The sequence below is a fragment of the Gorilla gorilla genome, chromosome 9 (assembly GCF_029281585.2).
Source record: "Gorilla gorilla gorilla isolate KB3781 chromosome 9, NHGRI_mGorGor1-v2.1_pri, whole genome shotgun sequence".
NCBI lineage: Eukaryota > Metazoa > Chordata > Mammalia > Primates > Hominidae > Gorilla > Gorilla gorilla.
Window position 1 is genome coordinate 39,615,342 of NC_073233.2, and position 576,716 is coordinate 40,192,057.

Below are 576,716 nucleotides of genomic sequence, written 5' to 3' on the forward strand. Positions count from 1 at the left end.
GAACCTATTTTAGATTGAGGTCGTTCATTTGAGCATTTCCCCTTTACTTATTTTGGGACCTTTAACGACCAAATGCCGAGAAACAGATCCTTAATTACGGTTCCGGGATCTCGAAAGGCCTGTAAAATCCTGCTTCCGCATCTTCATCCTTTCTTCGGGTATTGGGATCTTTTTTAAAAATGTGTATTTCTGGCGGAGGGGGCATGGAGTGAGGTTCAGAACAGCAGAGCCGGGCTGACGGATGCTTCTTTCGCGGGAGGCTTGGCTTGCGGGACTCCGGGTCGGGGCCGCACGGGCTGCCAGGCGGGCTCCGGACAACAAGGGCGCGGCTGCGGACTGGCGGGCGGACCCCGGGGAGGGGCTTCACGGAGGCGCCGCGGCCGGAGCGGAGCGGAGCCGCCCGGGCTGGGCGCGCAGCGCTGCCGGGCGGGCGGTGGCGCTGCGGAGGCGGCGGCCGAGGCCGACGGGCGCGGAGGAGGGGCCCGAGGCTGGGGCGGCTGGTGGCAGCTGCCTCAGTGACGACTGCCGGCATCGCGGCGACCTGAGGAGATCAAGCCGCAGGCCCCGCCGTCGCCACCACTCCCGCCAGTCTTCCTTCTCCGCTCCCGGCCGGGGCGTCAGGAATGGGCCCCAATCGCCGTGGGCCCCGCACCCTGCGTCGCCCGTAGGCCCCAGTAGCCGGAGGCCGACCGGCCTCCCACTATCCCTCGCCCTAGCCAAGCCGTCCCCACCCCAAATCCCCGGGAAGGAAGATGAGGGAGACGGGCCCGGCGCTTAGCAGCCAGAGCAGCAGCAGCGGTCGGGGGAGGGTGTTCCGCCGTTTCCTCTCAGCCGCCAGGACAAGATGGCAGCGGCCGCGGAGAGGGGCTGAGCCCGGGCTGGGTGGTGCCGCCTGCTGAAGCGCCTGGCTCCCGGTCCCCGGCACGGCCCTGCGCCCCACCCCGGACATGCTCAGGGCTGCGGCCGCCCGAAGAGGAGAGAGCGCGGGCCTCTAGGAAGGTAAGGGAGTCGAGCGAGGGGCGCCGCCACCCCGGGGTGGGGGGATCGGCTCCGTCTGCGGGCTCCGCGGCCAGCGGACGCCAAGCCTGACCCGGACCTGGCCCGACCCCTCTGGCGCAGCCCGCACTCATTGCACGTCCCGTGCCCCATCCGCATCCCCAGCGCTCTCGTGCTCCCAGTTTCCGCCCTAGCCCCTGCAGTGTGGCCCGGTATGAGCCGCTTCCTCGAAGCCGGCGCCACGCCAGGCCCTGGGCCGCCGGACGCGGGGGCCCTAGCCTCCGGGAAGCCGCGCCCCGGCCCCCCCCCCCGCCAAGGTTGCGCAACGGCTCTTCCCAGCAACCGAAGTTTTGTTTAGTCCTACGGGGAGCCTCTCTTCCCCCTCCGCAGTCCTAGGCCGTAACTACGGAGATCCCTTTCCTTTCATTAAGGGGAACAAACACAAACGCGCAGGCACGCAGCTTGAGCACCCCAGCCGATGGCCGCGTCCCAGGCTTTGTGGCCCCGTCCCCAGCGTCGCGGAGCGGCGGGTTTGCAGGGTGTCAACTCTGGGGACGTGCGTGCGTGTGTGTGATTGTTGGGGAGGAGAAATGTGATCCGCGGCTCCGCGTCCCCAGCGGCGGCGGGAGGAAGGCGTGGCGGCCGCGCGGCGGGGCTGTTGCCGGCTTCTCTCGTTACGGTGGCTGCCGCCCGCTTCCCTTCGCCGCACTGGGAGAACTGGCGGAAAGACTTTGGATGAAAATGTCTGTTTCTCTGTCGGGAGGGAGACGGCTGTTGTAAAATGGTATGTGGCTCTCGGGGAATCCTGTTGTTCCCCAGTCTCATCTCTGCTTGAGGAATTGCGCTGAAGAGTGTGCGTAAATTACCTTGGACTTGTTACAGAGTAGTCGTAACACGTTCAGGCCTTGAACCGTGTTTTCACAACCTCTTACTGCCCTGTTAGGGAATTTGTTTTTCCACCTGTCAGTTGGCTGCTTCTAATTATAATAAGGGGCTTCTATTAGCAACAGCAAAAAATTCAGTTTATCGTCCAGTTTAGAGGGAAAGCGCATGGTTGGCTCTATTGTAAACTTTGTTTTGATGTCTGTCTGGTACAGGGCCGGAAAAGTTAGCTGGCAAACCAGTCTGTGCGTGTGCTTTTGCGTACTTTCTAGTAGTTTGGAGATCTGCTGACACTTTTTCCCTTTTTGCTATTTTAGGTATTTGCTTTTAGCTGTAGCTTCTGAAGTGGGAGTACTTATATTCAAACCATCTCAGTTAATTTCAAAGTTTTAGTTGCTGGGCTCTTTAAAATTTTTAAAGAGGTTTCCTTTCTGATCAAATTTTTGATGAAAAGTCTTGAGCCGTAACGGTGGTTACTGCTTACCCAACTAAGACATTTTAATCCTATATTATTTAATTTTTCAGAAGCTGGTGAAGTCTCACCATATGTTTGATAAGTCTAGATTCTGCTTATGTTTGCAAGTGCAGTGCTAATTTTATACAATGAGCAATGATAAGGTTTAGATAGGTCATGATTAAACTTAGTATTTTAAGTAAACAAAATACGACTGACCTTTTGTAAAAAAAGTTTTCATAGTTTTATTATCTTATGCTTTCGTGCCACTTATCAGTAATTGCAATTTTACCAGCCAGATACAGTTATTTAGTTTTAAGTCAATGAAATATTTCTTGGTGTATTTATGGCTGCATTCATAAAGTGTAGAGGACTTTTATTTCTGAACTATAATGCTTAACCTGTTTGAGATTTATTTTTCTTTTTTGAAATTTACTTATTTAAAATTTATGTTAAGGCAGAGATGTGTTGAAATATTTGTGATGTTTGGGCATGTCGTTTTTTTTTTTTTTTGTACTTATGGAAAAATTTGTTCCTTAATTCCCCCCTCCGCCTCCCGCCCCCCGCCCCAAGGGGATCTCTTTTCTAAGAAAAAAGTATTTGTGGAGAACCTTAGATTAAAACTGTTGTAAAAAAGTAAGATGAGTTTGAAATCTAGAACAGAACTGGCCATTAAATGTTTCAACTTTATATTTGGGCATTGCTGACTACAGTAGCTAAACATACATATTAGGCAAGCAGATCATAACATGATAAGTCAGCCTTACTTAGTTTATTGTCAAAATATGTTTTCCATTGAACTAGTCATTACCTTGCTTATAAACTGGTCATTGGCTTTTGGGCATGGGATTTTAGAGTCACATTAAAATGGATGGTTTATATGAGATACTTCTTCTTGTAAACATGTTTGAAAAGAAGCTGTAGATCATACTCTTAACTTTTTGGATACCATAAAATAGGGTGTAAATTACAGACATAGGTTGCTGTTGCAAGTATGGCGTGGGCACATAGGTTTTTATGTTTAATGCAAGATATGGAGAGCCTCCTTGCACCCTCTGCAACTTAAAAAAGCAGCAACTATCAAATTAATTTTTTGATTGAACTTTTGTTTTTAATATTTGATGCATGAACCTGAAAGCATATGGAAAGGAGGAAAGGGAAAATGTAAATTTCAGAATGCCGCAATATTATTTTTCAGACCTGATTCACATCCATTTCATGGAATGCTTGTTTGCATGTTATTTTTTATTTGAATGCTAGTACGACTTATCCTGGTAACTTTTGAAGTTAACTTTATTTTACCAGGTAAGAGAGTTAACTTATTAAATGTTATTTTCATAGCAACAGTTTACCAAGTATGATGATAAGGTAAATTAGAATTGCACTATTGGTGGTTAATTCAAAGGCATAAAAATGTAGTTCCCATTGGAACCTCACATTTAAGTTTGGAGATGAAAAGATGTCATGGTAATATTTAGATTCAAAGATATTCTAAGGAAATTCTCCATATTTAAAAATCCTTCCAGAAGTTGTTATTCCTGACTCTTAACTCTTAGAGGACACAGAATAACTTGATTTATCGTTGCCAAAATAAATATTCGTGTTGTAGCTGTCCTGGTTTTCTGATGTCCAAAGTTGAGACTCCCAATGTGGTATGTTTAACTTGGAAATTACTTCTGAAGACAAACTACTAAAACTTTGTTAAAATGGATGACTCTATCAGTGTGTTTATTTTTTAAAAGGTATTCCCCGCCCCCCCCCACACACTTTTCACTGGGATGTAGTATTTCTCTTTTTTAACTTGCTGAAAGCTTTGTCATGGAGAATCTTTTGTGATACCGGTGTAAGTCTAAAGGGATTATATATATATATATATATACACACACACACAAAATATATATTATATATAAAATATATATATAATATATATTATATAAAATATATATATAATATATATTATATAAAATATATATATAATATATATTATATAAAATATATAATATATTATATGAAATATATATAAAATATATTATATAAGTATATATAATATATTATATAAGTATATATAATATATTATATAAAATATATTATATAAGTATATATAATATATTATATAAAATATATTATATAAGTATATATAATATATTATATAAAATATATTATATAAGTATATATAATATATTATATAAAATATAGATTATATAAATATATGTAATATATTATATAAAATATAGATTATATAAATATATGTAATATATTATATAAAGTATAGATTATATAAATATATGTAATATATTATATAAAATATAGATTATATAAATATATGTAATATATTATATAAAATATATATTATATATAAATATATATGTATTTTTTTTTCTTTTTAAACTTTTAGGTTCAGGGGAGCATGTGCAGGTTTGTTATATAGGTAAACTTGTGTCATGTGTGTTTGATGTACGGATTATTTTGTCACTCAGGGACTAAGCCTGGTGCCCAATAGTTATTTTTTCTGCTCTTCTCCCTCCTCTCATCCTCCACCATCTGGTAGGTCCCAGTGTCTGTTGTTCCCCTCTTTGTGTCCATGTGTTCTCATCATTTAACTTCCACTTATAAGTGAGAATGTGTGGTATTTGGTTTTCTGTTCCTGCATTATTTATTAAGGATAATGGCCTCCAGCCCCATCCATGTTCCTGCAAAGGACATGACATCATTTTTTTTTATGGCTGCATAGTATTCCATGGTGCATATGTAGCATATTTTTAAAAAATCGAGTCTTCCCATTGATGAACATTTAGGTTGATTCCATGTCTTTGCCCTTGTGAATAGTGTTACAGTGAACATATACATGCATGTGTCTTTATGATAAAACAATGTATATTTCTTTGGATATATACCCAGTAATGGGATTGCTGGGTCCAATGGTAGTTCTGTTTTTAGCTCTTTGAGGAGTCACCACACTGCTTTCCACAGTGGCTGAACTAATTTACATTCCCACCAACAGTGTATCAGCCTCCCCTTTTCTCTGCAACCTCATCAGCATCTGTTATTTTTTGACTTTTAATAATAGCCACTCTGACTGGTGTGAGATGGTATCTCATGGTTTTGATTTGCATTTCTGTAATGATCAGTGATAACCTTTTTTTCATGTGCTTCTTGGCCACACGTATGTCTTTTGAAGAGTGTCTGTTCATGTGTAAAGGAATTATTTTAAATGTCCTAACTGGTTCTGGATCCAGCTGCTTAAAAATATATATCTTGCCTAATACTTAAGCAACTTATATTAAGAATATATATTTGGAGAAGTACTGAGTCGGTGGAGGCTTTTAGGATAGTCAGTACTTATGTGGCCTACTTAAGGAAGAATGTCACTTCTTTTGGTTGGCTTGGTATGTAGTTAAGAGTGGTTTGGAGGAAGAACAACTTAATATTAGTGTGCTGCTTCTGTAGCTTTGACATAGATGTTCTTTGGGACCTTGTCTTAGTCACTTGTAGGGCAAAGATAGAATAGATATTTGGAGGATGTATGTTACACATTTATAAGTTTGTCAAATGAAACCTTGAGCTTTTTGGCAGACCAGGCTGTTCTCAGTTGATACTTGGAACATATGTTACTAAACAAAGGCAGCATATTGTCTGGATTCTGAGACACCACTGTTATGCCAGAGACCTAGAGCCTCTGTTCTTACTGTGTGGAAATTAAAACAACTGGATGAGTATTGTCAATATGTATTGTATTTTTAGGACAGCATTTGTGGTTTGGAGACAGTTAAGTTATTAAGCAGATTTATTTTGTCTTTTATATTTGGCAGTTAATGCCAAGTTAGTACTTGAGAAGGCTCTTTTCAACAGAAAGTCCTTGAAATGGAGCAAACTGAGGACCATATTTTTGACCTTAAATGTATTTTGTTACTTTAAACTAATTTCTCTAATTTTTATATTTGATCTTTTCTCTTTTTATATTTATTTTTTCTATTTTTGTATTTATTTTTTCATTTACAGACAGGGTTTTGCTCCATGGCCCGGGCTGGAGTATAGTGGTATGATCATAGCTCACTGCAGCCTCAACCTCCTGAGCTCAGGAGATCCTTCTGCCTCAGTCTCCAAATAGCTGAGACTACAGGAGGTATCGCCACCATGTCTGCTAATTTTTTCATTTCTTTTTCTTTCTTTCTAACATGGTCTTGCTGACACCTTGAATTTTTTCATTTTTTGTAGAGACGGGGTTGTGCTTTGTTGCTCTGGCTGGTCTTGAACTCCTGGGCCCAAGCGATCCTTCTGCCTTGGCCTCCCAAAGTGCTGGGATCACAGGCATGAGCCACCGTGCCCGGCCCAATTTCTCTGATTTTCTAAAATAATGAGACCTTTCCCATTCTGTAGGAGACTGAGTGGGAGAGTGGGTGGTGAGGCAGGGGAGACTGGACAGTAGAAGGGAGAAGAGCTTGGTTTAATTGGATTTGGGAGACTGAAATCTGCTTTAATTAATTAATTTTTGAGACAGGGCCTCGCTCTGTCACCCAGGCTGGAGTGCAGTGGTGCGATCTTGGCTCACTACAACCTCCACCTCTGGGGTTCAAGTGATTCTCATGTCTCAGCCTCCTGAGTAGCTGGGATTACAGGTGCCTGCCACCACACCTGGCTAATTTTTGTATTTTTGGTAGAGACGGGATGTTGCCATGTTGTCCAGGGTGGTCTCAAACTCCTGGCCTCAAGTGATCTGCCCACCTTGGCCTCCCAAAGTGCTGGGATTACAGTAAGCCACCGCGCCTGGCTGCTATGATTTTAAATGTCCAAGTTGCTGGAGCCCAGAGTTCACTTAGTGAAAAATTGTAATAGCTTGAGGGAAAGATTAAGTCAGTGACCTGCTAAGTGATCAGTCTTGTGAAATAATAGCATCTGTTTATCATCCTTGACCTCAGTTTTTAAAATCCCTCCCCCAACCCCTTCCTCTTTCTGTCTTTTGTTTCTTCAGTCTGAGAGACTTTTCCTTAAGGTGGAGTTTGGGGAAGATAAGCTTTTTCTACAATTAAAACAAAAAAAAAGTCTTATGTTCCAGGACTAATCTGAAGCTGCAAGTGTGAAGACTATAGAACATAATATTGCTGTTAAAATGAGTTTGAGTTATAGGATATATCCTTTTAGTTTCTGGAGATCTTAAAAAATAAAACTAAGATACATAATGTATGAATTAAAACTCACTTCTCATATCTATGTCTGTCACACAGTCCTTTTCACCTTCTTCTGAGATAAATATCTCTTAAAGACTAGATTTCTAGGTACACTTTCACCTTGCATTTTCTTCGCTGCTAACCTTGTCTTTTTTTTTTTTTTTAAACAAAAAGGTCACACTTAAAGAAAAGTGGATATTTAGAGAAGCATAATAAAGGAAAATGTAGTATTTGCTCATTTGAGCTGTACTTCTAAGTTGTGAAAGACTTATTCTTTCATATAATTCTTGATCATGTTGAACATAAAGGATTGCCAAGGCTGGTCAGATAGAATTTCTTTTTATTTTGAGTAATTGTTTATGCTGGAACACCTTTTCCCATCCAAGTACTGATGAGGTCTGACCCTGCTTAGCCTCCAAGATCAGGCAAGTTCCAAGATCAGAAACTTTTCCATTTCTAATCTAGTTGGAAAAAAAACAGTTTAGATTTGATAGGCATTGAAATCAATAGAGTATGAGGCGAGCTCCTCACCCTAAACATTTTGTAGCTTTTATAAATTATATTTGATTTAATATGGATTACCAAGAAAATTGTCTTAAGGATGCTAGAAAATAAAAACTTAGCTGTATTTGGCTAGACAGTTATTTTACTGTGGAAATTTTAGAAAGTATTTGATTTGCTAAAAACAAAAAATGTTTATTTCAAATTCTTTAACTTCCCCCTACTTGGTTGTGTATTATTTATAAGCATACAAAATAGTTTAGAGTTTTTAAAAATAAAATAGTGAACTTGAAAACATTTGCAGGAAATAACTTTGCTTATTAAATATTTCCTACCCTATAAATTGGCATGTAAAGGCCTAAAAGTGCCAATTTTAAAATCTGTTTCAACTTTTTTAAAAGCATATTTCAATTACATGTTATCTCTTTAATAATACAGAGAGTCTGGTAGGTTTGGTAAACTATACGACTTTAGATATATAATGCTACAGTTTTAAATAGTTAATGAGACAGATTAGAGTGATAACATTGAAAACTGAACCTGACTTTCTAGACATTTCTTCCAAAGAATGACTTAAATTAATACTTCTGAAGGCTCTAGGTATGTAATTTATTACAATTTCTATTGAGTTTAAATAGGGTATAGTGACATAAAATCACAATGAAAATTACAGGTTATGCTGCTATATAACCTATAGCTATGATGCTGTGCTATATTCTCAAAGCCAAATAAGAATGTTTTGGGCCAACTTCTAATAAGACATTTTCAATGGAGACAGTAAGATGTCTCTGCAGTATATTGGTTGTAGTTTTGTATTTTAAAGTTAGGTAAGAATAATATTGGGTTCAAAAATAGTGGATTTGTAATCATTGTTTAATGTGCTTTAAATATTTTTTGTAGCTGATCACAGACTGTGGCCACAAAAAAGATAGAAATTTTATTATGACAGATAATGATAAAATATTTGTATGAAAACTATTTATCTTATTGGCCAGGCACGGTGGCTCACGCCTGTAATCCCAGCACTTTGGGAGGCTGTGGCGTGTGGATCGCTTGAGCACAGGAGTTCAAGACCAGACGGGGCAACATGGTGAAACCCCATCTCTACAAAAAATACAAAAACTAGCTGGGCATGGTGGTGTGCACCTGTAGCCCCAGCTACTGGGGAGGCTGAGGTGCGAGATTACTTGAGCCCAGGAGGTCGAGGCTGCAGTGAGCTAAGGTCGTACCACTGCAATCCAGCTTGAGTGATGGAGCGAGACCTTGTCTCAAAAAAAAAAAAAAAAGCAAAATGGGCCGGGCACGGTGGCTCACGCCTGTAATCCCAGCACTTGGGGAGGCTGAGGCGGGTGGGTCACGAGGTCAGGAGGTCGAGACCATCCTGGCTAACATGGTGAAACCCAGTCTCTACTAAAAACAAAAAAAATGAGCTGGGTGTGGTGGCGGGCACCTGTAGTCCCAGCTACTCGGGAGGCTGAGGCAGGAGAATGGCGTGAACCTGGGAGGTGGAGTTTGCAGTGAGCCGAGATCGAGCCACTGCGCTCCAGCCTGGGCGACAGAGTGAGACTCCATCTCAAAAAAAAAAAAAAAAAAAAAAAAAGAAAACAAACCTATTTTATCTAGTATATATTTGAACTCCCACTAAGTGTAAGGTACTGTGCAGTGAACGAAGAGACTAACACGTGGTCCCAGCTTTGAGCAAGTATATGATAAGTGAAATTAGCTGAATACTGTAAATTTTCTTTTATATTTGTATATGTGCACCTAAGTTAGAAAAACACTGCTTAAGAAAAATGATTAACAATAGCACATTCAAACTTCTAGGCTGTTTACTTTATTAAATATGAAATATTTAAATAAATGATATTAAAATAGTAGCATTCATGTTAAAGTTGTGTGTTATTCACTGCTGTTCTTGCAGTGGGTAAAATCAAAATAAGTCATTGAAAAATATGAACACTTCTGTAATCCCAGCACTCTGGGAGGCTGAAGTGGGTGGATCCCTTGAGGCCAGGAGTCTGAGACCAGCTTGTGCAACATGCAGAAACCTTTTCCTACCGAAAAACAAAGAAAATACAAAAATTATTCAGGCATGGTGGTGCATGCTTGTGGTCCTAGCTATTGGAGAGGCTGAGGTGGGAGGATTGCCTGAGCCCAGGGAGGTCGATGCTGCAGTAAGTAAACCATGATTGCGCCACTGCACTGTAGCCTTGGAGACAGAGTGAGACCTTATCTCAAAAACAAACAAACAAAAAACCAAAAAACCCTAATTTTTAACTTTATTCATTTTTTTTTTAAACTTTGCCAAGTCCTGATGGAAAAAAATATTACCAGTTTTATCTTGTGACAAGTGTTTTCATTAAGGCTAATCAGTTTTATAGTTGAAGTATCTTATAGAGATAAACTGTATGTTAATTTAAATAAAGGAAGGTCATATTTCTCAGATGTGGCTAGTAATACAGTTCTCTTGTTTTCTCGTGGTTTTTTCTTCTGGACCTGTACAGTTTTCACATTGCCTGAGGGAATTCTATTAGGCTTGCCCTTTCTAGCTATATTTCCTTTCTCCTAAATTTAGAATGTAGAGCCCTTTAAACCTCATTCCTATGCCAACCTGTGGAAAGTAAACAAAAGGCGAAAACATTTCCAGTTTTTTTTTTTTTTGAGACGGGGTCTTGCTCTGTCCCCCGGGCTAGAGTGCAGTGGCGCGATCTGGGCTCACTGCAACCTCTGCCTCCTGGGTTCAAATGATTCTCCTGCCTCAGCCTTGAGATTACAGGCAACTGCCACCACGCCCGGCTAATTTTTGTATTTTTAGTAGAGACGGGGTTTCACCGTGTTGGTCAGGCTGGTTTCGAACTCCTGACCTCAGGTGATCTGCCCGCCTTTGCCTCCCAAAGTTCTGGGATTACAGGCGTGAGCCACTGTGCCCGGCGCACATTACAAGGTATTTTTAAGAATGTTGAACCTGCTAGCTGTAACTTACTTGAAACCACTACACAAAAGGAATATTATTATTATTATTTTTATTTTATTTATTTTTTTTTGAGACGGAGTCTCGCTTTGTCCCCCAGGCTGGAGTGCAGTGGCGTGATCTCGGCTCACTGCAAGCTCTGCCTCCCAGGTTCACGCCCTTCTCCCGCCTCGGCCTCCTGAGTAGCTGGGACTACAGGCTCCCGCCACCACGCCCAGCTAAAATCTTTTTGTATTTTTAGTAGAGATGGGATTTCACTGTGTTAGCCAGGCTGGTCTCCATCTCCTGACCTCGTGATCTGCCCGCCTCGGCCTCCCAAAGTGCTGGGATTACAGGCATGAGCCACCGCACCCGGCCGGAATATTGTTTTTGTATTTCATTTATGTAAGTTAAAAGTGTGTTTAACTTGGAGTCCTTAAAAGCAGAGATGTGAAAATGGCAAGTATTTTATTGTTCGGCTCCTAGTATAATTGTATATAATACAGTATTCTTGGCCAAGCTTGGTGGCTCAAACCTTTAATCCCAGTACTTTGAGAGACTGAGGCCGGCAGACCACCTGAGCTCAGGAGTTCAAGACCAGCCGGACCAACATGGTGAAACCCCATCTCTACTAAAAATACAAAAATCAGCCGGGTGTGGTGGTGGGCACCTGTAATCTCAGCTACTCCGGAGCCTGAGGCAGGAGAATTGCTTGAACCCAGGAGGCAGATGTTACAGTGAGCCAAGATGGTGCCGCTGCACTCCAGCTTGGGCGACGAGTGAATCTCCATCTCAAAAACAAATAAGCAAACAAAAAACAGTATTCTTAATTAAATTTGACAATTTGGCAACATTTTGATATTTTATACATGTGTATTTAAAATTGAATTCTGGGCCGGGTGTAGTGGCTCAAGCCTGTAATCCTAGCACTTTAGGAGGCTGAAGTGGGAGGATTGCTTGAAGCCAGAAGTTCAAGACCAGCCTGGGTATATAGTGAGACTCCATCTCTATAAAAAATACAATTACCTGAGTGAGGTGGTGCATACCTGTAGTCCTAGCCACTCAGGAGACTGAGACGGAAAGATCATTTGAACCTAGGAGTTAGAGGCTGCAGTGAGCTAGAATTGCACCACTGCATTGCACCTTGGACAACAGAGTAAGACTCCGTCACCAAAAAAAAAAAAAAAAAAAAAAAATTAAAAACAGAATCTTGTATGAAAAGGTGTTTGGTATGATAACATGATTAATTGCCAGTAGCCTTGAACAGAAAATTTTCGGGAGTGTTTGCCTTATGAGTTGCCTTCTCTAAGCCTAGTGTGGCATTTCTGAAACTATTTCTAGTGGCCACTCTGTAATTTCTCCTTAAAGTATCTCAAAATCTGAAATCTCCTTAAAGTATCTCACATCTGAGGGTCTATCTAGCTTGAAATGATTTTGCATTAATTCTATTGGAAGAAAATGAAATACCTCAACTTCCTAACCTATTAGAAGTTAATATATAACATTTTTGGGAATGTTATACTTTCATTTAAAAATATGAAATCGTATCTGAACTGTTCCTTAAGTTTAGGGACCATGCTCTATCTGTTTTTATGTTCCCTAAAGTGTATAATAGATGTTGGAAAACAAATATATTACTATGATAAAAGGAGTCAAATACAGACATATGATACTCAACTTACATACCTTAATCAACGTGTAGCATCTTTATTGCATAGCTTGGCAGGTACCTGACCAAGCAGTTGTGAACGTGTCATCGACAAACTTAGCTTCTCAAAACCCTCCTTTACTCCTGCCTCTTTTTTTACTTCTAACAGATGAGTCGCTTTCCTTGATAAAGGTCAGTAGGTATGACCTTCTCCCAGATTTCCAACCCTTTACCTCTGGACTTAATTCCAACAGTACACACTTTGGGATTTCACTCCTCTCTCAAGGAAAGAAACATCTCTTCATTCCCCCAAGATTACTCACTATTTTCCATGTGGGCTTCATCCAGAATTGTGTTTTTCAACATCTGGAGCTTGTCCAAAAACTTAAAGTTCTGTTTTTTTTCCTGCTTTTTTTTTTTGACAGGTAAAATTATATATATTTATTGTGTACAACATTGACTCTTTTTCCTTCAGCTTTTTAACATGCCCAAGTATCTGAGATCTTAAGCAACCATCTTTTAATTGTGCCTCTTCAAGTCTAGGGTCCTCTATTTCTTTTTCTGTTTCTTCTAAACTTCTTAAATGTGTTCTCTGGCCTCTACTTGGATTTCTGTTCACTTCATAGCCTTTGGCAGTATAGTTCTGTCTATGCCACTTTAATGAGCCTGCTCCTACTAAGCTCCCGTGTATTTTTTTTATTTATAGTTTATGTATTCCTTCAGATAATTGTTTACAGTGTCCCCTACTCAGTTCTTAGCTTTCAACCCATATTTGAACCTCCTATTCATCTCCATATTTTTTTCCCTTACAAGTACCTCAGAATTACCTTATTTCTAAATCCTTTGCCTAGATTCCCTATCTAGCATCCTCATTTCTATTGCCCTGTGTGTGTGTGTGTATACATGTATATGGTTTTTTATTTTATTTTTTAAGACAGTTTCGCTTTCGTTGCCCAAGCTGGAGTACAGTGGCGTGACCTTGGCTCACTGCAACCTCTGAATCTCAGGTGAAAGTGATTCCTCTGCCTCAGCTTCTTGATTAGCTGGGATTACAGGCACATGCCATGACGCCTGGCTAATTTTTTGTATTTGCAGTAGAAATGGGGTTTCACCATGTTAGCCAGGCCGGTCTCGAACTCCTGACCTCAGGTGATCCACCTGCCTCATCCTCCTGAAGTGCTGGGATTACAGGCGTGAGCCACCACGCCTGGCCTGCCTTTTGTTTATGTTTGAAACCTTATTTATTTATTTATTTATTGTTTTTTTGAGGCGGAGTCTGTCACCCAGGCTGTAGTGCAATGGCGGGATCTTGGCTCACTGCAACTTCCGCCTCCTGGGTTCAAGCAATTCTCTTGCCTCAGCCTCCCAAGTAGCTGGGATTACAGGCGCCTGCCACCACGCCCGGCTAAGAAAATTGAGAATGTATGAAAACTTACAGTAAAAATAAGATATTAAAAAGAATGTGTAACAACTGTATGAAACTGCTTATTACAACTTTATATGAACAGTGAAAAAAACTGGAAAAAAAGCAGTCCAGCAAATTATGATATGCACATAGGATAGAACATTATGCTGCTATTTAAAATAATAATAGTTGATTAGAGTCTGGGTGTGGTGGCTCATGCCTATAATCCCAGCACTTTAGGAGGCCGAGGTAGGTGGATCACTTTTGCACAGGAGTGCAAGACCAGCCTGGGCAACATGGTGAAACCCTGTCTCTAATTAAAAAAAGAATAAAAAACGTGATAAGAAAAAGAATAAGAGGAAACATTGTTATATCCAGTTATCATGTATTTTAATTTTAAGCATATGATAAAACATTTAACTGACTTGAAGGAATTAGGTTCTTTTCCATGAATATTTTGTAATTTTATAGTAATTGAATAACTTCAAAATGATTGCTATACTGAAATTTAACCTCTTGTTAATGTGAATGATATATCTTTTCATGATTTTACGGCAAAATACTTTAAGTTTTATATTAGTCTAGTATACCAATTCCTAGCAGTGTGATTCCAGGTAAATGATACTGCCTTAGTGGTAATTTTTATTCACTCAAATTGCAAGGTTCTATGAATAAATAGCATTCTAAGTGTTTGTTAATATGATAAATAATGATATAAATGTTTTGGCATATTTCATCATGTATAGTGAATATGCAATCATTATTTTCATATCTGAGATTCTATCTAGTTTCTTGTGCAAATGCCTAAAAAATGGTGGCTGGGTGTGGTGACTCACGACTGTAATCTCAGCACTTTGAGAGGCCAAGGTGGACACATTGCTTGAGCCCAAGAGTTTGAGACCAGCCATGGTGAGACCCCATCCTAACAAAAATACAAAAAATTAAGCGGGTGTGGTGGCATGCGCCTGTAATCACAGCTACCAGGGAGGTTGAAGTGAAAGGATCACTTGAGCCCTGGTGGTCTAGGATGCAGTGAGGCATGATTGTGCCACTGCATTCCAGCCTGGGCAACAGAGCAAGACCCTGTCTCAAAATAAATAAATAAATAAAGTCAATTTTAGTTACTATTCGAGAATAGATTTCTAATCAGTAAACTGTAACTACTTTGCAGCCATTTTCAGTCTAATGAGGAAGCACATTTTTATTTATGGGATCAATGGCTACTTAATTTTAAACTTAAAATGTGTTAGCTGTTAGTTACATATGCAACTTAAATTTAAACTTTCTTAATGTCTTTCTTTTTTGTACATTGATGGTGTATTTAAAAAAATCTCTTCAGCCAGATAATTATGAAGAAAACTATTTTTATCATTATCATTATAGTTCTGATATGTATGGTTTTTAGTATCATGCATTGATAGTGTGACTTTTTACACTAACATAAAGAAAAAATCTGTTTTTCTATGACACTTTCAGTAGAAGAAAAATAAATATGTAGCCTTGCTAAATCTATCTCAATTTATGGTTTTAATGCACAGCTTATAAGCAACTCAAAAAATGTGTCACTTAAAGTTAATGATTAGATGTAGTTAGGGCCAGATAGAAGCAGTTGTAATAGATTTTTAAGAATTCAATGTCGTGGCCGGGTGCAGTGGCTCGTGCCTGTAATCCCAGCACTTTGGGAGGCCGAGGCAGGTGGATCACTTGAGATCAGGAGTTAGAGACCAGCCTGGCCAACATGGTGAAACCCCATCTCTACTAAAAATTCGAAAGATTAGCCGGGCGTGGTGGCAGGTGCCTGTAATCCCAGCTACTCAGGAGGCTGAGGCAGGAGAATCGCTTGAACATGGGTGGTGGAGGTTGCAGTGAGCCAAGGTCGCGCCACTACACTCTAGCCTGGGCGACAGAGTGAGACTCCGTCTCCAAAAAAAAAAAAATAATAATTCAATGTCGTTTCCTTGTGGGTACTGTCTTGAGAAGCTGCTTGTTTTCTTAACTCTTTAGATTTTTGTAAATTACATTGTTGTTCTTTAGTTTTTCTGGCTTTCCTAAGGAGACCTGTTGCAAGTTTCTGCTGTATCACCTTCCTCAAAGTTGTCATAAGAATGAGAGAGATCTTTCTCCTTTCCTTTTTCCTTTCCTTTTTCCTTTTTTCCTTTCCCTTCCCTTCCCTTTTCCTTTTTCCTTTATTCTTTTTTCTTTCTTTTTGATGAAGTCTCATTCTGTTGCCGAGGCTGAAGTGCAGTGGTGCAATCTTGGCCTTTCCTCCTTCTCTCCCTCCCTCCCTCCTCCCTCCCACCCTTCCTCCTTCCTCTCTCCCTCCCTCCCTTCCTCCTTCCTCCCTCCCTCCTTCCTCCCTCCCTCCTTCCTTCCTTCCTCCTTCCTTCCCTCCCTCCCTCTTTCTTCCTCCCCTCCCCTCCCATTCCCTCCTGTCCCCTGTCGAGATGAGGTCTTGCTTTGTCACCCAGGCTAGAGTGCAGTGGCAGGTACTATCATAGCCAAGCAACCTCAGACTCCTGGGCTCAAGGCATCCTCCCAAGTAGCTGAGACTATAGGTGTGTGTCACCGTGCCTGGCTAATTTTTTTTTTTTAAATAGAGATGGGGTCTTGCCATCTTGCCCAGGATGATCTTAAACTCTTGGGCTCAAATGATCCTCCTGCCTACGCCTCCCTATTGTTTCCAACTTGATACCAGAGAGTTTCCTGAAGCCATTGTAAAGGGCCATCCTCAGTTGACAAGATATAAGTGACAGTTAAACTTTGAAAATTAAAAAGAGTATTTCCACATTAGAAAGGTTTTGGGCTGGGTGCGGTGGCTCACGCCTGTAATCCCAGCACTTTGGGAGGCCGAGGCGGGCGGATCACGAGGTCAGGAGATCGAGACCATCCTGGCTAACACGGTGAAACCCCGTCTGTACTAACAATACAAAAAGAAATTAGCCAGGCGTGGTGGCGGGCACCTGTAGTCCCAGCTGCTCGGGAGGCTGAGGCAGGAGAATGGTGTGAACCTGGGAGGCGGAGTTTGCAGTGAGCCGAGATCACACCACTGCACTCCAGCCTGGGCGACAGAGTGAGACTCTGTCTCCACAAAAAAAAAAAAAAAAAAAAAGATTTTGGGCAATACTTTGCAAAATTCCGTAAAAAGGGCATTTATATAAAGTGGAATGTCTGGCAACTACAGCCTGAGTAGAAAGAAAACATAATTGTAGAAATTAAAAAAATACTTTGAATTTAGCAGTATAAGGCATATTAGGACCCTATAGGATCTTAATAGAATTTGGAAAATAGAAACAGTTGACTTTTCTATTCAACTTATTTTTTCCAGGCCCCACAGTGTCTTTCATAAAGATTTTTAAAAACTGAAAGTAGTATACTCAAGCTTATGCAGCTGTAAATAACTGAAAGTACTATACTCAAGCTTATGCAGTTAAATATTTATCTTTTCAGCTCTTACAACTGAAAAAGTGTGATGTGTCTGGCAAAGGAGATGGTAGCCACTGTTCCCATTCTGTTGGTTTTTAGAATTTTCATTCTTGTGTGATTTACATTACTGTAGAGTGATAGTTCTCTTTCAGGTGTGAATATAGTGATGAGAATCTTTAGGTTGTTTAAGGTAAACCATACTTTTGAAAAGTTTTATAGAACCTGACCTTGGTTCTCTACATGTTCATTTAGAGCTTTGAATCATTATCTCATATAAAAATCTTATTTGTTGGCAGATTTTTTCCTTTTTATTGCTGTCAGCAGTGGGCATTCGGTCAAATTATTAATCTAGGATGCCAGTTTACCTGTTGAGTTGTTTTAAAGGTAGATGATGTCAGGTGATCTTCTTGTAGGAATCATTTGACCTTTGCCTTCTTAATCTTATTTATCTTTGTCTGAAAGTTACATAGATTTTCATAAGAAATAAAAGTTTTGTGGTGGTTCTTTTGAGACAGATTTTCCTATAAAGTAGAAAGTAATACATTTGGCTTTCTATTAAGGGAGTTGTTCATAACCCAAACTTAAAAAACTGTTTACTCTTTCTAATAGCTCATTGGTGGATATTGGGCGTTGTATGAAGAATTTAAGAAAAAATTTTTCTTTAGTGCTTAAGTTATATAAGCTGAATTTGAGTTATTAATCTTAAGTTTACATCAAGAAAGAGGGAACTTCAGGTAAACTTTTTAGTCAACCTTTCTGTCAGGGTTTCCATTTCTGATTTTTTATTTTATATAGCTTTTAAAAATCTAGAGAATTATCTGCTTAGTAAGAGTAATCCTTGTGTAATTTTTTTGAATTAATTAACTCTTTTCTAGCCTTGTTAAAGATTTGTACTGGCAGGGTGATTTCTAGCAGCTTTGAAATGTCCAACAGGTCATTTTCTGTTCCAAATGTTGGAACATTTTGCTAAGTCAGATGAAGCTTGTTATTTAACATGCTGATCTGTGTTATAGTCAACACATTCTCTAGATGCTTTGTTCACAATACTGCTGGAAAATACCCAAGACTTTAGTATTTTCAAAATAAATGTTCTGTAGGCACCTCAGACAGCAGGTTTAGTTTATTAAGTTTTACAATGTATGGTGGTTGTTTCTTATATGAAATGGTAGACACAATTTTTTTTTTTTTTTTTTGAGATGTAGTCTTGCTCTGTCACCCAGGCTGGAATGCAGTGGCGTGATCTTGAGTCACTGCAGCCTCCGCCTGTCGAGCTCAAGTGATTCTCCTGCCTCAGCCTCCTGAGTAGCTGGGATTGCAGGTGCATGCCACCATGCCTAGCTAATTTTTGTATTTTTAGTAGAGGTGGGGTTTCAACATACTGGTCAGGTGGGTCTTGAACTCCTGACCTCGTGATCTGCCTGCCTCAGCCTCCCAAAGTGCTGGGATTACAGGCGTAAGCCACTGTGCCCAGCCAATGAAATGGTTTAGTATTATTTCCTGGATTGAATGCTAGTAAAAATAATCTTCTAAAATAATAGAGGTATTTAAAATATTGACACCTAGTTAACCAATGAAGAATTAAACTCATTTACTGTTCATACTACCAACTTATTGTCTAGTGTCTCCTGCCTTTTTTTTTTAAATGGCATGTTGTTTTGTCTTTTATAAATATGCACTTTAAACAAGGTAATTGAGAAATGAAATAAACTGACTAGAAACTCCTTTTTACTGGCTAAATATTGTTTGTTATATAGTTCTATTTTGTAATTTCTATTTATAGAGCCTTGCATAGACTGGCACTATGGTTCTGTCCTTTGAAGAATGAAAAGCCCTTTTAATTGTCAGAACTTATTGGATCACATAGTGAAGTTCTACTTTTAGTCTTTATTGATTGAAGAAGTTATATAATGACCAACAGCTTTAAAAACTGTTATGAATTAAGTAATACTTTTAAATGAAGAAATTTGCCCTCACTGCTTATGATTACTTTTAAAATTAGTGCTGGCGGATGATCCTAGGGACTCTTCATATGCCTGGCAATTCTAGACTTTGGGTGCTCTGGGCTACGCCTACCATATTTGGCTGTTCATCCACAAGTTAGTGACCCTTGAAGAAGAGTCTTGTTCAAGAAAGACATTGTTTTATACCTGTCACTCGTTCTTGTTTTCTGTTTAACTTATCCTTTGACAAATATTCAGACCTACAGAAAAGCCGCAAGAATAATACAAAGAATTCCTGTGTATTTTTCACCTAGATTATTCAAATGTTAACATTTTACTGCATTTGCTTTTACCTTTTTTTCTCTATATCTATATTATGTTTTTATCTGAATTTTTTGAGAGTAAGTTGCAGGCATGTCCCTTTAACTCTAACTAATTGCATAAAGTAAAGACTGTTCAGTTGTTGTATCTCTTTAGTTTAATCTGTGATCTGAAAACTTCCTCAGTCTTTATGTTGATTTGACATTGACCTTTTGAAGAATACTGCCATTATTTTATAGACTCTTCCTCAATTTGGATTTGTTTTCATATTTTTGAGACAGGGCCTATGAATAAATAATATTTTAAATGTTAATATGGTAAATAATGTTATGAAATAACTTTTGGATATTCATTATATATAGTTGATACACAATCACGTTCATATCTGAGATAGATTCTAGCTAGTTTCTTGGGGTACGTGGCAAATATTTTAGGCTTGTACGGACTGAACAGGTGACTGCTTCACTTTGGTGTGGCTACCAAATTGGTATGGTTACCAACTGAATGAACTAAGGTATGGCTGATTGGTTATGTTAATAAAATATATCTAAAATGATCGTATTTTTATAATTTTATTTTATTTTATTATTCTTTTTTTTTTGAGATAGAGTCTCACTCTGTTGCCCAGGCTGGAGTGCAGTGGCATGATCTCGGCTCACAGCAACCCCTGCCTTCCGGGTTCAAGTGATTCCCATGCCTCAACTTCTTGAGTAGCTGGATTACAGGTGTGCACCACCACACCCAGCTAATTTTTGTATTTTTAGTAGAGACGGGGTTTCATCATGTTGGCCAGGCTGATCTCAAACTCCTGACCTAAATGATTCACCCGCCTCGGTCTCCCAAAGTGCTGGGATTACAGGTGTGAATCACCACGCCAGGGCTGTATTTTTGTAATTTAAAAATAAACAATTACTAAAATAGGTTATTCCTATTCTCTGATAGATTTTTTACCTTCTTTATTTAAAAATTAATGTAAACCCAGGCTATGAAAGTATAGGGAGTAATAGAATCACTTCCTATGCAACTGTCATCCAGTGTGCAAAATAAATTTGAGGTCCCTTCCTTCTCTTTTCTTCTTGACATGTCTGTCATTTCCATGCATGTTTTTATACCTTTACCACATATAAAACATGGTATAGTTTTGTCTTCTATTAACTTTATAATAAATGATACATGCTCTTCTGCAACTTTTTTTGTTCTATATTTTGAGATTTATGTACGTTGATGTATGTAATTTCAGTTAATTCATTTTGCTGCACTTCATCAGTTCTAGCACATTTCCTCCTAACATTTTAACATCTTTGAAATTGGGATGCATCTTAAAATCGATGATGTCTTGACCTAACAATTGGTATATTTTCTTTTTTTGTGGTACATAAATATATAATAATTGTGATATGAGCCACACTTGTACTGCATGCTTTGTATTTTATGACTAAGCCACAATATCCAGTCCTTTTCTAACAATTAGATTATTCTGAAATTTTGATACTACATGTAGTGCTGCAGTGAACATTAATTTACCTGTTTCTTTGTGCATATTTGTGAGAATTTCTTTAGATGGAGTATACACCTGGGAGAAGAATTGCTGGATTATAGAGTATGTCCATTTTCAGCTTTGCCCTCAAAAGTGATTGTACTTCTTACCCTTGTATAACAGTTCCTGTTGCCCTATTCTTCAACAGTGGATGTTGTCCTACTTCTTTTTGCCAGTTTGATAGTCATAAAATGGCATAAAATAAGACTTGGCTTGTACTTCCTGTCTGTGAATTGTCTGTTTATATCTTCTGTCCATTTGTCTACTCAGTTTTACCAAACATAATATGACTTCTTTAGATCTCTTCTCAGTTACGTGTATTGCAAATAACTTGTCTATGTCAGTGGCTTATCTTTATTTCAGGTATCATTTGATGAATGAAAGCTTTAAATTTTAATAAAATCAAATTTGTCATGTTTTCCCTCTAAGAGTGTGTGTTTTTTACATCTTCTTTAAAGAAAACCTCTCCTTTCTGTCAGAGGTTGATGATTAATTTGTTAAAAATATAACCAATTTTAAACTAAAAGGAATAAAAATTATAAATCTTTATGAATACCTTTTGTGCTATGTAAGAAAAGTGTTAATTTTCAATCTATAATTTTACTAGAAAGAGGAACTAGAATTTAGCCAAGAATATTGGCAGGCTATGGTGGGAAATAATCAGGAAGAGATGATAGGTCAAAGGAAAAGAAGGACAATATTTTGAGGACAGAATGTGAAGGGCTGTGTTTATAGGAGCATAAACTCATATCTCAGGGTTTGATTGAGATAAGGGAGGAAAGAGAAAACTGTGAGAAATAACTGGATCCATGTAAAGACCAAAGTAGGAATAGGAGAGGGGCTTGGTAGTTGGTCAAGAAGCACCTACTTGTGTTTCTTGGTGTTGCTGGTTTCTTTGTTTTTTTAGCATGCTCACTGTACTTAATGTCACTGAACAGTACATTTAAAATGATTTAAGATACACGAGGTCAGGAGATCGAGACCATCCTGGCTAACATGGTGAAACCCCGTCTCTACTAAAAATACGAAAAATTAGCCGGGCATGGTGGTGGACGCCTGTAGTCCCAGCTACTCGGAAGGCTGAGGCAGGAGAATGGCGTGAACCCGGGAGGCGGAGCTTGCAGTGAGCAGAGATCGTGCCACTACACTCCAGCCTGGGCGACAGAGCGAGACTCCATCTCAAAAAAGGAAAAAAAAATGATTTAAGATAGTAAATTTTATTTATTTTTACCGCAATTTTTAAAAAGGAAAAGATTTTTAAAATGGAGATTTGAACAAATAGAAGTAAGTTGAGTAAGGAGAGTGCAAGGCATTATTACCTTTTATTTAATTTATTTGTGATATCAAAGTACATTTAAAAGAAGAACCCAGTCAGGCGTGGTGGCTCATGCTTGTAATCCCAACACTTGAGAGGCTGAGGTGGGTGGATGGCTTGAGGCTAGGAATTTGAGACCAACCTGGCCAACATGGCAAAACCCCATCTCTACTAAAAATACAGAAATTAGCCAGACATGGTGGTGTATGCCTATAATCCCAGCTACTTGGGAGGCTGAGGAGCGAGAATCACTTGAACCTGGGAAGGCGGAGGTTGCAGTGAGCTGTGATCACGCTACTGCACTCCAGCACTCCAGCACAGGCAACAGAGCGAGACTCTTTGTCTCAAAAAAAAAAAAAAAAAAAGAAGAACCCTATTACATATGTAGTGTGTGTAAGTTTGGTCAAAAATAATTCAGAAATTTCATATTGGCAAATAAATTGAATATAACTTGGTAAAGTATTTCTGTTTCTGTTTTCTCCCTCCCTTTTCAGATGGGCTAATATTATGTGTAGTAAAAAAAAGATGGAAACAGCCCACTGTGGTTAGCAATGATCAGACTCATGACTATGGGTGTCAATATTGATTACATTGCTGGTTTGGTAATTATAAAAAGATGTGAACAGTTTGGATAGAGTAGTTCAGATGCGACTTAAAGTTTGTTAGAGGATTGGAAAAATAAGATGTATATGTTAGTCCATTTGGGCTGCAATAATAAAATCCCTTAGACTGGGTAATTTATAAAGAGCATAACCTTATTGTTCACAGCTCTGGAGGCTAAGTTCAAGATCAAGGTGCCAGCAGATTTGGTGTCTGGTGAGGGCTCACTTTCTCCTCCTTCAAAGATGGCGCCCTTTTGCTGTGTCCTTATGTGGTAGAAGGGGTGAACAAGCTACCTCAGGCCTCTTTTATGTAAAAGAGCACTAATCCCATTCAGAGGATAGAGCCCTCATGATCTACACCTCCCAAAGTTCCCACCTCTTAATACCATCACTTTTGGCGGTTAAGTTTCAACATACAAATTCTGGGGGAGCCGAGGGGCGGGGGTGGGGACACAAACATTCAGACCATAGTAGGTTAAAGAACCTGAAATTATTCTAAGGAATGAAAGCTTAATGATTGCTCTAATAGGAGTCTTCACTATCCTCTGAGTAATATTTTATGGACAGCTCCAGCTCACAAAGGGGTAGTATTTCAAAACATCGTTTCTTAGTTGATAAGAACAATTGGCAGGGTCATGAATAATACAGCTGCAGAGGACAACACAGTATACATTGCAATGAAAAATAGGAAATAGTATTGTACTAAAACAGTATTTTGGACCATGGGCTTCAGCTCCTGGGAATATAGTACTTTGTAAAATCCATAAACACCAGATACTAGCAAGTCGTGAGTATGTCTGATGGAGGGTAGGAGAAGGAAAAGAGTTAATACCTGGATATATCAGGGAGTCACAGTGGTCAAGTTAATAAGTAATTTATAGGTCTTTTCTTATGGTCTTTTATACCTGTCTCCAGCACCACCACCTATGGCTTCTGATGAACTATAAATTGCATGATATTCCTATCTGTGTTTATTTTCTAAAGTCCCTTTTGAGATAGGTTCACAGAGCATAGTGGTTGGGAATTGGCTGGTGAGGGATAATGACACTTTGTCCAACCCCTGGTTGGAGCCTTGGGTTGATTGATTGCCTTCCAGCTTGGCATGTTGGGAAAGAAAAGCTAGGAATGGCAGGATCCAGAAATTGCAGCAGTTTTAAAAATTTCTCTATGTCAGTTATCAGCTGTTCACACAATTTAACATGGCATGAATTAGCCTAGAGTGGTGTGCATTGATCTGATTCCCTGGCACTTCATCCTGTTTTTTCAGACTTGGGGGCCCTGATTTGGTAGGACTTGAATTTGCCTGTGGTTTTTGTATAGACGAGATCATTGGTTCTCAGATTTTAGTGTGACTCTACATGGCCCTGGGAGCTTGTACACTTTCAGATGCCTGGACCTTATCACAGACCTACCAAATCAAAATCTTTCTGATTAGAGTTTTATGTGTATATTTACTTATTTAACTTTTTTTTTTTTTTTTTTTAAGGCAGAGGCTTGCTCTGTCGCCCAGGCTGGAGTGCAGTGGCACGATCTCGGCTCACTGCAACCTCCACCTCCTGGGTTCAAGTGATTCTCTTGTCTCAGCCTCCCGAGTAGCTGGGATTACAGGCGTGCGCCACCACACCTGGCTAATTTTTGTGTTTTTACAAGTGTGAGCCACTATGCTTGGGCCTTATTTAACTTTTCATTAAGGAAAAATATAAGCGTATTCAAAAGTAGACAGGATAGCATAATGAACTCCAATATACCCATCATCAAGCTTCTATAAATAACAGTTTATGACTCATTTCATTTTCTCCATATCCCCATCCACTTTTTCCTCTTCTATATTATTTCAAAGCAAATCCCAGATTATTTTATTTTTAGATACATATGTTTTAATAGGTTCCACAGATGATTAAAAAACTTTCTTTGAACAGGTGATATGTGTATGTAGTAAAAAAGGATGTACAGTGAAAAGTAATTCTTTTCATTGCTGCCAGTATTGTTACTCTTCACCAAGGCAAAGAAACCCTCAATTTCTTTATATATCTATAGATATTCAGTGCATATGCAAATATATGCATATAATTCCTCTTTTTAATTAAACACACATGGTAATATCTATTGTAAAGTATACATTTTTTGAAATCTTGCTTTTTTTCAGGTAGCAGTATTCAGAATCAGGTGAATAGCAAGGCAAATAAGTTGTTTTCATTCTTTCTAAATTGGTCCATGTGTCAAGGTCTGTTTAGTACCTTTTGATGGATATGTAGGTTATTTACGGTATTAGGTTGCTTTACACAGTGCTGCAGTGAATATTCTTTTATAGTGTCTTGAGTTGCCTGCATTTCTAGGTCAGAGGATATGTTCATTTGCAATTTTGTTAAATATTGCCAGATTGCCTTCCCACCATCTGTATATGTATGGTGTACAGTGTTCTTCTATATTTTTCATGTCTCTCTCATGCTTTCCTTTAAATCCACAAGTGTATAATAGCTGTTTTAAAATTTATCTGTTGGCCGAGCTCAGTGGCTCATGTCTGTAATTTCAGCACTTTGGGAGGCCAAGTCAGGAGGAGGATTGCTTGAACCCAGGAGTTCGAGACCAGCCTGGGCAATATGGCAAGACCCCATCTCTACAAAATTTAAAAATTAGCTGGGCATGGTGGCACATATCTGTGGTCTCAGCTACTTGGGAGGCTGAGGTGGGAGGATCATTTGAGCTCAGGAGGTCGAAGCTGCAGTGAGCCATGTTTGTGCCATTGCACTTTAGTCTGGGCAACAAAGACTCTGTCTCAAAAAAAAAAAAAAAAAAAATTGGGCCGGGTGCCGTGGCTCATGCCTGTAATCTCAGCACTTTGGGAGGCCAAGGTGGGTGGATTACTTGAGGCCAGGAGTTCGAGACCAGCTTGGCCAACATGACAAAACGCTGTCTCTACTAAAAATACAAAACATTAGCTGGGTGTGGTGGCGGATGCGTGTAATCCCAGCCACTCGGGAAGCTGAGGCAGGAGAATTACTTGAACTTGGAAGGTGGAGATTGCAGTGAGCCGAGATCACGCCACTGCACTCCAGCCTGGGCAATAGAGCGAGACTGTATCCCAAAAAAAAAATTATCTGTGAATTTAATCATCTCTTTTTCTGAGTCTATGGGTATGGGTTACAGAAGTGGTTTGTAAATTAGGAGAATCATGGCAATGTTAAATTATCGAGTAGGGTGTAGTGGTTCGAACCTATAGTCTATTTGAGATTATTTGGGAGGCTGAGGTATGAGGATCATTTGAGAACAGGAATTCAAGACCAGCGTGGGCAATACAGTGAGACCTAGTCTCTTAGAAAAACTATTGCAGATAAGATTGGAAGCCTCACAAAAGTGCCTTAATGGATGAGTTTGATACATTTAGCAGGAGTTTTCAGTGTGTTTTTTCTTCATTAAAAGAACAATCAGTTGATGGAGTTTCAAAATCTTTTCTGAGTAAAGGTATGGAATAGATGTCAGTAGATGCCAATGAGATGTTTGGAACTCCAGAATTTCTTTTTTTTTTTTGAGACGGAGTCTCCCTCTGCCGCCCAGGAAGGAGTGCAGTGGCGCGATCTCTGCTCACTGCAACCTCTACCTCCCGGGTTCACGCCATTCTCCTGCCTCAGCCTCCCGAGTAGCTGGGACTGTAGGCACCTGCCACCACTCCTGGCTAATTTTTTGTATTTTTAGTGGAGACGGGGTCTCACCGTGTTAGCCAGGATGGTCTCGATCTCCTGACCTCGTGATCCGCCCGCCTCAGCCTCCCAAAGTGCTGGGATTACAGGCGTGACCCACCGCGCCCAGCGGAACTCCGGAATTTCAATTTATAATTTTCTCTTACAGAGTGAACATCAAGTCTTAATTTGTCTAGTAAGGTTTTGTAGCAGATTTATTAAGGTCAAGTCAAATTAGGAATGTGGTAGACTGTGCACAAGAAAACTTTTAGGAAGCTATAGGAGGTATAAATTTGCACCTTTTATCTGAAAGGTGGTGCGTTTACTTGTTCCTTGTACCATACCTTAGCTATTGACTATGGGCCAGTTACCTAGTCTTGGTAAACTTCAGTTTTCTTTTTTTTTTTTTTCTTTTGGAGACGGAGCCTCGCTCTGTTGCCCAAGCTGAAGTACAGCGGTGCGATCTCGGCTCACTGCAACCTCTGCCTCCTGGGTTCAAGCGATTCTTGTGCCTCAGCCTCTCCAGTGGCTAGGATTATAGGTGTGCACCACCACGCCTGGCTGATTTTTGTATTTTTAGTAGAGAAGGGGTTTCACCATGTTGGCCAGGCTGGTCTCGAGTTCCTGACCTCAAGTGATCCGCCCGCCTCGGCCTCCCAAAGTGCTGGGATTACAGGCATGAGCCACCGTGCCTGGCCAACTTTAGTTTTCTTAAAAGCAAATTGGAAAGATACTGCTATGATTAGATAAAATATTGTAAATAAAGTGTTAAACTGTTGCATAGTAAGTGCTCAGTAGGTAGTTGCTCTCATTTTTAATATAGATATTACAGATTGTGATGGTAATCTGGATTCTGAGTTAAAGAACTGATGTTTGTGATTTGTTATAAGAGTAGGAGACCACATAGTTAATATAATACAGATTTTTAAATTGTAGAAAATGAAGATATTTCAGCCAACCAACAAGCCAACATTTATTGAACACCAACTCTATATCCTTGGCACTTTGCTTTAGATCTAGTGTGAAAGACAGATATATACACTGACAATTACAATATAATGAAATGTTGTAATCGCAAAATGAGAAGAATTTAGGAACTACTGTGAGAGCACTGAATGCTAACCCCTGCCTGGAGGGTGAAGCAAGAAGATATTATTTTACGTTGATTGAAATCTAAAAGAGTTTTTAAAGTGTTCAGTAGTAGATGTGAGTCTGGGTGCAGTGGCTCATGCCTGTAATCCCAGCATTTTGGGAGCCTGAGATGAGAGGATCACTTGAGGCCAGGAGTTGGAGGCTGCAGTGAGCTATGATTGTGCCACTGCACTGCAGACTAGTGAGACCTTGTTAAAAGACGAAAGGGTAGATGTGCAGAAAAACATTAAGAGAACATAATGCAAAGTTCCTGTATCTGGCTTCTCAGCTTATTTTTACACTTGATCATTTGTATTAGGATTTTACCATTAGGGAAATTCCAAGATAATTTTGTGCAAGTAGAAAACATGGAGTATTACTTAAAGTGATGATTCTATCAAATGGTGGTTTTGACGTACACGTTTATATATTGTTGTGGCAGACCAAGTAGATGGAAGGCAGATCTAACACCTGTGTAATTATCAGTTTTTCTAGCTATGGTACTGAGGATTCATTCTTATGTGTGTATATGTTTTGAGTTCCTATAGATAGGTCAGCAGTTGCTAGGTTGATTTCATAATTTATAAATTCTAATTTGGTAACATAAGGTCATAGGGGAGAATATTAAATATGCCAGAATAAAACTGGATCCTCTTTCATATCTATGTTATATCTGAATCAAATAATGTTTATAAAATCATTATACATTTAATGGTTGTGTGGTAAGAATGTTGGCTATTTCAGCCTCAATAAACTCACATCCTTTTTGGATGCAGGCATAAAATAAATAGAATGTCATTTAGTCCTTGAGAACCTTAGAATGATTTTAAATCTGTTTTTGAAATATGATTTGAAATTTGATTTGAAAATATGATTTGAAAATTTCAAATATTTTCCAATATTATTTGGAGGAAGTTTAAAGGAATATCCATATAATAAAGTACACATTGAGAAGAATGGGAACATGAATATAACTGGGTAGAAAGTCATTAACTTGTCTTTGTAATATAATGCTTTTTAAGATCAAAGGATAATATTTTTAGTAAATAGAATGTAGCATCAGCTATTCATGAAATTGGAACCCTAATTTTATTTAAAATCCCTGCCATAGGTGGGGCATAGCGAAACTCTGTCTCAAAAAAAAAAAATATATATATATATATATATATATGTATATATAGTTAAAGCAGACATAGATGTTTTTTTCCTCCTGAGGCAATTCTTGGGCTTTAGGTTTAAGAAATATGGCTATAAACTATGTTTATATAATGTATATTTTCTTGTCATTGGTTCATACATTTGAATTTGGTAATAGAATGTTTTACTTTTGTCAAATGTGTACAGTTAAAGGATCTGTACTTTTTTTTTGAGACAGAGTCTTGCTCTGTCTCACAGGCTGAAGTGCAGTGGTGCAATCTTGGCTCACTGCAACCTCCGCCTCCCAGGTTCAAGCGATTCTCCTCCCTCAGCCTCCCAAGTAGCTGGGACCACAGGCATGCACCACCATCCCCAGCTAATTTTTGCATTATTAGTAGAGTTGGGGTTTCTTCACCATGTTGGCCAGGCTGGTCTTGGACTCCTGACCTCAAGTGATCCAACTGCCTCAGCCTCTCAAAGTGCTAGGATTACAGGGATCTATACTTTTCTTTTGAGGGAAAATGTTGGCACCGTTTCTAGGGCATATTGGCCATTTCAGCTTCTCAGTAAATATTTGTTAAGTAATTAAATGCACTTGATTCTTTATTCTTAGCCTTTTAACGCAATACTCAGAATAGCTGAAGCACCAATTAACTGAAATGGAGATATTATAAAGATAGTTATCTTCTCCAAGGGAAAAAATCATCTTCTTGGAAATTAATTACTTTTTTTACAAATTGTGAATTTGACCCTTAAGAGTTTTCTTCCTGATATTTAAAATTGAAAAAAAAATCGTTGACATTAATATTTCTTCTTTCCTTTTTTTTCTTTTCCTTTTTTTTTTTTTTGCAGGTATGGCCTCACAAGTCTTGGTCTACCCACCATATGTTTATCAAACTCAGTCAAGTGCCTTTTGTAGTGTGAAGAAACTCAAAGTAGAGCCAAGCAGTTGTGTATTCCAGGAAAGAAACTATCCACGGACCTATGTGAATGGTAGAAACTTTGGAAATTCTCATCCTCCCACTAAGGGTAGTGCTTTTCAGACAAAGATACCATTTAATAGACCTCGAGGACACAACTTTTCATTGCAGACAAGTGCTGTTGTTTTGAAAAACACTGCAGGTGCTACAAAGGTCATAGCAGCTCAGGCACAGCAAGCTCACGTGCAGGCACCTCAGATTGGGGCGTGGCGAAACAGATTGCATTTCCTAGAAGGCCCCCAGCGATGTGGATTGAAGCGCAAGAGTGAGGAGTTGGATAATCATAGCAGCGCAATGCAGATTGTCGATGAATTGTCCATACTTCCTGCAATGTTGCAAACCAACATGGGAAATCCAGTGACAGTTGTGACAGCTACCACAGGATCAAAACAGAATTGTACCACTGGAGAAGGTGACTATCAGTTAGTACAGCATGAAGTCTTATGCTCCATGAAAAATACTTATGAAGTCCTTGATTTTCTTGGTCGAGGCACGTTTGGCCAGGTAGTTAAATGCTGGAAAAGAGGGACAAATGAAATTGTAGCAATCAAAATTTTGAAGAATCATCCTTCTTATGCACGTCAAGGTCAAATAGAAGTGAGCATATTAGCAAGGCTCAGTACTGAAAATGCTGATGAATATAACTTTGTACGAGCTTATGAATGCTTTCAGCACCGTAACCATACTTGTTTAGTCTTTGAGATGCTGGAACAAAACTTGTATGACTTTCTGAAACAAAATAAATTTAGTCCCCTGCCACTAAAAGTGATTCGGCCCATTCTTCAACAAGTGGCCACTGCACTGAAAAAATTGAAAAGTCTTGGTTTAATTCATGCTGATCTCAAACCAGAGAATATTATGTTGGTGGATCCTGTTCGGCAGCCTTACAGGGTTAAAGTAATAGACTTTGGGTCGGCCAGTCATGTATCAAAGACTGTTTGTTCAACATATCTACAATCTCGGTACTACAGGTAGGTAACAACTCCATACTTTTTTTTTGGTTGTTTATTAATGTGAAATTTCTGCTAAATGAAATACTTTTGTGTGTGTTTGTGGTAGAAGAGACCGCTTCAGTTAAATAAGGAAATCAAGAGAGGATCAATTTAGGTTCGTTTTAAAGAGATTAAAAAAAATCAAGACATAAAATCTACCCAAGCAGGATAGAAATCTCCACTGCAAAGTTCCATGCCAAAGACATCTGGTTATTTTTATTTTTAATGGAAGACTTGAAGGAATGATAGTTGATTAATAATGATCAAACAGAAGTCTTTAAATGTTGGAAAGTATTTACATTAACCTTTGTATATATCATTGGGCATTTTAGCACTTGAGAGAAATAGTTTATTAAAGACATAATCAATCATATGTAACTGAACATTTAGAAAAATTATATACAGGTTTGAGTAGCCCTTATCTGAAACTTTTGGGGCCAGAAGTGTTTTGGATTCCAGATTTTTCCGGATTTTGGAATATTTGCACTACCAACTAGTTAAGCGCCCCCAAATCTGAAAATTTGTTTCCTTTGAGTGTCATGTCAATGCCCAAAAAGTTTCAGATTTTTGGATTTGAGATGCTCAACCTGTATAAGGATTCAGAAAGTTATTCTGATTAATGATTTTAAGATTCAGATATACAGCCGGGTGCAGTGGCTCATGCCTGTAATCCCTGCACTTAGGGAGGCTGAGGCGGGTGGATGACCTGAGGTTAGGAGTTCAAGACCAGCCTGGCCAACATGGCGAAACCCCCATCTCTACTAAAAATAACAAAAATTAGCTGGGTGTGGTGGTGGGTGTCTGTAATCCCAGCAACTTGGGAGGCTGAGGCAGGAGAATCACTTGAACCCAGGAGGTGGAGGTTGCAGTGAGCCGAGATCATGCCATTGCACTCCAGCCTGGGCCACAAGAGCAAAACTCTGTCTCAAAAAAGCAAAACAAAACAAAACACAAATATACTTCTTTGGCTCCCGTGACTCTTTAGGTCACCTGATCATAACCAGTTTTATTATGTTCTATCCACATATATGCTATGGGTAATGCTATTTTGGTCTTGCTTCTCGGGGGAAGTTAAAGAAGAAAATAATGCCCATGTAAGTATTGATAAAGTCCTACAATGTAACACTAGCCTGAAGTGCAATAGATAGTATGAGAGGCTAACTAATGATTACCAAGATTCAGAATACTGAAAACTCATTCTGGAGTGTAAAATGGCTTTGAATTGATAGTTTGATAACTTTGAGCTTAAATTATTTTCATATAAGCCTGAGTGAATTTATGTTCTTGGTATTTGCTAAGCCCTACCTACGAGGTCCAACATGATGGACCTGCCATCAAATATAGACAAATACAGGATCTGCCAATATTGGTCATTCATGCAGTTTATTGTTAGAAATGGTTAGAACATGGGAGATATAAATTTAGACCCACCAAGGAGTATTTTCTGATACTGCATTTGCCTTTCGCTGTACCTGATTACCCTTCTTGCAAGTATATGCTATAGTGCCCAGTATAAAATAAAGGAGAAATTAATTAACTCTTACACAAATCATCTCTAAATATATGCCCTACCAGTAGGTTATCAGAAAGAATTGCCCATTTATGTCACTTAGTGTTAGTAAAACTTATTAAAATATGTATTTGAGCTGGGCTTGGTGGCTGACACCTGCAATCCCAGCACTTTGGGAAGTGGGAGGATCGCTTTAGGCCATGAGTTTAAGATCAGCCTGGGCAACAGAGCGAGACCCTGCCTCTCCAAAAAGAGAAAAAAAATAATGAGCCGGGAATGTTGGTAAATGCCTGTAGTCTTAGCTATTCAAGAGGCTGAGGTAGGAGGATCCCTTGAGCCCAGGTGTTAGAGGCTACAGTGAGCTATGATAATGCCGCTGCACTCCAGCCTGAGTGACCGAGTGAGACCCACTGAAAAAAAATATATAGTGTGTATTAGGAATTAGAAATAACAGCCTGATATACCTTTATTATATTCTTTTTTTAAAAACATTTTTATTTTTATGGGTCCATAGTAGGTATATATATTTATGGGGTATTTGAGATATTTTGATATAGGCATACAGTACATACATAATAATCACATCAGGGTAAATGGACTATCCATTGCTTCAAGCATTTGTCATTTCTTTGTGTTACAAACATTCCAGTTAGACTCCCTTACTTATTGTTAAATGAACAATAAATTATTTTTGACTGTGGTCACTCTGTTGTGCTATCAAATACTACATATTATTCATTCTAACTATATAGTTGGACCCCTTAATCATCCCTACTCCCTGCCCCCATCTACTACCCTTCTTAGACTCTGGTAACCATTATTCTACTCTATCTCCATGAGTTCATTGTTTTAATTTTTAGCTCCCACATATGAGCGAGAACATTGTGAAGTTTTGTCTTTCTGTGCCTGGCTTATTTCACATAACATAATGTCCTTCAGTTCCATCCATGTTGTTGCAATTGACAGGATCTCATTCTTTGTATCCATTGTGTATATATGTACCACATTTTCTTTATCCATTCATCTGTTGATGGACACTTAGGTTCATTCCAAATCTTGCCTATTGTGAATAGTGCTGCAGTAAACACTGGATTGTAGATATCTCTTTGATAGACTTTCATTCTTTTGGCTATGTATCTTAGTATATTCTTGATTGTATGGGTTTTAGTAGTAGAGTGCTAGATACCATTAAAACTGTTCAGATCATTTAAAATTTTAAATTTGCTGCTGTTACAGGGTAGTAGCTCTTGCTTAGTATCACATAATTAGATTTATTAGATATCTGTGCTCCCCAAAATATTTTTTTTTCAATATGCAAGATTAGCTTTTAATTTTTTTCTGGAAAAAAATTGTAAAATCTTATTTAACAGTATGAGAAGAATAGTAGTTTTTGTTTTTTTCTTTCCCTTGGTACTCTATGGATTCTGTCTTGAGAGCTTTTAGTAGTGAGCTAGCATATTATATAAACTCCCAGGCTTCAGCTGCTTGGGCCCTATATTTAGTTCATTTGCTATTAAATGACTTCACTTCATTTGGGTCCTGCATTATTCTGCATATCAGAATTACCTCATTTTCTTTATTTGAAATCTTTTTCCACTAGAGTTAATACTTGAGAATGTCTGTTGGTTTACTAAATCAAGGGAATGAAGGAAATCATTTAAAAAGCAATCTAAAATGCTGAATATTTTATGATACTGGTTTCTAGCATTAGGCCTTTGCACAAATACTAGCCTTTGTATTAGGAATGAAAAAATCTATGAATAATTGCTTAATACAGTTAGTAGTTTCTAATTTGTGTTTATATAGAAATTTCAGGTAAATAATTTACCCGACGTTCAGAAGCTATACAATTGCTGTGCTAAATTACAGGCTCTGGGTTTAGAGTGAAAAATAAGAGGCTCTTATTTGTAAACAAAGACTAGTGCAGGCATTTTGGTTGATGTTGCCTCGATAAAAAACTAAAAATAGATTTTATGTCATTTAGATCCAAGAGTTAGAAGAGTTAGTAAGTATTCAGGTATATCAGTGAAAATATATTGTAGTCCTTAATCAGGTACTGTTTTAATATCTAGTGTAATTTTGCATGAAAATGGCAGATACCATTACTCTGTTTAAGTATTTGTTTGTACTTTATTTGGGACCCTGCCAATTCTGGCCTAGTTTATGACTAGGTTACTTATAAATCTGATAAGGCAGTAAGCTAAAGTGTCTTATACTTGATTTTTCAATTTTTGTTAAAATATTTTTTATTTCATAAATGAAAGCAGGAAGTGGAAACTAACCAAATTAAATATTTTTGAGCAAAGCACAGTAGGAATGCACATATCCTGATTTCTGAGGTAAACGATTTGTGTTTAAACTCAGGTTTATGTGTATTCTATTTCTTTGTGCAACACAGAAGTGTAGTAGGGATATCTTAAAATAGACAGGGGACAGTGGCCAGAAATTGTTGACTACTATAGATGGTGAGGCTGTCTAACTCTTGCAGTGATACAGGCCAGAAGTACATGCTAAGGGCATTGATTTGCTTAAGGTCAGCATGTTCTAAATTCAGCTGCTTGAGTATGGTTTCTGTCAAGAACACGTAGGGCTCTTAAATGTGTAAAAGGCTTTAGCGGCAGAAGGTGCTGTATTTATGAGGTGTGGTGGCAACATTTAGGTCATGAATTTCTTTTTCTTTTTCTTTCTTTCTTTTTTTTTAAATATAGAATTTTAGCCTGCGATTCTAAGTCATTTCAGAACACAGAGACAGGAAAGTGGGCTGTAAAAATAACCTGTGTAGCAGTTATATTCTTTGCTACTCTACTGAGTAATTTAGCATTAATTGCTGTTGAGTTTTAAAAAATGCTATTTTGCATGTAATAGTTAACAAAAAGGTATGTAATGATAAACAGTTAATTTAGACATATTTGTTCTTTCATGGCATTCTTACCTCTCATGCCTTCTTAGATCCAGAAGTATCAAAGTTTCTGTAACAAAATTAAGCTACATAGGAAGACCCGTAAAATAACAACTAATATTTTACATAGGGTACTTTATGATGAAACACCGTGTATGTATAATGCATCATTTTTTCAAAGTGCCTTTCGTTATATTTTCTAGTTTGTTTCTCACTTCTCTATGGGGTAGTTAAGACTGGGTGGCATTACTCTTTGATAAGGAGAAAACTGGGACTTATGTAAGTCAGACAGGTTCAAATTCACACTGTAAGTTTAACTTTACAAATTTTGTTAGGCCTTTTTGGGTGCTGGTACAGTGCTAGGTGCTAAGAATACAAAGGTGATTTATGTATGTTCATTAATTTATTTGATTAATGATTTCATCATTTAATGGAGGGGAAAAATAGTTTGCTTCAAGAAATGCCAGGGTGGAGAGGTGTGTGCAGGGTGATATAGGAACCCAAAGGAGAGCTCTGAGCCTGATCTGAGGGGCAGGGAAGGCTTCTAGGGGAGCGATGACCCCAGAATGACCCGTGAGAGCAGAGCAGAGAAGGAGCCAGGGTTGACTGGTCTTGAGCATTTTCTCTCACTAAGCCACACTTAACCTAAAAAAGCTCAGCATTGGGATGAAATTGCTGGTGATTTCTTTTGTATATCATAAAGTAGTTGTTTGGGAACCTTTATTAGACAAATACAAGGTTGTCGATTGAGTTTAGTTTTAATAGAAGATTAGGAAATTCTAAAATGAAATGGTTTTCTTTTTTTTTAAGATGGAGTCTCTCTCTGTTGCCCAGGCTGGAGTGCAGTGGCACAATCTCTGCTTACTGCAAGCTCCGCGTCCCGGGTTCACGCCATTCTCCTTCCTCAGCTTCCCGAGTAACTGGGACTACAGGCGCCCGCCACCACACCTGGCTAATTTGTTTTGTATTTTTAGTAGAGACGGGATTTCACCGTGTTAGCCAGGATGGTCTCGATCTCCTGACCTTGTGATCCACCCGCCTCAGCTTCCCAAAGTGCTGGGATTACAGGCGTGAGCCACCGCTCCCGGCCAAATGAAATGGTTTTCAATGCCATACCTGTGGCTGCAAATGTGTAGTACTTTACTACATAAAGGACTTTACATAGACACAGATAGTCGACTACATATATCGGGCCTTCTATTAAAAATTCTAGCAGAGCTCTTAAGTTTTTTTGTTTCGTTTTTGTTTTTAAAAACAGCTTTATTGAGATATAATCTACATACCTTGAAATTCATTCATTTAAGTGTACAATTTAATGGCTTTTAGTATATTTATAGTTGTGCCATCATCAGCACAATCAATTAAAATTTTAAGTTAAAAATTTTTTTGGCCAAATTATTTCTCACCTGACACAATTTTAGAATATTTACACTACCCTCAAAAGAAGCCCCTGTGCCTTTTAGCCATTGTTCCCCAGTCTGCCCATCACCCCCCGCCCTAAGCAACCACTAATCTACTTGCTGCCTGTGTAGATCATCTATTCTGGACATGTCATATACATGTAACCATACAATATATGGTCCTTTTTGACTGAGTTTTTTTTTCACTTAACATAATATTTTCAAGGTTCATCCATGTTGTAGGATGTATCAATACTTACTACTTTTTATTACCAAATAATAAACCATTATATAGATATATACCACATTTTATGTATACATTCATCAGTAGAATGTATTAAAATTGTGTCAATGAAAAGATATGTGAATAGAAACTGTAATATGGTCCAAGATTAAATATCAAAATACTTAGTGCCTCTAAAATGTAAAGTGTGGTGCTTGGTGCTGCTTGTACAGGAGGAGAACACAATGAGTCTCTGCTTTTATGGTGTTTGCAATCTAATGGGTAGACAAAGAACAAAAAAAAGTAGTTGGAGAGGCTGAGTGCCGTGGCTCACACCTGTAATCCCAGCACTTTGGGAGGCCGAGGCAGGCGGATCGCCTGAGGTCAGGAGTTCGAGTCCAGCCTGGCCAGCATGGTCAAACCCCGTCTCTACTAAAAATGCAAAAATTGGCCGGGCGTGGTGGCAGGCACGTGTCGGGAAGCTGAGGCAGGAGAATCGTTTGAACCCGGGAGGCGGAGGTTGCACCAAGCCAAGATCGCGCCATTGCACTCCAGCCTGGGCAACAGAGCGAGACTCCATCTCAAAAAGAAAAAAAAAACGTAGTTGGAGCAAGGAGAGAGAACAAGAGAAGTTTAAACTTTTTTAGTTCGTTTTTTTCTTTAACTTTTACATTGAAATTATCTTCAACATACAAAATAAGTAAATTTAGGCATACGAAAAAGTTGTAAAAATAGTACAAAGGATTCCTGTTATCCTTCATCCAGATTCCCCAATGTTTCACATGTTAGTATTTGACCACTCTAGTTTTATCAATCATTCTCTCTTTACACACCCACACACCCACCCTCACCTACCCACCCACCTACCTTTTCCTACAGGGTGTGATATGAAGTTGCTTAACTCTAAATGCTTCAGTGTACATTTCCTAAACATAAGGACATTCTCTTGCATAACTTCAGTACAATTATCAAAATCGTCATCAGTTAACATCAGTTCAATATTATTGATTTGATGAACTGTTTAAACTATTTTTTTTTCTTTTCTTAAAGACAAGGTCTTGCTTTGTGGCCCAGGCTGGAATGCAGTGGTGCAGTCATAGCTCACTGCAGTGTCAGACTCCTGGGCACAAGCAATCCTTCTGCCTCATACTCCTGAGTAGCTGGGACTGCAGTCGTCAGCCACCCAGCTCATGAATGCGATTTGGTTTTGAGGAAATTAAAATCAACTCAATACTGTTAGCTAATTTACTGACTTTATTTAGATTTTGCCAACTGTTCCACTAATGGACCTTTTTTTCTGGTGCAGAATTCAGTCCTTCGTCACATGTTACATTATTTGCCCTGTCTCATTAGTGTCCTCTAATCTGGTGATATATCATAATGATGTCATTCTCATGTCTCAAAATGGAGTCACTCATGTCAAGTAGCATTGAGCTCACAGCAAAGTCGCCCCTTCCCCCCAGCGATAAACATATGTGATGGACTGCTGTGACAACATCTGCCCTCACCGGGTACCACCTGAGACTTGAAACGAACCCGTAGAAAGTGAAAGGTGGCTGAGATAATGAGAATAGACCCATTTGGGAGGATCATAAAATGTGCCAGGACGAGATGCTTTTAGAGGCTGTGCCCAGGAGACCTCTGAAGCTTTCTCCCGATTTAGCATCTGCTGCCACCTGGAGAGAAGCAGCCACCACCCCCACAACTCCACCCCATCCCCGCCCATGGCGTCCGAAGGACTTCGGGACTGTTCGGCTCATCTGTTTGCCTGTTGGTCTCCCTAGCCAGGGTTGTGCTTTGTTCCCCACAACCGCCTTTTCTTCTGCCTCTGTGTTGAATATTGGTTGCGTGATTGGTTGGCTGTGGAGGCCTCGCAGTAAAACGTGAATTCGAGCTTATGTTGCGTCGTTATGAAACCTTCGGGCGTAGGCTCCGCCTTTGGTCGGAGTCAGCGCACCTGCACAGAACCTCGTTCACATAGTACCCAGGTTAAGGCCCGACAGCTGCAGCAGCTCCTTACATCTTTCTTTGCCTTCATGCCTCTGACACTTTTGAAGCGTACTGGCCAGTTATTTTGTAGACTGTTCCTCAGTTTGCTTCTGGCTGATGTTTTCTCACGATTAGATTCAGGTTTTGCACTTTTGGCAGGAACTTCACAGAACTGATGTTGTGTCCACACATATTGAGAGGCGCATGATGTCAATTTGTCCCATTATTGGTAAGGCGAACTTTGATCACTTGGTTGAGGTGGTGTAACTGCCAGGTTTTTATCACTATAAAGTTACCATTTTTTTCTTTGTAATTAATAAGTACAATATCTTGTGGAGAGATACTTTGAGACTATTCACACATACTATTTCTTATCTTATATTCACTGACCAATTTTAGCATTGTTGATGAGTTTGGCCTTAAACAACTGAGGTTTGCCAAATGGTTTTCTAATTCTGTAGTTCCTCTATTAGGAATTCTTCCACAAGAAGAGCTTTTTTTCCCCCTCCCTTCCTTTCTTTCAGTATGGACTCACAGATTTTTGTTTAATTCAATGGGTTGTAAATATCACTCATCATTCTTTGTTTTGTTCAGTAAATTATCCCAGATGGTTCAGAGAGAGCATCTTTCTTTAGGCTTTTTCCAGTGTCCCTGTGGTATGGCCGCATCCTTTCTTCAGGGTTTACTTTCTGGCACCACAGATGTTCTGACTTACCTTGTGCTTTTTCTGTCCAGCCCTTGGATTGGACCTCTAAGGAGCACTTGTTCCTTTTATTGGAGAATGGCTTTTGGAAAACAGGACCTGGACACAGGTCAGGTATGCTCATTGGTTCTAGGATATTACTTCTTTTAGGTCTTTTGAGTGGCAAAGTTAGAAAATATAGAAGCATACCTTGTTTTCTTGTTTTGCTTTATTGCATTTCACATATACATGCTTTTTACAAATTGAAGGTTTGTGGCAACCTTGTGTCAGGTCTGTTGGTGCCATTTTCTCAACAGCATGTGCTCATTTTATGTCACTTTTTGGTAATTAATGATATTTCAAACTTTATTATTATATTTGTTACAATGGTCTTTGAACAGTAGTCTTTGATGTTACTATTATAATTGTTTTGGGGCACCACAAACTGTGCCCATATAAGATGGTGAACGTAATAAATGTGTGAGCTCCGACTGCTCTAACAACCAGCTGATCCTTGGTCTCTCCTTCTCCTCTGGCCTCCCTATTACCTGAGACACAACAATATTGAAAGTAGGCCAGTTAGTAACCCTGCAGTGGCCTCTCAGTGTTCTAAGAGAAAGGAAGATCTCATGTCTCTTGCTTTAAATCAAAAGCTAGAAATGATTAAGTTTAGTGAGGAAGGCGTGTGGAAAGCCAAGGCAGGCTGAAAGCTAGGCCTATTGTGGCAAACAGTCAAGTGGCGAATACAAAGGAAAAGTTCCTGAAGGAAATTAAAAGTGCTACTCCAGTGAGTAGTAAATGGTAAAAAAGCAAAACAGTGTTATTGCTGATACGGAAAAGATTTTTTTTTTTTTTTTTTTTTTTGAGATGGAGTCTCTCACCCTGTCGCCTAGGCTGGAGTGCAGTGGCGCAATCTTGGCTCACTGCAACCTCTGCCTCCTGGGTTGGATCAATTCTCCTGCCTCAGCCTCCCGAGTAGCTGGGATTACAGGTGCACACCACCACGCCTGGCTAATTTTTGTATTTTTAGTAGAGACGGGGCTTTGCCATGTTGGCCAGGCTGGTCTTGAACTCTTGACCTCAGGGGATCCACCCAACTTGGCCTCCCAGAGTGCTGGGATTACAGATGTGAGCCACTGCGCCCTGCTGGAAGAGATTTTTGTGGTCTGGATAAGTGATGAAATTAGTCACAACATTCCCTTAAGCCAAACTCTAAGCCAGAGCCAGGCCTTAACTCTCTTCAATTCTATGAAAGTGGAGAAAGGTGAGGAAGCTGCAGAAGAAAAGATGGAAACTAGCAGAGGTTGATTCATGAGGTTTAAGGAAAGAAGCCTCTCCATAACATAAAAGTGCAAGGTGAAGCAGCAAGCGCTGATGCAGAAGATCTAGCTGAGATCATTGGTAAAGGTGGCTACACTACACAACAGATTTTTAATGTAGACGAAACAGCTTTATATTGTAAGATGATACCATCTAGGACTTTCATAGCTAGAGAGAAGTCAATGCCTGGCTTCAGAACTTCAAAGAACAGGCTTTTTTTTTTTTTTTCTTTCTTGAGATGGAGTCTTGCTCTGTCACCCAGGCTGGAGTGCAGTGGTGTGATCCTGGCTCATTGCAACCTCTACCTGCCAGGTTCAAGCGATTCTCCTACCTCAGCCTCCCGAGTAGCTGGGATTACAGGGGCGCACCACCATGCCCAGCTAATTTTTGTATTTTAGTAGAGACAGGGTTTCACCATGTTGGCCAGGCTGGTCTTGAACTCCTGACCTCAAGTGATCCTCCCTCCTTGGCCTCCCAAAGTGCTGGGATTAACAGGTGTGAGCCACCGCACCCAGCCAGAACAGGCTAGCTTTGTTGGGATAATGCAGCTGGTGACTTTAAGTTGTGGCCAATGCTCACTTACCATTCTGAAAATCCCAGAGCCCTTTAGAATTACGCTAAATCGACTCTGCCTATGTTCTAGAAATGGAATACCAAAGCCTGGATTAGAGCATATCTGTTTACAGCATGGTTTACTGAATATTTTAAGCATGCTGTTGAGACCTACTGCTCAGAGAAAAATATTTCAAAATATTTATTACTGCACATTAACAAGGCACCTGGTTACCCAAGAGCTCTGATGGAGATATATAGGGAGAATAATGTTTTCATGCTTGCTAACACAGCATCCATTCTGCAGTCCCTGCATACATCAGGGAGTCATTTTTACTTTCAAGTCTCATTCTTTAAGAAATATGTTTGGTAAGGCCATAGCTGCTATAGATAGTAATTCCTCTGATGCATCTGGGCAAAGTAAGTTGAAAACCTTCTGGAAAGGATTTATTGTTGTAGATGCCATTAAGAGCATTCATGATTCATGGCAGCGTTAACAGGAATTTGGAAGAAGTTGATTCTAACCCTCATGGATGACTTTGAGGGGTTCAAGACTTCAGTCTTGAGGAGGTAACTGCAGATATGGTGGAAATAGCAAGAGAACTATTAGTAGAATTAGAAGTGGAGTTAGTAGAATTAGAAGTGGAGTCTGAAGATGGGACTGACTTGCTGCAATCTCACGATTAAACTTGACCTATTGACAAGTTGCTTCTTTTTGTTTGTTTGTTTTGAGATGGAGTCTGTGTTGCCCAGGCTGGAGTGCAGTGGTGCAATCTTGGCTCACTTCAACCTCCGCCTCCTGGGTTCAGGCAATTCTCCTGCCTCAGCCTCCCAAGTAGCTGGAATTACAGGTGCCTGCCACCATGCCTGGCTAATTTTTGTATTTTTAGTAGAGACTGGGTTTCACCATGTTGGCCAGGCTGGCCTTGAACCCCTGACCTCAAGTGATCTACCTGCCTTGGCCTCCCAAAGTGCTGGGATTACAGGTGTGAGCCACTGTGCCTGGCCTAGACGAGTTGCTTCTTTTGGATGAGCAAAGAAAGTGGTTTCTTGGGCCGGGCGTGGTGGCTCACGCCTGTAATCCTAGCACTTTGGGAGGTCGAGGCACGTGGATCACGAGGTCAGGAGTTCAAGACCAGCCTGACCAATATGGTGAAACCCTGTCTCTACTAAAAATGCAAAAATTAGCCGGGCACAGTGGCAGGTGCCTGTAATCTCAGCTACTCGGGAGGCTGAGGCAGGAGAATCGCATGAACCTGGGTGGCAGAGGTTGCAGTGAGCCGAGATCATGCCACTGCAATTCCAGCCTGGGCTGCAGAATGAGACTCTGTCTCAAAAAAAAAAAAAAAAAAAAGAAAGTGGTTTCTTGAGATGGAGTCTAATGCTGGTGGAGATGCTGTGAACAATTGAAATGATAGCAAAGGATTTAGACTATTATATCAACTTAGTTGATAAAGCCAGCAGCAAGGTTTGAGAAGGATTGGCTCCAATTTTGAAAGAAGTTCTCCTGTCGGTAAAACATCATTAAATAGCATCGCGTTCTACAGAGAAGTCTTTCATGAAAGACCAAATCAATGTGGCAAACTTTACTATAGTCTTTAAGACATTGTTGGCCAGGTGCAGTGGCTCACGCCTGTTATCCTAGCACTTTGGGAGGCTGAGGCGGGAGGATCATGAGGTCAGGAGTTCCAGGCCAGCCTGGGCAACGTGGTGGGACCTCATCTCTACAAAAACACAAATTAGCTGAGCTTGGTGGTGTGTGTCTGTAGTCGTAGCTTCTTGGAGGCTGAGGTGGGAGGATCGCTTGTGCCTGGGAGGCAGAGGTTGCAGTGAGCAGAGATTGTGCCACTGCACTCAAGTCTGGGTGACAGAGTGAGACCCTGTCTCAAAAAAAAAAAAAAAAAAAAAAAGAGGCCAGGCTCGGTGGCTCATGCCTATAATCCCAGCACTTTGGGAGGCTGAGGCGGGCAGATCACAAGGTCAGGAGTTCGAGACCAGCCTGGCCAACATGGTGAAACCCTGTCTCTACTTCTACTAAAAATACAAAAATTAGCTGGGCGTGATGGCAGGTGCTTGTAATCCCAGCTACTCGGAAGGCTGAGGCAGGAGAATTGCTTGAACCTGGGAGGCGGAGGTTGCGGTGAGCTGAGAGATCTTGCCAGTGCACTCCAGCCTGGGTGACAAGAGCAAGACTCCATCTCAAAAAAAAAAAAAAAAAAAAAAGAACTTGCAGCCATTTTAACCTTCAGCAACCACCATCCTGATTGGTCAGCAGCCATCAACATTAAGGTGAGACCCTCCACCAGCCAACCAGCCAAAGTATTACAACTGAAGGTTCAGATTCCTGTTAGCATTTTTTAGCTATCAAGTATTTTTAAATTAAGATCTATACATTTTTTTAGACTTAATAGACTACAGTATAATGTAAACATAACTTTTATATGTACTGGGAAACCAAAAAATTTGTGTGACTCACCTTATTGGGGTATTTGCTTTATTGTGGTGGTCTGGAACCAAACCTGCAATATCTCTGAGGTATTCCTGTATGTTGATATATTTGTGGGTGTTTATGTGTGTAGTATTTTTTTGTTTTGTTTTTTTGAGAGTCTCACTGAGTCACCCAGACTGGAGTACAGTGACATGATCTTGGCTTACTGCAACCTCCACCCCCCGGTCTCATATGACCCTCTCACCTCAGCTTCCTGAGTAGCTGGGACTTCAGGTGCATTCTACCATGCCTGTCTAATTTTTGTATTGTTTTGTAGAGACAGGGTTTTGCCATGTTGCCAAGGGTGAGCTGAAGCAATCTGCCAGTGTTGGTCTCCCAAAGTGCTACAATTACCACACCCGGTTTTATGTGTATATTTCTATGTCTATCTGTTTGTATATTAAAATCATAAATTCATGCTGACATGTTCAATTTTGGTACCTGAGAGTTTGTTCTTTCTTATGTGTAATTCCTCATTTGACACCAAGAAACTGACTCTCATTAGCCACAATATGTTACTTATTTGCTCAATTTTGGAATACATTTAAAGGAGTTTTAGAATTGTTCACCCCTGCCACTCCTAATTTAGTAACCAGAGTACAACATGTATTTGCAGCTCTTTTATTCTTTAGCCTGAGACTTGGAGTATGTAGTCAAAATACTGTGTTCCAAAGTTACTTAGGTTAGTTCCTCCCCAAACTCCTTCTCTCCCACCTTCAGTGTGATTATGTTATTATTTTTGAAATACAGTTAAGTTTATTTGTTTCTGTTTGTATTCCATTTTGGGTCTCCCATGTCGTGTTGATTGATTGATTTCACCATGTGCAAAATTAACATGTTTCTAAAAATCAGAACTAACGGTGAGGTATAGTGTCTAATGCCTGTAATCCCAGCACTTTGGTAGGCCAAAGAGGGAGGATTGCCTGAGCCCAGGAGTTCAAGACCAGCCTGGGTAACATATTGGGACCCCATCTCTATAAAAAAAAAAAAAAAACGTGGGCATGGTGGAGCGCACCTGTAATCTCAGCTACCTGGGAGGCTGAGGTGTGAGGATCTACCTGTCAGCTATCTGGGATGCTGAGGTGGGAGGATTATTTGAGCCCAGGAAATCAAGGCTGCAGTGAACTGTGATTGTGTCACTGTACTCCAGCCTGGGCAACAGAGTGAAACCCTGTCTGACACACACACACACACACACACACGCACACACAGACACACACACACACACACACACACACAGAGTACAGTACAGTACCTTGCTTAGAACATTGTCCTTGGGCTCTGTGCCATGAGAATATATTTTAGATAGGTCTCTTAAGTACTTTTATATGTACTGGGAAACCAAAAATTTGTGTGACTCAGGAGACCTGTACAGTACCTAAGGAATGAAACTCCTTAGAGGGAGAGGGAGAAGCAATACTACTACTTTACCATGTACTAAATTCTATTCATTTGGAAACAGCATTGTAATCAATCTAGATATCTAAAGTGTTAGATCCTGTGAAGGTTATCTAGAATCCCTTTCAGTTCCAGAATTCTATGATTCCTGTGTGCCTAGACACTTGTAACTTCTAGGTTCCTTCCTTCCCAATTTTTTCCTAACTGCCCTCCATTCCTTCCTGAAATGAAAAATGGTATCATGTTTCACATCTAATCATTTTCCTACATTTTAATGAATCCTTACTTGATTCTCTTCAATGAACTTCTCTATGATAATTCCTTACTTCTTTTTTTTTTTTTTTTTGAGAAGGAGTCTGACTGTTTCCCAGGCTGGGGTGCAGTGGCACAATGCCTACTCACTGCAGCCTTCGCCTCCCTGGTTCAAATGATTCTCCTGCCTCAGCCTCCCAAATAGCTGGGATTAGAGGCACCTGCCATCACACCTGGCTAATTTTTGTATTTTTAGTAGAGAAGAGGTTTCACCATGTGGCCAGGGTGGTCTCGAACTCCTGACCTCAATTGGTCCACCCACCTTGGCCTCCCAAGTGCTGGGATTACAGGCATGGGTCACTGCGCCCGGCCACTTATTTGTTTTTATATAATGGTAAACCAGTGCATTTGATTCAATAAGTGATTTCAATAATATGAAGAAGATAAGAATAATAATATAATCAAATTTGCATAGAACGAGTGGACCAGGAGCTGTTAATTTTAATCTTAATGCTATTACTGATTTTTATATGTGAGTTTTGAGGCTACTTAATTTTATATGTTTGTACATTAATGAGTTAAAGTATGTATTTCTATCCTCTTTCCTTATGTGTGACATTAGATTGTAAGACAGTAATACATAGATGTTAAAGAATACTAGTTAGGCATAGGGCAAAAACATTTTTAAAGGCTTGGTCACAAAGTGAGTTTATTTGATTCTGTACACTGTAGCTGTAAAATATGTAGTAAATGTAATACCATGCAAACCAGTCTGATCTGTCATTTCATATCAGATTTTAATGACTGTATTTAAGAATTGTTTATACCCATTAGATGTGGTTGTCCCTTGATATCTGAGGGATTGGTTCCAGGACTCCCCACGGACATCAAAATCCACAGACACTGAAGTCCCTTATATAAAATGGCATAGTATTTCCACGTAACCTATGCACTGCCTCCTGTATACTTTAATCTCTAGATTACTTATTATAATGCCTAATACAATGTAAATGCTTTGTAAACAGTTATTATACTGTATTGTTTAGGGAATATTTACAAGAAAAAAAGTCTGTACATGTTCTGTACAGATATGATTGTCCGTTTTTTAATCTGTGGTTGGTTAAGACCATGAGTGTAGAACCCGCAGGTACAGAAGGCTGACTGTAGTTACTCGTAGGTTAAAAGAAGACTTTAGTGGTGGTTTAAAAATTTTTGGAATAAAAGCCTTTAATGTCAAAGGTTATTAGTTTTTTCCTTGTGCTATATATGTAGCTTTGTTTTAAAAGTGCATATAGCTTCATGAATGTACTATGTCAATAGAATGTAATGGTATCATGGATTAGATGTCCTTCCCGACCTCACACACTTCAAAATGTGTGTACCTATTTGTTCTGAGTCTTCAGCATTTTCCTGTGAATGGAATTCAGCACGCTGAATGTTATTAACAGCATGTGTGCCACCATGAAAGAGTGCCAGTTCAGTGGCCAGTGAATAATTTAGGCATCAGCTGGTGTGGCAAGATTGTATTACTTAGGACAGAGAATCTAATATGTGCTAAACTTTGACATTAAAAGGAACAAACATTTCTTTCGTGAGAAAACATTGCATTACAAAGAATGTCGTGTATATCTAACAACCAGTATACTAAATTAAAAATTATCTGATATATATGTGTATATATATATATATATATATATATATTATGTTTTTGAAATGGAGTCTCTCTTGTCACCAGGCTGGAGTGCAGTGGCACCATCTTGGCTCACTGCAATCTCTGCTTCCCAGGTTCATGCGATTCCTCTGCCTCAGCCTCCCAAGTAGCTGGGACTACAGGCGTGCACCAGCACGTCCAGCTAATTTTTTGTATTTTAGTAGAGACGGGGTGTCACTATGTTGGCCAGGATGGTCTCGATCTCCTGACCTCGTGATCTACCCGCCTTGGCCTTCCAAAGTGCTGGGATTATGGGTGTGAGCCACTGCACCTGGCCAATTAAATATTTTTTAAATTAAAAAAGTAATGGAAGCGGGCAGGCGCAGTGGCTCATGCCTGTAATCCCAGTACTTTGGGAAGCCGAGGCGGGTGGATCACCTGAATTCGGGACTTCGAGACCATCCTGACCAACATGGAGAAACCCCGTCTCTCCTAAAAATACAAAATTCGCTGGGCTTGGTGGCGCATGCCTGTAATCCCAGCTACTCGGGAGGCTGAGGCAAGAGAATTGCCTGAACCCAGGAGGCGGAGGTTGCGGAGAGCCGAGATTGTGCCATTGCACTCCAGCCTGGGCAACAGGAGCAAAACTCTATTTCAAAAAAAAAAAAAAAAGAGGTAATGGAAGCTCTGTCAGACAAAATTCGATAATAGAGAAAGGACATGAAGTAGGGACAATTTCTCCTTTTATATTGTGGCTGTATTTTATAATTTTACAAAATACATATTATGCTTCATTTAACCAGTCCTCAATGATACACATTCAGTTTTTTGATTATGTCAGAGAGAACCTTCTTCTGTGTCTATGGATACTTGTAGGCACATTTTCATAACATATTTCTAGAGGGAAAATTGTTAGGTCAAAGCATATGTACTTTTTGACCTTTTGCTCATGGATGCTGCCGGATTTCCTTCAGAAATAAGCTAGTCTGGTTTATCATCTCATCAGTAGTGTGAAAATGCTCTTTTCTTCACATTCTTATCATGACAAGGATATTTCTGGTCTTTCACATTATTGGCTCTGAATAGGCAAAAACCAAAACTTTTTATATTTTTGTTTTTTGAGACAGAGTCTTGCTCTGTCGCCCGGGCTGGAGTACAGTGGCACAATCTTGGCTCATTGCAGCCTCTGCCTCCCGAGTTCAGATGATTCTCCTGCCTCAGCTTCCCAAGTAGCTGGGATTACAGGCTTGCGCCACCATGCCTGACCAACTTTTGTATTTTTTGGTAGAGGCAGGGTTTCACCACGTTGGCCAGGTTGGTCTCGAACTCCTGATCTTAAGTGATCTGCCTGCCTCAGCCTCCCAAAGTGCTGGGATTATAGGCTTGACCCACCGTGCCTGGCCTTTTTTTAATTTTAATTTTTCACTACTCTGTATTACCTTGAAATAAGTTTTAGGTCTGTTTTCTCTTTCATATGTTATTAAGGTAGATGCTCTTATATGAGGAATAAGAATCTAAAAGTAAACAGTTCATGAAATAATGATATTTACTGACTGCTTAGGTTCAGCCGCTGTGCTAGAAACTTTGCATAATTACCCTTTACTCTGACACCAACCATAATAGATGATAATACTATCTTCATTTTACAAATAGGGACATTGAGATTCAGATATGCTAAGCAGGTTGTCCAGTGGTGCACAGCTAATAAACTGCAGAGCTATGATTTGAGCTCAGTTGTGGATCTCTATTTCCCACAATCCTTCTCCAAGGATTTTCTCTCATCTTCCTGAAAATCTCTCGAAGACACTGATGAGTTATTTGTTAATCACCAAATCTGGTGGATTTTTTGTTTGTTTGTTTTTTAAGTCCTCATCTGGTTGGACCTTTATCATTCAGCACAGTTAGTGTATATTTTATTGAAACTTTCTTTCCTGGCTTCCTAAACAATTTTTTAATTTTTTTTTTGGAGACAGAGTCTCACTGTGTCATCCAGGCTGGAGTGTAGTGGTGTGATCATGGCTCACTGCAGCTATATGTTGCCCAGGCTGTTGTTGGACTCCTGGGCTCAAGTGTTCCTCTTGCCTCAGCCTCCTGAGTAGTTGGGACTACAGGTGGGCATGCTACTGTACCCGGCTGGAAGCACATAACTTTAAAGCTGAAGATATTTTAGAAAACATTTACATAGACATTTCATCTAACTTAATTTATAGAAGAGGCAACTGAAATCTAATATACTTAAATGAGAATTGGTATATCAACATTTATAAATAACTCTTTTACTTAATTTTTACGTGTATGTTATAGGAATGTATTTGATTATGAGTAATAGTAAAGTGAAAATAAAATTATACTTCTAATCTAAGGAAAGCATTCATTGTAAATGGTTAAATATAATTGTAGAAATTGTCAATTTGTGATTGTAAAAACAGGATACCATTTTCAAACAAAATACTTAGAAAAAATAAATGCATTGAGGGAATTTTTGCTTGTAATATGGTTTTGAAGCTGTCTAATATGACAGAAATATGTGTTTAAATTTATTAAAGATTTTACTTGCTCTAAATTCCTTTTTTTAAAAAAAATTAAGTCATAAAACCATGAAACAATATACTTTTGTCTGATAGTCCTAAATATTAAGTAACTAATTATATTTCCGTATTTATTCACAGGCTTACAATTTTAGTTCTGCCACTTATTGTGTCACCCTGAGCAAGTTGTTTGACCTTTCTTGGCCTCAGTTTAGTCATCTGTAATATAATGATGATAGTAACTACCTCACAGGTTGTTGTGAAGGTTAAACTCCATAATGTATATAAAGTATTTAATACAGTCTTAGGACATTGTGTACATTTTATAGGTAGAAGCTATTAAAGTGGCATGGTTTAAAAGAAAATTATACAGTAGTAATGATATGATGATAGGGAGTCTCCCATAGTTGTTTCCTGGCAGCTTGCTTTTGGTATTATGTACTGCTGTTGCTTTTCAGGGAAGAATCTTTGAAAGAAGTGGCTTTGTATGAATAATGATAGATGCATCCACTTTTTTTTTTTTTTGAGATGGAATCTCACTCTGTCACCCAGGCTGGAGTCCAGCGGTGCGAACTCGGCTCGCTGCAACCTTGGCCAGCTGCAACCTTGGCCTTTCCAGTTCAAGCACTTTTCCCTTCCTCACATCCCCAGTGGCTGGGATTATAGGCATCCGCCACCATGCCTGGCTAATTTTTGTATTTTCAGTAGAAATGGGGTTTTGCCATGTTGGCCAGGCTGGTGTTGAACTCCTGACCTCAGGTGATCTGCCCGCCTCGGCCTCCCAAAGTGCTGGCATTACAGGTGTGAGCCACCATACCCGGCCAGATGCATCCATTTTTAAATAAACTATCTTATTGAATTGTAAGATAGTTTAATGTGTACAAATAGTATGTAAACAGCATGGTAAACATTTATAATATGAACACACTTATATAACCACTACCCAAGTCAAGTGTATTGACTAAATTTGTGTATTTATGAAGTTTTTTTTTTTTTTTTTTTGAGACAGAGTCTTGCTCTGCCGCCCAGGCTGGAGTGCAGTGGCGTGATCTCGGTTCATTGCAAGCTCCGCCTCCCAGGTTCACGCCATTCTCCTGCCTTAGCCCCCGAGTAGCTGGGACTACAGGCGCCTGCCACCACGCCTGGCTGATTTTTTTTTTTTTGTATTTTTAGTAGAGACGGGGTTTCACCGTGTTAGCCAGGATGGTCTCGATCTCCTGACCTCATGATCCGCCCGCCTCGGCCTCCCAAAGTGCTGGGATTATAGGCGTGAACCACCGTGCATGGCCTAAAGTGTGTTTTGACTTTATATATGTGCTTGGTTGTTTTATTCTTGTTGGTGTGTGTGTGTGTGTGTGTGAGTGTGTGAGTGAGACAGTGAGTGATTTTAAAAGATATTCTCCTTATGAAACTTTTGGGAAAATATCTTCAATTTTATGACTTGCTTTTTCACTCCCCAGGCTGTCTTAGGTGAATACGTGGTCTTAATTTTAATAATTTTAATATAGTTTAATATGTTTTCATTTTTGAAAGATTTCCCTTATGATTATGATTGCCATTTGTGTCCTATTTAAGAAGTGTTTACCTTCCCTAAAGTAACTGATATTTTCCTGTTTCGTTTTTAAAGCTTTATTCTTTCACCTTTTACATTTTGATTTGCCACCCATCTGGAATTGATTTTTGTGTGTGATATGAGGTAGAGATTAAGATGCATTGTTTTCCCCATGTGGCTATCCCTAAACTGAGCACCATTTATTATTCTACTGCATAACAGTGACAGCTGCCATATTCATGAATCAGGTGACCTCATATGTGTGGGTCGGTTTTTGGACTCTTTATTCATCATTTTGACTGTTCTTCTGCCTGTGTCAGTGTCATTACCATAACTGATAGTGTAAATCCTCCTGATTGTTCTTCAAGGGCCTATTTTTTTGTCCTTTGCATTCTAGGTGAATTTTATAAACTGTAAATTTCTGCAAAACTATTTTAATTTTAACGTGTATCTTCTCCTAAGTATGTTTTGAGAGTTACTTTCTGTCTGCACTTTAATTACATCATTCCATTTAATTCTGCCTTCTATTATTTCCATAGAAAATTGGCTACTTTGATAGCAGTATGTCCTTTTCCCCCCTCTGGCTGCATTTAGGGTTTTTCTTTGTCTTTTGTTTAAGCACTTGATCTACAGGTGTGTGCCTAGGGGTGTGTGTGTGTGTGTGTGTGCGTGTGTGTGTGTGTGTGTGTGTGAGATTCTGCTTGGGGTTTATAGAGCTTCTTGAATCTCTTAATAGCTTTCTCCCGTTGTGGAAAATTCTCAGGCAGTGTCTCTGCAAGTATTTCTTTTAACTTTTTTTTTTTTTTTTTTAACATTTTCTCTTTCTCGTTTGCTTCTGGCATTTTAGTTCTATATATATAAGACTTTAAAAATGATCTGTATATTTCTGATGTTTTCCCTCCCCTCAATACTTTTTTTATATTTCCTTTTACTGCTTTTCTGTTTCAATCTGTGTATTTTCAGTCTGGCCTATCTTTTAAAAATTCCTCTTCTCACCAATATTTTACTGTAAAACATTATAAAAATAGTAATAATAAAATAAAAAGGATGGATTTGTGAACAAAAGTTCTCTGAAAAGGAATTTAGAGGAAAGAGGCTTTATTCGAGTGAGCAGTTTGCAAACTAGGAAGACATAGCCTTCTGTGTAAAATGAAGATACTTTCCAGAGATCAAAGGGAGGGATTATCTTTTTATTTATTTATTTTTTATTTATTTGCCCAGAGATCACCCTCAACCTGAGGGAGGTATTGTCTTTTATAGAGGTCCCACCCAGGTTCCCACTCAGGTCCATTTATGCAAATGGAGGATTAGAACTTGCTCCCTTCTTCCCTCCTTCCCTCCTTTTTGTTAGAGACGGGATCTTGCCATGTTGCCCAGCCTGGCCTCCAACTTGTGGCCTCAAGTGATCCTCCCACGTTGGTCTCCCAAAGTGTTGGGATTACAGGTGTGTCACCACACCCAGCCCAAACTTGCTTAGTTCTGATTGGTTGACTGGTTGGTTCAGGCAGAATATATAGGAACAGGAAGCTATGAAAGTCCCAAAGTTAAACAGACATGTAAGTTTCCTGGAACTAATAGAAAGTGTGTGACCTCTAATCAGCAAGTGGCTGCTTGACTCTTATTTTTAATTTAGACCCAGTTAGCCACTTAGGATCCATCTTGAAGGAGTGGCTCTTTTGGGGTTCAGATTATACAGCACACACACATACACCCACCACCTGGATTCTACAGTTAACATTTTGCAACGTTTGCTTTATCCCATCTTTCCCTCTATCCATTTATCAATCCATTTTTATCTTATGAGGCAATTCAAAGTAAGTTATAGATACCAGTACACTGTACTGCTAAACACTTCAGCATGTGTATCATAAAGTAAAGCTTAATATTTGTTTATGGTTCTTTTTTTGGAGGTAAATTTTATATATGGTGAGATGTACAGGTGGTATTTATAAGTCAAGTTATGAGTAGCCATTTGTTGAATTTGTTTTTTTAAAAAGTAGATTCCAGCTTTCTGCTGAAGTTCTCTGCCATTCCATCCATTTTCTTGAACATTTCTATTGTTATTTTAAAGTCCCTGTTTTAAAATTTCAATAGCTGGATAACTGTGGTGATGCTTCTACCAATATCTTTTCCCCCATTGGTTTTTGGCATTTGATTATATTTCTTGTTAGAATGACAACTTTGTTTTTTAGCATTGGTCCTTGGGTATGAAAAATTCTTGACACGTGCTGTTCAATATGGTAGCCACTAATCACTGTGGCTGGCTGGCTGGCTATCTTTGTCTGTCTGTCTGTCTGTCTATCTATCTTTATCTATCTATCTATCTATCTATCTATCTATCTATCTATCTATCTATCTATCTATCTATCTATCTATTCTATCGAGGGTCTTGCTGTGTCACCCAGGCTGGAGTACAGTGGCACCATCTTGGCTCACTGTAACTTCCACATCCCAGGTTCAAGTGATTCTCCTGCCTCTCAGCCTCCTGAGTAGCTGGGATTACAGGTGTGCACCACCATGACCCAGCTAATTTTTGTATTTTTAGTAGAGATGGGGTTTTGCTATGTTGGGCAGGCTGGTCTCAAACTCCTGGCCTCAAGTGATTCGCCCAGCTTGGCCTCCCAGAGTGCTTGGATTACAGGCATGAGCCACCGTGCCCAGCCTATTTAAGTTTAAATTAATTAAAATTAAATAAAATTTGCAATTAAATTCCTCAGTTACATTAGCCACATCTCAGGTGCCCAATAGCTACATGTGCAGATAGAGATAGTACAAATAGTACAGATAGGAACATTTCCATTGTTGCGAAAGTTCTGTAGGACAGTGGTATGCTAGTGAGTCTACATGAAATCTTCCTCCAGAGAAAATGCAGTTTTATGCTGGAAGGCAGATCAAGTAGGTAGATCATGTTATTCTAAGGGAAACCAGTCTGTTTCAGTTTGTCTTTGTTCTAGTAGTTCAGCCCTTTGTGGTTTTGCTTGAAAAGCCTGAGGCATCTGCCAAGGCCCCTCTTCCTTGGTATGTTCTGAATTCCAGGTTTTTTTTTGCTGCCCAGTGGGATGGCTGCAGGCTCTTGACTACTACTTTCTGTTCAGCCTCTATGCCTTACTTTGAATTGTTGACTACCTTAAGGATATATAAGGCTCACTTTAGTAAGTTTTCTCTTTACTCTGGGATTTTATTCTCTCAGGTCCTGGCTGTCTTGTCTGTTCTCTGATGACTTTGCGCATTGTTTTTTAAATTGTTTTTTGTTTTTTTTGAGATGAAGTCTTGCTTTATGGCCAGGCTAGAGTACAGTGGTAAGATCACAGCTCACCACAGCATTGACCCCCTGGGCTCCAGTGATCCTCACACCTCAGCCTTCTGAGTGGCTAGGACCACAGGCATGTGCCACTACACCTGACTATTTTTTCATTTTGTGTAGAGACGAAGTCTTGCAGCCCAGACTGGTCTCAACTGCTGGGCTCAAGTTGTCCTCTAACCTTGGCCTCCCAAAGTGCCAGGATTACAGGTGTCAGCCACCATGCCTGGCCTTTTTTGTTTGTTTGTTTGTTTTTCAATAGACTATTTTGTAGAGTAGTTTTAGGTTCGCAGAAAAATTGAGCAGAAAGTACTGAGTTCTGTATACCCCCTGCCTCTGTACACATACAGCCTGCCACTATTGACATCTTATACCACAGTGTACATTTGTTAGGATTGATAAACCTCCATTGATGCATTGCTATCACGCAAAGTCAGAAAACACACCCTTTTTTGTTTTTGTTTTTAAAGAGTTGAAGTCTTGGCCATATGCAGTGGCATATACCTGTAATCCCAGCACTTTGGGAGGCTGAGGCAGGAGGATCGCTCCAGGAGTTCATGACCAGCTTGGGCAACATAGCAAGACCCTGTTTCTACACACACACACACACACACACACACACACACACACACTTGGGCAACATAGCAAGACCCTGTTTCTACACACACACACACACACACACACACCACGAAAAAATATACCTTTTAATTTTTTTGTATGTGTGTGTTTTGTAGAGACAGGGTCTTGCTATGTTGCCCAGGATGGTCTTGAACTCCTGGCCTCAAGCTATCCTTCTGCCTCAGCATCTGGAGAAGCTCCAACTACAGATGTGCACCACTGTCTGGCTACACACAGCTATTTTTATGTGTATATTTTTTCTAGCTTTATAGTTGTTCAGTATCCTTCCATTTTCTTTATTAGACAATATAATTCAGTATATTTGAAGGTGCCTTGATGGCTCCTGGCAGTTCTCTAGACTGTTATTTGTTGGGATTACTGGTTTTGATAGGAAATTATGCAGGGTGTGTTATGTGGAAGAGTGTTACATTTTCATGTTCACTTTAATCCCACTCTTCTAGATATAGAAGTTGATTAATTTTGTTGGCTATTCCGTATGATATCAGAAACCTGAGAATTTCATTTAAAATACAGATTAAAATGGAATGTATCTGGGGAGCATTATGTCTGTATATTTTGTGTTCATGGAATACATCTTTAAGGAGTGATTTAAGTTTGTAAAAGACTCTGCCAGGGATTGTATGAAATATACAAATGAGAGACAGTTTCTGATCTTTCCAGTCTTCTTAACAGAGTTGATAAGATACATATATAAATATTGTGAGGACACTTTGTAGAGGGCATATTTTATTTCTAATATGGTTTACAATTTAAATCTAAGTTTTTGTCTTGCCACTATCATTTATTGACCCTGGGGAAATCACTCAAGCACTCTTAACTTGTGATGCTTTTGGGTTTAAGGGAGATTAGTTATGTGCCAAGTGCTTTACTTGGTTTTATTGTCACAATAATCTGGAAAGGCAAGTATATCTCTCATTTACAAATGTATGAATTGAGGCTGCAGTGACGTTTACAATTCACATAAGGCATTGAGTTTGTAAGTAATTGCCAGAGTTGGGATTTGAGTTTAGTTCTCTATTACTCCAAAGTCTGTATTTATTTGATTATACCAGCACATAACAATCGTTCTAAGAATCATTAATAGGTTGTACTTGGAAAATTGATGGTAATAATATGTTTTCTAACAAGCGCTTTGAAAAAATCAAGTGTAAGATAGCATCACTCCTGTAGTAATCCTGCTAAAAATTAACTGAATTTTCTTATGAGAAAATGTTAAACAAACACCAACTGAAGGATATTATACAAAATAACTGGTATGTATTCTTAGAAAATGACAGTGTCATGAAAACCACAGAAATACCAAGGAGCTATTTCAGCTAAGCAAAACTAAAGAAACATGAATCTGGGATTTATTTTTTTTTTTAAAGTATTGTTGTGACATTATTGGGACAGTTGGCAACATTGAATTGTAATATCATATTAATTTCCTGATTTTGACAAATATACTGTAGCTATGCAAGAGCTTGTTTTGGGGAAGTATACACTGAATGAAGCATTTAGAAGTAAAGGGGTACAGTGTCTGCCACTTAACTCTCAAACAGTTCAGAAAAATTATATTTGTGTGTGTATATAAAAGAAAGAGAGTTAAGGCAAATGGAGTAAAGTGTTAACATTTGGGGAATCTAGTTGAGGGGTATTATCAGAATTGTGCTATTTTTTGCAACTTTTCTGTAAGTCTAAAATTATGTCAACATGATCAGTTATAAGGAAAAAAAAGTATAGGAAAAATACTAATGATTTGTCTAGCTGTTAAGTGATAATTTAAGAAATGGTGTGCTCCAGAGCACCATGAGGTTACGTGAGATCACCTGATGAACCAGAGTGTCATTTTCTATGTGCTCATTTATGCACAAGTACCTGGTCTTATGGTTAAATAATGTGTTTATTTTATCTTTATTTATTTATTTTTTAAAATTTTTTTGAGAGATAAGGGTCCAGGCTGGAGTGCAGTGGTATAAAGACAGCTCACTGCGACCTTGACTTCATGAGCTCATGCGATCCTCCTGCCTCGGCTTCCCAAGTAGCTGGGACTGAAGGTGTGCATGATGTTGCTTGTATAGATGGGGCCTTGCTATGTGCCCAGGCTGGTCTTGTACTCCTGGGCTCAAGCAGTCCTCCTGCCATGGACTCCCAAGATGCTGGGATTACAGGTATGAGCCACTGCACCTGGCTGAATAATGCATTTAATAGTTCATAAAATAAAAAATGATTTATCTACATGGTGGTGAGGAGCTTGGACTGTCGCTCAGACTGCATAGGTTTGTATAAGCTCCACCTTTCACTAACTGAGAGATCATGAAAAGTTACTTTTGCACTTAGTTTTCTCCTGTCTAAAATGGGATAATGTATCTACCTCAAAGGGTTTTGTTAGGATTAAGTGAGATAATGAATGTAAAACATTTAGCACAGAATCTGACTCTAGGCTGGGGAGGGTGGCTCATACCTGTAATCCCAGTAGTTTGGGAGGCCTAGGCGGGTGGATCACTTGAGGTCAGGAGTTCAAGAGCAGCCTGGCCAATGTGGTAAAAACCCGTCTCTACTAAAAATACAAAAAAATTTAGCCAGCCATGGTGGCAGGTGCCTATAATCCCAGCTACTTGGGAGGTTGAGGCAGGAGAATTGTTTGAACCCGGCAGGCAGAGGTTGCAGTGAGCTGAGACTGTGTCACTGCACTCCAGCCTCGGTGACAGAGAGAGACTCCATCTCACAAAAAAAAAAAAAAAAAAAAAAAAAAAAAGAATAAAGAAGTTGACTCTAATAAGTACTCAGTCAACATTTTAAATTATTGTTAATAATTTTACAAAGTTAGAAAGTTAAATCATTTATTGCAGTTAAATAATTTTTGTCTGATTTAGCCTAAATATACCTAATAGATTATGAGCCTCTGTTGGTGTTTTACTGACGATACATTATAATTTTAAATATACTTCATAGTCAGATAAATACATTTAAGACATCATTGGCTTGTTCCATATTTACCTCCTAATCACCTGTAAAATAAGGATACTTACATTTATTTTGTTATGTCATACAATAAGATATTCGAAAAGATTGTAAAATCCAAATGCAATACAAATATGTAGCACTAATAATATAGTGCATATATATGAGCTGTGATAATCATACATTAATTTTTCGACATTAACATGTAAAGAACAGATACATGCTACCTCAGTTACTGACATGTTTTGTCTTTATTTTCCACAGATACTTTTTGTGTTACCCTACCAATCTGGTCCCTTAGCTTCTCTCTCTTGATATATGTTAGTAATGTTCTCACAGTCTTCTCTTACATATCGTGAGATTTTTGATAGAATCTTGCTCTGTTGCCCAGGCTGGAGTGCAGTGGTGTGATCTCGACTCACTGCAACCTTGGCCTCCAGGGCTCAAGCAATTCTCATGCCTCAGCCTCCCAAGTAGCTGGGATTACAGGCACGCGCCACCACACCTGGCTAATTTTTGTATTTTTAGTAGAGACAGGGCTTCACCATGTTGGCCAGGATGGTCTTGATCTCCTGACCTCGTGATCCACCTGCCTCGGCCTCCCAAGGTGCTGGGATTACAGGCGTGAGCCACTGCGCCTGGCCCTAGCTAAGTTATTTATTTGTAGAGACAAGGTCTTGCTGTGTTGCCCAGCCTTGTCTCGAACTTCTGCACTCAAGCTGTCTGCCTGCCTTGGCCTCCCAAAGTGATGGGATTACAGATGTGAGCCACTGTGCCTGGCCCTGACTCCTATTTTTATAAAATATTAGCTATTGATCAGTCATAGAAATGCAAATTATTGCTATATTCATCTCTTTTGGTATTGGGCTGTGAACTATATTTGTGGCATATTGGTAACAAATATTAAATCTTTGCTGTCTTCTATCCTCCATCTCTTGAGTTTAAAATTTAATAGGCTTTGAAAATATTTGTTATTGTTGTTATTCTTTGTACTTGGTGCTTTGATCTGGATCATTGTTCTGCATACTTAAAAGATTAAGTGGCCTTTCAATAAGGATATTTTTAATTGTGATATTTTTAGTCTAAGACACAAACTACATTTGAATGAGTATCTATTCTGAGCCTGTACTTTGATTACATTTCAACATGTAATCACAACATGGATAGCTGCGGTTATAGAGTCATAAAAACAATCTGCATGAAGGTCCAGTATTCTGTAATGATGTTATTTCTTATTATATCGAAAACATTCATAACAAAAAATATTTGTGGAAGCGGTTGATCATCTGTTTTGAAATCTGTCTACCTTTCTAAGAATGTTGAGGGTTTGTTGCTTGTTTTAAAAAAGCACCATTCTGTGGGATATTGAAAAAGCTGCTTTAACCTGAAATAAACTCACTAGTAGTATTTTGACAGTCATCCTTCTGTTAAAGTTCCACTTGTGGAAATGCTGTTCTGTATTTTCATAAATTTTAGTTGCATTATGATTTGGAAGGAGTCTTGCAGGTACTCTAGTGTAAGTTCCCCTGTTATGCTAAAAGAGTCTCCTTTATGGTATCCTCTACACAGCGATAGAACCTCGAAGGGACATCTCCAATATTCCTTTCCCCCTGAGGCAACACATTCCCACTTCAAATACATGTATTAGAAAATTGTTCCTGGCTGGGCATGGTGGCTCACACCTGTATTCCCAGAAATTTGGGAGGCTGAGGTAAGGGGATCACTTGAGGCAAGGAGTTCGAGACCAGCCTCCCATGTTGGCCACCCAAAGTGCTGGGCAGTGTAGCAAGACCATGTCTCTACAAAAAATAAAAACCATTAGCTGGGCATGGTGGTGCACGCCTGTAGTCCCAGCTACTTGGGATGCTGGAGGGAGGAGGATTGCCAGACCCTGGAGGTTGAGACTGCAGTGAGCTATGATTGCATCACTGCTCTCCAGCCTGGGCTATAGACAAGACCCCATCACAAAACAACAACAAAAAACCCAGAAAATTGTTCCTTATAATAAATAAAAATAAATAAGATTCACTTAAGATCTAATTTGATACTTATAATAAAACTAGTAAATTCCTATGCAGTCTCAAAGACTGACAATTTTAAACATTAATCTTTTTTTATTATGTGTTTAATTAATTTTTTTTGAGACAGAGCCTTGCTCTGTTGCCCAGGCTGGTGCCATCTTGCTTGCTGCAACCTCCGCTTCCTAGGTTCAAGGAATTCTCATGCCTCAGCCTCCCTAATAGCTGGAATTACAGGTGTGCGCCACCATGCCTGACTTATTTTTGTATTTTTAGTAGAGATGGGGTTTTGCCGTATTGGCCAAGGCTGGTCTTCAACTCTTGACCTCAAGTGATCCTCCTGCCTCAGCCTCCCAAAGTGCTGGGATTGCAGGCGTGAGCCACTGTGCCTGGCCCTATTTTTTTTTTTTTTTTTTGAGTCTTGCTCTGTTGCCCAGGCTGCAGTTCAGTGGCACAGTCTGAGCTCCCTGTAGTCTTGCTCAGGCTGTCCTCCCACCTCAGCTCCCCAGGTAGCTGGGACCACAGGCACACACCACCACGCTCAGCTAATATTTTTTAAAAATTGTTTTGTAGAGACGGAGTCTCCATATATTATCTGGCGTGGTCTTGACCTCCTGGCTCAAGTGATCCCTCCCAGCTTGGCCTCCCAAAGAGTTGGGATTACAGTCGTGAGCCACTGCACCTGGCCAATCTTATTTTATAGTATGAGATGCTTGTTTTAGAAACAATAAAATATTGTGGAAATATATAGCATTTCCTACTCCTTGCCAGGTTGATTCCTCATTGATAATTGCTGATACAACTTAGGCGTGTATCCTTCTATTTGCTGTGCTTGTACAAAGACTTGTTTATCTGTGCCTGCATTTTGTAACCACTTTAGGTCTTTGCTGTCTTTTGTTACAAGTATAGGGGTTTAACTTGTAAGAATTTGTTGAGTGCATGATGAATTGGTATCTGTGACTAATCATACCTACTGACTAGTAGATGGTCACATCCACTGTTGAGCTCATTTCCTAACTGCCTCTGTAAAAAGATGTTACAGTCGTCTTTAGGAACTCTGTGTCTCCCAAAATAAGAGCTTTGTTTTAACTAAGAGGTATTTTAGAGGATGTCTATGTATTTAATGTGAAAGATTTTTTATGGTTAAGATGAGTAAATGCTTAAATTACAGGAAGAGTTCAGTAAAATGTCTGCTAGAATTCTCTTAAGTATGTTATATTTTACATTTCCTGATTAGTTTTAAAATCAAAGTGATAGGTTTAAAGAAGAAGAGGAGATTATTGAGAAATGCAGCATCTAAGTGTGAGCACTTCCATTAAGATAAAAGTCCAATAGTTTTTTTTTCTTAAATTTTTTTTACTTTTATTTTTTATAGAGATGGGGGTCTCACTATGTTGCCCAGGCTGGTTTCGAACTCCTGACCTCAAGCAGTCCTCCCATGTTGGCCACCCAAAGTGCTGGGATTATAGGCATGAGTGAGCCACAGTGACTGGCCCAAAAGTCCAGTAGTTTTAGGGATCATAGGAATTATTTATTTTAAGGTGTAGTGGTTAAAAGCATGGATTTTGAGTTCTAACTATACCTCTTACTAGCTATGTGACCTTAGGCAAGTTACTTACCCTTTGTCTGTTTCTTCATCTATTAAAAGTGTTTATATGAATATCAAATGGGTTAATACTTATGCTTAGAACATTGCTTGGTTCATAGTATTATGTTGGTGCTTTATTACTGTTACTGTATATTTTAAAAAGGATTTATATAGGATGAAAAGTTTGGTTTAAAAAATGCCAGCAAAATCTCTCTGTCTCTTCCCCTTTTCTTTTGATTGTCATAGAAATCTAAAGACCAGTTAATCATAAAAGGAACATAACAAATGTTTTCTCACGTTATAGAACTATTAGAAAATATAAGTCAGTATTTTCCTGCTCTGTAGAAAATAAAATCAGAGGATATCTTTATTGAATTGCCAAAAATTACTTCTGGGCCAATTTCTAGGTTTTCTATTCATTTGGTTTCCTGTGTTTCTTTGAATCAAAAGGTTTTATGATTTGAGATGAAATGGAATAGAGAAAGAGGCTTTAGAATCAGGGGTTTAAATTTAAATTCCAGTCCCACCACTTTCTGAGTAACTTTGGGCAGTGTATTTGTTATCTGTTGCTGTGTGACAAACAATTCCAAAATTTGGTTGCTTCAGAAACAATGATTTATTATTTCTCATTCTGTGGATTGGCTGTACTCAACCCAGGGGTTCTTCTGTTTCATGTAGAACATTTTGTTTACCCACATTTTTGGTCCTGGGTAGAAGAACAATGCAGTAATCTGTTTTTAAAACATTTTCTTTAAGTGAAATTATGCTCATGCCTGTAATCCCAGCACTTTGGGAGACCGAGGCGGGTGGATCATGAGGTCAAGAGATCGAGACCATCCTGGCCAATATTGTGAAACCCCATCTCTACTAAAAATACAAAAAATTAGCTGGGTGTGGTGGCAGGCACCTGTAATCCCAGCTACTTGGGAGGCTGAGGCAGGAGAATTGCTTGAACCCGGGAGGCGGAGGTTGCAGTGAGCCGAGATTGTGCCATTGCACTCCAGCCTGGGCAAAAGGAGCGAAACTCCATCTCAAAAAAAAAAAAAAAAAAAGTCATGATACCTGGCACATTGTTAAAGCTCAGTAAATAGTATTTTTTAAAATTTTGTAGTCATAAAACAGTTGTCCCCAATGCAAAATGGCTATGTAAGAGTCCATTGGTTCATACTTGTTCAGCTCTTATCGGTGATGTTTAACAACATTTTCTTTGTTTTCCTGAATGAATGATGTATGCTATTAGCTTTTGTTGGTTGATCAATTCATTGAACAAATAATGAAGTGTTTTATGTGTTGGGAATATAGCATTAAAAGAATTAAAGTTCTTGCCCCCATGGAATTTATGTTCTAGTGGGGGCAGAGAGGAAATAGATAATAAGCCAGCATATTTATCAGTTAATGACAAGTGCTATAGAGAACAGTCAAGCAGGATAAAGGAAGAAAGGCAAGTGCCATGTGTTGGTGAGGGTTTACTCTTCTATTTAAGATGGTCAGGGAAGGCCTTTCTAGTAATATGACTGTTAAGCAGTAACACAAAGTAAGAGGAAGGGATCAAGTCTTGTATTCTCTCTGCCTGGAACTCTCTTCTCCTAGATATTTTTAAATGCAAAGGTCTTGAGGCAGGAACTATGGTTTGAAACAGTAAGGAGGCTAATGTGGCTGGACCAGAGCAAGCAAGTGGGAGAATGGTAGGAAGTTTCAGATGTAGCTAAGGGCTGCCCCTTGTAGGCCATTGTGAGGAATTGAGATAGGAAGCTATCAGGGTTTTGAGGAGAAGAGTGACATGGTCTAATTTATGTATTAAATGGATCACTCAAGCTGCTAGATTGAGAATAGATGGCAGAGGGTAAGGACAGAAGCAAAGAAGAACAGGAAGCTCTTGTAATAACAGATGGAGGTGATGGGGGGTTGGATTAGAGTGGTAACAGTAAAGGTGGTTACATTGTGAGGAATTTGACTTTTACTGTGATAGGAAGCCAGTTGGGATTTTGAGGAGTGGAGTGACATGGTCTGATTTGTGTACTAAATGGATCACTCAGACTGCTAGAATGAGAAGAGATGGTAGAGGATAAGGACAGAAGCAAGAATAGTTAGGAAGCTCTTGCAGTAATCCAGATGAGAGGTGATGGTGGTTTGGATCAGGGTGGTAGCAGTAAAGGTAGTTACATTCTGTTAATAGATACACTGTATTTTGAAGATAGAGTCAATGGAATTTGCTGATGTGGGAAGTGAGAAAAAGAGGAGTTAAATTTGATTCTCACAGGTTGTGGGCCTGAGAAACTGAAAGGACAGAATTGTCGTTTACTGACATGGGTAAGACTGTGAGAGAAGTGAGTTTGGGGGAATCAGGAGTTTTTCTGAACACATTCAGTTTGAGATGCCTAATAAACATTCAAGAAGTGCTGAGCAGACAATTGGATTCACAAGTCTGGAGTTAAAAGAGAGAGGTCTGAGTTGGAGATGTACGTTTGGGAGTCTTAAGAATAGAGGTGGTTATTTAAAAACATGTGACAGGATGAGATCATGTAAGGGAGGTTAGTGCACATAGAGAGGATAGATGCCCAAAGACTGAGCCTTCAGATACCCCAAAGTTTAAACGTTGGGAAAATGAAACGGAACTAGTGAAGCAATCTGAAAAGGGTGTGCTAGTGAGATAAGGAGGAGAACGAAGAGTTCTGGTGCCCTGGAATTCAAGTGCAGGTAGATTAATAATCAGCTGTGTTAAATACTGCAAGTCAAGTAGATTGAGGACGTAGCGAATGCAGTGGTTTAGTGACCTTGATAAGAGCTATCTGGGTGGAACGAAAGGGTAATGAAAGCCTTTTTGAATGAGTTCAAGATGGGGGTGGAGTTGGAGGCAGCTTGTATGAACAGTGCTTTCAAGAAGGATTGGTGTAAAATGGGAACAGAAAAAGGGGTGATGGCTGAAGGAGGATATATAATCAAGAGTTTTTTTATTCTCCTTTATTTTTCCAAGATGGAGATCTAGAATTGTCCTATAGAGAAAGAGATATTGGTAGTGAGGGTGGGAAATTGGAGTGATGTACTTCAGTAGGTGAGCATGGATGTCTTAGATAGAAGCATTACACTGACAGCTGCAAGTGGTCTAGTAGATGTGGTAAGAATGTGGAAGCTGTCTTTCAAATTACATCTATTTATTTTAGTAAAGTGGAATACAAGGACAACAGTGAGGATGAGGAGGAGGTGGATGTTTGAAAAGAGGAAGTGTGAAGTAGGACAGTGAGTATGAATAGTTCACAGGAATGTATATACTGCTTTACATTTCACACACATTCTTTTACTTAGTCCTTTAGATAATCTTCTGAGTGTGTAAGGTTAGTAAAACTCTGTTTTAAAAATGAAAATACTAAGGCTTAGGTAAATTACTTGCTATTAGGGGGAGAGCTGTGTATCTACTCCTGAGTATTTGAAATCTAGCTCTATTTAGGTGATTTTTATTATGTGAAATCAGTGCTTCCTTACCAGGCTCCAGTATTTGTCTTCCCAGAGCTTTTCTTCATACATTCCCAACTTTTTATTTTTATTATTATTTTTTGAGACACAGAGTCTTGCTCTGTCACCCAGGCTGGAGTGCAGTGGCACAATCTCGGCTCACTGCAAGCTCCGCCTCCCGGGTTCACACCATTCTCCTGCCTCAGCCTCCCGAGTAGCTGGGACTACAGGCGCTTGCCACCACACCCGGCTAATTTTTTGTATTTTTAGTAGAGATGGGGTTTCACCATGTTAGCCAGGATGGTCTCGATCTCCTGACCTTGTGATCTGCCTGCCTCGGCCTCCCAAAGTGCTGGGCTTACAGGCATGAGCCACCACACCTGGCCATTACATTCCCAACTTTTTAGTACTACTGTAACATAAAGTTCAATGAAATTTGCTTGAAGGGAATTGCATGCATGATCCATGTTCTTTTATATTGGATTGCCAGTATATGAGCAAGAGGTTCTTACTATTTTCTTTTAGTGGCCTAGAGGTTTGAAAAATGAATAGGACAAGATTAGCTCAATCATAAAGGCTGTTGCACTGGACAAAGTAGGAAGAAAAATCAATAGTTCCTTTAAAAACTAGTGCCCATAGCCAAGGGCTCACACCTGTAATCCCAGCACTTCAGGAGGCCGAGGCAGGCAAATCACTTGAGGCCAGGAGTTCGAGACCAGCCTGGCCAACGTGGTGAAACCTCATCTTTACTAAAAACACAAAAATTAGCCTGGCATGGTGGCACATGCCTGTAGTCCCAGCTACTGAGGAGGCTGAGGCAGCAGAATTGCTTGAACCCAGAAGGCGGAGATTGCAGTGAGCCAAGGTTGCGCCGCTGCACTCCAGCCTGAGTGACAGAGCGAGACTCCGTCTCAGAAAAAAAAACTACAAAAACGAGTGGCTACTGTTTCCTTTTTGAATATATGTTCCATCAAAGGCATTTTCTTCCTGAATAGGCCAGTTCTGTCTGAGGCCATAGTTGTTCTTCATGTAGACCCTCTCTACTCTGACCTTCCTGAGCACTGGAGTGTGTTCTTCTCAGCATCCTGGTGAGCTGACACAGCCTGTCCTGTTAACAGCTCATTTTCTATAATAGACAAAAAGTAGAAACAACCCAAATGTCCATTACCCGATGAATGGATAAATAAAATATTGTATACAAGGGAATATTATTCAGCAGTAAAAATAAATGAAGTGCAGATATGTGTTAAAACATGGTTGAACACTGAAAACATTATGCCAAGTGAAAGAAGCCAGTCACAAAGACTACGTATTATGGGATTCCATTTATTTATTTATTTATTTTATTTATTTTTTTTTTTTGAAGACGGAGTCTAGCTCTGGTCACCCAGGCTGGAGTGCAGTGGTGTGATCTTGGCTCACTGCAACCTTCGCCTCCCAGTCTCAAGCAATTCTTCTGCCTCTGCCTCCCAAGTAGCTGGGATTACAGGTGCACACCACCACACCTGGCTAATTTTTGTATTTTAGTAGAGACAGAGTTTCACCATGTTGGCCAGGCTGGTCTTGAACTTCTGACCTCAAGTGATCCTCCCGGCTTGGCCTCCAAAAGTGCTGGGATTACAGGCATGAGCCACCACGTCCGGCTGGATTCCATTTATATGAAATGTCCAGAATAGGCAAATCTATAGAGACAGAAAGTGGATTTGTGGTGGCCTAATGATGGAGAAGTTTGGGGAAGTGGGGGAGTGACTTCTAGTGGATAAAATGAAAATTGTTTTTCAACTTAACCACTTTAACATAAGTTTTATATCAGTGCTTCAAGATTTTAGAGTAAAAGGATTGATAAATTCAACTAAAAGCACATGGCAAAAAATTAAAAAGGAAAATAAATGGCATTTCAGATGTAGATTGGCTTTATCACATGCCCTAAACTGTTGTGTTTATGGTTTTCACACTTACCTTCTGTGAGTTATTATTTATAGAGTGGGAGAAACAGGTTTAGTTGTATTCTCCGTTCAACTGGCATGTTTAATTTGCGCCTTGACTGTTCTACAAAAGTACAAATGATGTCTCTTCTCTGCAATATCCTTAGCACTGCCACATACACATGCCCAGAGGATAAGAGTTAAAGTAGAGGAAAAAAGTGGAGGAACTTTCTGTAGGAGTAGGACAGAAGATTTCTGTGAGTGGTCCATTAGTCAGAATTCTTGCTATGGTCTTTTCCATACATAAGTATATTTAGCCCATGGGAGGAATTTGAGAGCCAGTTAAGATGAAACCAGTAAACTAAGCTTTATTCACTACTGACAGACCGATGTATTCTTTCAATGCATGGTTTATTTTTTAAAGTGTATTGTGTTGTAAACTGGCTGGTAGAACTGTCATGTCTCTGGCAGTTTCATCTAGATTTTAAGTGCTTTCAGGCATTGCTTCCCAACTTTCTGCATGCTATGGTATGATATACATAGAAAATGCATGGCATGCTATGGTTAACTGGGGAGGATTTGGTCTTGTTTGTAGGGGACTTAGTGAAGAAATTTACTGCATTTTCTCTATGATAGATAACGTATTGTGAAATGAAATGCAGAAGCTTTTGGGAAGCTAGTTGTGGCAGCTGTGAAAGTGTGCCACTCAGAATCCCCTTCAAGAGAGTTCCCTGTGTAGAGCAGCTGGCTGAGAGCCTCCAGCTGCTGCACCTTCAGATGTGCTGCAGTGCTCAGACTGAGGCCATACTTCCTTTGGGCCCCTTCCCACCAATGACCAGGCACAGTGGGGGGCACTAGAGTTGGGCTATTCTTGCTTTATGGGAGGTTCCTCATACAGATAATGTTTGCTTAGGGACTTGGTATTGGCCCATCCGAGACTTTCTCATAACTGCACTGCTGTGGGAGGTTCTTTGTACCTAACTACTCCTTTGCCTCTCTTCTTCCACCCTTAGACCCTGCTCAAGTTTCTCCTCACCTCCTTCTGCTTCCTCTGCCTGTATGCTGCCCAGGCATCTTCCCCAGCAAATTTCTGGTGTGTCTAATTTGCTTCTCAGAGGATCTGAACTAATGCAATAATAGATAGTGAACTTGTATAAAACTCCCAGTTAAAACTCTTTTGTATTTTAAAATGGGAAACTTGAATTTGCTTCTGTGAGTGTAACTTTTGTATCTTAGGTTTTATGTTTGAGTGGCTATGTGCAATTCCTGATCAAGATTTTGTAAAGATGACTCTGTATTCTTGTGTCACCATCAATTAGAAACTTGACTTATTCATTAAATGGTAGCACATGGCAGAAGGAATTTGTTGCTCTTTGACAGAAATTCTTTTCTTACTGTTAACATAATTAAAATGATTTCAGTCTCTTTAAATGGTATATCTTAGGTGCTGTTATTGTTACTTTCCTTTATTGCCAAATGCGATACTGAAAAGTTCTACACCGAAAAATTTCAAATCCTATGAAGAATTTTTCATATTAAATATTTCAAAATAATCATAAAACTTCTATACACACAGTAATAGGCCTATCATTAGTCTTACTGATTTTTGTTTCACATTCAGATTAGTATATGGTTAACATTGGTAGTGAATCTCATTTCCACGCCGTACTTTCAAAACTGCATTTTTGCTTTGAATCTTTTTTAGTATAGGTTAATATATGCTCTTTATAAACTCTTGTGCCCCGTTCTCTTTCTTTCTGCCTAGACTTCTGTATTTGAAGGCCTAGTCCAAAACCAGACCGTACTCTGATACTTTTCTTTGTGTGACTCAACCTATGTTGAAATGATTTATTTGAGAAATGTTTACTGAATGCATATTCTTTACAAGGTTCTAGGTACACAAATAATGAACAAAAAGGGATAAGGTCTCCATCTTTGATAGCTTTTTTTGGTACAATATTGTGAATATATAGGATTAATAACTTAGTGCAGCTTCCTTTTTTTTATCTTTCTACAACACGTTTTAGCATTTGATTATACCTAAATTTAATTAATGTGTATACATCCATACACACACTTGAATATTTTGTCAAAAGAATGAAAACTTCTTATAACCATGTTTTGAAGATCTTTTATACCTCATAGAATCTCCCCGTGGCTCTTGTTTTCAACAAATGCCTGTGGATTGGTTAAGGTTCTACTGAATCTTAAGTATTATTTACAGCAGAGATGGGGCCAGGAGTAGAATATTCACTGGACAGATCCCAAGTCTGTAGTAGAAAACAGCTTGTTCATTATCCTCTGAATTTCCTTTGCCAGAAGAGTTGTAGGGAAGAAATGGGGTGGTCCTCCCATTGGTCTAACTTCTTGAGTGTAGGGCTTTGGTTCTCAACTTTGGCTATATGTTGAAGCCACTCTTGATTCCTAAGTCTAATCCCCAGGGTTTCTGATTTAATTGGTGTTGGGTGTGGCCAGGACCAAATAATTGTAATGTGCAGCCAGGATTGAGAACCACTGCCTTAGGAGATGACAACCCCCAGTCTCAGTTAAGAAATTAGCAGGCTTATTTTGCTTAACTCTAGGTAATATATGTACTGAGAAGGTCTGGGAACCATCCCAATAGTAATGAGGATCCATAGCTCCCTGATCTTTGTTTCAAAGGTCTATTCTATACGAAAAGATACCAGAGATCCTCAGAGAAATAGCTGTTTCTAGGACTGGAGCAGGGAAAGAACAAGATGTGCCTGGAATATCTTGCTGTGTCAGAAAGCAAATAAATAATCAGAGATTATTGTCAGAAGAACATAAAAGTCTGAGGGAGTTATGACTGGTCAAATCTGGGATTTTTTTTTTTTTTCCCCTGAGACAGAGCCTGGCTCTGTCCCTCAGGCTGGAGTGCAGTGGCACAATCTCAGCTCACTGCAGCTTGGACCTCCTGGGCTCAAGCGACCCTTCCACCTCAGTCTCCCAAATAGCTGGGACTACAGGTGCGGACCATCACCCTGGCTAATTAAAAAAAATTTTTTCTTTTTTTGGAGAGATGAGGTCTCATTATGTTGCCCAGGCTGGTCTGGAACTCTTGGGCTCAAGCAATCCTACCACGTTGGCCTCCCAAAGTGCTGGGATTACAGGCGTGAGCTACCACGCCAAATCTGGGAAAATTTGAGAATCAAAATAAGTAATTATAGTCATGGATTATAACTCATTGAATAAAGTAGGAATCCTTTAATCTGTACTCATACAGGTAAATAAATGAAAAAAATGAAAGTTTGATAAGAAATGGATTATTTATATAGTTTAAATTTGAGATCCCACAAAATACTTAATTAGAAAGAGAAAAGTAGGAACTTAGTAGTGGAGAAATATAGCAGACATCATGTGATCAAAGTAAAAATTATTAGTAATGGAACATATCAGAATTGCATGCCTAATAAGATACAATGAGAAAACATGATCACTTCTGTGATGTTCCTCTGAATCTAATTATGAGGAAACATCAGACAAACCCACACTGAGGGACGTTTCTTCAAATATCTGGCCTGTAATATGTTATACAAAGGTCATGGAAATCTAGACAAAACTTAGGAATTATTCCATATTGAAAAAGACTGAAAGAGATAGGACAACTAGATGCAATGCATGATCCTGAGTTGGATCCTTTTGCCAAAAAGGACGGTATTAGTATAATTGGCCAAACTTAATTGGAGTCTGAAGCTTAGAAGGTGGAGATGTATCAGTGTTCATTTCTTGATTTTGATGATTGTATTGTGGTTATGTAGGAGAATATTCTTCTTTGTAGGAACTATAAAGTATACAGAAATTTGGCAAGTTATTCTCAGGTGATTTAAGGAAAAAATATGTACTGTTCTTGCAACTTCTCTGTAAGATTGAGATTGTTTTAAAATTAAACACACATGCACACTAATCTAGGATAACTGTGATACGTATGACTTCTTTGGAATTACACAGCTGTACATGGAGTCTGTCTTAGAACATGAATCTTCTCAAGGGAAATCCATATGAAGGTGCAACATAATTTATCTAGGAATAATATGTTTCTTGGAGTACATTTCCCAAATGACCAAACACTTTTAAGTGCTGAAATGCTTTTTAACTATTTTGTTATATGCTGTATACTTGTCTGCCTTTTAAGACAGAATACACTGAATTTAGTTTAATCTCTTGGATGACTAATGGCTCCAGTTAGGTAAATATTTATTACTGTATTCTGAAGTAATATCTAGGTCTAGATTCACTTTTAGCCTTTGAGGATTTTGCTTTGTTTTTGTTTTCTCTCTCAATGTCTGGTTTTCAGTTCTGCTGATGTCATAGTATGTATTTAATAGTTTGCCAGTTCTCTTCCTATTGTGTTATTTCTGATCTGCTGTAGTCTTAAAAACAAGATGTATGTTTTTCCTTTTTCAAAAAATGTTATGTTAGTAAAACTATAAGGGAAAAGGATTACAGTGGAAGAGACTTTATTATAGAAATGTTGTACTCATAGTACCCCTTTCAGATTAATTCAGGATTATGTCTAGGTTTCAAAGAGTTCTGAAATAGTGAAGAGTTCCTATACATAGAATGTGATACCTCTGTCATTTTACCAACTTCCTAGAATGCCAGTTGAAATTAGGTAATTTTAGAGAAAAACCACCCTGATTTTTGTTTTAATTTTAAATTTCAGAGCTCCAGAGATTATATTGGGGTTGCCATTTTGTGAAGCCATAGACATGTGGTCATTGGGATGTGTGATTGCAGAATTGTTTCTTGGATGGCCGCTCTACCCAGGAGCCTTGGAGTATGATCAGGTAACAAATAATGATAATCTAATAGAATTGGTAGAAAGTAAAGAATAATAACAGACTTACAGGAACACATGGCTGCAGGTGTACAATACACTGGAAAGTCTTTTTAACATAAAGTGGCAGAATCTGGGATCTTGTAGAATTGATTTTGAAAACTGTTTTATAATGCTGAAGTAAGTTTTCATAAAGTTACAGCCTATAGAATCTCAAAACCAGTTTTGTAAAATTATTGGGAAAATTTTATACTGTAAACATATAAAAGGTTGGATTGTGTGTCCATTTAATTAATTGTGCTTTGCTTGGGTGACAAACTTTGATGTGTGAAACGTCAGCCCCTCCCAAGGCATAAAAGCTCCTAAAAGGCGTTAAAACTTTTGGTCTTAAACCAACTGCCATTATTGGTGTTTTAAATACCTCAGTAACTTGAACCCTTCTCAGTCTTTTTAGCTGTTTTGAGTGGTGCTGAAATTGTCTTTTAGCACTGTTTAATGATTCTCAGTAGAATTCAGCAAATTACCTTATTAAGCACACTTTTCATGGTAGTTTTCAGGTATATTCATTAGCCTTTCTGTACTATTAAACAGTGTTGTGTGCTAGTAGTCTTAAATATTAATACCAAGATTATTTTTTGGAGAAACTGCCATCTTATTTATTATTCTTTGAGTATCTTTGACATAATGTACTCAACTCATTCTAATAGAAAATGCTAGTCAAAATCAACAAAGTAGTTACATTAATTTTGTCATTCTGATTAGTGAATATTTTTATTTAGATGATATTTAACTTTCAAGCAAGAAAAAATAGAAAATAGAAGAATTTAAAGCACCTATTACATAATCATGATTATAGCCTTGTATTTTAGGGCTATTTTCTCTATCAAGAGGAAAAAGAGAGGTAATTAATTTAGGTGACTTAAATGTTCCTGAGGTGACTCTGTCATTTAATACTGATTATTAGATTAGATGTTATCATTGACTTTAATCTCTTGTTATCATCCATGAACCTTCCCTTTTAGGTTAGGTTTTCCATATTCTCTACCTTCCCTCCTCCATGTTCAGGATTCCACTGGGTTTCTGTAAAATTTTCCATACATCCTGTCTTCTTTCAGCTTTCTACCCAATTACTAGCTTTGATACAGATGCGAGACTACCGTCAGTTCTGAACGAGTTAGTAATTGAATCAGAGTCCCATAATCCTTTAGCTGTTGGAATACTGAGGCACCAGTAAAATGCTAGAAATACACCCTTGGCTTTGTAGATTAGCCTATGGCATGCATACTACCCTGGAGCAGGACACCCTCTAGTGGCAATTTCAAGTTGATTTGTTATTATACTCGATTAGGACTTCACAGTTCATCTTGGACAACTGATAATTAGTATTGAAAAAGACCCCAGAGATTACCCAGTGACTGCCCCCTTTTCATTTTATAAAGGAGAAAACTGAGGCCCAGAAAAATGAATTCACTTGTCAAAAGTCACAATAGTAATTTTAAAGACAAAGCCTTGACCAAAACTCAGTTTTTCTAAATTTTATAATGAATGTTTGTTTTTTTTTAAACTAAACTTGGAACAGGTATTATCTGATCCAGATTGACAATGTTTTCAGGATGTATATTACCAAAGGGATTAAAAAAAGTCATTGGCCCTTGGCATATAGCATCAATAGTCTCACAGTTCAGTGGGGTTTTTTTTGTTTTTGTTTGTTTGTTTTTCTTTTTTCTTTTGAGATGAAGTCTCGCTCTGTCGCCCAGGCTGGAGTGCAGTGGCGTGATCTCAGCTCACTGCAACATCCGCCTCCCGGATTCAAGCGATTCTTCTGCCTCAGCCTCCCGAGTAGCTGGGATTACAGGCACGCACCACCGTGCCCGGCTAATTTTTGTATTTTTAGTAGAGATGGGGTTTCACCATGTTGGCCAGGCTGGTTTCGAACTCTTGACCTTGTGATTTGCCTGCCTCGGCCTCCCAAAGTGTTGGGATTACAGGCGTGAGCCACTGTGCCCCGCCCACAGTTCAGTGTTTTAAAATATTTTACAAAATACATAAATGCAAAGCAAATAAATTGTAGCGATTTTGTGGGCGTCTTTGTTTTGGCCCTAATCTGGGACTTTAAGCTCATTTTCAAGCATGGTATTTATTATAAAGGCTTTGATAAATTTTGATAATTTTTTTTTTTTCCCTATCAGTCTTAACTTGGTTTGGGACTTTCAAGTGCTTTTTTTTGCACTTGTTAAAATGTTCACATATGTTTTTCTTTTTTCTTTTTCTTTTTTGAGACAGGGTCTCTGTCGCCCAGGCCTGAGTGCAGTGGTTCCATCTCGGCTCACTGCAACCTCCGCCTCATAGGTTCAAGCAATTTTTCCACCTCAGCCTCCTTAGTAGCTGGGACTACAGGTGTGTACCACCATGCCTGGCTAATTTTTTATTTTTAGTGGAGACGGGGTTTCATCATATTGACCAGGCAGGTCTTAAACTCCTGATCTCAAATGATCCACCCGCCTTGGCCTCCCAAAGTGTTGGGAATACAGGTGTGAGCCACTGCGCCTGGCCACATATGTTTCTCAGAACAGCTTTAGTCTGTTTATTAATGTGTTTGACTTTCATAGATTTTCCCCATCTCGCTAGATTATGATCACCTAATGTTAGGATGTGAAAGGGCCACCAGTAGGGTATGTCTCTCTCTATTATCTGTTCCTTATTCCAGTAATCAGCTGCCTAGATATAATTGGACACCCCAGCTGGGGAGTTGGTATTTTTTTTAGACAGGGTCTCAGTCTGTCATCTAGGCTGGAATGCAGTGGCATGATCATAGCTCACTGCAGTCTTGAACTACTGGGCTCAAGGAATCCTCCTACCTCAGGCTGTGCCCAGTAGCTGGGGATACAGGTGTGCACCAGCATGCCTGACTCATTTTTAATTTTTTGTAGAGATGGGGTCTCTTTCTCTGTGTTGCCCAAGCTGGTCTCAAAGTCCTGGGCTTAAGCGATCCTCCCGCCTGGACCTCCAAACATGCTGGGATTACAGGTGTGAGCCACTGCACCTGGCCTGGCAGTTTTTTCCTAATTATTATTTTTTGCCTTACAGTGGCAGTGCAGTGGGCAATAGTAATATTAACCAATTAATGCTTACTGAGCTCTTTTATGTACTAGGAACTGCTGTTAACACTTTATATTAACTCATTTAATGCTCGTAACAACCCTATGAAGTACACACTACTGTTGCCTCCATTTTATAGATGTAAACTAAAGAGTTCTTAACAGTATATCATATTCTTCTTTAGAGACAGAGTCTTTCTCTGTTGCCCTGGATGGAGTGCAGTGGCAGGATCATGGTTTACTGCAAACTTGAACTCGTGGGCTCAAGTGGTCCTCCTGCCTAGGCCTCCCAAAGTGTTGCAATAACAGGCACGAGCCACCGCGCCTGGCCAAATTATTGTATTTTTAAAAGCCAAATTTGAGTCAGCAGGAAAAATATTCAAAGTATTTTAATTCTTCATTATAGGGTTTGTGTTCTAGCCCTTTAATCATATTTATCATGTCTTAAAACCTTTCCAATGCCATTTTCTCTTTGGATTTTAGATTCTGTAAGTAGACACTGACTGTGTTGAAAATTTATAATTTCATATTTTCTTGTATGTGCATTTTATTTCCATTCCTATAGACATCTATATTTAGTGTGTGTGGTTAGGGAAGATCCTACCCACCAATTGTTACAGTACGTGAATCCCTTCCTGTCTTGATTGTAGATAAACTGTCTTATTAGTGTTCTATTTACAGGACTTATATTTACTAGGGACATATCAAAAGTATTCTAGGGAATTAAGGACTATTTTATGGATGGATGGATGGATGGTTGAATGGATGGATAGACGGATGGACAATAGTTGGTAAATGTTGATTATTTCTCCAAAATGTTTGTTGGAGTTTAGATAGAATGTTATCCAGAACAACTAAGAGTCTGACTTTATATTCAAATTATATTTGGTAATTTCAAGTCTTATGTAAGAAAAATAAAGTTCACTATTCCAACTGCAGAGAAAATAAATCTTTCAAGATTTCTATTTTTGTCAGGCTATTTAGCAAAGAGACCCACACAAGCTGGCCCAAATAAGGGGACATTTATTTATATGTGTGGGTGTATTAGGCCATTTGCATCGCTATAAAGGAATACCTGAGTAATTTATAAAGAAAAGAGATTTAATTGGCTCACAGTTCTGCAGGCTGTACAAGCAGGGCTCCAGCATGTGCTTCTGGTGAGGGTCTTAGGAAGCTTACAATCATGGCAGAAGGGAAGGGGAGCAGGCGTTTCACATGGTGAGAATAGGAGCAAGAGTTGGGGGTGATGGGTACTACACACTTTGAAACAACCAGATCTTGAGAGAACTCACTGTTGGGGGGACAGCACCAAGCCATTCATGAGGTATCGGCCCCCATTACCCAAACACTTCCCACCAGGCCCTACCTCCAACACTGGGGATTATATTTCAACATGAGATTTGGAGGGGACAAACATTCAAACTATATCAGTGGACTATCACAAGGATCTAAGAATGGAACTATAATATGACTGGGATTTGTGAAGTATGGAATTGAAGGTGCTTTTCAAAGCAAGGCGACACTAGAGGAATTAACAGATGTTGGTAGAACTTCACTGGTAGTGGACCATCAGTGTGACTTGGCTGTTCTTCAGGTGCCTTTGTCTATTCTGATCTGAGTTTCTGCTCACCTTACCTTTGATTAGGTTTCATGACCATAAAACTCCAGCTCTACCTATAACCCTGTAGCTCATCCCCCAAGAGTCATTGGTATTTCTTAGTTCACATTTCTGACATAGTTAATCTGATTGACTTAGTTTTTTTCTAGTTGAGTTCATGAGGCCAGTTTAGAATTATGTGTCAGATTCCCATTCTTCATCCACTGGAGATGGAGGAAGGCAAATATATTTATATATTAGGGGTTCTAGATGGAACATTTTTCTCTTCAAAAGACTGGGCAGACAGTATGACAAGTAATAAACTCAGATTTTCACTGGCCACTTTTGTTTGTTTGTTTGTTTGTTTTTTGTTTTACAGAGCCATCTCAACTCCTGAGGTACATTAATTGCTCTATTCTCTTTGCTTTTTTAGCACTTTGTTTTCTTCTTCACAATGGCTTACTAGCTTAATTGCAGATTATGTGCTTAAGTATTTTTCTGTTCTACTGAATTGTGCTTTTGAAGATTGGCACCATATTTTATTTGTCTACATGTCTTTAGCATCTAGCAAATAATAGATGCTCTGTTTGTTGAAATTGAATTGTTGATGGCTTTTCTGTCTGATGCAGCATCTAGGCACCAAACTCTTAGTACTTTTTCCTTCCATTTTTCTGTTTCCTTAAAATAAGGAAGTTAGCTACTTAGTGGGTAGGAGGTGGGGAGAAAGAGCAGCACTTTAACGAAATGAAGCCAGTTTGTAATGTGGAAGTTTTCGTTGTCATTTTATATAAAATTGGGGATACAAATGTGGATAAAACAGACTGTTATTGGAAGGCACACAATCTAGTAGGGAAAACAGACATGTAAAAAATTGTAATATAGTTATAATAATTATAAATGCATGTACTAGGTGTGATGATAGCACAGAGTAGAGTAATTACCTCTGCTTGGCATCGTCAGGAATGGCTTTATAGAGGAGAAGATTCTTGAGCTGAGTCTTGAAGAAGGAATAGTAGAAGTTTGTCTTGTGGATTTGGTGAAAGGGGGAATATGTATGTTGGATAAGTAGAAGTTCGAGAACAATATAGGAAAGAGAAACTGGCTCATGTGGTTCGACATGGTGCCAGTTGGTGCCGAAGTACCAGGAGAATATAAAAGGGCAGGGAATATATATAGTTGGAGGGCCTGTTTGCTAGGGTTAGAGGTCTGGAATTGATCCTGTAGGTCAGGGGTGTCTAGCCTTTTGGCTTCCCTGGGCCACATTGGAAGAAGAAAAATTGTCTTGGGCCACACATAAAATACACTAAAATTAATGATAGCTGATGAGCTTTAAAAAAAAATCACAAAAACATCTCATAATGTCTTAAGAAAGTTTACAAATTTGTATTGGACCTCATGCAGCCCCTGGGCCGGGGCTGCTGGTTGGACAAGCTTGCTCTAGGCAGTAAAGGGTTATTAAGTAATTTTACACAAGTGACTAACAGATGCACATTTTACCAGAATGTTTGGCAGGAGTGTGAATAATGAATTGGGGGTGAGCGGGTAAGGACATTAGGAGAGACTGGAGGCAGGTAGAATAATCAGGAGGCTTGTGAAATTGTATAACTCAGAATTGAAGAGGATCTGAGATAGGGATGGAGAGGAGGGGACAGTTGTGAAAAATGTTAATGAAGTAAAATTGTTAGGCTTTTGGATGTTGGGGGAGCATGATGAGGAAGAGGTACAGGGCATCAATTTCAGGTTTCTGATTTGAGTGGATGGTGTTGCTATTAACCATAGGAGGAAAATACATTAGGATTAGCAGATCTGGGGGCAAATCAGTTTAGGATATATTCAGTTGGAGGTATAGAGTCCAGCCAGGTTGAAAGTTTCAATAAGCGGTTGGGTCTGGAGCTCCAGAGCTAGAGCCAAAGATTGAGGCGCAGATTTAGAGCTAAAATTGTGGGCACTTAGGACTTGTAAAGGGAAAAAAGAAAGACAAGACTCTGGAAAGCAGTGTCATATAAAGAACAAACAGGAACACAGTTAAAGACTGTCAGGAAGTAGAAGAGACCCAGAAAAGCATGCCGTCGTGGAAATTGAGCGATTTTTATGTAAAATGGTAGTAGCCATTAGTATCAAAGTAAAATAAGGATTTATATGTGATTATTAAACATGTCTGTTACTAACAGGCCATTACTTAATACCATATCATGAGGGTGATGAGACTAAAATTCAGATTGCAGTGTGTTGAGGTGTGAATGGGAAGTGAAATAATATAGGCTACTCTTTTAAGGGTAAGACGAGAGAGTTAAGTAGTTAAGGGAGGTTTACTTTTTTTTTTTAGGATAGAAGATATTGAACATTTTTGTATTTGGTGGGGAGAGAGCTCAGAGGGAGGAAGAAATAGAAGATGCAGAAGAGGATGGACTAATTGATGGAGCAGAGTCTTTGAGGTTAAAAAAACATCTTTGCACTTATTCTCAAATACAGGTTAGGGGAGTCAAGTTTTAGTAAGAAGGAAGGATGGAAAAACAATTTTAGCCCCCAGAGATCTCTCTCTTTGCTGAGCCCCTGTTTATCCCCCATGTTTCCCACTCATTAAGTGGGAGAATCAATATTTCAGGGCCTACTGTGTACCAGGCACTTTCATGGGCTCTGGGGGTATGTAAGTAAACAAAAAAATTCTTCCGTTCATGGAACTTAGAGTCTCATGGAGAGGTAAGAAAATGGAAAGTAAATGCATAGAATATTAGATAATGAAAAGCGCAGTGGAGAAAAATATAGCCAGGAGGATGGTGGGTGAGTTACTGAGAAGGGCAGAGTTTGCCGTTATTTATTGATGGGTCATGGAAGGCCTGGTCAATAAGGCAACATTTGAACCAAGAGCTGAAGGAAGCAAGAGAGCCATACAGATATCTGGGGGAAGAATGTTTCAAACAGAAATATTAAGTTCAGAAGCCCTGAAGCTGGAGTTTTTTAGTATCACCCTTGGGAGAGCCCATCAACTACCATGCCTCTTCCCCAAGAGACACAGCTGTGTATATATCAGTGTCTCAAAAAAGTGTTTCCTCCAAACTCCCACCATAGTAATTCACCCAGTGTTTATCAATCTAAATCTCTTTTGAATCCATTCCTTCCTCTCTATTCCCATTCAGTCTCTCAGTTCAGACCCTCTTCATCTCTTCTCTGGCCTTATCCCCTCACCGATGGTCAGACATTTCTTTAAACTGTAAGCTGTCAATTTCTTGCTGAAATTTTTCCAGTGGTTTCCCATTATTACCTCCTGGCATATAATCCAAATTTCTTAATTTGCTGATAAAGCCCTTTACCTGCTAGTTCAATTTCATCTCTTACCATTCTCTGTTAGTGACCCTCTGTACTTCCAATCTTTGAATGTGAGGTTATTCTCTCTTGATTTTCTATATTTACACGTACTATAACCTTGGCATAGTTTTTCTCCCCACCCTTCCAGTGCAAACTCCTATTTGTCCTTTAACACCAAACTTGAGGACCACCTCTTCTAGAACTTTACCTGACCACAATTACTTTAGGTATGCCTTTTCTATCAAGCATGCATTTATTATGATACTTATAATTCCACATTATAATTTTTTCCATATATGTTCTCCACTAGACAGTGCATTTCTTGAGGGCATAGACTATGTATTTTCATACCTGACCTAACATACAGCCTAGTGTCTGACTTAAGTGTTCTGTCACATGAAAGAATAAACTATTCTGTTCTGTAAATTATTTTTCAGATTCGATACATTTCTCAGACTCAAGGTTTGCCAGGAGAACAGTTGTTAAATGTGGGTACTAAATCCACAAGATTTTTTTGCAAAGAAACAGATATGTCTCATTCTGGTTGGAGATTAAAGGTAATTCATTAAAAAATAGAATATTTAGAAGACTAGTTTTCTAAGATGCCTCATATGCATGGATAATACCTTCCATGTCTATTTACATTTTACTATATTTCTTCCTTTTTTTGAATTTTCATTTTTGGTCCTTCTTTATTTTATTTTATTTTTTTCAATTTTTTTAGTTTTTATTTTTTGAGATGGAGTTTCTCTCTCTCGCCCAGGCTGGAGTGCAGTGGCGCCATCTTGGCTCACTGCAACCTCTGCCTCCTGGGTTCAAGCAATTCGCCTGCCTCAGCCTCCCAAGTAGCTGGGACTACAGGCTCACACCACCATGCCCGGCTAATTTTTATATTTTTGGTAGAGGCAGGGTTTTGCCATGTTGGCCAGGCTGGTCTTGAACTCCTGACCTCAAGAGAACTGCCCACCTCCGCCTCCCAACGTGCTAGGATTACAGGCGTGATCCACCATGCCTGGCCCCGTCCTTCTCTCTCTCTTTCTCTTTTTTTTTGAGACAAAGTCTTGCTCTCTTGCCCAGGCTGGAGCGCAGTGGTGTAATCTCGGCTCACTGCAACCTCCACCTCCCAGGTTCAAGCGATTCTCCTGCCTTAGCCTCCCAAGTAGCTGGGATTACAGGTGCCTGCCACCATGCCTGGCTAATTTTTGTATTTTTAGTAGAGACAGGGTTTCACCATGTTGGCCAGGCTGCTCTTGAACTCCTGACCTTGTGATCCGCCTGCCTTGGCCTCCCAAAGTGCTGGGATTACAGGTGTGAGCCACTGTGCCCAGCCCTCTTCCTTCTTTAAGAAGAAAGCCCTCTTGGAATAACTTCACTAACTCTAATTCAACAACATAATTATTAATTCATCTTAAATTAAAAAAACTTTTATGTGTATAACTACATTTGTGTTGTGTGTTTATCTTCTCAGTTCTACATTATTACACTTTATAGGACAGGGAATGAATCTCACTACTTACTACATATCCCAAGTGTGCTAGGATCTTTGGAGGAATCAGTAAATCCTCAATAATTAACTTCATAAACAATTATTATTATTATTGTATTTTTTGAGACAGAGTCTTACTCTGTTGCAAGGCTGGAGTGCAGTGGCGCGATCTTGGCTCACTGCAACCTCCGCCTCCTGGGTTCAAGTGATTCTCCTGCCTCAGCCTCCCAAGTAGCTGGGACTACAGCCATGCGCCACCCCACACAGCTGATTTTTGTATTTTTAGTAGAGACGGGGTTTCACCATGTTGACCAGGATGGTCTTGATCTCTTGACCTCGTGATCCACCCGCCTCAGCCTCCCGAAGTGCTGGGATTACAAGCGTGAGCCGCCGTGCCCGGCCTAGTTATTTTCTTTATGGGGTTTGTTACATTTGTAATATTTTTCTTGGCCTAAACCAAGCACTTCTCATTTTTTTTTGCGTATACTTTAAAAAATACATTTTTGATAGTGTCTCTTTTGAAATTACTATTTGCCTTAGAATATTTAATATATTAGACTAAATGTGCCAGGATTAAAGAAATTTGTAATAATGTATTCTTTTTTCCCTTTGATATATGCAATAAGACATTGGAAGAGCATGAGGCAGAGACAGGAATGAAGTCTAAAGAAGCCAGAAAATACATTTTCAACAGTCTGGATGATATAGCGCATGTGAGTACCATAGCCACATTTGTTAATCTTACGTGCTTAGATGGTAGACTTGAATGCCAAGGGGCCCAAAACATGTTACTCAGTTTTTAAATGGCTACAGAGTCCATGCTGTTTTTAAGTTTTTCAAATGAAACTGATTCTGTTTTCAACCTTTCAGGAACTAAATTGCATTTGTCGTTATCAAAATTTTAATTTACCTATTCGTTCTTTAGTAAAAAAGTTTTTGCTTTGAAAGGAAAAATCCTAGCCAACAGATTTCCCTATATTTCATTAGAAATGGATATTTGTTTAATTTTTAAAAACTTCTTTTATGCTTTGAATCCTATTTGGTACCTCAACACATTTTGAGGATTTGTTAATATTAATTGTTCTTCTTTGTTTTAAGATAATTGTAGTTCCCTCTCCTCTCCTGTGTTGTGATTTTTGTTTTATTTTTTAACTGTGGAATTTATACTACTCTCTGTGACTTATTTTTACTTGATGGCTTGAAATTTTGATTTCTTAGGTGAACACAGTGATGGATTTGGAAGGAAGTGATCTTTTGGCTGAGAAAGCTGATAGAAGAGAATTTGTTAGTCTGTTGAAGAAAATGTTGCTGATTGATGCAGATTTAAGAATTACTCCAGCTGAGACCCTGAACCATCCTTTTGTTAATATGAAACATCTTCTAGATTTCCCTCATAGCAACCAGTATGTTACTTTAAGATCTTTTAAAGTGGTTCTAAAAAAAAATAAGTCTGTAGAAAATGACTACATCAGAGAAATTACTTTTCTTCATTAAATACAAGTAACCTGAGTCAAAAGAGGCTAAGCTAACTTGACCAAGTTCACATACACCAGTAAGTGTCAGGGAACTAGAACCCAAGTCTGAATTGCAGTCCAGTGTTCCTTCTCCAAAATGCGATACTAAAAATAAGACTGAGTGGTTTTGTTTTTATTATACATGACTTTCTTACCTTAATAACCAGGCATATATAAAAGGAAATGCTAACAGTTTTCTCTTTCAAGTCACATTTCAGTTTTCCTACACTGTAGGTTCTATCATATTTTGAGTCGTGCAACTTCCATTTTACATTTTTTTTCCCCCACAACTTTTGCTTTTCTTTTTCCTCTTTTTCTCCTGCATTTTGAAGAAAAGGAGGTTTTTCATGGGTCAGTAGATCATAGGTCAGTAGGGAAGAATATATACTAAAATTCCAAAGGCCTTAAATATTACAAATTCTTTGTGTTTTGTTTGTTTGTTTGTTTTGGAGACAGGGTCTTGCTCTGTCAGTTGCCCAGGCTGGAGTGCAGTGGCACAATCTTTGCTCACTACAACCTCCGCCTCGCAGGCTCAAGTGCTCCTCCCACCACCTCAGCCTCCTGAGTAGCTGGGACTACAGGCATACGCCACCATGCCTGGCAAATTTTTCATAGAGATGGGGTTTCACCATGTCACCCAGGTTGGTCTCGAACTTCTGGGCTCAAGTGATCCACCCACCTTGGCCTCTCAAAGTGCTGGGACTACAGGTATGTGCCACTGCACCTGGCCAAATCTTACAAATTCTTTGAACCTCAGACATATTTTGGGAGATGAAGGGAGTAAATTTAAGTGACTTAAAATAGCTTCCTTCAGTATTTAAAAAGACAAAATGAAGAAGGCATAGGAATGAATCCAATATTTATCATTGTGAATTGTTCTTAAAAATTACGTTTTTCTACAGCCCAGTTACATTTTCCCCTCAAACACTTAAAATGTCCTAATGTTTTTCATATACAGTCACTTTGAAAGTAACATGATAACAACTCTTTGGTACTGTTAATTTAGTGGTGTGGAGATCTCGAAATTTCGGAAAAAGTTTTTTGTGTAGGGGATCGTAAAATTATTGCATGCTAACCAAAAAATGCTTACTGTGGTTTTACTGTTTTAAGAAAAATATTGCAGAATATATACTTTTACTTGCTCTGAAACTTAATCTTTTCTGGTAAGATTTCCTGTTAGAAATACTATTGGAAAGAAGCAGATTAAGTGCAAATTAGGATTTTTTTCTTTTAGGAATAATTTTTTTATTTTGTCAATGTACCTCAATTTAAAACTAAGCATTTAAAATAATACTGTAATACCTTCACTTTTTCTTTTACAGTGTAAAGTCCTGTTTTCATATTATGGATATTTGTAAGTCCCACCTAAATTCATGTGACACAAATAATCACAACAAAACTTCACTTTTAAGACCAGTTGCTTCAAGCAGTACTGCTACACTGACTGCAAATTTTACTAAAATCGGAACATTAAGAAGTCAGGTAAGAATGTGTAGTAATTAATAACTTAGGGTCTTTTTTTAATGATTGCTCATTTTACTTTTGATATATACAGAAGTTTGGTGTCAGTTGTTAGAATGTACAGTGCTGTGAGGTCTTACTATACCTGTTTTTTACCAAATCTCTTAAAATTTCAAGGTAATAATTGGAACATATCTACTCAAATTCACTTTTTTCCATTCCTCTCTTCATTCTCTCAATACCTTTCACCTGCCCTTCTATGCCACAACTCTACCAAAAGTAGAGGTCAGTAGAATCAGTTTTTAAATTTTAATTTCGGCAGCTTGTTTTTGTTCTCATTTTCTGGACACATTTTAATAGTAGAATTATGATCTTAAGAAATGTGTTTGAATTCTATTTATACAGTGTGTGTATTTCATTTAGAAGACTGCTCTGTATAATGTGCTCTGTATAATGTGCTGGTTGTTTCAGGCATTGACCACATCTGCTCATTCAGTTGTGCACCATGGAATACCTCTGCAGGCAGGAACTGCTCAGTTTGGTTGTGGTGATGCTTTTCAGCAGACATTGATTATCTGTCCCCCAGCTATTCAAGGTATTATTTTATTTAAATTTTGCTTTGAATCTAGGCATGCTTTATTTTGAAATAAGTTTAGGAATCTGTTCATTAAATATATTGTATAATTTTTGCTGCATTTAATGCTACATTTGAATTTAATTTAAGCTGTTCAGACCAAGTGCGGTGTTTCACGCCTGTAATCCCAGCACTTTGGGAGGCTGAGGTAGGCGGATCACTTGAGGCCAGGAGTTTGAGACCAGCCTGGCCAACATGGTGAAACCTCAGCTTTCCTTAAAATACAAAAAATTAGCTGGGTATGGTGGTGCGTGCCTGTAGTCCCAGCTACTCAGGAGGCTGAAGCTGGGAAATGGAGGTTGAAGCTGGAAAGTGGAGGTTGCGGAGAGCCAAGATTGTGCCACTGCGCTCTAGCCTGGGCGACACAGTGAGACTCTGTCTCAGAAAAAAAAAAAAAAAAAAAAAATTTAAGCTGTTCAATAAGCCTTCAGACCAGTGACACTCATTTCTTGACTGGAACTCCGTTACAGTCATCACTAACAAAATGGGTCATATGATAATTGTATTTCCTGTAGAGTCTAGCATGATAAAATACCTTAATAGGAATGAATGAACTTGGGAAGCTACAGGTTGGCCTATACTGGGTATCACTGTTTTAGACATTTATCTACCAATACTAAACATAAAAGTGACTGAGAGCTCAGTTATTTAAAATTTTGGTCAAAAGAGTTTTGTCCCAAAATATTATAGTCTTTATTGATAGCTTAGGTAATAAATAATGGATTGATTTCAATTACATTAATGTCCCTTCATTAAATAAAAATAGCCAATTAAATCCTCAAGCGGAATGGGTGACAGAATACCTTTGAAGAGGCTATACATTCTTTTTTTTTTTTTTTGAGACAGAGTTTCGCTCTTGTTGCCCAGGCAGGAGTGCAATGGCGCGATCTCGGCTCACTGCAACCTGCAACCTCCGCCTCCCGGGTTCAAGCAATTCTGCCTCAGCCTCCCGAGTAGCTGGGAAGCTGGGATTACAGGCATGCGCCACCACGCCTGGCTAATTTTGTATTTTTAGTAGAGACGGGGTTTTTCCGTGTTGGTCTTGAACTCCTGACCTCAGGTGATCCACCTGCCTCGGCCTCCCAAAGTGCTGGGATTACAGGCGTGAGCCACCGTACCTGGCTGGCTATACATTCTTAAACTAGGAAATCTCTTAGTGGTTTCTAGAGAATCATAGCAGCAAACCTCACTACTGGAATAACTGGACTAAAACCCTACTTCCTAAGTCCTTTCCTGGGATTTTGTCCTTGCTAAGCTTTAACATCTAGTTAATGCAAGAGGTCAATTACATATGGGGCCCTAAACCAACATGTCCAACTTAGTGGTGATACTGTACAGAGTAAATGAAAACAGTTGGTACTGAGTCAGGACACCTGGAATCTAATTCTGTTTCTCCTGTTTGCTGTATCATTGTAGACTAGCCTGTTTACTTATTTCAGCCTTAGTAGAAGGAAATAGCCTGAATAGATAATATATTGGCCATTTCTAACTCTAATATATTTTGATTCTGAAGGATTATTTGATTTTGTGTGTGTGTGTGTGTGTGTGTGTGTGTGTGTGTGTGTGTGTGTGTGTGTCTTTTTTTGAGATAGTGTCTTGCTCTGTTGCCCAGGCTAGAGTGTGGTAGCACGATCTTGGCTCACTGCACCTCCACCTCCTGAGTTCAGGTGATTCTCATGCCTCAGCCTCCCAGGTAGCTGGGGTTACAGGTATGCACCACCATGCCTGGCTAATTTTTGTATTTTTAATATGTACAGGGTTTCACCATGTTGGCCAGGCTGGTCTCGAACTCCTGACCTCAAGTGATCTGCCTGCCTCAGCCTCTCATAGTGCTGGGATTAACAGTCATTAGCCGCTGCGCCCAGCCTCTGATTTTTTAATTTTAAGCATTCAAGCAACTCTAAAACTTTTTTTATTTTAATATTTACCTCAGTACCAAATAAAGAACCAAGAATATGTTTGTTGACTTGATTTGCTGGTAATAAGAGATGTAAAAACAGGTCAGATCTTTAGTTACTGTTGTTCTATCGGGGTAGCTTTATTTTCATTGTTTTTATATATTGGATTTTCAAGTAATGTATCATTGGGAGAAGGATTTATATCATAGAAAGTATAATAAAAGGGCAACTTAGATGGTTGATTCTGAAGGTGAAATTGTGGCCCAGTGGCCACAGTGGTGGTCTGTGAGTATCTGTAACAGTGACATTTTTATTACTTTCTGGTAATAAAAATGCCCACATCATTGTAGTGTTAGGAATAATAGATGCTAACAATATAATGCTGTTGTGTTTTTCAGTTTTTTCCCCCAAGTGTTTATTATAGGAATTTCAAACATACAGAAAAATTGAAAGAATAATATGTTTTCTACCCTAGATTCAACAGGTGTTACTATTTTACCATATTTGCATTATCAATCTACCTACCTACAGTGCACATACATGTACTATTTGAAATTAAATGGTAGATTTTATGACACTACTTCTAAATACTTCAGCATGCAAGATTGCTGTTTAAAAATTTTTTTTAATCAATTATCACTTGTGTTATCTTGACAAATGCATTTTCACTTAAATTTATAATCTGTACTAACAAGTAGGTTATTTGGTTCTAGTAATCCCTCCCATGTACCAAAATCAGTTTGAGGGTCACCACTTATACTGTGGTATATTTCACAAAGATTTGGAATAGCAGGTTTTTTTTCAGAGCCTAGCTTCTTTGGCAAAAACTTAAAGAGACTTCGGAGACACATTTCTAAACAGCATTGAGCATAATTCTTAAAACATTTCAATGAGGTTAGAAAAATCTTTTATTTTTTATATGGCTTATAATTGATGAAAAGTTAGAAACCTTTCTGTACATAAAGTAACAACTATATCAGTGGTTTATAATATGGGATAATCGAAGGAAAAGAATTACTGTCACAGACTCATTAACCCACTAAATGTCATGAACAGCACTTTTGAATTAGAATTACTAGTGAGAAGAAGCACAATATGTTTTAGCTTTTATAACAGGTGCAGTTGCAGCAACAGGCCAGGCAGGCTCTGTAAATATGTTGTTTCTCTTCTTAGTAGAGTGTCTGCCTTAGAAATGAAAGCACTCCCTCTAATCAGTCTTAGTATCTAACGGGTAGATGTTATATAGAAATTGTAATGTAGAAAATTTCAGCGTTGGGCTTCTTGCCCCTCCCCTTCATTTTACCCTTTCCCTTCAGAATGTGTCAATCCATTTACAAGAAACATTTTAAAATAATTATTGGGCAGCTATTTGAGATAGTAATTATGGTACCATTGTGGTTTGTATTTTAAAATAAACTTTATCCCTTTGACTTAAAAATTTTACTTTGGAGCTATCATGTTTAATGCATTTAATATATTTTAGATATTATAATATGTAGGTATAGGTATATAAATACTATATCCATAAGACTGTGCTTATTTTAAAAAGTCAGTTTATTTTTAAAAATCAGCTAAGCTTTTATTTAACATCTGAGTGTTTTATATATTAAACAAGCTTTTAAAATTATTTAGTGACCTGAAAAGTTAGGTATTCATCCCCTCTAGATGACAACTACTATATTAGAGTAAAATATATTCCAGCAAAATTCTCTTCTGTTATACTAAAATAATATTCATAAGCTTTTTATGCCTTGTCTTCCAAGTATTAAAGCAAATATAATCAAAGATAAAGTTTCAGCTAACCTAATAACTAACTATACAAAAATTAAGATCTTATCCCACTGTTGAATCTGATCAAAAATTAGATCTCCTGTGGAGAGGGTATATAGGAGAATTCTTCTCATCTTAAGGCATTGCTTGTGGAGAGAATTTACAGGTAATGAGATTTTTGTTCAGATTTGGAAATTTGCTCTCTCTGTTCATCCTTGTCAAAGTGAAGAGATTTTTTTTTTTCTTGAAGAGATTGTCTATATATTGCAATGTATCTACACTGCCTGGGTGTGCTTATATTCCATGTCTTGGAGAATTGGATGATCAAGACAGGCTTTTTAGCAGGAGTAAGAAGATTTTTATTAAACTTGACTCATACCTGGCTCTTTAGGTGGAGCACAGAGAGTAGAATACCCTGGTATGGTAGTAAGGTAACAGTCTCAGTGAAGAAAATAAACAGGCTGAAATGGACATTCTCTTTAGGATTAACACTTACATCTGTGAAATAGAAAATTTGAGGTTGTTTTACAATAGAGAAAGAAAACAATTGTAGTATTTTTCTCTTATGCCTGAAGAGAAACACTCAACATCACATTTATCCCCAAATTGATTATATTATATTTAAATAATTTGCAAGCACATGTTGAAAGTAACTGCTACAATAAACTGGAATTATGAAGTGCTGAAATTATTTTCATTAATGTACTTTCTGATCTTCGGGGATGTCCCTAAAATCTTGTCAAAACTTTAAGTTGGAATGTGATACTACTTTGCTCTCTCAGAGTTCAATATTATAAGACTTAATATTTGCAAGGTGCTTTGCAGTGAATCAAACAGCTATATTAACATTATAGTAACATTAACAGGATTAACATGTCTGGTAATCCTGCTTTCTAATTTTCCTAGTGGGCAAGCAAAATGGTAGCATGTTTGTTCTGGAGTTCCAGCTCTCTGCTAAGAATACTAGTCAATTAAGCCACATTGCGGAAACCTTAGTTTTATCATCAAATTGGTAAATAGGTTAGTTTTGCCTTTCCTTTGGAGGTTGAAATGAGTGTGCCATCCAGGAATTTTCATCCATTATGTGAACCATTATGTCCATTAAATTATGAAGTTGTGATGTATTTCTGTTTTGGTGACAGGAGCATAAGATTCTTTCACAGTTTTAAAGAAGAAGATACTAAGCATAGCTAAAAGTTTGTATGAAAAGAAGAACCTTCACCTGCTAGGTTGTCAGCATACTAAGCCAGATTCTTCTTTCCATGTTCTTTATCATGGTGACTGAACTATTTAAAAAGGAAAATAAAGCTTCAATAGCAAACTTCGGAGATGAGAAGTTTCAAGAAAATTAAATCGTTCAACTTTGTAGTATGCATTTTGAAACAGAAAGGGAAGCTTTATGATAATTTTTGGAATGATGTATATCACAAAGTAGACAAGAAGTACCTCATTTTGCTACTAGATTGCTCTGTTAGTGTTATGAAAATTTTATGCAGAGAATGGTATCATAACTCCACAATCAAGGCTGGGTGTGGTGGCTCATGCCTGTGATACCAGAAATTTGGGAGGCCGAGGTGGGAGGATCTCTTGAGCCCAGGAGTGCAAGACCAGCCTGGGCAACATAGACCCTGTCTCTACCAAAAATTAAAGAGATTAGCTGGGCATGGTATATGCCTGTGGTCCCAGCTGCTCAAGAGGTTGAGGTGGGAGGATCCACTTGAGTCCAGGAGGTTGAGGTGGGAGGATCCACTTGAGTCCAGGAGGTTGAGGCCACAGTATGGATCATGCCACTGTGCTCCAGTCTGGGCAACAGAGCGAGGCCCTGTCTCAAAAAAAAAAAAAAATCTGTCAGAATCTAAGCAATTCTTGAAATTTAAAATAATTGTATAAGTTAAATAAGAGGAAGATTTTTTCTTTTATTTGATAACTATTCTGTTTCACAGGTATTCCTGCAACACATGGTAAACCCACCAGTTATTCAATAAGGGTAGATAATACAGTTCCACTTGTAACTCAGGCCCCAGCTGTGCAGCCACTACAGATCCGACCAGGAGTTCTTTCTCAGGTTGGTAATCATTCATTCTTTGCCATATATCAGCTTGTGCTTTTGGGAAATAATGAAAATGACCTGGATAGGGATTTAATCCATTTTGTAGGTTATGGACTTTAATGTTTATAATTGTTAGCTGTTACTTTTAGATAGTTTTGAGTTTAAGATATGGTAACGTTCAATTACTTATAACTTGTTATTTTCTATTGTTTTGCTTTGCTGCAAGCAGACGTGGTCTGGTAGAACACAGCAGATGCTGGTGCCTGCCTGGCAACAGGTGACACCCCTGGCTCCTGCTACTACTACACTAACTTCTGAGAGTGTGGCTGGTTCACACAGGCTTGGAGACTGGGGGTAAGCTGAAAACAAAAGTACTTTGTGAATAGTTTGCAGACTAGATCTTGATTAAAGAAAGATCTTGATTAAAAACATTGTTCTGAACTTCTCCCTAGGAAGATGATTTCATGCAGCAATCATTATAACTCAGTGATGCCACAGCCTCTTCTGACCAATCAGATAACTTTATCTGCCCCTCAGCCAGTTAGTGTGGGGATTGCACATGTTGTCTGGCCTCAGCCTGCCACTACCAAGAAAAATAAACAGTGCCAGAACAGGTTGGTATTGGTGCTTTAGCTTTCCTCTGCATTTTGAGAATCTTTAAAATGAATTTTGCATGTACTCTAAAGGGTCACTCTGTTGTATTCAAAATGACCTCTTTTATAGCTTTGTTACAAACACTAAGCCAGCTCCCTTCTCAATTTCTCAGAGGTATTTTGGTAAAACTAATGGAATGGGAGCCAGGAAGAGAGGAAATAAATGCTTTCAGTTGGTAAGATTGTCTTTATTGCCCTTTTGATTTGTTATCTACCTGTGATGTAGCAATTGTGGACATTCAGATAGCACATTTACCAAAAAGCGACTATTTAAATGTATGTAAATGCAGTCTACATGGATATTTCTAGAGCTATTTTATATTTCACAAAAACTCAAGATCTGTTAGTGTGTTATATTCATGAACTCAAACAAGTGAAGGTTCTCATTTTTTGGTTTAACAAGATACCTTAGACAATTGATTATACATATTTTGATTATAGAAATTATAAATTATTCCTTTGGTTGCAGGAGTAATTCATTACAGAATACCAATATCCCACATTCAGCATTTATTTCTCCAAAGATAATTAATGGGAAAGATGTCGAGGAAGTAAGTTGTATAGAAACACAGGACAATCAGAACTCAGAAGGAGAGGCAAGAAATTGCTGTGAAACATCTATCAGACAGGACTCTGATTCATCAGTTTCAGACAAACAGCGGCAAACCATCATTATTGCCGACTCCCCGAGTCCTGCAGTGAGTGTCATCACTATCAGCAGTGACACTGATGAGGAAGAGACTTCCCAGAGACATTCACTCAGAGAGTAAGTGCCAAACGCTGCATCCTCAAAGGATATAGATGGCATCCTTTGGTGTGCCGAAAAACAACTTTCTGTGACTTATTTCTTGTTTGTCAATGTACTCTGGAGTAAAACCTTTAAATTAGATAACCCAGTTCTAGACAGGGAACTTTCTAAATAGCATTTAGCACGATTATTGTAGCATTTTCCCTGTATCTGTAAGCCTTAACTTTTTGTCCATGTAGGTCATTCTTAACAGTTTCATATCCTTAATTAAAGAATACAAATTTTGGCTATTTGGAGAGTATCTTCTTGTATTTGACTCATGTTTTCCCCTTTTCTCTTCCACTAGATGTAAAGGTAGTCTAGATTGTGAAGCTTGCCAGAGCACTTTGAATATTGATCGGATGTGTTCATTAAGTAGTCCTGATAGTACTCTGAGTACCAGCTCCTCAGGGCAGTCCAGCCCATCCCCCTGCAAGAGACCGAATAGGTAAAAGAATCTCAATAGTAGTGTGTAATAAATAGTAAGTCTACTAAAAAGCCTACGATCTTTCTGTTGTTTAATAAGTACCTGCCAGTTTACCACAGTGACTTCTATCTTGAACACAATTTTTGAACTAGATCAGTTTTTATAAACACAGGTTTGTTTGTTTGTTTGTTTGTTTGTTTGTTTGTTTGTTTTTGAGACAGGGTCTTGCTTTGTTGCCCAGGCTGGAATGCAGTGGCATGATCTCGGCTCACAGCAACCTCTGCCTCCCAGGCTCAAGCAATCCTCTTGCCTTAGCCTCTTGAGTAGCTGGGACCACAGGTGCGCACAGCGATGCCCGGCTAATTTTTAAGTGTTTTTGTAGAGATGGGATCTTGCCCTGTTGCACAGGCTGGTCTTGAACTCCTGGGCTCAACCAGTGCTCCCACCTTGGCCTCCCAAAGTGCTGGGATTACAGGCGTGAGCCACCATACCTAACTAAATAATCTTTTTTTGCTGGGGGGCATGTGGGAGGAGATGAAGTGTGGCTCTGTCACCTAGGCTGGAGTGCAATGGTGTGATCTTGGCTCACCGCAGCCTCTGCCTCCCCAGGTTCAAGTGATTCTCCTGCCTCAGCCTCCCATGTAGCTGGGACTACAGGAACCTGCCACCACACCTGGCTAATTTTTTGTATTTTTAGTAGAGATGGGGTTTCACCAGGACATGCTGGTCTTGAACTCCTTACCTCAGGTGATCTGCCTGCCTCAGCCTCCCAAAATGCTAGGATTACAGGCGTGAGCCACCACATCCAGCCAAATAATCTATTTTTGAAAGGATAAAAAAGCCACATTCTTAATTTCAGCCCCACAGACTACTATTGTAACTTAAATTTGGAATAAAAACGTATACTTTAGCAAAATTAAAAAGGAATGTTTTGCATAATGAAGTACTCACTGGCCCACTGTCTACAGGACGTCCACTATGATTTTTTTCTCCCATTGGTGACTGATTTGCATGGTTTTATCCATATTAACCTGGCTTACCCATCCTTTGGCCAGCGACATGTACCACTGCTAAGATAGTAAGCTTGTCCTAAGCAGAATGATTTACTAACGCATTGAGAGATAAGCCACAGTCTAGGCACAGTGGCCAACACTTGTAATCCCAGCACTTTGGGAGGCCAAGGCAGGAGGATCACTTGAGGCCAAGAGTTCGAGACCAGCCTGGACAACATAGTGAGACCCCGCCTCTACCAAAAATTAAAAAAAAAAAAAGCAGAACGTGGTGGCACATGCCTGTAGTGCTAGCTACTCAGGAGGCTGAGGCAGGAGGATTATTTGAGCCCTGTAATTTGAGGCTGCAGTGAGCTATGATCACACCACTGCACTATAGCCTGGGCAACAGAGTGAGACCCTATCTCTTAGAAAGGAAGGAAGGAGGGGAAGGAAAGAAAGAAATAAAATCTTATTTTAGTGGCAACAAACATTTGAAAAATTTTAAGTTTTAATTTTACATGTCTTTTTCCTTAGTCAGGAAATATGATATTGCATACTTATAGCCAAAGCTCTATGGAAAATATAAGGAAATTTTAATGTATCTTCTTAAAAGTTGCTTATAATATGGTTTGAAAATTGATAATGTACATAACTATGCATTCACATGTAAAATATATATAAAAATATACTTATAAGATATATAAATAAAAATATGTATAAAAAGAGATGCTTCAAATTCGTAAGTAAGTATGGAATGAGTGGTTGAAACAGACAATAAATGCTGTAGAAATCCCAAGGAGAGAGAGATTGTCAGGGCCCAAGAGTGTCAGGAAGAGATGAGAAATATGGGGCTCTGTCTAGGCCTTCAGAGGTGTGGGGATACCTTTCAGATACCTGGTTAGGTACAAGGACCCAAATTACCAGCAGAGGCACATATCCTGATGTTAGAATTTAATTTGAAATATCCAAGTCACATGCATATATGTTTGTATATTTCATTTAAATTATCCGGAGCAGTGCCTCTTTTGTCATGTCTTGATGAAATTATCTGGAATTTATAAAGAGGAATTTTATGAGCTGCTACTGAGGATCAAATGGGAAGGGAAAGAAGAAAAAAAAATGCCAAAATGATGTTCCTGAAATGGAACAGAATTAGGTTTAGCAGTTGGAACAGAGAATTAATTTAAGGGTCTAGAAATTTTATGAAAAAGTGCTATTGGACAAGGAAAAAGGTGTAATTATATATAAAATAACTGAATAATGTTCTCATCAGTTCACTGGAGCCTGAATATTACTTAACATTAGATTTAATGTTGGAAAAAAATATCACTCATGAAAAATACTTTATTTTTGTAGTATGTCAGATGAAGAGCAAGAAAGTGGTTGTGATACGGTGGATGGCTCTCCGACATCCGACTCTTCCGGGCATGACAGTCCATTTGCAGAGAGCACTTTTGTGGAGGACACTCATGAAAACACAGAATTGGTATCCTCTGCCGACACAGAAACCAAGCCAGCTGTCTGTTCTGTTGTGGTGCCACCAGTGGAACTAGAAAATGGCTTAAATGCCGATGAGCATATGGCAAACACAGGTAAGTTGAGTCCTCCCATTTCTCTGGTTGTCCTTTAAATACGGTCTTAATTTAGGAAAATCTGAGAATGCAGTTGCCAAAGTCATCTCTGAATTTTGACTTGACCCTGCCTTATGTATTGTACAGAGGAAATCTTCTAATATTATCCAGTGCTTGGAAACCATGACCTCTCCTTTGATTTTATTTAATTTTAAGGCTCTCAAATCACTATTGTGTAAAATATCTAAAGACTTTGCTAATTTTTTATTTGAAAAGGAAAAAGCATAAACTCTTTAATATTTTATTCGTCGCCAGATTCTATATGCCAGCCATTAATAAAAGGACGATCTGCCCCTGGAAGATTAAACCAGTCTTCTGCAGTGGGTACTCGTCAACAAAAATTGACATCAGCATTCCAGCAGCAGCATTTGAACTTCAGTCAGGTATGTTCATCTGTGGATATGTAGGAGTCTGTGGGATTCAAATTTAGCAGTTGTTTTTCACGTGGAGGAGAAAGCTTCTGAAACTGTATGTAGTGTTAATGAATTTTTCCCTTCTCATTATCCCAAGTGGCTAAAGAGTAACTGGCTTAATAATAGGATAATTAAGCAAATTATCCATAGAACTTGTAGCCTTTTTCAGAAAGATTAAGTCCTTAGGTTCTCTTACATAATATTAACAGAGTGTGTCTGTTATCTCAGAACATCATTAACCTTCCTGAATACTTTCCATCTTATTCAACACTATATTTGGCAGTTGTGTTTCAGTTGGGAAAAGAAAAGATCACAGATACTGGAGTTGGACGGGGATTCAAATCTTGGTTTTGCCATGTACTATATATATATATATTACCTTGGCCAGGTCTTTTCAACAAATCTGATTTGGAGCACAGTTACTGGGAATCGTAATTATATCATGGGTTGTTTTAGAAGTAAATAACGTTGTGTATGTAAATGTTAGCTTTACATATAAGAAGTGCTCCACAAATGGTAGCTGTTAGTAGTGATGGGGATAGTAATAGGTAGTACTAGCAGCAGTAATAGCGGTGTTTATATTATAATAATATGTAGTAATAAATACTAAAATGTTAATACTAATATATATGGAATTGATATTTTTCTCTCCTCTAGTTATTCTTAGTATAAGTTAGTTCTGAGAGATCCACTATGAGTTATCAGTCACAAAGGGTATATTGTAATTTCCCTTTGTTTCTTTCCTTTTATCTTTTAAGGTATGTTATTCAGTCATTTTTTTTTTCTTTGTGGATAGGTTCAGCACTTTGGATCTGGGCATCAAGAGTGGAATGGAAACTTTGGGCACAGAAGACAGCAAGCTTATATTCCTACTAGTGTTACCAGTAATCCATTCACTCTTTCTCATGGAAGTCCCAATCACACAGCAGTGCATGCCCACCTGGCTGGAAATACACACCTCGGAGGACAGCCTACTCTACTTCCATACCCATCATCAGCCACCCTCAGTAGTGCTGCACCAGTGGCCCACCTGTTAGCCTCTCCGTGTACCTCAAGACCTATGTTACAGCATCCAACTTATAATATCTCCCATCCCAGTGGCATAGTTCACCAAGTCCCAGTGGGCTTAAATCCCCGTCTGTTACCGTCCCCAACCATTCATCAGACTCAGTACAAACCAATCTTCCCACCACATTCTTACATTGCAGCATCACCTGCATATACTGGATTTCCACTGAGTCCAACAAAACTCAGCCAGTATCCATATATGTGAAAAACAGTATATTGGGGAAGCTCAATGATACAAACATTTGATTAAAAATAAAAACATGGTATTTAATAAATATTAGCCATGGCACAAGAAAATTATTTTTGAATCATGTAGACTTGGGTGCAATTTAAACAACTTTGAGCTTTAAAAACTCACTTTTGATGTGTTTTGCACATTTGGTATAACTTGTCTTTGGTCATGTTATCTTCTTATGTAGTAACTCTAGACAGGTGACTTATGGGAGCAGAAGTCCAGTTTTGCTCCTGCTATTTTTTATAAATTGCCTTCTAACTAGTGCAAGACACGTCTACATTTGGGAAGCCATTCTGTGTACAGACTTAGAGCAACAGATGCACATATGTCAGAATTACAGCATACAAGTGAATTGTATTATCCGTGTCTTAGTGTATAAATGTTGGGTCACTTACCTAAGAAATTGAGCTATTGTTCTTTACATTTGCATGTGTCTTTTGCATGGGCAAAATGTTGCCTAGACTTTGCTCTTAAATGTTGTTCTAATAATCTCAGCTGCGTTGTAAACCGTTCCTACACATAGTGCCTTAAATATTTGAGGTTGTTAATGTTATTACCTATATATAAATGTTGAGGACTGCAGCACTTAAAATTCAGACCTACTATTTAGTTTCCTTTTGATAGCGTAATGTTCATTTTTGGTTTTGTGTGGTATGATTTCAGGTAGTAGCTGTTTTTTTCCTTACTAAGAGGGCAGCATGTTTGCTATAGCTGAATTCTGCTGTCTGATTTTTCAGAATGATCTAGCTTCAAGAAAAGCAAGCAGTTAGTAGTGCTTAAGAAAAATTGATTCAGTATCTAATGGATAGTTGATAACTGTCACAGCACAGCATTTTATATACTGTTAAGTGAAACTGCAATACAATCTAAGTTTATTTTGAGAGTGTTTGCTGTATAATTGGACTTAATAAAATGTTTAGAGGTACAGTAGGCATGACTTTGGGTAGATAATAAAATGCAAAATGCTCATTGATTCATGATGTGGTTTTATCTTAGCTTGGGCAAACCATGCAGTATTTAATAAATAGTAGCAGAACTTTTACTATTGAAGCTTGAAAAGATGTGAGTTCTTTGTGTGCAATTTTTGATTTATGCATGTGAGAGGGTTTTTTTTTTTTTTAAAGTATTTTTACATTGCAGTACTTGTTTTGCTTGTTGGTGATGTTTGCTTATTTAATACATTCCGTCAGGGACAGAAATTACATGCTTTTTTTTCTTTCTAGGAAGTGTGTTGAGTTCCCCCCTTCCCCGACATTTTTTTCTTTTTTGGGTGGTGGTGATGGTAGTGGTTATGTCTGTTTAAATGAAGTTGCTTTTACAGCACCAAAGACTTAATCATCCATTTCCTATATAAAGGTAGCTACTTTTTGCATAGACCTCAAGTATATTGTAGTGTAAAGGTGGAATTTAAGGAAAGGTATTAAATTGAGGCTGTGTTTTAGCTTACAGGCAAGTAATAAATTGTATCATTTATCTTGAATGTATCATAGATAAGCTGCTATATAACGATTGCCACTTCAGATAGCTGTGAAATTAGGTGATTAACTAGTTGTTATTTAGCCTTCTAATTTCTGTATAAGTCTAATTACATGAATAGAAATTGGGGTTTTGATTTTTTTACTTTGCTTTTCTGTTTGGAGTGTCATTGTAACTACTGTATTGTAAATGGTGGAAAATAATTGCATTTGTTATTTTGGGGTGTGTTATTTGCATCAGTATTTTATCTCTATTAATGTTTGTGCTCATCACTGCATATTAAAAAAACTTGGATGTATCAATGTAACTTAATTTTTTATTTTCATACTGGCATTGTAGACACTTGAGAAAGCTGTATCTTGCAGGCTTGACTTAACTTTTTTCCTTAAGAATCTGGAATATAATCTTACAGCATTTACTGGAATAAACAGTACAAAGCATTTGAGTGTAAAACTCTAGATGTTTTGGATTTACAGCATTTCTTTGATAAATGAATTGTATACCACTAGTACAGCTCTAGTACAGCATTCACAATAAGCTAATAATGGATAAGTTTTCTTTACTCCATTAACACAAGCAGTGTTTTATTTAATAATCATCAATGAAATAAATGTGCCTGAAATTGATTTTAAAAATTACAGTATTAGATCATAAAGTAAAAACCAGCAGTACATTTTTAGTCACACTGAAAATGAAGGACTTAATTTTCCCCACAAGTTTCAGTGTTTTTAGTAATTAATTCTATGCATTTTATACAAATAGAAATATATATATATAAAAAATTAAATGTTTAAAAAGGAGTAGCCTAAGATTAATTTAAAAGATTATTTACAGATGACACATTTATGGGGTCACTATTTAAGTAAATTTGCTGCCCTCCACAGCCTTCTAATTTTATTTATATGTTCCAGCAGATTATTAGGATCTGCTCACTTCTTAGGAAAGAATCAATGCTGGCAACACATTGTTTCAGAAACACCAAGTGCAAAGGATTGATTGTATCACAACAGGTACAAAACCGACAGAGTTTTCTTTTTGTTTAGGGCCATGTTTACTACTCTGAAATGTTGTATTTTTTGTCTTTAATTTCCAAGACTTAAAGCAGTCTTGTTAAATTGACATAAGTGGTAAACTTCAACATTTTCATAATACAGTATTAATGTTTGATAAAGGTATATCCCAGTTAACTACACTGCTCTTTAATTGCAATCATGGGCATTTTAATGTATTTTAAAATAAATTTCAAAATTCTGCTAAATTCTTAATTTAGCATATTGACAAAGTAATCTGGATTTATACCTTTTAAAAACCATTTTGACCAGTTTTCTTCAGTTTTAATGCTTTCTTAAATAAAACACTGCATGATTTCCGAGTTGCATATTTGCATACTATTTTAATTTGCAAAATGTTTTTTAAATCAAATATCCTGATATTTAGTTGTTTTTTTTTTTCCTCCAGGGTGTTTAATTAAATATGTTACTGTATTAGCAAAACATTTTCATTTTTAAAATCTGCTAATTTTAAACTTGGACTGTGTTAAGTAAAAGTTAAATCATACACTGCAAGGTGTAGGAAGATTTGTTTTAATGAATCCAATGATATAGATTTGATTACTAAGTTTGAACTGTTAATTGTTTAACAATTTTAGACTTGTGGCTTTCTTTGGTTTATTTGTTTTTGCTTTTACTCCTATGCTACACTAGTTTGCCATGTAGCAATTGCACTGTGCAATATTACAATAAGGACTGGGAAAATTTTATGGATGTAATGTCTATTACGGTTTGCGATAGTATTTCTCTCTAGTTCTCAGTGATTTAAATGTGACCAAGCCTTCTGTACTTTGTCACAAAAAGCGGGTTTTCCAGGTGACTATTTTGGTGAGTGTCAAAATAAGAATTTATGGTGTATTACTGTCGATTCACTTTGAATTAAAATATATATATTGCAGCAAACAGCTTGTTGACTTTTTTTCCACCCCAATACTCCTTACGGGGTAGGGAAGGGAGAGGTTAACAATATTGAGTATCTATTAATAACTTACATCATCTTATTTAACTCTCAAAGCCACCTTGTGAGATAGGTATTATTATCTTTGTTACACAAATGAGGGCATAGCTGCAGAATGTTTAGGGAACTTGCACAAAGTCACATTGTCAATGAGTTGGAATCTGAGATACACACCAGGATATCAAACCATAACTAATCTACTTTCTATCAGTTCTTTTAAAACCGAAGTCTGAGGCAGTGTGCCCGGACTACCTGCAACCATAAGATGACCCTGTCCCATTTTCCTTCAATATTAAGTTTCCGCAAATATTTTTTGAGAGAAATAATTTCTGTTCAATATGTGTGGATGAATAGGGAATTCACATGTATCTTTAATACTTAAAACATATGACTTCGAAAGAATGTGATTGTAGTAGGCCAACTTACGTCCTAAAATACCAACACCTCATAATTCAAGGATCTAACTTTCAAGGAACCTCAGTTGGAAAGTTTCTAGGGGAGCACTCCCCCAGAACACATTAGTGAGAATACGTATTTTCAATTTCTGCCTTCCCCTATCAATGTTTAATTGAAGTATAACATATGTGCATTCTTTGGCATCTGGCTATTTTTTGTTAAACATTTAATTTATAAGATACATCCATGTTGTGTGTAGTTCATTTATACTCATTGCTGTATAGTAATCCTTTGTGTGTATACAGAACTATTTTCTTGATGGACATTTGACATCTGAATAGTTTCTACCTCCTGGCTATTATGAATAGGGCTGCCATGAATGTTTTGTCCATATCTCTTGGTGAACATATGCATGCATTTCCTTTGGGTATATATGTAGACGTGCATTACTAGGACATAGGGTGTATACAGATACTGCCGAACACTATTCCAAAGTAGTTAATTTACACTTATTAGCAATGTATGAAAGTTGTAGTTGCTTTATGTCCTCACTAACACATTATTATTTTTTGTTTCTTTTGTTTTAGTCATTCTTTTGAGGGTGAGTTGTTCAAAATAACATGAACGTTTTCATTTAGGTCAAAGCACTGATCCTACATAGAGATGAAATTCAGATTTTTGCAATTTACTTGAAAGTAAATTAGCCTCTTGAAAAAAATACTAAGAAGCATTCAGCTATTTAAATAAATCTAGGAATATAAATTTTTTTTCTCTGAAACAGGGTAATAGGATGAAAAAAGGGCTTTGAGCAACACATTTAAACCATTCAGCCAGTAACTACCCAGCACAGTGCCTGGCATATAGTGGGTACATCGTGAGTCATTTAAAAAATCTTTTGAAGCATCTGCTATGTTTCAAGCACTATACACGGGGCATGTACCAATGGACAAAACAGAGGTCCTTTTGCTCTTATGGATTTAACCTTTTCCCAGGGGAGAAGACTAAAGTAAGATTCAGGTAGGGTAAGTAAAGAAGACGGTATGGGGATAGGGTGACTGGAGAGGTCATATCAGGGAATGCCTCAGTGAGGTGACACTTGAGCTGTGACAAGGAGAATGAATGCTGATCAGGCATGCAAAGAAAGAATATCTGGCAGAGGGAGCAGCAAGTTAAGCTTTTAATATGAGCAAAATAGGAAGTGGCCATTATGGCCAGAGCATAGTGTTTGAGTGGGTGGCAAGAGATAGAAAATGCAACTATAAGAGTGGGCATGCAGGCTTTTTGCCAAAGATTGGAGTGTAGATTTAATTCCATATATTGTAGGAGGCCATGGGATGATTTTAAGCAGGCAAACAGTATGACCTAACTTAAAGATCAGTCTGGCTGTTGAATGAAGAATAGATTGCAGGGCCAGGGTGGGAGTTGGAAGACCAGGTAGGAGGTTGCTGAAGTAGTCTAGGTGAGAGGGATGAATAACAATATTTTGTTAAGAGGTTTGTATTAGCAATACAGTCTCCCAGTCTGTGACTTACCCTTTTAGTTTCTTAACAGGGCGTTAGGAAGAGCGAAAGTTTTGGATTTTGTTCAAGTCCATCTTATCAATGTTTTCTTTCATGATTTATGCTTTTTGTGTCCTAAGACATTTTTGCCTATCACTAAGTTTCAAATACTTTCTCCTTTGTTTTCTTCTAGGAGTTTTATAGTTTTAGCTTTTATTAAGTCAGTTGTCCGTTTCATGTTAATTTTTGTGTCAACTTTTTACTTAATGGTAATTGAGAAACTACACTTACACCTAATTAGAAGTGTGCTTATTTGAAGTAGAAAAATCAGATGTTAATGTTTCTTATTACTCCATTGTAAATGTAATACATGGTTACAGTATGCTTGGATAATTCAGAAAAATAGATTTTTTAAAACATAAAAATGTATGTTTTCAGATAGTTAATGTACATGTAAGCAACTTCAGATACAGATATTTGCTACTTCAATCTATAGCATTGAATTTATAGGCATTTTGCATGTTTTACAAACTGCACAAACATTTGAATGCCAAAATGCAAAATTTAAAAGTGATCAGATTTATTCTAATAATTGCTTGTTTCTTCAGTGACTGGAGAATCCAAAGAACTCAACTTTTTTTCTCATGTAGAATTTCTATACTTCTATTTTTTTATTAAAAAATACAAACAAGAAAAAGAGAGTAGTACAGTGAATACACACATAACCTTCACCTAGATTCATCAGCTGACATTGGTCTCATTAGCTTTGTATGTTTATGTGTAGTTTTTATTTTATTTATTTAATTAATTAATTATTTTGAGATGGAGTCTCGCTGTGTCACCCAGGCTGGAATGCAGTGGCACCATTTCGGCTCACTGCAACCTCCACCTCCCAGGTTCAAGCAATTCTCCTGCCTCGGCCTCCCGAGTAGCTGGGACTACTACAGGCGCGTGCCACCACACCAGGTAATTTTTGTATTTTTAGTAGAGATGGGGTTTCACCATGTTGGCCAGGCTGGTCTTGAACTCTTGACCTCAAATGATCCACCTGCCTCAGCCTCCCAAAGTGCTGGGATTACAGGCGTGAGCCACCGTGCCCAGCTTGTTTATGTGTAGTTTTTAAATTGAGCCATTTCTGGTTAATCATACTTTGCTCCAAAATACTTAAGCATGCATCTGTAACAATAATGACGTTTTCAACTAACCATGAGACCTTATAACATCTAGCAAAGTTAACAATTCTCTAACATTTATCTAGTTTTCAGTCCATAGTCAAATTAGACATAGTCAAATAGACATAGTCAAGAATGTCTTGAAACAAGTAGCTATTTTCCCCCTACTCCACCAGCCAATTAAGATTTACCCATTGCCCTTGGCTATGGCATGTCTCTGACTACCTTTAATTCAGAACAGTCCCCCATCCATCTCCCATCTTTTTTTTTTTTTTTTTTTTTGAGATGGAGTCTCACTCTGACACCCAGGCTGGAGTGCAGTGGTGTGATCTCAGCTCACTGCAACCTCTGCCTTCTGGGTTCAAGCAATTCTCCTGCCTCAGCCTCCAGAGTTGCTTGGATTACAGGCCCCCATCACCATGCCCAGCTAATTTTTTTATTTTTAGTAGAGATGGGGTTTCACCATGTTGGCCAGGCTGGTCTTGAACTCCTGACCTCAAATGATCCACCCACCTCGGCTTCCCAAAGTGCTGGGATTACAGGCATGAGCCACAAGTTCAGGCTAGAATATTGTACATTCTGGATTTGTCTGATTGTTCGTTTGTCCTAATTGGCTCATCTCTATTTTCTGTAAAGTAGAGGCTGGTTCTAATGCCTTAATTCGGTGTCCATGTGCAAAGGTAATTATAGGAGTTGTGTCATTGTGTCACGTCAGGTTGTCCACTATCAGGGATGACAGTTAAAGAGTGATGACTGGCAAATCTCTCCACTGTCATTGATGGGGTGATACTTTGAAAGTATCAATAACATTTTACTCGGTGTTTTTAGCATCCATTAATGATTGCTGTCTGAATCTATTACACTGGGGATTGCAAAAATAGTGATTTTCAACTCTATCATTCCTTCTCTTAAATACATTCATGACCTGGCATCTTTCTGTAAAAACAGGCTTTCTCCCTGTACACATGCTCTCTCGCTCTCTGTTTTTCTGTCATCACTATGGGTTCATGGATTTTGCTTTATTCAGTAGGTTAAAGTGACCAATTATCTTCAAGACCCCTGAATCTTTTTGACATCACCACATTTGTCTGAATGTTCCCTTGCTCTCTGGCCCAAAAGAATGTCTTGGGCTCACCTTGTACCTTTTCTGTCTCAGATCTGAAATCAGCCATTTCAACAAAAAGCCCAGGTTTCAAAGAACTCAGAGTAATTTTTACAGGTCAGGCACAAAACTAATCCCTTTGTCTTGTACTACTTCCCAATCATGGATGTCATGGGTGTTTAATCGTGGTGTCATGATTAGTTTTTGCTCTTCTCTTAGTTTAGCTTTAATCCCATGTCTCCATTACTTAAGGGTATGTCTGATTCCTATTTTTGCAGAGATGTGGCTTGCCCAGCAACTACTGCACACTCCGTGGATCTTACTGATCTTGAGTCCCTCTTAGCCTAGCACACTGATTGCAGATGGTAATTCCGAAGGCAGGATGAACAGGGAGATGAATGAGTGACTATTTTAGAGGGCATGCTTGGGAGAAGTAATGTAGTAAATGCAGCATTTACTACTCTTTCTCTAATATTTAGCACTTGTGCCCAGTGAATGTTGAATCAATGTGGGCCCTAGGGTTTGAGGACATTATTTAGAAAATCTTGGTAATATTTGTATTCTCAATGATGATGATGAACTTGAACCAGGTGCTGAGGTGAGAGCAGGAACTGTGCTGCAGCATCGCCACAGTTCCCTTATCCCTTGTTTCATCACTTTCATTATATTTCTTGCATTGCCCACCTGCTCTTTGCACTAACTGTAAGCTCTAAAGACAAAGGCCATTTTAATCCTGCAGACTCTGTTTCTTTGACATTTGCTATGTACCTGGCCACAGTCAGCACTAAAACATTTGTTAAATAGATGAATGAAATCAATAAACATCTGTTGAATGCAATTTAGGAGGCCCATATTTCATTATCTGCTTTGCTGCTACTATAGGTAGTATGATTTTGAGCAAGTTTGGGCTTCAGTGTACTCATTGGCAAACTGAGAGAGCCTGGGGTTGCAAACTTAAAAGCAGCAAGGGCTGGGCAGATGCCATAAGTAGATGAAGCAGACTGAGTGGGGACTGGCCGAGTGGAGAGTCAAAGCCCCACCCAAAGGAATCAGGAAACACAAGTAGGATGGCAGACCAAATGGGCACCAATGTCTACTTTTTGGAGAAAACACAGAAATATGCATGTCAGATATTGGCAACTAACTCAAAAGTTTTTTAAAAAAATTATTTGAGACATGGTGTATACCAAACACAAGTTGTCTTCAGGCCAGAGCTGGTCTGTGGGTAGGCAGTTTGCAAGATTAGTTATTTCGAGTTTATTTTCAGTTTGACGTTTAGTAATGCCGTTCAATATAGTATTGCTATGTTGTATTATGGCCAGCAGGGGGGGAAGTTTCCTAATAAATTTTTTTTTAAGTTTGGTCTCATAATAACTTTAAAGAAAATAAAGCAGAAATATGAGCAGTGTAGGCTATGTCGGAGCGTCTAATTTTGTAATTTTTATTGTTAGAGACGATGTTTCTGTCTCTCTGTCACTTAGGTTGGAGGGCAGTGGCATAATCATAGCTCACTGTAGCCTCAAACTCATGGGCTCAAGTGATCCTCCCACTTCGGCCTCCCAAATTGCTGGGATTACAGGCATAAGCCACCATACTTGGCTCAGTTTTTCTTTTTCTTTCTTTCTTTCTTTCTTTCTTTCTTTCTTTCTTTCTTTCTTTCTTTCTTTCTTTCCTTTCTTTCTTTCCTTTCTTTCTTTCTTTCTCTCTTTCTCTCTTTCTCTCTTTCTTTCTTTCTTCCTTTCCTTTTTTTCTTTTTTCTTTTTTCTTTGAGACGGAATCTCTGTCGCTCAGGCTGGAGTGCAGTGGTGCGATCTCGGCTCACTGCAAGCTCCACCTCCTGGGTTCATGCCATTCTCCTGCCTCAGCCTCCCAAGTAGCTGGGACTACAGGCGCCCGCCACCATGCCCGGCTCATTTTTTTGTATTTTTAGTAGAGACGGGGTTTCACCGTGTTAGCCAGGATGGTCTCGATCTCCTGACCTCTTGATCCGCCCGTCTCGGCCTCCCAAAGTGCTGGGATTACAGGCGTGAGCCACTGTGCCCGGCCGGCTCTGTTTCTAATTTTTATAGATTTTGAAAAAGTGAGAAAGGATTTCAACCGTCCATGAATTCTTAAATTACTACTTAGACTGACTGGTTTATCAAGGAATCAAAGGAAGACATCCATTCATCCATTCGTTTCTCTGCTGTCAGGTAGACCTGCCATGTAGTACGAAAACGTGTAGATCATTTTATCTCCAGCAAAGGAAATAAAACTTAGAGGATTTGGCAGCTGGAAGTGGAAGCAAAAGATAAGAGGAAAAGAGTAACAGTCATTCAACACCTACATTGTACCAGAGCCTTTTATGTGGCTTATTCTCACAACAACCCTTCCTTGTGACAAATCCTTCTTTATTTTTTTTATTTTGCAGAAAAAGAAAAGGCTTAGAGAAGCTCAGTAGTTTACTTAAGATAACACAGAAAGAGGCCGGGCGATGTGTCTCATGCCTGTAATCCTAGCACTGCACTTTGGGAAGCCGAGGCAGGTGGATCACCTGAGGTCAGGAGTTCGAGACCAGCTTGTCCAACATGATGAAACTTCGTCCCTACTAAAAAACACAAAAAATCAGCTGGGCATAGTGGCACGTGCCTGTAATCCCAGCTACTTGGGAGGCTGAGGCAGGAGAATCACTTGAACCTGGGAGGCGGAGGTTGCAGTAAGCCGAGATCGTGCCACTGCACTCCAGCCTGAGCGACAGAGTGAGACTCCAAACAAAACAAAACAAAACAAAACAAAGCAAATAAAAACAAAACAAAGATAACACAGAAAGAAGCAATGGTGAAATTCCAGTCCCTGTTTGACTCCACAGCTGTGAAAGTCCCACCTAATTACATTCTCTAAAATGCAGTGCTGGCAAATGTTCACCAACTAGCTGGGTGGGTAAGGGGGTATTCATATGTATTTATATAAATTTGTTATAAATTACATGAATATAAAGAATGGTAGCACATAATTTATAAATGATAATAAAGTATACAACAGTCTTTATTATAAATTACATATGGCCAGCTGGTTCTCATAGAATGCTTTTGTTGAGTTTTACCAGACATATAAGTATACTTATAAGTATAGACTTAAGTAAAACCTTAAGTTGGCTGTAGACATACTAAGAGTATATAGATAGACATATAGTATAGTATAGTATAGTATAGTATAGTATAGTATAGTATAGTATATCCATTTATATACTTACAGCCAGCCTAAGGTTATAATTCTACCATGATTTGACAAAATCAGGCTATGAATAAATGCTTGATTACTACCTGATTTAGCCAAGAAGTTGCTCATGGTATTGATCGACAAGTATACTTTTGATGTCAGTGTTTGTTATTGTTTTCTTTTACACTTACGACCAAAAGGAAACAACAAAGACATATGTTAGAACTTCACTTGTTCAACAATGACATGAGTGAATTCTTTGCTCTATCTGACGATAATTTTCAAATACTGGAAGAATATGCTTTCCCTTTTTTCCCCATATTTTGTTTGTTATTAACAATGTACAACCATAGGTGTGATAAACATTTAAATTTAGTCCACATTAACATTTTCTCCATAACTTTCTTAAGTCTAGATGATCAACAAAACAATAAGTCAAGCCCTGATTTGCAGTGTTTGCCAATTTTCATGGTGTAAATGCTCCCACCAAGAACAATTTCAAGCTATCTGCACAATGTCGCTGAACACAGAGCTGGAAAGAGATTTGCACCATTTAACATAGATAAGATAGACATAAATAACTTCAAGAGCACAGATAATAGTAAAATTATTCAAAGGTGATATGTTTTGAGTATAACTCATCCTTACTTTGGACAGCAGTGTGTGGCCATAAAAATGACTATACAAGCTCAGACTATGTGATCTTTATCAATGGGAAAAATTACAATTGTTCCATGACCTTTAACATTATTTTTTTGTTAAAGCATTGCTAAGTCTCTTACTGTTGGTTGTAAATGTATAGGGAAATGAAAAAATAGAAAAGCTAATATTTATATAGTATACCAATTAAAAACATGAGAAGCATTGAGAGTTAAGCGTTTTATTTCTTTGCAAAAAAATGTATCAGTAGTTTAAATGGTGTTTGCATTCTTCTTATCATATATAACTTAGGATTAACCTTTTTTATACCTTGGCAAATTGTCATACTCCTTTGCAAGTTCGGATCAGCTTCCAACATTTTATCCTCTGTGCTCTGAATGTCGTGAAATATCTCTGAGAATTTCTCTAATGTGAATCTTTTTCAGCATCACTTCCTCTCTGGGCTGTCTTCATTCTTTTTGTCAGAACCACTTTGCTCATTTATGTTGATAAGTTTGCTTTCCCTGAGTTCCTCTGGCTGCACCTGTACAGACTCTAGAACAGCAGTGTGTCAACATTCCTACAATGAGCTATTTCCTCTACAATTCCACTTACATTTATGTCAAATTTTACTTCCGCGTTGTCACTTTTTATTTCTTTGCTGCACCCTCATCTTTGTTGGTCAACTCCCTCTTTTGATTCTATCCATTTTTGTCAAATGTCATGTGGGTTCGTCACTGGAGGACAAGAAGGTAAAACAACCACACAATTTGCTCTCTGCAAGAACTGAATGACGGATGAGCAGTGCTCCATCACTGACAGTCTTTGAAAGAAGAGATGCGATTGGTCACTGATCATGAAGCACATCTATTGCCTACAAAGTGATTTGTGGACCAAAGAGCTAGCAATGAAGTTTGTACTTTAGGCAATCACTCACAGCTAATATACTGTGGTGACTAAAATTTGAACTGCGTTGTTGGCAGACTGGTATTATTTAACTAAACGGTGATAACCAAAATTCGTGTATCCTGGATCCATGTAAAGTGAGGATTGCCCTGTATTTACCTTTGCTTTTAATATAATTTAATTGTAACTTTATGTAATTGAATTTTTAATGATGACTGTGTTTAACAACTGCTTCATAAAATTCCTGTAAATTTCACAATTGGCTCTCACAAGCTGGTACAAGCGAGATTTAGCACACCCCTGCAGAACCTCATGAAGCATCTGGTATTTCCCATTTATGTTAAGCAAGGGGTCTGTGGCTTGTTTAAGTTCCCAGGAAGAACGGCATAGCCAGAGCTATCATTTCAAGGCTCATGTTCTTTAAACTCCCCTGATAACTGCATTCAAATAATCTAAAGGTTTACAATAAGCCTATAACCTTATTCTATATCTTCTTAGTATCCATCAAGACGATATATTTGAAAATTTAATAACTTTTAAAAAGTGAAACGTTTGTTTGAGCTCTTCTCTTTCCTTCCCAGCCTTATTTCTTTCATTAATAGCTGAGAGAATCTGTTTGTCAGCTTTCAACAGGTTATACTGCAGTAACAAATGATTCCCAAAATCTTAGTACCCCAAACCAGCACAGGCTTATCTTTTTCCCTTGTTACATGTTGCTCCCAGATTGGTGGCAGCTCTGCTTCTGTCTGCAGGTCACATATGCTCCATGGGCCTTCTTTGTTTTAGGATTCTGACTGAAAGAGTAAAAAATATTGGACATGCTTTCTTATTGGAAGAGGGAAAAGATGCAGAGTTGGATCTTGAAATGGTTCTTAAAGCTTATGAATGAAACTGGCACATTGTCATCTCTGTCACATGCCATTAGCCAAAAGAATTTGCATGCCCTAGTCTAATATAAGTGGGGAGGAAAGAATCATCAGGGAAGAAGGGCACTGCAAATCCCCCATGGTAACAGGTGAGGAAGTACAGCCATCCCTCAGGATGTGTGGGGGATTGGTTGTAGGACTCCTCTTGTACACCAAAATCCACAGATGCTCAAGTCTCTGATAGAAAATGGCATAGTATTTGCAGATAACTACACATTTACATCGTCTCATATACTTTGGGCCTGGCACAGTGACTCATGCCTGTAATCCCAGTACTTTGGGAGGCCAAGGCCAGTGAATTGCTTGACACCAGGAGTTTGAGACCAGGCTGGGCGACATAGTGAGACCCCTGTCTCTACAAAAATAAAAAGAATGAAAAGTAGCTGGTGTGGGGGCACACGCCTGTAGTCCTGGCTTCTCTGGAGGCTGAGGCAGGAGGATGACTTGAGCCAAGGAGTTCAAGGCTCCAGTGAGCTATAATTGTGCCACTGCACTCCAGCCTGGGTGACAGAGCCAGATTTTGTCTGTAATACATACATACATACATACATACATACATACATACATGCATACATATGTACACTACCTTCATCCATTCATCCATCCACCTTCCCATATACTTACATGCTTTTTTATTTTTGAGACAGGGTCTTGCTCTGTTGCCCAGGCTAGAGTGCAGTGGCTTGATCATGGCTCACTGCAGCCACAACCTCCCAGGCTCAAGTGATCCACTCACCTCAGCCTCCCAAGTAGCTGGGAATACAGGTACGCACCACATGCCCAGCTAATTTAAAAAGTGTGGTTTATTTGTTTTGTTATTATTATTATTATTATTATTATTGCAGAAATGAGGTCTGTTGCCCAAGCTGATCTGGAACTCCTGGTCTCAAGCAATCCTTCTGCTTTGGCCTCCCAGAATGCTGGGATTACAGGCATGAGTCATTGTGCCTGGCCACATATACTTTAAATAACCTCCAGATTACTTATAATACTAATACAATGTAAGCACTATGCAAAAAGTTGTTATACCATATTGTTTTTTATTTCCACGTTTTTATTGCTGTATTATTATTTTTTTATAGTTTTTCTCTGAGTATTTTCCACCTGAGGTTGGTTGAATCTGTGGATGCATAACCACGGATACAGAGGCCGTGCATAGTCATCTCCAGGGAAGTGAAGAGTAGAAATGAAGCTGTTTTCTGTTTTTTCATTTTTTGTTTCTTGTAAAAAGACAGGAATAGCTTTTCAACGACTACCAAAGCTTAGGGATTTGATTTTTTAAAAATTCACTCACTGACGTTAGGTATAAGCCCTATACTGAATGGCCCAATATCTTGTTACTCAAAGAGTTGTCTCCGATCAGCCTCGGCATCACTTGACAGTTTGTTAGAAATGCAGACTCTGGGGCTGGGTGCCGTGGCTCACGCTTGTAATCCCAGCACTTTCGGAGGCTGAGGCGGGTGGATCACCTGAGGTCAGGAGTTTGAGACCAGCCTGACCAACATGGTGAAACCCCTTCTCTACTAAAAAATACAAAAATTAGTCAGGCATGGTTGTGAATGCCTGTAATCCCAGCTACTTAGCAGGCTGAGGCAAGAGAATCGCTTGAACCTGGGAGGTGGAAGTTGCAGTGAGCCGGGATCACGCCACTGCACTCCAGCCTGGGCAACAGAGCAAGACTCCCTCTTAAATAAATAAATAAATAAATAAATAAATAAATAAATAAATGCAGACTCCTGGGTGACCCCAGATGTTCTTTTTAGCCTCTCTCTCTCTCTTTTTTTTGGTATATTTTTGTGTTTTTTTGTATTTTTTACTACTTATTTTTGTTTTTTTTTTGTATTTCAATTTTTTTTTACTACTTTTTTTCACTTCAACATTTTTTAAAAATAGATTTCTTTATTTTCTGGAATTTTTCTAGCCATGGTAACCCCAGGCCTTTTTAATCAGAATCTTCATTTTAGCAACATCCCCATGTAACTTATGTGTACATTCGAGTTTGTGAAACTTGGGCCTAATGGACAGCTTTACTTGGATGCTCCTTTTAGCACTTGTTTTTTTCCCCCAAGCCTAATTTTCCTGTATCTATATTTCCTGTATTTCCAGATACCTATCTTCCTTCCTACTTTCCTTCCTTCTCCCCTACCTCCCCTCCCTTTCCTTCCCCTCCCCTTCTCCCTTCCCTTCTCCCTTCCTTTCTCCCTTCCCTTCTCCCTTCCCTTCCCTTCTCTTCCCTTTCCCTCCTCCTCTTCCTCTTTCTCCTGGTATCATTGGTTACTCCCTGTCAAATCCTTCAACACTGTTCCTGTCTCCTTACCATCCTCATTGTGCAGCCTCAGTTCAGACCTGGAACTTATCCAAACTAACACTTTTATCTGACTTCCTGGCTTTGAGTCCACCCCCACTCCTCCAACCTTCCTCATTACTTTCCAGGTGGTCTTTTTAAAATTCAATTTTGACCAAGACAGTAGCAGTGGAGGTGCCAAGGAGATGCTTGGAGCAATAGAAGGGGCAAGTAAACATAACCTAAGTGAAAGCAGAGCTCTACTTATGAAATTCAGCTTCAAGACGAGTCCTGGACCAGTTTCCTCAAAGCTTCTCATGAAAATACTGAAGTTGCCATTGGATGCCAGCCTGCTTTCAAATTTTCACTGTCACTGTCAAGATGATGTCCAATCTCTTGGAGGACTTTTCAGAGGACTTTTCTTTACTTTTTTAGAGACAGGGTCTTGCTGTATTGCCCAGGCTGGGCTTGAACTCCTGGCTTCAAGTAATCCCACCTGGGCCTCCCAGTGCTGGAATTCCAGGCTCGAGCCACTGTGCCTGGCTTTAGGAGGACATTAAATTCTCTACGACCAGATTCTAATTTTAAAATGTTTCTATTACCCTAAAAAGAAACTTTGTGCCCATTACAGTCACTTTTTGTTTTTACTCACCAGCCCCAGGTAATCACTAATCTACTTTCTCTTTGGTTTGCCTTTTCTGGACACTTCATACAAACGGAGTCATAGGATATTGTGACCTTTTGTGACTGGCTTCTTTCATTTCGCATAGTATTTTCAATTCATCAGTGTTGTAGCATGTATCAGTACTTTCTTCCTTTTTATCGATGAACAGTATTTGGTTGTCCCACATTTTATTTATCTTTTCACCAGTTCATGAGTTCTTCCCACTTTTTGGCTATTGTGAATAATGCTGCTCCATATATTTGTGTAAAAGCATTGTGTGGACATACGCTTTTATTTGTTTTGAGTAGATACATGTATCTTGATATCTTGGGTAGATATCTCTAGTTTCTGAAAGGGATAGTGTGGTAGCGTTTTAAAGTTTTCTCAGGGTTACCAGTTATTAGGTGATGGAGTTAGGACTTCAACTCAGGTTGTAAATCGTTGAGATTTTCAATGACCAATCCTGGTTTCCACCCCACAGAGCCCAAGAAATAGTCTCAACACAGTGAGGCAAGAAATTGAGGGCAAAGAGAGACAGTAAAAATGAGCTAGCCCCATAATGTCAAATGCTAGACCAGATCTCTGCTCTGCTATTGGATTAATCCCAAAAGCAACAGAAGTATTAGTGAGAGACAGATTGACCTTTGATCGTTAAAAAACAAACAAAAGACCCTGCCTCCTCCCACTGGAGGATTTATGTATTTATTTATTTGAGACGGAATCTCACTCTGCTGCCCAGGCTGGAGTGCAGTGGCATGATCTTGGCTCACTGCAACCTCTGCCTCCCGGGTTCAAGTGATTCTCCTGCTTCAGCCTCCTGAGTAGCTAGGATTGCAGGTGTGCACCACCATGCCTGGCTAATTTTTCTGTTTTTATTAGAGATGGGGTTTCACCATGTTGGCCAGGGTGGTCTCAAACTCCTGACCTCAAATGATCCACCCGCCCAGGCCTCCCAAAGTGTTGGGATTACAGGCGTGAGCCACTGAGCCTGGCCCCCCTGGAGGATTTAGAGGATAATTAGCCAGAACCTGGAGGAGCTGAAATGTCATCAATGGATGTCAAGTTTAACTCAACAAACACTGAGTAGCTAGGCTGCTGTGGGGGACACCCTGAGGACTGAGATCAGTCTCACTCACCCCGGAGTCTAGGGGCTGGTCCTAGTGGGTGCTGTTACCGTCTTGCTGGGCCCGATGTGCTGGGCCTTGGGGTGGGCCTGGGAAACTGTTTTTAGAAAAACAGGTTGAGATATAAGGGGGAGGGGAAAGCAAGTTGACCTGTGTTCCTGCAACAGCCTTCTTATAGTCGGCCTCCTCTTTATCTCACCCCTGTTGTACCCGTTCTACAAGGTGGCCAGAGTGATTTTCCTAGAACACACATTCAACACTCCTCTGCTTTAAAATTTGTCCCAAAGCACCCTACTGCCCTCTGTCATTGTTAATTCAGCTGCATCTCTTTGCCCTTGTGGGCAGTTGCTGTCTGCAGGGAACCCATATGATAAGCATTTTTCTCAGGGCCAGGACAGTGCCAGGCAGGAAGGGCCCAGTAAACGACCCATCCTTGTTATATCCAGTGTTTTCTCAAGGGCACGGAGGCAAAGAAAACCATATTTAAATTTTTGTTTCGAATTTCTTCTGTCTCAATGTCTGCAATATACACCATGGCACCAGTCCCTTGCTTGCCTCCCTAACCTCCTCTCTCAGCAGTTTCCTCTGCAGGAGCCCACAGCATCCTTCCCCGCCCCGCTGACAGCATATACTAAACTGTGGCATAATTGAGTGTTTACTCCTCTCCCTCACTTACTCTTTTTTTTTTTTTTTTTTGAGATGGTGTCTCACTCTGTCGCCCAGGCTGGAGTACAGTGGTGCTATCTTGGCTGACTGCAAACTCTGCCTCCCAGGTTCAAGCGATTCTCCTGCCTCAGCCTCCTTAGTTGCTGGGATACAGGCACCCACCATCATGCCTGGCTAGTTTTTGTATTTTTAGTAGAGATGGGGTTTCACCATGTTGGCCAGGCTGGTCTCGAACTCCTGACCTCAAGTGATCCACCCGACTCAGCCTCCCAAAATGCTGGGATTACAGGCGTGAGCCACTGCGCCCAGCCTCCCCCACTTATTCCTAAGTACGGAGTTCAGTGAGGGTGGGGACAAGGCCTTGCTTGCTGTAGGAATCCTAGAGTCTAGAATGGTCCTGGGTGCACAAAAGGAGTTCAGTGTAGACTTGGGCTTTGCTCCAGCAAGGAGTGTCAGCAACAGAGTTCTTGACTAGAGGAGAAATAGCTGCTTGTTTTAAAAAGAATGAAAGCAGAGGCCCAGAGATTTCCCCTCTATGAATGGCAGAAATTTCTGTTGTGGGCCTGAAACAATTGCCCAAAGATTGTTCTTTCTTCCCAGCCTAACAAAATGCTTTGCACAAAACACACTGACTTTTGAAAGCTATGTAGCAATAAATTTACACACTGAGAAAGCCCCAAAGCCCTAGAAATAGACTAAAATTAATGAAAGAGTTTATGGTTTAAGAGGGTTGCAATTGTCATATAATAAGATTGGTTGAGTGTTTACTGTGTGTCAAGTATTCTTCTAAATGCTTGACATGTATCAATTCAATCCTCAAGACAATTCAATGAGGGAGTCACTCTTATCATTTCCAGTTTTATAGATGAGAGATATAGAGTAATCTCTATATGATGTGCCCAAAGTTAAACAGCTAGTAAATGGTAAGGCCTGAATTTAAATCTAAGTAAAGTTTCAGAGTCTATACAGTCACCCACCAATCAATGACTCATCAGTCAAAGATCTCACCAAGCTTCCTGCTCCAGCAGAGAACCCTTCCGGAGTGGTTCCTCCTGGATAAGAATAAGGTACAAACTCCATGCCATGGCATCGCAGGCTCTCAACATCTGCCCGTAACTTGGCTCTCCTGTCTGGAGGCTGAATCTCCCTAAGTTCTCTCTGTGCTTCTCTCACCAGATACGTTATCTTTCCCTGCAAAATGCTGCAGACTTTCATGGCTTTCTATCGTGCCATTGGCTGTGCCTGGCAAACTCCGACTTTAAATGTTTCCTTCTTTTGCCTTTTCTCCTCCAGGCAGAAATAGCCACCCCTTGCTCACATTCCCATGGCGATGAGTGATCTGCACGTACCTCTATCGCATCCTCAGCACATTGCTCTGAAGTTATTGCTGCATGTGTCTGTCCCCCTCATTAGACTGTAGGCTTCTTCTTCTTCTTCTTCTTTTTTTTTTTGAGATGGAGTCTTGCTCTGTAGCCCAGGCTAGAGTGCAGTGGTGTGAGCTCGGCTCACTGCAACCTCCACCTTCTGGGTCCTGGTTCAAGCAATTCTCCTGCCTTAGGCTCCCGAGTAGCTGGGATCACAGTCATGCACCACCATGCCCAGCTAATTTTTGTATTTTCAGTAGAGACGGCGTTTCACTATGTTGGTCGGGCTGGTCTTGAACTCCTGACCTCGTGATCCACCCACCTCGGCCTCCCAAAGTGTTGGGATTACAGGCGTGAGCCACTGCACCCGGCTGACTGTAGGCTTCTTGAGGAAAGGGATGGTATCTCGTCTTGAGGTCAGTCTCATCAGGGAGACGAATTCATTGAAACACCAGTGCAACAACCAATACGCGGAAACTAATTTATAATTTGTGTAAGTCTGGCAAATAATGGAAAGGGGAAATCCCATTTCCAATACAGAATTTACTTTCTCAAGATATGCATTTGCTATCTCCCAACCCCGTAGCAGTTGCCCCTAAATCAATCTCTCTCAACTCGCATGGAGAAGCCAGCTGTGTTCAGGTCTTGTCTTTCTTGCTTTGCACACAGCGTCTCTCCTGCTGGATCTTTTATATCTCTTCAGGACAGCAACATTCAGTCGCTTCCCGGGTGAATGCAGCCAGCCTGTCCAGCTTCCTCAGTTCCTGACTCACCATCAACACCACAATTGTCCAGGTGCAGAAAAGGGGTGGGTGGGGAAAGCTGTGGCTACTAAAGGGTTCGTGTTTTCCCCCATCACATCCACCTGTGTGTTCTCGGGAGCTCTTAACTCAGAGCCTGATACAGGATTGGTGCTCCTGAGAGTGACTTATCTTCCCCTCTCCCTCTCCTTCAGATGTGTCCAAGGCCTTTCACAACTTGGCCTCAGCATAAGAGTTCTGGGTCTCAAACAGGCAGCCCCACTGCTCCAAGACCAATCTTCCTGCCTCCTTCCCTGCCTCTGCTCCGCCCACTTCTCTCTCCAGGGGCTCCCTTTTCTGCAACACCTAAGCGAGTCTATACCCTGCCCTTGTTTCAGTTCTTCTTTGCCTGACATCCTCATTCCCCATCGCCTTGTCCGTGGGATCACCACCGGCTGCAGGGCCGTTCGTCTTGTGATGCTGCCTGAACCATGACCATGGGCTGGCTTTCTCACAGTGTCTCCAACTAATTTAGTGAATTGCTTTATCTCTTCAACTAGACTGCATCTTTCCCTTCCTCCCTCCCTCCCTCTCTCTCTTCCTCTCTCTCTTTCTTTCGAAGGAGTCTCCCTCTGTTGCCCAGGCTGGAGTGCAGCGGTGCAATCTTGGCTCACTGCAACCTCTGCCTCCCGGGTTGAAGCAATTCTCCTGCCTCAGCCTCCCAAGTAGCTGGGATTACAGGCATGCACCACCACACCTGGCAAATTTTTGTATTTTTAGTAGAGACGGGGTTTCACCATGTTGGCCAGGCTGGTCTCAAACTCCTGACCTCAGGTGATTTGCCTGCCTCGGCCTCCCAAAGTGCTGGGATTACAGGCGTGAGCCACCGCGCCAGGCCAGACTGCAAGTTTCTTAACACAACCCAAAACAGCCCAACTAGTTTAATTAAAGAACAAAATTAAATCATAACCCCCAACAAGGCATTACCATATTTCAACAAATCTTAGACACATTATAAGAACACATCTGACTTCTGAAAAGTTAACATGTGAAAGGTATGTGTCTTAGATGAAATGTGGTGTTATTTCTATCCTGCAGATGCTCAATAACTAGAACCTAACACTTTTCCAGATCCCCTGGTTAAGTTGCTGTGCCCTAACACACCAGGCACGCTCTGCCCCGGGATGTTAGCCTTTTTGATTCCCTGTATCTGGAATGCTCTTCGCGCATGGCTTGTTCTCACCTCCTTCAGATCTTGGCTCAAACGTCACCTTCTCAGCGAGGCCTTTCTTCACAATGTTTAACATTGCAACACCCTCTCCCCACGTTTCATTCTTTTACACTGATTTTTCTTTACGGCATTTACCAGTCTAATATTCTATTACTTATTTGTTAATTGCGGGTGAACCCCCACTAGAATGTCAGCTCCAGGAGGGCAGGGATTTTGTTTATGGCTGTTGTCACTGGCACATCGCAGGCAGTCAATAAGGATTGTTGAGTGAATAGCGTCTGAGCTTTACCGGGTCAAGGATGTGTGTGTTTCCCCGCTGCTTGTATCCTCAGTGCCTAACGCAGATGCTGGCAAACAGCAGGCCCGTAATAGATACTCAGTGACTGGGGATGGATGAGGCGCCTATGAGCCAGGTCACTTGCTAAGGCCATCAAGGCTAGCAAGGGCGAATAGCAGGGGACCAACTCAGGTGACGCCTGGGCCTTTTGTCCCTCTGAGCAGGAACTGCCTGACTCTCCTGTTTGGGGGAATAGACTTTTTTGGAAAAACTTCCCCCCGTCTTCCCAGTGCGCAGTGTAATGCTTTGCACGTAGTGTGGCTGCAACAAATATTTATAATGTGTTTTAATCCAGCGTATTATTGCAACTAGCCCACAGCCGCTTGAGCTCCTCAGGGGTAAACTGGCATGCAGGTGTCCGTCGGCCCCTCGGAGAAGTAGTGAACAAACAGCACAAAGCGCGCCCGCCCTTCTACAAAGAGCTTTCCTGCCGCTTGGGCACGTTGACCAGGACGTCTGTCCCCCCTCCCCGGCCAGACGACCTCTCTCCCGCCAACCTTCCCTTCTCTAGATGGGGGACAGGAGGGGAGGGAAGCCCTCCCCTTAAGGACCTCCGCTGCGCGGGAGCCGCCGGGAGGGGTCCCCCTCCTGGGTCTCGAGCCCGGCCGGGCGCGCGGGAGCGGGGAGCGCGCGGTGGCTCCGCGCGGGGCTGCGCGCGCGCGCCGGCCTCGCCTCCTCGCTTTCTCGCCCGATCCGGAGGCTACGTGCTTTCTTTGTCAATGAGGCGCCGCTCTGAGCTGCGGTAGCACTCGCGGCCCGGGAGCCCGAGCCGGAGCCGGGGCTGGAACCCGAAGCCCAGCGAGGAGCGAGGAGCGAGGAGCCAGAACAGCGGGGCGCCGAGGCTGCAGCGGCGGCGGGAGGGAGGGACCCGAGCGCGCCCCGCGGCCGCCACCCCCGTTCCCGGCAGCCTCGCCCCCTAGTTCTGCAGGAGCCGGCCGGGGGAGGGGGCTCCGGGCGGCGCCCGTCCCACCCTCGCCGCCCCAATCGCGCCGGCGCGCGGCGACAGGCACCGTGGGAACCCCGGCCCGCGCCCGCCGCGGCTCCATGCGGGCCCGGCCCCTGTGCGGGTGAAGCCGCGGCTTCCTGGAGCCCGCCCCGGGCGCGGCAGGACGAGCGAGCCAGTCGCGCCGCTCGGCGCCCCCTCCCTCCGGCGCCCGGGCCGCGGCCGGCGATGCCCGGTGAGGACCGGGGCGCCGAGGGCTGGGCTCCCCGGCGCGGTGCAGAGCGAGGCAGCGGCCTGGATGTGTGAAGCGTCCCCATGGCTCCGCAGGAGGCCAAGCCTCAGGGCTCAAGGGAAGCTGGGCCCGCGACGCGGGGGCGCGGGGGCCGGCCCGTGGCGCGTGGGCTTGGTCAGGCTGGCTGGGGAGCCGCGCGCTGCACGGGCGTGAGGGGCCCTGGGGCCGGCGCGTCCCACGATGCGCCCCCGCGGCCACCGACGCTGCTGCTGGGACTCCTGCTGCTGGCGGCCCTCCTGGAGCACGGCCAGGCCGACCCGGGTAAGCGCTCGGCGGCGGGGCGTCCGCGGAGGTTTCTGGAGGAGCGGGGCGGCGGGACGAGACCCACACCTGCCCAGGTGGCGGTGGAGAGGTATTGACAACACCGGCTCTGGGATTCTCTCCGACCTTTACTGCTGCAACAGCAGGCGAACTGTCAGAAATCTGTCTTTCGGGAAGGCACTTTGGGCGGGGAAGAAAAAAAAAAGGTGCAATCGCCTCTTCTTTTTGGACAAGTTGTAGAACCTTCCTAGTGGTCCCGCAGGCACGCTTTATTTAGAGAAAGATGTGTGTTTAGGACACCTTAAACGGGAAATGTATCATTAGAACACGTTTCAGGGTGGCGAAGTCCCTGGTATTTTGGGCTCTCTGTTGAGTGTCCACTTTGTCTTAACTGCATGAAATGGTTAGAGAGTTTTAGGCAATCCGCGTGTCGGCTTCCCAAATATCAACACAGTTTCTCCTGTGTTGATAGCGGAACCCTTTTCTTTTGGGAAGGAGGTCTCTGCAATAATTGCTTGCACCTTGCAAAGGGATGCAGGCGCTCATTAAGTATATAATCCACTGTTTGCAGGTTAGTTAAAAATAGTCATGCTTGGCTTGTAGACTTCCAGCAATCCCCAGGAAATAGATTTCTGTAATTCCTTGGACAATTTTGAGAAATCTGTTGTAAGTATTCTAGGTGGGGGTGGATTTTTCTGCTAAGTGTGCTTCAAAACTTAAGCTGTGCAGTAAGCAGTTGTCCTGGAAATAAGAATGATTACTGCCTGCACTTGGAAAGGGCAGGCTTTTGTGTTTCTGACAAAATTCTGAGCTCTTGATACACTGCCTTATCAAGGAATATAGTTCTCACTTCAGATAATGTGTTCCTGGAGTTTTGCATTTTTTAGCAAGGACTAATGACTTCTTCTTTCTCAGAGTACCCCCTCCCCCAAATTAGATTAAAATTCCTAATTGTAAGGGGCTGACATTGTTTTAGATAAGAGAGTTTTAGGTTAAAAATATTTCTCGTCTTCAGCAGCTTAATTCAGAGCCCATTTTCCTTCGATTCACTTAAAGAGTCACTGACAGGTGGTGCTTGTGCTTGCGAGTTACTGTCAAATAATTTTCTATTGCGATTATAGTGGTTACAAAGTTCCGGAATCTTTGGATGTGTGCCTCAGACTTGAGAAAAACCTCTGACGAATTTTAGCCCCCGATTTTTATGCCTGTAGCAGTTTTTAGTGTTGTGTATTTGGCATAATTGTTAAAAGATAAGGCCTGAGAAAGACCCACGTAAATACCTTGGTATTCATTGGCTCAGAAACATACATCCTGTTTTTGATTAAAGGATATCAAGTCCTTGGTCGTTTTTGTGAACTGCTTATGAGATATTTGCTTTGGGATGATGTTCATTTGTTCAGCCATCTGTAATATGTGAAACTGGCTTTCATGTGTTGTTCCTGTTCAGCCTGATGTTGGGTGATTTCCTCGGATCAGTTTTGAATTTCTGATTTCCCTTCTGACCTTTGTACCTTGAGCCTTCTGAACCTCCCTGACTTTCCTTGGCTCCTCTTTCAGACCGCCAGAGCCTGACTTAGGGGACTTCTGATCCACATTGTTTGGGTTTAGCCCTGGTGTCCTCTTTCTTTTTCCTTTCAGTGTGGTGGTCATGGGGATACGGGGCTGGGAAAGATGCTTTGATTACAATGATGGTAAAAATCATTAAAAGTTGATGTTCCTCCCCAGAGTCCTCTGCGTCTTTCTCCATCTCATCCGAGCGACTCGTTGCTTCCTCTATGCTTTTTGGATGCCCTTTCTGCTGTCCCCCTTTATGACCAGCTTCCCGTGGTCCAGCCCACCTGTGGATTCACAGTCCACCTCTGGGCTCCATGGTTTTCTGTGGGTTTGCCACTGATTCAATTCCATGACTCAGTGGAAGGGTTAAACACTGGGTTCCCTGTGTGTAACTCTTACCTCCTACCTGCTCTCATTTGTTCTCTGATTTCCACTGGAGGCAGTTTCACCCCAGGGTAGGTGAGTCCTGGGCCTAATGCAGGGCATCCTAAGGGGTTTGTGGGAAGAAGTGGTGTCGGGAGGGAGGCAGGAGAATGAATGACAATTTCTGGGGCCTTTGACTTTCTGCAAACAACCTAGTTTGGAACTTTTTCTGAGGAGTCGCTGCGGTTTGGTGTTGCCACTCATTGTAGAATGCGTCCGACCCTGAGATGTCTGAGATCTTACTCAAAGTGCTGGCTTGCTACAGTCCCATCATTTACATGGCTGCTCTCCCTTGTTGTTTAAGGAAGGCTAAGCCAGACATTTGTCTTGGTTGAAAAATGGGCAAACATAGATTTGTTTCTGGAAAATTCTGTAGCAATTGTTCAGCACCTTCCTGTCCTGGAGACTCTGCAGTGTGTTCCCAGTCTACTTCCACCCACCCCACCCCAGCCTCTTTTGCTTGAATATTCTAAAGGAATCAGAGTTCCTTCTCTTTTCCACATAAAGAAAAGGCTGTTGTCGTCTTCACTGCCCTCCATTAGACTCCTAACTTCCATCTCCGTCTTCCGTCTTGCTTCCAGTCAGTAAGCTCTGTTTTGGATGCGGGAGGTTGGTGTGGGAAAGAAGTTTCTTTGTAGTTACTGAGTACTGACACCCTGTATTCTCTTTGGCCATCCAGGCTCCGGGCAAAATGGTACAGCTCAAATTTGACTTCACTCTCTTTTTAACTACTGAGCTTCCATTCAGTTCATGTCAGTAAACATTTACTGTGTGCCTGTTATGTACAGGGATAGTGCTCATCTGTTCCTGGGCAGCTACTCAGTGTGGCTGTCTGGGTCTCAGTTCTCTCATCTGGAAAATGGGGACAACAATAGTTCCAATCTCATTGGGTTCTTGTGAGGATTACATGAGTTAAAGCATCTAAAGTGTTTAAAACAGTGCTTGGTATACAGTAAGCGCTCAGTGAATGCTACCTGCTGTTTTAAAATGGCAGAAACGATGGAATGTTTACTCTGTCTAGATGCTGTGCAGGGGCAGGGGATACAGAGGTGAATAAGGACAAGACAGTTTGTAGAAGCTCCTCAAGAAGAGGGCAATCAAGGTCCTTGCCCTCTGTACTGTGTGATCAGAGCTAATGAGGGAATAGTTAATTCTGGGGGCATGGGGGCCTTGAAGGATGAGGTGGGGTTGGCAGTGTTGATGGTGGCATTTCTGGCAGAGGAAAAGTAAAGGGTTCTCTGTGGTCAGAGCACAGGGCGCTGTGGGGAGGAGTCCTCAGCACCCTGTCTGCATGCTGGGGCTTCCCCAGGCCCTCCTCTGCCGGCTGAAGGGCTCTGAGCGGCTGTGTGCTTCTCCCTCCAACTTGTTGGTTCCTGATTTACCTTCATTTGCCTATTGCCTGTTACAATACCCAGCACAGAATAGGAATTTCTTAAATTTTCAGTCTCTACACTCCTGTTCCCCCTGCCTGGCTGTTTCTGTTAGATTTTAGAATACTGTCTCATTTAAATAATTCACAGTAAGTTGTGAATGACTGCTTTATTAAGGGAATATATTTGCATGTTGATAGAAGGTTTTGCTGATACCAAAGAATTTCTTCTGATTACGTGATCAATTTTAGCATCAGTGACATATGGTGATAAGAAGAATGTATATTCTGTTGTTTTGGGGTGGAGAGTTCTGTGGATATCTATCAGGTCTGCTTGATCCAGAGCTGAGTTCAGGTCCTGAATACTTCTGTTAATTTTCTGTCTTGATGATCTAATATCGTCAGCGGGGTGTTGAAGTCCCCCACTATTATTGTGTGTGAGTCTAAGTCTCTTTGCAGGTCTCAAAGAACTTTGTAGGTCTCTAAGAATTTTATGAATCTGGGTACCCCTGCATTGGGCGCATATGTATTTAGAATACTTAGCTCTTCTTGATGAATCGATACCAAAGAATTTCTAATTTAGAACAGTGTGCGGGGAGATAGTTTTGACCTGGGACGTCCTCCTTGCCGCTCCCCAACCTCTTTGTACACATCATCAACTTGCAGTCGAGTCTAGAACAGGTTCAAGTTCATTTGTTCATTCATTCATTCCTTTATTCAGTATGTTTTGAATGCCTCAATATTCTGAGGTAACAGTAATGAAAAGAAACAAGGCCTGTTCTCACAGGGATTAGAGAGAATGGGGCTTGTTTTTGTTCGTTACCGTTACCTCAGAATATTGAGCCCAGTGCCGTCCAAACTTGACTGTGCTTACCAATCACATGAAGATCTTGTTGAAATGTGGATTCTGATTCAGTAGGTCTGAAATAAGGCTTGAGAGTCTGCATTGTTAACAAGCACTTGAGTAATACTGACGATGCAAGTTTGTGGACCCCATTTTGAGAAATAAGTGGCAATAAGCAAATACCTGTAGGTCGGGTGATGGTAAGCTCTATGGAGCAAAATAAATCAGGGTAGGGGATAGTGCCTTCACACATGAACTTGTCTAGATGGAGTGGTGAGAGGAGGCCTTTCTGAGGAGATGGCCTTGAATAGACCTGACAGTGAAAATCTGGGGTAAGAATATTCCAGGTTGTGGGAAAAGCAAGTGCAAAGGCCTTGAGCAGAGATTGTGCTTGCGTTGTTTGAGGAAGAGCAGGAATGCCAGTGTAGAATTGAATGGGCAAAGGGAGAGTAGTGAGAAATGATGTTGAAGAGAGGGATGGGGCTGGATCCTATAGGACTTACTGGCCATGGTGATGACTGGGTACTTTAGTTGGAGTGAGATGGTCAGCCATTGGAGCATCCAAACAAGAGGTGACATAATCTGACTTCAGTTTTAAAAGAATCACCGTGGTTGTTGTGGAGAGAAAAGTCTGTAAGGTCAAGTATGGAAGCCAGGAGATCAGGAAGGAAGCTGTTGTTGAAATCAATCTGCAGATGAAGATGGCTTAGAGAGGGTGGTGGCGGAAGTGGTTAGATTTTGGATGTCTCTTGAAGACAGAGCTGGTAGAATTATCTGGTAGATTAAAAGGGTAGGAGAGAAAGAGAGGAATTGATACGGCTCCAAGGTCTTTGGCTCAAGCAACTGGGAAGGTGAAGTTGCCATTAATTGAGACAGCAGTTCAGGTTTGGGGTAAGAAAATAAGAGTTCATTTGGGGGTATGTAAAGCTTGAAATGTTTATTCAAGTGGAGATGTCAGGTTGCCAGTTGAACAAAGTAGTCTGGAATTCTAGGGCGATAACAGGTCCTAAGGCATACATTTGGGAGCCATCAGCATGGAAGTGAATAAGAAACCTAGAAAGTGAGTATGGAGAAGAGAGAGGGAGATCTGAGCAATGAGCCTGGGATTACTGCAGTATTCAGGGGTTCAGGGTGAAGGGGACCAGCAAGAGATAGAGAAAAAAACAATGAGGCAGTAGGAAGAGAAGAAAGTGTATATGGTGTCCTGGGTGCTAAGAGAATAAAGCAATCAAGGAGGAGGGCGTGATTGGCTTGGACAGATGCTGCTGAGAGTGGAGTTAGATAGGCACTAGCAATGCACGTTGAGTTTGGAGGTGTGAAGGTGGGTAGTGGCTCTCAGAGTGATGGGGATAAAACTAACTGCAGATGGTTCAAGAGAGAAAGGAAAAAGAGGCATTGGAGGCAACACATAAGGCAATTCTTCTGAAGTTTTTTCTCTAGAGAAAAGCAGAGTCATGGGTGAGGTGGGCCAAGGGAGGGTTAAGATGAGGTCTAATTATATGTGTTCACACTTTCTCATTTTTAAACATGAAAGACATATGACCAGAGTGTTTGATTTGGTGTTTTTCCCCCAAATGTAGATGGCCCAATAAAATATATTTTGACTTTTTACTCTGAGTATGATTAGTACTTCAAAGATTCTTACAAGATGTCCCAAATCTTGCCTCCCATCTCATTCTTCCCATCCCCACAAAGTAAAGAAAATGATCTTGGGGCCAGAGCACAGGGCGCTGTAGGGAGGAGTCCCTGGCACCCTCTCCCTGCCCTGGGACTTCCCCTGGCCCTCCTTGGGGGACTGAAGGGCTCTGAGGGGCTGGGATACTGCAGCATTTGGGGGTTCAGGGAGAAGGGGGACAAGCAAGAGACAGAGAAAATAAAATAACAGGTAGGAAAAGAAGTGTATTAAAGTGTATTAAATATTAAAATATTAAATATTAAAAGTACAGTGTTACTTGTACCTGGAAAAGTACAGTGTTACTGTACTTTTAATACTGGCATAAAACAAGTTAGATATCCCTTTGCTGACCCACATCCTTCCCTCAAACTGACCACCATGGAAACTTCAGGATCCTGAAATTCTGATGACCACCAGAGAATCTCTCAGAAGCTTACTTAGCTCAAGTCTCAAATTACTGGAATATGATCTGAGAATATTCAAAATGAATGTGCACACTTCCCTTTTCATTAACCTTCAAGCCCGTATTGTGGTTTTCTTTCTTTCTTTTTTTTTTTTTTAAAGACAAACAAAAACTCCACTCTTCCCCAGACAAAAATGAATAGTTGGAATGACCTTAAAACATTTTCGTTGCTTGACAGCATATTAGAGGGGATTTCTAAACACACAGAGGGACACATTATTCTGGGTCACGGGATGGCTGCCATGGATGGTGACTCTCTTTGGGGACTTCAGGACCAAAGGAGCAGTTAGCAATCTGGGTGTTGTAAATGTCAGTTTTAGGAGCTGGCGGGAAGGTGGCAACTGAGTCATATTAATTCAGCAGTGTTTATCAAGCACCCAGCATGTGTCAGGCCCTCCACTAGATGCTGGGGGTGTAGTGAGAACAGGCCAGGCCTGGACCCTGCTCTCAGGCAGCCCGTGGTCCAGGACAAGAAACTCTCACTCGGGCAGGTGCAGTGGCAGGTGGGTAAAGTACTTCCATGAATTGGGTCAGGTTGGGGGATGTGGCAGGACAGCAAGTGCCTGCGTTGCTCAAAGAGGCAGCCACTGTTTAGTGGCAGCCTGCATGGGACCGAGGCTCAGGGTGCCATAGTTCTGACTTCTCAACAAAAGGCAGATCTTTATTTGGAATCTTTTTGTTTTCAAATATCACCAATTAGTTCAGATTTCTAAAATGTCATGCAGTACAAAGAGAACACACTCATCAGCCACCAGCTTTTTCTTCTTTTTTTAAAGTAAGTTTATTAAGGTGTAATTTACATACAGTGAAATTCATCCTTTGTAGGTGTGCTGCATGATGAGTTTTGACAAAAGTGTGCAATCATGCGTCCACCACCACAATCCAGATACAGAACATTTCTGTCACCTCAAAAAGTTCCCTCTTGCCCCTTGCAGTTAATCCACTCCCCCAACACACCCAGTCCCTGGAAACTACCCATGTATTTTCCATCCCTATAGTTTTGACTTTCCCAGAAGGTCGTAGAAATGGAATTGTACTGTATATAACATTTTGCATTTGGCTTCTTTCACTTAGCATAATGCTCTTGAAAATCATCTGTGTCATTGCATCGATCACTAATTCTGTTCTTTTTATTGCAGAATAGTATTCCATTGCACCACAGTTTGCTTATGCATTCAGCAGTTGATGGACATGTGGGTTGTTTCCAGTTTATGACATGGAAGTCTTTCTGTGGGCAGTTTTCATTCCTTTCGGGTAAATGCCTAGGGGTGGGATTGCTTGGTCATGTGTTAGGGATGTATTTCGCCTTATAAGAAACTGCCAAACTGTTTTTCAAAGTAGCTGTACAGTTTTGCATTCTCATTAGCAATGTATGAGAGTTCTAGTTGTTCCTCTGTATCCTCACTGGCATTTGGTATTGTCAGCTTTTTTTTTCCTTTTAATTTAGATGTCAGCCATTCTAATAGTTGTTTAGTGGTATCTCATTCCAGTTTTAGTTTACATTTCTCTAATTACTAATAATTTTATTGTTGCATATCTTTTCATGTTCTTACTTGCCATCTATATCTCTACTTTGAAGTGTCTGTTATTTTGCCCATTTAAAAATTGGATTGTTTTCTTTTTACTGAGTTTTGAACTTTTCTTTATATAGTCTGGATACAAGTCTTTTTATCAGATAGGTGTTTTGCAACAGTGTTCTCCTGGTCTGTGGCTTGTCTTTTCATTTTATTAACAGCGTTTTTTGTTTTTTTTTTTTTTTAAAGGAGAGAAGTTTTAAATTTAGATTAACTCTATCAACTTTTCAATTTAAGATTTGTGCTTTTTGTGTCCTAGCATAGAAATTGCCTAATGTGTGCCAAGGTCACAAATATCTATGATTTCTTCTAGAAGTTTTTTATTTTTATTTTTACTTTTAGGTCTGTGATCCATTTCATGTTAATATTTGTGTATGGTGCAAAGTAAGAATCAAGGTTAATTTTTTTATATGGATATTTAATTGTTCTAGCACCACTTATTGAAAAGACTATTCCTTGGTCCATTGACTTATCTTGGCACCATATATGTCTGGGTTTATTTCTAGTCTGTTCTATTGTACTTCTCTCCATATGCCAGTACAACACTGTCTTGATTTCTCTAGTTCAGGGTTTCTTAACGTCAGCACTATTAACATTTTGGGTTCAACGGTTCTTTGTTGTGGTTGTCTGTCCTGTGCATTAGAAGTTTAGCAATATTTCTGACTGCCTGGTAGATGTCAGTAACTCCCCTCATTCTTAGTTGTGACAACCAAAAATGTTTCCAGACATTGCTAAATGTCCCCCTAGGGAGTAAAATTGACCGTGATTGAGTTTCACTGCTTTAGTTCTGTAGTAAGTCTTGAAGTCAGATAGTGTGAGTATTCTTTATTCTTTTAAAAAATCTTTTTGGCTATTCTAGGTCTTATGCTTTCTATACAGATTTTAGTATCTTCTTGTTAATTTCTATTTAAAAAGCCTGCTGGATTTTTGGTTGGAATTTCTTTGAATCTAGACCATTTAGAGATCTCTATCTTAACAGTGTTTTTTTTTTTTAATCCATGAACATATCTCTCTCCATTTACTTAGGTATTCTTTCTTTTCTCTCATCAATGTTTTATAGTTTTCCACATACAAATTTGTACATACATTTTTCATGTTTTTCAGTGCTTTGGCAAATAGTAATAGAAAAATTTCTTTGTTAGTGTATGGAAATATAATTTTAAAAACCTTATATCATATGACCCTCCTAAACTCATTTTAGTTCTAGTAGCTTTTTATAGAATCTTTGAGATTTTTCTAAATAGGAAATAATGATATCTGTGAATAAAGACACTTTTCGTTCTTTCGAATCTGTAAGGCTTTTATTTATTTTTCTTGCCTTATTGCACTGGCTAGAACTTCTAGTACTTTGCTGAATAGAAGTAGGGAGAGTGGACATCCTTGCCTTGATCCTGGCATTGGAGGGAAATATCAGTCTTTCTCTAGAGTATGATGTTGGCTATAGTTTTGATTTTGTTTCACAGAGGCCCTTTATCAGGCTGAGGAAATTCCCTTCTCTAGCAAATTTGCTGTGAATTTTTATCATGACTGGTTATCAAATTTTGGCAAATGCTTTCTCTTTGTCTATTGAGATGATCACAGGGTTTATCTTTAGTTTGTAAAAAGACAACTTTTTACAAACTAAAGAAATTCCTGGCCAGATGTGGTGGCTCATGCCTGTAATCCCAGCACTTTGGGAGGCCAAGGCAGGAGGATCACCTAATGTCAGAAGTTCGAACCAGCCTGGCCAACATGGTGAAACCCTGTCTCTACTAAAAACACAAAAAAATTAGCTGGGTATGGTGGTGGGTGCCTGTAATCCCAGCCACTCAGGAGGCTGAGGCAGGAGAATCGCTTGAACCTGGGAGGCAGAGGTTGCAGTGAGCTGAGATCATGCCACTGCACTCCAGCCTGGGTGACAAGAGCAAGACTCCATCTCAAAAGAAATTTCTAACAACGGCCAGGCCATTGTTAGGAATTTTTAGTTTCATGTTCATGAGGGGTATTGGTCTGTAGTTTTGTTTTGCTAAAAGGTGTCTGGTTTTGTTAGAAAGGTAGTGCTGGTCTATAAGATAATAGGGGCCAGATGCGGTGGCTCAATCCTATAATCCCAACACTTTGGGAGCCCAAGGAGGGTGGATCACTTGAGGTCAGGAGTTCGAGACCAGCCTGGTCAACGTGATGAAACCCCGTCTCTACTAAAAATACAAAAATTAGCCAGGTATGGTGGTGCACACCTATAGTCCCAGCTACTTGGGAGGCCGAAGCATGAGAATTGTTGGAACCCAGGAGGTGGAGGTTGCAGTGAGTCGGGATTGTGCCACTGCACTCCAGCCTGGGTGACATAGCAAGACTCTGTCTCGACAATAAAAGATAAATAAAATAAAATAAAATTATAGAGAAGTATTCCCACTTCTGCTTTATGGAAGTGTTTGTGCAGAACGATTTCTCTTTTAAGGCCCGTGAGCTTACAGATGATATTGAAGATCCCTCAAGGATTTCTTTAGTAAAATAAAAAGTATCAGGTACCTCTAGTTCATTTTCTCATTCTCTCTCTCTTTATTTTATTTTATTTTTTTGAGATGGAGTCTCATTCTGTTGTCCAGGCTGGAGTGCAGTGGCACAGTCTCGGCTCACTGCAATCTCCACCTCCCAGGTTCAAGCGATTCTCCTGCCTCAGCCTCCCAAGTAGCTGGGACTACAGGCATGCACCACTGCACCTGGCTAATTTTTGTATTTTTAGTAGAGATGGGGATTCACCATGTTGGCCAGTCTGGTCTCGAACTCCTAACCTCAAGTAATCTGCCAGTCTCGGCCTCCCAAAGTGCTGGGATTATAGGCATGAACTATCATTCCTGGCCCATTTTCTCATTCTCAAAGCTACCAGCAGATACTACTTTGGTTTAAGGTCTAGGGAAAACAGGCTGGGTGAGGGAAAATTGCATTGGTTGCATTCAGGAGACTGAGGTCACCCCTGGCTGTTACCAAATCATTTCACTTTTCAGGGCTTTCGTTTTCTCATCTATGGATAACAGCCTCAAGATCTTCCCTTCTTCCCCCATCCCCCGTCTGTGTCTTTACAAGCCGTAAGCAGATGTTTTGGTGGAGTTCTACCATCTGCATTTCCTGCTTCTTCCTACATTAGCAGCCAAGCCCAGCCAAGGATTTTCATTCTGAAAAGGGAAGAGTTTTCCCACAGTTTGCTGTCATAGTTCCAATGTGAGGCCCAGATAAATATAGGCCTATCTTCAGTCTTCATTGGATTTTAAAAAATTATGAAAGTAATATATATTTTATTAAATTCAAACAATACTCAGGTAGATGCAGTAAAATGCAAAAGGCCCTGTTTGCCTTGTGTATTAGTCCACTCTCACGCTACCATAAAGAACTGCCTGAGACTGAGTAATTTATAAAGGGAAGAAGTTTAGTTGACTCACAGTTCCGCATGGCTGGGGAGGCCTCAGGAAAGTTACAATCATGGCAGAAGGGGAAGCAAACACATTCTTCTTCATATGATGCCAGGAAAGAGAAGTGCCGAGTGAAGTGGGGAGAATAAAACCATCAGATCTTGTGAGAACTCACTATCAGAAGAATAGCATAGGGGTAACTGCCCCCATGATTCAGTTACCTCCTACTGAGTCCCTTCCACAATGCATGGGGATTATGGGAACTACAATTCAAGGTGTGATTTGGGTGGAGACATAGCCAAACCATATCACCTTGCTATTCTCTAGAGTCATGCTGTCAGTCAAGTGTGATGGATCCTTCCAGACCTCTTCATACAAATATTTATATCCATAGACGTAGCCTCAACTTAATTTTTTTAAGATATAAAAGGTATAATATTTAGCAACTTGCTTTTCCCATTAACACTATATCATGACCCTCTTTCCATGCTAACTAAATTGTGTCATGAGAGAACTTGAACTTCTGTTAGAAACAGGGAAAGACCTTTTATTATAAAAGAGAATAAATAGCTTTAACAACACAGGTCAGATTCAAACCTAGAGTTAAAATATCTCCTTAGACGGTTCTGCCCGTTTTCCTTTACTCCCTGGCTTCCTTCTCTAGACGATACTTCTGCAGACATTTAAGAAAAATCATGGGCCCTTTTAAACACCACATAGAATGGGGATAAATTTTAACCAATCCTAGATATAAATAAGGCCAAGTAGCTTCCTCAAGCATAGGCCAAGGTCGCTGCTGCACCTGCCTCCTGTTCACTCAGACGTGGCTTTGCCCAAGTGTCCTAACCACAAGAGGTGAATTCGATTTAGATTGAGATTTATATATGTTAAATCTATTCTTAGCTAGAAATAAAATCTCCTGACGTCAGACACACAAAATGGTTTTGGTATTTATGCAGTTCAAGTAAATGGGGAAGCCTAGAATACTTCTAACTTCAATCTTTCCACATGAAATATGGAATGAAGTATCCAGAATGAAACTGGGACTCCCAGACCTGTCTGCCTACCTCTGTCCCTAGTAATGAATGCCGTTCCCCTGTCACTTGCCTTTTTATTTACCAGGTGTCAACAGCAAACCCAAGAAGGCTGAAGAAAAATGGGAAGTGTGAGAAGAAAATGTGTTGAAATTGACAGTGTGGCTTATAAATTCTTGTTGAAAAGGGATGAATAAAAATATCTCTAGATTTGTATCCTTCATTGTCCATTAAGAAGTCTTTGTTTTGAAAAGAATGGGAGGATCAGTCTTTGGAGCATTATTTTGAATATAATTAAGCTGGGTGAAAGTGTATTAAAAAATCAGCATCCTAGAACTGTCTTTGGCAGTTTCCTGTTATTATCTTTTTAATACTGGAGATGAACGTATAAATCAAGCTAGTGAACCCTACGGAAACTGAACCTTTTTTTCCAGTTGGATGGGGAATATTTCTCTAGTCTCTAGTCCAGCAATAAACACATTTTAAACAAGTGTTTTCCATTCTTGTGACCAATGTAATATCTTTTCTTTTCCCTGCAGAGACAACAGTCTCCAGAGTTTGGTACAACAGTTCACGGTTGTCGAAGCTTTCAGTTTCTTTTCCTATTTGAATCTCACACTACTCTAAGAGAGGGCTGAGAAAGTGATTTGCTAAAGGTCACACATTGGTCCAGGGATTTGCACATTATTCTGTGATTCAGGGGACAGATCACCTAGCTACACAACTAAAACTAGCTCCAGTATGGGGCCTCAGGCCATGGGGGAATCCCAGGTGACATATTCGTAATAGGAATGAAATATAACCAGGCCACGTGGATGCTATAATTAATTGATAGAAATAACAGCTAATACTTTTGAGCATTTACTGTTTGTATCAGCTCATTTGATTCTCATACCAACCCTATGAAGTAGGTTCTGCAATTATCCCCATGTTTCAGAAGAGGGAACTGAGGCACAGAATAACAGTAACTGGTTCAGTGTCTCCCAGTTAACTGGCAGAGTAGAGATTGGAACCCAGGCAGTTCGATTCCAGAGCCCACCCTCTGCTTCATGATATTGCCCTCCAGGATATTAAGAGGCTAAAGTTACTGGCTGTGCATCTCCTGGGCCCAGCGCCTCTTCTTCCTATGGCCCAGTTCATCCTTCTGCCTCTTTCTGGAGACTGGCTTTTTTTGCTTCCCCATAGCTTCTTGGTTCCCCTGACAATAAACCTTGCACGGGCTTTTCACTTGCTGTGGTGCTCACTGCAGCCAGAGTGGGCAAGCCTCTTTAGTTTAAACGCCCACCATCAAGACTCTGCCCCAGTTCCACATTCCCATGAGGGAGAATCAAGCTGCTGCAATCTGGCCAATGGAATTAGGGAATCTACCTCTCATCCATTCAGCAGAGTCTGGAGGAGAAGGGGCACATGGTATACAAATGCCTTCTTAGCCTGATCCCCCTTTCACCATGGCCTTGGTAGAGGTCAGTTTTAAATGTCAGTTTGGAGGGCAAACTTCTGAACATTTGTCTCCTCCTTCGTAGCAGTAAAAGACGACTTCACATGTTGGTAAGCTTGTTCTATGGAAGATAACAATGACAGGTGGCCTGCTTGATAGTGTTGGCCAATTTTCCTGGTATAAATACTCCTACCATGGCTGATTTCAAGCTACTAACATGATAATGGAGTTGGGAAGTGATGCCTCAACTGGCTCAGCTCTGATGTGACCTGGCCCTGGCACACCAATGCTCCTATCCATATATGGGCTAGAGGCAGGGAAGCTTCCACAGTAAGTGCACGATGTCTCCAAGGACTTTGAAACCTAGGCTTCACAGGCCAGTCAACTAGTTGCATTTGTAATTATGTAAAAGGGAATAAGATTTCAAGGTAGAGAGGATGGGAGTCAGATTTGCTGCGTGGTCTAAAACAGCTTCAAACACTGTGTATAGTCCCAATGGTACAACCTAGTAGGCACTCAGCGATGCTTTATAAAAAATTGCAATTTCCTTTGATTATGGTGTCTCACTTGTGACATATAATTAACCCTTTCACTGAATTTAAGACGTCAGACCTAATTTTCTTGAATGAGCATTGGTTTGGTTTTCTGGCACGGAAAGGTGTAATTTTTCTTTGCTTCCAGATGTCAGCAGCTCCTCCTCCTTTGCTGTCATCATGTCATCATGTTTCAAACCTAGGGATGCGGAGTCCACGTGGTACCCTAGTAGACGTCTTTTAGTTGGATACACATTATTAGTCTCAATTGGAGGCTTTTATTTATGATCATAAGGCCATCTCTCAGTTCATGTAATTATGCTAAAAGCCAAGACAGTCATGTGACTGCCACTTCCGACGGCATGTCTGGTGCTTTAGCAGATCTCAAGGCCTGTCTGATTGGCTCTTTTCATTTGCACATCTGAGAAGGAGACTGGGAGTCTTGGCTTCAGTGTGCTGCTTAAGATGCTGCTGACATTCCCCATCTTTCCTCCTGATGTGATGATGTTGCTAAGCTTGGCCAGCTCTCATAATGGGTTGTGTTGGTCACTGGGAGATGCAGGGAGGAAGTGTCAACAGTGTGGATCTCTCACCCTCCTTAGACATGGAACTCCCAGTGTCCTACTGATGGAAGGTCAGTGTCTTTACCTATAAAAATAGCACAATTAATTTATTCTTTTAATTTCCCATGGGGCATAGCAAGAGAAAAATTTTTACAAGATTCTTCTTTCACATTTTATTGAAGATTTGTCCTAGTTTGTGAATATGTAGACTTCTGAATAAGAAGACTAACATTTATGAGACAGCTATTATTGTGTTAGTCACTGGATCAAGGGTTTAATCTTATTGAGTCCCCATGACGACACTGTCAGTTCTTGCCCATTTTGCTTGGAGGAAGTTGAGATTGAGAGAACATGTAAAAACCAACTGGCCTAAGGGCACATTGCTTGTAAGTAGTGGAGCTGGGATTTGAAACTAGATCTGATTACAATGTAAATATATTATCAGTTATACAGTGCAGTCCTTCCCTGCCCACCCAACATTTTATGAAGTTGTCAAACACACGGAAAAGTAGAAAGAACAATATAGTAAACACCCCTATATCTACCATCTAAATGGTGCAATTAACATTTTGCTTTATCATATATCTGTCTGTCCCACTATCCGTCAATTCATCTTATTTTTGATGTATTCAGAGTAAGTTGCAGACATCAGTACATGTCACCCCTAAATACTTTCGCATGCATGTCATTGATTAGGGTTCAGTATTTGTTTATGACTCTTTTTCTGAGGTAAATTTTACATGCAATGAAATACAAAACTCTTGAGTACATTTTCTTGAGTTTTTACAAATGTATACACCTGTGTATCCCAAATCCCTGTCAAGATATAGCACGTGACCATGACCCCAAAAAGTAAGTTTTCTTTTGCCCTTCTGCAGACATTCCCATCTCTTCTCACTCGCCCCACCCAATCCAAGCAACCATGGTTTGATTTTGTTTTTCACCATAGTTTAGTTTTTATATCACGCAGTTAAAAAACAACCAAATTGCGAGTTTTCTTTGTTCTGCAGCAAAAGATAAAAGTGAGTATCTATCCTGCGTGTCTTGAACTCCCGGCCTCAAGTGATCTGCCTGTCTCAGTCTCCCAAAGTGCTGGGATTACAGGTGTGAGCCACTGGGCCTAGCTGCTGATTGCATTTCTGAACACTTTCATAATTCTGACAATTTGCTGTCTTTGCTGCCTTATTTCAGACCCTCCCTCCTTTTGGTCCACGTTCTTACCAAAGCTGCATCTCCTAATTGTCCCCCGTCTCTAGTCTTGGCCCCCTTTAAACCAGCCTCGTCCTCCAGCCAGAGATTCTTATAAAGATCTACCACTCCAAGACAATTGGTTTCCCTACAGTTGTGATATACCATGCAGTCTCAAATAGTGGTGACTGTTGTTTCCAAATTGATTTTCCTTAATATGTATTAATTCAGACAGTATTTATTAGGCACCTGTGGGTGGCAGGCACTGGGCTCCCCCTTTATAGTACTTATTTTCATTGGTAACCACATACTTATTTATGACATCAGTCAGCCACTCCCATGAATAAGTATGATTGCTAACAGAGGGGAAGCCAAAGGTGCGGGTGGTGGGAGGCTGGAGGAAGGGACCCGCCTTGGTGAGTGAGGAGAAAGGTTAGGGAAGGCTGTCCTGAAAAAGTGACATTTGAGGCAACATCTGTTACAGGAGGAGGAATAGGAGATAACCAGGTAGGGATTGGGGTCAGTGGAGAAGTGGGGACTGTCCTCTGTTTTGGGAAGGACTGTGATTCATTCCTGAACCACAGAGAAGGTCGTGTGGATGGTGGGCAGGAGTGGAGGGGAGAGTGAGTGGTGAACAAGGGAGGAGAGGTAGCAGGACCAACATCACCCAGGAGACAGACTGTGACCTTTATCTTCAGAGCAATGGGAAGCCATTGCATGGTTTAAAGTAAAAGAGTGACCTTGACATTCAGTTATCTAACCAATTGAGTTGGATGAAGAAGAGGCATGGATGGTGTGTTCTGGAATTACAGTGAAAATTAAACAACAACAACATGAAACTTCCAAATTTTAGGAGAGCCCTAATTTGCGTTGTGAATCATACCCAGATTTTCTGATTCCTCCTGTGATTTGTCTTCCTGGTCTATGTGACGGCCCAGGCAATGATAGTGACTAATAAACGTCCTCTGTGCCTCCAGCTCTTGCCCTGCTCTGTCCTCCCATTTTCACTGCCTCCATTTCTTTGTCTCCTTCGCTCCTTAACTCACCCCCTTTCCATCCTTCATGGAAAGGAAAAAGGATGCTATTAGTCACCAGTGCTTGCCTGACTGCTGAATCCTGGGGCAGTTATCTAATCCGCTTTGCTCTGTGACTCTATAGATCCTCCTGGGGTAGCCTCTTTCATACTCATGGATTTAGCAATCACTTATGTACTGTTGGTGCGAAAAACTCTCAGCTCTCTCTTGAGGATGAGACTTATGCCTAAGCAGTTTATTGGACATCTCTACCCATGGCTACTGACAAGTCAGCATTTCTCCCTCAAAGGGAACTCTTCGCCCCCTGAGTCTGGCTCGTTATTCTGTATTTCATCTGTATTACCTCTTTCAGTAAGTATGACCACCACCCATTTGTTAGAGCCCAAAATCTGACAAATGTTCTAGATTCTTTTTTCACCCCGTTGTTAGAGCCAGCAGTCTGAGAATTGTTCTAGATTGTTTTATGGTTCATCATTTAGTTGGCCATTACATTTTGCTGATATAATTTCTCTTTTTTTCTGAGACAGTCTTACTCTGTCGCCCAGGCTGGAGTGCAGGGGCATGATCTCGGCTCACTGCAACCTCTGCCTCCCAGGTTCAAGCGATTCTCCCACCTTAGCCTCCTGAGTAGCTGGGACTACCGGCATGCACCACCACACCTGCCTAATTTTTGTCTTTATTTACTAATATTTTTGCAGACTCAGGGTTTCTCCATATTGCACAGGCTGGTCTTGAACTCCTGGGCTCAAGTGATCTGCCTGTCTAGCCTCCCAAAGTGCTGGGATTACAGGTGTGAGCCACTGGGCCTAGCTGCTGATTGCATTTCTGAACACTTTCATAATTCTGACAATTTTCCGTCTTTGCTGCCTTATTTCAGACCCTCCCTCCTTTTGGTCCACGTTCTTACCAAAGCTGCATCTCCTAATTGTCCCTCGTCTCTAGTCTTGGCCCCCTTTAAACCAGCCTCGTCCTCCAGCCAGAGATTCTTATAAAATATAGATCGGCCCAAACCTTTTGTCGGCTCTTCATAACTCAGTTTGACTTCCTTGCTTAGCAATCTGGGTCCTTTATGAATGAACCACCTGCCACTATAGCCAGGCTTGCAGTTCCCCAGAGCCCTTTGCGCCCTTTACATTTTATTCTTTCTGCCCGGGAAGCCCTTCCCAGCCTTGTCTGCATGATTAGCATCTACACTTCTTCAAGACTCAACTCAGGTGTTAGGCCTGCAGGCAGCCTTCCCTGGCATGCACTCTGCCCTCTGCCTTAGGAGTTAGATGCCGTCTTCTCTGCTTCTGTCTCCTGGGCCATCCTTGAGGTCTCCTGGCCCGTCTCCTTCATCAGACTGTGAACTCGTCAGAGCGGTGGTTCTCAAAAGGTAATCCCGGGTACAATGGGGTCCTGGAAACCCCTTCACAACTGTGATCAATGTGTTGAAAACTATTTTGGTTATAAGTGAGGACACACACGGTTATTAGCCATGTCTACTAGAAGAAACAATGAGCTAAGTACCTAGTGGGACAACTTGCTTAGAGAAAGAGGGAAGAAGGTACTATAAAGTCAAGCCAGCACTAAGGAACAACCGAGGCACGTTGCCTCCCGGGCGTAGAAGACAATGTTCAGGAAGAAGAGCAGGAAGCAGTGCTACTTACACCGTGTAAAGATGGGATAAGTGTGGAGTCAGTTTAAGGTCTAGGGTACGAAGGTGTGCAGACAACCCCGAAAACTTGAGAGCCACTCTCTTAAAAGCTGGGATTATGTTTTATTTGTCTTAGCACAGGGTCTTGCACATACATAGTAGATACAGGATAATTGTGGTGTATATAAAGGAAGGAAGAGAATCTCCCGGTATGTTCTCACAGTACCTCTGAAAACCTGTTGTGTTATTCCTGCTCTTTAAACCTTTTTGACCATTCTGCCTACAAATATGCATGGATAGCACAGCACTAGTGGTGGGATGGAGTACAGGCATCACAAGCCAGGTACTAACTACTCTCCACAGATGGGTTTTCAAAAATTAAACACTTGTGGCTGGGCGCAATGGCTCACACCTGTAATCCCAGCACTTTGAGAGGCTGAGGCCAGAGGATCGCTTGAGCCCTGAAATTTGAAACCAGCCTCGGCAACATGGTGAGGCCCCCCTCTCTACCAAAAACTAAACAAAACAAAACACAAATTAGCTTGGTGTGGTGGTGTGCACCTATAGTCCTAGCTACTAGGGAGGATGAGGTGGGAGGATCACTTGAGCCCAGGAGGCAGAGGCTGCAGTGATCTGAGATCATGCCACTACACCCCAGCCTGGACAACAGAGCCAGATCCTAACTCATAAATAATAAATAAATAAATAAATAAACAATAAACACTTGTCAAACAAAATGAAACATCACTTAAAAATCAAGAGCTTTTCCATAAAAAAAAAGTCAGGATTTCTAGGTTCCCTTGAAATAGTCAGAAGTTTAACCATACTGGTCCTATATTTCTGGATGGCCACACTTGGCTGAAGCTTAGTAGTGGTGCCTCTTTTAGACGGGGCATCTGTCACGGCTCCCGTTTGTCCCATTTCACTCTCATATTGGCTGTGATGAGCTAACTGTGGTAACAAACCAACCCCCAAATCTACAATGGCTTAAAGCCAGAGAAGTTTATTTCTCACTCACATAAAGACAAAATGAGTGTTCCTGATGGGCAGAGAGCTCTCTTTAAAGCAGCGATTCGGGGACCCAGGGTCCTTCCATTTTGTGGCTTTGCCATATTCAGTCTGTGGCTCCCAAGGCTGCCCTGCTTGTCTGCGTGCAGCAGATGGAAGCAGACAGAGTAACAGGTCCCTAAGTGATGTGTAGCATTCTGTGCACATTCCATGGGTTAGTGCTCTGTGACTTGGCCATAGTGACCTGCAGGGAGAGGCTGAAACACGTAATCTTAGAGTGGGCCCAGAAAGTAGAGGTAACAGGTTTGGCGAACAGCCAGCTGTTACCTGACCCAATTCATTTCTTTCATCTGCTTGGCCCTTTGGTATTTGAGTTTGCAATCCCTGCTTTTAACAGCAACAGGCTTTGGAGATAAGGAAACCTAGGTTCAAATCACTATAATGTCAACTCTAGCAGGACAGGAACTTAATCTGTTTTGTTCACTGCCTAGAGCAGTCTCTGGCACACAGTAGGTGCTCAATAAGTCTTTGTTGATTATATGAATGACTTCCTTCTGCCTGTAGCAATAATAACAGCTAACACTTAATGTTCATAATGTGCTTAACTCTGAGTAGGTTGGGTGCTATCTCAGGAAAAAGGTGCTAAGATTTGAACAGCCGTAAGGTAAATGTGAAACTTATTTTCTTTTTCTCTTCTCTCTAACTTTCAGGATGTTTCTGGAACTCTCTTTATATATTGATGAGAAAATGTAACATATTTTCTTTTTCATATTTTAGAAGGCTTTCTAAAATATGAAAAGAAGGCTATTTCTTTAACATATTTTAGAAGGAAGGCTTTATTTTTTATTTTTTATTTCCTTAGGTTTTTGGAGAACAGGTGGTATTTGGTTACACGAGTAAGGAGAAAACATAACATGTTTTCTTATTGGCTGACTGCTAGGGTGAAAAAAACAGCTGTTTTCAACTTCTTGTAGTTTCGGTAGACAAATGGTTGTTACCTCAAGTTAAGATTTTTTTTTTCCTGTATGTAGTAAATTCTGATTAAATTGGACTCAATTGTACTTCAAGTGGATTGTAGTCTGCTGTCTTCTGTTTGGCAAAAAAGTTAGTGTTATTTTCAAAGTCACCTTGACATCTTTTCGCCGTACTCAGCACGGAGGGCAGAAGGTCCAATAGTTTTCCTGCAGTTTGAGGTCCTGATGCTGGTACATGCGAAGTGTAATTTCTTTGTTGTTATTGTTGTGACTTTCTGATTTATTTGGGGGCAGGATTGAGGTTAACTGGAAGGAATTGATTGTATTTTTTTCTTTCCCCATAGGAATACAAGTAAAATTCCTCATACCTTGTTATCCCTGGTGTTGTGTCATTGCTAGTTATTATGGGACCAGATAGCCTAAAGACCTCACCTAGAGCAACTTAAGGTGATAGCACCCATGTTCCGGGCAGCAGGAAGTGAATTACCTTTGCATGAAGTATGTCCTATTACAGGACCATCAGACCATTGGAACCCCACCTTTCCCTTAATTGAAGGGGGCTACTGGAGTTGCAGGAGCTTAGCTGCAGGTCTCTTCCAGATGCTGCCTGAATCCCTTTAGCCAGAAAAATATCCATGAGAAGATTGAAAACTACAATAAAAATAGTGATGTATAAACACATAACTAAAATAAATAGATTACTACAATATTTACAGAAGTATTGTGAGAGGAAGAGATTAATGTGGATTTTGCTGGTAGAATTTCTAGTGAGTTGGGTTAATCGGAAGGAGGACCTTGAATAGAGGTTGAATGGAGAAAGTCTGACTTGATGGGGTCTGGGATCCTTCTCATGGCGTTGCATAACTAGGACACAGCCTAAAGTAGGTAGGGTGAAGGGACTCAGCTGAACTTACTCTTCTCCCTTTAACTTATCAATAGCATTAACTTTCTTTTTTTTTTTCCTCTTTCATTTAAAAGCTTCCAAAAAAAAATGGCTGGGCATGGTAGCTAGCGCTTTGGTAGGCTAAGGCAGGTGGATCACCTGAGGTCAGGAGTTTGAGACCAGCCTGGCCAACATGATGAAACTGTCTCTATGGAAAATAGAAAAATTAGCAAAGCATGGTGGTGCACACCTGTAGTCCCAGCTACTCGGGAGGCTGAGGCAGGAGAATCATTTGAACCTGGGAGGCAGAGGTTGCAGTGAGCCGAGGTTGCGCCATTGCACTCCAGCCTTGGTGACAAAGTGAGACTCTGTGTCCAAAAAAAAAAAAAAAATTCCAAAAATGAATTAATGTTTGTTTTAATCTCTCCTCTGTTTTCTAAATTTTATCATAATTTGTTTAAAAGTGAAAACATTTTAGGCTGGGCGCGGTGGCTCACGCCTGTAATCCCAGCATTTTGGGAGACCAAGGTGGGTGGATCACAAGGTCAGGGGTTCGACACCAGCCTGGCCAATATGGTGAAACCCCGTCTCTACTAAAAAAAATACAAAAATTAGCCGGACGTGGTGGCGGGTGCCTGTAGTCCCAGCTACTTAGGAGGCTGAGGCAGGAGAATCATTTGAACCTGGGAGGCAGAGGTTGCAGTGAGCTGGGGTTGCGCCATTGCACTCCAGCCTTGGTGACAAAGTGAGACTCTGTGTCAAAAAAAAAAAAAAATTCAAAAATGAATTAATGTTTAAGCTCTCCTCTGTTTTCTAAATTTTATCATAATTTGTTTAAAAGTGAAAACATTTTAGGCTGGGCGCGGTGGCTCACGCCTGTAATCCCAGCATTTTGGGAGACCAAGGTGGGCGGATCACAAGGTCAGGAGTTTGACACCAGCCTGGCCAATATGGTGAAACCCCGTCTCTACTAAAAAAACTACAAAAATTAGCCGGACGTGGTGGCGGGCGCCTGTAGTCCCAGCTACTCGGGAGGCTGAGGCAGGAGAATCTCTTGAACCGGGGAGGCGGAGGTTGCAGTGAGCCAGGATCGCGCCACTGCACTCCAGCCTGGGTGACAGAGCGAGACTCCATCACACACACACACACACACACACACACACACACACACACACACACACACACACACACACAAAAGTCAAAACTTTTTTTCTATTTAAAAAATTTATTACAAGGTAATCTTTTAATAATAATAAAGGAAATTTTTGAAAGGAAAAATCATATAGTTTTTTTTGTTTATTTGTTTTTTTTTAATCAGGTTGGAACACTGAAAGTTCCAATTTGGTGGTTGGCCTTTTTTTTTTTCTTTTTTTGAGATAGAGTCTTATGGTTGCCTAGGCTGGAGTGCAGTGGCACAGTCTCGGCTCACTGCAACCTCACCTCCCGGGTTCAAGAATTCTCCTGCCTCAGCCTCCCGAGTAGCTGGGATTACAGGTGCCTGCCACCATGCCTGGCTAATTTTTGTATTTTTAGTAGAGACGGGGTTTCGCCATGTAGGCCAGGCTGCTCTTAAACTCCTGACCTCAAGTGATCTGCCTGCCTCAGCCTCCCAAAGTGCTGGGATTACACATATGAGCCACCACACCTGGCCTGGTGGTTAGCTATCAGATAGTAACATCATATGTTAATATTGTTCAAAAATGTAAAAAAATAAAAATAAAAATAAAAAAAAGGTAACATCAGGCCTGCATCCAATCTATACCAATGCTGCTGCTCCACATGGCTTATAACCAGTTTGGGGTAAGCTGAGTACAGGAACTAAAAGCTTAGAAACTTTTATGGCAATTAGGCATTGGCAGGACATCTGGGCATGTGATCAATGGATCTATCCCATAGAGCAAGAACTAGTCCAGTTTGGGTGTGATTGAACTCTCATAGTAAGGTGCAGATAGCATGAGGTATAGTAAAAGGACAGTTTGGTAGGTGATGGGTTGGAAAGTAAAAACAAGCAAGCAGAGAAACAAAGCACCAGTCCTTCCCCATGGATAGAGCTCTGCAATACTTGCTACCACATTATCGCTCACTCTTCTTCCATTCATAACCTAGTTAGAAGAAGAAAAATCGCCCATAGCCCCAAGAGTCTAACACAACCATTGATAGGATTGATATCTTTCCTTTCATCTTTTGCTTTTTGTGTGTACATGCCTTTTACAAATACATTTGTAACCATAATTCATCACAATTTCTGAATCTTAGGATTCAAATTCCTAGTTGACATATTATGGCAATTTTTGTGTTTCGTATATAGTCTTAGTTAAAAAGACTTAATAATCAGTTATTGTCTGAATTGTCTCTTCTTTTAGGAATTTTTGGCTCCTTCCACTCCAGTGAGTGTTTTTTTTTTTTCTTTTGAAATGGAGTCTTGCTCTGTCACCCAGGCTGGAGTTCAGTGGCACAATCTCTGCTCACTGCAACCTCCACCTCCCGGGTTCAAGTAAGTCTCCTGCCTCAGCCTCCTAGGTAGCTGGGATTATAGGCATGCACCACCACGCCTGGCTAATTTTTGTATTTTTAGTAGAGACAGGGTTTCACCATGTTGGCCAGGCTTGTCTCGAACTCCTGACCTCAAGTGATCCACCTGCTTTTGCTTCCCAAAGTGCCAGGATTACAGGTGTGAGTCACCACGCCCGGCCCAGTTAGTGTTTATAATGTCATGAGATTTTTGTGTTTTGGGGTGGAGAGAAGGGGAACGCTTTTCTCCTCTATTCTAAATTTTGCTGGTTTATTGCCAGGCAACCAAAGAAGAACTGCTAGAAGATAAATCAAATGTCCTCTTTAGGATTCTGTTCTCATTAATCTCACAAGTGGTGGTATATGCAGTTTTTATCCTCTGTTAGTTTTCTCTTTCAGATAAGATAAAATTCTTCTAAGTCCCCAAGCTTTCCTGGTGGCTGAGACTCCAGGAGATGAGGTGGCCATCTGGTGAAATGGACATCACCTCCTACACAGAGGCATCTCCCATGGTGGAATGTCATCCAAAGGGCCATGGTTCTGAATCCCCCAGCTCTGCCCGCTGTCAACTGGCCATCTGTTCCCCCTCACCCTCCAGGGTTTATTTTGGCTTTGCACGCTGACTGATGATCTCTTCTGAGTCACCTGTGCCTACCTTGGGCTTTTTAAATTTTTTTTAAATCCCTTCCCAAACCTTGGAAATGGTTCCAGATTGTACTCACTCAGTTTTGTGAATTCAGAAGGACGAAGATGAAGAAGATAGGAGGAGATGGCCATGTTTGGGTCAGATTCTCGTAGCACTCCGCTTCTCTTTGCTGTGGCACCTCCACTTTGTGGACTCAGCTTTTTAGCTAACGGTGTTGTGAAGCCAGCCCTTGCTAGAAAGGAGCTGACTCCGCTCATACTGCTAGGAAATCGACTTTTAATTCCTCACCAGTAAGTTGCTTATCTCAAGCCATCTTTAAGAGAGATGTTTAATAATATGTTCAATGTTTATTATTAATTAATAGAAAAATAATTTCTAGAACAGCCTTGTTAGCTTCTGACCTTTCACGTACAGCACATCTTTAAGAGTCATTGGTACCTACAAATGTGTAGAAATCAACCCATCACATATTTACAAAACATGCATGATGTGTTAAGTAAGACCAATGCTAGGTAAGGTTCCCAAAGTGATACCAGTAGTGCTTTGAAGGTATATGAGTAAGGACAGGGTTGCATGAAAATAGCTAATTGAATATGAAAGCTTAAGTATCCAGGCACAAAATAAGTGGTACAGAAAATAAATGAACTGGGCTATCAAATTTAGCATCCACTTTACCCTGGGTTACAATGGGAATGGACTGCTGGTGTCCCTAATGCTAAGAACTTGTCTGAAATAACAACTTCTACTGAGTGTCTGTGACTTGGGACCTCATGGTCTAGGATAATGCTAGGGGTCTTGTGGGAACTTCTGAGTCGTTGATTTTTACCAGAGCAGGTCTTAGAGAATCATGTACCAGCAACAGAATCTTTTAAAGCAAAGTTGGCATTTTGCTTCTGAAATATATTCTTACCCACAGCACATAGTAGAAATTGTGGATTAAAATTATCTTAAAACAGTTCTTACTTGAATTACCTAAAACTGTAGAATGTCTTTGCTGAAAAACTCTGTTTCATCTAAGTTATAGTAATAGTAATAGTTTCCACTTATTCTGCCAGCATTTCCCATGATCCAGACACTGTGCAGGGTGCCTGAGATGCTTATATGGCATTTAATCTTCACAGACCTCTTATGAGGTAAGAACTGTTATTATTCACATTTTGCAAATGGGGAAGCCGAGGCTTAGAGAGGTGATATAACTTGCCCAGGACCACATAGCATAATGTTGGATCTGTCCTTCTGAACCCAAGGCCTGTGCTCCTGTCCACTGCTAAGCTGAATGCTCTCCATGACTGTATCTGCCTTTCCTCTGCCCCATGAGCTGCATCCCAGGTCTAAGGATGAGATGAAGCAATTGTGTCTGATGGGCATGTATTGCTGTGGGCATTACAGAGGCTTTTCACATCCGCTGTCTCTGTAGTATGATCTGGCCACAAAGGGTGAAGGTGTGAGTAAGCGTGGCTGTGGCTCATATTATATATATAAAATATATCTCATATGATATGTATTATATATTAATATAATATATAGAAATACATTATATTAATATAATATATAGAAATACATTATATTTATATAATATATAAAATATATTTATATATAAAATATATAATAGATATAAAATATACATATATTTGAAGGTGTTGGTCAGAACATTTTATCGTATTTTGTATCTATTATATATTTTATATATAAATATATTTTATATATTATATCTATTCATAGGTTCCCCATCAGTATCATTTCCAATTTCCATACACGGCTCTTCTGAATGAGTCTCCTTGAGCCTTTTAACCTCCTTCCAGGCACCCAGTCCACCTTAGATGTCTTTTGTGGTACCTTTTTCACCTGTTCACTCCTTAAATGTGGGTGTGCTGTCAGGTTCTGTCCTAGCTTTTTTTTTTAGACAGGTCTTACTCTGTCACCAAGGCTGGAGTGCAGTGGCATGATTATGGCTCACTGCAGTCTTGACCTACTGGGCTCAACCGATCCTCCCACCTCAGTCTCCTCAGTAGCTGGGACTACAGGCACATGCCACCATGCCCAGCCAATTTTTTGTAGAGATGGGGGTCTTGCCTCTGCCTGCCTCAGCCTCCCAAGGTGCTGGGATTATAGGCATGAGCCATGGCGCTCTAGAAAGTTCTGGGACTAGAGCAGGGCCCTAGCAGCAAGAGGAGGTCCAACTTCATGCCACAAGCCAAAGGTCACCAACTCAAAGATGCGGAAGCCAGGTGGGTGGCATGAGTGAGCCAAGCACACATGGGAGGGTGCACCCCACATAAGGGGCACAGCTGTCCCTCTCCTCCAGCCAGTTGTTCCCATGGGGGAATTTAGGAGCCAGGGGCCAAGATATGTTCTAGCCTTCTTGTCTTCGAGCTTACAGCATCGAGGGGTCAGTGACTCACAATGTTACAACTCCAGCATAGACTCTTCTGCACTCCAGCCCTGTTCCTTCTTATGGACACTTCAGCTAGGTGGTCTCTAGTCACCTCACACTCAGCTGTCTCCCAGCCTGATCCCCTGACCTGGCCATCCTGCTGTATTCCTAGTCTTGGTGAATGGAGCTTCTGTCTGCTTGGCTGCTTAAGCCAGAAACCACAGTCATCCTAGACTCCTCCTCCTCCTTCACCCTGCATGTCTGATTGGTCCTGTCAGTTCTGTCTCCTTAATGTTTCCTGCACCTGCTCCCTCCTCTTACAGCCTCTACTCAGGCCCCTGTGGTCTCTCGTCTGGATGATTTCTGTAGCCTCCTATTTCTGGTCGCCTTGTGCTCCTTCTCCCTCTGTACTCTCACCTAAGTCTGTCCTCCAGGGCTCTTTCTAATCATAAAGCAAATCATATCTCCGTCTTCAGCCTAAGGCTTGAAATCTGTGTCCATCTCACAGATCTGTATTCTTTCCTTACAGTGTTAGCCTGCGTCGTATTTAAAAACAATTCCCTTCGGCTTTGCTTGCCTATATTAAAAATCAGAGGATTCCATATAAGGATCCAGGTTTCTGGCTTATCTTTGAAAACCAGAAGCCCTGGCCCCTGGCTCCTGAATTCCCCCGTGGGAGCAGCTGGAGGAGAGGGACAGCTTTGCCCCTTATGTGGGGTGCATCCTCCCAGGTGTGCTTGGCTCACTCCTGCCACCCCCCCTAGCTTCCGAACCATTTGAGTTGGTGACCTTTGGCTTGTGGCATGAAGTTGGACTTCCTCTTGCTGCTAGGGCCCTGCTCTAGTCCTTGTACCCTGCACCCACAGAGCTTACTTTCTTGGAGTACCTCTAATTTGGCTTTTTGTTTCACACCTATGTCTTGTCACATACTCCCCCCTGGTTAAAGCTCACACTAGAGGCAATACTCTTTTCTGAGGATCTTGACAACAGAGTAAGATTATGGTTTCATCCTTAGTCATTTGGCTTGGGGTCCATGAACCCCTAGGGTAGTCTCTTCTAAATTATTTTGATAATGTACAATAAGAACTACATTTTACATTTTGACCCAGCATGTGTGTGCGTACACACACACATACACAGAGACATACACAGACACACGCACCCACACATGCAGACACAGACACAAACACACATATGCAGACACACAGACACAGACACACACAGACACACACACACATGCAGACACACAGACACACACAGACACACGCAGACACAGATACACATACAGACATACACACGGACACACACAGAGACTCAGGGACACACACACACAGACACAAATGCAGACACGCAGACACACAGACATAGACATGCGGACACACGCACACACATGCAGACACAGACACACATGGACACACACATGCAGACACGCGGACAGGCACACACAGACACAGAGTCACACACGCAGACACAGACACACATACACACACAGAGACCCAGGGACACACACACAGACACATATGCAGACACACAGACACACACAGACACACATAGACACATGCACACACACATGCAGACACACAGACACACATAGACACATGCACACACACATGCAGACACAGACACATGGACATACACGGACACACAGACACACACGGACACACACACAGACACACAGAGACACACACGCAGACAGACACAGGGACACACATGGACATGGACACACAGACACGCACACAGAGACATACATGCAGACACAGAGGGACACAGACGCAGAAATACAGACACACATCAGACACACACACACACATGGACAGACACACACGCAGACAGACACAGACACACACGCAGACAGACACGCAGACAGACATACACACGCACAGACACACAGACACGCACGGACAGACATACAGACATGGACACAGACACACACCGACACGCAAAGGGACACACACAGACACACACACAGACATAACACCCACACCTACAACTGATAAAAAGGGTGAGGAAATAATACTTACATGACCTCTCTTCCATACTTTTTTCCTCTTCTTTTCCCTTTGCTTCTCCTCCTCCTCTTCCTCCCTTTCTTTCTTTTTCTTCCAAGTTGCTCATGACCCACTAAATTAATTTCATCATCCATTAGTAGGTCACAGTTCATACTTTGAGAAAACACTGTTCTTGAGGAGAGAGCTATAAATCCTTGAAATTGTATGTTTAAATCTAGTGTATACCATACCTTTGTTTTTCCAGGAGACAGGAAATTTCTAAGCATTTGGCTTTCCAAGGGGGCCATGATGAAAATAGATTTCATAACCACTGATTTAGGTATTTTATTTTCAATGGGATTTGAGGTCACCAGGTTCATGCACCCATAGAAATTAGTGATAATTATTTGAAATGTGGGCCTCTGTGTCAGATGTCTGACATGGCCTATATTGTTTGTTGCTAAATGAAGTTAATATTTGCAGAATCTCAGGGAGGGTGGAATGGATCCTTTAAATCTCCTGTACCCATGAGAAGGTGAAAAGCTATGTGAGGCACATAAAAAGGATTTACTTGGTGAAAGAGTTTCAATAAAATCTTCATTTAGGCCAGGCACAGTGGCTCATGTCTTTAATCCCAGCACTTTGGGAGGCCGAGGTGGGTGGATCACTTGAGGTCAGGAGTTCGAGACCAGCCCGGGCAACATGGTGAAACCTCATCTCTACTAAAGATACAAAATTAGCCAGGCGTGGTGGCAGGCGCCTGTAATCCCAGCCATTTGGGAGACTGAGGCAGGAGAATCGCTTGAACCCGGGAGGGGGAGGTTGTTGCAGTGAGCCAAGATCACACAATTGCACTCCAGCCTGGGCGACAGAGCGAGACTCCATCTCAAAACAAACAAAGAAACAAAACAAAACAAAACAAAAACCTTTCATTTAAAGTCAGATAAGTACAGACAATTCATGGAAAAAAATATAAAGAAAAAGAGATGAGGGTCGTGAATAGACAATACCATAGCAAGATTCAGGTAAAACAAACAAAAACTATATAAGGTGTTTATAATCACAACAATAATGAAAAACAAAAGTTATTTAAAGCTGGGCACAGTGGCTCACGCCTGTATTCCCAGCACTTTGGGAGGCTGAGGCAGGCGGATCACCTGAGGTCAGGAGTTTGAGACCATCCTGGCCAACATGGTGAAACCGGTCTCTAATAAAAATACAAAAAATTAGCTGGGCATGGTGGTGTGCCTGTAATCCCAGCTACTCGGGAGGCTGAGGCAGGAAACTTGCTTGAACCTGGGAGGTGGAGGTTGCAGTGAGCCAAGATCGCACCACTGCACTCCAGCCTGGGCAACAGAGTGAGACTCTGTCTCAAAAAAAAAAAAAAAAAAAGTTATTTCAAAAGATAAAAAAAAAAAAGTCAGATAAAATAACCCAGAAAATGTTTTATTTTCATTTTGTTATATTGTTTTTGTTTTGGCTTATATGAAACCGTTATTCAACACCTGTCTTGGTAATAGGAATGAAGAAAATAGTAGTGAACAGAATAAATATTCTTGCCCTCAGGATGTTCCAATCCAGAAAAGGGGAGTGAGAAATAAAAATAGAGAATCACTAAAGCATTGGTGTAAACAGAATAAATACCATAAATGCATTGCTGCCAAAGAATATAACAGAAAACCAAATTAGGTTTGTGGGAGGGGTTGTGTAGGGAGATAACAGAAAAGACATTACAGAATGACCAAGATTATTTTGAGCTACAAAATTATTAAGCAGTGGTTTTGAGTAACAGAATTAAAAAGAGCTGCTCTAATAGACTAACAAAAAAATTCCAGATTCAATATCCTCTAGTAATGTCTTTTATGTTATTTCCCTACACTTTTTTTTTTTTTTAACATAATACACTGCTTCTAAAGAAGCAAAAGCTGTCTAGGCACAGTGGCTCATGCCTGTAATCCCAGCACTTTGGGAGGCCGAGGTGGGTGGATCACGAGGTCGACAGATCGAGAACATCCTGGCCAACATGGTGAAACCCCGTCTCTACTAAAAATACAAAAATTAGCCAGGCGTGGTGGCGGGCACCTGTAGTCCCAGCTACTCAATAGGCTGATGCAGGAGAATCGCTTGAACCCAGGAGGTGGAGGTTGCAGTGAGCTGAGACTGCGCCACTGCACTCCAGCCTGGGCAACAGAGCCAGAGTCTGTCTCAAAAAAAAAAAAAAAGCAAAAGCTCTACTAGGAATAGTGTTTTATCCATGTTCCAGGTCTCGTTATCCCCATTTTTAGAAGAGGAAGGCTCTATGTTAATGGGCTTGTGGACCTGGTCTACTAAAGGAAGGTTAATGGGTTCTTCAAGTAAGGCCATTCATTATTACCCATGTGTATGTATCACTTCCTTGAATGATTCTGGCAGTTGGAGCAAAGCTAACTCATTAGTACAACAGTCAAAGAATGAAAAATGGCCACTGTGATGAGCCTCCCTTTTTTACTCTAGTAACACAATTACAATTTGATTATAGATTTTTGTTGTTGTGAATGTAACAAAGGCATGTTGCTCCCCCCAAAACTGGCCTACAGAGAAGAGGGAAAAAAATTAATCCAGAATCCCACGGCCCCAACACACCCGCTGTTTGCACTCCTGTTAGGAACCGAGTGTTGCTTTCATTTGCTTGGCTGGCTTGCAGGATGGCTGGGTGGGGAGGGGGCTCCTGCCGGCTGCGACTTATGCTTCACACGTGCACGGGCCATATGGCAACACCAGTGTGCATGTGCAGGGGAGGGGCCGCTGCCTTGACCCCGGGCTTTCCATTGGGTGCCTCTGTTTTCAAATCATCTTTGGTCCGAATCCTATCATCTCCTATCTCTTAGGGACAGGTGGATGTAGATGGGGAAGCTGGAACCCAAACTACCCCCTTTGCTTATGTTGTGTTGTAATCCGCGCAGCGGAGCAAAGCTCCCCAGAGTTGGCAGCCCCTGAAATTCAGGGCAGGTCTGACATTTGCTCTCCACTCTGCCCTGCACTCTTCTTTCTTAAGGCCCCCTAGCCCTCCGCTGCCTCAAAGGGATCAGCTCTCACTGCATCTTTCTTCACAAATCTAATTGTAAAGGATCAGGCACCTACCAGGATGCAGTTACACTTTGCTGCTGCTTCGTATTCTTCATTTTTGGGGGTAACAGTTTTGTTAACCTTTGCTTTCGCACACCCAGGTGTCGGATGAGGTCTTTTGGCCCCTTAAGACCTACTTAGATTGGCTCCAGCCCTCCTGTTGCCTGCTGCTGGAGGTGTAATGTTCACGATTCCTGTAAATTCCTCAGGCACTTATGTTCTAGTTTCTGTCTTTGAGCTCTTGCTTCACTGAACTAGCTCAAGGTAGGGACTCTTTGTTCCTGTTCTTCATAGGTCTATCTAGGTAGATGTGGAGTTCAGTCCTTTTTCTTTTTTTCTTTTTTTTCTTTCTTTTTTTTTTTTTTTTGAGACGGAGTCTCACTCTGTCGTCCAGGCTGGAGTGCAGTGGCGCGATCTCGGCTCACTACAAACTCCGCCTCCCGGGTTCACGCCAGTCTCCTGCCTCAGCCTTCCGAGTAGCTGGGACTATAGGCGCCCACCACCACGCCCGGCTAATTTTTTGTATTTTTAGTAGAGACGGCGTTTCACCATGTTAGCCAGGATGGTCTCTATCTCCTGACCTCGTGATCCGCCCGCCTCGGCAGTCCTTTTTCTTTTTCTTTTTTGAGACAGTCTCACTCTGTCGCTTAGGCTGGAGTGCGGTGGCATGATCTTGGCTCACTGCAACCTCTGCCTCCCGGGTTCAAGTGATTCTCCTGCCTCAGTCTGCAAGCCTGCGAGTAGCTGGGATTACAGGCACGCACCACCGTGCCTTGCTAATTTTTGTATTTTCAGTAGAGACGGGGTTTCACCATGTTGGCCAGGCTGGTTTCAAACTTGTGACCTCAAGTGATCTGCCCGCTTTGGCCTCCCAAATTGCTGGGATTGTAGGCCTGAGTCACCGTGCCCTGCCCGAATCCTTTTAATTCCTTCAAACCACCCACCTGAACTCACCATTCACAAGTACAGAGAAGACTCTAATGAGGGTTGGGGAATCCTAAGGGTTTGCCCTGCAGTGAAGCAAATGGCTTTACAAGGGAAACCCTGCCTCCTTGTTCTGAAAAGTTCCTGGCCAATTCTAAAAACTTTAAATCCCCCAGCCTTCTGCGCCCATCTATCCATTTTCTCTCTTCCCTTTCATCCTCAACCCCCACATTCCTCATGAGTTCTCACTCAGAGTTCTTGAGCTTTCTTTAGTCATCTTCCTACTGGGAATGACCCGTTCCTGCAGGGTCTCACCTTCCAAGCCCAAGAAGCTCATCAAGTTTTTTTTTTTCCCACCTTGTAAACAAGACAGTTTCCTTCTCAAGGGGTGTTAAGATAATAAAAATTTTACCTTGTTGTTTAATTATCTGCTTTCTGGAGGAAAAAACCTCAATCAATTCTACTCTTCTGAAATAAGGAACAAATATTGTGTACAAAACAGAAAGATTGGAAAATGTCTTTTGTAGTACCTTCTTTTCTAAACCATGTAAAACTGAGCTAATACATTCTGGAGCTAGGCAGGTAGCTAACTGGTGCTCTGGGCATCAATCGAGAATAGAGAACTAAATTCTGAGTTGGGAGTGTTGCTGTGCAGGGGACTTCGTCACAGCATCTGCGTGATCTTGGTTTTGGGCCTATCACGTGGTGTTTCCCTATCAGCAAAATTGGATTCAGTGATATCTAATATCTAATATCTTCCAAGTCTAATATTTTATATAGCGCTCTCCATAAGTTAGAGAGACATATATATATACACATACTCTGTATATGTGTATATATATACACATGTATATATGTATACAGAAATTTTAGATCTTCCCAAACCTTTAGGAAAGCTTCCTACACACAGATGCCTCATGTGAGCAAGTTTTTTGGCATCTCTCTGTCCCAGTCCCACATGTCCAAAGTGATATAGACTTTCCTTGGTTAGGGAGTTGGTTGCCTCATTTCTGACATCATCTTTAAGATTAAGTGTTCTACGGATCACATGAGGCCCGGAGTCTGAGACCAGCCTGGCCAACATGGTGAAACCCCATCACTACTAAAAATACAAAAAAAAAAAAAAAAAAAATTAGCCGGACATAGTGGCGCGTGCCTGTAATCCCAGCTACTCGGGAGGGCGAGGCAGGTGAATCACTTGAATCCAGGAGGCAAAGGCTGCAGTGAGCCAAGATTTTGCCACTGCACTCCGGCCTGGGTGACAGAGCGTGACTCCATCTCAAAAAAAAAAAAAAAAAAAAAAAAAATTAGGTATCCTTAAACTGCACTTGAAAAAAAGTCAGCAACTGCTTGTGTGGGGAAATATTCCTCCTTCAGAACAACACAATAGTCAGAGGTTAGAAACGGTGTGAATGATGCTAGAGGGAGGGGGGACAGGTATCATAGCATCTGTGTGCATTTGTTTTTTTTCTTTTTTTGGAAGCGTTTACAAACTCTTTGGAAAAAGTCTCAAAACTGGGCCTTGGTCCCTAAAACCAAATACTGTCAACACTGACACTGTGAAACCCCAGTGTTTTTGAGGTCCTAGTATACAAAAGTACTGGATTTGATGGCTTCACAAAATTCTTCATCAGATCTTAGAAGGGTGATGGTTCATAACTTATGGTTCTCTAAAGGACCTTTTCTAGAAAAGGATAACAGATGACATTTGCTATCCTGAATATTTCTGAGTTCTTGTTTTTCTTGCCGGTTTTTCCAAAGAACAAAGGAGGTAGCGTTTCTTCCAAGATATTTCCCTCCTCCTTTGTGCTTCAGTGACATTTTTGCTAATCTACTAATTTCATTAAGGGTAGGCTTTAATGTCACACACTGTGGATTGTGACTTTCCCCAGAATCAAGTAAGAAGGTGAAAGGAAATCAGTGAAGATCAGTTGCTAAATCAAGGTCATTCTGCTTACTTTTTCCTTTCTCTGCTCACTCATTTATTCTTTTTCTTTGGAAAACACCCTTTTGAATGACTTCATTTGATCATTATCATCCATCCCCTTTCTCAATTTAAAATGAAAACCCTACAGCTTGCTTTTCTTATGTGTTCTCACCTCTTTTTTTTTTTTTTTCCTGCCTGTACTTTTATTTCCATGATGGTTTTCTCTAGGTCCTCAGGGCATTTTGAGATGAGATTTGGAAGGAAAACTCAATACAATATAAAGTTACCTTATACCCATCTCAGAGTGGGACAAATACTTAAAACAGTCAGAAAAATCCACAAGGGAGTCTGGGCTAGTGGGGGCCACAAAGAACATCTTGTTTTTTTTCTGATGTTTCTCTGTGTCTGTTATCACTGCCTTACTTTCTTTTATTTTTCTTTGTTCATGGCTGTCTGCTGTATTTTTTTTTTTTCTTTTAACAAACATGCAGAATGTTAGATTTGGAGTGTGGACCATGGGAATCACTGAGACCAAACCCTTCAATTTTTGGAGAAGAAAAGCAAGTGGGCTAGAGAAGTTACCATTAAAGAGGCAGTAGACTGTAACAGATTTATCACAGGCTTTGGAATTGCAAAAGGGTGGGTGCAAATCCTAGCTCAGTCACCTGTTAGCCAGGTGCTCCTGGGCAACTCTCTTAACTGCATTGTTAGTGTAGACCGCATTTGTAAGTGGGAATGGTAATGCATTCCTCCTGGAGCTGTTGTGAGGGTTAAGTGAGATAATGGATGTCGTGTTCCTCTTGTGTCTAGGCAGTGCCTAGAAAACCACTGAAAAAAGAGGTAGCTGTTGCCACAAGCTAGTTAGAAGTAGTACCTAGATTAGTTTTTATAACATATTTCTTACTCTAGCAGACATTACTAACCATCTTGGTTCTGAACCACCTGCCTCAGTCCATCTCATACTTTGCTTTCCAACATTTTCAGTCTTCATGGCTTTTAACCTTGAGGTTGGCTTTTTCCTTAAGACCTCATCTCACCCACTGGAAGTAAAACTGCACTTTATATTCTACTGGATTCCCTGTAGACCCATGCATGGAACACGGATGGGCGTAGTGGGTGGGTAGCATTTGACTTTGTCCTTGAAATAGATGTAGGATTTAGATCTATGGAGAAGGGAGAATGGAGTTCTGGGAAGAGAGAACAGCATGAGCAAAACTAAAAGAAGGGATTTGCAAGATGTGTTTGGGGAACGGTGAATTGTTTGGAGAGAGCTAAGGCATTTGGAAGCCAGGAGGAAGAGTTTCAAGAAGGCAGGACCAGCCTGCTCTGGGAAATACTGCAAAGAGGTACAAGTGAGTAATGAGGAAAAGTGACTGGATTTGGCCACACAAGGACCAGTTTAGGGGAGTGGGCTTTGGAAGGACCAATTTAGGGGAGTGGAGCAGGCACACGCTGGGTTGTAAGGGCTTCCCAGTGGAGTGAGTGATAGGGAAGTGGAGTTGGCTAGTCTAGACCAGGTGTTCCCAAATGCTGGTCCACAGGTTGTTTATCCTACTTTGCCAGAGGTGAAACGAGGAACACAAAGCTAGTATAGGGTGTTTTTCATAAGCTGAATTTTATTTATTTATAATGACCACCCTCTAATCTGAGATGATAGCCTTACTTTATTGGTTTTGAAATATCTCTTTTATGAAGTGATTGTTGTTCTCAATCCTGGCTGCACATGAGACCCACTTGGAGCACTTTTAGAAATCATGGCATCCTGACTCCAGCTGAGACAACTGAAGCTGATCCCTGGGGCAGCCTGCTCCTGCTGCAGGTCCAGAACTCCACAGGTGATTGTCATGCATCCAGATTGCATACCTCTCGGCTAGTGGATGTTAGGGTTTTCGAGGCGGTGGTGGTTGTTTTAATTTCTAAAATGACCTTGCTTGGCAAAATTAAAGGTTGGAAACTCTTGGGTCATTGCCCAACCTTGTTTGTTTGTTTGTTTTATTCAGCTTTTCGTTTTTGTTTTGCTGATTTGTGAAATTCAAATGGCAGGGACCCAGCTGTAGGTAGCTTTTTAAATGACGGAGGCAAGTTTGATGTAGTCTTTCTTTGAAAGAGGGTTAGCTCTCCTAGTGCTTTCCAGCTATCGTGGAGTGTATTTACAGTTTGAGGAACATTGTGTTTGTATGAAGTAAGGCTTAGCTGTGTTGTCAGGCACAGTTCTTATGTCAAGTATCACTGAGAATTATTAAGAGACCAAGTTGGAGACTCAGGTTCGATGGATGTAAAGCACACAGGACATCCTCCATGTGAGTCTTCTCTTGCCTCCCTTGTGGAGGACTCTTCTTGTGGTTCAGCAGTGCTTTCCATTCTAGCCGTTCACAGGATATCTTGTACTTTCTGACCTTGAAGGTGAAACATCTTTCTACTGACAATTGCAGGTCTGAAATGTAGCGTCGGATCAGTGAAACATTCTCATTTCTGTTTTGTGGTGCTTCTAGTTATTTTAGTGTTTAAAGGTCAGAGTAGGAAGCATCTTAAATGCAAAGCATTTAATTTCCATTAGAGTTAAAGGATTCTGAGTCTGTGTTATAGTCAATAAAAACGGTGATGCTTAAATCAGCTAATGCTCTATTTCTTACATGAATATTTTATATGAACTACAAAGGAAGAAAAATCTATATGTTTATCCAACATTATGTCCAGTGGCTATTGGAAACTTGTCTTCTTGGTTATTATGTGAATGACTCCTGTTGTATCTATTCAAGTTGTAAAAGAATTACATGTATTGTTCTTGGGAGCTGTTTTGCAGACTTAAGTTTGTGGCTAAATCTTGCTAATAGAGGCATTCCCTGAATTACTAACACCCTTACAGACTTGCTATAAATAAGACTGTGTGGGCTGGAGTATGCTACCATGAGGCAAGAAATGGTGTTTCTGGGTGCTGCTCTGGAACTAGTATTGAGGTACACAGTGATAGCATAGTAGAGTCTCTTAGCTAATGTACCATCGCTTAACCAGCTGGCTGCATTAATTAGTGCTGGTCATTTGCTCTATGACTGATGGCAGGCTGATCACCCATGATTAGAAAACGGATAGCTTCTCCCACTGGGTGAGGATCATTTGTGTTTATTCCTAAATGTGCTGGTGTCTGTTTGACTTGTTATTGTGATTTCTTAATCTGTTGAAGTATTATGTAAACTGATTAAATATTAGTACAGACATTTACGCATCATAATCTATGGGATAGATGCTATTTTTCTCTTCTTTTTAGAAACAAGGAAACTGAGATATAGAGAGGTTAAATAACTTGCCTGAGCTAGTAAGTGGCAGTGACAGGGTTTGGACCCACGAAGTCTGATTCCAGCTATAGTCCTAATGAATATACTGTACTTTCAGGGTAATAAATACATGATCTTGGTGGATTTGAAGCTTTTCCAAGAGGGAATATGAATAAAATTTCCCAAAGCCAGGTCTGGGGAACATGAATCCCATGAGATCCTCTACTTAAAAGCATTTTACTTTCAGATGTCTTAGGGAAATGCTGCATCAGATACCTGCTTCCTGAGATAAACCATTCACCCTCATTTTCTAAAGTTTGAGAAGTTGGGCAGCACAGAAACTAGCTTTGCTTTGTTTACCCTAGAACTTCCCAAACTTATTTGAACACAGATTTTTTTTTTTTAAATCAAGAATACCTCTTAAGGCTGGGCGTGGTGGCATGTACCTACAATCCCAGCTACTTAGGAGGCCAAGGTGTGAGGATTGTTTGAGCCAGGAGTTCAAAGCTGCAGTGAGCTGTCATCGTGCCACTGCGCGCCAGCTGGGGAGACAGAGTGAGACCCTGTCTTTAAAAAAAAAAAAAAAAAGCAATACCTCTTAACATTCTTCAGAGTGAGTGGCCTATGAAGCATGGTTTTTGTTGGGTTTAGAGTAATTAACTCAAGATGTGTCCCCCTTAACAATCCTAAGTTAGGATTGTTATGCTACCACAATATCTCAATGTTTAAAACTTATGTTGACTTTGGTCTGTTTTATTTTTAGTTATAGTACAGTCTATGTAATTAATTATCTCTACTTATTTTTTGGATAAATTATTATTTGTTCTTATGAACAGACCAGGCATTGTTTTAGGCATGGAGGAACAAAGAAAGTGACAATTATAATGAAAATCTTAACATGTTAAGAGGTCTGCATGAACTGCTGAAGTGGACTTCTATACCACACCGAGGTCCAGTGCTGCATCCGTCTCTGCATACCTGTCCTTTTAGACTGTCTTGTGGAGGGTGAGAACACCTGAATCTGTCTAGGGTCTCTGGTGAAGGTGTTCACATTCACAAAAAGAAGATTAGAGCAGGGATCTGACAAAGGATTTGTGTCTGAGGACGTGTAAGAATTGGAATCTCCAGGACCTAGATGTTTATGGAAACACAGAATACATTTCTTGGAAGTGTCCTGGGAAACTCTGAGATAGCCATTGTCAAAGCATCTGTGACATCATTTCTTCATTCAGTAAACCTGCTGCCTAGTATTTTTATTAACTGCTACTTCTAATTAGTACACAAGCCTAGAAGTCTATTAAAATTATAGTTTGTAGTTATGACGATCATTATAAATCAGTCCTGCAACATCCCTAAGTGCCTTCAGAATCATACGAAAATTAAGCTATGTGCAGTATAGATCTAGCACGAAGTATATAATATGGTAATTTATGAAGTGAATATTCCATGGATGATTAGATAATCTTATAAAAGGACTTTTAAAGATATGATGCATAGTATCTATTACCAGCTTGTAATACAGTTCACTTAACCTTCTTTCTATTGATGGATTTATAGGTGACTTCTGTTTTCCCCTGCCATAAACATGTGATGGATGTCTTTCATATAAATCATTGGTTACATCTTTGATTATTTCTTTGAATAAATTCCTGGAATAGAGGTACTGGATCAAATGGAGTGCACATTTTTAAGGCGTTTGGCACACATTATCAAATTATCTTCCGTTAAGTATATATGGGCAATGTAGCAGGGAACATATTCCTTTGCACCTTTGCAATGTTGGGTATTGGCATTAAAAAGCAAAACAACAACAAGCGACCTTTCCCAATTTGGTAGTTGAAAAGGGTATTGTATTGTTGTTTCAATGTACATTACTTTGATTACTAGTGGAGAGGTAATCGAATAAATAATGTGTTTTTATCATGTGTTTATTAGCTATTTGTGAGGAGAGAGAGTGTGTGAGTGAGTGTGTGTGAGAGAGAGAGAGACCTATTCATGTCCTTTCCCCATTTTCCTGTTAATATACTATATCATTTTGATGTCAGGACCTCTTTATAGAACCATAATACTGTCTTTATCATATGTTGCAGATATTTTTTCCCAGTGAAAAGGCAATTTGTCATTTGCGTTTTAATTTTTATAGTGTTTTTGGATGTCTGACATTTAATGTTGCCAAATCAATGACTCTTCCTTGGTGATTTCTTTCCTCTGTGCATTATTGGTAAAACTGGTGAAATATTAGATAAGCCAAGTCTACCTTTCCCTGCTTCTTGCTCCAGTTCAGAAAGAGAAGTGAAGTTGTGTTTGGCTAGTTCAGGGCGTTAGACATTTCATATTCAATCATTCATTACTTTATTCATTCCAAATATTGATCTAGTGCCCACCATGTTTTGGGCACGGTATTCGACAATGGATTGCATAAGGTGCAACTGAGTTTCATGAATATGGTGCCTATATGTTATGGATTTTCAGAGTCCTTAATATTCCATCCCATTGTCAGTCTTAGGGATCAGGCTACCAGTTCTGAATTTGGCTTCAGAATGTGTAGCTGTACTGTCCCTGGGGAACATGCTCATTGGGGATCCTGCCTCTACTTGGACCAGCAAACAAATGTGTCACCCAGACCTGAAGTTGGAAATGGGGGCCAAGGTCCTGTTGCAGTGGAAGGCGTGAACTCAAACACTGCTCCTTCTGGTTCTGAGAGGAAGCAGCATCTGTTTAGGATACCCGAGTGGAACAGCCAAGCCTGTGTCCTCTTCTTGGTCTGTACTGCGCAGGTGGATACAGTCATTTTACCTTCCTGAGTAAGCTACATGGGAAGTCAGAGCCCAAGATGGGACCCTTATATCCTTGGGCTTTTTTCCTTTATATTGTTGCCATGAGAGAGAGCCAAAATGAAGAAGCCAGCAAACACTGATGACTTATCAGCGTTTATTTTTATTTATTTATTTTTTTGAGACGGAGTTTCACTCTTGTTGCCCAGGCTGGAGTGCAGTGGCGTGATCTCGGCTCACTGCAACCTCTGCCTCCTGGATTCAAGCGGACTTATCAGTATTTAAAAGACCAGGGATGTCAAGGCTGCAGTGGGATGTAATCACACCACTGCACTGCAGGCTGGGTGACAGAATGAGACCCTGTCATAAACTAATCAACCAACCAACCAACCAACCAACCAACAAAAAGGCTCTTTTCAAGCAGCAGGCAGCCCCAGACACCATAGGGGGAGGACTATCCTGAGGCAGGTGACCACCCCTGAGTTAGGCGTCCTGAAAACCCTCCATGTGATGTGTCACCGCCTTCTTGGGCCACAGGACTCCTGAAGATAACGCTTATTTGGTAACTGTTAGAGTTCCATATGGGAGTATTTATTGTTCCTTGGATTTGGTTTCAGCCCTTCCTCAGGGCCAAGAAATGAATTTTTAATTATTACACTGTTGTAATTGGTCAGCTGTTCCATTCCCTAACAGCTCTTCTTTGAGATTCTGTAGATTTTGTAGTTTTCTTCCCTAGTAAATCTTTATGTAGTTGGCTCTTCATATCTGCAGATCCAACCAACTTGCAGCTCAAAAATGTTTGGAAAAAAACCCAATACAACAATAAAAATAATGCAAATAAAAAACAATACAGGATAACAGCTAGTTACATAGCATTTACATTTCATTAGGTATTATAAATAATGTAGATATGATTTAAACCATATGGGAGGATGTGTGTAGGTTATATGCAAATACTACACCATTTTATGTAAGGGACTTGAGCATCTGTGGACTTTGGTATCCTTAGGGGCCCTGGAACCAATTCTGTTTGGATTGTAAGGGACATCCGTGATTCAAAACAAACAAGGGATGGTTATTTAGTAATAGTCACTTTATGGAGAATGAAATTAAAGCCAACTAACTCTTACCAGCACATGCCTATGGCTGGTAGGACTCCGTGATTTTCAGTATATTTTGGTTTTATCTTCAGCTGGATGCCAGCTGGATTATGAGGCAATATAAATTCAGAGCCTTCTATTCAGAAAACTCATTCATCTGCTCATCCTGCACACACCTGTAATTTTATCAGGTGACATTAGAGGGGTCACAGACTCAAAGAGAATGCTCTGTAACTTGCTCCTCAAGAGAACTTTCTGCATTTGATGGAAATGTTCTATCTGTGTTGTCCAATACAGAAGCCACCAGCCACATGTGGCTATTCAGCTCTTGAAATGTGGTTAATGCAACTGAGAAATTAAATTTTAAATTTTGTTCAATCTTTATAAATTTAAATTTAAATAGCCATATGTGGCTGGCACATACAACATTGGATAGTACAGATCTGTAAAGTACTACATTCACGTTTTTCAAACGTTCTGATTGTAGTTCAGTAAAAGAAGCAGATTTTATGTGGCACTGCAGCACAGGCACACAGCATGCGCATGACACCCTCCACCCTGCCTCCCACCCAGTATCATCCAAGTTTCACCAAATAGTACTTAGCCTCACTGTAGGCGCTGCACACTGGTATTTTCTGTTTTATTCTGTTCTATTTCATTTTAAAGGTGCTGGTTATCACCTACTAAATTGATTTCATGACTCACGAGTGGGTTATGATCCCCAGCTTGAAGAATAATTGCCTTGCATGACCTGCCCCCGACTTTCAGCCACGTCTTTTATTCCATCCACTGTCTCTGCATCTGGCCTCCTTGCAGGGGCTTTGCCGTTGCTGTTACCTCTGCCTGGTAATGCTTTTCCCTCCAACATCTCATGGCTGCATTTCTCACATCCTCAGGTTTCTGCTCAAATGTTCACTAGAGATTTCCTCCGTAACCATCCTACTCTAGGGAGAGCTCCCTCTTTTCCTGCTTTGATTTTCTTTTCCTTCCTTCCTTCTGTCCTTCTGTCGTTTTGTTTTGTTTTGTTTCTTTTCTACACAGTTTCAGTCTGTCGCCCAGGCTGGAGTGCAGTGACACAATCTCAGCTCACTGCAACCTTCGCCTCTTGGGTTCGAGCGATTTTTGTGCCTCAGCCTCCTGAGTAGCTGGTATTACAGGTGCCTACCACCACGCCCAGCTAATTTTTTATATTTTTAGTAGAGACAGGGTTTTGCCATGTTGGCCAGGCTAGTCTCAAACTCCTGACCTCAAGTGATCCATCCACCTCAGCCTCCCAAAATGCTGGGATTACAGGCGTGAGCCACCACACCTGGTTCCTATCCCTCTTTTTCTGCTTTGGTTTTCTTTATAACAATATTCGCTATAGGTCATATATATTATGTTTATTGTTTGCTTTCTCAACTAGAATATCAGACCAATGAGGGCAGGGTCTTAATTTTGTTGGCTGGTATGACCTGGCACCTAGAATAGGCTTTCATAAATATTAGTTGAATAAATGAACAGACACCGCCTGATGTCTTTACACAGATTAATTACTCACTGTGGTTCATATGCTCAGAGGCCTGTGGAATCTTTCACTTGTTTCTCTGGAGACATTGAATTAATACCAGAGGCCTGGCATGGGGTCTGGGCACTAGGAGGTAGGTATGCTAGAGGAGATGGCAGACAAGGCCCTGTCCTCTTGGAAAGTTTAATCGGCTTTGGGGCTCTGCTGTGTCTGGGTCTGTGTGAAGCAGGTTCACTGCACACTGGTCACCACCGAGTCTGAATCCAGTGAGATAGAACACCCCAACGTAACAACCTCGCCTCGTAACAAACAAGTTTCATAAGTTGGATTTATTCCTTACAAATAGGCAGCAAGGGACCACAGGAGCCTAGGATTCATTGCAAACCATTCTTCTGTAATTCAGGAAAGTTACCTGGGGTAGATGGAGTCTTGTTTGTGTATAACCCACTTGGATGGCAGCTGAGGGACCCCAGAAAGCAGCCTGACCAAGATTTTATATCCTAGTGCAATGTGCCTTGCTGGGCTAAAGCATTGAAGGAAATCCTGTTTCTAGGGGGAGCTGGAAAAGAGCCTGGGCTGTTCTGGCCCTTTATGTCAGTATGTTGCATTCCTAGTTTTTTTTTTGGGGGGGGGGGGTGTTTGAGATAGGGTCTGGTTCTGTCACCCAGGCTGGAATGTCGTGGTGTGATCTTGGCTCACTGCAACTCTGCCTCAGCCCCCTGAGTAGCTGGGACCACAGGCACGTGCCACTGTGCCTGGCTAATTTTTGTATTTTTAGTAGAGACAGGGTTTCATTGTGTTGGCCAGGCTGGTCTCGAACTCCTGACCTCAAGTAATTCACCTGCCTCAGCTTCCCAAAGTGCTGGGATTACAGGCATGAGCCACCGTGCCCTGCCTCCCTACATTTCTTTATGGTTTTCCTTTACATTTTCCTCTCAACTTAGAAATAAAATGGCTAACCAAAAAAATGATTTTCTTTTTGGTGTTGAGTGGCAAGCTTTATGAGAATTGAGTAATGAGCCTGGTGGATAGCTCTCTAATTATAATGATACCTTGACATTTTTATCAGCCAATCTTTATACTTGATGGTTTCTGCTTACACTATGGATATGTTGGTGGTTCTTGGATCCATTTTGTAGGCACAATGTATTTCTATTCTTGGTCTGTTTTCCCTCATCTTTTCCTTATAGTCAGATTTATTATTCTTTGGGATTTCCCCCCATCCTTCATCAGAATAGTGCTATCTTTTTTTCTCCTTTTTTGAGTGTATGCATTAAATATAATATGGGTCGAGTACAGTGGCTCACACTTGTAATCCCAGCACTTTGGGAGGCCGAGGTGGGCGGATCACTTGAGGTCAGGAGTTTGAGACCAGCCTGGTCAACATAGTGAAACCCCATCTCCACTAAAAAATACAAAAATTAGCTGGGCATGGTGGCACACGCTTGTAACCCTAGCTACTTGGGAGGCTGAGGTGGGAGAATCGTTTGAACCCAGGAAGCAGAGGTTGCAGTGAGCCGAGATCATGCCACTACACTCCAGCCTGGGCAACAGAGCAAGACTGTCTTTAAAAAAAATGTTATACATACATACATACATACATATATATATATATGAATAGCTTTATTTTTTTCAGCAGGAAGCGTTCAAAGAGACCCTATTATAATATTAGGCTTCCTTGTAATAAACAGTGGCACCGGCCTAATAAGTCCAGAACATCTGAGCCATCTCTTTAGATTATATTGTACACTGGAGCTTTTAGCTGCATAAATTTTACAGTATACCATCTGACACTATTTGTGGTAAATATCCCCTAGTGATTAACTCATCATTTTATGATCTTGTGCACAGAAGGAGCATTGGCAAAGCTACTTCCCACACATCGAGCTGAAATGTTAAGAATCTTGGTTTGTATGTCAAAGTTTTTTTTTTGGTTTGTTTGTTTTTTGCTGTTTTTTTTTTTTTGAGACAGGATCTTACTCTGTTGCCCAGGCTGGAGTGGCACTATCCTAGCTCGCTGCAACCTCGACCTCTCAGGCTCAAGCAACCCTCCCACCTCAGCTTCCAGAGTAGCTGGGACTACAGGCACAGTTCACCATGCTTGGATTATTTTTATTTTTTGCAGAGACAAGGGCTCACCATATTGTTCAGGCTGGTCTTGAGCTCCTGGGTCCAAGTGATCCACCCACCTTGGCTTCCCAAAGTGTTAGGATTACAGGCGTGAGCCACTGTGCCCAGTCAGAACTATTTTATTAATTTTAGTTAAGCTGTTCTGAAGAAGTTGTATGGATTTTCATAAAACAGCCTTATATAAGAACTACCGTTTTAGGGAGAAGTGAAGAGAGAGAGGACTGAACCACTCAGCAGGGAAGTTCAGAGAATGGGCCCTGAAGTCAAAGGGAAGCTGAATGGCCATGGTTAATAAATATTTACAGCTAAGTCTGGACTGCAGCTCTGCAGTTTTGTTGGCATAAACGTTTCATAACCACGAAATATATGATGAGCAGACAATGGGTGTGGTATACAGCAAGATGAAACCTCGATTCCCACCTGTTAGGGATGTACTGTCTGCAATCATCACATTTTTTCATTGAGTTAATGCAGTGGTCCCAGCTGGGATTTTGACTGTTCTCAGTGGATGCAACCCATGGGAGGGTGACAAGGGTCCCTCCGGCCCTGAGGAATGCCTATTGATTTGCAGCCTCAAATGAAACTAAAGCTAATAAGTTTATGTTTTAAATAATGGATAGTTAGCTCTGCAAACAAATGAACTGGATCCTCCCACCTGGAAAAGTCTCTCTGGAGGTACAAGGAGAGTGCTTGGGGAAGTGCATTAATTCCCTCCACTGTCATCACAGGCACAGAAAGCCCTGCTTCACCGCTCTTCTCACTCAGGGGATGGAGGGGAAGATTGCACTGATGCAAGTATTGACTCAGAGGCTAATTAGAAGAAAGGGGGATGGGTGGGTGGGGGTGGGAAGTGTGTGCACTGGGGCTGTGGCAGTAGATTATGGGGTGGGGGTGAGCAGATCGGAGAGGAAAGCTTGGCTGGTGGGAAGATGGTGTCCCATGACAGGAGCTTTTAGATTTCTAGAGCCATGCAATTTCTTGCTACCCACAGTGTGGGCCGTAGGCCAGCTGCATAGCATCACTACCCGAGAGCTTGTTAGAAATGCAGAATCCTAGGCCCTACTTCAGAACTTACAGATGCGGACCTGCATTTTAACAAGATCTCCAGGTGATTTGTATGCATGTTAAAGTTTGAGAAATGCTGACTTAACACTTTCCTTTTAATACATTTACAGAACCTTGGTCAAACATTGAATGTTAGTGATTTATAAAGCAGATGAATAAGTAATCCAAATACATACTGGTTTAAGTCTATTCTCCATGTTTTGAGGAAGGAAGGGCTGAATAATAATAACATCAATAATAATGCAGATTTCCTGGGGATGGAGTTGGTGCGAGTTTTAATAGAATTTTGGCCATCATACATCAGTACCAGTGTGAACTCACAGTGGTGCTTCTCAAACACGTGTAGGCATCACAATTACTGGAGGGTTTGTTAAAACACAGATTGCTGGATCCCCTCGTGGCTCCCCTGCTACGAAGAGTTGATTGAGTGGATTTGAGGTGGGTTTTGAGAATTTGCATTTCCTAACAAGTTTCCAGATGATGCTGCTGCTATTGGTCTGGGGACCGTACTTTGAGAATCACCCTCCTCAAGTATAATTCTCATCATGGCAATTGCATGGCACTTGATTGTGCTATCCCTCCCCCATGAAGTCCATGTCCTATGGCCAAGCGTGGCCTCCTCTCCTGCCAGGCCTCTCTCCATGCCCCTTTACTACTGATTCTGCAAGTGTCATCCAAGATCCGGGTATACCTGTGGATGCCCAGGATCCACACTCTCGATCTCATGAATTGGAATCCCTGGGAGTGGGGCACAGGATGGTTCATAAGCATCCCAAGGTGACTCCAAGGCACACATGTGATAAAACAACCACTGCCCTGTGTATTCCTTCCCCAATACATTGTATTCTTAGTTTCTAGGGCATGTCTTATACTTTCTTTCCCCTTTGTCACTTTTCTTGATCCACTGCTGCACCAGGAGTGCTCCCTCACACTTATTCCCCTGCTAGAAATCTTCTGTCCTTCTAGGTTTTCCTCAGAAGCTACTTCCTCCTTGAGACTCTCCTTAGCTGAATGGACTCCCTCCGTTCCCTCCCTTCCCCCCCTTCCCCCCCTTCCCCCCTTCCCCCCCTTTCCCCCTTCCCCCTTTCCCCCTTCCCCCCTTCCCCCCTTTCCCCCTTCCCCCCTTCCCCCCTTTCCCCCTTCCCCCCTTCCCCCCTTTCCCCCTTCCCCCCTTTTCCCCCTTCCCCCCCTTCCCCCCTTCCCCCCTTTCCCCCTTCCCCCCTCCCCCCTCCCCCCTTCCCTCCTCCCCCCCTTCCCTCCCTCCCCTCCCTCCCTCCCTCCTTCCTTCCCTCCTTTCTTTCCTTCTTCCTTTCTTCTTAGAGATTGTGTTTTTTCTTTTAAAAATGAGATGGCAGTCCTTATATTTTGATCAACTGTAAGATGCCTTTTTCACCCCTCCCTATGCTCACTCCTCTTTCTGAGTTGAATTTACAATATATGGCATGTATGCAATAGATAATGAGGTATAGTCAGTGGATGTTGCCATGAAAAAGAAAAAAAAGAAAGGCTTATGACTTTTTAAAGTTTTTAAGTGTTAAAAACTCAATGGCATATCACACAAAACGGCACTGCCCCTATGGCTGTTGTGTATGTGATCATAGCCCCTACCAATTGTATAGGTTTCTGGATGGCTGAGCCTGTCTTAAATCCATCGATTTGGTTCCCCCTGTACCTGGCCTATATTAAGTACACAAGAAGTGTTAGTTGAATGATGTAAATGCGATTGATTTATCGGTGTGTGGTGTTGAAACAATTTCTTTGCTGGTTTGGCCTTTTATTACATGTGAAAATATGCGAGGACTTCAGAAATTTCATGGGAAATGTGTATATAAAAAAACTGTGCATAGATTTCAACTTTTTTGCACAAAAACAAACTCATACTAACTTGTTGTAACATGTTTCAATAGGATCTAGTTTGAGACACTAAAAGGGTTAGGACATCAATTTGAAAAAAGCCCCTATCAGAGCCACATGAATTCTGCTAAGATTGAGGCAAGAACACACATCAGATTTATGGTAAAGCTTGGGTAGAGGGGTGGTGAAATCATTTATATTTTATGAAAAGTTTATGGGGACAATGCCTCATAGAAATCAGCAGTTTATAAATGGATAACTGGTTTTAAGAAGGAATGAGGTGACGGTAAAGATGCAACTTGCAGTGGCAGAGCAGTCACATTAATCTGTGAGGAAAAATTAATCTTATTCATCCCCTCATTGAAGAGGACTGATGATTAACAGCAGAAACAGTAGCCAACACCATAGACTTCTCATTTTGCTCAGCTTACACAAATCTGACTGAAAAATTAAAGTTGAACAAACTTTCTACTCAATGGGTGCCAAATTTGTTGCACCCAGGTCAGCTGCAGATAAGAGCAGAGCTTTCAGTGGAAGTTTTATACAAGTGAGATCCAGATTCTAAAGTCATTCTTTGAAGAATTGTAACAGAAGGCTGAGTGCGGTGGCTCATGCCTGTAATTCGAGCAATTGGGAGGCCAAGGCAGGAGAATTGCTTCAGCCTAGGAATTTGAGACCAGCCTGGGCAACATAGCGAGATGCTATCTCTACAAATAATAATAAAAGCTAGCTGGGCATGGCGGCATGTGCCTGTGGTCTCAGCTAGTCTACAGGCTGAGGCAGGAGGATTGCCTGAGCCCAGGAGGTTGAGGCTGCCTTGAGCTGTGATCATGCCAGTGCATTCCAGCCTTGGTGACAGAATGAGGCTCTGTTTTGGAAAAAAAAAAGAATTGGAAGAATTGTAACAGAGGATGAAACATGGCTTCACCAGTACAATCCTGAAGACAAAGCACAATCAAAGCAATGGCTAGCAAGAGGTGGAGGTGGTCCAGACAAAGCAAAAGCAGATTGATCAAGAGCAAAGATCATGGCAACGTTTTTTTGTGATGCTCAAGGCAGTTTGCTTATTGACTTTCTGGGCCAGAGAATGATAACATCTGCTTATTATGAGAGTTTTGAGAAAGTTGGCCAAAGCTTTAGCAGAAAAATACCTGTGAAAGCTTTATCTGAGAGTCCTTCTTCACCACAACAAGTTCATTCCTCTCATCAAGCAAAGGCAGCTTTGCAAGAGTTTCTATGGGAAACCATTATACATCCACCTTGCAGTCTTAATTTGGCTCCTTCTGCCTTTTTTTGTTTCCTCATCTTAAAAAAAATCTTTAGAGGGCACTCATTTTTCTTCATTTAATAATGTAAAAATACAGCATTGACATGGTTAAATTCCTAGGACCCTCACTTCTTTAGAGATGGACTGAATGACTGATGTCACCACTTACAAAAGTGTCTTGACCTTGATAGAGCTTATGTTAAGAAATACATTTTGTATTTTTATCTTTTAATTTCATTTTTACTGTGAACTTTTTGAGTCCCCTCATACATGCTCTACTCTGGGTACTGATGAGAAGGGCAAACAGAAGAGAATAAACCAGGAGAATGATGATCTTTGTTCAAGTTTTAAATACAGAGTATTGAAATATACTCCTCTCCAAGTATCACCACAGATGCAGCCTGCTTCTGTAGAATCCTGATGGCTGTGGACTCTGTGTGGTGAGGAGGTGAAGAATGAGGTTGGGAGAGGTGCTGCCTTTCTGGCCTCTGTACAGAGGGCATGAGGAAAGCTAAACTCCTCCAGTCAAGAGACCATGGGTCTCCAGTATCTCCAAATGCCCAGCACTTAGAATAGAAAGTTGGCAGGGAGTCAGTGCTAGTTAAATGAATGAACAAATAAAACCTTGATTTTGATTCCCTTTCTAGATACCAAACTTTGATCTCTTTATGTCTCGTTTTATTCATTTGTAGGGTGGAGATGTTAATATGTGCTCTAATTCCATCTCAAGGAGCTTTTCAGAGCCTAAGATGAGTTAACTGATTTGAAGATTTGTATATGCGTTAGTATCTAGAGCAGAAGAGAACTTACCTCGTGTTTCTTACAACTCTTCTTCTTGGTCCTCAAGTCCTATTTTAAAATTTTGTCAATTAGGGGACTCTTGGTTCTCTTGGTTGACTCATTCTCTGCTGATTTGTTCTCTGTACTTGCAGCAAATAAAGTGCAGTCATTGAGAATGTTCCTGTGTCACTGTGATGTATCAAGGGATCTTCATGTTAATATCTGTTTCTCTGACAACTGTATCTTGTACTTTGTACTGTAGCTTTCATTGGAGAAACCCTGGACTCATAAGAGTGATTTGTTGTGGCATTTCCTTATGGAACATAAGCTTTGAAATATACTTGAGATAAATATTCATGGGAGACATCCAAATGCAGTAATGAGAGTACAATGAAGACAGCATTTGGACTTGGAAAACCTGAGTTCAAGTCCTCTCACTTGCTGTACGTAGATGAAAACATCTGCTTATTTCCGCTATTATTAGGAAAGGCTGGAATTCTATTTCACTTTGCATCACATGTCATATGGATGGAGAAACCCAGCAAACACTACTTTAGCCAAATAAAGTAATCAAAGATAACATCACCAGTAATGAGATGTGTCAACATGTTCTTATTTTGATGCACAGAGCAAAAGGCAAAACATCACTTCTTCGGGATTTTTACTGAAAATGCACAAGTTCAGTCTAAGCATGAGAAAACACCAGACAAACCCAAATTAAGGGCAGTTCTACAAAATACCTGACTAGTCAGTCCTCTTCACAGATGGCAAGGTCATGAAAGACAAAGAAAGACTGAGGAACTGTCACAGATTGGTGGAGGCTAAGGAGACTTGAGAACTAAATGCAGTGTGGGACCCTGGATTGGATTCTGCATCAGAAAGAGGACATTAGAGACAAAGTTAGCAACATTCAAATAAGGTCTAGAGTAGTTAATATAAATTTATCAGTGTTATATTCTTGGTTCTGGTAATTGTATTATGGTTATGTAGGATATTAACAGTAGAGGAAGCCAAGTGAAGCGTATTGAACTCTCTGCACTCTCTGCTTTGGTAATTTTCTATGAGTCTGAAGTTTTTTCAGAAGTTAAAAACATGATACTGGGACACATGAAAGCTTTGTGAAATATCCTGTTTTATGGGAAGTAGACGGGGTTTCATTTCTTGCGTATGAATTTAGGAGCTAGAAAGACCAATTTTCTGAAGCTAAAGGAGTCAAACTGTATCTTGACTGATGGAGTTCCTGACCATAAATTGAGAGCAAGGAATGTTAACTCTTTGAGATCCCCAGAGGCCATCCTGGTGCACAGGTGGTTGAGCACCTGGAGGTGATAGTATTTTGGCTGTATCATCTTTCACCTGGTCACCTGGGCAGAGCTGTGGGGCTATAATGATGATTACCCTTAGATTGAAAGTTTGTTATGTGCTAGAATCTGGGTACCAACTGCTTGTCACCATTAATCTTAATAATATTTCTGAGAAGCAGGTAGGTGATAGTTCCCTTATTTTAGGATACATCTCAGAGAGATTCATTTGCCCAAGAGCACTTGGATGGAGTGGAAATCTGACTGCAAGCTCAGGTTCTGACAGCTGTGCTGATCTTTTCTCCTTTGCTCTTGGTGGGTGCTCCCCTGAGGGCCTCCAGATCTGGCCCCTCCATTATCATTTATATCTATGCTTGATAGAAAATTAGGAATATCAGTGTTTTCCTACCCCCTATTATCTGTTTAAGCATAGACTAGCATTTTATGTAGGCTCTTTGGGGCTATTAATTGGTTTCCGTGGTCAAATGTGTTTTGGGGAAACTTAGGGATAAATATTAAATTCAGTAGCTCTCCACCTTTACCCAGGCAACTAAATGGGCTGTAGAAAACCACACGACCAGGCTCATTAGTCTAATCAGTTTATACCATGAACCTCAAGTGGGCCTTTAGTGCTGCCCAGCAATGCCACTCTATTTCCCTAGCACAGTCATCTGCCCATTCTCTAGGGTGACTGCTTCATACCTTCTCTTCCTCACAAAATCTCCCCATCTCCCAAGAAGAAACAGGTAGAAGAGGATTTCCACAAGCCCTTACCACTGCCTTAACCTGGCTGCCTGAATCCTGCCTTCTCTCCCTTTGAGGATGAACCATCTCTGATCCCTTTGTGGGAGACAGCATCCCCTCTCAGGCTGTCGGGGTCCTCCTGCCAGCAGTTCCCCCTGCTCAGTATGCTCCTCTCCCATCATAGATATGCATGCTGATTTGTCTTCCATTTCTCCATGTTAGGAAAGCCCTACCTAGGCCATGCATCCCCCTTCGCTGCTATACTCCCTCCGTCTCTATTTCTCCTTTCTCTTTTTCAGCAAACCCCCTTGAAATAATTTCCTTACAGGCTGTCTCCAGTTCCTCACTTCCCAATTCTTTCTCTTTTTTTCTTAATTGAGGTGAAATCCACTTACCATAAAAGTCATCATTTTGGTGTTTTAAAGTGTACAACTCAGTAGCATTTATAATGTTATGCAGCCACTACATCTATCTGAAACCTTTTCATTATTCTGAAAGCAACCCCCTTACTAGTTAAGTAGTCACCCTCTCTTCTCTCCCCTGCAGCCTTTGGCAACCACAAGTTGGCATTCCGTGTCTATGGATTTACCTGTTCTGTATATTTTATATAATTAGAGCCATACAATATGTGAACTTAATTCATTTAGCATGATGTTTGCAGGGTTCATCCATGTTGTAGCATGCATCAGAATTTCATTTCCTTTTATTGGTTAGTAATGTTTCATTGTATGTATCTAGCCCATTTTGCTTATCCATTCGTCCACTGATAGACATTTGGTTGTTTCCACCTTTTGGTTATGGTGACCAGTGCTGCTATAAATATGAATGTACAAGTTTTTGTGTGGACATATGTTTTCAGTTCTCTTGGGTGCATACCTAGGGGTGGAATTGCTGGGTCATATGGTAGTTCTGTTTCACTTTTAAAGGAGCCACCAAACTGTTTGCAGCTTGGACCAAGTGGCTGGGCCAGTTTACATTACCACCAGTAATGTACAAATGTTCTGATTTCCTTATATTTCCTTACCTCTTTGTCAACGTTTATAATTTCCTGTTTTTTTAAAATTATACTTTAAGTTCTAGGGTACATGTGCACAACGTGCAGGTTTGTTACATATGTATACAAGTGACATTTGGTTTGTTGCACCCATCAACTCGTCATTCACATTAGGTATTTCTCCCAATGCTCTCCCTCCCCATCCCCCCACCCCACGACAGGACCTAGTGTGTGATGTTCCTCGCCCTGTATCCAAGTGTTCTCACTGTTCAGTTCCCACCTATGAGTGAGAACATGTGGTGTTTGGTTTTCTGTCCTTGCGATAGTTTGCTCAGAATGATGTTTTCCAGCTTCATCCGTGTCCCTACAAAGGACATTAACTCATCCTTTTTTATGGCTGCATAGTATTCCATGGGGTATATGTGCCACATTTTCTTAACCCAGTCTATCATTTATGGACGTTTGAGTTGGTTCCAAGTCTTTGCTATTGTGAATAGTGCTGCAATAAACATATGTGTGCATGTGTCTTTATAGTAGCATGATTTATAGTCCCTCGGGTATATACCCAGTAATGGGATCGCTGGGTCAAATGGTATCTCTAGTTCTAGATCCTTGAGGAATTGCCACACTGTCTTTCACAATGGTTGAACTAGTTTACACTCCCACCAACAGTGTAAAAGTGCTCCTATTTCTCCACCCTAGTGGGTGTGAGGTGGTATCTCGTTTTGTTTTTTGTTTTTTGTTTTGGAGGCAGAGTTTTGCTCTTGTCACCCAGGCTGGAGTGCAATGGTGCAATCTCGACTCAGTGCAACCTCCGCCTCCCAGGTTCAAGCGATTCTCCTGCCTCAGCCTCCCAAGTACCTGGGATTACAGGCACCCACCACTACACGCTGCTAATTTTTTTTTTTTTTTTTTTTTGGTAGAGATGGGGTTTCACCATCTTGGCCAGGCTGGTCTCAAACTCCTGACCTCAAGTGATCCGCCCACCTCGGCCTCCCAAAGTGCTGGGATTATGGGCGTGAGCCACCGTTCCCAGCCCTCACTGTGGTTTTGATTTGCATTTCCCAAGTGGCGAATTGACCATTTGTATATCTTCAGAGAAATGTCTATTCAGATTTCTGCCCATTTAAAAATCGGGTTGCTTGTCTTTTTGTTCTTGAGTTTCCCATTCCCTCTTGAACCCACTCCAATCAGTCCTTCCTCCTTACTATTCCAGGGTTGCTCTTATAGAGGTCACCAGTGACCTCCCAATCTGTCAAATCCAGTGGTCCATTTTTGGTCCTCAATGTATTGCCCTCACAGCAGCATTTAAGGAAGGATCACTTGTTCTCCGTGGAGCTGCTTTCCAGCTGCCATGATTTCATGGTTCTTCTTAGTCTCCTTTGTGGATCCCTCTTCATCTTCATGACCTCTAAACATTAACCATCCTCAGGGTTCAGCCTAGACCTCTTTCCTTTGTATCTCTTCTACCCTGAACGTCCCCCTCCTTCCATTGTTCAGGCCAGGAATCTTGGTGTTGTCTTTGATCTCTCTCTTTCCCCTACTCCACCCGGCTCTGCCTTCATATATCTGGACTTGGATCCCTGCTCACAGCCTCCACTGCAGTCATCTGGACCCAAATCACTGATTGGTGAGTGGAATCCTGAAGTAGCCTACTAACTGGTCTCCCTCTTCCTGCTTCTTCTCCTACCCCTCACCATCTCTTCTGTATGAAACAGCAACCAGAGAGATCCTGTTCAAACCCATCAGATCATGTGGCAGCTCTGCTCTGCCCGCCCTTCCTTCCTTCCTTCCTCCCTCCCTTCCTCCCTTCCTCCCTTCCTCCCTTCCCCCCTTCCCCCCTTCCCCCCTTCCCTCCCTCCCTCCCTCCCTCCCTCCTCCCTCCCTCCCTCCTCCCTCCCTCCACCAGGATTTTAAGTTTGTTATGATAATGTTCATTATGAATCTCTAAGAAGAGAATATTTTTGCAGTATTTCCCCACCTACCTCCCTTCTTACCCTCCCTCTCTCCCTCTCTCCCTCCCTCCCTTCCTCCCTTCCTTTCATCCTTCCCTCCCTCCCTCCCTCCCTCTCTCCCTCCACCTATAGGACCTATTTTTCCCAACATATTTTTGGGAAATGCTTGAACAGACTCTTTTCTGTAATAAGTCATATTTGGGGTGATGTAGGTGGGGTGAATGTTATATAACCTGAGTCTTTTTCCCTTGACTAATAAAACATTTCAACATGTAGGGAAACCGTACGTCCAAAAGGCCTGAACTTGCCCTGAGGCTATCCTTTGATAACTCATTAGGTAAGATCTGGCCAATTATTTCTTCTTCAATTTGAAAAGCGATTTTACATTTAAATATTTTTGCAGAGTTTCATTTTTATAAGCAAAGTATGGTGAAGCTTTGAAGCAGTTTCTCCCAGAGCTGTGGAAACAATTTAAGTCTGCCCTTTCTCTGCTTTTGTCTTGGTTCCCTAATGGATCTCTGGGATGTCAGCATCCTGTAGAGTCATGTAGGCAGCCATGGTCATGTTCTAGGACCAAACTTACCTCAACCTGTCAGAAGCAGCCCTGGGAGGGCAGGAGGTATTTCTGTTTTGTTCACCACTGCAGACCCAAACATATAGCACCATACTGTTCACATTGTAGGTGGCCTATTAATATTTGTTGAATCAACTTTTGAAGTAGCACTGTGTCTGGAATTGATGGGTTCTTGGTCTCACTGACTTCAAGAATGAAGCCGCGGACCCTTGTGGTGAGTGTTACAGCTCTTAAGGTGGCGCGTCTGGAGTTTGTTCCTTCTGATGTTCAGATGTGTTCGGAGTTTCTTCCTTCTGGTGGGTTCGTGGTCTCGCTGGCTCAGGAATGAAGCTGCAGACCTTCGTGGTCTCTTAAGCTACAGCTCTTAAGGCAGCACATCTGGAGTTGTTCGTTCCTTCCAGTGGGCTCATGGTCTCGCTGGCTTCAGGAGTGAAGCTGCAGATCTTCGCGGTGAGTGTTACAGCTCATAAAAGCAGTGTGGACCCAAAGAGTGAGCAGTAGCAAGATTTATTGCAAAGAGCGAAAGAACAAAGCTTCCACAGTGTGGAAGGGGACCCGAGCGGATTGCCACTGCTGGCTCGGGCAGCCTGCTTTTATTCTCTTATCTGGCCCCACCCACATCCTGCTGATTGGTAGAGCCGAGTGGTCTGGTTTTGACAGGGCGCTGATTGGTGCGTTTACAATCCCTGAGCTAGACACGAAGGTTCTCCATGTCCCCATCAGATTAGTTAGATACAGATTATCGACACAAAGGTTCTCCAAGGCCCCACCAGAGTAGCTAGATACAGTGTTGATTGGTGCACTCACAAACCCTGAGCTAGACACAGGGTGCTGATTGGTGTGTTTACAAACCTTGAGCTAGATACAGAGTGCCAATTGGTGTATTTACAATCCCTGAGCTAGACATGAAGACTCTCCACGTCCCCACCAGACTCAGGAGCCCAGCTGGCTTCACCCAGTGGATCCCGCACCGGGACTGCAGGTGGAGCTGCCTGCCAGTCTTGCGCCATGCGCTCGCACTCCTCAGCCCTTGGGTGGTCGATGGGACTGGGCACCGTGGAGCAGGGGGCGGTGCTCATCGGGGAGGCTCCGGCTGCACAGGAACCCAGGGAGGCGGGGGAAGGCTCAGCCATGGCGGGCTGCAGTCCCAAGGCCTGCCCCACGGGAAGGCAGCTAAGGCCCGACGAGAAATCGAGTCCAGCGCCGGTGGGCTGGCACTGCTGGGGGACCCAGTACACCCTCCGCAGCCACTGTCCGGGGTGCTAAGTCCCTCATTGCCTGGGGCCGGCACGGCCAGCCGGCTGCTCTGAGTGCAGGGCCCGCCAAGCCCACGCCCACCGGGAACTCCAGCTGGCCCGCAAGCGCCGCACGCAGCCCCGGTTCCCGCTCGCACCTCTCCCTCCACACCTCCCTGCAAGCTGAGGGAGTGGGCTCCGGCCTTGGCCAGCCCAGAAAGGGGCTCCCACAGTGCAGCAGTGGGCTGAAGGGCTCCTCAAGTGCCGCCAAAGTAGGAGCCCAGGCAGAGGAGGCGCTGAGAGCAAACAAGGGCTGTGAGGACTGCCAGCACGCTGTCACCTCTCAGCACTAGGGAAATCTCACTTTACTTGACCCTGCCTCATGGTGACTTACAATTAGGATTTGGTTTTGGTAAATTTTATTTGAATATGTGTTTGAGAATGCAGTACCAAGTGGGTTTCTTAAATGGATATGGGTTTTTTTTTTCTTGTAAATTTGTTTAAGTTCTTTGTAGATTCTGGATATTAATTTTGTGTGTTCTTTCTGGGCATGATGATAATTTTGTCCTCTGTAAAGCTGCTGAGATTCTGAAGGGAAATAAGAGTATCTTTTCCTCCTATTTCCATGATCTAAATTGAAGACAAAAATATGGGCATTCTTCAAGACAATTCTAAGCAAAAAGAACAAAGCTGGAGGCATCATGCTACCTGACTTCAAACTATACTACAAGGCTACAGTAACCAAAACAGCATGGTACTGGTACCAAAAGAGACATATAGATCAATGAAGCAGAACAGAGACCTCAGAAATAACACCACACATCTACAACCATCTGATCTTCAAAAAACCTGACAAAAATAAGCAATGGGGAAAAGATCTCCTATTCAGTAAATGGTGCTGGGAAAACTGGCTAGCCATATGCAGAAAACTGAAACTGGACCCCTTCCTTATACTTTATGCACAAATTAACTCAAGATGGATTAAACACTTACATGTAAAACCCAAAACCGTAAAAACCCTAGAAGAAAACCTAGGCAATACCATTCAGGACATAGGCATGGGCAAAGACTTCATGACAAAAACGCCAAAAGCAATTGCAACAAAAGCCAAAATTGACAAATGGGATCTAATTAAATTGAGCTTCTGCACAGCAAAAGAAGCTATCATCTGATCATCAGAGTGAATAGGCAACCTACAGAATAGGATGAAATTTTTGCGATCTACTCATCTGACAAAGGTCAGAACTTACAAGAAACTTCAACATATTTACAATACAAAAACATATTTACAAGAAAAAAAGCCCATCAAAAAGTGGGCAAAGGATATGAACAGACACGTATCAAAAGAAGACATTTACATGGCCAACAAACGTGAAAAAAAGCTCGACGTCACTGATCATCAGAGAAATGCAAATCAAAACCACAATGAGATACCATCTCACGCCAGTTAGAATGATTGTTAAAAAGTCAGGAAACAATAGATGCTGGTGAGGTTGTGGAGAAGTAGGAATGCTTTTACACTGTTGGTGGGAATGTAAATTAGTTCCACTATTGTGGAAGACAGTATGGTGATCCCTCAAGGACCTAGAATCAGAAATACCATTTGACCCAGCAATCCCATTACTGGATATATACCCAAAGGAATATAAATCATTCTACTATAAAGACACATGCATACATACATTTATTGCAGCACTATTTACAATAGCAAAGACATGGAACCAACCCAAATGCCCATCAATGATAGACTGGATAAAGAAAATGTGGCACATATACACCATGGAATACTATGCAGCCATAAAACGAATGAGATAATGTTCTTTGCAGGGACTTAGATGAAGCTGGAAGCCATCATCCTCAGCAAACTAACACAGCAACAGAAAACCAAACACCACATGTTCTCACTCATAAGTGGGAGTTAAACATTGAGAACACGTGGACATAGAAAGGGGAACAACACATACCATGGCCTGTTGGGGGGGTCAGGGGTGAGGGGAGGGAACTTAGAGGATGGGTCAGTAGGTGCAGCAAACCACCATGGCACATGTATACCCATGTAACCTGCACGTTCTGCACATGTATCCTGCTTATTTTTTTTAGAAGAAATAAAGCCCCCCCCCCCCTAAAAAAAGAATATGGTATTCTTAGAAGGATTCTTTAGGTAGTTTGAACAGTTGGTGATAAACAGATTTTTTTTTTAAAAGATTCTACTGGGTATCTGATATGGTGGAGATAATTGAATCATGGGGGCAGTTTCTCCCATACTGTTCTCGTGGTAGTGAATAAGTCTCATGAGATCTGATGGTTTTATAAATGGGAGTTCCCCTGCACAAACTTTCTTGCCTACTGCCATGTAAGATGTGACTTTACTCCTCCTTTGCCTTCCACCATATTGTGAGGCCTCACCAGCTATGTGGAACTGTGAGTCAATTAAACCTCTTTCTTTTATAAATTACCCAGTCCAAGGTGTGTCTTTATTAGCAGTGTGAGAACAGATGAATGCAGTAAACGGGTACCAGGAGTGGGGTTCTAAACCATGTGGACATATGTCCATTGGATCTGCTGGGTCATATGGCCCAAGTGCAGAGCAGCTTGCACAATAGCCTGGACCTGTTGCAGAGCCTTCTCCTGTTCTGGGCCCCACTCAAAACCAGCAGCCATTTGGGTCACTCAATAAATGGGCTGGAGTAAAACACCCAAATGAGGAATGTGTTGCCTCCAAAATCCAAATAGGCCTACTTGGCATTGTGCCTCTTTCTTGGTTGTAGGAGGGGCCAAATGTAGCAACTTATCCTTCACCTTAGAAGGAAGATCTTGACTGGCACCATGCCACTGGACCCCTAGAAATTTTACTGAGGTAGAAGTTCCCTGAATTTTAGTTGGACTTATTTCCCATCCTCTGGCATGCAAATGTCTCACCAATAAGTCCAGTGTGTTTGAAAGCCACCATTATAGGTATAAAGCAGCTTGTATAATCAGTGATGATCATTAATGAATTGTCCATATATTCTTTTGAATTTGGAAAGATAAAATGATGTTGGCTCACAATGTAAGCTGTAGCTTGATCATTTTATTTCCTAGAAATGATAAAAAGCTGTGCCATTTCTGGAAATTAGAAAAATAAAAGATTAATCATAAAAGTTCAGGATTTTTGTATTTCAGCCTGTTCTCATAAGCACAGAATGATGTGTGTCCTTTCCTATTAGATTTTCCAAGGGTGTTTCTGATTTGCAAGGTAAGAAGAATTGCCTTGTATCTAGCTAATTAACTCGGAGTACTAATGCCTGAGTATTAGTGTATTGACTTGCTCTAATTAAGTTCAGCAAGTTCAAAGGCACCTGAATAGGCATGGAATGGACATTTGCTTTATAGAAAGACAGTAAAACCAAAAATGAGAAAGCAAGTGGGGCTATAATTGAGACTCTGACATCAGTTCTTTTTTGGTAGTTTTTCATAGATGTCACCATAGTTACAGTCTCTGTAAATCACACATGTATTATAGTAGGGAAAATGAAGAGACTTGTTGCAAGTGAAGTAACCTAAATTTTTACAATTCTGTTGCTTTAAAAAAAAACATTTTGCTCCTACATATTTTATGTTTTTTCTATAAAAAAATCATAGGACTGATATGCTAAATGTCTAGTGGCCAAATATAATGTTTATTGAAGCTTTACCATGTGCCAGGCTCAGTCCTGAGTATTATCTAATTTAATTCCAAAGTAACCCTGAAGTAGTATATTTAGTAGTCCAGGCTTTCCAGAGAAACAGAACCAATAAGATATATATATATATATATATATATATATATATATATATATATATGTGTGTGTGTGTGTGTGTGTGTGTGTGTGTGTATAAAATATTAGATATAGTACATACATATTACAGTTGGTCATCAACTTCCATGGGTTCCACATTTGTGGATTCAACCAACTGCAGAGCTAAAATATCTAAAAAAAAAGTACAACAAAAAATGATACAAATAATAAACTAATAAGGTAGAACAACTATTTACATAGTATTATATTGTATTATAAGCAATCTGGAGATGATTCAAAGTATACGGGAAGATGTAAATGCATAGCTTATAAGCAAATGCTGTGCCACTTTATATCTCAGGGACATGAGCATCTGGGGATTTTGGTACCTGCAGCGATCCTGGAACTGATCCCCCATAGATACTGAGGGAAGACCATAAAACGTAATATGCATAATACATATTATATACGTAGCATATAATAAGGAACTAGCTTATGCAGTTATGGAGATGAGAAGCCCAAGATCAGCAATTGGCAAGCTGCAGACCCAGGAGAGCCATTGGTATAATTTCCAGTCCAAGCCAACTCTGAAGGCAAGAGACTACTGTCCCAGCTTGAAGGCAGTCAGAGAGAAAGAAGTCTTTCTTAGCCTTTTATTCTATTCAGACCCTCAATAGATTGGATGAGGCCAGCCCCTGCTGGGGGAGGGCAGTCTGCTTTATTTGGTCAAATGTTAATCTTATCTAGAAATGCCCTCACAGACGACACTCAGGAAGAATATTTTACCAAATATCTGGGCACCCTGTGGCCCAGTCAGTTTGACACATACAATTAACTATTGCAGGTAGGTATTGTTTTTATTACTTTGTACAAAGGAGGAAATGGAGGCATAGAACGGTTTAACAACTTGTTCAAGGTCACATGCTGGTGGTGGAGGCTGAACCCAAGCAAGCACAGTCTGGCTCTTCAATTCCTCACTCTTAGTTGGTTCAGAAAATTACCTTTCAGATGAGAAAACTGAGATGACGGAGGAAGGGCAGGAAAGGGGAGAAGTGAAGGAGTCCAGTACTGGGCTAAGGACATTCAACTTGTTAGAGGCAGAGCTGGGATTTGAACCCAGGTCTTCTGACACCAGCCCTAGACCCCCAGGAGTCCTTCAGCACCAATGTGGGGTGTTCTCTGTATAATGGACATTGTGTTTTTGAAAGGAAAAAGGTTAACTTTTAGTTATACACCTGAATTATTGATTTAAGTACTCTATGCAGTAGTTCTAGCTGTCTCATCTTGTCAGCATTATAATTTGTATTTGTAATATTCCAGCCCTAAAATATTCTCAGATGAGTTGGCCTGCTGGGATGAGTATGTTAATTATTTTCATAATGCTACCTTCCATTTCTAAATCATTTCAAACTTTTTAGAGTACTCTCATATGTACACGTTATTTTAAAATGAATTAGCTTGACAAAGTGGCTTTACTCTGGAGTTGTAGCCTTTCGTGGTTGTGAATGGAAAAAAGGGCTTTTACTTCCTCTGAGCCAGGATTAAAAAAGAAAAAAATGAGTTATGAGAAGATGCTGGAAGAGACAGAAGTGTTTATTCAAGCAGCCTATCACTGGGAGGCAGCTCTGATGAAGATCGAAGAGCCCTGGACCGGGAGGTGTCATCGCAGAAACTGGGCATTGAAGCCAGACAGTTCTGAGTTTGAATCTTGGCTCTGCCACTTTTGAGACACATTGTGTTATCTTTCTGAACATTTATTCATTTTTAAAATGGGAATTACACTTTGTACCTTACAGGATGGTTGTGAGGATGAGAAATGTTTGTCCAGTGCATGGAATGTATATAGCAAGCCCTTGATAAATAGCAGCTATTACAAATTCCCCCACCTCCTATTGGTGGGGCCTCCCTTTACTAGCCTGCACTGCATGTTCTAAAGACCTTTGCCCTGGCTGCTCTTTCCTACGCAGCTTGTGCATTTATAGTGACCTGACCTGACTATTTACTAGGATTCTTGTCCCCTCTAGTGGGTCAGTTGGGAAGTCAACCTGCAGCTCCAGGCTAGATGTGGATGGAGAAGCACCTGTTCCTCAGCCTGTCAATGGCCCAGACCAGAGAAGGGGACCACTTTCCTGGTTCCTGGTTTGCATTCTGGATTCTTTCTCTGAATCTGGTCTGCCTGGTTGTCCCACTACCACCTGCCTACCCCTCTCCAGCCCTGTCCAGACCACTCTCCCCTGAGCCATTCACATCCCTGTTTTTCCCAACCGTTGGTGTCAAAATGAGCAATTGTTTTTTCCTTTCTTAATTTTCTTTTGGACAAAGAGTCGTTTCACATGGATCATTTTAGAAGGAGCTATACTACTTCAAGAGAGATAGTAGACTTGGTTAATTGCATCAAATTCCTGGTCATTTCTTGGGGGAGAATTGGTTAAACTGGTGGTTTACTGACTCCATTGGCTGGTAGCCTAACTAAATTAATTGGCCCGTTTAATCAAAACAGGCCAAGCTGGTGACCAGTTTAGACACATACTTGATGTCCCACTCTTGGCTTTTACCCTCGTTTCTCCTTATTTTGTGCCTAGAGTATAATAGCAGAACTTGTTAGAACCCAGGTCTTGTCTTTGCTTTTGTTGGAACTGCCTCGAAAGAATCTGGCAGCTTTGGGGTATGGAAGCCAAAATTGGAGAGATGTCAGCTGTGCCCCTGGTGACAGGTGGAGGGTTGCTGCTTTCAGCAGGGGCCCTGAATACTGGGCCAGTGGTCATGCTGGCCAGCAATCCCCGGCCAAGGAGAGCAAGGATGCAGGCAGCACGTGGGCCTTCCATGCCAACAGAGAGGCAGTTCATTAAAGAGGAACTTGTGACGTCAATTATTTGACTCCTTGTCACTCTTTTGAATTGCTGTCATTTAAACTTTTTGACTAGATTCAGTTCCAAAGATCAAGGTATACGAGTCTCCACTGTTAGAAGTCTTGGAAGACTTCTTGTGGGATGAGAAGTGTTCTTCCTCTATTGACTTTTCCCCCTTTCTGCTTCTCTGTGATCAGACTGCAGGGATTTGAAGGTTTTCTTTTTTTTTTTTTTTTTTTTAAGGTGTAACCCTGGGACTCTCAAGCTTAGAATCTTTGTCAGCCAAGTAAATTGAATTTATTTATTTATTTATTTTCTGAGATGGAGTCCTGCTCTGTTGCATGGCTGGAGTGCAGTGGCACGATCTCAGCTCACTGCAACCTCTGCCTCTCGGATTCAAGCAATTCTCCTGCCTCAACCTCCTGAGTAGCTAAAATTACAGATGTGTGTCACCACTCTCGGCTAATTTTTTTGTATTTTTAGTGGAGATGGGAATTTACCATGTTGGTCAGGCCCTCAGGTGATCCACCTGCCTTGGCCTCCCAAAGTGCTGGGATTACGGGTGTGAGCCACCGTGTCGGGCCTAAATTGAAATTTTTAATTGTGAAATGACCTTCTTTATCTATGCTTTTTTACCTTTTAAAATTAATACACAATATTTTACATATCAATGGAGTACATGAGATATTTTGTTACATGCATAGGATATATACTGATCAGGTCAAGGTGTTTGGGGGTATCTATCACCTTGAGTATTTATCAATTCTTTTTTTTTGTTTCTGTTTTTGTTTTTGAGACTGAGTCTTGCTCTGTCACCCAGGCTGGAGTGCAGTGGCGTGATCTCAGCTCACTGCAAGCTCCGCCTTCCGGGTTCATGCCATTCTCCTGCCTCAGCCTCCGGAGTAGCTGGGACTACAGGCGCCCACCAGCATGCCTGGCTAATTTTTTTTTTTTTTTTTTTAGTATAGACGGGGTTTCACTGTGTTAGCCAGGATGGTCTCGATCTCCTGACCTCGTGATCCGCCTGCCTCGGCCTCCCAAAGTGCTGGGATTACAGCCACTGTGCCCGGCTGAGTATTTATCAATTCTATGCATTGGGTACATTTTTAGTTCTCTCTTCTAGCTACTTATCTATAATAGTTTTGACCTCAAAACTTATCTGATGTTAAAACAGCCACATAGCTTTACTTTGGTTGGTATTTTCCGGGTATGTCTTTCCTCATCCTTTTACTTCCAACTTTTTGATATTTTTATAAATAAAAGGACAAACATCATATAGCTAGCTTATTTCTTTTAAACTATATTCTGAGAGTCTTTGCCTTTTTTCTGGAACATTTAGTCTATTTACATTGATTATCATTACCAAAATATTTGGATTTATTTTTACCATCTTATTTTATGTGACATCTTTTTGTTCCACTTTTTCTGTTTTCTTTTTGCCCCCATTTGTCTTCATTTGGATTGGTTATTTCCTCACCTATTTTGTTCCTTTATTAACTTAAACACTCTATTTCTATTCTTTTAGTAGTTAACCTAGAAGCTTAAACATGTGTATTAATTTAACAAGGTCTAAAGTTAATTAATATCTTTTCCCTCATTTTATACAATATATGTAATTAGAATCCAAGTTTTCTAAGCCTGGCTTAACATGACATTATTATCCATACTTTTCTACATTGATTTCTTAAAAATTCACTAATCAGTCATTGTTTTCAACCTTTACACAATGAACATTCATTTAGATTTACCCACATTTATAGTTTTCCTTGCTTACATATTCCTTCGGGCATCTCAGACCTTCCTTTCTGAGCATATCCCTTAAAAATTACTTTAGTGAGGGCATGCTAGTTATAAGCTCTATCCATTTTTGGACAGTGGATCCGTTTTGCATAAACGTTTTAATATCACCCTTGTCCTGATAGATACTTTTACTGGATGTATTATTCTAGGTTGACAGTTATTTTCTTTATTATTATTATTATTATTATTATTATACTTTAAGTTTTAGAGTACATGTGCACAACGTGCAGGTTTGTTACATATGTATACATGTGCCATGTTGGTGTGCTGCACCCATTAACTCGTCATTTAGCATTAGGTATATCTCCTAATGCTATCCCTCCCCCCTCCCCCTACCTCACAACAGTCCCCATTGTGTGATGTTCCCCTTCCTGTGTCCATGTGTTCTCATTGTTCAATTCCCACCTATGAGTGAGAACATGCGGTGTTTGGTTTTTTGTCCTTGTGATAGTTTGCTGAGAATGATGGTTTCCAGCTTCATCCATGTCCCTACAAAGGACATGAACTCATCATTTTTTATGGCCGCATAGTATTCCATGGTGTATATGTGCCACATTTTCTTAATCCAGTCTATCATTGTTGGACATTTGGGTTGGTTCCAAGTCTTTGCTATTGTGAATAGTGCCACAATAAACATACGTGTGCATGTGTCTTTATAGCAGCATGATTTATAATCCTTTGGGTATATACCCAGTAATGGGATGGCTGGGTCAAATGGTATTTCTAGTTCTAGATCCCTGAGGAATCGCCACCCTGACTTCCACAATGGTTGAACTAGTTTACAGTCCCACCAACAGTGTAAAAGTGTTCCTATTTCTCCACATCCTCTCCAGCACCTGTTGTTTCCTGACTTTTTAATGATTGCCATTCTAACTGGTGTGAGATGGTATCTCATTGTGGTTTTGATTTGCATTTCTCTGATGGCCAGTGATGGTGAGCATTTTTTCATGTGTTTTTTGGCTGCATAAATGTCTTCTTTTGAGAAGTGTCTGTTCATATTCCTTTGCCCACTTTTTGATGGGGTTGTTTGTTTTTTTCTTGTAAATTTGTTGGAGTTCATTGTAGATTCTGGATATTAGCCCTTTGTCAGATGAGTAGGTTGCAAAAATTTTCTCCCATTCTGTAGGTTGCCTGTTCACTCTGATGGTCGTTTCTTTTGCTGTGCAGAAGCTCTTTAGTTTAATTAGATCCCATTTGTCAATTTTGGCTTTTGTTGCCATTGCTTTTGGTGTTTTAGACATGAAGTCCTTGCCCATGCCTATGTCCTGAATGGTATTGCCTAGGTTTTCTTCTAAGGTTTTTATGGTTTTAGGTCTAACATTTAAGTCTTTAATCCATCTTGAATTAATTTTTGTATAAGGTATAAGGAAGGGGTCCAGTTTCAGCTTTCTACATATGGCTAGCCAGTTTTCCCAGCACCATTTATTAAATAGGGAATCCTTTCCCCATTTCTTGTTTTTGTCAGGTTTGTCAAAGGTCAGATAGTTGTAGATATGTGGCATTATTTCTGAGGGCTCTGTTCTGTTCCATTGGTCTATATCTCTGTTTTGGTACCAGTAGCATGCTGTTTTGGTTACTGTAGCCTTGTAGTATAGTTTGAAGTCAGGTAGCATGATGCCTCCAGCTTTGTTCTTTTGGCTTAGGATTGACTTGGCAATATGGGCTCTTTTTTGGTTCCATATGAACTTTAAAGTAGTTTTTTCCAATTCTGTGAAGAAAGTCATTGGTAGCTGACAGTTATTTTCTCTCAACTCTTTGAAGATGTATTTTTCCTTCCATTTTTGATGCTGAAAAGTCAGCTCAATCTTTGTCAGTGATCTGTCTTTTCACTCTGCTTTTATACTCTTCTTGATTTTGCTTTCTTCAGTTTCACTAAATGTTGAAAATTTTAATGTCTAGATACTGATTTTATTTATTCTGCTTGGCATTTATGATGCTTCTTTAATCTGAGAATTCATGCCTTAATACTTAAAAATTGTTAGTCCTTATTTGTGTGAATATTGCCTCTATCCAATTTCCATATTTTTTTTTTCCTTCTGGAAATCTGGCTAGACGTGTGTTAAACTTCACTCTGTCCGCCATATCACTGACTCCATATCACTTCTTTCATGTATTTTAACTTTTGTCTCTCTGTGCTGCACTCTGGGTAATTTCTTTAGGTCCATCTTATGGTCCATAAATTATGTCCTTGGCTATGTCTAATATATGCTACTTATCTGTTTTTTGTTTTCTTTATTATATTTTATATTTCAGAAATTCTTTGTAGCTTTTCAAAATGATTTGCTAAATTTGCTTAATTATCTTTTCCATAATTTGTGTAATGCTGTTTTATTTCTTTATGCATATTAAACTTATTTTATATTCTATATCTGATCATTGTAATAGTTCCAGTTTTCTGATGACTTTCATTTAGAGTGATTCGTTTACTCTTATTTTTTAAAGAGACAGCGTCTTGTTATGTTGCCCAGGCTAGTCTTGAACTCCTGGGCTGAAGGGACCCTCTTGCCTTGGCCTCCCACAGTGGTGCGATTACAGGCATGAGCCACCATGCTTGGCCCATTTACTCTTCTTTTTAGTGATTTTTTTTTTGTTATAAACCTATTTCCTTAAAACTTTATCTGTGGGAATTGTTAGAGCCCTGTGTTTAAAGTGACTTTCTCCAGAGAGGACACATTTGAATTTATTCCAGCCATGGCACAGTGCCCACCAAGGGGTGGTTTAATCACAAATTTAGCTCAAGTTGTTATCATTCTTCCAACTCACACTACTAGTGTGAATCTGGTCCTAAACCCAAATGAATGGGGCTTTTGGTTAGAGATTTTCAGGGAGACTTTTTCAAAGTATTTGATTTTTTTTGGTGCCCCAAATAGATTTTAACTCACTAATAGCCAGATAGTTTTCTCCTTTTTGGTGCCATGAGCCCCTTTGGCAGTCTGGCGAAGCTCTTGGGTCCTTCTCAGAATGAAAGTTGTATTTATGGAATTGAAAAAGAAAACAAATATATTGAAATACAGCTTTATTCACAGACCCTTGAAGAGGTGCCCAGAATATTAACCTGTGTGACACATTTAAATTACATCTCTAATCTTGATGGAGAAAAAGTGGTTTATGATAGGACTCATTTCCTCAATTTCTTAAATGAGGAAATGGAGCTGGCACCAGTGAGCTCTACGAAGGCTCTACTGCAGTCTTCTCATCTGTATTTGAAAAGTGTCTCTGCCATGATAACCGCATGGTACCTTGGAAGGGAATCTCCTGAGTTTTTAGTTTTGTACCCATAGGGTTTCCAGTAAAATATTAAATTAGATAAGATCTGCACTACCTGGGTTATTGAACTTATATGTGAATGATGATCTCAGAAAACAAAAAGAAGGGAAAATAAATGGGATCAGTTTTTCTTTCAAAGCTATGATTTATTTCTTTATTAAACTGTCACAATAGAATGAAATATTATTTATTCATTGTTCTTTTTGGTAGCTATGGGAACATTGAACTGCTTCAAATCACTGGAAACAATCCAATTGAACATCCTTAGAAGACTGATTAATTATGTTATATCTATATAATAAAATTCTATGCAGCTGTTAAAAAGAATAGAGATAGATATGCCTTTATAGAATGAACTCTAAGATATGTCATTAAGTGGAAAAGGAAAAGTGTACATTGTGTGTTTTCACGTGTAAAAATCTGTCCATTCATAAAGCATGTGTTATTTCTGGAAAGAGGCACTGGTAATTGGTATCAGCGATTGCTTCTGGAAAGGAACTTGAGATCTGGGGGAAGATGGGAGGAGAGACTTACTTTTCATTGTGTGTCTATTTGCATTGTTTGAATGTTTTGCCATGTGGATGTATTAGCTCTAATTAATTCATTAAAGATGAACTGTCCTTGCTTTTAGCAGCTATTGAAATGAAATGAAAGCATATAAAGAATATGTACTAATTAAGCCTGTCAAGTTATATATTTCGCTAACGAATACACTACTCTGCAAAAAAGGGAGAAATTCTCAACAACTAGGGCTGCTCCAAATAAGACCAACCAGTATTTGAGTTCAGGGATGAAGACAGGTGGCCCCTGGTTCAGGTGTTCCTTATTGGAGGGTCTTCCTGCAGTTGCTGTCTTCCTTACACCACATATCCACTGCTTTATAGCTCTCTGTACTCTCTTCTGCTCCTCTCCTTGGTCTTAAACTTCTGGAGGCATGTTCCTCACACACTACCTGGCACAGAGCAGGTCTACAGTAAATGGAGGAAGAATGAATCACTCTTGGTCCTGCCAGGAGTGAAGTCTAGGGATGCAGAAATAGTAGGAGGCCCCATGTCTTCCCACAATGGAGAGCGCAGCACAGTCAGGCCCCCAGGTCCCAGTGGCTCTCAGTTGGATGAGGGACCAAGGGCAGGGCCATGGTAAGGAAGCAAAATCAAGAAGGACTGAGTCTGATGAGGGCACCATTCTTTGATATCCCTAATTTATCCCAAACCTCTGTTGTGGGGGTGGCTGCTGGGAGAGGAGACAAAGCCAGCAGAACAGTGGGAGTAGTAGGTGGGAGAGAATCAGAGAGAAGTTGGATAACAGCAGTTGTTCAGTGGAATTTCACAGTGCCTTTCAAGAATGAAATTCAATTTATATTTAGAATTTGACTTGAATCCAGAAGAAACAGACAAGCTGGCTAATATCAAGACACTGTATGAAATAATTTGTGTCGGTTATTGAAAGGATTTGTAATCAAGTGTGAAAGGGATGTCTGGTCATGATCATTCATTCACATATTTTTGGGGCATTGTGTCCCACGAGGTGTATGGAGATGAATTAGGTCCTCTGTCTCCAAGTAGTTTATTGAAAAATAATTTTGCATAATGGTTAAGAATGATATGTTGGACTCAAATTCTTGGGTCCAAAGTCTGGCTCCGTTACTTGCGGTGTGACCTTGAGCAAGTTATTGAATCTCTTTGTGCTTCAGTTCCCTCATTGTCAGCGTGGGGACAGTAGTGCCTGTTTCATAGGATTGAATAAGATAACAGATGTAAAGTGCTTAGGGAAGTGTCTGGCATAAACAGGACTCAACGAATGTCAGTTTTTAAAAAACATTCAGCCCTTCTGCCATGTGCGGACACAACAGGAAGACAGCCATCTATGAGCCAGGAAGTGGGCCCTCATAGACACTGAATCTGTTGGTGCTTTGATCTTGGACTTCCTGGCCTGTGGAACTGTGAGAAATAAATTTCTGTAGTTCATAAGCCAAAAAATTCTTTTTCATTGATTCACCGTACATTTTTGAAGCTCTTGCAGTGTGTCAGATACTGCTGTAGGTATTAGGGATTGTGGACATGGAGGGCAAAAGTCCTGTCTTTTTTTTTTTTTTTTTTTGAGACAGAGCCTTGCTCTGTCACCCAGGCTGGAATGCAGTGGTGCCGTCTCGGCTCACTGCAACCTCCGCCTCCCAGGCTCAAGCGATTATCCTGCCTCAGCCTCCAGAGTAGCTGGGATTACAGGCGTGTGCTACTGTGCCTGGCTAATTTTTGTATTTTTAGTAGAGACGGGGTTTCACCATGTTGGCCAGGCTGGCCTTGAACTCCTGACCTCAAGTGATCCGCCCATCTCGGCCTCCCAAAGTGCTGGGATTACGGACATGAGCCACTGTGCCCGGCGTTTTTTTTTTTTTTTTTTTCCAAAAGTCCTGTCTTTAAAGAACTCTGTGGTTGGTGTATTAGTTATTTCTTCCTTTGTAACAAATTACCCAACACTTAGTGGCTTGAAATTGAAATTATGAGGGACATTTCTTACCTCTCACAGTTTCTGCAGGTCAGGAATTCAGGATCAGCTTGGCCACGTAGTTCTGCTCAGGGTCTGTCATGAGTTTACATCCCAAATGTTGGCTAGGACTGCAGACATCTAAAGGCTTGACTGGTGCTAGAGGATACTTTTTTTATTTTTAATTTAAGTTTTAGAGGATACATGTCTAAGATGGCTCACTCATGACTGGAACATTGCTTCTTTTCCACATGGGGGTCTTCATGGTGCTGCCCTAGTGTCCTGAAATGTGGTAGCTGGCTTTCCTTTTGAGCAAGTGATCCAAGTGATCATGCCAAAAATTGCAATGCCTTTTATGACTTAGCCTCAGAAGCCAGACACCATCACTTCTGCTATATTTCATTGGTCTTGCAGCTCAGCCCTCTTTCAATAGGGAAGGGACTCTACACAAGCATTGGTACCAGGAAGTGAGTGTCCTTGAGGACTATTTTGGAGGCTGTCTATCACAGTTGAGGAAGAAGACATATAATCGTACAAAAAGTGCCATGATGGAGATTTACCACAGGGATCTTGTTGTGGCAGCACAGTCTTGTCAAGAAAGGAGAAAGTGAAGCTTGAGGTCAGTCTTAAAGGAAAAGATATTCAGCCTGGACAAAGGAGAGTGTTCAGGGCAGAAGGAACTGCAGGTGGAAAGTCACAGAGTTGAGAATGAACATAGCACACCCTGAACGCTTGAAGTACATCTCTTGGCCTAAAGCAAAGGGTCTGGTAGGGCAGGGGCAAGAAGATAAGTAAGATGATGATGTGAGTAATGACCTACCTATATGAGAATGATGCAGTGATGGTTTAGACAGGTTGTGACAGCTGCACTTACACTCATAAATGAATGAAAACTATTTCATATTCCTTAAGGATTTACTCTCTAAAAAACCTTTGTAATATTTAAGATGCCTCTGCATCCATCCATCCATCCACGCACACACCCATCTACCTACCTACCCATCTATCCTTCCACTCACCCATCTATCCACCCATGCATGCATCCATCCGTCCACCTATCCAGTCAGTTTTTATTCATTGTGTACATGCACATGAACTTGCACACACACACACACACACAAAATTTTAGCATTCTTTGCATTACTTTTCTTCATAGCACTAATTACTACCTGGCATTATGTTGTATTTTATGTTAATTGCCTGTGTCTTTCTCTAGATATAAACTCTAAGACATCAGAGACTTTGTGTTTATGTCATTTTACCCTTAGTACCTAGACTAATGCTTGGCACATGTTAGGGGCTCAATAAATCTGTAGTTGAATAAATGCAAGAGTGGAGTGAGGTGGTAGAAGTACGCAGAAGATGCTGCGAGAACTTGAGGAAAGAGTGAGCATTCCAGACAGAGGAGTTCTCATGAGCAAAGGAGTGGAGACAGAGAAGAGCATGGCCTCGCCTCGCCATGTAGTGTGGGAAACCAGAAGCATAATTGCAAGACAAAAGCATCTTCTAGCAGTTGCTTTCATTCAATAACTTATTTTTTTAAATTATTATTTTTAAAAAATTTTAAGTTTTACTTTAAATTCCGGGATACATGTGCAGAACATGCAGGTTTGTTATGTGGGTATACATGTGCCATGGTGATTTGCTGCACCTATTAACCCGTCATCTAGGTTTTAAGCCCCACATGCATTAGGTATTTACATTTGAGGAAAGCTTCTTTGGAGGTATTTATGAACTTAAAACTCCACTAATGGATAGATTTTCTTTGTGCTGCAGCCATAATAATACTCAGAAACATGAATACCAGAGGTGTATGTCCTTCCCGTGAGTGAGCCTTATTCTCAATATTGTGTGTGTTTATCTCTTAAAATATATTTCCTTGCTGCAGTGGCAAGACATTTAGTCTTCTCTATGGAGCTGACATGAGATGTGGTTTTTGGCATCTCTGTGGCCTTGAAGATATTTTTTATGTCAGATTGGTACTAGATAGAGCCACAGTTTGGAATATTTTGCAGTAGAGGAGGCTGCAGGTCTGTGATGAGAATAGGTTGATTCAGCTATTGCTTGTACTGCTACACTCCAGGGACAGCTTGAGGTCTTTTGGTTATGATATTCCCAGTGTTCTTCCTCAGTGCGGGAATGCTGGCATGCCAGAAAGTGCTTTTCTGTGACCTCTGCTTGTCTGCTTTTTGTGAACTTCAGGAAATGGCTACTCAGAGGAAAGATAAAACCTTCATAGATTTCCAAGTACTGCATTTGTGAAATACCTCCTCAGTAGCATCCAGGTTATGTTCAGGTAATCTGAAACTATGAACACAGACAACCTTTGAAAACTATTTCAAAAGAAACAACTTGGCTCCCAGAATTTTGGCTGGTCCCCATCGTTTCCCCCTCAGTGACTCACTTTGGTTTGATGATTGTTACTCACCTCTCCGCACGCTTAGCACTGTAATTGTTCAGTATCAAAGAATACATCCTCTGGGTTTACAGGGGCAATGAACTTTTGTTTCTATTGAAAAAGTGGAACTCAAGTTTGATCTTAAATTGGAATAAAAAGTTAACAGTGATTGTCTTTGGGTGTTGGGACTGTGAATATGTTTTTCTTCCTTCTAATTTTCAGTTTTTCCCTTAAATGTCAATAATGAACATGTATTATTATTTTATAATGGGCTTAAAGCCAAGAAACTTTTTGGAAAGTTTGCTCTTCAATTTTTTTTTTTTTCTGTGTGTGATCTCTAGAGATTGTTTCTGCAAAATGGATCCTGATTTCTCACACTTTTTCTTCTTTGGAGCTTACATTTTAGTGTCTATTATGGTGGATTGAGTGATGGCTTCAAATAGCAGAGGAAGATTCTCATTTATTAACTGAGACTTGCCTGGAGAAGGAGGCAAGTCAGAGCCAAGTCAATGAGACTATTGAGGTCATCTGAGTCTGGAGCAGGCTGCCAAAGAGGAGACATATATTCCCTACCCCAGACCTCTTAGTTCCTCTTAAGGAAATCCAGAAGCCACCATTCTTCTGTGACTCTCTGTTGTTGGTAGTTAGTCATTAATGCTGTCAAGCCCTGTTTTGCCCTGGCACATGTCTGCCAATGAGTCTGACAATGTGCCTTTCAGTGGGTGCTTTTGAAATACCACCTCCTGATGGTCCTCTCTGACCTTACGGTTGCATCTTCCTCCCATCAAAAGCAGACACATCAGATGCTTTGTGGGACGCTGCCTGTGCCTAGCCTAGGGTAACTAGATGATCATGTGACATGTCAGATGAAGTCCTAGATCCGGAAGAAAAAGAAGGCAGCAGTTTTGAGCAAAAATAAGACAGGGTTGAAAATAAGCCCTACCTGTTTGACCAGCTCACCGATTTTTAACTCCTGGACTCAGATTCCCACAGAAAGCACATGCAGGTGACAAAGTAGATGAAATCAGCCTTCCAGCCAACCCATTAGCTATCCATCACTGTTTGTCTTAAGTAAATAGCTATTTGCAGAGCTGCTTCAGTGGCTTTTTGGTGACTTGGCTTTATGGTATGCTTGTAGCTTTTCCTTAGATGAAAATTTCAGAGGTTGTTCAGTCTGATAACACTCAAGCATAACTGAACACCTCATTTAGTTATAACCTCAAATACTTCTTTATCTTGAAGATGGTCAAGGGCAAATATAAGAAAATCCCCTAATACGCAGCCACTTGGGATGAAAATGGGCGAGTTGGGCTTTCCATTTAGGTGCAATCAAAGACGTATCCATAGAAAACTGGGTTGGGCACAGTGGCCCACACCTGCAATTCCAGCACTTTGGGAGGCTGTGGTGGGAGGATTGCTTGAGCCCAGGAATTTGAGACCAGCCTCGGCAACATCGCAAGACCCTATCATTACAAAAATATAAAAAACATTAGCTAGACATGGTGGTGCACACCTGTAGTCCCAGCTACTCAGGAGACTGAGGTGAGAGAATCACTTGAGCCTGAGAATCTGGGGCTGCAGTGAGCTACAACTGTGTCACTGTAGTCCATCCTGAGTGGCAGAGTGAGACCCTGTCTCTTAACAACAACAACAACAACAACAACAAAGAAAACTGCTCTGGAGTCACAGCATACAGTTCTTTGCTCAACTCCAACACTGCAAAAATCTCCGGCTGCACAGAGATTGCATGGTGGTGCATCACGACCCTGTGCCGTTTTCCAGAGAGGTATGCTGGACGGGACCATAACAGCTGCAGACTCTCCAAGAGGGGGTTCCTAAACTTCATGAACACTGTACTGGTTGCCTTCACAAAGAACCAGAAGGGCTCTGGTGCCCTTGACTGCATGATGAAGAAACTGGACTTCAACTGTGATGGGCAGGCTAGATTTTCAGGACTTTCTCAGTCTTACTGATGGTGTAGCTGTGACTTGCCCTGACTCCTTCATCCCGGCTGGCCATGCCCATGAGAGAATCTGAGGTGCCCTTGAGCCTGGCCCCCAGACCCACTCCCTTTCCTTCTAGCCCCCTGCTTTCCATTTCTCTTCACAGCCCACACATCCCTTGAACTCAGTGTACCGACCACCCCTTGAAGGCCACTTCTGTTGGTAGTGATAAAACACAGTATTGTTTCAAACACACACAAACACAGACCCTCAGGTTTGTAGATAATCTGTTAGATGTTCTTTCCTCTGTCCCTTCAGCAGTTACCTTTATAAGGACCTACTATGTGCAACGCTGAGGATTCAGAAAGGAAGAAGACATGAATTTTTCCTGGGTGAATTTATTGTCCTAGAAGGGCAGGTGAGACCCATGCACAAATAGATTTTGCAGAGTTGAAGGTGCATATTGCTTCAGGAAGGCATAAAGTGTTATGGGCCTGAATCTCAACAATTTTACAAGGGGACAACATAAACAACCAACCTGAAACTATTTATAAATATCCATGTGCACATAAAAAAGTGTTTATTTTTCCTGAAGTTTCTCTAACATATGGGCATTTCTCCCTACATTATTTCTACTTACTGCACACACTGGGGCAAATTTATCATCCTGCGTAAATGTCATTAAATTTTACTCACTCTCCACTCTGAGTTAATTTGTTTGCTTTGTAGCTGAAGGGTTGTTCTGATCTTGTCTGAAAGACAGAAAACAGAAGTGTCTCACTTGTGACAACTCCCTCAACCTCCTTTCTTTACTCCTAAGCTATGTTTCAACAGAAGCGGACTGAGCTTCTCTCCAGAACTTATTCCAACTTAGGGAAATGAATTAGACAATCTGGAAAAAACCTCAAAAGCAAGGACCTTTCTCCCCCTTGAACAAGTCCCTAAACAGCCAGCCTGGTTTCTTTCCACTCCGTTAGGCCTTGCTGGGACTCCTCTAGAGTTCAAGACCAATTAGCTGTCATTTATTGAGTGCTTACATATAGTCACCTCATACTCTCACAATATCAGCTGAAGAAACTGAGGCCAAGAAGTCAAGTAATTTAGCCAAGATCACAGAGCTGAAATTTAGACCTGGGTATGCCCCATTCCAAAAACTGATGATTTTCCCCACTGTGCTATGCTACTCTTAAATCCAAAATCCCAGTAGAGGAGGAGATGCCTTTTAGTTCAAAGAATTAAACAACCCCCTCCCCCACCAAAAAACCATCTTCATTTGCCCAGCTCTCACGTCTATAATCCCTTCATTCCCCTGCCCTTCTCATATCCAGGAGGTAGGTGAAAGCTGGATGAAATAGCAGAAGGAAGCTGCCTATCATAGCTGTCCCCATGCAAAATAGAAGGGTGTTCTTTAGGTTGGTGCAAAAGTAATTGCCATTAAAAGTAATGGCAGAGGCTGGGCATGGTGGCTCACACCTGTAATCCCAGCACTTTGGGAGGCCGAGGCAGGTGAATCATGAGGTCAGGAGATCGAGACCATCCTGACTAACACAGTGAAACCCTGTCTCTACTACAAATACAAAAAAAATTAGCCAGGCGTAGTGGCGGGCAGCCGTAGTCCCAGCTACTCGGGAGGCTGAGCCAGGAGAATGGCGTGAACCCGGGAGGTGGAGCTTGCAGTGAGCCAAGATCACGCCACTGCACGCCAGCCTGGGTGACAGAGTGAGACTCCATCTCAAATAAATAAATTATGTATGTATGTATGTATGTATGTATGTATGTATGTATGTATGTATAAGCAGAAACTGCAGTTACTTTTGCACCAACCTAATACCTTTCTGCCACACTAGAAACCTTCTAGTGGTTGGCTGTTGGTGAGTTGGTTTTGCCTCCTGCTCCATAGTTCAGCCTGTCAGGTGTTTCTCTGAGGGTCCCTCACCCCTGTGTGTCCCCTGGCACTTTGTGGGTCTTCCTGTTCTTTGCAAGGACCTGGAGGCTGGGGCAAGTGGGATGCAGGTTGTGGGACCAGTGGCTCTGTATAATCTCTTGATGAAGTGAGAGCTTTCCTTCCTGCGGACACACTCCCTCCTGCCCATTTTGGTGACTCAGACATGGCCAGAATTGACTCATGCTTATGCTTAAGAAGGAATCTTTCCAGCCAGACTTGCACTTTTAAGATTCTTTGGATGAAACTGATTATTTCCTGGGAAGCCATGTGCATTCTCTGAGTGACTGACATAGGCGAGCACTGCTCTTTCAGGCCAAAGCTGGATCCCTGCAAATGTTGCAGGATGGATGAAGAAAACAAGACACTGAGAGTGTCAGTGAATTACAGAACTGTGAAAATTTGAGATTTCATGGAGTCATATTTCTGAAAAGAACATCTGCAGGGATGGGCCTGTGTAAATTTTTCCAGAGAGTTTTCATTTTGGCTTCTTCCAGATCTTGGGATGACTGACTAGGGTAGGGGATGGAGGGTAATAATTAGCAAAGTAAGACTGGGGTGGGGGATGCCTCAAGTTGATTATAAGTTCAAATATGAATCAACAGTATGATGTGGCTGCTTATACAAGAGGATTCACTCCTAGGCTGCATTGATAGGACTGCGTTATCTAGGACCAGAGGTGTGATTGTTGTCTCATGCTTAAGGATCCTGGGGAGATTTTCTTGGAGTGCTGAGTTCATTTCTGGAATTTCACTGATTCATTTCTGTTTATTTAAAATTCTAGAATCTTTCTGGGTCACCTTTCTGGGCTCAAAAGGCAAGAGTTGTCGGGGTGATAGGCATCTGATCATATCACGAATATAATTGAATATAGCTATGGGAATTAAGTTTTAACCATTCCTAACAAATCAGATTAAAATAGCTAAGAGATATCAATACCTAATCATTGTCAAGCATCTGCAGTTTCTGCTTTGAGTAATGTTTAACTGTGAAAATCATTTTTTAATTATGCCTGAGCTCTGTGAACATAAACCCCAAAGTAAAACACATGATTAGTTCATTCAATATCCAGTTGCACCCTTCCAGGTGAATAGTGCCAGGCAAAGTATTGGAGGGAATACAAACAAGAATAAGCATATTATTTCCCCCTTCACTCCCCCAGGTTTTTAATTCCTCTGTTGCCAAAGTGTTTATATGCTATTTGGGGAAACAAGTAATACTGAGCAAAAAGTTAAATCACAGTTAAGGGCAAGCATGCCATCTCTTTCAGCAGACAACTAAAAGACCTGACCCATCTGTAAACAGCTGTTACGCAAGCTCTCTGCCTGGAACCAAGAAGTAAGCGGAGGAGACTCTGAGCTGATGAATTTCAAGAGGTCCCAGCATTAAAACCAGAATTTACTGATAACCCTTTACATCCTTATTTATACCCTATTCTTACGTTACAAACATTTCTAACTCCAGTTCTAGCACCCCCAAATTAGCAAATCAGAGGCAACAAATGAGAGGGGAAAAGAAGCATCCATAGACACAGGCAAGCACCTTTTGAAAACAAGGTAAGTAGTAAGTAAATATAGGCAGACACCCTGACAGTAATAGAGCTTGACATTAATAGCTAGGCAACAGATGTGACAGAAAGCTATAAAATTCTGTGCCTGGGGTAGGTCTAAATAGTCCCACTGAGCTCAGTGACCCTGAGGGCTTCATTGCATTAAGGTGCATTATAGTAACTGATGCATTTTTTTCTGAGTCTGATAGCCTGTGTTTATAACAGTGACCCTGAGGCCTTCAGGGAAGATTAAGTTATGCTCAGTGGATGCTGTTCAAAAAGGTATATGGGTGTATTGTATTTTTTTTCTTAAATCATTTTAGAGAGGCATCCATCCCAATGTCTAAAGCAGTGCCATTGTCATAGAAGAGATGTCTTTTGAAAACAAAGGAGAAATAAGATGAAAAGGAATTGCCGCTTCAAAATAAGTTTTAAAAAACCATTTGGTGGCTGGGCGCGGTGGCTCACGCCTGTAATCTCAGCACTTTGGGAGGCCGAGGCGGGTGGATCACGAGGTCAGGAGATCCAGACCATCCTGGATAACACGGTGAAACCCCGTCTCTACTAAAAATACAAAAAAATAGCCGGGCGTGGTGGCGGGCGCCTGTAGTCCCAGCTATTCGGGAGGCTGAGGCAGGAGAATGGTGTGAACCCGGGAGGCAGAGTTTGCAGTGAGCCGAGATTGCGCCACTGCACCCCAGCCTGGGCGACAGAGTGAGACTCCATCTCAAAAAACAAAACAAAACAAAACAAAAACAAACAACAACAAAAAAAACCGTTTAGCAAAACAAAGGTTTAGTGATTGCTCCTTAGTTTGCCAGAAAGCTTGGTTAGCTACAAGACCCATTCTTCAAGACAGTTCTCTCCATTGCCAGCAATAACAAATGCTTTAGAACTGTGCTGTCCAGAATGGTAGCCAGTCATATATTATGACTATTTAAAGTTAAATAAAATAAAGAATTCAGTGTCTCAGTTGCACTAGCCACCTGTGGCTAATGCCTACCTTATTGGACAGTGCAGATATAAAATATTTCCATTATGGCAGAAAATACTTTTGGACATTAAAGCTTTAGAAAGTCAGGGGGAGACAAGATTCCTGGGGGCTGGTGTAGCTCAACAAGGCTTCAGGTGGGGATTAAAGCAATCATATATATACCTTTCGGTGTTAGTTTCTTGTTTGGTTTATGGTGTTTGATTATTTGAGTTAACTCCACAGTGGAATTCCAGTTAGGTTTGGTTCCATTAGAATCATAGAAAAATACTGTATCTGAATGATTTCCTGGGTATAATGTTTCCATGTAGTTCTGAGGCAGCCAGAAAAATTATCTGAAAACATGGGCCCTCTGAGAGACATTTTTTTCCTAAATACACAGAAGATTCTAGAAGATCACAGAGGTCACAAGGCTATTGGTTAATTCCATGCTAAATAATTGAAGTACTTACCTATATTTTTTTTAGAGTTCATTCTGCTAGATATATGTTGGAAATAGGCAAAAAATTTCAACCAGGTTTTCCAAACAGCTTTTAGGGAGCAAAAATGTTTCTTTCTCACATACATGTTCAGCTGAAATACTAGCATGTCTTAAATTACCCGGGGAGGAAGTATTCAGCAGCTCCCCTGTGGTCTGATGTGTGAGTGATGGTTGTGATGAAGAGGACATCTCTTAGGAAAGTGGAAGATCAGTGAATTACAGGGAAGATAATGGCATTCAATTACAGCCAAGGGGACTCTTCTTTACCTGGCTTATAGGTCTCATGATATATGTGGATTTAAAATGAGGAGAAACTAAAGCCAGTTTCATGGGTGACTTATAATTTGAGCAGGGAACAAAATGACTTTCTCAGTCTTACAGAACTCCAATCGATGACCTAATTAATTTTTCCCCCTAGGGCAGCTGATGCTGTGTTGGAGGCGGGCATCATGGGAATGTCATAACGGTCATGTGTGCCTTTAGCTGCCAAGGTAATTTATACCTGTGAGTTAATGGAAGTATGATTGGCTTATTGAACAAGCTGGACTTGGTAGGCACAAGTAGGGTGCATTTTGCTCTTGTTGTTGTTGTTTTTTGTTATTGTGAGACAGGGTCTCACTCTATCACCTAGTCTGGGTTATGATGGCGCGATCATGGCTCACTGCAACCTTGACCTTCCACCCTGAGGTGATCCTCTCACCTCAGCCTCGCTAGTAGCTGGGACCACAGACATGAGCCACCACCCCTGGTCAATTTTCGTATTTTTTTGTAGAGACAGGGTTTCATCATGTTGCCCAGGTTGGTCTTGAACTCTTGGGCTCAAGCTGTCTTCCTGCCCACGCCTCCCAAAGTGCTGGGACTACAGGCGTGAGCCATTGCGCCCAGCCTGCTCTTTCTTATGTCTTTCTTTTTCAGTCCTTTAGCTTTTCTAACTACTTCTCAGATAATAAACCAGTAAGTCTCTTTCCCCATGTATTAAAAATGTCAGTTCAATGTAATATCAAAATCCAATTTAACACACTTGTCCAATCTAAACCTTCTCCCCATCCTTTGCTCAGGCCTGGGAACAGGCAACAGGGAAGAGAGATGCACAGTAGATTTCATCTCCACATTTTGCTCCCCTTCTCCTTCCCTTAGTTACTGCAGGGCTGGGATGGGGTTAGGAGAATCAGGGAGAGAAAATCAAGGATCACGGATGAGAATCTGGACATTGTAGTTTGATACCACGACCTTCAGGGTGGCAGATGCACAGTTACCGGCTGGGTATGGGGTCCTTTTGAGGGTTTCCTGAGGTCCCCATAGTGGAAGCTTTTCATTTTTCAGGGTAGTCCCCTGTCCAGAAGAGGGGTTTGGGGGAGTGTTGAAATAGGCAGCACACTGACCTCCCTCTGCAGAAATGTCTTGGACTTCCCAGTGAATTCTTCCCCTCTCTTAAAGAGCTTGAAGTGTGTGGTGGGCTCAAGGTAGCAGAGCTGGCAACTCAGTTTCTTAGCAAGTCCTGGGGATGTGGTCAAAGATAGGAGAAGTCCTGGCATCTGTTGAATGGTTTTGCCCTGTGCAGCCTCAACAACCCTGAGACCACAGCAAATGTGGCCTTTAACATCCTGTTACCCAAAGCATCTGGACCTCTCAGCCAGGAAGAGGCCTAATTTGACAGACTTCTCAGCTGTGAACCTCGACTCCCATATCCTAGGTGAGGAACCCAGGAGTTCGTGGTATTTCAGTCAATGTGGCCACGGCCCACAAGTATCTAAGTCTTTATTGGGAGAAAAGACTGATAAATATAGGTTCAGTCTGGATTACAGGGAATCTATGCTCATCCTGGTGTTTCCACAGCATTCATTTAACAAGCATTCATTGAGCCCACTGGATTGGCTGTTATGGGATCAGGGAATGGTCAGGGAAGACTTCCTGGAGGTGGTGATGTCTTCTGACCTAGGTTTTGAAAGAGGAATTGGATATGCCCATGAAGCTGAGTGGTACCATCCTTAGGCCTTGACCATAGGGTCCCATTCTGGCCCTCTTGGTTTGTACGTCTCCATGGGGCAGGAGATACGCAGGACCAAGGGGCCAGGCCCACACAGAGTCCACACACTCTCTTCTACAGTCCAGAACGTATGTGATGCTCTGGATACCCAGGACCCAAGTTCCATGTCCCGTCTGCTTCCATGGCCTGTGTGGGCTTCATTCTCTCATCCCAAGAGCAGACTATGATGCCAGTGTGCACGCTCTGAGGCCCGAGGGATGACAGAGAAGTGGCTATTTGAGGAGGCTGGGAAAGAAGGACTTGCGTATGCAGCCCAGCATTTCCATTAGTGAGAGACCCCTTGTGGTGTGGGTTGGCGCTGGCAAAGAAGGTGGGGCCAGCACAGGGCCAGGGGTCAGAGTGAGAATTCTGTGTTTGAAGCTGGACTACCATCATGAATGAATCAATATCAAGATAGGATAGGATATGCTTTAATAATTTGTTTTAATGTATAACTAAAATATTTACATTTATGGCATGTGGGCCACCATTTGTACTCTTGCCCCAGGTTCTGCAAATGTTAGGAGGACTGAAGATAAATACATTTGTTTGGGTGACTGGATAGCTTCAAGTCATAGGAGATAGAAGGTAGCTCTAGATTAAATAGAAAAGAATCCTAATTAGGAAGGAATCAGATGGACTTTAGGTGAAACCTGCAATGATGGGCAGGCTCAGCTTGGTGAGGGAGTAGAGTAGGGAGATGAAGTATTTGAGGGGAGCTGTGTCAAAGCTGGCCTGTCTTACAGATGGTGTGTTACACAGAGCAGGACCTGAGAAGAACTGCCGGTTGGCAGCTTGATGGTTCTCTCTGTAGGACGAATAGTATTCAGGGTACAGGAAATGGGAAAAGAGGGTGATCTAAGAAGGAAAGGGCAAGTGGCCCCTACCCAGGTGTGTTTTTCAGTAGTGATTGTGCTGAGCAAGTGGCAGATGTCATTCTGCTGCTGTGGTCAGGTTGAGGGCTCGAGGTGACCCCTGGGCTGATAGCTTGTGTCCCCCCTGGGAAGCTCTGTGTAGAGTTAGGGAAAGCATAGAATGAACAGTGTTAAACTTGAGAGCACAAGACTTAGAATTTGAGAAACAGTGGTGTTTGAAAGTGCCAGCTGGGATGGTAGCCGTGGCAAGATGGGGAGTTTCAAGCTTTTAAATAACATGTTTATTACTTAACTGCTTTTTATAATCCTAAATCTCCCAGTTTTGATTGCCATTGCCAGCTGCTATGAGATGGGCTTTGTTGATGGACTGTATTTATAAATTTGGATGTTTGTATGTTAGTGGAGACTTTATTTCAACTCTACAGCAGCTTGAATTGATAATCGTGTGGAAGAATTCTGGGCTTTACCCATTTAGCCCAGACGCTGCTGTTTTAACCTTGTTGGATGGTTGTCACACTGTATTTATTTTGATCTGTACTCTGAGATCACCCTTCAGAGGTCTGCTTCCTCCATCTTCAGGTGTGCATTTTGGGGAGGGGAGTTCTGGGCAGGTCTTTCTGAAGGGCAGTTCGTGTCGCTACTTTGGAAATGATTGCACATGTGGATCCATTACTTGCCCTATCTGCCATCTAATGTCACACTGCCTTTGGCCACTTCGTTGTGCATTGTCTCACTTAAGTCCTGCCTTATGATGCTCAGCCCAGGAGGGTTGTTTGGTGCCACGGTGTCCTATTAGCAGGATAACATATTACATTTTGTCACTATAAAAGGAGTGAGGAGTTGAAAAGCCAGTTTCCTGGAGGATATGGAAAACTAATTCTGATTCATGGCCTCCGTCTGAACCATCCATCAGTCCTGTCCCTTGTTTGGCTTGTAGAAATAGCCTTCATCCCACTTGCTCCTTAAATCTTTATGTCTTCTGTTCCTTAGCAACCCACAGCTTATCTTTAATGCTCTCCCCATACTCCCTACTCTTCATGGGAGCAATTTCTTTCAAAGAAAGTGATTAAAATGTATGAACATTCACTGTCCATGGCTGCCTTGGACAGGGCCACCTGTATCTCTCAAACACAGCAAATGACAATCCCAAATGCTCGCTGGCCTCTGGGAGAGACCTTGGCTTCACTGGAATGGAAGTAGAAAATTGGCTTTTCAGTATTACCTCTGATGGGAGGGGGGAGCATGAGATTGAGACGTGGTGGGGGCCAGGAGAGGTTGGCGAGCATACACATCCCTGATTTTGAAGAACTCAAGAATCCATCCCTATGCAATAGTGCAGCCCAAGTCTGCTGCCTGGTGTGAGGAAGGGGATGTGGATGAAACAATTCTCTTTGGTGGGACCCATATGGGTGTGAGTGAGTTCATGGGTTCCTGGTGTAGCAGAGCCATTTACTGGCTTAAGATCACAGAGTGATGTGTGAGTGCTGCCATGTTCAATGGTGTCTTTAGCTTGCCTGAGTCTATGTCCATGGATTATATTTGGCTTGAGCATCTATTGTGAATGCATGTGTGTTTGTCTTCCTGGTACTTGGTTACATGTTGTTGGTCACAGGGAGATTTATGCATAGTGGAGAAGTTGTTGGCCTTGGGATAATATGTTTAATTAAAAATAATTCCCTTACCTATGTGCTTCTGCTAAATAAATACATAAAGAAAAATCCCTCTTAAGTATTTGCGTTTTGTTCCTTGCAAAGACTAGTGCAGGCAGAGATGATCCTGAGGGAAATGAAGTTCCTGGTCTTTGCTGTGTGGGATTATTTAAAAATGGGTTTACATACACATGTTTATAAGCTGAGCAAAACGTTCTGGGAGGCAGACACCAAAGTGCCATGTATGGTTATCTCTGCATGGTGGGATTATGGTAGACTCATTTTCTTCTTTTTATTTATCTATATTTTCTAATTTTTCTGCAGTCAAATTGCTTTGCTGAGGTATTTGAAAATAGGTAAAAAGCATTAAAATTGAATTGGGGGGTTGGTTTATATATGTGTAATTCTCTTTCCTTAAAGAATAACCGGTTCTACTTTATGTTTTCATAAGAAATGGACTTCTTTTTTTTTCTTTGTAACAAAGAAAAAAACATTTTTATAGACCACCCTTTCAATAAAAAGGAAAAATGATATTTAAGTGCAATTTGATAGGCTGGCGTAATGGTATCTATTATGTATTGTGCATCTACCACGTACCAGGCACTTGACCCATCTCACTCTCAGCTGTTACAGCAGCACGGCATGGTAGCTGCTATCATCCTCATTTTATAAACCGGGGACACAGAGGTTAACCAGCCTGCTCCACAGGTGAGTGCTGAGCTGGGATTCGAGAAAATGCCTGACTCTGAAGTTTGGTTCTCCCCACGTGCCAGACTGTCTCCCTCAGCATGAAGGCATCCAGGATCACTGAACTGGGATCTTGCAGGTGTTGGCTGTACCTTGTCACTGTCATTTGTCCCCAGGCATTTCATTCTTCTTCATGCCTGAATAGCAAAGTGATTCACACCTGTGCAGCCTTTTCTCCCAAAGGACCTGTATGTTGCTATTGCTAAATTAATTATCTGGTTAAAAAAATCTACCTAAATAATAAAATCAGCCAACATTTATAGAGTGCTCACCATGTGCCATACACACTGAGTCTTTTATGTGGTTTGGCTCATTATGTTTTTACAGCAGCCCTGGGAGGTGTATATCATTATGCTCCTTATTTTGCAGATGTAGAAATTGAGGCATCGAGAGATAGTTTGTCTAGGATCACCCAGCTAGTGAGGATTAGAGCTGGTTTTAGGACTTAGGCAATCAACCCCAGGGCTATATGCCTCATCAGGACACAGTGCTGAAGAAAGTGTCTGTTGCTGGTTTGTGAATGCTAGGCCTCTCCCATGCTGTAGCCAAAATTGTGGAGATTCTTTCTAGAGGAGAGGAAGGTATATGCTGACTTCCAAAGAGAGTGTGAATCATTTAGTGTCTAGGCAATTTTTAATCTGTAAGCGGATCACTATATGGACAGAGTTTATTGATCAGCAGAGTTCTTTGCTGGAGAGTAGTACCCTGAGCTGTCTAATGAACCAGTTTCCAGTAAAAAGTAGACGGAGAACAATGCTATGTAGGGAAGATAATTTAAGGAGCATATTCCCTACTTCTCTGGATATGTTTACTTTCATCCATGAGTCTTCATCATGGGTAGACCATGAAAAGGTTACATTCGTGGACTACATGAACTTAGCCATGGAAAATGGTCTTCATTAGGCTATTTTTATATATTAACCTTCCAAATGTTTTTGAAGGTTTCAACAAAATCATCTGCAACATACCCATTATGCAATATCTGTAAAAAAATTTTCTTTTTAGTTTTGTGCAGATAAAAGTTTAGGTTCCTTGAGTAGCTAGTGTGTTTCTTTCCCAAATAATGAGAATTATGTAATTCAACCTGTGTCTATCTTTATTATCAATCTATGTCCATCTTTACTGTCACTGCCGGGAAGCTTGGCCCTAGGGAAACAGCATATTCAATGATTAGGGGCTGGAGCTCTTTGCTGCCAAATTGTTTGGGTTCAAAACTTGATTGTTCCACTCATGGACCAGTGACTTTCAGCAAATTTCTTAACTTCCCTGTTTTCCAGTTTCCTTACATATAAGTTGGAAATGATAATATCATGTTTCCTTGATTCTTAGCTGCACATTTTTTTTTATTTTAACATCTCCGGAATCAAAGTGTTTTGCCATTGTTCAACGGCAGCTTTCTCTCTCTCTCTTTTTTTGGTACGGTCTTCCTCTGTTGCTCAGGCTAGAGTGCAATGGCATAATCATAGTTTACTGCAGCTTCAACTTAAGTGATTCCTCCCACCTCTGCCTCCCGAGTAGCCAGGACTCCAGGTGTGCACCACCATGCCTGGCTAATTCTTTTTCTATTTTTTGTAGAGAAGGGGTTTCACCATGTTGGCCAGGCTGGTCTTGAACTCCCGGGCTCAAGTAATCCTCCCACCTCAGCCTCCCAAAGTACTGGGATTACCTGCATGAGCCACCATGCTCAGCCAGCTTTTTCTTCCTTAATGGTACTTTCTACTTACGTAGATATGATATTTGCCTCATTTGGGTTACTGTGAGAGCTACATGCAGTACCATATACACGTCACTTAGCACGTGAATGTCCTTGCCTTCTTTTTTCACACTCAATCCCAGGAAGCATAGTCATCCTTATTGTTGACTCATCTGCTTTCCTTCTCTTAACTATTCTTCCTTTTTTATTTCAATTTTATTTAGTTTTGTTAGTCTCTTTTGCAAGCCAGTGTAAATTAATTGAAAAAAAAAAGTAGTGTTGAAAGACACATTAGTTATGACGACCACCAGTTGAAACCATCCAGAATAATAAAAATTAATAATAAATACCAACCTCTTGGGTGAGAGACCAAGCCCATATCCACATGTTCTTGTACCAAGGAAAAATAAATGATGATTCTCTGTTGTTGAGGCAAATCCCAAGGACACTACTGAAAAAGTGGCTTGAAATAAAGGATTATTTTTCTGGCTGATAGTTGTGGATCACAGATAATCTAAACCTCTTTCTACTCAGCTGAGCATGATTAGGAGAGACTGCTTTATGTCATTTTAACTTACTCTCTATGATGTCTTTCCTACATGCTTTAACTTCTTTGCTTTCTGAACAATTATTTTAAACTCCTGCTATTTAGTGGCTCAGTAGCTGCTGGAATGAGGATGAGCCAATTCTGCCCATTATTAACAAGGAATTTTTAAAAAGTTGTTTTCCACTTTGCCTTAGGTGCAGTTCTAGAATCTCTGTTTCCATAGTTTTTCCCTCGTGCTGTATTTCTGGAGCACCCTGCTGATACCAGGTTGACAGGGACCACATAAAATGGAAAGGGGCAGAGAGATGTTTGTTTAGTGCTTACCCTGTATGCCAGACCCTTAATTGATAGCTGACACACATTATCTCATTTGATCCTATGATAACACTGTGAGCAGATATTATTATCTCCTTTTCACAAGTGAGGAAACAGTCTTAAAGTGGTTAAGTAACATGTTCAGTATCATACAGTCAGTAAAAGCTAGATCTGTGATTTAAATGAAATCCAGCCTGGTTCCAAAGATCATAATTTTTTCATGAATACTTCCCAAAGTCCTCGTTCTATGTCATTTGTTAATTTATAACTTCCATCCATTCATTCAGGGACTCAATCATTCATTCAATCAATCAGCAAACCCTTGTCCCTTGGTTGCTCTGTGTCAGGTCCTACCTACACTGAGCCCCTAAGATAGAAAGATGAGTAAGACTTGAGTCTCTCGCTTATATCCTAGTGGAGAATGCAGATAAGCCAACAGTCACGCATCATAGGCCCAAATGCCTGCAGAGCTGTGTGTGTGTGTGTGTGTGTGTGTGTGTGTGTGCACGCGCGCATTTGTACAAGCTAGCTGGGGCCTCTGAATTTTTTTCTCTGAGTAACATTAATATTTATTTGACTGCTCAAATAAGTTAGCATTCCTATGTCCCTGTCCTTGCCATGTCTCCTTAAATTCCCTCTCCATACCACAGCCAGTGTCGTGTTTCTAGATCCACATCTGCTCAAATCATTTTCCTGCTTAAAACTCTTTGAGGGCTCTCCATGGTTCCAGGATCAAGTCCAGACCTCTTAGCAAGGCTTACTAGCTCTTTCTTGATCACCCTGTGTCTTCCCCCACCTCCTCGTGCTTGATTCAGCTGTATGGAATTTCCATTCAGATTTTTTTTTAGCCCTGCATTTTCTCCGAACCCCAAGTCTGATCCAGCTAGATTGAACTTCGTGCAAATCTAAGGAATCTAAGAACATGCCTTGGGTCTCTGAGCTCTGGCCTTTTGTCCAGGGGTTCTCTCTGCTGAAACATCCTTCCTCCACTCCACATTCAACTCGCATGGGACCTTCTTTTTTTTTTTTGAGACAGAGTCTCACTCTGCCACCCAGGCTGGAGTGCAGTGGCAGTGGCACGATCTTGGCTCACTGCAACCTCTGCCTCCCAGGCTCAAGTGATTCTCCTGCCTCAGCCTCCCGAGTAGCTGGGGATTGTAGGCACACGCCACCATGCCTTGCTATTTTTGTATTTTTAGTGGAGACGGGGTTCACCATGTTAGCCAGGCTACTCTCAAACTCCTGATCTCAAGTGATCCATCTGCCTCGGCCTCCTAAAGTGGTGGGATTACAGGTATCAGCCACCGTCCCCAGCCCCAGGGGACCTTCTTGTCTTCCTTCACCATCACCTCTTATGGGAAATATTCTCTGACCCCAGAGCCTTGCTCAGGGGCCCCACTGAGGGTTCTCATCCTGCATGCATGACCCAGTTGGAACACTTATCACACAGTTTTACAGCCTCCTGTAGATCTGCCTGTCTCCTCTCTTGGCCTTATGGGCAGGGGCTTAACTTTGTTATTCATTGAGTGGGTGGATCATAAATTTATATGCCAATATGAAGAAAATAGGAACTGTTTATGCTTTTGTACAAGTGTGCATTGAAAAGTATGGTTAACTAATGGAACAGAACAGAGGCTTCAGAAATAACACCACATATCTACAACCATCGGATCTTCGACAAACCTGACAAAAACAAGCGATGGAGAAAGGATTCCCTATTTAATAGATTGTGCTGGGAAAACTGGCTAGCCATATGTAGAAAGCTGAAACTGGATCCCTTCCTTACACCTTACACAAAAATTAACTCAAGATGGATTAAAGACTTAAATGTAAGACCTAAAACCATAAAAACCCTAGAAGAAAACCTAGGCAATACCATTCAGGACATAGGCATGGACAAGAACTTGATGACTAAAACACCAAAAGCAATGGCAACAAAGCCAAAAAACAAAAGCCTACTTGTTAATCACAACATGCCTTATTATAGAACAAAACAGACTGACATTCTCATCTCCATACATTGTAGACTGCTTTTCCCACCCCTCACCTCTTTCTCTACCAGCTGCTGCTTCTCCAAATAAATGGCATCTAATTAAACTAAAGAACTTCTGCACAGCAAAAGAAAGTATCATCAGAGTGAACAGGCAACCTACAGAATGGGAGAAAATTTTTGCAATCTATCCATCTGACAAAGGGCTAATATCCAGAATCTACAAAGAACTTAAACGAGTTTACAAGATAAAAACAACCCCATCAAAAAGTGGGCAAAGGATATGAACAGACACTTCTCAAAAAAAGACATTTATGTAGCCAACAGACATATGAGAAAATGCTCATCATTACTGGTCATCAGAGAAATGCAAATCAAAACCACGATGAGATACCGTCTCACGCCAGTTAGAATGGCGATCATTAAAAAGTCAGGAAATAACAGATGCTGGAGAGGATGTGGAGAAATAGGAATGCTTTTACACTGTTGGTGGGAGTGTAAACTAGTTCAACCATTGTGGAAGACAGTGTGGTGATTCCTCAAGGGTCTAGAACTAGAAATACCATTTGACCCAGCAATCCTATTGCTGGGTATATACCCAAAGGTTTATAAATCATGCTACTGTAAAGACACATGCACCCATATGCTTATTGTGACACTGTTCACAATAGCAGAGACTTGGAACCAACCCAAATGTCCATCAATAATAGACTGGATAAAGAAAATGTGGCACATATACACTATGGAATACTACGCAGCCATAAAAAAGGATGAGTTCATGTCCTTTGCAGGGACATGGATGAAGCTGGAAACCATCATTCTCAGCAAAATATCACAAGGGCAGAAAACCAAACACCACATGTTCTCACTCATAAGTGGGAGTTGAACAATGAGAACACATGGACACAGGGAGGGGGAACATCACACACTGGGGCCTGTTGGGGGGTGGGGGGTTGGGGGAGGGATAGTGTTAGGAGAAATACCTAATGTAAATGATGAGTTGATGGGTGCAGCAAACCAACCTGGCACACGTATACCTATGTAACAAGGCTGCATGTTGTGCACATGTACCCTAGAACTTAAAGTATAATAAGAAAAATATGGTTAACTTTTTTCTTATTTTCTTTTCATAACGAAGTTGATTGACCTGCACTTGACATGTAAAGACGTATAAGAGTGCTGCTTGAAAATTTGGAGAAGCAGCAGCCAGTAGAGAAGGAGGTGAGGGGTGGGAAAGGCAGTCTACAATGTATGGAGATGAGAATGTCAGTCTGTTTTGCTCCATAAGAAGGCATGTTGTGATTAACAAGTAGGAAACAGAACACAAGCACACACATACTAATGAAACAGTGGAAAGATTTCTATCAAAAAAGCACATCCAGCAGAGAGAGTGACCATTGGGCAGATGGAAAGTTTCAACCTAGAGTTTGAAGAGGGACATAGGGGTGATTTGCTTGGTTGGTGTAGAAGTTCCACACAGGAGAAGGAGAGGTTGGTAAGGCCCTTGGTGAATGACTGGTTGCCAGTTGAGGAGTTTGCCATAGCTACCCTGGTTATTTGGACACGTGGCAGAATCCCAAACACCAGATCCCAAGAACAGTGTTCCCATTTGTGTTTTATCTTCACCGCTTTCTCTGCCTGGGCAGTATATAGTAGATTCCATTTTTGTTTCTAGATCAGCATTAGGGAAAATCTGTGGGCTGATAGAGGATGGCTTTATTTTGAGAGTGCAGAGGAAAAGTAATGGTGACACCCTGCAGTGAGCAAGTGTACCATCCTGGAAGTCTGGCTTGCTTGTTTCATACCATCCTGGAGTTCTGGTGAATAAGAAGGTGAAAAACTCTGCAGTTAAAAAAGAAAAAGAAAAAGAACACCCAAAACAAACCAACAAAAATCTTGTCTTTTGAGCTCCTTGGAGTAGGGCATTGAGTGTTTGCAGCCACCCTGTCATTAATTCCCTGCATGTATCTACAGCCTTTTCCAGACAGCCACATTTTTCCCCTGACAAAACATTTAATTCCCTGTGACATTTCTCCATCATTATAAATAGCCGGGAGTTTTTAATCATTTTTTAAGTGCCAAAGCTTTTTTTGCCCAGTGGGGCGATAGCAGTTTGAGCAAAGCCATTTGGATCCTAAAACAAATCGATTGGCAAGTATTACACTCGGCTCTTCAAAGGGAACTGCTGATTTTAGCATGTTGGGAAGTTTCACAAGGGTATACATTTTCATATTTTTCTCCTGTCAGTAGTTTCCATGGCACCAAAGTTTCTCTGTAGCATTTGACGCTCCAGAGCAGCTCCAATGATCTCTAAGGGTGTCACAAAGTTTTGAAAAAAAATTATCAAAAACAGATTAGTTTCAATTCACTGTAATTACAGAGAAATACTAAGTCCTAGCAAGGAGTGTTACAGAGTCACCCAGTCAACACCTAGTGTGGCACCTGCTGGGACATACCTGTGTCATTTCTGAGCCAGGACACACCTGCAACTGCAGGTCTATCACTGTTGAATCATCTGGAATGATGCTGTATTGACAGTGCCCTTATCTTCTATTGTTGTACTGATCCTGTGTCCCTTCCTGTTGGTTGATCCTCTTTTATGTACTGGTGAGTGATGTTCCTTATTTATAAAAGAGTGAGAAGATTAAACTTAGTGAATGTTGATTAGCATTCTCAGCACTGCTTTGAAAATATATATCATAACGAACTCTTCTCAGCTATAATATGGCGCTCCAGAATCATAACTCTGGCCTCCATGCTATTGTAATTTTTGTGAGTATACTTTATTGCTCCCTAGCCCTGGAGGAATGAAGATACTGAGCTTATTTTTTTTTTATGTTATAGGAACATCAACAAATAGTTTCAAAAATGTCCCCAGGAAGGTAGAAAAAGTAAATGTTAAAAGAGGGTACAATAATGGACTCAGGACTTCGTTGGCTCTGGGCTGAAGTGGGCCACACTTGGAGGGTTTGCTTGCTTGGTTTTTGTTTCTTACATGACTTTATTGACATATAATTTGTATATCATTAAATTCACCTGTTTAAAGTGTACAATTCCGTGGTTTTTAGAGTATGTGCAGAGTTGTACAACTATCACCACGATCTAATTTTAAAATATTTTATCACCCCCAAACAAACCCCGTTATCTATTAGTAGTCAGTCCCATTGCTCCTTCCTCCCAGTCCTACACAATCTACCTTCTGTCTCTGTGGATTGGCCCATTCTGGACATTTTATATTTGTGGAATCATATAGTATGTGGCCTTTTATGTGTAGCTTCTTTTACATAGCATGATGTTTTCCAGGTTTATCTTTATTTTAACAAATATCAGTACTTTATTCCTTTTTATTGCTGAATACTATGAATATAATATGTCATCTGGTTTATTCATCAGGTGATGAACATGTGAATTTTTTCCACTTTTTGGCTTTTGTGAATAATGCTGTGATGAATGTTCATGTACAAATTCTTGTGTGGACATACGTTTTTGGTTCTCTTCGGTATATACCTAGGAATGGAATTGCTGGATCATATAATAACTATGTTGAATCATTTGAGGAACTACCAAACTGTTTTGCAAAGAGGCTGCACCATTTTAGAATCTTGCTGGCAATGTATGAGGATTCTGATTTCTCCACATCCTTGTCAACACTTGTTATTGTGTCTTTTTTATTTCACCCATCTTAGTAGATGTGAAGTGTAGCTCATTTTGGTTTTGATTTGTATTTCCCTAAGGGCTAATGATGTGGAACATCTTTTCATATGTGTAATGACTGTTTTTATGTCTTCTTTGGAGAAATGTCTATTCAAATCCTTTGGCCATTACAAAAATTTGATTATTTGTCTTTTCATTGCTTAACTGTAAGAGCTCTTTATATATTCTAGATACAAGCCTCTTATCAGACATTTGGTTTGCAAATATTTTCTTCCATTCTGTGGGTTTTACTTTCTTGATAGTGCACTTGAAGGCAAAATGTTTTAAATTTTATGAAGTTCAATTTATCTATTTTTTTTTCTTTTGTTGCTTGTACTTTTGGTGTCATATCTAAGAAACTGTTGCCTAATCTAAGGTCATGAGAATTTACTCTTATGTTTTCTTCTAAGAGTTTTGTAGTTTTAGCTCTTACATTTAGGTTCATGATGCATTTTAAATTGATTTTTGTATATGGTGTAAGGTAGGGTCCAATTTCGTTGTTTTACATGTGGGTATCAATTGTCCCAGCACCATTCATTGAAAAGACTCTTCTTTTCTCATTGAATTGTCTTGGTGTTCTTGTTGAAAATCAATTGACCGTAAATGTAAGGGTTTACTTTTGAACTCTCAGTTCTATTACATTGATCTATATGTCCATCTTTATGCCACTGCCACACTGTAGTATAGTGTATTGTAGCTTTATAGTAAGTGTTCATTTGTTTGGTTTTGGCTTTTTTTTTTTCAGACAGGGTCTCACTCTTTTGCCCAAGCAGAAGTGCAGTGGTGTGATCATGGCTTACTGCAGCCTTCACCTCTCCCTCCTCACCCTACAGAGTAGCTAGGACTACAGGCACATGCCACCTCACGCAGCTAATATTTTTGTGTGTGTTTGTTTTTTGGTAGAGATGGGGGTTTCACCATGTTGCCAAGGCTGTTCTTGAACTCTTGAGTTCAAGAGTTCACCCTTGAACTGCCAATCCACCTGCCAATCCACCCGCCTTGGCCTCCGAAAATACTGGGATTATAGGAATGAACCACTGTGCTCGGGCCTGTAGTAAGTTTTAAAATCCAGGAAGTTAGAGTTTTCTGACTTTGTTCTTCTTTGTTTTGTTTTCTTCTTTGGCTTTGTTTTGGTTATTCTGTGTCCTTGAGAGAAGCATTTAGTGCTAGTGTGCCACTTCCACTCAGGATTCTGGCTGCAGGAGGAAGTAGGCAGTGTTGGTGAATGGGCAGAGTACTGCTACAGTGTGATTTAGTGATTTGTTAGGTGTTTCCATAAGTTTCTTGCATTTTTTTTTTAAGAGACTAAGTTTTGCTATGTTGCCCAGGCTGGTTTCAAACTCCTGGGCTCAAGGGATCCTCCTGCCTCAGCCTCATGAGTAGCTGGGACTACACGCATGCCACTGCACCTGGCTAAGTTTCTTGCATTCATAGTGAAATCTTTTTGAACACCACTACCATTACTGCCCCTCAACTTTTTATGGCCCAGGGAAGCCAAAGGCCCATCTCAGAACCTTTTTCTTTTTTTTTAAACATTCTCAGACTTTTGATCCCAGCCCAGCATCTTCCCTGTCTCTAGCACCTGCTTCTGGGTGTGCCCTCTTGAATTCTTCCCCCATGTCACCCTTGATGGTAAACTTAGCCACTTCATTGGTTCTCTAAGTCATGCAGTCATGCTAAGCAGTTTGCAACATTGGTAAACTTTATGAAGATTAAGGGGTCACTTGGAGTAATCATGTAGGGCATAGCATTCTTCCATCTTAATCATCCCTTCTTCTCTCTCTCCTCATTCTCTTCATTCCAGATCTCCCTATTCCTATCTCCAATTGTTGATGCTCAGTTACTCAGAACAGCTTTATTCCTTCTTAGAAGTCTCATTCAGGCTTTGAAGAAAACAACTTCTAGCCTAATGAGCTCATCAGAGCCTTTACCCAACAGTGGAGGTTTTCTCTAAGGTCTCTCCCTAGAAGGAGTCTCCTTCCCTCCTGCTAAGAGAGAAAACATCTCTCCAACTGCTTTCACATGTTGACTCACAGCAAAATCTGTTAGCCCTATCAGGGAATTTGCCAGGTAGGTGCAGATCTGGCATGGACTCTGCAGGCAGGAACAGAGCCAGGTTTCTGAGGTCCATCCTGGGTTGTACATTCTGTGAGTCTCTGAGCCCTTGGTTTCTTTATCAGAACCTCATGAACAGTCTCATGAAAGTAAGCAGACAATGGCTTAAGCATAGAAGGTTTTATTCTCTGAGTAAAAAGGCTAGAGTTGGGCTTACCGGAGATGCAGACTCCTTTTAGCCTGTTGCTCTGTTGTTCTGAGTGTTGCCTCAGAATGAGCCAAAGTGGCTTCTTAAACTTTATGCATCATCTCCACATTCCTGTTGGTGCCTCTTTCTTCCTTCCTTTCTTTTTTTTCCTTTCTCTTTCTCTTTCTTTCTTTTCTTTTCTTTTCTTTCTTTCTTTCTTTCTTTCTTTCTTTCTTTCTTTCTTTCTTTCTCTCTTTCTTTCTTTCTTTCTTTCTCTTTCTGTCTTCTTCTTTTCTTTTCTTTCTTCAGGACCTTGCTGTGTTACCTAGACTTGAGTACAGTGCAGTGAACTCCTGGGCTCAAGCCATCCTCCTGCCTCAGACTTCCAAGTAGCTAGGACTACAGGCACATGCCTCATGCCTGGCTTTTTTTTTTTTGGTTGTAGAAACAGGGTCTCATTATGTTGCCCAGGTTGGTCTCAAACTCCTAGCCTCAAGAGATCCTCCCATTTCAGCCTCCCAAAACACTGGGATAACATGTGTGAGCCACTGAGTCTGGCCCTCTTCCTTTTAAGGACACTTCCTGGGAGAAACCTCCTGCCTACATTAATTGAACAAAACCTAGCCATATGGCTGGACAAGGGAGACCAGGAACTATAATTCCAGGGGCCACATACCTAGCTAATATTGGAGTGTTCTAATACTAAGCGAGAGAGGCATTTGGGAAGACAGCCAGGACTTTCTGTTACAGAGGCTCCTGTCTCTGTTCAGGAGCCCAAGAACAGAGAAGGATCTCAGACTGGAGAAGTCAGTAGGTATAGCCTGAAATAGTTGCTGACTGCATGTCAAAAATTTCTTTCAGGTCTCATTTTTTATCTTAAAATTGTGCACATTCTGCACCACAGTCCATATTATATCCATGTTTCTCATGCTGCAAAATCTAATAAGTAAAATCAGTACTTTGGAGAGATTCACCTTACTAGTTGCTGCAGCTTCCCTCATTTCCTACCATGCTTCTACTTACCTCCAGGCTGTTTCCAGTTTGAGAAACAGGGCTTTCTCTGGCCTTGGTGCTCCAGCTTCCAATGTGTGACCAGGAACATGAGTAGGGGCTGCTTTGAAGGCAGCCACCCTGTAGTGACCAAACCCAGAGCCCAGTGCAGGGTCTCAAATAGGGTCACAAGAAACATTTGTTGGAAGAGTGAAAGAACAAATGAATCAAATTGTGTCTGTACTTCAGACTTGGATGGCTGTGGCTGTAGTGTCTGTTTGGGGCTTTTCTGATGCTTGTTCATGTTAATCCATCAAATAGTTATTGAATGGCTATTAGGGTACCCCCAAAATCAGGGATTTGGGGAAATTAAAGATGAATAACCATAGTCCCTACCTTCAAAGAGCTTCCGTCTAGTGGGAAAGGAGGAGGCAAGTGGAAATTTTAATGTAGAGTATTAAGTACTGTAGGGTCAAACCCAGATGCTGAAGAAGCACCTAGGAGGGGCATCTGACCCAATCTTGGGCAAACAGGGGATACTTCCTGGAGGAGGTGATGTCCAAGACAAGTCTTAGAGGTTGCATCGGAGTTGTCAGGACATTGAAAGGAGAAAGACACGAGTGAAGGCTCATTGGTGAGAGGAACTATCAGCAGTTTAAAGTGGCCTAATTATAGTTACCTTCTCAAAGGCCCTGTCTTATAATCTCATTCCTTTGCCCAGCAGCCTACTATAGTGTCCTTTGCCTAAAGACCATGTTCTCCGCTTCCGAGCATGGCATTCAAAGGCTGTCCACCATTTAGTCTCACATGCACGTTCCCTTCGAGTCATATTAGATTAGTCCCCATTCCCTGACCATTTTCCTCATTCTCTCCTCTTGGCTAATTTTATATCCTTTATCTAGAATAACCTTTCCTATCTTCTCCACTGGTCAAATCCTACTCCCTTCTGGGAAGTCCTAAGATGCTGTATTTTAAAAATAGATTTTAAAAAATCTGTTTTTGTGTTACTATAAAGGGATACCTGAGGTGGAATAATTTATAAGGAAAACAGGTTTGATTGGCTCTTGGTTCTGCAGGCTGTACAAGCATGGCTCCAGCATCTGCTTCTGGTGAGGGCCTCAAGAAGCCTTCTATCATGGAGGAAGGGAAAGTGCACCAGCATCTCACATGGAAAGAGTAGGAGCAAGAGAGAGAGGGAGAAGGTGCCAGGCTCTTTAAACAACCAGCTGTCTCCTGCACTCAGAGCTAGAATTCACTCATTACCATATGGAAGGCACCAAGCCATTCATGAGTGATCCTCTGCCATGACCAAAACACCTCCCACCAGGCCCCACCTCCAACATCGAAAATTACATTTCAACATGAGATTTACAGGGGACAAACACCCAAACTATATCAGATGTCATCTGGCTTGTGAAGCCTTAAATTTGCCCTGAATTGGACTTACTTTGCCCCACCTCCCTGATTCCAGAGCTCATATCTTTCATTATGCAGCATTGATCACATTCAGTCATACACTTTACTTATATAACCTTTCCCTTGCTCGTTGCTCTTCTGTGAGCAACTTGAGGGCAGGGATGCAAGGCCAATTCATCTTTAAGTTCCACAGAGCTCTTTCTCTCGCTCTCTTAGAATCACATGTGTGACAATGCCTGACAATATGCGATTCTAAGAGACTGAGAGAAAGAGCACCCACTTTAGACTCAAGCCTGGGTTCAACTCTCTATCCTGGCACTAATGCTATGCCTTGGGGAGGCCCTTTAACTGCCCCTTGGGCTCCTAACTTCCTCATTTGTAAAAGAGAGATAATGATAATAGCCACTTTGGGAAGTGGGTTGGAGGATTAAATGAAATGGCATCAGCAAAGAGTACTGCATAGAAACTGGCACCCAGTAGGTACCCAATAAACACCTGCCAAACGAAATGGCTGCAGCCTAATTGCTGCTCAGTTTATTTTGGTTCTGCTTTTTCCAGGCGAGGGCCTGTCATCTTCATAAACACTCCAGCGTGAGGAATGGTGGAGGAATTCTAATTATTTGGTGTTATAGACTTTTTTTGTTAATTAAGGAGGGCTGCAATATTTTAAACTCACACGGGAATATCCAAGGGAATTGAAAGCCTTGCAGAATGTGTATCTTCAGGGAATATGGTGTTGAGAACTCTGGGTGTGTGGGTTTGCTGGTTGCTGCTGCGGAGCTATGAACATTTAAAGCAGTGAGTGTGCAAAAGAGGGAGCTTCTCATTCTCCTGCAATGACTTTCTGAGCAGAGGGGGCCAGAGCTGTGTATGCCCCTAACACCCAATTCCTCACCTCGTTTTTTCTTTCTTATGGAGCCCTGATTCATAGAAGCTGGAGGTAGTTTTGCCTCTTCTGGTACTGTGGCTGCTAGTGTATGGATGCATATTTATTCATTTTTTTACTTAGCCTTGTTCTAGAAAAGAATTTGCAGTGGTGAGCTTGTAAATATAGCCCGTTTCTTCTCCGTTTAATGGCTCTTAAACAAAAGTGCATATCAGATTTGACTAATGAACTTTTTAAAAAATATGTTTTTGGCCAGGCATAGTGGCTCACGTCTATAATCCCAGGGCTTTGGAAATCTGAGGTGGGAGGATCGTTTGAGCCCAGGAGTTCGAGGTTATAGTAAGCTATAATCATGCCAGTGTACTCCAGTCAGGTGACAGAGTGAGATCCTGTCTCTTTAAAAAAAAAAAAGGCCAGGTGCAGTGGCTCATGCCTGTAATCCCAGCACCTTAGGAGGCAGAGGCAGGAGGATCACTTGAGCCCAGGAGTTTGACACCATTCTGGGCAATATAGCAAGACCCTCATCTCGCTCTCTCAAAAAAAAAAAAAAATTAGCTAGACGTGGTGCACACCTATGGTCCCAGCTGCTCAGAAGGCTGAGGCAGGAGGATCACTTGAGCTCAGGAGATCAAGCCTGCAGTGAACTGTGATTGTGCCACTGTACTTCAGCCTGGGTGACAGAGTGAGACTGAGACTTCATCTCAAAAATTAAAACAAACAAAAATATAGTCTCTCTCCTGCCTGCCCCCCACCCAACTCCCCCCAGGTTGGGATTCATTAAATCTGGGGTGGGCCTGGGCACATTAGTATCCTTCAGTAAACCCTCACATGTGCCCATCCCTGCTTGAGAAGCTTGGCTGTAGATCACACACATGATCTTTTAAAACCTGGAAACCCCACACAACTGGTCTGGGCGACAGCCCGTGGGAGAGACGGCAAGTTTGAATGCTTCTCAGGAAATCTATTACTGTGCTGAAATTGGCAAACTGCCAAGGCAGCTTTGAAGGGAACAAGAATCTGCAGTTTTGTTGAAAGACAAGTTTACTCTGTAATCAGGGACTTGGCTAATGAGTGCACAGGCCATGCTGATTAGGGAATAAGACATCGAGATGAATGAATGGGGGTGTGTGCTCATTGGCGAAGCTCACCTCCATCTCTCTCTGTGGTCAGCCCAGAGGCTGGGGCCAGATGTTGAACTAGAGAAGCCTCAAGCTTATAAGCCACGGGTCAAATTCAAAGAGGTTGTCCAAGAAGAGGAGGAACTAGTAGATACTAGACGCCCAGAATCCAGAGCAGTTTTGATGCAGCAGTCTTTAAACAACAGAGGTCAGATGGTGTCACCATTTTGCTTAAAACTCTTCAAAGGATTCCCATTGTACTTAAAGTCTGAACTCCATACAGTAGCCTACTGGCACCTACCTGTCCTGGCCTCTCTCACCTCTCTTCCTAGCTCCTACACGTCAGCTGCTATCCCTGGAATTCTCAAGCTCACCATTCTTTCAGAACCTTGCAGTTCCTTCTTCCAAGCACATTGCCCCCACCCTCCCAGCTCCTGCTCATCATTCAGGTCTCAGCTCAGTTGTCCCCTTAGAGGGGCACAAAAAATGTGCACCCTATTACAAATAACCTCTCCCAACGTCACACTGAAACACGTTACCCTGTCTTATCTTTGCTTTTTCACAAAGCCTATTCCTACTTGAACATCTCTCGTTTATTTACTAATGTCTATTGTATGTCTCTTTCATTAGAATGTAGGCTTTGTGCGTTTTGTTTGGTTCTGTATTTCTGGCACCTGTAAGAGTATTAGGCACAGTTGGGAGTTCAACAAATAAGTGATTGAGTGAATGAATGAATCAAGCCAGTAAACTGGAGCCTAGAGGGCTGGGCCCCAGACTGAAGTTCTGGCAACTCAGGGCATTACTTGATCAGGCCAAAGGCAGTAACACTTCAGTATCTATGCAAGAAGGTTGTTACTCAGTAGTAGCAGAGCTGTGTCAGTTAAGAATAGAGCTAAGTCAGCCTGCTTCTCCAGAGGAGTCTCCCTGGAGCCTTCTTGGTGAGGCCTGAGCCCGAGGAGGAGGAGGTGTTTCTACCTGGGTAGAATGCCCCCCACCACTTTTGGAACACTGGGTGGGGAGCTGAGAAGTCTGTCTCTGATACTTCAGAAGAAGTGAACGCTTAACAAGATGTAGAAATCCAGTGAGGTATGACTCACAGAAATGTTCTCTCTGACCTTCTGCCCAATGGGATGGAACACAATAAATTTCAAGATGTAAGATATTTAATGTAGGGTTTTTAGAAAGGCACTGTGATGAATAATCTGTGGTGGAGTGCCACGCAGGCGCACGCGTGCACGCACACACACACACACACACACACACACGACACTACCCCCCTTTGCATGTGGTTCTCTTCAGTTAACTCTTGCTCACTTTTCCAGCCTTGTTAAGGTGCCCTTTGCTTTGGGAATCACTGGGTGCTGGTCAAAGTGCTCTTATTGGGTGATCTCTGTAGATGGCTTTGTCTGAGCACATCCTCACCTCTTGGGATTGTCAGTTACTTGCTCCCACCCTCACTTCCTAGAACTGTGAGCTCCTCGAAGGACTGTATAATTTGTCTTTATGTTTCTGTCACCCAGTACAGTGTCTGATCTACCATGGTGCTTAATAAATGTCTGCTGAATGCACAGATGCATACACACACACACACACACACACACACACACACACACACCACTGTGGGAAACCACTTAGGTTTTGTCCAAGTTCATAGACCCAAGGAACAGCCCCAGAGCACCTGCTGTACTAAAATAGGTGGAGACCTGTGAACTACAGGTAAGACAAGAGGGCCAGCCACATTTAGACAGAAGGCTTATGGTCCAGCCAGAGGGGGTGTTGGCTTGTCACATAAAAGGGCAAGGCTTGAGTGTTTCTCTGATATTTACTTCCCCTACAGTAAAAGGGCAGGACAGGGGAACCAACCTAGTGACATTAAAATAATTGTCTTGTGTGGTATGCAGATTCACCTGACCTTGAACTCACTGATGACATGGTGTTGATTGCACCACCACCTGCAGTCCCGCAGCAGCAGCTGCCAGCAGAAGCCATGCTAACAGAACTCACAGAGAGGCAAGTTTTGTTCCAGCCTGACAAGCATGCCTGGCTTTGCAAGCCCCCTAGATGGGCAAAGGTTTCTGCAAAGCTATGTCTTGCAGGGATTGCAGTTTTGTCTTGGGGAAAACACAGATTGGCCTGAACCCGTTGGGGGAGGAACAGAGCGAAAGAGGTTTTTTCAAGCTCTGCAGAGCTGTTATAACCACATGGAGTGGATTTCAGAGCTGATGGGCTCCGCCTGCAGAAGGCTGCATAGCAACAAGGGAGGAGTTCTCCATTTCTGTCCTTTTAAAGAGCTGGTCACAGATAGGAATAGCATTTTTTTCCATCTGATTTTTATGTTGTCCTTCATGTAAACAGTAAGCCATGATTTTGCTTTATATGGACAGATAGAGTGGCCACAGTTCAAGCCCTTCACTTGAACTATCTCATTTAATCCTCAAAATATTTCTATGAGGAGGTGCTATTTTTTTTTAAATTATTATTATTATGATTTTAGACGGAGTCTTGCTCTGTTGCCAGGCTGGAGTGCAGTGGCACAATCTCGGCTCACTGCAACCTCTGCCTTTCACCATGTTGGCCAGGATGGTCTCAATTTCTTGACCTCCTGATCCACCTGCCTTGGCCTCCCAAAGTGCTGGGATTACAGGTGTCAGCCACCATGCCCAGCTGCAGGTGCTATTATTATCCTCATTTTCACAAATGAGGAAGCTCAGACTTGGGCATGTTGCCCCTAAGGTCACCCAGTTAGTAAATGGTAGAGCCAGAATTTGAATCCAAAGGAGATGAAGACATATATGGGATATATACAGATCTGCATATCTTCAGATATTTTTTTCACCAGTGCTCATTATGTTTTTATCCTCTTTGCCTTTGTTAGGGTAGACAAGAGGTACAGCTGAGATCATGGAAGTGGAAGCTTTCTATGGATTTGCTGGACTGAGCTGGGGGTTCCTGGGCTAGGTGCCTTCAGCTGCACTTGTAGCAACAAGGAGAGGCTGAGGCAAGGCCAGAGGGCATTCAAGTGACACTCATGCCACCTGGGAGTTGCCACCTGGCCTTCCTTCATCTGTGATTGGCCAGCGTTAGGAAGAAAGGCCAGAATGTGAAATTTACAAATGGTTTGTCGAGGGAGCGAACTGGGGGACATCCAAGTTAGAAGAGGTTGGCAAAGGGTAAAATGAATCGCCAACCAAAATATAAGGCAACAGTGGGCAGGAGGTCTGGGCTGCACAGATGACAAGCTGGCCCTTGAAGTGGCTGTGCCAAAGAGAAAGGGGAAGAAGTGCCAAGAATGGAAAATCAGTGGGAAATTTAAAAGTTGAATTAGAAAATCTGAAATGAAAGTGGCATCGGGGAATAAGAGAAGGCTTTCTGTTATATTGGAATTAAAGAGACAGAGCTTGTGAGTCTCAAACCTTTTCTGTTGTTAAGAGCGTCACCCTAGGTCTGGAAATTGAATTGAGGGGTGCGTTTTTAGCAGAATTGTTGGGAGGGAAAACAGGAGCCAATGCCGGGCACATTTTTGATTGAGAAACAGATTTTAAAAGGGAAGAAAAGAAAGAAGAAAAGGTAGGACTCTCAGGACCAAGCAAGGTAGCAGAAGAGAGGCTCAGAGCTTTCCTTAGGGTCTCCATTTAAAAACTGTGGTATGTTTAACACGCAGAAACTTGTTTTGAAAGACTGAGCTGTAAGAGACAGCCTATTAGCTTGTTTTCCTAAATCAAGTTAAATTTGGCTTCAAGCCTCCATGTATCAGAATTGGAGGGAGGTTCATATTAATGATTGTGTGTGTGTGTGCATGCGTGCTTAAAATAGCTTTGTTGAGATATAACCCAAATACAATACAGCTCACCCGTTTAAAGTGTGTAATTCAGTGACTTAGTATATTCACATTACGAGTTCATTTCCACAATCAATTTTAGAACATTTTCCTCTTCCCCAAAAGAAACCCTGTACTCTCCTTTTTCCTCCAACTCTCTCAGCCCCAGGCAACCACGAATCTCCTTTCTATCTCTGTGGATTTGCCTATTTGATTGGCTTCTTTCACTTAGTATAAGGTTTGCAGGGCTCAGCCGTGCTGTGTAGCATGTATCAGAACTTCATTCCTTTTTATGGCTGGATAATACTCAATTGTATAGATGGGCTTTACTTTATTTGCTCGTTCATGAGTGAATGGATTCTTTTGGCTGCTAGGAATAATGCTGCTGTGAACATTCGTGTACAAGTTTTTGTGTGGATGGATGTTTTCATTTCTCTTTGGTGTATACTTTTAGAAGTGTAATTCATGGGTTATATGGTAACTGTGTGTTTGGGATGGTGATTTTTATCCCTAAGGTTGTAACGAAGCTACAAGGGGTTACCAGAAATTTTGGGGAAGGATCTCTGGTCTTCAGTCCACATAGACACTGCAAGAAGCTCATCACCCAAGTCCTGGTGGGCCATTTGAAAGTTAGTGGTTTTCCTATTCTCCGTTTGTGCCAGACTCTTTGCAGTCTTTGTGCCAAACTCTGCAGTGAGACTGCCACTGTTTGCCAAGGCTGGGGGCCTTATGGCTTAGTTTCCTTGCAGCCATGTGTCACCCCCATCAGAAGCCCAGCTCCCTCCTAGGACATCACGTGGATGTAGGAGTCAGATTTAGCTGCTGCTTAAGGGACATGATGCCATCTCCACCCTCCGCTAAATCTACCATTAGCAACTCACATTTTTTTCCCGTAGAACTGTGTCAACATTGAATTTTACTATTTGTACTTATTTTAGTTTAATGTGTTCAGTGGTAGTTTAAAGTTGCTTTGGCTTGTTTTTCTTTAATGGCTAGGAATAATGCATTTCTCTATTTTTTTCTCGTTTAGGCTTCCTTTGGGCTAAGTGGACCATTCTTCTGTGGCCCACTTAATGAATAGCATCTGGGCTTTTTGTATATATTTATATCAGTTCTTTACATGTGCTACTTTGAGTAGTAAAACTTTCATCAATTATGTTTGTCGTATTTTGATGTTACTATTTATTTATTTATTTCTCAAGGCATTGCTCTTTTTTATCTCTTCAGTAGTAAGAATGCTATCTCATTTTCACTTTTGTTAAACTTTTATTTTAGGCTAGTGGTACATGTAGAAGTTTGTTCTATAGGTAAACTGGAAAATTTTCACTTTTAATACAAATTAGATAGTTTTAATGCATAAATTGTTGCCTGGTTTAAAAGTTATTTTGTGTCACCAGGACCTAAAGTGCAATAAATCATTTTTTATTTAAGTTGGCATTTAACAGTAGTTCTCTTTTCCACTTTTGTGTTACTCCTGATATGTCATTTATTACGTTCCTTTAATAGCTTGAATTTTGTTTCTGGAATATATACCAGCCCAGGGATGCTTGCTTTTCATACAGCTCCACGTACGTTCAATAACTGCAGCTTTATAATTTGCAGTCCAGTAGGACAGACCCACCCTCACTTTTTAAAAAAGAAGTCTCTATTATTCCTTATTCCTCTTGAGTAAATTTTGCTGTGTGCTTGTCTCATTCTAGAAAGTGTTCCAATAGACCTTAATGATATTGGATTAATTTATAAGTCTACGTTGGACATGTTTGCATCTCTACCACCTGAACGAGGATTATGCTCTTAACTGCACCTTTTAGGCCCATGGGCTCATCCCATGTTCCCTGTAATTCTCAGTTCTCCTTCTGCCTCCTCTTTCTCTCAGAGCAAGTTAGAAATTTACCCTTGGAGCAGAAAGCATCACACTATTCAGGTTTTCCTTATTTCTCTTAACAGAGTTTTATAACTTTCCCTAAGTCATGTGTGTCTTAAGTAAAATGAATATGCAGATATTTAATGTTTTGTATTACTATTTCAAATAGCGTTTTTTTCCTGGATTTTTTTTCTTTGTGCTGTCTGGCACTAGTGTAAGCAAAGGTTATTGATTTTTGAGGATTATTTTATACCCTCAATTTTGAGCAAGTCATTCTCTGGTTAGTTTTCTTGAATTTTCTAGGACTATAACCACATCATCTTGAAATACTGACACTTCTATCTTTTTCTTCACAATTTTTATACTTTTTTTTTCTTGAATAGTTATCTGCTGGAATTTCTAGAGCTAGGTTAAATAGAGGTGGTGACAATGGGACATTGTTGTTTTTCCCCCCAGTGACTATAAAACTGATAAGTATGTTTACCCTTTCCCCCAGGTTAAGACAGAAAATCTGCACCTTTTTTGGGAAAATTAATTAAAAATTAATGCTGAATTTTACTCAGTTCCTTTTGGCACATATTTAACAATTATGTGTATCTAAGAGCTATCTTTGCATATGCTATACTTTTTTTTTTTTTTTTTTGAGACTGAGTCACTCTGTCGCCCAGGCTGGAGTGCGGTGGCATGATCTTGGCCCTCACTGCTGCCTCCACTTCCCAGGTTCCAGTGATTCTCCTGCCTCAGCCTCCTGGGTAGCTGGGATTATAGGCACGTGCCACCATACCTGGCTAATTTGTGTATTTTTAGTAGAGATGGGGTTTCTCCATGTTGGCCAGGCTGGTTTTGAACTCCTGACTTCAAGTTATCCACCCGCTTCACCTCCTAAAGTGCTAGGATTGCGGGTGTGAGCCACAGCACCTGTTGCTATACATTATAAAGTAGTTTTTTAAAAGTTATACTAGATTTATATGACTTAAGACAAGTTCTGTTTGATTATTCATGATTTAAAATTTTCAGTGTTTCCTGGTATTTTCATAAGAGACATAAGCCACTATCCAGCTCGCTGTTCCCTATCTCCTCCCATTGTTCCTTTCTCCCTGCATCCTCCTTTCATGCATCATTTTCTCTCCTCCTTTTCCCTCCTGTCTCCTCCTTCTCCTTTCTTTCCCTCCCCTCCTTCCTCTGTCCTTTCCTTCTGGTGTCTTTGTCAGCTTTGGGAGTTAAAGCCTTTACCTCAGAGACTAACCTAGTTAATAGTGCCATTGTTCTAGAATATATGAGATCCTTTATGTAATAAATGATTTGGAGAAATTCTCCTGTCAGTCCAGTAGTAACAAATATCTTGTTTGAGGGGTAGACAGGGTTGGAAATTGTTGAGGGGGGAGAACTGTACGTTCTGGGCGCCCTTTGGGAAGGTGAACCTTGAGCAGAATGATGTTGGGAAGTGATGTGGGTGGGTTGGGTACATTCACCTAGAGACCTTAGCTAATCTGGCATGGTGGGCATTACACATATATTAATAGATGGTGAAAGAGACATCATGAAGGTGAAATCTGACCCACTTGGCATACCACTGGGCATGGCAGGCACGAGGCAAGGCAGGCATATGTTTGCTGCTCTTAGGCCTCCTCTGATATGGTTTGGCTCTGTCCCTACCCAAATCTCATCTTGAATTGTGGCTCCCATAGTTCCCATGTGCTATGGGAGGGACCCATGGGAGATAATTGAATCATGGGGGGTGGTTTCACCCATACTGTTCTCGTGGTAGTGAATAAGTCTTATGAGCTCTGATGGTTTTATAAGGGGAAACCCCTTTCGCTTGGTTCCCATCTGTGACCATGTAAGATGTGCCTTTTACCTCCCACCATGATTGTGGGGCTGCTCCAGCCACATGGAACTGTGAGTCCATTAAACCTCTTTTTCTTTATAAATTACCCAATCTTGGATATGTCTTTATCAGCAATGTGAAAATAAACTAATACATCCTCTATTTCTGAGAGTTGTCTTTCCAACTGAGGAATTAGCTTGGCCATTTGATCTTGGAGATAGTCTTCTTGGTCAGATACTATCCATGCTGTGAGGGATGCATATGGCTTTATTTGGGGCAGGTTCTTCCCAGACCCTTTTCTTTTTCAAAGTGCAAAAACCAGAATGCCATTCTCTTATTTCTATAATTATTTTCTATTATTTCTATTATTTATTATTTCGTCTTTAAACTTCGGGGACAGCTGGTGGATCTGTTCTTGAATTTCAAGTTTAGAAACCTGATGAGTGCCTTTGACCTCAATCCTGAGCCTGACTCTGTAACCATTTGTTGATATCCACATGGAGAATGTCTGTCAAATGGAGAATGTTGTCTTAAATCACTGCTCTTTTAAGATCTCAGTATCACCGCCTTTGTTTTCCTCTTCCCCCTGATTCCCCTTGTCATGTGGTATGGATCTGCATTCTTCATTTCTGTTGTGGCTATTTCTTCTATGTTGTGGTCCATGGAGCAAGGAACCTACAGCCAGACTGCCTGGGTTCTAAGACCAGCTCCGCCATTTACAGTCGGAGTGGACTTCGCCAGTTACTTAATTCCTGTGTAACCTGACTTCTCCAGCCACATAATGGGAATTGTGACCACTCACCTCCCTAGAGTCATTGTGAGAATGAAATGAGATTATCTACATAAAGGGCTTTGCACTATGCTGGACGGAGGTGAGCGTCCCATAAGTGTTAGCTGTAGCTATATTGTTAGTGTCTGCTGGTGTGGAAAGCTGTAATTTAGGTTTTCCATGGTTGTGTGTGTTCTCCACTGCATCAGTGTTGTGTCTTCTCCTTTTTTCAGTCCCACTCCAGAATTTATAAGTTTATTGTAGTTTATTTTCTTCTCTGTATAATCTCACTTTGATAATTTATTTTTTTCTTGCAGCTTTAAAATAAGTAGGCATGGATCATGCCCCTGCTGGCCTTTAAAAGGTACCATGCTGGTATTCTAATCAAGACCATTGCTTAGAACCAGCTTCCTCTATTTAATCCCCAAATTCTTGGTTTCCTTTTTCATTTCCCTAGGTCAGAAGGCTTCCTTCATCCCCTGATTTTGATAGGTGCACACTGGCCAGGGGTAGACATAGCCTCTTTATCATCCACGACCCAGCACCTTCAACCTTAGGACACAAGTTGGGGGGCTTATTTTGCTGCTGGGGCCTTGGTGCTTCCCATTGTTTTAGGAAAGGACTTCCTGTCCCAGCCTGCCCATTGAAAAAGTTGGACCAAGGGGAGGAACATTTAGCTATCTTGTCAACTTGCCCCTTTCGAGTCACAAAATTTTCAAGAATCTGTAGTTTCTTTTGCAATGGCGTTGGGGGGAGGTTGATTTCTTTTATTATTTTCTCTCATGCCTAGCTACAAAATGCATGTTCAATCTTCTACAAAATTATCTTTTGACATTCCAAAAGATGTCTTATTAATAGTGAATGAGTCAAAGTCATTGTCAATGTGTACCTTATTTAAAGAATAAGTCTGATTTTCGTGACAAAAGTATCTATTTGTTTTTTAAATTATTTATTTTTTAATTGACAAAGGTCAATTAAAGATATTTCCAGATTTAAAAAACCTGTTATATATTTACGGTGTACAATATGATGTTTATGTATACATTGTGGAGTGACTAGATAAAGCTAATTAACATATCAGTTACCTCACATTTTTATCATTTTTTGTGGTGAGAACATTTAAAATCTCAGCAATTTTCAAGTGTACAATACTTTGTTGTTAACTATAATCACCATGTTTTACAATAGATCTTCTGAATGCATTCTTCTTGACTGAAATTTTATATCCTTTGACCAACATCTCCCCATTCCCACCCCAACCCCAGCCCCTGGTAACCTCCATTCTACTCTCTGCTTCTATGAGTTCGACTTTTTTAGACTTTATATGTAAGTGAGATCCTTGGTATTTGTCTTTCATTGCCTGGATTATTTCACTTGATATAATGTCCTCCAGTTTCATCCCTGTCATCACAAATGACAGGGTTTCCATTTTTGAGGCTGAATAGTATTCCATCATGTATATATTCCACATTTCCTTTATCCATTCATCTGTTAGTGGACACTTAGGCTGATTGCGTATTTTGGCCATTGTGGATAATGCGGTAGTGAACATGGAAGTGCAGGTATCTCCTTGACATACCGATTTTATTTCCTTTGGGTATATACCACAATGAAACGTCACCCTATACATGTTAGGATGGCTTTCTTTCAAAACGACAAGAGGTAAATATTGGCGAGGCTGTGGAGAAAAGGGAAGTCTTATACAGTGTTGGTGAGAATGTAAGTTAGTACAGCCATTGTGGAAAACAGTATGGAAGTTCCTCAAAAAATTAAAAATAAAACTACCATATGATCCAGCAATTCCACTTCTGGGTATATATCCAGAGAATCTGTGTCTTTTAAGATTGATTTTGGATCATACATTGCTTGGTTTTTCAATTGTTTCTCTTGGTTTAAGACATTTGTATGTTTTTTATTTTGGCAAATTTTGTTCAGAGGAAATTCCTTGGGGCTACCCCTACTCAAAATAAATTTAACTACTTAATGCATATACTTTATATGTGAAATGATACTTTCATAATTAATTTAATTAAGTCTTTGTAATAAAGATATTATACTCAGAACAATGTTTTATTAAAGGTTAGTAAATGATTTCTGATAGGAGAGACACCATAGAGCTTTTTACTTTGTCTTTTCACGAAGGACAAATTATCCTTTGAATCATTGCCTACGTCTAGCCATTCTCTTAACATATTTCAAATGTCAAGGTCTTTCCAGATTAAAAAAAAATTATGAATAACTCAACCAAGGAGCCACCTGCAAAATTCAATTTCTGATGGTGATCAGGTATGTCATAGAAGCCCCACTGCTGATGATGGAGCAGGTATTCTCAGCCTTGTTCTAGCCAAGACTTACTTCAGTTTATCAGTTCTTGAAAATTTCATTTATGGAAACCACTACATTGCCATCAAACACTTTATGGATCCATGAAAGCAAGTGGCTTTAAGCATTTTAAACAGAGCCTGTGTACATGATGAATATAAAGAAGTATTATGTGGATCTCCATAGCAATTTATTGTTCACTCAATCATAAATTGCATTTTTCCACTCTGCCTCGACCTTTAGGAGGCCCGCTGATGGGGAAAAGATAACATCTAATAATGGAAAGTCTAGTTGTTTTGTTAGATGTCAAACTTTTGAGATCAGCTTCCAAGCAAGGACAATCTTATTTGAGAAGATTATTAACCATCTCTTTTTCTCAGCGCTAGCTGTAGATCATCTGCAAGACTCTTGCGGATCATGGAGACTAATTTGGAGGGGTGGGACTGTGAGATGGAAGGTGGTATGTACTGACCAAGAAGTCTAGCCCACTAGGTGGGGGGCAGGTTGCTGGATGATGAGCCCTGGAGGCAGGGACCATGGTCTATTGTTCTTTTTTTTTTTTTTTTGGTCTATTCTTGTATCCTTAGCAGCCAACATCCAGACGGTCTTGAATGTTTGTTGAATGACTGAGTGGATGACAAGGAGCTTTGGGGAATGAGATGTTCTAGCAAAGTTCTAGCATCTCAGCTTTGGTGGCCATTCTTTTCTGCCTTGCCTTCAGAAGTTTGTGAGCTGAAACATCGATTCGTACTGTGAATGCATTTTAGAATTACTTGGGAACATTTTAAAACAATACTTGAAACCCATCCTCAGAGATTCTGATTTAATTAGTCTGAGGTGGGATCTAGGCATCAGTATTTTTCGGAAGTTTTCTTATGTGATATTAATATACAGTCAGGGTTGAGACCCCCTATAAATGGGTAGGGTCCAAAGTTGGAAGACCAAAATGAGGTATGTTAGGATTCACAGTTGATCAGGACTGGTTGGGGAGTAAGAACTTTGTGTCTTACATGTGATTGAAATCTTGGAAATGGAATGTTCTAGAATCACCTTTCAAAGCTTTTTAAAAAAAATTTATTTTGCTTCCTGTCCTCCCTTTCCCATCCCTGGGAGGCAGGATGATAGGGTAGTCCAGGAACTGGGCATTGCGAGACTGGTTCTGATCCCTCCTATTATGGATGTGATCTTATTATCTGTCACTTAACATCTCCAATTCTCAGCTTTCTCATTGGTAAAACAAAGACTTCAAAGATTTTAGAATCTTAGCACTTCTAAACATGGTTGGCAAATATGAACTTTCATGCTGATTGGCTCTTGCATTAGTGAGTCTATGTTTGTAATGCTCAAACTCAAAGGCAGTGTTAAGAAAATGAATAACGTTAATGTCATAAGTATTTATATTTCCATGGCTTAGTCTATGGATAATTCCTGAATGTGAAACAATCCATCTACAAGTGCGCTCCTCCTCAATTTTCTTGAAGAAAAAATATTAAAGGATGACAAAAGGACTAAGTCTAATATTTTAGTTGTCAAAGGTAAAATATTGTACATTTTAATGGGAAGGGAGGCCAAAATGAGCAAAACAGAAAATTTTGGGTAATTGAAGCCTCTAATTCTTGTGTCTTGTTTAATAGTTACTAGCATTGATTAATTGCTTTCCACATATCAGATGCTGTTTTAGGAGCCTTCTCTGTATCAACTCATTCAGTAAAACAACTATAGGAGGTAGATTCTATCATAATCCCAATTTTGTGGGTATGGAAATTGAGGCACATAAAGGTTAATTAACTTGCCTGCTAAGATTACTAACCAGGAAGTAACAGATCAGAGGTTTGAACTCAGAAAGGCTCGTTCCTAACAACTAAGTCATATTACATTTAGAACAATAGCTTTTACTTCTAGAATGCATTCATGTGTCAGAGTTTCTCTCACCTGCCTAAGAGCACTGTGAGTTTTATTCTTATTTCTATTTTCTAGATGGCTCAGAGAGTGTAAATAATTTATGCAGGGTCACCCAGTTTGCATGCAACAGTGCTTGGATGTGAACTAGGTCCTGACTTCAGAATATAGTATTCTCTCTCTAGATATTTGCATAGCACTTCACAGTTTACAGTACATTTCTACATTCGTTATGTTGTTAAATCCTCACAACAACCCTGTGAGGTAAACTGTGAAAAATTTGAATGCTGTGCTGGCCAGCTGTCGTTGGGTGACGCTAGCCACTGGAACAGATATACCCTGAAATCTCTGTCTTAGCATGTCTTCGTCAGTTCAGGATGTCATAACAAAATAGCAAAGACTGGGTGGCTTAAACAACAGGAATTTATTACTCACAGTTCTGGAGGCTGAAAGTCCAAGATCAGGGTGCCAGCAGGATTGGTTTCTGGTAAGATCTCGCTCCCCACCTTATAGATCACTGCCTTCTTGCTGTGTGCTTACAAGGCATGTGTGCATGCAGAGAGAGACAGAGAGAGAGGGAGAGAGAGGGAAAGATATCTCTCTTTCTCTTATTCTAGGGCCATGCTGAAGGCCTTACCCTGGTGTCCTAATCTAATTACTTCCAAAGGCTCCATCTCCTGATACCATCACGTTGAGAGTTAGGGCTTCAATGTATGGATTTTGGGAGGACACAAACATTCAGTTCCTAACAACACAGTGGGAGTTTATTTCTTACTCATGTACAGTCCAGTTAGTAATGGAGGTGTTGTAGTTTTGCTCCATGTAGTCTTTCAGAGGCCCAGGCTGATGGAGATGCTGCCATCTTCATCCCATGGTTTCCAAAGGCACCCTGGACATCGACATGTGGATTCAAATGGGCAAAAGGAATGGCGGGTCACACAGGATGTTTTGATGGGCCAGACCCAGAAGTGGCATCTGTCTCTTCCAACTACATTCCATTGGCCAGGACATTCCAAGAATTGGCGTTGGAAAATGTAGTCTAGCTGTGTGCTCAGGAATGAAGGGAAATGGGTTTGGTGAACAACTGCCAGAGTCCACTGCAGCAGTTAATAAAAATGAAAAGATCAAACGTTATTGATTCTTGTTATATGCGAGGCACTCAATGATCTAGAAAATGTATAACTATTATCTCAATACATTCTCATAATAATCTTTGAGATAGGTATGACTTCTTACAGTTGTAAGAATTCAGACATAGTAAGAGAAATTAGGTGACTCACCCAAGGTTATACAGATTGATGGTAAATGGGAAGGTTTGAATTCAAACCCAGTCTTTCTGACTCTGGAGTTATTCTTCATAACTACTCAATAAGTTTCGTATCTTCCCATGGCAAGTCAGGAAAGTGGGGTTCTAGTCCCATTTTGCTATTAATAGTACAACACAGGACTTGAGTTATTGGGCAGTTGAGAACACTGGGGAGAACAGATTATCTTTCTCCTCTTATCCAAGGCCCCAGGCATGAAGGTTCTGAGTGTGGTATGGAAGTTGACAGAACTACTTACTTTACCTCTTTTTTTTTTTTTTTTTTTTTTTTTTGAGACAGTATCTTGCTCTGTCACCCAGGCTGGAGTTCAGCAGTGCAATCTTGGCTCACTGCAACCTCCACCCTCTGGGCTCAAGTGATCCTCCTACCTCAGCCTCCCGAGTAGCTGGGACCACAGGTGTGTGCCACCATGCCTGGCTATATTTTTGCATTTTTAGTAGAGATGAGGTTTCACCGTGTTGCTTAGGCTGATCTGAAACTCCTGAGCTCAAGCGATCTGCTGGGATTACAGGCATGAGCTACTGTGCCTGGCCCACTTTACTTCTAATTAGCCAGCGTTTTCTAAATTCTACATCCATATAAATTAAAACAGATGTAAAATGCCTCCCTTCCCCACACCCATTACTTTTGGCGCATTCTAGTTCCAGCTGCAGTTAGAAATGTTAGCAGGGACTCAGGTGCCTGCCTTTGCATTGACATTTAACACCGTGCTCTCAAACTCTAAAATGCCCGTGAATTACCTGGAATCTTATCAAAATGCAGATTCTGCTTCAGTAGGTCTGAGGTGGGGCCTGAGAGTCTGAGTTTCTAACAAGACAACAGGTAATGCCCACCCTGCTGGTCCATCAACCACACTTTGCACAGCAAGAGTCTGCTACTTGTATGACAAATAGAATCAGCCTGTTCGTGCCTCTGTTTATTTTAGCACTTTGTTCCTATCTGTCATTCCTCTTACGTTGCACTGTAACTAATGGTATAAGTGTCTGTCTTCTCAACTAGACTCTGAGTTTCTTGAGGGCTGAGACCATTTATGCTTGACAATTTTATGTCTGGCTTAGTGCCTGATTCATAAGTTGCCAAATCCATGTGTTTTGAACAGATGACTAATGACTTCAAGCGCAGGTATAGTGAGAAGCCTCTTGGAATCCTGGTCTTGAGGAACCATCAAGGGCATAGCATGTGTAGGGTGGTATGTGAAAACCGTGCTGGCTATCAGCAGTCACACAGGGCTTTCAATCCCCTTGGGTACTACACGGTTCACATGGCACTACAGTATGTTGCAAGACCAAAGAATAGGGGAATACATAGGAAATTGTAGGGCTAATGTTAATTTGTTAGGGGTTGTGGGAAGAAGGGGCTTATGTACACAATCCATAGTGTATACAAAAGAAGTTAGGGGCTATGGGAAGAAGGACCTTCCAGTTTATAACATTCCAATCAGCCAAGAGTGTCTAGTTACATTTTCTATTGGGCTATTTTCCTGTATGTACCAGGTTTTGAATCTGGAAGTAATTTTGAAGCCCAAGCTAAGAAAAATAAAACTAAAACATCCTTCCCAACAAATCCCTTTTTAAGTTTTAATTTTTCTATAGAAGAAGCCCTGTTTTCTCTAAGAAATCTGAATCTCTGAGGGCTATAGCTGTCTGAAAACAGAATGGTGTCAGTTCACTTTGTAAAGACATCCCTGACCACAGGCAGTGGAACTTTCAGGATATCTAAGGCTGATGGAAGCCCCCTTCTCCACTCTGACCAGTGACAAACCACTACTGGGACAAAGAGGGCATGGCCATCAAGTGCTAGAAGAGAGAGCTGGTTTCTGTCAAAGTTCAAATGCACACAAGACCTATTTGTAGAGGGCGAGGTCTAGGGAGGGGGTCAGAATAGGTGAGGTGGAGGATATAGAGTTTCCGCAGAGCTGTGGGGCTAAACCTTTTTGTGGGTTACCAACCCTCTCGAACATCTAATGGGACCTGTGGTACCTCTGCCCAGGGAGACACATACATGCGAAATTTTGCTGCCAGGTGCGGTGGCTCATGCCTGTAATCCCAGCACTTTGAGAGGCCAAGGTGGACAGATCACCTGAGGTCAGGAGTTCGAGACAAGCCTGGCCAACATGGTGAAACCTCATCTCTACCAAAAAATACAAAAATTAGCTGGGCGTGGTTGTGTGTGTCTGTAATCCCGGCCACTGGGGAGGCTGAGGCAGGAGAATCGCTTGAACCCAGAGACAGAGGTTGCAGTTAGCCGAGATCATGCCACTGCACTCCAGGCTGGGAAAGCAGAGCAAGACTCTGTCTCAGAAAAACCCCAAAAAGAACAATTTTGTATATGATTTCAGTGAGTTCAGGGTGACCTTGAACCCTGGACTAAGAACCCCTGGAGTGAAGGGACGTGAAGACTAGGGTGTGCGTGGGATACGGCAGGATTTAGAGAGGTTTTATCTTTCTCTGTCATCTGACTCCAAGTGGAATTTCACACAGGTAATAGTCATGGACGTGGTTCTACTTTTTGTTATTTAGGCTGCTCGGAGGAAGCCCCTTGATTTCTTTTCAAACACTGGAACAATCTCCAAGACAATCATAGATGTCAACAGCCTTGATAATTGTCCTGCATAGGTCACTGTGTTAGTTCTGCTTCTTTAGCGAGATTAGATTTATTATTGTCCCAGGCATGGGTACAGTGTTTCCTATCAAAAGCTATCCCACACATTCTATTCATTATTCTGTCTGCCTGCAGTACTGTCATCAGATGCATATCAAATCATTCGGGTAGATCTCAGCGCTGTTTGGAGGAACTTTTTTTTCTGCTTTGTTAACATTAGTATTCGCAGTACTAATGTGGAGGGAGGAGGGGGAGTGATACAGCTTGTATTCGTGATCAGGAAAACACAGTGTTTTCCTTTAGTGTGATTCCATGCAGTTGTCATGATTTCTAATTTAAAGGTAGAAAAAACAGGATTCCTCGTTGTTTGACCTGCACCTCCACTTTATGATGGTGCTGATGGAAGGTCTTGGTCTTTCCCTTGTGGCTTGGCTCAGTGCAGCAGTGGTGACTTTTCCATTTGAGCTGCAGCTGGGATGATGCTATGGTTTGAATGTGTCTCCCAAAAAGCATGCATTGGAAACTTAATCCCCAATGTAACACTGTTGGGAGGAGGGGCTCCCACCCTCATGAATGGATTAATACCAATTATAAAAGGGCTTGAGGCTGAGAGTTGGATCTTTTGCTCTCTTGCCCCCTTCTTCCATCTTCTGCCATAGGATGATGGAGCACAAAGGCCGTCACCAGATGCTGGCACCTTGATCTTGGACTTCCCAGCCTCCAGATCTGTAAGAAATAAATGTCTTTTCTTTATAAACTACCCACTCTGTGGACTGAGACAGATGATGAGCTTGACTGCACATTTATGCTGTGCTGGGGGCATCTTACATCTCTGTCTCCCTGAGTCCCGGTCTGTTGAAGAGGATGATCTTGCACACAACATTCCTGAGTCATGTGGACTGTTTCCTATAGGGGAGAAAAGGGTGTGCATTTGTGTATCAACTAAATTGTTGCTTTTATATGTAGAAATAATGATGGAGAATTGTCATTTTAGTTGTCTGACATCTGTTTTCCCTCCTAAGAGCACGTCATTCTCCTTTTGGGGAACTACCTCTTCCCTAGTGTCACAGTTCTGCAGTTGGGTAAGGCTGGTAACCAAGTGCCCTGTCCTTCCCTAGCCAAGGGGCAGACTTGGGAATCAAACTAAGCTGATAGTCCCATCACTCCCCTGGAATATTAGCTTGATCATTGTGACCCAGGGACTGAGGATGATTGGAGTGCAGTCATTGTTAACAGCAGATACCCAGTGACAGCAGTCCTATCCCAGGGCAATTAAACCAGAATCTTAGAGGATGGGGTCAAGACATCAATCTTCTTTAAAAGCTTTAAAATCTCCCTTGGTGATTCCAGTGTGCAAGAAGGGTAGGACCACTGCCAGAGAGGCTGCTTCCAGAACCTCCAGAACTGCCTTGGTTTCCATGCCTAATTTACCATCCTTATTGTTGATTCTATGGGTTCCTAAAAGCCTTCCTTGAAATGCTCAGATTACTGAAGTTTATCACTGTTGATTTTGTTCTTTGTGACACATGACCCTAATATTGAAATGAAAAGCAATTATATGGATATGTTTTACTCTGAACCCAATGCAAGAAAACCAAAACTCAATGGATTTGACAGCTTAAAGCCAACAAATATGCTTCCATTCCTAATGGAAAAGCCAAATCCACTCATGGAAGATAAGCCCATTATACCACCAACACAGAGTGGGGATTTGCATGGTGTTAGGAAAAATTTTTAAGAATCCCTGGAAGGCTTAAGGAAAAGGACTGTCTAAGTACCAACATATTCCTTTTTCTTCTCTAGACCTGCTAGAGATTATTTAACATGTAGCCAGATAGCTCCTTACTGGCAGCAAATGTATAAATCAGGGACTTTGCAGATCCTCTTCAAAGAAGGTTGGCAACAGGAGGACTTTCTGGACCTTTAAAGAGTTTCCAAGTGCCTTAGATTTTCCAGTTGGCATCACAGGAGAGGCAATTGCATTTTAGAGAATGAGGGTGCTAAGTGGCCAGTGAAATGGAAATTTTTCCAAAAGCCAGATTTCATTTTGATTGTGTTGCAAATCCGGAAAAGAGCCACTTTGGCTCGATGCTGCTTCCCAGGTGCATGGCTGAATTTCAGGCTCTGAACAGAGGTGCAGAGGTGTCTCATACAGCTTTTGTGTGAGAAGAACGATTTGTCTTTTGGTGGTCCATGCTATGATTGATTTATTTGCATTCATGGTCACATCAGTCGTAGTCAAATATTGAAGCAGAGTGATCTTGATAGGAGAGAAACGCGTTCTTTGTTAAGTGCTAAGACAGGAGAAGTATACCTTGTTGTAAACAAGATTCACACACGTCTAGGCCTTGGGAATTGTCAAGTGCCTTAGGCCACTTTCAGACATCAGAAGTTAGAATGGCATTTGCTACTTTATTATTATTATTATTATTTAATGTTTGTATTTTTTTATTTTTATTTTTGTTATTATTATACTTTAAGTTTTAGGGTACATGTGCACAATGTGCAGGTTAGTTACGTATGTATACATGTGCCATGCTGGTGCGCTGCACCCACTAACTCGTCATCTAGCATTAGATATATCTCCCAATGCTATCCCTCCGCCCTCCCCCCACCCCACAACAGTCCCCAGAGTGTGATGTTCCCCTTCCTGTGTCCATGTGTTCTCATTGTTCAATTCCCACCTATGAGTGAGAATATGCGGTGTTTGGTTTTTTGTTCTTGCGATAGTTTACTGAGAATGATGGTTTCCAATTTCATCCATGTCCCTACAAAGGACATGAACTCATCATTTTTTATGGCTGCATAGTATTCCATGGTGTATATGTGCCACATTTTCTTAATCCAGTCTATCATTGTTGGACATTTGGGTTGGTTCCAAGTCTTTGCTATTGTGAATAGTGCCACAATAAACATATGTATGCATGTGTCTTTATAGCAGCATGATTTATAGTCCTTTGGGTATATACCCAGTAATGGGATGGCTGGGTCAAATGGTATTTCTAGTTCTATATCCCTGAGGAATCGCCACACTGACTTCCACAATGGTTGAACTAGTTTACAGTCCCACCAACAGTGTAAAAGTGTTCCTATTTCTCCACATCCTCTCCAGCACCTGTTGTTTCCTGACTTTTTAATGATTGCCATTCAAACTGGTGTGAGATGGTATCTCATTGTGGTTTTGATTTGCATTTCTCTGATGGCCAGTGATGGTGAGCATTTTTTCATGTGTTTTTTGGCTGCATAAATGTCTTCTTTTGAGAAGTGTCTGTTCATGTCCTTCGCCCACTTTTATTATTATTGTTATTTTGAGATGGAGTCTTGCTCTGTCGCCCAGGCTGGAGTGCAGAGGTGAGATCTCTGCTCACTGCAACCTCTGCCTCCTGGGTTCAAGCAATTATCCCTGCCTCAGCCTCCCGAGCAGCTGGGATTACAGGCTCCTGTCACTACACCTGGCTAATTTTTGTATTTTTAGTAGAGATGGGGTTTTGCCATGTTGGCCAGGCTGGTCTCGAACTCCTGGCTTCAGGTGATCCACCTGCCTCGGCCTCCCAAAGTGCTGGATGACAGGCGTGAGCCACCATGCCCAGCCACCACTTAAAAATGCCAGATCTCTCTTCACCCACAGGCAAACAACCCTTAGAGTCACAGGACTTCCTGATAATATCTATGAAGTTGGGGCTTAGGACCCCAGGATTTCTGGGTGCGAAGTCACTGGAGGGGTCGTCAGCAGCTGCTATTCATACAGTGCCGGCATCTCTTTTGCAACATGCTTCCTGGTCTAGTGCACATCTTGGCTGAAATGCCCAGAGCACAGCTCTTGAATTCTACCCCCAGACATGTTCTTCCCATTTCAGTGTGGATGGCTTCCAACTCTATCCCCTTGTCAGCATTTCCACTACCACCCTTCATGCTCAATCATGGTAAACCTTGGCAGACCACTGTAAGGCTTCCCAGCAACTTGTCTTGCTTCCACTCTTGACTTCAACAACAACCCGCTCCCACCCCACTGCCCAGCACTGCAATTTCTGCTCCACAGTACAGCCAGAGTATCTTTTAAATATGCTCCTCAGATTGTGTAGCACTTCCTCTAAAAGCTTTCCATCTCAATAAAATAAAACCCAAGCTCCTATGGTGACCATAAGACCCTGTGATCTAACTCCTCCTGCCTCCTTTCTAATCTTACTTTGTATAATTCTTCCCTTTGCAAATCATGTTCCAGCCACAGTAACTTTCTTTTGGTTTCTTAAATACACCAGCCTCCTTTCAACCTCATTTCTACCCCCACAAACCCTTGCAACTGGTATTCTTTCTGCCTAGAATCTCTTCCTGAAATCTTCCCATAGCTACTACCCCTTACCACTCACACGGTAGCTCCAATGTCACCTCTTCGAGAAGCCTTCCCTGGCCCCCCAATTTAAGGTAGCCTGGCACTCCCCAGCACCTCATCTTACTTTAGCTTCTTCATAGCACTTACCACTTTTGGGTCCTATTTAACTTTTTCCCCATTAGAACCTAAATGCTGCAAGAGCAGGAACTTAAAAAAAAATTTATTCTTGTGTCACCAGTATTTAAGATACTTTCCAGCACAAAGGGGATAATAATAGGCCTCAGTAAAACCTAATATGCAGCCTCAACATTCACCAACTAACTTAAGTTGCCATGCCCCAAAATGTAACCTTCTTAATAAGCAAGTGATATTCCTTTCTAGAAAACTAGAAAGTCATTATTGCAGCCCATAATAAAACTCGTTTGTCTTGGGGCCCCATTTAGGTATGATGTCCTTTTTGGAGAAATGTCACCCTAGCCCCCAAAATAATAAAAAAAGAATTAGAATCTTTACTGCAATTTGATGCAAAAACCCCAAAGCACCATAAAAATTCTTAAACATTGTGTTTATTTATTTGGTTCTTTTTTTAGTATATCTGGAAGGATGGAGGGTTGCAACCTATTTATCAGTGCTTTCATTTGTTCCTATTTACATTATGAAAACATCTTGAAAATCAAAATATAAAAAAGAACACAACAAAACAAGGCAATATTCTATCAGTAAAAACATTTTATATTAACCTTTCTTCAAAATTACCACTAAAGTTTGTGTTGAAGAAATATGTGTACACAAAATAAAAGTCCATTAAAACTTAAATATGCGATTAAAGTAACAGCTCTTACACTACATGCCAGATCTTGGTGTTTATTTGAGCTACGGTGCCATTCTGATCTGGATTCAAATCCCAGTTCTGTCATTTGCTGTGAGCATGATCTTGGAAAACTTACTGGAGTTTCTCTGAACCTTATCTCCTCATCTATAAATACTAGTAGTGGCCGGGCATGGTGGCTCACGCCTGTAATGCCAGCACTTTGGGAGCCTGAGGAGGGAAGATTGCTTGAGGCCAAGAGTTTGATACCAGCCTGGGCAGCATAGGGAGACCCAGTCTCTACAAAAAATAAAAATAAAAAAATTAGCTGGGCGTGGTGGCATGCACCTGTGGTCCCAGCTACCTGGGAGGCTAAGGTGGGAGGATTGCTTGAGCCCAGAAGGTCGAGGCCACCACCCATAGGGCTTGTCCCAGATTCACTCTGCCCTTCTTCCTCTTTCCAATTTTTTCTCTGAACCTGAACCCGATGGCTGCACTGAGAGGAGAATTTTCAGTGGTGGTTCCTGCTCTCATTGGAATACAGTGTGTGGTTTGCTTTATCCAGCTGGCAGGCCCCTTTATGCCCTTTTGATGTATCCCACTCCACAGGGCACAGGGGAGATGGCTAGTATATGCTTCACCATGTCTGGGATGGCTTAAACAGTGAGGACCAACTTGGATAGCTACATGGTTCCACTATATTGCTAACTTAGCTTTCCTCATAGCACGGAGGTCTCAGGGTAGTTTGACTTCTTACATGGCAGCCGACTTCATCCCAGCAAGAAAACAGAAGCTGCCAGGACTTTTAAAGCCTGGGATCAGATGTCCTAGAACATTTCTTCCATCACATTCTATTGTCAAAGCAATAACAAGGCCAGCCTAGATTCAAAGGGGGTGAAGGAGACTGCACATCTTGATGGAGTGTATGTATACAGGGAAGGGAGGAATTGTTGGCAGTCTTCTTTGGTGGTGATCTACCATAGTGAGAAATCACCCATTTTCTTCCTGCAGAGGGGCGAGGAAAAGGAACAGTGAATTCCCTGCAAGACCACTGCTCTGGTCCCTAGCTTTCTTCTTACGTTAGCCAGTGATGGTGATGGGGTGGGAGAACTGAATCTCCACCCTGATGACTCTCAAAGAGCCCTGTGAGGAAGTGCAGGTTGTCGAACCAAAGCTGGTAGCTCTTTGAAATTAAACATGAATATGTAGAGCCTTTTGTGCTCAGTTTTTTTTTCTGAACCATTGCACTGAACAATTAAAATACAAATCCCACTTGACATTCTGCTGCATAGAAAAGGTCCTCCTTCCTCTTTCCCGTTTCAGTTTCTTGGTTGTTTTCTTCATCCATCTTATATCAGCAAGTTAGCCTCTGTGTCCAAACTCAGGAACTGAGTAGATTCAGTTACTTATCAAGTAAATCTCTACCATCTGATCTTTGATTACTCAAAAGAACTTTGGTTAATCTTTTGAAGCTCAGAGAGCCCTGAATGCGTTAGGTGGCATCCCTCACTAACTAGACTTGTGTACAAACTCTCATAGGTTTAAGGAGTGAGGGTTGCTTATAGTTTATTTATTGGGGTATTTTGGGGAGGGGGATTTGTGTTCTCACACTAGAATGTAAGCTTCTTTGAAAGTAGGGTATGTGTCTGTCCCAGTCCTATGGTTTAGCACAGTTCTTGGCACAGAATAGGTGTTCAATATTAGTTGTTGATTGAGTGGGTGAATAGAATGGTATATGCAGAGGCTCACTGTTCCCTGAAGCCAGGGTGAACACCCCCGTCTCTCCGTCTGGGTTTTGTGTAGTTGGTTTTTGGATCAACTTGTAGGACCTTGGAATTATCTCACTTCCACATCCCCTTCTTAGATCCAGCCCATCATTTCATCACATTGTAATCGTTTTGGGTTGTAACCAAGCCATTAGATACTCTCTGACCTTCCTCAGAACCATTTATTTGATAAATATGCATTTATGGAGCACTTACTATGTGACAGCCCTATGGTAGTGATAGTGGGTAGAGTGAGAAAGAAATGGAAAACATGGTCCTGGCCATTAGAGAAGTTCTTCAAGGCTTTTGATGTATCTAATTTTTTTGGTTTGGCTTTCAAGGTTCTCTGGAGTTTGGCTCTTGCTCTTCCTCATCCACATATCCAACTCCCTGCATCCTACCCTTCTTCTTTCACTGATACCAGGGTAGCCTTCTCACTGTCTCAGATATTTGGCAATTAATTCTCACCTTAGTGTTCTGTTGCCTTCTACCTCTCACTCAACCTGCAGTAAGCAGTTATTATCCTAATTTTACAATAAAAAATTTGAGATTTCTTATAAAGGAGAATTTAGACTGGCTTTTTCAGGCTGTTAGGAAATACTAGCTTGATTTTATACATTAGAAAAGAGGCTTAGAGAGAGGTTAAGTAACTGTTTCAAGATCGAGTCAGGATTTGAATCTAGGACTTTCTGGCTGTAAATCCAGTGCTGTTGTAGTACTGATATGAGAATTAAATGAGATGAAGTGTATATAAAGACTCTCAAAAAGTGCCTGGCACATACAGGCACTCAAAAGTATTAGTTTCCTTATAGAGAAGTCAAGTTCATTCAGCATTAATAAAGCAAGCAAGCCAAAAATCCAACTTATGAAATATTCTTCATTAAAACTCAATTAAGTCATAGCAAAATACAGGAATTGCTGTGGAGTCTTTCTTAATCTGAACAACTGCATTCCTCATAGTTTGAGTCATAAAGTGATGATAGAAGGAATAAGTTCTAGGATTCAGTAGTACAGTAGGGAAATTATAGTTAACAGTAGTTTATTATATATTTCAAAATAACTGGAAAAGATTTGGAATGGTCCCAACACAAAGAAAAAAATAAATGTTTAAAATTATGGATATTCCAATCACCCTGATTTGATCACTACATATTGTATACAGGTATCAAAATTCACTTGTACCCCCAAAATATATACAAATGTTGTATATGAATAAAAGAGAAAAGAAATGTAAGCAACACCTTTTCATTAGTTTATTATAAATATAATATATGAAATACTTTTTACACAAATATTACCATGTTAAAATGCTCAGTAGATAGAGGTTTTGTTACTGTTATACCAATTGCATTGTGTTTAGTTTGTGATCTTATTAAAAGTCATAATTTTGCTAGTAAGTAGAGACAAATTCCAAAAAAAAACCAAAGACATACTCCTCCAATCCACTTATTGCTGTCCGTGGTGCTGAAACATCACTGCCCATCTTCTTCCAGGATTATGATCTAAATGTCAGGATAAGGAGTGTTAACAAAGAAGAGAGACCAGAGACTAGGGCAAAGTCGACTGAAGCTATTGGAAAGGCCTATATGCCTACAGAAATTTCCAGGGAGAAAAGAAGACAGACCTTTGTTTGCTATTCTTTTCAAATACAGACATCCTTTGTCATTCAAAATTAGAAATCAAATGGCTACAAATACATTTTAAGATCAATCCCTTGTTCTCCAAACCTTTCTTGCTGGTGCTGTCAAAAAATTGGGAATTAAACAGATTTAGATAACATATCTCTCACTGTCCAAAGTTGTTATTCAGTCTCAGAAATGGAAATAATTTGGATAATGAAGGATAGTTATCATTGCAGTTCATTTATTCTAGTACTATTTGTTGAGTCTTCTATATTCCAGGAACTGTATTTGGTAATCAGACATAGAGTGGTGAACAAGAAGGAGAAGGTAACTGTTGTCATGGGGATAATATTTTTGTGGGAGAAGACTGAATGAAGATAAATAAATGTAAATACTTTGAGATACTTAGTACTATGAAGAAAATAAACAGCAATTACCAAGAAAGATAATTATCTTTTTTCTGAGAATTGTATATGTGGAGAATAGTGTAGATGGTTAATAATAATAATAATAACTAATATTTACTTAGTGTTATGTGTTGCCAGGCACTATTCTGAGTATCTTACCTTTATTGACTCATTTAATTACAACTCTAAGGTAGCTACAATTATCCCCATTTTATAGATGAGACAGCTGAGGCACAGGAAGGTTAGGTTCTGCCCAAGGTCATTGGTAAGTCAGTGGTAGAGCTGAGATTTGAGCCCAGAGATTCTGGCCTCAGAGCTTATCTCAGAATCTGAGATGCCCAGAAGCCAGTGGTGAGGGAGAGAGGAAGATGATATGGGAGGAAAGAATGAGGGAAGCAAATTCTCCAAGCACACACGGAGAGATGGAATTCAGAAACTTAGGAGAGAGGGGACTTTCGAGGGAGTTCATGCAGAACTTTGCATTTTGCTTTTGCAGAGGTTAGCCTTCTGGTCTTCATGAATCAATCTTCATTTTCCCCTCTTGTTACACCAGTGATTCTGTTGCAGAGGCCTGATTCCTAATGAGATTCTGCTCCACTAGCTTCTGGGTAGAGCTACATCCCATCACTCATGAGAAGTCAGCTTTAATCGGGGATTTTTATGTTGCTACCTTCAGGCTTGGAGAGGAACTTGAAAGACAGAGAGAGAGACCAAATGCCAGTTTGGTTTATGGGAAGTATTGCACCGAAAGCTTTTAATACCTCTCTAGCTTATCTATTTTTCCTCTGTGGAAAAGAAACGTGGTGATATTTGAACTGGCTTCTCCCTAATCTGTTCTCAGGCACACTTGCTTTGCGGTCTTCTTCAGTTTCTCAAGTTGAGTTGACCATGGAGGTTATTTCATTGGGTGCCATTTGTCCTGGAGTTTCAGTGTTTTATTTAAAATATCAAACACAAGATGACATTTAATGGGAAGACTGATATCTCCCACTTTAAGTGTTACAGAAGCCTAATAAACAAATGCCAAATACAGGTATATCAAAGAAATTGTTATCTTTATTACCAAAATATGCTTCATGGAGTATAGTGTGGTTTCATGGAAAGAGAATGAGCTTCTAAGTCAGTGAGACCTGGGTCCAGACCTCAGATCCACCACTTGTGAACTGTGTGACCTTAGAAAGTAACATAATCTTAGAGCTTTTGCCACCTTGTTTCTTAAAATGGAGATAAAACGTAACCTTGTACAGTTGTCTGTCAAGGTCAGATGAGATTATAAACAGATAAAATTCCTAGCACAGTGGCTACCAATGGTAAATACTAGTCAGTCTCTTCTTTTTTAGTGCAAACTTTATATGAAGTATAACATACGTAATAGAGAAATGCACACACCGTAAGTATATAACTTGATTAATTTTCAAAAACAAGCACACCTGTGTAATTAGCACCTAGATCAAGAAACAGAACATTACTAGCCCACCTGAAGTCCCCCTCATGCCACCTTTTTCTGATCATTACTTCAACGTACCATAGATATGTTTTAAACGTTTTGAGATTAATATAAATGGAATGATAGAGTATGTCCTCTTTTTTGCCTGGCTTCTCTTGTTCAACATTATGTGTGTGAGTTTCATTAATTCATGTTGGCATGTGTATTTGTGATTCATTCATCCGAATCATTGTATACTATTCTATTGTATCACAATGTATTAATTCATTCCTCTGGCAATGAGCATTTGAGTGGTTTCCTTTTTAGCTATTATGAATTTTGCTGCTAATCGTTATTCCAGTACATGTCTTTGGTGAACATGTGTAGTCATTTCTATTGTATATGTATGTGTTTCCATTGAGAATATTTCTAGAAGTGAATGGCTGGGTCATAGGATCTGCATATGTTCAAGTAGTTTTGCAAAGAGGCAAAGTAGTTCTCCTTCCTTTTCCCTTTACAAAGGAGTTTACCTCAAGGTTCTTTTAAATAAGTGAGATAGTACATTTATCACATAAGTCTATTTAACAAAATCTAATTGATAACCTTTGGTGATAGTCCCATTATATAAAGTGAAATATGTCTGGCTGTACTTGTAACTTTATTTCTGAGGGTTCCTTTACTTGGGAATTTCTCTCTCTTGACCACCAAAAAGTCATTTGACAACTGGATTCACTGTTTATTCCAGGCTTTTCTCACCTCTCAATTCTGTGAATGTAACCCTTCAATTATTAACTTGTTCTCACTGAATCTTGGCTTGCTCTTCCAAAATGCAGCAGGAATGGTCAACAGGGTACCCCCACTTTCATTATTCAGCTCTGATGACATTCACAAAGTTTTGCCTTCAAACTGCCTAAAGAATTGTTATATTAAAATCTTCCCCAGCTGGGCACAGTGGCTCATGCCTGTAGTCCCAGCACTTTGGGAGGCTGAGGCAGGTGGATCACTTGAGGTCAGGAGTTTGAGACCAGCCTGGCCAAAATGGTGAAACCCCCATCTCTACTAAAAATACAAAAGTTAGCCAGGTGTGGTGGCACACACCTGTAATCCCAGCTACTCGGGAGGCTGAGGCAGGAGAATCGCTCGAACCGGGGAGGTGGAGGTTGCAGTGAGCTGAAATTGCGCTACTGCACTCCAGCCTGGGCGACAGAGCGAGACTCTGTCTTAAAAAAAAAAATCTTAATCATGTAGTTTTTCTTCTGATGTAAGAACTTTATCTTTTATCTTTATCATCATCACTTATTGTTTGCCTACTCTGGACAGAGTAAATCACTTTTACATGCATTATTTTATTTAATTTTTATAGCAAACCAATCAAATAGGTATCATTGCAGATTTCCCTTCCCTTCCCTTTCCCTTTCCCTTTTTTGAGACAGAGTCCCTCTCTGTTGCCCAGGCTGGAGCATAGTGAGGTGATCCTGGCTCATTGCAACCTCTGCCTCCCAGGCTTAAGCGATTCTCATGCCTCAGCCTCCCAAATAGCTGGGATTACAGGTGCGTGCCACCACACCCAGCTAATTTTTGTATCTTTAGTAGAGATGGGGTTTCACCATGTTGGCCAGGCTGGTCTCGAACTCCTGACCTCAAGTGATCCACCTGCCTTGGTCCCCCAAAGTGCTAGGATTACAGGTGTGAGCCACTGTGCCCGGCCACAGATTTTCTTTCTTTTAGACAGGGTCTTTCTCTGTTACCTATGCTGGAGTGCAGTGGTGCAATTGTGGCTCACTGCAGCCTCAACCTCCCGGGCTCAAGCAATCTTCCTGCCTCAGTCTCCCCAGTAGCTGAGACTACAGGCATGCACTGCCACACCTGGCAACTTTTTGTATTTTTTGTAGACACAGGGTTTTGCCATGTTGCCCAAGCTGGTCTCAAACTCCTGGCTCAAGCCATCTGCCTGCCTCAGCCTTCTAAATTGCTGGGATTACAGGCGTGAGCCACCACACCTGGCCGATTGTTGCAGATTTTTCAAACCAAGGTGTAGACAGGTTAAGTTGCCCAAAATCACATAGCTTGTAAGGTTCTAACCATAGCAATCTGAAGTCAGAGCTGTTTCCTTCTGTCACACATCCTCACATCTCTGTATCCTCCTGCTCGCCTCAGAAGAATTTCCAAAGAGCTAAACAACCCAGACTCTCTGAAGGGAATCTTAACATGTGAGTGTTCCAGTCACTCAGGTTCATTAGTTGGTTGTCAGGAGAACCTCCAGTGAATGCCTCTTATCTGTGCTTTTAGTCAATGATGATTGAAAACTTTGCAATAGTAAGCTCCTTGTTTCTCATCTCTCCTTGCCAACCAGCTCAACATTCTGCTGCCAAGACAACGTTTCTCTTCTACCCCTATCACATGATGCCCCCGTGCTTGATTGACAGTGGATTCCAAATTAATTCTAATTGTTTTGTGTGTTAGAAATGCAGGTTATTCTCCACTCCTGCCGTGGCCTCTCCCCATTTCCCTCTTACTATCTTCTGTTCCCACTCTCGTCAAATTGAGCCTTCACTTATATCTGTTCATTCCCCTGTTGTTTCTGGTCTGAGCAAAGCAATGGGACAGTTTCTTTCTTTCACCATCTGTGCTCTCTGGGAGGTTAATGTAGCAATATTTGTAACAATTAGTAAAAAGGAGTCTTCCCTTTGATCCTTCACACCTGTAGCTACAGTTCCCAGTTTGCTTTTTTATGGCCAGATTTTTGGCACCTGGGAGTATGATTCCAGGACTACAAAATATTTCAGTAGCAAAGTGAAAGATTCTGATGTTATGCGATAATAATCGATTATATTTATTGAGTACTCACCATGTGCTAAGCTAATTACCATAGTTACTCAGGGTAAATTATGTATATCATATGACATCTTATTTTCATCAATACCATAATCTTGTGAGTTGTCATTATCCCCATTTTACAGATGAGGAAATTGAGTCAGAGAGAAGTTAAGAAATTTACCCATGGTTGTCAGCTTAAAAGTGGCAGAGCCAGGATTTGAACCCAGGCAGTCTAACTCTAATAACTATGTTTACTTGTTATGCTGGCTTACCCAATGGTAGATACCTTAGGTTCTGGAAAGAGCTCTGCACCTGAAGTTAGGAAACTGGAGTGGGCCCTGGCTCTGCCCTTTATCAGTTGGCCTTTTAATGGGGAGGGGATGCCCAGTTTCCTGAGTATTGTCTTCCTCATTGCTCTCCTTGAGATGCAGTTAGTCTAAAGCTGATTCAAAGCACATGCTGGGGCTGCAAAGCACTGGAGTTAGAAAACCATCCGATATTCTGTAGTACTGATGGTTTGTTTCATCACCATTTCTGCTATATCCAAACTATAAAAACACCCAGGTGGGCCAGGTGTGGTGGCTCACACCTGTAATATCAGCACTTTGGGAGGCTGAGGCAGGAGGATTTCTTGAGTCCAGGAGTTCTAGACCAGCCTGGGCAACATAGCGAGACCCTACAACAAATTTTTTTAAATGAACTGGGCATGGTGGCATTTAGTCCTAGCTACTTGGGAGGCTGAGGTGGGAGGATCCCTTGAGTACAGGAATTCAAGTCTGCAGTGAGCTATGAGTGCATCACTGCACTCCAGCCTGGATGACAGAATAATGCCTTGCTAAAAAAAAAAAAATTGAACAACAACAACAACAAAAAAAAACATTCAGATGAAAGCCCATTGGAAGAACATAAAAATATTTGAAAAATTCCAAAATCAGGCTTTACTTGATATTTGGGTTCTACTTTTATAAATCTGTATTAAAAAACAGATTCAATGTCACAGTTCAGTTTGTCATGGAAGCCCCACCTCCCACCAAAATCAGGGCCTAGGTTAGTGGATGGGCCAAGGAGGGCATGGTGCTTAGGAAGAGTCCCAGGTTTGACGCTCTTTGGCAGGGATGGGTATCAGCCCTGTTCAGTTTTGTGTACCAAACTCCTGAGCCACTCAGTCCAGGGAAAATACCAAATTGCTGGTAACCTAAATGGGAACCAGCAAGGTGTAGCAGAAGGAACATAGGGAGATCTGGGTTTTATTGAATCATGACTCCGTAAAATACCACCAAATCCCTTGCCGCTAAGGCAAGGCTGAGTTTATTGCTTGCTGAGGTCAGAGTCAGCTTTGCCTTGATGGAGTCTTAGTGTCTCAGAGGGTATAGAGTAAAATTGGGACATTTATGAGGTTTTGGGGAGTCTTCATGAGGATGGGGTGGAGCATGATATAAAAGCTTAAGATTAGTGGATACAGCAAAGCCAGAGTTTTGCAGAGACTTGGTTTGATGCTATATATTGAAAAACTGAGCAGTTGTAAATAGGTTTTTGAGAAGTTCTTGAAACAAATAATAACATTTTTGCAGCTTTGATCTTTCTGGCAAAGAGTTTCCTGAGGAAGAGCAAAGTCATGTTGATGAAGACAATGGAATTGGAAAGTCCTGGCAGGGAAGTCAGCTGAAGAGTCATTTTAGCATAGACAGTAAGCTGTCTGGATACAGGCCGTTTTTGGTTCTCGGTCTGACCCCTGGCAGTAGCTTGCCAACTGTGTAACCAAGTCCTTGTTTGTGAAATGGAGATACTCCTCCCTACCTGACAAGGTATTTTTGAGCATTGAGTCATATGATATGTATACAGTACCCCGAACAGAGTAAGTACTCAACTGTTAGTTCCTGTTCTTTATATGCTATCTCAAACCAAGGCTCATTACAAGCAAAATGGTATTATATTGATATATGACTCTGTTAGGGTTCGATTGCAGACAATTGAATTCACTCTAGCTAGTTTATGCTGAAATGGGATTTATTATACGTGTTAGTACTACATTTGCTTACTGACTCCATGGGAGGGCTGAAGAACCAATACTAAGTTGGAACTTTCAGGAATAACTGTCAAAACTATCTTGAAGGACTGGGCTGCCAAGAGAGCTGCTGCCTCTGCATAATCACGAGGCTGATGCCCAAGAATAGTGCTGCTGTAGCCAGGGTCCCCAGCAGCAAAACAGGTCTGCTGCACTCTGCCTTTCTCTGCACAGGACTTAGCTCTCAATCAAGATCTTGTGCAATGCGTCTGCTCCAGGGAACCTAATTCCCACACAAAACCTCTGCTGCAAGGGCATCTGGGAAGTGTAGTTTTTGGTTATCCAGCCTCATCGTGCTAGAAGGGGGTTGGACTGGATGTTGAGCAAGCCAGTTGACATTATCCACCATAGCTGCTACTAACATTGTACCATCCAGGCACGGTGGCTTCACAGATAAGGGACCTCAGGCACTGGCCTCTTCTCTTTCCCCTTCCTTGTCATTTTATTGCCTGCTGGACTGTTAGCCTTAATGGGAGGAGAGGCAGGTAGAGGAGCACAAATAAACTGCTCTTCTTTGCTCTTTACAGGCAAAAGAGGAAAGGTGAAAATGAATGGCTGCTGGTGTAATGTACAGAGCATTAGGGTAGAAAAATTACACCTGCGTGTGTGTACTTGGGTTCATTGTCCTTATTCTGCCTAGCCCAGGCTTTGGGCAATGTACTTTTCCCCATGACGCAAATATAGTTCACATTCACGTTCACCTCATCTTGTTCTCAGCCCCCTCTTCGTTGAGTCATTCATTAATCATGACACATCACACAGTTGCATGAGAAATAGGTACATTTACTGTGCATCTGGGCCACCCTCTTGAAAATCCCTTTGAGACCCATTCTCTCAATGAGGAATGGAAAGCATCATGTTTGAAGAGAGTGGAAGCCTGGGTTTTTGCTGTAGGCCAGCCCATTTCCTTGCTCTGTGATCTTCGGCAAGTCATTTAACCTTTTGCTTCAGTTTCTTTGTGTATAAAATGAGACGGCTGGGGCATATGGGCCTGATGGCTTCCTTTCACTTCTTTGGTTCTGTCATCTCTTTGGGGGAGTTCAACTCTCAAATGACAGTTGAGAAGGTGACTTGTTTTCTGAAGTGAGACCAGTGGGTTTTGCCGCCTTTTCTGTGACCTTGACATCCTAATAAAGATTTTCACTGGCTTGGTTTCTATCACTCTTCTAGCACTTTCTGCACTCACTGCATTGTATTTCTGATGTTTTGTTGGCACTTCTGTCTTCCCCACAGTCTTTAAAGACAGCTCTCCTTTCTTATCTTCTTAGCTTTAGACCTTACAGAAAAGGCCAAACCTTCCCTCCATGGTTTGCAAACAGAAAACACCAAAGACACTTTCTAGACCACACTTCTGTTTTAATTTGTGCATTTTACCTCTAGAGAGCCTTGTACTTGCTCCCTGCTTATTCTCATTCCTTGCTCCATTACCAAAAAACCCAGCTTAGTTTACTTCCAGTGGTAATGGGACCATATCACCTAACATTTGGGATGCTCAAGAGGTACAAAGTCAAGCAAGCTCATGCGTCATTACAAAGATGAACTATTGCCTTTGTTAGGCAGCAGAAAGGACCCACTCGGGAAGTGAAGGTTAATGTTCGGTTTCATAGTGAAGTATAAAAAGGTCAGAAGGAGCCATAAAATTTTCATAGTGTTTATGCTGCCTCTTCTTGCTTGGCCTGCACTCTCAATTCCATCTGAGGCAGGAGGTTTATGATTTAGAGCCTTAGCTGATCTGCATAATCCATTAAAATGTCACTTTTTTAATTGCAGAAGCTATTCCTCTGAAGCATACACCTGCCGCTGCTGGAATTTATAGCCAGGACATGGTGTGATTTGTGTTTGGAATGAATGTAGCCACCTCTGCCATCCCAGGCTGCCCTCAATAATGTCCCTCTCATCATCCCCAGAAACTGAAGGCGAGTTGAAATGACTCCCGCACCACAGTGTTCCGTGTTCTCCTCCTGGTGCCTTTAGGGACTCATTTCTCTCTGTCAGTAATTGCTCTGCTGGTGCCACATTTCATGCAGGGGAGAATTCTACACACAGCATCAAATGAGAGTGGGTTTTGAGGGAGGCTTTGGAACTGGCTGCTTTCAGCACATTGGTGATCACATTGTGCCAAGAAGCTGCCAAGGGAGCCTTCATTAGTGTGTGGCATGGGACTGGCTTGGAGAGTTTAGAGCAGGGCAGGATCTCTCACTCTCTCTCTCATGTCTCTCTCTCTTTCATGTCTCTCTCTTGATCTCTTGATCTCTCGATTTCTCTTTCTTTCGTGTCTTGTTCTGTCACCCAGACTGGAGTGCACTGCTGTGATCTCGGCTTACTGCAACCTCCACCTCCCTGGTTCAAGTGATTCTCTTGCCTCAGCCCCCCGAGTAGCTGGGACTACAGGCATGCACCACCACTCCCAGCTAATTTTTCGTACTTGTAGTAGAGATGGGGTTTCACCATGTTGGCCAGGCTGGTCTTGAACTCCTGACCTCAAGTGATCCACTCGTCTCGGCCTCCCAACGTGCTAGGATTACAGATGTGAGCCACTGTGCATGGCCAGGACAAGGTTTGTTTCTAAGACCCCAGGACTGTTTGTCTCTGAAGTAACCAGATGTGGGGGACACTAATGTTGAACTCAGGCATCTGAGATGCTCTCCAGAAAGCCCATGTCCTAAAACAGGGGCAAGTAGCCCTGAAAGCAAAGGCACAGTGATGCTGGCAAGGACGTGGATATAGCGAGAAGAGAAGTAGGCTGAGATACTTCTGCAAATCACCTAACATGTGAGGGTGTGAGGCTGTGAGCTCCTGGGGAGTAAGAAGAGAGGTGAGGCAAGTGCAGAGGCCGCTCCAGTGGGTGTTCCTCAGAGTCACCACACGTGGCCAGCCCTGGAGAATCTGACCCAGAAGACCTGGGCGGTGACAGCCAGATGTGAAGCCAGCTTTGAGAACCACTGGGATGGAGAAAGCAAGTAGGAGCAGCATGGTGCTGCAGAAAGGGCACAGGCCCAGGAGTCATGCAGACTGAGTTCAAATCCCACTCAGGGAGGTCAGCATTGGAAATTGTTTCCTCTACCTTCTTTCCAAGTGTGCCTTCCTAGGCCTCAGAAGCTGGAAGGCTAAACATTAGTTTTCCATGGCGTCAGTACAGCTAGGATGTGGGCTAGGCTCAGCCAATCAGATGTACTTCTGTGATGCCCAGAAACAGAAGCCAGGCTTCTGTAGCTGCTGTTTCTCCAGCCAAGCACAGGCACGGCTGTGTTGGCTTTTGTCTGCAGTATCCCAGTTTTCTGCTGTGAGTTTGGGTGAGATCCTGGAAGGCTTGTCTCTAGAGGCTGTTTCTTCAGGCCTCCTAATCAATTCCTTAAGCCATTTATTATCCCTAGTAAACCCTTCCCTGCTTATACTGGCTTCTCTGCAATGGAAGTGTGACCAACGCATGGGGATAGTGATATCTTACTCAGGTGTCGTGGGAGGATTAAAAAGATAACATATGTCAAATATCTGTAAGTAACTGGCCCTCAGTAAAATTAATTCCTTTTCAGAAAGGAAGTGTATTTCCAATGGGAAGATGCTGGGAAAGGCCACTGGAGGAATCGGTGATGCAATGTTACCAAACACCTGTGTACAGTTCCATCAAACATTGAAATGCGTGGTTGCCCAGGTGAATCTGAGCTATCTGGTAAAATGCAGAGCCTTGGTGCCTAGGATGGATGACTATGAGGTCTAAGTCCTAAATACGCACTGACCTTAGGGTGAACTGTAGAGCTTGTGGATGGAATTTCCTTGCACAGATGGCACATGTCAAGAGCCTGGACTTTGGAGTCTGACTGCACAAGCTTAAGTGCCAAGTGTTACCCTCTCTAGCTTAGGTTAGTATCTCACATCTCTGGACTTTAGCTTTCCCACCTGTAAAATGGGGGTATTCAGAGGACCTACCTTTCAGCTGTAAGGACTGGACCAGGTGATGCGTCTGAAAGGCTCAGCTCTGCCTAGCACATTATGAGTTTGTATACAATAAAGTTAGCTGCGATTAGGTTGAAAGTGATCATTTATCTAGAGCTTCCTTAGAGTAAGAAATTTACTTCTGGTCTTTTTCTACAAGCTAGTTAGCCGTTTCTCCTGGATAATCTTGATAAGGTACTACTGCAAGTCTATAACTATCTCAGAATATTCTAATTTTAGCACTCTAGAGGGTCACGTAAAATGTCAATGGCCAGATTGTTGATTATGTGGGAGACGTTTTTATTAAAACATGGTCAGAGTTGTCTATTTAAAAATAGACAAGGTACAAAACATGGACATCCTTCTTGGAGTTATTGGAAAGTTAATAATGGACATAGAAAATAATTTTGCAGCAGTGGGTTCTGTTTTAAAAATAAACACAATTAGCTTTTTAATTGGCTGACATTTAAAAAAGTTTTAACCTTTTAATGCTGCCATTATGGCAGTAATTAATAAATACACAGTTTTAAAAAATGGTTACCATGTTCCAGGTAATTATTATTATTTTTTGAGACAGGGTCTCACTCTGTTGCCCAGACTGGAGTGCCGTGGTGCAATCTCGGCTCACAGGAACCTTGATCTCCCAGGCTCAAATGATCCTCCGACTTCACCCTCTGGAGTAGCTGGGACTACAGGTACCTGCTACCACCCCCAGATAACTTTTATATTTTTTGTAGAGATGGGGTTTTCCATGTTGCCAGGCTGGTCTCCAACTCCTGGGCTCAAGTGATCCACCCTCCTCGGCTTCCTGAAGTGCTGAGATTACAGGCGTGAGCCATTGCGCCCGGCCCATGCTCTAGGTAATATTCGAAATCTTTTCAGTGCATTATCTCCTTCAGTTCTCACATCAGTTACGTGAACAAGGTAGTTCCTAGGCGACAACACTGAGGTGCGGAGAAAAGCAATTTGCCCAAGGTTACACAGCAAATAAATCTGAAGCTTGGGTTTTAATCTGAGTCTGTCAGATTCTAAGGCTCATGTTCATACCCACTGAGACCAAAGACAGAAAAGAAAGTGGAGAGAAAAATTGCACAGGGTTGAGAAATCTGAGAGCCTGTAACCTTTGGCAGTGATACCTTGGCTTGGGTCCTCTCCCTTGATGATGTGGTGTAATCAACCTCAAGATACAGGGACAGAGAACATCAGTGGTGCCTTCTCCCAGGCACTCCCCACACAGTGGTCAGGAGTGTCAGCTGGGAAGCTTTCCTTTTGGCCTGTGAGGTGTGTGGGACTGTACTAAACTGTTCACAAATAACCACAAAAATGGGGCAAAATGAAAATAAAACAAATATTTTTCCAGCTAAATAGAAGATTCAGTGGTAGAGAGTGGAGTCTTCTCATGGAGGAATGGGTGTTTTTCCTCACGGAGGTAGAGGTGGCGATGGTTTGCAATCATACATCAGGTTGAGATGGTTGGTGTTGTCTGCAGGGAGTCTCTGGTTGCTAGTGACACTCATATTAGCTGAATCAGAGTACACCGTGGCATGTAGATCCTGGAATCCCAGAAGAGAACGTGCCACTGGGCTTGGTGGGAGAACAACCATTCAGTCCAGGGTCAGCCACCTCTGTTTCTTTTCTTTCTGTTTCTTCTTCTCTCCCCTCCTTTTATTCCATCTCCCTCCAAATTTCCTCGTTTTCACTTCTTTCTGATCCTCCCCTTTATGTGTATCTGAAGACTTTCTGTGGATCCATGCTGCTAGTGGCAGCTTGCAGCCCAGTGTCCCCTACACAACTAGCTGCAGCTCTCTGTGGCCCAGAGACAATCTGACAGCTGTGAGGCCAGAAGTGATCGGCTTCTCCTGGGGCAGACGTTCACTCTTGGGCCAGTTGGCCATAGGGGGTGGTAGCAAATGAACTTCATGTTTGCAGGATGGGGCATTTGTTGGAGGAGGGGCTGTGTGCTAGATAGATGTTCCTGGACACCAGTGGACAAAGTGATAACCATTTATTTGTCATCTACCCTCTATAAGACCCTCTACTGTCTGAAAATTAAAATGAATGCTCCACTGACTCTTCCTAGATTATTATGCTCCTACCCCAATTTAAGGTATATGGAGAAGCAGCTGTCTAAGGAAGTGAATGACAAAGGAAGATGATGCTACAGCTCCCTCTGCACCGGTTACAAGGTTACCTCAGAGAGAAAGGTTGAGTCTTGTTGCCGCATGAGCTATACAATCCTTCCTTCCTGTTCCAGATATCTCTTTGGAGGAATCTGGTCTACCTAAAGATTGACAACCTGGAAAAGCACCAGAGGCTTATCTCATTGAAGATTAAGCATTAAACATGGTTTTGGAGTAAACTACATGAAGAATAAACTCAACAAAACTAAAGTAGTGTTTTATGCAAAGTCATTGAAAAACACTGAAACAATGAAAAAATTTAATTTGGAAAATTCATTTCCCAGAATTTGTTGGGGGAACCACAGACTGATCAACCCTTTGCAAACCACATTCTTTTTTGACGTCTACACTGACTCATGCTTGGTGACATCTCCACAGGGTTTTCCATCAACATTTTCATTTTCTGTGCCAGATTAGGAGGACTTCATTGAAAATCAATTCCTACAAAAGTTCTTTGTCTTAAAATAGTTTATTTCTCCTGGCTTCATATCATTTTGCTCTCATACAAAGAGGATACAGAGCAGTCTTTGCACAGGCTTTGCCTAAGCACTTCCTGGTGTCTTTATTTAATCACAGTTTTATGAACTCTTCATATACCAACCAGCCAATTTTGCAGCCTCAAAGTCATGCTCAGGAGACAGACACTGATTTTTCCTGCAGTCAATTTTAAAGGCTTTACCATCTGGGATTTTTTAGTAACTTGTGAAAAGCAAATGGATGCCATGTTTTCAGGATTTTGCAGCCCAGACTCTAGGGTTGTTGTACATGAAATGCATGGTAATAATATAAACTTGTCTCACATTTGCTTATGAAGCTAAGTCATCAGAGTAGATTCTAAGTAGCTGATATCTTGTTTAATTTGACTTATTGCCTTAATGCTTACTTGGTGCATAAAATTGATATTTTAGTGAAAAGTTTTGCATATATGAATTTGAGTTTTCTGAGAATATTAAACTCATAAGAGGCCACCATTCTCATCTCCCCCTCCCCCACAGCAATGTTGCTATGTCCATAGAAATTGGAAACCAAGTAGGATTCAGTTGACTTCACCAGGGGGTCGTATTTATTTGCAGTGAATAAAAGCCACCTGAGCTGTGGAACCCAGTGGTTTGGAGTACAGCTAAGTGCCTCCCCCACCCACCAAAATGTGGAAGCAGGGCAGCTAATATCTCTTTCTCTTCTTAAGATCACATGGTCTCTTCCCCCTACAGCTCCTGGACCTGTTCTGTTCTCTCTCTCTCCATACCAGTGTTCTCTGTTTTGGCATGTATGTGGGCCAGACATGGCTTCCTGTTTTATGTCACTTCCCTAGTCAAGCACCTAGTGTCTTCAGGCCCCAGTTTCAAATTCCTGGGGAAAAATCCAACTAGTTCAAGTTGGACGAGTTATCCATTTCTGGTCCAAGCATCTGTGGCCAGGAAGCCACAGTCATATGACCAGCAGTCTGCGCAGCTGGGGCTGTGAGAGCAGATGCTCAGCCATGGGGGAGATGACACAAGTAGGTTTCCCCACGTGGGTGGTGAGCAGGAAATCGTCAGCAAGGGAATCGTGAGTATCTTTGATTCATCAGGTGTGGAAATGGTTACTTTGCATAGCAACTGCAGCGTGGGATACAAGTCTGTTTCCTGGCCCATCTCTGTCAATCCTGCTGATCTTTTCCTCTTTTTCATTTGGTTTCTCAATCAGTCTTTAACCTCCTCCCTTTGCTTCTCCTTGCTTCATTTTACCTTCTCTATCTCTGAGTCAGTGCTCCAGAAAAGTAACGTGATGCATCTGTTGGTAGCAAGAACACTATTAGAGGGAATCCTCTAGTTCTGGTGCTAGACCTTTGGCAAGTCACTCAGGCATTATTGGTCCTAGCTTCATCTTCTGAAATTGAATGCAGTTGGACCAGATGCTAGAAGAAACCTCAGAGATCACCTTCCCCAGAGATGCTAAACATCTGTCCAAATTCATGCTGCCATTCTGTACTACAGCACCCAAGGCAGACATTGCTAATTGATCCCAGAACCCTTCCCTGCCAATCCAGGACTGTGCTTAGAATTCTTCATAACAGTCTAGGCAGCCACTACCAATCAGCTGGAGGTGACTCTTGAGATGTGATCAGCTATATCTGAGCGAGAAATCTGAGCAACCAAATTACCACAGCTATATCTGAGCAAGAAATTGAGGCCCAGCAGTCTACCAACTTTTCTTACTCCTATCTTCCTTACAGGGATGGATATGTGAAGCCATTATTCCTAATTCTCTGAAGTTATGAGGGAAAAAATAAATTCCCTCCTCTGCCTTTTTCTTCCTAATTATTCAGTCTTAAAACAAACAAACAAACAAAAAACACCTGTTTTCTTTCTGACCAATCCAACCTTTAATTTCTCCTATGGCTGAAGAATTGGCAACTTTTTTTTTAGCAAAGGTATGGAATCAGCGACATTTGTCTAAGCTCCCCAGAATTAGACTGGCTCACTTTGCAACTGTGTGGTGGCAGGCAACAGTGAGAGTTATTTTACTTTTTGAAAATATGTTTTCTGCAGTTATATTTAGACTGAAGAAAGATCCTTGCATTCTCAGCTCTAATTATATTCAATGTGCCTAATTGCTATTACTCTCAAAGATGATATTGAGTGAGGTCGCATCTTCAATTCACGTTTCTCATTTATTTTTACAAATGACACAGCTTTGGAACATCTGCTCTGCCTATAGAACACTCATTTTTGCAGATGATGCAGCTGTAATGGCTGGTGGCAGAATTGTTTCCTCGATGACGATGCTAGGGTATGTCTCTCCCTTTCCGCCTTTCCTGCTAAGATGCTGTTTTTAAATTCACCTTCTGGAGTTCATTTCCCCAAGAGAGATGGGTTCACACTTCTAAGGCAGCATATTTCTATTATTTCTGCTGAAGGGCTGCCTCCTGGAGTAGTTAACAATGGCAGCCGCCCTGTGGCAGGTCTACCTTATGTAACGCCTCTGTAGCTGGGGGAGCTGCAGGTCTGGGAAGAAAGGAGACTAATGCAAATATAAAGATGAAGGGAAACTTGCCAAGATCATACCTGGGGTAATATCCATATCCTGAATGCATATGAGCCTAGAGTTGGCTTTCTAGTAAAAAGAATCCTTGGTGTTGATAGAGAATGTGGCCATTATGCCTTATTCCCCCTTGGAAAGGGGTAGTGCCCTAAGCAAATGAGGAAGAGTTGGGTTCATATAGACTGAATTAAACTCCTTTATGTCATTATTATTAATATTTAATTCCCATTTCAAAATGTTATAAGTTAATAAAAGCAAGGACATAAATGCTTCTATTTCTGGAATCAACCAGCCATTTTTAGGAAATACAGAGGACAGAGGAACATGTTGAAATGAGTCATGAATGTGTATCACCACAGTCCAGACTGTGGGAAACTCTGCAGGTAAAAGGGCTCAGGCTCTTCTTCAGGAGCAAAAGGAGTGGAAGGGGAGAACTTAGAGATTAAGAAACTTAAAAGACATTGCAGGCAGGCACGGTGGCTCACACCTGTAATCCTAGCACTTTGGGAGGCTGAAGTCGGTGGATCATGAGGCCAGGAGTTCAAGACCAGCCTGGCCAAGATGGTGAAACCCCATCTCTACTAAAAATACAAAAATTAGCCAGGTGTGGTGGTGGGCACCTGTAACCTCAGCTACTAGGGAGGCTGAGGCAGATAATTGCTTGAACCCAGGAGGCAGAGGTTGCAGTGAGCTGAGATTACACCGCTGCACTCCAGCCTGAGCAACAGAGCAAGACTCTGTCTCAAAAAAAAAAAAAAAAAGACATAGCAAAGGGAAAATTTTTTTTCTTGAGCAAGATTAATCTATGTCTACAGTGGTAAAACTACTGAAAAAAATTCTTGTTTTAAAACATGCTAAATTAGCAAGTTCTTATAGATGACTGGATTTCAGCTTCTCATGCTACAGTTGGGAAACTGAGGCTTAGTCAGATAAAGTGATTTGCTTCACATGTAAATGGGAGCATGTCGGGGAATTGCAAGCAGAATCCAGATCCCCTGGCCCATTGTGTGATATTTTCCCTATTTCCCTTGAATATGATCCTGTACTATACATTAACTTTCTCTTTGAGTTCATTGAAATAGATAAAATCACAGCAGAGTCAACTACATATTGGAGACTACTTTGTGTTCATCTGTTCTTTTAATTGCTTTTCAAGGAAAGTTGGCTCTGGCTTTGTCCCTTGTATAGTGGCTGTAAACCTAAGAACTATGACATACTATGACTTTTTAATTCATAGAATAAAGTTACTATTTTGCTTTCTACTTGCTATGATATTATAAAGTCTGTTTTATTCTTTTGTGCTATTAAAATGTTCTAAAGTTGCCATTAAAGCTGTAAAATAATCTAACTTTGGTTATTAAATTTTATTTTCCCCTAATAGTTCTTCTGGCATTGGTTTAAATTGCAGGTTGAGTATTCCTTATCTGAAATGCTTGGGAATAGAAGTGTTTCAGGTTTCAGATATGTTTTGATTTGGGAATATTTAATTACACTTATCGAGTATCCCAAATCTGGAAATCTGAAATCCAAAATGCTCCATTGAGCATATCCTATGAGTATCACATTGACACTCAAAGACTTTTGGATTTTGGAGCATTTCAGATTTTGTATTTTTGGGTTTTTGGATTTGGGATGCTCAACCTGTACTCATTTTCACATGTGTAGCACATTTTCTTGGGGAATCCAATCTTAAATAGACTGGATGTTTTGAACATGAGAACTGTCTAATGTAGGTTAGCATGAAAAATAACCAGTTAAATACTCAGAATTCTGAATAAAGACATGTGTATCACTACCCTGCAAGTGATCTAGCCAACAGATTTACCCTACTGAAATTAATTTAGTGTTAAATTATTCAATATTTCAATCCATTTTTTTTGAGAGAGTAGATTTTAAGGAAGACTCTATAATAGAAATGTTGATTTCTATATGCTCCAGTGATATATATTTGTCATAACTTATTTTTATTTTTGAGAAGAGCCAGGATTTCAAGCTCAAATACAAGTAATTAGCAACTTAACCAATGTGCCACAAGAAGCATTTGATTTCTCTTGGTATTTGTAAGAAGTCAACAAAACATGTCACTATTTCACCAGCAAATGGCTGTAACAATTATTTACTGTGAAAAGAATAGTCTTAATAATTACTTCAGGGTAGGAGATAGAATTGTTTGTTATTCATCTTGAGGGTAGGTAATAGTTTATGTTTTTAACTTCAAGAAGCTGTGCATATATAATGATACTGAACAAGAAGGGTGTAAAATCACAAGCTATGTAAAATTCTGACCTCAGAACAACTGTTCTTTCTTTAGAGGGGGGTACATCAGAGAAGGAGAGCATTTTCCATCATTTAAAAAGTCTTCATTTAGGCAGTTTGTCCTTGTCCATTCAGACAAGCCCTTCACAACCTTTAATGCCAGAATGTTCTGTGGAGGCTGCCACTCTGGTGCCCTCCTCACATTTCCTCTTTGCCTCCCCGACCCGAGCAGTAAGAGGTACAAAATATCATTCTCTATGATACTTACCTATCAAAGGAAATATCGGGTCGCCATCTTTTTTTTTTTTTTTTTAACAACTTTACTGAGGAATGATTGACATACAAAAAGTTGTAGATATTGAATGTGTATAACCTGATGTGTTTGGAAATAGGTATACCATGAAACTATCAAACCATCATCACTATCCATGCCCTGAACTTATCCACTATTTCCCAAAGTTTCTTCTCCCTTCCTTTTTTTTCCTTTTGTGGTAAGAGCACATAACATAAGATCTACCCTCTTAGCGAATTTTTAAACATACAATACAGTGTTGTCAATCATGGGCCCTATGCTATACAGTAGATCTCCAGATCTTATTTATTTGTATAACTGAAATATTGTATACCCTTTGACCAACACTTCCCCATTTCTCTCCCCCAACAGCCCCTAGTAACCACTGTTCTACTCTCTGTTTCTGTGAGTTTGGCTATGTTAGATTGCACATATAAGTGAGCTTGTGCAGTATTTGTCTTTCTGTGTCTGGCTTATTTCACTTAACATAATGCCTTCTTCAAAAAAAAGGTAGTTCATTGATTTTCAGAATTGGAGCTCTATGAGCTCATGGACCAGTGAAATGAAAAATTTCAGAAGCTCAGTTTAGATTTACTAACTTCTCATTTGGTCAAGTAAGGGCATTAACAAAACAGTAGCTACACGTGCTGTCATTATTGTTTAGAAAACAAAGGAAATATTGACACTAAAATGGAGGATTATCCATTAGACCCAGAAAGGCAATTGGTGGACATACACCCCCACCCCCAACACACACACACACACACACACACACTCCCTCTCTCTCCCCCTCTCTCGTAATTGTTTTTTCTTGTTTTGTCTTGGTTGGGTGAAAACTTTGCATCAAGGATTGAAGTTTGAACTGGCATTCAGAAACCTTGCATTGAGTGTTTTGTTTTTAAAAAGTAACACCTCAGCCTGGCGCAGTGGCTCATGTCTGTAATCTCAGCATTTTGGGAGGCTGAGGCAGAAGGATTGCTTGAGGCCTGGAGTTCTAGACCAGCCTGGGCAACAGAGCAAGACCCAATTTCTACAAAAAAAAAAAAGTACAAAATTCACTGGGCATGGTGGCACATGCCCGTAGCTCTAGCTACTCAGGAGGCTGAGGTGGGAGGATTGCTTGTAAAAGCCCATGACTTCCAGGCTGCAGTGAACTATGATCTCGCCACTGCACGCCAGCCCAGGAAACAGAGCAAGACCCCGTCTCTTAAAAAATGAAGCATCTCTAAAAGGTAAACTCTTCATATTTTCAAAAGAATATTAAACACCTTGGGGTAGGGACCTCATCTTACGTGCTGCTCTATAGTGAGGCAGGATACAGTTGCGGTTAAGAATGTAGACTCTGGGGCCAGACAGCCTGAGTTAAAATCACAGCTCCACCACTTACTTACCGACTGTATGACTTTGGGTAAGGTTTTTAACTTTTCTGTGCCTGCATCTGCATCGGTAAAATGAGAATAAGAATTTGTCCCTTCCTAATAGCATTGTTGTGAGGCTTAAATGTGTTCACATTTGCAAACACTTAGAAAAATGCTGGACTGTAGGAAGTATTCAGGAAGTTTCATGTCTGGCATGTGGCAGGTACTCAGCAGGCTTATTGAATGAGTGTGGAAAGGGTAAGTTTCATGTATATAGTAAATACTTTGACTGTGGGTTCTTGTCTTTCTGGTAGTGGCAGACACACGTGGCATCTCCTCCCAGACTCTAGCAAATGATATATGTCTCTCTTAGGCCTCTCTTAGACAAGAAAGGTCTCTGGACTGGCTAAGCCACATGACGAAAGTACCAGCATTCTGGTTCTTTCTCTCTTTCTCTGTGGGCACCCCTAGTCCTGATCAGACATCTTGATACTCTGTTGCTAGTCACAGATTGGTCTGAAGGAGAATGGAAGGATAAAGGAAAATCCCATACTGAAAAATCATGTCTAATGATATGGTTATTACTAGGTAAGCTGAGGCATTAGGAGATAGAAATAGAACTTTTGTTGATGGAGCAAATTTAAATTTAATGTAGATAGACCTTATTCTTTTATGTCAAATGAGAGACAGTGTAGCCTCAGTTTGTGAAACATCTAAATTATGGAATTTTTAAAATAAATGCTATTTTGATATGACTATATATATAAACACTAAAGGCAAGTAAACTATAAATGAAAATTATTTGCTATAAACATATTGTTACCTTTTTGAGTTTGGATGTTCTAAAGGGCTTGAAAATTATTACTTAAATATTTTCTTTTTTACAGTCTTAGAGGCAATCAGTTTAATCATTCATTCCTAATAAAGTTGGGCTGTAATTTGTTTTTATAAGAATCTGAGTTAACAAATCTTGAAATAGTGATATCATATTAATGGCGTTAGACTTCTGCAGTAAAACTTACATCTAATCAGTCATCGAATATGGAATTAAGAATTAATAATAGTATTCGTTATTAATATTGACAACATATTCTGCTTCTATGGTCCCAAAATAGATACCTGCAGGTTTTTGGTGCCAAATGGTAAGAAGAACATCAGTACCCACGATGTATCACACAGTCTTTTTCAGTAGACCACTTTTCTTGTGTGTTTCTGGTCATGGGAGAAAATGATCAAGTACTGATATTAACATCTTACCTAAATTAACTTAGTGCCCCAAGAAGGCATTAGAACCAATCAGTATAATAATAATTTATGCCTGTAATCCTAGCACTTTGGGAGGCTAAGGCAGGAGGATCACTTGAGGCCAGGAGTTTGAGACCAGCCTGGGTAACAGAGAGAGACCGTCTCTACAAAAACCTTATTTAAAAAATTAGTTGGGCCTGGTGGTGTATGTCTGTAGTCCTAGCTACCTGGGAGACTGAGACAGGAAGATCCCTTGGTCCTAGGAGTTCAAGGCTGCAATGAGCTATGATTGCGCCACTAAACTCCAGCCTGGGTGACAAAGTGAGATTCTCTCTCTCAAAAAAAAAAAAAAAAAAAAAAGATGGTCTTTACATACATTTGTTATAGCATTTTACAGTTTTCTTGGTGCACATCCTTATGTTGACTCATGTGAGTGCATCAGTAGATGAGTTCATGAATAAGCCTGGTAAGATATAATCTGAAATATGACAAAAGCAGAATAATTTGTCAGCCATGGAATGACAAAGAATGTGTTTTCTGATTCTACAATGGATTCTGTCTACCCATCAGTTCTTTGTTTTCTTCTCAGTGTCTGAAATTGCTAGGACAATGACTTTAACTCTGGAATTCCCTCAAAGTGTTCTTCAGAGCTGCAGTTCCTTGGGATATTAACAGGTATCACACAAAAAAGAAACAAGAAGAAAGAGTTCTGCAGTCAACTCATTTGGGGATTTTCCAAGTTAAATAAAACTTTCGTTTACCACAGGACTTTTCAAAGCCCTTAGTGTATGCGTATGCCCTGTGAATCTCCCATAAGAGATTTTCTAAACTGCTTTGAATAGAGAACCCCTTTCTCCCCTCAAATCTATTTATTGGAACATATGTCTTGACATGATTATCTTTGCTGATTCTTAATTTTAGAGAATGTCAGGTTATCTGAATGCTCCTAATATACTAGAAGGATTATTTTCTTTTCAATGTAACAAAATTCTCTGTGAGATGCAAAATGAATGAGACATTTTCTGCCTATCATGTACCAGTGTAGATGGTACAAGGCTAGGATTGCACATCATAACCTTTGAGAAAACACTGAGTCCTGAGTTTGGCGTAGGATCTTACTACTGGGTCCTTAAATGCAGTGAAAAGTCTTACATTCTTTTGTGTGTATGTGCTTATGTTGACTGTCGTGGACTTTATAAAATTATTACATATTAATTGACAATTTATGTGTTATTAAATAATTTATTATATGTACACACATAATTTTTATATAATTGCACAGATGTGATCACAGGTTTCTGTTTTTTATGGCGGTCTTCCTCATGCCTCCTTCTACATTTTTGCTTGGCTGCATCATATTTATGTACATATTTTGATCATTGTTTTATTTATTTAGTAAATCTTGATTGGATTTTGGTACTAACTTGGCACTGGTTTCATAAAATGAATTGGGGACATTTCTGTGTATTTTAAAGGCCTGAATTAGTTCAATAACATTGGAATTACCTATTTAAAAAAATAAGATAGAATTCAGCTGAATATATCTGATCCTCCTACCTTTTTCTATGGTAAGTGGCTCCTTTTTCCTATGTTAATCTGTCTGTTTAGGTTTTTCATTTCTGGGTTAATTTTGATTATCGACATTATTCATTTCCTCTAGGGTTTCAAACTTTTTGCCAGAGTTGCAGGTGGAATTCGCTCATAATTATTTTATTTTCTTCTTTATCTGTAGTTGTCTCCTTTCTCATTCCTAATGTCTTACACTTCTGTTCACTCTATTTTTTTTTCTTAAACAGGCCTATGAAAGATTTACCTATTTTACTCTTTTAATTTTTCTTCCAAAAGACCCAAAGAGGTCTTTTGAACTTATTTATCCTTGCTGCCACTGTTCTTTGTGTTATAATGCACTAGTTCCAGCTTTTATTTTTATTAGTTCATTTTTTGAGGGGAGAGGAACTTACTTTCTGTTTCTAATTTTTATATATGAATAAAGAGTTTCTTCTAAAAAGTCTCTTTTAAAATTAAAACATTTCAGTCTATAAATTTTCCTCTAGGTATAGCTTTTACTGTTCCAACTGAGTGTTGGGAGAGTGTTAAAAATTCTTTGACTTAAAAAATATGTATAAAGGGTATACATAAATGCTATATATATTTATGTATCTGCATGTGTATGTCTCTACTTTTTCCTCCCAGCATTTCAGTTAGAGTTAGATTTGTGATAAATCTTAATGGGAAAGTGCTCATTTTGTGACCATGATGAATAAGTCATTTTCAAAACCACATACTTGCTTGCAAAAATAAGCAGACTGGAGACTTTAGGGGGAAAATCTAATGCAGAAGCATAGTCCGTCTTATTAATGCCACTAAAGCCAGATGGATTGCCTAGGTACTCATTGGAGAATTATAGTTAGAGAAAAGGGATTTATCGTAAGAAATATGAACAAGTTCCAGAGAAGATAGAAAAAGTTGACCAGATTTTTATAGGGGTAAAGAGGAAAATGGCAGATAGGAGACAGGACTAACACGCAGCTCCCACGTGGATGGACAGAACAGTGTGTGGGGACTCAAACCGTGAACTTGAGCTCCAAGAACCACCGCAGGAACATACCAGGAAAACCGAAATAATTCATAGAGTCTTTGAAAGAAGTGGCTTGCCACTGCAGACTCTGTAAGACAGCCCAAAAACTGTGAGCTCCCAGAGTGTGAGAGGGGGAAAAGTTGGTCTCTGACACACATCCCCACTGGAGAACCTGAAAATACAGATCATGGGAGAAGGATTTAACCTTATCTAGAACTGAAACGGTTTTAAGGAGCTGAGAGAAATATAAAAATAGAAGAAGCAGCAGGAAGAACCCTATAGGGTCTTCCTAGTCCCTAGCTTGAGCCCAGGGAAATCATTCCTGGCCTTATCTCACAGGAGTCCTTGGGGAAGGCAGCCAGCAGAATTAGAGAGGAGCCACAGGTGATGGAAGCTTCTAGCTGAACTTTGTAATAATTTCGACCTAAGCTTAAATTTTCCTGAGTAGAATCTGGTTGGGGTCGGGGGGTGGGGACGAATGGGAAGTGCATATATGAGTGCAGAAGTCACAGCCAAAGCTGCAGGCAGGCAGGGAGAGGTAAAGCCTGACAGCCCCACTTGCTTTCTCGGTGGAGAGGCTTGTTGTCTGGGGCAAGATTTCAGCTCTGCTCACCAGCTGCCTGGATGTATACTTGGTGCTGTTGGTGAGGCATGGTGGGAATGAGACTGGCTTTGCTGGCTGAGTGGGAGCTGGGTGAGGCCTGTCACTGCTGGCTTCCCCCTCTTCCCTGGCAACCTGTATGACACAGCAGAGGCAGCCATAATTCTCCTGAGAACATAACTCTATTGGCCTGAGAACCACCTGCACCGCTGCCTCCCCCACATTCCCCACAGTTGCTGCAGCAAGCCCTGCCCAAAGAGAGTCTGAGTTCAGACCCTCCTACCCCAGCCCCACCTGATGGTTTTTCTCTACCCACCCTGGTAGCCGAAGACATAAGGTCTTGGTAGCTCTATGGCCCTACCTATTGCCTGAGAAACCCAAGTAAGTACTTATCTTGGCCAACATAGGGCAAGCTTATATCCCCCTTCTACTACTGCAGCTTATGCTCTCTTGAAAAGTGCTACCTCCTGTCTGGAGGCCAACCAACTCAAGCCATTACAGCAACTCATAACAGAACAACCCTGCTCCAAAGAAGGAGAAAACAACAGCTAATTCTACTGCCTGCAACATCCTGGGTAACCAGAAGTCCTGAGTCTGTCCCTGTGACAACTTCACTGCTAGCATAACCAGCATTTGAGGAAACCAGCACACTAAATGAAACTACAACCAAGGACTCCCACAGAGTCCACTTCACTCCCCTGCCATCTTTACCAGAGCAGGTACTGGTGTCCATAGCTGGGAGACCTGAAGACGGATCACATCACAGGACTCTTTGCAGACATTCCCCAGCACCAGCCTGGAGTCTGGGAGCCCCGCTGGGTGGCTAGACCCAGAAGGGCAATAACAATCACTGCAGTCTGTCTCTCAGGAAGCTCCATCCCTAGGGGAATGGGGAGAGCACTACATCAAGGAATCACCCCATGGGATGAGAGCCCTTAAGTTCCAGATTTTTCCACTGAAACTGTCTACCCAAATAAGAAGGAACTAGAAAAGTAATTCTGGTAATATGACAAGGTTCTATAACACCCTAAAAGACCACATTAGCTCTCCAGCAATGGATCCAAACCAATAAGAAATCTCTGAATTGCCACATAAAGAAGTCAGAAAGTTGATTATTAAGCTACTCAAGGAGGTACCAGAGAAAAGTGAAAACCAACTTAAAGAAATTTAAAAAATAATAGAGGATATGGATGAAAAGGTCTCCAGAGAAATAGATATTATAAAGAAAAGACAATCATAACTTTTGGAAATGAAAGACATACTTACAGAAATGCAAAATACACTGGAAAGTTTCAACAATAGAATCAAGCAAGTAGAAGAAAGAACTTCAGAGCATGAAGACAAGGCTTTTGAATTAACCTAATCCAACAAAGACAAAGAAAATGGAATTGAAAAAATGAACAAAGCCTCCAAGAAATTTGGGATTATGTGCAAATGACCCAAACATAAAAATAATTGGTGTTCCCAAGAAAGAAGAGAAATCGAAAAGTTTGGAAAACTTATTTGAGAGAATAATTGAGGAAAATGGAGCAGAATAGAGAACCCAGAAATAAAGCCAAATACGTATAGCCAACTGATCTTCAACAAAACAAACAAACAACGTAAAATGGGGAAAGGACACCTTATTCAACAAATGGTGCTGGGATAATTGGCTAGCCACATGTAGAGGAGGGAAACTGGATCCTCATATCTCACCTATACAAAAATCAACTCAAGATGGATCAAGGACTTTAAGACCTGAAATCATAAAAATTATAAAAGATAACATTGGAAAAACTCTTCTAGACATCGACTTAGGCAAAGAGTTTATGGCAAGAACCCCAAAGCAAATGCAACAAAAACAAAGATAAATAGATAGGACCTAAGTAAACTAAAAAGCTTCTGCACAGCAAAACAAATAATCAGAGTAAACACAACCCACAGAATGTGAGAAAATATTCACAAACTTTGCATCTGACAAAGGACTAATATCCAGAATCTACAAGGAATTCAACAAATCAGCAAGAAAAAAACAAATAATTCCATCAAAAAGTGGGTTAAGGACGTGAGTAGACAATTCTCAAAAGAAGATGGTACAAGAAAAGAAGATGGTACATATTACAAATGGTAATATGGTTTGGCTGTGTCTCCACCCAAGTCTCATCTTGAATTGTAGCTCCTATAATTCCTATGTGTCATGGGAGGGACCTGCTGAGAAGTAATTGAATCATGGGGGCGAGCCTTTCCTTGCTGTTCTCATGATAGTGAATAAGTCTCACGAAATCTGATGGTTTTATAAAGGGGAGTTCCCCTACACAAGCTCTCTTGCTTGCTGCCACTTAAGATGTGACTTTGCTCCCCATTCACCTCCAGCCATGATTGCGAGGCCTCCCCAGCCATGTGGAACTGTGAGTCAATTAAACCTTTTTTCCTTTATAAATTACCCACTCTCAGGTATGTCTTTATTAGTAGCATGAAAACAGACTAATACAAATGGCCAACAAACTATGAAAAAATGCTCAAGATCACTAATTATCAGAGAATGCACATCAAAACCACAATGCAATACCACCTTACTCCTGCAAGAATGGCCATAATTAAAAAATCAAAACATAAGAAACGTTGGTATGGATGTGGTGAAAAGGGAATACTTCTACACTGTTGGTGGGAATGTAAACTAGTACAACCACTATAGAAAACAGTATGGAGATTCCTTAAAGAACTGAAAGTAAAACTGCCATTTGATCCAGCAATCCCGCTACTGGGTATCTACTCAGAGGAAAAGAAGTCATTGTATGAAAAAGACATTTGCACATGCATGTTTATAGCAGCACAATTCACAACTACAAAGTATGGAACCAGCCTAAATGCCCATCAGCCAACAAGTAGATAAAGAAAATGATACATATAGATATACACCATGGAATACCACTCAACCATAAAAAGGAATGAAATAATGGCATTTGCAGCAACCTGGATGGAGCTGGAGACCATTATTCTAAGTGAAGTAACTTGGGAATGAAAAACCAGTGTACGTTCTCACTTGTAAGCAGAAGCTAAGCTCTGAGAATGCAAAGGCAGAAGAATGATATAATGGACTCTGGGGACTCCGGGGGAAAGGTGTGAGGGTGGTGAAGGATAAAAGACTACACGTTGGGTACAGTGTATACTGCGTGGTTGATGGGTAAATCTCAGAAATCACTACTAAAGAACTTTTCCATGCAACCAAACAGCACCTGTTCCCCCAAAATTATTGAAATGTTTTTTAAAAATTTAAGAAACCAAAACTATTTTTTTAAAAAAGAAAAAGTTGACCACAAAAGTGGGAGTATAAGAATTTATTGGCTAGGCATGGTGGCTTATGCCTGTAATCTCAGCACTTTGGGAGGCCTAGGCAGGCAGACCACTTGAGCTCAGGAATTTGAGACCAGCCTGGCCAACAAAGCAAATCCCCATCTCTACAAAGAATACAAAAATGAGACGAGTGTGGCGGTATGTCCCTGTAGTCCAGCTACTCGGGAGGCTGAGGTGGAAGCATCATCTGAGCCCAGGAGGTTGAGGCTGCAGTGAGCCATGAGCATGCTACTGCACTCCAGCCTGGATGACAGAATGAGACCCTGTCTCAAAAAAAAAAAAAAAAAAAAATTATTATCACAGTTTAGGCAAGAGATGCAACTCAGAAACTTCTTAATTAGATTTTGCTCTTCTGGATGGCAATCATGATAACAAATGTTTATTGACTGCTGACATATACCAAGTTATGTTCCAAATACTCTTAAGGGATGAATGCCTTTAAGCCTCAAAACAGTCTTGTGAGACACATGTTATTATCCTCTTCTTAGAAAGGAGCAAATAGACACAGAGAGGTCATGTAACTTGCCTGAGTTTTTACAGCTGGAACAAGGCAATTGGATCAGGAACTCAGATGCTGTGTCTCCAGATCCCACATGCTAAACTGTGACACTTGACCACCTTCATGGTGAGGATCACAGCTTGTAAATCTTTTATGATGGGGTGATTTCCAGAGGAAGCATCCCATAAATATTTGTGGAATAAATAACCAAATGATTGAGCAAATAAGGGAGATAACTGGCTATCATACTAAGCAGAAAGGGAAAAGTACTCTAATAGAGCTAAAAATAAGGAGTTGTGGGAACAATGACATGTTAATTAGGGGACTCTCACTTAGAAGAGGTTTACATTTAGGCCTTTACAAAATGGTGTGAAGCCCTAGTAAGATGTTTAGTCTTTTTGCCCAATTCTCTAGGCCCCTATTACTGCTTTCCTTTTAAAGGTATGGTGTTTTCTGTATCCTCAAAGTCTTTCTTGCCTAATGGATTTAAATGGACTCAACTCCCCTTTGGGCCATTAGCATCAAATAGTAAAAATTAATATGAAACCTTGGGGCCGGGTGCGGTGGCTCACGCCTGTAATTCCAGCACTTTGGGAGGCTGAGGCGGGCAGATCATGAGGTCAGGAGATCGAGACCATCCTGGCTAACACGGTGAAACCCCATCTCTACTAAAAAATACAAAAAAAAATTAGCCGGGCGTGATAGCAGGCGCCTGTAGTCCCAGCTACTCAGGAGGCTGAGTCAGGAGAATGGCATGAACCCAGGAGGTGGAGCTTGCAGTGAGCCGAGTTTGCGCCACTGCACTCCAGCCTGGGCAACAGAGCGAGACTCAGTCTAAAGAAGAAGAAGAAGAAAAAAAAAAAAAAAAATATATATATATATATATATATGCAAGATTTGCAAGTGCCACTGTCCTAGTTTTAAAAGTCAGTTATTGGTAGTTAATTGTGTGTTCTGTGGTTGACTTTAAACTTATTAATGACCCTGTCAGAAAGATGCCGGGAGAAGAAGAGGAAAGAACCCCCCTAAGTCCCATTGGTTTACTTTTCTTGACACAGATAATATATTTCCAAACAAGTGACCTTCTGTGTGTGTGATGTCCTAGCCCAAAAGAGGTCATTGTGGCTGCCCTACCTGCTGCATAGGGATTGTGATGACAAAATTAGGAGACACTGAAATTCTGAAAATTTATAATCAACCTGTATTGTAACAGTCGAGGATTGTTAAACAAATTATAATGCCACATCTTAGTGGAGATAATATGCAACCTTATCCAATATGGAAAAATGATTTTGCTATGTTAAAAGAGAAAAGGCAGTGCGAAGTTGGATGTGCATTGTGATCACAGGTCTGTCCAGCAAGCAAACCAAAGCTTTTCCAAGAACATCATTTGGAATTAAAATTTACCACAGTATGAGTCATGGTTTTCTTGATGCGGTGGGATGTGCACGTGGTCAGGGCAGAGGGAGGAATGGGATTCTTCTTCTTTTCTTTCTATTTTTCCATCTTTTCTAAAATTTTCTTTAATGATCATGTAAACCCAGGTTAAAAAGAAGTGAAAGTGAAATTCTATTACTTTTAAAATGGGGAGGCAGAGAGGCCAGTTGCGGTGGTTTACGCCTGTAATCCCAGCACTTTGAGACACCAAGGCAGGTGGATCTTTGAGGTCAGGAGTTGGAGAACAGCCTAATCAATATGGTAAAACCCCGTCTCTACTAAAAATACAAAAAATTTAGCCAGCCATGATGGCGGGTGCCTGTAGTCCCAGCTACTTGGGAGGCTGAAGCAGGAGAATTGCTTGAACATGGGAGGCGGAGATTACAGGAGCCAAGATTGCGCCACTGCACTCCAGCCTGTGCGAGGAATGAGACTCTGTCTCAAAAAAATAAATAAGTAAAATAAAATGGGGAGGGAGAGGCATCAGCTTTATTTTTAAACCTGATTCCACAAAAGATTACCAACAAACTTTTTAAAAAAAGAAATAGCTGCAAAAGAGCTTTGAAAGTTAAAATGCTTCTATCAGTGCAGTCAACAGAATCTTCTATCTGCTGGCATCACTTCAAGGCATGGCAATTTGATTCTATTGACTGGTGCATTTCGTTTTAAAAAGCCCCAAGAGGAATCACGTTAGGCAAGAAGGTCCCAGGTGCCAAACTTCAGCACTTAGGGCCGTGGAAGGGTTTGGCGCGTAAGTGGGTTGGGTGTGGGTGGATGCTTCAGCATAGCTGTGGCTCTTAGTCCATCTCTTTTGACCTTCTGGGAACGGAAGCCTGACGGGTCTTGGTGATTTAGAGCCGTGCTCAGTAATGTTTGCCAAAACAGCCCTGGAGAGAGACACATCATCAAACTCTGAAGAATGAGGCAGCTCTGTGGGCCCGTCTTCTCAGACCACTCTGGGAGAGTGGAGCCCGCCCCAGATCTGGAGATGGAGGAAGACTGACTCCTTCCCACGTGGTGCAGAGAGCCTCGGCTCTGGAGTCCCAGGGCTGAGTCACACTAGGCTGCAGAATAACTCTTGGTGTGACCTTGACTAAGCCAGCCCTTGCCCTCTCTGAGCTCTGGTTTCCTCATTGGTAAAATGGAGATAATCTTCATTCTCTATCTCACAGGTACTGTGGAAGAACAAGGTGAGGTGATGGATATGAAAATATCCTGCCAACTATGAGGCATGCACAAATGTTTGAGATTCTGACAATCCATGATTTGCAGGGATTTCTGAGTTCTGACTGGAACCCTGGTCCTCTGAGCGAAACTTTGATGGCATCTATGCCTAGCCTGGACTGAACAAATAATGATAATAATAATAACAGCAACAGTAGTAACACTTTTTGACCACTATGTGCTCTATAAGCACTATTCTAAGAACTTTACGTGTATCAGCTCATTTTAACCCTTAAAACCATTCGTGAGGTAAGTACTGTAATTATCCGCATTTTACAGATAAGGAAACTGACACACAGAGATGTTAAGTAACTTGTCCAAGGTTACTCAGTTAGCAAATGGAGAAGTGGGATTTGAATCCAGCCAGTCTGATTCTAGGGCCTGATCAAAAGCTGCAAATATTTTTCTCTGACATACAAGGGAGAGGAGTTTGGCATCTCCATGAATGTTTCTTAATTGGTTTCCTTCGTTTATTTTGTTAAAGAGCTATTAGTGATCTAGTTTGCTTTTCTTTAAGTGCTGCCGTTAAGGAAACCTGCCAGTGGGCAGTGAATAGGACAAAGTGGATTGTCTTGTGACTGTTGTGGGAAATGCAGCCATGCTTATACTGACACCTTGGGAAGATTTTCTTCTCCCTCAGTGTTTCCAGCAGTCAAAGAAAGGGACACTGCTGATTGAGAAAGAACCACCACTGTGGCTGGATTACAAGAGTAGTTTTGAGCAAACCAGGAAGCAATCCAGGGCAGCACTGAACCTGAAGGGAGAATACTCCTTAAGTAGCAGACTCTGGGGTCTGTGATAAAAGCATCATGACCAGGGGACTGATACAGCCCTAGGCCTGACGGGGGAGAGGTTCAGACAGGAGGTAACAGCAGAAGGGGAGCCTGATCAGTACATGTGCACTTCCTTGAGGTTAAAGTTCTGTTTGCTACATGGCGGGAATAATTAGAGTGTAGCAGCATCACAGCCTGGGTCTGAGTCTTGTGTACAAGAACTGAGAATGATAAACTAGCAGCGCGAAGAGCCTCAGGAAGACAGAGGCCTGAACAATCTGTCATTATGCATGTGGTTCCTGAGATGTGGGGAGTCTCAGGAGGCAGTTTGCACTGTTTTTTGACATTAGTCAATAACAGGTTCTGTGTGTCCAAACCTGGCTAAGCACTTTCTTAATTCCTTTTATGTTTCACAGTGATAATAAACTGCTCTCTGATGCGTTTAGTTCAAGGCTAAGTGTTAACATTCATGGGATTCTATGCAAATTTGCAAAGCACAGAAAAACGTTTGATACCCTGCGTGTGCATACATGCACGTGATCCTAATTTGTGGAAGTTATTAAGCCTGATAGCCTTACCGGTGTGACTTGTCACTTTCCTGAAGCTCTGAGAATCATGGTTTTATTTCAGCTTGTCTGGCTCAGACAAGCTTAGTGAAAATGTATGTGTATAAATTATGTATTGAATAGGGTTTTATATGACTACCCATTCTTGTTTCCTTGAGATGGGAGGGATGACTCATTTTAACTTTTTATTATTTTGAGAGTCTTTATCTTGCTTGCTTTCACCGTTGTTTCCAACGTAAATCCATCTCTGTTTCCTATCTTTCCTCATCCAGCACCTCCTTAAATTTCTTATCATTTAAGCTACTTTCCAGCAAAATTCTTTAGACTACTAATTCCCCCTTGTGGGAAACACTGTCGGTCCAAACACAAGGGGATTGTTGGCTTGTTCCTGGATGGGCAATCATTGTAAACATTCAGAAAAGGCACACAGTTTGGGGCTTGTGCAGCAAACCATTGCTGTCTGTCTCCCTCTCATGTGTGTAGGATTTACCTTTGCTTTCCACAATTTTTTTTTTGAGACAGAGTCTTGCTCTCTGGAGTGCAGTGCTGTGATCTTGGCTCACTGCAACGTCTGCCTCCCAGGTTCAAGTTATTCTCCTGCCTCAGCCTCCCGAGTAGCTGGGATTACAGGTTCCCACCACCACGCCCGGCTAATTTTTTTTTTTTGAATTTTTTGTAGAGATGGGGTTTCACCATGTTGGTCAGGCTGGTCTTGAACCCCTAACCTCAAGTCATCTGCCCCCCCTTGGCCTCTCAAAGTGCTGAGATTACAGGCATGAGCCACCACACCTGGCCACTTTCCACAATTTTTTTGAACACTATTACCGTATTTGTGAGCAAACAGTAATTCATGTCATTTAGTCTAAGTAGAAGAAAGTCATGGTTTTTTGGGGGAAAGGAGAGACACTGGGGAGTCAGTGGAAGTTTATTGATAAAAACTAAAATTCTGTAATTTGACTAGAATGGCTTGGTATTTTTTTTTTTCTTGAAAAATGGAATTAAAAAATAAGAGTACAGCCTGTTTCATAGCAACATTTCAATGTGTTTGCTGGTGTGGTTTTGTTTCTACTCTTGCAAAGCTCTGTTTTCTCTTTAAATAACTTCCCCCAAGTCTCAGGTGCTATGTTACAATCTTTATTTCATGACTCATTCTCTATGATGTTCCAAACAAACTTACTAACTTGTGCTGCTTTTTGACTGTCTTGATGGCAAACTCTCACCATTCTTTATGCTATTCTTCAGTCATGATACCTTGTGATCTCCCTTCTTCCTACTCTCCTGCTTCACCATACAACATTCCAAAGCTCCCTGCTTCCTACCTGTATTAGTTTTCTATTGCTATGTGACAAATCCCCACAAGCTTTGTGGCTTAAAACAACATACATTTATTATCTCACAATTTCCATGAGTTGAGAGGCTGGACACAGCTTATCTGCACAGGGTCTCACAGGGCTGCATACATGGTATTGGCTGGGCTGTGTTCTCATCTGGAGGCTTGGCTGGGGAAGAATCCACTTCCAAGCTCACTCAGGTTGTTGGCATAATTCATTTCTTTGTGGCTACCAGACTGAAGGCTTTGACTTATTTCTGGCTATCAGCTCTAAGAGGCTGTTCATGGTTCCTAGAGACACCAGTAGTTCCTAGAGGCCACCCACAGTTCTCACCAGCTGGGCTTTCCCATTGTGGCCTCTTACTTTATCAAGGCACCAAGAAGAAGTCTGCTTGCAATATGGGGTATTATATATGATCATATAATCACAAGAGTTACATCCCATCTCCTATTCTGTTGTTAGAAGAAATCACAGGTTGGCTGGGCATGGTGGCTCATGCTGGTAATCTCAGCACTTTGGGAGGTCATGGCGGAAGATCACTTGAGCCCAGGAGTTCAAGAGCAGCCTGGGTGACATGGCGAAACCCTGTCTCTACAAAAAATACAAAAATTAGCTGGGCTTGGTGGTGCGTGCCTGTTGTCCCAGCTATTACGGAGGCTGAGCTGAGAGGAACTCTTGAGTCCAAAAGATTGAGGCTGCAGTAGGCCATGATCACACCGCTGCAATCTAGCCTGGGTGGCAGAGTGAGACCCTGTCCCTCCTCCAAAAAAAAAGAAAAAAGAAAAAGAAAGTCACAGGTTCTGCTCATACCCAAAGAGAGGGGATCACAAAAGGCATGACCACCAGGAGATGGAGATCATGGGGTCACATTAGAGTCTGCCTGACATACCACCTAGATCAAATTTTTACTTCACTGCCTTCCTAAAGTGTGTTTTAAGTTCTCTGTAATTTATTTCTCCTAATTTATTTTGGTGAGTCTATTTCTCCTAATTTATTTTCTCCTTCTCCCTAATAAACATCAGCTATCTCTCATTTCCTCCTCAAAATTTGTCTTTCTGTCTTATGGCCTTCCATAATGCAACTTTAATTAATACAGATATGTTTTACCTAATTAGCATAGACATAATTCTAAAATCTTATGTATAAAGCAAAATTATTTTTCATTGAAGTGAAGGGTTCTTAACCAATTTTTGGCTTCCGAATCCTTTTGAAAATCTGATTAAAGCTATAGAGACTCATTTCCCAGAAGTGAGGGACACGACCACACATATACTATTTCAGTTATTATTACAGTACAACAAACCACCCCTGGCTCAGTGCTGTAATACAACAAGCATTTTATTATGCCCATGGTTTTGGGAATTCAGACAGGGCACAGTGCGGATGGCTTTTCCCTGCCTCATGATGTCTGGGCCTCAGTTGGGACGATTCAGACAGCTGGAGTGATTCAAATGGTTAGGGGAAGAATGGTCTGGAGGTTTCCTCATTCATGTGTCTGTTGTCTGGGCTGGCATGCCAGGCAGGCTTGGCTCAGCTGGGACTGTGGATTGGAGTGGTCAGGCATAGCCTCTCCACGTGGTGTGGGCTGCTCACAGAGTGGGGGCTGGCTTCCAGGAGGGAGAGAGGGAACATCCCAAGAGCGAGCATTCCAGGAGACCAAGCTAAAGTGGCTTCGCCTTTGATGATGTTGCTTTGGAAGTCACGTGGCATTATTGGTCAAACAGACTCAAGCCCACTCAGATTCAAGGAGAGGGGACATAGACACCACCTCTTAATGGGAGGCGTAAAGGAGAAAAAACTCAAAACATTGCATGTGTAAACACAAACTATTTAAATCAATAATAGAATCTGGAACTCTGAGAATTGAAAGGGACCATAAAGGAGGATCTGTTTCCATCTCCCATGCAGGGCTCAACTCCTCTTTACAACATTCCCGTCGTCTTGAGCCTGGACCACTGCAGGTGTTTTCTAAGCACTCTGCCATCAGCCGTTGTCTCTTTCCCGTCTGTTCTTCATGCCAGGATGGTTTTTCCAAAACAGAAATTTGCTCCTGTGCATCACCTGCTCGCATCCTCCCCATCAAACTAAAACCTACAATGCTGCAGAGGCAGGTGATGGCTGCTGGAGCAATGGTCCAGCTGTCGCCTCCCTCTGCAGCCTTAATCTTGCCCACCTGCTGTTCTTGATCTAGCTGTGGTTACCTTTTATCAGTTCCTTGTACTCGTGATGCCTCTTCCTGCCACAGGGCCTTTGCATATGCTTGTTCCTTTATGTGGAATGCTTTTCCCTACCCTCTTTGCTTGGTTAACTTTTATTCATTCTTTGGATCTTGATAGTCACTTCCTCAGGGATGTGCTTTCTGACCTCCCTGATCAGATCACAGGACTATGGATCTTTCATCTGTAACATTTTTCATTTGAAAAATGCTGGTGTCCATATCTCCCATAGAACTGTGAGTTCCATGAAGCTGGAGACCATGTATGTTTTTCCTTAAGACGTTGCTTAACCCAGTGTCTGGCATACAACAGGCATTTGCAGATGGAAGGTAGAAAAGGAGGGAGGGAAGAAAGGAAGGAAGGAAAGGTGAGATGAGATGAATGAACCTAAAATATGCACTTTGGGGAATTTCTAATGGTGGAGAATTCACTGACTTTAACCCAGCTCATTTGGTTTTCAGTAGTTTTAATAATTAGGGAAATGTTCTGTTATTATTAAGTTCTAATCTCTCTCTCTATACCTTCTTCCCACTGTCCCTAGTTCTGTCCCTGGAGCACTAAATAACACATCCAGTTTCTTTTTCACATGTTTTAGGGAGATTGTGGTTTCTTGAATCAGTCTTTTCAAATGTTTACTGACATAATTAATACCTGCTATAACAGTGAAGGGTAGGTAAACTGATACCCCAGGGTCAATGACAGGCACAGACATGTCTTTGAAGACCTTAGTTTTATCTTGGATCAGTCATTTGAATTTTGCATTCTACTGAAGAACGTATATTTATCTTTATATATGAATATGTTTCCCCTAAATCTTTAAATAAAATTGATACTTTGGAATGATATGTGTGTTAGTCCATTTTCATGCTGCTGTAAAGACATACCCGAGACTGGGTAATTTATAAAGGAAAGAGGTTTAATTGACTCACCGATCAGCATGGCTGGGGAGGCCTCAGGAAACTTACAATTATGGTGGAAGGTGAAGGGGAAGCAAGGCACCTTCTTCACAAGGTGGCAGGAAGGTAAAGTGCTGAGTGAAGTGGGGAGAGCCCCTTATAAAACCAGATCTCGTGAGAACTCACTCACTATCCTGAGAACAGCGTGGAGGAAACTGCCCCAATGATTCAAGGACCTCGACCTGGTCTTTCCCTTGACATGTGGGGATTATGAGGATTACAATTCCAGATGAGATTTGGGTGGAGACACAAAGCCTAGCCATATCAATATGCTTTTTCAGTCATGAAGTTTTGAGTACCACCAGGGATCTCCTCACTCCAGTGTGCAAATGGGGAGTCTCCCTTTATTAACCGTTTTCCTTTTTATAATGTAAAACACCTCCAAAAAGATCATGTATTAGCACATATCAGTTTCTTAATGTTTTTCTTAAGATGTGACACTCAGAAATCATCCCAGCTGACCAGGTATGCGCTGAGTAGGGCAGAGAATGGTGAACCTGATCCCCTTGAAAATCAACTAATTTTTAAAAATTCAACCTATAATGGTGGTTATCTCTGGGGAGAAGAAAGACAGAGGGAACCCAGAGAGATACCAGGGACAGGGCTCTAAAAATATTGACTCTGTTAAGCTAAGAGGCACATGAGTGTTCATTTCATATAGATATTATTTTCTAAGTATAGATACTTCCATATAGATATTTTACGTGTAGATATTATTTTCTAAGTATGAACTATTCTTCTAGTTAAAGAGTAAAAAAAATTAATGTAACCTAAGGATTTGTCATTTCCTTGCCGGCCTATATTTCCCTTCTAGTTCATAAGGAACTCTAGTCAACTCTGCCTACAGATAGCATAGGCTATTCTTAAAGGGAAGTGCCCCCGTCCTGTTCCTGTCTAGGTAATTTTTGGACTAAGGGCAAGCCTTTCTGTTTAATCCTAATATATGTCTTCCTTTAGTAATAATTTCAGTCTGTTGACATGTCTTTGAAACATGTTTTTCTGAAATTCTTCAAATCAGTTCTTCTCAATTTGGCATCATTTGGTAATTCAGTGAACATGCTTTCTCCCTTGGCTTTATGTGGATCATTGAGCATTTGTTTTTAAGTCAGTCATTTCTGAGGTTAAATGTTTCTGAGAAATATCCCAAACATATTGCAACAGTCAAATATGTTTGAGAAATATTGGCTAAACAAAGTTTAATTAAACCATCCAATATCCTATTTATTAATTTTTTACTATATACCTCTTATGTTTTCTTGACTATGAGAGTTTTCTGAGCCTTTATTTACATGATGATGGGAATATGCCCACATAAATTCCAAATCTACTCTGGTATCACTTTCTGAATAGGTTAGGGTAAGGTAGATTATGTTTCAATGACAACCTCCAAATTGCAGTGACATAAAATAGCAAAGGCTAACTTCTTGCTCGTGCTACCTATATATCCTTTGTCAGCAGAGTCCATAGGGGATGCAGGCTGGTGAACCAGCAAACACTTTGAACATTGCTACTTTCTTCTTTCTCTTCTTTCTTTGCCTCCTCCTTCTGTTTTTCAGTAGCAACTTCCTGAACTATGTTGCTAGGTTTTGTTTCTTTTTGTTTTGTTTTGCTATGGAGAAAGAAAGTTCTGGAGAGTCTTCCTCCAGCACTTAAATGTTCTAGCCCAGAAGTGACACTTGTCATTTCTGCTTACAAACTCATTGGCTGGAACTAGTTACATGGCCCCCATCAACCACAGAAGTATCCAAGACGTTCAGTCCTCCCATGGGCTTAGAAGTGGGAGAGCCAGAAAGATATGGTCAGCATCATTAATGACTTTCACATGTGAATCTCAAGTACTTCTGAAGATTGTTCATAGAAACTTTTCTTCATGAGACATTTGGAATACTGTGCTTCATAGGAGCTATCTTGGGAAACACTAGTTTCTAGTCTGGAAAACAACAAGGTCCAGTAGAAGCAAATCCACTAGAGACTGTCATTCTTCACTTTAGCATGGAGTTTTCCATCAGTCTCTCTTGGCCGTGGTCATTCAGTCAGTTACAGATCCCTTGGTATTAGCCCCCATTCCTCCATCCTGTTTGCAGAATTTTTGTTGTGTGTGTGTGAAAGAGTTTGCAAAACTTCCTGCTGAAAGCAAAAGCTGCTCAGCCTGTAGCATCCTTTTCCTGAGTTACAAGGCTATATAACTGAAACAAGATGAATTTGTTTTGATTCTTGAATTCATGAGTTGGACTCATGGTTGAATCCATTTAAACAAAGGTACAAAAGAAGAAATCCTACACAGATTTCACCTGACATCCACATAAAAGTGGATTCTAAAGTTTAACTGAAAAATACAAAAATGCAAAAGTACCTTATACAGATGTTATATTTACCCATATAAGTAACCAGATAAGACTGCATGCAAAGTGTGAAATTGAGGCTATCTAGGAGATAAGCAACATGAACAGGGAGGATTGAGGCATGAAAGCAGCATCCACCTTCTGTGTAAAATTGCAAGTGTCTGAGGGGGGAATACCTCCTTAGGCTGCATGTGGTAACATAGAAACACAATTTCCATTGCAAACCATGAAGCAGTTCCTAAGGAGGGCATGCATTTTAATGAAATACTATGCAGACTTTAGTGTCTTGGAGCTATATATGCATTTAATATTAGAAATACCACTTATTTCTATTTGAGGTGGGCCAGTGGAGGCCAGAGGGAGCTTTGGCTCTTTAGAAAGCACCCCAGTGATCCTGATCTGGTGATCAGGAGACAGTCAGGCTGAGCTGGGCATATGATTACGGCCTGCCTAGGAGATGGAGTTGGTTTCTCTTATAAAATCAAGTCAACAAACCTGATGTAGTATTGGCTTATACCCTGATGAGTTCTAAAAATGATGTAAGGCCAATTTCTTGGGTATCCGTAAATCCCAAGAATGGGGAATTTTAAAAACAAGAAAAGGAAGAATGAGAAAGGAATTTTTCAGAATATTGCCTAATTCAGAGTGAAATTCTAGCTTTCCAAGAGTTGTTTCCTCACCTCCTTTTTAGCGGAGGTCACCAGCTTATGCCCTGCCTCCTTGTCTGTCTGCCTGTGGGGCCACACATGAGTGTTGATAGTTCTGGCCTCTGCAGGTGCTTATAGTGACACCAGGCCCTGTGAGAAGTGTCTCCTTCCTGGTTTTTCTTTCTGAAATAGCCTAATCTGAAAGAAAATCTCCTTTGCTATTTGACATGGCATGAATGCTAGCACCTGGAATCCTTTTAAATCCAGGAGGATAAATATGTTTCATTGGAGCCATCTTTCCAAACGCAGACAACCTCAAATATTTCATATGAGATGCCTCAGGGTCCTAAAAAAGATTCGTGCTTGAATACACAGTTCTTCTTTAGTTTCGTGCATTTTGGTTTCCTGGATGAGGTTATTTTGGTGTCATTGGCCATGGCAGTTGACCACATTCCGCTTTGCAAGGTTCACAGTCCATGCCTTGTAGGTGGTACCAAAACAATTTTTTAATACACAAGTATTTTCCACATCTTTCCTTAAGCATCACTTCATCAGAAACTGCTTCCCACCAACCCTGCCCTGTAGGTTCACTGCAACATTTTCCTACTTGATATTATGTAATTTGTTGTTTGACTGTTTCCTGAGGCTTCTGTGATGGGTCCGGGCAGAGCCTGTCTTGCACACACTTTTGTCTCCAGCACCTGACCACAGCAGGCACTTCATGAGCATCCAACACCTGACGGCCTGATATTTTGTTTCACAGGAACAGACAATCTACAGATGAATGTCACCCGGACTCCAGAGTCATTTCCTCCCGGGAAATTGTTACCAATTTCACCAACATGGCCTTTCACAGAAGTCAAGTCTTCCTCAGCAGCAGACAGAATCAAGACTGTGCTGGGACAGTCCTCTGACAACACAAGCTTGCCACAGTCAGCCCGAACCCCTGCGTCCAAGACACACCACAGAACTAGGGCTCACGCAGACTTCTCTTCTTCCCTTTACCAAGGAAGCGAACATAGCGCCTCCCTCGAACCTTCCAAGGATTCTACCGAGTCCCTGGTCCAACCGGGGCCTAAAGGGGGACAAGAAGCAGCCGATGTGTCAGGTTTGCCTCTCACCAGCATGCTCCCCTCGTTGTCCACAGTCCCATCAGGGACATCCTTCAGTGCTGTCCCCCCATCCCAGCCAGTATGGGCAGGGACTTCCTCCATTTCAAAGCATCCCCCAAGGTCAGACATTCCCCCACTCCTCCCTCCACCTCCATCCTCTTCATTGGCTCCTGACTCACCTCATTCCATCATCTCTGAGCCAGCAGAGCAATCCCCCAAAGTGCTGTTAGTTCCCCAAACAGCTCCAGCCGACCCCTCTTCAGGTCAGAACATAGCTAATCCCCTAATCCCATTTTCTGATGAAATGGACCACACTCCATCCCAAAATGCCCAGGATCTCTTAGGCATCCCTCATCTAGGTGTTTCTGGATCCTCAACAAAATGGCATTCCGAGCTGTCCCCAACAGAGGGTCCCCATTCAGCCGGCTCATCCACACCTGGGTTTTTGAGCCCCATGGCAGAACTGTCCCATCCGTCTCCCTCTCCCCCAGCACTTGGAAGTCTTCTTCAGCTTCCAGATGGAAGCCCCTCATGGTCAATGTTGGAAGTGGCTTCAGGTCCTGCATCCACCCAGCAGATGAAAGCTGGGGTGCCTGGAAGAGTGCACAATGGGGTGTCTTTGCCAACTTTTAAGAATACAGAAACAGCGACCCATGAGGCTGAGCCTCCACTTTTCCAGACTGCAGAATCAGGGGCCATAGAAATGACCAGCAGAAAGCTAGCCTCTGCCACTGCAAATGACTCTGCTAACCCGCTGCATTTGTCAGCAGCTCCAGAGAATTCCAGAGGGCCCGCCCTTTCGGCAGAACACACCTCTTCTTTGGTGCCTTCTCTGCATATCACCACACTGGGTCAAAAGCAAGCCATCCTTTCTGGGGCGGTTCCCGCATCACCATCAACTGGGACAGCCGACTTTCCCTCCATACTTACTTTCCTCCAGCCCACAGAGAATCATGCCTCCCCATCTCCTGTGCCAGAAATGCCCACTCTTCCAGCAGAGGGCAGTGATGGGTCCCCTCCTGCAACTAGAGACTTGCTCCTCTCAAGCAAAGTTCCTAATCTTTCCACATCTTGGACATTTCCCCGGTGGAAAAAGGACAGTGTGACAGCCATTTTAGGGAAAAATGAAGAGGCAAATGTGACGATTCCTCTCCAGGCCTTTCCAAGGAAAGAGGTTTTGAGTCTTCACACTGTAAATGGATTTGTCTCTGATTTCAGCACAGGTAGTGTCTCATCTCCCATCATTACAGCACCAAGGATGAATCCCCTTCCTTCAGGATCACCTCTACCTTCCATACTCTCCATACAAGCCACCCAGACTGTTTTCCCATCTCTTGGCTTTTCCAGCACCAGGCCAGAGGCTTATGCAGCTGCTGTGGACCATTCTGGGTTGCCAGCTTCAGCTTCCAAACAGGTGAGAGCATCGCCCTCCTCCATGGATGTATATGATTCCTCAACAATAGGAGACATGAAAAAGCCAGCAACCACAGATGTTTTCTGGAGTTCTCTTTCAGCAGAAACTGGATCTCTTTCCACAGAATCAATAATATCTGGCTTGCAGCAGCAAACAAATTATGATTTAAATGGACACACAATTAGCACCACAAGTTGGGAAACTCATTTAGCTCCAACAGCTCCTCCCAATGGTTTAACTTCAGCTGCCGATGCCATAAAATCTCAGGATTTCAAAGATACTGCTGGGCATTCAGTGACTGCAGAAGGGTTTAGCATTCAGGATCTAGTCCTCGGTACAAGCATTGAGCAGCCTGTGCAACAGTCAGACATGACCATGGTTGGAAGCCATATAGACCTCTGGCCCACAAGCAATAACAACCATTCCAGAGACTTCCAAACAGCTGAAGTTGCATATTACTCACCCACAACTCAACATTCCGTGTCTCATCCTCAGCTACAGGTGCCCAACCAGCCAGCACATCCTCTTTTGCTAACCTCACCAGGACCAACTTCTACAGGTAGCTTGCAGGAAATGCTTTCAGATGGAACAGATACAGGTTCTGAAATTTCCAGTGACATCAATTCATCACCTGAGAGAAATGCTTCCACACCATTCCAGAACATCTTGAGATATCACTCTGCTGCTGAATCTTCTATATCGACCAGTGTCTTTCCCAGGACCTCCTCCAGAGTGCTGCGGGCTTCTCAGCACCCCAAGAAATGGACAGGTGCAGCCACTAATGCAGGTAGTTTGTTTTCCGGTACCCCCAAAACAGGCATGACTGCTTTTGTGGTCAAAGCATCTTCAAGCTCAACGCAGATACCAGCTTTGCTCTGAAGGAGCTCATACCCCCTATCAGGAATGAGTTAGTAGCCCCAAGTAGTCACCTCATTGATCCTGTGCCCACCTGAGCTTTCGAAACTATTCACAATGTAAGCATCCTTGCTATCAACCATAGCTGTGCTGTAAGTGGCATTCTTGTTATGGTTAATCAACTTTATGAGCCTAGAATTGTTTTGCCTAAGTTCTGTCCGCTGCAAGCCCAGATTGCAGAGACTTCACCCTAGCAAATCCATAAGTTACATCCATTCATCATCAGAACAAGTGACATGTGCATTCCAAGCCAATGACAAACTTTGTTTTTTCTCTCTTTACAGCGGACACAGTATCATCTAAGGTAGAGCCAACAGCAGCAGCTGCCGTCACATTGTTTCTGAGGAAATCAAGTCCACCTGCACTGTCTGCAGCCCTGGTTGCTAAGGGCACCAGCAGCAGCCCTTTGGCCGTGGCCTCAGGACCAGCTAAGAGCAGTTTGATGACTACTCTTGCTAAAAATGTCACAAACAAGGCCGCATCTGGCCCAAAGAGGACACCAGGGGCAGTCCATACAGCCTTCCCATTCACACCAACCTACATGTATGCAAGAACAGGACATACCACGAGCACACATACAGCCATGCAAGGAAACATGGGCACTGCCTCTGGCCTGTTGTCTACAACTTACCTCCCCAGGAAACCACAAGCCATGCACACCGGCCTCCCAAACCCCACCAACCCGGAGATGCCCAGAGCATCCACGCCACGCCCACTGACAGTCACGGCCGCGCTGACATCCATTACAGCCTCAGTGAAGGCCACCCGGTTGCCACCATTGCGAGCAGAAAACACAGATGCTGTCCTTCCTGCTGCATCGGCTGCAGTGGTCACGACTGGCAAAATGGCATCCAACCTGGAGTGTCAGATGTCCAGTAAGCTCCTGGTGAAGACAGGTATGAGACCACTGTTCTGATCTGAAAGCAGCAAGCCTGGCCTCAGAGATGTAACAATAATGTTTATTTTAGATCAGTGGTCCTCAACCAGGGGAGATTTTTCCACCCTCCCCCAGGGACATTTGGCTATGTCTGGAGACATTTTTGGTTGTTATGCTTGATGGCTGGAGATACTACTAAAATCTGGTGGGATAGAGACTGGGGATACTGCTCAACATCTTAAAATGCACAGAACAGCCCCAACAACAAAGATTTATCCAGCCTAAAACATCCATAGGGCCAAAGTTGAGAAACCATGACCTTTAGCAAGTGTTAGAGGAGAGAGGGCCTGATGTGGCATGGATTCTAGTCCTAGGATCAGTCCTGATATCAGAAGTCCCAGGAAACCACGGTTCTGCCAGTGGGTCTAAGAATGCAAAGGTACCATTTTGCATCAGTGATGTCTCACATGAATGAATGATGTGGTTTGTAAAATACAACATCTTGGGAAGTGCTACAGAGTTCAGAAAGGCTTTTGTCATGCATTTTTTCAATTAGCCGATAGCAAAAGCACAGCTTCTGCACACTATGTGGGAGCCCAGGATTTCTTTTGATGTTAGAAAGACTTTCTTGAAAAAGTGGGATGGGCAGCACCAGAATTGCGAGCAAGGATGGAATGCTGTCTTTTAAGCCCCCATTCCCCAGCTGTAGCAAAGCAGGCCTAGAATGCATGGAGAGCTTTTAATAGTGTGGCAATGTTTGCTATAAAAAAAAATTAGACAAATTATTTGAAAGAGCATGCCAATGTTGAATGCTCACATCCTGCCTTCCTCCTCACCCCACAAAGAATTAAACGAAATTATATCTTGAGACATATCCTATTCTAAAATGGGAAATTGTGAAATTAGGCATAGCAAAAATTACAGTATCTCTCTCTGTTTCTCAAGAAATTATACCATCTGGGTTTCCACTCTCTGTCCCCACTCCATTCCACTCTCCTCTGGGTGGCAGGCAGCCCTGGCCCCTCAGAGGCAGAAGTTGGAAACATTCTCTTCTCTGTCTTCTTCCCAGCCCCCCACCAACCCAGCTACATCTAATCAATCACCAGTTCCTTTCACTTCTACCTCCTGGATACCCCTTCTCTCCATCCTATTTCACACTGCCACTTCCCTAGTTCACACTGTCATCATCACTCACCTAAATTTATGTAACAACAGCCACATTTATCTCTCTGCCTTTAGAGTCCCACCTCTTCAATCTGTTCTCCAGTCTGTAGTCAAGAACCTTCTAAAATGCATTCCTTTGCTTAAAACTCATTTCCCATTGCCCTTAGGACCAAGCTTAAACTTGTATATACAGTAGTCCCCTCTTATCTGCAGGGGATCTATTCCAAGACCCCCAGTAGATGCCTGAAACTGCAGGTAGTACCAACCCCTATATCAACTATGAATTTTCCTACTCATACATACCTATGATAAAGCTTAATTTATAAGTTAGGTGCAGTCAAGGTCAACAACAACCAGTAATAAAATAGAACAAGTATAACAATAGACTGTAATAAAAGTGATGTGAATGTGGTCTTTCTTTCCCTCTCTTTGACTCTCTCTCTCAAAATATCTTATTTTACCATACTCACCTATTTTCAGACTGTGGTTGACTGCAGTAAATAAAACCATGGAAAGAACACTGTGGCTAAGAGGGAACTGCTGTATACTGAAATATTTTGCTTCTTTCCCCTGCGCCTTTGCGCTTGGTATTCCCTCTGCTAAGAGTGGGTGAGGGCAATCTCTTCCCCCTTGTCAGATTTCACTCTTGTGATCCTTCAGAACTTAGCTGAAGCATCAGTTCCTATGGAATTTTTCCCTGATCCCCATCCCTTTACCAAACTCAGGGCTGGGTGCTCCTCCTAGGAGCTCTGGCAGCGTCCTAGGCTTCCCTTCAAATAATACCTGTCACATTCAGTCCCAAATACCTGTTCTCTGTCCTTTGTCTCCATCCCACCTGCGAGGTGGGGATGGCACCTTCCTGATCCGGGGTTGTTTGAGGCTGCAGCACCGAGCTCAGGGCCTGCACCTAAGGAGGCTGTCCATGAACGTTGTTGCAGGAATCTCATCGCATGCACTGTCGAGCCGGCTTTCAAAGTCAGAGGCAGCATCTGTCAGAAATGAAACGCCACCAGCATACCAGCTCTCTCTCTACTCGGATCACACAAATGGCTAGGGCCTTCTTTCCTTAGGACTAGCGGGACCCACAGAGCTACCACCCCAGCGCACCCCCTCAATGATGGCCCAGTGCTTACCAGCTCTGCCCAGAACTTGCAGAAGGTGGTGGTTGGGAGGAGCAGAGGGCAAGTGAATGATGAGGTTTGCTGCCTTGCCTGATTGCCATGCTTCTATTTTACCCCACAGTTCTCTTTCTCACCCAAAGGAGAGTGCAGATCAGTGAATCCTTGAAGTTCAGTATCGCCAAAGGGCTCACACAGGCATTGCGGAAGGCTTTCCACCAGAACGATGTCTCAGCTCACGTAAGTGCTTTGCTTTGTAACCAAGCTAATCCATCACAGTCTGGCTCTTGGGTCTAGAATATGTTTAGATTGTTTTCCTCCTTTCTAGAGATCATAACAACACTGGCCAGAAGTAGAATCTGTCTTCACTTTGGCAACTAGCTAATGTGTAGTGGCTTGAGAAAAAGGTCAAATTTTGAGATGGAAAATGAAGACTAATTGCTTTATGTCTAGATTTATTTTTAAAGATTGGATATATTGGCCAGGTGGGTGCCTCACACCTGTAATCCTAACACTTTGGGAGGCCGAGGCAGGTGATCACTTGGGATCTCAGGAGTTTGAGACCGGTCTGGGCAACATGATGAAACCCCGTCTCTACTAAAAATACAAAAATTAGCTGGGCGTGGTGGCAGGTGCCTGTAATCCCAGCTACTCGGGAGGCTGAGACAGGAGAATCGCTTGAATCCGGGATGTGGAGGTTGCAGTGAGCTGAGATCATGCCGCTGCACTCCAGCCTGGGTGACAGAGCGAGTCTCTGCCTCAAAAATAAACAAACAAACAGACAAGCCTGGATATATTGTTTTAAACCATCCCATTATCCCATCGTTTGGGGAAAATATTTACATTGTTCATGTAATTTTCTAGAAAACTCTCCATTTTTTTCCCCTTGTTTTCATCACTATCGTAAACAGTGATTTATTTCTGGACATTTAAAAATTACCCTGACTTGTAAATCAAGTCCGACTTTGCTTAAATTGCCCACTGCAGACAGGGAAGTAACATTTTTTCTTTTAATGCCAAGTACTGTTTAATGAGTGCTGGCTGATTTTGATGTCTTATCCAAGAGATGGAAGCTTCACTTTACATCTTTGGGTTTGATTCCAAGTTTTCAAACAGTAAATGCAGTTGGCAGTCAGTAGACTCTCATTTGCGCCACTAAAAACTATTGCTGTGGCTTCTTCTTTTGATGTTCTGTCCTACAGCTGCAGTCAGCTTACTGACCCCCTCCCTCCCATCAACACCAAGGACTAGAAAGGAGATTTGGCACATACTTTATTGATCATTGTCAATCTCTTTTATATATTTCTTAAAAAGAAGAAAAAAGAAATGCATTATATGAGAGGCTTTTATGATTTCTGCACCAGAAACTTTATGGGAAGTTGAAAACGTGAATATTTCCATTTAATTGCCTGATACAATTTTCACTAATCTTCAAACATTCTCAAACTGCTTTTACAGTTTTAGTCTTTGCTGCATATCTTCACAGACCAGTGTGGCAATGAGTATTTTTTTTTATGGACTCTGTTTTAAAAACTTAAGCACATTTTTTTAAAGGGCATTTGATATTACCACCATAAATGGAAATCAAAATCATTTGCCACAAATAAAAGGTGATGGTAAGAATGAGAATAATGGAAACCAAACAGCTTGTTAAATTCAGGCTAGAGGTTGTTGCTTGCAGAAGCCTCTAAGGCTGAGCCCGGTATCCCTTTGTTTGTTTGTTTATTTAAAAAAGGAATTAGCAAGGGTTAGAGAGATGTTAAAAGCAAATATTCACTAAACTGAGACTTATTCCTTGGGGTCATTAGAAGGGTTGAAAGGGAACAACTTTCTCACTGAGTGATTTAGTTGATTTAGTGTTGTCTTGTGCTGTGTCCACGTTCCATGCTGAAATACCTCTTGTTCCACCTAAAATCATCTTGAGCACCATCTTCATGAAAAACTGAGGGGGAGCACACAATGTGGAGGAAGCAAAGTCACACCCATCCTGTTGCAAAATCAGTTGTCTTGCTTCCTTTGGAAAATACACATGGAGATGCAAGAATATGGGGAGAAAGCAGGTGTCAAAAACTTCCTGGCCGGGCACAGTGTTTCATGCCTATAATCCCAACACTTTGGGAGGCCGAGGTGGGAGGGTCACTTGAGGCCAGCAGTTTGAGACCAGCGTGGGCAACATGGTGAGACCTCCATCTCTACAAAACATATGTAAGTTAGCCAGGTATGGTGGCACACACCTGTAGTCCTAGCTACTCAAGAGGCTGAGGTGGGAGAAATGCTTGAGCCCAGGAGGTCAAGGCTGCAGTGAGCTGTGATCATGCCACTGTACTCCAGTCTGGGTGACAGAGCAAGACCCTATCAAAAAAACAAACAAAAAAAAGAAACAAAAAAAAAACACAAAACGAAACCCTGAGTTCTAGTTTTACCAGATGAAAACAGTTCTGGAAATGGATAGTAGTGATAGCTGTACACCATTATGAATGTGTTTAATAGCACTGAACAGCACACTAAAAAATGGTTAATATGGTAGATTGTATATTGTGTGTATTTTACCACAATAAAAACTTGGAAAAAAAGGAGCTGCATACATATACGTATGTGTATATGTTACTCTTTTCTCTGTTTTTCAAATATACAGATTCTATAATAAACATTATATTTAATATATAAAAATCAAAATAAATTTTTAAAAAACCCTGAACTGTAAATATGTAACACCAAGAAAGAAAAAAAGAAAAAATAAGAATAAAATCTAAAGGCTCAAAATCTTGTAGTTGAGACAGAAAGAGCTCAGACCACCAGTGTCCCCTGGGATTCAGCTGTCAGAGAAATTCTCTGGTGCATCCCTGCCTTGGTCTTGAACCAATTTACAAGCCAAGAAGAGTCTGAACAAGTCTTCTCTCTGCTTCTAGAAAGAGGAATTCACTTTACTTACTTCTTGAGCCGTGCCCCAAAGGTTCCCCCACTTAATCTATCATTTCTACCTTTTAATTCTCATAAATGATGAGAAATATAAGAAAGTGATTTTCCCCAGCATTTCATTCACTGAAAATCTCTTTGAACTACTCTCTCCTCCCTACCTTTTTGGTAATAATAATTGATGGTCACAGGATTATACTGAGGCACTTAAAGAATAAAAAAGATGCAGATTTAATTCTATTCCATGAAGGTTTGATGTAAATTATATTTTGTTGTTTTTGTGATATTTTGAGACTTGCCAATCCAAATTATGCTTTATAGGATTGTTAAGAATATTTGTTGAACGAGAACATTCTATTCTCCAGTCTTGTTTCTAACAGCCGTGTTTCTAAGAAATACCAGGAAGAACTTAAAGTGCTGTGGAAATAAACAATGGGTTTTGTGGGTCCATTTGTTTTGTAGGTGGACATTCTGGAATATTCTCATAATGTCACAGTTGGTTATTATGCTACCAAAGGGAGGTTGGTGTATTTGCCTGCTGTGGTGATCGAAATGCTGGGTGTGTATGGAGTCAGCAATGTCACTGCAGACCTGAAGCAACACACCCCACACTTACAGTCTGTGGCAGTACTTGCCTCCCCATGGAATCCCCAGCCTGCAGGCTACTTCCAGCTAAAAACAGGCAAGTGACTCGGAAGGAAGGGATTTTCATCCATTCTTGGGTTCAGGGCAGTACCAAGTGGACACGTGTTTAAAAGCTCCATTGCTAGCTGCTGTGTCATTTTTTAGTCCCTGTGAACCTTCTTCAAAGGGTCCTGCTAATCAAATGTCCAAGTTCCTTGCACATCAGCCTAAACTCTTCCAACCCTAGATTTGTTAGAAATGTTCTATCATAGGAGCTTTCCTTCCCAATTTACAAACTTAGTACTTTTGAGCACCAGGTACTATATTTTATATTTCTTTCTATATTATCAGTGGGTACTAATAATAGTTGAACGTGCAAAAAAAAAAATCTATGGTTTGGAGTAATGGGTTCCAGATGCCACTGAATGAGAATCTCTGAGTTTAGGTCTTCGAATATATTTTTTTCAAACTCTCTGGTGATTTTGGGTCTGCAAAGTTTGTAACCTACAAGAGTGGAGGAACTCTTAAAATCGAAACACTCAATCAACTTAGCAATGGAGGTCAATGATTTTCTTCCCTCCAAAGAAATAGAAGGCATGATCTCTCTTAGATTGTGATTTGTCAGTCTTTGAGCAGATGTCTACATATTCCAATCAAATAAAATCATAAAATCTTTTGCGTTGGAGGGAATCTCTGGTTCGATCGTGCTTTTAATTCTTCTGTGTTATATAATTCATCTTAAGAGCCACTTTCAAAACTACAAGCAAACCTTGTCTGGCCTTATTATTTATTTGCCTAATTCCTCTAATCTAAAATCGTGCTGTTTGATATTATGACCACTGTTAAATCCAAGGAACTGAGACATGGAGCTTTAGTGAGCACTGATTGACTTCTCTCATTCTAGTGCTGCAGTTTGTGAGCCAAGCGGACAACATACAGTCCTGCAAGTTTGCTCAGACAATGGAACAGAGGCTGCAGAAGGCATTCCAGGATGCCGAGAGGAAAGTCCTGAATACCAAAAGCAACTTGACAATTCAGGTAGGGAGGAAGGTGCTTCAGGCTGTGTAGTTGACAGACAACCACAATGCAGAGTCTGGCAAGAAATGACTGGGGTCTTCCCTTTCAGAGCTACCACGTATAAATGTAACTTTGTACTACAGACATTGGTGAGGATGTCTGGGGTATGGCCATGACAGGAGGGATGCTGTGTCACTGTGCACCTATTGTGATTTGGGGTTTTATATTTCTTTCCCCATGGGATGCTTTCTCAGGCCTTTCTATTACATTTATTATTTTGAAAAGTTGAACTAGGCTATACTGTATATGTCAAATGTCTAATATAAAATGAATAAATGAATCAATTCTAAGTAGCTAAGTCACCAAGATTTGCCCATTCTGTGATTTTATGCATTGGCTTATATTCCAGTTGCCTTAGTTTAGACACATGCCAACACACACACACACACACACACACACACACACACACACACACACACTCTCACACACACACTCTCACACACACACTCACACACATACACATGCATTTTATATTGAAGTCTTTACTATGTGCCAGGAACTGTGCTAAGTGTTTTACAAATATTTTCCTACATAATACTTAAGACATCCTTCTGAGGTATTCTTACTCCCATTTCACAGAAGAGAGAACTGAGAGGCTAAGAAACTTCCAGAAGGTCACACGGTAAAGAATGGAAGAAGGACCTGAGTCAATCCACTACACCATACTCACGTTGATGCAGTGTAGAAATGGGGTCCTTAATGAAGCCTGTGTCAAACAACAGAATTCTTTCCCAGGGAAAATCCCTGGGAAATGAATCATGGCATGAGTGAGGAGGAAGTAAGAGATGAGGTTAGAAGCTACAGGAGTCTAAGAGTTAAAGGGTAATGGGAAAGCGTCCCCTGTAGGGGCTGCTTTTACTGGGGGACAGGATTTTAGATGCTCTAAACAGCCCTTTTAAACATTTAAACAGCCCTTTTAAAAATTTTTTAATTATTTGTAGAGATGGAGTCTCCATATATTGCCTAAGCTGGTCTGTAACTCCTGGGCTCAAGCAATTCTCCCTTCACGGCCTCCCCAAGTGCTGGGATTACAGGCATGAACCACCACACCTGGTGCGCTGTATTTTTTTTTTTTTTTTGCAATTACGTAGATATCATCCCACTAAAGACAGATGCTTTTTAATGATACTCATGTAGCCCCCAATTAACTCTTCTTTTCAATGTCTCTGTTTTGACTACTAAACTAAAGCCTTTGTAATTAGACCCAGTGGTTTTAAAATGGACGTTTAGCATAAGTGAATTATCAGCAAAGCCAATATGATGTAGAAAGCATACAATTTAACTTGAGTGAGCAGCTTTCCTGTTCTAGATTCATCCAAAGTGTAGATGGAAGTATCTCATTATGATTTGGTTCATGTTAGACGAAGATCTAAAAATGTGTCACAGACTGAAGATTTATGTAAGGAGTGTGACTCAGCTCTCTTGTGGGAACTCTTTTTCTTTCTGATTGGATTTGTGATCCTCACAGGTGCATGAGCCTAGTTAGATCTTGGCAGCACAGCATACTTTAATTGTATTCAGGAAGCACAGACTTATTGAGTGTCTGCTATTTATCAGGCACTGGGAAGGACACCAAGATAAGCTGCCCTTGGCCTTAAGAAGCCTCCTTGTGTTGTTGTATGGTGGTTGTGGGCCATTAGAGGAAACTTTATAAATCAAGTAACAAACCTTCCTTGGAAAAGATGATAGGAGGTGATTGGAAGATTACATCTAAATAGATTTTAGATGCTCTTGAACATTTAAACGGCTCTTGAAATGAATGGATAATTGGATGAATTGTTTTTTATTAACCCTGTTTCCATTTTTGCCTTGGCTGACAGGAATCCCAGAGCCAAATTTGTTGCCTGGATTTAGTAACCCTCAGGGCCCCTATATTATGCATGGTAACTGCATGCTAACATTCCCTTGGGGCTGTCTTTCACCAGGGCCTGTTTTTGTAATTAATAACTTTTCCTTTTATTGTATAATATATAATTTGTAAGGCACCTTGAATCCTTTGTAGAATAAGACCATGTAAATATTTAATTAATTTGCTCAGATAGTCATTGAAAAATCGACTTAAAAACTTGTATAGGTTTGGTATTAGGGACTAGATTACAGTGGACTCAATTAGGACGTGTTTGGTTGCCAGGGACAGAATCTAAGCTGATGAAGCTTAAGCAAAAAGAGGAAGTGATTGGCTCATGTAACTGAAAGGTTCACACTTATTCATTCCGACACAGTTGTATCCAGGTGATTATTTGATTTCATCAAGCTCTCTCTTCCTGTCTTCGTTGGCTTTGCTCTGCACTGGCATTGTCCGTGGCTCCCACGGGGTGGCCGCTCACAACCCCAGGTTTGTCTCATCCTTGTTGCTCACAGTCTTGTGGAACCAAAGTGCCTTTCCTGGTGTCATTCCAGTAAAATTCCTGGGATTAGCTCTCATTGAACCTACTGTGCCCTTTCTGGGCCAAGGAGGTTAAATGTCCCAATGAAGTAGGCCTAACTACTCCTGAAACTTGGGTGGGGCAGCCCCATCCAGAACACATGAGCAAAGAGGAGAAATGGTTCCCTGAGGAAAATTGTGATGCTATCAAGAAGGGAGGATGGATGCTGGGTAGGCAAACAACAGCTTTCTGTTCCATCAGCCTATAGGTCTTCTTAGCTAAATGAATCATGGCATGAGTGAGGGGTAAGTAAGAGATGAGGTTAGAGGCTACAGGAATCTAAGAGTTAAAGAGTGACAGGAAAGTGTTCCCTGTAGGGACTGCTTCTATTGGGGGACAGGGCATGAATTTCAGGGACCAGTGCCATGACTTTGAACCCGTAGGCCTCTTATTTTTGGAGCTAGCCTTAAGTATACATCAAGAATGACCTCACTTTTCTTACCTATAAAAAATTAGTATATTAAAGAAAACAAATAAATGGAAAGACTTCCTGTGCTTATGGATTGGGAGACTTTATATTGATTGTTACTACCCAAAGGAATCTGAAGATTTAATGTAATTGCTATCAAAATCCCAGTGACTGTTTTTCACAGAAATAGAAAAATTAGCCCTAAAATTCCCATGGAATCTCAAGGGGCTTTGAGTAGCCAAAGCAATCTTGAAAAGGAAGAACAAAGTTGGAGGTCCCATACTTCCTGATTTCAAACCTTACTACAAAGCTATGATAATCAAAACAATGTAGTGCTGGCATAAAGGCAGACATCTAGACAAATGGAATAGAAGAGAGAGCCCAGAAATAAACCCTCTTGTATATGGTCAAATGTCTTTTGACAGAGGTGCCAAGGCTATTCAATGGGGAAAGGACAGTCTTTTTAACACATTAGGAAAACTGAATATTCACATGTGATCCCAAAAGAATGAAGTTGGATCCTTACTTAACACCATCTACCAAAAGTAACTCCAAATGGATCAAAGATCTAAATGTAATATCTAAAACTATAGGACTTTTATGGGAAAACATAGGGGAAAAACTTCATGACACACAGTATTTGGCAATGATTTGTTGGACATGACACTGGCAAACAAAAGAAAAAGTAGGCAAATTAGACTTCATCAAAATTAAAAACTTCTGTGCATCAAAAAACACTACCAGCAGAGTGAAAAAGCAATTCATAGAATAAATGAAAAATATTTGCAAATCATATATCTGGTAAGTAGTTAATATTCAGAATATATAGAGAATATACCTACAACTCAATAATAAAAAAAAACAAATCCAATTAAGAAATGAGCAAAGGACTTGAATAGACATTTCTCCAAAAAAGATATACAGATGACTTAAGCACATGACAAGATGCTCTACGTCACTAATCATTAAAGAAATGCAAATCAAAACCATGAGATACCTATTCACATCTATTAGGATGGCTATTCTCAAAAAAATGGAAAATACTAAGTGCTGGTGATGATGTGGAGAAATTGGAACCCTAATGCATTGCTAGTGGGAATGTCAAATAATGCATCCCCCGTGGAAGGCAGCATGGTGGTTTCTTAAATAACTAAACATAGAATTACCATATGGTTCAGCACTTTCATTTCTCATTATATACCAAAAAGAATTAAAAGTAGGGACTCAAACAGGTATTTATACGCCCATGTTCATAGTAGCATTATTCACAACAGCCAAAAGGTGGAAGCAACCCATGTGTCCGTTAATGAATGAGTGGATAATCAAATGGCATATATACATACAATGGAATATTCTTCAGCCTTTAAAAATGAAGGAAATAATGGATGATTGGAATGCAGAAAAATTTTAAAAAGGAAATTCTGATGCATGCTACAACAGGGATGAACCTTGCGGACGTTTTGCTAAGTGAAATAAGCCAGCCACAAAAGGACAAATACTATATGATTTCTCTTATAAAAGGTATCTAGAATTGTCAAATTAATAAGTGATTCCACTTATAAGAGGTATCTAGAAAGTAGAATGGTGGCTGCCAGGGGCTGTGAGGAGGGAGAAATTAGGAGCTGTTTAGTGGGTATACAGTTTCTGTTTGGGATGATAAAGAGGTTCTAAAGATGGATGGTGGTGATGGTTGTCCGACAGTGTGAATGCACTTAATGCCACTGAACTATATACTTAAAATGGTTAAATTTTATATGTGTGTTTTACCACAATAAAAAAATAATTATAACTTAACTGGTCAAGTATAGTATATACAGAGGCACCCACATTGCAAACTTTGTAGGCTTCCTCGGGCTCCAGTGGGATTTGGGTTTTTGTTTCATTTTGTTTTAGAGGCAGGGTCTGGCTTTGTCTCCCAGGCTGGGGTGCAGTGGCACAATCATGGCTCACTGCAGCCTCAGACTCCTGGGCTCAGGTGATCCTCCTGCCTCAGCCTCCCAAGCAGCTGGGACTAAAGGCATGCAACATCATGCTTGGCAATTTTTTTCTATTTTTTGTAGAGACAGGATTTTGCCATATTGCCCAGGCTGGCCTTGAACTCCTGGGCTCAAGTGATCCATCTGCCTCGGCTTCCCAAAGTGCTGGGATTGCTGGCATGAGCCACCACACCCAGCCATGATTTGGTTTTGTTGAGAGGTAAAAATAGAATGTTCACAATAGAGATAAAGATTGAAAAGTTTTTTTTTTTTTGTAGTTATTATTTTTTTAGGTGGCCGTATGGTGAAGTTTTTTTAATTGTTCAGAAAGAAATGCCTTTCTTTTTGGTACCTTGGGAAAGAATATGCCTAGCCACAGGTATTCATGCCTTGGGGAAGAGGCTAAACCACATTCCAAAAATACTTCCAGAGAAGAGAGTCAGAGTTGAACGGACATACTGATTCAGTGTATTGTTAGTCATGGGAATATAGGCTCTGGATTAAACAATTAAAAAGGGACCAGTTATGGTGGCTCACAATTGTAATGCCAGTACTTTGGGAGGCTGGGGTGGGTGGATCATTTGAGCCCAGGAATTTGAGACTAGCCTGGGCAACAAAGTGAGATCCTATTTCTACAAAAATGAAATAAATTAGCTGGGAGTGGTGGCGTGTGCCTGTAGTCCCAGCTATCCAGGAGGCTGAGGTGGGAGGATCGCTTAAGCCTAGGAGTTCAAGGCTTCAGTGAGCTACAGTAAGGTCACCGCACTTCAGCCTGCGGGACAGAGTGAGACCCTGTCTCTAAATAGGAGGGGGCAGGGTAGAGAAAAGGCGGGGGAGAGAGAGAGAGATCGATTGATCAATCTTCCACTTATGGGAAAAAGTGGGAAATAAAATGAAGAGCTCTTCCCAATAGTTTCCTGGGTGATGGATTTCCTAAAAACCCTGACTTGATCATTACACATTCTATGCATGTAAGAAAATGTCACATGTACTGCATACATATAGATAAATATTATGTATGATTTTTTGAAGTCTGCAAAAAAATTTTTTTAATAGGAAGGTGGCAGAGATGTTAATATGTGAACACCCAAAGGTCTGGGAAAGACAGGGTGTTAGTCAGTGTCCTGACAGGAAAAGGAGGCTGCATTCAAATGAAGGTGGCTTTGTAGAAAGAAGAGTGGGCAGGCTCTGGGCAAACCGCAGGAGCAGTACGGTACCCAAGGCTCTAACAGCTGGGACCCGATGGGGTGAGTGCGGGGTTCGAGGTTCAGCTGCCTGATGAGAGTGAGCTTTGACCCCGTAAGGAGGGAGTCCTCAGCATCAATACTTTGACCTCACCCTCCTCCCTCTCTCCCATATCCTCCCGAAGGCAGTGGAGCCCACTGGGGTTGTCCACAAGGGTCTGCCTCCAGGGGCACCGGACAGGGCAGAGAGGGTGGGTGGCAGGAGGATCTGGAGGGAGAAGGGAAGGCACGCAGCACAGAAATTCACAAAAAAAGGCCTCACCAAGTTGAATGACTTCCTACTAACCATGCTTTTCAAATCTCATCTGTAGGATATTTTTGTTCATACATTGACCCAGAAAGCTTCATTTTCCAGCAACTGAAAAACTAGCTTAGACAAAATGTGAAAAGAAAACCATGCCATCTCATAGGATGTTTTACACATTCAATGTTGAATTAATAGACCACAAGGAAATGTAATTGCTCTGTAAAGAACATATTCTATATTTCTGAATTCCTTTTTCTTTTCTTTTTTTTTTTTTTTTTTTTGAAGAATCTTGCTCTGTCTTCCAGGCTGGAGTGCAGTGGTGCAATCTCGGCTGATTGCAGCCTTTGCCTACTGGGTTCAAGCGATTCTCCTGTCTCAGCCTTCTGAGTAGCTGGGATTACAGGCACATGCCACCATGCCCAGCTAATTTTTGTATTTTTTTTAGTAGAGACGGGGTTTCACTATGTTGGCCGGGCTGGTCTTGAACTCCCAACCTCAGGTGATCCGCCTACTTCGGCCTCCCAACGTGCTGGGATTACAGGTGTGAGCCACCGTGCCCGGCCTCTGAATTCCTTTTCTAATTAGGTTCTGTCGCTCTGCCCATGACCAGATTGGTTTTCAGCTCTGTTCGCTCCTGGTCCTTTCAACTTTCAAATTCCCTGAAAGTTTGACTCAGGCTTTCTCTATCTGAGCAGTTGAGCCCTCCTCAAATGTAACATTCCAATGCTCTATTTTATATTTTCAGAATCACAAAAGTAACCTGAGACTATTTAGCCCAGGAAAAGATACACATACCAGTGATTAAGAACCTGGAGTGAAATCACCTGGGTTCAAATCCTGAGTCTGTCCTTTATTAGCTGTGTGACCTCGGGTTGGTCCCTTGATCATTCTGGGCCTTGGTTTCCTCGTCTGTGAAAGGCAGTCATCACTGGATACATCTCCCAGGGTTGTGGTAAGGAGTAAATGAGATGACGTACCCTTAGCACCCTGCCTGGCACACAGCAAGCAATCAGAAATGATGACAGTTACTCTTGTCTCTTCGTTGCTGTTTCCCCGACCCCCTTTCATTCCTTCCCTCAACTCCTGCTTAGCCTCCCCCTCCCATGGCCTCCATGAAACACACCCTGGTCTTATTTGGCCTGTCTCCCTCCCCTTTTCTCCTGTGTTGATTCAGATTGTGAGCACGTCCAATGCCTCCCAGGCAGTCACCTTGGTGTACGTCGTGGGCAATCAGAGCACATTCCTCAACGGCACCGTCGCCAGCAGCCTCCTCAGCCAGCTCTCAGCTGAGCTGGTGGGATTCTACCTCACCTATCCGCCGCTAACCATTGCTGAACGTGAGTATGGCCATGCCTACGGGGACCCCAATGTTTCCCCTGGGGCCTTTCTCCATTTAGCAAACATTTATAGTGCCAGGCCACATACTACCACCTTTATCATAAAGTGACAGCTAAAATATGTGATGGATTAAGGTGACAGCTAAATATGGATTAAGGAGGCAGATGGATTAAGGTGACAGCTAAAATATGTGATGGATTAAGAATTGATGAAAAGTTTAGTGTACATCAAAGAAAGCACTTGCTAGGTGCCTTCGTCCTTTGCATTTCTCTTATCTCATTTAATCCTCAGACCTGCCCTATAAGACAGATGCAAAATTAGCCCCATTTTGCAGAGGAGAAAACTGAAGCTCTAAGAGGTTTCACAAGATACCCACTCTCACTTAGCTAGTGAGCCATGGGACCTGGGGTTTGAACCCAAGCAGTCTGCCTTCTGAGCTTACAATTCTGCCTGCTAGGGCAACCGATCTCTGAGCAATCTGGGTTGCTATGGTTTTTCTCCCACTTAGGCCATCAGCAAACGTTCCCAGACCTTGAGGCTCGGTCCTGCCTCCAGATATCATAATATAACTCATTTGCAGTCCATGGTGTGACTTCACTTGCTGAGGTCCCCGTAGTCTTGTGGCCTCATCTTTTTCTAATGTTTCAGTTACATAATCCTCATTACCATGCAACAGGCATAGACTTTGAAGATGCAGCAGGTTACATTTTGTATCCAAATGTTTATTTGGTAGCCAAAGGATGGAAAGGTTTGTACTCCTAAATTTAAACATTCTTACATTTCACAAGGTCACTGGGCAAGTTTATTTTTTAATACATATTAGCAAAATTGTCTCATAATTTCCTTCTGTAGTTGATTTTGATACTGTAAATAAACAAGATAATATGCGTGAAGGTACTTAGCACATGGCAGCCACTCAGAATTTTTTTCAAATGTTTGTTTAATGGCAAGCTTTTGTAAACGTCCACATAATAAGGAAAGACGACTCTGGGTTTTAGGGAAAAGATGATGTCATAAAAGATGGCATTATGTCACATGTCAGCATGTGAAGACTTTATTTTCCATCATCCTTTTATTTCTGAAAACAACTACGATTTGTTGAGCACTAACCATATGCCAGGCAATGTACAAATCCCTTTGCATGTATCAACTCCAGTAGGCCCCGTACTTGTAAAGAAATATGGGCCTTTTGTTACAAGCATGTGGCTACTAAACTTAAGTCCTTGACACTGAAAAAATCCATCCGGGAGATAATCATTCCTAACAATGTTAGTGATGGTCAGATGATTTTTAAAGAGAAAGCTAAAGCAAAGACAGGTTCCTGCTGTGGGTCTTGATAAAGAAGGTGTTCTGTTTGAACAGAAGATTTTGGTGAAAAAACGGAAAGGGCAGAAACTCACAAATCCTAGAAAACTCTTCATCTACAAGTTGGACCTTTATTGAGTCTTTTAGTTTTCTGAACAGTGAGATAGTTTTGGTTCATATGTTCTAGGATCCCTAAGAATCACAAAGCAGGATTTAGCCGCTTGCTATTTTGTCACTTATACCTGTTTTCCTTAATGAAATTTCAAATAAGCCAGGTGCCGTAATGCATGCTTATAGTCCAGCTACTCAGGAGGCTTAGGTGCAAGGACCACTTGAGCCCAGGAGTTCAAGAACAGCCTGGACAACATATCAAGATCCCATCTCAAATATAACTAAATAAATAAAACAAAACAAATCAAACCTATAAAAGTAATTGGGTATGTTTCTTATTTGTTTTAGCACTGGAATATCCCAACCTTGACATATCAGAAACAACCAGAGACTATTGGGTAATTACAGGTAATCTCTTATTTTGTAATTTCCCCTCTTCATGCTGTCAGATTTATTTATTTTTTTTAAACTGTAGGCCATTCATTAATAAGATTGGCACTTTTCTTTGCTCCTGTCTTATAAGTCAGGAAGTTAGTTCTACAGGACCAGAAGTGAATGGGGTAAGCTGAGATAAGAAAAGACATCACACTGAAGATGAATATTAGCTAAACAATTCAAAACAGCTTTCAAGTACTCTTTTGCAAAAAGTGACCCTATCAGAAGTTACAGTGTTAACCGAAGAAGGTCTAGGGCATCAGTTTATAGTGAATGGTTATCAGTTTATAGATGGAAAGCCTTTTTGGACTGCCCTGCAAAACCCAAATTAAAGTTAGAGGAAGGCTGGGCATGCACTTGCGTCTCTCCCCTGGCACAACATGCACCCAGACCAATCCTGGCAGGTCTTGACAGTGAGAGTGTTTGGAAATAGAAGGGGGTTCTTTTGGTGGCATTTTCTCTTTTGTTACTTGACATTTTCCTGTGGATCTTTATGGAACAGCAAAAAAGTTCTTCTTTGTGTTTTTCAAAAGCCAGACAGTAGTTTCGGGATTGAGAGCTGAAGAACAGATGTTTGTAGGAGGAAAAGTGGCCAGCCTAGCCAGGAGGGAGAGGAACAGGAGGAGAAGTATATGAGTCTACTGGCACTGCTATAAGCAAGTGCCACAGACTGGGTGGCTTCAACAACAGACATTTATCTGCTCTCAATCCTGGAGACTAGAAGTCTAAAGCCAAGGTGTTACAGGATTGGCTTCTTCGGAGACCTCTCTCCTTGGTTTAGAGATGGTCATCTTCCCCCTGCGTCTTCACATGCCCTTCCCTCTGGATCTGTCTGTATCCTAATCTCTTCTTATAAGGACACCATCATATTGAATTAGGGCTCCCCAGTATGACCTCATTTTAACTTCATTTCCTCTTTTTTTTTTTTTTTTTTTGAGATAGAGTTTCGTTCTCGTGGCTCAGGCTGGAGTGCAATGACGCGGTCTTGGCTCACTGCAACCTCTACCTCCCGGGTTCAAGCGATTCTCCTGCCTCAGCCTCCCAAGTAGCCAGGATTACAGGCACGCACCACGATAACCAGCTAATTTTTTTGTATTTTTAGTAGAGATGGGTTTTCACCATGTTGGCCAGGCTGGTCTCGAACTCCTGACCTCAGCCGATCTGCCCGCCTTGGCCTCCCAAAGTACTGGGATTACAGGTGTGAGCCGCTGTGCCTGGCCTAACTTCATTACCTCTTTAAAGGACCTGTCTCCAAATACAGTCACGTTCTGAGGTACTTGGGGTTAGGGCTTCAAAATAGGAATCTGGGGGGACAGGCCGGGTGCAGTGGCTCACCCCTGTAATCCCAGAACTTTGGGAGGCTGAGACAGGTGGATTGCTTGAGGTCAGGAGTTCAAAACCAGCCTAACCAACATATCTAGTAAAAATACAAAAAAAAATTAGCCTGGCCTGGTGGCAGGTGCCTGTAATCCCAGCTACTTGGGAGGCTGAGGCAGGAGAATCACTTGAAACCAGGAGGCGGAGGTTGTCGTGAGTCAAGATCATGCCACTGCACTCCAGCCTGGGCAACAGAGTGAGACCGTGTCTCAAACAAAAAAAAAAAAAAGGAATTGGAAGTGGGGGGACACATGTCAGCCTGTAACAGGGTGGAGGAAAATCCTGCACATCATGGAAGATGTGCCTGGGTAAGCAGCCTGGTCCCAAACCTCCCCTCTGTCCTCTCCCATCCCCTCTCTCACTTGCGGTCCCAAGCAAGCAGCAGGTGGGCTGCTGCCTAAAATACTAAGGACTGTACACCCCTGCTGGATGAAGCCTGCTCAAGAACTCTTCTAAATTGCAGAACATTGCATTTCTTTCCCTCTGCTGCAGAGCCATCGGTATGCAGAAATCATTTTACCTGCTAAGAAGGCAAACAAAAAAACCAACCCACCAGGGTTTATGCCCAAGAGAGAAACAGTGCTAACCCAGCAACACATTTTTGGAGCTAGTGGCTTATGTAACATTTACAAAATCATGTTTTCTTTACAAGGAATGGTGTTTTTTTTAACATGGAGATATTCCTCCCTTCTATTAACTTTAAGGTTTACATTAAATGATAACTCATTCACTCTTCACCACAGGCTGTCCTTGACAACCTCTTGTGTCATCTTTTCTTCATCTACCCGTGTCTTGCCGTGCCTCTATTTTGGTAACGTAACCTTAATCAAAAGCTCCATTCCAGGTCTTTTTTTCAGGACTCTCCTCAGACTTAGCTCTCTACCCACTCACTTATGAAACCCTTATTTGTTATTGCTGTTGGTGTTCGGAATAAATAGTGGCTTCCATCACTGTGTTTAGGGCTAGCTGGATCAGTTGGTTAGTGCTTGGGAAGGGCTGGAACCAGGTCTTAGGATGATCATCCTGCCTTCCCTTTGACCTGTGACCACCTTCTGAACCCCTGGGTAGCCGCCAACCAACCTGCCCCATAATTTACCAAAAGGGTAGGGGATAGGGACCTGTGAGGCTTTGTTCAGCCTTTACTCCCAGACATGCATCACAGGCTTTCTGTCTTCTGCTCATTTCTAACAGCCAAGAGGATTTGGAGCAAATTCTCTTTTCTATAGTTTGTATTATAAAAGCCTGACATGTTTTCATCTGTTTTCCAACTAAACTTATATTAAATAGGTTTTTGCAAACTGTACATACTTCTCCTGCCTCAGAGGGTGGGTCCCTTCTTGATGGAAAATCACTGGCTTAAGGAGACTCCTGAAGTCTCTTTACAGAGAACCTAGAGGCTACCCTGCCACTCAGGGGTCCTGCAGTGAAGTTTGTATATGTGAGGCAAGATAGAAATGTGCAGATTCAATATTGCTGCCAGACAGAGGGGACAGCCCATTTCAGGCTTATCCATCTGCCTTTATTTCTCCCACCAGAGGCAAAATATCCCAGACCCAGCAATGGAAAAATTTCTTCTGGTCTCAGCTCTGCCATTTTCTAACCTAGTGTGTCCTTGAGCAAGCCACTCGGGCCATGTGGACTTCACATTCTCCTTTTGTAGGAGCAGGGAGAAGTATTAACTGAGCATTAAGATTCTTTTAGTGCTAAATGTGTAGGATCCAACCGCAAATAAAACAATTTAGCCTGAGTACAGAAGGCTGAACCAGGCCTGATCACTTGAATTGTAGAGCCCAGTGTGATTGTGAATAAAGAAGGAATAAGAGAACAGTGATGTGAAAGTCATTGAATCTTCTGGACAAAGCTTCATTGAACACAGCTGGGGACGTGCCCAGCTCCTCTAAGCTGAGTCACGGGTGGCCAAGGCTGGGGGACCAGGGCCCTGGCTGATGCACTAGGGGGCTGGTGTCTTCCTGGTTGTCTGCGCCAGGTCTGAGCTTCTGTGGTTCTGTGGTTTCTGTGTCTCTGTGAGAGAGAGAGGTACATGCCCCTTTCTGCTGCCTTCCAGGTGGACAGAGAGGGCTAGGGAGCCTGAGCCTGCCACATTTTTCAGGGGAAGGGGGAGGAGCCACATCCTGGGACACATTTCCATGCCTTGCAGGTGTTTTCTTCCTCTGGTAAGGATGTGTTTAGCAAAGAAGGGGCACATCGTAACAACAGCGGCTACCATTTATTGCCGTTCCCTCAAGGGCCCTATGATATATGATAGTACCGGGCTAGAAGCATTTTTTATTGAATTATCCTTTCTTAACAGTGACATGATCAGTAGTAGATTATGATCCCTGTGTTTTCAGATGAGGAACAGAGGCATAGAGAAACTCAGCAACTTGCCTGAGACTACTCAGGAAGGGGAAGCCAGGAGGCAAACTCAGGGCCCTGCCCCCAACTCCAGTTCTTCCCCAGGTGCCCCCTAAGAAGGACACATTCTCTTTGCAAAGAGTGATGACAAAGCTGTGGAGATTGTCCAGTTGATCCCCTGTAACTCTGTGAGAGATTCCCACAGCCTCTGGCACTTCCGTGGAGGCTTTTTTTTTTCAAAAAAATTTTTATTGGCTGGGTGTGTTGGCTCAGCACTTTGGGAGGCTGAGATGGGAGGATTGCTTGAGCCCGGGAGTTTGAGACCAGTGTGGGCAACATAGTGAGACCTCATCTCTACAAAAACAAAAAATAGCCAGTGTGGTGGCTCATGCCTGTAGCCGAGGCTACTTGGAGGCAGAGGCTGGAGGATTGCTTGAGCCCAGGAGGTCGGGGCTGCAGAGTCGTGATCCTGCCACTGCATTCCAGCCTGGGCAACAGAGGGAAACCCTGCCTCAAAAGAAAAAAGAAAACAATTTTATTGTAAAATATACCTAACATAAAAGTTATCATTTTGAACATTTTTAAGTGTGCAATCCAGTGGGAGCAAGTATATCCACAATATTGTATAACCACCACTGCTATTTCCAGAACTTTTTTGTCCCCTGGAGGCTTTTGACTATTCCCTTTATTTGATGTCTGCCTTTGAAGCATCACCGAGATTCCCATAAAATAATCCCCGATGACACCTCTCGACTGTCCTGTGTCCCCTCTCTCACTCTTGGCCAGTGGTCAAGAGAGGACAACTTAGAAGTAATACTTCATTCATTTGATCTGTTATTTTGCTAGAGGGGCCGTCTTTGAACCGGCAAGTACATGGGCTTTTCTGTCTGGGGACAAGAGGTGGGCCAGCCCTTCCATGATCTGATAGCTGTGTCATGAGGGATTCCAGGGGTCCTCTGGAACCTGACACAGTGGGAACAGCACAACTGTTTGTTTTATGAATTTGCGGGAATTAGGCTGATGCGTGAGCTGGGAGTGTCTCACAAGGGCCCTAGAAAGAGAGCTGCTTTTATACCCTCCAGGGGGATTATTTGGCATTTATGGCTTCAAAGAAGTAATTTCAGAGACCTAGCTGTGGGTTTTCTTTCTCGCTTGATCTATTTAAACATCATTCTCTGTATCTATTGTCGCCGGTTATCTGGGCTTGTATGGAATGTGATGATTAGCGTTGGCTGCTGGTAGCCCCCTGTTGTACTGGATGCCATAACTGCAATGCATTCTTCACATCCAAGCTATTTCCATATCCTGGTAGGTGGATGATATCGATGATCCTTGGATGGGCTCTGGTAGAACAAACTCTATTAATAATGGAAAATCTTATCTTCCCAGCCCTTTCAGGTTTTGGTCTCTTTAAGAAAATGAGATTTGTTTTTCACATTTTTAATTTTAAACATGACCGTGTTTGAAGGCAGCCTTTGTGTGTTTGGGGTGAAGAATGTTTCCCAAGGGATGTGGAACAAGGACTGGACTTTGGGGGTAGACAGAAAAAGGGAGTTGCCCTGATAGTAAGTGAACACAGCAGTCCTAGAACAGCCCTGGTGGTCCTGAAAACCCTCCTCCCTGCACTGGCCATGGCTGAAACCATCATTCATGCCTTACCTGTTGACTGCAGATGCCCTGGCTATAGATGAAGGCTAGCAGTGGAAAAAGGATGGGGAAGAAGGGTGTTCCCTTTACCTTCCTCACAGCAGGCAGTGTTCTAAGCTGCTTTATATATCCTGTCTCATTTAAACCCTAGAGCTCACTGGGCTTATGTTGGCTGTGATGTACACTTTCTTATTGCCTTTTTACAGAGAAGGACTTGGACTCAGAGAGGGCCAGTGCCCTGCCTGAGGTCCCTGAACTGACAAGTGCCATAAGAGATAGCTCACTCTTTCCATTCAGCCATCCTCTTCTTGAATGAGAGAGCATCTGAGGGGTTTGGGTAGCTTTAGGGTGGGCATTCAAAGGACTCCACAGAGGAGGAAGAGATGAGGACACTGAACAGGGTAGTCTGCCCAGATATAAGGGATTGAGTTGCAGGATGGAGCTCAAGCTGTGGACAAGGCAAAATAAAATAGGAATAGCCCTGAGCCAGACCTTGAGTGGAAACCAGCAAAAATACCCGTTAGCCATACCTACAGCTGTGCTGTGTTCCCATGTGGACTTTTAGCAACACAGATCATCATCTTAGGTGAAGTCTGAGTTAAATACGGCAGCATTAGCAATGTCACAGTTCACAGAGCAAAGAGCCCAGGCTCTGGAGTTACACAGTCTGGCTTGGGTTTGGACCCTGACTCTGCTGGTTGCTAGCTGCGTGACCTCAGACAAGTCACTTAATCTTTTCAGCATCTATAACGTGGATAATGATTGTCATAGGGCTGTCACGAAGGTGAAGTGAGGTAAGGTTGGCCAAGCCCTAACATGAGGTAGGACACAGTGGCCCTTGGTGGCCTGTGCAGGGTCAGTGGTGCTTGTGCTTACTGAATCAGCAGAAAGTCTGCCTTCTGAGCCTCTCCTCTGCCTTCTGCATCCACAGTGCTGCAGGGTGTGGACAATTCGCTGGTGGGCCTGCACAACCAGAGCTTTGCCCGGGTCATGGAGCAGCGCCTGGCCCAGCTATTCATGATGTCCCAGCAACAAGGCCGGCGGTTTAAACGGGCCACCACCCTGGGAAGCTACACTGTGCAGGTAGGTGTATACAGAGCCACTGGGGTTTTCTAATAACTGGGGGTAGAGAGGGCGGATGTGCTTCCTGAGACTAAATAAGTCAGTGTGCTCAGAGGAGCCTCCATGCTGCCAACTGACTAAGCCATTTTATCAAGGCTGCTCTTAGGTTTTGGGAACTGATGGTCATAACCATCAAAAACATGAAGGAGGGTGAGAGTTTGCTGCTCTTCCGACATTGTCACTAACTAGGTTATAACACAAGGAAGTCTCGGTACAAAATCTGTACTCATGCAGATATTTTTGAAACAAAAAATTCTTGGTAAGCAAGGACAGACTCATCATCAGCTTGTTCAGTAAGCTCAGTGAAGTCCCAGCTCTCTGTCCTTTTAGACCCTCTCACCTCCATTCCTCTGAATAGCAGATGCACCATTATTCCAGAGACAGGATTTGGTTACCTGTATGTAGTCAGTTTCAACAAACAGAACCCTCCAAGCTTATAGTGGACACCTGGCCATGTAGAGATTTAGGCTGGAGGAATGTAGCAGACACTAGCTGTATCCAGCCCACATCCCCTTACCATTTTTGTGCATTCCAGTTGGAGTTCCAACAGCCAGCCTCTGAATCTTTTTCAGAGGGCTACTTTTGAGATGTCAAAACCTGCTTTGCCCATGCCATGCTGGTTGGAAGTGCCTGAGAATTACCAGTATTATAAATACCCTGGTTCTCTTGGCTGGGAGAATTCTGAAATGTATGTTTTAGATCATTTTCAGAGCTTTCCCACAGAACTAAGCTTTAGTCATTGACTGCAGTAACTGGCTTAATAAGGCATCCCTTGTAGGCTCCTTCCCATTCTTGTATTACCTCCTCTCCCTCCTGCCAGTTCGTTGCACCTCTCAGATAAACTAGAAGCACTCAGCTCTTCTCAGGGTCTACTTCTGAGGGCACCCAATCAAGGCAGTAGCCATCCCCAGGAGTAGAGATTCTAAACCTTTCTAGAAACTTTAGCCAGTTCCTGCAAGAATGGGAGCCTCTCTGGTATATTCTAGCCAAGTCTGCTTATCTTGAATTGCACTGTCACCACTGAGAACTCATGTCTAACATTTGTTGTGCTAATTAACAAAGCTCTGTTGAGCATGATGTCAAATTAGAGAAGCACTCCTGGTAGCTGCCTCTGGAGTGGGGACTTCCTACCTGGAATTGAGCAGACTACCCCTGGCATGTGAACCCCTGATTGATGATTGACCACATCTCGGGTGTAACTGAACCATAGCACACATGCATAGTATCACACTGTCTATGAGTAAGCATTTTAAGGGAAATTGCAGCCATTAGCATAGTCTGTGTGCAAATCCTGTCTCCAGGCAATCTTGAAAGTATAGACAACCCATCTTAATGAACACACTTCCCCTCATGAGTCATCGTCATGCCCCTGATGGAGACTCCATCAGGGTTGGTGAATTTGGCCCTTTGTCCTATTGGATGTTGCTTTGGTTCTAAAAGTCTTTGTGGTCTGAGATGACCTTACCACGAGGTAAAGCGGTGGTTAAGCTTGCATGTCAGGTTTGTGATTTCTCCTTTGTAGGTTCCATGTGAGCTCTATAATTTCCACTCTCCCAAATGACAGGAAGAAAGTCACTGGTGCTCAGATAATGGAACTGGGATTTGCATCAGCCAAAGGGGGAGAAGGGGCCACCCTACAACCCTGGTGTTATTTGTAAACCTAAGAAACCTAACACATTTTGCATGCCAAAGGGCCCAGAGAGGTGTTCTTTCTCTCTCTCTCTCTTTTTTTTTTTTTTTTTTTTGAGACGGAGTCTCGCTCTGTCATCCAGGCTGGAGTGCAGTGGCACAATATTGGCACACTGCAACCTCCGCCTCCCGGGTCCAAGCGATTCTCCTGCCTCAGCCTCCCGAATAGCTGGGATTACAGGTGCGCGCCGCCATGCCCAGCTAATTTTTGTATTTTTAGTAGAGACGGGATTTCACCATGTTGTTCAGGCTGGTCTCAAACTCCTGACCTCATGATCCACCCACCTCAGCCTCCCAAAGTGCTGGGATTACAGGTGTGAGCCACCACGTCTAGCCTTCTCTCATTTCTTCTAAGAGCTCAGTGCACTTGGCCCCTTTAGCTGCCTGGAAAGTCTGAGGGAAGCAGGTGGGGGTTTATTTCTGCAAATCCCTGATTTACAGAGGGTGTAGATCACCTTGTACCATACCCTTAAAGAAATCTTGGCAGGAGGAATTTGCTATTAAGTTGAAACTGAGAGAAACTATTAGATATTTGAATGGTCATTCAACTTCTACCAGATTCTACTAACACTTTCCCCACCTCCTTTCCCACTAGGGAAAGGAATAACATGCCCCAGTTTCCCCCCAAAAATTCACTCTACGTGGGTTACAATATCCTTCTACCCTGAGGCCTTTCTTCTAGGCTTAGATCATTTTAAAAGATGAGCTACCTTCATGAATATGGAGATTTAACTGTCTAGAATCTAAAGATATTTCTCTAGTTGACATATTTGAAAAATTGAGGCCTAAGAGAAAATATGTGACCACTAAAAATTTTTAAATATTTGCCTTAATTTGTAATCGAAGTAAGGCAAGTTTTAACCACCACAAGATGCCATTTTCACCTTCCAAAGATTAGTAAAATACTACGATCCAGTATTGATGAGTGTGGAGCGAAAAGGGCACTTTCAAACAGAGCAACTGGGTATGATTTTTCTGGAGGGAAATTGAGGAATTTAGACAAGAAACTCTTAGATGATCACAAACTGACTCCTAGAAATTCATCTCGACCAGGCACAGTGGCTCACGCCTGTAATCCCAGCGCTTTGGGAGGCCAAGGCAGGTGGATCACAAGGTCAAGAGATGGAGACCATTCTGGCTAACATGGTGAAACTCTGTCTCTACTAAAAATACAAAAATTAGCTGGGCATGGTGGTGCACGCCTGTACTCCCAGCTACTCGGGAGGCTGAAGCAGGAGAATTGCTTGAACCCAGGAGGTGGAGGTTGCAGTTAGCCGAGATCGCACCCCTGCACTCCAGCCTGGTGACACAGCGAGACTCTGTGGTGACAGAGCGAGACTGTCTCAAAAGAGAAAAGAAAAGAAGTTCATCTTGAGGACAAGGACACACAGGTGAACACAAAGACAAAAGAGTGAGGATAGTGTTTTCCAGAGAGTGTCTAGAAAGTGATTAGGCCGTTCTTGCATTGCTATAAAGAAATATCTGAGACTGAGTACTTTATAAGAAAAGAGGTTTAACTGGCTCATGGTTCTGCAGGCTGTACAGGAAGCATAGTGTTAGCATCTGCTTCTGGAAAGGCCTAAGGAAGCTTCAAGCATGGCAGAAGATGAAGGGGGAGCAGGTCTCACATGGCAGGAGTAGAAGCAAGAAAGAGGGTGGGGGGAGGCTCCACGCACATTAAACAACCAGATCTCACAAGAACTCATTCACTACTGTGAGGACAGCACCAAGCCATGAGGGAGCTGCCTCCATGACCCAAATACCTCCCACCGGGACCCACCTCCAACACTGGGATTACACAATTCAACATGAGATTTGGAGAGGACATGTATTCATACTATATCATGATCTTATCAAGTGTTCTTTTGAAAAGGGGCTCTCTGGCCAAATCGGTTTGGGCAAGGCTGCATCCTAAAGCCCCTTCTTGAAGAGTCCCAAAGCCTATTTGCATACCAAAGCTCTGAAAAGACCTGAAGTAAAGACATCTCCTTAATTTTCTTCAACATACTGGTTTCCAAGTTTAAACGTCAAAAAGCCCTTGTTTTTAAGTAATATCTATATAGTCCCAACATTTTATTATGAACTTTTTTTTTTTTTGAGATAAAGTCTCGCTCTGTCACCCAGGCTGGAGTGCAGTGGTGTGAGCTCAGCTCACTGCAACCTCCGCCTCCCAGGTTCAAGCAATTCTCCTGCCTCAGCCTCCTGAGTAGCTGGGAGTACAGGTGTGTGCCACCACACCCAGCTAATTTTTGTATTTTTAGTAGAGATGGGGTTTTGCTATGTTAGTCAGGGTGGTCTCGAACTCCTGACGTCAAGTGATCCACCCACCTTGGCCTCTGAAAGTGCTGGGATTACAGACATGAGCCACTGTGCCTGGCCAACATTTTCAAACTTGTAGAAAAGTTGATAAAATTATAGTCAACACCCATATCACTATCTAGGTTCTACAATTGACATTATACTGTTACTATTTTATATTTGATTACATATATCATTTCCAAACACTTCCATAAGGTTTTCTTAACATATATTTTCATATACTTCTAAATCATAGATTAATTTTGGCATTCTAGCATTTCATATAAATGGAATCCTACAGTGCATACTCTTTTGTATAAAGCTTTTTTGACACAGTATATTGTTTTGACATTCATCCATGTTGTTGTGTTATTCAGTAGTTTATTCAATTTTTTTTTGCTGAATAATATTCTCTTGTATGAATATACTACAGTTTGTTTATCCATTCTTCTGTTGATGTACACCTGGGCTTTTCCAGTTTGTAGCTATTAAGCAAGGCTGCTGTGAACATTCTTCCACAAGTCCTTTGGTGACCACATGGCTTTCACTCATCTTAGGTATATAGGCTGGAATTGCTGGTTCATAGGGTTGGTGTACATTAGTTCTATAGGAAACTGCCAGACCTTTCTTCAAAGTGGTTGCACCATTTGCACTCCCACCAAACAGACAGGTGTTCCAGTTGCTTCACTTCCTCATCAACACTTGGTGTTGTCAGTTCTTACTTTAGCCATTCTGGTGGGTATAGAGTGGTCTCTTGTGGTTTCAATTTGAATTTCCCCATTGAGCATTTTTATGTGCTAATTGGTTATTCAGACATCTTCCTTTGTGAAGTGTCTGATCAGCTCTTTTGCCCATTTTCTATTGGGTTGTAATAATATCTTTTTTAATTGTTATGTATAGCATATACACAAAACAGTATAAGAAAGATGCAGAGTTTAAAGGACACTAATAAAAAGAATCCACAACCTGAAGGGTAAGAACATTACCCTTACCTTATCCCAATAGCCTTTTATATGTCTTCTCTGATTGTACTCCCTTCTTCCCTCGTCAGAGTTTAGAGTGAATCTGAATTTTGTATTAAATCATTCCCATATTTTTTGTATAGATTTTACCATCCACGCCTGAATCTCTAAATAGTATATTATGTAGTTTTGCTTAACTTTTTAACTTTATATTTTGTGATTTGTTCCTTTTGCTCAACATCAGGCTTTTGTATTCATCCATAATGATACAGGTAGCCATAGTTCATTCATTTTCACCACTACACTGTAGTATGTCAGCATGTGAGTATGCAATAGCTCATTATCCAACCAATTATTAACAACTTTTGAATTTTTAGTCTTTTTACTGTCATAAACAATGTTGCTATAAACATTTTTGTAATGTATTTTAATATCCTGTGAAACTCATAATCTGTAATATAAACTTTGGAAAATACTATACTATTTATGATTTGTTCATTATAACTGCAAAAAGTTGATAACCAAATGTTCGATAATCAAGGGTTAGTTTGATTTACCAGGCATGCATACTGTAGAACACTATGTAGGTATTAAAACTTAAGTTTTAGTATTTATGATTATCAATTGTTAATTGCAGTAGTAAAAAATTAGTAACAGTCTAAATGCTTAATAAAGGATTGTTTAAATAAGTTTATGAGGTATGCATCAGAATGCCATGTAAAAATAAACGTTTATGCTTTTGTTATATTTAAGGTCCTTTAATGATGCAAGTAAAAATTGCAAAATATTGTATATAGACTATGACAAATAATTTTGTAAACTAATAAGGAAAAGGGTTGGGTGGGCAAAAACGAAGAATGGAAGCAAATACTCTATAATGGCAACAGTAATTAGCTTGTGATAGAAGGATTACAGATTGTTTTTATTTTATTTTTTGATGTTTTTCCATATTTTCAAATTTTCCTATAGTGAATATGTATAACTTTTAGGTAAAAAAAAAAAAAAAAGCAAAACCGTTATTTTAGAAAAAGAACATTGGGTTTCCAAGTAGTGTTTTTATCAGAGATCTTTTGAATTGCAGACATATAAGTTAATTTTTCTCCCTCTCTGGCAATTACAGACATTTGAATTTAACAGTCGTGTTTGAGAATAACCTAACATGCCCTGAATTAAATGCAGAGGCCTATTTTCAAATGAGGCCAGAGTTCTGTGGATGCTGGGAGACATCACTATCCTGTGTTTTCTTCTCCAACCGCAAACTGTTCTTTCCAGATGTTCGTATTTTTCAAACCTTTTTTCTCCTCCCAGTCTCCTGCTCCAGTGAGAGCAGGCTTCTTGAGAGGCTGGATATAGGGAGGCATGCAAAGGTTGGCGTCTAGCCGCAGAAATCTTCAGCAGTCAGGAGAGGAACATCTGCTGATCACCTGGGTGATTGCAGGGTCCATGCAAAATGCCCTGCAAACACTCGGCCTCTCTTTTTCCCAAAGATGGTGAAGATGCAGCGTGTCCCAGGCCCGAAGGACCCAGCGGAGCTGACTTACTATACCCTGTACAACGGGAAGCCTTTGTTGGGGACCGCAGCTGCCAAGATCCTGAGCACCATTGATTCCCAAAGGATGGCCTTGACCCTGCATCACGTTGTCCTTCTGCAAGCTGACCGTAAGGGGATGGTCTTTTTATTCAGTCTTTTTAATGCCATTAAATGTTTCCTGAAAATCAAAATGATTCCCCAAAATCATGTTAATGGTCTCAGAGCTAAACATATTTGTATTCTGGAAGGTTCTTAAATCAATCAGCTATGTTTCTGTGTTGTTTCAAGCAATAAGGGATATGTTTTAGATACTGGAAGGATGGTAATGATATTACTTTGCCCCCAAGTCCTACCCACCCTTCTTCCTCAGCATAATCTAGTGAACAGCTATGAAAATCACTATAGCTGAGATTATTTTTGTATGCCAGGGGAATTAAAGATAATTTGATTCAACAAACATTTATAAAGTTCTACATGAAGTCGCTTAGTGCTGGAGGATGTATGGAAGTGGGCGAGACCTGGCTTCTGCCCTTAAGGAGCAGGGAAACTTAATGCAGGTGCAGTGGCACACAACATAGGAAAGTGCTGTGAAAGGCAGTGTGTGTTAGGGGGTCAGCAGAGGGAGGGTTTGCTTCGAAGGGGCATCTGGAAAGAGTGAGCAGAGGAAGGATGTTAAAAATAATAACTGTCTCTTTGAACACCCTCCCTTGTGGCAGCTGCTATGCGAGTTACTTCACCTAGATTTTCTCACTTTCTGTTCTCATTGGGGCAGTGTTTATTTACTCAGATCTAAACCACAGGAAAGGAAACTGAGGCTCAGAAAAATGAAATAACCTGCTCGGCATCACAGAACAAGTGCTTAGGTGGCCGGGATATTAATCTAGATCTGTCTGACTTTGAACCTGTGTTCTTAACTATATGACACGTGAAGATTTCAGCAGGGGGAGAAGAAGGTGTGTGTATTCCAGAAAGAGAGGGCAGCATGAGTGAAAGAATGGAGGTGAAAAGTACCAAGTGTGCTTGAAAAATGAGTTCAGATTGCCTGGGATGCTGACACCCATGGAGGAGTTAAGGGAATTGGAAAGGTGTATTGATCCGGAGACTAAGGCCTTGAATGACAGGGAAGGAGATAGTACACACTCTGATCAGCTGTGGGGTGCTGATGAAGATTTCTGAGCTAAGGAGTAATATCATTGGAACTGCCCATTTTTAGGAAGCTTAATTGGTCAGCAGTGTCTAGGATGGGAGCAGACAGGAAGTGGCAGGACTGGTGAGGAGGCTCTGTGGCATCCCAGGCATTGGGAACCCAAACAAAAGCTATAAAGAGAGTGGGGGAAGGGGAAAGGGTATGAAGGTGAGAGATTAGGTGGTAGAAATTTTAGTATTTGGCAGCATACTGAGCATGGAAGGCAGGAAAGGTCATCTCCTGTGGGTTTGCTTTCCTAGCTCATGTCCGTGTTGCCCAAGTCCCTGACACCTGGCTCATGGTCTTCCTCTCCTGCTCAGCTCTTGTCTTTATCCAGTTGACTTTTGCTTCCAGGATGATGGTCCAGACCTTGTATTGTCTTGCTCGGCCGGCATATCCTCACAGACACAACTTTGTCTAGGAATGACGATGGTCACTCTCTGCAATCTTGTTTTTCAAAGTGACATTTTTAATGAAGATTCTTTTCCTTTGCACCTCTCCCCTTCCCTCCCTGCGGGCTCCGTCCTCATCTGCTCGACAGCTTGCTTCATCTGTTTTGCCGCATCCTCTTTATGTGGACTCCAGAGTTTTCTGTTCTCAGCTCTTTCTCCCTCTCTCCAGGTGAGGAATAAATCATAGAGGACAGGAGTGAAAACCACTGCAGGTGTCCAGGCGAGAGCTGAAGGTACTAAAAGTGGACATTCAGAGAAGTGAACAGATTTGGGATATTTCAGGGGACAGAGTCAATGGTGCAAGATAATGATTCTGTGTGTAGCCAGGGAAGGAAGCGGGGCTCAGAGGAATCAAGGATGACTCCTAGGTGCTGGCTTGAGCATTGGTTGTGGTGCCATTTGTTGAGATGCAGAAGGTGCAGGTCAAAGAGGATAAGTGGGGTTGGGATGGGAACAGGGGAGATGGAACTGGGAGTTTGGTTGTAGACGTGTTAGGTGTGAGATGTCTACTAGACATCCATGTGGATCTCAGAAGACATAAACTCAGGAATCATCAACATATAGGTGACATTTAGAGCTAAGGGAATAGGTGAGAATAACCAGGTGGGTTTAGCTAGAGAAAAAAGGGAGAAACTGAGCCCTGGGGAATCCACATATGGGAAGAGTGAGAGCGAGTAGAGGACACTGACCAGGAGCAGCCAGGGAGATGGGAGGAGAGTGTGGGGTTCAGAATGCAAGCAAGGACAGCAGATTTCACGGGAGGGAGAGAGCTACGTGTCGATTTATATTCCCAAGAGGAAGGGCATGACAGGGTAGAGATTAAGGGGACTGGAGGTTGTGACCTTAGCAGGAGTGGTTTTGCAACCAAATGAGCTGAGAAGAAGAACAAGGTGTGGGGAAGCAGTGACAGCAAAAGGGAGGAAATCTTCTGGGGCAGTTGCTGGAGGGGCTGTATGGCGTTCCAGGCATTGAGAACCCAAACAAAAGCTAGAAAGCTTGAATTGGTGTGTGTTTGAATATTGAGAGGATGCTGTCATGGAGAGGGAGAAGCTGACAATGCAGAAGAGAGAGGCAGGAATTGTAGGTGCAAAATCTGTCAATGAATGAGGCAATGGGATCTGGTGCACGGGTGAAGGGGTCCGCAGGGACAGCTGGTCCTTTCTAATGAGGAGAAAGCGGAGTACGGGGGACACATGGTGATGGAAGCTTGCGGACGCTGTCTCCGATTGTTTCTGCTCTCTTGGGTATAATGAAATGAAGTCGGCAGCTGAAATCGAGGTGTTTGGGGTGGATTTCAGCTGGGGTGTGTGGTAATACACACTGAGAATGGCAGAGCAAACTGCCCAAAAAGTGCCGGAAGATTGACAGGGCTCCGCTTCTCCTTAATCCTCATGGCTGTGTCCACACCACTTCTTCTCTTTTTCAATCCCAGGTCCTTTGAAGCTCCCCTTCCTCGCTGCAGTCACCTCAGGACCCCAAGAGGCCCCCATCACTCACTGGAGATTTATGCACCTGGCTCAGTATCTCTTCCTCTCTAACACTTCTGTTCCGGCCATCTGCCACTTTGGCCTGTCAGTTCCATGACAGTTCTATGATGGTCACTGTCTGTAGTCTTATTCTCAAAATGACGTTTTTAGCCAAGACTCGCTTCCTTCACTCCTCAAGGCCACCCCAGGCCTTGAGGTACTTGGGACGGGCATGAAAAGGAGAGCTGGCTTCATGGTGAACAGCTGTGAATGGAGTGTCAGGAGGACCGGGTGAGGCTAAGGGACTTTGCTGGTGGCAGTTGATGGGGAGCAGTGGACGGGGTCAGGGGCTAGCACAGGAGAGAGAGATCCTATCAGGTTAGACTCATGGAGGCTTTTGGGAGTGAGAGTCTGGGAGGTGAGGGATGGCCCCGGAGGCTCAGCTGTCACTCAAGAGAGTCGAGATTCAAACTCTGTTTGGCCAGGCTCCAAGGCTGCCACCCTCTGACCCTTCCAGCCTCACTCCTTTGTCTCCTTCAAATCCACTCAGTCCTCTCAGTTCCCTTCCACAGTCACTCACAAATCCATTTTCTTTTCTCCATCCCATCATTCTCTCCCACTTGGACCATGGCAGTAGCTTCCAAAGTGACTCAACCTCCTGTTAATGTGCCTTCCACGTTGTAATTAGAGTCATTGTAATAAAACATAGATTCTGATCTTACATTGACTCCATTTTAGAAAAATACTTGCTGGCTCCCATCATTCACAGAATAAAATCCAAACTCCTGTCTTCACAGCAGGTGCACCCAGCAAGCCTTCAGGACTGCACAGCTTGGTCTCAGGCTGCTTTTCCAGCCATGTAGCCTGCGTCTCTCTCCTTCATATCTAAAGCCACGCAGAGGTTTTCATCCTGCATGTTCCCTCTTCCTTGAAGCCTTCCTTGGCCCCTGAGGCACAGCCCTCTGTCTCCCTTGGTTCCAGGAGCTCCCATTGCCCTCCTCACATTGGGCCATAACAGTTGTTGTCTGTCTGTCTCCCTCATGAGCTCTTTGAAAGCAAGTGCCGCATCTCATTCATCTTGGAAGATCTAGCTCCAGTTCCTTCCTGGTTCTATTCTTGTGAAGGCAAAGGAACCACCCTTCACCACATGCCTCTGCTAGGTGCCGAGAGAGGCATGTGGTTAGGAGACACCATAGCACTTGAGAGAAGAGCCTTTGAAATAAGGTAACCCAGGCCCAGCCCCTGCTCTTCCACTTTCTAGTTATGGAGCTTGGAGTCAAGTTAATTAGCCTCTCTGACCTTCATTTTCCCCACGTGTAAAATGGTAATATAAAAACACCTCCCTAAGAGAGCTACATAGGAGATTAAAAGAGATAATTGTTGCCTGTAAAGGGCTTGGTGCAGTCCTGGGGCACCTGTTAAGCACATAGTAAGTGGCAGCTGAATCTCTCCGTCGGTATCCCAGCAACACCCGACAATATCCCACGGGCATCCCTGTGATATGTGTCATCATCCCCTTAAACTCCACACAGCTCAAACAATAAATTACCTTCTGCCTTCTAACAATGCCTCTCCTCTCCAGTCCCCTTTCCATCTTCATTAGTTGCACCCTCTTCTCTGTATTATATGGGTTCTTCTCAACCTTCAAATCTCCTTTCTTCTTCATTTCTCTCCTGTAGTCCTCCAGCCTCACGGATAAAGGAGATTCAGCTGCCACTTACTATGTGCTTAACAGGTGCCCCAGGACTGGGGACACTGATGGGATATCAAGGGTGTGATAGGATATCCTATGAAGGTTAAGAAAGGTGTTGGGAATTCAAGCCTAGACCTCTGGAGAGAGAATCAAGTTAACACTATAGACTTGAGGATTCTGTAGATAGAGATTAGAATTAAAATCCTGGGGAAAATATGAGTGCCTGGTGAAGGAATGTAGCTAGTGGATGGAAGAGGAAAGCAAGAGGATGTCCTCTGGGAAATATGTCCACCCCAGGAGCTGATGAGGACGAAGATAAGGCCAATGAAGGAGAAGAGGGCAGAGATCTTTAAAATCCCATTTTCTCCCAGTAGTTTCAAGATCAGCCTACAATGTTCATCTGAGGTCAGGACTTTGAATAGAGAGTCACAGTGTTGAATACTTTGTCTCTCTGAAGGGAGAGTTTCTGCATTCTGTGTGTTCCAGAGCCTTCTAAATCACTAATTCTAGGGCCAAGACTGGAGCATGCAGTGCCCACGTGACTCACTCCATCACCTCTGGGTGACAAGGCAGCTAGAGGTTTGCATCTGGTCCATTTGCAGGGTCTGGAGTGAGAGGCACTTCAGAGTTGTTATCCAGCTGATGGAATAGGGAAAATTCACCCCAAGGAGAAGCATACCAGAGCAGGAAGTGGTTTGCTTTACATGGCCACCAGACATTTATCTGAAAAGATGCCACTTGGCTGGGCGCAGTGGCTCACACCTATAATCCCAACACTTTGGGAGGCTGAGGTGGGTGGATCACCTGAGGTCAGGAGTTTGAGACCAGCCTGGCTAACACGGAGAAACCCTGTCTCTACTAAAAATAAAAAAATTAGCTGGGCATGGTGGTGGGTGCCTGTAATCCCAGCTACTTGGGAGGCTGAGGCACAAGAATGGCTTGAAACTGGGAAGCAGAGGTTGCAGTGAGCCTAGATCGTGCCATTACTCCAGCCTGGGGGATACAGTGAGATTCTGCCTCAAAAAAAAAAAAAAAAAAAGAGAAAAGAAAAGAAAAGAAAAAGCCACTTAAAGAAATAGGCTGACCCTCTGGTAAAGAGGACTCATGCTCATTCACTTTTTTAACAGATATTTATTGAGCACCTACTATGTGCAGGGCACTGCTCTGGGCACTGGAGATACAGCAGTGAATGAAGTGGACAAAAATCCCTGCCCTCGTGGAGCTTATGTTCTAGGGTGGGCAGATCAAAGAAACTAAATAAATAAGTAACATGTTTGACGCTAATTAGTGCTATGGAGAAAAGTTGGGCAGGGAAGGGCTAGGGCATGTTGAGAAGATAGTGGTTGCAATTTTAAATTGTTGGGGGGTCAAGAAGAGAATCACTGAGGAAGTAACCCTTGAGTGACCACCTGAAGAAAGGGAGGGAGGCAAGGGTCCCTGAAGATATCTGGGGGCCAGGTTCCAGGCAGGGAGAAGACAGTCTGACACCCAGCACCGACGTCATTGAGGGAGCAGAGTCGTAGCTGTGAGGTCAGAGGCACAGAAGAGCGGCTGTGGTCACTAGGGCCTCACGGGCTGGGACCCCACTGGGAAGAGAAGCCACAGGAGGGTTTGGTGGGAGAACCACGTTGACTGAGCACTAGCCAGCCATTGGACCCTGGGAGGACTCTCCCCTGCATCCATCCAGTCACCCCAGTTATGAGCTCTAATATTTGAGACATAGGTGACGGCCACAAAAACAAACTGGAAACACTTGAATGGATGCCTTCTCCTTTCAACATTTGCTGTACGTGAGAATAATTTATTTTGTGTTAGATTATTTGAACTCTTTGACTTCATTCCTTCTGACAGATTGTGTGTGTGTGTGTGTGTGTGTTTACGCTTGCACATAAGCACACACTTCTATTCATGTGTGTTAACTCGGAACCGACTTTAACTGTTTATTTCAGAGAAGTGACTTTTCATAGAAACGTTTGACCTCTCTGGGTCTCAGTTTCCTCATCAGCATATTGGGGATGAGAAAAGCATGCAGGCTAAGGACCTATCACAGTGCCTAACACACAGTAGGCACTCAGGAAATGGGTTTTCCTATCAGTCCTCTACTGAAATTCTTGGAATTTAAATAACCCTTCATTCCTTTTCACCTTTAGGCATGACTTTGTACTTTTAGGTAATTATGCCAATGAACACGACATTGAGTTTGGATGACTTCAGTTGACCTAACTTTACTCTTGTTTTGACTGTTAAATGAATTTATTAATGTGTCTAAGATAAAATCTGTTCTGTTTATGTAAATGAAGGTGAGGGGATTTTACATACTGCACCAAGAAGAAGCACCTCCACTAAAACAATAAAACTGGGTAAAAGCTGAACATTCTTGCTAATAAAAAAAAGCATGTATTTATTTAGGGTATACACTGATATACTGTACATTTTTCTCCATCAGGATAAAATAATGATAAAGAGGCATACAGATATTTTTCACAGAAGCTATAAGCTCTATGTTAATGGCAGAATACTCACATATAAATACTGAATTACTAAAAGCAGGAGCAATTAAGTGTTTAATGTCAACAGAAACATATTATCTAATGAGCTGTTTTCAGAAGTTAATAATGTGATTAATCATCGATTGATAAAAACTGTGGAGAAGAAGCTCTTCTGTACTAATAGTATTCTGAGCCTAAGGGCAGCCAAATGAGAGGTAGATCTTGGCTAATGAGGAACCACTTGATGTCAGGGCTTGGTTGAAATCAGAGAGGAAGACTGGCTGGCTCCTCAGGCAGGTCTCACCACGTGGCACTTACTGGTGGAGTGTTCATATTCTAGGGTCTGGGCCTCAGTTTTGCCTAGTAGCCCCCAAGTTCAGCAGGATCAGGAGGACCAACTCATGCTAACCAGGCTTACAAGAGTTTGATGTATAAACTAGATTGCCAATATATTAATTTAAACTACAGACCAAACCTACCATGGAGAAGGAACTTCTCCTTTTAACTTGTCAATACTTTTTCCTGTCTCAGGTAAATCATATGATGAGCTTTGGCAAATGTATACACCCGTGTAACCCAACTCTCTATCATAATACAGAGCATGACCATCACCCTGTTGCCCTTTCCAGTTAATTCATCCCAGCCCCCTCGCCCTGAGACACCTACTGTTTTAATAGCACATTCTTCCTGCTGCCAATCACTTTGGTTGCTCTTCTTTACTCTGGTTCTGAGAACAGCCTGAGTCTTTTGACTAGACCGAGGCATTTCCAAGCTCCCAGCCAGCTATTCTGGGGGAGATCCATCTGCTCATGTTACATTTTACTCGTTGCTCACTCTCAGGGTGACTACACTACAATATTGAGAGTCATTTCTCTGTGGCTTTTGCCTCTTGATTCCAGCACACATTTCTAATCTGCACATTTCTCAGCTTCACTTTTCTTTTGACTTGTGGATGTCACCCCTGGGGAAAATTGTTACTGATCCATCTTTTTCTCCTCTTCCTCTCAGTAGTAGTGAACTCTAGCATTTACTGAGCAACTACTAGAGACCACACCAAAAACACTACAAAGTGACAGCCCATTTTACAGATGAGGAAACTGAGACTCAGGGAGCTTAAGCCACTTGCCCAAGGTCACACATCTGTGGAGGTGGAGGCTTTCTAACCCCAAACCCTCTTAACCTCCCACGTCCTTCTGTCCAGGACTTGGGACTGGGGTGGGGGGTTATGTCTGGGTTGCTTTCCTCTTCCCAGTGTTGCTTGTCATGTCCCTCCTGCTGGCTCTTTCCCACAGCCGTGGTGAAGAACCCGCCCAATAACCTGTGGATCATCGCCGCGGTGCTGGCGCCAATTGCCGTGGTCACGGTCATCATCATCATCATCACTGCCGTGCTCTGCAGGAAGAACAAGAACGACTTCAAGCCTGACACCATGATAAACCTGCCGCAGAGAGCAAAGGTATATGGAAGTGGTGGGGAGAGGGGCAGGAGGACAGGCCTGCAGGAGCTCGGCCTGCCTTTCCCTCTTGCTTTTGAGGCCATTGCCGGAGCCTGCAGAAACATCAGGGCAGGTCCTCATTTTGAAGGAGATCCTTCCTTTTAGTCTCAGGACCTGATGGTTCGTGGTTATCTGATGCCCATTCTGCCATCGGTGCTTCCAAGCGTTTTATATACAGCAGCTCTCTAATTCTCACAGCTGCCCTTGGAGGAAGTACTATTATTTTACAGATGAGGAAACCGAGGCATAGAAAACTATAAGCTAAAGAGACCTGAAAGGGATTTTAGAGATAATGTAATCAGACTCCCTCCTTTCACCCATGAAAAGTAACTCTTTCAAGGTCATATGGTTGGTAAGTAGCAGAACTGATGGTAGAATCAGGTCTGCTATATTCTGAACGTTGTGGTCCACAGATTTATATGTTGAAATTCTGACCCCCAATATGATGGTATTAGGAGATAGGGCCTTTGGGAGGAGATTAGGTCATGAGGGTGAAACCTCCAGGAATGAGATTAATGCCCTTAGAAAGGAGGCCCTAGAGAGCTCTCTTCCATGTGAAGACACAAGACATTGGCAGCCTGCAGCCCAGAAGAGGTCCCTCACCTCTGACCATCCTGGCACCTTGATCTTGGACTTTCCAGCCTCCAGAGTTGTGAGAAATAAACTTCTGTCATTTACAGGCCACCCAGTCTGTGATATTTTGTTACAACAGCCCGAACTGACTTAGACAAAGTTTCTTGGCTCCTAATGCAAGGCTCTCTGGAGCACATGCTTGGTTGGAGTGACATCTTCAGAGGCCACCATGATGGAGAAGCTGCAGGGCTTTGGCTGGGTGGCCAGGAAACCCCCATTCAGTGGCTCCACTGAAGCCTGTCCTGGGGCCCCATCCACCCACTGCGGCCTCCACATCTCTGCACCACTCACCTCCAGTGACTGGGAGAGAAACGGACTAGGACATGCTGCAGGCTGATTTTCTGGTCACATTGCTCCCTTCATGATATTCCATGAGGGAAATATACTAACTGTCATACCTGATGCTTAAATAATGCCTTACAATTTGCTGGGCTCCTCGAGGACTATCACCTCGTTTGTTCATCACAGCAGCCTTATGAGGTAGCTCATAGTCAGGAAAGGTTTTATTATCCTCATTTTACTGCCAAAACACTCAAGGGAAAGAGAGACTTTGGGGTTTGTCCAAAGTCATGCTAGCAGCAGAGGGGTGACTGAGGCTCACATCCGAGTCTTAGAGCATTTTCTCCATTATACACCTACCTGAACCCTGAGATTTGGCAGGTAGAATCCTCTTCCAGCTCTGAAGATCTGAGCTTTGTCTACCTGTGCAGGAATGAAATAGCAAACTACCCCTCATATTCCAGAGCCATTGGAATGCATGTCGGCCATGGAGATCGTCCTTGCGGGGGTCACACATGCCTTAGTTCTTTCTTGATGATCACACCTCACTTCAGCAAAAGAAATCAAAGGATTTTTATCGTTTGTTAAACTGATACACCTGTTTTGATGCTGCAGCTTGTTTAGATACTGTCTACTGAAGAGTCAAATGCCAAAGCGAGTTGTTCTGTTTCAGTTGACACAAAGGCACCTGCTTCCCAGACACAGCAGGATGTTGGTAATAAGTGTACATTGGGAATTGCCCAAGCAGTGAAAGGTGAAACTCTTCCAAGAGTGTGCATTCTGGCCGGGCGCGGTGGCTCACGCCTGTAATCCCAGCATTTTGGGAGGCCGAGGCGGGCAGATCGCCTGAGATCAGGAGTTTGAGACTAGCCTGACCAACATGGAGAAACCCCATCTCTACTAAAAATACAAAATTAGCTGGGTGTGGTGGCACACACCTGTAATCCAAGCTACTCAGGAGGCTGAGGCAGGAGAATTGCTTGAACCTGGGAGGCAGAGGTTGCAGTGACCCAAGATCACACCGTTGCACTCTAGCCTGGGCAACAGGAGCAAAACTCCATCTCAAAAAATAAAAATAAAAAGAGTGTGTATTTCATCTCCATCTCAGCTTAGTTACAACATGAGCCTTTTAGACATAATGGTAATAACCAGAATCTAACTGTACCCTCATCCAGGAATACAAAACATGCCATACTGAGATTGTAAGGGGGCATATTTATGTTACAGATTAAACCAAAATTGTACTAATCTGCCAAAATGAGTTGGGCAACACATGATTTCCACATAGCTTCTGGCTGGAAGGCTGTCTGAAGCTAGGACAGATTAGCGTTTGTAGTTTTCCATAGCTCCTTCTGCGTCCTACTCTGTATATTGGGCTTTGTGAGATACCTGGCTGACATTGAACATCAAGTAAATTTATGTTCCATGAGTTGACTGAATTCACTTGTGTGCGGTGGAGCTGGTTGTTTTCCCCCTCCATGAGGCTGGGCTACATATTTTGATTCCCAAAGCCCTTTTATCATGGGAAACCAGCAGGGTGGAACTGCCTCCTGCTTACTGCAGTTCTTCTGCCGTTACAACCCAGGGACACTGCAGTGTTGGAGAGAGGAGAGAGCTTCCTGCGTCACTTCTCACCACCTTGTGTGTGTGAACAGAATTCAATCATTGTCAAAGGACGAGGCAGAACAAAAAAGTTAGCCTTCACCGCCAATCCTTAGACTAGGAGGACAGTCCTGGGGACATCGCTGCATCTTTACAATTCAGGCTACAGTGCCAGAGGGCAGTCCCGGGGATCCTTCTTGAGACTCAGTAATAAACTTAACATGCTAAGCAGAGGAGGTGAGTGTGGCTTTCCCGGGAGCCGAGACCAGAGTATGGATACCCTTACCCTTCTTCAGAGACAAGGTACCATGGACTACCCCATTCCCATTGTTATCAGGTGGGCTTCTGCAGGTAGAATGGTGAAAAATGATAAATGCAAGAGGGCCAGCATCATGACTTTTGTCACCTCCTTTCTTCCTAGTTCACTTCCCTTTACTCTGTCATTGGATGTACAGCCGTTTTTCTAGTTTTTCCCTTCATAGAATTGAAGAGATCATGTTTCCCTGGAAGAGGCCACCTTAGAAGAGGGTGGATAGGACCATATCCAGATGCAGGATGGAGCTTGGAGGGTCTGTAATCTTTTGCATGAACATCTACTTGGGACAGGCCAGTCACCCCCTAAGAACAGCCAACTGTTTCCTCTTTCCCACTACTATCTGTAGGATACTATCTATAGGATACCTATAGGATAACTTACCCAGCTCTGTGAGCCTGGGTAAGCTGCTTAACCTCTCTAAACCTCAGTTGCTTCATCTGTAAACTGGGAACTCATGATAATACCTACCTTCTTGAACTATAGTGAAGATGCAATGAGAAAAGTTATGTACTGTGTTTAGTACTGTGCCATTGATATCAAATGAGGCTGAAACTGAGCCCCTTGAGGGTGAGGAACCAGTTATTTAACTTTAAATGTTCAGCACCAAAGACAGTTCCTGTCGTTGGAACAACAATAGGAAAGTTACTTAACCTCTGTGCCTCAATTTTTCCATCTGTAAAATGGAGATATAACAATAATCGTATAGAGTGTTGTGAGGATTAAGTTAATATATATACATCGCTTTGAGATATGTCTAGTATGTAATAAATACTACCTATAAGTTGGCTTTTATTGTTACCCATGCTTTTTTTCTTAAAAGGTCTTGGCAGTGTATCTGCCATTGAAATTACTGGAGATTATTTTGATTTGATAATTTTATAAAACGAATTGAAGTAACTATAGCTACTTCATGATATTTTATTATTGGGATTAGGAGTCACTAATGTGTCTAATGGGCAGTTGATTAATCTCAGGTAATTTTCCAGTTGAAAGCTAAAAGAGCGCTACCCTGGGAGTCAGAAGAGTGAGGGAGTAGTAGTCCTGCGCCACTTAGCTGTGTGATCTTGGGCAAGTCACTGAACCTCTCTGAGCTTTTGTTTTCTTATCTGTGAAATGAAGGCTGTAATGTTTGCCTTGCTTACCTCACAGGTTTGTTGGAGGATGAGATGAGATAACAGTGTTTTGCATGCTGTAAGTACCAAACATACACAGGGATTGTTGTGATTAACAACACAGGTGTAATTAACCTAATAACAATGGGAACCTTTTAAGCTTGGAATTCCTTAATGTCTCTCTTTGTGTATATCCATCATTGACCCAATCACCTGAAGTATCCAGTGGATAACTTTAACCCTGTGTGAAAGGTAAGGGGCCAAATCCAGAGGGAGGAGAGAGAAAGCGGGAGATGGGACCAGAGCCAGCTTTCCCTGTCATTAGGTTCTTGGGAAGTCTTAGCTGCTATTGGAGCCTCCCACTTCCTCACAGACAGGCCAGGAGTGTTGCACAGGAGCCAGGCCATGTACGGCAGGAGATGCTAATCAAGATAGGAAGCTGCAGAAGGAAAGGAAGGGCTGTGGGAAGACTCATCAAATAGTGGTTAGATGTTCCAGCTCTGGGTCACATAGTCATAGGTTCAAATGCTGACTCCATCACAGCTCTGTGAGCCTGCGTAAGCTGCTTAACCTCTCTAAACCTCAGTTGCTTCATCTGTAAACTGGGAACTCATGATAATACCTACCTTCTTGAACTATAGTGAAGATGCAATGATATAAGTTGTATACTGTCTTTAGTACTGTGCCATTAATATCAAATGAGGCTGAAACTGAGCCCCTTGAGGGTGAGGAACCAGTTATTTAACTTTATATGTTCAGCACCAAGGACAGTCCCTATCGTTGGAACAAAACTGAATAGGATAATAGGGGGCGTGAGGGTGTGGTACAAAAGGGGTCAACAGGACATGAAACTGGGCAGGCAGGTTCAGCTGGCATGTGAAGGGCTTTGAATGCCTCGCCAAAGCATTTGGGGAGACATTCAAGGCCCTTCATATTTTAAATGAGAGTGATGCACCCACATGTGTTTTAAGGGAGATAATTTTGGAAGCTCATCAGGGGAGGCCTGGAAAGGAGCTAAATTGGAAGCAACAAGACCGAGGCAGGAAATAGTGAAACAGTGGACCTGGGGAGGAAAAGTCAGCTTCCAGAAACATTTCAGACATTGAATCTAATTGGTGACCAATTGATTATGGAAGGAGCAGGCAATTCAGTATTTGAGAGACATTACCAAGTTATCTGAAGGCTCGCTTCTGTTTCTTATAGGCCAAGGACAGGGAAGGAAAAGAACAGAGAACACCTTCCCTCAGCAAACCCTATTTCAGAAACGCAGTCCCAGGTCCTGGCCTCAGAATGTCACTGATCACCACATAGGTCAGAGTGTATGTCTCAGAGAAGAGAAGGGGGTGATTATACTTCCCAGAGTGAGTTTCTCAGGGAACTGGGGGAGCTGTCCATGGCAAAGCTATAGACAGCCTCAAATAAAAAAGCCTTGTTGGAGTTAGCAATAAAACTCCATCCTGTTCTGAGACACAGTGGTGAGATTTGACAGGTTAGGCCACAGTTCTAGACTGGATTGTTAAATCTGCTGGAACCTTCCTGTTGTATCTCTAGCTAAATTAGCTGCTGAAATTTACAAGAAAAAAACAAACAACCCTATAAAAAAGTGGGCGAACGATATGAACAGACACTTCTCAAAAGAAGACATTTATGCAGCCAAAAGACACATGAAAAAATGCTCATCATCACTGGCCATCAGAGAAATGCAAATCAAAACCACAATGAGATATCATCTCACACCAGTTAGAATGGCAATCATTAAAAAGTCAGGAAACAACAGGTGCTGGAGAGGATATGGAGAAATAGGAACACTTTTACACTGTTGGTGGGACTGTAAACTAGTTCAACCATTGTGGAAGTCAGTGTGGCGATTCCTCAGGGATCTAGAACTAGAAATACCATTTGACCCAGCCATCCCATTACTGGGTATATACCCAAAGGATTATAAATGATGCTGCTATAAAGACACATGCATACATATGTTTATTGTGGCACTATTCACAATAGCAAAGACTTGGAACCAACCCAAATGTCCAACAACGATAGACTGGAATAAGAAAATGTGGCACATATACATCATGGAATACTATGCAGCCATAAAAAATGATGAGTTCATGTCCTTTGTAAGGACATGGATGAAGCTGGAAACCATCATTCTCAGCAAACTATCGCAAGGACAAAAAAACCAAGCACCGCATGTTCTCACTCATAGGTGGGAATTGAACAATGAGAACACTTGGACACAGGAAGGGAAACATCACACACCAGGGCCTGTTGTGGGGTGGGGGAGGTGGGAGGGATAGCATTAGGAGGATATACCTAATGTTAAATGACAAGTTAATGGGTGCAGCACACCAACGTGGCACATGTATACATATGTAACCTGCATGTTTTGCACATGTACCCTAAAACTGAAAATATAATAAAAATTAGCTGCTGAAGGAGGGGCTTCTGATCATATCAAGTTCTGATATACTCTAAATGACAGAGGTTGAATTTCATCTGCAGATTTTCTTGAAAAAAAATCACTGCTGTCCATTTCACCTGGACTATGATTTATCAGGAAAGCAAAAGTAATAACTAATATTGATTGAGCACTTACTATTGGCTAGGCACTTATTTAAATGCTGAACTTGAATTTCTTATTTAATCCTTACAGCATCCCCTTAAAAGTGGTTACATGTTGCTCTCACAAACATATAAATTTTATCATGTTTATACTATTATTATCTCCAATTAACATAATAACAATGGCCATCTTTTAAGCTTGATGAAGAAACTGATGTGCAGAGAGTTTCAGTAACTTACCCAAGGTCACACAGCTAATGAATGACAGAGTCGGGATTTGAACCCAGGCAATTTCAATCTGCTTTTGAAACTGCCACTTTTACCCACCACACTGTCCTGCCTCAAATCTGTATTGTACTGCTTTGGGGTGTAAAGCAGAATAGAGACACTTTCAGGAATTGTTTAAATATGCGTCTTGGTTTTCATTACCACACTACTAGATGTCTGTTGGATTTTGCTCAGAGCTGCCTTATGCACTTGGGATTTCAGACACTGTGCAATAAAACCTTGCCAGTTTCCCAGGAATGCATTATAGGAGAGCCAGCCTACTTAAGGGCGAAGTCTGGATTAAAGAGTGACTCCATAAATTCCATTTCATTATTAATGATTGTACGGCTTCACATGTGATAACACACTTCCCTCTGTGTTCAGATCTGTGATCCACTTTAATACTCAAGGGTGGTAGAGGTAAAGCAGATAAGATTATCTTCAGTTCTCAGATGAAAAAATTGAGGTTCAGAGTTCAAGTGGCTTGGCAAAGTCACACATGTGCTATTACACATAAAGCTATAGAAGAATGGAGTGAAGAGGTGACCAAACATTTCCAGGCAGGAGGTGATCCGCAGGACATATTTAATGTATTAATTGAGTTGTTTCTCATTTGCAGCATCCATTGACTTAAAATTCATGGTCTAAAATCTTTGAAAGAGGTTTGATCTTAAACACCTGTTTACATGTTGTTTACAGTCTTCATTTTTCTGAGCAAGTCTTTATCTGTAGAGATTCTGTAGCTGGATGGAATTAACATGGATTCTGATTTTGAAGAGACGGAAATAATGATGGGGATTTGAGTTAACTCTTGTTTATTAATTAGAAAGCTAAGTTTGGTCCCATCTTTTTGCTGCCTGTCATCTCTTAAAGCCATGGTTAGGGTCACACTTCACTAGAAATATGACTGCAAATCTGTTTCCTCTTTGCAGCCTGTGCAAGGCTTTGATTATGCCAAGCAACACCTGGGCCAGCAAGGGGCAGATGAGGAGGTCATCCCTGTGACTCAGGAGACGGTGGTTCTCCCGCTGCCCATTAGAGATGCTCCTCAGGAAAGAGACGTCGCTCAGGATGGAAGCACCATCAAGACCGCCAAATCCACTGAAACCAGGAAGAGGTAGGCACGGGGCTGACTTCTGCCTCTCTGTGTCAGCAAGAGAATAATTGATGATGAGAAAAGCCGATGCCCTCAAGTTAATTCCACGGTTCTCTTTAAAAATTCCCCTTCATGCTCATTTTGAATATTTGAAAAGAGACTAAAGGAGATGATGAGAATCACAATACCTGCCTAGCCTGGGCTACGCTTTGTAAGGTTTTATGTCTCTGATAACCACAACAGCAGAGATTTAGTTCATATATTTACTATAGCAAATTTAGCACTGATGTCACACTTATATTTTAAACATATTAAAAGCAGTGCCTTTGATTCAGTATAGTTGTATTTTATCTGGCAATTTCTCAATAGGGGTTTCTGATTTCAGTCAAAACCATATATTTAATTTATACTATAAGCAGAACACTTTGAAGACATCCCTTTAGGACTACAAAAATGTGTAAGATTGATTTGTGACCCCAGGAGTCTCATGATGGAGGAGGCAGAGAGAAAAATAACTGGAATACCAAGGATGAAGTATCGGTGCCTGCACTGGAGACTGCAGGGCTGTAGTAAAGTCAGGAGGAAGAACTTAATTCTGAACAGGTGAAACCTCGTGGAGAAGGTTATCCTTTAGCTGAGCCTTGAAAAGTGAGTGGGATCTGAATAGGTGGGAAGATATAAGGGCATCCAGTCTAAAAAGAGTGGGGAGAGAAGAGGGACAGGTTTGTTCTCTAAATGGTGAGTGTCCCCAGAGTTTAGAGTTCATAGTGGCTGGGTGTAGTGAAGAATGAAACCAGAAGATAAATTAAAATTTTGGAAAGTCTCGACTGCCTGGCAAGGCATCTGACCTTTATTATCTAGGCAACGGGGAGCCACTGAAAGGTCTTTTGGAAGATAATGATGTTAGCCTATATGTTAGAAGGATACTTTGATGGCAGTGTGGATGAGAGATGGGAGAGGTTAGTTTAGAGGCCAAGAGACTCATTGTAAGACTTTGCAATAGCCTTATAAAGAGGTAATGAACCCTATGGCAAGCCGCGTTGGCTGGCTAAACCAACATGCGTTGTCAACTCCCTTCTTCCTTGTTGCCTGAGACCACTATGGAGACTGAAAAAACTACATCATCCATGTCTCCTTCCTTTCTCCCCTCCTTTTATCTAACATGTGTATTGATCATTTGCTGTTTATCAGGCACTGGGGATATTGCTGTGAACAAGACAAAGTTACTGTTCTCGGGCAGCTTACAATCTGGTGAGGAGAGATAGATAATAAACAAATAGAGAAACAGGTAAAATTTATCTATTTCTGGATCAGGTGGTGATGAGTACAAAGAAGAAAACCAAAGCACAGTTAAGGGATAGAGAAATGGAGAAGGAGACATAGTGCTATTTTAGCTAGGAAGCTAGGGAAGACTTTTTTGATAAAGTGACATTTGAGAAAGACCTGATTGAAGTGAGGTATAAACCACGAGGTTATCTGCAGGAGGAATGTACGAAACAGATGGAACAGTTTGTGCATCGCCCAGAGGAGGGAACTTCTTGACATACTTAAAGAAAAGCAGGATCAAGGGGGCTGGCATGAACTAGGGAGGAAGTGGTGGCAGATGAGCCTGGCAAGTTGCTGGAGGTTGATTATGTCAGGCTTTACAGACCAAAGTCAGGACTTAGGATTTTATTGTGAATAAAGATCAGATGTCATTGGGGGGTTTTGAGAAAAGCAATGACATGATATGACTTGCAGTTTTATAGGCTCACTTTGGGCTGGGTGCATGGCTCACACCTGTAACCCCAGCACTTTGAGAGGCCGAGGCAGGAGGATCACTTGAAGCCAGAAGCTTGAGACCAGCGTGGGCAACCAAGCAAGACCTCGTCTCTACAAAATAAAATTATATAAAAAATATTAGCCAGGTGCAGTGGTGTGTACCTGTAGTCACAGCTACTGGGGAGGCTGAGGTGAAAGGATGGCTTGAGCACAGGAATTCAAGGCTGCAGGGAGCTGTGATTGTGCCACTGCACTCCAGCCTGGATGAGAGAGTGAGGGCTTGTCTCAAAATAAAATATAATTAAAATAAATACAACAGACTCACTTTGGCTGCTGTGTGGCAAACAGACTGTAGGGATGCAGAGTGGATGCAGGGAGACCCTTTACAAGGCTACTGCCGTGACCTAGGTGAGAGACGATCGTGTCATGGGATGGTGTGAGAAGTGGTTGGAGTTTAGAGGTATTTTGAAGGAAGAGCTGAAAAGATTTGCTGATAGATTCTTGTGGAGTGACAGAAGTGGAGAGGAGTGAATTTGCCATTTATTGTGTTGGGGGATACTGGAGGAGAAGTAGTTTGTAGGGGATGGTCAAGAGTTTGAGTGTGGACATGTTACATTTGAGATGCCTGTTAGGTATATGAGTGGAGATGTTGAGAACTCAGTTAACCTTGAGTCTGGAGTTTAGAGGAGTGGTCCAGGGTAGAAATATAAATGTAGGAGTGGTCAGTGTGTAATTACTCTATAAGACTGGGAAGGATCACCTAGGAGAGTACAGATAGAGAAAAGAAAACATCCAAGAACTGAACCCTGGAACATTGTCATGATTAGAGGTCCAGAAGATGGGGAAGGATCAACAAAGAAAAAGGAATAGTGTCAGGAAGAAGGGCATGAGAAGAACAAAGAGAGAGTAAGATCCAAGAAGCCAAGAGAAGGAAGTAATTTGAGAAGGAAGGAGGGATCATCTGTATCAATTACCCACATTTTGTACTGGAATCAAGCAACAAGACTGCATATTTTCTTCCAAGAACTCTTGGTACCTCAGAAAGAGGAACAGAGGGTTGGATTTCAGCTTGTGTAGGAAAGAAGGTTGGGGCATGTGGATTAGTTGTCTATTGCTCCATAACAAAGCACTCCAAAGCTTAATAACTTAAAACAACAACCATTTTTTTTAGCTCATTATTTTGGTGGGTCAGCACATTGGGCTGAGCTCAGCTGGATGGTTCTTCTGGTCTCAGCTAGGCTTGGCTGACCTTAGCTGGGCCTGCTTATGCATCTCCAGTCAGATGACAGATCAACTGGGCTGACTTGTTGATACTAATCTTATCAGGAATACCCCAGGTAGCAAGGGCCTTTGTTCATATGGTTTCTCATCCTCTAGCAGGCTAGTCCTGGCTTTCTCACAATGTGGTTGCAGGGCAGCAAGAAAAACAAAAAACACCCAAAGCATAAGCATTTCTCAAATCTTTGCTTGTGTCATGGTTGCTACTGTCCTCTTGGATAAAGCAAGTCTCATGGTGAAGTCCAGACTCAGCATGAGAGAAGACTACCCAAAGCTTGTTGACAGAGATGTATGAACAAATTAGGACCAAGAGATGTACAAACAAATTAGGACCATTACTGCAATCATGCACCCAACATGAGAGAGCATAAGCAGAGCAGAGCTGAAATGTACAGAGAAGCAATAGATGATCTACCTGAATTGATTTGCAAGTAGTATTACCTACAGCTATTATTCTCATCATGATCTTTGCCAAATACAACAAAGGCTTATTAATAACTTATTTATCACCTATTTAGAGGACACTGAAAATAAATAGTGTTACTAAAATTAGGATATGAACATAGTACTTTCAGGAAGAATAAAAATTATTTTTCACCCATTCTAGTTGAATAATTTAAATTGTGTAAAGTTTTCTTTAAATTTTTTTAGAATAAGCACTTCTTCTTGGATTAGCAAGGAATATACTCTTGCTAATCAATTACCCCCAAATTTTTAATAAGAAATATTAACTGATGAAACAAATACAGATGAAGACGATAACATCTATATTCCTGAAGGATTTCTGTATTTGCTTCATAATTTTTTCTTTTTCGAGACAGAGTCTCATTCTGTTGCCCAGGCTGTAGTGCAGTGGCAAGATCTCAGCTCACTGCAACCTCTGCCTCCCGGGTTCAAGCAATTCCCCTGCCTCAGCCTCCCGAGTAGCTGGGATTACAGACATGTGCCACCATGCCTGGCTAATTTTTGTATTTTTTTGGTAGAGATGGAGTTTCACCATGTTGGCCAGGCTGGTCTCGAACTCCTGACCTCAAGTGATCTGCCCACCTTGGCCTCCCAAAGTGCTGGCATTACAGGCGTGAGCCACCATGCCTGGCCACTTTCATAATTTTAGCATAAAAATATAATTTTACTAAGGGCTGGTTAGATCATTGCCAAAGCTGTAAGAGAAACCTCCTCTCTGTTGAAGTCCAGCTGACCATGGGAGTCTCTGATCATTTGAAAAGATTTTCAAAACATCAAAGTCAAGAGAAAACCCGTTATGAATCTTATGTTTCTGGCTTCCCCATCTTGCCACATCATTTTTCTCATTCCTGCTAGATAAAGACTGCGTTCCCTCTCAGAATGGGTCTGTTAGATGATCCAAGAAGTTTCTCAAGTGAAAACCAGGAGAAACCGGTGGTTTGATGATTAAGATATCTCAATGTTTATGAATTATTTTAGCACTGAACTCTGAGGGTTCAGTCACTTCCAGACAGCCAGATGGGTGTTCTGCGTCCTTTTCCTCCAGTGTAGGGTCTTGGTGAGGCTATTTTGTTGATGTATGACTGAGATTGTTGGGCCAGGATGGAGAATCAACCATTTACAGCTGTTTGCAAAGGGCACTTCAGTGTAGTGATTGGCCGTGATTCATGCCATGTTCGGCAGTTGATTAATCCTCAACCCGAGAATATTCTTCCCAGCTCCGTGTCCTCAGAATGGGGACTGTTGCATTCAGTAGCCTCAAACTGCAGCCTCGCAGGTGACACTTTCTTGCTTTCAAAAACACTTTTGTTACTGTCATGTGAGTAGACACGCATGCACAAACACACAGGCACAAATATCACTCTATTTTTGAACGGAAGTTTTGACTTGATGACTCCCTGTAAATATGTCTATAAACGGAAGCAAAGAGTAAAGCAGAGTTGGGTTTTGCTACAGAAATTTGCTCATTAACACCTTTCCTTGGAGTGAGAGGAGCAGCCAGAAAATTGTTTCAGGATCAAATGAGGGAAATGGTATGAAAATGCTACAAAAACCATTCAGGCCAGGCTCGGTGGCTCATGCCTGTAATCCCAGCATTTTGGGAGGCCGAGGCAGATGCATCACTTGGGGTCAGGAGTTTGAGACCAGCCTGGGCAACATGATGAAACCCCAGCTCTACTAAAAATACTAAAAAATTAGCCTGGCATGGCGGCGGGCGCCTGTAATCCCAGCTACTCTGATGGTTGAGGCAGGAGAATCACTCGAACTCGGGAAACGGAGGTTGCAGTGAGCCGAGATTGCACCACTGCACTCCAGGTTGGGTGACAGATCAAGACTCTCAAAAACTCAATCAGTCATTCACTATTTTGTGAATGTGAAATAGGTTATAAAAAGCCTTTTCCTTTCCTATTTTTTTTTTCTGGATGCAAATTAAAGCCTTTTGTCCCAATGCCGCCAGTTGGGAGAGTAGGTGCCATTCACCAGAAGAGTCCAGAAACAATCTAGGGGTGTGTGTCTTTTATGTTTGGGTGTTGCACACCCAGCACTCAGCAATCAAATAGCTGTTGGGTAAATAAAATAACATATATTCAACAAGTTAGTACCGATCCTTGTTTTCACAGACTACATTCTCTGTATTACTCATTTTATATGATGTTAAAAGGTATTAAGATGAGAAAGATTGTGACCGAATAAATTTGGAAATGTTGGGTTAAACAAGACCAGATGAATCTCTCTATGACAGAACTGATCAGAGCCTTTGATATGCTAAGGTGCATTAGGAATCTCCAAAGAAGGAATATAGTGAGCATTTCCCACATTTAGGGAACTTTGGCGAGGAATGTCCCACTTGGCTTTAATGTGCCATGGAATGTTCTTGGCAGATACTGCCTTATCCCATAGATATCCCAACTTTGATTGTTCATGGCTTTTAGGGTATTAAAGTGTACAGACTGAGAACTGGAAATTCCCGGAGGCAGAGGGGAGAAGGAAGGAGGAGGGAGAAAGGAGGAGGAGGCAGAGGAGCATCCGGAAGGATACACAGCTTCCAGTTGAGAAGCTGCTCGCCTACTGATCAAGTGCATTTATTCCAGACAATTCTCCATTGTCAGGGATAGATGTCATTATTTTCTAAATCTGGACGATTGACAATAGAAGAACAGAGGCCGCTAGATACCTGCCTCCCGCTTGTCTCCCACAGTGGGGAGGCAGTCAGTCTTTATGCTCAGCTGGACCCACGGGCTGGCATGTTCTGAGGCCAGAGGCAGCATGAGGCTCAGTGGGGGCTTCCCGGATCCCATTCCCTGACAGAGTTCCAGAAGATGAGAGTCCCGTCCTGAGGAAGGAAAGAAGGCTCTGTGACTTGCCCTGTGTGAAGGGCTGCCTTATCTTTGGTCATTGTATGGGACAGCAAAGGGAAGGTGTTCTGGGATGAGGGAGGTGGGGGAGCCTGGCTTCCAGGACTGATTCGCCACTTTCCTACTCTGTCCTAGACAACACACTTCACTTCCATGAGCTTCATGTTCCTCACTTGCTAAACAAGGGTGGCAGTCACCAAATCAGTGGCTCATTATAATGATCCATTAGCAGTTTTAAAAGCACACAGTAAAGTCCTTGGTACACAGTAGGTGATCCTGGTGGGGAGCTCTTGGGGGGCATGGGGTGCTATCTTAGAGTCTCCACATATCTGTATGTCTGGCACAGAGTAGATGAATGAAACGTATTTCCTGAATGAACAAATAGCTCAAAATCAAAATGTTAAGTGGGTAGCAGTTGCCACAGTTAGAGAGAGAATGTGTGTGTGTGTGTGTGTGTGTGTGTGTGTGTGTGTGTGTGTGTCTGACGGAGTGAAGCCTCTAGTGATGGGGTATTATGCAAAGAATAAGGCATAGTTGAGTTTTTGCTACAGAAATTTGCTTATTGATGCCTTTCCTTGGAGTGAGAAGAGCAGCCCGAAAACTGAAAATTGGAAACGGAATGTTTTGTAGTCAAAGTCTATGTGGTAAAGACAATAGCCAAAGAGAACCACGTGTGATACATGTCCCTGGAAATTCCCACGTGATTTAAACACTCTGCCACACTATCCAGAGTGCTGGGTATTAAAAACAGGCTATGCTGCATGGATGCCACCCTTGCCACCATTCCCATAGTCACGGCGGGGTGGTGGTTAATGAAACAGAGATGGGCACCCAGGGCTGCGCTCACTGAACTCTACGGGCTGAGCACGGCAAAACGGACTTCCGAGCAGCCAGCTGCTTAACCCACGCTGTAGTGTGGGTGGTTTTGTTTTTTTCTTTTTCTGTATCGTTTCCTCTTTGTCCATTAAACTGGAATGAAAGGCTACAGACATTAAACTGTGCAAATAAAATAACCTTGAGAGGCGGCTGCTCTAGTTGAAACTTACCGTCTCCCCCTGTTGCTATGGTTACCTCCAGCAGGTCGCCCAGTGAGAATGGCTCTGTCATCAGCAACGAATCAGGGAAGCCCAGCTCAGGGAGACGCTCACCCCAGAATGTAATGGCACAGCAGAAAGTGACAAAGGAGGAGGCAAGGAAGAGAAATGGTGAGAAGCCTTCCCGCCAAGAACCACCCCCAGCCGCTCCCACGCGTGCCCGCACACACATGCGTGCACACGTGTGCACAAACACACACAGCCACTGGGCTCTGACCCTCAGTCGTTCTTTCTATTCTGCCCCACAAGGGCCAGGAGTCTGTATGTACCCCTTGGGTTCTCACCTTACCCCTTGTCTGAATTGTGCTGTCTCACTTCCTCCCCCCCTGTTCTTATGAAATGGTGTAGTTCCTTAGGAAAAACCTTTTGCGGAATGAACTGATGTTTGCTTAGAGGTTTTTCTAATTCTTTAGTTAGAAATCCTCTAAAATTTCTAATTTCTAATCACATGAATTGACACAATTTCTTGCACCAGTTCCACTAAGGCAGCAGATCTCTGAAATAACTGCTCATCTTGGAGATTCCTCTCATTTTCCTGCCCTGACTCCCCTGATAAGTTTCATGGGTTCAGTCTGTGCCACTGAGTCCAGATATTGCAACTCCACTTCTCCCAGGAAAAAACTAACCCAAAACAATAAAGGAACAGATCTGTCATCAAAAAAAAAAAAAAAAAAAAGAAGAAAAAAGTTTTATGCTTCTGTCTTAATTCTCCAGGGAAGCTGAACTACTTAGTTTCTCACACAGATCTCTCCTTTCCTGTAAGGATTGGCGTTGGGGTTTATTTATCAGTCATCTGAGCACTGTCGTTGTGGAGTGGCATTGTCTATAGATGGCCTCTGTCAACATCATTGTGCAGCTCCCTCTCCTGCTCCCACCTTGGTTCTGACTCTCATCTCCATGTGGCCCTTCTGTGTGTGATGCTGGGTTACTGGGGCCAGAATTCAAGTACCCAGCACTACTGATTTCATATCAGGGAAAAGTCCTTTTGGATTTTAATGGGTTGTAGGTGGAGCCCTACAGAAATGCCAGGTGAAAAGCTAAACCCTCTAGCACCCTGCTTAGCGGCACTTCCCTTTCAAAGGAGTTTGTGTACTGCAGGGACTCTTTCTTGAAGCTAGTGTTGGAATATTTTTTTGTTTTCAAATATCACTTTTATTTTTTTTTTCCGACTGAAAAAGGTAAGAGCAGAGAAAAGAAAAGAAATAACGACACATGGATTTGTATTCTGTAGGGAAAATGTGCTCCCTGTTCCCATTTTCAGCTGTTATATAAAGCACTTGTTTAAACTGTCATACCTATTTGGTTGTTGAAATTTTGTCTTTCCCTGAATTCTGCATGCCTGTAACACAGAGGCTGTGCTTTCTACGTCAGAATTGGGGTGTGACCTGTGGAATTTTCCTGAAATATCTGCCCCACCTGGGACCACTAGAAATCCTGCCATCAGCTCTATCAAGTGAGCACACAGAGTCAGAGGTGCTCTAGATCTTGGGAAGGGGACTTGAATTCAGCAACTTTCTTCTCTTTCTTCCTAGGATGAGGTGCTAAGAGAGATGGGTAGAGAGAGTGAGGTGACAGCAGAGACAATGGACAGTGAAGCCATGTGGGGAAGGTTGTTTTAACTAAATACTGTAACGGCCATCACCATCTATCCAAGATGGTGCTGCCCGCCCTCCCAGCTCCGCCTACTCCCTCCCCTCCCCCTCCTTCCTTCCTTCCTTCCTTCCTTTATATACTTCCTGGAAATTTACAAGGTCAAATCAAAGACTACTCACTCCTCCAGATGCCCCACTCACCCACCCCAGTCTTCAGAGGACCCCAAATAACTCAATGTATGTCTTTCTCTGACCTTTTTACTATGCATATGGCAATACACATGTATCTTTGTTTTTTGTTGTATTGCTTTATTTTGTTTTATTAAATGGAATCAATGTGCATATTGTTCTATGCCCTTTCTCTTGCTTTAAACTGTGCCATACAAAGCTCCTTTCTTTATGAATACACATTTGCAAAGTGATGTCTTTTCCCCTTCCCTGCAAATAATCCATAGAAGATGAGAGAGTGGGGCTGGTTCCTGACCCCATCACTCCCCACTTAGCTGGTGAAATTCTGGCCTGCTCTAGATGTCCCTGCTGACCTTGCCCATTTCTGCTTGTCTGCCCTCTCCTCCTGCCTCTTTATTCTATTTAGGTCACTTTGACTATTTAAATATAAGGCTTAGAAATAAAACAGGTGGGTGCAGGAATAAAATGCAATTACTGTGCCAGGTTGAGGTTTTTGCTTGTTTGCTCTATTAAAAAGCCATCCTTCCAGGGTTAGAGTGCTTGCTTGGTTGCACTTCATTTTTGCCAAAAGTAAACCCAGTGAATTTGGGGGGCTGGTTGCTTCTGTTTCACTACAGGTTTCTATTCTATAAGGTTTTAGGTTTGAAATTTTCCAGTATAACCAATAGAACCAACTTGTCTCGTGTAAAACTCAACAGACATCAGAATTTTAGGATAGAACTTTATGAAAACCTACACTTGTTCTTTTTATCAGAGGGTTCCATTTTATCATAATCCTAGGTTAGAGTTTACCAATAAAATCAATAGTGTATTTTATTGCATTGGAAGATGAACCAAAGGAAGGAAGGAAGAAAATGACATTGAATGGAATTGTGGAGAAAACAAAAAAGTATATTTTCATCACCTTGCCAGCTTGCAAAAAGTATTGAGGACTTTCTGTATGCACATGGCCTCTGAGAATCCATTATTCTGTTGATATTGAATATTCAAATACTGTTGTCTTATGGCTTAGTATCTATTTTTCACAGAAGCTTAAGTTACTAAGGTTAATAAATGTTAAATGTAGCAGGCTGTTATTCTAAAACTGTTCTTGTTTTCTATCAGGTTTGTTACATCTGTAGCTTCCAATCTTTTTCTTTTATGTAAAAAAGAACTTTAAAAGGGAAAGACACTATTCTGCTAACCAGATGGCTGGCATAGGTCCTTATAGCTCAATGGCCACATCAGTTACCATCGCTGCAGTTTTAGAGTCTGTTTCATAATGATGCTTACATGTAAGTGGGAAAGTCAGACATGAGAGCTAGGATTTTGAAAGCAAAAAGAGTTTGGTGCTTTCTCAACCAAATAGACATTTGAATTTCTGAGCCAATTTCTAAACATGGAAAATATGTTTAATAGGAAAGAGTTAAAAGTAAGTTCAAGATTTTTGAAAATAATACATATCTTTGCATCTTAAGTCATTTGGAAGCAAACAACCACCTGCCTGAACCCTTTAAAGTATGCCCCCTTCCTTTATGTCACTGAGAGAATTCACTGGTAGGGCTCAGAATCTATTAATAATCAAACTTCACCTGTCTAAGATATGGGGCAGGTGAGGCAGGCAAAGAATTTGAGAGTTTAGAGGATGAATTACTAATTTCTTAGGAGCTCTTTATGGGGCATCTGGAATTAAAACATCAAGGAAGATTTGTCAGAGATACTAGCTCAAAAACACAGTTTCAGTTATTCTTTCTTTGCCTTCCCAATGAAGTGAAGACTTGCTTTATCTAATAAATAATACTAGAGAATAATGATGCTATTGTAGATTGTCTGAGCTTTAATGAAATTTTCAGAAAAAGCATGTGTTGGATAAGAACACTTTCTGCCTCAAATGGGAGAGGGAGGCACTCCCCATGCCATTTCAGACATGAAGAAATGAAATCTCTCTGTCAAACCTGATTTACTGAAATTAAAAACAACAGTAAAAACAAGGCACAATCAGATACAAGATAACTATTCAGTGGCATTTACTGTGATGTGATGCTATGCTAAGACACCTGCAGTTTCACTGTGGCGCCTTCCTTAAGCATTCACCCATGCTTTTTCTTTAGGGACTAATCATGCATTAAAAATCCCCATGAACCTGCTGTGTTCATACCACATTTTGATGCATTAATATTTAATGTCTTTTAATATATTTGCCTATAAAGTATTTTTTAGGGGAAGGATAACTAATTATTTTTCTCTTCAAAAGCCTAGAGGAATTGTACAAATCTGAATAAAAGTTTTTTGAAAGAGTGAAAAATAACTATACCTTGTACAATTCCCAAGGTGTCATTTTCCTGTCCCATTAGTGCTGTGCTGCCTACCTTACCCCGTTCAGTTTGGGGAGTGAGGGTGTCACCACCCAAAAGTGATAAAAATGCTAAGTGCCATCTCTTCACCCTCTGATGGGTTAAGGGATAGCATGACTTTAACTTCTGCATGGTTACCTGTTCTGCAGGTACTAACAGCATCTCCTTTTCCAAGTCAGGGAAATTGAGTCATTCATTTCTTCACTCACAACAAATCTTTATTGAAGGCCAACTATATGTGAGACACTGTTAAAAGCAATAGTCATTAGTCTTTAAAAAGATGGGCAAGAATGGAGCTTCTAGTCTAGGGAAAGGGGTGAGGGTACACTGTAAATCAGTATAACATATCAGTAGTGGTAACCATTGTGAAGAAAATAGAACAGGGTAATGAAGGGGGGATTAGATTGTTGGTTAAGGAAAGTCATTTTTAAGCTGCAACTTGAAAAGCAAGAGAGAACTGGGCATATAGAGATCTGGGAAAAGGGCATTCTGAGCAGAGGGAATAGCTAGTGCAAAATTCCTGAGATGGGAACGAGCCTGATGTGTTCAAGAAGGCCACTGTGGGCCGGGCGCGATGGCTCACGCCTGTAATCCCAGCACTTTGGGAGGCCAAGGTGGGTGGATCACCTGAGGTCAGGAGTTCGAGACCAGCCTGGCCAACATGGTGAAACCCCGTCTCTACTAAAAATACAAAAATTAGCTGAGCGTGATGGCGGGGCCTGTAATCCCAGCTACTCGGGAGGCTGAGGCAGGAGAATCCCTTGAACCCAGGAGGCGGAGGTTGCAATGAGCCGAAATCGTGCCATTGCACTCCAGCCTGGGCAACAAGAGCAAGACTCCACCAAAAAAGAAAAGAAAAGAAAGGAAAAAAGGCCACTGTGGCTGGAGCAGAGCAGATGAGGGCAGAGGGACTAAATGAGTTCAGCAAGGGGGCCAGCATTAGACTGACAGGACCTTGGCGGGAAGACCTTGGTTTTATTCTGACAGAGATGAAGCCTTCAGAGGGTTCTGGTCAGGGGAAGAATGCCATCTGGTTACCTTCTGGAAAGTTTATCCATCCTGGTTACTGGTGGAATATGTATTTTAGGGATAGAGGGAGAAGAGGGAAAGCTCAGAGGTAGAAAGTTGTTTAGAAGGTCTGTAAGTTATCTATTGCCATGTAACAAAGTACCCCAGCACCTAGCAACCTGAAATTTATTATCTACATTTATTATCTCATATCATATCTGTGGGTAAGGAATTTAGGACTGGTTTAGCTGGGTCATTCTGGCTCAGGGTCTCATGAGGTCATAGTCAAGATGTTGGCCTGAGCTGTCATCTAGAGTCTTAACTGGCAAAAACCAATAGATGTTGGCATGGATGTGGTGAAAAGGGAACGCTTATACACTGCTGGTGAGAATGTAAATTAGTACAACCCCTATGCAATACAGTACAGAGATTCCTTAAAGAAGTAAAAGTAGATCTACTATTTGATCCAGCAGTCAATCCCACTCCTGGGTATCTACCCAAATGAAAAGAAGTATTATATGAAAAAAGACACTTGCACATGTATGTTTATAGCAGCACAATTCACAATTGCAAAGATAGGGAACCAACCTAAGTGCCCATCGACCAATAAAGAAAATGTAGTATATATACACCATGGAATACACTACTCAGCCATAAGAAGAAATGAAATAATGTCTTTTGCAGCAACTAGGATGGAGCTAGAGGCCATTATTCTAAGTGAAGTAACTCAGGAATGGAAAACCAAATACTATATATTCTCACTCATAAGTGGGAGCTAAGCTATGAGGACACAAAGACACACAGAGTGATATAATGGACTTTGGGGACAGAGGAGAGGGTGAGAGGGGAGTGAGGGATAAAAGACTACATATTGGGTACAGGATACACTACTTACGTGACAGGTACACTAAAATCTCAGAATTTACCACTATAGAATTCATCTGTGTAACCAAAAATCACTTGAACCCCAAAAGCTATTGAAGTTTAAAAAAGAGAAAAATGAAAATAAAAAATAAAGTCTTGACTGGGGCTTGCAGGATGGTCACTCATGGCTCTTGACAGGGGGCTTCAGATCCTTGCCACATGGACCTTTCCATAGGACTGCTTCAAGGTCCTCAGAATGTGGCAGCTGGCTTTCTTTAGAGTAAGTGATCGGAGAGAGAGCAAGGTGGAAGTCATGAGTTTTTGTTTTGTTTTGTTTTGTTTTGTTTTTTTACAACTAAGCCTTGGAAGTAACACGTTGTCATTTCTGTAGTTTCCTATTGGTTACACAGGTCAGTCCCATTCATCCTGGGTATGAATATCAGGGGGTGAGAATTCTTAGGAGCCACCTTATTGGCTGGCTTTCATAGATGGCTTGTATAGCAAGTGTCCAGGTGGCAGATAATGGTGGCCAGGCCAGAGCTGCCCAGCAAAACTACATCTAAAAATATGGATGCATCTGGTAACACATTCAAATAGAGATTTTCCTCTGTCATTGGCTGCTTAGTGGCCTGCTATTTGCAAATCAGCCCACAGAACTTAAAAAAAAATCCAATTATAACCCATTGTTAGACTCTGAAGTGTTTTAGCCACTTTGTAAAAATAACAATTTACTTGGCTTAATTTGACAAATCTTCTGTGATTATGATAAGTGACAGAATGATACAAACTATGTGTTTCTCAGTAATTTAAATAACATCCCAATCTCTCAAGCAGACAGGAGGAAAGATGAATACACTGCTATTACATTCATATTTTATATAACACCTCTTTTCCTCCTAAATTGTCTACTGGTTTAGTTGTTTGAATAGGCTTAATGTATCTCTTGCCTAGCCATGCTCAATAAGCTGTCTTTCTTATAGTTACTTAATGGGAATATGCTTTAAGAACAAGTAAATCAGCAAGGTACCAGGGGCCCTGGAACTTCTGTCAGCTTAGTTGTGGAAGCTCAAGGCAGACTGGTGTCTTTTAGCAATTGCAGCAGAATTATCTGTCAGAAGGGAGGATTAATTTAACAGAGCGTAGGTAGAAATCCTTCTTCTTAATTAGGGGAGTTGTCTGTAACTTCAAATTAGTTTCTCTGGCGGAATTTTCATAGCTTTCTTTTATTTTAGACAAATGAACCAAAACCCAAATCACTGGGGAAACAACCTTCAGAAGAGGAAAAAAAAAAAAGTGTCAGCCACTATAACTGTGGCTTGTTGACCAAGAAAGACTTGTTACTTTAACATCTTGTAAAGATTGGTAGCATTGGTGGCTGAGCCTGAACTGAATGCTGTTAGTCTGAGGATTGTCAGATTTTAAGGATAGTTACAAGGTTTGGCCAAACTCACTTTTCTCACTTCCAACTCAAACATACAGAAAGAAGTTACTTTTTAATTTTTTTCAACTGTCTTATGTCATAGTTTTGAAAGAATGGTTCTTACTGTTTAAATTCAAACCTCTACAGTTCTTTCCTACCCATTGATAAGGCAATGGAGGGATAAATCATACAGATCTTAAATTTAAAGGAAAACCGCTAGCAGTAGCGAGTCCTTGGCACAGAAGCAGATGCTGTCGTTTCTGAGGTTGTTTTGAGTAAAGTAATGTCCTTAGGCTGTGAGTCTCACATAAATTCTCCTGGGATCACACAGCTCCCCAACATCATAAAATCGATGTGTTTATGTTGTGCTTCAGTGCCAGCAAGTGATGAAGAGGAGGGAGCGGTTCTATTTGACAACTCCAGCAAGGTGGCCGCTGAACCCTTTGACACATCTTCTGGGTCTGTGCAGCTCATTGCCATAAAACCCACAGCCCTCCCCATGGTGCCCCCCACCTCGGACAGGAGCCAGGAGTCATCGGCCGTCCTCAACGGCGAGGTAAGTGCCTGGAGACCCAGGGCAGGAGATGGTCCGGCCAGACTTGGGAAATTCGGACGAAGGAACAACACCTGTGAATACTGGGTGCAGATTGCACCTAGGGCCGTATAGGTCATTTTTACCTCTGCATGTACCAGGCCTCTGCAGAACGAATCAGGACACAAGTCACCCAAAATGAATTTGTTGGGTGATGTTTTCAGAGCACTTCCTATGTTCATTAAAAGCCCAGAAGGAACTGTTAAAAAAATGTGATTATGAAGAGAAGCATCAGGCGTTCTGCTCCCCGACCCCCTCACACACACAGCCTTTTGCCTTTCTTGGTGACACTCCTAAACTGTCCATTGTGGGATGTTGCTTGTAGTGGGGATGGAAGGGGCTTGAATTGAGAGGGAACCAGGGAAGATAACGTCATATGGACAGGGATGTGGGCCACTCTGGGGACTTCGAAATGACATTTATTCCTTTGAGCAAACTTGAAACAACTCATTGGCTGCTTCCAGAAAGCTATCAATGGATATCATGATGTTAATCAACTTTCCTAAGAGTCTGAAAAAAAAAATTGTAACATTCACCATAGAGTGATGATTTCATCAAAGAAAATTAGATAGGTAGATAGATAGATAGATGCCAGAAGTTAGGTAAAAATTATCTGCATTTCCTTCATCTTCAGCAGCAGAATGGCCAGTGGATTGCAAATGTTTATGAACTTTAAGAAGATGCATTTGGACCCTACATGTGAACATTTACATTACATGTGTGCCCAAGCATGTGCACACACATGCTCTTAATTTTTCTCTGTTCTTAAGCTGTCAGGTTGGTTGTTAATTTCATTTGTTTATACCCAGCTATTTTTACCTGCAAGAGGTGGGAGATTTCCAAAGTTTTAGTCTTTTTTCCATCACACCTCAAGAAACATGCTATGGCCCTACAAAACCAGGTATTATAAATACGCAGCATCTGGGCCACTTATAAAAGCATTTTACAAACCCAACTCAGGAAGCAACTCTTGTTTTCTGGGCAGAAAGACTGAGATGGCCTAAAGATGTGATGGGTAAACCTTCATTGATTTTAAAAAAATAACTGGTTGTGGACGTACAGAGCACTTCTCTTTCAACCTCTTCATTTTTTAAACCAAGAAGCTGAAGCTTGAGGGGTCCAGTGGCTTGTTCAAAGTCACACGGCAGGTTATGGTGACAGCCATGAGGTTGAGGTCCCCTGACTTCCTGTCCGGTGCTCCTTTCCTCTCTTTTACTTACTACAGCCTATCAGAGAATAATAGCATTGTGCTTAAAAGAGTATGGATTCTCAAGCCATGCCTCAGGGGTTTGAACCTCAGATCTTTTACTTACTGTGTGACCTTAAGCATGTTCATTTCTCTGTGCCTCAGTATCTCCATTTATAAAATAGGGCTGCTGTGAAGATCAAATTGTTTAATATATGTAAATTACTTAGACTAGTGCCTGGCACACAATAAGCACTTTGATGATGATGATGATGATTATTATTATTATTATTATTACTGTTGTTGTTATCACCACCCATTAGACAGCCAGTGAAGAAAGATCATGTATTTTATGCCCCTTGGCTCTACAATTTGAGAATCTGAATGTCTTCTCAAAACCAGTCACAGTCACTGAATTTTCTCTTGGGCACAATTCTGCCACCAGACATGCAAACCCCATAATTAGAGGCCTCTGAGGTTGACACTAATGCATGGATAACTGCTGTTGATTTGGACCCTCTGCTCAGTTATGGATACATGTGATGGCCACTAGGCCTGGATCTTTTCATCCCAGCTTAATGATGTGAATGTCATAGAGACAGATTCCAAATCTGGGATAGATTCAATTTATCACCCCCTTTTCCTCCCAGGCCCATCACCTTGTCAAAGAAGGAGAGCAAATCAGCATCTTCCTTGTCCAGAAATGGATGCTGTATTTTGGTAGTTAAAGGAATGGACCTTGCTGGCATTTGGATTGGAAGAGAGCCCTGAACTGTTCTCTATAATTTGCTGCCTTGTGGAGCCTGACACAGATTGTCTTGTAATTTTCTTCCTCCTTCTATTATGGGTGGCTGGTTTAAATGAAGAAAGCACAACCCAGAAGCCATACGTTTTTCTTTTGTAAATTACACGACATTCTTTTAAAGATTATTTTTAAGAAAACATAATAAAAACAGAAAGTTCGGAAACGTTGGCGTGACATTCTCATCATTTGTTAGTTATTTAGCACAGTAACCTGCTTATATCTCCAACAGTTTGCAAGGTACATTAGCCACGTTCCCTTCTGAAAGACCAGACTGCCTTTGCCCTATAGGGCAGGACCTGGTTCATGTTAGTAGCCATACAAGGCTTCAAAATTACATATCTCTCAAGAAAGGCATGGATTTACAAAAACATGCCGTCATCTGCAGGTTGACAGTATGGAGAGGCGTTGGGAGCAGCTGCTTCCCCTTCCACCCTGTCCGTCCCAACTCAGCCTCTTCGGGAACTTGCTGTCTTATCTAGCTGGACACCAGCTGAAGGGCAGCGAAGGCCACTGGGTTCCCCAGGACTGGAGCTAGACTCAGGGCACTGAGAACTGGCGGAGGCACCCACACAGAGGAACCAAAAGGGTATAGGCATAATTAAGGCCGAGCCACATTGCTAAGAGCACGGAGTCAGGCCTAGGCCTGAACAGAGACAGGACAGACTAGGGAGAAGGAGGCCTTGGAGGAAGGTCTCAGGTGATTCAGGTGAGTGCCAGGCTCCACAGTATCTGTAGTCTACTGTTGTGGGCTTGTCTCAGAATGGGATGCAGGTGGGCCTGGCTAGCTCAGAGGCCCGGAGGTGATGCCTGTGATGGCTTTTTTAGAAGTGATAACCTCCTGGTGAAAGTCTCCCACCTGCCGGCCCCACTGGGTCAGGTTTGGGCCTGAGACTGTCTCTCTCCCCAGGTGAACAAAGCCCTGAAGCAGAAGTCAGACATCGAGCACTATCGGAACAAGCTGCGCCTCAAAGCCAAGAGGAAGGGATATTACGACTTCCCTGCAGTGGAGACGAGCAAGGGTCTGACCGAAAGAAAAAAGATGTATGAAAAAGCCCCGAAGGAAATGGAGCATGTTTTGGATCCAGATTCAGAACTCTGTGCTCCATTCACCGAGTCTAAAAACAGGTGCAGTCTCTAAGGGATTCTGTAAAGGGTGCTGTATCATTGGGTGGGATAAGGGCAGGCCTTGGGCAGTATATCCTGGTTCCTTATCTGGTACTGTAGGATTGTGATCTTTGCAGTCCACTGATGTGTACCACGCTGGTCTGTGCAAGCAGGTGCTCTATAATGAGTCTGAAAGAGAGTAACATTAAAGCCATTAAAAAAAAATACTTGGGCAAACAACCATAATTGTCCATTAGCTTAATGGTATTTTCAAACCAGTTGCTTTTTCAGAGCTGAATGAAGATTATAATTATCACCTACCTAATGGCGCAACTTCCAGATCAAGGGACATTGTATTGTTCAATTGTTTTAGAGGCTCTTGCATAAGAAAAGCAAATTTCATGCCGCACCTTTTCATTCAGCCTCAGTAAGTACTTACTGCACAGGTGCTCAGAGCTCCATGCTGGTTTATCTCATTCATTCACAGACTTGTTCATTTATTCAACATATATTGTCACCTGCTATGTATTAGGTACCATTCAAGATGCTGAATGCTGTCATGCTCATGTGGGCTTATTCATTCATTCAATTCAAATTCCTTCAGCATTTAATTGTGGACAAGACAGTCCTATTGCTGCTCTTATGGAACTTAGGGTCTAATGGGAGAGAAAGAATCACCCCAAAAGTTTATTAATGACAAGTGTGGTGGGTGTTTGAAGTATGAGGTGCTGTAACGATCTAAAAGGGAGTCCTGTCCCAGCAAGGAAGGGCTAAGCCAGATGGTTTAAATTGGCATCTGTCTTGTTCTTTTTGTGCTGCTATAACAGAATACCTGAGACTGGGTAATTTATAATGAACAGAAACATATTTTCTCACAGTTCTGGAGGCTGGGAAGTCCAAGATCAAGGCGCCAGCATCTGGCAGGGCCTCCTTGCTGCATCATCCCATGGCAGAAGGCAGAGGGCAAAGAGAGAGCAAGAGCAGGCCAAATAATTCCACCCATGAGGAGGAGCCCTCATGGCCCTGTCACCTCCCAAATGTCCCACCTCCTGACACCACCATGACAGGAACCAAATTTCAACATGAGGTTTGGGGGGGAAAAACATTCAACCATGGCTGCAGCCTTCCAAGCTTTGTTGCTGACTAAGCAGAGTGATTTCACGTGCACGGTCAAAGGCAGAGGTTAGTGAACCTTTCTTCCTTTCCTACCTACCCGAAGCACTTTCATGATTTGAGGCCACCTCTTTCCCATACACAGTCTCCTTGGTGACTTCCCTCTGGCTTTGAGCATGCTGCCACCCCAACATGCCACAGAGCCATGACAGACACATTCTTCACAGACTGGGAGCCATAGGGCAGTTTCTGGCCTGAGTAAGTACTTATTAAAAGCAAAAATGACTTTGTGACAGGCTTGGATCAAAGCCACAGAATCAAGCTGGGAGGTGGGGCTAAATTTTATGAATTGGATCAACATAATTTATTTTCAATAAAGAAAAGAGGAAATTCTCAACCAGTGCTTAATTTACCATGCTTCTAATTAGGCTTGGTTGGTATGACAAGCTATTGATATGAAATCACACCATGACAGGGTTCACAATGCATGTGTCACTGTGTTAATACCTGTAGAAAAAAAAGAAAAAAGTTGGGGAGTTTATAGGGAGGCTGATTGGTTCTTTAGCTTTTATTTTGTACTTCAGGGAGTTTTACTTCAGTGGTCTTTGGGATGGGAGCTGGGATGGGAGCTGTTTTTCCTGGATTTCATGCTGACACTCAGGGAAAATGAATCAAAGCCACAAAATCAAGGTGAGAGGTGGGGCTAAATTTTATGAATTGCGTTAACATAATCATTTTCATGTACAAATTAAACTTAGGAAGTTACTTGAGAAACAAAAATTTCAGTTAAGGCTTTTTATGAAAAGAGAATGAACAAAGAATGAACCAAACTTGTTTCTGTAGAGAGGCATCACCTCTGCCTAGCACAGGTGCAGGCCAGATTCTGGGGCCTTTTGATGACCTGCTAATGCCACGTGTATTGTAGCTAATTCTCAGCAAATGTTCATTGAAGAAATGGTTTCATGATCATAAAGCACCAAAAACAACTTTTAAAACGTTTTTGACCAGTTAAGGGGAAAGTATGGAGAGCCATAAACTGGGTGAGCTAGGAATAGGAATGGAGAGAGGATCAGCCAGAGATGAGAATGGGGAGGGACAGACAGAAAAAAAGAGTGACAACCTCGGTAAGCTCAGAGGTATTATTCTTGACACACTCTGCTGTTGACTCCAGAGACTGCTGACTGTTTATCTGCTATCACAGGTTAGAGTTACCTGTTAATTACTGTTCACAGTATAACCCTCCAGAGGTTCTGCTTTCAGTGACCAAGCCACAGCAGGACAAGTGAAGGAATCATGCTCTAGTCCAGAGGTAGCATCAGTATATTAGGCCAGTCTCTTTTTATTTTTTTATTTTTGTAGAGATGGGGTTTTGCCATGTTGCTCAGGCTGGTCTCAAACTCCTGGGCTCAAGCAGTCCTCCTGCCTTGGCCTCCCAGAGTGCTGGGATTACAGGCGTGAGCCACTGTGCCCAGCCAACCATTCTTGCATTGCTATAAAAAATACCTGAGACTGGGTAGTTTTTTTTTTTTTTTCTTTTCTTTTAGGTTTGAAGTTACATGTGCAGGTTTGTTATATTGATAAACTTCTGTCATGGGGTTGGTTGTATGGATTATTTCATCACTCAGGTATTAAACCTATTAGCCAATAATTATTTTTTCTGCCCTCTCCCTCCTTTTACCCTACACCCTGAAGTATACCCCAGTGTCGGTTGTTCCATTTATATTCATGAATTCTCATCATTTAGCACCCACTTATAAGTGAGAACATATGGTATTTGGTTTTCTGTTCCTGTATTAGTTTGCTAAGGATAATAGCCTCCAACTCCATCCATGTTTCTGCAAAAGACATGATCTTGTTCTTTATTATGGCTGCATGGTATTCCATGGTGTATATGTATCACATTTTTTTTCATCCAGTCTGTCATTTGTGGGCATTTAGGTTGATTCCATATCTTTGCAATTGTGAACAGTGCAGCAGTGAACATTCTCATGCATGTGTCTTTATGGTGGAATGATTTCTATTCCTCTGGGTATATAATAGTAATGGAATTGCTGGCTCAAATGGTAGTTCTGTTCTTAGCTCTTTAAGGAATTGCCATACTGCTTTCCACAATGGTTGAACTAATTTACACTCCCACCAACAGTGTATAAGAGTTCCCTTTTTCCTGTAACCTCACCAGCATCTACTATTTTTTGACTTTTTAATCATAGCCATTCTTACTGGTATGAGATGGTACCTCATTTTGGTTTTGATTTGCGTTTCTCTTGTGATCAGTGATACTGAGCTTTTTTCATATGCTTGTTGGCCACATGTATATCTTCTTTTGAAAAGGAGACTGGGTAATTTATAAAGAAAAGAGGTTTAATTGGCTCACAGTTCTGCAGGCTGTGGAAGCAAAGCACTAGCATCTTCTTAGGCCTCAAGGAGCTTTTACTCATGGTGGAAGGAAAAGCAGAAGCAAAAGAGATCTGGGGCAGGGAGATGCCATACACTCTTAACCAGATCTCGTGAGAACTCACTGTCACAGGGACAGCATCAACCCATGAGGGATCCACCCCCATGATCCAGTCACCTCCCACCAGGCCCCACCTCCAACACTGGGGATTACATTTCAACATGAGATATGGGTGGAGACAAATATCCAAACTAGATCAATCAGTAACCAGAATTTTACCTTAAGACCTAAATTAAATCAAATAAAAGACAAAGTTTAGGTTCCAAATGTTGACTCATCACTAAATCTTTTAAAATCACTTTCAGAGCCTTAAAAAAATCAGAACACTTCATTTTTACATTATAAACTCTTACCCAGAGACACAAAGTACATAACATAATTGAGGTGGTTGCTGTTGGTGGCCCCAGTTCATGCCCTCAGCTCTCCCTGAGCCTGTCCAGGCCAGCAGCATCCTACCTGCTATAGGCATCTGTGACTCCAACTTAAAGGCTTTTTCTCGGCAGCCACCAACCAGAAGTGTCATGTGGTTAAGACACTGTGGAGCATCCTCAGTCCATAACAGATGGAAACTGATGGATAAATACCCCTGGCAAGGGAACTGGAAGCGTAAGTTACACTGTTGCAATAACTACATTTTCTAGTTTCTATATTTGATGATTTGGACATCTGGGGCCTTGCTGACCCCAGAGAAACTGTCCTTCCCAGGCTACTGTCCTCCCCAGGCTAATAAAGGACTCACCGGCAAACATGCCTTTCATGTGCAAAGCAGCCAGTGCAGAGGCCAAACATGAACTGTCTGCTCCATATGGTCTCACAGGGCTCTCCACCCTGAGTCACTGTCTGTCTGTCCTGATTACCCCAGGGCGAGGTACCAGACAACTCAGGACAGCCCTTGTGCCCCAGAATCTGCCAAAAGTATTCAATCAAAATTAGTCACACTCTCCTGTGGTATGGCCTGTTCCCTCCTCTTGGGATCTGTGAGTGTAACAAGCTATATATATATATATATATATATTTTTTTTTTTTTTTTTTTTTGGTGTGGGGGCTAGGGGAGATGGAGTCTCCCTCTGTTGCCAGGCTGGAGTGCTGTGGCGCTATCTCGGCTCACTGCAACCTCTGACTCCCTGGTCCAAGTGATTCTCCTGCCTCAGCTTCCTGAGTAGCTGGGATTACAGGCACGCGCCACCACGCCCAGCTAATTTTTGTATTTTTAATAGAGACGGGGTTTCACCATGTTGGGCAGGATGGTCTCAATCTCCTGACCTCTTGATTGGCTTGCCTCAGCCTCCCAAATTGCTGGGCACTTGAGCCACAGTGCCCGGCCTCAAGCTATATTTTTAATGGCAGTCTTGTCCTGATCTATTGGCCATGCCATACCTAAATAATAAAACCTACCTTTTAAAACAACTGTCTCCCACACTTTTCCAGTGGGCTTGAGCCTCCGTTACCCAAAACACAAATCTACTCCATATCATACCCTTTATTGATTTTCCTTCCTTCCCTCTGTCATTTCCCCACTCCCCAGCTAGTGCTTCCTGGAGCCACCTCCCAAATAAATGACTTACACTCAAATCATTCTAGAACCTGCTTCTAGGGAACCCAACGTAAAGTAATAATATATAAAGATGGAGTTGCTCTGATGGAAGCTGGGCCTCCTCCCACTCCTCAGTCCTTCCCAGGCCATCTCTATGGAACCCCGGGGTTCCATAGAAAGAGAACATAATTTGAGAGCTACTTTCTTAAACTGTATTGGGATTAACCAGCAAGTAAAACTCATCATTACCCACCCAGCAGTATTTTCAGAGGTAAAAAACTTAGTTCTCAAGTTTGTATGCTTCAAAATGTATTACCTTTAAAAAGTATATAGCAAAATATCAACAAGAAATGAATATACCTAATGGGATGCTATCTTATTAAAACAGGTAATTTCTCTACCTGAGAGTCTAATTTATTTTTACATAGATGCTTGCACACCAGGCCTGCATTGGTGGTCTGGAAATTGAAATCCATGTTAAACAGCAGCCTTTAAGCTGTATATTTTAAGGGGATGTTGCCTCCGAGACAAAAGTAGACTGGTATACACTTCAATGTCGACACTTTTACCTACATTTACAGTTCTTGACAGGGCTTACACACTCTCGCTATTGTACTTCTAACACTTGCAAAATAACCTACTTAAGTGTCAATTGCTAATCTTAGTATTTACTCCACCACCACCCTTATTAGTAAATCTTTTCTAAATGGGCTAATTGATAATCTCAAGACAGTTGTAAAGTCTGCCTTTTCCCAAAAACGATGTGTAATTAGGTCAAGGATGAGAATTCTTCTCGAGTCTGCAGAAGGTGTGAATCACTAGGAGCAGATTGTTTCAACAGCTCACTGAGGTTGTGCTTCCCTAAAGGAAGCCTGTAATTGCAGATAACTATAGGGCACAGTTTATACTTTTAGCTTGTGAGTGCCGTTATTAGAGTTAGTCAGACTTCTTTGGGCTGCAAATGATGGAAATCCAGCACAAACTGGTTAAATAAAAGGGGAATATATTATTGAGCATTATTGAAAGGTCCAGGCTTCGGCATGGCTGGATCCAGGGGTCAGATGATGTCTCCTATGTTAGATCTTGCTCTCTTTTCACTCTCTGCTGCCCCCATTTTCAGGCAGGCTCTTACCTCATGGTGACAAACTGGCTGCCAGCAACTCCTGGCATATATCCTATCTTCTTAGAAACCCCAATACCAAGAGAACGCCTCTTTCCTAGTTGCCCTAGCAAAAGCCCGGAGACTCAGTCCCACCAGAACAACTCAGGTCAGATGCCCAGCCCCTGACCCATCACTGTGGCCATGGGGATGTGATGCTGGGATTGGTCCAGCCTGAATCACATGCCTACCCCTGGAGGAAAGGGAGCCCCCAAGTGACATCATGATGCTCTTACCAAAGGAGGGTTATCACAGGTAATAGGCAAGCAGAGGCAACAGATGCTCTTTGAGCAGGTATAAGCTCTTCACGGCGAAGGTCTAGAACCAGTGGTGTCTGCTGTATTCCCAAGGCTAATGGCAAGGGTAATGCTTTGCCTTAGAATTCTGCTGCCTCTCCTAGACTATGTATGATTGTAATTCTGTGACTAACTTACTGTGTGTCTATGAAAAAAAATGTGTAAGCCTGCCAGGTTTCTGGGGCTTCCCACATAGTCACTGGGAAGAAATAATACAGTCTCTTCACCTTCAACCCATGAATAGCTAGAGTCTTAGAATAGAGACATTACATAGGCGGTGTTGGCGGGCATGGAGGCTCACACCTGTAATTGCAGCACTTTGGGAGGCTGAGGTGGGCAGATCTCTTGAGCCCCAGAATTCGAGACCAGCCTGGGCAACATGGTGAAACCCTGTCTCTACAAAAATTACAAAAAAATTAGCCTAGCTTTGTGGTATGTGCCTGTAGACCCAGCTACTCAGGAGAGTGAGATGGAAGGATCACCTAATCCAAGGAGGTCAAGGCTGCAGTGAGGTTATACCACTGCACTCCAGCCAGGGTGACAGATTGAGATTCTATCAAAAAAAAAAAAAAAAAAGGCAATGTTTGGAGAGTTTTCTGAAGATAGTCTTAGAATGCAAGTTAATCACAGGGAGGCTTATAGCTGGGTGAGAAGGAAGTGCTATCCCTTTGCCACCTTGCGGGATCGTGTGGAACTCACTTGTTCCCAATAAGCCTCACCCCCACTTGTAAAATTACCTCTTGTGGAAGAAGAAAAGTGTAGCCAATCTCCTCACTATGTTGCTATTTACTTCCCACTCTTTGAAAAGATTTTTCTAATGACAAGTGGAGACAAGACAGGGGTGACAAATGTATGAATTTTTTAGCAGTAGCTGAGTGGAGTCCCTGAATGTGCTACTCCCTGGGCCTGAAATGCTCTGTGCCCAGATCAATGTGTGACTGGCTCCACTTAGGACTCAGCTGAATTGTCACCTCCCCAGAGAGGCCTTCCGTGATCATCCTATCTAAAGTTGTCTCCCATCCTAGTCCCCGTTTGTCACAGCTTAATAGCACTTATCAGTCTGAAGTTACCATGTTAATTATCTGTCTCTCTCATTAGGATGTAATCTCTAGGAGAGGAGGGGCCATAATCTGTTTTGTTCACTGTGGACGTTCATCATCTTCCATGGTGCCTGGCACATAGTAGGCATTCAGTAAATGATGGAAGCCTGGATGGATGGATGGATGGATGGATGGATGGATGGATGGATGGATGGATGGATGGATAGGTAGGTGGGTGGATGGATGGATGGACGGATGGATAGATGGGTAGGTAGGTGGTTGGATAGATGTGGATGGATGGACGGTTGGATGGGTGGATGGATGGATGGGTGGGTGGATGGATGGATGGATGGATGGATGGATGGATGGATGGATGGGTGGGTGGGTGGGTGGATGTGAGGGTGGATGAATGGATAAGCCCCAGATTACATCTGGGTTTATGGCTTCTTAGTCCGGAAGGAAATCTACTGTGGTAATAGCGGAAAAGAAATCTATCCACAGTCATAATGTTAAGCAGCCCACTAGCTACAGGGTTTATTAACACATCATAGAATCCTGCGTGTGAAACCAGAAAGAGTAAAAGGAACAGGAGGTTGCTGAGTCAACAAAGTCAACAAAGGCAAGTTTGTTCCCATCAGCGTTAGCTGTCCCAGAGGGTCAAGGGAGAACCCCTGGTCTTGCCATCAGCAGAATTTTAAATGAGGTTGCAATGTTGCAATTGATTGTAGTTACCTAGTTTCCATATGAAAGAACACTTAAAATTCAGCCAAATGATTACAGCATCTGGAAAAAAAAATCTTTATTTCACTCTTTCTACAGCCCCTTATATCCTGGAAATAAATGCCATCAATTCTGAGATTTGTGAGGCAAATCCAAACCCTTCATTGGTTGCCTGTACTTTGGATCAGTGGAGAATTCCATCTGTCAGGGCATTTGCTGCATCATAACAGTTGTTGAATTTTCTTCAGGCAACAGATGAAGAACTCTGTCTACCGAAGCCGGCAGTCTCTGAACAGCCCGAGTCCAGGGGAAACCGAGATGGACCTTCTGGTGACTCGGGAGCGACCCCGGCGTGGAATCCGCAACAGCGGATACGATGTGAGTCTCTGGTGGGCTGGGTAAATACAAGCTTTCCTTTCCCCTGAAGGCAAGGGGGATAGAGCATCCCATTGTGTTTTGGTTTACCACATATTTGTGGAATTTTAAAAAGCACTAAAATGTTTTCTATTTTTTTATTACCTATTTTGCAAAGTAGGACTACTTGGAATGTGTCAGAGTAACAGATTATTGCTAAAAGGATCACAATTTCTGAATTGTGCCGTGTTATGAATAGCACATTACGGACTTTAAACTCAATGGATATTCTAAATGCCCTTAATTTATTTTCCCCTCTGTCCTTAGAAACTCAGCAGGGACCATGGCCATGGGTTAGAATTCACTTGAACACAGGCTTCTTTGAATTCATAGCGATATTGAAATGCTGGATATGTTCCTGATTTCATAACTCCTCGGTATGCCATGGAAACAATGAGATGTCCAACAGGGCGGTTTGATAATTTCATGTGACAAAGCACATGCTTATGTTCAGTGACGTGACCAAGCTGCAGAAATTATTTTAATCCCGTCAGATTTCCCCAGATGAGGAGTTGCAATTTGGTGCCTCCTCTCCGGTACCCTGCACCCTGTGACTTGTCCTTGGACCCATGAGCTCAGGTGAATTGTCCTGTGCTGAGAGGTACAGTAATGCCTCACCCTGCCCCAGCATTTCACCTAATCTTGAATCTACACCTAGGTTTGTGAACAGTGTTTCCTTCCCATTCCCCTAAAATGTTTCTCTAAATACAAATAAAATTTTTTCTTTAATAAGAGTTATAATTCAAATATATCTAGATAAACTTATGTTATAATTTAAGAAGTTGTAGTTTGACACTTGGTTTTTTAAATATACCATGCTAATTGGAAAGCAACAATATTTTTCTCCCTCAGGATTAGTCATCTTTTGCCACAAAACCTTAAAATGGGATTTTTTAATGGTCCAATTAAAAACAGAGATATTCTACCTAATTTGAATTTCTAATCACCTTCCCTATATTTAAACTTGATGTTTGTGTTAGTAGTGTTACCCTTATCTTTTGTTTCTTTTTCCTTTTTCATAAAACAGTTTGGTAGTTTAGTTTTATAAATTATAGATGCTTTGGGCAAATCTTTTATTTTTCCACTAGGTTAAATTATTCAATGTTAATTTTTCTCCTTATAAAAAAAATATTTCCTATGCGAAATTCATTCAGCAATTTGATAATCAGCCTGTGATTAAAAATCAGGCATTGGAAGCTTCCAGTTAATCTTTCCCCACCAACAGTGAACCTTCTTCCTCGATGCTTGTTTAGTTTGGGGAACTTTTTCACCTGCTCAGGCATCTGAGACACAGTAGGATTCTCAATTTATTTCAAGATTGGCATTAATAGGGTTTTTTAGTGAGATTCTAGGCAAAGACACCTTGACAGTTGTGAGGAAATGGGTCAGAGGTTTCCCTATTAACCTTAAAAAGAGAACATTGCAGATCGTTTTTTAACCACAGTGACATGACTTGCAGCACTCACTTAGCATCTTTGGAATGTCATCTTAGCAACTTACCTAAAACAATAGAAAGAGACAGATAATTTTTAGGAGGAGATTGCTCACCCTTACAGACATGTATAAGTATACCAAGTACATGTTACTTTAGGGGAAGCCTGCTTTATTCTAATAGACTTCTTTAAAATAGATACTGCTTTGAGAAGTGCATGTGATCTCAAAAATATGATGATAAGCTCCCTTCAGAGAAAAATGATCATCTAGGGAATGGCTTTAAGAATTTAGACTATTGACTGTAAGAATGAAATTGCTTACCTATATCTCCTCTTGTGCTTTTTATACTAATCATATGAAAAGTGTCTAATATTTACCAACTGCTCACTATAGACCAAGCCCTATTCTAGTCTTTTCATGTGTATTATCTCATTGCATTTGCATAGTTACCAGCCAAATAGATGCTTTCATTATGCCCATTGTATGGATGAAGAAACTGAGGCCAGTTATATAATTTGCCTACCCAGCCACAGAGCCCCTCCCCTTAACCACCATGCAATATGGCTTCTGTATTCATCCTTCCTCACTATACATCTATCCTTAGGTAATATAATCCATATCCTATATTTTTGAACCTCTGGAAGAAGCTAGATGTCAGGGCTCACAAGCATTCTTACATAAATAACTCACACAAGCAAAACATGGACCAGCAAATAAAGCAGAAAAAAAAAAAGTGAGTCATAGTTTTAAACAATGCATTCATTTTCTAAGCTCTTGATTTTCTAAAATTACCAGAGCGCTTCTGGCAAAAGAATCCATTAGCACAGCAGTGAGCCGGTCATTCAATTGGAAACATGTCATTCTTCCCACTGGGTCTGGAGATCTAGAAGCCCTGCCAAAATATCCAGTCCTTTCTGCCAGGTTGGGGAACCTTGACACCGTAGAAGCAAAAGCACTGGGAGATAGATTTAATTTTGCGTTTTTTGAAAGATGACTGGAGTCCCAAAGGAAAAGCCTGAACGTAAAAATAAATGAATAAATGCATAAATAAGCAAATACATGCTACAAAGGCAAATCTTAGCACCAGGACTGTAGCAGCATGGATTGTTTCACAATTTTCCCATAGAACAAGAGTTACTAGGGCCTATAGAAGGGAGACCCTTAGCTCCAAGGGGTTTGGGATCACTGCGTTTTACAGCAACAATCTTCAACCTTTTGGTCACTCTTTCAGCTAAGGGATGTAGTACACTCCCGGCACTAACAATACCTCACTTGGTAGTAATATTCTAGAAAGACACATTCCCATTAGAAGGATGTGTTATTTTCACAAGATGCTCCAAACTCCCAAAAGACCAGATCATATTATTAAACCAACTTTGGCATTGAACTTAATTCATCCCTATGTATAAAGCAGGTAGAAAAGAAAATGTCAGCCTAATGTGTAAAAGCAAAAATATCTCTATTTCAAAGTATTTTTAAAATGTTATTTTCTGAATGAAAGTCATGTGGAAAATAATGAAGCAGTGAGGAAAAGAAAAAAAAATGCTGTAAATATGATTCTCAGGCAGAATAAAGACCGAAGTGATTTTTCCTTTATCAGCCAAATTATTTACCCCAGTATGTGGATATGAAACCTTTGCTTCCAAAAGGTAAGTAATCATTAAATCATCCCCCAGAAGGAAAAATGCACCTCTTCAACATTGATCTGTTTTTGGAGTTTAAAAATCCGTGGCAGGAAAGGAGCCAGCTATGTGCCTTGGCTATGAGGGAGACTCTGAAATTTATTGTTTGAATTATAACTTTGAAAATGAATGAAGTAGGGACTTTTACAAACTACTTCTCTTAGTTTCTCTCTAGCAGCTTGTCTGAAGTTCCATGCACTGGAGGTAGTTGCCAGTCCAGTGGGCTCAGACCCTAAAATGTGGGCAGTGGGTTTGAAAATGTTAAGAAGGATGGTTGTTGATTCATTGATGCATCTCAAAGAGGCGATCACAGTCATTAGTTCTCATTCCAGAGGGCTTCTTTGGCGAAATGTTTGAAACCAGATGCTTCTACAGCTGAAAAGTACATGTAAATCTATAAAAAGGGGTATCAGGCGAGGTCCAGCTGCAGAAAACTGAAAACATCAGCTGTTTAAAACAGACCCAAAAAATGACTATTAGGAATTAGGTGCTCACAAAATCATTGGCGGGCTGAAGGAATGTTCCTGGAAAGATTCCTAGAACAAGACCACAGGGCTGGCCCTGAGGAGGGGCTGCTGCCTCTTCCTCAAGCAGGAAGATGGAGAAGCGGCCTGCCCTGGAACACCGAGGTTAAGAAAACACAGTCATAGCATGATCCAGGAATGAGAGAGCCCCACAGAACCAGAATTAAGGACTGTGGTGCTCAGCAACCCAGCTTCCAGCAGCCTAGGCAGCAGAAAGATGGGCCTGCCCCATTTCCTCTGTCCAGAGTGCACACAAGTGCATCTAACTGACAGGACCGAAGTCTCATCCACAGCCACAACCTCCTGGAACGCCAGGAGATAGAAATTAGCCATTCAGCCTCAACAGTACAGGAATGCACACTACAAGGAGGTTGCCTGTCCATTACCTCCACTGCAGGCACCAGGCAAAAGCGAGAGGAGAGAAAAATTACCAGGCAGGGCAATACTCAGGAAGCAGTTGGGGCAACTAGTGGATAAAAGTATATCCCAAAGGGGAAAATGAGCCCGTTTCTCAGAGCTCAGTCCACAACAGCCTGCTGAGGAAGGCCTGGGTGCACTGTCTGATGTCAAGCCTATAGGCTGACAGTGCACCCAGCTTCCTTTGTTACAGGTGAGCAGTGGTTACTGGAAGGAGATGAAGGAATTGAAATGGTTGTTTTGATGAGTTGCACTTGCAGAACGATGAAATATTATCTGGAAAGTCCCTGACTGCTCACAAAGCTTATGGCAAGTCTGGGGCCTCCTCGGTAAATTTGTAATCCTATTATTAATAGAAATCTCTTCTGCCCACCCACTTCCCACACCTGCCCCAGCACCTTACAGCTTTGGCGTAACAGTCAGGGACCAAGGCCAACACAGGAATGCCCTGGTGCTGCGTAATGGAGTGGTCCCAATTAAGGGTACAACCAGCTTGTTGCTCCATTGGGAAGCAGTTGGTTGGATTTGGAGATTTTGTCCTTTATTCTAGAAGCAACCTGCTTGTTGCCCCCCTGACCTCGGTGCTCTTGTGTTGACCCCACTACCATTACCACCTTAGCATCTCACCCAAAACTTTCCTCCATAGCCCCTCATCTTAGCCTTTCATTTCCTTCTCCTACCTCTCCCAGCTAACATGAGCTATAATAACCCTGGCTTGATATGTTATCTCGACTTAATTTATAGTACATTATATTTTAACAGGGACTTCTAATCCAAGAGAAATATCTGCTCATGGGAAATCAGGCTCCCTGGGAGAACCTGAGGCAAAGAGATTGAGGTGTTTGAGGGTGAAGGAGGTCTTTAGGTAAAGTCTAGATGTCACCAGGTTGATGGCTGCCCAGAAAGATACTTATCAACCCCAGTGATGGAGGCCACTTGGCGAGTGGGGAGTGGGAGGTGGGATGCTTGTTGTCAGGTTTGAGAGGGAGGCGGAGGGGTTTCAGCATGGCCTAGTGACCTCCTTCAGAGCCAGGCCTCCCCTGCAGGCCAAGGATTTCCCTCCCCTATAGGCAACTTCCCACTGGGCAGGAGATAAACAACTTCCCTTCTGTTAGCAGCACTCAAGTGCTATCTGCCTGCATCTTCTCTCTGATCCCCTACATTCTGGACACTGTCTGCTCTTATTCTTGGTACCTGCCCGCCCATGCCCATTTTTTCCCGGACTCTGGGACCTCCTACCCTCTTGACCTAGGGTAGCCACTTCTTTCAGGCCAGGGTCCCCAGCATGCTGTAGGTATACTTTGAGGGAGAGGAGGAAGTAGATTTAGGCAGCTTTTAAAGTTGGGCTATGGTACAGACACTACAAGGCCTCAGCTGACCCCATGGAGGCTCTGCAGCTCAGATGGCCCTGAAGAGTTGTCTCAAGTTTGGGAAGCAGCTGTGCGTATGTACTGTAGAATGGACCAGTCATTGGATGTCCTTGGGTGAGGCTGTTCTCTTTAGCCAAGGGCAGTTCCCTGCAAGAGCTGATATCTGAGGACTGACAGCTGGCAGTGTGCCCAGCAGCTGGGGGAATCCATCTTCTAGTCCTAAGCAGCATGGCTTAGAGTCCACTAGTTCCTTACAATCCTATGTACTCCTGGGCCACCTATGTCTGCCAAGCCCCTGCGGGAGCTGGAGGCCAGTGGACAAATGTAAACACCCCTTGGGAATTGCCATTCCTTTTCTTTCTTCTAGCAAACATTTATTGAGTGCATTGGAACCATGGCAGCATATGTGCATTTAATGTATGTAAATTCAGTAATACGAGTCCTGAAAGAAAAAGGAAAAAAAAATTTAAATAAAGCCAAGAAACCAGCTTTTACATGTATTTTGTTTATATTGTACATTGCAGATTATATGTTTCTTTTTCCCTATTACCTTATAAGGTTGTACGCACAGGGCCACATAGGCTACACCAAGTGGACGATTTAAGAGATTTTCTTTTTTTTTTTTTTAATTTTTGCTTTTTTTAAAATTATTATTATACTTTAAGTTTTAGGGTACATGTGCACAATGTGCAGGTTAGTTACATATGTATACATGTGCCATGCTGGTGCGCTGCACCCACTGACTCCTCATCTAGCATTAGGTATATCTCCCAGTGCTATCCCTCCCCCCTCCCCCCACCCCACAACAGTCCCCAGAGTGTGATGTTCCCCTTCCTGTGTCCATGTGTTCTCATTGTTCAATTCCCACCTATGAGTGAGAACATGCGGTGTTTGGTTTTTTGTTCTTGCAATAGTTTACTGAGAATGATGATTTCCAATTTCATCCATGTCCCTACAAAGGACATGAACTCATCATTTTTTATGGCTGCATAGTATTCCATGGTGTATATGTGCCACATTTTCTTAATCCAGTCTATCATTGTTGGACATTTGGGTTGGTTCCAAGTCTTTGCTATTGTGAATAGTGCCGCAATAAACATATGTGTGCATGTGTCTTTATAGCAGCATGATTTATAGTCCTTTGGGTATATACCCAATGGATATATACCCAATGGGATATGGGATGGCTGGGTCAAATGGTATTTCTAGTTCTATATCCCTGAGGAATCGCCACACTGACTTCCACAATGGTTGAACTAGTTTACAGTCCCACCAACAGTGTAAAAGTGTTCCTATTTCTCCATATCCTCTCCAGTACCTGTTGTTTCCTGACTTTTTAATGATTGCCATTCTAACTGGTGTGAGATGGTATCTCATTGTGGTTTTGATTTGCATTTCTCTGATGGCCAGTGATGGTGAGCATTTTTTCATGTGTTTTTTGGCTGCATAAATGTCTTCTTTTGAAAAGTGTCTGTTCATGTCCTTTGCCCACTTTTTGATGGGGTTGTTTGTTTTTTTCTTGTAAATTTGTTTGAGTTCATTGTAGATGCTGGATATTAGCCCTTTGTCAGATGAGTAGGTTGCGAAAATTTTCTCCCATTTTGTAGGTTGCCTGTTCACTCTGATGGTAGTTTCTTTTGCTGTGCAGAAGCTCTGTTAGTTTAATTAGATCCCATTTGTCAATTTTGGCTTTTGTTGCCATTGCTTTTGGTGTTTTAGACATGAAGTCCTTGCCCATGTCTATATCCTGAATGGTAATGCCTAGGTTTTCTTCTAGGGTTTTTATGGTTTTAGGTCTAACGTTTAAGTCTTTAATCCATCTTGAATTGATTTTTGTATAAGGTGTAAGGAAGGGATCCAGTTTCAGCTTTCTACATATGGCTAGCCAGTTTTCCCAGCACCATTTATTAAATAGGGAATCCTTTCCCCATTGCTTGTTTTTCTCAGGTTTGTCAAAGGTCAGATAGTTGTAGATATGCGGCGTTATTTCTGAGGGCTCTGTTCTGTTCCATTGATCTATATCTCTGTTTTGGTACTAGTACCATGCTGTTTTGGTTACTGTAGCCTTGTAGTATAGTTTGAAGTCAGGTAGTGTGATGCCTCCAGCTTTGTTCTTTTGGCTTAGGATTGACTTGGCGATGTGGGCTCTTTTTTGGTTCCATATGAACTTTAAAGTAGTTTTTTCCAATTCTGTGAAGAAAGTCATTGGTAGCTTGATGGGGATGGCATTGAATCTATAAATTACCTTGGGCAGTATGGCCATTTTCACAATATTGATTCTTCCTACCCATGAGCATGGAATATTCTTCCATTTGTTTGTATCCTCTATTATTTCCTTGAGCAGTGGTTTGTAGTTCTCCTTGAAGAGGTCCTTCACATCGCTTGTAAATTGGATTCCTAGATATTTTATTCTCTTTGAAGCAATTGTGAATGGGAGTTCACTCATGATTTGGCTCTCTGTTTGTCTGTTGTTGGTGTATAAGAATGCTTGTGAGTTTTGTACATTGATTTTGTATCCTGAGACTTTGCTGAAGTTGCTTATCAGCTTAAGGAGATTTTGGGCTGAGACAATGGGGTTTTCTAGATATACAATCATGTCGTCTGCAAACAGGGACAATTTGACTTCCTCTTTTCCTAATTGAATATCCTTTATTTCCTTCTCCTGCCTGATTGCCCTGGCCAGAACTTCCAACACTATGTTGAATAGGAGTGGTGAGAGAGGGCATCCCTGTCTTGTGCCAGTTTTCAAAGGGAATGCTTCCAGTTTTTGCCCATTCAGTATGATATTGGCTGTGGGTTTGTCATAGATAGCTCTTATTATTTTGAAATACGTCCCATCAATACCTAATTTATTGAGAGTTTTTAGCATGAAGGGTTTTTGAATTTTGTCAAAGGCGTTTTCTGCATCTATTGAGATAATCATGTGGTTTTTGTCTTTGGTTCTGTTTATATGCTGGATTACATTTATTGATTTGCGTATATTGAACCAGCCTTGCATCCCAGGGATGAAGCCCACTTGATCATGGTGGATAAGCTTTTTGATGTGCTGCTGGATTCGGTTTGCCAGTATTTTATTGAGGATTTTTGCATCAATGTTCATCAAGGATATTGGTCTAAAATTCTCTTTTTTGGTTGTGTCTCTGCCCGGTGTTGGTATCAGGATGATGCTGGCCTCATGAAATGAGTTAGGGAGGATTCCCTCTTTTTCTATTGATTGGAATAGTTTCAGAAGGAATGGTACCAGTTCCTCCTTGTACCTCTGGTAGAATTTGGCTGTGAATCCATCTGGTCCTGGACTCTTTTTGGTTGGTAAGCTATTGATTATTGCCTCAATTTCAGCTCCTGTTATTGGTCTATTCAGAGATTCAACTTCTTCCTGGTTTAGTCTTGGGAGAGTGTATGTGTCGAGGAATTTATCCATTTCTTCTAGATTTTCTAGTTTATTTGCGTAGAGGTGTTTGTAGTATTCTCTGATGGTAGTTTGTATTTCTGTGGGATCGGTGGTGATATCCTCTTTATCATTTCTTATTGCATCTATTTGATTCTTCTCTCTTTTTTTCTTTATTAGTCTTGCTAGCGGTCTATCAATTTTGTCGATCCTTTCAAAAAACCAGCTCCTGGATTCATTAATTTTTTGAAGGGTTTTTTGTGTCTCTATTTCCTTCAGTTCTGCTCTGATTTTAGTTATTTCTTGCCTTCTGCTACCTTTTGAATGTGTTTGCTCTTGCTTTTCTAGTTCTTTTAATTGTGATATTAGGGTGTCAATTTTGGATCTTTCCTGCTTTCTCTTGTGGGCATTTAGTGCTATAAATTTCCCTCTACACACTGCTTTGAATGTGTCCCAGAGATTCTGGTATGTTGTGTCTTTGTTCTCGTTGGTTTCAAAGAACATCTTTATTTCTGCCTTCATTTGTTATGTACCCAGTAGTCATTCAGGAGCAGGTTGTTCAGTTTCCATGTAGTTGAGCGGTTTTGAGTGAGATTCTTAATCCTGAGTTCTAGTTTGATTGCACTGTGGTCTGAGAGATAGTTTGTTATAATTTCTATTCTTTTACATTTGCTGAGGAGAGCTTTACTTCCAAGTAGTGGTCAATTTTGGAATAGGTGTGGTGTGGTGGTGAAAAAAATGTATATTGTGTTGATTTGGGGTGGAGAGTTCTGTAGATGTCTATTAGGTCCGCTTGGTGCAGAGCTGAGTTCAATTCCTGGATATCCTTGTTGACTTTCTGTCTTGTTGATCTGTCTAATGTTGACAGTGGGGTGTTAAAGTCTCCCATTATTAATGTGTGGGAGTCTAAGTCTCTTTGTAGGTCACTCAGGACTTGCTTTATGAATCTGGGTGCTCCTGTATTGGGTGCATATATATTTAGGATAGTTAGCTCTTCTTGTTGAATTGATCCCTTTACCATTATGTAATGGCCTTCTTTGTCTCTTTTGATCTTTGTTGGTTTAAAGTCTGTTTTATCAGAGACTAGGATTGCAACCCCTGCCTTTTTTTGTTTTCCATTTGCTTCATAGATCTTCCTCCATCCTTTTATTTTGAGCCTATGTGTGTCTCTGCACGTGAGATGGGTTTCCTGAATACAGCACACTGATGGGCCTTGACTCTTTATCCAATTTGCCAGTCTGTGTCTTTTAATTGGAGCATTTAGTCCATTTACATTTAAAGTTAATATTGTTATGTGTGAATTTGATCCTGTCATTATGATGTTAGCTGGTTATTTTGCTTGTTAGTTGATGCAGTTTCTTCCTAGTCTCAATGGTCCTTACATTTTGGCATGATTTTGCAGCAGCTGGTACTGGTTGTTCCTTTCCATGTTTAGCGCTTCCTTCAGGAGCTCTTTTAGGGCAGGCCTGGTGGTGACAAAATCTCTCAGCATTTGCTTGTCTGTAAAGTATTTTATTTCTCCTTCACTTATGAAGCTTAGTTTGGCTGGATATGAAATTCTGGGTTGAAAATTCTTTTCTTTAAGAATGTTGAATATTGGCCCCCACTCTCTTCTGGCTTGTAGAGTTTCTGCCGAGAGATCCGCTGTTAGTCTGATGGGCTTCCCCCTTTGAGGGTAACCCGACCTTTCTCTCTGGCTACCCTTAACATTTTTTCCTTCATTTCAGCTTTGGTGAATCTGACAATTATATGTCTTGGAGTTGCTCTTCTCGAGGAGTATCTCTGTGGTGTTCTCTGTATTTCCTGAATCTGAATGTTGGCCTGCCTTGCTAGATTGGGGAAGTTCTCCTGGATAATATCCTGCAGAGTGTTTTCCAACTTGGTTCCATTCTCCCCATGACTTTCAGGTACACCAATCAGACGTACATTTGGTCTTTTCACATAGTCCCATATTTCTTGGAGGCTTTGCTCGTTTCTTTTTATTCTTTTTTCTCTAAACTTCCCTTCTCGCTTCATTTCATTCATTTCATCTTCCATCGCTGATACCCTTTCTTCCAGTTGATCACATCAGCTCCTGAGGCTTCTGCATTCTTCACGTAGTTCTCAAGCCTTGGTTTTCAGCTCCATCAGCTCCTTTAAGCACTTCTCTGTGTTGGTTATTCTAGTTATACATTCTTCTAAATTTTTTTCAAGTTTTCAACTTCTTTGCCTTTGGTTTGAATGTCCTCCTGTAGCTCGGAGTAATTTGATTGTCTGAAGCCTTCTTCTCTCAGCTTGTCAAAGTCATTCTCCGTCCAGCTTTGTTCCGTTGCTGGTGAGGAACTGTGTTCCTTTGGAGGAGGAGAGGTGCTCTGCTTTTTAGAGTTTCCAGTTTTTCTGTTCTGTTTTTTCCCCATCTTTGTGGTTTTATCTACTTTTGGTCTTTGATGATGGTGATGTACAGATGGTTTTTTGGTGTGGATGTCCTTTCTGTTTGTTAGTTTTCCTTCTAACAGACAGGACCCTCAGCTGCAGGTCTGTTGGAGTACTCGACCGTGTGAGGTGTCAGTCTGCCCCTGCTGGGGGATGCCTCCCAGTTAGGCTGCTTGGGGGTCAGGGGTCAGGGACCCACTTGAGGAGGCAGTCTGCCCGTTCTCAGATCTCCAGCTGTGTGCTGGGAGGACCACTGCTCTCTTCAAAGCTGTCAGACAGGGACATTTAAGTCTGCAGAGGTTACTGCTGTCTTTTTGTCTGTCTGTGCCCTGCCCCCAGAGGTGGAGCCTACAGAGGCAGGCAGGCCTCCTTGAGCTGTGGTGGGCTCCACCCAGTTAGAGCTTCCTGGCTGCTTTGTTTACCTAAGCAAGCCTGGGCAATGGCGGGCGCCCCTCCCCCAGCCTCGCTGCTGCCTTGCAGTTTGATCTCAGACTGCTGTGCTAGCAATCAGCGAGACTCCGTGGGCGTAGGACACTCCGAGCCAGGTGCGGGATATCTCCTGGCGCGCCGTTTTTTAAGCCCGTTGGAAAAGCACAGTATTCGGGTGGGAGTGACCCGATTTTCCAGGTGCCGTCTGTCACCCCTTTCTTTGACTAGGAAAGGGAACTCCCTGACCCTTTGTGCTTCCCGAGTGAGGCAATGCCTCGCCCTGCTTCGGCTCACGCACGGTGCGTGCACCCAGTGACCTGCGCCCACTGTCTGGCACTCCCTAGTGAGATGAACCCGGTACCTCAGATGGAAATGCAGAAATCACCCGTCTTGTGCGTCGCTCATGCTGGGAGCTGTAGACCGGAGCTCTTCCTATTCGGCCATCTTGGCTCCTCCTGATTTAAGAGATTTTCAAGGGCTTTTGTCTACATGATTTTTACCTACTCTGCTGGCTGGCATTAGCATTAGCATCTAAGCCTTGTATGAGATTCCACCGTATCAACCCATGTGAGGCTCTGTGGAGAAGGGAAAGATGTATTAATTTTCATGCATGGCCAGGTAATTACTAGTGGAGGAGAGAGGTGGAGGCACATGCAACATACTGTGGCAATGAACTTGGATGGGAAGAGGAAGTGCTCCTGAGGGTTTGTTCCTTCCTGTCTGTCCTACAGCCACTGCCCAGTACCATCTCCATTACTCACCACTGCTGAAGCTGCCAGACAGCTGCCAGGGAAATCCTTCTAAAACACACACTCTTGTTCAAAATCCTCCAGGAGCTCCCCATAGCTTTGGGGATAAAACTCAGACTCTAAGCTCCCAGCTCAGCACTTTTCTGCTCTGGCTGGCCCAGATGTGCCCTTCTAGCTGACGCGCGTTACTTCTTAAACCACCCCCTTGGCTCCAGCCTGAACACCTTCCCCAAACTTGTCCTGTAGTTTCTCGTCTCTGGGTTTTTGCATGCATGCATCACTCTGCCTGGAATCTCCCTTCCCACTTGCTTCATCCATGCCCAGGCTGCTCAGTCTCCTCACTGTTAACACTTAGGGCTGTAGAGTTTCTTCATATGGTGCACTGTCCTATACATTATAGGATTTTTAGCAGCATCCCTGGTCTCTACCTATGCATGAGGTGCCAGAAGTCCCTCCCAGTTGTGACCACCAAAATATGTCTCCAGGCATTGCAGATGTCCCCTGGTGGTCAAACCTGCTCCTGGCTGAGAACTACTGACCTAAGCAATGCTTTTGGAACTTGGTTTAAACATGACCTTCCCCAGCACCTTTTCCTGGCCCCTATGCCTATGGGCCCCTCCTTTGTGTTCCAGTAGCCCCTGATACCCCAATCAAAGCCTTCACCTCCAACTTCCATTAGTTAGTTTACTTGTATTATTTCCCCATGCAACTCCTCGAGGACAGGAGTCATGTTTTATTTATCCTTGAAACCACAGCACTCGGAATAGTAACTGGCACATAGTAGATGCGGTGTCTCTATTTGTTGGGCAAATGAACAAACAAGTGTGTCAAACAGAAGAGGTGACTCCTGAGCTGAGACTTGAAAAAATGGGGCATGTTTCTAGCTCTGAGCCAAATACACGTTAGATTTGACGGAATATCAAAACCATAGGCAGATGTCCATTGCCATTTGGAGTTCACTGTGAATGGTGGTTATTCACTAAAATTCTTTGGCAAAAGCAACAGAAACCCCAACTTAAACCATCTTAAAACATGAACAGGATGAGTTGTTTACGGTAAATCCAGGCATGGTTTGGTTGGGGCCCCAGTCTGTTCCTCTGCATTATACACAGCTCTGTGTTCCCTTGTGTGTTGGCCGTATCCACAGGTGGACTCTGGTAAGAAATCCCAGGCCTCATATCTACATCCTGTATGGACCAGTGCAAGAGGGAATTCTCTTTTCCCAACCTCAAGACAAGGTTTATGGGTTTTACTCTGACTGAGCCATCATATGCCAAGTGTCCAGCCCTTCATGAATCACTGTAGCAGTGAATGCAGGGAGATTATACTGATTAATTTAACTTGGTCAGGCCCCATCGATGGAGCTGGGGCAGCTTAGTCCCAGCTAGCCCCCCTGGCTGAAACACAGGGAGAGAAGGAGATGGATGCTGAGGCCATCACAGTGCCTGCTACAGTACCTGCTGCTTGAGGAACACTTGTAGTTGGACTTTTTTATTTAGAGAGACAGATCTTGCTCTGTTGCCCAGGCTGGAGTACAGTGACATAATCACAGCTCACTGCAGCCCCAACCTCCTTGGCTCAGGCGAGCCTCCCTCCTCAGCCTCCCAAGTAGCTAAAACTACTACTGCTGTACCTGGTTAATTTTTAATTTTTATTTATTTATTTATTTATTTTTGTAGAAATGGGGTCTCCCTGTGTTGCCCATAGAGGCTGGCCTAGAACTCCTGGCTTTGAGCAATTTTCCCACCTCAGCCTCCCAAAGTGCTGGGATTATAAACATGAGCACTGTGTTGGGCATTTTAAGGAACACACCCTACAGTCTCCTCCACGTCACTCTTCCCTCCAGTTTCAGCCTGTTGTCATCTTTGTGTTTTTTGTCATTGTTGTTTGTTTTTGAGACAGAGTTTCATTCTGGTTGCCCAGGCTGGAGTGCAATGGTGTGGTCTCAGCTCACTGCAACCTCCACCTCCCGGGTTCAGGCGATTCTTCTGTCTCAGCCTCCCAAGTAACTGGGATGACAGGTGCCCACCACCATGCCCAGCTTTTTTTTTTTTTTTTTTTTTGTATTTTTAGTAGAGACAGTGTTTCACCATGTTGGCCAGGCTGGTCTCGAACTCCTGACCTCAGGTGATCTGCCCGCCTCTTTCTCCCAAAGTCCTGGGATTTTTACAGGCGTTAGTCACTGCGCCCAGCCCTCTTGTCATCTTTGGTGGCCCTTTCTGAAGGGAAAGATCAGCTTGGTGTTGTGTAATGACTGCTATTCACTGTGAGCTCGGGAAGTCCAGGCTACAGTCAGAGGTTCATGTTTTAGACACAGATAGAGTGACAGAGGGATTTTGTGCATCTGTCTGGTTTTTTCAAGAGCTGAAGAGGTGAAAGGGCAGACTTGAGTGGATGGCGGGGAGAGCCTGTTTGTGATGGAATAGTGCTAACTCACGGGAGAGATCCTCCCAATTTCCTTGCTCCCTTCAGTGCCAGCTCAGCTAAGATGAAAAAAAGCAGGTGATGACTCACCTAGAAAGCAAAACGCGAATTAGCTTTCCAAGAGAGAAAGCCATTCTAATATGTTTACTTTCGGGTTGATTCCTTTTGAAGAGGTGTTTTTAATTATGACTGTGGTTTATATATTGTTCTTGAAGTTCACAGGTAGTACAGTGTAGGGGCTGTGCTCATAGCCTCTGGAGCTAGGCTACTTACAAGCTACGTGAAGTTAGGTCAGTTACCTACCTATCTGCGCTTTAGTTTTCTCATCTGTAAAATGGGGATACCAGTGGTACCTACTTTATGAGGATGTTGTGGAAATTAAATGAGCTAATGCAGACAAAGCATGTAGAAAACAGGCGGTGAACATTAGCTATTATAACTCCCCAGGAGGGAGAGGGCGATACTCTCCTTTTCCTGTTTGTTTTCTTTTCTAGCAGTTACTACTCTGTTTTTGTTGTTGTTGTTGTTGTTTTGAGACAGAGTCTCATTCTGTCGCCCAGGCTGGGGTGCAGTGGCATGATCTCAGCTCACTGCAACTTCTGCCTCCCAGGTTCAAGCAATTCTCCTGCCTTAGCCTCCTGAGTAGCTGGGATTACAAGCATGCACCACCATGCCCAGCTAATTTTTGTATTTTTAAGAGAGGCGGGGTTTCACCATGTTGGGCAGGCCGATCTGGAACTCCTGACCTCAAGTGATCCACCCACCTTGGCCTCCCAAAGTGCTGGGATTACAGGTTTGAACCACCACGCCCGGCCTGCGCTTACTGCTCTGAATTGCGTCACACATCAAAGAGAGGACTGCACTCCTCCAAGGGTGCCTTTCTCCAGCATGACCGGACAAGAGATGGGCTTGGTGAAGGGTGCCTGGGACCTCTCCCACCTTGCCGTAGTACAAGGCCACACTTCCAGAGATGACCTTTAAGGTAATGTTTTTGCAAACACAGGGTGGGACAGTGGTTGCAACTCAAGGCAAATGGATCTTGTGGGCTGCTCAGTAATTGAATTTCCCCTGCTCCTTAGAGAGCAACAAGTTATGGGGGAGAAAGACAGGAAGTTGAGCTGGCACCTAAGACTTCTGTTACACGGGGAAGATGTTTTGCTTTAGGGGCAGTGAGTAATGCTGAGAGCATTGGAGCACCTTCTTTTATCCTTGTCTGTCCCGTCTTCATAGTCTCAGTGGAGACTCTGATTATGGGTCACTCTCTGAAAGGTCCTCTCTGAAAGACGATGTCCCTATTTCCTTAGAAGTCTATGAGAGACCTTTTATATGTCTTTTCTACTGACCTGAAACACAGAAACAGCATGCTGTCCTCACATCCTCATAGCCCTGGAGTGATCGTAGATCATCCTTTGGAAGGGCCATCAGAATGAAATTTGAAATTTTGCTGAAAAAATTTTTTTTAATTCCATTTGCACGCCTTTGCAGAAAAGTGACCAAGCCATTATTTTGAACCCCACTGCCTGTTCTGAGGGGAACCAATCTCACTTTATTATTAGAGAAGCTTCCAGGATGTAGGCTTATGGGAAACTGCTGCAAAGGTCTCTCTGCTCCTGTACCATCATGGTCTTCTTCCCACCTGGTGAAGTGAGAACTTCCTGAAATGTGGTTTCCAGAAGCAACTTTCTAAATATGTCTCTCCTTCCTCAGTAACAGGCAGCACTTGCAGTGGGCAGAGGAGGCATTAAATGGAGAGAAGTGGCACTGTTTTGTGTGGCCCAAAAGACTCAGATTGGTGGAAAATAAAAATGGACATGGAGCCAGATAGATTTCATCATGGCCAGATGGCCCAGGAATTTATCTTGCTGAAACCCCCACTCGGTCTCTGGGCCCTTGCCACGAAGTTGCATAATTTGTTCAGAATCTGTTCGTGCAGGATGGAGCTGCGATTGACACTGAGCTGAAAATCTGGGCTTTGGGGCAGGGTTTGGAGAGAGGCTTCAAATTCCTATGTTCCAGAAATGAAGTACCAAGGTGAGGCAAAGTGATGTTACACCCGCTTGTGTGTCCTGGAAAGTATGGGCTTGTAAAACCCCTGTTCACTTTGGGGCGCCTAACTCAAGAAATTCTACAATAAGTGGCTTCAAGAGCCCTTTATCCCTCTTCGTTAAGCCCATTCTAGTTAAAACTGTTTCATTCATTTTAGACAAATGGAAATGTCTTTTACTGTTGAAGACTTTTGAGCAGGAATTCTGCAGACTTTTAACACTCATTTATTCAATGAGTATTTATTAATGTTCTACCATATGCCATTCTGGGATACGGCAGAAAATATGACAATATCCCTGCCCTCATGGGGCTTATCCAGTAGTCACCACTTATCCATGGTTTCAGCTACTTGCGGTCAACTATGGTCTGAAAATATTAAATGCGAAATTCCAAAGATAATTTATACGTTTTAAATTGTGTGCCATTCTGAGTAGTGTAATGAAGTCTGACGCCATCCCACTCCATCTCACCCAGGACATGAATCTTCCCTTTGTCCAGCTTATCCTGGTCAACAAGGATAATGTCTATGCTACCCAGCTGTCAGTCACTTAGTCACACAGTGGTTATTCAGACAACCACTGTCGCAGCATGCCAGTGCTTGTGTTCAAGTAACCCTTATTTTACTTAATGGTGGCTCCAAAGGGTGAGAGTGGTAACGCAATTTGGTTATGACAAAGAAAAGCCCTCTAGTGCTTCCTTTAATAGGTGAAAGTTGCTGACTTAGTAAGGAAAGAAAAAAAATTGTATCCTGAGGTTGCTACAATCTCTGGTAACAATGAATCTTCTTTTTTTTTTTTTTTTTGAGACAGAGTCTCGCTGTGTCACCCAGGCTGGATTGCAGTGGCGTAATCACGGCTCACTGCAACTTCCGCCTCCTGGGTTCAGCCTCCCAAGTAGCTGGGATTACAGGCGTGTACTACCACGCCCAGCTAATTTTTGCCTTTTTAATAGAGATGGGGTTTCACCATGTTGGCCAGGCTGGTGTTGAACTCCTGACCTCAAGTGATCCGCCAGCCTCGACCTCCCAAAGTGCTGGGATTACGGGCGTGAACCACCACGCCCAGCCAAGAATGAATCTTCTACCCATGAAATTGTGAACAGTATATTGTTATAACTGTTGTTTTATTATTAGCTATTGTTGTTAATTTCTCACTGTGCCTAATTTATAAATTAAACTTTATTATAGGTTTGTATGAGAAAAAACATCATGTATGTAGGATTCATTACTCTCCACGATTTCAGGCATCCAGTGGGGGTCTTGGAACATTTTCCCTGAGGATAAGGGAGACTAATTTATTACACTAGGGAAAACTGGCAACAAACACCCACACACATACATGTACAGCACAGTGTCGGGAAGGCTATGGAGGAACATAACTCAAGGAAGGCAGTGGAGAGTACCAGGAGCTTCTCTGAATAGCTTGGGCAGGGCAGGGCTCTCCAGGGAGGTGACTTTTGAGCAGACCTAAAATGCTTGCCCCAGGGGAAGAGCTTTCCAGGCAGAAAATTCAGCAAGTGGAAGGGCCCAGACATGCTTGGGGAGCTCAGAGACCATTAAGGAGATCCATGTAGCACAGTTCCTCTTGTTGGTAAAGAGTCTTGGCTTCAACTCTTGCCTTTCCTTCACTCTCACATCTAATCTGTCAGCAGCTCTGCCAGTTCTCTTCCAAAATACATCTTGAACTCACCTACCCCTTGTCTGTCCACGACCACCCTAATCCAGGCCCCTGTCATCTCTTCTGGCCTAGGTTACGGCCAGAGCCACAAGCAAGTGCTTCCTAACCGGCCTCCCATAAATTCCAATCACATTTCTTCCCTGCTTAAAATTCTTCAGTAGTTTCCCATTGCCCTTTGACAACAGTGCAGCCTTCTTACCATGGCCTTTAAGACCCTGCGTGATCTGGACCCTGCTTTCCTCTCCAGCAAAGACAATTAGGGCTTCAGCTACAAGGTCTGTATATTAGTTTGCTAGGGCACAGACTGGGTGGTATGGCTTAAACAACAGACATTTATTTTCTCACAGTTCTGGAGGTTACAAGTTCTAGATCAAAGTGTTGGTAGGATTGGTTTCTTCTGAGGGCCATGAGGGAAGGATGCGTTCCAGGTATCTTTCCTGAGTTTATGAAAGGCCATCTCTTCCCTGAGCCTTCATATCGGCTTCCCTTTGTACATGCTGTGTCCAAATTTCCTCTTCTTAGAAGGATCAGTCCTTTCGACCCAAGGGTCCACTCTAATGACCTCATTTAACTTAATTACCTGTATGAAGGCGCCATCTCCAAATACAGTCACATTCTGAGATGCTGGGAGTTAGGACTTCAACATAAAAATTTTGTGGGGGACACAGTTCATTCTGTAACAGTCCTTTCTTTTTCTCAAGCACTACCAACTCTCTCTCACCTCTGGGCTTTCCTACAACCATCACATGGGCAACCTCTTCTCCTCCTTCAGGTCTGAAAACATGGCATCTCCTCAGAGAAGCTTTCCCTGACCATCCCCATCAAGCTAGCTATGTCAATCTGTTTTGTTTCTTTTAGTATGGGAAAATTGACATATGGTAAAAATGTACAGGTTGTTAGTATACAATGTGATGAGCTTTGACAAAAGTGTATACCCTTATAACCACCAGACCAATGAAAATCCCAAACATTTTCATCACTCCCAGAAAACTCCCTCACTTTTTTTTTCAGTCAATATTCAGCTCACCCATAGGCAACCACTTGTCTGATATAAACCACTATAGTTTTGCCTGTTCTTGAACTTCATATAAATGGATTTATTCAGTATGTACTCTTTTGTGTCTGACTTCTTTCACTCAAGATTCATCTATGTTATTGCATGCATGAGTATTTTATTCTCTTTTATACTGGGTACTATTCCGTTTTATAAATATAATACTATTTGTTTATCCATTATCCTATTGTTGGACATTTGGATTGCTTCCAGTTTGAAGCTAGTATGAAAAAATAAACTGCCATAAACATTTTCATGTGTTTTCTTAACAAGTGTTTTCATTTATTTTGGATAAATATGTAGGAGTGGAATTTCTGGGTCATAGGGTAGGTATATGTTTAAGAAATTGTAGTCAAATTTACAAAGTTTTTGCACTGTTGCCTCTCCCACTAGCAGTATAACAGTTCTAATTCTAGTCTTCAACCTCACCAACATTTGTTGTTATTAATCTTTCTCATTTTAGCCATTCCACTGAATATGAAATGATATAATTTCCTTATTCCTAATGATGTTGATCATCTTTCCATGTGTTTATTGGACATTTTTGTGTCTTCTTTCATTGAGGTATCTTTTCAAGCCTTTTGCCCAATTTCTAAATTGAGTTGCTTGTCTTTTTGTTATTCATTTGTAGGAACTATTTATATATTGTGGATACAAATCCTAATATTTTCTTGTGGTTGGTAGCTTGTCTTTCCATTAGTTGTCTGATAAGATAGTAGTTTTAATTTTGAATAAGACTTAAAGCTACAGAATGTGCCCCAGGACTAAATTGTTTTGGAATGTTTTTTAGGAAGAAGATACTTGGGGTTCCCAGCAGGGCTATAATTTCCTTCAAGTTTGTTCTCATGGTGTTTCAAAGAGAGGATGAAGCCATGTGGGTACTTAGCCACTGTGTGCACTATTGTAGATGTATTGGACTGGTTCACTCATTTTAAAACAACATTAAAAGAATTGCAGGTGCTTCCTCTATCCAATGGCCACCATGAAGCGCAAGACCAGGGGCCCATGTGTGGAAGAGGAATGGCTTAAATCTCTTCTAAATACTGTGACCTTTGCTGCTGAGTTCTAATATACCATAACTCTCCCAAATTATAATTACGTGTATATCCTCTCAGCTGGTAATTCTCCTTCTAGAAATTTAACCTAAGGATAAACTCATGATTATATGCAAAGTTCTTTTTTTATTATTATTATTTTTGAGATGGAGTCTCGCTCTGTCACCCAGGCTGGAGTGCAGTGGTGTGATCTTGGTTCACTGCAACCTCCACCTCCCGGGCTCAAGCGATTCTCCTGCCTCAGCCTCTGGAGTAGCTGGGATCACAGGCGTGCGCTACCTCGCCTGGCTAATTTTTGTATTTTTAGTAGAGGCAGCATTTCACCATGTTGCCCAGGCTGGTCTCGAACTCCTGACCTCAAATGATCCGCCCGCCTTTGCCTCCCAAAGTGCTGGGATTACAGGCATGAGCCACTGCGTCCAGCCATATATGCAAAGTTCTAAACACAAGGATACTTATTCCAGCTTTGTTCATATAGTAAGATATTAGGAAAACACCTAAAATAGTGGACTGTTAAATATATGGTAGCCTAAAAACTCCATTTATTAGAATGCTATGAAATCGTTATTCTCTATACATTTATTTATTGATGGAGATACTTACTTACAATATTGTTGAATTAAAAAGGTTTCAAAATATTGTAATGTCATTTTTAAAAACCTTATATATGTGTGCATATATATATTTATGCCTGCATATATGTGTGTGTTTACAAATATATAAAATATATATATGCCTACATATATATGTATATGTGTGTATGTATTCTGTTTATAAAATCATGACCCAAACAGCTCAGTCTGAGAGAGTATCTAAGTCAAAAGAACTCTGCCAACAAAAGTAATTTTAAAATACCTCTACTCCTTTACTTATATTTTTATATGTGAGAAGGCAAATACATCACACTCAGTAAAACTTTCTAAATTCCCTTAATTACTCTGCCATTCACATGCCACACCTGCTTCTGCACCTCTCTTGAAAATCTCACTATAAAATTCTGCAGTCCACACCTCTTCTGCCTCTCATTGCCCATCCCCACTTCCTAGTCTCCATCACGCACACAATCTATGTGGAAAAGCATGGGCTCTCCTTGGAAGTGGAAGAAGGAGAAACTGACCTGGGTCAAGCTCACACTCTCTGTAGTGGCCTGGGGCAGTGGGGAGGGTGTTGGCAGTGCTTTAGCATTCATAATCCTCATCCTATTTCATATGCATAGAAAACATCTGGAAGGATGTGCACGAGGTCAAAATGTTAACAGTAGTTATTTCTGGAGATCAGATTAGAGTAGATTTTAATTTTCTTCCTTTTGCTTATCTGTGTTTTCTAATTTCCTACCATGAACAGACATTCCTTGATGAATATTTTTAGAATTTTTATTGAAGTATATCTTGATTAATTTATAAAAATAGCTTTTTGAAAAAAATGAGTTTCTCAGAGCTTTTCAAGAACAGGAAGTCAGAGAAGCAAGTATGGTCCATTCCAAGTTAAAGAGGTTTAAAAATACATTCTGTGTCCCAGATACGGCCCCAACCCAAGCCAACTGTCAGCCAACACTGGGAAATTTGTCTTTGTTCCTGTCTCCCCTCTTTTGTCAAATAAAAGCAAAAGGCATTTTCAGAAATGTGCCAGTGAGGGAGAAGGGTTTAGGGCAAGTTCAGCCAGTAGATGTGATAATCTCGTATCTGAAAATGGACACAACTGCAGAGCTCCGAGAGACTAAGTGAGGAAACCCACGTGGAAAAGCCAGCACAGAGCTGGCACACCACAGGTCCTCGAGTCAATTTGAGCACCTACTATATTTGTTCGCTAAACAGACAATTACAGCTTCACCTCTGGGCAAGATCCTGGATTGGGGGCTGTGAATACAGTGATTATAAGACACTGACCCAACCCTGAAGGAGTTCCCAGTCTATGGAAGGAGACAGATAACAGCAACAATAATAATTGCAGCTAACATTTATTAAACAAATGCTGATGTGCCAGATACTGTGGCACATATATAATATAAATGCTTTGTATTTATACATTGATGCTTTTCATCCTTATAGTAATCTATAAGGTAGATTATCTCAATAAGTATTTTATCTTCTTTTCTGGTCACAGAAATTTGTTTGACTCTGTCAGAGCCCACAACTATAGTATGGTAATGGATCTGTTTATATATATATGTATATATATATATATATATATATATATATATATATATACACACACACACACACACACACACAGTGGGTAAGAGCTTAGGTGACGGAATCAAACTGTGTTCAAATCTCAGTCCTGCTAATTATGGGCAACACATTTGTCTTTCAATGCCTTAATTTCCTCTTCTGTAAAGTGGGAATATTCATAGTTGTTACTTCATAAGTTCTTATAAGGACGAAAAGAGCCGATATGTTTAAAGTACTTAAAACAGTGCCTGGCATGTAAGCTGTTAATAAATATTAGCTGCTATTATTGGTATTGTTATTATTTGTTTCCTGCCATTGATTGGGAGCTCCTTGAGGGCAGGGTCACTATCTTATTAAGTATTGTATCCATCACCCCCAACCCAGGGCCTAGTACAGGGTTGAAACCAATAATTGTCTGTTAAGCAAAAGGACAAACTTATCACTACTCAATATGTTTTAGTGGGGGAGGGAGGTGCAGGGATGTTTCTCTTCATGAGTAGATGTCAGATTCCCCCAAAGATGATGATAATAGGAGGAGTATGGCATCTCCTAGAGCAAGTAGAGTCCAAGAAACATAAATGTCAGACGTAGTTCAACTCTCCCATTTTACAGGTGAGGAGCCTGAGGCTTAGGGGGTTCCTGCAACTTCTTATTGTCATGCAACTCATTAGCATTGGAAGAAATGTGTTAGGGAAAGTGGGCCTTTTATCTTAACCTCAACTTCCACCTCAAGGGTGTTATAAATAAAGTGACGGTGCTGCAAAAGAAATAGCACTTGAATATAAAATTTTCTTTTCAATTCTCAGCAAGGCAAGTTACTTCTATAGAAGGGTGCACCCTTATAGATGGAGCAATGGTGAGCGCACACTTGGATAAGGGAGGGGAAGGGGTTCTCACCCCTGACGCATGTGGCCTCTGCTGCTGTATTGTTCCCCTATTGGCTAAGGTTAGACTGCACAGGCTAAACTAATTCTGATTGGCTGATTTAAAGAGAGTGACGGGTGAGTGGTTCGGGGGGCGGAAATGGTTATGACAGAGCAGGTAATTGGAATGAGTCAGGGTAGAGTAGGTAATCAGAATGAGTCAGGGTGGAGCAGGTAATCGGAATGAGTCAGGGTGGAGCAGGTAATCAGAATGAGTCAGGGTGGACCAGGTAATCGAAAAAGGTTTCTTTACAAGGAAGTTAAGTTTAAAAGTAGAAGGCAAAGAATTGAGCATACTGACATACTGATGCTTTGAAAAGAAATTTAGAACTTCTATCTATCTAATAAGGGGAAGTGGACAGAATTTATTTCAGTTTAAGTTCACAAAGCTTGATTGAATGCCAAGTGCCTGTGCTAGGCTCCTGAGAAACAGAGGTGAAATGGGTTCAGGGAGCATCCAGTCTTGGGGAAGTCATACTTTAAGTAAGCGAATCCAAGTGTGATGAGAGGAAGCCCAGGTATAATGAGAGCTAGTCTTGTTTCTATCTGTAGCTATTGAGAGATGATTGGTGGCCGGATCAAGCCTGTTGAGAGTATACTTGGACCTTCCAATTAAAGGGAACTCTCCATGCAGAATGGAAACCCTGTGGGGGAAGCAGAGGCTGATCTTCATTTAGGGGTCATGGGGTAGGTGGCAGTGGGAGCCTGGAGAAAAAGTCTCCACCTTCCCAGCAAAGGTAGCACTTACATATGTGTGTATATATATAACACATATATGTGTGGTGGCCTAGCACTCCCCTACCAACCTTCTCAGAGAACTCACCCACCCCCAGTACTACCCCACCCCAGGGCTCTTGGGGCAGTGGGAATAGGGAGATGTTGCTAAGGAGTATGCTTTTGCCCTAAGGCACAACTATAAATTCATGTGATAATAGATCTACCAATATGTCTGGAAATGCACAGCACAGCTCAGGGGTGGGGAAATTGTACCTCAGCTCACCCCTGTGCTGTTAATCTCCCACCTGGGAGCAGTTTAGCATTAAGCCTCCGTTATGTATCAGGAAGACTCTGGATGTAGGGAGGAAGGGCCTTGTGTGGCTAGCAACCAGCACGAACAGGACATTTACATGAGAGGCAGTGCCGTGCTGCAGGATGTGCATGGGTCAGGAGCTGGGAGCAGGAGGCTCTGCCATTGCCTGCCTCTCCGTAACTTTAGATAAGTCACCTCCCCATATGTAAAATGGGGCTTGAGTTTAATGATCTCCTAAAGTCCCTTCAGGCTCTGAAATTCAGTTCTGAATGTTCTATGCATTGTGAAGAACGTAACTTTCAAGGGTTGCATTCGCTGTTCTAGAAGGTATCGCCAGGCAAAACCACATCTCAACAGGCAGATCTGCTGGCTTTCAGGGAGCACGTTTCCCACTCAGCGACCTTAAGCTTTTTCTCTTAAGAGCTTCTAAGAGCAGAAGAGCCCCAATATGTCCCCAGCCCAGGAGTTTGGGGGGCATGCACCCAGGCATGAAATGTCTTTGAGTTCTTGTTTATGATCGCAAAGGTAACTTTACATTCTACTCCAGAATCTGTCCTTGAGTATAAAAATAGTACAGTATTTTAAATTACTTACTGTAGATGTTTGTTGATAAATCTAGACTTAGAGGCTGATAGAAAACCTCACTTTTCATCTTGAACTTTAGCCAAGTCCTAACTCTAGGAGATAAGATGACAAGAAATGTGTAATTTTTTGTGCTTTCTATATTTTCACTTTCTTTGCTAATGAGCGTGTATTAATTTAATGCTAAAAAGGTAAATATACTTTTTAAAATGAAGTATAATGCAGTTATGACCTTCATGTGTAATATTTAAGGAGGGAAGGACTCCCCATTTTGGGTGAATTCCCTCATAACATTTACTTGCTGTGCTTATTTTATACATCAAGGTGCTTTATACATAGTAATTACATGGAAATATGTGTGGTTGAATGAATAAAGTAATAATGATGATTATGATGATGACAGCAACTAGTATTGTTTTTACCATGTGCTACTATACTAAAGTCTTTAGATGTACCTTTATTTAATCCTTATAAAAACCTTTGAGGCAGTATTATCCTCATTTTACAGATGAGGAAACTGAAATACCAAAAAGTTAAAGTAACTCTCCTGGTTGGAATGTTTTGAACACCCTGTCTTTTATCTTCTCTGTGCACCTTTATGGGGTCTAGCTATTGCTGTGGCATCCGTCACAAGGCAGCAGCCTCCCTGTATTGCCTTGGCAGTCCCTATCTCTTCCCTTCTATGTTCTTGCACCTTGAGATTCGTGCACGTCCAGACTGGTGGAATAAACTCCTACAGGCATCCCCACCTAATGATGGCACAGAAGCCTCAGAGCAAGAAAGCAGACACTTACGAAGCAAGCATTCATTAGCAGGCAAGCACGAGACCGTCCATGCAGCCTGTTGTGGAAGCTTATGAAGTTCCAGCTGTCTGCCCACCCTGGTACTGAAGCTGCTCGCTGAATGAAAAGTTCAGTGAAGAAAGGCAGGAGAACGTTCTAGATCAGTAGATTTCAAATTTGAACAGGCATCGGAATCTCCTGGCGGGCTTATTAAAGCACAGATGGCTGGGCCTCACCCCCAGAGCTTCTGATTGCGTACCACGCTTTAAGATCTGTGATCTAGAAGCAGGATTTTGTTATTCTGTCTGATAAGTAGCATCAGGCAATCAGCACTTCCTTAACCAAAGGCTGGACACAGGACCATTTAGGGAGTGAATCTAGAATGCTACCCCTCCAGGTGTAGATTATAAGACATTCCAGGGTCTTATACCCTAAGGCATAGGGGTGGGGAATGTCTCTAAAAGATTTTACAAAGTACCGTTAATGTCATCGGTGAAAGCCATTTCTCGAGTCTGTTACACTAACAGGCAGAGCCTGCAGCGTTGGTCAATCTATGGGCAACTGAAGTGCACACCGATAGCCAGAGTGTGGCCTTCCTGATAGAGTGCTGGCTGAATACCCCAGTAGTGTGAATTCCTAGATAGGGCACGTAGGATATAATTTAAATTAGCACAGATGCATCCTAGCACCTGTCCAAGTGAATGTTTTAGAGTAAATTACAGAGCACCTTCACGGGAAGGAAAGTAAACACATCAATGGGCTTTGTTTCCTCCCACAGACTGAGCCTGAAATCATAGAGGAAACCAACATTGACAGAGTTCATGAGCCCCGGGGCTATTCCAGGTCTCGACAGGTGAAAGGCCATTCGGAGACCTCCACACTGAGCTCCCAGCCATCCATCGACGAGGTCAGGCAGCAAATGCACATGCTGCTGGAGGAGGCCTTCAGCCTGGCATCCGCGGGCCACGCAGGCCAGAGCCGGCACCAAGAAGCCTACGGCTCAGCCCAGCACCTGCCCTATTCGGAGGTGGTGACCAGCGCTCCAGGGACCATGACGCGGCCCAGGGCTGGGGTGCAGTGGGTGCCGACCTACCGCCCAGAAATGTATCAGTACAGTCTGCCCCGGCCGGTAAGTCATTCATCCCACCCGCCTGCCATCATCCGGTCAGTCTGCCCAGTGAGTTCCAACAGGAGACTCAGAGCAGGGGCTTCTACAGATAAAAGCTTTGGGATCTGGAGATGAACTGTGCCAGGTCCTCATCCCATCATCCCATCTTCCACCCATGATCCAAAGCCTAAGCTTTTTGACTCCTGTGGACAATGCACGTGAGAATCCCTTCTCTCCAGCCATAATGTATTTTAGAATGAATTGCCTTTTCTACTATCCCTTCTATAAATGGCTGACCATATTCTTCACGCACTGGTGGTTTCCTACACTTTCAAGCCTGAGACCCATTTTAAATATCAAAAGGCATCTCAGAGCCACATGCTAAGGGGTTGGGTGGCCTGGTGGTTTAAGCGCACAGGCTTTGAGCCAGATGGCTCGACTTTAAATCTCAGGTCTACCAGATGAAAGTTGACAGAATCAGAATGGAATCACTTGTGTTAAATAAAATTAAATGAAAAATTTTGAAAACCTGGCAAATAGAGCCAAGGAAGGCCAGGGAGAGTTTCATGCATAAATCCATGCTAGCAAGAACTATCATAAAAGACTCTGCAAAAATCACAGTCTTGCACAAAGGCCATTGCAACCTTACACACACAAAAAATACTTGTGCAAGGATATCTGTCCAGCAACTGCCTGTCCAGGCTTGGACTGGTACCACACTTGTCATTGATTTTTGCAGCCAAGAATAATTATTTCAAAACAATTATGCAATCCTCCCTCTTTTTCCTTTAAAAACTTTTGTCTTCCTTTGCCTCCCTGAACACAGTTTACTATGGCATGGGTATTCCCATTGCAATAACCATTCCCAAATAAACATCATTATTTTTAGAGACCAAAAAAAAAAAAAAAAATCTGTTATTTAGGTTGACAGCCACTTCCTGGCTTTGTAACTTGGGAAAATTATTTAAATTCTTTACAAATAAGAAAAATAAGCTACTTCCTAGACTTGTAAAGATTAAATGAGTTGGTGTATGTAAGGTACTATAAGAATGCTTGGTACGTAGTAAATGCTATAAGAATATTAATCATGGGTTGGACATGGTGGCTCACACCTATAATCCCAGCACTTTGGGAGGCCGAGATGGGCCGATCACTTGAGCTCAAGAGTTCGAGACCAGTCTGGGCAATGTGGTGAAACCCCATCTAAACAAAAATTAGCCAGGTGTGGCGGCATGCGCCTATAGTCCCAACTTTTTGGGAGGCTGAGGTGGGAGGATTGCTTGAGCCCAGGAGGCAGAAGTTGCAGTGAGCCAAGATTGTGAGACTGTACTTCAGCCTGGCTGACACAGTAAGACCCTGTCTCAAAAAAAAAAAAAAAAAAAAAGAATATTCATTGTGATTATTTATTAAGGAGCAATTACATTTCCATATTTGAAAAAGCATCCAATGACTGAAAGCTTCTGTAATTTACACTTGATCTTTGTATCACAAAAACCGAGAAGTTATAAGTTTTTGTGACTTAAATCACAATTTTAATTAGTTTGCATTTCATTCATCACCATAGCATCTAAAATATATATTTTTAAAAAGACATAGTTTTATAAACCATAGACTGTAATAGACAATGCCTCGTGCATGTATAGATGCCAGATTCTAGGAATCTGGGTTGAGTTCTGGGTTTCAGAGAGAAGGGCCTAGACAGCCAGATCAAGTCTTCCAACAGGTAAGAAGATGCAATGGCCCATAGCCATCGTATCTCAATTTTGTAAAACCATCTAAAAAAAAATCCATTGTGGGTCATATGATGAAAACTTAAATGGTTCTGCTTATTATAATTGGGGCTTAGTGTTTGTGGCAAGAAGGACAAAAACATCAGCATTATATATATATTATAAATGAAGCCACCTACAGTGGAAAAGGACTGTGAAATAACACAACAGAGAGATGGGTCATCAAACCAGAACTTTTTCTTTTCTTTTTTCTTTTCTTTTCTCTTCTCTTCTCTTCTCTTCTCTTCTCTTCTCTTCTCTTCTCTTCTCTTCTCTTCTCTTCTCTTCTCTTCTCTTTTCTTTTCTTTTCTGAGACTGAGTCTCAGTCTGTCACCCAGGCTGGAGTGCAAGTGCAGTGAGTGGCGCAATCTCGGCTCACTGCAACCTCTGCCTCCCAGGTTCAAGCAATTCTCGTGCCTCAGCCTCCCGAGTAGCTGGGACTACAGGCGCATACCACCACACCCAGCTTTTTTTTTGTATTTTTAGTAGAGAGGGGGTTTCACCACATTGGCCAGGCTGGTCTCAAACTCCTGACCTCAGGTGATCCACCCACCTCAGCCTCCCAAAGTGCTGGGATTACAGGCGTGAGCCATCACAGCTGGCCGAATCAGAACATTATTAAACGCAGTCTTTTGTTATTAAGGTTTCCTTCTTTATCAACAACCTGTGAGGTCCGTATTTTCAGGAAAGGAGAAAATAGCTAACAATACAGAGTAGAAATGATGATGATTCTTAACCCAAGCTCATGCAGAGTCCTTTTGTGCTATGATAATGTGGAAATCCATAGAAAAGGTGGCGATTTAGAATGATAACTATGATTACTTTCTGTCTTCTAAAGAGGAGGTGCTTTGAGCTCTGCCGGAAGGTAATTGGAAGCTGGTGGTTTAAATACACTAGGCCAGGCTAATGGCATTTATACCATGGAAAAGGTTACTGCTGGCGGCCTGGGATTTCTGCACTGCAGTTCAGGAGACTCTTGATCATATTTTACCCGTTAACTCTGTGAAGAAATTGGACTCCACATCTAATGTCCAATCCAATTTTGCTAGCAGTCATAATGGATCTGTGCCAAGCAGAATTAAAACATACTACAGCCTTCCTGTTGTTGGGAGACAAGAAGGGGATTTCAAAAAAGACAGCAGGGCTAACACATCTTCCCCACTAGACTCTTTACAGATGGAATTAATGGTAATAACAATAACAGCAACAGTTGGCATCTGTTGAGCTCCCATTGTCTACTGGACACAGCTAAGTGCTATGTAGAAATTATCTCTTCTAATCCAACAACCACCCTTTGAGACCAATATTATTATCCCAAAGTACTCAGTGAGGAAACTGAAGCTTGGAGAGGTAAAGAAACTTGCCCAAGTTTATGCAGCAGTAAATGGCAGAACTGGAGTTAGAACCTAGAGCTGCCTAACTTCAAATCCCACGCTCTTTCTACCCGCTGGGTGACTTATAGGGACATCTTCCAGGCTCTGATGAGAACTTGAATATCCAAACTTTGGAGTATAATCTTCTTATAAGGAAGCTTACCCAAGGCTGGGCTTTGTGGCTCATGCCTGTAACCCCAGCACTTTGGGAGGCTGAGGTGGGAGGATCGCTTGAGACCAGGAATGTAAGACAAGCCCTGAGCAATATAATGAGATCCTGTCTCTACGGGAAAAAAAAAAAAATTGGCTGGGCCTGTAGTCCTAGCTACTTGGGAGGCTGAGTTGGGAGATCTCTTGAGTCCAGAAGTTCAAGGTTGCAGTGAGCTATGATGATACCATTGTACTCCAGCCTGGGTAATAGAGCAAGACCTTGTCTCTATTGTAAAAAAAAAAAAAAAAAAAGCAGCAGCAGCAGCTTACCCAGTTGGAATTTTGTCCATTCTTATCATTGCCCTAGTAAGGGAGGCATCTCCATTAGGGTAAAATTGGGAATTTTATGGTCTTTTTTTCCTCCTCTCCTCATAAAAACAAACAACTCCCCCAAAGCCTTTGTTAATGAGGAAATATGCAGATATATCAGCTATGACTTTGATTCTGCCACAACACTTGGATTCAAGAAATGTTGCATTTCTGCATCTGTAGTTCCAGCTACTAGGAGGCTGAAGTTGGAGAATTGCTTGAGCCCAGGAGTTCGAGGCTGGCCTGGGCAACACAGCACAATCCCATCTCAAAAAAAAAAAAAAAAAGGAAAGAAAGAAAAAAGAAAAAGAAATGTTACATTTCTTGTGTTTCTCCAAATCAATGTGAATCTATTCTGAACTCCCATCTGGCCCAGGGCATGAGAGATTCAATGCCAGTTATTCTGGGGCTCCTTCCGCCTCTGGTTATACAAAAGTTATTAGTGGTTTGATGAAGTGAGGTCCTCACCAGGAAGGAGAGGACCTGCACCAGTCACTGTTGACAGTGCATGGTCCAGCTCGCAGGAGTCCTTGAAGGCAGGCCATTCTATCATAGCTGGACCAGATATGATTCTATGTATCTGGGCCAGATTGGGAATGGGGCTCTCTGCCTTGGAACGGCCCTAAGAAATCCTTCCCTGTAAATCACCTACCTCTGGCAAATAAGTACCCTTATAAGCTTAGAAAAATCCTTATAGTGAGTAAAATCCACAGTTTGTACAGCAAGGCTGTATGAGAAGGGAGAGAGGGAAGGCGGGAGAGGAAGGCTGGAGAATCCTTATCTCAGCCCACAAACTCAGATGGGCAAGAAAAGTAACTTTATTTTTCTGTGATCTTCTCCGTGTGCCAGAAGCTCAGTCTCAGTTCAGGCTCTTCCTCTGTATTTTATGGGGACCTACATGATGTTGGGTAGGAGGAAGGCTGCAGTATCTGGTCCCCGTTTGTCCTCATCTCACCACTCCAGCTGGTGTCCCTGAGAAGCCCTTGTTCCCACCTTTTCTCGGGTTACCCGTCCAGGCAGAGCATAGCCGTATCCTCTTTCTCCTACTCAACACGCCTTCACCAGATTCTTCCCTTCCTTCCTTCCATGCTTGTGTGTGTTCAGGTGAGCTCACTCTGTCCCTTGCTCTGTCATTACCTTGCTCAAGCACACATGCACACACACGCACCTGCCCCTCTCCGGTGGCTTCTTTGCCACCACACAGGACTGTTAAAGGCACTTCTGGTCTACTTCCATACCACCATACTCTTCTTTTCCTGCACCCCGTGGAAGGAGGGGGAATTTTGTGCTGTTGCTGATTCCTGGCCTTTCCTAGAGGCAGACACAGGTTCCTTGTCTTTCAGATTCCCCAAATTTTGATGAGACTTATGTCCTCTCCTCCACTTCTTCCCCCAGGGTGAGACAGGACAGAAGGCCCCTTTTCCAGGCCCACTGGCATCTAACCTCTTGCTTCCTCTCTGACTCTCCTCTCCTTCCTATCCACAGAGTGTAAATGTACCTCGCTTCTTTGAAATCTCTTGTTTATGGCATCAAACTGAGTATTTTAGGACTTAGATATTCAAAATCCTAGGTTCTTGCAATTTAGTAGCTTTGGCTTATGAAACTCTGATAAGAATAGTCGGGCGGATCACAAGGTCAGGAGTTCAAGACCAGCCTGGCCAACATGGTGAGACCCCATCTCTACTAAAAATAGAAAAATTAGCCAGGCATGGTGGTGGGTGCCTGTCATCCCAGCTACTCGGGAGGCTGAGGCAGGAGAATCGCTTGAACCTGGGAGGCAGAGGTTGCAGTGAGCGGAGATCACGCCATTGCACTCCAGCTTGTGCAAAAGAGCAAGACTCTGTCTCAAAAAAGAAAAAAAAAAAAAAAGAATTGGCTCTTGTGCCCTCCTCAGTCTTTTGTGCCTCCTTCCCTGGGACAGGGAAAGGGCCCTGGATTTGAAGAACTGTGGAGGAAAAATGACTACGATTACTGTTGAGCATCCCAAATTCTTCGGGACCCCTTTACCAGTCCCTCCAACCACAGGCTGTCCCCTGCAGCCTGTTACCCCTGTAATGCCACCCTGAAGGTTTATCTTCACCAGATCCCTCCTCCTGGGTAAATGCACATGCACAGAAGAGACCAGCATGCACTGGGGCTCGTCGGAGCTCCCTCTCCACTGGGAATGCTAGAGAGTATGGCACTGACCCACTTCCCTCATTCCCTCCCGAGGGACATTCAGCACTGAAACTTCAAACAGACTGTGGTCCCCTCCCCCTCCCCTCCCCCTCCCCTCCCCTTCCCTCCCCTTCTCCTCCCCTTCCCCTCCCCTCCCCTTCCCTCCCCTTCTCCTCCCCTCCCCCATCCCCTTCCCCTCCCCTCCCCTTCCCCTCTCCTCCCCTCTCCCTCCCTCCCTCCCTCCCTCCCTTCCTTCCATGTTACAACCAAACTTCTGAGCTCAGAGAGTGCTCTCTTCTAGTCACACACAGCCTCCTTCAGCCTCAAAGACCTGCAATCTGACTGCCTTCAGTCCTAAGTCTTTTATCTCCTTCCTGGCCAGAGGGCAGGGACCCCAAAAGACGGGGTCCTTAGGTTTTCCTCACAGCCAGCATCATGGCACTGGGAACTTGGAACCAGGCAACAGTTTCGTGTAATAGCTTCCAATGGATTCCTGTCACAGAGCAGCCAGGAGAGAGCCAGATTCCAAATACATGAGGCAGGAAACTAGAAGGCAAAGACAAGAGGACTTAGAACCAGGGGGAACATGCACAGGAGTGGGTAGAAGACACCCTGGGGGAGGATTCCTTCAACCACGAGCACGTGGCACAGGCTGCCCCCTCTGTGTTTTGTGTGGCTCCCATGGCTGTCCTGGGGCCCTGAGGATACAGCCCACAAGGGTCTGCCTGATCTCCTGTGCCATCTTGCTTTGTACCTGGCAAAATCTTCAAGAAGGGAATTCCCTTGCTGCTTGTCAGAAGTTCAGAATTTTTCATCAGTTCTCTTGGTGAACTGCTATAGGACATCCACAGACATAGAAAGCCTTTTCTTGGCTGGGAAACTCTGCTGACTACAGAATAAGCCTTCCAACAACCTGAGATAAAAATAGGTTGTCTGTCTCCTCCGCTGAATAGCATGAGAGGCCAGAAGAGAGAAGAGGGGCTGTAAATCTCCTTTGTCTATTTTGGGAAAGAAGTGCCTCACTTGGTTTATTGATAGTCATGGAGGGTAAAGCTGGAAGGACCTCCAGGACAAGGATTTGCTAACTGTCTGCAGAACCTCAGGGTTCAGGGAGGTCCTCAGGGGGTCATTAGACAGATAAGGGCCAAATTTACCAGGGACCTCCTCCCCAACTTCAACCAGAGAAGCCCTGCTTTCGTCTGTCTATGTATTAGGGTCTGCTGGAATGGTGTCATGGCTAAAGAAACTTTTGGAAGCTTGTGAGATAGGCCAGTGCCTTATTTCGCAAGGAAAGCAAAACAAAACAAAACCAAAACAAGGTTCAGAAAGGCTGAATGACATATCCAGAGAAAGTGAATGGCTGAATCAAGATAACAGCCTGAGTTGCCTTACTCCTTGTTCACTTAGCATTCATTCAGAAAATTGTTACGTAACATGGCTAGGGGCAAGACATTTTGCTTGGTGATGGGGGACTACTGTAATAAGACAGACCTGGTTACTGCACTCCAAGGCGTTTAGGATGTAGTGGAGCTGAAGATTTGGTTCCCTGAATGCTGCCTTAGCATGCATTGTTTACTGATGCTCAAAAAAAAAATGGAAGTACAGCACAGCAACGTAGCTTTCCATATTGATTCAGTCAGTACTTCTGGATCTGGGCAGATGTTTTCTTTCATTCTTGTTCTAGAAAGATAGTATTGCTGACATACTTCTAGGTTGACTCCTCTCTGAGCACTTTGCATTCCATGTCTTCTGGTTGCTAACGAGAAGCCATTTGTTAGTGTCATTGCCATCCCTTTGTAGGTGATATGCCTTTTGGGCTGCTTTTAAGATCTCTTTGCCTTTGGTATCGTTTCACTACAGTGTATCTAGATGTGTGTTTTACTTTATTGATCCTACTTGGGATTATTAATTTACTTATTTTATCAATTCTGGAAAATTCTTAGCCATTGCTTCTTCAAATACTGCCTTGTCTTTGTTTTCCTTCTTCTCTCCTTTGGGACTTTGGTTAGCTGCATGTTAGACCTGCTCATTCCATCCTCTGTGTCTTGTATTTCTCTTTTATATTTTCTATCTTCTCAGCCCATTGTGCATCATTCTTAGTAATTTCCCCAATTCCATTTTCTAGTTTATTAATTCTCTATTTGTGATTAATCTATTATTTACTTCCTCTACACTGAATGTTTTTATTTTAATAATCATGTTTCACTTCTGAAAGTTCTATTCTTTTTCAAATCTGCTGGATCATTTCTAATAGTATCTGTGTGGTCTGTTGTTATTATTATTATTATTATTATTATTATTATTATTATTATTATTAGACGGAGTCTTGCTCTGTCACCCAGGCTGTAGTGCAGTGGCGTGATCTCGGCCCACTGCAACCCCCACCTCCTGGATTCAAGCAATTCTTCTGCCTCAGCCTCCCAAGTAGCTGGGATTACAGGTGCGTGCCACCACGCCCAGCTAATTTTTTGTATTTTTAGTAGAGACGGGGTTTCACCATGTTAGCCAGGATTGTTTCGATCTTCTGACATCGTGATCTGCCCGCCTCACCCTCCCAAAGTGCTGGGATTACAGGCGTGAGCCACCACACCCAGCCTGGTCAATTATTTCTTAAAAACATTTCTTACATTGTTATTTTTTGTCTTGTGTCCGGAAATTCCAAACTCTAAAGCCCTTAAAGGTCTGAATCTTGTTTGTTTTTTCTACTCTGTTTAACTTCACTTTTCTGATGTGTTCGTGGTCTTAGATCATGAGCTCCACTTGCTTCATCTTCATCGGTGCTAATCCAGAGAGACTACTTTAGGGATACTTTTCTCCAAAGAGGATTTACAATTGCTTCTGCCTGAGCTGGGAGCATTGCCATCCATCCTGCCTCCCTAGAAGGGACCAATGCTAGCCTCCTTTTGTGTTGGAGGTGAGTGCCTCAGGTTCAGCCACCTCACCTCGTTCTGTTCCAAGGCTTGATCTCTTCATCAACTGTCAGTATGGCGTTTGTTTTCCAGGCCACTACACCTTTCATATTTGCTTACCTTCAGTATTTTCACCTCTGGTTTCAGCTCATGGTTTTGTTTTAGTTTGCTGAGGTGTGGGGTAGGGGAATAGTCCCTTGGGATTTCCCTGACATCTTGCAGTTTCACACTGCATTAAAAAGTAGGTTTAATCCTGGACCTCGTCGTTACTGAGTGGGTTGGCCCTTATGAAGATGTAGTCTGCCATCATGCTGGAGGGAGAAGACTTCATTCAGTTGAAAGAATCCTGTTTGTGGATCCCCTGTGCTGCTGTTTTTTGTTCTGATGCCTTCAGGTTTAAAATCCTGTCATCCTCCTCCTTGAGAGATCTGATGGGCAGAATACCTGAAGAAAGAAACGGATGAGAACCGCAAGTAAAGCTTTGTCTTCACAGAGAGCATTTCTAGATTTTCTCTTGCTAAAGGAGGTTGTGGCCTGGCTCTTTCTAATCCTGTCTGTCTCTGTCTGTTTTGCTTTTATCCCCTCACATGTTGATAAAAGTCTTCACTTTTTTGGTGACAGTTCTAGTCTTTTATCTTTGAATAGTGCTTTATAGATTGCAAAAGACATACACACACACACAGACTTACCTGATCTTCTCAGCAGCCCTCTGAGCAAGCATTGTTGTCCCCATTTCAGAAGAGGTCCAGAAAGGTCACCTGAGTTGCTGAAGGACCTAAAGTCTGTTCATCAGGACCTTCACACATACCTCCTCACTCCAAATCCATTGCTTTTCTCCACTAAACCTGCTCTCCCTTGAGAGAAAGTAAAACACAATCAACGATTCATCCATTTAATCATCTAATATTTATTGATCACCTGTTATATATCAGGCACTGTTCCAGGTATAAGGATATCTCTGACAACAAAGCCCTTGCCCTTATTACACTCTAGTTGGTGGCAGATCATAAATAAACAAGCAACCATATAAAGTCAGAGAGTGATCGTTGCCATGATGAAAAATAGATAAATGGGGCTCTAGGGGAGTCTGGGGCTGGATGAATGAAATGAAGCGTGAAGCCCTGGGAAGAATGGTGAGGAAGGCACCCAGGTGGAAGAAAAGCCCAAGGTGAGACAGAATTTGGCGTGTTCCGAGAATGGTTGGAGGGCCCTGTAAGTACAGTGGCCCCAACAAGAGTGGTGGGAGGTGCAGTAGAAGAGATGGCTGGAAACATGTGAGGGAAGATCTTAGAAAAAAGTCTGAGTAAGGAGGCAGAGTCTGACCCTTGGAAGTTTGCTTCCTCCTCAAACAAGAGGAACCTGTGTGCTGATCGACCCTGGGTGTTAACAACTCTCCCTGTATTGCTTGTCTCTTTCACAGGCTTACAGGTTTTCCCAGCTTCCTGAGATGGTCATGGGCTCACCGCCTCCACCCGTACCTCCCCGGACTGGTCCTGTGGCTGTCGCTTCTCTCAGGCGGTAACACCTTCCTTTCTTTGTTTTGTTTGGAATATTTGGAAAAGGGTCAGTCCTATGTACCCTGACCTGACAACAGCACCGGCAAATTTCCTTCATGCTCCACCCCATCCAGGGTGTGTCACTTGTACAGACAACCATGCGCCTGTGGCATCCCAAGTACCATGAATGAACAGATCACGGTGCTTTTGTGCTTTTTAACCAGAAAGTTCTTGAGAATCCACAGTTGAAGAAGCCCAAGGTCAACTGCCCCATACCTGGAAAGCCTCAGACCGTGACCTTGAACATCTAAAAATGACTCCAGCTCAGGCTACCACAACAGCTGCTACCAAAAGTCCCTTGGTTATTTAAGGGTGGTGTCTGAGAAGCCAGGGAGGGGCAGGCATGTCTGGGCATCCACCCCAACTCTTGACTTCCAAGAGGGAGAGATTGAAAATGTATGAAGTCAGATATCTCAATTGCAACACATATGTTAAGCATGTTCTTTGCTTTAGGAAAATCTAACGAGTGCATGTTTTTAATAAGGATTGACAAGAAGAACAAAAGCCCTGAGCACTGGGACAGGCTAGAACTGTGCCCTGGGGTACATGTGGACCACTGCCCTGGCCTTCCTACTCCAGCTTCCCCCCAACATACAAATCACATCCTATCTGTGAACCATGGGTCTGGGCTTTGTGAATGGGGAAGAAAAATAGGAGTTTCCCTCAGAATAGGAGGGACCCTGCTCTCATTGCCAGTGGTTTAGAATGCAGAGGGGCGTAGACGTCACTTCTTGCCACCAGCCGAGCCTGGGTGGAAAGCAGCAGACCCTGACCTGCTGTGCAGCCCCAGCAGTTGGCCTTGCCCCTCCAGCCGCTGTTTCTCTATCTGTAACATGAGCACAGGGGCCTAGATGATCTCAAAAGCTCCAGGATTCCCCAGAAAGGGGTCTCAGAATTGCTTATCAAGCATAACTCAGAAATTTTCCGAGGAAGGGTTTTCTGAACAAGTAGCAGATGCCTGGAACAGTGTGTGGGAAGCCAGGGCTGTGGGAACAAGCAAGCAGAGAGGGAGGGAGGGAGACCCCACCCTGATGAACGGTCACATCATACAGCCTCCACATTGGACCTTCCTAGGAGAGTAGCAACGGGCTTCTTGGTTACTCCTGAGAGTCCTGGATTGGAGGGGCCTCATACCAGCAATTTGTGGGAGGTTTGCTGAAGGCCAGCATCAATTTCTTATTTCTTCTTTCAACCATCTGTCTCCTCCCAGGCCCCTCCACGCCATTTGCTATCTTGCCACATATCGGGGGTCGGGGGTGCACTGCCCTTCATATAAACTCAGGATTAGACCAGGAAGGAACCTTTGAGATGAGTTTGTCTACCCCTGTCATTGTATAGATGAGGAAACAGGCTTGGAAAGGGAACGTAGGCTGGGCATGGTGGCTCATGCCTGTAATCCCAGCACTTTGGGAGGCTGAGGCGGGTGGATCATTTGAGGCCAGGAGTTTGAGACCAGCCTGGACAATATGGTGAAACCCCGTCTATACCAAAAATACAAAAATTAGGTGGGCGTACTGGCATGCACCTATAATCCCGGCTACTTGGGGGGCTAAGGTGGGAGAATCACTTGAACCCAGGAGGCAGAGGTTGCAGTGAGCCGAGGTGGTGCCACTGCACTCCAGCCTGGGTGACAGAGTGAGACCTTGTCTCAAAACAAAAAAATAAAAATAATGAAAGGGAAGGTAGCTGGAACCCAGACCTCTGCCTCCCATGTTCTCCCTTGCCGTGGCTGTCATTTGCTCTGTGACAGCCACTGCTCAGCTCAGAGGGTGGCCCTGTGGGGGGCCAGACCTGCTGCAGCTGTCTTTGCCTCTCTCCCATTGGGCTAATTTTAGGGGAGCCTGAAGTCCCTCTGTGAAACTGCCTCAGGCAAGGGTTGATGCTTGTGAAGGAAAATGGTCTGTGGCTGAAGGACCCTTTGGAAAACCAGGAGATGCCCGCGTCTACAGAGCCCAGGCTGCCCTCTTCTTACATGGCTTTCTGAGCACTAAGTAGAAATAGGATGTGTTAAATGGGCTTGATTCTCTGATTGCCCGGGGAATGAAAAAAAGTTCTGTTAGAATGTCCACTGCTCCCTGGAGCACCCCGAGCTTCCAAGTCTTGGGCTTGGTGCTTCCTGCCAATTAGGAACAGGGAATGTGGCTCCCCAGCTGTCCCGGGTCCCCTTTCTGGTGTCGGTGAGAAGGGAGCAACCAGGCACTCGAGAGAGAGCCTTCCCATTGGCTGCTGATGATGTCATCACCCCCTGGGTCGACCATCCCCAGCTAATACCCAAGGCTAATTGCTTTTCTTATTTTATGTGGAAATTAAATGTTCTACCACCCAGAGACATGAGAGCCACCCTTAGGGGAGAACTGACCTTGAACGTCTAAAAATGATTTCAGCTGAGGCCACCATGACAGCTGCTACAAGTCTGGGTGCCTCCTGCCCTGCTGGTGTTCCTAGAAGTCCGTTTGTTATCTGGGAATAAATCCAGTCCTGGGGACCTTATGAGGCTTGGAGGCAGCTGTCCATACCAAAAGGTGACGGGGCGCACTCCTCCTGCTCGGGACGCCGCCTGAGGTCTGGGACAGTGCTAACGCAGTCCCTCTGCCCCATCTAGATCCACCTCAGACATCGGCAGCAAGACCAGAATGGCCGAGTCTACAGGGCCCGAGCCGGCCCAGCTGCATGACAGCGCCTCCTTCACGCAGATGTCCAGAGGCCCCGTGTCCGTGACGCAGTTGGATCAGTCGGCTTTAAATTACTCAGGTGGGCAAGAGAAAAGCCCAAGTGTGCCCCCCACCACTGCTGCTGTGCCCTGTCCTCCCTCAAATCCCCAATTCCAATCTCCTTTCTACCTACCACCCTCAGGAATCACAGCCACTGCATTTCTGGATCCCCTCATAACTTCAGGAGCCCCAATTAAAAGAGCTGCTGGTTTTCTTTCTTTTAAAGATCTGAAATTGGGTGAAATCCCAAGTTATGCTAAAGTCAGCATGTATGTTAACATTTTGCCAGACTTCAGTTCAATTTTTTTGGTTTTGTCTTTAAAGCATTCCAGATACAGCCATCCACCCCCATTTCATTCCCCTTCTCTCAAAAGGTGATCCCGGGCCTCGGGTGATAGGTTTTAATCCTTTGCCACATATGTATGTTTATATAACAGTCTATATTAATGTTTAATGTATTTGAAATTTACATAAATGATATCATGGCATACATTTCCTTTTGTACTTTCTCTATTTAACAGTGTTTTAAAAAATTTCTCCAGGTTGCTATATGCATACTATATAGATCTAGTTCATTCATTTAAACTGCCATGTGGTATTCTATGATAAGCCACAGTTTATACTTTTTCCTATTGATGGACATAATGGTAGTTTCCAGTTTTTTGCTATAACAAACAATGCTGAAATGAACATTGAGGTTTGTACATGACGTAATTGGTTTCTTAGTTTATCCAAACCATACCTTTTAGGCTAAAACTGCAAGCACTCAGTTGCCAGCACTTAGTAAAGCATTCATGGTGTCTAGAAATTCCACCAGTGAAGTCCATTTCTTTTGGTTCTTTTTCTTGACTCTTTAAAAATACACATTCTCCTGGGAGGAAAACACCTGACCACCAAGGTGTTATTTCCTCTTGCTGGCAGGTCAGGGGTGTTGGGATGGGGATGGGGGAGTTGGACCACCACTTCTGTAGAAAGCCAGGTCTGAGTCCCAGCAGATGATGCCCTTTCATTCTGACTGCGAGGGTGAGTGGGGCTGCATGGCAGGTGGAGGTCTGCTGCTCCCCCGACCCCTGGAGACCTTTGTCCTCTCATCCCCTAGCCACGGCCAATCCCAGAGTCCTCCTCTGCTTCCCTAGATTCCCCAGGCCTGGGCAGATGCAGGCCTAGTGGGCGGGGTGCTGGCTGGGCCCACAACTCCCTCTTTAGGGGATGAGAAGAAGGGAAAATTCCAGAGCACTACTAGTGCATGCTGCATTTGGTGAAGTTAGAAAAAGACTTTCCTTCCCCAGGTGAGTACAGACTCCACCCCTGGCAAAGGGAATACTGTCTGGACTTTAGGCCCACTTGGCCTCTAGGCCAGATGCTCTTGAGCAGTGCACCATCTGCCCAGCTGTGCACAGTGGCTCTAGAAGAGGTCCACAAAGAAAGAAGACCAGGTGGCCTGGCGCGGTGGCTCATGTCTGTAATCCCAACACTTTGGGAGGCCGAGGCAGGCGGATCACAAGGTCAGGAGTTCGAGACCACGGTGAAACCCCATCTCTACTAAAAATACAAAAAATTAGCCGGGCACGGTGGCAGGCGCTTGTAGTTCCAGCTACTCAGGAGGCTGACGCAGGAGAGTGGCGTGAACCCAGGAGGAGGAGTTTGCAGTGAGCCAAGATCGCGACACTGCACTCCAGCCTGGGCGACAGAGCGAGACTCCATCTCAAAAAAAAAAAAAAGAAAGAAAGAAGACCAAGTTTCCTCCATCACATCCCACCTGCCTCTGTTGCTACATCACCTGGGATCTTAGCCATCATGGCCAGGTCCACTGCACCTTAAATGAAACTAAATTCCCCAGCAAATGTTACAGCCCAGAGCAAGCTCCCCTCAGCTCAGACCTGATTTAATGAGACTTCAAATCCAGCAGCCAGCCAGGGAGCCAATGAAACTGACTTTATTTGGCTCTTGGGTGGCTGGATCCCTCAGACCAGCCTCTCTTAACCTCCCTCCTCCATTTCTTCCATGCCAGGTAATACGGTGCCAGCAGTGTTCGCCATCCCAGCTGCCAACAGACCTGGCTTCACCGGCTACTTCATCCCAACGCCTCCCTCATCCTATAGGAACCAGGCCTGGATGTCCTATGCAGGAGAGAATGAGCTCCCGAGCCAGTGGGCAGATTCGGTGAGACCCTTGCTCTTCACCTCATAAAACTTTACCTGCTTAACACATGCCAAAAAGTAAATTAGATAAAAGGTTGAGACTGAAGGTTTTGTTATCTCAGCCTCTTCACAGTACCCGGATGACTAAAGTCAGCCGTTTTAAAGGAGACAGATGGTGTGGTGAGAGGGGATGTCCCCTTGACAGAGGACCTTGAGACCTGCCTTCTAGTGCAGCTCCCACCTCTTCCTAGCAGGACAACCTTAATCAAGTACATTTTTATAATAATAACTACCATTTGTTGAGTATTTTCCATCTACTAGACACCTTGTCAGATGTTTTGTTTATATTATTTAATCTTTATTACAATCTTAGGTAGGTATTATTCCCATGATTACTCCCATCTTGCAGATGAGGAAATCAGGGCCGAGTCAGGGGATGCCACTTATCTAAGGCCACACAGCTAGGAAGGAAATGCCAAGGACAGAATTCAAACCCACACCTGTCTGGCTCCAAAGCTTTTATTAAATTTGTTTCTTTTAGCATACAATTCTGTAAAGTTTTAGAAGAAATGTCAGAAAATGAAGGATTAGAAACCCAAGATTGGGCTGGGGGCCGTGGCTTATGCCTGTAATCCCACCACTTTGGGAGGCTGAGGCAGGCAGGTCACCTGACATCAGGAGTGAGAGACCAGCCTGGCAAACATGGTGAAACCCCTTCTCTACTAAAACCACAAAAATTAGCTGGGTGTGATGGTGAGTGCCTGTAATTCTAGCTACTGGGGAAGCTGAAGCAGGAGAATCACTTAAACCCAGGAGGCAGAGGTTGCAGTGAGCCAAGATCGCGCCACTCCACTCCCGCTGGGGCGATAGAGCAAGACTCTGTCTCAAAAAAAAAAAAAAAAAAAGAAACCCAAGACTGAATTGTTACATTTATTAATTTTCCAGATGACCAAGTCTTACCCCTTTAATTTCCAAAACATTTAAAAATATATGCAGCTTGGCATAAAAATATTTCTGAAATGAATGCTATCTTCCCTCTCTTCCGTTAAAAGAGTATACAATGTAATTTGCCTTTTATGAATGATTCAGTATCCTTATGATGCCTCATTATACTAAAATGGCATTTGTAGGATGAACTCTCATGGCTCGTAGGATTATTGACCTTATATTGTGAAATATCTCCAAACTGCTATAATTTTTGGAGTTACTATCATGGCTCAATATATTTTTTTTCTGACTTTGCTTCTAGTGGCCACTCAATATTGCTGTTAATGTCCCCACATCTAGTAATATGCCCACCCTTAAGTGTGCTTTGCATCATGTGCCATTATCTGCAAATGAGGCTTATCTGTGCTCATTAGAATTGTTTGTAAACTTGGAGTAAATAAGCTCTAAGAGAGGAACTAGAGGGATCCTCTGCTGTTCAGTCTGTGAATCTGAATGTGGGACTTTACGGCATCTGTTTGTATTGTTTGGGGCCCTTTTTTGTGTCCTTTGTCATTCTCTGCTATTCCATATGGCTAATACCACTGGATATGATTTGAGCAATTCAGAGGTTATTGATTTTGTAATTCCACTTCATCTGAAAGTTATGCAGACTTTTCAGAAAGTAGATGATGTTTAACTTGAACTACTTAGGCAGTAATTCCCTTACGCCTGCAGCTTTGACACTTCACCTGTTGTGTGGAGTGTAACCCTGGGCACCAACTGGAATTGGTGAAAGTATTTTCCAAAACCTTGACCCCTGTGTTCAAGACACTTAAAATGATAATTTAGCCAGGCTTATAACTACATCTAGATGCCTTTGGGCTCATAATTGCCTTAAAGATGAAGACAAAGGAACCAAGCAAATGGAAACGTAACCTTCCTGTCATGATGACTGTACTGGACCCTTCTGGGCTCATCTCCCAGTGTGAAGGAGAACCAGTGTCCTATTAGTTGTTTTTAATTAAGAGGAAGATGATTGCTGCAGCCTAACTGGGCCTTTCCCGGAGCCCAATTATCACCTGCAATTAAGCAGGGAGGCGTGCCCATGAAAGGAGCAAGGTGAAACGGGTGATTTATAGCATATGAAAATAAGTGCAGGAAGCTCAGAGAGACCAGTTGTCAGCTTGAAAAGGGTCCAGGAATAATGCACACCTTCCACATCTATGTGAGAAAGTAAAGTCCCTCACCAGCATTTGGATGTCTGACCTTCCTGATCCCAGGAGCTAGCTTGGATAAAATCACCTGGACCTGGGATAACAAATAGGTTTCATCCTTGGTGCCAGATGGAGAAGGATTGGGAGGGGCTTCCAGGCTCAGCAGGAAACTGTGCTGTGATAAAGTTGGTGATGTCTGCCATGGGCACTGGCTAGGGAAGTAGTAGTATTTGCCAGCCCTGAATTTTGGCGGGAAGAGCATGATGGCTCCAGCCTGCATCTACTATAAGGGAGGAAGAGTTTCTCATGTCATCTTCCCTGCTTCTGCCCTGCTGCTGAATATTGCCCTGAGGATACTCCAGTGGGATCAGGTATCCCTTGCCTGTCCCAGCCACCAGCACCAACAAGCTTGATACCATAGAGCTGAGGGGTCTCAGGAGTTGGACATTGGCTCTCTCAGCCACAGCAAGTACAGTTAGCTGAATTTGAAATGCAGGGAAAGGGACTGTGGTAGCTTCCTTCTCAAAAATTTGACCCCAGCCAATCATTCTTCAGTGATTTTCAAACTGTGCTCCTCAGAACCCCAGGTTCTGAGAGACTCCCTGCTCTTGCTCTGCACAATTCTGAGCACTGGTGTACAGCAATAAGCAAGTGAGGCACTCTCCATCTTCATGGAGTTGACAGCCTGAGACAGGCAAAGGCATCAGGAGCAATAACTGTTACACTGGAGAAAGTGCAAGGAAACATTTAACAGGGACCCCTAGGCTAATGTTGGGCTGGGAAAGGTCTCCTGAAAGAAAGGAAATTTGAGCTGAGATCTAAAATACGTACCCCATGTCCTGGTCTTGGTTCTTTGGTGAGCCCAATAACCTGTACCTTCCCAGCTCATGTGGCCCAAGGACTCAGACAGCCCAACTCTGGTTTTCCTCTAAGATACAAATGAAACATATCAGTCCTTGTATATAAAGACCCACTCTTAGTGCCATTTTGTCTGTCTTTGCTGGGTCTTGTGGGGAAATCAAAGTCCCAACTTGTAACTTGGGACATCTATTCCGTTACTTCTTTCCTGGCTTGGGTCCTCATCAGTTCTCATCTGACCCATTGAGAAAGCCTTAGAACTTGTCTGCTCCCTACCTCCAGTGGGTCCACCTCCAGGTGTCCTTTCCAAATATAGACTCCCCCTCTGCCTGACACCCATCCGTGGCTCCCAGCCCAGGTGTCAGCCGCACATCTCAGGAACCTGCCTTCTCAGGAGGGATCACCGGAACATCCAGCAGGGAGGAGAGGGGGCTGCTTTCCTACCACACATCCCCCATCTAGAGTTTCTGAGTCATCATCCCATCCAATTGGTGATGTCCTGCTCGATTCATATGTTCAAATCCTAACCCCCAAGGTGATGGTATTAGGACATGGGACCTTTGGGAGGTGATTAGGTCATGAGGGCGAACCCCCTAATGAATGGGATTAGTGCCCTTAGAAAAGAGGCGTGAGAGAGACCCCTGACCTCTCCTGCCATGTGAGAGGATAGTGAAAAGAAAGACAGCTGTCTCTGAACCAGAAAGTGGGCCCTCACCAGATACAGAATCTGCCGGCACTTTGATCTCGGACTTTGCAGCCTCCAGAACTGTGAGAAAGAAATTTCTGTTGTTTATAAGCTCCCCAGCTTATGGTATTTTGGCATAGCAGCCAGAACAGACTAGGACTTCCTGCTCCATCCTCCCTTAGGAGCCAGCTGAGCATTGCTGTTAAGCATGGGAACAGGCTGTATTTCTCAGAAGTGTGACATTGAAAACGGGTAGATCAAACGGGACATGCAGACTCTGTAGCCTGATATTCAGCAGCTTATGAATCCAGCCCTGTCTGTCTTGCCTGAGCTCCTCCCACACTAAACACACCCTCTCTGGTCAGCCTGAGGTCACTGATGCTCCCTGGGGACACTCTCTTCTTTTTGTACTGTTACGGGATCTTTGGGGTATCAATTTTCTTCCTGGAAGCCTCTGTGGCCGGTGGTGCTTTTGCCTGAGTTCTTGTCCTGGGTCCAGGAAGAATGAGGTATGCAGACATGTGAAAAGTGAAGAAGGTGAAAAGGAGGTTTATTTAGTGTTAGAACAGCTCAGAGGAGACCCACAGTGGGTAGCTTCTCTCTGTAGGCAGGTCATCCCATGGAGTGTTCAGCTTTCAGCAAAGAGGTGGCCCTGGGGAGGGTGGCTCCTCTCTGCCCACTGCTCATTGCACCGTCTGCTGCTCTCAGCAGAGAGGAGGCCCTGGAGAGGGTGGCTCCTCTCCACAGCAACTTGTTCAGACATCTCTGCATGTCTCTGAAGCTCTCAGCAGGGAGGGTAGTTCCTCTCTGCTGCTGGTTGTCCCATAGTCTCTCTCTCTTCTGCCCTGCTCTGACTGAGGCCCAGGGCTTTTATGGACCTCAGAGGGGAGGAAGTGTGTGCTGATTGGTCCATGGGTGGGCCCAGAAGCGGTACCACGAGTCCCCACTCCAGCCTGAGGACTGGCAGGTGGCCCCCAACCTTCAGGCCCCCCCTGGCCTTCTGAAGGTAGGGCCTTGTGGGAGACCCGCCCTCTTCCGCCCAGGAGTCTGTCTGTCCGCCCCACCCCTTGCCATTCATGGCCCTGGGGGCTTGTCCCCAACCCCACTCAGAAATCAGAGCCCCTACAGGGGGAAGAGAGAGGCCAGGCAGCAGAAGCAGACACCCCCAAGCCAGCAGGGAGAGGGGCACCTTCCCAAGATGCTGAGGATGCAGGCTGATGCCCAGTCTTGTGCCTGGGAGGGTGGCTGCAGCTGCACCCAGGGAGCTCCAGACCTGCCAACTCTGAAGGGGTGGAGTTCCAACTTGTCTCTGGCTCCTGCCTGCTCCGTGGAGGGGGAAGGCCAGGTCTGCAGCTATGGGTGGGGTGGTTGTAGCAGTACGCAGGGCAGATCCTGCCTGCTTCTGGCCCCCTCCAAATCCACAGGGAGGCTCGAATCCACAGCACAATTTGGGTGGCTGTAGCCCCACCCAGGAGGGCAGGGCTCCTGCCTGCTCCATAGAGCAGGAGGCCTGGGTCTGCAGTCATGGTTTGGGTGGCTGCAGCAGCATCCAGGGGAGCTCCTGCTCCAACTCAGAAGGGGCAGGGCTCCCACTGGCTCTATGGAGTGTGCAGCCCTAGCCACGAATCCCTGCTGCAGCCGGTATGATGGCAGCAGCCTCTGCCATCAGTACTCCCATACATTTTGATTTGATGATTTACATTTGATTTTCCCTTTGCCCAGAATCCCCCTCCCACTGCATCTTCCTGGAGGGACCCTGTTCAACTTCCAAACTCATCTAAGCTGCCGAGTCCTCCCACACATACTTCATTTGCCATAGCACCCTGTGCCTCTGTTGTTTGTGGGTGCTTATTCTATAGTGTTCCAATTAACATCATGGGGTATGTGGACTATCCTGAAACAGCATCCCTGTATGTGCCACTGTTTCTGTGGGAGAATCGACTCTAAATTCAAAATTACTTACTTGTCCTTATTCCTAGAAGTTTACATATTTTAAGCATAGGACTCTGTGTCTTCCACTTTTGATGAAGAGAGAAAAATGTTTCAAGAAACTAAAATCATATCCCAGATCCAAGACGTTGTAATGCAGTGATTAATTCCAGCCCTTAAAGCAGACAGACCTCTGCAAAGAGTGTCTTGGTAGCTTGTCGCCTTAGACTGTGGCACTCTTCAGTTTCCTCATCTGCAAGGTAAGGATAACAATACCGACCTCCTAGCTTATTGCTTTGAGAACTAAATGAGATAATGTGTGGAAAACCCTTAGCAAAGGGCTCAGTCGATGTTGTTATTAATCAACCCCTGGGTTCCCCTGGGGTACATAAACAGTTCTGTTTGCTGGATTGTACTTATATGAATAAGGTAACTAAGTGCTGGGCATGGTGGTACCCACCTGTAGTCCCAGCTACTCAGGAGGCTGAGGCAGGAGAATCACTCGAGCCCCAGAATTCAAGACTGCAGTGAGCTATGATTGTACCACTGCACTACAGCCTGGATGACAGAGTGAGACATCATCACTAAAAATAATAATAGTAATAAAAATAAGGTAGCCAGGTAGATTCAAATATAGACTCAGATATATATTCCTAAGGTTTTTCAGCAAAATATATATTCCTAAGGTTTTTCAGCAAAGTTTAAAACACCTATTTAATTCATCCAAACAGTATATCTAGTGAGTGAGTCCAAATTACCTTTTTTTTTTTTTTTTTTTGAGACGGAGGCTCACTCTGTCGCCCAGGCTGGAGTGCAGTGGTCGCCCAGGCTGGAGTGCAGTGGTACCATCTCGGCTCATTGCAGCCTCTGCCTCCCGGGTTCAAGTGATTCTCCTGCTTCAGCCTCCCAAGTAGCTGGGACTACAGGCGCATGCCACCATGCCTGGCTAACTTTTTTTGTATTTTTAGTAGAGAAGGGGTTTCACCATTTTAGCCAGGATGGTCTTGATCTCCTGACCTCATGATCCGTCCACCTCGGACTTCCAAAGTGCTGGGATTACAGGCGTGAGCCACCGAAATTACCTATTTTCTAAACAAACTGACTCTGAGTTTTGTATCTATACAATGGTATGTGGCTTCCATTTTCTTCTAAGTTCTCTTCCATGTCCTCAGCCCCCTCCTGCTTCCAGTGTCAAGTGTGTCCTGTGACTTGAGCTCCTTCCTCATGCCAGGCCCTGTCCTTCTCTCCCCACGCCCTCTGCAGGTGCCCCTCCCAGGGTACATTGAGGCCTACCCCCGATCCCGGTACCCACAGAGCTCTCCCTCCAGGCTTCCTCGCCAGTACAGCCAGCCAGCCAACCTGCACCCCAGCCTGGAGCAGGCCCCGGCGCCCTCCACAGCGGCCTCGCAGCAGAGCCTGGCAGAAAACGACCCATCTGACGCTCCCCTGACCAACATCTCCACTGCGGCCCTTGTGAAGGCCATCCGGGAGGAGGTGGCCAAGCTGGCCAAAAAACAGACAGACATGTTTGAGTTCCAGGTCTAACGCCTAGCCCCGTGGGACTCTGGACTTCCGAACTCTGAGGACACAGCCTTTGGGTTTCCCATGCCTACGTGTTAGGACTTGAGACATAGCAATGGGTGAGTCTTTCTCACCCTCCATTTCTGAAAAGGTGAACTATGGGGCTTCTGGGAACAGGAAACTCTTGGACAACTAGATTCTTGGCTCATCCAACTGATTGTGGGTCAAGTCCCTGGCTTGGGGCCTTATGTTTGATACTCTCTCATGTCAAATGTTTGAACTGTGGGCATATTCCCTATGGAAGCTTAGTCACAAGAGGCACTAGCTAATCTACAGATTCCTATCCAATGCCACATTTTAATGGATCACCGGAAGCGGGAGAATGTAGCTCTTATCTTCGGTGACCTCTGCATGTTAACTCTGTTTCTGTGTTAAAGGCAGTGCAGGAGTGTGGATTAAGCACCAGACTGTATTGTCATTCAACCATGACCGTGCGCATTAAAATCAGTTTGTAAGGGAGACACTGACTCCAGCCAAGAAACCTGAGCCCGTTTTTTTTAGGTTCATATTCAAAGTCAAATGAACTGGATGAAAGTCAGTACCAATGGCTGTGCCTATAAATAGACCTGATTCTTTGTTTCCCTCGTCAATTAAACAAAGGCCAAGAAAGAGAGAAGATGATGAGAGGGAATGGTGGATTTGCGTTGACAGATTTTTTAAAAGGTGTTGCCATTTTGGAAATAAAAGTCCCCTACAAGTTAGGATCTAACTGAAAGAGAATCGGTGCTAAGAGCTTTTAGGATCCTACAAAAGAAATACAGTTATTTGTGAAGGTTTTTCTTTGCCTTGTTTTGAAGGTGGCCTGAGAATGGAGCTTCTCTTTTTCTTGGGATAATAGATACATCAACTTTTGCAAGAAAATCTCTGTCTCTTCAACAGTGATGTCCAGTGTGTGCTGCTGAGTGGTACAAAAGGAAATAGTACTTGATTCCTGTTAGAAACAGGAGTGGTAGAACCACAGTCTTCCCAGGCCGCAGCCTCTGTTTATAGAAGCTTCTGAATGTAGAAAAGCTGTTGAATTTCATTTAAATGTAAATAACCTTTTAAAAAGCGTGTGGAGTTAGCCAGTTCCCCCTAGTTAATGGACATAGGAAGACATTTGCTGAAATGGTAGGGTGGCCACTTTGTGACCATGATGTTGCAAGTTGCCCCCCCGGCATGGTGAGTTGGCTTCCAGAGCTGTGGGTAGAGGACATCGCCTCACAGCACTGAGGCACCAGCCGCTGCTTACCCATCAGTGCAAGCAAAACAGCTACTGACTTTGTGTAGCAGGGAGATTGGGGACTCGTTCCCTCGCCAAGTGTGACAGCCTGTGCAGTGTTGGGGGCTTACTTGGTATCTGTTGGAGAATGAGGTCCTGTCCTGCTTTCACCCATGACCCATCTAGCTTCAGCTGTATCCATTTTCTTCTGAGCCCATCTTCCATTGTCCTCAACGAGTTTCTTTGGTCTTTACTGAAAGAAGATAGTAGAAATTTAAAAGTTGAGAGAAGACTAGAAATGGAACTGATTAGAAGGGGAGGTTCAAGCTGTCAATGCACAGACTTTTCAAAGAAGTTGTTTATATTTTCCAATGGCAAATTGCCCTTTCTGGAATGTTCAGAGATGATGTGTCATGGAACCTTCAAACAAGTCTCTTGTTCAGATGATAATAGGTAGTGTCCTTTTAGTATGCTGGTTGATCTTTCATAGCGTTAGTGTTTTGTTACTTAAAAAGGAAATCAGCTATAAATAAAATGTATTTTTGTAATTCCCGTGTGTATATATGGTATATTTCTATCAATGGCCAGTTGTTGTAGTCCAAAACCTAAATCAGTTTGCAAAACACTGTGGACAGTGCGAGATTTTATTGACAGGTTAACACAATGCCTACGTCTATCCACATAGGCATTCAATGCACTTGAATGAACAAAGAGCCAAAGAAACTCAGCCTTTTCATGCAAATGGTATGAGTCTGATAAAATCAGCTACATTGTCCTGCTTTATCAATAATAATATTTCATTAGTGCAATGATATCAACCAGTACTTTGTCTACTTGGTAAATGCCTGGAAATACTGTATGTGAAAATGACGTTTCAAGATCTTACTGTAATTGAAGTATACGTAAATGTTTCAGAAGACAGTGTCTGAAATTTGGATGTTTCAATGACTTACAGAGACTGAGTCTACAGTTTGCAGAGCTATGGCTCCAGAGTGCTAAGAGGGTGGAGTCACAAATCAGTGTGGTCTTTACAGAGCCCCAGGAAATACTGAGTGAGTCAACTGAGACGACTAAAAAGATAGCATGCTAAATCAGATACTGTCTTAAACTAGACACCATGGGTTCAAGAATAGTATTAATAGATGAGAGGAAAACCTTAAGTTGGAAAGAAATCAGTCTGTTCATGTTATCCCACTCATGGGGAGACAGAGCCACCCTGGTCAGATTTTCTGTGAGTGAGATGTGGTCCCTTCCCTGAAGAATCTCCTAACCTCATAGAGGTGACAGATGACTGGACAGCTGACTCTAAGAGATGGTCAAAAGTGCCTCAAGGAATTGAAATAAGGTTCCCAGAGAGCCCCGAGGAGGCAGCAATGAACAAACACCCTGTTCATCAGAACCCTCTAGATAGTCACAGAAGCCACAGAAGGACCTTGGTTGACCTTGGAGGAGGAAGCAGAAGTACCACGAAGTGGAGTGACCGGCCCAGTGATTCAGTCCCAACCTCCTGGTTCACGAACCTGCTTGCTTTCCATCTCACCATGTGGCCTGCAGGCTTGTCAGTAACACATTTCTTTAAGTGTGCCTAGAGGTTTAAAAAAAAGATAAGGGTCATATGAAGAACTCCATAATGTTCTTGCCAAGAAAAAAGATGATTGAGTATATAACGAACTTCAGATACAGTGTATAGAGGGTGATGCATTTGTGGCATAATAAATAGTTTTCAGTGCTGGTTTTGATATGAGTTTTCTGCATTCATGAAAAAGAAATGCATTTTGGCTTTTTCCAGAAAGAGTACCATCAAGGAAACGGAGACCTCAACTGCTGTTGTAGACTGTGGGGGTGCATTCCTGTCTCAGCACCAAGGATCCCAACAGGCAGGCAGGGAGGCCCTTGACTTTGTGTCACTGTGAGGCAGCAGAGTCCATGCTCTGCATCAGGGGAGGTGCAGTAAAGGTCCATTGTGTGGCTTGAGACCTATGATCTGAGGCTTGTGCATAATAAGATGGCAGCTGTTACCTACAGAGCAAGGAGTTTCCTCTTTCAGGGTAGATTATGTAAGAATCAATTCCCTGGTCCCAGGAGAAGTTTTATTGTGAGTTTGTTAATTTAAGAACTCACTCAGCAGAAGGACATGTAATGTCCGAGTAATCTTGATGGAAGAAAGGAAATAGATCTGTGATTAAAACACACACACACACACACACACACACACACACACACACACACACACACACACACACACACCCTACTTCAGAGAGAGAATGTAGAATGGAGGAGGTGAGGAATTTAACTAATAGAGATGCTTTTTCTAACAGGCAGAAATTAGAGAAATGGATCAAAAGATTTAAACATTGATTACATATAAACGAGTTTCCTTTGTTCTACGTAGCACACAGGTGCTCAACATTTAATGAATAATATAACAGATACTGTCTTAAAAGTTTGAAAACAGGATTTGTACTTTTAATCCTAAATTCCTCTTATCACACACCAGAAAATAATTTGGATTTTATTTACAAACTACATCCAAATACTCCTCTTAAGGAAAGAGTGTCATTTAGCTTGGAGTAGGGACTGACTGGGGTCTAAGTGTTGGAAATTAAATTCTGCCATTCAGTCCAACCTCAAAGATGTTCCAGGCAAGGAGCTTTGCAAGGACTAGAAACCCTTTCACACTTGGTGAAGTGCAGGTGTTGGCTGAAAGAATAGAGGGACATTTCACAAACACAGAACACCGCTCCCCTGCAGGAAAGGGATGGAGACAGCTACCTTTGCTCTTGCTCTCACATTCTCTGTCCTCACGGACTTTCTTCTCTGTTTCCCTCTGCCTATCTGCCTGGTTCTCTTGCTTCTCCTGGCCAACCAGCTTTCTCATTAGTGCATATGTAGCTGAAAAATCCACCCCTCAAGAACCCACTCCACACAATCTTTCCTTTTCAGTACCCACCACGCTCTGACTAGCATCTCTGTGACGCCTAAGGCAAATTTTTGAGGATCTGATTGGTTTAGTTCATCTGCCTATGGGTGAGCCACCCTGGGGTCAGGTGCCTGTCCAATCACCTGTTACCAAGGAGGCAGGGCCGTGTCATTTAAGCATGGCCCCATGGACTGACCCTTTCAGCAGGGAATTTTATTGGGGGCTGGTACCCAGAAGAAGGAGCATGAGTGGGCAAGACCTTCAAAAAGAACCTACTACACACTGGAACTGACTAGTACTCCTGGGATGTCATGCCACGCAGCAGCCAGCACTCGGAGAGCAGTCCCCTGGATACTACCACACAGAGAAAAGGGGCATCTTCACTTGCATATCAGGTGAGGGTGCACACACTTGAAACTCTGCTAGACTGGCCAGAGCTGCCCCAGCCACTTCTCACCCCACCACCAGTTAGTTATTGATACAGCCGCTGGGTCTAGGAAGCGATTTCTGAACAAGGCCCAGTTAGCACAATGTCTTGCTCAGCAGACAATAAATACTTGTAAATTGAATTGCATGATCTTAGCTCAGGTGCTACTAATGTGGCTCATGGCCACACACTTGCATGGATAAGAAAACCAATGAGCCCCTCAACAGAGTCTTTTGAAACAAAATTGGTTTCAAGTGAAACTTACATTATTTTGGCTTTGACCTTCTGAATATAATAACTTAGTGTCCTGAGAATTGAAAGGCCTCTTGATTTCTTAGGTGAACTGTTACAGAATCCTAGCCTGTGGTAAATGCTAAAATGTAAGGTGTTTCTGAGAAGGAATATTTAGGAAATATAATTGTGCCACAAACACATTACTTTAGAAGATATGCAGTTGCTCTGATTCTGCAGGTTTAAAAAAAATGGGAAGTTTGTGATATGGCAGAATCTGTCTCCATTGGTCAAACCATACTTCAATGAGAGCCATTATAAATGAAATGTAAAAATTGATCGTTTTCATTCTCTGACTTTGGTCAGACTTTTGCAAATTATGGAGAGAGGCCATCAACATATTTTACATAAATTACTGTGGCCCCATCTTATTTCTCCTCATTTCTTCCTTATGTTTAAACACGCCCCCATCTCACACACAAACTGAGTAGAGAAAAGATTTGTATCAAACAGAATCAGAGGCATATGAATGGACTGGAAATTGTGAAAAAGGTATAAATATCCTAGACCTTGATCAACTCACTTTAAACTGGTCTCTGATTCCTCATCTGTCAAATGAGTATAAGACCCTCTGTACTTCCCATGGTGATTTTGAGGAGCACATGCATAATGTATCTGAAAATGGTTTGACAAGCACTTGAAGCCATTCTTACTAAATTATTAGTTTTGTAATTCAGTTTTATCCAGGAAAATATTTTTGCTCCTCCTATCTGCTGAATTAATTTATACAGTCACATGTTCCATGACACCATGTTTTGCCAAGGAAAAATAAATTCCTAAATTTGAAATTGCCCACAAGATCTAGCCTCATCTGGAGTTGCTGTTATTGTCATTGTTGTCTATGATTTGGAGGATATGTAAGTACTTGTACATGTGCTTTAACTCTGGGTGAAAAACCCCGACCGGTGAGTGTTTAAAACCATATTAGACACATTGGGCAAAGTACTGAGCAGAAGCTTTGAATGTAGCTGTTGTTATTTTAATGCTTCGCTTTCTAATGAACTTTGTACGTCCTTAGCCTCTGCCGGGAACAGAGTGTTCATATGCTGTTAGAATTTTTTATTGTAAAATAAAATGACAAAGGCTTTCATACCCCAAAACCTGCCTGTTTCTCATTCTACCTCCTCCAGATGGTGAGATGGAATCCCTTTCACAAGCCAGCCACAAAACAGTGCCTGTTGGGGGTTGCTAAAGAACCATTCCAGTCCTGGAGACCACATTCCAGTGTGGTCTCAGGAGCCATCCCAGCTTGGGTGATGAGCTCATGGGCCAAAAAAATGCTCACCCCTGGCCATCCACAGGCCTCAGAGAAGCAGTTTCAGCCTACCCATGACTTTTAGCAGCTAAAGAAAGATGTATTCCTGGGGCCAACGGGACCCAAGGGAGAAGAAGCCAGTGTCCACTTACGTGCCCTTCTCAGAGCATAAAGAAGTCTCATCCAGGTCAGTGGCTCCCAAGGAGTCCAAGAATGACAGTGGTATGGGACACCAGCTCCCCAGACCACCCATCTGTCCTACCCTATGTGAGTCCCAGCAGTCCTGATGCCTGCCTTATGTTCAGCCCTATCCAGAGAACATATGTGGTGCTGCCTGCTCTGCCCTCTGGCTTCCGCCTATTGGACAGGAGAGATATGGACCCAGGAGTCACAAGCTCACAGGCTGACCAGCCACAAAAATGTGGCTCAACACATGGGCTAGGCCAACTGGATTCTCTCTCTAGGAAATACCAAGAGACAGAGTCTGTTATCAGTAGATGTTGAAATTGGGTGGTCAAGACTCAGAGAGGCCATGATGGACCATATTCAAAGCAAAGTTCTAAGAAGGCAGAATATTGAGTAAGAAGTGGCCTTGAGGCCAAGGAGATTTCAAAGGTAAGAAAGCCTGTCTCTTGTAATGAAAACAGACAAACCAACCAATTTCTGAGGCATCCCTGTGCCCTGGTGGTCAGTCACAACCCTGGGACTTTTATGGATCCATTGAGCTTGGGCAGCAACATTGTGCTGCTTCTCACTGAAGCCTAATTTGCTCCAGTTCTCTGCATGTACTTAGAAAGTACTTAAGAGACTGGAGGAACAACTTTTTTACTCCACTCTCTGCTTCTCTGTAAAGAGGACTCAAATATGCACAAAAGACATTTCCAAAGCCACTATCTTGCTACAGTGAGAAATAAACTTGGAGCCCCTATGAAATGCTTTTTGTGAGGCTCACCGTGGGGTGAAGGCCATTGCAGAGAATAGTACAAGTAGGTCCAAGAACTGATGGGTTCCCTACTCTTCCATTTTTTTTCCTTCCTCCTGGACCCTGGTTGCTCTTGGCTTTCAAGGCAAATGAAATAATCAAGTAAAAGGAAGTGGTGGTGCCTATGTCAGTACCAGGAGTAGGAGGCAGACACAGGCACAGGAAGCTGGAAAAGGCATATTGCAAACCCAGCTTCGCCTTGCTAAGTCTCCATCATAAATAGGAGAACATACTTCTTCCAAAGGACATTCTGTAGACTTCTAAGTAAATGTCATGCATCCAACTCATGAGCTCTGCTGGCCACTAGAAACCAGAAAGAATGTGCCTACGAAGGAGTGTGGAACCAAGTAATGGAAACATCGTTGAGGGTCAACCACTGGTAAAGTGTACACGGATGAGTAGTAGGTGCTACAGACTGCATGTTTGTGTCACCCCCACTCCCCAGTTCATGTCTTAAAACCTAATCCCCAATGTGAAGGTATCTGGAGGTGGGGTCTTTGGGAGTTGATTAGGTCATGAACCTTCATTAATGAGATTAGTGCTGTTATATGTAATAAAGGCCCCAAAGAGACCCCTCATCTCTTCTGCCATCTATGAACCAGGAAGCGGGTCCTCACAGACACCAAATCTGCTGGTACCTTGAATTTGGACTTCCCAGATTAGAACTGTGAGAAATAAGTTACCATCCAGTTTATGGTATTTTGTTATAGCAGCCTGAACAGACTAAGACAGTAAGAAACAATTGCTTTGGGTCTCTCTGTAACCACTTGGAGGTATGGTTATGATCAACACTGGCTTGCACAGTTCGGCACTTCATTTTTAACATTTCAGTGTTAATATTTGCACATGCACAAACTCACATTTGGGGAGAGGCCATGGGACTTATTGGAATTGAAATAGTCTCATTAGCATAACAGTTTCACCACCAGTCTGTCCCCCAAGCTCCTGGACTCTGATGAATCTTCACTCAACATATATGAGAGCTTGCTTTTTCTTTTGGTGCCCACTTCATCACTCAGCTCCTCAGTCCTGGTGGGAGAGGCCTTTGGGAGACCTACAGGGCCTGTGAAAGCCACACCCCTTGAGGCTGTATCCCCATGATGTCAACACAACCTAATGAAAAATCAGGCAACCACCAGATGCCTTGCCTAGGGAACCTTTGAGAACAGCTGGATTTGGGGCACAGGATCTCCCAATAGGCTGGATGTTGCACTGGATTTCTCATGGTTTATCCTACTCTGCTGGGATTGGGAGACAAAGCCAGGGGCTGATTGCATGCCCCTTGGGATGTCCATTTTCTAGGTCAAGTTTCAGCAGCATCAAGAGAGGTTCTGGACAGTCTTACAACTAGGAAAACAAAGGGCCAGATTGCCCAAGTTGCTTCATGTATTAATGTTCAGGGGCTTTGGGAACTAGAAGTTTGCTTCTCTGTGAGATTTTATCCCTAAAACTGGTTGGTCCTGAACACACTTTGTGTGCCACAGTGACCAACTCTTTTAGAATGGGTCCAGGTAAAAGAGAACCAAAGGCTGAGACCAGAAACCAGATGCCACAACTGAGAAGGCATTAGCCCTGGAGAAGCGGGCATGCATATCTGGGTATGGTTTTATCCTGTTTTTTATTATTTCCATAGGTTTTTGGGGAACAGGTGGTATTTGGTTACATAAGTTCTTTAGTGGTTTGTGAGATTTTGGTGCACCTATCACCCCAGCGGTATACACTGAACCCAATTTGTAGCCTTTTTTCCCTCACCCCCTTCCCACCCTTTCCTCATGAGTCCTTGAAGTCTATTGCATCATCCTTATGCCTTTGCATTCTCATAGCTTAGCTCCCACTTACGAGTGAGAACATACAATGTTTGGTTTTTCGTTCCTGAGTTACTTCACTTAGAATAATAGTCTACAATCCCATCTTGTTTGCTGCAAATGCCATTAATTCATTGCTTTTTATGGCTGAGTAGTATTCCATTATACATATATACCACAATTTCTTTATCCACTCATTGATTGATGGGCATTTGGGCTAGTTCCATATTTTTGTAATTACAAATCGTGCTGCTGTAAACATGCGTGTGCAAGTATCTTTTTTGTATAATGACTTCTTTTCCTCTGGGTAGATACCCATTAGTGGATCAAATGGTAGTTCTGCTTTTAGGTCTTTAAAGAATCTCCAGACTGTTTTCCATAGTGGTTGTACTGGTTTATATTCCTACCAGCAGTGTAGAAGTGTTCCCTTGTCAGCACATCCATGCCAACGTCTTTTTTTTTTTTTTTTTTTTTTTTTTTTGATAATGGTCATTCTTGAGGGAGTAAGGTGGTATCACATTGTGGTTTTGATTTGCATTTCTGTGATCATTAGTTATGTTGAGCATTTTTTCATATGTTTGATGGCCATTTGTATATCTTATTTTGAGCATTGTCTATTCATGTTCTTAGCCCACTTTTTGATGGGATTGTTTATTTCTTGCTAATTTGTTAGAGTTCCTTGTAGATTCTGGATATTATTCCTTTGTCAGGTGTATAGATTGTGAAGATTTTCCCCCACTCTGTGGGTTGTCTGTTTACTCTGCTGACTATTCCTTTTGCTCTGCAAAAGCTCTTTAGTTTAATTTAAAGTCCCAAGTATGTATCTTTGTTTTTGTTGCATTTGCTTTTGGGTTCTTGGTCATGAAACCTTTGCCTAAGCCAATGTCTAGAAGGGTTTTTCCAATGTTATCTTCTAGAATTTGTATAGTTTTAGGTCTTAGATTTAAGTCCTTGATCCATCTGGAGTTGACTTTTGTACAAGGTGAGAGATGAGGATCCAGTTTCATTCTCCTACATGTGGCTTGCCAATTATCCCAGCACCATTTGTTGAATAGGGTGTCCTTTCCCCACTTTATGTTTTTGTTTGCTTTGTTGAAGATCAGTTGGCTGTAAGTATTTCGATTTATTTCTTGGTTCTCTGTTCTGTTCCACTGGTCTATGTGCCTATTTTTATACCAGTACCATGCTGTTTTGGTGACTGTGGCTTTATAATATAGTTTGAAATCAGGTAATGTGATGCCACCAGATTTGTTCCTTTTGCTTAGTCTTGCTTTGGCTAGGTAGACTCTTTTCAGTTCCATGTGAATTTTAGGACTGTTTTTTTCTAGTTCTGTGAAAAATGATGGTGGTATTTTGATGGGAATTGCATTGAATTTATAGATTGCTTTTGGCAATATGATTATTTTCACAATGTTAATTCTACCCATCCATGAGCATGACATGTGTTTTCCATTTGTTTGTGTCTGTGATTTTTTTCAGCAGTGTTTTGTAGTTGTCCTTGTAGAGGTCTTTCACCTCCTTGGTTAGATATATTCCTAAAAGTATTTTATTTTATTTGTAAAAAAGAAAAGCTTATTGTAAAAAAAGGTTGAGTTCTTCATTTGATTCTTAGCTTGATCACTGTTGGTGTATAGCAGAGCTACTGACTTGTGTACATTAACTTTGTATCCTGAAACTTTGCTGAATTCATTAATCAGTTCTAGGAGCTTTTTGGAGGAGTCTTTAGGGTTTTCTAGGTATACAGTCATACCATGAGCAAACAGCAGCAGTTTGACTTCCTCGTTAGTGATTTGAATGCCCTTTATTTTTTTTCTCTTGCCTGATTGCTCTGGCTAGGACTTCCAATACTACGTTGAATAGAAGTGGTGAGAGTGGGCATCCTTGTCTTGTTCCAGTTCTCAGAGGGAATGCTTTCAACTTTTCCCAGTTCAGTATTATGTTGGCTGTGGGTTTGTGATAGATGGCTTTTATTACATTGAGGTATGTCCCTTGTATGCCGATTTTGCTGAGAGTTGTAATCATAAAAGTGATGCTGGATTTTGTCAAATGCTTTTTCTGTGTCTATTGAGATGATCATGTGATTTTTGTTGTTAATTCTGTTTAAGTAGTGTGTCATATTTATTGACTTGCATATGTTAAACTATCCCTACATCCCTAGTATGAAACCTACTTGATAATGGTGTATTATCCTTTTTGATATGCTGTTGAATTTGGTTAGCTAGTATTTTGGTGGGGATTTTTGCATCTATGTTCAACAGGAATATTGGTCTGTAATTTTCTTTTTTTGTTATGTCCTTTCCCAGTTTTGGTGTTAGGGTGATACTAGCTTCATAGAATGATTTAGGGAGGATTCCCTCTTTCTCTGTCTTATGGAATAGTGTCAATAGGATTGGTACCAATTCTTCTTTGAATGCCTGGTTTCAGCTGTGAATCCATCTGGTCCTGGACTTTTTCTGTTGGTATTTTTTTAAATTACCATTTCATTTTCACAGTTTGTTATGGGTCTCTTCAGGGTTTCTAATTCTTCCTGATTTAAGCTAAGAGAATTGTATCTTTCCAGGAATTTATGCATCTCCTCTAGGTTTTATAGTTTATGTTCATAAAGGTGTTCATAGTAGCCTTGAATGATCTTTTGTATTTCTGTGGTGTTGGTTGTAATATCTCCCATTTTGTTTCTAATTGAGCTTATTTGGATCTTCTCTCTTTTTGGTTAATCTTGCTAATGGTCTATAAGTTTTATTTATCTTTTCAAAGAACCAGCTTTTTGTTTCATTTATCTTTTGTATTGTTTCTCTTGTTTCAATTTCATTTAGTTCTGCTCTGATCTTTGTTATTTCTTTTCCTCTGCTGGGTTTGGGTTTGGATTGTTCTTGTTTCTCCAGTTCCATGAGGTGTGACCTTAGATTGTCTATTTGTGCTCTTTCAGACTTTTTGATGTAGGCATTTAATGCTATGAAGTTTCCTCTTAGCATCACTTTTGCTGTGTCTCAAAAGTTTTGATAGGTTGTGTCACTATTATTGTTCAGTTCAAAGAACTTTTTAATCTCCATCTTGATTTCATTGTTGACCCAACGATCATTCAAGAGCAGGTTATTTAATTTCCATGTATATATGGTTTTGAGGATTCCATTTGGAGTTGATTTCCAATTTTATTGCACTGTGGTCTGAGACAGTACTTGATATAATTTCAGTTTCCTTAAATTTATTGAGACTTGTTTTGTGACCTATCATATGGTCTATCTTGGAGAAAATTCCATGCACTGATGAATAGAATGTGTATTCTGCAGTTGTTGGGTAGAATGTTCTTAAATATTTGTCAAGTCCATTTGTTCCAGGGTATAGTTTAAATCCATTGTTTCTTTGTTGACGTTCTGTCTTGAAGACCTGTCTAGTGCTGTCAGTGGAGTACTGAAGTCCCCCAGTATTATTGTGTTGCTGTCTATCTCATTTCTTAGGTCCAGTAGTAATTGTTTTATAAATTTGGGAGCTCTGGTGTTAGGTGCGTATATATTTAGGATTGTGATATTTTCCTGTTGGACAAAGCCTTTTATCATTATATAATATCCTGCTTTGTCTTTTTAAACTGCTGTTGCTTTAAAGTTTGTTCTGTCTGATATAAGAATAGCTACTTCTGCTCGCTTTTGGTGTCCATTTGTGTGGAATGTCTTTTTCCACCTCTACCTTAAGTTTATGTGAGTCTTTATATGTCAGGTGAGTCTCTTGAAGGCAGCAGGTACTTGGTTGGCGAATTCTTGTCCATTCTGCGATTCTGTATCTTCTAAGTGGAGCATTTAGGCTATTTGCATTCAACATTAGTATTGAAATGTGAGGTACTATTCCATTCATCATGCTATTTGTTGGCTGTATACCTTGGATTTTTAAAAAAATTTTTTATAGGTCCTGTGAGATTTATGCTTTAAAGAGATTCTGTTTTGATGTGTTTCCGGGATTTGTTTCAAGATTTAGAGCTCCTTTTAGTAGTTCTTGTAGTGGTGGTTTGGTAGTGGCAAATTCTCTTAGCATTTGTTTGTCTGAAAAAGACTATCATCTTTCCTTCATTTATGAAGCTTAGTTTCACTGGATACAAAATTCTTGGCTATTTACGGAGGCTGAAGATAGGGCCTCAATCCCTTCTAGCTTGTAGGGTTTCTGCTGACAAATCTGCTGTTAATCTGATAGGTTTTCCTTTATAGGTTACCTGATGCTTTTGCCTCACAGCTCTCAAGATTCTTTCCTTCATCTTGACTTTAGATAACCTGATGACAGTGTGCCTAGGTGATGATCTTTTGCAGTAAATTTCCCAGGTGTTCTTTGAGCTTCTTGTATTTGGATGTCTAGGTCTCTAGCAAGGCTGGGGAAGTTTTCCTCAATTATTCCCCCAAATATGTTTTCCAAACTTTTAGATTTCTCTTCTTCCTTAGGAATGCCAATTATTCTTAGGTTTGGTCATTTAACATAATCCCAAACTTCTTGGAGGCTTTGTTTATTTTTTAAAAATTCTTTTGTCTTTGTTGGATTGGGTTAAATCAAAAACCTTGTCTTTGAGTCTGAAGTTCCTTCTGCTGCTTGTTCGATTCTATTGCTGAGATTTTCCGGTACATTTTGCATTTCTCTAAGTGTGTCCTTTATTTCCTGAAGTTGTGATTGTTTTTTATGCTGTCTATTTCACTGAAGATTTCTTCCCTCATATCTTGTATCATTTTTTTATTTCCTTAAATTGGACGTCACCTTTCTCTGGTGCCTCCTTGATTAGTTTAATAATCAACCTTCTAAATTCTTTTTTAGGTAAATCAGGGATTTCTTCTTGATTTGGATCCATTGCAGGTGAGCCAGTGTGACTTTTTGGGGGTGTTAAAGAACCTTGTTTTGTCATGTCACCAGTATTTTTTTCCAGGTTCCTTCTCATTTGGGTAGGCTATGTCAGAGGGAAGATCTGGGGCTCAAGGCTGCCATGCAGATTCTTTTGTCCCATGGGGTGTTCCCTTGATGTGGTATGCTCCCCCTTTTCCTACAGATGTGGCTTCCTGAGAGCTGAACTGTAGTGATTATTATTTCCCTTCAGGATCTAACCACCCAGCAGGACTACCAGGCCCCGGGCTGGTACTGAGGGGTGTTTGCACAGAATCCTGTGATGTGAACCATCTTCAGGTCTCTCCATTGTGGATACCAGCACCTGTTCCAGTGGAGGTGGCAGAGGGGGTGAAATGGACTCTGTGAGGGTTCTTAGCTTTGGTGGTTTAATGCACTAGTTTTGTGCTGGTTGGCCTCCTCCCAGGAAGTGGCATTTTCAAGACAGCATCAGCTGTGGTAGTAGAGGGAGGATCAAGCAGTGGGCAGGGCCCTAGAACTCCTAAAAGAATATGCCCTTTCTCTTCTGCTACCAGGGCAGGTAGGAAAGGACCATCAGGTAAGGGCAAGGCTAGGCATGTCTGAGCTCAGACTCTCCTTGGGTGGGGCTTGCTGCCACTGCTGTGGGGGATGGAGGTGTGGTTCCTATGTCAATGGAGTTATGCTCCCAGGAGGATTATGGCTCCCTCTGCTGTGTCAGGCAGGTTGTCAGGGAAGTGGGGGAAAGCCAGCAGTTACAGGCCTCACCCAGCTCCTACGCAACCCAAAAGGCGAGTCTCACTCCCACTGTTCACTCCCCCAGCAGCACCGAACTTGTTTCCAGGCAGTGGATGAGCAAGGCTGAGAACTTGCTCCAGGCTACCAGCCTCCCAGCTGAGAAAACAAGAAGGGCTTTCATGCCTCCCCACCTCTGGAGTCTACACACCAGATTCACGCCCTCTTTCGAGTTCTGGCCAGGAGACCTCGTGTTTGGTTGGAATTGTTACAGAGTTCACCTGGAGGTTTCCTTCTCTCTGTGGTCTTTTCCCAGTTCCTCTGGCAGCCCTCCCTAAGGACCCCTGTGAGACAAGTCAGAAATGGCTTCCTTAGGGACCCAGAGAGCCCACAGGGCTTTTCCTGCTGCTTCCTCTACCCCTGTATTTCACTCAGCTCTCTCAATTAACTCAGCTCCAGGTAAGGTTCAGTCCTTCTCCTGTGATCTAGACCTTCAGGTTCCCCAGTGAGGGTGTGTGTTTGGGGGCAGATGATTCCCCTTTCCCACTGTCACATCTTGGGCACTCACAGTATTTGGGCTGTCTCCCAGGTCCTGCAGGAGCAATCCACTTCCTTCAGAGCGTCTATGGATTCGCTCAGCATTCCTGGTGTATTCCTGCAGTAGTTCTGGAGCAAAAGTTAATGATGTGAGTCTCCACATGCTGCTCTATTTGTCCAAGCTGGAGCTGCAAGTTAGTCCTGCCTTCTATCTGCCATCTTCCTTCTAAAAAAAAAAAAAAAAAAAAGCTGGTTTTTATCCTGTTAATCATTAATCTTTCATTTAACTGGAAACTGGAACTATCTAGAAGCACTGATAGAACCTTCCCCATAGCCATCCCTTCAGTCCTTCATAGGTTGAGGAGATGTTTCCTGAGCACCTGCTGTGTTTCAGACACTGTGCCAGGAGACAGGGACTCAGTGAATGGGACACAGCTCCTGCCCCTCACAAAGCTCACAGTCAAGGAAGATTGATCCTTGAGACACAAAGCCCAACCTGTTAAGGGCTCACCATTCATTCAGTGCCATTTCTTCCTCATAAAAGCCAAATGAAAACTGACATCCACTTCTTTTTGGAAGCGTTTAAGTCTAGAAAAGGACAGGCTCTACTGTTGCATCTTCCAATTATGTGACACAGCTTTCCTTCCCAATTATCTTTAACCAATTAGTAAGATGTCCACAGTATCCCCAGGGGGAAGAGAGAAAATTGCCAATGCGAAGAAGCAACAAGCGTTACAAACCCAAATTTCAGAGCTGTCACCACCAAATGAAATCAGGAACCCAAGTGTAAAGAAGAAATAACCAATTTGCGAACTATACATGCAATCCAAATGAAAATTCAGGAACCATGTACTTTATGAATGAAGCCACAGTACACTGAACACTCTCATTTTGAATTGCTCATATCAATAAAATGCCATTCAGAATGTACCAGATTATTAATGTATGGGTTTTGGTTTTTATCCATCCTCTCAAATATAGTGCTCTATGGAGCAAATCTAAATAGGCGAACCAAGTAGCGCTTTGCAGTGATACCATTCTTTGCTGCCTTAGTCTGTGTAGCTTAGTTGGCATTGTGTTGGGTTTTTCTTGCCATATTTGCATATGAAATAAAGCACATTGTCTCACTGGTAATTCGCCTTCCAAGGTGTAAGCAGATATTTGTGTTCACAGTTTGTCTTTTCCCTTAATACTTCTTTCTCCCTTCCTCATAAGGAAGAGATTTTAACAAGTGTTTACAATATTCTTAGAATATTAGACATTGCCACATGATGAAGTGATATATCTTGCTGTTTTTGAAGTGATAGAATCCCAGACTCTGAGTTGAAAGGGAATCTAGTGAAGATTCTGTCCTTCACACTCCAATCATCACAGGATAAACCTCATGACCTCTGTACACAATGTTACTCCCCTCGTCAGAGATTAAGCAGGACTAGAGCTTCGGAAAAGCAGACAGTCAAAATGAGAGGAAGTGGAGCAGAGAGAGGAGAAGATCAGGGAAAGATAGAGAGCTTTTGAATGCAATTTAATAGAGAAAAAGAAAAAGGCACTATAGTTACCCTGGGATGGGGGCTGGGAGGTTACAAGTTTATTGTGCTTTTTTAATACTTTATAGTTTAGGATTGTTTTCATTTTTAATTACATATAGGAAAAGAGGGCACTAAAATCTTTTCAGTTTGGGGCCTGATAAGGTTTTACTGTAGCTCCGAATCTATGTCATGACCACTGTTATTACACTTTAAAGGGATCCCAATCTTGGGATTTGACATCATCCAGACCTAGGTTTGAACCTTGCCTTTACTACATTCTAGCTGTGTTACTTTACTTTGGGCAATTCATGTCCCCTCTCTGAGCCTTATCTGTGAAATGTGCAGTCAATGAGGTGACTGTAGAAGGGGAAGGAGAGAGTGCACCATTCACAACTGCATGGCACTCAACAAGTGTGATGAATTATTGTTATTTATGGAGCCTCTGTTTGAATACTAGTAGCAAGGAGAACTCACTTTTTCACCACAGCCAATGCATCACCCATTGATCACCCAGAAGGAGTGACTCCTCTACTCAGCCTCATCCGACTCATCCGCTATGGACAACCTCCCTTTTCAACAGCCTCCAGCACAGTGGGCTCAGGACACCTAGGGAGAGATGAATGGTGCTGTGAAAGGAAGAGCCCTTCATCACCTGGCCATGATGAGACAAGCTGGAACCAGCTGGAGCTGTGCTGCAGATTCCACATGCTCTTTTGGTTACAGCCTCATCATGCCTGGGAATCATTCTGAGTAACCAGCTCACCAGGAGTATAATACCCTGGTCCCAGCAACCCTGGAAAAGATCTGGGCTTGGTGGGTTAAAGATCTGGCAGCAAGAACGGTCAGCTCTGTAAGAGTGGCATGGAATTCTGGCTGGGCATGGTGGCTCACACCTGTAATCCCAACACTTTGGGAGGCCAAGACAGGAGGATCACTTGAGGCCAGTAGTTCAGGACCAACCTGGGCAGCATAGTGAGATCCTGTCTCTACAAAAAAAAATAATTGAAACAGCCAGGCATGGTGGTATGTGGCTGTAGTCCTGGCTATTCAGAAGGGAGGATCACTTGAGCCCAGGAGTCTGAGGCTACAGTGAGCTATGATAGCATCACTGCACTGTAGTCTGGGCCACGGAGCAAGACTCTATCAAAAAAAAAAAAAAAAAAAAAAAAAAGACATGGAACTCACTCCTAAAATCATATGGTAAGCTCATGGAAAGTAAGATTCTGTTTGGGGAAAATCCATAAGTCTCCTCCTGTACCAGCTCAAGGACAGTGTCGTTAAAGTGATGCATGTGCATGATTTGCATGTGATGAAATCAGGAGGGAACTTGCCCGTCCCCACTCTGGAGTCCATACCCTTGGCAATTAAGATGTTTGCCCACACAAACATTCTCCATATCAGCTGGCTGCTGTGGGCTAAAGGACAACAGGGAAAATATAATAGTTTGAAGCCAGTCACTGAAGAAAAGAGCCAAGAGTTTAAGACTTCAGGCTTTGGAGTGGCTCAGCCACATCCTAGCTAGATGCCTCTCGACGCCTCTATAAAATGGGCGCTGGGGCCATTTTCCTCATGTGTTGGGATGTAAATATTGATGAGATGCTGTATGTAGGGTGCTGAGCCCAGGGCCTGGCACTTGGCGATTCCTCAGTAGCTGGCAATTGCTAGCTGGCAGGGCTTGGGAGAAGCTCCAAGGGTGTCTCTAACCCCCTGACTGGACTCTCCTGTGCTCAGACACCACCACACCTTTTCCAGTGCTCTAACGGGCCCGTTAGAATGGTTGCATTAAACAGACTATAAAATGACATTAGTCCCTGAAATGCACCTAAAATAAACAGTTATTATGGACTGGATGGGGGAGGGCGCAGTGGACAATTCATATTTGCACATCATCCTTGTTTCTGTGTAGCAGGTTACACAATCTCTGCCAAGAGCCTGCTCATATACACACATGCATACACCCAAACACGCATACTCACATGCCACACACTGGACAAGTGGGCCTATTCTGATTGTCCAGTGACTCTTCCTAAGTCACCTCCAAGAGAGAGAAGAAGGGACCTGGATTCCTGGAGGACTGCACAGAGAAGAAGCTGCCAGCTGGAGCCTTGCAGGGAGGGAATAGGCTCAGCCATTGACCCACTGTGTCAGCTTCAGCAGTGACTTCATTTCCCTGAGCCTATTTCTTCATTTATAAAGATGTGCCATTTTGCCTGACCCCACAACAGTTAACTCTGGAAACCAAGCCTGCATGAAATCCCATATATTCCCTCTTCCCAGACTCAACACAATCTAATCAATTAAGAGGGGAAACTGCAGATATATTCTTCTATTCAGATCTGAGCTGTCCACTATGGTAGTTACTAATAGCCATGTGCCTATTTCAACTTAAATTTAAATAACTAAAGTGAAATAAAGTTTAAAATTCACTTTCCCAGTTGCACTAGCCACATGTTAAAACTCAATAGCTACATGTGTCTGATGGTCACCATAGTAAATGGCACTGATATAGAACATTTCTGCCATTTCAGAAAGTTCTATTGGACAGTGCTGATTAAGATCATCCCAACATTAATGGCTAGTAATAACGACAGACAATAAAAAGATAAACAATAGTCTATATAAATAGATATATGTCTGAATAGTAGGAACTAGGTAGACAAACAGAAGAGTACACAAAAACTAGAAATACATTGTAGATAATGCTATGAACTGAATTGTGTCCCCCGCTAAATTCATATATTGAAGCCCTAACCCCCAAAGTGATGGGATTTGGAGACAGAAACCTTAGACAGAGAATTATGTTTAAATGAGGTCATGAGGGTGGGGCCTTCATCATGGGATTAGTGCCCTTATAAGAAGAGAAAGAGACACCAGAGCTCTCTCTTTGCCATATGAGGACTCATGAAGAAGGTAGCCATCTCCAAGCCAGAAAGAGTCCTCAACAGGAACCAAATCAGCCAGCAGGTTAATCTTGGACTTCCCGGCTTCCAGAACAGTGAGAAATGAATGTCTGTTTTTTAAGCCACCCAGTCTGTGGCATTTTGTTATAGCAGCCCGAGCAGACCAATACACATAGTAAGAGTCAATGAGTTCAGCCCAGCTTCTCTTGTTCATGTGAGCTGAACTTTTCATCTTGAAACCAATTCTCCAAAGAGCAGATTTTCCCTGGGTGAGTAAGATGTGGCTCTCAGCAGACAGCCACCTGCAGGCCTCTGGGAAAGGCCAGGTGCTGCGCCTGTTTATTTTTGCAATGAAAGCCTTCAATGTCTGCAGTGTCTCCTCCTCCCAAAAGGTTTCTAAATTGGATTTTTCCCTAGGTTATAATGAACAGGCTAATAAATGTCAGCCCTGGATGTGAGAGGACTAGAAAGGGGAGACCGTTTCATCCCATGTCTAAATCCATGCTGCCACCTGGTGGATCCCACTATAAGAGAAATGTGGGGATTTTGTGTTAATGACCAGAAACCTTGTTGCAAATTGCCCAGTGAACCCAAAGAGGCAAAGATGATGGTGAGCATTAGCTGTTTGTCACATCATGAGCTGAGCAGTTTACATACATATCCCAGGTAACTGGCAACAACCCCAGGCTGGGGGAATTATTGTGCGCCTTTTCCAGATGAGAAAAAGGGCCTAGAGAGTTAAGAATCTATTTTTTTTTGAAAGAACAATTGGATGAGTAAATGAGTAAACAAAGGAGTAAATGAATGCAGGCTTAGTTTATATGCATTGTTTTCAGAGTTACAGAATGTTTGTACTCGATTCAGGTAAACTCTGAAATGACAGTGATAATCCTGGCTGACTCTGTGAATGAGTAGATGGAATAATTAACATCTATTGAGTACTGGCTTTGGACTATGCATTGTTCTGAGTACTTCATACATATTAGCTTACTTCAACCTTATAGCAACCTATGAAGTGGGGGTACTATATAATCTCCTCATTTTATAAATGAGGAAACAAAGACACAAAGGTTAAGCAGTTTGTCCAAAGTCACACAGCTGGTGTGTGCTGGGATTTCAACCCAGGCAGTCTGACTCCAGATCCAGCAATTATATACCACTTCTCAGATAAAAAGAGCTGTCTTAGGCCTGTCTCTGAATCTTGGTAAATAACTCAAGGTACATCTTGAACCCATCCCAAGCCTGTCATAAAGGCACTTGGCCCAGATGAGTCCCAGGATATTGCATCTAGATCATCCTTTCTTATCATTTTATGCAATTGACGTTTCCACTATAAGTCAAACCATAAGGCTGAGACTGCATTTCCCCCTCTATCCACAGCCAGCAATGTGCTCCTTAAGCACATGGAGTGTCCACTTTGTGCAAAACCGTGTGCTCAGGATGACGATGATGACAACACAGGCCCTACCCTTAAGAAGATCGCAGTCGAGCTAGGGAGACATACTGATGGGCTATTATAATCCAGGTAGTAAGTTCCAGGAAAGGGGATGCCCAGAGTACAAAGGGAGCTCAGAGAAGGGACACATAGCCCAGACTGGGGATTGGAATCAGGGAAGGCTTCCTGGAGGAAGTGACATCCATGCTGTTGGGAGAGCAGCACTTCCCTTCTGCTTCCTTCCAAGAGCAGTAAGGGAGTCCTGGCCTCTTCCTGCCTCTTTACCCGCCCAATGCCCAGTGATTGATGGGGACTTGTGATTCATAATTTGGGGAAGAATAAACTGGGCATACTTAGCCACACCCTGCCATTCCTCCTGGCTTAAGTAAAGAGAGTGACTGGCAATGGGCATCTTTGATAATGAGCAACAGAAACTAAACTAAGGGAAACTAAGAAAGGCGTCATCCGAACATTTAGAAGGAAAGGAATGAGGTGTTGCCACTGGACAACTCAGCTCCAACTACCATTTCTTGGAGAGAAAATATGAGAGATGGAGAGCAGCCTGCTCGCGATCATGTGTACTTGGAGCCTGATGCCACTCTTGTGAGTTCCCTGGGAGCCAAGTTGGAAGGAAGCTGACTGCAAAAGGCAGGAGGATGCAGTGAAAAAGAGATGGGAGGGGAGCTGCCTGGGCTCCTGGTGGCTTCCAGGCCCTGGTGCCAATTGCGCGAGGCCCATGAGGGAGCCATGTATCTTTGGCAGCCAGGGCCCTTCTTTTGGGAAGCAGCTGCTCCACAGTTCCAAGTGGTTCTGGTGGGGTTGCAACCACAGGACCCTGGCCACCTCCTCCGCAACATGGACAGAGATGGAAACGTAGCCCGAGCTGGGCCAATCACATTTTCTAAGAACTGGTAGTTGGAGCTGAGTTGTCCAGTGGCAGCACCTCATTCCTTTGCTTTCCTTGTTCAGATGATGCCTTTTTAAATTTCCCTTAGTTTAGTTTCTATTGCTTGTAATCCAAGAAGCCCATTGCCAGTCACTCTCTTTACTCAAGTAAGTCAGTTTGAGTGGCCTGTTGCCCCCCAAAACCAAAGAGCACCTGGAATAGGTGATACTTCAGCTTTGCATCATAGATTTTCTGGATTCCTATTGTCGATTGAAATTACAGCTGTTTCACCAGAAATAACTTGATAAATGTTTATTGGAAGCCAAATGTGAGGATCGACCCAGGAAGACACACCAACAAAGCTGGGAGTGTCCTAGAGTCTGTTACAAGTTAGAAAGCTTTTATGGGAAGGTTTAGAAGAGGGGAGGAGGACTCTTCATACAAAGAGTTGTCTTTTTGTTACTGGAAGGTATAATAGAGAGATTAGTCACTGGCTACAGATGACAACCTACAGGCTAAAATGTCTACGGGCAAGACAGCAAAGTTTCATGATTCAGAAACAAATCAGCAAAACTTCATGATTCAGAAGCAAATCAGCATCCTTTTCCATGTCAGGCATGCATTAACCACTATGTCAACAGTTTAAGGAAATCACGATAAGATTCTTTACTCAGAAACAGGACGTCCTCATGAATCACAAAACTTCTGCTAGGTGGGAAGTCTGACAAATGCAAGTTATTACTATTTAGTCACTTTCATGGCAGCTGCGGCACAGATATGTTCTCGGATATGCTCATGCGCTGGTGTGGACAGAATGACAGGATTGGATGGTGACCATCCACCCTTCCTTTTGGGGACTGCCTACAGAGAGGCCATGCCCTTGGCCTTGTCTGTTGGGTGTGGGCCATGTGATACTGCCTGGGAGGAATGTGGTTGGCTCCCTCTAGAAAACAAACCCCTCTTCCCCAAACTGCTTCCCAACCACATTCACCCCCTTTGTCGCTGCTTATGGGGCTGAGCTCCAGGGCCTGCGCATCGAATGCTTCTCCCTCCCTGTGGACTGGGCCTCCCTCCAGCTCACATCTCGTGGCCACCACCACTTCCAGCACCAGTGACTCAACAATGAGGGCTGTGTACTACACAAACAGGAAAATAATATTAAAATGATTCCCAGTTTGGGGCAGTTTCACCTCTGTCATTTTTTGCTGTTGTCCCCACTCCCAGCCCCCATCCTGTGAAAGCAGCGTCTCCATTTGCCTGATGTGGAAAGAGGCTGTGAGAGGCTGGGTAACTTTCCTAAGGTCGCAGATCTGGTTAATGTCAGAATCAGCACACAGTTCAAAGGAAAAGGCCAATATTCCCTGAGGCACCAACAAGGTATTTACCTCCAGTGAGACCAAAAGCCGTAAAGCAGTAATTAAATGTCTCTTCCTTCTGTTCCCAGCTGACTTCCACTGAACCCTGCCTGACCGCTTTGGCACAGAGGGTGGGCACAGGTGACTTGGATAAGGTAGCAGGAGGACTTCCCATCACACTTGAAGTCTATATTTCTCTCAGGAGTAATAAGCTTATGATGAAAGGATCATGATATAAAGAGCTGGTTATCTGTTCTATCAGGTTTCATGCTTCATCTTGCCCAGTCAGCACTGCAGAACGCCTTCAGCCTCCATCTACAGGCCTCTACCTCAGCTTTCCCTCTACCCTAGTTTCTTGAAAGTAAAGACCGCTAATTGATCTGATTGGCCAGAGTCCAGGACAATTCCTTTGACCCCACTTTCCCAGTGGATAGGTTTACTACATCTTAAAGGTCAGTACATGGGGGCCAGGTGCAGTGGCTCACACCTGTAATCCTAGTGCTTTGGGACGTCAAGGCAGGAGGATTGCTTGAGCCCAGAAGTACAAAACCAGCCTGGTGGTGAGACAAAGTGAGACCCCCGCCTCTACAAAAGAATTTAAAAATTAGCCAAAGACTTGGGAGGCTGAGGTGGGAGGATCACTTGAGCCCAGGAGTTCGAGACTGCAATGAGCTAAGATCACACCACTGCACTCCAGCCTGGGCGACAGAACAAGACTCTGTCTCTAAAAAGCATTAAAAAGAAAAAATAAATAAAGTCAGCACGTTGGGCTTTCCTTCTTCCCTGAGTTCGTGCAATAGTCAGACCCAGGACAAGCCTGCCTCCATGGACGGGTGAATCAGGCTCTTGTCTGTCTCTTTCCTGTCTGGCACTGAGTGGGCAAATCAAGCCAGAGGAAGCAGCGAGCTTCATTTATACCATCATCCCAGCTTTGAATGCTTCAAAACAGCTTTCCTTCTAGCTCAGCTACAAATAAAGCGGTGCTTTTGTTTTTCATGTAGCTGATGGTGTGCTAGTAAACTCTTTTCAACCAGCTCTTCTCAGTGGAGGTCCGAGGGAGCCAACCCTGATTTGTACATTTGCCAATTTCCTTGTTGTAAATACACGCCCCGTGGCCAATTTAAAAAAACCCCACATGACATCATTCAGAAGACATGCACATTAGCACACCATTATGTAGTATTTCCACCACACAGACACAATAGGCATAAATGAGCTCAGGAGTACAGATGATAGAAAACTGTAGCAAAATAATTAGGAAGTGATGAATTGTGAATATTTGTTACCTTCGTCTTAAATATGATTTAATTAAAAGTTGATATGGTTTAATTTTTAATAATGGTTGTATTTAATAACCAGCTCATAACATTCATGAAAATTTGGCAATTAGTTCTCGTGAGTCCATAGAAACTGGCTCTGGCACACCACTGCATTTATCTATTATTCCTTGCATGTGGTGTTCTCTCAATCAAGCTCTCTATTGCTTTCCTCTGCCAAGCGCCCTTTTCTTTGAGGAACAGCCTCTTTTGTTTCATTTTGTTCTGAGGGGCTGTCAATTACATGACAATTACATCCCACCAACCGACGGTAACAGGACCTGTGCCCAAAGTTAGGCCAAGCCATGGGGTGAGTGGGGAGGTGGCAGGCCTGAGTGTGGGCATTTCTGGGACCTTGGCTGTAATACTACCAAACTATCAACCCCATTCTCTCTTGCCAAGTTGTGGGAAGCAACCTAGCCAACACCAAAACCACCCCCTACCAGTATTTACATGTATTGGAAGACCCTCACCTCACTGTCCTCCCCATCTGTCTCTTGCAGGGGCTCCCTCCCTGCAGGGGCTCCCCCTCTGCAGGGTCACTGTGGGCTACCTGTGGCCCTAGACAAGGGTCATACTTATGAAGGACCCTTTCCACACAGCCCTGTCTGTTCTCAGGTTCTGGCAACCACTCCCTCCTCTCACACCTACCCACCTAGGGTTAGCAACAGCTCGGTGGGTGATAATCCGCATTCCCTGCCTGCACCTTTGTAAACACTCTGTCTTAGTCCATTCAGACTGATAAAACAAAATACCATAGACGGGGTGGTGTCTAAACAATAGAAATTTCTCATAGTTCTGGATGCTGGGAAGTCCGAGATCAATATGCCAGCAGATTCGGTGGCTGGTAAGGGCCAGCTTCCTAGTTCATAGAAGGTAGGAGTGGTGAATAAGCTTGCTGGGCCTCTTTTATAAAGGCACTAATCTCATTCCACGCTCCACCCTCATAACCTAATCACCTCTCAAACATCCCACCTCCTAATACTATTGCACAGGGGATTAGGTTTCAACATATGAATTTTGGAAGGACACAAACATTCAGTTTATAGCATAATCCCTTTATTAAACGCTCTTCAAATTAGCCAATTTGGGTGTTCCACGCATTTCCTGCAGGAACCTGGTGGACCTCCCTCTGTACTCCCCACACTGCTCTGTTCATTATGCTCACAGGAGGCTTTGTGGGCCCAGCGGACCAGAACACAAGCTCTGGAGTCAGCCCTGAGTTTGAATTCTACCTCTCCTATTTACTAGCTGCAATACCAGACTCACATTACTTTACCTCTTTGTGCCTCCATGTTAGTCACCTGTAAAATGAGGACAGCAGTCCCCACCTCGAAAGGTCATTATTAAGGATGGAGTGAGACGGTCCATGTAAAAAACCTAATATAATGTGTGATACCTACAAACTGCCAGTAAGTGTTGATGACTTTTATTACATTGCTTTTTAAAAGTATGCAACAATTATTAACTATATTCATCATGCTGCAGGTAGAGCTCCAGAACTTATTCATCCTAAGTGAAACTATTTTGATTATATTTCCCTTACTGTATTGTGAACTCTTCTTTGTTCTTTTCCAGATTTTTCTCTCTATAACTGGAGACCCAGAAGCTAAACCTGGATTAAAAGGACTTGTACCACAGGAATGGCACATGGGCCCCCGTACCCCCATGATGGTACTGGTTTCCATTGAGCCCAGTTAAGGTCTCCAGTTCTCCACAAGAGCTCCCAAGTGCAGATGGGAGTTAGTACTTGAGATATGAACCTATGTATCTTCTCTGGCTTGGGTCTGCAGGAAATGAGAAAGTTGTCGGTTGATGTGAATAGTGTCTAGTGGTGGCAGCCTGGTGCAGCCATCTCCAGAAGACTTGGTCTCAGCTGCCACAGGGGATTCAGGACAGGAGACCGTACCTACTGCAGGTGTTCCCCGCCCCCTCCACCCACAGGTGTGTGTGTGAGCACTGAGGGGTCAGGGGCAAGCAAGTGTTGCATCATCATCCCTGATGTGAGCACCGAGGGGTCAGGGCCAAGCAAGTGTTGCATCATCATCCCCAATGGTCTGCCCTGCCACCCACCATTTTAAGGGCATCAAGAGGACACCTGATGGCTGCAAGGGGATAAGAGTTCCTGGAAGAAATGCTGGATGCTTCTTTTTTATGGCTCACCTCAAGCTTCTCCTGTATTGGCACCTCACTGTGGAAGGAGAGGTTGGGGTAGCCTTGCTAGACCTGAGTTCTAAACCCAACCCTGCAACATCCTAGCCATGTGCCTGTGGGTAAGCCACTTTCCCTCTCAGAGCCTCTGCTTCCTCATTTGTAAAACATGGCAAAAACAGTATCTGTTTCACCAGCTGGCAGTGAGAATTAAATTATTCAACTCCACCGCTCCCTTAGTGCCCAGCACATGGTTTGCACTTAGCAGGTGGGCACTTTTAAGGAATATGGCCTGGGGAGGGCTATTGGGACTCTGGGGAAAGAAACAAGGCCATGCCAGACATCTCTGTCTCCATCTGAGCTCTGCACTTGGTTTTTCTGATGCCTGGTTTGTTCCCATTTATTCTTACTAAGATTCTCCACCCCCACCCCGCGCCCTTCACTGCCCTCTGGCCTGGCCAGCCTGAAGTTTTCTGGGAGAACAAAGGAGCTTCTCTGGTAGCAACCAGCCTAGGGCTCAAATCTGGCTTCTTCCTGGGGAGATATTGATTCCTGGAATCAATATCTGGATTCCAGAAGGGCCTGGAATCTCTGCCTGGAGTAGGAGGGTTTCTGTGTGTAAAGCAGAGGTTAACATGTCTGGGGGACTTTCCACCTTTATTTTACTTGGCCTGCCTAGTGTTTTGGAAACATTTGAATTCATTGTTAAGATTTAGAAACCAGCAGCTTTCACCTGGCCCTGTGCTCACACTGCTGCCCTGGCAACAACAAGCTGGAGCTGGGTGTCTCCTGCCCCTGTAGTGGGGGCACGAGCTCTGTGGCTTGCCAGTTTCCACCTGGCTTCCTGGCCGCAGTTCCAGGTTTCCAGCCTGGCCTTGTAGGCATGTGCCTCTGTGTCCTCAAGATAGAGGTAGCTGGACAAACTTTTGTGCATGTGTATGCAACTTCTAGGGTTCCCACCTCCCCGTTTACCCATCTACCGGCATCTGCACCCCCATGCCACAGATGTAACTCCTGTTACTACAAATGAGCCATCTCGGCTCCCCTCAAAAGCCAATCTCTTTACTGTAAACTAGATCCCCCCTGCTGTGGTTTGAATGTTTTTGTCCCCTCCAAAATGCATGTGTTGGGAACTTAATCCTCAGTGTAATAGTACTGGGAGGAGAGACCTAAGAAGAGGTGTTTAGAATCTAGGCAGAGCCCTCATGAATAAATTCATGTCGCTATTAAAAGCGTGAGCTTGCAGTGAGCCGAGATTGCGCCACTGCACTCCAGCCTGGGCGACAGACCGAGACTCCATCTCAAAAAAAAAAAAAAAAAAAATTGCTTGCTGGAGTGGGTTCCCTCTTCTCTCCTGCTCTTCTGCCATGAGAAGACAGAGCTAACTGTTCCTCCCCTCTGGAAGACATAGCATTCAAGGCGTCATCTTGGAAGCAGAGACATCACGATCCAAACTGTTGGTGCTTTAATCTCCACCTTACTTGCCTCCAGAACTGTGAGAATAAATTTCTGTTCTTTATAGATACTCCAGTCTGTGGAGTTATAGCAGCACAAAACAGACTAAGACACCACCTCTCTTGACCACTCAAGGACACGATTCCAGCAATTTCCCAGATCTCTTCTACATCATCACTTTTTCTCTCTCTATTGGGTCATTTCTCTCAGGCCATGGTTATTTCTCCCATCTTAATAAAAACCTTCTCTTATCCCCACTTGCCCTACCAGCTACTGCTCTCATTCTCTGTGATCTTCTGCAGCTTAACTCCTCTAAAGAGTGAGCTACACCCATTGTCTCCAAATCATCCCCTTTCATTCACTTTTAATACCACTCCAGTCAGGCATTACCCCTATCACTCAACCAAAACTGCTCTGGCAAGATCAGTACTAACATGCGGCAAAATCCAAGAGCAAATTCTCAGGCTCACCTTACTTGGCCTGTCGGCACTGTCTGTCAGAGGCGACCACTTCCTCCTTTGGCTGCCGAGACACCTGACTCCACTCCTTTTCATTCTCCTTTGCAGGTTCCTCCTGTTCTCCCCATCTTCTTAAGTGAGAGTGCCTCCACCCTCAATATTTGGTTCTCTTTCTCCCTACCCTCACTCCCTCAGTGATTTCATTTGACTTCGTTTTTTTAAATAAACCTACCTGTCAGCAACTCCCCAACATGTGCCTCCAGCCCAGGCTTTCTCCTGAACTCCAGGCTTATATGGGCCCCTGCTACACAGCTTCTCCACCAGGAGGTCTACCAGACACCAAAAACTTCACATATCCCAAATAAAACTGCTGATTGTCTCCCCAAAAGCTGTTCCACCTGTGCTCCTCCTTCTCACCAAAACCTGTTCCACCTGTGTTCTCCTATCTTAGATTACCACTCTGTGCTTCAATTGCCTGATACTTCTCACCACACCCACTGCTACCCGCGTGATCTTTTACTTGGTTAATTTTTAGAGACAGGGTCTTGCTCTGTTGCCCAAGCTGGCATGCCAGTGGCATGGTCATAGCTCACTGTAACTTTGAACACCTGGGGTCAAGCGATCCTTCCCACCCCAGCCTCCTGAGTAGCTGGGACTACAGGTGTGCACCACCACGCCGGGCTCAGCGTGGTCTTTTTAGCTGGAATATTAATTACTACAGCCTCCTGACTGCTCTCCCTGCCTCCTTGCTTGCACCCCGGTAGTCTATTCATATCACAGCAGCACAAGTCAGATCCTGTCACTCCCCAGAAGGCTGTCTAATGACTCTGTCCCACTTGGAGTAAAGCCCAGAGTCCTTACCGTGACTATAAGGCTCTATACAAATGGGCCCCCTGTGTATTCACCCCTACCACTCTCCCCTCACTCCTCCTGCTCCAGCCATCTGGACTGTTTGCTGGTTCTCAAAAATGCTGCCATGCTCCCATCTTTGAAGCAGCCTTTGCACTGGCCCTTCTACCTGGTACATTCCCTAGGGTGTCACGTGGCTATGACCCTCAACCTCCTTCAGACCTTGTTTAAATAATACCTCTTCAAGAAACCCCATGTGAAATTCTGCCCTGCCTTCCTCTGACCCACCCTGGCAATCCTTACTCTGCTTTTTTTCCCCCTTAGAATGTCATCTTCTATGATACCATATTATGATTTACTTATTTATAATATTTATTGTCTGTCTCTCCCCCATCCCCAATCCCAAGTGCCTAGGCACAAAATAAGCACTCAATAAATATTTCTTGAATATATGAATTTCTAGGAAGGGCCAGGGCTTTGATAAGATTATCAGAGAGTTTGTGGTCCAAAAAACATTTAAAAAAAAATGAAAACACCAAACACTTCCAAGGAGTAAATATGTTTGGGAAAAAAAAACAAACCACACACCAAACCTCCACTATTCCAGTCCTCAAAGAACCTTTCTGAGCAGAGACACAGCAGTAGAACCAATATATACATTGCCCTTGGTTTCCCCCGATTCCTTCCTGATAATCTGTTGTTCTGGTTTGCTTGACTGTGGTAGTGTTGGGGGTTCCCTCCCTGGTCTCGGGAGACCTTGAATGCTGGCTGGACAGCAGCTTCTAGAGACCATGAGAGAGCTCCCTCAGCAGCACATACAGAGGAGAGAGACCATGAGATTTACCACACAAAGCGGGCACTGTATGTGAAGTACATGCTGGTAGCAACAAGAACAGCGGTAAATACAGAACAGAAAATAACCATCTTTGAAATGACAACAAATGGGACACATTATCTAAGCACTAACACCTAAGGAGGTGGCTGCCCAAGCTCTGGTGGGCAGCTCCTCAGGAGAGAGAGGCCGACTTCTTTCCGGGTTGCTTGGTCTTCAGTCCTTGTAACTTTTCGTCTTTTAGCGCCTTCAGGAATGTGTCTGCGGGAGAGCAAAACAAACTTAGCCGTAATAGAGATAAGGGCTTTTCCTAACACTTCCAAAGCAAACTCTTGGGAAGCAACTGTGCTTCCTCGAACCTAAAACTCCATTTGTGATCCAAGATGGGAGAGAAAAAAACAAAAAATTGAAAACTCTGACTGTAAAAACATGTAACTGGTTCTGACTGTACATGCAACACATCCAGTTACATGTGTTTTTACAGTCAGAGTTGCTAAGTCCTGGATTTCTTCTTCTTCTAATTTTTTTTTTTTTTTTTTTTGAGAGGGAGTCTCACTCTTTCACCCAGGTTGGAGTGCAGTGGCACAATCTTGGCTTACTGCAGCCACGGCCTCCTGGGTTCAAGCGATTCTCCTGCCTCATCCTCCCGAGTAGATGAGATTACAGATGCGTGCCACCAAGCCCGGCTCATTTTTGTATTTTAGTAGAGACAGGGTTTTACCATGTTGGTCAGGCTGGTCCTCAATGATCCTCTTGTTGGTCAGGCTCCTGATCTCAAATGATCCGCCCGCATTGGCCCCCCCAAAGTGCTGAGATTACAGGTGCCAGCCACCACACCCGGCCCCTGGATTTCTTAACTATGTATTCGGTTAAGATTTCTTAACTATGAATACATAGTATTATGTATGTATTCATAGCTAAGAAATCCAGGACTTAGCAAAGCCCAGTTTTTCTAGGGACTGTCTTCCTTCCATGGCTATGAGAAAGGGTGCATTACAGTGTGTCTGATGAACTGAAGGCCATCTCCATGGCCACACGGACCTAAGCATTTAGGTTATTTCATACTTCCCTTCTCTGTGTGGCAGGGGAAGCCAACTTAAGCCGTTATATACAATAGTTGGAATGATCTTTTTAGAACTATCTGCCCTTCTCCAGTGGTCAAGGACAAGCCTTAGCCAAAACAAGTGATGGGAAAGACAAAGTCTGCAGGACAACCTACCGCTACTGAAAGTTCTACTTTGCAATAGGTCCTTCTTGGAGTACAATGCATTTAACAACTTTACCCTCCAACAGGGAGGAGTCATTCAGCTCGTAGGCTAAGGGATCCTGCCCGCATCAGCACACGTGGTCCAGAGCCCTAAGACTTCAGACCTAAGACCAGATATCAGCCCAGGATCCTGGTGAGAGAACTACCGGCGCCAAGGCCACAGAGTCCCAGGGGGGCTGCCCCCCAGCATTGAGAAGTGGAGTGTCCTAAAGCTGCCCTGGAAACGGCCTTGGGCCTTGTGGTTCTTGCACAACTCCCACCTCCCCCTACAGACAACTGACAGTCACCTACCTCACCTTCCCCCCATGGAGAGCCCCGGTTTAAGACCGAACATTAAAGCTTAGGGACTGTCTGTGGTGGGTGGAGCTCCAGAGTACAGGGTAGGAGGATGACTGTGCAGGAGGATTAAAGTTCAGGACGGGGTGGTGGCGGATGGAGTTCCAGGTGTGGAGGCTCAGAGTCCAGATGACCCAAAGGGTTTAGGATGGAGGGAGGATGGAGTTTGGGACTAAGAGGCTCATGAAGTTCAGATCTGTGGTGGGGGGAGGAGTCGGTTGAAGTCCAGGATAAGGGAGTCTGGGTGCTAGGGGATAGATTTTGGATCTGGGACTACTGGGGGCTGGAGTCAAACCAGGCTACATTTCGGGTCGGGGCACGGAGCCAAGGAGGGAGCTAGGGCAGGCTAAGGCTGGGCTCGGTGGCCCTGGCGAGGTCACGCACAGCTCTGGGAGTCGAAGCCGTCCCCAGTGATGGTGAGCAACTCCAGCTCCTTAATCCGGATCTCCAGCTCGCAGAGCTCCTCCGGGTGGGAGGCAGAGGCGAGCCTGGGGGTCGAGGGGCAGGGGACCAGGGGCGAGGCAGCCACCTCAGGCCCCGGCGGCGGCGAGTAGAAGAAGCGCAGAGGCTCGTAGGGGATGGAGGCCAGGCCGGAGGGCCAGGGCGAGGGCCAGGGGCGCTCGCCGGAGGGACCCATGCCGGGTGGTGGCGGGGGCGGGGGCGCCGGGGTGGGGAGCGCCTGGGACAGGGACCGGGCCCCCGCCGCCCCGCCCACTGGCGCCCCGCCCGCCTTCAGCGGCACGAAGAGCTTCTTCCAGATGTTGAAGTCGCTGAGCGGGGACGAGGAGATGCCGCGGTCGTACAGGGACGGGAAATAGAGGGGCGGAGCCGACCGCTGGCTCATGGTGGGGCTGTGGCTGCCGCGCCGCCCCTTTGGCATCGTTTGAATGAGGGTCTGCGTGGGAGGAACCCCGCGCCGGGAGACGCGCGCTCAGGCCCCGAGTCGCCGGGGTTTCGAGGTTCCACAAGCCCCGCCCCGATGGAGCGCGGCCCCACCCTTTCGCCTCAGCCCCGCCCCTAACAGGCGGGGTTCCAAAGCCCGGACGACCACGTCCCGGAACGTGGCCCCGCCCACCGGCGGCTGGCCGCGCCCCGCAGTTAGAAAGCCACGCCCCCTGGCTCGCCTCGCCTCGCCTCCCGTCCCTCGACTCCGCCCACCGCCTCGCTCTTGCTCTGCGACCCCGCTGGCTTCCGTTGTCATATCCCAGCATACCCTCATCCAGAACAGGCAGCGGGCCAGGGCTGCGGAAGAAAGCTTACTTCAGGCTTCCTCTCTTTCTCCCATGAGGGAGAAAAGTATTTCCTAGAAACCTGGCCCCTGCACCAGCAGACTTACCTCATTGCCTCACTGGCCGCGCCCACAGCAAAGAAGTCTGAGAAAATCAGTGTCTGATTTTTCATCCACTACTGTGGGAGGCAGACAAAGGAGAAGAGGATTGATTGGGAATGGCCGTTAGAGCCAACCCATGTATCTGCCAAACGTTAGCAGTGTTGAGGAAGATTCTAGAAAAGGGGATCCTCATCTGGTTTGTAACAGATCTGAAGGAGTGTTTTCAGTGAAATGCAGTTTAGTTCTCTTCCAAACACAGATATCACCAGGAGCTAACAGGCAACGAGCTAACCACCAAAAGGAAATCCTATCCGCCCTACCTCAAATACTTCACCCATTGCTTATGAGCGATTTGGACATTTTGTCCAAAGGACATGACAGCTCATTTATGTGAGTAACCTGTATTAGCCATAGACTGAGGGGAAATAACTAATACATTTTCTTGAGAGCCTCTGCCTAATGATCACTGGTATGAATAGTGACGGGTGGAGGCCAGTTAAAGAGTCAGTATCAGCTTCACAAGTTAAATATATATATGCATATGTATCTGCACACACAGTGCAAAGTGTGTGTGTGTGTGTGTGTGTGTGTGTGTGTAGCAGCAAAGTGGAGAGAGTCAGATATTCAAGCTGGGTAGCCTTGGACAAGTTGCTTGACTTTTAAGTAGGTTTTCTATAAAATAGAAATAAGAAAACCAGGCTGCCTCATAGGGTTGTGATCAAACAGAAGACAGAACAGTGTGTGTGTGAAACACTTGAACTTGGACACTTTGTCCAAACACAAGAGGCAGCTGTCCCTACTAAGGGGCATGTCTGAAACTGGGAAGCTTTTTCTTCCCACACTGAGCTTCCCACACTTAGTTGTCACACGCAGTATTTGCTCTCTGACTTTGGCAGCCACCCATCATTGTTTATTCATACCAGTGATCACTAGGCCGAGGCTCTCAAGAAAATGTATTTCCCCTCAGTCTATGGCTAATACAGGCCATGTGCGATAGCTCAGCACCCAGCCTGTAATCCCAGCACTTTGGGAGTCTGAGGTGGGATCTCTTGAGGCCAAGAGTTTGAGAACAGCCAGGGGCAACATAGTGAGATTCTGTCTCTACAAAATAATTTTAAAAATTAACCAGGTGTGGTGGCATTTGCCTGGAGCCACTCAGGAGCTGAAGTGGGAGGATTTCTTGAACCAAGGAGGTTGAGGTTGAGGCTGCAGTGAGCCACAATCATAGCACTGCACTCCAGCCTGGGTGACAAGGCAGGACCCTATCTCAAAATAAAATAAAATAAAATAAAAAATACCCTTATCTTCCATTAGTTTCCCCCATATATTTAACTTCCCATAATTTACTGCCCCAGAAGCTCAAACCTCTTTTCCTTTGTCTTATCACTTTTCTACAATCGCCCATTGTTAAAATTGTATATAAGCTCTCAAGCCACTTCTTTGGGTTTTCACTTTGTTTCTGTAAGAACCCCATGTACCTGCGTAATAAACTTTGTCTTCTGTTAATCTGTCTTTGTCAGTTTAATTCTCAGGCCCCAGGCTCTGAACCTAAGAGATTAGAAGAAAAATTTTTTCACCCCTACAGAACCACAGTAATGGTAAGAACCAGGGTTTTGGACTCAAGACTTGGGACCAAACCCTGGATCCACTATGTATTTGGCTGTGCGGCTGAACCTTTCTCAACCTCATTTTTTCATCAATATAATGGGAATAGTAATGGCATCTACTTGCTTAGGTTGGCAAGACTAAGTGAGACAGTTTAAGTACCTGGCAATGGCTTGTGTTCAACATTAGCTCTTGTTATTACATATTGAAGGCCCTTAGAAGGAAAAGAGATTTTGCGTTATATTTTTTAAATGGAGCAATAAAATCATTTTTTATGTATATATCTAGTTGAGGAGAAAAAATTACAGATTTTTCCCCCTTACTCCAAGATAATCTAAACAGATTTTACTCTGGATGGCTTAATTATAACATAATCCATGAAGCTATAGCCAGAGGGTTAAATAAGAAGTTGATGACAAACTTGGTTTCTCTAACAAGTATGCAAGAAAACTCAAGTGCCACAATGAACACTGAGATAAACTGCTGTCAGGAGGCAAAGTCCCTATGAGGTAATAATAAACCCACGAGGTTAAGGCAAAACCCTACGGTTGTTTCTGCAAACAAATGTCCAGGAAACTCAAGTTGGTGATGAAAGAACAGTCTTGAATTCAACTTCAGCAGAACCTTTCCCTCCCTGGGCTCCAAAGCACTATGTCACCTACCTCTCCACTCAAATGCCCCATTAAGTACCATCCTGTTGGAGCTTCCTAACGCCCCTGCTCCCTGGTTTCATTTGGAACCAACTGAGACACAAGTCCCTCTTCATTGATCAGGGTCAGTTGGAGGATGTAGCTGTCGGCCTGGTAGCCAGGTGGGCTTGCTAATCCCGCACCTCTACCTTAAGCTTACCCAGTGTGAGGCCAGGTTAGAAAGTCACAGGCCTTGGCAGCAAGGAGAGAGCCTTTACTGTCATAGTGAAGAGCTTGCCAAGGACAGGACTGATTCTTCCTCCAGCCTCACCTATCGGGGCAGTCATTGTTCCGCTGTCAGGAGGAGAGGGGCCAGAAGGGTCACACTGACGAAATGTGACATGAGGGTGGAGGTTCCTGTCCAGCATTCTTCACTCTCTATTTAACCGAGGCTGACTCACTGCAGTTGGCACTAATTTTCCATTGCCACAGCCCTCTCCAGCCAGGAGGGCCTGGAGTACCTGAGGTGCTGTTTGCCGGGTTCCCTTGGTCCTCAGACTGCTCCCTTCAGAGAAAGCACAGAAAACCTTCTCTGTCCCAACGAAACCCCCTTCCCCTCCCCCACTCCAGCTCTGCATCTGGACACACTGTCAGCCATCAGACCCTGACCAGGTGCTCAGCCTCTTTAGGGATATGTCACAATTTGCCGTGCCCGGTGGCTCTGGGCAGCCTTTGGACATGTAGTGCTTGTGTCTTGGAATACAAGAGTTGTGCCTGAATCTGGGACTCTCTGTGACCCTGGGAAAATCACATCAGCTCTCTGAACCCCAATTGTCTCTGATCTATAAAATGAAGACAATATCTACTTCATAGGATTGATTTGATGGACATATGTATAAGCAGTGCCAGGGACAACTAGTAGGTGCTCATTGAAGTGTGGCTACAGTTATTATACAGTTACACATGGATTCCTTGATTCCCCATTAAGCCCTGGTGGATGAATGAGGAAAATGCAGCAGGGGGTCCATCCTAGAAAACCCAACCCACTCCAGATAATTGCGCCAGCCTCATACCTGAGAAGCTGCTTCTTCGGCCTGCTGAGGACATAATGATAAACACACACAAGAGGCTACTGTGTCCCAGGCACTTAACTCATTTAACTTTTCTAACAACCCTAAACCTAGGGTTCTCATTTTCCAGATGAGAAAACTGAGGCATGTAAGGTTAAGTAACTTGCCTGAGGGTCGCTGATTAGCATCAGAGCCGGCATTTCAAATAGGCCAGCTCTAGAGGCCAGGGTGTTTGGACAGCCTCCAAATTGTCACCCTAGCCTTCAGGGCAAGGCTGCACACATGGCCTCTAGTCTCCTACCCCTCTTCCTGGCAGGAGGCTGGCTCTGACAGGAGGTTGTTTGTGCCACAATTTAAGGACCAAGCTATTCTGGGAAGCCCAGAACAGTCTTTCCTTTATTATTCATCTCAATTAACCATTGTGTTGGTCTGGACTTGGGGGTGCAGGCATTCCCATCTCCCTTTCAAGAAAGTTTCTAAAAAATGCAGACCAGCCTTTATTCTTGTTTTCCCAGGTAAATGTGGTCCTATGTACTTGCAGAGTAAGAATTAAAAAAAAATAAACCTGAGAGGTAGTTTAGTGAAATAGGGAGTACAGAGGCCTGGAAGATGAGGGAGCTGGGTTTAAGCCCCATCAACCGGCATCAACTAGCCATGCTACCTTGGGCAAAATAACCGTAGCTAACACTTAGTGACCACTTACTGTTGTGCGTTCTCACGTTATCCTGACAGTAACACTTATAGGGTAGGTCTGTCAGAATTTTCTGTCCACAAGCAACAGAAGCTTACACTGAGAATTTATTGGAGGGCTTTGAGACAGCTCATGTAATTGAAAGCTCTTAAGAACTAGGTTTAGAAGGTGCAGAGACCAGGGCAACTTCAGGGATCCAGGTAGCAGGAAGGAATCGGTGGCCTCTTTGGTATGGCCACTGTGGTGGTAGACACTGTCTACCTTGTTCGCTGAGTCTTCTGGCTTTCTTCCACTCTTCCTGCTCTTGGACATCAGACTCCAGGTTCTTCAGCCTTTGGAATCTAGGACTTGCACCAGTGGGTTGCCAGGGGCTCTTGGGCCTTTGGCCACAGACTGAAGGCTGGCTGCACTGTCAGCTTCCCCAGTTTTGAGGTTTTTGAACTCAGGCTGAGCCATTACTGGCTTCTCTCTAACCCAGCTTGCAGACGGCCTATTGTGCGACTTTGCCTTCTAATTGTGGGAGCCAGTTCTCCCTAATAACGTCCCTTTCATATATACATATATCCTACTAGTTCTGTCCCTCTGGAGAACCCTAATACATGAATTATAACTCTAAGTTTCAGTTCTTGCCATAGCATTATGTCACACCAACACCAGCATCAATATTTTAGGTTGCCTAATTAATGTATCTGTAAACCTATAGCCAGCTTGGGTGGGGCTATTGAGAGTCAGCACCAGCATTGATCATATATAGGATCAACCTACTGGGGTTGGCCACGTTGTATGTAGCTGCGAATAGCAAGGAGGAGAACAGCAACATCCCTAGAGAAACCGATCACAGAAAGGCAGCTCACTACCCCACAGTAAAAAGAACCTTGAGTTTCCCAGTTCAGTCCCCTGCTGGGTGCATGCTACCCGCCTCCTCTCCCAGAGGCTCTGGACCTACACAGCTGCTGAAAAAGAGAAAATGTCCTTACCTACAATGAACCATCACAGGCACCCACCTAGAAATTAAGGTACTGTGGTCATTTATCTTATCCCAGAATAACAGGAGTGTGTATAAACAGGAAGCTTTAGTTTAGATAAATAAGATTATCCATTACAAAGATTTTATATTGAATAACCTGTAAGTAATTTGAAAGAGACTTCTGGCTAGTTTTCACTTATGTCCAAGTCAGTGGGGGTAAATGCATTGTGATTCACTGTAGGTTTTAGACTCTTACAGCCTTAACAACCTTGTAAATCCATAACTAGCATCTTCCTATCTGGCAGACCCTTTACAAATGCATTATCTCAAGCCTCACAACAATTCTTTGAGGTAGACATAGAAAGTGAAAGTTCAGAAAGGGTTTAAAAAAAAAAAAAAAAAAAAAACTTGTCCAGAGACATAGCCAATTAGTGGAAGAGCGTTTGAACCCAGGTTCCTCACTACAAAATCCACGGATTTAACTGCTGCTCTCCTGAAATGAAATATCTACAAGAAGTAGCAGGCATTGAGAAACAGACGGGAAGATAGTGTTTTGAAATGATTTTCTGTTTACAAGAAGGCCTAACTACGTCCTGTTCACCTCACGCTATTGGGTAACTTTCCAGTAAAAAACAATTGCACTTTGTTTTCTTTTCCAAAAAGAGGCAGAAACTGATTTCTTCAAAGTAAAAAGGCACCAGGGACCCATTCTAGACTTTCCAAAGCTAGGCACATATTAAAGAGAGTATACAAAATAGGCAGAGAAGTAGACTTGCTGACCTGAGGAGCTGAGTGGGAAGCATGAACTTGCCAACTTACCTAAGTGACCTTGAGCGATCCAGCTAACTTTGCATAGTTTCCTCTTGTGTAAAGTGAGGTGCAAGTACAGATGAAAATGTATATAAAACATAGAGCTTAGAATCCTGTACCAGAAAGCTGCCCTCATCACAATGAATGTCAGTCAGTACTAGCTCCAGCCAGCTGCTCAGCCCATCAAGAATCCCTCAGGGGGATCTGTTAGCATTAGTTCAGATCTGTTGGCAGCAACAGAAACTAATGCGAGCTAGTAGACTTTGAACACTGCTAAAGAACTTACCAAGAGAACTCAGATGTATAAAAGTGGTTAATTCTGTCAAGAGGCCCAAAGTCTTGGGCAGGCTCTTATTTTTTCAGGACACACATAAGACATGGGGGCTAACTGCAAGGACACAAGAAAAATATACCCATACCTTGAAGCCCCCAGTACATTCAAGACCAAGTTTGGCAAATAGATTAGCATCTTTCAGGAAATACCATGAGCTCCACTTATCTACTCATCAGGTGTACCTTGCACCCCTAGCTCATCCCCCCAAGGGGACAATCCAATGGGCTTATCACCACCCAATACTGAACACTATGACAGTTCCTGTAAATCCAGATGAGTGGAGGGCACAGGGTATTGGCTCTCGAGCAGAGAGCCAGTAGGCACGACTGGTGTTCGATTCCTAACTCCCCTGCTCCCTGGTTTCATTTGGAACCAACTGAGAGAGACACATGAATCCCTCTTCGTTGATCAGGGTCAGTTGGAGGATGTAGCTGTCGGCCTGGTAGCCAGGTGGGCTTGCTAATCCTGCACCTCTACCTTAAGCTTACCCAGTGTGAGGCCAGGTTAGAAAGTCACAGGCCTTGGCAGCAGGCAGACAGCCTTTACTGTCATAGTGAAGAGCTTGCCAAGGACAGGACTGATTCTTCCTCCAGCCTCACCTATTGGGGCAGTCATTGTTCCACTGTCAGGAGGAGAGGGGCCAGAAGGGTCACACTGAAGAAATGTGACACGAGGGTGGAGGTTCCTGTCCAGCACTCTTACACTCTCTATTTAACCTAGGCTGACTCACTGCAGTTGGCACTAATTTTCTATTGCCACAGCCCTCTCCAGCCAGGAGGGCCTGGAGTACCTGGGGTGCTGTTTGCCTAGTACTATAAATGTCTTTACATTACAGTATTGCCTTTGGGTCCAGGCACTCAACCTTGTCTATGGCATGAGTCACAGCAACTTTTTGCAGAAAGCAACCCCAAAGTTTAAGGCCATTTATATGACCCTTGTTGATTTGGACAGCTTAACAGCCCCATCTCCCCATTTAGTGGCACTCAGATTCTGCTTTAGAGGACTACCTTCTTCCCAGTGTAGTCTGGCCAAAAAGTGGGTACATGACACAAGATAGCAGTAAGCCAATCTCATCCTAGAATCTCAATCCTGAGAGAGGCTTCCAAACCTGTCGACTCCTGGCTTTCTGGAGTGTGGCTGAATTCCCCACCCCCTCGCCCCCAAAAAAGTTCCCAGAAATTCATTTTCTGCTTAAATTCATCAAAATTGTTTCTCATTCCTTAGAACTCACATGAAATGAGCTTCTTTGCTCAGCCAGTGGCTGTGGGCATGGTCAGTACTTCCTCAGGCCAAAAAAAAAAAACCTATTGACGTAAGGAAAGACACCGAGCTAACAGAGAACACAGAGCACCAAGGTAATGCTAAGTTTTGATAAGCAAGTCTCTATTTTCCTATGTTCAGGGAACGGCATCAACAGAAGAAAGCTGGCACTGCTCAGGATGTCTTCTTTCAGTTGCTACCATTAAGCATACTGCATATGTTCTTATCCTTTTCGGCCATAACCACATTCACCCACTTGTTATATTTCATTTTCAGAAAGGCATCATTCATTGCACTCGGTTTGTCCAACAGAGTATAATCAAGGGTTTTTTTTCAACATTAATCAAGAAATTCCTCCATCTGCAAAAGTCAGCCTATGCCATTAAATACAGCCAAGATCATAAAATACAAATGTCATTAGGTCTACTGAATCTTGAGATTCATTCACTAGAATACACAGGGAAAAGGAAAAAGTTTGCCCTTGTGAAAGGTGTGTATCATTTTTTAGAAAGAGCTTCTGAAAGCCTCAAACATCTGTGACTGTGCTAAGAGCCATTACAAAGGTATTTTATACAATCTATGCTGAGTCAGCTAGGAGTTAGCAGGAGGCTGGATGCAGATGGTAAAACATACCCCTGCAGATCTGTTGTTATTAAGGATGACCTTTGGAAGCCTCAAACTGTAACCACAAAGGGTGTCCCCATTGCATTCATACTATATACACACATACCTGAACTGCCTTCCTACCAGTAACATTTAAAATAAGCACACTTAATACTGCCAGTCACATGTAGTAGAGTGTTCACTCTGTAACTGTGTGTGGCAAAGCCAAGAAATCCTACCATTCCAATAAAAAAAAGGCAAGGAAATAGCTTTAACACACCATTAATGTATGCTATTACACTTTTCCAGTGGAAGATAACAAAGCCCATATAAAATTTAAAGACAGAGGAAAAACTCGATTTTCAGCCACTTGTACCTCTCTAAGTTTTCATGCCCTGCTATCTGGAACACTTCCGCACTTCCCTGCCAGAAGTCCTCTAGCTCTGCATTAAGGATCTTGTTGTCCCTGACTGACACCCACATATGGAACATTTGGCATGCCTCCATGGCAACACGGGAGCCCTGAAGTTTATGAAAGCGTTCCATGTGAGAGAGGATGCTCATATACTCCTGCCCCACCCTCCAAAGATGTACTAATGATGCTAACTGACTACATCCAAGGAGCCAGAGGAAAAATAATCTGAGGGCTGCAGAGAACCCACTCAAGCTGTCACTGCAAAGCTGGTCTTCCCAAGAGCAAAGGAGGAAGCATGCAATCTAGTTCAAGTCACACCTACTTCACTCTTAGACTTCTTCCTTCAAGTGGGGCTTCCCTGCAAACAGGACTGGTCTTCAAAGCCTCCCAGAGCCCCTCTATCTTAGCCAGGTTGCTCAAGCTAATTTTATTTTTTCCCAACAGGATCCATTTGGAAAATATCAAGCCTTTAGAATGTGGCAGCAAGAGAAAGCGGACTACGCAGGAACGTGGAGTTTGGGAGAAGCTCTCCTGGTGTTGACTTAGGGATGAAGGCTCCAGGCTGCTGCCAGAAATGGAGTCACCAGCAGAAGAACTGTTTTCTCTGATAAGGATGTCCCACCATTTTTAGGCTGTTCGTTAAAGTTACACAGGTCCTTCTTGCAGCAGGAGTACGTTAGCTCATTTTCCTTCAAGTGGGCTGCGAGGTCGTTGAAATTGCAATGCTCCAACTTCCAACACTTGTTATACACTTGTAACCCTGTGGGGAGACACACACAAGGGTAAGAAAGTAAGTGGGAAGAGTTCTGTATCTGCTTTTGAATCCTCAATTCTATTTCGTATGTATCCTGTGCAAGTAGAGACATCTAGGCAAGATGCTCATCCCAGGTGGGCTGTAAAGGAGAACAATTAAGTAAATAATGATACACCTCTAAATAGAGCTTTTACAGAAAACCAAGGTCTCATCAGAGCCAGTATAGTTATGGGGGTGGGACGGAGGAGGAACAGGCATTTATACTGTTAAGAGGGAAATTTGGTAATATCTGCCAAGATTTTAAACACATGCCCCCTTTGATCCAGCAATTCCACTTTTAGAATTTACGCTATGAAGTTACGTGGGGATTTTTTCCTTTTCTTTCTTCTTCTTTTTTTTTTTTTTTAGAGAGATAAGGTCTCACTTTCTTGCCTGGTCGTCTGGTCTTGAACTCCTGGGCTCGAGTGGCCCTCCTGCTTCAGCCTCCCAAAGTGATAGAATTATAGGGGTGAGCCACCATGCCCAGCCAAAGCTATGTATAAGATATATGCTCAAGAATGGTCAGAAAAAAACCTGAAAAACCCAGTCCATTAATTTTTAAAAAGTGTTAAAGAAATTACAATAGAATTCCTTACAATGCAAGTTCCATGCAGATAAGAAATGACATGGGCCTACAAGTGCCAACACGGAAGGAGCTTGATTTAAAAAAAAAAAAAAAAAAAAGGTGAGGGGGGCAGAAAAAGAGGTAAACTGGACTCCATCAAAATTTAAAACTTTTGCACTTCAAAGGACATTATCAAAAAATAAAAAGATAACTCACAGAAAGGGAGAAAATGTTTGCAAATCACATGTAAACCACCAGGTGCGGTGGCTCACACCTGTAATCCCAACACTTTGGGAGGCTGAGATGGGAGAATTGTTTGAGGCCAGAAGTTTCAGACCAGCCTGGTCAACATGGCAAGACCCCCTCTCTATTTCTTTTTTAAAGTCATATGTAAGAGCATAGTATCCAGGATATAGAAAACATTCTTAAACTCTACAATAAAAAGACTAACCCAATTAAAATATGGACAATGAGGCCAGTGTGATGGCTCACACCTGTAATCCCAGCACTTTAGGAGGCTGAAGTGAGAGGATTGCCTGAGGCCAGCCTGGGCAACATAGTGGTATCCCAACTCTACAAAAATAAAAAATAAATAAATTAGCCAGGCAGGGTGTTGCGCCTTTAGTCTTAGCTACTTGGGAGGCTGAGGCAGGAGGATCACTCAGACTCAGGACTTTAAGGCTGCAGTGAGCTATGATTGTACTACTGCATTCCAGCCTAGGCAACAAAGCAAGATCCTGCCTCTTTAAAAAAAAATGGGCAAAGGGTTTGAATAAACATTTCTCCAAAGAAGATTCTCAAATGGCCAATAAGTACATGAAAAGATGCTTGATATCATTAGTCATTAGGAACATGCAAATGAAAATCACAGTGAGATACCACTTTATACTCACTAGGATGGCTAAGATCAAGAAAATGGTAAATAGCAAATGTTGCAAGGAAGTGGAAAAAATTGGAACCCTCAAACGTTGCTGGTGGGAATGTAAAATGGTATAGATACTCTGGACAAATTTGGCATTTCTGCAAAAAGTTAAAGATAGAGTTATCCATTTGACTGAGCAATTCCACTCACAAGTGTATATACTTCTGCCATTCTCTGGAAGGATTCCCAAGTAATTTAATACTGTTATCATCACAGAAGAATACACTTCGTTTATGTTTCTATTGAGTTTTTCAAATTTGCCACATGGATAATTTTTAAAATATTTGAAACTTCATTTTAAAAATCATTAGATTATTCAGTAATACAGGAAGTTTCTACAAGAACATGCCATCATGGTCTCATTTTTGGAAAAATAGCCTTGGGCACACAGGAAAATAAAGTCCAGATGTATACACTCCAAGTATCTTATCGTAGTTTGAATTGAAAACTACGTTCACACACAAGTTTCCACATGAATGTTCATGGCACCATGATTCAAAACTGCTAAAAAGTGGAAACAACCCATATGTCCATTACTGGTGAATGGATAAACAAAATGTGGTATATCCACACAATAGAATACTATGTGGCCACAACAGAATGAAGTACTGATACATGCCACAGCATGAGTGAACCTTGGAAACATTATGTTTAGTGAAAAAAAAGCTAGTCGCAAAGTGCCACAATACTGTATGATTCCTTGCATATGAAGTGCCCAGGAGAGCCAAATCTATGAAGACAGAAAGTAGATCAGTCACTGCTGGGGCATGTGGGAGGGAGGAATGAGGACTGACTGCTAACAGGTTTCTTTTCAAGGTGACAAAGATCCTGGAATTAGACAGTTGCGATAAGTCATACAACCTTGTAAATATACTAAGAGCCACTGAATCATACACTTTAAAATGTAAATGTTCTGGTCTGTGAATTATATCTCAATAAAAACCCTAGATGCAGAACAGTGTATAGAATGTGACCCATTTGTGGAAATAAAGCACATATACATTGAGGTAAGTGCATTTATTTTTCTCTGGAAGGATTCCCAAGTAATTTAATAGTGTTATCATCATGGAAGAATACACTTCGTTTATGTTTCTATTGAGTTTTTTAAATTTGCCACATGGATGATTTATTTTTAAAATATTTGAAACTTCATTTTAAAAATCATTAGATTATTCAGTAATACTGGAAAAGTTTCTACAAAAAACACGCCATCATGGTCCCATTTTTGGAAAAATAGCCTTGGGCACACAGGAAAATAAAGGCCAGAAGTATATACTCCAAGTATCTTATCACAGTTTTTTTAATATTCAGAAAAAGCATGTTAGGTGAAAAATGTATTAGTTGAGAGAGTGGTATTATGGTAGATTTTCTTCTCCAAAAATAACTGAGTGCCTATGTGCTAGATACTGGGGTATAAGAAGGTATTTGTCCTTGCCCTGAAATTGGTTTCTTATCTTCTGTGCTGGAAAGAAAAAAATGCAGATGCATACTTCCTTATTTCAGGCTTGTAGCTAATTTACCCAATTCCATGCAGAGCTTGGAACACAACACTTGTCAGTTTATAACTGCAGGCATAACTGTCCTGTCCTCCTCCTCTGAGGGGATGGGTATCTGGATTGGAATTTAATGAAGTTTAGTCAAGTGGCAGAGTCCAGATAGAGTATTCCAGAAATGGCTCTAGTTGCTGAAGTCTTAACTAAATAACTGGAAGCTTCTAGTATTGTACTAGAGGCTGCTGGTGATTCAGACAAGTTACTGCTTTGTAACAGTAATTAGGCATTGGAACTTGAAAAGCTTTAAAGCTATCAGAATTTTAATTAGGGAAGCCTAGAAGCTTGGGGAGAACAGACAGTAATTTATGAATAATTGCTACCAATTAATCATTTACTATGTGTCGTGCAGCGTACCAAAGTGCTTTATTTGAATTATTATTCAAACAACAGCCTTAACAATGGTAATCTTCTCACCAAAGCCAGCCTCGGAATTATCCACATAAAAGTGGATTATATCAGAATCCCTGGAGTGTTACAGGTTTTCTCCTTCCCACTCTTTTTGAAGACTTTGGCTCAAGTCTATCTAAAGTCAACAGTCTTCAGCTGTCCTAGGCACCCTTAAATGTGGCCCTTGTTCAGAACGTCATTACAGCAATGACCACTTGACACTGTCATCAGAGGCTCCTTCAAGACTAAGTACATTTAACCTTGCTTACACTTCCATGGTTTATACTGCTAGGATGCCAGTAAATATTGGTTGAATTAGCAGCCAACCTGTCTCTCTTCTAGACTTACTTTGTATAGCACCATCGTATCTGTCGCTGTGCAAACGTCATAGTGTGTAGTTACACAAACTTACATGGAATAGCCTAGTACACACTCAGGCTATGTGGTATGTCCTATTGCTCTTAGGCTACAAACCTGTACAGCAAGTTACTATACTGAATACTGTAGGCAACTGTAATGCAGTGGTAAATATTTGTGTATCTGACCATATGTAAACATAGAAAAAGTACAGTAAAAATATGATACAAAATATTTTAAAAATGGTACACCTGTACAGGGCACTTACCGTGAATGGAGCTTGTGAGACTGGAAGTCAGTGAATGAGTGGTGGGCGAATGTGAAGGCCTAGGACATTGCTGTACACTACTGTAGATGTTTTAAATATTGTACATTTAGTCCACACTAAGCTTACTTTAAAAAATCAACCCTAGTTTACTGCCACTTTACTTTAGAAATTTTTTAATTGTAAATGTTTTTACCTTTGTAATAAAACAGGGTAAAACACAAACATGTTATATAGTGGCACAAAAATATTTTCTTTCTATTCTTATTTTATAAGCCTTTTTATTTTAAAAAATTTTTACTTTAAAAGCTTTTCTTGTTTTTGTTAAAAATGAAGACAAAAGCACACACATTAGCCTAGTTCCTACATAGGGTCTGGATCATCAGTATCACTGTTTTCCACCTCTTCATCTTGTCCCACTGGAAGGTCTTAGGGGTAAGAATACTCATGGGGCTGTCCTGTCCTAGGAGAGCAATGCCTTCTTCTGGAATACCCTCTGAAGGACCTGCCTGCTGAGGCTGTTTTTTTTTTTTTTTTCTTTTGTAGAGACAGTCTTGTTCTGTCACCCAGGCTAGAGTGCAATGGCACGACCTTGGCTCACTGCAACCTCCGCCTCCTGGATTCAAGCAATTCTTCTGCCTCAGCCTCCCGAGAGGCTGTTTTATAGTTAATTTTTTTAGTAAGCAGAAGGAGTACATGCTAACATGATAAAAAATATAGTAAATACACAAACCAGTAACACATTTATTATAAAATATTATATACTGTACATAATTATCAAAATATCAAGTATTATATATTGTGTTATATTTTAGTTTTGTAAGAAACTACCAAACTGTCATCCACAGTAGCTATACTGGTTTGCATTCCCACTAGGAATGAATCAAAGTTCCCGCTGCCGCTGGGCATGGTAGCTCACGCCTGTAATCCCAGCACTTTGGGAGGCCGAGGCAGGCAGATCACTTGAGCCCAGGAGTTTGAGATGAGCCTGAGCAAAATAGTGAAACCCTGTCTCTACTAAAAATACAAAAATTAGCTGGGCATGGTGGCTTATGCCTGTAATCCCATTACTCAGGAGGCTGAGGCATGAGAATCACTTGAACCCTGGAGGCAGAGGTTGCAGTGAGCCAAGATTGCACCACTGCCCTCTAGCCTAGGTGACAGAGCAAGACCTTGTCTCAAAAACGAAAAAAAAAACCCAAAAAAACAAAGTTCCCATTGTTCCACATCCTCACCAGCATCTGGAGTTGTCAGAGTTTTGGAGTTTGGCCATTTTAATAGGTGTGTCTCATTTTTGTTTACATTAACCACTTATAAGAAATTTTGGGATTTAAGAGCTGGAAAAAGATCTTGGCTTTGACCTCCTTTCCTCTCCTCCCTACCTCTGCTGTCCAACACATACATTTCATAACTGAAAAACAGAGGTGCAGAGAGCTAGCTGGTGGCAGGACAGAAGTCAGAGCTCTAATTGCTGCTGTAATATTCACTCAACACATAGTAATTGCCCTTATCGTCTCATTTGGAAACGATACTTAGTTTAATTATACTTAGTAGTGAGGAGTCCAAGAGACACAGTTGATCAAGCTAAAGAGCCAAGTCTTCTGTGCTCGTACATAATGACCATGTTCTCTCTAGGGGCCTTACTACGCTTCCTACATTAACAGTGAATGAACATGGTCTTCCAGTGGGGGCAGAGGGACTAGTCCCCTACAGAATCAAGAGCTCTGAATGGAAGGTTTGGAGTTTTAGCTGCAATCCAGCTAAACTATATCAAATTTATCAAATCCAGCTAAATATATCAAAATTATCAGATGCCCCTGTTTTTTTAGACAGGGTAACTATAATTTGTCTTTAGTTATTGAGGAATTTCTCCTTTCTGGGGAAGTTATCTTTATCTCAGGTTTTTCTGAACATGTGGGTGTCCCAAGGCTTTTCTGAGTTTACCTGACATGTTCACCATTTCTTGATGTTGACACTGGGGGGAGCTGGTGTAGAAGGCCTAAGAGTACAAATAACCTTGTGCAGTGTTTTTATTATTAATCTCTTAGAAATCTAAGCCTGAGGTTTTACCTTGGACACTAAGAACATTCTGAAACTGCCATTCCTCGCTGGCATCATTTGCACACATCGATTCTATCCAGAACCATACCCCAGCAAGAACAGAGGGCATGTCTTTGCTGGTTTCTTTCCTCTGTCTACCACTTCCTAAACTCTATTTTAACAGGGTTGATGGAGGTGAATATTCTGTAGTCTAACAAATTTGGAAAATGCAGACTGGACAGGACTTGTGCATGTTAGCATTGCCCACTCCCACATTCATGAGCACCTTGCTCTGAGGCTACCAAGCCCTGGCACCTGCTGTTGCCCCTCCCAGGCACACCCTTCCCTTCTTAGCCCTCTTACCTCCTACTTGTCCTTTGAGCTCAGCTTGAGTCTCCTCAGGACTCTGAATATACCAGATACCCCATGGAATGAGACAGAGGCATATATAATGACATTTAGGACAGCCAAACAGGCCTTTGTCATAATTTTAATTGTATGTGTCCTTTCTTTATCTTTGCATCCCTAGCTCCTAACCCTCTGCTGGGCACACAGTAGGTTCTCCAAGGTCTGGGAGGCAGCACAGGGCTGCTGTAAAAGAGCACAAGCTTTGGAATCAGATGGACTTCCATGTTCAATTCCTGAGTCGGTTACTTAACCATAATTTCTTGCTTAATCTGAGCCTCCATTTCCACATTTATCAAATGGAAATAAAAGATCACCCTTAGAAGTAAGTGCAAAACATTAAATTTAAAATGTATGAAGAAAGTGCTTAGCCCAATACACACCTGATGCTAATAAATGGTAGCTATTACTTGATGCAAGCCTAATGAGGATTACAGTGGCACAGTTTTTTTCCCAGGCACTTATTACCCCATTACATTTAGGAGACAGACAGGGGAGGCTCTTACCAGCTTTGGTAATGAGACACACATCAAAATCAGATGAACAATTGACGGCTGTTTTGCAGTCAGCAGTTGGGTTAGGACAGTTGTAGCACTGCAGGCTATGACCTAGAATCAGGAAGAAAGTCAGGATCTCTTAAAGCAGCACTGACTTGTCCCCTGGCAGCCCACCATCTCCATTAATATGGGCCCAAAGTCAGCAACTTGTGGTATACTTCCACTCCCGCACAAATGTATAGCAGTTATATCTTTCCAAATTCAAACTACAGTTCCAGCAACATTTTTTGGACCCTGATGCAAGCACAAAAGAAATATCCACATTTGAAAATCCATCTAACTGTGCAATTGAGAAGCTTCCTCCTAACCTGCAACTGGAAGGAGATTAGTCTGCAATGTAATGATGTGGTAAGATGAAATTACCCAGAAACAAACAGAATTCTATAAGTGTCTTCCAAGCAATGAATATGCCCAATTAAATCACATCCTCGTGGGTTGATGATCAGCGTCTGGCAATACCTATCTGCATGAAAATACATTTTCAAAATGAAATATGTAAAATGTCATCACCGATTAGTATTAATAGATGAACATCTGCAATTGATTTGATGCGAGGGAACACTAATTTTGAACCCCAATTAAGCAAATGGTTATCCCCCTAAAAAGAAATCTATTCCCCTCATTAGTAGATGTGTATTATTATGCTGGACACAATAATTATGTTGTGAATTTTGTCAATTAAAAAATCTGTGAAAATTTTGTTTCTTCTCTTATTATTGAGGTAAGTCTCATAATACCCTTGATTTTGCCTCTTGGCCTGCAAAGCTTAAAATATTTACTATCTGGGCCAGGTGCAGTGGCTCACACCTGTAATCCCAGCACTTAGGGATGCCGAGGAGGGTGGATCACCTGAGGTCAGGAGTTTAGACACCAGCCTGGCCAACATAGCGAAACCCCATCTCTACTAAAAATACAAAAATTAGCCAGGCATGGTGGTGCACACCTATAATCCCAGCTACTTGGGAGGCTGAGGCAGGAGAATCGCTTGAACCCAGGAGGCAGAGGTTGCAGTGAGCCAAGATTGCACCACTGCACTCCAGCTTGGGTGACAGAGCGAAACTCTCTTTAAAAAAAAAAAAATTGCTATCTGGTCCTGTACAGAAAAAGTCTGATAACCTCTGGGATAGGGTATCATTACTGAACTACCCCCTTCTAAGGGACTGACCGAATGCCAGGAGTACACACTGTCAAAGACAAGACAACAGCTGTGCACTTAAACCCATGGGCATAGGACAGCTGGGTACCAGCAGACACAACGTGAGGGTCATCTTACATCAGAAGCAAATTGCCTCCAGTTCCCTAGTTTGAAAAACAATTATTGCTCCCAGTCAATTCTTAGCACTCATCCTTGCTAGCTGTCAGTTTTTGCTGGGTTATTTTTCCTTCTCCATTTTTGTAACAACAGTGACAAGAAAAAGATGAGTTACAGTCCACACGTGTGATGGGGAGAGAATGAGGAAGCAAGAGTTGGAAGGAAATCTTCCTGGTTTGTATGGATACCCCCATTTCCATCATCAGAGATAAACTATCTTCATGCCATATGACTTCTACCATGTAATCAGTATTTGGCAGTACCTACCTCTATGAAAAGACATTTTCAAAGATGAAACACGTAAAATCTCACAAAAGAATGTCATGGTTAAACCAAGTGTGGGTTTTAGAGCCCAACAGCTGACTTCTAGTTCTAAGGCTGAAGCCTAGGTTTATCACCATGGAAATAGATTTTTCAGTGGAAAGTCCAGTGGAAGGAAGGTGGGTCCTCACTTTCTGTGCACAGACAGGAACCCAGTTCTCTAGAGCATCTGAAATAGCCATGCCTGCCCTCACAGGTGTGAAATCCTACCCAATAGAGGATCCTCTGACTTGTGAAGGTTCCAGCTTAATGCCTTGAAATATTAGTTTTAAAAAACAACAACAACAACAAACTAGGCCAGGTGTGGTGGCTCACACCTATAATCCCAGCACTTTGGGAGGCCGAGGTGGGTGGATCACTTGTAGCCAGGAGTTTGAGACCACCCTGGCCAACACGGTGAAACCTCGCCTCTACAAAATATACAAAGATTAGCCGGGCATGGTGGTACATGCCTGTAATCCCAGCTATTCAGGAGGCTAAGGCATGAGAATCACTTGAGCTTGGGAGGTGGAGGGTACAGTGAGCCAAGCTTGCACCACTGCACTCCAGCCTGGGAGACAGAGCGAGGCCATGTCTAAAAAATAAATAAAATAAAATAAAATAAAAACCAACCTCCTCCTTCCCCACTTTTTTGCAGATGACAAGACAGATGTCTGGAGAGGTGATGTGACTCACACAAGGACACCTGGCTACAAAGCAGCAGAGCTGGCGGCAGCCCTGGGGCCTGTGGGCAGGGCCCTATCCACCAAGCTTTGTTTGTTCTCCCCCACTGTCAGCCTGTGGCTGTCATGCCCGTGTGAGAGGGAAGCCACAAGGAGAAGGCGCAAAGATGCAATTTTTCTTTGGTCCCTTCCTTGTGCCAGACATGTATTCACACGCATGAAATGAAAAGAGTCTAAGATGAAGGGTGTTGTTCTTGAGACTGGCCATGTTTGAGGGCCATTTTAAAAGGTTACCTGTAGACATGGATTTTTGTGCTGGCTAGATCCCGGGCTCATTTGGCCTCTTAAGAAACCTTTAGAAGGAAAGGCTAAAACCCATGGTTGGAACGTCTGTGGGCAAAAATATTCATGGCAAACATGTTCATTCAGTGTTCAAATATATGTGCATCGATGTGCTAAGCTCTTCATAGGATTGTTAAGAGAAGCAGGCTCAATTATCTTCATCCCCACCTTGCAAGAGAAAACTAAGACTAAGATGTTAACTAACTTGTTCAAAGCCACACAGCTACTAAGTGACCGAGCTGAGCTCAAACTCAGGCTGTCAGTTCTAAAATCCAAGCTTGGTTAACCATGATGTTCTTCTAATTGACCTGAGTGGGAAGAGAAGGAAACTCCAGATTATGGTGGAAACTGAGGTCAAAAACAAGCAACAGTGCCAGGTGCAATGGCTCACGCCTGTAATCCCAACACTTTGGCAGGCTGAGGTAGGTGGCTCATTTGAGGTCAGGAATTCCAGACCAGCCTGGCCAACATGGTGAAAGCCCGCCTCTACTAAAAATACAAAAATTAAAAAATAAATAAAAAAATACAAAAATTAGCCAGGCATAGTGGCATGCTCCTGTAATCCCAGCTACTCAGAAGACTGAGGCAGGAGAATCGCTGGAACCTGGGACACGGAGGTTGCAGTGAGCTGAGATCGTGCCACTGCGCTCCAGCCTGGGCGACAGAGTGAGACTCCATCCCCCTGAAAAAAACAAACAAAAAAAACAAGCAATAGGTCAGTGGACAACGGTTTGATATTTTAGCCACTAAGCCAGGGTAGACGAGATTTCCCCTGGGCCATAAGAGGCAGAGCTCAGAGGAAAGTTCCCCTGCAGGGTCCTGAGACCCTTTTGGGCAGCAGCAAAGAAGGCCTCTCATCTGTGGGCGTGTGAGCTTCACATCTCAATTCTCTGAGAAAGGGCTGAAGCGCACCCCAAGACTTGTCACAGAGAAGCTGATGGTCCCAAGCTTGCTCCATAAACAAATGCAGACTGCTGGAAGTAGGATGTCACTGGGCTATTAAAATTCTAGAAAATATTCCAACTTAAGCAGCAGAGACAGAAAAAAAGAAGGAACCAAGAAAAATGAATAAATAAAAAATAATTATAGAAAAAATATAGTGTTGCAACACAGGTGAACCACATTACAGTGCACCCTGGCTAGAATCACGGAAGGTGGGGAAGAAGGGGTGCCATGACTTCTCTTTCTGCTCAGAAAGGGAGAACATATTAAAGTGTGTCCTGGGGCAAGTTACTACTTTGCCTTCATTTCCTCAGCTGTAATATGGGAGGTAACAGTACCGACCTCCCGGGATGGCTGGACGGATTTAAATGAGACAGGCTCTGGCACAGTCCCCAGTAAACAATAAACAGTCAATATATGGTTGCTGTTAATATTCTAAGACATGCTACAGTGGTGTGGAAATCTTTTTTTAAATTGCTCATTGTATTGCCACTTTCTTTTCTGCTCCCCCCACCAACCATATTTATAAAAAACAAAAAACCAGCAGTGGCCAAGATATTATACCCACATGACACAGGCAGACAACCACATTTGATGTTTACAATGAAGCATGTGTGTTTCCACTGTTATAGAAGTTGACTCAGAAGCACACAATTTCCTCCGGCAACCAGGGGAGGGGTGGCTGAGGGGAGGGGGTGGCCCAGTGACAGATGGCCTGGAGCAGGAGGGAAGAGCAGGGACTCTGTTGCCAGACTGTGTGTTCACATTCCCGTGTACCACTTCTGTGTGTTATTTGACAAGTTATTAATTTTGGGGAGGCCTCAATCTTGTTGCTTGTAAAACAAGGATAAAAATACCACCAACTCCATCAGGTTGGCATGAGGATTAAATAAGCAAATACACGTAAAATGCTTAGAGTAGTGACTGGCACATAAATGCTTCAGGGTTAGTTAGCTGCTGCTGCTGTCACTATGACCATCATCATCATTAAAACATAGGAGGAGCCTCAGAGCAGAAGGACTGAGCTCAGACGGCTCTAAGCAGAGTGGACCCCAAAGGGACTTGCACAGCACTCTAAGAACGGTATCCATTGGTGTCCCCAAGCGGCTTATGGTGACAGAAGTGAAACTTCAGCCGCCGAGTGTTGACCCACCCCTGCCAAAAGCCACGTTGTAACTCAGGACGGGCTGTAACTCAGGAAGATGCCCCACTGAGGACAAGGTCATAACATAGGAAGGAGCTGTCATACAACCCCAGACCTGTAACACTGGAAGGCAAAAGAACCAAAGCCAGGCCTGGAGGAGCAGCTGGGGCTGAAACTGAGGCTTAAGAAGGGAGTTCATGGCCAAGGCAGCCTAGATCCATGTCCTGAGACTGAAGCACTCACCTGAATGGCAGAAGACAGCCAGGACGAGCAGCAGCCCGAACAGGACAGACCCTCCTTGGATTCCCATTGTGATTGTCCACATAACCTGGAAGGAAGGGACAGGAGGGAATGTCAGGAACCAACAAATGACTGCTGGTTGTCTCAAAAACCAAGGGCTGGAAGGCCAAGGAGGCTTCTGAGAGGAACATTTACAGGGGGAGTCAAGGCACACTGAATCCCTGGGCCATGCCCCAGCTCTGACCCACAGCACCATATACCCTTGAGTAGGCTCAGTCCCTATAAGCCCCAGTGTGTACTACCACACTGTGGGAATAACACTATCTTCCCCATCAGGGTCAGTGAGTCAAATGACAATATGAGCAAATTGACTCATACAGCCACTGTGGTTCCCACTCTACTGGCCCCACCCCAAGCTGCTGGCTGAAAGAGAGGGCCACTTCTCGGAGCCACAGCACTAAGTGAATCAGAACAAAGAGGTGACTCTGGAAGGCACCAGCATGCATTCAGCAGTGGAACAGGGAGCAATGGCTTAGCATACCTGGAAGCTCTGGCTCCTCACTGTAAGAAGTATAATGGGGACACTTGCTTGCTTTCTTTGGGGACATGAAGAGAGGTATTGAGCAACTTTGTAAGTTTCCATTACGTGAATGCCTAGATGTGTAGTGATAGCATCAGGTGAGAAGAAGGGAAGCCTGAAATGCCTCCAACCCTACTTTACCCAGTAAAGAAGCCAAAGCTTGGGGAGGTTTTGAACTTGCCTAAGTACAAAGCATCCATAGCAGAACTAAGAAATCTCCCAACTCCAACCCTACATCCCTGAACCCATCCTGAAATAAGGAGGTGGCAGTGCCTGTAAACCAGGGTACTCCATATTCTATTCTCCAGAGCCCCACAGGCCCGGACAGACAGATGGGTTCTTGGAAGGGTGAGTCATCTACCTTCCCTAAGTCAGAAATGCAGAGTTCCCTGGGGAACTGACAATCCTGACAATCATTCCTGTCCCTTCCTTCCAAGTTCTGTGGAATCATCACACATCTTGAAGGTCATCTGCTACTTAGGAATTTGCTGACGCAGGCCAGTGGAGGACTGAGAAGTTCCAGGAAAAGGGCAGGGTCTGACATTGTCCAAAAAAGAAAACAATCAGTGAGTCAAGCCTGGAGATGGGGGTGGTGGAGATGAGAAAGAGGTGGTTTTATGATATGTGAGGAACCAGGAAGAAAGACAATCGTCATCTGGCCTTTCCTTACAAATTGAGGGCTCCCCACCACCCGCTGGGCTCTGAAACCTACAGCCTGCTACGGGACACCATCCCCCATGTGGACCTTCCCAGGAGACCTGGGCTCCAGCACATCCAGCGGCTTGCTTGGTTCCCCATTTTCAGGGGTTTCTGAGTAGGAAGGGTGATTTATAGACTCAGGTTAGACAGGGCTCCAGTATACAAGGAACTGCTACAAGTGAGCAGGGAGAGGAAGGTATTGGTCTGAGGTCCCCAAACAGAGAGCTCCAGACACTTCCTAAAAGTTAAGCATAGCATGATTGGAGCCTGGGTATTATAGTGAGACCCTGTCTCTACAAAAATAAAAACATTAAAAAAAAATTAGACTGGTGTGGTGGCACATAACTGTAGTCCCAGCTACTTGGGAGGCTGAGGTGGGAGGATCGCTTGAGCCCAGGAGGTCAAGGCTACAGTGAGCTGTGACTGTGCCGCTGCACTCCAGCCTGGGTGACACAGCAAGACCCTCTCTCCAAACAAACAAACAAAAACCCAATGTAGCTACAATGTCAGGCATCCCCATGGAAGGAGGAAGGAAGGAATCTCCTGACTCGGGTTAGGCACTGGAAAGGTGTCAGGCTGGCAGGAGCTGCCGGTTCAGGACACTTCCCTTGGAATGGTCCTTGACATAAATCACACTGCCACAACACACAGGGTCCCTGATGGGGAGCTGTTCTTTGAAGTACCTTAGAAAGAAGTGGCCTGCTAAGAAAGCAGGAAGAACACAATGAAAGTGTTCAGAGCACAGGCATTCCAGTCCAATCTGGAGGCCTCCGAACAAGGCCAGATAGTTCTGGCTCTGTCACCTCTTTGCTACATGTTAACCTCTGATCACACTTTGGCTAGTAAGCATGGAGATAGTTACGTGTACTGCATAGCACAATGCCCGGCCAAAGATGGCACTCAAAAAGCTGTGGCCACTGTTAGTGCTACTCAGGAGTAATGAGGTTACTTGAGGAAGAAATTGCGTGGGGAGGGAGTGTTGGGGGGTGAAGGGTGGGAAGGCAGACAGAGGGTGATGTGAGGTGAGGAAGCCAGAGAAACACCCTGGGTTGAATGAGCAGGGGAGACCTCAGGCATCAAACCTAAGGAAGCCCTCAGTTTTCTGGGATGGGTGGGGAGTGTCAAGTCTTAGCCTCAGTTCCACATGACTGGCTGGTTGTTGCTACAGCTGATCCCATGACATGCTGCAGGGGAAGCCAAGACAGCAGAGAAAGGAAGTAGCTATGTGTAGATGCCAAGGTCGGGCTGTTCGATCAAAATAAGACCAGGCCTTTATGAACCACTGCCAAAATATGAATTTCCAAGAGCAAAACGTTCATATGGAGTGTGTGTATGTGTATGGGGGGCGGAGGAGGGCGGGAGGCAGAAAAAGAAACAGCTGATTGTTTCAAGGCTATTTTATAAATGCCCTACAATGTAGATGGTAACTAACACTAAGCAAGATCATTTATGGCTTTTTATTTTTCTTCCTGATCCTTTACTTTTTGCCATCCTTTCCCCAAATATTCTATAATTAACCAAGTATTACTTTTACAATCAGAAACATCAGGAAAATTCACACATGACAATGTTCCTTTTCTAGTAGTCATAGATCATCTATCTTTTGGTAAAACTACTCCCTAGACTAAAACACCCTCCATTTTAAGGAAAAAAAAAAAAAAAAAGAAGATGCCCATAAGTTAAGTGTAGATAAGATGGTAAATGAACCAAAAGTGTTGCCATTCCACCCAAACCAAGCACTTAAATGCAAGATACACTCAGAAAGCATCAACACTCAACTCCTTTCCAAACATTTCAGGATTCATTAATAACGGTGGGTTTGTCCCTAACGACTGTTCTAATAATACTGCTATTGTTCTGAATGATTTTTAATCATTCTAAAGAACGCACAACTGAAAAATCCCTCAAAGAAGATATGTAGGAACAAGTCTTCCCCCATGATGAAGGAACGGCAGGCTTTCCTGGGTGGTACGTAAGTTGACTCTAAAGTCATTTCCGTAATGGGAGCTCCAAGTAGGCCTTTCATCACAGGAATAAGAAATAGTCAAGGGTATACAAACATTCTTTAAAATAGCAAAAATTTAGTGATACACACATCCAACAATAAGGAAATGAGTATACACTTCCATGGTGGGGAACTGCATAGCCAGGAAAAGTAATGGACGTGGAAGGCTACTCACAATGAATTAAGATCTGCCAAGCAAATGGAAAGCAAAAAAAGCAGGGGTTGCAATCCTAGTCTCTGATAAAAGACTTTAAACCAACAAAGATCAAAAGAGATAAAGAAGGGCATTACATAATGGTAAGGGGATCAATGCAACAAGAAGAGCTAACTATCCTAAATATATATGCACCCAACACAGGAGCACCTAGACGCATAAAGCAAGTTCTTAGAGACCTACAAAGAGACTTAGACTTCCACACAATAATAGTGGGAGACTTTAACACCCCACTGTCAATATTAGACAGATCAAAAGACAGGAAATTAACAAGGATATCCAGGACTTGAACTCAGCTCTGCACCAAGTGGACCTAACAGACATCTACAGAACTCTCCATCCCAAATCAACAGAATATACATTCTTCTTAGCACCACATGGTAATTATTCTAAAATTGACCACATAATTGGAAGTAAAACACTCCTCAGCAAATGTAAAAGAACAGAAATCACAACAAACTGTCTCTCAGAACACAGTGCAATCAAATTAGAACTCAGGATTAAGAAACCCACTCAAAACCGCACAACTACATGGAAACTGAACAACCTGCTCCTGAATTACTGGGTAAATAATGAAATGAAGGCAGACATAAAGATGTTCTTTGAAACCAATGAGAACAAAGACACGAATTACCAGAATCTCTGGGACACATTTAAAGCAGTGTGTAGAGGGAAATTTATAGCACTAAATGCCCACAAGAGAAAGCAGGAAAGATCTAAAATTGACACCCTAACATCACAATTAAAAGAACTAGAGAAGCAAGAGCAAACAAATTCAAAAGCTAACAGACGACAAGAAATAACTAAGATCAGAGCAGATGTGAAGGAGATAGAGACACAAAAAACCCTTCAAAAAATCAATGAATCCAGGAGCTAGTTTTTTGAAAAGATCAACAGAATAGACTGTTAGCCAGACTAATAAAGAAGGAAAGAGAGAAGAATCAAATAGACACAATAAAAAATGATAAAGGAGATATCACTACCAATCCCACAGAAATACAAACTACCATCAGAGAATACTATAAACACTTCTACGCAAATAAACTAGAAAATCTAGAAGAAATGGATAAATTCCTGGGCACATACACCCTCCCAAGACTAAACCAGGAAGAAGTCGAATCTCTGAACAGACCAATAACAGGTTCTGAAATTAAGGCAATAATTAATAGCCTACCAACCAAAAAAAGTCCAGGACCAGATGGATTAATAGCTGAATTCTACCAGAGGTACAAAGAGGAGCTGGTACCATTCCTTCTGAAACTATTCCAATCAATAGAAAAAGAGGGAATCCTCCCTAACTCATTTTATGAGGCCAGCATCATCCTGACACCGAAACCTGGCAGAGACACAACAACAACAAAAAATTTTAGGCCAATATCCCTCATGAACATCTATGTGAAAATCCTCAATAAAATACTGGCAAACTGAATCCAGCAGCACATCAAAAAGCTCATTCACCACAATCAAGTCGGCTTCATCCCTGGGATGCAAGGCTGGTTCAACATATGCAAATCAATAAACATAATCCATCACATAAACAGAACCAAGACAAAAACCACGATTATCTCAATAGACACAGAAAAGGCCTTCGACAAAATTCAACAGCCCTTCATGCTAAAAACTCTCAATAAACTAGATATTGATGGAATGTATCTCAAAATAATAAGAGCTATTTATGACAAACCCACAGCCAATATCATACTGAATGGGCAAAAACTGGAAGCATTCCCCTTGAAAACTGGCACAAGACAAGGATGCCCTCTCTCACCACTCCTATTCAACACAATATTGGAAGTTCTGGCCAGGGCAATTAGGCAACAGAAAGAAATAAAGGGTATTCAATTAGGAAAAAAGGAAGTCAAATTGTCTGTTTGCGGATGACATGATTGTGTATTTAGAAAATCCCATCGTCTCCGCACAAAATCTCCTTCAGCTGATAAGCAACTTCAGCAGTCTCAGGATACAAAATCAATGTGCAAAAATCACAAGCATTCCTATACACCAATAACAGACAAACAGCCAAATCATGAGTGAACTCCCATTCACAATTGCTATAAAAAGAATAAAATACCTAGAAATCTAACTCACAAGGGATGTGAAGGACCTCTTCAGGGAGAACTACAAACCACTGCTCAAGGAAATAAAAGAGGACATAAACAAATGGAAGAAAATTCCATGTTCATGGATAGGAAGAATCAATATCATGAAAATGGCCACACTGCCCAAAGTAGTTTATAGATTCAATGCTATTCCCATCAAGCTACCACTGACTTTCTTCACAGAATTGGAAAAAACTACTTTAAATTTCATATGGAACCAAAAAAGAGCCCGCATAGCCAAGACAATCATAAGCCAAAAGAACAAAGCTGGAGGCATCATGCTACCTGACTTCAAACTATACTACAAGGCTACAGTAACCAAAACAGCATGGTACTGGTACCAAAACAGATATATAGACCAATGGAACAGAACAAAGGCCTCAGAAATAACACCACACATCTACGACCATCTGATCTTTGACAAACCTGGCAAAAACAAGCTACAGGGAAAGGATTCCCTATTTAATAAATGGTTCTGAGAAAACTGGCTAGCCATATGCAGAAAGCTGAAACTGGATCCTTTCCTTACACCTTACACAAAAGTTAACTTAAGATGGATTAAAGACTTAAATGTAAGACCTAAAACCATGAAAACCCTAGAAGAAAACCTAGGCAATACCATTCAGGACATAGGCATGGACAAAGACTTCATGACTAAAACACCAAAAGCAATGGCAACAAAAGCCAAAATAGACAAATGGGATCTAATTAAACTAAAGAGCTTCTGCACAGCAAAAGAAACTGTCAGCAGAGTGAAAAGGCAACCTAAAGAATGGGAGAAAATGTTTGCAATCTATCCATCTGACTAAGGGCTAATATCCAGAATCTACAAATAAACAAATTTACAAGAAAAAACAAACAACTCCATCAAAAAGTGGGTGAAGGATATAAACAGACACTTCTCAAAAGAAGACATTTATGCAGCCAACAAACTTATGAAAAAATGCTCACCATCACTGGTCATTAGAGAAATGCAAATCAAAACCACAATGAGATGCCATCTCACGCCAGTTAGAATGGCGATCATTAAAAAGTCAGCAAACAACAGATGCTGGAGAGGATGTGGAGAAACAGGAACGCTTTTACACTGTTGGTGGGAGTGTAAATTAGTTCAACCATTGTGGAAGATGGTATGGTGACTCCTCAAGGATCTAGAACATTTGACCCAGCAATCCCATTACTGGGTATATATCCAAAGGATTATAAATCATTCTACTATAAAGACACATGCACATGTATGTTTATTGCGGCACTGTTCACAATAGCAAATTCTTGGAACCAACCCAAATGCCCATCAATGATAGACTGGATAAAGAAAATGTGGCACATATACACCATGGAATACTATGAGTTATAGTTCTTTGCAGGAAAAAGGATGAGTTCATGTCCTTTGCAGGGACATGGATGAAACTGGAAACCATCATTCTCAGCAAAGTAACACAAGAAGAGAAAACCAAACACCACATGTTCTCACTTGTCAGTGGGAGTTAAACAATGAGAACACATGGACACAGGGAGGGGAACATCAGACACCGGGGCCTGTCGGGAGTTGGGGGGTGGGGGAGGGATAGCATTAGGAGAAATACCTAATGTAAACGACAAGTTGATGGGTGCAGCACACCACCATGGCACATGTATACCTATGTAACAAACCTGCACGTTGTGCACATGTACCCCAGAACGTAAAGTATAATTTTTTAAAAAGAGCTTAAATTCCGTATCTCCGAGAAAAAAAAAATACAGGCACTTCTTATCAAGTTCCTGAAAATGTTTTAGATAGCAAATGTTCTGGGTATTTGGGTAGAAAATGTAATGAGTCTATTTCAACTATTTTAAGTAGGAAAACATGTTACTGTCCATCCAAAACCCCAACCGGCCCCCCAAATATCAATTAAATATATATATACACCCACACACATTTGACCCTTGAACAACACAGGTTTGAACTGCAGGGGTCCATTTATATGCAATTTTTTTTCTGAAAATATATTGGAAAATATTTTGGAGATTTGCAATTGAAAAAACTGTTAGATAAACTGCATAGCCTAGAAATATTTTTTAAAATTAAGAAAAATTTAGGTATGTCATGAATGTATAAAATGTATATAGATACTAGTCTATTTTATCACTACCCAAAAACATACACAAATCTATTATAAAGTTAAAATGTGTCAGCCAGGCATGGTGGATCTTGCCTGTAATTTCAGCACTTTGAGGGGCTGAGGTGGGTGGATTGCTTGAGCCAAGAGTTTGAGACCAGACTGGCAAAACCCCATCTCTACAAAAAAAAAAATAGCCAGGTGTGGTGGCGTATGCCTGTAGTTCCAACTACTCAGGAGGCTGAGGTGGAAGAATTGCTTGAGCCTGGGAGGTTGAGGCTGCAGTGGGCCAAGACACACCACTGCACTCCCACCTGGGCGACAGAGTAAGACCCTGTCTCAAAAAAATAAATTATTAAAACTTACACACACAAACACAGACCAGACATGGCACCAAAGTAAAGAGAAATGTAAACAAATGTAAAGATGCAGTATTAAATCATACTGCATAAAATCAACTATAGTATATACTGTTAATAATGCCATAGCCACCTCCTGTTGCTATTGCAGTGAGCTCAAGTGTTGCAAGGATCTACTTATCAGCAGGGATATGATTAGTATCATGTGATGCTAATTATCTGTGAGCTGTTTGCCTCTTTAAGAAATTGCATATCACAGTAAAAGGTGATCTCTTGCAGTTCTTGAGTATTTTCTTTATCGTGTTAAGCGCAATAGTGTAAAACTTGAATGACACATGAGACCCTTACAGGGTGCCACAAGTGATGCTGGCCACGCTCCCAAGAAGCAGAAAAAAGTCATGATGTTACCAAAAAACAGTTGAACTACTTGATATGTACTACAGATTGAGGTCTGCAGTTGTGGCCGCCTGCCATTTCAGACAAGTAATTCATCTTGTAAACAGACGACATAAACTGATGGTATCAATAACTGTAGTACAGAACTGTAATGGATTTTCTCTTCCTTATGATTTTCTAAGTAACATTTTCTTTTCTCTAGCTTACTTTATCATAAGAATACAGTAGGCAATACATATAACACACCAAATGTGTGTTAATCAACTGTTTATGTTATCGGTAAAGTTTCTGGTCAACAGTAGGCTATCAGTAATTAAGTTTTGGGGGAGTCGAAAGTTAAACTTGAATCTTCAACCGTGTAGGTGGTCAGTGTCCCTAACCCTGCATTGTTTTAGGGTCAACTGTATATAAACATATATAATATATATTACATATATACGTAAAAACACACATATACATACATTATATTATATACACACACACAAATACACATATATATGCACATATATATATGCAATCCAAAGAAATTTGAACATAAAGCATTTAACACATCAAGTAATTATTTAATAACATTTAAGGAATTCACTGATCAGTATACTTACTACTGTGAAGTAGGTCTCAACTCCTACACCAACTGGTGCTAAAGACTAGGACGAAAATAAAAGAGGGTCATAACAGTGGTTCTCAAACTTTAGGGAGCATCAGAATCACCTGGAGGGCTCTTAAGTAGATGATTAGACTGCAGCCCTAGAGGTTTTAATTCAGGGGGGCTAGTGTAAGGCTCAAGAATGTGCATTTTGAGCCAGCACTCAGGTGCTGCGTTTCTGCTGGTTCAGGGATCACACTAAGAACCACTGGGTTACAGGGTGACCTGGCATAAGGGCCAGGTTACTTTAGATTGGGTTGGAAATGTTTCTTCCAACAGGGTTATAAAAGAAGCTGTTAGTTCTTAAATATTTAGGAGCTGCTTCTACTTTTAAGGGCCCATATGATTATGACATTGAATGCAAGCCATTAGGCAAGACCTTGTGATATGGTTTGGTTGTGTTCCCACCCAAATCTCATTTTGAATTGTAACTCCCATAATTCCCACGTGTTGTGGGAGGGACCTGGTGGGAGATAATTGAATCACTGGGACGGTTTCCCCCATACTGTTCTTGTGGTAGTGAATAAGTTGCACAAGAGCTGATGGTTTTATAAGGGGTTTCCCCTTTCACTTGGCTCTCATATTTCTCTCTTGTCTGCTGCCAGTAAGACGTGCCTTTCACCCTCTGCCATGATTGTGAGGCCTCCCCAGCCACGTGGAACTGTGAGTCCATTAAACCTCTATTTCTTTACAAATTACCCAGTCTTCGGTATGTCTTTATCAGCAGCATGAAAATGGACTAATACACCTCCAAAATCTCATGTTGAATTTTAATCCCCAGTGTCGGAGGAGGGACCTGGTGGGAGGTGATTGGATTATGGGGTGGTTTCTAACAGTTTAGCACCATCCCCCTAGTGCTGTCTTGTGGCAGAGCTTACAAAATCTGGTTGTTTGAAAGTGTGTAGCACTTCCCCCTTTGCTGTCTTCCTCCTGCTCCCACCAAGTAAGGCGTGCTTGCTTCCCCTTCTCCTTCCACCATGATTCTAAGTTTCCTAAGGCCTTCCCAGAAGCAGAAGCCTATACAGCCCAAAGAACTGTGAGCCAATTAAACCTCTTTTCTTTATAAATTACCCAGTCTCAGGTACTTCTTTATAGCAGTGTGAGAATGGACTAATACACCTTGTTCCTGTGTTAACTTCCATTTGGTGAGCAAGTATCAAGGGCCAGTTGCTAAGATAGATGCTCTTGACATAGTAACTGGAGTTAATCCTCACAATAATACCATAAGGTAAGCTGAACCTTTGCCTCCAATTACAGGGGGAGGAAACAAGATTGAGGAAGAGAACTAATTTATGCAACTAACTTATGTGGTAGGTAGAATAATGCCTCTCTTCCCCAAAAATGTCCGTATCCTAACTCCAGGAACCTGTGAAAACAGGCGACCTTGCATGGCAAGTGACTTTGTAGATGAGATTAAGGAGATTATTTTGGATTATTCAATGGGCCCAATGTAATCCCAGGGGTCATTGAAAGAGGAAGAAGGTAGCAGAGTCTGTCAAAGACACATGACCGACAACAGAAAAAGAGGCAAGAAATTTGAAGAATGAGATGAAGACACGAAGGGTTCCCTAAGCCAAGGCACACAGGTGGCCTTTAGAAGCTAAGAATGGTCCTCAACTGACACTCAGCAAAGAAACAGAACCTCAGTCCTCCAGTCACAAGGACTATATTCTACCAGGAACCTGAATGAGCACAGAAACAGACTCTCCCCTAGAGCCTCCAGAGCAGCACACAGCCCTGCCACCTTGATTATAGCCCTGTGAGACCTGTGTCGGACTTCTGATTTACAGAATGGAAAGATTAATAAACTTGTGGCATTTGAAACAGCTAAATTTGTGGTGGTTTCAGCAGCAGTAGAAAATTTTTATAAGGCCGAGTGTGGTGGCTAATGCCTATAATCCCAGCACTTTGGGAGGCTGAGGCAGGCGGATCACTTGAGGCCAGGAGTTCCAGACCAGCCTGGCCAACATGGTGAAACCCTGTCTCTACTAAAAAGAATACAAAAATTAGCCAGATGTGGTGGCACTCACCTGTAATCCCAGCTACTTGAGAGGCTGAGACACAAGAATCGCTTGCACCCAGGAGGTGGAGGTTGCAGTGAGCCAAGACTGTGCCACTGCACTCCAGCTTGGGCAACAGAGAGAGACTGTCTCAAAATTAAAACAAAAAAATTATTAAAATTATTATAGCAACCTCTGAACTGGAAACTGGTAGAACAGCATTTAAACCCAGGTCTAAGCTCTGAGTGAACCATAGTTAAACTCTAGTGTGGAGACGGGAGACTTCTTATAAATTCAGCTTCTGAAATACATTAGTTAAGCTGAGGTCACTAGAGAAGAGATTTGACATCAGTGGTGTTTCCACAAGATTCACAGTTGCCCATGAGTATGGTTACTCCTCCTAGGAGCCTGAGGCCTTACAGACTGAAGAATTTTAAGGCTAGAAGTGTCCTCAAAATAAAACCCAATGTTTTTATTTTATAGGAAATTAGTGGAGGCCCAGTGGGATGAAATTACCTGTCCTAAGGCAACATGTTAGTCGCAAAACCACCCTGGGATCTTGTTTCTATTCGCCAGGGGCTGGCAACTCACAAGATACCTAGTGTCAGCAATGTCAGAGAACTAGAGCTTTTGAACTCCAGGTCTGCGTGTCACCTTGGAGACATACACAGTACCTGCTCTAGCCATGCCTGTTGAAGCGCCCAGACAAATATCCATCACTCAATTCACAGAACAAATTACATCAGCAGGAAGAGACAAAGAGAAAACAACCATCATAATGGAAAAGGCTTTCCAATCCAGCCAAAGTTCTCATGCCAGGAATAACCACTCCAAAACTCTTTGTGTGATATATATATAAATTCTAGGGTACATGTGCAGGATGTGCAGATTTGTTTCATAGGTAAACGTGTACCATGGTGGTTTGCTGCACCTATCAACCCATCACCTAGGTATTAAGCCCAGCAATGCATTAGCTGTTTTTCCTAATGCTCTATCCCCACCCACCCCACCTGCCGACAGGCGCCAGTGTGTGTTGTTCCCCTCCCTGTGTCCAAGTGTTCTCATTGGTCAGCTCCCACTTATTAGGCCAGAACTCTTTGGACCAAACAAATCTGCAGCTTCCCCTACCAGGGCCTTTCCTGCAGTTTGTTCCGGAATGCCAATCCCTAACTCTCCAGAGTCCTATCTCTGCACTCAACGGCCCCTCCCGTGTTAAGTACACATGCAAAACCAAGGTTTAGTGAATATGTTTCCTAAGATATAGGACATAAGTAAAAAGAAGTCTTTGCCTTTAGAAAGCCTCAAGCACTTCTGGGCTTGGTAATGTCTGTGGCGGTTTGGCTGAGGTTCTTAAAGAGGTGGCCCAGAATTTTCCATGCTTTACTTTTCAAGAGCTTCTACCAGCAGCTGTCAAAGATGAATGCCATTAGGCACCCACTCTCTCACCCTAAGATCCATTTTATTTAGGCTTTTATCTCCTAAGCCACTCAGCTAATGGGATGTTTTTCTTACAGCCAAGTTCAGCAAACAGTTTCTAATTTCCACTGTGAAAATACAGAGGCCACAAGTTTTAGGACTGTTTGGCTTGTAGGGGAGGCAGCCTCCCTTTCTGCCTCTCCTTCATAAACTGCCATGTAAATAGCCACATTTTGGCAAACGTTGCCATCTCCCTCAACATTCGGGGCTCTGTGCCTTCTTCAGGGAACTGGGAGTAAACCGCCAGGAGTGGAGAACTTGAACAACTGCTCAGGGATCGCAGGGTACCTGAAATAATTAGCAGCCGCCGCGTTTGTGCTGAGCGCTTTCCGTCAATCATCTCAACCACCCTGTGAAGTGAAGCCTATTGTTTTACCCATCAAGTGCTGTTAAATACTTCCAGAAATGACCAGTGAACAGCCTGGGTATCACTAAACGGCCATAAAAGGCACACTGCCTAATGTTGGTTTTTTTTGTTTGTTCTTTGTGGGTTTTGTTCGTTTTTGAGGCAGAGTCTCGCTCTTATTGCCCAGGCAGTAGGGCAATGGCGCGATCTCGGCTCACCGATACCTCAGCCTCCCGGGTTAATGTTGTTTTTTGAAAAGTCAGCAGTCAGACTCTAAGAAGGGTGCGGCCCGAGCCGACCCAAAAAAACAAAACATCACGTTGTACTTAAAACGTCCGTTTCGGCCGGGCGCGGTGGCTCACACCTGTAATCCCAACACTTTGGGAGGCGGAGGCGGGCGGATCACGAGGTCAGGAATTCAAGATCAGCCTGACCAACATGGGAAAACCCCGTTTCTACTAAAAATACAAAATTTAGCCTGGCATGGTGGCGCATGCCCGTAATCCCAGCTACTCAGGAGGCTGTGGCAGGAGAATCGCTTGAACCCGGTACACGGAGGTTGCGGTGAACCCAGATCGCGCCACTGCACTCCAGCCTGGGCAACAACAGCGAAACTCCATCTCAAAAAAAAAAAAAAAAAGTCCTTTTCGCCCGACACCTGCTTTTCAAAATTACACATTTAGACCGCGAGGGGAGAGAGGAACTGCCGTGACCACGGAGGGCTGGCCTTTCTCCCGGTGCAGTTTCTCTGAACCGCTAGAGCTTCCCTTGAGACGAAAGCGATGCCAGGGGCCCGGGTGCGAGGCTGCCCCCGAGGGAATGGGGGGCGCGACGGGGGTAACGGGGCTGCTTCTGGGAGAGGGCGCGCTCCCCGTTTCTCCTTCCTCGTAGATAAAATGAAGCCAGCGTTCGGCTAGGACACCGGGCCGCGGTGACGGGTTGGAAGGGCCAGGCCTCGGGAGGCTCGCCCGGCAGGGGTCGAGTGGAAAGCGAGGACGGGGGTAGCCCCCACAGACCCTCCGCCCGGGCCCAGACTGCCGCCGCCACCTCGGCTCGGCTCACCCAAACTCCAGCAGGCCTTCGGGCCTTCTTACCTGGCGGCACCCTGGATCCTCTTCCAGCCTCGAGCCGCTTCTGCGCTCAGCCCCCGCAGTCCTTCGCTCCAGCCCGCAAGGCTCCGCCCCCGACCCCGCCCCTCGGGATGCCCTTGCCCTCCCAGGCTCCGGGCTCCCGCACCGAGCAGCCGCGCCTCGGCAGGAACCTCCTCCTTTCCCTCCTTTCCCTCCACCCCCGCGCGGAGCTCAGCCTCCTGGCCCAGGTTCTGAAAAGGCCGGGTGGCCAGGACCCAATGAGCACCTTCAAAACCCCAGGGAACTGAAAGTTTGGGGCGTCCTCCTCGGATTTGCTATGGGACATAAAAACAGTAGGAAACTTCCAAAGACTTCTTATTTTCCCTTTTACGTTTTTTTTTAAGTATATTAAAATGTTTTTCAAAACGTTTCTGTGCGTCTTGCTGGTGCCCTGGGTGCCCCAGGGCCTGGCTATCGGGCTATGCGGCCCTGCTGCAGTCTGAAGCTGCTTCCTACTGCGAGGCTTGGGCAGCATCCAAATAGCCATCAGCCACAGCCGCATCCGTATCCGTGCCTTGTGACTTGTTTGAGACCCAAACAAAATGTTATGCGTTTAAAAGCTTACTGGGCTGCTCGGGGACCAGTGTTTTGAATGAACCTCTTCGAGTGTCTCTATCAACTTAGCTGGTAGCTACTGTTCCCCAGCAGCCACCAGAGGCGGGGACAGAAGAGCAAGAGCAGGGGATCCGCCTGCATGAGTCTGTCCTTTCAGGGTGGCCTCGCCCTCAGGGACTGGATTGTAGGCATGGTTTCAATAACACAGCGGTGTGAAAGTTTAAGAATTTTTAGTACTTACGGACCGTGGGTGGTACACAGCTTGCCTAGAGGACACACACACACACACACACACACACACACACACACACACACGGAGATCAGGGAGCACAGGGAGAGGGAAGGGAGGGACGGACCTTTGGGCCAGCAACTTTATCCAGTTAAGTTTCCTCTGGAGAGCTCTAACTGGTGGATTTAAAGCAAGCAGGTGAAAAGGCAGAGGTGGGAGGAACTTGAACCAGAGTTTGAAGCTGCAGTAGTGCCCTGTTATCACATCACCGCATGTTTATCTCTGGCCACCAGCTAGAGCCATTTGGGTGGGGTATAGTACTGGAAACTGTCAATGGTGACTGAGACTTGCTTCTGTTATTAAAAGTTAAACATATTCGAAAATGGATGCTGAGGTAACAAAAAATTATAAGCACTCACCAGAACCGCAACCACCATTTGGAACATTAGTTTTATGTGCAGATGTAATTAGAAGTTTCCATTTGCTATTATATTTGGAAAGTGTCCCACTCACTGCAGAACTGACTGTAAGGACGCCATAGGAGGGAGGGTGGGGCTACAGGCCAAAAGTACAAGTCTTCCTCCAAGAGGATGGCCTCTGTTAGAAAGCATGAGACACACTTTGAGGGTCAGGGTGAGAAGATATTACATCTCAGGGCTGCTTGTGTTGAACTGGTCAGGGAAGAAGGCATGAGATAAAATTTAAGCAGGGGGAATCACAGATTACTGAATGTCTTGCGGGGAAAATCATATAGTAACTGTCTTGACGCTTCTACTGTTATTCTGATGGCTTTGGGATGTCAGGGAATGAGTTCCATTTGGTGGTGCTCAAATCCTGGTATTCCTCTATACAAGTGGGAGTTTTTTAAATCAGGATGACTTGCTTTGATATTTAAAGCATGTCTCCTTAAAACAGCTAATACTGTATATTTCCTAAGATGGATTCCAAAGCTCTTTCGTGTGCATACCTTACACACATCCTATTAGCTATTCTTTCCTTGACATGCTTGGCTTCTGAGATGCCACTCTCTCCTAGTTTGGTTCCCAGTTTCTTGACCATTCGGTCTTGAGATTCTTTTCCTTTACCCACTAATAATTTGGTGTCCCAGGATTAGACTGAGAACCATGGCTATGTGTGCTCCCTGGGAGACTATAGTGTATCTACTCTTTTACCTTGGGATGTATGTTTGCAGATGATTCAAAAGTCTGTCTCCATCCCTGACCACTCCCCCTATCTTCATATTCATATCCAGCTGACTGCTGGACATCTCCACTTATATGTTCCACAGACATCTTGAACTTAATGTGCACAAATCTGAATTCATCTTTAAAGAGTGACTGCTTTTCCTGAATTTTTTTCATAAATGAAGACAGAAACCTAGGAATCAACGTTGACCTCTTCCACTCCCTCACATCTACTCAGCCATTCCTGCCTATTTTACCATTTCAATATCTCAATTTCATTCCTTTTTCACATTGCTACTGTGCTAATTCAGATCTGTAGTTTGCGTTGCTTGAGCCATTACAATTCCTTAATACCAGGTCCCCATGTTGCCCATGTTAATTCCTGCATCCCCTGCCCCTTCTCTGCTTGCCCTCCACATGGCTGCTAGAGACCTGGCTAGTTTACCTCTCCAGCCTCATGCCTCACTTTTCATTTTCCACTTCATTTTACCTTGTTATCATCATCCTTTTGTGAATACAATATGCCTGCAGCAGCCAGTATGCAACCATGATCTTCTTTGAGAGGAAAAGTCTTGTGCTAAGGATGGCAGGTCAGAAAGATGGAGCCAATCTGGACTGTTGATAACACCACTGTGCCATCATGTCAGCCTTGAACTAGCTACCTCTGACTATTCGCAAGAATAACCACCCCCAAACTATTTAAGCTACTGTTAATTTAGGTATTTGTCTTATTCTAGTGATATATCAAGCTTCAGAGAAATTAGTAAAAAAAATCAGTTGTGTTTTCAAGGGGCCTCAGAGCCAGAAATGGCCTTTTCACCACCAAAAGTAGAGTCTGGTTTGGGCAACGTTAATGCCAACTGTTAAATTCCTGTTACGTGTGAATAAGCATTCTTGCCAATAGCAGAAAATACAGAAGCTTGTTACCAACAAACTTCACGTTAGGCCGGGCGCGGTGGCTCACACCTGTAATCCCAACACTTTGGGAGCCGGAGGCAGGAGGATCACTTAAAGACAGGAGTTTGAGACCAGCCTGGTCAATATAGTGAAACCCTGGCTCTACTAAAAATGCAAAAAAGGGCATGGTAGTGCACACCTGTGATCCCAGCTACCCACGAGGCCGAGGCATGAGAGTCACTTGAACCTGGGAGGCGGAGGTTGGAGTCAGCCGAGATCATGCCACTGCACTCCAGTCTGGGAGACACAGTGAGACTGTCTGAAAAAACAAACAAAAAACTACACCTCAGTATGAACTAGAGGTCACTCATTCAACATACTAAGGGAATGTGAATTCTGATGAGAGGATAAAGCAAATCAAAGCATTCTGAGGAGCAAAGGTTAGACAGGGTTGGAAGGGAGATTTGGGGCATCATAAGTACTCTGAAAATAGAGAGAGAAGTCATCAGAAAAGAGAAAGAAAAAATGGCAAGGGATTCCAGGGCCAGCTTTAATTGCCAAGATTTACTAGTTTTTGATTACTGCTTTATTGCAAAAGTTCGGTTTTGAAAAAATTAAGTGGTTTGATGCTATGGTCTGAATGTTTTTGTTCCCCCAAATTGTTGAAATCCAATCCCTAAAGCAATAGTATTGATAGGGCCTTTAGGCTCTGCCCTCATGAAGGGGATTAGTGCCCTTATAAAAGAGGCCTGAGGTAGTTTGTTTGCTCTTTCCACCACATAAAACACAGCAAGAAGGTGCCATCTTTGAAGCAGAGTGGGTACTTACCAGACACCAAATTTGATGATGCCTTGATCTTGGACTTCCCACCCTCCAGAACTGTGAGCAATAAATCTCTATTGTTTGTAAATTACTCAGTCTAAGGTATTTTGTTATAACAAACTAAATAAAGACAATTGACTTTTTTTTCTAAAAAGGATAGCCGCCGGGGGCGGTGGCTCACGCCTGTAATCCCAGCACTTTCGGAGGCCGAGGTGGGCAGATCATGAGGTCAGGAGATCGAGACCATCCTGGCTAACATGGTGAAACCCTGTCTCTACTAAAAATACGAAAACTTAGCCAGCCGTGATGGTGGGCACCTGTAATCCCAGCTACTTGGGAGGCTGTGGCAGGAGAATGGCATGAACCCGGGAGGTGGAGCTTGCAGTAAGTCAAGATCACACTACCGCACTCTAGCCTGGGCCACAGAGTGAGACTCTGTCTCAAAAAAAAAAAAAAAAAAAAAAAAGGATAGCCATAATAGGATTTGATAGCCTGATTATACTCTATTAAATGAAAAGTAAACATGAAAAATGACTTAGTCTATTTCAGAACACCTTGACAGGTGTGAAAATGAAAGGATAAGTTTGTCTTCATGTTCCCTAATGGCAGCTGCTTAGCCTTGAATGCCACTTCCTTTTCTTACAGTTTTCTCTACAAAATAACTGTTCTTGGGGGAAAATGGATGGTGGGGCACACAAGACAGGACAGTCAAAGCTAGGAGATGACTTTGAGTGGACCTGCTACTTTTGCAGCAGGTCAGCAAGAATCCATCCCATCTTCTACCTTAAAAGCAAATGCTGACTAATATTAGTTTATGGAAGATACGCAATTATACAAAATACAGAATTGGAACCAAAATTTGCTTTTAAAATGTGAGTTTTTAACACTTGAAGGATTTCATTCTTAACTCTCCATTATATAATTACAAAAAAAATCCAAGTTTCAGGAAAACATACTTAATCCTAACATAAAATTCATGTCACTTATCACAAAGACAGTCAAGTGTATAAAGGAGAAACAAAACAGAAGCAGTATTTACAAATTTAAACTACATGAGATGTTGTGAACAATCTTTTGTTAATAAACAGCACGTTACATACTTTTACATACTACATTTCAAAAATGCATCTGTGAATAATATGATAAAGCGCATAGTGTTGAAGACTTTAAATTAAATCCAAGGTCATCATGTTGAAGAACTGAAATTAAATTCAAGGTTGTAGTGATGAAAAATTTAAAGTCAACGTCTTAGCGATACTTTAAATTCAAAGACAGATTGTCTAAGGACAAACCACTACCGTTCAAGTTGTTTAGTCAATTAGTTCTCTGTGAGTACAAAATATTAGGAATCACTAAATGGATTAGCCTAATTACAAGTTTTGATCATTTCTAAATAACTCACAACTGCAAGAAGTCTTTTCACAGAATGAGTCACATAGTTTCTCTCTATCCTTGTGCAGGTATTTTAAATCCTTATTCAAAACAGTTCCCTCTCCATTTCTAGATTTTTGTAAGTATAAAATATTTTAAAACAAAGGTATGTCCGTCCCTTAGCTAGAGAACTATTCTTCCACTGACTCCTGGAAGAGAAAAAAAAGATTCCCATTTCTTCCTCTACCTCAAAAACACAAAGCAAACCCAAACAATCCAATTCCTAATGTAGTGTCACATAGAACCCAGGGCCTGAAACAATATTTCATGCTAGTTTTCCTGCTATATGCAGAGAACAATTTAGTTATTTACATTATTGAGAAATCTATTTAACAGCCTAGAATCATCCTAGTGCTTCCATCAGCAGAAGGCTTGCTAAAAAAGGCGTGAGCAGCGGCGTCTGCGAATGGGAACATCAAAGACTCTCCTCCGTCTCTCTTCTTCATCATCTTCATCTGATTCATCCATATCTGCTGAATCATCATCCTCGTCTTCCTCCTCTTCCTCCTCCTCCTCTTCTTCCATCTCTTCATATTCATCAGGACCCATTTCCTTGAAAGAGAAAACAATCTTTTGATAAGAAGAGCATCTATCAGTTTTTTAGTTATTTCATGTAAATTCTCATTTATCTAGAATTCAAACCACCAGACATGCCAAATATGAATTTCCATAGACTTGAACAGTGGGTTCTCACAACACACATGCTGATGCAAGATTCTGGAGTGGATTCTATATCTTGTGTTAAGTAATGCTCAGTGTGGTTTTTTGTTGTTGTTTAATGGAAGATCTTCTTTTTAAAAAAATTATTATTTTTTCTTAGAGACGAGTTCTTGCTATGTTGCCTAGGCTAGCCTCAAACTCCTGGGCTCAAACAGTTCTCCCACCTCAGCCTCCCGAGTAGCTGGGACTAGAGGTGCATGCGACCCAGCCCAGCTCAGTATGGTTTTAATGGTAAATATTTCACTAAGCCAGTACTTATTTTTTACACAGTAGTTGGTAATTCACAGAAGGTAGCAAACAGGCCACTTGTAACAATCCAAGATACAGTTTTACTGAGCTTATATTCATATACTGAATAATAATTATTAAGCTATATACTTACAGAAAAGAGGATATGAAAATATTAATCAAGTATGACCTCTACTGGTAACTTTTATGCACTGTCAACAAGAGATCTAAGATTTTTATTGAGCTCCTACCATAAAGACACATCATTTCAATTCAACCATCAGTAGCCTCTACTTTTTAAAAAAATATTTTTATTTTTTTAGTGGCTTGAAACAACAACAGTCATTATTATCTCTCATGGTTCATGTGGGTTGGTATTTGGGAAGTATTCAGTGGGGTGGTTCTGGGTTGGGGTGTCCCGTGATGTTGCAGTCAGATGGTAGCTGGAACTGCAGTCATCTCATGAGCTTCTTCATTCACATGTCTGGTACCCGCGCAGGATGATCCAAATATCTGGAGTCTGAAACAGCTGGGGCTCCTGGGTGCCTCCCTCTATCTCTGTGTGATGTCTCTACATGGTCTCTTCTGCATGACGGCTTCATGGTAGCTGGACTTCTTACATGGTGGCTCAGGGTGTCAAAGACACATGTCCCAGGAGAGAAAGACAGAACCCTAGGCTGAAGGAATATTACCTTTTTCTAACTCAGAAATCACAGTGTCACTTTGCCGATTCGTTATAAGTATATACCTAAGATCAACCCACACTGGAAGGAAATGACAGCCTCTATTTTAAAATTACCTTGTTGGAGGCTCTCAGATTAGGACAGTAGTGATGTTGAACGTGCATCTGAATATCTCTTGGAAATGTCAATTCCGCCCATGCAATGTCTGTAATCAAGCCATGACTTACTCTGCTGTCAATGTTCTCTCTCACACATTAGAAGACGCAATGGGAGGGGCTGCTACATTGAACAGAATTCTGAACAGCAAGGACCTACTTGGTATTCTGGAAAGTATGGGGCAACTTGGGGCGTGATGTCAGCCAGAGTCCTTCCACCAAGGCTTTTATGGTGTTACGTGATCCACCACCCCATTAACGCTCTGATCTGATCTCCAGCCCCTCTCCCTGTTGTTCACTGCACTCCAGCTACACTGGCCTCCTTGGGTCAAGCACACCAAGCACATTACTGTTTCGGAACCTCCACACGTGCTGCTCCTTTGCTTCGACCACTCGTCTCCCACATATCCACCTAATTCCCTCTGCTCCTTTCACGTTTCAGCTTAAATGTCACCAAGGCCTCTCCTGACACATCTTTATATTAGAACAACCTAACAATACGTTCTTTATCCCCTTTACTCTGCTGTTTCTCCACAGCACTTATTAGTACTTAATATAAGGACATAGTGTTTATTGTTACAGTTTGTCTCTTTGAATTGGAATGTAAATTCCAAGGCAGGGAATTTGATTATATTGTTAATCACAGTGCTCAATAAATAGTTGTTGTACAAGCAAATGAATTAATGTAGGAGAAAGGAATTGTGTCACTTAGGATTTATTATAACACTAACAACAATAACAGAGAAAATATACACTGATACGACTTATAAGACATTACATTCTTTTATCTTTGGATTTATTTTTTTAATCTAAGGAATGAAGACTCTGAAATTCAGTTAGGAGGTCCAAAAGGTGGGAAAGGGAAAGGCTTAGGAAGTTCTAAAACATGATATCTGAGTAGTATGATTATTAATTATCTTAATGAAGAAGAAAACAGAAAAACTGTTAAAGAACTCAATGTGGCTAAGGAGAAAGATTGCTCAGAAAAAAAGTGTACACACACAAACAGCAGATGCAGAGAGGAACACACAGAGAGGAGTGGAAATGTGCAGCTGGAGCCTCTAAAAGTGCCCCAAACAAGCCAAACACACACACCACCTAGACCAAGAAAAGACATAAGACCAACTAATGCATATCCCAAGAGGCATTCCAAGGAGAAAGAAAAAGGAAGTGTTAAGCCTACAAATTAATCAGACTGGTAGAGGACGAAAAAGCAGAACAATTCTCCATATCAGGAAACTAATATACAAACAGGAAAGGTCAACAAATACAACCCCCATGGCTTTTTTAATGTTGATAAGAAGTCAGTCCAGAATTCTCATTTTATTTCTCATCCTTGAGAGAAAACATTTTCGACAAAGCAGGTCAAGATTTTATATGTTTATTTGTGGTTAGAAGGAAACGAAAACTAATAAGAAAGAACATAGTTAAGAGAGAGCTGAACATGAAATGGGTTTATTATTGTCATTTGAAAAGGAACTAATAAGTAAATATTGTGAAACTTTCTCAGTTTTAATTTCTGATATGGTAAGTGTTAATACAATCCACATAAGCAAGAATTCTTCGGAGTCCTCAATAAGTTTTTAGAGTTTCAGGGGGTCATGAGACTGAAAGTTGACAACCACTGTCCTTAAATAAAGACAACTTTACACCCACCCTAACAAACATTAAAAACAAACAAGATTCCAAAGGATCAAGTCGACCCAATAGTAACTCAACTGCCTGCCAAAACACACCTCAATGCTCTTTGAACTTTAGGACAAGGAATATTATCAGCGATAAAGACGGAGATTTCATAATGATGAAAGAATTATGTCATTAAAAATACATAATAATCCTTAGCATATTTGCATATAATTATACAGCTTCAAAATACATGAAGCAAACCTGACAGAACTAAAAAGAGAAACAAAAAACTATAATTATATTTGGAGATTTCAACAATCATCTCTCACTTGTTGATAGGACAAAGACCAAAAAAAAAAAAAAAAATCAGCAAGTATATAGAAGACTTGAAAAAAACTGTCAACTGATTTGACCTATCATTTATAGAATAATATTCCCCAAAATAGCAGAATGTACATTATTTTCAAATATACAAGGATCATTTACCAAGATAAACCATAATTTTGGGCCACAAAACATTTAGGATTGAAAATACAGAGCAAATTCTCTAACCACAATAAATTTAAAAAATCAATAGCCAAAAGATAACTGAAAACTCCCCAAATGTTTGAAAATTAACACATTTCTAGAAAAGTCATAGATCAAAATTAAATTACAAGGGAAATCTAACACTATTTTGAACTACGCGTTCATGAAAACACATCAAAACTTGTGAAATGCAGCTAAAACAGTGCTTGGAGAGAGAAAAGGTCTAAAATTACTAATATAAACTTCTACCTTAAAAAAGCTAGAAGAAAAGCAAATTAAACTCAAAGTAGAAGGAAAGAAATAAAGATAACTGCAGAAATCAATGCGATAGAAAATAAGCAAATAGAGAAAATTAGTAAAACCAAAAGTTGCTCCTTTAAATGATCAATAAAAATTACAAACCCCTAACTAAAGCAATGAACAAAAGAGAAGATATAAATTAACAATATTAAGAACAAAAGAGGACAAGTGACTACGGCTTTTGTAGCCATTAAAAGGATATCAAGGGAATACTGTCAATAACTTTATACCAATAAATTCAACATTTAGATGGAATGGACAATTCCTTGAAAGGCACAAATTACCAAAACTGAAACAAGAAGAAATAGAAAATATGAATATTAAAGAAATTAAATTCAAATTTCAAAATTTTCCCACAAACAGAACTCTAGCCCCAGATAACTTCAATGATGAATCATATCAAACATTTAGGGAAAAGATTATTCCAAACTCATACAGATACTGGGCCAGTCAAAAAAGGAATTCTGTTATGCAAAGCAGCAAATTCCCAGTACTGGAAATACAGTTTCTGGCATTCCTCCACTGGGAAGAAATCTAAATCTTCACTTCCAAACGCACACTGTAGATTCTTTTCACTAGATATGCCACACAGGTAACGGCCCAAAGTCTCATTATCATCCTTCTCTTTTCAAACTGGAGTTGAAAATGTGTCAGCTCTGGGTCAGATTAATATCATGTCCATCTTTCCAAACTTAAACCCATCCATCAGGGTCATTCCAGAAGCTAGAGGGCATTTTCCAAAGATTCAACACCTACAACTCAATTGCATTCTGGGTATATAATTCATATTTTATCCCCATTGTATAACTGGAGCTTCATAGTTTTCTTTAATCATGTTATAGTCTCTAAGGTTGGAGTTACTGTTACACTTGCCATAAGGTAACCCTAAAAATGAGATTTTAAAAAATATACCTAGTTGACTTAAGAAATGATCCCAGAGAGACTGCCAAAAGTACACATCTACACATTAAATTTTCTTTCATATAATGATCTTTATGGAATAATTGTTTATTTGACATTAAATTGGAAGTTTGAGCAAAAACACTGTAAGAAGTTGTTTTCCCAGTCTTAAAGCTGATTCTAACTGGTCTAATGTGGTATTTCTCATAATCTACATTTAGGCCACTGAACAGTGAAAAACAAGTTGAATCTTTAAAACAGCAGAAATTCTCTGGTTAGAGACTATGGAGCCTCATTTACTTGTCCATTTCTCTCAACAAATTCACATGACCCCCAAGATACTTTCTCAAAATCTCTAGGGTTCTCTGGAACACTATTTATAAACTAACTATTTGCCTGGCTTATCTGCAGTGTTAACCCTACAAAGTCATGTAAATCAGCACTAGAGGAAAATTTAACTTACCAATCGGGCTATAGACACCCTGAATGTTGGACATGCCATATGGAATCGGGGAATGGCAACATTAAAGATCTTGTCTTTAAAGTAAAGAAAATGGAAGGTATAATATCCTTCCATGTATCCTGATGTTGTAGAGAATGTGGTACAGCTTGTGTATTCATATACCCGACCTGGGCTGATGATTGGAAATTCACCTGCAGGGAAAACAGTAACAATAAACCAAAGTATAAAATTCATTTCTTTATTACAATAAATACGGTATGGTCTCCATGGCATTATGTAAACTATATAATAGTAAATGCACAGTTAGAAAAAAAAATTCCAAAAGAAAATGTAACAAAATGTTAACAGTGATAGGACAATGAGTAGGTATTTTATTCCTCTTGACTTTTTTTTTTTTTGAGACAGAGTCTTGCTCTGTTGCCCACGCTGGAGTGCAGTGGCGTGATCTCAGCTCACTGCAAACTCCACCTCCTGGGCTCAAGCTATTCTCCCACCTCAGCCTCCTGAGTAACTGGGATTACAAGCACCTGCCATGATGCCCGGCTCATTTTTGTATTTTTAGTAGAGGCAGGGTTTTGCCACGTTGGCCAGGCTGGTCTCAAACTCCTGACCCTCAGGTGATCTGCCCACCTTGGCCTCCCAAAGTTCTGGGATATCAGGCGTGAGCCACTGCGCTTAGCCCTCTCAACATTTTTTTAATGTATTCCTCAAATTCCCTACAATGTAGAAAGTGGGAAGTATCTAGTAAAAAAAAAAAAACAAAAAAAAAACAGGCATGTTTCTTTTTCAAAAAGCTTTGAGGCATTGAAGACACAACCTTTAAGACATGAATAATAAAAAGCATCACAGACACCAGTTCAAACAAAGATAAGGTAATCTAAATATTTTTAAAGTAGCAAGAAACAAAAACATAAAATTGTGAAGATGCATCCTAAGCATTCAGACCAGACAAAATGGCACTCACAAGGGAGAGTCCTTATACCACTGGACCAAATCGCAGAAAAAGAACTGTGGCTTTAATAAAGCCTCTCTCTCAGCGCTAGATCCAGAAAAAATTCCTGGACTGAAGCCCAGGAAAAAAATTTGTTAAGTAAACATGTAGATCTATCCATGGCAATGAATTTAGAAAATGTTAAACTGAATTCTGTATATGCTTAGAACTGATAACAGAAGTACATAGCATAAATATGTTATTTTCCTGGAGCATATATTCAAACCTGAAGAATCTGAGGGCTCAGAGACTTCAGATAATCATAATCTTTAAGAAAGCCAAATGACAATGGTAACCAGAATTAAAGTGACTGAAATCTACAAACAATAAAAATTCATGCCATTAATTTTAACATTTCCCCCCAAACTTCAAAAAACATGACGAATACAAAATTTATTTCTCCCTTTCTGCCCTATATGTTCTAACCCACAAAATATAATGAATAATGAACCAGTTAAAAAAAATAAAAGAAGGAAAAGCAAAGGACTCCAGGTGATCCATAAAAAGGGAAATCAATCCCTGAATAATTAAGTTTGCTATTATTTCAGAAAAGTTAATGCTTAAGGGATTAAATTAATAGGATAATGACCTTTATACATTTATATGTTATATTTAGGATGCAAAGTCTAACATTTCTTCTAAGGAATTAATGTATAAACCTAAATCTTGGGTTCCATACCAACTACTCCAGGTCCTTGGACTTCTTCCACGTCACCCTTAGCATTTGTTATTCTCCAATAGCGACTGTCCAACTGACAGGCCTTCTCAGGAAGGGCATCTTTTGACATTTCAATCCTAGAGAAGGGAATGGGGTGGTAGAGACAAAAATCTGGCTTCTTTGTTTCTTTGGTTTAAGAGATACAGTATTCAGGCTAATACTATGAAGAAAAATTTCCAAAAAATTAAGAAACCCAACCCAAAGTCCATGTTAGCCATCTATTTTTCTAAGTTCTCAAAGATACTGGCTTCATTAACTTGATCCCCCTACAAAAATGCTTTCACTCAACTTATGCATTTGACTGTCAGTGTGGATCAACAACAGAAAGGGCAACATAAAATGTGCAACATAATGGTGATAACAATCTTTCGCTGTTCAAATAAAGATCAATTTGGCAAATGCTTTCTAGAATATAGTGCCATGAAAAACTTCCAGAGAACTGAAAGTCTCTCTTTAACTGCATAAGACTATACAACCCATTTCCCTTTTTTCCATTAGTTTCTAGACAGTTTAAGGCAAGATGTCACCAGTTACTGGGATTACACTTTTTTTTTTTTTTTTGAGACAGGGTCTCACTCTGCCACCCAGGCTGGAGTGCACTGGTGTAATCTTGGGCTCACTGCAGCCTTGACCTCCTAGGCTGAAGCCATTCTTCCGCCTCAGCTCCTCTAGTAGCTGGGGACTACAGGCATGTGCCACCACACCTGGCTAATTTTTTTAAAAATTTTTGTAGAGACAAGGTCTCACTATGTTGTCCAGGCTGGTCTTGAACTCCCAAGCTCAAGCAATCCTCTCACCTTGGCCTCCCAAAGTGCTGCGATTATAGGCGTGGGCCACCATGTCCAGCCTGGGATTACACTTTGACTCTGTTTCCCAATGCTATCACTTTCCCCTTTCCCTAGGAATCTGGTGTCTCTTATTTTCACTTTGAGTACCCTATAAGTATGTGTTGGTATTTTTATTTTGAGCACATCTCAATCCTAGGCAGGATCTAAATCAAACAAGTAAACAACAAATATCTATACATGTGTATTTGGATATAGCAAAGGTTGCATACAGTATCTAAATCCTAGGATGCTTCCTGGTAGTTATATTTTACTCAAATACTTCCAGTATGCATATATGCATGTATGTGTATTTTAAAATATATATTACATAAAATATATAAAAATATATTTTAAAGCACAGTATCCTTAATCCCTTAGGGCAATGAGTTATCTTTGTGTCATAGCACAGAATACTTCTAACTAACATAAATTTAAAATATTTGCTTCTTATTTAATAAAATTCAATGTCTAACACTATGTCTGACATCCATGAAGCACTCAATACACATTTATTAGATTTTTTAATTGAATATAAATAGGCCAGATGAAATTTAAAATGCATGACTTTATTATGGCAATTTGACAGCTTCTAGAATGCATTACAACTTGGAGCTTTAATGACAACTACAACTTAGTGGTCCATTTCCACAGTACCTGGCACAATACTTAATACCCAGTATATTTTCAAGAAATAACTTAACTTAGAGGTTAATATGAAGTCAAAGTCCTCCATGAACACTATCTTGTAGAAAATGTATCCACCTTCCTCCAAACTTCAGCAAGTTCTTTCAAAATGTGTCTTACATATCATGTCAAATGGGACAATAGCAACATGTCCATTGGATATATCCCACCATTAACTGAAAGGCTACCCCATTTAAAATTCTCACCTGATTCGGTATGTGAAGAAATAGTGGGGTGGATGTACAGAGCTAAGTTCTGGCAGAAACGATGTGGAAACTGACACAGTAATATCCCCAGTTGTTGCTACACATTCTGGATCGTGAACATATCTAGGTAATTTAAAAATTAAACATTTTAAAATCAACTACAGGATTTAAAAGATACGATGCAAAATAGGTTATACTTTAGGACAAAAAATTTAAATCATATTTCAGACCCAGAAAAGTTCAATAATATTTGGGTATAGTCCTATTAAACTTAGAAGGAAACTAGAAACAAACTACAAAACCTTGGTGACTCTGGATCAGTAATGACAGCAATCAAGGTTCAATGATCAGTGGTTCAAATAATGGATTGGTAATTAGCTTGGAAACAAAAATGAGCTTATTCAGTTTCCAGGGCTAAGGAAGCTTTTGGGACATCTGAAAACCCAGCTGCATGATGTCCAATGCTAAATGATGGCTCTGACAATAAAAATGTGCAAGTATGCTATTCTCAGAAGCCTCTAATGTATAATCAATCAATCATTTCTGCCAACCAGGCTATTATGAACCAGTATTACCTCCAGTACTCCCTACAATACCTGAATGTTCCATTTAGAGATAATAAATATTTGCCAGGAATTAACAGTTACCGACTTGCTATTCATAATAAATCTATCAGTTGCCAAATAACTTTTTGGTTTTTTTCAAAAATAAATTATATAGATACTATTAACCCATAGTTTCTAAATCAAAATCAGCTTTTTCTTGATTCTTCTGGATAGGAAAAATACCATTTGTCTAAGCATTTAGATGTTTGGCTTTAAAGTGAGAATAAAATAGTGAGACTGAAGACAATCTTCTATTATCAACCTCAATAGAGAGGTTCTATTATCAACCTTCTTGGGAAACTTCATTTCATGATCTGTGACTTATCATTTTTCTCTGATTTACAATCATTTCAATCCAAAAAGACCCAAATAAAATACCTGAAAATTTGGTCTCTGATGATGGGGAAGCCACCTGATACAACATTTTTGACATAAGAGGTAAACCAGTCAGTAAAAGTAGCACCTATAAACCAGGAAAGGGAGAAAAAAAGAAAAGAACAAATAGTTTTGTAAAATCTATACAGGAAACAATTGTAATTCCTCTATGCTTTAGAATGTGATACCAAAACTAGAAACATTTATAGATGTAATTGTACTAATTATTTATAAGATCAATTTCTATTCTCAATTCTATCCACCTTATTTCCTTGGGATTCTCCCCCTCTTCATCCCCCCAACTATTGTTAGAGAATCCTCCAATGACCTTCAGACTATTTTTTTACACTTATAATTAATCAAATTTTAAACTTTAATTCATTCTGGTACAAGAATGAAAAGCCTTCTGTCTGCAATTTATTGAACATATAGAACAAAGAAAATACAGCTATGACTAGGAAGAAACTACAAGAAAAATATCAGCACCTATTCTCAGACGTCCCTGGTCCAGGTACATCCTGACTCAAGCACAAAATTTTGGCAGAAGCCAGGCTCAGTCTGGACATCTGCCAGGGACATGGCATTGTGGAGTTCTGTGCATCGGGCCAATCCCAAAGTGGTCTACTTGCACACTACTATAGATTTAATTGCACAGCGGTCCTCCATCTTCTTAGTGACTAGCTCAAAGTGGAAAAGGATTACTGGAACAGTCTAGTCCAGACCATATATCTGTGATCTAATGATTGGATTATAACAAGTATTTACATGAATTAATAATGTTTACCCCTTCTAGGTAATATTTAACATAACTCTGTCAGACCCCCCATTATTTACTATTAATACATCTCAGTGCCTAGAATATATTAGTCCTTTAATTAATGTTCAACAATGAATTTCTTTGTAATCTGGTTTCAATTAACCCAGTTTCTACACTCTGTCACACTGAATGTCAGATGCTAAATTTATAGTGTTTACTAATTATTCATTTAGGGAATGATAAAAGATACAATTTGGCTTATATCTAAGGGTACAAGGCTTTAAACTTTCAAAAGGCATCAACTGAGAGAAGGCAAACTATAATACTTGGCTCTTTCCTCAATATCTATTAATGACCCATTCTGACCCATTATTTATTAAACACTATTGTATTCAAGGTTCACTGATCATGTACCTACTTTGAGTAAGATATTAAGAAGCTATATAAATAATGTCATTAAAATTCATAGAAGGTATAATTTTACGTTTTTAGCACGTACTTTCTCTGAGTTTTTAAAAATCATATATATGTATATTTTGTGGAAAAAAGTTATATAAGTAAAAACAAATTTGTGGTTTGCATTAAAAAAATTGGCATGGTGTATTTTAATCTACCTTATTTTATTACAATACGTACCAGAGTGTATTCTTTACGATGAGGACAGACTAGGCAGCATTCACTACTAAACTTATCTGACAGATTCCAGTTTTCTTAAATATCTATTATTAGTACACTGAACACTAGGATATGCCATTTTGTGTGTTACCAGTCTAAGCAAACTTAGTTGAATCAAGATGCAATTTATATGTTCTAAGGTAATTTACCTTTTAAAGTAAGCCCATGTGTTGGGGTCTCTCTGATGGTTCTGGAGCTTTATCAAGGCAGCTGAAAGGAAGCTCCTTTTTCGTCCTTCCTCCCTGCATTAACTTCTCACCTCATCTCTTCTCAGTGTCTCTCAATCTTTTGCTTTGCTCTCCCATTTTAAGAGAAATCCCAGCTACTGGCATAGTATTATTACACCTTAGTACTCTGCTGGAGTGGTGAGGTTCTACACACCATGTCAGACGAGCACCAAACTAAGAGTAAGGAACTCACAGAGGCTGGGCAGCAGCTTACCTTAGCACTCAGCTGCCTTCCATGTATAAACTGAGTAGCACTGCTGGACCACAGCCACTATAGTAATCTCTGAAAGTGTGTGCTATGCAAAAACAACAACGAGGGCAATGAGCACAGGAAAAACCTCCAGAGGGTGCTTAACTTAGAAACCAGAGACCACATGAGTCAGAGTGAGCTGAAACCTAGGACCTACATTTAAAAGCTTTTTATAACTTACTAGGTAAGAGTGAGATCTTGATATTATGAAGTACACCATGAACGTGGAATGTGCCATAGTATGGAACAAATAGAGACTTATACATTGTTCAAAGTTCCAATGAGATGACAGAAGTGAATACAAATGCCTCAGTCTACAAGGACCCTTTACTATTCATATATGGAGATGTTTAATATATGTCAGTCAGTACCCTTAAAAAGCAGAATGGACAGTCTGGAGGAATCTTCTCTGGATGATCAAAATCCAAACAAAACAAGATGGGATAAATAGCAAAGGGGTGAGCTGTAGTTACTTACAAATTGAAGGGTTCTCAAAACCTATAAGAAATACTCTTTTAAGGCCAAGAAAAACTAGTTGTACCAAGGAGTTTATGAGGCATAGAGTTTATATTAGTCCCTAAAGACTTGCTTTGGAGGTCTCTAATGTGACTTAGTATCTTAATGCTACTGCATTAGCACCAAAAGAGAAAAAGTTTAAAGTTGCTTTATATATCTGTATCCCCAATTATACATGAATATAATGAATAATACATGTGCATGTTAAGAAAAATATATACACATTCACAACACTTCTACGTATTTCATTGCCTTATAGAAGAGTCCTCAGAGCATGAGATTGTATATGGACTGGCTTTTTTCAAAATTAAAAATATTCAATACAAAAACGGTTCTAATGAAAACCTAGATGCAGTACTTTATAAACCAGCAAACCTTAAAGAAATCCAAGTATGAAATTGCCAGCTGCTAAAGTAGCTGAAAAAGTTTTTACCATTTTAATTTTTTTATTATATCCAGGAAGAAGAAAAAGGGGGAAAAAAGACTTTTTTCTTTCCTACCTATAATAAACATGTCAATAGCAGCTGGATTTCGAGCCATTTGGTCCTAGGTGAGAAAAAGAATACAATCGATAAAAACACATTTTACTTAATTTTTCATTGTTCATTATCTGTATCTTTCCCTGGAGACGAGGCAAAACAGATAAAAATAAAGTTGAGATAAGAAGATATATGGCTTGTTATCCTAGAAGAAAGGGTTCTGAATCAGAGTCCAGAGATCTGAACAGTTCTAGGTTACTCACTTCTTTCAGTAAATAGAGAGACCAAGCTACCATCCTACAACCTTACAGAGACATCAAGTAAAAAAATGAGATAAAAAGTATGAAAATGCTTTAAAAAGTTAAAGCTATAAAAGCTCTTTAAATATGTAAAATGTTATATAGAGTCACATGTCTCAACTATGAAAAGCATTTTCTTTTTTTTTTTTTTTGAGAGGGAGCCTTGCTCTGTTGCCCAGGCTGGAGTGCAGTGGCTTGATCTCAGCTCACTATGACCTCTGCCTCCCAGATTCAAGCAATTCTCCTGCCTCAGCCTCCCCAAGTAGCTGGGACTAAGGCATGCGCCACCACACCTGGCTAGTTTTTGTGTGTTTTTTTTCAGTAGAGGTGGGGTTTCACCATGATGGCCAGGCTGGTCTCAAACTCCTGATCTCAGTTGATCCACCTGCCTCAGCCTCCCAAAGTACTGAGATCACAGGCATGAGCCACCACACCCAGCCAAAATTTAGAATTTTCTACTTTAAATTCCTTTTTTAAGTAAAAAGTTCATATCTAGGCAAAAATGAAGGCAGAGGTTGTGTAACTGAGAAATTACTGATAACTGAAAAATATTTTTTCATTTTTATTAAATGAAACCAATACCATATTTTCTGTGGTTACATTAAAACAATAAAAGTCTCCTAAAAAAGAACTACATTTTTCGATACGTCAAATACCCACTGAACAAAGCTTTAAAAGTTTCTACTGCACTCAAAGCATGAATCAAAGGATGTTCAAAGGCTAAATTTTTGGAAAGTCTGAAACACATATTACAATTATTTACTTCAACAAAAAGCTCCTCATTAATTTTCCTTAAAATACCTTAAGACAAATTGCAGCTTTTCCTCTGTATATACACTAGTTTTTTATGTCCAACTGTCAAGTTTTCTCTTGGGTTCCATGCCATTATGTCAGAATATTAACTCTAGTTAGAGAGGTCTATAACTAAAATGCATAATATTCTATACCCATTCTACAATCCTGAAAATACCTAATGCATGCATTTATACAACCATCAGAACACATCTTAATGCCATATTTAAACACACGTTCTACTTACTGGACATTGGTAGAAAACTTCATTTTTGTTTCGGCCCTCTGCAGCTTCCACTGCTATGTACTGACTCAAACCAGTATGTATGCAAAAAGTTAAAGGGAGACAGTATTTCAGTCCCTGTCTCTGCTGGAATCCTCCGGCAGCTGTATCGACGTCTAACAAATCTTCAGAACGATAGTGATTAGACAGTGCCATGCTTCCCAATAACCTGAGGAGCATACAGACTCAAACATGTAATACACGGCAGTGCCAAAGAGCTGTGCTTCATCTTTCTGATGAATAATAATTTCCCACTCACAACTTTGTAAGTACTAATTAACATGACAATTCTAAATCAGGAATACCCAAAGCACTATAATTTCTAAATATTTAATTCAAACTCTTTTGATTGCAAAAAAGATTCTGATTTAAATTGAAAATTAATTAAATGTCTAAATGGCAATGTTTTAAAAAGAAATACAGTTTTATTGTTTTCAAGAATCTATCCTGCCATGATATATTGATTTGCTGGTGTTTTGCTAGCCATGTATGTGTGGCCAATTTAATGTTTAAAGAAGTAAATTCTCTGATGCTGTTATCTTGATACAACCTTTAGCTTACCCTATGCAACCAGACAGTATAAATATAAAGCAGCTTAAACCTTGTCTAAATTTTCAAAAACTTGGATGCCTGGGGTATAGATTAATCTCATTAAATATATATATAGCAATACAGGTATCAAGGTATTCCTTGACGAGATTCCTAAGTCTCAATGCTTGAGCCATGTATAGATAAAAATCCCTGTGTTGCAATTTATGACCTATTGGTCATGTCGGTTCTGGGCAACTCTTCTAACAAAGTTCTCTCCTGTTTGCTCTTAAAATCTGACAATTTTTCAACTTTGTCAAGTTTCAGTTCAATAGGAAAAAATAGCCAATAATTTAGGGTCATCTAGTCCTAACTGACTTCTATGTCTGACCCATACCTAGTATTTGATTTCTTTCTTTTTGAGACAGGATCTTGTTCTGTCACCCAGGCTGGAGTGCAGTGCTTACTGCAGCCTCAAACTCCTGGGCTCAAGAGATCCACAGCTCCTGAGTAGCTGGAGCTATAGGTGCATGCTACCAAGTCTGGCAAATTGTTTTTAACTTAATTTTTTATAGAGACAGGCAGGATCTTGCTATGCTACCCAGGTTGGTCTTGAACTCCTGACTTCAGGAGTCCTCTTGCGTTGGCATCCCAAAGAGCTAGTTTCAGGCGTGAGTGACCATGCCCTGCCCCCAAGATTTGACTTCTGAATACTACCTTATAATCTCAATGTGATCACCTCTGGGATTCCCTGTACTCATTCAACCCTCATCTGAAATTGTAACAGAGCCTCACATGATTCTTCACATACAAAGGAACACCAGGTTCCAATAAGAACAATGCAAAGTTCTCCTTAAATTCTTATTAGCATTTCACAAGCACAATGTCTCTGAAATAGCTTACTTTCATAAAAGTACAAAAGGAGTAGACCCATTCAAAGCATATGCCTTCTAAAACTGTGGGTGAGTTTTGATGACTACTGCATGGTCTACTTTTACCCAAAAGTTCCACAATGTAAGGTGGATATAGTGGCTGGAAGGCTGAGGCAGGAGGATCCCTTGAGCCTAGGAGTTCAAGACCAGCCTGGGCAATATAGTAAGACCCCATCTCTAATAATAATAATAATAATAATAATAATAATAAATAAAAATTTAAAATAATAAAAGTTTATAAAACAAATCTTTAAAAAAAAAAAAAAAAAAAAAAAAGCTTAGCCAGGCACAGTGGTATATGCCTGTAGCCCCAGCTACTTGGGAGGCAGACACAGGAGGATTGCTTGAGCCCAGGAGTTAAATACCACTAGCCTGGCAACACACCAAGACACCATCTCTTAAAAAAAAAAAAAAAAAGTCTGGGTGCAGCGGTTTGCATCTGTAATCCCAGCACTTCTGGAGGCTGAGGCAGGAATTGTTTGAGCTCAGGAATTTAAGACCAGCCTGGGCAACGTGACAAGACTCCATCTCTACAAAAAATACAAAAAAGTAGCCGGGCATGGTGGTGCGCCTGTACTTATAGCTACTGGGACAGCTGAGGTGGCAGGATTGCTTGAGCCAGGGGAGTCAAGGCTGCAGTGAGCTGAGATCACGCTACTATACTCCAGGCTTGGGGACCGAGCAAGACCCTGTCTCAAAAAAAAAAAAAAAAAAAAAGTTCCACAATAAATACTTCATTCTTTAGAATTAAATTTTAAACAGGCCATTCAATTATAGACTGTGTTTAATATGACAAAACAATTTTATTTAGTGTAGTGTATGCAGCTCTGGACAAATGATTGCTCTTTACATGTATAGTAGGTAGAATTTGTGTCAAGCTCCCAAAATAATTTGCCTGGCCTGTAATAAGACACACATTTCAAGAGTTCTGAAGAATTTGGTTAAAATATATCGCACATACCTTTACTGTATGTCCCATCCCCCATCCCATACCAGACTTCATTTTAACTATACAAATATATTGATAAAAATTGTGTTTTTATGAGATATATTTATTTTGGTAAAATCTAATTCAAGCTATAGATTTTGTCTTACGGATTGCTATAAAGGAGAAAGAGGGAATTCCCATGCTTCTTTAATTTGTTAAGGGTAACTACAAATACAATTTATTTACTTTCATTCTAAAAAATAACTTGCATCATTAAAAATAACCAAAACATTGAATATCTTACCCAGGAACCACTAACTTCTGTCCATTGTGAATTCGGTATGAACATCGATAATCGTCAGGAAGCTTGCAGCCAATCTGCGCTTCCACAGCATCGAGGTCTTCCTCTCGAGCACCCTCTATAAAGGCACAAAAAAGAGTGAATTGTGAAGAAACAGCCTTAAATCTAAGAAGAAATGCAATCTATCTGCTAACTAATGAAACAATCTTGGAATGAGTGAATTCTGTCCAAAATATATGGCTGAAATAGAAGGAAATGAATTGAAAACTAATTTGAAGCACTGAGAAAGCAAATTTCTTAGTTTCCTCCCAACAGGGAAAACACTGGCACTTAGTAAAACATGCAAAGTGGGCACCAATGAGATCCACAATAATGTTTTCACATTATAACACAAACCTCTAAATTTCCTAAATCTAAAATATTCATACTGCTTTATTTAAAATAAAAAAAACAACAAAACCCCTGGAAGTTCTCTAAACTGATGTTATTTAAGAGTTTTAACATTGACTCTCAATGGGAAATATAGGACATAAGGTATGGTTCATGTGTGAGGAGGCTATTAACTTGAACTCTATCTTGCATATTTGTAAACTTGCCGCATATTCTAGCTTTGAGAAGTGGGAAATAATGACAAATACCAAGACATGAGATCAACATTCAGCAGCAGCCCACCAGGTTGTTGGACTAAACCTCTTGCTGAATAGTGAAAACAAAAAATTGGCTTGAAGACTTTCGAAGAGTCACAACGGGAGGGGAGAGGGGTCCAGGAGAAGAGAGAGACTGAGAGGTGAGCCAGGCATCGGAAGCCACCTTGTCTTTAGACAAGAATTGCTGTCAATTCTGAAAGCAAATATGAGGTTGAGTGGCCAAGAAGCTGAGCAAAGCTTTAGGCAGTACCACAGGGCTAGAGGGCAAAACAAACAGAGTTCAGGGTCCACAAAGGAGAGAGGGACCTGGTAAAACCCAAGGTTTTTGGGCTAGGATTCTGACTGACATCCTAGGAAAAAGGATGAACTGAAAATAAGACTAGTCCTCACAAAGACTAAAGCCCAGCTTTCAATCATATCAATCCCTGATTGCATTACAGTGATCTGCCCATTGACTAGCTGCTAGCCAAAAGCAAAAGTAATCTCTAGAAGAAAATAACATTACCCCAAAATTCAAATTATGTCTAGCAATAAATTAAAAACAACTAGGCCTATACCAAGACAAGATCTGACTAAAGAAAGAGGAAAAAATAGAAAATAGAACCAAATCCATAATACATCGTTATTGGAGTTAGTAAACATGGACTTAAAAATAACCACAACTGATATATTCAATGAATTAAATGAAAAGATGGAGCATTTCAGCAGAGAACTAGAAACTATAAAAATGAATCAAATGGAAATCTTACAGCTGAAAAATGCAAAAACTAAAATAAGAATACACTGAAAGGGTTTAACAGCAAATCATAGTTTTAAAGCTAAAGAGGGAATTATAAACTGGAAGCCAGGTCAGAAGACAAAAAGGGATGGAAAAACACAAAAAGAGCCTAAGACACATATGGGAGGACATGGCAGAAAGGTCTATGATACATGCACTAGAATCCCAGAGGGAGAGGAAAAGCAGAATGAAGTAGAAGCAGTATTTGGAGATAACAGCAGAGAATTTTCCAAAATTGATGAAAATGTCAAACGATGATTCAGAAGCACCATAAACCCTATGGAGAAAAATCACAAAGAAAAGTTATCTAGATACATCTTGGAAAACTGCTACAATCGAAGACAAAGATAAATTTTAAAAGCAGTGTGGCGGGTGCAGTGAGGGTATAATTACCTTCAAAAGGGAAACAATAAGACTGACAGCTAAATTCTCTACAGAAACAACAGAAGTTAGCTGGACTCAGTGGCTCATGCATGTAATCCCAGCACTTTGGGAGGCTGAGGTGGGAGGGTGGCTTGAGGCCAGGAGTTCGAGACCAGCCTGGGCAACATAGCAAGACCCCATCTATAAAAACAAAACTTAAAAATTAGCCAGGCATGGTGTCGCACCTGTAGTCCCAGCTACTCGGGAGACTGAGCTGGAAGGATTGTTTGAGCCCAGGAGTTGGAGGCTGCAATGGGCTATGATTGTGCCACTGCACTCCAGCCTGGGCAACAAAGCAAGACCCTGTCTTTAAAAAGAAAAGAAACAATAGAAGTCAGAAGAATGATATCTCCAAACTGATGAAGAAAAATCACTGCTGACCAAAACCCTGTAACCAGTGAATATATCTTCAACAATGAAGATGAAATAAATACATTTTTAGATAAATGAAAGAAAAATTCAGCAGCAGCAGTTAGAAGAAATACCAAAAGGAATTCTTCATGTGGAAGGAAAGTGATCCCAGATGGAAGCATGAAGACACAGGAAAGAATAAAGGGCAACCAGAAAAGATAAATATGAAGGTAAGTCTAAAAGAATATTGAATATGTAAAATAAGAAAGTTTTCAGGGAAATTAAATATGTTAAAAAACAAAATCACAAAAACAATAAATCAAAAGGCAGGCAGGAGGTGATTGGAGTTAAAGCATTCTAAAGTTCTTTCATTGTCCAGGAAGTGGAAAAAATACTAATTTACATTAGACTTTAAAAAGTCAAAGATGCAATGTTTTAATCTCTAATATAATCACTAAAAAAAGAAAGGAGAAGGCAATGGAATAAAACATAATTAAGAAGATTACAGAAATGGAACAGTGAACAGGTGGGACAAATAGAAAAACAGAAACATGGTATAGCTCAACTCAAACACATTAGTAAATCTATTAAATATGAATAGACTAAATAATCTAATGAAAAGACAAACTGACAGATCAGATAAAAAACAAAAAATTATATACAAGACACATCTTAAAGTAAATACAGAAAACAAAGCTAGAGTAGCTCTACTAAAATCACATGAAATGAGACTTTAAGGCAAACAACTTTATTAGAGCTAATGGAGGACTTTTCGTAATAACAAAAAGGTTAAATTCACTACACAGGTGTTACAATTCTAATTTTATGTACCTAATAAGAGCTTTAAAAAATATTTTTAAATGACAAATAAAATGGGGAAAAGATATCTACGATCACAGTGGCTGTAGTTTTCTCCTGCTGTAATATTAGCAGCTTAAACCACTTATTATTTCACAGTTTCTGTAGGTCAGGAGTCTAGATATGACTCAACTGGATCCTCTGCTCAGGCCCCGAAAGGCTGAAAGTATGGCATCAACTGGGGCTGCTATCTCATCTTATGCATCGTATGCTTAGGATCCTCTTCCAAGCTCACTGGTTGTTGGCAGAATTCAATTCCTTAGGACTGAGGCCCTCAGCTCCTGGAGGCCACCCACCATTCTCTACCATGTGGCCCTCTCCATAATATGCCAGCTTGCTTATTCAAAGTCAACAGGAGAGGCACATTGAATCTGACTTCTGGAAGGGCCCAGTCCCTTTTAAAGGCTCATCTGATTAAGTGGGGCCCAGTCAGGATAATTTGCTTTTTGATTAATAATTAACTCAAATTCAACTAATTTGGGACCTTAATTACATATGCAAAATCCCTTCACCTTTTTCATATAATATGATCTAATGGAAGAAAATCAGTTATTTTCACAGTACCACCTACACTCAAGGAGAGATCATTATACCAGGCATGTACACCAGTGGGTGGGAATTTTGGGACTATCTCAGAATTCTGCCTACCACAGCAATAGATTTTATTATACTTCTCTCAGTAACTAACAGAACAGGCAGACAAAATACACAATTCAGTAAGAGTGTAGAAGATTTGAACAAGATTAACAAATTTTACCTAATTATATATACAGTATTGAACTCCATAACTGCAGAAAATATATTGTTTTTAAGTATATACAAAACACTGACCAAAACAGATCATATACCAGACCACAGAATAAGTCCTTACAAATTTTAAATGACTGAACTCACATAAAGTATATCCTGTGATCACAGTGGAATTAAAATATAAATTATATTTAAAAGATTACTTTAAAAGTCCAAAATATTTAGAAATTAAGTAATACACTTCTATATCATTCATGGGTTAAAGAAGAAATCAAAGAAATCAGAAAATACTTTGAACTGCATGGTAATGAAAATACAATGTATTAAAACTTATGGGACAAACTAATGTGCTTAGTGGGAAATTTAGAGCTCTAAATTCATTTAAAAAAATAAGAAAGCCTGAAAATCTACGATCTAAGCAATGATCCCAAGTCAGGAAAAAAAAAAAAAATCACAGTAAATTCAAAGCGAAGACATCAAAGAAATTAATGAAATAAAAAACAAACATACAGTAAAGGATTGGCAAAGGCAAAAGCCAGCTCTTTGAAAAGATTAATAAAATTAATTCACCCCATCTAGCAAGATTGATGAAGAAAAACAGCAAAAGTATAAATAATTAATATTAGAAATGGAAAAGGTGGTATCACCACAGATCCAACAAGCACTAAAAAGATAAGACGATATTATGAAAAACTTCATGTCAATAGATTTGAAAATAGATGAAGTGGACAATTTCCTAGAAAACAACTTATCAAAATTGACATAAGAATAAATAGAAAATCAAAATAGTCCTATATCTAATAAAGGAATTGAATCCATAATTTAAAACTTTCCTACAATGAAAACTCCAGAATTGAATGGCTTCACTGGTGCATTCTACTAATCATTTAAGCAAAAAATAAGACCAAGCTTACATAAACTCTTCCAGGGAACAGAAAAAGAGGCAACACTTCTCGACTCGTTTTATAAGGCCAGCATCATCTTGATACCAACACCTGACAAGAACATTGCAAGAAAGGAAAATTACAGGCCAAACTCTCATGAACATAGATGTAAAAATTCCAATAAAATACTAGCAGATTATATCCAGTACATATAAAAAAGATAATATATTACAATCAAAGTAGGATTATTCCAGGAATACAAAGTTGGTTTAGCATTCAGAAAAGCAATTAATGCATTTCACTGCATTAACAGAGTAAGGAGAAAAATCATGAGAATCATAATGCAGACAAGGCATTTGATAGAAATTCACTTATCCATTTAAAAAACAAAAACAAAAACCCTCTTCCCAAACTAGGATCAGAGGGACTATCTTCAATCTGATAAAGAATATCTACAAAAAAAAAAAAAAAAAAACCCTACAGCAAACATCTTATTTAAAGGTGAAATGCTTAAAGCTTTCCCTCTGCAATCAGAAAGATAAGGATGCCTGCTATCCTATCATTACTCCTCTCCAACACTGTACTGAAGGCCCTCGCCAGTGCAGTAAGGCAAGAAAAAGAAATACATGATATATAAGGCTTGGAAAGACAGAAATACAACTGTCATTATTCTACATCCTTAGGGAAATGCAAATTAAAACCACCACTATACACCTGCCAAAAAGGCTAAAATAAAAAGAATGACAACATTAAAGTGCTGGTAAGAATGTAAATTGGTAGAACTACTTTCAAAAATAAACACCATCTTTTGAAGTTTAACATAAGCAACTCTATAACCCAGCAAACTCAATGCCAGATATTTACCCAGTAGAAATATACTCATATAGACATCAACAATGTATATAAAAATTTACAGCATTATTTGTAATAGCCAGAAATAGAAATAACCCAAATATCCATCAACAGTAGAAGGAATAGTCTACTCAGATAATGGAGTACTATACTGCAGCCAAAATGAACAAACTCTGTTACACTCAAAAAGATTGAATCTCACAAACAAAGTAGAAATAATCCATACAAAATACTTAATCATACAACTTACATAAAGTTCAAAAAAGAAAACTACTCAATAGCATTAACAATCAGAATAGTGGTTGCCTCTGTGAAAGAGGGAAGGACTATGAGGAGGGCTTCTAGGTACAGATAATATTCTACTTCTTGATCTGGAGGGTGTTACAATGGACATGTTTACCTTGTGATAATTCAATGAGTTGTGCACTTACAATTTGTGCCTATTTCTGTATGCTACTTAAAACCATTAGTGACAGCATGTACCGCTGGATATAATGTGATGAGAAGGGCACTTCATGTCTGCAGTTATCTTTCTAAAAAAAAAAACATAACTCCAGCTCCAGTCTAATCATCAGTAAAATATCAAGACGAAGCTGATTTGAGGAACTGCAATTACTTTTGCACTAACCTAATACAAAATACCTGACAAGTACTCTCTCAAAACTGTCAAGGTGCTGGGTGCGGTGGCTCCCATCTGTAATCTCAGCACTTTGGGAGGCCTACACGGGCAGATCACTTGTGGTCAAGAGTTCAAGACCAGCCTGGCCAACATGGTGAAACCCTGTCTCTACTAAAAATACAAAAATTAGCCAGGTGTGGTGGTTCGTGACTGTAGTCCCAGCTACTTGGGAGGCGGAGGCAGGAGAATCGCTTGAACCTGGGAGGCAGAGGTTGCAGTGAGCCAAGATCATGCCACTGTACTCCATCCTGAGTGACCGTCTCAAAACAAAAACAAAAACAAATGAACAAAAAAACTGTCAAGGTCATAAAAGACAAAGAAACTGCCACAGATCAGAGTACACCAAAGAGACATGACAACTAAATGCAATGTGGTATTCTGGACTGGATCCTGGAACAGAAAAAGGACAATAATGGAAAATCGGGGGAAATTCAAGTGAAGTCTGGAGTTTAGTTAATAGTAATGTGCCAATGAAGATGTTTTAGTTTTCATAAATGTCCCACAGTGAGATATATAAGGGTAAAGGGTGAGGGGTGTATAGAACTCTCTGAACTCTCTTCGCAGCTTTTCTGTAAATCTCAAATTACTCCAAAATAAAAAGTTCATTTTAAAAAAAAGAGAAATTTTAGTATAAAAGAAACGAAGCTGAATGGCAACCTGAACTACTGGATGAGGAAAGAAACTAATATTTATATGGTATGTGCCACATGTTAGACACTTAACATGTAACACTAAGAAACTAAGAATTTCTTGAAGAAGAGAGACAAAAATAGACATGGCAAAAAGAAAACTAAAAGGAAATGTATGTTTACAATACAGTAAAATCAAGGTTGAAAGAGGTATCCAACTGTAATAGAATTTGGGAGGCAGAAAGACCAGAGTTAATCTTTGCTCTACTACTTTGACATAGTTTGTATATTTGTCCCCTCCCAAATCTAATGTTGAACTGTAATCCCCAATATTGGAGGGGGGCCTGGTGGGAGGTGATTGGATCATGGGGTGGATTTTTTCTCATGAATGGTTTAGCATCCTTCCCTTGGTGCTGTCCTCAAGATAGCGAGTGACTTCTCATGAGATCTGGCTATTTAAAAGTGTGCCGTACCTCCCCCTCTTCCTATTGATCTTGCTTTTGCCATGTGACACGCCTGCTCATACTTTGCTTTCCCCATGAGTAAAAGCTCCCTGAGGCCTCCCCAGAAGCAGATGCCACCATGCTTCTTGTACAGCCTGCAGAATCGTGAACCAATTAAACCTCTTGTCTTATAAATTACCGAGATTCAGACATTTCTTTATAGCAATGCAAGAATGGACTGATACACACTGACTGCATGATTTCTAGCAAGCTATTTCACCTCTTTAATCCTGTTTCTTCATCCTCAAGAAGGGGATAATACCACCTACCTTAGAGAATTACAGTGAGGATTAATAAAGTGCTTTACTCATACTCAGTAAATATTTATTTACTTTCTTTTCCCCTTAACCTACTCATAGAAGGAAACAGTGAAAAAGTTACTAGGAGCCAAGAAGCCTAGATTAGAGTTGTATCTTGGTCACTAGTTTGATACCTTGCATGAGTCACTTAAACTCTCTGGGTATGTTTCTTCAACTTACTAGCATAAATCAGGATGGGCATATTATAGCCCACACTCCAAATCCTGGCCTGCTGCCTCCTTGAATGAATAAAGTTTTATTGGAATACAGCAACACTCATTTATTTATGCATCATCTTTGGCTGCTTTTCCACAACAACAGCTGAGTTGAAGAGTTGTGACAGAGACCATGTGTCCCACAAAGCCTAAAATTTTACTGTCTGGTCCTTTAAAGAAAAAGTTTGCCAACCCCTCGTCTAAACAGTCTCTAAGTTGCCTTCCAACTCTAAAATTCTAAGCCAAAACTTAAGGTAAACATGAGATTTGAAAATATGTGACAACAATATATCTTAATTTCAAGATGCTCCATAAAAATTTCCCCAAGTCCAATGCCTATCTGCTTTCTGATTTTCCTTTTTATCTGCAACCTCTATAACCTTGCAATTGAATCAGAGACTGTGGCAGCTGAGGTGAGCAGCTAGGTTCCTGACTTGGTTTTAAAATTCATAAGCCTAGGGTTCCAAGAACCCACAGCACTGCAGACATCAAAGAGCCTTTATCCTATTCCAACTCATGGCAAAGCCCCAGAGAACTGGCACTGTGGAGTAAAACAGGAGCTGTCAAGGAATTATCTGACAACCTCACTTCCAACTGCTAGGTAGTACAGGGAGCCTGGAACTACCAAAATTCATGCACCAAAAAAAAAAAAAAAAAAAAAAGGAAAAGAAAAGCAGCAGCAGCAGCTGTTACATATCCTTAGTTTTATCTTCTTGATAGCTCTGAGCCTAAGAGCAGAACCATATACCATATCATATTCCAAATGTCCTAATATTTAAACTAGCTCTTCTAGTCCAATATACATTCTAAGACATTCCAAACATAATAGGATAGGTCCTGTCTCCCTTCAGCCAATGTTAAGACCATAGCCCTGGAGTCTGCTCTGTATCCAAATCCTGGTTTTGCCTTTCCTTTGTGATGGTTAAACAACTTAGTTTTTTTGTTTGTTTGTTTTGTTTTTTTGAGATGGAGTCTTGCTCTGTCGCCCAGGCTAGAGTGCAGTGGCGCGATCTCGGCTCACTGCAAGCTCCGCTTGCCGGGTTCATGCCATTCTCCTGCCTCAGCCTCCTGAGTAGCTGGGACTACAGGCACATGCCACCACGCCTGGCTAATTTTTTGTATTTTTAGTAGAGACGAGGTTTCACTGTGTTAGCCAGGATGGTCTCGACCTCCTGACCTCGTGATCCACCTGCCTCGGCCTCCCAAAGTGCTGGGATTATAGGCGTGAGCCACCGCGCCTGGCCACAACTTACTTAGTTTTTCATGCCTTGGGTAATCTACCTATAAAATGAGAATAGTAATTATTTATCCCATAGGACTTTTGCAATTAAATGGAGTAATACTCAAGAAATACTTAGCCAGTGCCTAGCTTTGTGTTTAATTAATAATAGCTACTGTAAGCCCTTACCTTATCATCACCAAATATCTATTTTCAGATTTAGTTTCCTCTTGAAATATTCAACCCTACATACCAAGTAAATAGTATTATTCATTTCTTCTAAGAAAAGAAGCTATTCAGAATATTAATCAAGGGTACTTTCCTTCAAAGCTCTACTCTTTCTGCCAAATCATTCTTTCTTCTACCTTTTAGCAATTCAGTTTCAAGCACCTCGTCATGCAACCGTGATTTGTATGAAAGTAATATTTGCATGGGAAATTAGAGACGAAACACAAAATGCAAAAGGAATACTGTTTCAAAAGAGTCTTTAGTTCTAAAGGGAAGAAAATATTTGAGAAGAACTGATTCCAATTTTAGCTTAGCAAAACCACACATCTATACAATGCCTTTCAGTGTAGAAATCTGAAAAAAACTTGGAGGGTAAAGCAGGTAAGTAGCAATCAATCTACAATCTGTCTATTTTCATGATCATTAATTAAATCAAATTAATGGAAATAGCTTAATATTTCTTGCCAAAATTGGACAATAATGGTGTAATAGAAAGAGCATATTCTGGAGTTGAACAGACCTCAGTTCAAATCTTAGTTCTACTATTTTGCAAATGTCAAAATAAGGATAAAAGTTTTCCTTACTCTACTAGGCTGCTCTTACACAGGTAAACACCAAGGGTCTTTCTGAATATTAGACTATCAAACATTTACTTGTACTGAAAATAGTATCAACTTGTACTGAAACTGTATCAACAGTGTTGATACAGTAGGCAAAATTTCACAATTAAAAAAAAATCTTTTAAAAGAAATCACCGTAGTTACTCTCACACAATCTTAGCATTACTACTTTCTTAATAGAAAACAAATATAAGGATAAAAGTTCAGCTTTCCCTTCTGATAAATAACCATGTGGGTCCCAAGGATGAGAAAAAACAGGGTAAGCACTAGAGTGAAGGTCCTACTTCCATGGCCAAATATGAACAGTAAATCACAGACAAAGTTGGGTTAACACAGTTGCGTAGATGACAGAGATTCAAAGTTGTTTAAACTAACCTATTTATACTAACAGTAATGGAAACGGGGAAAGGGACCCTGCATTCCCAGTACCTTTCAGAGATAAAACCATCCGAGGACACCTGGGCTCCAAATATTTCTTGAGATCATCCCAGGCCTTTTTAATAGCAGCATAATGGTCAATGTATCTTCCTACATCAGAGTAAGTATCTATGAAGAGAGATTTCCAACACTGATTCTTCTGTGTTTTCTCTTCCCTAAATAGATGAAAAACATGAGATTTAAAATCTTTTAAAATAATATTAGCATTTATTTTAGATACCTACAACATATAGGAACTTGTACTTTTCCCTTCCTTTTCATTATATTTTAGCCACAAATGAAGATCAGATAGCAAAAAGTGATATATACATAAAAAAATTTTAACAAAAGTTACTACTGGCATGGTGGAATTGTTAGGCACTCATTTTCTCCTTTTCTTTCTACTTATTTTTTTTCAGTTTTCTAATCTTTAATAAAATATGAATAGTAATAACGTACAAATTTCAACTTACTCTTAAAAATATACCAATTATAAACTTTTAAAGGCATTATGTATTGTTTTAGAGAATACTTAGAATCTTGTGATATAATAATATTAATCTAACACCTATCTACACTGAATTAGTTGAGAATCATAGAACACGAAGTTATTACATGATTCAACATTCCTATTTGGTAAAATTCCCCAAGCATTTATTGAGTGTCCCCTTAGCCACTGAGGATATAAAAAAATAAGGCACATTTTTTGCCTTCAAAAAAGGTAAGAGTCTAACCAGTGAGAAAGAATGAAGTATAAAATTAAGAATCAGAAGTGATAGAGGGTAAGGCAGCCACAGAGGGCCTCAAGGTAACATACTAACGAGCTTAGTAAGAAAGGCTTGGTAAGCCTTTGTGATGAATATAGAAGGAGGGAGAGAAGTGGGGAGAGAGAGAGAGAGACACGCCTAGGATGACTCCTAATTCTGATCTGGATGCCTGAGTGGATGATGCTGCTATGAAGACTGGGAATGCTGAAGGACAGGTTTAGGAATGGGGAAAAGAACAAATCAGGGTGGGTTTTTTTTTTTTTTTGTGGGGGTAGAAGAGGGAAGGGGAGCATCTTTTTATTAATCTAAATAATATACACATAGATTATTAAAACTAAAAAGTACCAAAGAACTTACGATGAAAAACTATTCTCCTGTTTTAAGTCCAACTCCTCAAAGGAAATCATAGGTATTTCTAGAAGTTACCTCTATAGTTCTAAATGTTTATGCCTCTAATTCTTGATTTATCAACTTCACATGTATCTACTGATACCCCAAAGGGAAACACGGGAAGATCTAGCAATACTTAAAATTCCCCTTACCCTGTTCTTTTTCCTCCCAATGTTTGATAGCTCTGTTATTAATTTTCACTTCTGTCTAAAGCTTGCAGCTTTAAATAATATGCTTAAACCTCTGCTTCTTACTTCACCAACTTTAGTCACTACCTGACTCCACTTAATCTAAGAAAAGATATCAGCATTCCTACTCATTTCTTCCACCTTTCTCAACTCCCACTTTCTGTCATCTGTACTTTGATTCTGTCAAATTTGTTAACATTTACTGAATCCAGTTAATAAGTGTGGGACAGCCAATAGAAAGGTCCAGCAGACAGTTGTGCAAACAATTCTAGACCTCAGTGGGGAAGTCAGGGAGGGAGATTCAGGTTTGGGAGTTAGGAGCATGCAGACAGTCACTATAAATGGCAACAATGCATGCAGTAGAGTTCAGAGAGGGAGAGCAGCAGTGGGCTAAGGACAGAACCTTGGCAAATACCAACATTTACTAGCAGGCACGAGAAAAGCCACCAAAGGAGATAAAGAGACAAGGGTTAGAAAGAAGAATCAGGACAAACTAGTGTTATGGAAGAAGCCAAGGGCCAGTTTTCAGAAGTACATATTCCTTGAATACTCACTCAGATATCAGCCAGTATTTTTTGCAATGTCTTCTCCACAGCGGATCATGACTTGATAGCTGGCTAAGTCTTCGACTGACATAACAACAGCTGGCAGTAACCAGATTCACCGATAGTATTAAAAAAAAGTAAGAAAACAATTTAAAAATAAAGATTAAAATATTCATTGTTTTGTTTTATGCCTTTTGTTTCTCTTATTTTTCACTTATTACCCTTATAATTACAAAACTATTTTCTAAAACCTGTTTAACATGTTAAGTAGTATAATTGCCTTGTTAGTAGTGAAACTGAGTTCACAAATAAACCCTGAAACATCTACAATTGTAATTTTTCACAAAAATATCTACAGACCATATATGCCATTGGACTTAATCTCAAATCAAGGAGTTGTCCTATGCTTATTATCAGGACAATACTCATTTCTACATATAGGAAGAAAGTTATTTAGTCATAAACAAAGGGACTTGGGTTTTTTTCCCAAGATCTGTAAGATGTATGCTACTAAATACACAGACTTTTTATTTTTGTTTTTTAAAATTTTTTACTTAAAGGAAAAAAGTATTGCCACAAAAACCACGTTTTCATTAAAGCAACTACTGGAAAGTCCACCTATAGAGGGTGCCTGAATCATAACAGTTCTGATTCAATAGTCATGGCTACACAAGTTATCAGCTGCCCCAAAACATCAAATGTTAGAAGCAAATAACTTTCTTACTATATAAAGATTTCTAACACAACAGTGTTGCAATCCTGTAAATTCTACCCTACATAATTAATTTGTAAAAAGAATGAACCTAAGATTAGGACTCTGTCCTTTCCAGAGAGAAATTACAAGTTATATTAATAGAAAGTAGGTATTCAAAGATCTCACTTGGGCAATAGCTAATCAACAGAATCTTAAATCACATCAGGTTTGTCAAGGCCATGACTAAGGTGTGTTAAAAACCAATCTATAGTAAACAAAATTGCCTTTGTTTGATTTTCAGATTTTACAGAAACATCATCCTCATCCTTTTCTGCCAAGCTCAGGAGATGCCCAAATTAACTTTTGTAAACATAGGAATCCCTCCAGTTTTGTGCATTCAGTTTCCATACCCTCTTCTTGATTCCTGTCCCTCCACTGCCCTAGGAGCTAAACGACATAAAAGAATCCAGAATATGTATGAAAGATGAATTCAATGCACATCAAGAGTGAAAACTACTGTTCTAGAGATTCTGATCCAGTCGGTTTGGACTGAGATCTGTACCTCAGGCATCTGTATGTTTAAAAAGTGCCACAGGCCATTCTGATGCACAGGTCATTCTGACGTACAGTGTGGCATTTATTCACTCCATTTCAGAATAAATCCCTCTGAAATGGAGAGGGTATCAGATCATCTCAATTCAAACTATGCAACTGATGCTACATGATTCCAGTGTACTAATCCAGTCCAACCCAATCCAGTTCAGCAAATACATACCAAAAACTTCAGAGCTTATCACTAGACTAGACCCTTGACAAAATTGGGCTGTATGGTGCAGGAAAAAAGCTGCAATACACTGGATACTTTTCTGTAGATAAAATTCAAATGGCATTCAACTCAATTTATTTCCACAGACATTTACAGAGGGATCATGTCACTTCTGTTTAAAATTGTGATTACTACCTAAAGCATTTAAAGTAAAATCTTACTTCCTCACCTTGGTTCACAAGGTCCTGCATTATCTCACCACCCTCATCTCATCACTGTCTGTGAGTCACTCCCTACCTCCAGCAACGCCAGCCTTCTGTATTTTCCACCAGGCCATGTTGTTGAACAGTACCGTTCAGCAGTCCCGTCAATCTCTGAACATACTTTTCCCTCTGCCAGAACTGCATATGCCCTGCTTCATATATGGCAGCTCCTTCCGATTTGATCACCTCTCACTTCCTATTTCTTAACAGAGCAATCTATTTCCTTCACAGCACTTAGTACCTCTTGCAATTATGCGCTTGCCCACTGGACTGTAAGCTCCATAAGAGTTGCCTTATCTGCGTTGTTCACTACTGTACCCTCAACACTTAACAGACTGGCACATAGCAAGCCCTTGGGGAAAAAAAAAATCTTTGAATAGGAAGATAAGCAAGGCAGCCCTTACAATCAAGAAGCACGCCATCTACCTGACATGGCAAATCAATTCTGCAGGAAGAAGGTAGAGAGGGCATCTTCTCCACCTTGCCAAGTTGAGAAGAGGTAGGCAAGGCATTCCAGGCAAGGTCGAGAGCTTGAGCCACAAGAAAAAAAAAAAGAAAGTGCAAGTGTGTTGTATGCTGGCAGAGGTCTGATTTGGTTAGAATGGATGGTGCAAATGTGATAGTGGTGGAGAAATAAGTCCTGGAGGACCTTAGATATACAAGCCAGATGATAAGAGCTTTCAATGCCCCAGAAGTTTAGGTTATAGTCTATAAACATAGGGGTGTCACAGGTTTTAAGGAGAATGACAACCAGATGTGTCTTGGAAAGATCACTCTGGCAGCAATCAAAAGTTGGAGACTGTTAGTTAAATTGTAAGTATTTTCTAGAAAAATAAAATTGCTAGCAGGTACAGGTAGCGACCAGTACAGGTAGTGACCAAAAACTTGAGGTATCTCTCTATCACCACTTAGCTAGGCCAACAACTATCTGTAACTCCAAGAAATCTGTATTTATAAAAAGACCTCTAATAACACAGGGCACAATCATCAAATGGCTAGAATCTAATGGTTAATCCAAAACACAAAACAAATCTCGCCCACCTATCCTAAGAGGGCGACTTTGCATCCTCTGCAAATATATACGGTAGCACAGGCAACTCACAGCCATGCCACCCCCTGTCAAGGGTGTAAACAATCCTGACAGCTGGGGGGCGGGCTGGCAGCGCCATTTCTTCCACCACCCCAGACAGTCCCAAGTTCTGAAGAAACTGGGCATTGAACCACCCTTATCAGCAACCGGTGTTTATTTCTGGAACCGATGCTAGTAATGTGGGATACCCAAGGAGTCCAGGAGAAAAGATAGTCACCGGTATGGCATCACCGGAAGTCAGTACCAAAACATAAAATCCAACATCGAACCGTAAGGAGCAATGCTGACAGCAAAACAATTCTCACGCATTGAAGTCCGAAAGTGAGCCCGGACAGCGATTCTGGCGCTGGGGAAGTCGCGCCAGGGGAGTAAGGGGTTGTCTATCTTCTCCTCTCGCTCGCCCACCTGCCCACCCCGGCGCCAGACTCCGCAGGCCCCGGACCCAGCAGAGAAGAGCGCCTGGCCGGGACAGGGGCTTTTACACAGCAGCAGGGACTGACCCCGACCGGGCGGGCACCTGCGGGGCCAGCGGGGGTCCGCGGAGCGCGGCGGTGCGGCACGAGGGCCACTACCTCCTTCTCTTGCAAGTGGGCCTCACCGAGGCCTGGGAGAGAGAGATCTCGTCGCTTCTCAAACCTGGCCCCAGGGCAGGAGGAAGACTCAGGGCGAGGCCCTTTCCGCCCCCGTCTCGCCCCGGTCCCCGGTGGCTCCGCAGGATGAGGGCGGCCCTGGCGTCACCTTCTGGTGTCGCGGAAGCTCGGGTCCTGTCAGCGGCCCCGACCCCCTTTCCCCGGGCCTCACCGCCTCCTCTCCCCATGCCCCCACCCCTGCCATGCGTGTCGTCCCATTACTTGATTAGGTCCCGATAGTCCAAAAAGGATAAGATGAGGAGCAGGGGATCGGTGGGCAGCGACTCTAGGGTCAGCGGCGCCGTCTCGGTCTCCATGGCCGCCATCTTGCCTGGCCCGGTGCAGGTCTGGCCCCGCCCTGGCCCCGCCCCTGCCCCGCCCCCACCAGCGCCCGAACCGCCCCCAGCCGCTCTCACAGGTTTGTTATGTAACCGCCGGGCCAGCCCCGCCCTCAGGGTGGGCTGAGGTGCGGCTCCCTGGAGACCCCGCCCGCTAGCCGGGAGCCAGCGGCGCAGTGCGAGTTCAGCCCGCTTTCTTCGCGCTCCGCGTCAGATCTCTCCAGCTCTGTTCTCGCATCCCGGTTCGTAAACTTGCCCAGCCCGGGACCCTTTTGTTGCCAAATCTGCCTCGGTCTGCCCAACTCCTCCTGCGAAATTTTACACTCAGTATGCAGGAAGCCTCGCTCAAAATCTGACACTCCTCCACGCCCTTGGTCCCCAAATCCATTCCTTCTCTTTGTTTTCCAACCCGAGAACCCCTCTTTTTCCCCGCTCAGCCTTCCCCACCCCGCTTGTCCCCCGCACACAGCAGGGCCGCTCCGAGACTTGTCCACTCAGCAAGAGCAGAGCTGAGAATCAGCCAGGGACGCCAGCTGAAGGCCCTTCTCCCAAATTAAGGAAATAGTTGTTGAGGGCTTAACTTCACGCCCCTCCCCGCCTTCCTAAGTGAAATGTGTACAAGGAGTGAGTCTGAGTCTCAGCCGCTGTCCCTTAATTTGGTTATCATGGCTATTTTCAGCCTATTAGGGCAATGAAAAGGGTACAGTGTGGATTTTTTCCAGCTTTAAAATTTATTTTGGCCAGGGTTTAGATCCCGCAGAGTTAAGTATCCCGCGTGTGAAGGGATGAACTGAGACTCCCAGAGGGCATAACTGGTGGAGGCACGAAGGTGTCTGCTCTTCAGCTTTGCCAAGGTGATATTAAAATGAGAGTGGGGGAAGTATAATGGGTCCATACATCACTTGCCTGATTTCTTCTTTTCCATTGCTTTTCCAAAGGTAGTATGGTGTAAGGGGCTTTGGGGAATCCAGACAGACCTGGACTTCACACGCCCGTCATTTATTTCACTACTGGTGAAATGCTGGCGTAGTTACGCCTAAGTTCTCTGAGACTGTCCCTCATCTCTAAAACCACCCCTCCTCTGGTGAACTAAGGATGGCGATAACGCTTTATGTAAAGTGCCTGGCCAGATACTCAATAAATGTTAATTTTCCAAGCTTATACATGCACCAGTCAGCAAGTTCTCCAGACATTTCCATATCCTGGAGAAAGTTTCTCTCAATTATTTGGAAGAGTGGAAGTGATATGCCCCGCCCCCAAAAAATCCATTTCTTCCATTCTTCATACCATTAATGCCTTCTATTTATGGTTTTGCTTAATAGTTATAACCCCTGCCACCCAGCCAACAAAACAGAACAACAGCAACAAAAAACTCTGCCTACGTCTCTGTGCTTCCAAATTGTTTATGCATATGCTTAGAAGAACATTTATTGAATTGGATTTCAAGTACTTGTTCTGTGTCTCTCTCGTCAAACTGTAAACTCTCAGTCTGACTCATCTTTCTAATTTCAGGGCTTAGCAAGTTATTCAACAACTAGAAAGTTTAAATTCAGGTTGAATGGATGAATGAAGACAGAATAATCATTTCTGTTTACAAGGGAACCATACCTTTTTACATAGACAAATGCTTGTAAAGGTATTTGATCCTGATTTATGTTTGTCTCCATTTTCTCCTTCAGATGGGCCGCCTGTTTTAAATCCAAAAGCTGGTAGGAGTTTCAGGTACACTGCATTTGCTTCTGCTGTCCTATTGCACTTGGACTTGGTGCAGCTATGACCTAATGCAGAAGACAAAGTATGAAGCTACCAAACTGTCAGGGCCAGAACTAAGGTGAGGCAAGAAAGCTACTTGCTTGGGGCACAAATTTAAGAAGAGGTGCCAAAAAACTGAATAATCAAATAAATAACATTTTAATGCAATATTTTTAAAAATAAAAATTAATGCAAAAAAAATTCACAGTGAACAAAATACCAAACTCTTAAACAAAAACAGGATCCCACAGTGCCATGTAAGCCATATTAGAGCCTGATGCAAAAAGAAAAACAATGCGCACCACTAAATACATGCTTTTTATGGTTTTGTTTGTTTGTTTTTTGAAACAGGGTTTCTCTGCTGTTGCCCAGGCTGGAGTGCAGTGACATGCTTTCGGCTCACTACAACTTCTGCCTCCTGGTCTCAAGCGAATTTCCTACCTCAGCCTCCTGAGTAGCTGAGACTACAGCTACACCACAACACCCAGCTAATTTTTGTATTTTTAGTAGAGACAGGGTTTCACCATGTTGGTCAGGCTGGTCTTGAACTCCTGACCTCAAGTGACCCACCTGCCTCAGCCTCCCAAAGTGCTGGGATTATAGGCATGAGCCACCGCGTCTGGCCAGGTGGAAGACTTGCTTCTCCCATGTGGCTGGGCTTACAGCTTCTGCCATGCGCCCTCAGCACCTCTTTTCCAGGCTGCTAAGCCCTGCCACTTCCTACCTCGCAAAGTGCCATCAGGTTGCCATCCCCTGCTGCACTAGCCCAGGCCCCTCTGGAGAGGTGGCTTTGGCTCAGGCTCCGCTTTTCTCCCCAGCACGGTATGAGGCATGTGGTAGAGGTTGGGGGAGCAATGCAGGTAGGCAGGACCCAGGAGAGCCCTTTCCTGGGCCGGGGCTTCCTATTGCCCTTCCCCCACCCCCTGCCACCCTGCCCCCAATACTGGCTGGAAAAGGGGTAGGTAGGAAGAGAGAGTCCAGAATTTGGCTATTCACATCCCCAGGGCTAAGCTTGGGTGGAAGAAACAGTCCCTCCAAGTTTGCTCATTGTTTTGGAAGCTGGTTTCTAAAGAGTTTCACTAAAATAGTATTTGCTTATCATTTTAACTTCTGTGGTAGATCAGAAAGCAGAAGGTTCTAAGGCCAGGCGTGGTAGCTCACGCCTGTAATCCCAACACCTTGGGGGCCAAGGTAGGCAGATTGCTTGAGTCCAGGAGTTCCAGACCACACTGGAGAGACCCTGTCTCTACAAAAAAAAAAAAAAAAAAAAAAAAAGCCAGGCATGGTGGTGCATGCCTATAGTCCCAGCTACTCAGGAGGCTGAGGTGGGAGGATAGCTTGAGCCTAGGAGGTCGAGGCTGTAGTGAATCGTGATCGTGCCACTGAACTCCAGCCTGGGCGACATAATGAGACCCTGTCTCTAAATAAATAAATAAATGTTTTTTAAAAAGAAATCAGAAGGTTCTAACAGAAGGGTTCAGATGTAGAATTTTTTTTTTTTTTAAAAAAGGCTTCTCCTTTTCTCAGGAGTAGAGAGGGACAATGCTTGAGAAATACACAGTCTTACGTGTTTCCTTTAGAACCCCAGTGGCATCTTATTTATGATGAGTAGCTCCTAGCAACAACACCCTACCTCTTGGTAATCATATCGTAGTTTCATCGGCTTTGAGGTTCCCACTGGCTGTTTAGGTAAATCCTTCAGACGTTAATTCCTATCAAGTACAAGCATCTGGGCTCAGGACTGTGAGAGATCAAGCTGAACACAGTGCCATACCTGCCCTTTAGAAAGTGACAGACACTCCCTAACGGTTTGGTTGGGGAGAGGCAAATTCAAATGGCCCTGGAGACTCATTTTCTCACCTGTTTTCATGGTTTAGCAACTCGCTGCCTCAGCAGATCTGAGTTAGCTTAGAGGCAAAACAGGATGCTCTACAAGTTCCTACTAAATGGCAGCCTAGAGGTGCCCCGAATCCCCGGCTTCCACCTCAGCATTTGTAAAACAGAGTTTAAGATCCTTCTGTATCGAACTCTGCGAGATGAACCCAGCCTAGGCACATCTCTCAGCGGGACAGGGAAGCTGGGGGCTGGGATGGATGGTGGGATGGGGAAAGGGGGTTGCTTACATGCTCCTCCTTCTGTGCTTGTATCCCCCTCCCCCACCCAAGTTGTATTTATACCACATGGCATTGGTAGTGTGTGTCTGTGGCCCCTGAAAGGCAGTCGCACGCATGAAGGTTAAACTCCACTTTGCCTCAGTGCTAAGTGTTTTTGGAACTGCCCATTGTCCAACTGGGCCTTCCCAGGGACAAAAGCATTCTCTCCCAGGGGGCCCTGTCACCCAAGCCCCAGTGTCAGCAATCCTGGTTGTGCTGAGGCAGCCCTCGCCTTTGGGAACCCAGAAGATAAAAGGGTGGGAGGATCATGGTGGGACTGCTGGGCACTAATTCCCCCAAACAAGTGTGACACCCAAAGAAAAACCCTGGGCCGCAAGACTGCCAGTGGTTGGTAAATAGGAGACCTGCCCCTGTGGAGCCCAGGAATATTCAGGAGAATTACGCTTTATGGATGAAAACAGGGAGAAGGATAAAATTGCAGGGATGAGTGGAGATTAGGGGCTGCCACTGCTACTCACTCAGAAAAGCAGCCAGGCTGATGGGGTGACACAAAAATCTGGAATGGATTTAGCTGCTCTTATGCAGCAAAACCACAGACAAACTCATGGCTAACGGGAAGCCTGGACCAGATATAAGAGATTTATAGGCACAGTTCAAGCAGTTCCAGCAGCTATACACACTAAGTTCTAGGACTTGGTTCCCTGCTCCTTCCTTAAGGGATACTTTAAATATTTCTGAATTTGCCCAACCAATGTCTGGTTTCTTTGTTTTTGTCTGTGACATGTCTCTTGCTTTTTTGCAGCCTGTATAATTGATAGGAACCTTCTGGGTGCATGGTGAGTGGATCTTCTGATAAGATACATTTAAAGTGTCCCCTGTTGGTGGCTTCTAATATGGGGCTAAGGATGTGACCAAGAATGGCCTGTAATCCTGAAGCCTGCCAAGACTGCATCATTGAAACAATGCTTCCTACCAGGTGGAGAGAAAATGCAGTATTCTTATCCGAGACGTAATAGAGGCCAGAGTGCTGAACAACACTATCCACCAGTTCCATAGCCCCATAGGGCTGGGGAAGCCACTAGTATATGGAACCTTACTGTACCCTGTTGAGGCTTAAACATGTCAGTGGCCACTATTCTTGTAGTGTCTGATATCATGAGTGGCTGAACTAGAATTGTGCCATTAGTGATACTTGGCATGCAGGCTTGGATAGATTAATTCTGGGGTTTGTTTTTTGTTTTGTTTTGTTTTGTTTTTGTTTTTGTTTTTAAAGACAAGGTCTGGCTCAGTTGTCTAGGCTGGTCTCTATCTCCTGGACTCAAGCGATCCTCGCACCCCAGCCTCCTGAGTAGCTAGAACTATAGGCTTGTGCCACCACATCCAGCTCATACTTAAAAAAAAAAAAAGAAAAAATACTCTTTATACCTTTTCTACCCTTCTCCATGCCCTAGGAGGCTGATCTTTAGGTACTCCTTCACCTGGGCTTCTTTGTTATCTGGCTTCTGGAAGAGAAAGCCAGATAACAAAGAGAGAACAATGAGAGAGAAAAGTGACATTCAGGTATTTATACATCTCCGCCTCCTGGGATTTTGGTTGGGGCTGTGTTCCTCGGTGGAGACAGCTCCTGTCAGCGCCCTCTTTCCTACCTCCAGCTCACTTAGCTCTGATGATACTGTTCCCTCCCTCCAGCTGCTAGAACTGTGCCTCTTGCTTTTTCAGGGTTGGTAACGGCTTCCCTCCCCCACCCAATTACTAATCCCTGGGCACCTCACTGTCCCGCATTGGTTCCCTTATCCGGTTCATAACTCTCTTAGTATTGTCCCCACTGAATTCTGTTTAGTTATGTTCGTTTGCATGTTTTGTCTGTTTCTTGAGAGGACTCTGACTGATATCACTTGCCCTTATCCACCAAGGCAAGCAGTACTGTAACAAACTCCCCAGGAGTACATTGTACATTGTCAGAGAGCTGAACAAATGCTGACAAAATGAGAACTGCTGGTTGGGGCCAAACATTCCACTCTCTCGATGACCTCAACACCAAATGTACTGCATGAACTCCACTGCATTCCAGCTTAGAAAAGCTGACCAAAGATGAATGGGCTTCCAAGGAAGAAGAAACAATTCAGCCACCCATCTTTTTTGGGGGCTTCTTGTGCGACAGCCCAAAAAGACATTCTATCCTCTATTAAAGTCAAAGTTCTAATCTTGTGGCCACTAGCTGCTGTTGGGATGAATGCCTAACCTCTGATTGGCCTGTTTTGGAAACATCACCCTTTATACCTGGAAATTCCACAACAGGCTTTATATACCCAATAATTAACTATATTTGAGAAGGGGACACCTATGGCAAGAAGCCTTGAAAGTGATCCAGGCATCAGTAAAGCAAACCTTGTCCTGGAGCCTCCTATCTTATTCAGATGGAATTACAGATATCAATGATCAATCACACAGTGATTACAGGCTTTGGAAATGAGACTCCACCTTCTTACCAAGGACAAGCCTGCAAGGACTTTCTTCTGCTGCTGTGCCTGAAACTAGCCCCTTCTGGAAAAAGAGAATGTCACTGAAAGGAAAAATGATGACTTTGCCACCTGACATTGTCACTTTGCATTGGGTCCTGTCTGAACTGAGATACCCAGAAAGTTCTGTAGCAATATGGAAATGGCACTTACAACCAATGGCACCTACAACTTGAACCTACAAGGTGCAAGTCTGGTCCCCAATACCTTAGCCAACTTCAGGAACAACAGGTGGCTGCCCACCCATTAGACATGGAGAGACCCACCTACTGTTAAACCTAAGCTGTTGGCCTATTGGGGCCTCTTTGACAAGACTTGCATCTGACAAGAAGCATGGTTCACTGGTGAAATAGCTTGCCTCTGAGATGGGCAAATTCCGTGGAATACCAATGCCATAAATTGCTGAGGCTCACAACGCTTGCATGCTGAATAATTGGCCAAACTTCAGGTGCTATTCTTGGCTGTAGAGCATACTGCTCCCAGATTGATGGAAATGAACCTTTACACAATATGTCAACTAGGATTCTCCAAAAAACAAATGTGAAGATAGGATTAGATTCATGAGAGATATATTCGGGGGCTGGGCAGAGGGCAGGAAAGTCTTATGAAGGATAAAAGAGAGGAAGCAGGAGTAGGCAAGGAGTGCCTTCAGACCACGATGCAGGTCTGACACCTGCGAAAAGACAAGATGAAAGAAGGAGGATTTGGCAGGGAGAGTCTCAGGTTGGACTGCAGCTATGAGAATGTCTCAGACAGGCCAGTGGAGAGTCCTTGAGCCAAAGCTGTCTGGTAGAAAGTCCAGAGACACACAGAATTGGCCTGCACTAATCCCCTGCCATGCTTAGCCATTGGCTAGGAGCAGCCCAGGGGAGGTATGGTTTTGATGCAAAAGCATGGTGAGCCGCAGACTGGCATTGTCTGTCAACTATGCTACCTGCAGCAGGAGATCTGAGTGGCATATTCCCATGGCCATCACACACAGAAACATCAGTAATAGCCTAGCTATTTAGTCAGGCCATGGGCCACCTAAAGACTGAATTAATAAAGGCACATATTAATTATGTGCCTTTGGGACATAATTATGGGATCTCCCCATTGAAAAGATTATAAGTGAAAAATCTAGAGGAAAACAGCTGCCTGAAAAGACTGATCAAGCATATATGGGCATCATGTCTACCTACCACAGCCCATTGAATCTATGCTCTAACTCACCACAGTAATGGAACCACCCAAAAGACCAGGGATACCCAACCAGGAATTCTTTCATCAACACACATAGTAGCCACTGTTACTGAAAAAGCTCATACTCTTGGCCAACTGTGCCAGTCTGTCCATCGGTGACATGATGATGTCTACAAGCCTAGTAGGTTTAGCTGTTTTGGGCTACAAGTTACACAGCACCATACTACCTTCTGCCTTGGCCAAACAACTAGGCACCAGGACTTGAGGAACAGGCAGAGGAGAGTATAATCAGAAAGAGGACACTCTCTCCTCACACTCTTTTTTTTGGAATAGCACACAGTTGAGAGTATCCAAGTACTTTAGGGGAACAGAAACCATGCTAGGTATTTCAAAAGAGATTTAATACAAGGAATTGTTACACATATATGGGAAGGTTGAAAGAGCAAAGGATGAATGCTGAGCTAATCCAGAAATCAAGACAGTGCTATGGTCTGACTGTTTGTGTCCTTCCAAACTGCATATGTTGAAATCCTAACCCCCAAGTGATGGTTTTGGGAGATGGGGCCTTGGACAGGTGATTAGGTCATTAACAGGATTAGTGCCCTTATAGAAGGAACTCCAGAAAGCTGCCTTGCCTCTTCTACCACGTGAGGGCACAGCTAGAAGGTACTATCTATGAACCAGGAAGTGGGCCCTCAGCAGTGAATCTGCTTGGCACCTTGATCTTGGACTTCCCAGCCTCCAGAATTGTGAGAAACAAATTTCTGTTGTTTATAAGCTATCCAGTCTATAGTATTTTGTTACAGCATCCTGAACAAAGACAGACTGCCAGAAATAGTTATCACCATAGGGCTGTGGAAGCGAAGGGAAAAGATCTTTGGTTATAGAACCTCAGGGCTAAAAAGAGGAGCCACCACTGGCTGGTGGTCCATGGGCTCCCTGAGGGCCTAATGCTCTGATCTCTCAAGAGAGGTCCCACGAAGTTGGCATTGAGATCTCCGAAAGAGGACACCTCACAGCTGGTGCTTGTATCTCATGGCAGGTAACACACAGCAGATGCTCAAAAACTTGAAGGTAGGGTTGCCAGATTTAGTGCACACACACACACACACACAGGCACACACAGGCTCACACACCACCACTGCCATCAGCATTACCACCACCAACAAAAAACAAGGGAAATAACTGAACTAAAATGGAAAACAAAACCCAAAAAAGTTAAATTTGAATTATTTGTACTTGCCTATGCGTATATACTTTGAAATAAAAGAAGAATACCACATAAAACATGATAAAAATCATTCTTTATCTGAAATAGCTGAAATAAGAAGCACATAAATTACCTACCTCTTTATTTATACTTCCCTGATGATTTGGCTCTCCTTAAGTTTTCTTAGTTTTGCAGAATTTGTTTATAAAATTCCTTGCATTTACTGTCTGTATTTCATTTACATTGTAACAGTTTATACAGTGTTCATAGCCAACTTATTCTTTTGCCCACTGAACATTCATTATTGAGAAAACATGCTCAGCATAGCATTATGAGCTGGTATACTGAATATCTGCTGGCTCTCACTGACTGGCTGAATTTCACAAGCTTGGGGCTATCAGTGATTTACTGACTTTTAGATGTGTGGTTATTAGAGTGAGTCTGTCACTGGTTGATTTTTCAGACCATAAGTGATCTCTAATTAATGGTGGTTACTTGTTCATGACTTGGGACTTGGACCAAATAATCATCTTTGCCTTTCTTTCCTTTTTTTTTGTTTGAGACGAAGTCTCTCTCTGTTGCCTACACTGGAGTGCAGTGGTTTAATCTCGAGGCTCACTGCAAACTCCGCCTCCAGAGTTCAAGCGATTCTCCTGCTTCAGCCTCCTGAGTAGCCAAGATTACAGGCACTTGCCATGATGCCTGGCTAATTTTTGTATTTTTAGTAGAGACGGGGTTTCACCATGCTGGCCAGGCTGGTCTCAAACTCCTGGCCTCAGGTGATCCACCTGCCTCGGCCTCCCAAAGTGCTGGGATTACAGACATGAGCCACTGCACCCTGCCTCATCTTTTCCTTTCTTGAATATGAAAAATCAGTACTTTTTCCTCTGAATCCCCACTTTTGGTCTACTCTCAGCCAAATCTGCAGTAGAGACCATATGGACTTTATTTGCGGAGGTATAGGTTTTAGTTATGTTGTGTTTAGGTTACTTAAGATTTAACTACTATGTCAGAAAAGTAGCTCTAACTGGCAATATTTTGTTGTTTACTGAAAGATATGAATAGAGGGCATTTAGGGCATCCTGACAAAGTCAACACAGGATACAGGACACAATCAGTAAATACAGGACATGTCCTATGAAGAGAGGACCTACTTGAAGAGGGTGCCTCTTGTTTGGTACTTGGACCTTTGATATGGGACAACCTCATACCTAATGCTTTGGATACTGAAAGGGGACTCTGGGGCTGGGGTTCAGAATGCCTGAGGACCTTCAGAGGAAGGCCTGCAGAAGCTGAAAAACAGCGAGAGAATCCTCCTCGCTCCCTGCTTTTCGTTCTTCTATGAGTACCTCCAAGTATCTAAAAGAAACTCAGCTTGTTAAAGCATCAGGGAAATGTAGTTTTCAGCCTTCCAGGCCCCACATCACTGAGATTATACAAGGGTAGGCCCAAGCTAAGACACAAGAAATAATTAATTAACACAAGCAACAATACCCTCCTCCCATTTAGACTTCAGGGAAGGATGGAGAGTTCTCATAACTCAGATCGAGGACACCTTGATGAACATGGACGCTGACTTTGCTTTGGATAGCTCCCATGGTGCCTTATTCCTTATATCACTCAGTTTTTGTTTTTTTTTTTGCCAAAAAGAAAAAGACAGCTTTATTCAATAAATGGTGTATGGAAAACTGAATTTTGGCAAACAGAAAAATAAAATTGGACCCTTATTTCAACACTATATACCAAAGTCAATTCAAAATGGATTAAAAACATAAAGATTCCTGTATTAGTTTGCTCAGGAAAATTGTCAACAAGAAAAAGAAAGAGAGAGAGAGAGAGAGAGAGAGAGAGAGAAAAGAGAAGAGAAGAGAAGAAAAGAAAAGAAAAAAGACTTAAACATAAGACCAAGAACCCTAAAACTACTTGAAGAAAACATAGGGAGGTCAGATGACAGCTGAAAGAAGGAAGGAAGGAAGGAAAGAAAGAGAAAGGAAAGAAAGAAAATGTAGGGGAAACATACAAGACATTGGTGTGGGTAATGATATTTTGGATTTGATCCCAAAAGCACGGACAACAAAATTAAATATAGACAAATGGTATTACATCAAACTAAAAAGCTTCTTAGTTCATGATGTGTAGCTAAAACAAACTAAAAAGCTTCTGCACAGCAAAGGAAACAATCACCAGAGTAAAGAGACAACCTATGGAATGGGAGAAAATATTTGCAAGCCAGACATCTGACAAGGGGTTAATATCCAATACATATAAGGAACTCAAACAACTCAATAGCAATGAAACAAACAAACAAAAAAGCAATTAAGGCCTGCTTTCTGCTGACCAAGTCTTCTTCCTTACCCCTCCCTAATAAGAAGGAAGAAAAAACGCAATTAAAAAAATGGGTAACTCCTCCTTAATATAGTGGTAAAATTTAAACATTAAAAAAGTTTTGGGGCCAGCTCGGTGGCTCACACCTGTAATCCCAGCACTTTTGAAGGCCAAGGTGGGCAGATCGCCTGAGCCCAGGAGTTAGAGACCAGCCTGGGCAACATGGCAAAACAATCGCTACAAAAAAAAAAAAAAAATTAGCTGGGCTTCAGCCATGTTTGTGTCACTGCACTTGAGCATGGGTGACAGAGTGAGACCTTGTCTCACAAAAAAAAAAAAAAAAGCTTTAAGTTGTAAAAATGGGTAAGATAAAAGAGAAGGAAAGAAAAAAATGTGTAAGGAACCTGAATAGACATTTCTAGTGATGTTTTTAAAGCCATGAACCCATTTTGGCACAAAGGCTTTATCATATGCAGTCATTGACAACATTTTTTTGTAAAGCCATCAGATATAAAGGTGTGAATTTTCTCACCTGAGTACATGACAAGAAAATGCTGAAATCAATATATAAATAAAATCATCTGTACTGGCACTGTTAATCTAGAAGAAGGTGGTTGCATAGAGAATAACAAGAATTTAGATCAGCTTATTGAAGTGGGAAAAGAAAAAAGAGCTTCAGAGGTAGGCTTTGCCTCTTAAAAAAATTAAAAATATAAGTCACTGTCAGTGTTGTGCTTGGGAGTTAGCAGCCAAAAACAAACAAACAAACAAAAAGAAGTCATCGTCTGTGAAAAGAAAAGAAAAAAAGAAAAAAGAAAAAGACTTCGCATCCATTGAAGTATGCAGAAAAAGAAAACAATTTTTAAAATAAAATAAAGTGGGTATAGTTAGGAGCTTAGCAATGGACATACCGAATGGAGTAATAGACCCTGGAGGCTCCAAAAGGTGGGAGGATGGCAGAGGGATGAGGGATGAAATCCTACCTATTGGGTACAATGTTCACTATTCTGGTGATGAGGATGCTACACAATATACTTCACCACTATGCAATATATCAAAGCAACAAAACTGCACTTGTACTCCTAAATCCATAAAAATAAAAGATTATCTTGGCTGACACCTCTTTAAAAAATAATAAAATAAAAAATAAAAATTTTAAAAGAGAATAGTAAGAGCAGAGCAAGGACATTTAGTCTATACTTTCAAATGGGCTTGATCATTTGAAACAATAAAGTTGTTCGTTGAATCCTCACAAAGTATTATAAAAAAGTTGTTCATTGGCAGAATTTCCCAACAAGTTAGTATAGATTACATGCTCTTTGATAAAAGCAACAATATAGTTAATTTTTTTCCTCTTTAGTATTTGCTTTAAGAGAAAAATCCTAAATTTCTTCAGAGGAGGGAAAAAAGAGAGAGAGGGAGAAATCCTTAAGACTTGTAGGGATTTTTGATTTCAGTAAACCATGAAATATGAGAGTATATTTAGCAATCACGGTGATTTAGCTCATGGTAATTGGCATATGTATAATTATAATTTGCATTACAGTTATTTAAACTGAGATATTCTTGATCAGGTTGAACACATTGTGAGTAGAAGATCTCTTTCCCCAGGAAACAGGATGGAGAGAGTCTTTGGAGAATGGCCTCACTGAAATGCTAAGTCAGCTTCCTCCAGATTTTGGTAATTTCCCCACTTCCTCTGTAATTTCTCAGTGCCCTGGCCATTTTCTGGTAAGTCACGGTCTTCTTGTTGCCTTTTGTTTTCCCCCAGAGCTCGGCAAGTTTTTCTTTGTTTTTTGATACAAACTGAAAGATGTCTTTGGTTATATCTACCCACTGAAAACAAGATGCCATCTCTGGATTACACAGGGATTCGTGAAGGTATTCAAACAGTCGGAGCTTCTTCCTGCCTTTTCCCCTTTTGTCGGAGAACAGTGGGTTGTACCAGCTGGTTTTCAGTTATGTTCTGCAGAGATTGATGAATATTTCCTTCAAAATAGAAGTCCGCAGCACTGTTAATTACCGTTCTCCAATTATAGACAGGCTCCTCTGTAGTCAACACTCCATAGCAGCTGGAATTTCCTTTGACATGAGGACGATGGTTGATTAAAGCCAGGTAATTTTTGTAATCTGGCGAGTACTGAAGATCTCCAGTTGAATGTTGCCTCAGAACCTCAAAAGCATCCTCAAATGCTTGACCCAGCTTCTCTTGTTCAATACATGTCATATTTCATTAATAAATTGACAATTCTGTTCCTTAGCAATTGTTGCAGGAAGACACTTCAACCCTTTATAGAGATGTTTCATTAATATCACAATGGTAAATTCAACGGTAGGCTATCATGAAAATAAAAAATTATTTTCCAGTGCAATGGCTCTGTCCATCAGTGTCCAAAGCAGCATCCACTGGTACACAGTGGAAATAACCTTCCTGTCTCCTGAAACACATGTCTGACTCTCCCATATCACTCAGTTTTTGAAGTGGGCTTTGTGAAACAGTGGAAGTTATCAGTGGTTAACCCACAGTTTGTGTGTGGGTTAACCTTGCAATCAAGGCTTTCTTTATGATAAATGTACCTTGAATCTTTCCGTTACCACCCCCCTTCATCTTATTTCCTTTTATTCAGGCTATCAGAACAGCTTCCTGATTACTCTCTTTCAATTACAGGCTGACATTTGTCTATTTGTTAAAAAATGTACATGTCATATACACCATGGAATACTATGCAGCCATAAAAAGGAATGAGATCATGTCCTTTGCAGGGACATGGATGAAGCTGGAAACCATCATCCTCAGCAAACACAGGAACAGAAAACCAAAAACTGCATGTTCTCACTTATAGGTGGGAGTTGAATGATGAGAATACATGGACACAGGGAGGGGAACATCACACACCAGGGCCTGTTGCGGGGTGGGGGCGAGGGGAGGGAGAGCATTAGGAGAAATAGCTAATGTATGCAGGGCTTAAAACCTAGATGATGGGTTGATAGGTGTGGCAAACCCACCATGGCACACGTATACCTATGTAACAAACCTACATGTTGTGCACTTTTATCCTAGAACTTAAAGTAAAATAAAAATAAAAATAAAAAAATACATGTCTTTAATATTAATCTTCCTAAAGCAATGCTTTCATCATGTCAGTCCCTTGCTTTCAAAAAAATCTGTTATAGCATTTTGTTGATCACAGAGTATTACCAAACCTCCTTACTTAGCAGTTTAGGCCTTCTGGAAACTTCTATTTCTTCAACAAACACTTCTTTTTATTACACAAATAATTCATAGTAATATATAAAGAAAAAATACTGTGCCTTCCCCAAGTCCCATGAAATCTTAGTTGTGTGTTTTCCTCATATAAACATAGACATATAAGAAATGTACAATGTGGCTGGGTGTGGCGGCTCACACCTGTAAGCCCAGCACTTTGGGATGCCAAAGTGGGTGGATCACCTGAGGTCAGGAGTTCAAGACCAGCCTAGTCAATATGGCGAAACCCCACCTCTACTAAAAATACAAAAATTAGCTGGGCGTGGTGGCGGGCACCTGTAATCCCAACTACTTAGGAGGCTGAGGTGGGAGAATTGCTTGAACCCGGGAGGTGGAAGTTGCAGAGAACCGACATGGCACCACTGCACTCCAGCCTGGGTGACAGAATCAGAATCTGTCTCAAAAAAAAAAGAAAGAAAGAAAGAAAAAAAATGTACAAATGTTTTTTAAAATGGTTATTCTTTTATTATTCTACAGCTTGTATTTTTAACAAATTGTGAAGTATTTTCCTTCTTAGGAAACATGCACTTACATTATCATTATTAATGACTATAAGAGTGTTCCTTAATATGAATGCATCATATTTTATTTAATCAGTCTCTTATTGTGAGAAATTTAGAAATTTTTATAATAATGCAGTAATAAATATCTTTAAACATTCATTTTTTGTGAATTGTTTCAATGAGTTATGCTCACTGCATACATTTTAGGTGTGGCATTGCTGGGTCAAAAGTTGCAGAATTTTTTAGTTTGTCAGATATTTCTAATTGGTTCCCCAAAATAGCCGCAGACAAAATATTGAGTTCCAGATGTAGAAGTAGTATAGACCACATTCTCTGACCCAAATATAGTAAAACCAGAAATGAATAATAAATATGTAATCCCCAAAGCCCAACCATTTGACCTCAAAAAACAAACAAGTAAAGGCATCCTCTTAAAAACTCTTTGGTCAAAGAAGAAATTAAAACTGACACTACAAAATTATTTGACAGGAATGACAACCAGAATGGCATATAATAATTTTTAAAAATTTTTCTGCCAAAACTGCACCTACAAGCAAATTTAAAACTTGAATATTTTCTGTATTAAAAAAAAGAAAAGTAAATATACAAAGCATCCCACTCAAGTTAGCAAAGAACAAATATACTCAGGGGAAGCAATATATGGATAAATTAAGGTAAAGGCAATATGGAAGGAATTGGGGGTAGGAAATAGTGGAATTGATGGATAAGTTCAATATCTTGCTCCGTGTGTGTATGTGTGTGTGCACGTGTGCGTGCTCAAAGGAAGAGGGACCACATGGAACACTCTCATGTTTTGCTGACAGTTCAGCAGGCAAGAAAAACTTGACATTCACAGTGGGATTAACCAGGATAAAATCAGTCTCAGCAGAGTGTCATGAAAGTACAAAGGTGGAAGTGATTAATTTAGTGGAGGGCAGGCCAGTGAAAGAAAGCTTCGCAGAGAATGTGACAGCTGAGTTGAGCATTATGGGATGGTAGGATTTTGCCAAGCAAAATGCTTGTAGAGAGGGAGTGAAGTCTAGGTGTGGTGGTAACAGTGGGGGATTGTTTTTAAAGTGCTGGAATTATTTTTCATGCCTAATCAGTTCTAGACATCTACGGGACTATTAACTATACAGCTTTATCGTTTTAAATAATGTGCTTTCTTTTAGAGGTAGAATTCTTTTGATTCAGGCAATCTATTTTTAGAGCCTGCTTTATATTTGTAGCAATTATGATGGGAAATGAACTTCCTAGAAATTAAATGTGTCATTTTATATCTTATCTGTAATGAGCTGATGATGTTAGCATGCAAGGATATATTTAATACCTACTTTATCCGATGAAAAGAATATATTGCATGGATCCAAGTGTGGTCAAATAATGGAAAGTCTGTTAAAGCCATATGGAAATCTTTTCATTAATTTTAAATATTTAGGAATTTACCTGTTGACTATCCCATGACTAAGTTTCAGTATTTTATATAATAAGTATAGAATAAGAAAAATAAGGTCCGTATCACTTCTCTTTCCAAAAAGGTATTTTATCTTTGTTGTTATAAGTGTTTTCAAAATGCAAACTTCTAAATTTAGTATGATTCTATCTTGAGGGAGAAGAAACAATCATATCCTCTCACTATGTGTATACGTATGTGTGAGATGTATGTTTGTAAAAGCATAGAAGATAGAAAAAGGTAGCTGTTAAAACTAGTGCCCTGGGGATGGAGAGGGGGAGATTCTAGAAAAGATGAGTGAGAAAAATAAAAGGGAATGAAAAAAGATGGTTAGTTCTTTTTATACATTTGTGTTGTTTTGTTGTGGTGGTAACTGGTCATTTTATAATTTTGGAAGAAGAGGTATTAAAGCTTTTAGAACTACAAGACAATTATGGTTCAGGAGGGCAGCTCTTTACTAATGCTGGGTTGGTTAAGGTATTTGAGGCCAGCATCTATCATTTCAGGGCTACTATAGAGTGCACTGGCTACATTAAGACTTCATGGTCCCAAGCTTGCTGAAAAGGATGAACCTCAACCCTAGGCTGGCCATTTTTCTTTTTTTTTTTTCTTTTTCTTTTTTTTTTCTTTTTTTTTTTGAGTAGGACAAGAAGGGGATTCTGACTGCTAGAAAGTTGGAAGAGCTAGAATCTAGTCCTCCCTGGGCATTTGATGACCCATGACCTTGGGAAAGTCACACCTCTCTGGGCTTCAGTATCCTCCCACATGAGGGAGAAGAAAGAGATAATCATGACTATTCCCTCTAGTTCTAAATCACTGTGATTCCAACCTGCAGTCTATTTTAGCGGATCTTATTATTTCCCCTTGAAATAAACCCCTGAAATAGTTTCTGAATAATACTCAGTACCTCAACATCACAGCTATTGTTGATTCATTTTTTATGACTCCCATGATCCTAACTAAATGTCATTCACATAGCAAGTATTTAAAAGCATAAATGTTATGAGGGAAACAAAAAAAGTAGAGAACAAGACCTTGCTCACAAGACGCCTCTAGTGCAGTTGTGCAGAAAATATGTGTATTCTATCAAGCTGAGAGAAGCCATTCTATGAAATAAACATGAAATTACAAAATAGAATAATAAAGTCTCTACCTAAAAGTGCCATAGAAGTAAAGAAACAACTATAATATATTTGGTGATACAGTTTGGATGTGTGTCCCAGCCCAAATCTCATAATGAAATGTAATCCCCAACATTGGAGGTGGGGCCTTTTGGGAGGTGATTGGATCATGGGGGCAGAATTCTCATGCATGGTTTAGCACCATCCCTGTTGGTACTGTTCTCATGATAGATAGTAAGTTCTCATGAGATCTGGTTGTTTATGTAGCACCTCCCCACCTCATTCTCTCTTGCTCCTGCTGTGTAAGACAACTCTTCCCCCTTCACCTTCCGCCATGATCAGAAGCTTCCTGAGGTCTCCCCAGAAGCAGATGCCACTATGCTTCCTGTACAGCCTGCAGAACTGTGAGACAACTAAACCTCTTTTCTTTATAAATTGCCCAGTCCTAGGCATTTCTTTATAGCAATGCAAGAATGGACTAACACATGTGGTGATTGCTTGAATAATAATATGTCCTAGGTGGCACCAGAGTGTAAAGAAGGAAACAAAAACTGTACTTGGGAAGTGGAGGAATCCTTCTACAAAAGGATCAGAGGAAAGAGAACGTGAAAGGGAATGCAAATTGACACTGCTTAATGGCAGGAATGAAGGTTGATGGAGCACTGTGCTCTGCCCAATGCTAGAGACAAAGGGAGAGCAATATTAACCAAGGCAGCTTTGAGTATAGTGTCCTGCCCCTTTAGAGAAAAGTTTAGAATAGCTCCCCATACTCATATTTTGTAGTTAGTGAAGTTGAGTCTCAGAGACGCCAAGAGACATGCTTAAAGACACAAAATCAGGAAGCAGTGTGCTGGAAACACATGATGGATCCATCTCCAAAGCACCTCCTCTTCCTGTTCTACCATGCTGCCTCCTTGAAGGAAACAAGGTGAAGCTGTCTTAGGAGAGACCTATTCTCCTCAGGGAAAGGCAACAGCAAATTTGATTTGTGGAACAAAAATATATTCCATACGTAGAAATTGACAAACTGAATTTAAAATTTAGTCAAAAAGGCAGAGGACCTAGAATAGCCAAAACAATCTTCAGAAAGAAAAAGTCTGGAGGTCTTAACTTCAGGACTTAATAAAAGCTGCAGTCAGACTGGGCGCGGTGGCTCATGGCTGCAATCCCAGCACTTTGGGAGGCCAAGGCAGGTGGATCACTTGAGGTCAGGAGTTTGAGACTAGCCTGGCCAACATGGTAAAACCCTGTCTCTATTAAAAATACCTAAAGTTAGCTGGACGTGGTGGCAGGTACCTGTAGTTCCAGCTACTTGGGAGGCTGAGGCAGGAGAATCGCTTTATGTAGGCATAAACCTGGGAGGCAGAGGTTGCAGCGGGCCAAGATTGCACCACTACACTCCAGCCTGGGTAACAGAGTGAGACTCTATCTCAAAAAAAAAAAAAGCTGCAATTATCAAGACAGTGTGGTATTAGTGAAATAAATGACAGATCCATGAAACAGAATGAAGAAACCTGAAATAGAATCACATGTATATGGTGAGGGTCCCAAAACCTTTTTGTATATACAGTACAGTAGAGAGAAGAAAGCTTTCTTAGGGTGCTTTAACCAACTCTATTGAGGTATAATTTATATACAATATTATGCTTTCAGTTCAATGAGTTTTGACAGGTGTATAAGCCTGCGTAACCATTATCACAATGTTCTACATTTTCAATACCCTCAGAGAATTCCTTTGTGCCTCTTTGCTGCCAGTTCCTCCCCAAGCCTCAGCCCCAAGCAACTGCTGATCTGCTGTCACTATAGATGAGTTATGCCTTTTCTAGAATGTCCTATGCCTGGACTCATACAATAGATAGTCTTTTGTGTCTAACATATTTATGATGAAATATTGGAAACATTCCCTTTGAGATTGGGAATGAGGCAGGAATGTCCACTATCACTGCTTAAATTCAACATTGTACTAGTCAGTGAAGTAAGGCAAGAAAATAAAATATATGGTAAAAGATATTGGAAAGAAGAAATAAAACTGTATAATTTGCAGATTATATCATTATGTGTTTTGAAAACCCAAAAGAATCTACAGAAAAATGTTAGTTACTATGAGTGCATCTTCAGTTTCCTGAATATAAAATCAATATATTAAATTATATTTCTAGGCCAGGCACAGTGGTTCATGCCTGTAATCCTAGCACTTTGGGAGGCCAAGGTAGGCAGATTGCCTGAGCTCAGGAGTTCAAGATCAGCCTAGACAACATGGTGAAACCCCATCTCTACTAAAAATACAAATAAATTAGCTGGGCATGGTGGTGCATGCCTGTATTCCCAGCTACTCGGAGCTGAGGCACAAGAATCATTTGAACCCGGGAGGCAGCAGAGGCTGCAGTGAGCCAAGATTGTGCCACTGCACTCCAGCCTGGGAAACAGAGTGAGACTCTGTCTCAAAAAGAAAAAAATATATATTTCTATACATAAACCACACAATTAGAAAGCTGAAATTTAAAAAGGTAACATTTACAATAGCAATGAAAAATAGAACCTGGAAAGAAATCTAACAAAACTTGTGCAAGAATTATTGGAAAAAATTATAAAACCAATAAAAGGCATTTTAAAATACCTAAATAAATGAAGAGCTATAACTTTTTAATTTACTACAAATAAATTGATTTAAAAACTCCATATCATAGAAATATAAATGATCACAAATTGATCTGAACATCCAACAATAAAAATACAAATCTCAATGGATATTTTGGTAAAATTTGGCAAGCTTATTTAAATATTTGGATGAAAAAGCACTAGTCCAAAAAAACGCCAAAATACTCTTGATGAAAATGAATATGATGGGGAGAATTGCCCTACCAGATATAAATCTATAACAATTAATTCAGGGCAGTATTGTCGTAGAGATAGAAAAAAATAAACTAATGCATTAGAATAGACAGCTCAGAAAAGCAATAGGAATATATGGACAATGTAATATATGGTGAAGGTGCTATATAACAGGTCAGTGAAGGAAAGGTTGAATTTTTTCAGTAAATGGCTCTGAGATCACATGAATAAAGAAAAATCAGAGGCTAGAGGAATTTAAAAAAGATACAGGACTTGTATAAAACAAACAGCAAAATGGCAGGCATAAATCCTACTGTATCCATAACTGGATTAAATATAAATGGATTAAACATTCCAATTAAAAGGCAGAGATTGGCAGAAAGGACTAAAAAACAAACAAACATGATCCAACCATATTATGACTAAAGAGAACACTTTAGAACCAAACAAACAAAAAGGTTGAAAGTAAAAGAATGGAAAGCTATACTAAGGAAAAATAACCAAAAGAGAGCTGGAGTGATTGTATTAATAACAGACAAAATGGATTTTAAGGCAAAAGTTGTTCTAGAGACAAATACAATTTATAACAATTAAGGATTAATCCATTAAAAAGATAGAACTATTATAAACATGTATGCACCTAACAGCCTTAAAACCTGTGAAGCAAAAACTGATAGAACTGAAAGAAGAAATGAACATTTCTACAATAATAATTGAAGATTTCAGTACCTGACTTTCAACACTAGACAAGACAACTAGACAGAATATTAACAAGAAATAGAAGACTTAAGCAACACACAAATCAACAAGACTTAAAAGACATCTATAGAATACTCCCCCGAGAATACTAGAATACACATTCTTCTCATGAAACATTCTCCAGTATAGACCATAAAACAAATCTCAATAAATTTTAAAAGATTGAAATAATACAAAGTATGTTCTCAGACCATAATGGAATGAAATTAGAAAGCAATCATTGCATATGCAGAAGAATGAAACTAGACCCCTATTTCTCGTCATATTCAAAAATCAAATCAAAATGGATTAAAGACTTAAATCTAAGACCTTAAACTATGAAACTACTACAAGAAAACATTAGGGAAATTTGTCGGGGCAAAAAATTCTTTTTTTTTTTTTTTTTTTTTGAGACAGGGTCTCACTCTGTCACCCAGGCTGGAGTACAGTGGCATGCTCATGGCTCACTGCAACCACAACCTCCTGGGCTCAAGCGATCCTCCTGCCTCAGCCTCCCAAGTAGCTGGAGGGAGTTGATGTACTACAGACATGCATCACCACGCCTGGCTAATTTGTGTACTTTTTTTGTAGAGATGGGGTTTTGCCATGTTGCCCAGGGTGGTCTCAAACTCCTGGGCTCAAGCAATGCGCCTGCCTCAGCCTTCCAAAAGTCTGGGATTACAGGCATGAGCCATCACATCTGGCCATGTCTGGGCAAAAATTTCTTGAGTAATAAATATCCCATAAGCACAGGTAAGCAAAGCAAAAATGGACAAATGTGATAACATCAAGTTAAAAAGCTTCTTCACAGCAAAGGAAACAATCAATAAAGTGAAGAAACAACCTACAGATTGGGAGAAAATATTTGCAACTACCCATCTGACAGGGATTAATAACTAGCATATAGAAGGAGCTCAAACAGCTCTATAGGAAAAAAATTTAATGATCTGATTTTTAAAATGAGCAAAAGATTTGAACAGACAGTTCTCAAAAGAAGACATACAAATGGCAAACAGGCATATGAAAAGGTGCTCAATATCATTGATCATCAGAGAAATGCGAATCAAAACTACAATAAGATATCATCTCACCTCAGTTAAAATGGCTTTTATCCAAAAGTCAGGCAATAAAAAAGGCTGGCGAGGATGTGGAGAAAAGGGAACACTTGTACTTTATCGGTGGGAATGTAAATTAGTACCACTATGGAGAACAATTTGGAGGTTCTTCAAAAAACTGAAAATAGAGCTACCGTATGATCCAGCAATCCCACTGCTGGGTATATACTCAAAGGAAGGGAAATCAGTGTATTGAAGATGTATCTGTACTTCCATGTTTGTTGAAACACATCACAATAGCCAGGATTTGGAAGCAACCCAAGTGTCCATGAACAGATGAATGGATAAAGAAAATGTATGTATACATAATGGAGTACTATTCAACTATAAAAAAGAATGAGATCCTGTCATTTACAGCAACAAGGACAGAACTGGAGGTCATTAAGCTAAGTGAGGTAAGCAAGACAGTACTACAAACATCACGTGTTCTCACTTATTTGTGGGATCTAAAAATCAAAACAACTGGACTCACAGAGAGAGAGAGTAGAAGGATGGTTACCAGAGTCTGGGAAGGGTAGTGAGAAGGTGGGGATGGGGGTGATGTGGGGATGGATATCAAGTACAAAAATAATAATAATCTAACTTTCCACATTAAGAAACTAGAAAGGGAGCAAACTAAACCCAAAACAAGCATAAGAGAGGAAATAAGAGTTATAAAATAAATAAGATAAATAGAAAAACAGTAGAGAAAAATCAAGAAAACAAAGTTATTATTTGAATGATCAACAAAGTTGGCAAACCTTTCACTAGACTAACTTGGAAACAGAAAGACTCAAATTACTACAATCAAGAATGAAAGAGAGGACATCACCATCAACCTGACACAAATAAAGATTATAAAAAGAATACTATGGGCTGGGTGCAGTGGCTCACGTCTGTAAGCCCAGCACTTTGGGAGGCCGAGGTGGGTGGATCACGAGGTCAGGAGATCGAGACCATCCTGGCTAACACGGTGAAACCCTGTCTCTACTAAAAATGCAAAAAATTAGCCACGCCACTGCACTCCAGCCTGGGTGACAGAATATTATGAACTGTAGGCCAGCAAATTCCATAATTTAGATGAAATGGACAGATTTCTAGAAAGACATCACTACTGAAACTGACTGCAAAATAAATTAAAATCTGAATAGACTTATAAAAGGTAAAATGATTGAATTAGCAATTAAAAAAAATTTCCAACAAAGAAGATCCCAGAACCAGATAACATAACTAGTATGTTCTACCAAATGTTTACAATTGTCACCAATCCTTCATAAACCCTTCCAAAAAATAGAAGAGAAGGTAACAACTCATTCTATGAGGCCAGAATAATACTGGCCTCATAGAAAGTACCAAATTGTACCAAAACCAGAAAAAGACATCACAAGAAAACTTCAGATTAACACTGTTGTGAATATAGATGCAAAAATTCTCAATAAAATCCTAGCAAACTATACTGTGTCCATTTGAGTGATAAAAAATAAAACGCCGGCAAACTAAATCCAGGAACACATACAAGGATTATAAACCATTACCAAGCGGGATTTATCTCAGGATTGCAAGGTTGGTTCAATATATGAAAATCAATTAATCTAATACACTAATTAATAGAATAAAGGGCAAAATGACAAGATCATCTCAGTAGATGTGGAAACAAGTAACCCAACAAAATCCAACACTATTTTATGCTAAAACAAAACCAAACCAAACAAAAACCACAAAACCACTTATCAAATTAGGAATAGAAGGAAACTTCCTCAACCTCATAAAGGGCATCTATGAAAACCTCAAAGCAAACACTGTGCTTAATAATGAAAGACCGAAAGCTTTTCTCAGCAGCAACAAGACAAGAATATCCACTCTCATGAATTCTACTCAATATAGCACTGGGGGTTTCAGTCAGGGAAAAGACAAGGAAAAAAAAGGTTTCTAGGTCAGAAAGGATGAAGTATAACTGTCTCTATTGGCAGACTACATGATCTTGTATATAGTAAATCCTGAGGAATCTACACAAAAAACAAATATAGCTATTGAGCTGGGTCAGCAAAGTGCCAGGATACAAGATCAATATACAAAAAGAAATTGTATTGCTATATATTAGCAATAGACAATACAGAAATGAAAATAAAACAAAATGGCATCAAAATGAAATACTTAGGAATAAATTTAACAAAAGAAATATAAGACTTGTTTACTGAAAACTATAAAATGTCATTGAAATAGATTCCAGAAGATCCAAATAACTGGAAAGACATATCATCCATGAAATAAAGTAGTTATTATTAAGATGGCAATACTTCCCAAACTGATCTACAGATTCAGTACAATCTCTATCAAAATCTCAGATGGCTTCTTTAGATAAATTGACAAACTGATCTTAAAATTTATATGAAACTTCCAGGGACCTGAAATAGCCAAAATAATCTTGAAAAAGAAGAATAAAGTTGGAAACTTCACACATCCTGATTTCAAAACTTATTGGAAAGCTACAGCAATAATAAAAAAAAGTGTGCTAGAATAACAGGTGCACTAAAATCTCAGAAATCACAACTAAAGAACTTATTCATGTAACCAAAAACCACCTGTACCATAAAACTATTGAAATACAAGTGTGTTATTGAAATAAGGACAGTTATGTAGATCATGTACTACAACTGAGAATCTAGAAAGAAACTCATACATTTTGAATTTTTAACAAAGTATAACTTTGCCAAAACAATTCAATGGAGGAAGAATAATATTTTCAACAAATCCTGCTGGGACAACTGGATATATACATGCAAAAGAATGAGGCAGGACCCTTACCACAACATATACAAAACAAAAACAAAAACAAAAACAAACAAACAAAACCAAAAACCTAAAAATGGATCAGTGACCCAGATATAAGTGCTAAAACCAAAACACCTTTAAAAGAAAACATAAAGGTAAATCTTCATGATCTTGGCAATGAATTCTTAGATATGACACCAAAACCATGAGCAATGAAAGAAAAATAAAAGATAAGTAGGACTTCATCAAAACTTAAAACTTTTGCACTTTAATGGACACTATGAAAAAAGTGAAACAGCTAATGTATTGGGAGAATATATTGGTCAAATATAGAGACCAAATATAGTAAAAAGAATATTTGCAAAATACCTAATAGGGGCTTGTATCCAGAATATATAAAGAACTCTTACAGGCCAGGTACAGTGGCTCATGCTTATAATCCCAGTGCTTTGGGAGGCTGAGTTGGGAGGATCATTTGAGGCCAGGAGTTTGAGGCCAGCCTGGGCAACATAGTGAGACCCCCATCCCTACAAAAAAAAATTTTAATAGCCAGGCATGGTGTGCATGCCTGCAGTCCTAGCTATTTGAGAGGCTGAGTAAGGAAGATCACTTGAGCCCAGGACTTTTAGGTTACAGTGAGCTATGATTGTGCCACTGCACTCCAGCAGAGTGAGATGAAAGAAAGAAAAGAGAAAAAAAGAAAAGGAAAAGAAATTCATATACAACTCCACAATAAAAAGACAACCTAGTTAAACACTGATCAAAGGAACAGACATTTCTCCAAAGGTGGCCAATGATGCTCGATATCATTAGTGACTAAGGAAATGCAAGTAAAAACATGACAAGACATAATTTCACACACTAGGATGGCTATAGTAAAAAAGACAGATAAAAAGAGTTGATGAGGATGTGAAGAAATTGGAACACCCATATACTACTGGTAGGAATATAAAATTGTTAGTCACTTTGAGAAACAGTTTGGAAGTTCCTGAAAAATTAAATACAGAGTTAGCATATGATCCAGCAATTCTACTTCTAAATATATGCCCAAGAGAATGGAAAACATATGTTCGTACAAAAACTTGTACACAGATGTTCATAGCAGCATTATTCATAATAACCAAAAAGTGGAAGCAACTCAAATGTACATCAACTGATGAATAGATGAAAGAAAATGTAGTATAGCCATACAATGGAATATTATTTGGTAAAAAAAAAAAAAAAAAGAGAAAGAGAAAGAAATGAAGAACTGATACGTGCTATAACGTGGATGAGCTGGTTTTTTTTTTTTTGATGGATGAAATTTGAAAACATTATGCTAAGTGAAAGATGTCAGTCACAAAAGGCCACATATTATGTGCTTCCGTTTAAATGAAATGTCCAGAAAGGGTAGATCCCTGGAGACAGAAAGTAGTTTTGTGGTTGCCAGGGGACATGGGAAGGAAGGAATCAGGGGTGACTGCTAATAGTTATGGGGTTTCTTTTTGGCGTGATAAAAATGTCCCGGGCTTGGCGGGGTGGCTCACACCTGCTATCCCAGCACTTTGGGAGACTAAGGCGGGTGAATCACCTGAGGTCAGGAGTTCGAGACCAGCCAGGCCAACATGGTGAAACTCCGTCTCTACTAAAAATACAAAAACTTAGCCGGGTGTGGTGGCAGGCACCTGTAATCCCAGCTACTCAGGAGGCTGAGGAAGGAGAATCTCTTGAACCTGGGAGACGGAGGTTGTAGTGAGACGAGGTTGCGCCATTGCACTCCAGCCTGGGCAACGAGAGCGAAACTGTCTCAAAAAAAAAAAAAAAGTCTTCGAGTTAGTGGTTATGATTCCACAATTCTGTGGCTACACTAAAAACCACTGAATTGTATACTTTATAAACAAAGAAATTTGTCATTTTCTCATATACCTCACTTTCTTAGGAAAACACTTAGATAATACTTGAAAAAGGAAATACACTCAGGATAATGAACACTGCCAATCTCTACATAATTACACCATATCTTCATCTATTTCACAGTCCACATGCACTGTTCATGAATCCATCAGAAGTAGGTACATCGCTATTAAATGCAAGTCCCTGTGCTTGGTACTGTCATGGCCCACTTAGCCTAAGACAACTAGGGACAAATCTGTAGTCTGAAAAGTCAATTTTTGTTTGTTTGTTTTTTGGCTGATTGCAATAAGAAAAATCACACAGTGGAAGAATCATGGAACTTCTCGACAAATGAAGGAAGAAATAGTTACTATAAAAGTTCTGGAAAAGATGGAGTCTTTGTAAAATTAAATGAAGGAGTGTTTTTTAATGTGTGTTAAGCAATGCGGTGTGAGTATAAAAGGGTTATCATCAGGTGTGGACTGAAATGGACGCGGGATCATATTTCCTTGGACACTATTAAGAAAATGCCAATACTGTGTCCAGAAACCTTTATCTGAACCTCTGCGCCGGGGCGGTAAATCAAGGTCGCTTCTCTGTCTTAGTTCCCCCAGGTAAGAGTGGGATGCTTCATTGTTACTGATGTAATTTCAAACAGCAAAATTTTGAAAGTCTCCCATGTCAGAGGACAGGGTTACTCATTAAGAAAGCGGTTGTCACTCTAAGAAGGGGGTCATACGGCACCTTTCAGCAGCAGTGTATCCTTGGGAGAAATATCGTTTGCTATTAACTTTGCGGCTGGCTTTATCTGTCTGTTATGGTAGCCTGATGAATGGCAGCGCCGATTTTTACTTTCTCAGTATTGGTGGGGTTACAAAGATTAATGAAATGTTGTTTGTGCTGGTAAAGCCCTGGAGGTAAGAAAGGCACTACTTTGATTAAGGAGGGACAAATGCAGGTTGCCCTGAAGATTCGTTTCCTCCGCCTTTTGTTGATTTTCAAGGAGCTGTTTTCACAGACCTAAGTGCAGAGTGCGCATCTCTCTGTGTGACAAGGCGGGGTGGGAAGGAGGTCCTGCCTGCCCTGTCCTAGCTTTCCCGCATGAACTCTATTCGTCCTGGTGTGTGGTCCTAGTGGGGTCCTTGGCCCTTTACGTGACAGTTCTAATCACAAAGGCACACATCCAAGTGGTCTCTAATTTTTGGAAGTGGTGGGAAACATTCCTTCCTAAGGGTCCTGTCAGCTGACAAGTTGGGCTGGAGACTGGGTGACCAGGATCCCGGTGCCTGCAAGCCCAAGGGTAGGTGAAGCCGCCTGGAGTTCAGGAACCAAGCTGTTGGTAGTCTGCTCTAATATCTGGGATTGAGGGTGAAGGAGTGGCAGGGACTCTGCCAGCATTGAAGCCCCAAAGCAAGCGGGCCATTTTAAAGAGAGGTAAACCCGCTGCAGAAAGAGAAACCGGGTATTGAGGCTGCTCATCGCTCGCAACCCCGGAGGTTGGCTGAGTCAACCCAGCGCAGCAGAAGCAAAGCGCGGGCTAAGGCTGCAGTTGGGCTCACAGCCCCAGCTGATGGGTTGAGAGAAAAATCTGGCCTGGAATTCACTACTTCTCCAAACAAAAAACCCTGGCAGGTTTATGGCCCAATGGGAAAACCTGGAATGGCTTTCAGGGAATTGAAGAGACTAGGTCAGCAGGAACTCAGACTAGATCTGGGATCTGGTCCCCAGCCCCACACTGCCTCCTCAGGAGCTTCCAAATGTCCTGAATTTGCTGGAACCAGAGCTTACATGGCTGCTGTTATCACTATTATTAGTCTGTTCTTTTATCACTCTGTGTAATTGTTATGGAAGGTGTCAGTTACCTTCTATAATATATCATGTGAGGCTTGGGTCCATAGACATCCTGATAGATATATTCATTGTGACCCCGTCTTGTGACTTCTAAAACAGTCAAGCACATGGCCAAACGTGACCTGTACCCCTAAAACTTGCCTTGATTGAATCATTAAAAAATATTTTTTCTCTTACCAACAAAAGAAAAGGAAAAAAAAGCCCTCTGAATTTGTAGGAATCCTCTGACTTGGTCTAAATGCCACTAACATAAGTGCTATGTGGATACAAAGGAAGTAACTGAGGAATATTCCTCGGGAAAAGTCGGCTTAGAAGGTTCCTGGGTCCCTGCTGGGGTCAGGATCAGTTCGGCCCTCTTTGGGGTCCTACATTCAGATATATTCATTCTCTCCTCTGTGTCTGTCTGTTGCTCTAGTGCCTGATGTACATGTTAATTTATTTGTATTGGGTCTCACAAACTCGATTTAAAAAAAAAATCCAAAACCTGAAAATCGTTCTTGGTAATTTGACTAGACAGGAGGAGACTAAGCAGGTGCTTTGTAATCTATGTAAAATGTGAGTGCCAAAGTTCAGAGAGGTCAGTCCACCTAGGGAGAAGTAGTTGTTATGGTAGATTCATGGGATCCATGTGGGTCAGGGGAAAATCAAGATGGAGCAGATGGCCGGGTGTTGTGGCTCAAGCCTGTAATCCCAGCACTTTGGGAGGCCGAGGCAGGATCGCTTGAGCCCAGGAATTTGAGACAACAGTCTGGGCAACAAAGCAAGACCTCGTCCCCTCAAGTCCCCCAAAAAAATTAAAAAGAAAAGATGGAGCACTAGGCTTGGCACAAAGCCATGATGGTAACATGGTGACAACAGCAGTGGTGATACTCAGAGCTGCCATTTATCTAGCATTTATCATGTGCCAGGGTTGGTTGTAAATGGCAGTAAAAGGCAGAGCCAGAAATCTACAGGTTCCAAGGAATGATATACACCCAGTTTCTAGCAGTCTTCCTTTTCTTCTTTCCCAAATGAGGGAAAATGATGACCTCTATCTTTGCCTTATGTGTTAGCTGTATACGACTCTGATAACAACAATAACGGTAGTGATAATAAAGTAGTATAAAATGAAAGTAATAACGTAAACATGCCCCCATATACTGCCTAATTATAGTAATATATAATTATATAATAATATATACTTGTAATATAACTAATATCTACAGTAGATAATTACCCTCAGTAGATATTCAACAAATCTTCATCTGTTGCAAGTCATTCAACAAGTATTTATTGAGTGCTAGTAAATACATGATTTTCTGCTATCCGAGATCAAGCGATAAACAGTCACAGTCCCTGCCCTTATGTATTTTTGTTGTTTTGTTGCTGTTTTTCCATAACGAGAGGTATTATGTTTTGTGTATAGAGCGGTTCAGACAATCATAATGCTTGATTCCAAATCAGAAGACCCAGATGCTAGTTTTTGGTTTGATAGCCAGTCACTTTAATTTCTTAGTGTCATCTACACTACATCATGAACAAACAAGGCGTTAGACTAGATTTTTACGAGCTCTGCCAGCTGTAACATTTCATTATTTGATTTAGAGTCTGTGACATCCAGTGTTGGGAGGGCAATTTGGCTGACTGGATATAAAAGGGCAGCCTTTAGTTTTGCCTACAACTTCACCATTATTTGGTCTATCAAGTCTTTTTCATCTTGTTTAATGGTAGCCAAATCTTCAGAAACCTGGCTTTTTATATCTAAACTAATATAAAAATGATAATGGTAAGAAACCTAATTTAGTTATCTTTTTTTTCTGGAAAAGGAAACCATCAACAACAACAACAACAACAACAACAACACACACACACACACACACACACACACCACATGATTGCTTGCTTGCTTAGGGAGGAATCAGAGCTTCAAAAGTGAGCTGATTCCAGCCACCAGCTGTCATCATATGAGGAGCTCTTGTGAGTTGATCGCCCATGAAAGAGATAAGTTATCCTTTCTCTTCACTAATCTACATCTGTAGTATATTCAATACTTACCCATCCTTTATCCTTTACCCTGTGGTTTTCCATGGCTTCATGAAATGCTTTAGCCAGACAGGTCAAGGTTTAAAGGTGGTTTTCTTTGTTTTGTTTCTTTTGGTTTGCAATGAAAGTTAATTGCTAATTGAAAGTTAATTGATTTTTCTAGGAATGAGCCTCTAAACATGGCCACAGCTCAGTGATACTGACCAACCAAACATCCCTTTGCTGGACCTATGCAAACATGAAACAGGTAAAGAGAAGTGAGTATGTGGCATTCATCAGAGAAATAAGACCAATGTGAATTTTGTAAGCAGTATACAGGCTTGTCGAACATGATTACTTGGAAAATTACTAACTAAACCTTTTTTTAGCCTTTTCACATTCAGTTAAGATTTCATGAAGAGTTGTAAGAGAAAAGCTTTTCCAGACCCAGCCATGAGTACTCTGCTTTACTCAGAAGAACCACAAACTTTGAACAGCTTGATAAGCCAGCATTTCTGAAACTTTTCTTTGCATGTGTGTCACTGAGGTATCTTATTAAAGCACATATTCTAATTCTTTGGTCTGAGATGGGGACTAAGATTCTGCATTTCTAACAACTTCCAAGTGATGCTAATGTGTTCCTGATGCTGGGACCCTATTTTAAGTAGCAAAGGTCTTGTTGGAATCAACCCAACCAATGGAAGGCAAACAATCACAATTCTTGACTGTGAGTTTCAGACAATGATTGTCTATGTTCAGATGGAATTTTATGAAGCTAAACGTTACCTTTGGCCTGTATAGTGAGTATACTACAACTCAAGTGGAGGAGTGTGTGTTCATATTTTCTCTCAAAAACAAAGCTGAAAAGCCAATGGGCACATGGGCAGCAAGGAGAAGGATGCTAGAATAAAATCTTATTGCGAAAAGGTGGAGATCAATAATCTGCAGCTATTTCTTTTTCTTTCTTTCTTTCTTTTTTTTTCTTTTTGAGACAAGGTTTCACTCTGTCACCTAGACTGGAGTGCACTGGCGCAATCATCACTCACCACAGCCTCGAACTCCTGGGCTCAAGTCATCCTCTTGCCTCACCCTCCCAAGTATCTGGACTACAGGCTTCATGAAATACTTTAGCCAGACAGGTCAGGGTTTAAAGGTGCGCCACTACAGGCAAGCACCACTATACCCAGCTAATTTTTAAAATTTTTTTTAAAGAGACACAGGTCTCACTTTGTGCCCAGGCTGGTCTCAAACTCCTGGCCTCAAGCAATCCTCCTACCTCGGCCTCCCAAAGCGCTGGGATTACAGGCATGAGCCATGGCCCCTAGCCCTATTTCTAATGTATGAATAACCTGTTCTCAAGTTATCTTAAGAAATAAAGTATTTCTTTTTTGAAATAAATAAAAAGTAGCTATACAGACCACATTAAAATGAATTACTTTCACTTGAATTAATGGTAGGAAAATTTAGGATAACAAATAAATAAGGAACAATCAGAAAAGAGCTATTTCTCTTGAAGATGGGACTCATTCATTCAACAATTTATTGAGCCCTTTGCAAAGGGGCCACGTGCTGTGCTGGGTGCTGGAGATACAGAGGCAGCCCCCTCTGTCAAAGTCTCACATTCATTTGGGGGATAGTGACTCAAAACAATTCTTAAAATGAATTAAACTGTGATCTCTGAAGGAGAAATGGAGCATTTTGAGAACATTTGAACTGGAGTGTTTGACTTGATTGGGATGTGAAGGAAGGCCTCCCCAAGAAAGTGATGTTTGAGGTGAGAGCTGAGGGATGCTGGAATTAAGCAGGGGTGTTATGAGGCACAGAAGGTTAGAAGGAGCTTGGGCCATGTGTGGAGTCGTCCAAATATCCTGTACATAGTCTCCCCTGATCTGGGGCCTGACAGAGGGAGTCTTGGCATAATTAATGCTGATGCTGGAGACTGCCCAGCCTGGTGTCACCCATAGAAACAGACACACTCCATGTGGTCCTTGTGGGCCACTGTGCACTGGGGAGCTATCCAGCCTACTCCTTACTTCCACTCCCCCGAATCTTGTCCTTAAGCTGTAGCCTATGAGACATACCTGCTTTTTAAATTCATTTTTCTTATAAGTAACATATTATATAGATTGTATTATGATGATAAAATGATACTTTGAACACATTCTCTTATATTATGTTTAAGAAATGAGCTCCCCAGTTTTTGCGGACTTCCAACCAGGTTTGGGAAACTCTACTCCATGTGGAATGGGCAGGAGTTTGGAGAGTGTGGAATTGGTTAAATCTCTGTGGCCCTTGACAGACTTTGTCCAGGAACACATTTGGTGTTCAGAATAGTGAGCAGCACTCACTGAGGCTCAGAGAAATGAGCTTGCCCAATGTCATGGCGACTGGTGAATAGTGATAAACCTAGCACTGGGTACTCATTTTTCCAGGTACTTAACATCTCATTATCTCAAGTGTCCTGCTTGGCTTTGCTGTCTCAGAAGCTCCCCCAAGCCTGTCACCTTCTGAATTCCCCTTACACCCAGCCTGTGGATCCAGAGGGGGCTTTTTCATGCCTAACGTGTTACCGAAACACAAGGGGTTCGGCTTAGGTCCTGCTGCTCACGGCACAGAAAGCCAATCACTGACCCAACAATTATTGCCAAAGAAGTAGGCTTTAATTGGGTGCTGCAGCTGAGGAGATGGGAGGTCAGCCTCAAATCATCTCCCTGGGAGAGGAGTCTCAAATTTATCTCCCCGACCAGCTAAAATTAGGGGTTTATACAGCAGGGAAGGAATGTAACTGTGTGAGAAAACAGGAACTCGGGAAGGGTCAGGAAGCAATCATGATGAATGAGGGGCCTGGAGTTTCTAGTCTGGATGCAATGATCTGGTGAGTTTCAGATCTTTGATACTTTTTTTTTTGGAGAGGCCTGGTGGTCCTTTCCTGGAGGAAGAAACTCTGAAATTCTGATAAAAACAAATGTAAGTTTCAAGCTTTAAGGTCATAAGGGTCAATTTCTATGTTTATCCAAAACAAAAAACAAAAAACACCCAAAACTGTCGATGGGACTATTGGGTTGGTTTCAAAGTCAGATATTACTGCCCCCCGGACTCAGTCTCTTTATTTATTATAAATAATATAAACTTTATTGTAGGGGACATTGGGGAAAGGGAATACTCACGAGTCTGTGAATCCTTGGGTCATGGAGAAGCCAGGTAGTGTTCTTCTCTTCCTTTCTTTTTCTCTTTTCATCCTTATTCATTGGGTACATTTTTCCTGCCCCACGGCAAGACCCTAAGACGTGGAACTGCCTGAAGTGAGCAATCTGACCACCAGGGGGCAGCATGAGTCCATCGCTTTGTCTGAAAACAGACAGGTCCTAGTCAGCGGCCCTCCTCTCCAAGCAAGCTGAGTCTGCACGTTGGAGTCATCTGATGAGCTTTTAGAAAACTGCAGGTGGGTGGGCTCACTTCAATTGCCATCTCCTGTCTTCGGGAGTGGGGCGTGGACATCAGCATTATTTAAAAGTTCCTCAGGTGAGTCTGATGCACAACGTTGAAAACCACTCGGAGAGGACTGAATCTGTGAAAACTGTAAAGGCTTCTAGGAATCAGCCAGCCCAGCCCATCTGTTTCCATTTTGCAGCTTCAGGAGCTGAGGCCCAGAGATAGAAACAGTAGGCTTAGGGGTACTTGGAAGACAGCACCAGAACCCAGGACCCTAACATTCGGCCCAGTTCTCCTTCCTCTCTGTAGCACGTGGTCTTCCATATTTCGGCTGGGCCTGGGCATCAGAGGACACCAGGGACCACTCCTCCCCTCCCCTCCGAGAGCAGAGCGGTGCAGTCCCTCCTGGCTTAAGGAGCTCCTCACTGACAGGAGAATTCAGAACTGGCCTGCAGAAATCAACTGGAGAACCTCCCAACCACGTGTGCATGAGGTTCAATGCCCGTGCGTTTCAGGAGACGTGAGGATGGGGAGAGTGAGGTAGTGAGGACAGCCACAGTCCAGTCAAGGAGGGCTTCCTGGAGATGAGGCAGGAGGAGGAGATTGGTTGGATTTCAATGACCCATGAACGGTGGGGGCCACATTTCAAACCAAACCAGAGGATCAGGAGAAGTAATGGGTGTTCATGGGGCCACAGGTATGAGTGGGGGAAGGTGAGGGCCAGACAGCAGAGGAAGTTAACACTGTGGAGACGGAAGAGGGCACAACACCAGAGTACAGACCTTGACTCCCAGACAGAGGATTCAAGGCCCTTTATGGAACGTTCTAGATCTCGGCCTGGATGCCTGAAGAAGCACGAGAGGTGTCTGAGCCTGGGAGGGGCACCTGTGAGCTGGGCCTTAGAAAGACACCCCTGGGGGCAGCCAGACTGGAGGCCCAGAGGGAGGCAGCACCCGGGGCTACTTTAGGATCATGCTTTCCAGATCCTCCCAACATAGAAAAGAGGTGGCTTTTGGAAGGTGTCCAGAGGTATTTGTGGAGTAGAATGGAATACTGAAGTAGAAGAATGCCCTTAACGGTGGGCTGTGGAGGAGGACAGGGCCGGAGAAAAGATTGGGAATAGAAGTTTGGTGAGCAGCAGGGACTCCATACTGGGGGCGTTTCTAGGTCTGACAGTTTCGGGGAACATCACGACCCCACGGGATAGTGGTGTTCAGAGTGAAGAGACATTCCTCTCTCTTCTCCTCTTTCTCCAGGCAGGACATTCTTGGGGAGCCCCAAAAACCCCGACCTGAGAAAGCTCTAGAAGCACAGCATTAGCTCACCACCCACCCCGTACGTCTTGAGTGCTTTGCGATACCACAGGGTTGTCTGTGACACATCCAGCCCAGCACTGCCCTGCTCTGCCTGCCTCTCTTTGGGAGGATGGATCTGAGGTTCATGAACACTCCACTTCTCCTCTTGTAGGATTCTCTCCAGTAAAGCCTCCTCTGCATTTTATACCACATGGTACCGGAGAGGGTTGCCTTTGTCCTTTTTCCATGACACCCGGCCACCACACAGGCACACCATTTTCCCAATGCTGGGTGTTCTTGGAAGAGGCCTTGTTCCCTAATACTGAGTGTTTTTGGAAGAGTCCTTGTTCCTGATGCTGGGCATTTCTGGAAGAGGCCTTTTTCACTGGGGGGCCTCCCTAAGCATGGGTGGGTAATAATTTGTTCCTAAACATCCTGGCAGGTCCCAGCGTTTTTATATGGTTGGGATGGGGAGAAATGAGAGTAGGTAATGGATGCTAGCCTCTGTCTGCAAGGCGATACACACTTTTCAAAGCATCATGTCCACTCTCTCTTTTGTGGTTCACCACAGCCTTCTAAAGTAAAGAGGAAACAGCTGGCAGGGATGATCCCATCTACGTGCCCAGCCAATCCAGCAGAGAAAGGTGTCCCTTTCCCCTAAGGAAGCACTGAGCGGGCATACTGGTTCCTCTTTTGGAGCATGCACAGAAGAGGAGCTGGAGTCCCAGAACCATTAGGCATGAGAGAGTTACTCCAATAAAGGGCAGTTTTTTGATGTTTTGTATTGTATTTCTCAATGCTTTTTATTGGGCTTCTAAACACTTTACATTGTTCTTAGAGAAAAAAACTATAAAATCATCAAGAACAGGTGCAATAATAAAAGCAATAATGATGTGGGTAGCTATTCCTTCTCATATATTCGCCCTTTGCCAGGCCTGGTTCTAAGTGACAGTAAAAGACCAGGCCAGAATTCCAGCTCGGATCTTATTCCTTACTTTTTATCACCTCACCTGTAAGGTTTTAACAGGTGTAGGATTTCAGTAGTAAGAATAATTTGATGTTAAACAAAGAATTCATGACATAGAAGGACCAAAAAAATATCCTATCCTTTTCCCCTAGGACTAAGGTGACCGCCATGATGAAAGACCAGATTCTCATGAAGAAACCATTTGTGAAGGATTTTGATCAGGCAACATGGGCGTGCAGGTTTAAACACAGACCCCAGCCTTCCATGCCTGGCAAGCCACTTTCTCCTATATTCATGCATGTCTAGATTTCTCAATGAAAAACGTAGTTGAACTCATGAAAGCCTATCTTTAAAAAATATTAAATACTAATCTTATAAACCCCTATACACAGTGTCACTTCACTTTTTTCATAAAACATGCCTAGTGGAATGGCAACAACTGGGAAAAATTCAGAGCTCAGCATTTATGTATTGAAAATATCTCTTAAGTGGCTATAGGTGTTGGTTTATAAACTCCAGAAATAATTTATAAATAATTGTTTATATTTGCTTATATTAGTACTTGTTTATAAACTTGATATTTTCATGTATTTATTTTTTAAACTTTTTTGTTAAACATGTAAATGTGAATATTTGCAAATCTTCAATATGATTATGTTTGGGCCATCACCATCCAGTTCAAGATTTAGAACATTTCCAACACTTCCAAAGGTGCCCCTTCCCGTTCCATTCCATGCCCCCCGCCCAAGAGAACCACTGTTCTGACCTCTAGTCCCACAGATTAGTTTAGCATATTCTTGAGCATATAAATGGAACCACACAGTATGTCATTTCTTGTGATAAGATTCTGTTGCTCTACATCATGACTGGGATTAATCCATACTGAGTAAAATACAGTCATAAAACAGAATGCAGTACTGGCAGGGGAAATGAATGAACTGCAGTTCTATAAATCAATACAGACACAATCTCAAAAATATAATATAGACATGAAAAATGATAGTTGCATAAAGTAAAAGTGAGGCAAGAGAAAAAGATAAGCGTCTTTTAGGAATGAATTCCTGCATAGTAAAACAATAAAAAAAAACACATGGAAACATTTAACAGAACTTCTAGAGTGATGGATACATCCGCAGGGCAGGAGGGAGGAGGATGTTCACTTTATAATTTTTTGAACTGAGCACATTACATTGTTATGTTGGTATATGTATGTATTATATATTTCACAGGAAAACAAATGAAAAAATAGTGCACAGGAAATGAGAAAGCAGGGAAAGTTAAGTACAGACACTTCCTCTGAGACATCATCTTTTTTGTCATAACCGCTTATACCTTTATGTCAGTAAGTTTACCTTCAGTAAGTTCCTCTGGCTGCAGATGTAGTTTCAAATGACAGCAGCATCAGCATTCCTATGGTCAACTATTTAATCTTTAACTGCATTTAGGTTTGACTCAGATTTCACCTCCACCCTTCTCACTTTTCATTTTGATTACCTGTTTATAGAATGCCACATGAGTTTATCACTGGAAGACGGGGAGGTAACACAGCAACATATTTTGCTGTCTGTGTGTGAACTGAGTAAGAGTTGTGCAGTAAGAGATCAGAGAGGCTTTGAAAGAAGTGTCATGATTGGTCACTGATCATGATGCACATCTGTCACTTATATAGTGACTTTTGGACTGAGGAGCCAGCAGTGAAGTTTGCACTTTATGCGACTACTTACAGTTAATATGCCTTGATAACTGAGATTTGAGATTTGAACTGTATTTTTGGGTCACCCTCGTGTTATTTATTTAGCCCATGGTGACTGAAATTTGTACATATTGGAACAATGCAAATTGAAGACTGTATGTATGTATATATGTGTATTTATATATAACATATGTATATATTATTTAGATATATTATGTATATAATTATGTACTGTGTATACATACGCACATTAAATATACATATATACACACACACTAAAAAAAAAATATATATATATATATATCACACACACAAATACATCATGGTCAACTAGAATTAATTCCAGGAATCCAAGGTTGGCTTAATATTCAAAAATCAATCAATGTAATTCATTATACTTTTTTAAAAAAGAAAAACCATATAATAATCTAAATATATACAGAAAAATATTTGACAAAATTTAATACCCATTAATGATAAAAAAAAAAATCTCAGCAGACTTGGAATTTAAGGGAACTTCCTCAGCCTTTGCCTTATCAGGGGCATGTATGAAAAACCTACAGCATCATACTTAATGGTATGATATACTATATTTAGATATACTATATATTATATATATAAAATTTACTGGATACATATATATACACACTAAATATACATATATACTTACACTGAATACTGAGTACTTTCTGAATACTGAATAACTGAATACCTTCTCCTTACTAATGGAAACAAGTGGAGGATGTCTGGTCTCACTAGTTTCATTTAACGTTGTGTTGGAGGTCTCAGCAAGTGCAAAATGGCATATAGATAGGAAAAGAAGGAAACAAATTTTATTGGCTCATGACATGGTCATATTTATAGAAAATCATAAGGAATCTTTTTTAAAATCTCCTGGACTATTAAGTAAATTTAGCTAAGTCACAAAACACAAGATCACTATACAAAAATTGGTAATACTTTTATATACTAGCAATGAATAATTGAAAATGAAAAAAAAATTTTTTTGAGATGGAGTCTCGCTCTGTCACCCAGGCTGGAGTGCAATGGCACCATCTCGGCTCACTGCAACCTCTGCCTCCCGGGTTCAAGCAATTCTCCTGCCTCAGCCTCCCGAGTAGCTGGGATTACAGGCGCCTGCCATCATGCCTGGCTAATTTTTGTATTTTTGTAGAGACAAGGTTTCATTATATTGGCAAGGCTGCTCTTGAACTCCTGACCTCAGGTGATCCACCTGCCTCTGCCTCTCAAAGTGCTGGGATTACAGGCATAAGCCACCGCGCCTGGCCTGAAAATGAAATTTTTAAATGCCATTTATAACAGCACCCAAAACTATGATATATATTCAGTGAAATTTTAATGAAATATGTGCAAACATGTACAGCAAAAACTATAACATAATGTTGAAGGAAAATGGAGATATATACTAGATTTATGAATCGGAAAATTCAATATCATTAAATGGCATTTCTTCCCAAATTGAGTTATGTATTCCGTGCAAACCCAGCAGGCTTGTTTTCTTTTAGAAGTTGGCAAGCTGAAATTTATATAAAATATGACCTTTGTGCCATAGAATAGCTCAAACAATTTTGGAAAAGAACAAAAAGCTGAAGGATATAATTTATTTAAAGGCTTAATATAAACATGGAGCAATCACATAATTATTGTAGATATAAGTAGAGAAATACAAACTAATACAACAATAAAGCATCTAGAATTAGACCCATTTATGTATGGTCAATTTATTTTTTTCAGTTAAGGTGCCAACAGGGGAAATGGTGTTTTCAACTGATAGTGTGGTAAAAATGGGATATCAATTTGGGGGAAAAATTGAATCTCAACTCTTATCTCATGTCATACAGAAAAGTTGACTTAAAATGGGTCATAGAACTAAATATAAGGCTAAGGTTATCAAACTTCTAGAAGAAAATATAGGAGAAAATATTGTAGCCTTTGGATAGGCAAATGTTTCTTGTGTAGGAATAAGAAGCATGAACCATACAAAAAAAAGTTGAGAAGTTAGACTTCATTTAAATCAAACATTTCTCTTCTCCCGACACTCCATTAAGAAAATGAAATGGCAAGTTATGGCCTGGGAGAAAATATTTGCAACATGTACATCTGCATAGGGCTTGTACCTAGAATTTATAAAGTACTCATCCAACTCAGTAAGAAGACAAACCACCTGATACAAAAATGGGCATGGTAAGAAGAATTTTAAGCTCTTGAAGCAGAAGAGAAGCTCTCCTGTTGGCCTGGAAACAAGCCACCATGAGTTCTATAGCAGCAGAGAAATGAATTCTGCAGACAACCACCTGTGCTTGGAAGAAGACCTGAGTCTCAGATCACACTGTAGCCCAGGCTGACACCTTGATTGCGGCCTTGTGAGACTTGGAGCAGAAGAGCCAGCTGAGCCACGGCTTGCCTATGGAAACTGAGAGACAATAAGTGGACTTTAGTTTTTGGTTTAGGCTGACAAATGTGTGGTGATATGTAGAAAACTATAACAATACAATAAGCAAAAGATATGCATATACTTCATAAAACAAGACATATGGATAGCCAATAAACACAAGAGGTTCAACATCAGTCACCAGAGAAATGCAAATTAAAACCAAAATGAACATACCTCCACACACAAATACAAAATAGAATGGCTAACGTTAGGGGGAAAAACCTGACAATACCAAGTGTGGTGGTATCTGGAATTCTCATAGACTGCCATTGAAATGTAAAGTGGTACCACCACTTTGAAGAAGTTTGGAAGTTTCTCATAAAATTATACATATCCCATAGCTCAGTTATTCCACTTGTATTTACTCGAGAGAAATGGTAACATATGTCCACACAAAGACTCATCGATGAATGTTCACTGCACTTTTTATTCATAATAGCCAAAAAGTAGAAACCACACAATTGTACACCAGTAGGCAAATGAATAAACAAACTGTGCTGTATCCATACAAGGGAATACTACTCAGCCATGGGAAACCTTTGGAGGGTGATGGGAATTTATATAATGTGATGGCTATGGTGGTGACTCCATAGGTGTATACATTTGTCAAACTCATCTAACTTCACATCTTAAATGGGTGCATTTTATACACAAATTATAGCTCTGTCGAGTTGACTTTTAAAAGTTCACCATCCCAGGATGATTTGCTCAGAAATGATCCCACAGAGAGGGAAAAACTAATGATGCAGGTGGATAGAGGTCAATTGCAGGAGGGATGTCCTTGAATAGGAAGTAGGGTGGGGTCCAGTGCTTAAGAGGAAGAATGGCTACTAATAAAATCTGGGGTAGTTTACATGTTTTCTCAGCTAAACAGGAAGCAATGTAGTGGCTGAGAGTAAGGAGAGTCAGGGCTGTTGGAGGTATGAGAAGAGATAAAAAGGTGTGAAAGTCATTTTAGAGAGTGGAGAGGAAAAATGGTCCCTAGGTCTGCCACCCACTCCTTCCCACTCTCTGACACACCCCATTCACCTTGGAACTCTTGATCTCACATTCCTTTTCCCCATCACTGTTTTATTTGAGCAGCATGAAGAGGCAGCAGTGTCTGCTTAGAACCTTAGACTTGGTACCTTAGATTGTTACAACCTTAGATTGTTGCAGAAACTCCAGGCCACACGACCTGAGACTTTGCAGGGCCGGGCCAAGCAAGAAGCCCGCAGGGTGGGGCTCCAGTCTCTGTCCCTGCACAGTGCTCATGGTACCCTGAGAAGCTTCTGCTTCACTTCCCAGGTCTGCAACTCTCAGAGGTGTGGGGCTTTGAGAAAGCAATGGGCTCCCAGAAAGCAGCCTGATATTGAGGGGTCTAGCAAGCAGGTGGGGGCATGGGAAGCTCATGAGAGAGATTTCCATGAGTGGAATGATGAGGGTGATGGGGGGCCTGGAAGTGCAAGGGCCCCTCATGACCAGAACTAAGAGGAGGGAATTGGCCTGGCAGGCATGGGGACGGGACAGAAGGCCACGCTGCCTGGGGCCTGAGACCAGAGAGAAGTCTTGGTGCTCAGATGCGGTTCTTGCTCTGCTCCTCTGGGTCTTCAACAGTGGCTCTGCAGAGAAGTCAGCTTTGATGCGAGCACTGCTTCCTAGCTCTTAAAAGCACTCAGGACGTAGTTCTCCTATGCCCTGAATCTCTGCTTCTACCTGCCCCTGTCCCCCACCCCAGTCCAGCAGTTCCTGGACTAGAATCTTCCTGTGGCTCAGCCTGTGGACTTGGGTTTCCCCAGAGCTATCAAGTTTATGTGTAGCCAGGGCATCCAACAGGCTGACTTGAGCAGAATACCCAGCCTGGTCTCCCTGTCAGAAGGATGCCAGCTCCAGCCTCATCCATTGGGACCAGCTCTTCCACCAAGGGGACTTTATAGACATCTGTCACTTCTTCAACTTTGATTCCTGTTGTGTCTCACCCTTAAGGGACTCTTACTTGGGTCTTACCTGGACTCAGATATGTACCATCTGCATTCCCTGGTGTCTGCATGGACACTCAACCTGCCAGAGTCAACTCTGAGATTTGTGGTTTTAACAAACAGTATTCACCACTAAGGAAGGTCACCTCAACTTAGAGCCTAAGAAAGAAATGTCTGCTTGTTTCTAGGAGCCATTTAGATAGTTATGGAGCTAGAATGTTACAAAAATCTAATGCTTTTACATAAAAATTTTCTAATATTTTTAAGCTCCCTAAAGAATTACTGGTTCACAAAGAAGCCTGCAAACCACAGGACCACGGTCATGAGGTTGGGAGAGACTGGGGCCCCGTTGACCTCTCTGCTCTGTGGCCCTCGACAGGATGGAAGGAGCAGTGAAGTTTAAAGGAGTTACCGTTTGTCAACTGACATCACTTTCACTCAAATGACATCTCTGCTTGGTGCTCATTGTGTAGAGGTGGTGCATGGAACCAGAGTAAAACAGATGGCAGCTCTGCTGGCCTGGTGCATCCCAGGAGAAGTGGGAGCTGCAGTGAATCTCCCCAAGTTTCACCCAAAGTCCCCTCACCCCTCCCAGGTGAGAAGCAGCCAGGTGACACATTCCTAGCCTTATGTTAGTTGTGTATCTTCTTTCTGATGCAGACAGAGACAGGACAGGGAAGAGCAGCATAGAGCACAGTCATTGTGGGTCCCCTAACACTGCCCACTCAGAATAACAAGGCGCTAATGAACCCTTCTTCAAAATGCCATCACTCCCAAAGAGCATGTTAAATATGTGAATTAGTATCAGGGGAGTCATTCATTGTCAAACCCTAGGGAATTTGCATATTTAGCTGATCCCTGGGAACTGGGCAGAGGTGGTTGGTACCGATATCCAGACCTCAGGCACCTTCTCTGATGATCAGAGATGGAGCTTTCCTACCATAACTTTGCTGCATGCTGGGGTCCTGGATCCCTCCAGGAATGTGAAGCAGAGGAGAAGGTATGAAATAGTTATCCTCAGTAGTGGGAGAGTGAATGGGCCAGACAGCACCAGAGCCTCACTGGACTGACTTGAGGTTAAAGGCCGTGAATTTGGCCATCAAAGTGGAGGGTTTTTTTGTTTTTTTTGTTTTTTTTTCCAGCCATGGTCAGCCATGCTTCTGAAGGTGGGAGTAGTAGGCAAAGAGTTGATCTTGGCTGGGCTTGCCATTTACTGAGTAAGCCCAAAGAAGGGAGCTGTGAGTGTATGGCAAATATTGATTATAACAAAGGGCCATGGAACTTAAACAGCATGCAATATGAAAAGATGTGAGGATAAATTCAGGTTGGATTCCCGACCTGTGAGTTGTGTGATGTTAGAAAAATTCCCTAAGTTCTCCAACTCTCTTTCCTCATCTGTGAGGCATCAAAGCACCCGCTTCCCTGGGATCGTTATGAGCATAAAGGATGAAGTCTGGGGGCAAGTGCTTCCAGTCTGTAAGGTGCCCTGGAAACGGTGGGTATGGCTTGGGGGTGTGAGTGTGGCATTACAGGCGGTTCGTGTGCACGAATGTTGACCGGAGCATCCCCAGGCAGCACTGAGCTGGGGTCTGAGCTCCTGTGGTCACTCCACTTTCCCTGGCTCCTCTCCTCCTGCAAAGCCACCTGGAGCTACCCCCTCCCTGGGAGGCCCTCATGGGCATCTCAGATGTTCTTACAAACACATCTGCTCTTGCTCAGCTTGGCTGCTGCTGCAATGGACCCCCCAGGTACTTCTCTACTCTTCTAGTCAAAAGGCCAGCGATCAGAGCCTGGCCTTATGGCCCCTCAGGATGAAGTGGGGATGGAGTTCCTCCCAGGCACCTCCTCAGGCTTCCATCAACAGGTTCAGAAAGGTCTGCCCAAACCCCTCAGGCTCTGTGCAGAGACACCTGCAGGGCTGCCCCACCATCCTCCAGGCCTACTTCTCTGTCTGTATGTGCCTTTGAATTGCAGGGCAGGAGTCATGCCTTTGCATGTGGCCAGCCAAGCCTCAGCTTCCTGTCACCTCCTCTCCTGCACCTAAGGTGCAGAGTCCTATGGACAAAAACCATCAAAAATGACCCTCTTCTGCCCCTGTGGAGTGACAGGCTCCAAGCCCACCCCCTGCACCTCCTGGTGCTCTCTCCAAGGTCCCCCCGGCTCTTCTCACCTGTACAGCAGCTATTTATTACCTCAGACCTCCACCCCAGCCCCTTTCCCCCTTCCTCTGCCCAAGGTGGATCACTGCACATGAATCCGGACTTCTCAGAGATGTGTGGCCACTAACTATCCCCTCCCTCTTTCAGGGTTGCACCCCTCTCTGTGGGTGCCTTCCCACATTGTGTCAATAAGCTCCAGACAATTCCATCAGTGTCTCAAGCTCAAGTAATAAGCTCAAGTCTTGTCCACCTTAAAAATCAAAACCAAACCTTGACCTTTTCATTTCACCCAGCAGAGCAGTCTTCCTGTTCCTGGGGCGATGAGACAGACTCACCCACGCAGCACCCGGAGTTGGGACTTCAATTTATGCTGACACCTCCCAAGTCATTGACTCCTTCCCACATCTCTTCCAAACCACCATCCTACAGGCTGGTTGCCTGCTGGATGTGACTGCACAGACATCTTGCACGCACATCAAAACCTGGTTTCAAAACCAGGTTTCTCCCCTTTCCTCACATAAAAGCACCCCATCATACTTTCCCCAGCATGACCCTCTCGCTGGTGTACACCATCGTCCTCACCATTGCCAAGACCCCCAAGCCCTTCTCTGGATTATTTCGTGAGCCTGCCATCCCACTCTGTGATTGCTGCCGAGGTCCCCTCTCACCTGGCCTGTCGGCCGCAGTGTCCTTGTGCCCTCCTTCCTCAGCCAGGGGCACGCTCAATCCCATCCTGCAGCGCAGAGGAAACAGGTAGCTCTCCAAATCCCATCAGGCCTCTCCCTGCTCAAAAGATATCGATGGCCCTTCTGCCACATAAGGATAAAGTGCAAGCTGCCACCTCTCCACACCCGCAGTCTGTGCTCCAGGGGCTGAGAACACCATTCAGCTCCTGGAAGGTATTGTGCCCTGCTCCTCCAGTTGCTTGCAGAAGCCGCTTGCCCTGCCTAACACTCTCACCTCCGCTCCTCCCTCTGCCCCTTCCTGCAGCCCTGAACTTAGATCTCACTTTTGCACTGGGACTCCTCCTCAGGACTTCCACGGCCTCATTCACATCACCAGTTACAGCATCATTCCTGCCTTGACTGCCAGTTCACCTGCCAGTCTCTCCCACAGCCTGTGAGCCACATCGGCGAAGACAGCATCTCTTGTTTTGTGTAATTTTGACTCTCTGGTTAGTCCCAACAATTTGTGGAGTGCCTGGGTAGGTGTGTGGATGGCTGGAGCTCAGGCTGGTCTGATCCCCAGCAGGGACCCAACTTGCTTTCTCTAAGACACCCCCAGCCCTTGCACAAATGTTCTGGTTTCCAGTCGAGTGTGCCCTCCCAGCTCACCAGACACCTGTGCCAAGGTGGGGTTCAGCTTTTCTTCCTACAGAGTGAGCAGGGGCATGTGGCCACCCTTTAATTACTTTGATACAGTAATGAACTCCCTCCCATTGTAGCCATTCTCTTCCTTTTGTCCAAAACAAATTTCCTTCTGATGTGGCCCAATTTCAGCACTTCTCACTCCCCTAAGGCCCTTTTTCCATCAGTTATACCCCCAGCCTCTTCTCCTTCTCCATTTCCACCCTGCTTGAAAACATGTCCTGCATGCCCCTCTGAAAAAACTCCTAGGTGACCCTTTCATGCCCCCAAGTTGTTGCCTTATTCCTTACTTTTTTTTTTTTTTTTTTTTTTTGAGACGGAGTCTGGCTCTTGTTGCCCAGGCTGGAGTGCAATGGCGTGATCTCGGCTCACGGCAACCTCCGCCTCTCAGGTTCAAGTGATTCTCCTGCCTCAGCCTCCCCAGTAGCTGGGATTACAGGCATGCACCACCACGCCTGGCTAATTTTGTATTTTTAGTAGAGATGGGTTTTTCTCCATGTTGGTCAGGCTGGTCTCGAACTCCCGACCTCAGGTAATCCACCCATCTCAGCTTCCCAAAGTGCTGGGATTACAGGCTTGAGCCACCATGCCCGGCCCCTCATTCTTGACCAGAGGTCTCAAGATGAGTGACCTACATCTGCCACATCATTTCTTCTTTGCCCACTTGATCTGCACAGCTGGCTGCAGACTCACACTGCCAGGGCCAGCCTGTTCCTTCCCCTCATGCTGCTGGGTGGCTCCTAAAGGGCAGTGTGGGTGCATGGGTTGTAGGACTGTACAGTTGTAGATTCAAATTCCAGCTGTGCATGTGTCTGGCTAAGCCACCTGGTGCTGGTCACTTTCTGTTTATGAGCCTCGGTTTCCTCATCCATAAACTTGGGCAGATAGTAGTTCCTTGCACAGAGTTGCATAGAATTAATGAAATAATGCATTCATGTGCACACTATGTGTTCCCCATGGTCATCCTGACCCCGTTCTACTTCTTAAAGCCCTCTCCCTACTAGAACTTCAGTGACGCTGCACTAGCTCAGTGTGGCTTACAGCCTCTCTTTTGTCCCTCTTAACGCACTGAGGCCGGCTAACATTGGTGGAACCCTTCCTATGAACCAAGCAACATCCCGCCATTTTACTTTATCAATTTATGTAGCTTTTGCTATAGATACTATAATAGTACCCACTTAACAGATGGAGGTATTAAGGCACAGGGAAGGTGATAATGACCCAGGAACACACAAGCAACAAGGGACAGAACAAATCCTGGCAGTTTGGCTCAAGCCCCCATGCTGTCTCCAGTTCTCTGAGTGATCCAGGGTCTTTGGCTTCTCTTTCCTCCTCAAGCAACTCTCTCTTTCCCTGATCATTTATTCACACAACTTGGTGTGTTTATTTCATAAATCTCAGTGCCCGACTCACTTCGCCCTTCTCAGTTTGCCCTAAACCCCCCAGACTGGCTGGCCACCTCCTCCTGACGCCCTGCCTTCATCTCAGGTCCAGAGAACCCAAACTTACGTTAAGCTCCTTCCTCTGTCTTTGAGGAATGTGATTCTGCAGCTCTATCAGCGAATTTCACTCAGCCCTACGAGGCAGTTTCTTGTGAGCTTGCCTGTGTCCTGTATTAGACAAGCTACCAGAAGACAAGACCCTGTCCTTGTGTGCCAATCTCTGCCTCGGGCATTGTAAAGGCAGATGAAACTCTCTCTCAGATCATATTCCCTTCCCATTTCTGTTTCTGCTCAGGGAGCTATTATGTGTACTTTCTTCCTGCCTCTGAAATTCTTCCCTTGCCTCATGCCACCTGACATCCGTCTCTCACATCCCATCCCCTCTGGTCAGGGCTGACTTCCAACCTTCTCAGATTCCTCATAGTTCCCTCATTCCAACTGCCAACTGTCACCCTGGCCCCAGCCTGTCACTGCTTGACCATCATGATGGCCACCCTACCTTCCCCTTATTTTTATTTTTTAATTTTTGTGGGTACATTATAGGTGTCACCCCATATATGTATTTACAAGGTCAGGAGATGTTTTGATACAGGCATGCAGTGAGTTACGATCACGTCATGGAGAATGGGGTATCCATCCCCACAAGCACTTATCCTTTGTGTTCCAAACAGTCCATTTATGCTCTTTCAGTTATTTTTAAATGTACAATTAAATTATTATTGACTCTAGTCACCCAGTTGTGCTATCAAATACTAGGTCTTATTCATTCTTTTAAACTATTTTATGTACCCATTAACCATCCCTACCTATCCTTCACACCCTCAGTATCCTTCCTAGCCTCTGGTAATTATCCTTCTACTTTCTATCTCCATGAATTCTATTGTTTTTTTTTTATTTTTAGATCTCACAAATAAGTGGAACATGTGATGTTTGTTTTTCTGTGCCTTGTTTATTTCATTTAACATAATGACCTCCAATTCCATCCATGTTGTTGCAAATGACTGGATCTCATTCTTTTTTATGGCTGAATAGTACTCGATTGTGTATATGTACCACATTTTCTTTATCCGTTCATCTGTTGATGGACGCTTAGGTTGCTTCCAAATCTTGGCTACTGTGAACAGTGCAACAACAAACATGACAGTGCAGATATCTCTTTAATATACTGATTTTCTTTCTTTGGGGTATATACCTAGCAGTGGGATTGATGAATCATATGGTAGCTCTATTTTTAGTTTTTTGAGGAAGCTTCAAACTGTTCTCCATAGTGATTGTACTAATTTATATTCCCACCAACAGTATACGGGGGTTCCCTTTTCTCCACATCCTCGCCAGCATTTGTTATTGTCTGTCTTTTGTATAAAAGCCATTTTAACTGGGGTGAGATAACATCTCATTGTAGCCTTGATTTGCATTTCTCTGATGATTAATGATGTTGAGCACGTTTTCATATGCCTGTTTGCCATTTGTATGTCTTTTTTTGAGAAATGTCTATTCACATCTTTTGCCCATTTTTGATCAGATTATTAGATTTTTTTTTCTCCAGAGTTGTTCGAGCTTCTTATATATTCTGGTTATTAATCCCTTGTCAGATGGGTAGTTTGCAAATATTTTCTCCCATTCTGTGGGTTATCTCTTCACTTTGTTGATTGTTTCATTTGCTGTGCAGAAGGTTTTTAACTTGACGTGATCCCATTTGTCCATTTTTGCTTTGGTTGTCTGTGCTTGTGGGGTATTGCTCAAGAAATTTTTGCCCAGACCAATGTCCTGGAGATTTTCCCCAATGTTTTCTTATAGTAGTTTCATAGTTTCAGGTCTTAGATTTAAGTCTTTAATCCATTTTGATTTGATTTTTGTATATGGCAGGAGAAATGGGTCTAGTTTCAGCCTTCTGCCTATGGATATCCAGCTTTCCCAGCATCATTCACTGAAAAGAGTGTCTTTTCCCCAGTGTATGTTCTTGGGGCCTTTGTCAAAAATGAGTTCAATGTAGGTGTGTGGATTTGTTTCTGGGCTCTCTATTCTATTCGACTGGTCTATGTGTCTGTTTTTATGCCAGTGCCATGTTGTTTTGGTTACTATAGCTCTGCAGTATAATATGAAGTCAGGTAATGTGATTCCTCCAGTTTTGTTCTTTATCTCAGAACAGCTTTGGCATTCTGGGTATTTTGTGGTTCCATATAAACTTTAGGATGTTTTTTTTTTTTCTATTTCAGTGAAGAATGTCATTGGTATTTTAATAGGGATTGCATTGAATCTATAGATTGCTTTTGATAGCATGGACATTTTAATGATATTGATTCTTCCAATACATGAACATGGAATATCTTTCCATTTTTGGGGTATTCTTCAATTTCTTTCATCAATGCTTCATGCTTTTCATTACAGAGATCTTTCACTTGTTTGGTTAATTCCTAGGTATTTAGTTTTATGTGTGGCTATTGTAATGGGATTACTTTTTAAATTTCTTTTTCAGATTGTTCACTGTTGGCATATAGGCATGCTACTGATTTTTGTACGTTGATTTTATATCCTGCAACTTTACTGAATTTGTTTATCAGTTCTAATAGTTTTTTGTGGAGTCTTTAGGTTTTTCCAAATGTAAAATCATATCATCCACAAAGAACGATAATTTGACACCTTACATTCCAATTTGGATGTCCTTTATTTATTTCTCTCGTCCGATTGCTCTAGCTAGGACTTCCAGTACTATGTCGAATAGCAGCAGTGAAAGTAGGCACCCTTATCATGTTCTTGATCTTAAAGACTTTCCGTTTTTCCCCATTCAGTATGATATTAGCAGTGGGTTTGTCATATATGCATTTATGTTGAGGTGTGTTCCTTCTATACCCAGTTTTTTGAGGGTTTTTATCACAAAGGGATGCTAAATGTTATCAAAAGCTTTTTCAGCATCAATGGAGTGATCATATGGTTTTTATCCTTTATTCTCTTGATATGATGTATCACATTGATTGATTTGCATATGTTGAACCATCCTTGCATCCCAAGGATAAACCCCATTTGGCCATGATGAATTATCTTTCTAATGTATTTTTTAAGTTGGTTTGCTAGTATTTTCTTGAGGATTTTTTACATCGATATTCATCAGATATTGGCCCATAATTTTCTTTTTTGGATATGTCTTTTTCTGGTTTTAGTATCAGGGTAATACTGGCCTCATAGAACAAGTTTAGAAGTATTCCTTTCTCCTCTATTTTTTGGAAAAGTTTGAGTAGGATTAGTATTAGTTCTTTTTTCTTTCTTTTTTCTTCTCTCTCTTTTTTTTTTTTTTTTTTTTTTTGTTGAGACAGGGTCTCACTCTGTCAATTAGGCTGGTGTGCAGTGCCATGATCTTGGCTCACTGCAACCTCCGCCTCCACCTTCTGGGTTCAAGCAGTTCTCCCACCTCCAGCTTCCCAGTAGTGGGACTGCAGTATTTTGCCACCACACCTGGCTAATTTTTATATTTTTTTTGGTAGAGATGAAATTTCACCATGTTGGCCAGGCTGGTCTTGAACTCCTGACTTTAAGTGATCCACCTTCCTCTGCCTTCCAAAGTGCTGGGATTACAGGCATGAACCACCACACCTGGCTGGTATCAGTTCTTCTTTAAATGTTTGGTAGAATTCAGCAGTGAAGCCACTGAGTGCCGGGGTTTTCTTTACTGGGAGAGTTCATTACAGCTTTGATCGTATTACTTGTTGCTAGTCAGTTCAGGTTTTTTATTTCTTTCTGGTTCAATATTGGTAGGTTGTATGTGTCTAGGAATTTGTCCATTTCTTTTAGATTTTCCAATTTGTAGGCATATAGTTGCTCATAGTAGCCACTAATGATCCTTTGAATTTCTGCAGTATCAGTGGTAATGTCTCCTTTTTCATTTCTGATTTTATTTGGATCGTCTCTCTTTTTTTTTTGTAGGCTGGCTAAAGGACTGTCAATTTTGTTTAGATTCACTTATCTTTACCTTTGAGCGCTAATTCTAATCTGACTGGTAACAGCAAATGGTTATACAAAGATATGAGGGTATTTCTTGTGTTCCTTCTTTACTTTGAAATTGTGGCTCTGGGCTGCTGGCCTCAGATGGATTCCCACAGCTGGATGTTCTCATTCCACAGGATCCAAATTCCTGCCCAGGCCTCAACCCTTCACATCTTGATAGTCACAGTAGTACCCATGAGTCTTTCACAATTTAAGACCTTTACTGTATATTTGAAGATACAATTACAAAAATAAATCTGCATGCAAAATAAAGTGTGTCTTTTGGGAACAACAAAATGGGCCTATATAATCAACCTCTCAGTTTAAAAATAAATGTTGAGTACCTCCTACATGCCAGTCACTGTTCTGTATAGAGCTGTGAACAAAATGGACAAAGTCCCAGCTCTCATGGAAATTATGTGTGTGGGTGCTGGAGTAGCATGAACAATGAGTACACAGATGACATGTCCATCCCTGAGTGGGCAGAGTTCTAGAAACTATCAAAAACTGAGATGACCTGCCTGTGTGCTGACTTCTCCCTCCTTCTGGAAGCAAGCTTTGATGAAAAAGAACACGAACTAAAAATGTTACGAATGTTCAACACACCCATTCCTCCCTTTGAAGGCTAAGATGAATTGGATCAAATCTTGAGAAGAGTCATTGTAACTGCCATGTCCCAGGGAACAGCTCGGTCCCCAGAGGCTGCTCTTGTCTTCAGACCTTATCTTACCCAAAGCCTCTCCCAATAAGTATCTGAGTTACAAAGAAAACGAGTTTTGCTTCAGCCCCTGCCATGGCCTAGCAGTATATTTTACTACTTTTTGTCTCTCTAGATTTGCCTGTTCTGGATTCTTCATATAAATGGAATCATACAATAGGTGGCCTTTTGTGTCTGACTTCTTTTACTTAGCATAATGTTTTCAAGGTTTATTCCTGTTGTAGCATATTCAGTACTTCATTCATTTTTATTGCCAAATAATATTTCATTGTATAGATATACCACATTTTGTTTATCCACTCATTCACTGATGGACATTTAGGTTGTTTCTACCTTTTGATTATTAGGAACAGAGCTGCTATAAATATTATTAAAAACTTGCATGTATTTATGCAAGTTTTTGTGTGGACATATGTTTTTAATTATCTTGGGTATGTACCTAGGAGTAAAATTGCTGGATCATATAGCAACTCAATATTTAACTTTCCAAGACACCAAGAATCTGTTTTCCAAATGGTTGCACCATTTTACAATCTGATCAGTAATGTATAAGGGTTCCAATTTCTTCACATCCTCACCAATATTTGTCATGAGCATCTGCTCTTTTCTTCCCCAAATCATCTTTTTTCTCAGATCCCTCACTTTTTGCTCTGGCTCATAAAATACCTCTAAGTGTTGTTGAAATGCCAAGATTAATTTGAATCAAAGCTTGGGCCCTTGCGTGGGGAAAGAGAACCCGACAAGGTTCCTGCTTTTGTATTTGCTCTTCTGACTCACGCCCACCAAAAACCTCATTGCTCACTTTCCATATCAGGTATTCTTCATCAGATTCAAGCTCTGTTAACGATTGTCTCTGAGAGACACCCACCATCTGTCTTTTTGAAGTCAAGCTTATATTTTCTGAACAAAAGAAAATCCAGCTTTAAGCTTCTCCAGCTCTGGTTAGCTTCATTCAGGACTCTTTCTCCTCTTAGTGTTTTACAAAAGACCTTGTCAAATGTTGAGCTATTTCCAATCTCTTTTTCCTAGTGTCTTCTTCTCTCTCTTTTCCTGTGTTTTTAATCTGCAGATTTTCTACTTGCATTTGGTTGATTCTTCAAGCCTTGTGATTGCATCTTTATGTCTAGTCACTTCCTCGGAGACTTTGTTTTCTATGCTGGTACTTCCAAATAAGGTCTTTATTGCTCTAACTTATCTTCATACTGCTAATATAATTAGAACTTCTTCGCTTTATTTAAAAATATCTTTAAACTGTTCCTCAGTGACTAGATATCATTTTATCTTGAAGACAAGAGGCTTCCCCAGAAGAAATTGACACCCTGCATTGCAGGCTTCCAGACCATTTTAAGAAAAACAATCCCTCCTAAGGTCTTTAGACAGGGGGTTCAGGATGATGGAGACTGTACCCATGTCCAGCATAAAGGATGGAGAGGAAGGAATATTAACCAAAGCAGCCTTGATGCCAGGCCCCAGTCTGTTAAGAAGAAAATTTTTTGAAAGTTCCCCAATTCACATTGGAGCCACATTCAACATGCTTTATAGGTGTTGAAACAATCTCAGAGGGGCTGACTGACTGGGTCTGTCTGACTTTAAAGTTCTTTCTGTTGCAACTTGCTGCCTCCCCAAGTGAGACAATGGGAAGCTGAGCTCTAAGTTGTGGGGTTTCCACAATCATCATGAAATACCAACCAAATATATGTATATATGCATATATAATGGTGTATGATATATATTGCATGATGAAAAGATGACTTTAAAAAAAAAAAAAAAAGCTAAAAGTCCCTGAATAAATCTTACAGGGAAATTTTAAGAGTTCAGTGAAAAAATTAGTGTTTGTAAAATGCTTAACACAGAGCTTGGTCCGCAGAAAGTGCTCAATAAAAGGAGCTGCTATATACTATTATTAATAACTATTATTAATCACTATTGTTAATCCTCATCATCATCATTGTCAAAACAAGGCTCGCAGACTTAAACTGCACATATGTTAAAAGAAAAGGTGCTAAAACCCGAATCCTGGACTATTAGCTACATATGCTACTATCTTTCAACTAAACTGTACGGCTCTTACTGGGTAAATGTAGCCAAGTAAAACATGGTCTTCTGATTAGTGTGGGTAATATGTTCATTTTAAGATACGTCAAATCCATGATCAGTCTCCGTGCAGAGAACAAGCCCTCTCTGCGTTGCATTTGGGAAGGGGCCTCCCTTGCTGTTCTGCGGGGCTGGCTGGATCTTGTTCTCTCCGAGTTGGAGGACCCCATTCCTGAGCAGCCGCTGGACGAAACCCGGCCCTGGGATCCCGCGAGGTCCCCGGGAGGCGCCTCAAAAGCCAGCCTGGAGCCCCGCAGAGGGGCAGGGGAGAACTTTGGGCCCGGGCTTGGGTCCCCGTCCCCCGGGCACCACCTAATACCACCACCTCTCTCCCCGGGTCCCCACAAAGGCATCAAGCCAGGCCCCTCGTCACTGCCTCCACTGCGCCCTCCTGCCCCTCCTCCTTTCCTCGCCTTCGCGCGGGACGAAGTGGCCGGCGATGTCCCGAAAGCGGGGCGTCGGTGCCTCCCCCTCGGCGCCCCAGCTCGGCTCGCGGTGACCCTGCAGCCCAGGGTCGCAGCCAGGGGCTCCCCACACCGAGCCTCCAAAGAGCCAGGCTTCGAAAGCCGCCCGTCCCTGTCAGCGCGGCAGGCGGGCCCGGAGCCAGGTCCCAGCGCCTCCCAAGGCGGAGGGAGGGGGCGGCCCCCACACCTGGACCCGCGGACACCTGGGCGGAACCCCAAGCCGCAGCGACAGAACGGCCCTTTGGAAATCAGATTATCTGGATCCTGGTTTTCTCCGCATTCATTTCCTTTCTTGTTCCCGAGTTCCACCAAGAGGAATTGAGGTCCGCCCCTTTCAGCGGCGCAACTGGGTTAACTGGGGAGCTCTGGACCCTATCTATGATCTCTGCATCTTCATGGCCGTGCTTATAACCCATGTTGCTTTGAGTTTACATGTCATCTTGGCACTTGCTAAGGTCCTATTCGAACTTTTCAGTCTTGAGGCAGACTCCTTAGAAGGAGTTAAGAGAATAGCAAGGGTAAGCAGTGCCCCTGTGTGGCCAAAATGGTGGTGGCAGGAAAACCCACGAGAAAACACAAAGGCAAATCCACGAATATGAGGGTTAGCTCTAGGTTTGGCCTCCCCTTTACAAGTTTCTCCTCCGCTTTCCACTCCAGAAAGCCTGGCTTTGATTTTGTTTTGGACATGGCAATTTATACTCACTTTTTATCCGGTATTCTCTCACTTCATGTGGATTGGAGCCCCAGATGTGCCCAGTCTCAGATTCGAGTCTGTCCTAGCCATAGAACACCAGTTCCCTCAAGGAGAGAGGTGGAGTCAAGATCAGGACCAACAGGACATCAGAGTTCAGGGCTCTCTGATGAATTCAGGGAGATTCTTATTTAATCCATTCTCCATAGGAAACATCGACCCCTGGAAGAGGTTGGTGTGGGCTGCCTGGGAAAGGAGGTTTGGCATCATATGTGGGCTGGTGGTGTTGTGCTCTGGCTAACTTAACATCAAGGGATAGGGAGGTTCTGTCCTCAGACCCAACTGAGTTCCCATCATCCCCCACACCATGCCACCACCCATCAGTGAGTACAACCTGTAGGGATGCCCTGGAGGCCAAACTTCCCCTAAGTGCTGGGCTTTCAGCTTCTCTTCCCAGAACATCAGACTGACTTAGCTTTGGAATAACTTGGAATTGCAGACTGAGCATTCTGAGAATTCTGGTGATGTTGCAGGGTAACCTGAAATGGGCTGCCCTCCAGTGGGGTTATTGGGCAGAGTAAGGGTCAGGATGGAAGTCTGCCACTTTAGCTGAGGCCAATTTATTATTCATTTATTTATTTATTTAGAGACAAAGTCTCGCTCTGTCACCCAGGCTGGAGTGCAGTGGTGCGATCTCAGGTCACTGCAACTTCCACCCACGAGGATCAAGTGTTCTCATGCCTCAGTCTCCCGAGTGGCTGGGACTACAGGCATGCACCACCACGCCTGGCTAATTTTTGTATTTTTAGTAGAGACAGTGTTTTGCCATGTTGGACAGGCTGGTCGTGAACTCCTGGCCTCAAATGATCCACCAGCCTCAGCCTCCCAATGTGCTGGGCTTACAGGTATGAGCCACCGCACCCAGCCAAGAAATTTAAGTACATTTTCCTTCTATTTATATTTTATAAGGGGCAGAACCAGGATTTGGGCCCAGGTGTCTAACTCTGGAAGCTAAAAGCTTTCCATTATAACAAGTTGCCTCACCTGAGCCCGACTTAAAATCAGGTGATCCCAGCTATACTGGACTCCAACAGGAGTCATTGCTATTTTCTTGCTGTTGTATTTTATTCAAGTTTAGAAAAAGAAATAGCCAAAAAGCTCAGGCGAGGAGCAGATAAGACACAAAGAACTCTGAGTTCTGCCTGGGGAAGGAGCAGGGGACATGAGTCACCTTCCCCTCTAGACACAGGACTGCAATAGGATAATCCTCTCCCAACTTCCAAATAGAAGTGGCCAAATTTAGTGGCAGGAGGAGCTAGGGGCAATGTGATTGTGACTCCCACCTCTATCCAGAGAACTGGCCCTAAAGCATCTCACCTGCTGTTTCACCGAGAGGCTCGTGGTCTCCAGCATCACCCAAGAGCTTCTTAGTAATACAGAACCTTAGGCCCCACACCCAACCCACTGAATCAGAATGTGCATTTTAACAAGATCCCCAGGTGATCCTCATGTACATTACAGTTGGAGAAGTGCCTAGAACTTGGCCCTTCACCTCATTATAACTCAGTACCTTCACTTGTGAATCAGGCACAATAGCACCTGCTTGACTCACCACTCCTGGCTGTATGAGGATCAGAG

The 576,716-nt window shown here is 41.9% G+C and overlaps 5 protein-coding genes, 2 long non-coding RNA genes and 1 pseudogene across 19 annotated transcripts; 3 read left to right on the forward strand and 5 right to left on the reverse strand.

Moving 5' to 3' along the window:
- The first annotated feature begins 441 nt into the window (after positions 1 to 441).
- Positions 442 to 100,610, forward strand: HIPK3 (homeodomain interacting protein kinase 3). 4 transcript variants are annotated; one of them, XM_031016161.3, is made up of 17 exons: positions 506 to 999; positions 29,937 to 31,035; positions 72,049 to 72,172; positions 80,601 to 80,720; positions 82,276 to 82,362; positions 82,868 to 83,052; positions 84,486 to 84,645; positions 85,096 to 85,219; positions 90,870 to 90,991; positions 91,206 to 91,330; positions 91,429 to 91,590; positions 91,743 to 91,805; positions 92,099 to 92,395; positions 92,724 to 92,864; positions 95,192 to 95,427; positions 95,722 to 95,849; positions 96,676 to 100,610. In XM_031016161.3, exons 2-17 carry the CDS (start codon positions 29,939 to 29,941, stop codon positions 97,150 to 97,152), a joined length of 3,648 nt encoding a protein of 1,215 aa, XP_030872021.1. In that variant the 5' UTR covers positions 506 to 999; positions 29,937 to 29,938; the 3' UTR covers positions 97,153 to 100,610. The 4 variants fall into 4 exon arrangements, with proteins under 4 accessions (XP_030872023.1, XP_030872021.1, XP_030872022.1 ...); XM_031016162.3 differs by lacking the exon at positions 506 to 999 and adding an exon at positions 1,313 to 1,780; XM_031016163.3 differs by lacking the exon at positions 91,743 to 91,805 and having other exon boundaries at positions 442 to 999.
- Positions 100,611 to 120,124: 19,514 nt separating this feature from the next.
- Positions 120,125 to 415,072, forward strand: KIAA1549L (KIAA1549 like). Of its 4 annotated transcripts, none has more exons than XM_019037520.4 (21): positions 120,125 to 120,409; positions 286,885 to 289,434; positions 289,847 to 290,458; positions 292,846 to 292,961; positions 296,100 to 296,319; positions 297,166 to 297,299; positions 304,815 to 304,977; positions 306,743 to 306,802; positions 313,140 to 313,291; positions 319,767 to 319,938; positions 328,389 to 328,552; positions 336,298 to 336,482; positions 343,898 to 344,025; positions 351,695 to 351,876; positions 354,811 to 355,028; positions 363,573 to 363,702; positions 390,665 to 391,015; positions 401,142 to 401,239; positions 403,880 to 404,028; positions 406,000 to 406,151; positions 413,006 to 415,072. In XM_019037520.4, exons 1-21 carry the CDS (start codon positions 120,172 to 120,174, stop codon positions 413,285 to 413,287), a joined length of 6,456 nt encoding a protein of 2,151 aa, XP_018893065.4. In that variant the 5' UTR covers positions 120,125 to 120,171; the 3' UTR covers positions 413,288 to 415,072. The 4 variants fall into 4 exon arrangements, with proteins under 4 accessions (XP_018893065.4, XP_018893066.4, XP_055212525.2 ...); XM_019037521.4 differs by having other exon boundaries at positions 343,901 to 344,025; XM_055356550.2 differs by having other exon boundaries at positions 286,885 to 287,229.
- A 28,399-nt stretch (positions 415,073 to 443,471) lies between these two features.
- C9H11orf91 (chromosome 9 C11orf91 homolog) lies at positions 443,472 to 446,038 on the reverse strand. 2 transcript variants are annotated; one of them, XR_004071792.3, is made up of 3 exons: positions 445,457 to 446,031; positions 445,028 to 445,268; positions 443,651 to 443,730 (listed from the first exon to the last, which is right to left on the reverse strand). XR_004071792.3 is itself a non-coding variant. In XM_031016289.2 (2 exons), exons 1-2 carry the CDS (start codon positions 445,950 to 445,952, stop codon positions 443,645 to 443,647), a joined length of 582 nt encoding a protein of 193 aa, XP_030872149.1. In that variant the 5' UTR covers positions 445,953 to 446,038; the 3' UTR covers positions 443,472 to 443,644. The 2 variants fall into 2 exon arrangements, 1 of the variants encoding a protein (XP_030872149.1); XM_031016289.2 differs by lacking the exon at positions 445,028 to 445,268 and having other exon boundaries at positions 443,472 to 443,730; positions 445,457 to 446,038.
- A 7,832-nt stretch (positions 446,039 to 453,870) lies between these two features.
- CD59 (CD59 molecule (CD59 blood group)) lies at positions 453,871 to 485,766 on the reverse strand. 2 transcript variants are annotated; one of them, XM_019036638.4, is made up of 5 exons: positions 481,607 to 485,766; positions 476,647 to 476,691; positions 467,597 to 467,681; positions 462,580 to 462,681; positions 453,871 to 455,546 (listed from the first exon to the last, which is right to left on the reverse strand). In XM_019036638.4, exons 3-5 carry the CDS (start codon positions 467,676 to 467,678, stop codon positions 455,329 to 455,331), a joined length of 402 nt encoding a protein of 133 aa, XP_018892183.1. In that variant the 5' UTR covers positions 467,679 to 467,681; positions 476,647 to 476,691; positions 481,607 to 485,766; the 3' UTR covers positions 453,871 to 455,328. The 2 variants fall into 2 exon arrangements, with proteins under 2 accessions (XP_018892183.1, XP_018892182.1); XM_019036637.4 differs by lacking the exon at positions 476,647 to 476,691.
- A 421-nt stretch (positions 485,767 to 486,187) lies between these two features.
- FBXO3 (F-box protein 3) lies at positions 486,188 to 519,816 on the reverse strand. Of its 3 annotated transcripts, none has more exons than XM_004050912.4 (11): positions 519,643 to 519,816; positions 515,988 to 516,077; positions 514,101 to 514,264; positions 503,740 to 503,854; positions 501,012 to 501,216; positions 499,695 to 499,740; positions 496,773 to 496,857; positions 495,790 to 495,912; positions 494,034 to 494,149; positions 492,364 to 492,554; positions 486,188 to 487,312 (listed from the first exon to the last, which is right to left on the reverse strand). In XM_004050912.4, exons 1-11 carry the CDS (start codon positions 519,744 to 519,746, stop codon positions 487,136 to 487,138), a joined length of 1,416 nt encoding a protein of 471 aa, XP_004050960.1. In that variant the 5' UTR covers positions 519,747 to 519,816; the 3' UTR covers positions 486,188 to 487,135. The 3 variants fall into 3 exon arrangements, with proteins under 3 accessions (XP_004050960.1, XP_055212526.1, XP_055212529.1); XM_055356551.2 differs by having other exon boundaries at positions 486,188 to 488,385; positions 519,643 to 519,798; XM_055356554.2 differs by lacking the exon at positions 486,188 to 487,312 and adding an exon at positions 489,246 to 491,289 and having other exon boundaries at positions 519,643 to 519,798.
- A 38-nt stretch (positions 519,817 to 519,854) lies between these two features.
- On the forward strand, positions 519,855 to 556,436 carry LOC101131881 (uncharacterized). Of its 3 annotated transcripts, none has more exons than XR_008669955.2 (8): positions 519,855 to 520,000; positions 521,438 to 521,589; positions 524,427 to 524,460; positions 550,550 to 550,633; positions 553,643 to 553,807; positions 554,107 to 554,317; positions 555,054 to 555,233; positions 556,212 to 556,436. It is a non-coding gene; the product is annotated as an uncharacterized lncRNA (long non-coding RNA). The 3 variants fall into 3 exon arrangements; XR_010135460.1 differs by having other exon boundaries at positions 554,107 to 554,290; XR_010135459.1 differs by lacking the exon at positions 554,107 to 554,317.
- LOC101132109 (transcription factor Spi-C-like) lies at positions 532,228 to 533,087 on the reverse strand (annotated as a pseudogene).
- Positions 556,437 to 559,360: 2,924 nt separating the features above from the next.
- On the reverse strand, positions 559,361 to 567,583 carry LOC109028779 (uncharacterized). The gene is made up of 3 exons (XR_002007757.4): positions 567,201 to 567,583; positions 564,993 to 565,107; positions 559,361 to 560,186 (listed from the first exon to the last, which is right to left on the reverse strand). It is a non-coding gene; the product is annotated as an uncharacterized lncRNA (long non-coding RNA).
- Positions 567,584 to 576,716: the final 9,133 nt, after the last annotated feature.

Excerpts from the sequence above, each read along its gene's own strand:
- HIPK3 (XM_031016161.3), top strand. The coding sequence starts at position 29,939 with ATGGCCTCACAAGTCTTGGTCTACCCACCATATGTTTATCAAACTCAG. Across the intron at positions 84,646-85,095 it reads TCGGAACATTAAGAAGTCAG|GCATTGACCACATCTGCTCA; the intron begins GTAAGAATGTGT and ends TGGTTGTTTCAG. Across the intron at positions 91,331-91,428 it reads CACAGGCTTGGAGACTGGGG|GAAGATGATTTCATGCAGCA; the intron begins GTAAGCTGAAAA and ends ACTTCTCCCTAG.
- KIAA1549L (XM_019037520.4), top strand. The coding sequence starts at position 120,172 with ATGGCTCCGCAGGAGGCCAAGCCTCAGGGCTCAAGGGAAGCTGGGCCC. Across the intron at positions 289,435-289,846 it reads AGGTGCAGCCACTAATGCAG|CGGACACAGTATCATCTAAG; the intron begins GTAGTTTGTTTT and ends CTCTCTTTACAG. Across the intron at positions 344,026-351,694 it reads GGAGGCAAGGAAGAGAAATG|TGCCAGCAAGTGATGAAGAG; the intron begins GTGAGAAGCCTT and ends GTTGTGCTTCAG.
- C9H11orf91 (XM_031016289.2), bottom strand. The coding sequence starts at position 445,952 with ATGCCAAAGGGGCGGCGCGGCAGCCACAGCCCCACCATGAGCCAGCGG. Across the intron at positions 443,731-445,456 it reads CGGCTTCGACTCCCAGAGCT|ACACATTCCTGAAGGCGCTA; the intron begins GTGCGTGACCTC and ends GCTCTCCCGCAG.
- CD59 (XM_019036637.4), bottom strand. The coding sequence starts at position 467,678 with ATGTGGACAATCACAATGGGAATCCAAGGAGGGTCTGTCCTGTTCGGG. Across the intron at positions 462,682-467,596 it reads GGCTGTCTTCTGCCATTCAG|GTCATAGCCTGCAGTGCTAC; the intron begins GTGAGTGCTTCA and ends TCCTGATTCTAG. Across the intron at positions 455,547-462,579 it reads GTGTCTCATTACCAAAGCTG|GGTTACAAGTGTATAACAAG; the intron begins GTAAGAGCCTCC and ends GTCTCCCCACAG.
- FBXO3 (XM_055356551.2), bottom strand. The coding sequence starts at position 519,746 with ATGGCGGCCATGGAGACCGAGACGGCGCCGCTGACCCTAGAGTCGCTG. Across the intron at positions 516,078-519,642 it reads GACTATCGGGACCTAATCAA|CTGTTGTTATGTCAGTCGAA; the intron begins GTAATGGGACGA and ends GGTTACTGCCAG. Across the intron at positions 501,217-503,739 it reads CAGAAGTTAGTGGTTCCTGG|GTTATTGGGAAGCATGGCAC; the intron begins GTAAGATATTCA and ends TATGCTCCTCAG.